The 489,079-nt window shown below is 28.2% G+C and overlaps 5 protein-coding genes across 9 annotated transcripts; 2 read left to right on the forward strand and 3 right to left on the reverse strand.

Annotated features, from left to right (window-relative positions):
- Positions 1-3,012: 3,012 nt before the first annotated feature.
- LOC113551294 (serine/threonine-protein kinase SIK2-like) lies at positions 3,013-35,401 on the forward strand. The gene is made up of 10 exons (XM_026953458.1): positions 3,013-3,497; positions 11,237-11,353; positions 14,552-14,615; positions 23,180-23,295; positions 23,363-23,533; positions 23,771-23,894; positions 25,459-25,661; positions 26,420-28,162; positions 32,616-32,776; positions 35,143-35,401. Exons 1-9 carry the CDS (start codon positions 3,390-3,392, stop codon positions 32,748-32,750), a joined length of 2,781 nt encoding a protein of 926 aa, XP_026809259.1. The 5' UTR covers positions 3,013-3,389; the 3' UTR covers positions 32,751-32,776; positions 35,143-35,401.
- Positions 35,402-37,712: 2,311 nt separating this feature from the next.
- LOC113551295 (39S ribosomal protein L41, mitochondrial) lies at positions 37,713-38,674 on the reverse strand. Its single transcript, XM_026953459.1, has 4 exons — positions 38,586-38,674; positions 38,324-38,494; positions 38,131-38,231; positions 37,713-38,053 (listed from the first exon to the last, which is right to left on the reverse strand). Exons 2-4 carry the CDS (start codon positions 38,478-38,480, stop codon positions 37,823-37,825), a joined length of 489 nt encoding a protein of 162 aa, XP_026809260.1. The 5' UTR covers positions 38,481-38,494; positions 38,586-38,674; the 3' UTR covers positions 37,713-37,822.
- An 11,901-nt stretch (positions 38,675-50,575) lies between these two features.
- On the reverse strand, positions 50,576-57,815 carry LOC113553166 (mRNA-capping enzyme-like). The gene is made up of 14 exons (XM_026956345.1): positions 57,546-57,815; positions 57,224-57,435; positions 56,454-56,646; positions 56,270-56,381; positions 54,301-54,401; positions 54,112-54,214; positions 52,683-52,823; positions 52,247-52,348; positions 52,014-52,149; positions 51,820-51,945; positions 51,331-51,513; positions 51,160-51,260; positions 50,900-51,090; positions 50,576-50,835 (listed from the first exon to the last, which is right to left on the reverse strand). The coding sequence occupies exons 1-14, from the start codon at positions 57,550-57,552 to the stop codon at positions 50,759-50,761; spliced, it is 1,785 nt and encodes a 594-aa protein (XP_026812146.1). The 5' UTR covers positions 57,553-57,815; the 3' UTR covers positions 50,576-50,758.
- A 226-nt stretch (positions 57,816-58,041) lies between these two features.
- On the forward strand, positions 58,042-63,641 carry LOC113553167 (splicing factor U2af 38 kDa subunit). Its single transcript, XM_026956346.1, has 7 exons — positions 58,042-58,247; positions 58,419-58,506; positions 60,016-60,082; positions 62,463-62,545; positions 62,792-62,863; positions 63,059-63,192; positions 63,371-63,641. Exons 1-7 carry the CDS (start codon positions 58,204-58,206, stop codon positions 63,606-63,608), a joined length of 726 nt encoding a protein of 241 aa, XP_026812147.1. The 5' UTR covers positions 58,042-58,203; the 3' UTR covers positions 63,609-63,641.
- Positions 63,642-67,958: 4,317 nt separating this feature from the next.
- LOC113551894 (cell adhesion molecule 3-like) lies at positions 67,959-473,786 on the reverse strand. 5 transcript variants are annotated; one of them, XM_026954456.1, is made up of 10 exons: positions 473,261-473,786; positions 400,471-400,501; positions 348,973-349,029; positions 277,486-277,528; positions 187,251-187,372; positions 144,733-144,920; positions 119,404-119,617; positions 111,385-111,568; positions 108,698-108,837; positions 67,959-70,440 (listed from the first exon to the last, which is right to left on the reverse strand). In XM_026954456.1, exons 5-10 carry the CDS (start codon positions 187,333-187,335, stop codon positions 70,337-70,339), a joined length of 915 nt encoding a protein of 304 aa, XP_026810257.1. In that variant the 5' UTR covers positions 187,336-187,372; positions 277,486-277,528; positions 348,973-349,029; positions 400,471-400,501; positions 473,261-473,786; the 3' UTR covers positions 67,959-70,336. The 5 variants fall into 5 exon arrangements, with proteins under 5 accessions (XP_026810257.1, XP_026810258.1, XP_026810256.1 ...); XM_026954457.1 differs by lacking the exon at positions 473,261-473,786 and adding an exon at positions 466,307-466,358; XM_026954455.1 differs by lacking the exon at positions 277,486-277,528.
- Positions 473,787-489,079: the final 15,293 nt, after the last annotated feature.

Consider the following 489,079-nt stretch of genomic DNA (forward strand, 5'->3'; position numbering starts at 1 on the left):
AAATTATACACAAAACAGTCCTGCGTAGGGCTTCCCCCCCCCGCACCACTACAATTTATATTACAATATATTTTCTGATAATTAAGGCTGTGAATTTTTAGGAAAGTGCATTTCTTTTTGGAAATTGTGAAACGTAGCTTACGTATACACCAAACGTTGCATATACCATTTCTAGAAACCTATTTTATCATGGCGGTATACTTAACCTATTATCGTTGTTGTTATAAAATATTAATGTAGTTCAATTATTCTAATTCTATTATAAATTTACAAAACAAAATGCATGCGTGATGCATGAACCTTAAATTCTTAAAGTTTACATAACACATACCTATCGGATAACCTGTTTAAGAACTACGTAATACATTTTAAAATTTTCTTTGATAAAAATACTGAAATTTATTGAAAAACTTTAAAATAAAGTAGGGTGGCTAAGCCCTCCCCCAATTTACGCCTATGCCTACTTTATATTTTTTTTATGCAATAATAAATCATTGAACTCAAATTCAACATGTTTATAATCCTTTACAGTAGGTTTGTCTCTAGTTTCCTTGTAAGGGGGAAGTGGAAACTTAAAATATAATAATATAAATACAGTTTATTTGAGTACTTGATATTTTGAAAATTTCGTAGGTATGCGACATTTAGTGTTAATTGATTAATATTTATGAATTTACATACTATATAGATATACGTCATTTAGATTTTAGATATAACCCGACTAATATAATATTTTCAATTATTGTAACCTATAGACAATAGACCTATAGATACTTAGGTATTAGCCGATCGTTTATTTATCATTCATTAAGTTTTGCTTCAGTTAAAATATTCTTAGTTATTTTGTGAAGATCGGTAGAGTATTTTTTCAGGATTTAAAACTCAACCATTGAACCAAACACTTTGACTTATGTAATTATGTTTAACAACTGTAACACACAATTTAACATTTATACAGAATGATTATAGCCTATAGATAACAAAATATAATACAGCACAGTCGCACAGCAAATTATATTCTATCATAAATACCTAATTATTTTATTATTTGTAATTAACGACAATCATATAAATTATATAAATAAAAGAATATTCGATTTTTGAGCTGAAATATAATGTTTGTATAAGTTATCCATTATAGATAAAATTACGAGCAATGAGCTACAAAGTCTTAAAGAATCTATTGATGTAACTTTTATTGAAAATGGTTCAGTAGCTTATAAGTTTATATAGTAGACAAAAAAATAAAAATGTATTATGATTTATATCATAATGTATATATATATATAGATATAAATAGATAATAATAATACATCATACCTATACATATAGGTACAGGGCCAGCTCATAAATAGCCTAAATAGGCAGCCGCCTAAAGCGGTTAATTTCGAATGAAAAACATGAAACATGAAGTACAAAAAAATATATAATAATAATATCTCGTTTACCGACGATGCACCGTAGTAATGGTAATATTTTAGTTAGTAAGAGTTAGTAACAATATATCTGAATTATTAAAACCCAATAATACCCCATTGGAAATATTACAGCTTATTACAAATAATGACAATTTCGTACCAAACGCAGCTGTAGCATTTCGTATTATTTTAACAATGCCTGTATCGGTCGAAACATGCGAACGAAGTTTTTCCAAATTAAAAAGTCTTTAATGAATTAAAAAAGCTTAAAAAATCTTACTGTGATTTTAATTGAAGAAAAAATTATGAAATATCTTGAGTTCAAAAATGTATTGATTAATTGTGTACACTAAAAGGCTCGCAAAATAAATTTGATTTATTATATTAATATTTTTAATTTTATAGTTATATTTTTTCGATTAATAACTAAAACTTTTTGTTAATGCGTATGATACTGTTATTACTGTAAAATATGTATAATGACTTGTTCTATTTTCATAACATTTATTTTTATTTTTATTAATTTTATAGGTATTTTATAAAAAACATGGGTCATTTAAAATTTTTTTTTTTTAAAACAAAAAACATTAAGGATTTATTGTTTAAAACGAAAGTCTTTATTTTATATACCCTTATACTCTCCAAAAAACTAACTATTAAATAAGTGCAGCGTAAATTAAATTTTCCTAGGGTGGCAAAAAACCTAAGACCAACCCTGTATATGTATATTGTATATGACAGAGATAACCGTGAAAAAAACCTTAACTCAACTCAAGGTAGGAGAACACTTTAAACAGTTCAAACGTGTGGTTATTATATTGGTAGGTATAGTATCGAAGTATTCAATGAAAAAAAAAATTTATTTGGCGTAAACGTAAACTGTATTAAATCTGTTGATCCTACTACTCTGTGTCTATAATAATGCTCAAATGCTGCAGTTATAATATATACTATCTATAAATCACGGGATGTACCGTAGATGACATTCGGTAATTTGACCATGTGAAGAAGTCCACGTGAGTGACAAGCATTCTTATTACACAACTATTGTTACAAATTCAAAAATGTTGACAGATTTGAGTGAAGTACTGAAGTGGATAAATTTTACCTATACCATTTATATTGCTGGACACCTACCTCTTTGTATCATTTAAATTACATTGAAAAAATTAAACTTGAACAACAATAAAGAAATAAAAAAGTTGTATAATTACAAAGCCTAAAACGTGGAAAATGAAAAATGGAGAATTATATTATTATTATTACAATACTTTGTTATGACTTGTAAATTTTTTTCTAAAATGATTTTTTCCGTTAGTACTTTTTTCGCGATACAGCTGCAATAAGCCTAGTGTTTCAGACTTTTCAGTGGTGTGGTTATACAAATTGCATAAATATCTACCTATATAGTGGTTAAGTGATGTCTATAATTCAATTTTCTGGGTATCCGAGAAGACGCACGCGGATTACCTGACCGCCGCCGCAATCGTGTATTATAGTTGCACTTTCCGCCGCACAGCGCCAGGCCATCCGCGCTTTGACGTCACGGACGCGCGTCGGCGGGGACGACGACGGGCATATGCGAAAGCGGTACCGGCGCGCGCGTCAGCCGGCCACCGCAGAGCACTGCCGGTGATCCGCGCCTCAGCGCATTCATAATATTATTACGGTCCCGTCCCGCCGCCGCTGCCGCCGACGCTACATCGGCCGCTCATGCCGTATCGCGTGCCGGGCAACATTGTCACGACCACCATAGGATAATATATTGTCACGATACTGTGTATTATAGCAACTGGCCGTCATGCGGACCGCGTCGGGCTATTGCCGTAGCATCGGCGGTAGCAGTAGCGCCGTGCCGTCCGCGTCGCATTTTCCCGCGACCACCGGACGTTCAATCGCCGTCCCCCGCAACAGGGCTGCATAACTGCTGCACTGCGGATCCACACCACCGGCCACCGGCGACACGCGACGATGGACTGCAAACCGGACACTATCGGGTTCTATACCATCGACCGGCGCATTGGCAAAGGCAACTTTGCCGAGGTCCGGTTGGCCACGCACCGACTGGTCAGAAGCGAGGCAAGTGGACAATAATATAAGCACATCACTTTACACGCGTTTGCTCCATATTCGTTAATATGATAATAATAATAATAATAATAATAATATGTCACGATCGGGAGATACTGGGTTTCGACGGTAATCCGTATAAACCATCACAAATTTAGGCACATTTTTAATATTTTTAAGTTTTTTTTTTTGGGGGGGGGAGGGGAGAATCGTGGGAGTAATTTAAAAATATATACCACATAATGGCACATAGTAAAAGTCTATGCACTATGACTCTGATTTTTTTCAGAACATGATGTGTTTACAATACTTAACATCTATGAGAATGAAAACATGAATTTGTATTAAACACGGAACCTAAAAGACGAAAAAAATACTAAGTCTTGTGCATTATCATTTATCAATTATAATTTCCTCCAGTCGTTAACGATAACATCAATAATATAATAATAATTAAAAAAGTAGTGGAGCTAGGAAAAATGTTGTTGAACACATATAGGTATAAGGTACCTATGTATAATGTATAATTAATACACAATGATTCATCACGCATATTCACCCCTTTTTTGTTCAATAAAGCAGTTTTATTCATAAATCTAATCTTTGGAATTTTTAAGTATACTTTAAGATTATATTTCTAGTTTTTGAAATTTTTTTGTACTACTTAAGCCACTTAAAGAGTATCCAGTGAAAATAAAAACTTATGTTTTTTAAATGAGAACTTTCTATTTATACTGTTAATTATTTAGTGGATATTTTTCTGAAAATTTTAATTTTAACGTAAAATATGTTTAAATTTAATATGTTGTCATTTACAAAATAATGGTTAAGGTATAATAAATACTAGATTCAAATGATTCAATATTATATCTATTTCGTATTTGTATAAAACCGTTTTTAGTTAGATACACATAGGCGCAAATAGGGCGGGGCTTGGGGGGTTTAGCCCACAAAAACTAATAATTTAACTATATAATACATTCGAAATCCAGCATAGAACTGAGCTATAACCCTCATAAATTTCAAACACTATTTGTGCCTATGAATCTACCAACATTTTCAAAAAATTATCCAGAAAATAATGTATTATAAAATAGGAATCTAAAAATTAAGTCTGTATCGCCATTATAGGAAACCTAAGTACCTACAGTATAAAAAATCTCAAAAATTAAAAAATAAGATCCTTAAATACATTTAAAAATTCCAAGGATCAGAATTTGAATAAATGTATTATTAAATGAATAAACGGGGGTGAGCATGCTTGGTGATCACTCTGTATAAATTTAAGAGTTCTTGTAGTTATATACTTACTAGAATATGTAATAATCAGGATGATGTAGAAATTGAGGAGAAGTCCACCAGTGAAATTTAAATTGTGCTTATATTAATATTATATTACGTATATAACCCAATGTGTTGTGTTATAGTTTACATACCGCACGCGCGAGTGGACGATGGTGGTCCTATTATTGTTTTATTCGCTCTATAATGTATTTTTTACTATCATTAAATGGTTCATTTCCGTCATTATTATCACATGGCATGCATATAGGTAGGTAGGTACGTCATGTGTACCTACCTATTTAGTCTATAGAATATAGTAAAGAGTATATTATACTTAATGCTTACGTTTATTGTTCCTATTGTAGGTAATGATTTAAATGCGTGGGTGGTTTCTAAAGGTGATTTAAAATAAAATCAGAGCATTATGTCGTAGACACCCAGTGTTAGTTATGTATTTATAATATGTCTATTTACAGTTCAATCTTAAAACTTTTATTATGCACTTATGATTTATATTTATAATCTAATGACATGCTTACATGTTACACTTAATATATTTTAGTAATACTAATGAATGAATAAAATAAATAATAATTGAAATAAAATATAATAAATAATATCAATAATAGATTTGTTATATAAATATGTTTCATTTGGCTAAACAAATCAATTCATTTTTTTAATGTGTTGGTATTAAAAATTAATAAATATCCTATTATTAATTATTATATTCATGCATAATATTATTAGCTACGAACTATAAAGTCTAATTATCGGATTTTAAGTGCAACATATTAAAAAATATATACCTATTATATTATACATAATGAAATAAAAAATGAATAGTTGTTTTTATATAATTCTCTACCTTTTCTCAAAGAATATTAATAAATAATTTAAAATAATACGTGAAGCTCACGAAGTTACAAATTATTCAGAACTAAAATTTAAATATTTTCAAATTTTGCAATAATCTCTGTTGCTAATTTACAATAATGATATTTTTAAAACACTATAAAAAGTGTGTTTAGAAAAAACCCATATTTCATTCTACAATCAATAATTATATTCGCTATCGCATATATGTAATCTAAAATTTAATTTGTTTGTTAGTATTGTTAGTTGTTACTATAGTAGAAAATAAAGGTGAATAATATAAATCCATTTATAATAGGTAAACATATGAATTAGGTACACAATCCAATATAATTCACATAGAAAAATAAAGCTAGTGAATCAATGCACACTTTTTTTTTAAACTTTGGTATTATTATTACGTTTTTAAAGGTTACCTATATTGGCTATATGCCTATATATTAATGTCTACTTGAGAAATTATAATTTAAATATGCATCAATTAATTAAAACATATTTTAATTAACTTAACTCTGTAGTATATGAATTTATATAATATTTATGCATTTTATTATGATATAATAATATATGACTTTAATTGTAAAAATTAATTATTATGAAGTGGCCTAGTGCATTATTATGGAACTTGTTCTTCATTTAAAATATACGCTGGTGGCAGGTAGGTAGCCCCTAATATATAAGCATATTATAATGAATAGACGTTTGTGCTTAAAGCACTATTTATAAACAGTTTTATTATTTAAAACAAAATTTAAAAAGTCAATTATAAAATGAATTTCTTCTCTTTTCTTCTCCTTTAATATAACAAGAGCCCATATTTCCTATTCTTTGTGTGGTTAATATGCATTTTTAATTTACTCAACTAATATATATGTATAATAATACATATATAAGTACATATATAATACATATGTAAGTATAAATAGGGAAATACGGATTTGAATTTCTAGTATCTACTAAATTCCATAAAATAACATATTGGTTGAATTTTAATGACGGCGGTACTATTCTATTCTCACGAGCATTTAGTATTCACCCATATTAAAAAAAATAATTTATTATAAGAGTAAGTATCTGTAACATACTTTTACGGTCATATTACAAAATTGTCCCTAGAGGAAAATATTATTCATCACCGTTAATACACTTGTATAGATAATACTATAAATTAAATTAATTGAGAAGAATGCTGTACGCAGAATTTTGTTATTTTTTAAATGGTGAAAATTTTATTCAATACCATGATATATTACAATAATTATTTAAATATATATTAAAGAAAAAAAATTCCGGTAGTAATTAACTAGGTAGGTACTTAGTGTATTTTTTTATTACACCTAAAAACATATTGAACGTATAATATAACTATTTACTTTTAATAACTGTTGAATTTAATTTTCTTTATAACTAAATATACTTACTTTAAAAACATTTAAAACAAATAAAATATATAAAAGGTGTGAATGTTTATCGTGAACCAGGCAATAATGCAATATCATAAAAAATGTAGACATTTTAAACATTTTAATAATAAATGCTGATAAAACAAAAACTGTAAAATCATTAAACTTAAGTTTCAACGATTATTCAACATTGCTTTAACAAAAAAAAAATTAAATACTAATAATATATTTTAAAAAAATCATGTTTTTCCAAAAATACTTAACGTCTGGTTTTTGAAAAAAAAAAATGATTTTGTATGTATAGTACAATATTTCAGTCTATAATACAACTGCAGTAAATATAATTTTTCTCGGACGTATTTTAGACTTTAGTCTTTTACGTTTATTGCGTTTTATATTATTGTTATTTTTTTGTTTAAATGTGGAAGAAATATTTTTGCTTAAATTTTAAAATTAATATTTATACAGCCACACAGGTTTGACTGAATTATTTAAGATAAGGGAAAATATCTAAGTATCATTTTGTTTTAAGCACATGGCGGTTGTTTTTATATTTTATAGTTTCTTCGAAAAATCTTTTATTTTAATCTTAAACTTATATTTTGTTTTGGAGATTTACAAAATTACGATAAAAGTATTAAGTAAGGGGTTGTGGATTTATGTCGCCCCTTAGCTATATTTATATAGTTTTTCAGTAATATGTAAACATGAGTTCCTCGGTATTATACTTATAACTAAAAGCATAAAAAACATACGGTCGATATTATTAGTCTAATCAACAGCAGTATTACACAGAGATAAAGCACGGAGTTCAAAACGAGTTTTTTCATCTTTTTTGACCAAATAATTTTTTTTAGAAATTTTTAAAAAAAATTTTTATGGAACTTATTTTTATTTACCAAGACTTAGGACTTTTATAAATCAAAATATTTGATCATGGGTAAAAAAAAAATATTATTATCGTTTATCGTACTAAATAGGTCATTAGAAATTATTTAGATTTATAGTAAAAACTATTGTTTTATGTACTTAATATTTAAACACATATGGCATAGATCATAATATAATATTACAACATAAAAATTATGATAGGTATGTTATGTAAAATCTATATAATCGGTTTTAATACGGTTTGTTTTATTGTTGGTATATTATGTACCTATTGTTTAGTATTAAGTGGTTTGTTATTTATAAATATATTATATAACACCTATAGATATTTTTATGTATTATGTAGACAATAAATGAAAAAAAATTTAAATTATTTTCAAGTTTCATTCAATAGTAACTAGTAAGTAAGAAATTTGATATTTTATTTTAACTTCACATCATATAATTAAAATTAATAATGAATGATTATTCTCGATATTTGTAGAAATACTATAATAATAGTATACAACATTCAAAATGTGTTGATTATTAGGAATAAAAATAAACAATATAGTGATCATAAAATGTGTAGTGTAGGTACACTAGCACATTCTGGCAAGGGCAGTAGCAAAAATAGTGTGTTAAGGGGGTCAGATGAAATAAGAGCCCGTAAATGGGAGTACCTATTTTTGTTGTAAATAATAATATTTTATTGATAAACATAGTTTTTACTTAGGCATTAGGTTCATTAATTTAATTTTGTGAAATACAATGACATATTATTTTTTATAATTTTCGATATTTTTATATTTTTTATGGTATGCTATAATTCGCTAAATCAATAAATCGAATCCATGCCATTGGTCGTTTTGAATGTGAGACATTTGATCGAGTGACGTAAAAGCTACAATTTTATACGTTCAAGCGTATACACGTATATGCTCGTGGTACGCGTAGTATAAAAAAACATTTCTAAATATATAATAACACTATGTAAATCGCCAAATCGCCACTATTTGTTTATGAATATAGAACTTATATGTGCGTATCGTTTAAGCCTTCCACATTCCACAGAATATGAAAGTTTTTAGTTAAGGGTTGTATGAACGAAGAATTTCATTGAATTGTTCAAGTTATCGGTTTGTAAATACATATACGGCTATATGTCATATAATAAAATGTATATAAATATGAAACAGTTTTTTTAGTACTTAATTATAATTACTTTGCAATATTAAGTGATTTTAATCGAAAAATATATAGAAGTTATAACTTATAATTTAGAAATACATAAACATTTTTACGATGATATCATATATTATTAGGTACTTATCTATATAATTTAAAATAAAAATAAAATGGAAGTAAAATAATTTGATTTTACCATACTTGAGAAAGTTTGGCACCATTATAACTCAGCTATTTTCAATTTTTTTTTAAGCAATGCACATTGTGTTCTTTATAAAAAATTTCACGACAGAACACTAATAACTCTTTACAACTTTTATTATTTATATTATTATTTAATTGTTGATCAAATCTTGTGGAAACCCCTATAGTTAAAAATCACTATCACAGTATTTGAAATTATTCGTGAAAAAGATTAGATAGGTAATAATAATATAATATAGTATAATATATTATATGCCCTTTTAGCTTGTTTAACATGTTATTTAAATTAAATCATAAGCCAATACCTAACTTTATTTTGGATGTTATATTCATGATATAAAAGCAAAAAAATGTATACTATAATAAGTGTATGGAATTTTATATGTAGTTTTGACTAAAGTAATAATTATTACAAATATTAAACGTAGGTATTAAATACAAATTTACAATCATAACAGTAATAACCGTTGTAATTGTAGTTTTAACTGTAGTACCGTAGTAGTGCTTAGTTTATGAATAAATTGAATTTATTTTTCAATTATAAAAATGTAAAATAGAATGTTGCCAATTCTAAATTTTGGCGATAAATTAATAATTTTATTTTTACATTTTGATTCGCTTATAAATGTATTGGATATTACTTAAATTACATGTCATTTAAACCTCGTGATTTGTACAGTAACATTTTTATTTTTCAGAGTTAAAAATATACATATACATTTTTTTTTTTTGTAAGTATTTTATTTTGGTAATGATGCCAGAGTTTTCTTAACGTAGCATACTTATTTGGAATGTTGACGTACACTAACCGGGACTAGAGTGCATTATATGTATACTGTATAGGTATGTGGGGATATTATTTCAACCCACACTAGGTATTTATTTATGAGGTTTGAACTACATTGAATCTAAAATTATCTATTATTATATTGTTCATATCTCTTGTACACAGTCTAACCACAAGATAGTATACCTATAACCTATTAAAAATTTTAACAAAATATTCAGTTACAACCTAATAAGATTTTTTTTAATTTGTTCATTAAATAATTAAATATGTATAGGTACATATACTTGTTATATACTTTGGACAAACAATGACACATATATAATTTAATGATAAAATCATAAGGCTCAAAAGATTCAAAAGTAAGATAATATAAGATTGCAATAAATATTAAAATATATTTTTCTGTGAGTGGTATTCTTGTCGTACATATATTATTATTTAAAATGTATAAAGTATCCAAACAAAATTGAATACCAATCATTTAATTTGTATTTAGTATTATAATCATTTATCAGTTATAAATAGTTTTAAGCGTAGAAGCGTATGTCTACAAATACATCTACAATGGTGTAGAATAATATAAAAGTAGTAAGTATGTACATACAAACCAAAATCAAATATACCTGTTGTAAAAAAAATAAAGTTTAAAATTAAAGTTAATTAAATTTTATGACTAAATAATGAGTACATTATAAATTGATTTAAATGTATTGTTAACATCTAAAAAATGATAAATTGTAATATGTATTTTGTCAGATATATAATTAAATAATGTATAAGACACAAGATATATTGTGTTTCAAATTATGTAACATCATTAAATAATTAAATTTATTGGAAGTGGAAAAGTAAAAAAAAAACAAAATATTTAAATATTGAGTAATACAAAATAATAATTTGGTGTATTCATTGTTTAATTTTAAATAGATAGTATTGACATGTATTTAAATTATTATTGAAAAAAAAATGTACATATTTAAAATTAAAATTGAGAATTTTATAAGCTATGGCTTTATATGTACATAACAGTTATTATTCGTTTGCAAAATGTTTGGGTATATAATATTATACATAATATATAATATATATATATATATATATATTGATGATATATTTTATTTGTTTTTTTTCAGGTTGCTATAAAAATGATCGATAAAAGGAAATTGGATGCAGTTAATCTGGAAAAGGTTCATCGTGAAGTAGATATTATGAAACAGCTGGACCATCCTCACATCATTAAACTATATCAAGTGGGTAAAATAAAATGGAAATATATTTCTTAAAATAATGTAAGGTTCTCAAATAAATGTCCATATAGTTTAAGATTCTGTACGATGAATGTATTGATTTTACAATGATATTTTTTGTGTATAAGTACACCATCAGTTGTCAATAAAATGCTTCAATTAAACTTCAAGGGTGATTTTAGATAGCAAATTGGATCTAGTCTGTACTTTATAGAGGTCAAAATTAAGGTTTATATTTTATCATAAAATATAAATTTTTTGTTTACACAAAATTTTTATGTAAACAAAAAATTAAAGGAAAAATGGCAATTTTTATACTAAATTAGATCATGAATAAATTGATTTCTTTATTTTGTTATAATTTAAAAACAAACAGTCACAAGATCTTAACATTTCACCAAGTACTTATAATTTTCTATATAATATGGTATAATTTTCAAAATATTTTTAAGTTTTTAATTTTTTCTTTTTATAAATGTTAATAAAAAAATTATAAATATGTAAAATACTTGAATAAAGTTCCTAATAAATGTCTCATTTACCAATTAAAAAATATCCAAAACTTATAGTCTCGATATTATTTTATAAGCATTTAAAATAACAAAATTCGTGAAAAATTCGAAAAATAAAACTTAGGTGTTTTGTAGTTATAAGTAAATAAAAAGTTTTTGCTTATAAGTTTTTCAATCTATAAATAAAAAAAACTTGTACAGGAAATTAATTTTTCATGAGCATTTGAAGATCGAATTTTTACAACATGGGCCAACCTAACCTAATCTAATCCGTATAATAACTATTTCTTTCTGAACGTTTTTTTTTTTTTTTTTGTAATTAAAAAGCGAATAACCGTAGATACTTGAAATCATAATAAAATGTTTTTATGATAACATTTTCAGAATATTTTAACTCATTTTGAGCTTCCTATTTATAAACATGCCAAATTTTCAATTCTTTTTAGTTTTTTTTTTTATATATATTAATAAAATATTATTTTATTTAATGATTCACAATTCTTAAAAATATAATATAACTATATAAGATTCAATACAACTTTTCTTTTTTCATCTAAGTTTTGAAAACGTAATACAAGATTCCTCATTACTCATTATTAGTTTATACCTACTGAAACTATACAATCTAATATGTAAAGGCTATTATTTCTTATACGCATTTTATGTTCAAATGTTGACTAAATTAATTATTTAAAGTTAAATAACGTTGTGACTTATTTTGTTATAATTTAAAAACATTATTTGTGGGAACTTAAAATGTTTACGTATATTATATCATTATGAATTTTAATATACAAAATTACATTTTTGATTCATTTTAAGATATTATATATTTATACTATGAATAATATATTTTTGCTGTTTAACGGTATTTTGTATTTATAGAAATATAAAATTTATTAACAAATAATTATAAATAATAATTATTTATTTTTATGATTGAATAATAGTTCTATTCTGTGTGATAGTAGACTGAACACATTTATAGTTTCTTCTATAAATTCAAATTTATGATATATTACAAACTTTTTATGTATAGTTATCCTTATCATACATAAACCATGAAGGCGATTATCACCAATAGTATTTTTTGTCTAAGTTTTTACTCTACGCAGTGTACTAAATGTTCTTTTTACTGAATAAGAAGTAACTGGTTAAGTTAATGTGATAGTTAGAGCACTATGAATTGCTGGATATAGATTTGCTTAATCTAAAATACTTATACAATTTATATTCTTAATAATACTTTTACTTGTGTTTCTATTTTTCCATAAATTATACCATAACATACACTCCTCAACTAAATTATCAATTTAATAATAATTATTTATTTTTTCTATCATGTTTTTAAATTCATCATGCTGCATTTTAAAATTGACCAAGAAAAAATCCAAGGGGGAGTGGGAAATTGTGCCTATTTGCGATTTGCCCCTCGAAGACGCCCTTGTCCATAGCAGTGACTCACTTGATACTTATAAATTATAAGTTATAATGAATGGCAAAGAAATACCCAATTGTCTACCTTTTTAATTTTTCTTGTAAAAGAAAAATTATTCATCCATAATTGTATAAATTCTCGTATTAAGATGTATGTTTTCATTCCTTACTGCACTTCATGTGCAACAATTGCACAAATGTGCAAAAATGATTTTAATATTTAAAATATATATAGGCAGAACATTTTCAAAAATAAAATATTTAAATAATATATATTTGCATAAATTAATGGTTTTAAATCACGTTAAGAGCTTGTTATTGATATCTCAAAAAAAATAATTGTAGTTATTGAAATATTGTGATAATAAATTTTGATAAAACTTTGAGTAATGATTAAAATTTTAATTTATATTCTTTAGGTAATATATATTATAGCAGGGGTCACCAATTAATATTTTTTAAGGGCCACATTAAATATGAGGAACATTTTTCGTGAGCCATCAAAATTCTAAGTAATAATATAATAACATATATTATGTTGTCGTAGTATAATATGTTATTTTTTCTTTGTCCGGATAAAATTTGTTCACGGGCCGCCATTTGGTGACTACTGTCTTATAGGTACTTATGAAAGTCAATATTATATATTATTTCAAATCAAACTGATTACTAAAATGACTAAAATAAATTATAACTATATTTCTTATAACACAGAAAAACACTGTACTATATGCAAGTATTAAACTTATTACAATTGAAAAATAAGTCTTTAGAGAAAATCACAATAATCGATTTTTTAATATAAGCAGAATGGATTGGTATAAATTTGTTAAAATTTCAGTTGAATATAAAATATTTGATGTTTAAATTATTTAACATTTTTTGTAATTCGGCTAATAAGCTATGAGATCATAATTTAGTTAAATGTTTAAAATGTATAAGTATATACAAATTAAAATTATTATTGCGTATTAAATACTTGTATCATACACGTCATTCACAAATTATAAACTAATATTACCTAATTTTTTTATGAAATTATGATGTTTATAACTAAGTAATAATCATATATGTAATTATTTAAATGTTAGTTACCTATAATAGTATAGTACCTATTTACAGATGTCTATACATTTACGTAAAACGAAGTTGTCGGTGTAGTTAAATAATTAAGATAGTTCGAACTATAAAGTGACTTATTATTATTAAAAGAAATATAAATTGAAATCGATATAATTTTTGTTATAAATAGGTTATGGAATCGAAAGATATGATATATATTATTTCAGAATATGCCAGTCAAGGAGAAATATTTGGTAAGTAACTATAATTTTGACATTAGATTAGACAATTCACACAAATATGTTATACATTTTTTCAATGAATAATTTATTACTATTTATTAGTTTTCAAATTTTAAAAATCATAGGGATGAATATTTATAATTTTTTTTAAAAATTTTCTGGAACATAAGGATTTAAATTAATGTTGATTATTTAATATTTATCTAAGTATTTTATAACATATTATTAACAATAAATTATTTTACTAATATCTTTTAACTTATAAATAATTTATTATTAATTTGATAAAAGTATAGAAATATTTACTTTTTAGTACTATTTTACTTAACTAGGTCATTTACTTTCTATGTCAATGATAATAATAAAAAAAAGAAGGCATTTTACTCATTGATAAACAACAGGTTAAATAACCTGGTGGTTAGATAACCACCCTGGCCAAATATGAGTATTGTATTTTCATTATGCTATGACTCAAGTATTCATTATAGTGATTTATAATTAGCATAATTCAAATTTACACGAAAAAACAAAGTCTTTATTGTTAATTGGTATTTGGAAAACAACCGTGAATTGCGAAAGCTTAAATAAAAACTATATGTTGTTATTGAACAAAACCTTGAATATTAAAAGGATTTATTTCTTATTATTTACTGTATCTACTCTATCATGGGATTCAAAACGGTTGTTTGATATTATAATTATGCTATGATTTAATTATTGTTATATTATTTTAGTTGAAATGTAAATCCTGTTTAAAATGTTAATTTTATATCATGGAAATATTAAAATGTACTTTCAAATTTTCTTGTACCTATAATGAATAACCCTATAGGGTATACGAGATTGAAAATATATGATATTCCCGGCGGCATTAATAGTTTTTTTGTGCTTAAAAATGTATTTTAAGTGTAATTCATGTATAATATTATAATACAATTTTTGAAATTGTTACTCCTTTAACATTTATATGCACTTTGTGTCTTAACTGTTTGAAACTTTTAAATTTTAAGTTAAGCAATGTATCTATAGGATAGTAAACACATTTGTAATATTATGCTACTCAAGTATTGAAAAAATACGTGTTAATACTTAACAACATTGTACATAATTATGTATTTAGGTTTTAAATAAGGTTGAATAAAATTTTAATATTAATTCTCAAAAAAATCTATTTCACATAATATTTATTATATAGTTTTTAAATTCTAAATCATTAAATAAAAATTAGATAACTCTATTTATTCAAATATACACTCAACTTTCTATCATAATTTAATTAATATATTATACAAGTTATGAAGTATTTTCATCGTCTGAAAAAGTATTAATAAAAGATAAAAAGATTGATAGTACTTTTTTAAAGGTATTTTATGCATTTAAAATTATTGGAAATATATATCAAGTATATAATATGTTACCTGATAAAAAAAATATAAAATGTTTAGTATACCAAAAAACTATCAGCATCAATGATTTTGTGGCTTCAATCACATCAACATTATTTAAAAATAAATTGTTAAAGCTATTGCTAAGAAATTCGCTTATTGTAGTTTCCCGTGGATTCTAATGGAAAAACTATATAACATACGCTTAAAAATATGGTATTATTTGTTCTATATATTACACAATATTGGAAAAATTCGTTATCGAAAAAACATAAAAGTCAACGGTTTATCGTGTAGAGATATTGTGTAAACTAAAAAAAATAAATAAAAATAACAATTTTGATGCCGGCAAAGAAACTAACTCATTTTGCATAACGGATAAAAAAATATAATATATGTATATTTATGTATTCACCGCATCTTTAATACGCGTATTGTGCGTGTGTTGCATGGTTTAACGCATACACATGGACATGGTGATCTTTTAATAGTGAACTACGTCCTTTTTCTTTAAATATTATGTTTTTAAACAAATATTTTCAAACGTTTTAGAGTAATCGCAAGGTTTCAAATCTAATTTTTTTTTTTTAAATTTCTTAACCACGCTACTAATGAGTTTTTAAATTATAATTTTTAATTACAACGGCTTTTTTTTAGATAATAAATATTTATATTTATTGTAATGACGGTAAATAATTATATCACTGTGTATTAAATATTTAAATGTGTTCGTGATACATATTATAGATAACAAATATTGAATTTATATGATATGATCATTTAAAGTCTATTGATGAGCTCGCAGAAGTGCTACACCGATGTGTAATCGCGCTTCGTACCACCCTACCTATTTTTTTTTTACTATGGACCTGTTCAACGATTAAAAAAAAATCTACTGTTCAAACAAATATTAAAATTAAAATAATCGCTCTGTATATTAATTTAATGTTATTACTAATTGAAATATGTATATATTATAAATCGCATATCACGGTGAAAGTGTAAAATGCACAGTCGGCGGTGGCAGTGACGAGGTGTAAGACGGGAGCTTTTGGTGCGGATACCGCGGGGGCTACAGCGGTGGTCGCGCGTCGTCGTCGGACTAGGACGGCGGTGCGGGAGGGTTGGGCAGCAAGCCAGCCAGCGAGCGAACGAGCGATCGAGCGATCTAGCGACAATCGTACACACATACACTCATACAACTTACGCGCGCAAGCGCCCGCCCGCCAGCCCGCCAGCCCGCCAGCCCGCTTATTTGTATAATAATATGAAACGGCAACTAAAGAGAGCGCACACTACGCGGAGAGCGACGCGTACTATAGAGAGCTTATATTGATCGCGTGCGAGCAGTGGCGACCGGCTTCAACGCACCGCCGCCGCCGGTTGCTCTGCACGCCCACGCCACCGCGGCACACAATAATGCGTCGACCCCGAAAGTGTAACGTACAACAGCCGCTGGTGTGTTGCGTTTTTCCCGTCCCGCGCACACACAGTGTTGTCGATGACGGCCGATGCGATACGAAATGCATTGCCGCGATTAAGATGTACATAAATATTTATATATATACACGTATTACGTATACATGTATTTATAAAGTAGGGCTGTCGGTATTTTAAATTTCGATACCTGATATCTGGAATTCGTTTACTATCTGTATCAAAGGCGGTGGTATTGCCGGTCGTATAAATGGTACATGCCAGCGGTTCTTAACCTTTTTGTAGAACACGGAACCCCGATGAAAGATTTTTAGAAATCGCAGACCCCTACCAATTTTTTGTCGAATACCTTTTTTTTACAAAACATCGAATGTCATCATAACTAAAATTATAATAATTAATTTATATTACAAATTATATAAAGTAGACATAACAAAACATACACATTTATAATTATTTTTATTAAACTTAATTTTTCATAAAACTGTAATATAAATTATTTTATTTTTAATATTCTTAAAGCTGCCGTGGACCCCCAACATGAGTATCGCGGACCCCCAGAGGGCCGCGGACTGCAAGTTAAGAACCGCTGGTATATACTATACAATAAATATAATATAGTGTTTTCGGTGAACCTATAGAACAGTTATTCTAACCTAGGAAAATGCTTGGTGTTTATTTTTATATAATTATGTTTATAATATTATTGTCTTGAAAAAAAATGTAGAGTTTAAATGTTTTTTAATACCGTTATCCGTTGGAGAGGGGGTGAGAACTCTTACAAAAATAAAAAGGACTTTGTATAAAAAAATGGTTCTATAATCTTATACTGTTCTGGATCAGAGTTTTAAGAGTTTCATAACCCTTTTGCAGTCGTGGCGGTCAACCATATTGTATTTCACAAAGTATAGTACTACCGAATATTTATGTCCGTAAATGGTATAAACACTACACAAAAAATAGATTTTCCGAATATAATACGGATTTGTACGCTACTTTATATCGATCATAGACTACATGAATTCGTTATTTTGCCAATTGCATGGAATACCATACAATAGTCGGTAGCAACGGCAATTACCGATTCATGGTATATCGGTATTCTCAAATATCGAAAATATTGGATACTGATAATACCACCTGTCCTAAATAAATATTATATGAGTATATATAATAAATAAATAATACTTATATAGATAACTTACAAATAAAAAATAGTATATTTTGTGTAAAAAAAAGTTATTGTTCATCACAAAAATATAGTAAAATATTAAAACCACAACAAAATATTTTTTAACTCTACTAGCTGATTGAAAAATATCACTAAAACTCTTTTTATGTATAACCATTGATATTACCTCTTATTTTAAATAGCGTTTGTACCTATGAATACATAATAATATATACATTATACACTTTATTCGATACCCCCGAAGACGTACGAGTTTTTAAGTAACATGATAGCATAATTTAATTACTTTTTGACTTTTGTCCAAACTAACATTAATCACTATACACTGTGAGTTACTCGATACATTAAACCTTATAAAACTTCTAAACAGTTTTTAATCAATAATTATATTAAACCTATATAATATAAAAAATTAATACTTATACGATATAAGTTATATACTCATTATTATTGCTTGCTTTCTTTATATGAACCTAATCACATAATATATCACTTGCAGATAAATAAGGGAGAAGATTAATAATTAATATATAATATAAACATATTATATAATATTATTATGTACATACATTTTTCGAATTACTTACCCTTCTAAGGTTTTCCCAACGGGATCCAAGAAATAAAGAAATATTAAAATAAATAGAAAACATGTATTAACTTCGCTTGTAATAAGCTGTTAAACGCAGCTCAATCGAATTATGGTATTAATGCTTCACGAGAAGATATTACGTATACCTATAAATAACAGCATTAGAAAAATTGTACATTCTTTCTTAATGTCGAAAGAATAAGACATTTTTTTTTTTTTGTGCATGATTTATCGACTTTTTTGACATAAGTTCAGCAGGTCAATTTAGGAATGTTTTTGGCACTGTAATGCAGTAAGTAGGTGATGAAAATGGTGACACACCGTACCAATTAAATGACCATGCTGTTCGATTGTATATATACACGCGAGCTTCTAAATATACCTATACAGATTTTTTTATAACGTTTATGTCCATCATCAACATTTATTTTTCTAATAGATACCAAACATTTAAAATGCTACTTTGGATAATACTTTTTTTTACATTTCTTTTAATATTTTTGATTATTACTCTTTAGTTAGAAAAACACAACTTTCTATTATACTTCCATGTAGTAGTTTTGGTTTACTTAGACTCAAAATAATAAATTAAAAATATTTGTTTTCTAAAAAAACTGAGAAGTAGACAATTTATAGAGCTAATTTATGTAAATATTTTAAAACATTACTAATTTCCATTAAGTATTCAAATAGTTACAAGTGGCAAAAGGCGGATAGACAATAATACCAATAAAGTTGAACAAAGATACGAGATAACCTGCAATATTGTATACTTCCTAGTTTCTAGGTTCATTTCATATATTTTACTTAAAATTTTGTATACCTGCTTTAAACATTTTTGGAATATTAACTGAATGAAAAAATGATAATAGTCGTCGATGAACAAGAAAACGTCTAAGTATATATATAATTATCAATAGGTTCACTGTTAAAATTCATACATTATATAATAGGTACTTATTATTTTCATGCTTCTCGTTAATTGTTTCTAAATTGTGCATTATTGACAGTAGATATATTATACTGTGTATTAAGTCTTACATTTTTTAACTGAATGACAAAATCATTAAATAAGTTTTTCTCAGACACTTTTGTAAAAAAAAATATATTTATGCAGCGTTACATAATATGTTTTTATATAGTTTGTTACCTACTTTAGGCTGTTTTAATCAATGTAGTTGGAAGCAAAAATAAAAATATAATACGTTATAAAGTTTTGAAATATAGAAATTATATAATATTTAAATTATTTTAAATAACCATCGATATTACAATAGTCAATTGTGTTTAAAACTGCACTTTTCCATTTGTACATTCATATACTTCTTTTGTATGGGAGTAATCGTGAATAAAAAAATAATAATAATTCTATAACTGTTTTGTAGAATGCAAAAACCATAACATTTCATTTTGTAATATTGTCTATAGAATCTATAAGTGAAACGACTGGAACGAGAGATTATCTTGTTTTATATAAATATATATTATTTAAAAAAAAAAAGTTATTAGGTCAAAAAATGTTTGGTTTATTTGTTAATTAGGTCGTAGTCAATAGCAATAATTTCATGTCAGTATTGTTTTAATATTTGTTTGTTCTTATAATTTGTACTCAAAATGTATATACGTGTTGTTGGAAGTTTCTAATAAAAAAAACCATATTGATTAAGCTAAAATTTAAAATTACAACTTAATTTTACTTTTCAATAAATTTCATTCCAATTTGAAAAAGTACGTTATTTAAAAAAAAATGTAGTCGAAATATTTGTATAGTTAATAATTTTAACTATTTATGTAGTTCGTTTTAATGCAATGCTATAATATAGTCATATCTTGTTCTTTATAACTAAAGTTTATATAGATTGTAGAAATATAGACTATATGAACTATTCAATACATTTGGAAAATCTTAACACACAATATCAGTTACGTATTTTTACATACAATTTACTTTAAAAGCTCTATAAATATTTAATTTTGGTATAATATTAAATATTGTAGTAAACCGAGTAAGGTTCAGGAGTTATTATATTTGTCGCAATAATTTTTTATTGTTTTCTAATTTATTACCCCAGTACACAAACAACGTTAAAAAAAAAAATTAAAATTATATATAAAGGGAATAAGTAAATTTGTTATCTATTTAATATTTATTTCTATTGATCGGGAATAGTCTAGCTAAGTTCTAACCTTAATATTAATGACAAGCAGATGATAAAACTTTTTTATACTTTAGCTGTCAATCTCCTGTGGTTGCTCGTGGTCTCACGCTATACAAAACTATCAACTATAATAGTACATTCATTTTGATTATCAAATGTATTATTCATATTTATTTATTTATGTACATAAATATATATACAATACTATAGGTATCATACAATCACAATGAATAAATGTATTGTTTGTAAAACAGTAGTTACTACATCTGGTAATAAAAGTGCTATAAAGAATAATACTAAAATTGCATTTTTTTTATGCGAAAATATACTTGACGTTTAGTTTCTATAATGTATTTACCACAACATAGCTGTTATAACATTGATTTTTCCATCATAAAATGTAAATAATAAAGAAGCTTATAAGTGAAATATATCAGCTAGATTAATATGTGATCTGTAATTTAAATATACCAGCATAACTTATATTACACGATACTATGGAACCGATAGCTATCTTAACGGTAAATATCAGGCCCGTATACAGGGGGGGGGGTGGTAGGGGTTCAAACCCCCTAGAAATTTTTAAAGTAGAAACAAACTAACTATAAACTTTTAATTTATTTTTAATTTATGTATTATAAATATTTTACCACCCTCTCCCTCAAAAATTGATCCTGAATACGTGCTTGCTAATTTATTTTATTAATAATATAATTAAAATAATTCAGAATATTTATAGCAATAGCATTCTACAAAGCTATGTTGTCTTCTTCGTGTAAGATTACTTACCTCGTCTCGATATATCATTACAAACATATTAACGTAAATACAGTAGAAAACGTTTATAATGACATTCAAGAGACTAGTCAAAATTGGTCATAATAACCGATTGTTATTATAACCAAAATGACAAAAATTAAATTAAAAACTCTTTTATATACATGCAATGAACAAAATATTTTATTACAATAACATTTTTAATGTGTTATTATATTATATATATTTATATAAATTGTAAATTTAATTCATATAGAAAAAAAATAATAATACAATTTTTTAACATTTAATTAACGATCAAGTACACGAATATCGGAACACTGACGATAAATGTACAAAAAAACGATGAAATTAGCTTAATCGGTTGTTATAAGACCTTCGATAAAATTAATAAAGTCATTATAGATAAAACTTTTTTCCAATAAAATCAAAAATAACCGTCATAACATCCGTATAGTCACTATACAGACGTCATTATAATCGATACAAATTAGTACATACAGTATAGGAGTTTTGCCAGGACTTGCAATTTAAGGTCATTACACCCGGTATGTCATTACAACCGGTGTCATTATAAACGGTTTCTACTGTATTATGAATTAAATATGAATTTTGTTATTACGTAAATATTTTTTTTATGTTATACGATGTATAAATACCTATTTAGTTTGGTTTGAAAACAATATTTTCTAACTATCTTAATGTATTTTTTTTGTAATACTTAGTTAAAAAAACAACTGAACATATTTTGTTACTTCTAAATTCGATTACCGTAGACTTGTACTTGTAGACTCTTAAAATAAGTTATAACCTAAAGTATAAGTACTATAGTCAGTGTATGGGTTCTATACTATTTTTAATCATTTGATTACATTACTATTAAATTATTATGGATATTTAATATTAGGTAATTTTTACACGTATTCAAATAGTTAATAGAAATATAATATTTTTATAGTTTTATTATAACTCAGTTTAAAATCAATTAAATTTATTAAGTTTATTCTGCAGTACATAATATATTTGTATTTGTATAGATTACATTGCCAAGTACGGTCGAATGACTGAAGCAGCTGCAAGAAAAAAGTTTTGGCAAATACTATCGGCAGTTGAGTATTGTCACAACAGGCACGTTGTACACAGAGACTTAAAAGTAAGAAATTATTTGATAAAAAAAAACCCAATTTTTAAAATAAAATTGATAATACATTTTTGTATAGGCAGAAAATTTGCTACTTGATGCTAATATGAATATAAAAATCGCTGACTTTGGATTTAGTAATTATTTTACACCTGGCGAACAATTGGCTACTTGGTGTGGATCACCCCCTTACGCTGCTCCTGAAGTTTTCGAAGGCAAAAAATATTATGGTCCCGAGATTGATGTTTGGGTAAATGTTTCGAATTATTTTTTTTAAACATTAGACATGGATAGTAAAATATTCATGGTGTAGATTTTAATCAAAAATGGATTACAACACTTATATTATTGTTAATACTGCAGTAATAATAATTAGGTACAACTAATTTTATTTATATCAGATTAATGATTATCATCCATTCCTTTTAAAGCTATTGTTTTTGTTATGTATTTTGTAATTTTATTTTTGTTAAAAATTATTTTTCAGAGTATGGGAGTAGTTTTGTACGTACTGGTTTGTGGAGCACTGCCATTCGACGGAAGCACGCTGCATTCGCTCAGAGATAGAGTTTTATCTGGACGATTTCGTATACCGTACTTTATGAGCACTGGTAAGTTATATACAATGTATCTAATAATACGTCATATTTAATATCTTGTAATTTTTTTCGAAAAAATCTTTGTTTTTTTTTATTTTGATTCGTTCAGATTCGTTTTTGATTACAAACTACAATCGTGGCGTAAGTGCGCGACGAAAATTTGAACTGGCACTGTTAAGTTAAGCTTGATTTAAAAAATTCATGAGTAAGAAATCAATGAAGCAAATATAATAAATATCATCAAAATTGACCCAAAAAATACTGTACATAACATTTATATAATTTTCCACAGTTATTTTTCAAATAGCTGTATAACGTTGCTTATTTTCAGTTTTACCGTTTGAAATATATTTTTTTGTATCTACCCATTAAATACAAATTGTAGACATTTAAATTGACTCCCATATTTCATATCGTTACTTATTAATTATTAATTCTCATTAGGTAAAACCTAATAGATATTGTAGGTACTATAGTACTTACATTATAGTGTATGTATCTATTAATTCATTTATAATTTAATTCTTATAATCATATAGGAGCAAATAGTATAAAGTATCTAGCTTAAATGTCTTTTATAGTTTTACTTTAATATAAAATTATTGAGTTTGACTTTATATAATAAATAATATTATAGGTATGCATTCGGAACATTAAATAAGAGTCATTTGGTACGCACTAGGGGAACTACTAATTTTAGTACCGTTGATAGTAATTTGTTTTTATTTTTCTATTACCTACACTTATAGCCTTATGTATCTATACATTTATAAAGAATACCTTTTTTTTAGCAATGGTTAATACTTATTACTAAATTTAATTAACAATAAAATTATTAATTTTGTTATACATGTAAATTGATAAGACAGTATGAAAACTATTATAATAATATATTCAAGTGTGTATAAAAACAACCAATATACATAATATATATACACGAGTTTATAGTCAAGAAAAATCACACTAAGCTCCCTATAAATATTTGTTTATTTGCTTTTATATATTAGTATTGTATGTATATGTATATAATAACAGAGATGATATATCATAAATGCTGTATAGTGTTTACGGAGGATCGTTGGTTAAACCCACATTTTTGTTTACAGTTCTTGAAAGTTTTTTCTATTCACGAAATTTATCCGAATCAAAATCCTCATCTGTTGAACATTTTCATAGGTAGTACTAGTACAAGTGTGTTGAATTTTTTTTTAAAAGATTTAAATAATTAAATTATAATTATGTGACGTGATAAATTGGAGGCAGTGGTCTCGAAGGAATACATAAAAGTGGACTGTGCTTCAAATTTAACGATTGTAATGACGTAACTGTGCGTTGGTTTGTCATACATTTTCAAATACAAGAATCTAGTAGTTCCGCCAGGTTTTATTTTCACTCTGTGCCGGGTTTGCCCGCGTGGTATGACGCACATGCAATGACGTCACTGCCATCAGCGGCGGAGCGATCAATTTTACACTACTGCTGAACCGCTTGGTCGGAATAAAAACGAACACTAAATATGTCAACATGTGAAATATGAATATATAATTATACAATTAAATATTAATGTATTTTACAGGTTGTGAATCATTGATACGTAAAATGCTCATATTAGACCCAAATAAAAGGTATACAGTCGAACAGATAAAAAGGCATCCTTGGATGTTAGAAGAAGCGCCGAGACTTTTACCGGGCACAATTGCAGAAATGCCCGCAGAACCTAATGATCAAGTGTTGCGGTTCATGAGCAGTTTAGATATAAATACGACAAGAACTAGACAGGTTAGATTTATTAGTTATAACTAATTATAAAGGATATATTAAGTTATGGACATTTATTTTCATCCAAAAAAATATAATATTTAATTACGAGTTGTATATGTTAAAAATGTATTACACAAAAACAATTTTGGAATAGCAAAGGACATGAAATAAAACAACAACTTTGATGTATTAAAGGTTTTTCTGTAGTATTGGGCAATAATTTTCTCTGTTAACAAGTCAAGCGTTAATGGAAGCATTCAGATATATGAATAATAAATTTGTTCATGAATTAAACATTGATGACATCACTAACCAACATTATAACGATTTCAAGATCAATGGGTTTGTTAGTACCTTATCGATTATCGATATTGACACACCCCGATTTGAACTACATAATAAATACTTACACTTGTATTTTCGACGAATAAAATAATAATAGTTTTTTTTTTATATTACTGGTATAATTAATAACAAAATAAAAGTGTACTTACTTGTTCCACATCTATATAAATAAATGCCTAAATAGACGTATTTTTCTAGAATACTTCTGTAACTATTCGAATGACTGCCTACATATTATAAGTATTATTAATTGATTATCTATAGTTAATTTTAGCTGATTTATATACAATTTGGTATTATCTTTTCTATTTGGTATTTTGGTCAAGTGGTTGAAAACAGTTTTTAAAATATTTTATGGATAGATATTATAATGATATCAACGATCTATCGTCATACTACAAAATACTAAAAATGTGCATAAAACATTTCAGTCGCTGAGAAATCGGACGTACGATCATTACGCGGCCATTTACTACCTGCTGCTGGAGAAACTCAAGCAGCAACAGTCGCAAGAGAACAGCAGCCACTATCTGCAGGAACGGCGGCTGTCGGAGAAACTGTTCTCGTATGAACAGCCCCAACTGTTCACCGGACACTCGAGCGCCAACAAGCGGGCATCGATCGACTGCCCGGCTGGACACCAGTACATGCAACCCGACCTGTGGAAACAGCCCAAAACCAGCGCGGCCGTACACTTGAACAGCGGACACACGCCGTCCAACCGGCCGCGGTCGTACAGCCAGGGCCGGGCCGTACAGCATTCCGTCAACCTGGCCGACCTGTGTAAGTCGCCGCAACAACAACACCCGCCGTTCAGAGAGCTGCCCCAGCTGCCTAAGTTCAAGGGCTGCAAACCGGACAAGATCGACATGGCACCGCACGACGACGGCGGCCCGAAAATGTGTTACCACAACCGGTTGGATCACATGACTATGATGGCGCCCCAGTACTCCACGTCGACGGACGAGGGCATCGAGACGGACCTGGAGGACGCGGCCGCGTCGTCCAGCCCCACGCAACAGTCGCACCGAACCGCGGCTTACCCGGCCGTGGCCGGCGGCGGCCCGGTGATCAAGAGCCACAGCCAGAATCTGGCGGATCACCTGCAGTGCGCGGCCAACCTGCAGCAGTACGAGTCGGACCTACAGGTGTCCAGCCTACCGTCGTGCGCCAACGAAATGAAGTATGCGGCGGACTGCACAGCGATTTGCACAGCGGCGGCGGCAGCAGCGGCGGCGGCGGCCAACAGCTGTCCGCCTCCGTCGTGGGACAGGCGCGCCTCGTTCTTGGCGCACAACCACAGCTCCGCCGGCGACGGCGTTCGGTCGCGCACCGACAGCATGTCGCCGGTCAGCTTCCGCGAGGGCAGACGGGCGTCCGACGGGCTGATGAACCAGATCGACTCGGCGGTGATGGCCGCGGCTGTCGTGGCGGTGGCCAACGCCGTGCAGTCGTCGTCGCCCCGGTCGCCTCAATTGCAGCAACAATACAACGGCGGTCGCATGCCGGTCGGTGGCAACGGAAAACTGTTTCAGTTGCAAGAGTGCAGCGGTGTGCAAAAAGAACACGAGACGCTCAAGATGCTGTACCAGAGCTGTCTGCCCAACGACGAACAGGTGGCGTCGAACCGGAAGCAGGTGGCCGGGGCCGATTACCGGTGCGGAAAGGACGTGCCGCCCAGGTCGCCGTCGGCAGCCATGGCCAAGCGGTTCAACTACACGGACAGTTATGCGCTGGACAAGACCGGGCTCCAGCAGCAGCTGTTCCAGCAGCGGTTGCTCCAGCACAAGCGGACCGCGTTGCACAAGCAGGGCGCGGCGGCGTCGGCGGTGGCGTTCGGTCAGTGCGGCGTGACGGCTGCCGACTTACCGGCCAACAAGCGGCAGCACCACACGCACCGTCAACCATCGTTGCAGTACAACAACAAAACCGTGCAATTGTCTTCGCCCCAACACGGTGGTAGCGGCGGCGCCGGTGGCGGTGGCGACGGCCACGTCCACGGCACGATGCAATTCCAATCGGACGGCAGCTGGCAATCGTTGCCGCACACCATGGCCACGTGCCAAATCAACGACTTCGATGGCCAAGCCAATTGGCTGTCGGTGCCCGATCCGCAACACCACTGGTACTGCACATCCGGGCAGCAGTACAACTTCTCCAAGAATTATTCACAGGTGACCGCTCATAATATACATGTATATATATATATATATAGTTTTTTTTTTATCGTATCAATACAATATATTATATATTATATCTAAAGGCACACAATATCATCTCGACCTAGGTTATAACCACACTAATCGAGATTTAAGTGACCCGGAAGTTTGAGGGAAACGATTCTTATAGGAATGGACAATGCCTATTGTAATTTATCATTGTTATACCTGATTTTATTTTTCGACCGATCGGTAACATACATATAGTTATCAAACTTATAACCGTGACGGTATTATATATCCTAGTAGATGTATGTGCTACTCAGAATTTATACGCCTCCGACTTGTATCTTTATAGATAATCTATCTCAAATAATATAAGTACTTGTATTACATAGCATTATGTTGTATATCATAAACAAAAACTTGACCATTTTTTTCTGGAAATTCTGTTCTTAAAAAATTGCTGTGATCATTAAATTTAATAGCTGACCATTAATTTTACTTGTTTATTTTCTGTAGCTTAAATAGCAAACTTGAACTGTAGTTTTGCTGCCACTGACTAATGAGTGTAATACTATAATAATCCTGTAATAATGTGATCTGTCTGATATGACAAACCGTTTGTTTAGTTGTTTTACATGATAACATTTGAATGGATTAATTAGGCTTTAAATATTTTAAACAAACATTTTATTATTATATCAATATTAGTTTTAAAAAGTTATCTTAAATGAAATCAGGTCATTGTACATTAAACAATATGATAAATATTATATACATTGACGCTCCTGAGGTCATGACGCGTGTGCAGTAGAATTGTATAATATTGTCGACAATTTCAGGTAATGGGTATTATATATTATTCACTCATCTTATACTCCGAATTTGATTCAGAAAGCATTAATTTCTTACACAATAGCTTATGATGTTGCGTACTTGACTTTTAAAGTTATTGATGTAGACGTGGAAATAATTTATTTTACAATTCTTTATACATAAAAATTTGAAATGATTTTATAAAATTACGATACAATAAATAGTACTGTATATGTATAGAGCTAAGTATTTGGTTAGTTTTTATATGAAACCTTCTAATTGTCTAAACTCTAAATAGTAAACTGCATTCCTACATAGATCAAAGTATAGTAAATAAACTTACTTATTAGAGGTAAGAGGTTAACGGACTATGTCATGTGAACTCAGATAATGAATACCATATTTTTATTCACGTGGTTATGCTTAACACGTTGATTCAATTATTCGTCTATAGAGTATAGACACTTAAAAATTAAAGTTTGTGAGAAGTAAAATGACTGACCGACAATTAAATTATCACCTATTATAAACTATTTTATAAAAATTGAGTAATATTTTTAAGTGTTTAAGTGTTTATGTAAATAATACCTATAGGTACCTTTTACAAACTTTTATCAATTGTGGAATATATAATATATTTATACACATCATTTAATTAAGCGAGATGAAGAACCTTGACCGAAATGTTGTTCTGTCTGTGCCATAATTACATCTTATTCCAATATATGTGTTGAACCTATCTTTAAATATTATTATTAACGGCATTTAAAAAGCTTATATGTATAACTAATTAACCATTTAATTGCACAGTACAACAGTTTCATTACTAAAATATACAATGATATTTATACAAAAACTCTTGATTGTTTACGTTAACAAATATAAATGTTTCAATTTCTAGGTAAATGTCTAGATATTTAAATTGAAATAGTGGAATAGTAGTTTTTTAACAAGTTCATTAAAATAAATCCTTTTGCAAACATTTTTTTTTTACTTATGTAATACTTAAAAATTGTATACACGTGTAATTTTCACTAAATATATACATTGGACATTGATAGGTGAATATCATTATCTATCCATATCATATTCAAGGTTAACAAATCAAGAAAACTACTATAAATGTTTTTTTTTTAATAATTGAATTTATGCAAAAAATTATGGTTAACTTTTTAATATTGAAATTGGAAAATTAATCTAATTCATCAATATGAGTTTATGACTAATATCTAATCCAATAATTTATCATAAATAGTAGTTATAATTTTTAAAAACAAATAACGCCTTTACAGTGAGATTAAATGATTTATAGATTAAATTATAAAAATAGGAATTCCATGTAATAAATTATCATATTTTATTATTTATGTTTATTTTTTTGTTAAAAAATGAAAGTAAATTAAATTTTATAAAGAACAAATAATTTATTACTAGGAAACCCTATTTTTATAATTTACTTATAGTTATTATGCTTGTATAGTTGTATTAGGTATTATTTACAAGTTAATACGTATTGTAATTATTCCTGCATTGGCAATTACTTTCTACTAGGTAAATTGTGTTTACAAAAAAAAATAAAAGAGACGGCTATTTGAATAGGTATTTGTATAATTATATTAGTTAAAATAATAATAACCGACAAATTGCATATATCATGATTTGTATGAGAATATTTTGTCATAACTGTTTCTTCGATATTTTTAGGGTCAGAGTATTTGATGAAGTGTAGTGGGCATTGATCAAGGTCGTTAAATTTTATAGAAAACTGCAATATATGGTTATTGGGGTGATAGATATTTGAAAACGTATAAGGCTGATTTTTTGATAAATATAAAAAGTCAAAAATAAAGAACACATATTAATTATTATTATTCGTTATAAAAATAAAAATATGAATAAAGTTAATTAATTTTATGCACTTGAATAACTTTTGTTGTATTTATGTATATCTAATAATAGTTGTTTTTATCCAATTAGATATTATATTACTTACATATTATATTTCTGCAGAATTAATAATGTCCAAAACTATATCTATAATCTTGAAAGTTTTAACTGATTTTATAATGCAGTTTATAATAATGTATACGTATAGGTACTGTTTTCAGCAGATTATTTAATATATATTACTATAAATATTTAAAATTAACATTAACATTTTGTTAGCGCTTTTCATGCTGAATTCACTTTTGGCTTATTATATCATTACTAAAAACAGATTAAACTGTAGTTTGGACTCTAATTTGGAAACAAGATTGGACTGTAATACCACTAATACCTATATAATATCTGGTGCGATTGAATTGGCTTATTATAGGTAATGAAAATCGTAACCAAAACCAAACAAGACTATTTTAAAATATTACAAAACAAAATAACGTATGATCATTGATTAAATACATATGTTTAATATATATTTATTTGATCAATGGTATAATATACTTGAATACTTTATGCAATTTTGAATTTAGGAATGTGGGCCGCCTTGGGCTCATCTTTAGTGCGGTGGTCGCATTGGTCGCATATAAGAATGCATATTTAATATTGGTACAAATATGATTTGTATAATATATAATTAAAATAATTAATATTCTGTATTAAACAATAGATTAATTTTAACTTACAAAATGCAGTTATGTATTACTCACAGGCTAATTTAACAATATAGTTGGTAATAGTCAATTGGTGTATACATAAACTGAACTTAAAATAATCCTATTTTGTGAACTCCCATCCACCCCTCTTTAAATTTGGTCCTGTATTCACACTTCGCACATAAATAATATAGTATTTAGGATACTGAATGTCACGCGCCAAGCCATAATAATAATAAAGATAAACAATAATGATTGAGGCGGATACACAAATACACGATAAAAACGATAGTACATATATAACGTATATTTTATCACTCAAGTCGATTTTATTCAGACTATATAATAATATATTACGAATCATGATTATTGCCAATAAACTTTTGACAGCAGTAATACCTACGATGCTTTTTCGGCGCAGTTACGTTCTTATACCACGCCATCCTATAGCGATACCATCATAACAATGATATAGATTTCAAATTATGCATTCATATACAATATAATGATTATTGTTTATTTTCTGCCGATTATTTTTAAATCAGCACGCTTCATTATATTTGTACCTATACGGCTATACTGCTATACATGCAACATAATATTACTTACGTCAGACGTTGTTCAATTTTGATCAGCGAGATCAGTTTTAAATTTGAATTAGAAATTATGGGGAAAAAATAATATAGATATTAGGTACACTAGGTAATAGGTATAGTTAGGTAATTTTATAAAGTTACAAAAAATTAGTGTTTTAATCATTCGCCTATATCAAAATTAAATAATAATATTAATATACCTATAATATAGAAACCCATCATAAAACCTTCAAACTAATCATAACTTTTATTTTGATTCTTGAGAATGACCTACACAATAATAGATACGATTAGTGATTGGCGGTGTTAACAAGTGTATTATTAATATTTATTATATACAATTGAATTATTCAATATTATAGTATGCATACTTACATTATACTATGTGTAATAACTATTATACCTACTATAGTATTTCTGTTATAAGTTTAAATTTGTAATTTCTAATGTGTTTTACAGCTCAGCAGTACGGTAAACGTGCCAATGGGCAGTTCTTTGTTGGCGGCCAACGACGTAATGTGGACATCGCCAAGACTACAATCGCTCTCGGAAAACACTATTTCGGAACTCGGAGAACAAATGGAATCTGGTTAAAGTTCACGTTCTGTCAAGTTTGGATGGTGTGTATAATTTATTATATTGATAGGTACCTATATGCTATTTGCTATTTCTATTATTCTACAGTCGAATTTTACTATTGTAGACAGTTTCTAATACGGTTTTAAATCAAAAATTAAATAAATGATTTTTGAGTTTTAATAATTATTAATATCAGACTATGTAGTATTTTTATGTAATGATTTTTTATTTTAGTCTCTTTTTTGGATTTTTATTTACGATTTATATATAGTGTGGTAAATGATAAAGGTAAGTAACACAAAATATGTAGAATAATTAAATCTGAATTTCATTTGGGGATTTCTTGCCGCATAAAGGATTTAATATTACATAATTAATCATAAAATAATTTCATTTATATTTGAAAAAAATTGATTTTTAAAATAATTTCAACGAATGCATGACAATTTTTTTTTATTACATTCTCCATTTTTGGGTTAAAATTTAAATTAGATTGCATTTTTAAACAACTTTGACTCATTGAGATTAATTTAAGAATGAGTTAAAGTGTCAATTTATGCATGTTAAATTTATCGTATTCTTTAATAGTCCGTTAAAAATTTAAAAATTTGTGTGATTTCGGATGAAATTTTTTTTAACTGGGTGTACTGTCATAGGTAAAAAATCTCATATGAAACTTTGTAAAAATGTAAAAAGACTGTTAAAAAATACGTTAATATACAACATGTATGATTGAATTAAATTGAAATTGACTTTTTTTTATTAAATTGAATTTCAATAAGAAAATTTTTGAGATAAAAAAAACTTTAAGTCAAAGTTATTTGAAAAAATTATAAAACTCAAACCTGAAGTCATAAAGGAGAGTAAAAATCTCTAATGAAATTCAAAGTCATGTATGACTCACGTATGCGTTCGAAATTGTTAGGTACCTTTATATTATTAAATATACTGGGTATTACCACTATTACCTATTCTATATATAATATATTATTGTACGGAAGCGTTGAAGGCCAACCTTATGTTTTTTTTTTTTATCTCATTATTATAGATTATCACAACTCATTATTATCAATTAAAACTCGTAATTATCACACAACGCAACTCAAAATTACGCGTTGACACAAGTCGTTATTATGGATTATCACAACTCATTATTATGAATTAGAAATTAGAATTCATAAAATAGAAAAATTTTGAAAATGGGGCTTGTGGGTGCTTTTAAATTTTTGATTTTTTTTAATGGGACACATCTACTACATGTTCTGATATCAGACATTCTATAGTAAGATATAAATACATGTAGATTCTACGATGTAAGCTTTACTGTTCAAATACTTAATTAGAAGAGGATATTAAACTTAAACAAACCCGAATTGAAAACTAGCTAGGCCGAAAAATATAGTATAGAATAAATAATAATAATGAAGGAATTACGCATCGTAAATTGGGTAATGACCCAGAACTGAGTACTTAACACTCCCAGCTTATTTTGAACTAAAAGTATATATTATATAAAGTGTAATTTTGCGTTTATAAGAACGAGTTTAATAAGTTTGTATTGGTAATGCACAAACGCCATGGACGTACATATACTTACATACTATAAATATATATGTATATATATATTAGATATTTGGGTTTGTGATGTTATTATAATATATTATCTATTTATAAAATTGTAACGCATTTGGATTTTGGAAACGGGACCTAAACATCACAAACTATCGATTATAGGCTTGTCAATATTTAATTTATAATTTTTTTTTATAATTTGATTTTTACTAATTAAATGTTAAGTAGATATATCTCACAACACAATTTGGTCAACAAAAAAGCTTTTTTAGTAGTGATGTTTTACAATGTTTTAGAAACTTCATATAAAATTTTAAAAGCATAGATTATGATATTAAAAATATGACTGGGCCTTTAAAAATTAATTCAAGATGCAATAACCATCCAACCTCATCAGCAACACATGAAAGATCATTTTCGACAATGCGCCGCATTAAGATTAATACTACGTCAATACGACTTGGTTACGCACCGTGTATCATGTTTGGTCACGATTTAAGATAGTTATCTAAAATAACTATTTTAAATCGTGAGTATGATGCAGAGTAGATTTAATAATCAATTTTCTGGAGGGGGGTAAAATATTTCTAATATATGAGCTGTACTCTGTAGTACAATCATACATACAATTTGTAATTAGTTTTGTTTCTACTTTAAAAAATTGTATTCTATTGAAAGGAGGGGGGGTGAATCCCTAACTCTTCTCCTGTATATTTGAGTTATGAGTGTTATCACTATATTATGTACATTGCGGTTTCCTTAAGGAATTGTTATTGTTGTGTACATGTGTTTTAGATACACTGGATATTGATGTATACATTATATTTTGTTTTAGATCCCAGACACGCGAACAAAATTATTATCACACAGATATTACCTAAGTATATTTTATACAACACACACTCAAGTACTCAACATTCATTAGACGAGACATCATGTTTTTACTATTATATTAGACATATTTGTGTTGGTTATTGTATTTTTTTTTTTATATATAACTATGTTTTTTGTTTTAAGTACATCTTAGAATTCACCGACGAGTATATTTGTAATCGAAACAATCTAATTTGTGAAATAAATGGTTTTTAATCGTATTACTCTATGACGTTTTGAGGTAGGTACTAGGTACCTTGTAAGTTGTATTGGTCACTCGGGTGTAAATCGTATACTAACCTATATGGTTATACATATATGATTAGAATATTGTAGTTTCTATAGACGTAATACCTACTGTGTTACAGATTTGTTTTTATGAATCATAAAATTATCCACCAAGAGTATTTTTTGTAATAAAATAGAGTGAATAAAAACAGTTTTCAACTTCTAAAGCTCGTATCATCTTAAGGGGATTCGATACCGTGATTTTCTGTTTTTGTCTAACGCACACTCGACATAAGATTTTTGACAGACCCTTTCTCAATCATACCAATTGAATCCAATGAAGCGATAAGAATTCTATAAACAGATTTGAATTTGTCGTCTACTTGAAATTGACTTTCTCAGATTTTTGACTTTTTGATTTTAACTTCTCCAATAATTGAAATACTCAATTTTCAATTGCTCTTTTTTAACATAATTTTTTTAGGAATTTGGAGGAAAATATCAAAGCTATGAGAAAGTCGTTTCCAAATAGACTCGACGACAAATTCAAATCTGTTTTTAGAATTCTTATGGCTTCATTAGATCAATTGGTATGTTTGGCAAAAAACATGTCTAAAATACTATATCACGCGTGTGTTAGACAAAGATAGAAAATCACGGGATGAAATCCCCTTAAATATTCAACAAAAGTGATAGCTTAAAATATGAATATTTGTGAGTACTTTGATATAGTAATTACTAATGACTAATTAGTACCATTGAAAGTATATTTGAATTTTCTTTGACATACCTACCTACTTTGATTCTAATTTCAATGGAAAACCTGAAGGTGCTGACTGCTGAAGCATCCTAGTTTTTTAATTAGTCTTTTAAAATCATTATCTACCTACTCATCATTAGACTATGAACTAATATCTACTTGGGCAAATTCTGCATTTGAATTTTATTATCTGCACCACTATGATTAATTTGTTACATTATTAGTTTTAATTTCTGTATCATGTTAATATATTTAAAGAAAATACTTATGAATGTACAAAATACAACATTTTTTTTTCAATTACTGTTTTAAATAAAATTAAATGACATGCAAAATGTAACTGTGAGTTGTGATACAAAATACTAAAAATAGTCTTTTATAGGATATGTGGAAATAAGTATCATTACGTATATAAATCTATATGACCACAGAATAGATTAAAGATTAAACCTATTAGATTTTATCTATGTTGTGACTAAACTTAAAATCATAGGCAAGTTTACAGGTCTTGCCAGTCCTGCACAGGCATGACCTGTGAAATTTGATCTAACTTACATTATAAATTGTAGTGTATAATGTAACCTTAATTTTTTTCTGTTTCTGATTTCATATAAAAATTTTTTAATTTTCATCATGTAGACTTGTAACGTTTATAAGACTATAAAAATTGATAATTCTAGTGCAGTAATCCCATTCTCTTAGATATGCCACTGTTGTGCACAATCTGCGAATGAGGCCTAGACACGCCTATGCTTAAAATCATTATACGTTAATGTGATAAAGAAAACAGTAATGGTGTATTTAAAACTTAAATCAATTAACTCAAAAAAAGGTATTGTATCAAAACCTATTTTATATTAAACATATAGCTCACTGCTTAACCAGATTAAATTATTATGCTATGCACTCAAAAATAGTACCTAAAGATTTCCAATTTATGATGAACTATCAGTATTATTTGACCCCCTTTGTTGTACATAAACAGTATACATTTAGAGCCAGACTTGTATAATTAAGATAAATGACAAAAAAATATTAATAGCTACTATAAATAAACACGAACTTCATGTTATAATAATAGGTATGTAGGGTAATGGGTAATAAAATTATTTAATCAATGCCTATACATAGTCAGAGTTAGAACTAGGTTGGAAAGTCTAAAATAGATATTACATAAAAAAAGAAATCAATTTAATAATTAATAATATACTATGATTTTATGTTTGGTCAAAATGGTCGACATTTTCATTTTTTAAAACAAAAATTTTTATTATAAGTATAAAAAATTTAAAATATTAACCAATTTTTAAACAAAATTAAGTACTTCCTATGTTAGGTTATTAAGTTCTTTTAATTTTTACTTTGAGACAAAGTATAATCGTTGCACAAATTTTAATAAAATCGTTTAATTTGATTTTTTTATGTATTAAATAAAATAAAGCTGTCTTTTGATAAGTATTCTTCAGCCCCTATATATTCAAACAAAATTTTATATTCAAAACTTGAGAATAAATTCATCAATCAAGATTTGTAAAAAAATTTAGTTTAACAATTAATCATCATATATATTGTAAAAACCATATTACAACTAAATTTTTAATAAAAATAAAACAATATGTATACAAAAATCTACCGATAAACGAAGCGTTTTAATTTATCTGCCTTGTGAGAACATATCGCTGCCTGTTTGCCTCGCTTTTATCTTAGCTTTTTCAGGTGTTAATGATTCTTCTTCACTGGGTTCTATGGGTTCAAAATTTTCTTTCAGCTTGTTGTTTTTAAAATCGTCAACAATCTTTTTGCGATAAACAGCGTTGAATAAATCTTTTGCTGTAAATTCGGATTGAGTAATTTCAGGAACTCTGTATGACACGTATGGCTTTAACTAAAAGCAAAGTCATAATATGTAATATACAATTAATTTTCATCAACACTAATCCATGACCACATTCAAATACTTACATTGAAATTATCTAAATCCGGAACAATAATATCTGGAATTTTTTCTCGGACAGTTATAACTTTTCGGCCAACTCTGACAGTGGTGTCTCGTATTCCATAATCTGATTTTTAGACAGTAACATAAATTATTTATGTGTTACATTAAATATAAATCAAACGTAAGTAAAACAATTTATTTGGTTTGTTTAAATACTTGTCATTTGAAAATCTTTATTAGGGTTTTCTTCTTGTTGTTTTCTGAACTGATTTGTTCCTCGATTGTACAGTATGAAGTTTTTGAAATTCCTCTTTCCGTAACGTATAGTGCTTGTAGAAAATGATCTAAAAAAGGTTTTCGTCGGGAAAGACATTTTGGAAAATATTTCTGAAAAATGAAATTTATATGTTCAGTGCAAGGTAGTTATACTTGTAAGACAACAATCATAGACAAGAATATTTTATTTTTTTATACTTACAATAGTAAAAACATAAACTAATTGAGTATAATGAGTATATTAAAATTTAACATTTACTAGTCACTTTGTTACTATCACTTATCAGTATTTAGTAAATATTATCAAGTACCGGTTTATCTTCATAGATTTGCAAGGACTTAGTATAATTATAATAAACATGAAATAAAACACATGATTGAATCCGGCCCTATGATTGGTCTAAATATTTGGAGCGAAAATTAAAATTATTACAGACTTATCATCATAATTAATTATAATTATGATTACATAATACATTATAATTTAAAATATTTTTTTGTTTTTGTAAATTTGTATACCTATTCTTTGTATATCCCACGAATATAAAAATTAGATTTAGAAAAAGGCAGCAATAAATAACCATGAAAAACGAATAAATTAACCAGATCGAATTATCTCGAATAAAGTAGTGTAACACGCATGTACATATAAACATATAATATATTTTTTGTTTATTGACTTTTTTTTTTTTTTTGGTCGATCGCGACAATTGGAGTTCAATCACAAGTCTATTAAAGTTGGATGGCCACCCCTGTTGTAAGGTACGTAATACGATAACACACAGTTTGATAATTAATTAGATTTTATAGCAAGGGCGTAATTAAGGGGATGATGAGGATTAAGGGCGAAATATTCACCCCAGAGGCCAGAGCCTTATTTTACTAATATTTTGAATTATTTATAATTTAATAGTAATCCTACTATAATATTATAAATAATATAGTGTTCTTTGAAGACAATTTTAGAAAATATGATACCAGTACAGGCTCGTATACAGGAGGGTTTAAGGTTTAAGGGTTTAAACCTCCTCCGAAATGCTTTCAAAACATATTTATTTTACGACATAGCTATGTAAAATATAATTTTGAATTTGTATTATTAATTATACATTGTATTATTGTATAAGATCTGACTAATGACATTCGTGTTCCACTACACAACACAGTTTACAGATATTTACAATCCATATACTTAGTTTACATACCTATCCTTGCTGTATCCGTTGGTGTTGTATTTACAATTCACCGCGTTTATTGTTTAAGATATACGATATTTCAAATATTTCTTGAAACATTATACAATACGTATTTAGTATTTATAGCGCATATAGGTTGATAGTCGATACATGTTCATGTGATTCTATATACAAACGAATCTTCTGTTAAGTATATACATGAATATTATATATTAGCGATTTATTATTCATTATTTCGTTAATTAGGTGATATCACTGATATCATTAATACGAGTATTGAAGTCAGTGGCGTTTAGATTTTTTTGTAATGATTTATTATCTACATGAAAAAAAATTAAGTTCTATGACAAGTCAAAAATGAATATCTCTTCTTTCAAAAAAGCTTAGCACGCCACTAATTAAAGTATGTGCATTATACATCCTTAAAAATATAAAAAAGAAGAAACAGTAATTTTTTATATAAACAGAGGAATTTTATTAACATTCATATAATAGTAAGATTCGATATAAAATCTAAACATTTAAAAAAATATATTATTCGCACACACACTTATATCATTAAAAAATCACAAAAAAAAATTTTGTATCAGAATAATAAGTAATCAAAAAAATATTTTACCATTCAAATATGTGAAAAAAAAAATAATAAAGAATTTTTTTTAAAAGACTGAATTACCTTTTTTCTAAAATAATTATAGTCTTCAAAATACCGATTGCGTCAAAAATACTATAAGTAAAAAAAAAAACAACAGTTTTCTTAAATTCCAATAAAAATACATGGGTACTATTCGATATCACCTCTACCGGCTCTATTTGAAAACGTATGTGTTCATTGTATCAGTATTAGGTACAACAATAATTGTTATGTAATATTTTTGAATTATATCAACTTTGGAATGGTGGCGAACTCAGCTATTTCGCAGCATAAGACTTTACTGTTCTAATCGTTATTCGCTAAGAACGCCTAATTCACGTATTGTTGTTGCTCCTTGTCTTCTTGTTGTAAGTGCCGGCATCAGTACTGCCCACTCTGCAACGCATAACAAAAACTAGATTTCGTTTTTGGCTGCGGTACCAAGCGCGAGTTCGCAAGTGTCACGCGGCCCGCTAAAGATGATATCGACAGTTCCGCAACGGTGCATAAACACATAAATTTTTGGTATTTCTTACTTTCTCAAACCATCATAGATACCTGATTCGACCTTTGTTGACGTCGTTGACGAACAAATTCAAACCAACACACACACACACACACACACACACACACACACTACTGCTGACTGCTGTGAATAAACAATGCAAATTACATTCAACGCGCGCGCCGGACGAGAAAGATTTATTTAAATTTTGTTCCGCCATGACAGCCGAGTGAAACCGCCAAACATCAATCATACTATTCATACTATATTATAACACGACGAAGGTCGGACGCGATGCAATATACATATAGCTTCAAATTAGGTACCTACGACGGTTCCGTTGTTCGTCAGTCGAACTTTTGCAGGTCGTCTTCTAAATTACATGAATCGGCAGGAGATTATTTTTATTTTTACTATTATTGTTATATTACCATTTTCATATTTTACGTGTGCGTATGACAATTATTTACTATTAGCTAGGTAGCTGCTGCAGTTGACCAGCCGTGCGCCAACTACTACAATTATGAGTATTTGTTACTATTATTTTATATGATTATAATATAATTGATATAATATATATATATATATATATATAACACATAAGTATTTAAGTATGCCCTCTAGAAAATAATTTATGTTATTTTTATCTATCGGGCCAGAAGGGCAGTAATAAATGTTTTATATTTCTTATAGAACCCGAAGGGATTTTTTTTTATTATTATTCTTATTTCTTATATATTTTGTGTTGCTTTAATTTCTTCTGTATTGCGTATTACTTAAAATAATTTTATTAAACTTTTATTATTATTAAACAAGTTCAATTATTATACAATATCATTTGACATTCACGATACACTAGCTGTATAATGTAATATATATATATATATATTTCAGTACTTATTTGAAGGTATATCATGGCTATAAATTATAATATAGGGCTGGTTTAAAATCAGGAAAAACGATTGGCGTATTATTATATATAATATGTATATGAGGTTATGTGACACTGTGACAGCCGCCGACGAACGATCATCATAGCACAGCAGCGAGCGGATAGCGGTCACAGTGACGACGACGCTGCTCCGCGCGAGACGTTAGCACGGGCCACGGACGTCGAAGCGTATATACGCTGTATAGACCACTTACCAATCGGACAGTGGACAGCTTTACGTCTTCAATACGGAAAATACGCATTTCCGGTAGACAGTACCGCCGCAAATAAGATAGTGATTTTAAAATTGTTTGTTTCTAATATTTGTTTTTTCGTTCATCATGTCGGTTGCGTAGATTTCATAAGTGTTCTCATCGGCCATAGACTGTGGTCTCTAATATAGTGTTTTGCCTGATTCGTCCAACTGGTACTGCCCGAAAAACTTTCCTAAAACTCGAATTATTTGTTCCGTCCGTAATTTGTCAAACGAACTATTCCACACTTCACTAAAATTGTTCGTTGGATGAAATTTTGAAATCAATTGGTGACTTTTACATTTTAAATAGAACACTATTATAGAATACAGATGGAGGGTGATGGTGAGGCACGGATGAGGTAATAGTGCAGTCGTTGTTTCAGTCTCGCTCACACTCCACTCGCAATTAAACGGTTTATATTTGACCGATCTACCACACACGCACAACACAGATATGTTTTATTTTGTATTTTTAATGTGTCGTTCGTGAACTATTATAATAATATAATTATAATAGGTGCAGATTACGAGCCAACGCGTTATCGGCCGTCGCCGGGTCGCTGCAGGTGCGCTCAAATTAACACGGCCGTCGTGATTTTTTTGTTTTATACCTTATACGTTGACGTGTTAACATTGCTATTCGCTACGCGTTCAATAATATTATATTATTTTTTTAAATTTTTTTTTTACTCTAATATAGTAATAACACTATAACAGCTTGTAATTTCCGTAGAATAATTGTTGTTTTTTGTTATACTTTTCGATTTCGAAATGTGCGCTAATAATCACTTGATTATTATATTGTAATATATTGATATATTTTTTATTTTTCTTTAAGTCTTGTGTGTGTGTGTAAAATTATTATTAGTATCATAGAACAAGAATTAGTTGTGAGTTTTATTATTATATTTATTATCATATTTAAATAGTGTTGAGCCAGAAGGGTTAGTTTTTCTATATTTGTATATCAATTATCTGAGTGAATAATAATAATATTGAAGAACAAAAACATTATACTGGGTTTGTGCAGCGACAAACAGTAGTCTGGTGAGAACAAGACCGGTATACGGAGATCGAAATAATGTCGGTCAAGGAACAGACGAAGTGATCTACGGATAAAGCGACCAACTCGACCAAGACGTGTCCGTGATAGTAAACAGTGTCGTGAACAAGGCTCCGGCTAAGGGCTCGGATGTGGAAAATGCGTTTGTTGATTTGATATCGATGAGCTAAAACCGGATAAAACATTATACCGGTAAGACTGGTAAGAGGCAACTGGTAATGTGTTAAGACTATGTGAAAACCCACATGTAAAGGATAAAGGATTCAACCAGATATAAGTAGCAACATAAGAAAGGGAGTAGGCCGTAGGGACTGATAAGAGTGATAGATAGGAATTGGCAAAATGGTGTCAATAACCGACATGTATACAAATAATCAATATAATAGGTACAGTTGTATATTGCACTGGAATAAATTGTTTTTTAGTTTAGTGTTATAAATTTATAATATAATTTTATATGACAAAATGTCTACAATAAATTAAATTATAATTGACATTGTCAATGAAAAATTTCTAGTACGTATATTTATTATGTATAGGCTATATTATAGTCAATGCTCCTACTATTTTTAAGAATTTATTAGTATTATTGGTTCTTATCCCCATCTACCGTGAGTTTTCTTGTAGGTTGCCAAAAAACCATCTTATGACTTGCTGTTTGTAATCTATAGTATTTATAATCAATTATTAAAATTAAAATAGGAATGTAAAAATGTTTATAGTTTTAAAAAAAGTTGACGTCATTGCTTAAAATGTTAAAAGAATAAAACGTACTTTTATAATAGATACAAGCATCATTAAATCGACTTCAAAAAAATATTACAATTTATACCTACCTATAATAAGTATTTCATATAGGTAGTATATGAAAAATAGTCTTCGGAAAAGCAAAACGGTGAAAATCAAAATGCTAATTGGCTACAGTATAAGAAAGTATAACCATAGAATAAATATATTATAGTAATATAGCATATTATTATTATTATTATTATATAGTATAGTATATTTAAATTTTAATTCATTGTATAACCGACTGTCTGCTGACTCTGCTGATTAAACATGACATTCAATACAATTCAATGATTAGGAAACATGAATTTATAAGATTGCGATAAAGAAAGCTAGTCGGTGTTTTGTCCTGCAAGTAGTGATCACGCACGTTCTCCAGACTGCTGTAGACGCGCCACGCGCGAGACGCTCGTCCAGATCAGCGTCTTTTAAAAAGCGTTCTGGATTGTTTTGAGGTATGACGGTTAGCGGTACAGTCGCGGGCGGTGGGCAATATCGATAAAGGTGATGGTTATTTATTTGTGTTGGAGGCTGTAGAAATTGAGTTGCATGGAAAAAAAATGTCACTAATATTGAAATGGAACATCTATATCCGGATACGATGAGATGACGTGTGCGACATCAGCGGCGACCGGATGGCGGAACAGACATTGAGGCATGAGTACATGACCAGAAAGACGAGTATTGCGTAGCGTATCAGACAAATTTATTCAAATGTAAAATTTATATAGATTTTAGGCAATAACTTTTATGAATGTTGAATGATACTGCGCGCTCTTTGTTTGTGTGAACCCGTGGACCGTAGTTACCGTTTTTTTACACTTTATATTATAATATTATTATCATCTAAATTATATTAATATATTTTATAAATTTATAATATATTAAATTATACTGATGGGCTTTGTCATTATTATTGTTGAGCCATAAGCGCTAAGGTTCTTGCAATATTTTTATTCGTGAATAATATTAATTGTTACTTATTAGTTATTAGTCTATTACCATATTGTTTTACGGCAAAATTGCAACAAATTCCTATTTTTAATACATCATATTATGGGTCACGTTCTATACCTATTTATATAATATCAGTATAATTAATATATATAGTATAAACATATATGTATTATAGATAATTGATTCATTCGCATAACGACCATATAACGCTTTATCATTGAATAGGTTAATTCGAACACTAGGTATTTTTTTTATTCAAAATTTATTTATTTATATAAAAGACACATAATATAATACATAAATACAATAATATCTGCTCTTTTAAACCGTAGCTTGTGTTGGAGTAGAGAGTTATAATTTTGCTTATTAAAATATATTCAATATTATGAGAAAATAAATATATATATAATAATAATAACTAATAAGTTACGACTGGAAATGCGTACACAGATTAAATTAGAACATATATTTATATAATTCATAACGGAGTATACAATTTATTAACAAAATACTAAAAATACCAACACACGTAATACGTAAATTATTTTATTAAAAATGTTACATAATTATAATACAGAAAATAATATTCTTTTCCTATTCAATTAACCGGAGTTTTTGTTATAATTGATTGAATGATTGAATTCAGTACTGCTCACTTCCATAAGCGATTATAGTACATTTTCATTAGATTGGGCCACTCTGAGTCGTTTTGCACCTATCATACATTCGTACCTAAAGGAAAGGGTGGAGGACGATTGGGAACACCAATGTTTTTTATTACAACGCAAATGTATAACATAAGTAATTATTGATGTTATAAACAGTGGCGTAAACTGGGGGTCGCACGGGGTTGCACTTGCAACCCCTGAAAATATCAAAGGGTCGCAAGTGTATCTTTTTGCGACTCCAAAAAATCACGATTTCAGTTTTCAAAAAATTGAAATATCAATATAATAATAAATTAACTAATTTATATTTTGAGAACCAATGTTTAACTTTGTTTTGAAGCACTGGAATTATTATTATATTTATATCCTTTCCACAATTATTTATAGTTTTGTTATTAATCATTTTTTATTATTATACCAATATGTATATTTATTGTGATCGGCCGACTCGAGTCTCAATGGTAGCTGATAATAATTACAGAGGCCGCCGATTACTACTGCAGTAAATGATATTATTCCTTCAGTAAAAAACCAAGGCTCGGCAAGTTAATGATTTTTTTTAACTCAGTTAAGTTGATATGCGTCAATAAGAAAAAGTAAAAGTTAAAAGTTTAATACAATTTTTGGTTAACTCAGTTAAATATTTTTTTTTATTCGTTACCGTACTTTATTTCTTATCAACACACAACTAAATTATAGACTATAATGTTTATATTTCAAACAACATACAGTATTTCTATATAGTATGTGTTTTAATTAATAGTGTTTAATTGTGTTTTATCTAACAATAGTCATCTAAATAATAGTTAAGGTGCCTAAAAGCTGAAAATAATTAATTTACATTATTAAATAAAGTCTTTCATACAGATATTATTTGTGTGTTTGTAATAGAGTATTAGTGTATTTTTTAATAAAGAACCACAAAATATTTTATTAAATTGATAACAAGGTATTTAATATACATATTAAAAACAGTTCAGTTGTTTATATCATTATATAAATTCACAATGAAAATATTTTTTGACAAAAAAACGACTAAAATAGTGAATGTAAAAAAAAATAAATTAACTTATTTCTTAAAATGAAAGATAAATTCGTTAACTAAAAAATAAATTTAGTAAGTTAATAGTTAAGTAGTTTAATATTTTAAATCTATACTTATAATATATATATATATATTATATTGTATTAGGTATTGTGTTATACAAAAAATATAAATGGCAGCTGATTTGAAGCCTGCCCAACCTAAAAACTGATTGCAACCCTAACAATTTAGCCCAATTTACGCCACTGGTTATAAATCTAAAATTGTATCACTTTTAATTTAAACATTTAAGCTATTCTATTTATTATACCAAGGTACAATAAATTTCTCAAATTGTTTTCGCATTTATATCTAATTTATTTTATTACATTTAAAATAATATGTTCATAGCAAATGTATACATTAATACGGAGCCAATTAGCTTGGGTCGTGGCCCAGTTGGCCCAGGCCGTATAGTTCCGCCCATGCTCACTTCCATTTCGATTTTAGTCGGGGCACTGACCAGGGCGGCATTTCGATGATGACAAACAACACTTTGTTGTATAGGTTCACAACCGTTCCGTTAACCCGTGTGGCGGTGGTAGTAAGTACTTATCTTCCACGTATCAAGGTAAATTCGATATTTGTGGAAATGCCGTGTATTGCCGTATTGATCGCCACCATTTGCGTCGCGCAATCGAAATGTCAGCTGTAGCCCATAAGAGCAAAATATGACCCAAACGCAACTTAAAAGCGCAAAAATAAATTCCCTTTTTAATAATCTTTATAAAAAAAAGTGTATTTAATTAAAATTGTATAGTTATTATTAATATTAAATTAAGCATTTACACTTTACAGTGATATTGAAATTAGTTCAAAAAATAAAAAATATAATTTTGAGTATTATTTTAAATTTGTTAAACAAGTATATTGATAAATAAATAAATATATTAAACTAATATTATAATGAGTAGGTAACTTAAAATTAAATTTGAAATTTGAAGCCCACTGTCTTCAAGTATTCCAATCTAGAATTTTTTTTTTCTTTGTACAAGTTTCAAGTTTTTGTATTGTCGTGGTCTCGTGGAACGAGTAAGGCCACGCGTACATGGAAAGCGTCGAGCGTCGCGCGTTAGGTCAGTAAAGTAATATTGTATCAGGTAATACAATTTATTTTTGTGATTTTATCCCACTACCAAGGTACAAAAGCGCAAATTTATTTATTGCGCTTTTGAGTTATTGAAAAATGGTCGATTTGCGCTTTCGGGTTTCACCGGAAATGGCCAACACTGTCACACTGATCGACAGGCGCACATCCGGTGAACGATGCGGGGTGCTGTCATCTCCGTCGTCTTCCGAATCTTCGTCAGTCGTGTGTTTACTACTTTGAGTCTATATTCTTGAGTAGTTGACTCAACGACTAATCTCAACTAGTTTTACATTATAATGAATAATACTTTTTAGTTTTAATGAAACCAACTAATTATAATGTTAATTTTTCATTTGAATATTTAATTTCTGAAAATAATATTTGATTATTATGATGTGTTCTGAAAAGGACGCTTCACCCGCATACGGGTTGTCTCCGTCTTACAAACATACAACATAGTAAAAACCATTTCATATAGGCAAGGACTACTCAGGCTAGTGACCTATACTGTTATTTGACCAACAAGTCAATTCACCATAGGCGTAATTGGGGACTTAGGGTGGCTTAAGGCTCCTACATTTTATTTAAGTTTTTCAAGAAATTTAAGATTATTTATTAGAAAAAATTATAAAATGTATAACATAATTCCTAATCAGGATATCCGATAAGTATGTGTTATGTGAACATTTAAGCTTCATGTATGAATTTTATAATGAAAATTTGTTATAAAATTAAAATGATTGAGCTATACGTTAATATTTTATAACGACAACGATAAAAAGTTATGTATTATACGCAATTAAATAATTTTGAAGTTTTTATATACATTTTATATAACAAATGTTACAAAAATATAAAATTTATATGTAGGGTGTGCGGGGGGCGAAGCCCTTCGCGGGCCTGTTATATGTATATAATTTTAGCATCCCCCTTCTAACAAAGCAAATTTACGCCTATGAAATTCACCAACATTCGATACACACATTAATTATACTTAAAAATATAATTTTTTTATTATTTTAAATTATTTGTGTAAATCAAGAACATTGTTCAAGTCAACTATCAACTATAATATATATAAATACCTAACCTGGCTATCCTTTTGGGCATCTGTTTTATAAATGAAAATGGAACATTATTGTGTCTAAGTATATGCCAAAATACAAATTGTACTATTTTATAGTCTAAAATTATAATTTGAAACGTTATTAGAAAACAAGGTATTATTTTACGTCATTCAACTTTATAAATATGCTATGCCTTTCTTTTGCAAGTTATAATATTTCTTCTAATTGTTTATATTTAGTTTTCATCTTTTGTGGCCATTTGCAGTTTTTTGTGCTAAGAGATTGAAGCTCGAGAGGTTTATTTGTTAAATAAATTTTTTTTTATATTTTTAAAAAATACAATTTGTCGGCGGATTGAGTGTCTGCGAATCGGGCTTGAATCCTCAGGATCTAGTCTAAGTTAAGCAACCAAATTTTAACACTAGAAAGAAGAGATTTCGGACTGTGCAACATTGAACATTGTTATTATTTTTTCGATATTAGAACTACAAAAAAAGTTATTCAAGTTAGAAAAACACAAAAATAATGGATTTTGAATCAACAAGAAAATTGTTCGTATTACCAATATCAAAAAGTTAATAATAATGTTGTACCGTATAAAGTAAAAATTTGGTTATTTAACTTGTACAACAGGCAACAGCCCAAATGATTCTTGCTCACATAAAACAGTTTTTACTCCGTTGTACGTAAGTTTGTAAGGACTAAGGAGATAACACATGTGGATAAGGGTCCATTTAAAACTATAAAATATTTGCTCTAAAAAAATTTAAAATTGCAAAATATGAAAATATAACAATTGCTTTTATGTAGGTAGTGTTTAAAATTTATTTAGCAATACAGCTTATATGCCACAAAAACCATGGCAATCATGCAAATGTAACAAATTTAGATGCCTCAAAATTACTCACTATTTCATATTGGTCAGTTTTGTTAGAATACTTTTCAAATGCATTTAGAATGTGTATTTAAATACTTAGTGTCATTTGTATTTTAAATACTTAAACAAATACTTTTTTTTAGTTTAATAAATTGTATATTAAAATATTTATTTTTATTAATAATTAATAAATAATTAACATTATTTGTAAATAATATTAATATTTGTAGATAGGTGTCTAAATTTATTTATAAATGTTTGAGATAGTAAATATAATACTTTAATAGGGACAAGATATTAGATAAGTACTTAAACAGTATGTTACTAGGCTGTAACTGAAAAAAAAAATTTTAGATGGTCAGACATTTTTTAAATATTGGTATTTGCAATTTGGAATAAAACAATAGAATGAAAAAAGTATTTAGTATTCTAGAATAAAAATAAAAAGTATTTTTAAGTATTTCAAAAATACATTGGTAGAAAATTATTTAAATACAAGTATTTGAATACTTAACAAGACTGCTATTTGGAGATAAATGTATGGGATATCCACACTCTATGGAATAATAATTAGATCTATATTTTAAAGATTGAATAATTACCATTATTATTATTATTATTACTCTGTGGAATAAACACAAATATATACTATCATACATCATAACTAGTAGGACTAGTAAGTAATTGTGCTTTTTTTATTTTTTAAATAATTAGTAGTAATAAAAGAGAAGATTATAACTTCAACTATATATTATATACATACAAAGTTGATAATGAATTATTTTATATATTTATTCATGTTTAAACTTACTTAAATTTGGTATTTAAAGAATATTATTATATTACAGTACAATTGTATATTTCTATGCCATTTGTTGAGTGTTTATTTACAGGTATGGTTTATTTTCTAGATTTTTTTTTCGTAAATATTTTTGGTGTTCTTATATACCACCTACCTTAAAAACTGCAACAAAATAAAAATAATAACTTGCCTTATTTAAGAAGAGGTGGTACACTATTGCAATACCTCTAGTTGTGTCATTTGATTTACATGATTTAAGAACAATTATTCATTTAATTATGCATTTGATATTTATTCATTGTAAGGACATGATTTTTAACATACACTTAAACTTGTCAGCTTTATATTTATCAATATATTAACTTATTAATTGTATTCTATACAGAATAAAATACATAATTAAGTAATTATGAAACATATTAAGCAATTACATTTCTTATTATGTATAGTATATCATCATCTACGCGGCGCTTGTTGTATATACTTTAAAAGAATATCTTTTGTAACAGGTGTTTCAATGCTGTGGCAAATAGCTGTAAACAATATTGGTTAATAATTTTGTGAAATTAATTAATTAATATGTTAATAATTACATACCTATTGCAGTTTTGAGAGCATTTGGAAACGATTTGTCAGTTCGTTCTCGCATAAATTTCCAATTTCCATTTTCAAATTTGCATTCAATTATTTTCCCATCCATGTTTTTAAGTTCTTTATTATATTTTATTCTGGCAAAAGGATCTGTCTTACCACCTACATACAAATATCCAACTTTCGATTCTAATATTCTAAAACGTACAAAATTTGTCAATATATTTTCTATTTATTTGTATATAGATTACACAATATATTAATACCCAGTTCCGCCTTCTGTAACAATTTTAAGTTTAAAATCAACAGAATTCAGTTCCAACGGCTTCCATTTCAAAACTTCAGGGCACGTACCAGCTACATAAGGCTGTGTAAAATTAAATATAAGTTATTGGCAATCTATGTATTGCTACCAAATGTGATAAATATAATAGTACGTCAGTTGATGGTTGGAATATGAGACCATCAGGTTCGTGAGATAAATTTTTGCTAAAATTTCCCAGCAATTTATCAGAGGCATTAATATCATAGAATTGTTTCAAACGAATACTAAATGGTTCTTGAGATTTGTCTAAACGACCACACATGATAGCCTGGTGTCTGGGTTTAATTATATCAACCTAAAAATAAATTGTTAAGTTTAATAACTATTTTTTATCAATTAATATATTATATTTTAGACATGTATTTTAATACAGGTTAAAATTCTCAATGACTTGAACCATGACAGCTCAAAATTTGAAATTATTAATAATTATCTCATAAAAAAAAAAAATAAAAAAATTTTGTCTTTTCACAAAATATTTAATTCACTCATAACTATTTGAAGTTATCATAAAAATTCATATTTCTTTAATTTTAAATGAAATTTATAAATGAAGGTTGACTGATATTTTGTTATATCATATTGTATAATTATTACTTACTTCAATTAGCATACATCTATTAGGATAAAATGGCTGTTTACCAACATCAAAACCTTCAAATGCAACTACATCATATACTAAATAGCGAGGTATATTTTGACCGTCAACTTTATCAATAATCATTTCCTAAAACATTAAGATATATGGAATATAAATTTAAATTACACAAAATATACTGATTAAGGTCTATTTACACCATCTAATAAAGTGTCTTTCAAGTGATGATCCAGATTTTTTCTGTGTAAAAATTTTAAGCCCTCTACTTCAAATACACTGTTGTCTCTATCAATAAAATATATCTCATTTTCACCTTGGATAAACATTAAGTACCTATAAAGTATAATATAATTCAAATAATTATAAATTATAATATTAGATTTTTATTTAATAAAGTATAAATTAAACAAAAATTAAGATATTTTATTACCTAGTACCGTCAGCTTTCCACGTAACACGATAAGGCTTTGTATGTAATAATTTCATATTATGAATATCCATGGAAACTGGCTGAGATCCAGGAAATCCAGATCTAAACAATTTTCAAAATAAGAAAAGGATATTACAAATTTGCATATATTGTTCAAAATATAATTATGCAAGTATTGTACTAAGATTTTTTAAATAATAAAAATATTTGACATAGTTCCTAATTTGTAAAAAACTCCTTACTGAATGAAAACTTATAACATAATATTTATACATGAGTTTTTTTAATTTTTAATTTATTAATTACTATACTTGGATTATCCAGTATTATATATTTATTTTATTATTTGTAATCAAATATAATAGAAAAATATTTTATTTATATTTAGTAATTCTATTTTTTATTAATATTAAATATTATTTGCACGCATTTTTACCTTTTCCATTTACATAAGTCTTGAGTTCTTCTTTGAATATTGCTTAATCTGGGTTGATCAAAAATAGCAGTAACACCAGACACACCTTGCATAAATACAGGATTACGATTATTCATCTCATTTCTTGACCGTTTACTAGAACTAAAAAAAATAAAAATAAATAAATGAATGGTACTGTTACATAGATTGATTCCCTAAGCATGTTCACCATCATTATGATGGCATAAAAACTAAATTAATTTGTCAAAATTTAAATTTAAAAGCATAACAATATAATATTTTGACAGTTTACACAAGAACAGGATAACTTATGTAAGTACGATAAATGATTAAAAAAGTTGATTTAAAATAGTTTCCATATGAATGGTAAATAGTAAAAACAATTAGTTTATATATATATATCCAGATAAATTATGCAATTGAATAACTTATTACATTAATTATTTGTCACTACGCAAATTATTCATGTATTTTTCTTTCTACTGTGTTAACAATGTTAACATGCATATCATATTTTGTTTGGTAATTTTTTTGAAGTTAACATAATCAATGAATCATATAGATAGACATTAGTTTTAGAAATTGAATGATTATACATTTTTTATTATTTAATTCAAATAATATAAATTTAAATATAAAATTTAAAAAAGCCATCATAAATATGTTAAAATATGGTTAGGTCAAAAAGTTTTCAAGTTATGTAAATAGAAGGTAGTATAAAACCAATAAGATTCAACAGAAGATTGACAAAAATGATGACTGGCAATGACAAAGTTTCTTTTTATATTGTATTGTAATAATTAAAAATTAAAATTTTTTAATTTTTCAGTAACCTTATTAAACCTTTTATTACAACATGTTTAATCTAATTCTAATTCAGCGTTTCCTAAACTCTTGTTAGAGCTGGTCTGGTAATTAATATTTTTCCCTTTTGTGACCCACCAAAATATTTTACATTTATCATTGTGTAAAAAAGGCAAAATAAAACAAATTTGAATGTTCAAATAGAATTTTATAATAAAATTGAAGCATTAATTTGTAACAATAATGTAATAATTATAATACAGTTACTAATTATATCAAATTATAAATAATAAAATTTAATATAATAAATTCTGCGACCCGGTATTATATTTTTGTGGCCCACTACCAGTCGCGATCCATTATTTGGGAAACGCTGTTCTAATTTGTATTGTATTAGAAACAAAGATATTGTTATAAGACATTTCTTGAATTGCATAAAGTATAAGCCCATAAAAATTATTTGAGGTATTAAAAGTATTTAAAAATATGATCTTTAAGTATACTTAAATTTTTAAGAATTAGAATTTGAATGAATGCATAAAATTAAAAGAAAAACTGGAGTATGCTTGGTGAATTTTACTGTGTAACTATTAATTTATTAAGAGATTATTTAAATAAATATTACGGTTCATGTTCTCTTCTATCTTTAGAATCTTGATCCCTGAAATCACGTTTATTCCGAGAAGAAGATTCATGCTTACTGGAATTATAATTATCTTCTTCTGATTCTGAAATAATAATTTATTTTCATTAATTAATTTAAAACTTGAATAAATAAAATCAAAATATTCTATGTAACATTAGCTATATGTACCTAAACACCAATCTGGAAGTTCTGGAGCTAGTATAGGTTCTTCATCCGAATATCGTTGAAATAGTTCAACTATATAATCTTGTTTGTAAATTCCAGGAGGTCTGAAATACACATAATTTAAAATTGTAGAAAAAAACATTTATAATTGACTATCTATACTTAGGAATAATATTGTTCGGGAATAAAATAAACTTTACTTAATACAAATTACTTAATTATGACTATTTATAAGAAAGTGGATTATTACTTTCTTAAGAGGACATCTTACCCGCATGTGTTGTCTCCGTCTTACACACGTAAGAGATATTAAATTTTTGTACACCAGTTTCAATAGTATGCTTTTAGTTTTAATATTAGAGTGAATTGACCTATTATCAAACTTTTAGGTAAGAACATTATCTGTGTTCTCTCATTAGTTTTTTACGATATTTTAATTTTTAAGTGAATTATGAGCATTTTCAAATATTTAATAATTTTATATTCATAACTCACCTAAAAATTAAATTATCGTAAAAAGCCAATGAGAGAATACAAATAATGTTCTTACCTAAAAGTTTGATAATAAGTCAATTCACTATAATATTAAAACTAAAAGCATACTATTGAAACTAGCAAACGAAAATTTACCATGTGATACGTTTGTATGACAGAGACAACACATGCGGGTGAGACGTCCTCTTAAGTCTAAAATATGATATTTTTATTTTATGGTTGTCATTCTGTTATTTAAATATATCATGTTGTTAATAAGTCTATTTAGTATTGTTTGTACCTAAAAATACATGTCATATAACCCATAAATATTAATTTAAATAAAGTACTTAATGTAAACATTGTATAAGAAAAATATAAAAATGTTAAATTATAACTAAACAAAAACCTAAATATGACGATACATACAGTGATTGGCCAAACATGCTTACTACCTTTTTTTCTTCAATAATACAGTTATTCAAAATCTGATTTTTGAAATTTTTAGAAATGCTTAGGTTTAATTTTGAAATTTTAAAGATGTTTTGAACTGTTTAAGGAATGTCTTTTTGAGATATAAACTTATGTTTTTAAATTATAATCAGCTCTCTTCTATTGTAAATTATTTAATAGGAAATTTTTTTGAAAATGTTGACATATCAAAATCAAAATTTGTGATTGAGTAGTTTTCAAGTTATATAACTTTGTATACTAAAGAAAATATACTCATGATAATAGATTTGAAAAACAGTCTATGTCGAGCAGGACATTTACTAGTAATTACTTATCTACTAATCTATCAAAATGTATAATTTGTAAAAATGGACCAATTATAATAAATAATAGATTCAATAATACATCTATTTTTTATTTTTGTAAAACTATTTTTAAGAATTATTATCTTTAGCATAAATATTTTAATAACTGAAAAACTATTCTTTCAAATTTTGAATTAGAAATATACAAATTATCCACTAAATAATTTATAGTAAAAAGGGAAGATCTTATTAAAACAGAAGTCGGTATTGCTACAAGACACTTCTTAAGTAGTACAAAATATCTTAATAATTTAAAAATATGATTTATTAAGCATATTTTAAAATTTAAAAACTTAGAATTTGAAAAACGCATTGTTAAATTAAAAAAAAAAAAAGGAGTTGAGTATGCTTGCTGAATCATCTTATAAAAGCAATGTAATTGGTTGGTATTTTTTATGCATTTCAACTTGCAATACACATTAGTAGTTTATAATTTATTTGTTTTTTTTTTTAGTAATTAATTATCAAACCTAATAGAAATTAATGAATCCAAAAAAAGTTATTAAAAATTATTGTTAAATTTATGTTACACTTACAAAATATATATGTAGGTACTAGCCACTAGGTATATACATTGAGACAATGTTTTCCTATGTCCAGTTATTAGTTTAAAGAATTTCATTGTGTACTATAAATTAATTTAGCAATTTCAGGAGTAAGTAGTATAAATTATGTTTTACCTAGCTGCTGCAAATTGAGCTAAAGCACTAGTTACATCAAAATCTAATGTTTCTATTAAATAAGTAGCTATCATAAATCCTGTTCGGTTAAAACCATGAGTGCAATGAACACCTAAAAATAATAATAATAATAATAATGATTATTATAGGTAAAAGTAAAATAAATAAATAAATTACAACTAACCAATGGATAGTAAAGGATTTTTTGCAATAAATTTAGAACAAATATCTACAAATAATTGTGCTTGCTCTCGTGTAGGTGGTTGTTCATGACCAGCACATGGAATTTTTACATAAGTACAATCTGAATCTTCTATTTCAGATTTATCATAAAAACGACTAGTTTTTGTTAGATCAATCCATAAACCTATAGTAACCTAAAACAATTTAATATAATAAATATAATATTTATTTATTGTACTTATAAATAAAATGAGCAGTTGTAGTAATTCAATTTTTGTAACTAAAAAAAATGTATTCATTCTTAAATTGTACATTTAAAATTCTGAGCAAATATAATGACTATCTATTGATTTAATAGGTATGCATTTTAACAGAAAACATTAGAAGGGCCAGTAAAGATGTTTTAAAATTACACAAATTTTAAATATCTTAAAAAAATATTTTGCAAAAAATAGGATCAAGTTAGGATTTGATCAGTGTTTTCTTGAATTTTATGATTAATTATTGCTTTCTAATTATAATAATGATATAATACTGATTATATATAATATTATAAAACAAAACAAAAAAAAAAAAATAGAATCAACTAAATGTAAATAGTGAATTAATATTTAAGTTTTTACTTAAGTTATTTAAAAAATAAATAATTATAATATATTATGTAAGTTAGTTAAATAATTCTTATAACTATCAATGGTACTTTATAATTTAAGAGCTGGTTAGAGATTCTTATTAATTTTTTTATAAAGATTAAACAGTATTACGCAATACCTTCATATTAGACATTGATGAGAACAACATTTCTGTATTGAACCTATTCTGAATAGGTATTTGATCATCATATTTACTATCCAATGGTGTTTTGAATGCCACAAACTTTTCGGTTATAGTTGTGTAAGATTTACGAGGACATTTAAGCCAACGTTCAGGAACAGGGGGACTGTGTGACGAATATGAAGAGCTAGATCCATAACGCTTAGAACCTGCAAATTGTTTGTTTACAATATATTTAGTTAACAAACCATAATATTTTGGTGTTAGATATTCAAAGCTATTCTATTAATGTAATATTTTCATATGTATTTTGATTTACCCGACATAGTTATAAGTTTTTTTTCACAAATTTTAAAAGGTCAGCGTAAACCAAATTAAGTGTGATTCGTCGACGTGAATCATAGTATTTGGTTTTATTTAAAATGATAAATAAATAATGGACGAATTCGCATTTTGGTCATTGAGCATAATAATAATAGAATAGCATTATTATAGTAAATAGTAATTCGTAATGATAAAAACACAAAATTATTTTCACATTTAACTGTAAAATACGTCAAAGAAAATTCAACGAAAATGTTGAAAATACTAAATAGTAAATAGTTGTTCTTGTTTTTTCGTTGACTCTTTTCTCTTTAGTCGTTACCTATATCAAGTATTAACGATGATAAATTGATAACGCTGGTCGACGACATATTTTGTTTACTTCTTCGAAGATACAGTTTTTTTTTTACTGTTCCATGACGTTCCGAGTTCCGACGGATTTTTTCTCTTATAAACGGTAAGTATTTCGGTTCTAACTTCTGTACCAACAAACTTGCTAAAATCTCTTACGAATTCAATTTTTTTTTTAATACTGTAATTAGGCATCGGCTTCGGCTATCCAGTATCCGGCATCAGGCGTGCGTTTTGAACTGATTTTCTCTATTCATGATTTTATTTTAACATATTCTTAGTTTGGACATCGAACCGACGACATGGCCGAGTATCTGGCATCTATATTCGGTACCGAGAAGGATAAGTAAGCAAAACAATATCAACTGGCTCGTACAGTTGTCGGTTACATTTATTTTAATATGACTTTAGAATTAATTTTAAAAAGTAAAGTGGTTTGTTTTTGAATGCGGTTATTGTAAAATTTAAGTTAGTTGAGTTATGCATTGTTGTAATTATCACCTTTTTTTCCTTCTAGGGTCAACTGTTCATTTTATTTTAAAATCGGCGCTTGCCGTCATGGTGATCGCTGTTCAAGAATACATAATAAGCCCACTTTCAGTCAGGTGAGTTTTCATTTAAATATTCTCTTAAGTCTATAAGATAAACAATTCAATTGTTACATATTAAAATTTAAGTACTAAAGTATTGTAATTATCAAATTCTCATTTATAAAAATATAAATGTAACTTTAAATGATTTGCCTAATAAATAAACCTACAATAAAAATGGTTGTGTAGGTACCTACCTAATTATAAATGTGTAATAGAATTTCAATAATATAATAATTTTAAACAAATAGTCAATTTTTTCAATCACGATAAATTTGTTTGAAATGTCAATAATATTTAAATAAATAAAAATTTAAAATTAATGGTAATACAATTTTAATAATATACTAATTTTAAACAAATAGTCAATATTTTTAATTATAGTCAATAATATATAAAAAAAAAAAATTGTATTTAATACCTATTATAACCTATTTTAGTCATATTCTCAAATCGAAGTACATTTTTTTTAAAAATGTGCACTTCAATTTGATTAGTATTTAACTGTTCACGTAATATTTTTAATATTTTTTTGAACGGTTTTCGATTTCTAGCATTTTGTTCTGGACTCTCCTATACTTTGCACGATCTGCCGACAATTCATTTTTTATTTCGGTAACTATATTATTATAATATGGTGACAGACAGACCGTGGCACCATGTTCCAAATTGTTTTTATCGTAGGTGTACAATAACTTATCATTGAATCCAAATTTAACATTGTTTGTAGGGACATAAAAATTGTATGCATGTATGTTATATATTTTATTATATGCAATGATATAATACTTATAATTAAATTAATTTGCTAAATCTTGCAAAATATAGATATGGGTGGGGTTATTTTTTCTAGGACTAAATTTCCTGAGTTATTTTTATTTTTAAAAAAAGAGGAATTATGTTATCTAGAAATACTATGACACATAGTTTTATTATACATTAAACATATAAAAAAATTTGTTTTAAATATAAATTTTCGATTATTATATTATTCTCTTTTATAGGTATATTTAACTATTTTGAATAAATATGTGTATTGTATACTATAGGTATCTATAAAATATAGAATTAAATTCCTAGAAGACAATCTCTTGTAAGAATTGCAATATTGTCAATAATATTAGCATTTATAAGTAATTAAAGTTAATTGTTATAGAATGTCAGACACAACTGAAAACTTATAATATATAATATAGTTTTATTATAATCCACCTTACACTTTAGTTTTTTTGTATTTCAAAAAATATGTAAATCTTTTTGTTAGGTACTATAGTAATTCATCAATTCTGTAGTAGAATAGATCTATAGTTTTGTTAATTGTATGCAAACTTAAATTACCTAAAGATGTATCAGTTAAGTCATTCAAGTAATACATCTTAAAGGGACCTCTAAAAGATTACTTCTAAAATCTTAAAAAAATTTAATCTTTTAGTATTTTGGTCACAAATATCTTTACTCATGAGTTAATATAATTTATAATTTATTTCATTGTTACAACTTTTAAAATGTATCTTTGTTTTTCAGACTGTACTATTGCAAAATCTTTACGTAAATCCACAAAATTCTGCGAAGTCTGCTGATGGATCACATTGTAAGTAATAATAATTAACTGAAACGCCATAGGTTCCTGACGTATAAGTGAAAAAATAAATAAATTACTTTTTTAATGTTTAGTAAATTTATATAGTATATTCTTTAAACAAAGATTTTAAAACAGTATGTTTTTATAAATTCAGATTGATTAAATTGGTAATATAATTTAGCTATAGTATATATCAGAATAATAATATATTATTTTAATATTGATTGGTTGTGTTCCATAATCATTTTTATTTGGGTAGAAATAATTAAAAAAAAATTCTAAATCAAAGCTTTTTTTTGTAAACAAATAGTACAATACATGCTTCACAATTAATAGTAACATGATTGAAATTTATTGATTTTTAAATACAAAATCGACTGGTAAAAAATGGTTTTATTATTATTTTAATTATAATTTATAATGTACTTTTATAAATAAATAATAAATTTTAAATTAATGTTAATTAAGTTGTCTAGCTATACTACGTAATTATTAGGTTTAATTTTTTACTTTTATGTTTACAGTCGTTGTCAAATATCTTGAAAGAGTGTACTCTTTGTAGCTTGAAGACTCTGCTCTAGCTTGAAGACTACGACTCGTCAGTGTTTTTAAAATTTAAATTAATTTTTTTAATAGACATTTTCATTCTTTATTTATTTAAAATAACAATAGAAAAATTAATTAATTTTACTAAATCAATTCAGGTTGTCTGTTATAGGAATGAATATGGATGTTTGCATCAATATGGGATTTTGACCAGTATAAACAAAATATGTTGTTTTACTACTCCTTCAAGATATTTGATAGATGTTATCTTTATTTTTTAAATACCTATGGAGTTATACTATGGTAAATTATTTTTTTCAATTTAGAATCTGTCCCAAAATTTGATCACCATTAACATACCTTATTATATATATAAAAAAATTCATAATTTTTTAATCTTCTTAATTTATAATAAAAATTATCAGTTTTTGGTGTTCGTTTGCGTCTGTTTTAATATGTCATTAGAATTACCCATGTTCAATTTTAGTTTGTGATTATTCACCTCAGATAAACCTACTTCAATGATTAGTCACTTTTTAATAAAAAAGTTATAATATCACAATCATCAGCTTTTTGGACTCTAAATGGTAGCTGGTAAGTTTACTATGCTACCAAAATTAAAATGTTTTGAGAATTCAAAATTATCATTACATTTTGAATTTTACCCATCAGATTGCTGATAAATACTTGGGAAGATCAAACCCAGAGTTATATCGAAGTGACCCTCAATTTTCTTTTTAGAAAATTGTTTTGTAAAAGTGCATTTCACTATCATAATATGATAAATGCCATATCTATACAAATATTATATATGATTAAATAAATTCCTATGAAAGCCAAATATTCTATAATACATTTAAATATTTCAGATGAAGATTGAGTATAATACTTATAGTATAATTATTAAATTACACAATGTTTGCTTTAAATACAATAATCATAATAAAAAAATATATTCCTCATTAAATGTTGATAAAATTGAATCAATTATCATGTTATACATATCAATGATAGATTTATTCAGTTGTTCTGAATCTTTATTTATTCAAATGTATGTATAATTTTTAAAAATCAATTTAAATCAAAAGAAAATTGCCTGTAATAAAATAAAATAATGCTCAATTGTGTTTATCACCTGAGTTATAATAATTTTATAAGTCAAAAATTTAAAATTTGTCTAAAATACGTTAGTCACTAGCCAGACATATGTTTTCAATAATTAAATTATAAAAAAATCTAAAATAATATTTGTCTCCTATTAATTAATTTTTTAATTAAAAACTAATTTATAAAAATATCAAAAATTAGGTTTCTGGTAATTATAGATAATTTTCTTTTATAATTTAAAAATAGGTTTTTTTACTGTAAGCCCCTCCACTAAGTCATATTGAAAGTACAAAAGTATTTTTTTATGCCCTATTTTTGTCCTATTAAAATATGATTTTATCATGGAAATTTTGTTTTGTAATATGTATTAATATATAGTTATTGTACATAGTTAGTGTTTATACTATATTAATAATATCTATGTATTGTAAAAATTTTACTATTCACTTAAATAGTAACACTATTATTAAAACAATTTTCAATATCATATTATGGAAGGTTTTATATAAGTAATTTAGTGGACTTTTTGAACAAATATCTGTTGTTACTTATAAGCTACTATTTGTTAATCAAATATTTGTTTTAATATTATAAACCAATAAATTATGTATAAAACATTTTAAAATATAGAAAATTGTATATCATTTTTTAAATAAAATAAACATTTTTATTTATGTTTGTATTTCTGTGTGTAGCATAATATATCTTATAACTAGTATTAATTTTTGTATTTTAGTGGTTTCAAATGTAACTGATGAAGAAATGCAAGAACATTATGATAATTTCTTTGAAGATGTTTTCGTAGAATGTGAAGACAAGGTATAAATCTCAGTTTTTAACTTTTTAGACTTGAACTCAAAATAAGAATAACTATATAATAGATTCAAGTTTTAGTTAAAATTAATAAACTTGTTAATGTTTATATATGTTTTTAATTTTTACTTAAAATAATTGTGTATTCTCGGATAATGAACTTAAATTTTGTACCTATTTTATGAATTTGAATTTATGTGTATTATATTTATTTTTACTTGTCATATTAAATTTAATTATTTGTATACTTAGTACGGTGAAATTGAAGAAATGAATGTTTGTGACAACTTAGGAGATCATCTAGTTGGCAATGTCTATATTAAGGTAAAATATATTCTTGTGTATACCTATTAATATCCATTATTTGTTAGTATATTAATTATTTTTTTGAGCTTGATAAATTTTTATGAAACTATTTTTTTTTTTAAATAACTAAATTAAACTATAACATAGACGCATAGTTAATGGTTTATCAAATGCAGTATATTTTATATTTATATATTTTTTGAAAAATATTAGTTTCGTCGAGAAGAACATGCAGAAGCAGCTGTTAACGATTTAAATAATCGATGGTTTGGTGGACGTCCAGTTTATGCTGAATTGAGCCCTGTAACAGATTTCCGAGAAGCTTGTTGTCGTCAATATGAAATGGGGTAAGAATAGATACCATGAATAAAATAGTTTATTTGGTTCATAATGATTAATGCCATTCAAATATAACTTATAAACAATACTTAGCTGTTCATAAAAACTATTTAGAAACAATAAAGATTGTGTAAGTGTGCACAACTTTATAGTCATTACAAAATATTGGTAATTTTTTATTTCTAGAGAGTGTACGCGTAGTGGATTTTGCAATTTCATGCACTTGAAGCCAATATCACGAGAATTACGTAAATATCTTTATAGTCGTCGATCACGCAGACATCGTTCACGTAGTCGTTCACGTGATCATGTTGGAACTCGTAGAACCAGATCACCCTCTCCTAGACATGGCCATCATCGTGGTGGTGGTGGTGGTGGTGGAGGTGGCGGTGGTGGAGGAGGACGTAGAGATCGCAGATATTAATTATAATAATAATTATGTTTACACTGCAGCAAATAATTTTTTTCTCAACGTTAAATGATTTACTATAAAACAATAACTTGATATTTTCATGTAATGTGTTTAAATTTTATAGATAAGGTAAAGTAAAAAAATAAGAACTTTATAACTAAAGTAGTTTGTTTATTTCCAACTATTAATTATAATAGCTGATAATAGTGCATTTATTTATTTTCCTGTTTTTATGTGTTACAATTTAATACAATATGTCATACATTATTTATTCTAATTATTTGTAAACGCCTAGTGGTTTATTTTTTTTTCCGAAAATAACAAATTGCTATAAGAATTGTAATTTAATAATACTGACAATAAGGAAAAATCTATTTCATTACTACATTTTTTAATTATATTTGTATACATGCCGAGTTATTCTGCGTTTAAATAAAAATGCACTTAAAAATCTTATAATTATGTAAAAAATGAATGATTTATGCTTTTGATTTTTTCCTACTACTCAGTGAAACATCTGGTGTTTTTAAGCGAGTACAATTCAGCTTTTTTAAATATTTAATTTCCCAATATTGGTAATTTAAGTACTGAAAATTGAATTAAGCATATTCATTTGTAAAAATAATGGTATCTAATCTACTAACCTACTGTTATAATGTATAATAAAAACTAATAATTATTATTTTGTTTATTAAAGGAATAATATATAGCTTTTGAGTACTGTACAGTTAACATAGTGTATATTGTCACTTATATCTGAAAATAAAATATTGTAACCCGATTCTTAGTTATGATAAAATTGTATAGTTACATTCTGTAATTCAATTTAAATTAAGTTAAGAAGAAAATACTAAGACTTAAGATTACTTGATATGATATGAGGTAGATATTATATTGTTCAGTTATATTATCATTTCTTACGTTTCGGAACATTGACTATAATGAATCAGTGGCGGATTTGAGGAGGGATAATGTGAGATCGCCCAATTCCGCCTAAAAAATAGTCACCCTTTCATTACTATTCCAGCATATGGCCCAGATAATATTTAACCAGTGTGGCAGTACCATGATTTGGTTCATATTTTTGGTGTTGTAATTTTTTTTATATTATATTGATAATTTAAATCCTCCTTTGTTCCTCAATATCAAAAATACATACTGCAGCTTATGAATATAATTATTGCCGATGTTTAAGACTAATACAAAAAAAGATTATTTTTGGCCGGCATAGAAAAAATATAGTTAGACTAAAATGCAATTTCGCTAAATCTTAGGTAAAGTACATATGTAAATTGCGACAGAACCGATAAGATACATTATACAAACTACGATAATTTAATTTATGTACATAAATATATAATATATATTGATACTATGTACATACCGATACATAACATATTTAGGTATATAAATGCATCATGTGTACTTATATATTATTATGTACATATGTAATTTAATTAATATGTTATGTTGGAAACAAATTTGTAAGGGAAATCCAAATTTATTTTTAAGCTCTAACGCAATATACTAAAATAAGTGAAGAGTTTATGTATTATGTTATTGAATATTCATGGTCATCGATCGGGGTAATTCCCGTATATTTTGTATAAGCAACTAAATAAATAATACCAGCCTTGTTCCTAGGATGAGTCTAGAATCTAGATCAGTGCCGCAACTAGGTTTTGTAGGACCCCCTGGTACCTGTAAAATAATAATATGTTCATAGATAAAATCTTGTATACACTAGGTAGGTATTAACTCCTAGAAAGTTGAAATCAACCTTCATAACCGAACTTGTTTTTGTTACCTTGTGATATGAATACTATATATATATATATATATATATTTAGTATTTACATTACTTATTCAAATGGTCCTCATTTATTAGATATACTATAGCACCCAGTCAGGTAATTAAAAAATTGAATTAAAACATAATATAATAATAATAATAATACCTTATATATTATTATTTATTATTTTTTTCATAAAATATTAGTGATGAGGATTTTACGTAAAAAAATGTTTGGTAATTTACCAATTAATTTTAGCGGTAAATTTGATAAATTTTTATTAAAATCAATTAATATAGTGAACCTATTAAATTTGTTCTCATTGTTTTCAATGCCTATTATGTAAAGAAGGCTAGACAAATAAAAATATATAAAATAAAGCATTAGTATTTTAATCCCTTTATTAAAAATAACAATTAATAATTATAGTTTTATATTCTTTGTTTAAGTAAAAATAATTAATAAAGTAGATATAACAAATAAAAAATATCTTATCGGTCATTATTATTTTATAAAAATCCTGATTTGTATTATAATCCTAATGTTTTGATAAAAAAAATACAAAAACATACAAATAGAGTGGTCACTCAACTTTTTGAACGGTAAAAAAATGTAGGTAAATCGTAAGATTTTACTAGACTTACATCACTATAAAATATATGAGCGTATGAATAAATGAAGTAATATTCATATAATAATAAAACTATTATGCATACCTTTATGTAGTTAAAATTTTAAAATTTAAAGTATGTTCTATAAAATAACATTTACTTACAAAAAATTGTTTTTCTTGTCTTGATTAGCAGAATACTCAATAATTGTATTTACATTATAGTTTTTATTGAAGTTAACTGCCAAATTTACACTCAAGACTTCTATAAATTTCGAAGTCCCAATTTATTATAAACTTAGTCCCCTTAGTGATCGCCCCCGGCCCCCCCGCTAATCACGGCACTGATCTAGATGATAATAATAATAATATGTGCTCATAGGCGTTGTTTTGAGAAAAAAAATTGAATACATCAACATTATAGCACAATATATATAAAGTTGATTATTATAAATATTAAAGAAAATAGTTATGGGGGATCTATCCCGCCTCACCCCTCCCCCGTTTAACCACCATTGTGTATATCTTAGATAAATCTACATACAATTTAAAAATTATGCATTTTTAAATTCGATTTAGTGATTTTTTTTTTTTAATTTCCTGTTTGAAAAAAAGTTTTTTTATCTACAAAACCGGCATTGGAGAGTTCTTAAAATATGGTACAATAGAAATGTATTTATGTGAGTTACGAGTATGGAAAAATATATAATAACATATTATTTAAAAATGTTCATATTTGATTAAAATTGAAGTATCGTAAAAAAAACTATTTGTAAAATCGTAAGAAATTAAGAACGCATTTAATGTTCTTAACTTCAAGTTTTATAATAAGTCAATTCACTCTAATAATAATTCTCGCTCAATGGCGGACGTTGATTCTTCTGAATGCTAATTTAATATATGTTACGTACAGATTAGAGAGCGAAAGAAAATAGTATAGATATCATTTTTTGTGGGTATATATACCTAGTACCTAGCCCTAGCCTAGGACTCCTAGGTACCTACTTAAAAATGTCAAATACCAGAATATGAATTATATACAAGGGTGTACATTATATAGGTACGCCATAAGGCATAAACATATATTTTTTAATAAATAAATTCAATACAATAAATTATATCATAATCATACATATATATTTTTTTTAACTTAAATAACAATAATATTTTAATCAACTCTTTTTTTCAAAGTAATAATTTTTATAACAACTTGCCACTTTCTTACCATTTTAGTAAGTATAATTAAATTTTAGATAAAAAAAAAATATAGGATGATAACAATTTTATAACCAAATACAGTTGGTTTATTTACACAAATAATATTTAGAAATGTCGTATAGGTATTAAATTAATATTACATATATATTTATCTATACAATTTTTATATAAACTGTATACATTTTAACCTTGAATTTACTGACGGATACATGACATTAAATTTGTCCGTTCATCTTCCCTCTATATCGTACGAGTGTATGTACTATTAAATCGTTATTTTATTTAGTTCCAACCAACTATTTTAATATTTTATTCACAAAAGAGATAATCAAGATTTTTAACATTTAAGTTGACAGTACTTAATGTAAGAAGAAAAATAAACATTTAAGATAAATGTGTTCTAAAGGGCATTTTTAATTGTATTTATATTCATATCAAATAATTTGATAAAACTAATGTAAAAAAAAAAATATACATTTATAAATAAATAGGTCTTAACTTAAATACTTACCTAAATAACATTAAATTAACTGTATAGATGTTAATAATTTTAGTTTATTCGAACATATTAATTTTGAATTTGTTCACAAAGAACTGGAATAAAATAATGTTTAAAATGTATTGTTGTGAATTAAAACGAATTTCGAATAATATTATAAGTAGCGATAATGCGATATACATAAATACATAAGGTAAGATTTATACATATTTAATTGAATGAAAATAATATTTACACTTTTTTACACCAATTGTCTTCAAAATATTCAATATATTAATAGAATTAAAGAAGTCCTTATGAAAATCTGCAACACGATTATTGTTAAGTAGGTACATAATACATAATAATTATGACGAATCGTTAATACGGTTTGTGTCATAATCATTTAGCTTATAATATTTTATTTTTCTTAGCGTACAATATATGTATTATTATACTTATAGTTGAATATTATAATTTACGGTTATTATTAAGAAATGTATTACAATTATTGTAAAAATACAAGAATAGGTACTCTTTGGGGAAGACATCTATAATTGTTAGAAATTGATACATTTTATAGAGGATACTTTAAAACCTTGCAACATATCTGTAGTAGGTATTTAAGCTGATATTATTAATATAGTGAATACCGAGTATTTCTACAACGAACTTTAGTACTTCACCATTAGGATAATATAAAACGATGGAGTAGACCAATAACGAACACGTCAAAATCATTTCCGTACATTCTATCTGTTGTTCTAATTATTAGCTGCATATTATGTCGGTGTTTATAATGTAGACACTTAACAATAAAAAGATTGGGGGAGGGGGTGTCATGATGGTATTTCGATTTTGGAACCAAATGGTACAAAACTGTTGAGATAAATATTAGTTCACACGATGTCTATGTAGAAAATATCGTTGAGTACTATTTAATCTTAAATTTTAGTTGTTATTGGAATAAAAATGTTATGCCTTTCTTTTTTGAGATAGAAAAAATTTTTTAACATTTTGTTTTTGGCTCATACAACTGAGTATAACTTATCCTTACGAAGAACTGATGATAAAGTTCACGGTAGAAACATCCTATATCTCTATAGTCAAGACTCGCAACTGGCAAGAATGTTATTTCTTACATGAATATAATGTGATGATAATCATCAGATGCGAAACAGACTTGAATATTATGACTATTATGTGTTCGGGATTTTTCTGGGAGGACTACCTATTATTGGGATGACCAGATTATTGAAAATAAAAACCGGGACAAACAAAATATATTTCATAAAGAAAAAAATATTTTGGATAAAATAAATGTATAATTTAGATAGGTATTTTAATTAACAATATAAATTATGTAATTTTAGGATATATAATTATAATATTTTTAAATTTATTGTTAATCGTATTTGGAATTTGATTTGACAAGTTAGATATCATAAAAATTATATAAATTTTAACATAATGTAATACGAATTCAGAATATCGACGCATTAATCCGAGACATATTGAAATCCCGATAAAGATTTTCGGGACGACAGAAGAAACTTTTAAAAACCGGGACGTCTGGATACTCTACCTATATTTTGTATTATCAGTTAGGCACATATAATATCGCGTGTATATACTATTTAGGTACGCGAAACAGAGCCTTTGACATAAATTGCGCATGAGTATAGTTGCAAGTTGTAAGGTCTAGACAAATCGTCAATTAATATCGCGGATCGCGATAAAATATATCGTCATCGTTGCGTTTTAAGTTTTAACGTAGACTACCTATATAGATAGATACATCAAAGTTTAATTATAATGTCGTCGGAAATTTCACGCGTGAAATATTTTCGTTAACGAAAACGATTAATGTTTCGATAACATACGATACTACGGCGAATATCCTTCAGTTCACATTTGTAGGTGTCGAAACGTACATTGTTCGATAGTTTTATTCGGCCATTGAATATAATATTGTACGAAGGTAACACGCATTTTAATTTCTTTATTTTTCCGACGTAGGTATGGGTTACAACTCGCGGCCTGCGAACACTCTAAGACGGCGTTTAGGGGTGCCATTAAATTGCTATAATAATATAATATCATAGACTGTATAGAATGACTGCGCGGGGTTGATATTATACAATATATTATATTATATCATATACAAACAAGTAAAAATAACTTTAATAGTCACCGACGTGTGTAACGGCGTAAAACAAAATAAATTTACCCCAATCCTCCGTCTCTAAGTATATGATATAGCTGTCTTATCGCTATATCATTATGCACAGACACGAATAATATATAGGTACATGTAGTACTTACAATATACATATTGGGAAACTCTTAACATATACCTATGTTCGCACACACACACACACACACACACACACACACACACACACACATACACATACACGACAATATTAAAGTGTTTCGGAATTTCGACTTTCGGCGCGTTGGAGAAACAGGTGGTGGTGCAAGTTGTCGGCCGTACAGGATCAGCATCCCGAAGGATTCGGCACAAAGCCATCTATATAATGTATATATATATGTATAATGAGGCGGCGTAGTGATCGCTGTGCAGGTGTTTTGGACGACGACGACCCGTCATCACTGTCTACTGCGCGGGCCCGGAGAATCAACTGGACAGCACCAGGCAGCACAGGGTCAGCAGCCACCAGCCGGCCACGCAGCACACCAAAGGGCCCGAGTTGCCGTCGTGCACCGCTGCCGGTTGCTCTCCTGTGAACACGCGAAAAACCGTCAGTTAGTACGATTTACGAGTGATCATGATATTACTATATACAACATAGGTACGCACGACAATGCATTTTAATAATAACATCATAGGTACATCATTGTCGATAGTAATATATTATAATTGTTACACCTCGGTGTCGATATCAAATAGATCCGATTCATTCGGACGAGGAACCGACGACTTGGTCGGTATTATAAAGTTATGATAATATTATATCGGCCACGAGTATCGTATACCCATAATACACAATACACGTACACAGTTATGATATATTTATGTTAAAGATGACTTGACGTATGTAGTACATCACTGATTCCGCGGGTAACCGTGGCATCTATTTTAATAGTATACTTATTCAATTTGAGTTAAAACGCTAAAATTTGAAGAAAGGAATACTTCGAGACAAAGTCACTTGTTCTTTTTGCAAAATGTTGTTTAAGGAAGAACTTATAATATAGTACTTAAAAGAAAACGCCACACGCTGAAACTTCTTTGTTAAAAATATTGTATACGTGACGTATAATAATACTACATTATTTTGAAAACATTTAAAATAATTTTCTCTTTAAATTTGGAGTTTGGTGTTAAATTCTTTATTAGGTACCTAGTCTATAATAATAGACAGTAGTCGCTATACAATTACGATTCTGTGTGGTTTTTATTTCGCCAAATCGTTCATTAGATATATTATTTTGTTAGACGGACATGATGAAATGTATAAATAAATTGTATTACGGTCTCTCGAAATAAAATTATAATAATATTTTAAACGCAAATAGGTCAGATAGGAGACATACATGAAAATATATACGAATACATTGTTATCGACCACATTCGAGTCGACACACAGTAAAAAAAAAAAATGTTTATTCTATAAATCACATGCGTTATCGGCGGCTACGTGCATGGTTTTTTGAATGGTATTTATATTGTCATACCTATATATCGAAAAAGTTTTGGACTCAAGTCCGCACAGAAGTAACTGTTGTTATAATAATAAAAAAAAAAAAACGGTTGCAGCATGTCGTCCGGTGTCAACAATAGTGTATCACGTCCATGCCAATACAAGTGTCGTCATCATTTTTTGATTAAAATTATAATAAGTTATAACTTACTTATTACTAATAAGTACATGCCCCGACATTTGGATTAGCTGGTAGGTATCTGAACTATCTAAACAAGTAGATAAGCTTATATACAGGTATTCAGGTTTAAATTTGTACAATATCTTCTTGTATGATTTCACAGATCATTAAATTAATAATATACCTATCATCATCTAAATTTATCCCAATCAGGAAAATATTAAACGTGTCACTATATGGTACACACATATTACTGTGTGTGGTTTTTAATTCGAAATAAATGTATTGCTAAAAATTGGTTTCACCTTTATCAGACGGATTCAAAAAATTTAATTTTGTTTTCCAATTAATTTTAGAGAAAAAAAAGGTTTTACACGCTCGTACGATTAATTTTAAAAACCTGTAAAAAAAAAAACCATCAGCTTATATTATATTAATTTTGCGTGGTTCAAACGATTAAACTTTTTTCGGATATTTAATGTAAAAAATAATAATGAATTACGATGAAAGTTTTTGTACATGTACCTATATGTCAAAGTTTTAAATAAAAATTTATTGTACGATATAAAATATACATCTATCTAATTATTATTGAATATTAATTTACAATTACATCATTTGTATTAGATAATATCTATATTATTAAGAGTATAAATTTGGTATTCTGGATTTTTAAATGAAATTTTAATTATTTATTCATCATTCATTCATTTACTTTAAGTCTACCTATTGCTGTGTCATAATCACTTTTATTCAAATAATATATGTGTCTGCCATTACTCAAACATATCTGTAGTATAATTATTATACTATACAATTAAACTAAATTTAGTATGTTAAATTTTATATTCTAAACGATACATTGAAGCTTTTGGTTTTGTTATCAATTATAATGTGAGATGAAAAAAGAGCAGTCTTATTTATTGAAAATTGGACTTGAGTCGTATGGTTTTACACGATTATTAGTTATAGATTTAAACATGGATAATACTGTGAACAGCATTAAGCTCATAAATATTATAATATTTAGATAATATACTCATATAATATGTTACGCCAACAGTAGATAATAAAATAATCGATTTTGTTATTGCCTAATACTGGATGACATGGAATTGAAATTGTCTCTGCGTATAACTACATATTTTTTTTTTTTTTATCTAAAGGAATTAAATTATGGGATAAGCATATATTATGTTAAAGAAAATGGTCTAAATTTAACAAATCTGATCATCAAGATTTGGTTGAATGTTCAATCTTCAAGATAGTTTAAAATTAATTATCTGAATTCAACGAATGACATAAATATATAATTATGTTGAAAATGCTAGGAATGTATATATTAAAATAATATTATGAAATAAAACATATTCAGAATTAATAAATAGATACGTACTGTTTTAACTTTTAATCATGTTTCGTACATTTAAGGAGTTTATTTGATTACAAAATGAATCACCGAGTTGGAAATAAATAACTCTGTTGTGGTTAATAAAACAAAAAAAAAAAACAATTTAAAAAATATTAGTTTTTAAAATGAATAATTAATTAAAATCATTTACACATTTAATTGTGTAATTAAATATAATTCAACTTTCAGTTGTATATGTTTCTATTTAGTTTTTTGTGGTTTCATTTATTATTTTAAAGTTTTCTAACTTTTTATGTATAGGTTAGGTACTTATAACTTATTTAAAATTATATACAATCTATGCGAACATAAATAACACAATTATTATTATTTATTACATTTTTATTTCATGAGTTTCCTTAAAGTAAACGTTATTAAGTACTGATGTAGTGACGTTAAAAATTGAAATGTTATATTATAAAACGCAATACATAATTAAGTATAACCGGTATACCAGGTATATTATTTTTATGATTCCAATGTATTAAGTAAGGTTGAATATTTGAAAATAGATCGCATAAAACCATTCTGGTAATAAATGCACTTAAAAATATGTAGGCAATATATATCTTTCAAGAAAATATAGCGTGAAGAATGAAAGCTATGGGCTGGAGTTGGACGGTCGATGTGATGATAGGATTATAACGTAAGTAGGTACATATATTAAGTGCCGGAAGTTTTTTCAAGAGCCTCATAGCTGTTAGTTCGCTCGCAGAAATCACAAAGTGATATCTAAATTATAGGTAGCACTAGCCGTTACACGAGACGATGTTTCAAAAACGATCGTGCGAAACGTTAGAATATCAAGTTAAAAATAAATATCTTACCTATAACCATAGTCCACGGGTATGTATATAAAATATGTCTGGACTCATAACTTCGAATAATGAACTAATTTAAATGATATACGCATTACGTATACGATATTATGATAACATAATAGTTCTGCAGAATATTATTTATTTATTCCATGTAATTAACTCGGCCTTTCATACGCAAGTATATACATTGCTATGTATATAGTAATGAAAAACGGTTTTTAAAATATTCCCGTTTGTCACTATAACCTCGACGAGCGGACAATTGTACATACACATAATATTATAATATATATAATAACTACTGATAATTAATAGTCAAAATGCACTTAAATATTTGATTAGGCGATATGCCTTTTTTTATTAATTATAAAAGTATGAATGTAGCAGCTTAAAAGAAATAAGTGTGTACGAGTATGTTAAAAATAGCGTCATATACATTGTTAATCGAAAACTGAAAATGTCACAATTTCAGATGTAGTCCAGTTGATAAAATATCTATCGATTTGCCTAAATTTAAATAATTGTTTTGAATTGTTAGGACTTAAGTCTAATAAACGATGTTTGTAATTTCTGTACTAAAATGCATCTAAGGTGTAAGCCAAAGTTTTCCGTGACCAGTTAAGTATACGAACACAATTTCATATTTTAAATAAAATAATATACCACGTTCGTTTGTGACAATAACTGTCAGTAGTTATTGTGACCGTATAACTAATAAACACACAAATAAAACATTGGTATAGTATTTTTTTTTAAGATTAAAAAATATTTAAATAGGTATAGCTACTAACTACTAAATACTGTGTAGTGCAGTAAAGTCTTACGGTAGGTGCCTATATGCGTAGAATACTCAATAGCTCTGAACTCTTAATGGTTTTTTATTGTTAATAACAGTGAAATTATTCTTATTTATTCCTATTTTTTGTAATAATTTTTTTCTTAACTTAAAAAAAACCATTTAAACGACATTTTTTAACTGAAATTACTTTAGATAATTCAAAGGTATTTACATTAATTCGGATGACATTTTGCGTACAAAAAATAAAAATACTGATATAAAATTAATTCCAAGAAAATATTGTGTTCTTTACAATATTACATTGTTAAGAAAAGTAAAATATAACATCTTATATTTATTAATGTAACGGAAAAATGGAAAAATATTATACGTATATAACTGAAGGAAAACAATATTAAAGTTATACATTGTTAATTGGAAAAAAATCACGATTTTTGTGAATCGGTTGAGAAAAATAGTATTATTACCTACCTATAAATAATTATAATATACTTTTATTGTTGTTTTTATCTTGAAACCATTTGCGTATTATAGTTCCGTCATATGATTCGATTGAAAACGAAACTCATTTTATTAATAAGAACTTGAAAAGAACGAACCGATATACCTATTATTATTATTATTATTATTATTATATAGAAGTATAAATTTGAAAGAAATTTCGGTGGAACTAAAGGTTTTGTTTTTCACTTTGGCTTGATTTGAAAACAATAATTAGTACATCGATCCGTTGGGCATTGTGTTGTTCGTTTATTATATAGCATTTAAAATATATTATAAAAAGAAAATCAATCACTAAAGAGGTTTTTTTTTTAGCTTGTTGTCAGCTTTTGTTTTCATAGAGATAAAAATCCCGTCCAGTTATATTATTGTCGCTGTCCGAAGACATGGTAAATAAACTGTAGTGTAAACACTTTATTATTATTATTATTATATATTGACATTTCGTACATTATTGGTTTAGCCGGCACCGGCCGATGGGAACGCTGACAAATAATATTATACTATAACAGTGCGGAGATGGGCTTCGATGTTAAAATATGACGCGCAAACCTCTGTGGCTATTGCATGATACGTATTACATAGTATTATTGTGAGTCTAAGGGCGAAGAATAAATGCAAAAAACGTGAAAACAGTTGACGTTTGTGTGAATATTATTATTTGAAAAAAAAAAAAAATTCATGATCAGAGCACTGCGAAATTTATAAGATACAATATTGTATCGTTGCGATTTTGCCTCGTTTGACGTTCGGCGGGCTGCGTTTTATATTATATTTTATTTGCGACTGGTCTGCAAAAACGGTATGATAACAATAATAATAATATAGCTTTCTAACATTCTAACGACTTGCCACGTTTTGTGTAATAAATTTCGTTGTGTTTCGACGGAGAAGTCCGTATAAATATAATATAATTATATTAATAGCTATATCGTCGTGTCTGGAGTCTAGACGCCCCGCGGCGACCATCGATTCCACACAATAATTCTGTATTATTCTTTTAGCAGTAAACACCGCTCATTATTTCGATAAGTATTTATGTTTTTGAAAATATTTGTCTCGTATAATTCGAATTATTCAATACAAAACGATATTTTGAAGAAAAAAAATCAATATAAGTTTTATTATTTTATATCATAAACATTTTTTTAAATTGAGTTTAAAATGTATAGTGCGAAGTGGTGTATCATAGCAATTCACGGGTTAGGTTAGGCGGTGTCCTGTAAAATGTTAGGCTACTACTATACTCTTTTTTATCTAAATTTTAAATATTTGTAAATAATTAATTAGGTATTAGTTTGAAATTTGATTTTTACACGACAATATTCTCAGAAAATGCTGTGCATAGGGAAATGACACTAAAAATTAACGTGGTTGTTCAAAAAATTAAAGCTTAAAATATTTGTAAATAACGGTTTTAACGTTAAGTAGTAAGTAAATAACCAACTATAACAATTAATTGTCTTGTCGGTCATAGCAATCAGTATACTTATATGGTTTATATAGCGGAAAAGTGGTACGATGGCGGTAGTGACTCCTGTGAGGAATACGAAATGTTTGATACGAAACCCGAGTTGAGAATCGCAGTCAGAGCAGTGCCGTTAAGATTTGGCGCTCGGGGCAAAATTAAAAATATTCGCTCCCTATTTTATTTATCATTATGCATTTAAATTTTTTTGGCACCCCTTTAAACCACGCGCCCGGGGCGCATGCCCCTTAGGCTCTCTCCACTGCACGGCTAGGAATTCGCAGCTGTTTAATCTATTATAATTTATAATTTTTGAAACATACAAATTCAATAGAATTTTTTATATTGACGTATATGTAGATTTAGCTTTTTGGCATTAGTAAAAATGATAGTTATTTATTTACTATCTACCTACTTATACATACCATCTGAGAGTGTACGTGGCGCGTTATTAATTTTTTCGATAACTATATATAAGCTATAAAACAAAACCGAATAAAATGGTACGACCGTGTTTCAGTTAGTATAGTTGTTTCAACATTATCTTATATTTTATTGCTCGTATATCCACGTCATAATGGCTTCATGCCAAAATGCTCTGGATCAAATGCATATCAACATATCCCTATACTGCAGAGAGAGCCATCGTATCAGGTTTACGCAGATGAACTGTAGTTGTCCACAGCAGTGGCGTAAATTGGGTCCAATTTCTGGTGGTGCAGTGGCATATTTTCAACTTATAATTATTTCCAACACACCAATAATCCAACTTCCTAAGTAAAATCCTTCCCTATAAACTATAATATATTTTTCCATAATATATTTCTTTAAATAATAAATACATTTTGAATTATTTTAGCGGTAAAACCTTTATTATTATAACACAATAAATTCCAGTTACAACGAATACCAATACAACGAAAAATCCCGTTATAACGAAAGTCATAGAAGTCCCTTGCCGAAAAGCAGGGCTTATAAAGAGCTTATTCGAATTTTGGTTACAACGAAAAAAAAATTCGGTCCCCTGGAGTTCGTTGTAACGGGATTTTACTGTATTAATAAAAAAAACAGTAAACAATGTTTTTTATTTATTTTAAGTTGAGACGACGTCTTTTTTCCACAAATTTCGAATCGAATTCATTAATTACTTGGTCCAAATTAATATTATTCTTTTTTTCGAGCTGCAAAGTAGCTAAACTGCTAAACTACCAAGCCTTTTTTGTCTCATAGTCGTTCTAAGGTAAATTTCAGAGGTTAACTCTTTAGACAAGAAAAAGGTCTTTCGCAACCTGCTGTATTCAGTAGGTATTGTTCGGAATATTTTTAATGTCTCTATAATTAATAGAAACCTTTTTGAATGTCATTTTGTTTTATGTATTCTATTTTGATTCTAATTTTTCAGATACTGAATTATTGCCATATTTTTGATTTCACTATTTTAGAATAAAGATAGAAAAATAATTTAATTGATAATGCCTAATACGTACACGATAATTACAATTTTGTACCTGTTTATATATTATTATATATTTCAATGATTTTCTGGTGATGCAAAAACATACCTTTGCACCACCCAGTTTACGCCACTGGTCCACAGTGTACTGTGTTTTTATATGAGTTATATGTACCTACGTTGACTACTTCATTCACAACGGCATCCAATTGGTATACTAATTAGTAATTATTCGTAAAATGCTTATATATGATATACAGTATTCGAATGAGGGAATGTTCCGTTTTCCATTTGGTCGTGAACAACTGGTACCCGTGATCGGTACCTTTTGAAAATGAGATTATATTGTTATAGAATATCATTGTTGCTGTTACCGTTGTGTCTTTTAGTACCTATCAACGGATAACCACGGATTTCGTTCCAAACGGGTGTAATATTCGGCGATCGAAAATATTTTTTTCTCTTAAATTGTCATCAGAAAATGTTCCGTGCGAAAACCTACTGGTGACTTCTCGAGGAATTTTGTAGATTCTTGGAAAACTTCCAGAAATAATAATTTACTACGAGCCTTTGCGGCCGGGGTGATGACGGGGCAGGAGACGTTAGATAATATATTATTTAGGTTATAATAACATTAGTAACTGAAAATCGTGATGCAGATAAATCAATTACTGATTTCTATTAATCGTGCTATCTGTGTGTTTTCATCTATTTAAAGCTGTCAATAATTTAATTCTAAACTAAACATATTAATATAACACTGTGTCGTGTTATTTCAATATTTTACTTTTAACTATAACAATGGTTAATAACTACCCCGTAGTTCGTTTTAAAGGTGTAGTGCAAACACTACAGACTATAATATATTATCTAAAATAACAACTACGTTACGATGCGGTTTTTGTATCAAACTCGTTTTGGAGTATACATTTTTTAATTGGAAATATAAAATATTCTTTGGCTACGAATACAAAATCGACGATACGTATTGCGTTCTACTGAAACTCGTAATTAGATTCGAGGAACTCAATGTTCGTCCGAATTTCATACGTGATGTGCTGTACATCGTTTGAACAGTTAAAAATCCAAATGTGTAGCGAATACGGTTCCCAAAAGTATGATCGTCATGTATGATGTTAAGCGAGTTTTATCATTAATAGAATTAATGCTTTCCGTATAATTAAAAGTTTGTTATTGTGTTGCTCGTACACAAATTCACTGTACAATGCATAACAATGATATTGCTCATAATACGATTTACTCGTATAATTGTACCGACCGATTATTCAAGCGGCATTAATAAACTTGCAGGCGTTTTGCCGAAGACTAATTTTTGTTGTAAAATTATATTATTCATACTCCACACACTAATTGTGGGCGCTAATCGTGCACATCGTTACTGAAAACCCATTGCCGTTTGTAGTGCGCCGCGTTAGTTATAACCTAACCTGGTATTGTACAGCAACATTGTTACACCGTACCGTAGGTTAGAGACGGTACAGTAAGTTAAGCGCAAACACGTGTTATAATAATATGTAATTTTATTGCATTCAGTTTACATAACTATTTTTGAAACATCTTGAGTGCATTATTGTTTTTAATATTTAATAATATTATTTTCTCGTATAACTATATCTTCCAGTGTGGTTTATGGAAAACAAAAAAAAAATCATACGTCGATTTTCACTTGTCGGCGCGTACGGAGTTAACACATTTTCGAGTTGGAAATCGGTTTCAATTTTTTTCACGTTTTTGTTATGGGTTTTTCAACTGCACCGTTTCGGACACGGTTTTAACATTAAAAGTCTTTAAGCATGGATTCAAAATCGATCGCAGTAGCGTCATTTTTTCTGCTTGCGACTGCACGCGGTGGCCGGATCTGCGCCGCGTGATGTTTAACGATTACAACAATAATATTATACGCCTCCGTATGACGTACATTATTATGGCCTTTGGATGTTCGTCGGCCGTTCGGCTGAGGCTATTATTTGTGACAGGTCGTCATCGGTGTCCCTTCCGCCATCGGCGCCATCACATCATATTATAATAATATTATAATAACGTATAGCGTATTTGCTGGGTTGGCGTGTCCGATTAATGGCTGACGCGTGCGATAGTAATAATATTTGCAATAACCGCGGCGTAGCAATTTTATCTGTTTATGCATTTGACGCGGAGTGATCGCTGCAGATGCGACACAACCAATAATCGGAAATGCACCAGCGGCGTACGAATTCACCACGATATTCTCGGCGCACCATAATAATAGCATTATAGTAGATCCTGTATTACGGTAGAAAATATTATATTATATATAATATTGCACGTGGTGTAACAATACACCTACACGTCATACGCACGATTCTTCCATTAATAACAATATCGATCGTCGCATAGCTTAGGTCTTATGGAATAAAATGTGTACCTATACGATGCCGCTGTGTATAATAACATATACATATAGGTAGTATAATGATATAATATATATATATATACACACATTCAGGTAGCTTGTAATCCGAAGGGTGGCCTACAATAATAACGCGGCGGTTTTGTCAACGGGTGTGGTCGCGAAAACGGCTTACGCCGTTTCGTAATTAATTTCGTTTTTACCTCTGCGGCCCCCTCCCCGGGGCAAAACACAATAATGCGCGGATGAGTTTGCCGCGAAACGAAAACGTCGTTGTCGTCGACGAATTGCAAATATTTAGGCACGTCTACATATAGGTATATAATATTGTATATGTAATCTACGCGGTTAGGTATGTATTATAATGAAAATTCAAAAACGACCGAAATCACAGGTCAACAACAGTCGTACTCTCATCTGTGTATCTACACTACAAATAGCAATATAATATTATGCATAGCCGTGATGTATAATACGATATATTTTATATTATTATGTTTTACTAACATATTATAATACGATGCGCGACTGTTCCCGCGTAAGCGGGTGCGACGACACGACTCAGAGGCGAATCCAGACCAGGATAACAGGGGGGGGGGCGATTTTTAAAGGGCACACATTAATTTTGTTAAAGTATTTATTTAGGTACATACATATGTTATTTTTCACAGTCTCGTACATAACAAAAAAAAATATTTTTCATATTAATAGTAATAATAAAATATATCACTTTAATTTTGTGTGTTACCCTTGAAGTATAATTACGTCAAAAACTAAAATCAGGGACTTCAAACTATTTTTTTTTTGAGAGAACGGGGGGGGGGGGCGATTGCCCCACTCTGGATCCGCCACTGACATAATATTATTATTCGCGCGCGTTGTTCGGCAAAACAACCTACAGAATCTTACGAAATCCGCTTATTACGCGGTTCGCCGATGGAAATGGTCGGATACCATATATTAATATATTGTTATTATATGATATAAGACATAGTCATTACCAGGCTGCAGCCGCGAATTCATTATTCGTATTTTTACCTATACCAGCCACCGGGGTCCGTATTATAATGTAATTTATTATGTATAAATTAAAATAATAGGCTTCGCGATCCCTTTTGTCTCCGGTCCGTCTCATTTAATCGCGCCCGCTCCTCTCGCTCGTCTCGCGCGAATTTCCATCACAACAACAATGTATGCCGCACGCGAACCGCGGCGGTCGCGGTATATAATATAATAGGTATATAATATATTATCATATTATATATTATTATGTCTGCAGCTTTCCTTCTCCTTTCATTGTGCACTGCGTGGTGGGTATATATCGGTACGTTTATTTACACACACACACACACACACACATATATATGTGTTACGATAATAAAAATAATAAAAAAATAATATCGTATATAATATGTCGTGTATACGAATACTTATATACACGCGTAGTTTAAGTCCCGTTCGCACATCTCCCCGCGGCTGCAGTGGTCCAACACAAGTATAAGAGTTTCGCAAACGCATCGCCGCAAACACCGCCGATTATCATCCGTATTATCATATAATGTATGCCTATCGGTGCCCTGCGAGTGTCGACGAGTTTGAATATATAAAATTATTGCGCGTATACATTACGAACGACCCCCGATACGGGGGTGGGGGCACAAGTGTCTCGGTTAGGTACGCCCCTATTCGTATGTATATATAATATATATCGTATACATAGGTATATGACAATATAATATATATACCGTAGTTTGTACACGCCCATGAATTTAACAGCGGCGGTGTGTTAGTGCGGTGCAACAGCAGAAGATATCATCTATGTGACCTAACCTAACACGCTAAAACAAATCAAATCCGACCACCGTTTCACCTATTTAAACGTATGTATATAATATATCGTATGCAATATATCATACACGCGGATGTGGCGATGAATAATTTGTCGGCAGCAGAGGCGCAGATCGTGTTTTATTCGCGATAACAATAATAATAATAATTATTATAATACCTATTGTCGGCGGGCGTGCGTAATATCCACCCTCGAAAGTTTCCGACCGCTGCAGAATGTTGGCGGTGTCCTATGGGACGTCCGGACTTCAAACAACGCACCCTTCCCCCCCCCCCTCGGGTAACACCGGAGTCATTATACGTTCGTCGGATTTTACACGTCCGGTCGGAGTTGAGGACCGCAGTGCGGAGGGGGATTGAAGACGACCAGACGTCTGGGTGACGTTCCGTGGAAATATAATATTATGTTATTATATTATTATTATTATTATTATATATCGTACACGCTCGTAAAGTTTACCGCCATCGGAGCCTCGGCTGTTCCGAATTATACTATCAAACGCCGCCGTTCAACACGCTATATACTCATCGTGGGTTTATGGAAATACGGCGATTTCGTTTTTTTTTTTTCGTTTGTTCGGTAAACAATATGATGTTTGCACGCTACGTCGCCATACCTATATTATTATGGCAGATTGTTTAAAACAGTCGGAGACTACGTTCTCTCGACAATATCGGAACGAGTACACAATAAAGCATCAGACCGCGCGTGTCAATAGAATATAATAACACCAAGCAGAAGGATAATAAATTAATAATAATTAATTAATTGCCAAAGCGAATATAATAATCGTGAGTTTTGAGCCGAAAAAATAAATAAAAACACTAGGCTACACATATAGTGGTTTCGGATATTAACCGTTTCTCTTTCAACGATAATTACTGCAGTAGTTATAGTACCGAAGGTTGTGACGAAACACGGACAAACCAGACGGGTAAACGAGTTTTAAATCAAAAACGTATAACAATTACTTGTTGTTAATACCTCAGTAAAATATATCTAATTGTCTATTGATAGCCATTCATATACCAACCATTTTTATACACAAAATAAATATAAAATTTATGTCACTTATAAAAATTTTATGTTTTCATTATAAATATAAAATAAACAAAAAACATCAAATTGTTTTGATAATCAGACAAAATAGTGTTCCATCCCACAGTAAGCGATTTGAAAGCTAGTACCATTCAATTGCATCGAACCACGGGTAACCGATACGTGAGAGTCGCTGTATGTTATATTATTTTTTAATTTTAAAACGAAATTTTTTTTTTTAAATTAATGGAAATGTATTATGCAATAGCAGATATAACTATATCAACTGTATATACGGTATAATATATATGGATATATAAACATTTATATATACATATATTTATGTACAGATTTAAAAATAAAATCGGTATTTTTAATAAAATTGCCATTTATACAATTTTACCGTTTTTATTTCACATTAAAATGTGAGTAGACGCTGTAGTCTAGTTGTCTCCTATGACATCCCGTAGACAGACGGAGGATCGTTGTCGTTGGAATAACGGTTGATTTACTTTTTGTAAAGGATATTACTCGTTTTGTTTGAATAAAAAAATCTAAGGACCGAAAATTCAGTGTGTTGCGTTTTTGTCCTGATGCGTAATCGGTTTTGTGATTTTTTTTTTCCTTCTAACGCTAGAAGATTTATTTGCACGATAATCGGATTTTTACTATTTCAACACGGTATATTCTATATACTTACAATATTTCCATTCGATTGCATACTATTATTTTATACTCAAATCCTTGGTATAATTTTATAACCTACGTCTAGAAGGGGTTTTAAAAACCTGCTTGTGTATATAGGTATACATAACGTTGTGTATAAAGCCGAACTGATCTCTCCAGATCAGATCTAAAATTTAAAACTACTTGTACATATCAAATCAGATTTTTGCACGGCTTTAGACGATATCGCATCTTGATATTATAACACTGTATACAAATAACGCTTAAATAATATATAACGCGCCCGGTTTGATAATCCTTTTGTGCGTATACATTTACCTACGCCCTGTAATATTATAACACACAGACGAATATTTATCCACACCCATATATGGCCATACACGGCGGTCCGTGAACGACTAATACACCCAACACTCCTCGGTGGCGTAAGACATAGTTCGCAAACTACATTATTATTATTTATATTCTCGGTTACCGATTTAAATAATCCTACTTATTAAGTACTTGGGGACACACGCGGTGGAAACTGAAGTACTCAATTTGCGTGCCGCGCGTACAACCCTTTACAAACCGTATTTTCAAATTGTTCAACCGGTGCGGTTGACAGTTACATTGTGTACGCACAATAATTAATCCTCAGCATTTGCGTAGTAAAAGTAATTCTCTGACTATTGTTTAAAACATAACGCGCGCGTAGCCTTAATATTATAATATATGTATAATGTATAAACATAACAAATAATAATAAAAATAATGATAAGTTCACAATGGAATACATCTGTCATCTTTGTGTGTGTGTATACATGTATATATTATAATAAACATAAATAGTTATATTTAAATATACATTATACACAAGTAAATATGTATATACGATTAAAACGGATGTTTATAGTCACGTAACAATACAATTTTACTTTTAACCGATTTTAGCGCTTAGTGGTTGCATTTATATACCTACATGTATGTATATAACTACGTATGTTGGACTGGCGAAGAAACGAGAGAGTTGCTTTTATGTTGCGATCGTTATAAGCATTATGTTAAATTAGCGAAAAACGTAAGCTTTACGTTCAATAACCCGTGCGTAACGATCGGATTGGTAGGTAATCCTGGAGTATTCAAATAATATTATAATAATACACAGGACGACTCGCTTAAAATGCTTACTTCAATTTTATCTTTAAATCATAAATTTGTTTAAATTTTGATATTACGAATTTCAAAGTATATTAGACCTACCCGTCTATCTATTGTACTTAAAGACCACATTTTCAAGTACTTTGCAACATAAGAAATACTCTGTTGTAGCGTTAAAATTCAAATATTAAATTATAATAATCAAACGAGTATCATAATGTTTAATTGTTAATTGACGAGCAGCTGATTTCAATAAAAAGAAACAACACATTTTTGAACTATGCGTTTCTGTGTTATTAAAATGTATGTATACTAAGGATAATAGTACATTATCATTTGTTTAAAAGATAATTATATAGCAGCTATGACGATTGGATCATATTATTTATCTATTTTTCTATTTATAATTCGTAAAAGTTGTCGAAGAAAATGTGTGCTAGACACTGAACTCTATACATACTGCATAGAGTTCAGTGGCTAGATTATATTGTATGATGTATATATATTTTATGTGTCGAAATAGCTCCAATAATAAAAGCCCCGTATGTTGAATAAGTTAGAGTAAAAAGGAACGCCACGGGAGATTCATTAAATGTCACATATACAAGTATATAAGAAATCAAAGTATATGAAACTATGAAAGCATGGCACGATATACTCATCGATTTAAAAAATCAAAGGAATTCGAATAAATACATAATTAAATGACTAATTATAGGGTCATATGTTTGCCAACGTACAACCATATCATCACCCTTTGGCCGCAACGGTATCCAATCATAATTATACGTGTCCGATTACCTCGAGTTCGCGATTATACGTTTGACCTATTACCTACATGTTGCTATTACGCATCTTTATTATTATATCGGACGACGTGAAACATGTATTGTATTAATATATTATAACAGCTATATATTAAGAAACGGTTAACTTTTTGTCTATCGTTTTCGGATTTTGGAATCGTCGCCGTTATAATATGACCGTCGGTCGTTCTTTTTGTACTTATCGATTTCAGCCGACGATAGACGTACCTATATAATAGTTTATGTTGAAGCAATATGTATGTATTTTGCAGTTACTTGTACAGCTAGTATAGTCTGCAATTACTTTATATTCCATTTCAATGGTGAAATAACTGTTTCTCGAGAACAGGTCGCGATTCGAAGTTTCAAAGTCATAAATAGGGCTTATTAGGACATTATTCACGAGCACATATACCATGTACGCCATATAATATAATATGTACCTGTGTATATTGTATATGCGTTCGTGAGTCGTATGTGCGTGTTTTACACGGAGATTATCAATTTGGGTTTTTTCTCCCTGAGTTTTGTCGATTTCCCTCTCTCGTCCCGTCGGATTTGGTTGATTTATGGCAACCGAAGCAGTTCTCTCCGGTATCCACTAAAATACTGAATATAATGATACGAGTACGTATGTAGTCTTCATCCTGTTTATATTAACGAATTCGCAGTTCATCGACGATTCAAGAATCCAAAAAAGGTTTTTTCTAACCACCAACTATATGCTGCACCGTTAGTTTATTGGTGTTTTGCACGAGTTGATAGTAAATCGGTAGGAATTGAAGAATAGACATCTTTATATTTTATTGAACACTTTAATAACAACCAAAAAGCTTATTTTTAAACATAATTAAATATTTATAAACAAGTGTTATTATATAAACTGATCTGAATCACATTATATTTAACCTTTTAAATTTCCATTTTTTTTTTATATTTATACATCCTAAAATATATTATGCAAATGTTGCCTGGCTTCAATGTTTGGAATATTATTAGCATTTATCCTACGAGTTGGGGTCATAATTTTGAACTATTATTCACTTGAAAAATCAAAAAAAAAATCATATTTTTAATAAAGTTTTTAAAAACCGTTCAACCAATTAAATAACTATTAAAACAATTTATACAATGACAAACATATTAAGGTCATCGGAATAAGTAATATTATTTAAACTATTTATAAAATGTATTTTGTTTTTTTTTTACGATTTATGAATTTAGTTTTAAATGTCATTTCAAAATGAATATAGTTAGTTTATGATATTGAAAATGCATAATATAACATAAGATATAATATTAATATATTTCCAATTTTATCATTATTGATTTATATTTATAATTGTTATACATTTTAAGATAAAACACACGAAATAATATTATATTCAACAATTTCGATTATACAGTACTTTTGAATTTTTTTTTAATGTTTAAAATATTTAATAATATTTTTTTTCGTAGTAAAAAGTTCTTTAAAGGAACAGAATTTGTTATAAAATAAAAGTTATAAGCCATATTATAATTCAAAATAACTAAACCATGCAAATACCATTAGCGTTAGTGATAATTGATAAAATAATACGATAATATTATTCTCAATTATCGTATATATTAGATAAAACTATTTGATGAATGAAATATGTTAAAATTGTTGTGTGGGATGCCAGAGCATACAATGTACAGTGTTAAAGAGAAACGGAAAATAAACATACAAAAAAAAAAAATATTGTTGACCCTATTGTTATTACAAAAACTTATTATTCAAATAATGGGAAACGAAGTCAACGCTATTACTAATATATACAGTCATTGTGTGTACTGTATTCAGTGTACTCGTTGGCCGTTTTTATATAATATTTACAGGAACCTTACCTAATTTAACCGCACTGGTTGACGGCAGTGGAAGATTCCAAGTTATTAGTATACCGTATACACAAAATAGAGATCAAGAAATACCCATGTTTAGATTCCACGGCGATGAAGACGTATACTGCAACAACGTTCAACATAATTGGAAAATTTTCTATATTGAGTTTGTAAGCAATCGTACGGAAGAATTTCCTTTGAAGTTTTCCGATATATTCGATTGAATCAAACTGTTTTGGGTAATGCGTTGTAGCAACTGATCCGAATCCTAAATCGGACGGTACCGGTGTACTATATATACTACTTTTACGTATGACGTATAGACGGACTCGTGTTATATGTATTTCATTTTAATAAGCACGTCAATAAGTTTTTTCATTGCAATACGCTAGCGCAGGTAATCCTCGAAAAATAGATTAGAAGCTAAAATGAAATCTCGTAGATATTTAATTTCATCAAAAACCGCAAATGATCATTATTATTTCACGATAGAGATATTATACAGAACATATTGTGTACTTCACTGAGTCTAAAATATTTAAGTGTAATATACCTACATCAACAATTTGCCATACATACCTACTATACTATTATACATTTAAACATAACTAATGTGTAGTTATATAAACATATTACATGACATGTAATCAAGACGGTTTGAATAATTAATTTAAAAACTTAAAAACTCTAATTATTATTTTTAAATTTAATTTTACTTCTTCAAAAATATTAATATACCTGCAGTATAATAAATCAAAGGTACTATTGGTTAGGCCGGCAGGGTCATTTGTTCTTAAATCTACTAAATTTAAACGTGAACTTACGATAAATGATACTTTTATATTTAGTGTTTTAGCAGTCTTTAAAGCCGGAATATTATTCCATCTCAAAGTTTAAAGCAATATTTTTTTATCTTATTATAATATGGTAAGTAAAAAATAATAATAATGCAATTATATAGTGTAACGGAAACGGTTTCAAATTAGAAGGGTATAATAATATAATGTCTACCGAAACATTAACATAAAATAAAATAAACGTTTTTGAACTTAAACAATGCGGATGGGTGTACAAAATTTGAGTGCAAACACTTTACCGTATTAATTGAGCGCTAAGGTTGGAATGTTATTTGAACGTGGGCAATTTAAGTAAGTACGTATAATTTTAATACGAGTGAAATGAAACGTGATAAAATAATTTTTATCTCTTACATTTATACTTTATAATTATTTTTTTTAACGTTCATCTAATAACTGTGCCATATAAATATTATTTATTCGTTTTAAATAAAGTAATGGCCATTGATAATACCATTACCATTGCCATTTTTAATAGCAGAAAGTTATTACGCTGTTAAATAAATAAAAATAAACACATTCTGGAATATATTTTGTTGATGATTAATTTATTTTTATTTTTATTATGTGTCAATCAATAAGTAAATCTTTATAAATGGCGTAAATAACTGTAGTAATAATCACAGCATATAGTAGAATATAGCTTGGTACTTCAGTAATCATGTAAATTATTATTTAGTCAGTAGAGAACGAATAAAACACATACTATGCCTTTCTATAATTAACTCGATTGTACGAGTATTTACCGTATATATTGGATTATAATATTAAGAAGTCTTATAATACCTATTATAAAATTAAAATTTAATGCGTTTTTCATTGGCTTGTGAAAATAATAATTTGAACTGAATTTCTCGAGCTCGGGGGAAACTAAATAGTGAATAATGTAATAGTAAGCTTAGGGATAAAATGTATCTTGAATAATTCAATTGCTGGTATTAACGACTGGACGTGGCCACGTGAGAAGGACACCAAATGACGCTTCCAAAGAGAAAGGTAAATATTAAAGACTATCTATTAGCTATAATAGTGGGACACTGTATAGTTATGTGTTAAGTATAAAAATAGAATTTAAATAATATGTAGGTAATGTAACGTGTCTCATAGTACGGGAACGGAACATAAATTATAATAAAAAAAATTAACTAGTAATTTAAGTAATTTAATACATACATAATTTATATACACGTAATTTCAAATTATCAATATTTTGTTAATAACTAGATAGAAATATTTAAAACTTAAAATTATTTTCTTTCTTAATTATTTATATTATTTACGGATTTAGCCAAAAACATATTATATTGTATGTTTATGATTTTTTATAATATACAATCATTCAATATATGAAATTTGTTATAATTTCTCAAAAATTTAAACATTCGTAATTTATCACAAAAATTTCCCGAACTATAATTGGCTTTTATTGGCATTTTGTTGTTTTGTATAAATTCCTAATGTATAAAAAATTGTTGTCGAAGTGGAAACAATTCATTTTTATTTTTACGGATTGATTAGGTCATATATTATTATATTGTGCTTATTTTCATAATTTGTCAAAACATTATTTTGTAGTTATACTACAATTTTACCACGGTAGATTTAAAAAACGGAAACAACCGAGTTTATGTGTACCTTTAAGAAATACGTGTAACGCACACACAATATGCTGGAAGTCTATAAATTAGATTGTTGTTCAAAAATAAAACTTTGATCTGAGCGTACTGGATTGGAAAAATAATGTGGTCTCGACAAGAACGTAGACAGTATCAAACCTGTAAACTAATTGAAACGAACCGAAAAACGCTTTTAAGGCACTACAAAGAAAATAGCACTAGAAACTTTTTGTAAAAACGTCCGACAATATAATGTATTTTGCCGTATCGCATTTTGTACATGTGTATATAATAATTAGCCAGACGGAAAGACCGCTTCCGGTGTTAATCGTACCGAGAACATTTAACTAAGAATTTTTTACCCCCCGGCGAGGCGTTTATATCTATACACTTTTTTTGTCTTCTCCATCTCTGCGTAAAAGAAGTGGCTTGACAAACAGCGGTTGATTAATAATGCATTATTAATCAACCGCATGCATATTGTATTCTATACAGGATGGTAATTTAACATGTTCACAATTAATTGTTTAATCTAATCAAATATTGTCTTTTTATGGAACTCAAAATATTACACTATAGTATTATACTATGCTTTAGAAATAAATCAATTGTTTTTCTTAATTTTAACGATTATAATATTTTTTAAACTAAATTACATGTATAACGCATGTTAAAAAAAAAAATTTAACTATATATATTGTATATTTACTATTTTATCTTATCTTTAAAAGTATTTATTTCAATACTTATTAAACATAAAAATGGTTTGTACAATAATTGATATTTATAAATGACAATGGTCAGAAAAATATTCCATCTCTTATAATACCAGCGGTTCCCAAACTTTTTCGTCTTACGGAGCCCTTTTGGAACGGAATTTTTCTTATGGCACCCATGATAAAACCAATAACCATTTTTTTTTTTTTTTTGGATGAAATAAAGAATAAAACATTTTAAATTTATTTTTGGATCACATAACGATTAGCGTTGCGGCGCACACCTTGGAACCGCTGTCTTGTATGAAAGCTTGAAGTAAATAAAAAATCAAAAGCACTTAAAAATGAAGACGTATTTTCATATTATTTATTTATTAATACCTACTGATTTAAAATTGTATACAAATCAACATATCAGGTAATACTACTATGATTTACGAATGTTGTGCTGTAAAAACGTCATCCTGTACACGTGAAAAATACCCATATTGCGATAGTGTTTCAGAGTAGTTTAAAATAGATAAAACAATAGACACAAGAATACCTATAATTCTACTGGTGAGTTCACTCTTCTTTTTCATCTATCAACAAACCACCTGCAGCACTCTTCCAACAAATAAGTTTTGAACATTTTCAGACTAAGTCTGTTCTGGAGAAGGCTCACGTTGGGATTATAGGTCCATGGGATATTATAATATACGTATTATATACTATATCTTTTCTATGATCGATAAATTTTGTTTTGCGATAAAAGTGGTGTGGTCGGAGGGGGGATAATGTTTTTAATTTTATCAGAAGTCGGTAGGAAGTTATTTCGTATATTGTTATATTAAATACATGTAGGTCACGTTTACAATACGATACCACGTTTTCGGTCGATGATACAGTTAACGAAACAATCTTCGCGTTGTTTGTTAGATATAAACGTTCATAACTAAAACTAGACACAATATTAATCTATAATACAAAAATTATTATTAAATGTTTTTGTCTACTTATTATGTACGAACATCGTAATAGAATGGTAAAAGTATTAAAATTGACTGAATTGGATTTCACATATTTAGATTATTATATAGGTCATAGAAAATGGGTGATAGATCAATCAAAAGAAAAAGAATGTAAGAAATAATAATAATAATAATAACAAAATAAACTCAAATTGATTTTCAACAAACTGAGTTAGTATTAAGATTTCATTACTTTGATTTTAAAATCGCTAGTATAATATAATATTAATATGATTATATAATAATAACTATGAAATATTGTCCTGTTTTAATATTTCTTGTAAATTTTGGTTTCCGTAGTGTCGCTTTATGAAATCAATAATTTTTGTGTTTTTTAGGGCGATAATGATAATTGAAAATAATCAAGATGTTCATTGTACGAACATGCGTCTCAAACAATGCGTCATCATCGACCCTCTACGGCCTGAGAATCGCTTTTATGTGTGTAATATTTTTCTGTACAATAATATATGCATTTATAAATTGTTGTTAAAATCCCGCCGATTTCAGTTCTATACGATGTTCTATGTTCTGTGTACATTATTTTATCGCGGCGATTTCAGAATGGAAATGACGACAACAACACTGCCAAGTGAATAATAATAATTATGTAGTAAATTGTAATAGGCAACAATTCCAACGGAATCGTTGGAATAATTACTACGATTTAGTCACGAGAGTGTTCGTCGCAAAACAACAGCCGTGGAAACTAATATATTTTACGGCGTAGTAATTCGAAATAATATCGTGTTATATAAAGATTTTTATTTATATATACATTTTTTTTCACTAGGTTTTGACTTCTCTTGAGTGGAAAATAAACAAGATTAATCTAGTAAACCATTCCAAGAGGTTTTGCTTTTGCGATTTTCGTTCTTTCATAGTATAGCAATATGGTCAAAGTGTTCTAGACTATTTTCATTTATATCCAAACGATATAAACATGAGATACATGGCTTTTCACCAGTACGGTAAAATGAAAAACCCAATACATCACAATTTTAACGTATAGAGTGAATGTAAGGTGAAATATTTCAAACATTAAACACTATTTATGCGGTAATTCAACAAATATACTCTTCTCTAATTTTCATTTAATAATGATTTTTTTTTTTTTAATTATTCAGATTTTTAAAATTTTTAAATATACTTAAATATCATATTTCAAATTCTCAAGATGTTTTGTACTACAAAAGGCGCTTCCAGCAACAAATTTCTGTTGTTTTAATGATGATTTCCCCTTTTCTAACGTAAATTATTTAGTGCATACATTTTTTTTTTAAATGTTAACTATTAAATTCAAAATTCAAAGGAGTAGTTTTTCAATCATTAGAATATTTATATCAAGGATAATTTAAAGTCTTTAATAACAGATTAAAAAAAAATATGAAATAGATGTAATATCGGGTATAGTATATATTATACTTGGTTCATTTTTATAAAGTCTAAGTATTGATTATAATAGATAAATATAAAATACTAAAATTTTAAAATTACCATAACCGCTGTATCTTTCAAAGCAATTTCAATGGCATTATTATCTTTAATACACGAAGTTAAATAACTCAAAAACTATACTTTATTGAATTTTAGTTTTTATATGTCAAAATGTTCAAATTTTTCAGAATTATTCGCTAAATAATTTAATGGATAAAAGGGAATAAGGGATAGGTTGTTATTTGAAAAATGTAGACATATCGTATAAACTATATATTATTATTATATGAAGTTCTATTGCTGGATGGATTCTTCAATCAAGCCAACAGTCTTCTTTTTCCTCATACATCATGTATACTTATTGCAAAAATATATATTTACAAATAATAATAAAAAAAAAACTATTTATGTAATGTTCTGAATATTTTTAAATTATAATAATGATAGTAAATATATTTATTATATACCTAATATTTATGGCACAACGCCATACAAAATAATTAAGTATCTGTTTGTTATTTATTACCTATATTAAAATAATTCATGTAATCTTTACTAATTTATTTGTACGGTATTTACTAGAACTGCACTCAGAATTAGAAAGTCTGCCTACTTACCTAAACTTAAATTTGGTTTTTTTTAAAAAAAAAACAATCTTATAATTAGTGTATCGATCATACAGAAATACTATTATCATTAGGTACCTATTATATCTGATGTTTTAAAATATTAAGAATATAATAAAATTATAATTAACAATTTATTAGTTATAGTTTTTTCTTGTTTTTTTTTTTTTTTCATAAATATTATATAGTTATTACTTATTAGTAAACCTATTACAAAATATTGCACAAAAAAATTTATTTGTGTTTGCGATTCAAATATCTTGAACAATGTATATAATGACTGGTATTACATACTGCCCGTAACATATATTTTATACTTACACTATATATGCATATACATTATACATATATATTAATGTTTTTGTTGCTACCATACAGAGAATACGTCATAGTCTTTACTTTATTATTTGTTTTTAAATTTAGTCGTATAATATAATATAATATCATTGCACAGAATGTAACTAAATTTTATTATCGATGGCTCTACCGAGTTACAGCGCATGATGATTGATGAGCTATCTGTATATATGACACACACACACACACACACATATATATTATTATATGTGGGGTGACTTTATCATATGCATTAGAGCCAAAAGCCTAAATTTATTTTGTGAAATATTTTTTACGACTGTTCGTGTATACACATAATAGGTACTATTATGTATATATATATATTATTTGTTTACGTATATATAATATTATATTATGTTCGACGATTTACCAGTGAAATATAAATCGTCACCACGTTAAACAATGGCGAACTATATATTTTCTGGTTTCCGTATATCAGTATTATTTGTCGGGTATCTACGTATCGATCGATTTCCATATAGTCCTATTTCCATTTTTTTCCTCTCGTATCGTTTTACAGAGTTATGAGTAATTTTTCCTTATTGATTACATCGTTAAGAAAAATGTAACATAGTGGCTGATTTTGAGAGATAGGGTCCTCGTTCCACTCTCAGATCGTTTAACTTCTATTAAATAAATGTATTATTTAAAATTCCATAATATAATAGCATTTAACATGTTGATTATTTGATACGACAAAATATAAAAATATTACACTATGTATAAGATGTTTAAAATTAAAAATGTTTGTTTACAATTCCACATTTTCAATTAGTAGTATTTTTTATTAAGACTTCCCAGAATTCAACCCTAAATCTGCCACTGCACAGTCATGAATTATTAATGACCGATAGTGTTTCTTGGTAGACTTCAACTTGAAACTTACTCAGGTACTCAGGTACTTACTCGTCTACTTATATATCGTGTACACATCATAAGAATACAGTATCGTAGGAAGATTCGTTAGCTCACCTGGAAATCTTAGAAAAAAGCGTCTGTTTACCAATTAAAAAAAATAAAAAATGTACAAAATTTTTCGCGTTTATAAAAATAATTAACGGAACACTGATGAAACCAATTTGGGATTTTTTTTTTGTGCTATTTTCATAATTAAATTGTTAAATTTACACGTAGTATGTATAAATAAACAAAATCATATACATTTAAAAATGTACAATGAAAAAAAACGTCGTTTTGAAGGTAGAATAAAAATGCTACTATCAAGCAGAATTTTTCGCCCCTGACGTGGCACACTTCGCTATACTCTTCCTACACCACTGTTAACATATATATGTTATAAATTTGTACCAAATAAATCATGCACACCAGATATCGGTATTTTGTATACCGTCAAGAGGACACATTATTTGAAGCACATAGCTGTCAGCAGACACTAGGGTTACCTACATTTATCAGACATTTGGGTTTACCTCAATTTATCAGACGTTTTGAAATAATGATTATGTTATTTGATTATCTAGTGGAGATATAATAATATCTATCCAATTATTATGGTTTGATTGGTTTAGGAAATTCGGTTAATATAATTTGATTTCAATACTGTCGTCGTAAGAGCCTGCTAGTGCGCATTAAAAGGTTTCTATTTGCATCAATAAGTTTATCTGTGGATTACAATATTAATACTACGATTTGTTCAACTCCCGCAGAGGCGAGTACCAGAGTGCCTGAAATATTATATAACATTATATGATTTATAACCTATCGATAGGTTAAATTTGAATTGACGCCTTGCTACCGCCGTATAATATAATATTATAATTATTATTATCCATTTTGCTAATTTTTGTCGTAAACAAAGATTCATAGTTGTAACTAAGTATTCCCTCATACCTATCTATGTTATAATATTATATAAGTGATAAGTCTAATGTTGTTTTGATTTTATTCTAATATTATCAACTGAAAAATCGTAAAAAAATATGCGTGATCAATGTTTCCATCGTAAATTGATAAAAATAAATAATTACTATTAATAGACGAATAAGCCAAGTCGTAAAGTCGGCGTTATTTTTTGCGTTCTATTTGACAAATGACAATGGAATAAGCAAAGAAATATAAAAAATATATTTAAAATCAATAGTACTTATTCGTTTTGTGTTTATAAATAATTTAATCCGTTGAAAACAATACATTATTTTTCATAATTAACATAATATGTATGGCATGTATGCGATATGCGTACAAGCTTAAAATATAATAGACAGATATTTGTTATGTTCTATGTTAAGCAAAAGCAATAATTGTGTTAATTAATATAACTTTATAACTTGTTAACATACTGAAACATGTTTGTTTAAATGATTAAGGTTCGTGTTATTATAAATATTTACAATAATACAGTTTGTACCTAAATATTATTAGGTGAACAATATTTCTAAAACTGTGTACAAAAAAAATATTTTTAATTTATTAGTTTATTTTTGTGTTGCCACAGTTTTCATCAGTATTTTAAAAAAATATATTCATAATACAGTGATGTTTTTAAAATATCATGCGGCCTGTCGTGATTGGTGTTTGTATATCATTTATACTTAGATATTACACATCATACGTATACCTATCTAATATAATATAAGGTTAATATCGCACTTGTAAGACATAAAAACGATTTACTTAATTAAAGAAGACGAATGATAAAATATTAAAATATTATGTTTTATGGTACGGTCGATGAATTATATAAAATTAGCGACTTGACTTAATTTCGGTCTGCAGCTTCAGTGCTTAACCTAAAGCCCGCAAAAACGCTTCTGACTGTTATCATTTCTACAATTTAAAGCTTAACATATACTGTTCATATTCCATTACGCTAAATACAAATATATATTTATGAAAATGCGGTTATTATTATTAAAAAAAAAAAAAAAAAAAAAAAAAAAAACGAATTGTAGTGTAGAGTACTAGAATTTGTATAAATATAGATCACCTCATCCAAAATACATCACCTGTATCTCAATTGGTATGGGTAAGTAGTTTTGTTCGTCTTCATTTTTAAACGAAGTGAAATGTAATCAACTGTATACAAAAATATAACTTTTTTATATTTGAATAGACGGCGGTGTCGTAGGTGGTTGGTTTTTGCGACGTTCTATACGTATAAAAACTGCGCAACGTCGACTGACCATTTATAAAGAGCAATGTTCGTTAAAGTTTAGGTATACAATAGGTAAAACTGTAACGATCACCCATCGATCATATTATTCTTTACGGGAATTACTATTTTTTCGTGACCACACTTTTCAGAAATGTCATATATGTTGGAGCTTAGGACTACCAAAATAATAAAGGTGTATTCGTAATATAAAACTGACTTTGGGGTGGAATGTCTTTTAGCAATTATTTGGATCTACACCGGCGAACGGACTCGAAAATGTCACACGCGTACGTATAATATCATTTAGATCGTCATATCAAATAATTTGATTTACACTGTAAGCACCGCGATTACGCGTGGCTAAATGGTCCATTTTATTTATATAGTGTATTAGGGCGCGTTAAATAAACTCCAACAATATCCAAAAGGCACACGCACTACCCTTTGCCGTGCTCACAGTCGTCACACTCGTTGTCGTTAATTCGCTATTACCGACCGGTAATTTCGCCAGAAATTGCGTTTTTCGCCTTCGCGGGGTCTCAGGGGGGTGGTTTGAGATAATCGTCGTGTGTATCGCGCGCGTGTGCGGCAAAATCGTTACGTGTGGCGGTGGTGGCAACGGAAAACTGGCGAGGGGTGAGGGGGATGAAAAATCGTACCGATTTATCAGCCGACTATATTATGAGCGGTCAAATCGACCGTGCAGATATGGAGCGTGGCAATGGAAGGCCGGAAGTCCGAAAGTCGTTGTTTCGCCGTTTATATCGCATTATATACGGCCGCCGCCGGGGTGAATCGAATGATATAATGACAGTTCTCTTTAAACTATATATATTGGCGTTTATTCGTATATATACATTGCGCGGTGCGTGGATGTGTGTATACGCACCAGTTTATATATACGTACATTTCGCCCCCCCCCCCCGTACACTATATCCCTCCTCCTTCCTTCCCGATGACGACTGCTATTATACGTACGTTGTCGACCAAACGTGTCCCGAGTTTTAAAAAAAAAACCGAATCCACGCCAATATATGATATAATATGGTATTGACGTACATCAGACGCATACCATAACCGCACATAACACGGCATAATCGGGTACGGTTGCCTAAACAAATTAATACTATATAATACGACGTGTTTGATATTATTATTATTAATATTATTATTAATATTGGATTTAGCCCTATTCTAGATCCACGTCGGTTCCGTATATACACGCACACCCGTTTTATACCGTTCTCAGAAGTCATTTTAAGGTAATTTCAGACTCAATAAAAAATTCTCTGAAAGTATACTATATATATATACACATATTATACGTGCAAGTCTATAGACCCACTCAAGTAAACAAATATGTTTATTTAATGCTATTGTTTATGATTTTTTTCCTTATGCATAGTGTATTTGTATATACCGACTAAAAACCTTCGATTTTTTTTCACCGAGAGTATTTTACCAGTCATGATTTTCAGAATCTTATTGATCAGCAAGTCTATCCTATAAATACTTAATCACATCGCGAAATGCAATGCAGATATCCTACATTTTTTAAGACATCTGAGTTCAAATAAACAACGATTTTTTTCTATTTTTTTTTGCCCGTATTACTATTTTATCTGAAAAAAAAAAATTCTAAAAAATTCTATAAAGGTCAATTTAGTGCAATCTGTCGTTACGATTTTTCAAAGTACACATCTCTTAAGAAAATACATGTTAAATTGACAATAATATATTATATACATTAAATTATAGTCCATACAATGCGACGTGACATCACAATAACTAACAATTTTGTTGAGTTTGAACAGACGCGTTCAAGGTTGTGTGTACTGTTAGCCTCTTATATACTATTTGATGATGAATTATCATCAGGTGGTAATAGAAAATTTAGTGTTCCATAAATACGTCCAAATAAAAAATGCAGACTTTCTATAATCAGTTAAAAATGTACGTTTATAAATCTCTTATTACGTGGCAAACGTCGCATTTCGTCTAGTTAGTATTTCCGTTTCGGGGAAACCTACTGTATAATAATAATTATACACTACAGACAGATTTATTTGTGATCAGAAAATGAACATAATTATTATTATCTCTCGTTCGGATACGATTGAACGGTAGCAATTTCGTCGCATAATACGGGGGACAAAAGGAGTACGCTTACAAAGTATTGTTAAAATATTTACGCATACATAATCCACGCGCCCTGAACCACAGCGTCTGGTTACAATTATTATCATTATTTATTACGATACAATTATCGGATTAAATTATCATCGCGATGTCTCGACGGTTTCTCGACGACGACTGCGACGGTGTACATAAGACTGTCCAATTAATATTGTTATTATTATTTTCGTAATTAAATAAAAAAATATGCGCTGTAAACTTTCGAGTGTGTTTTCAGATATTGCTGTCCACCCGATCTTTGCATCTCGGCGCGCAACAACGATAATATGAAAAGAAGAAAAACACTTCAGTGAACGAGGCAATTAAAACCGAAAAAAACACGTCCTTATAATTAAAAAAAAAAAAAAAAAAAAATATACGCGAAATGAAATAATTCAATTTTTACTCATCGTTTTGCGTATACCTATAATAACTCGTGTCATTGGATTATTGAAGACGTTTAAGTGGTTTTTCGTTTCATCTAAATGATTTTTTTCCGCACGACGTGCGTCGCGTTAAATTTTCAAATCCATGATCAAACGTGCGCATAATTAAATATTAATTATGTGTTTGCAGGTATAATGTATATGCATAATATGCATGTTACATATTATTATTTTATTATAATGTTACGCGTATCGTTGTATACGAGTGCAACCCCGATTTCGATTAATTGGTTTATTTTTACTTCCACGAATATTTAGTTTACAGGGTATGGCATATATACGCGCTTACGGTTACGGTAATACAATCAATTATAATAATATGATAAAAGTGGAATTGTATTATCTGCCGTAATTGAAGAATACTAAAATAATATAACATTATATTGTTCTATTGGAAGCGGTCGGCGCGCCCGCTGTACTGTAAGTTACAATTGCACGTGTGTAGGTATTTTAATTACTCACAATAGTTTCATTTGAAAAATAAATCATTATACGTGCATATATTAAGAATGCGATTGAAATATATGCGTGGGATTGTGTTAGATGTATAGGAGATGTGAGACGCGCAAGTGCGGGTAGTGAACGAAATAGGTGGAGTAGCGCAGGACTACTGGCGGGGGTTTCAGTGGGTGGTCGGGGTGGGCGTCGAGATCGGGACGAGGGGGACACGCAGTATATAGAGTTTTCTTCTTTCGTTTGTATGTAATATTATGTATACACTATACATGTATTGGCGACCATAAACCATAGCCGTACAACAGATCCCGCGCCGCCGTGTTCCACGCTGACGATACATTTCGCGTAAATCCATTTACACGAAGGCAACAATAATGGTTATTGCCGTAAGTGGGATCAAGAAATTATTACGCTAAACCGGCTACGTAATACGATATAATAACAACTGATATATAGGTGTATCACTGTATTATATATGCTGCAGTATAAACGCGCGATAATGTCTATATACGTGTACAGCATGCGCGCGCAGCTCTGTAATTAGGTATGCTAAACGCTCTGAAGAAATTAATTACGCTTAATGTTTTATAATTTTTGGAAATAATTTTTATCCTTGGCATATCCAATGCACAATCAGTTATTTGCTGTTGTACTGCAGATGTAAACTTGTAAACTAATTTATGCGAAGAAGAGTAGTTTGAGTTGAAAATTAATTGAAAAACATTAGTGTTGGTTAGAAGAGACGGTTCAGATGGAATATTGGAATCTCAAAAGGATGTTATTTTTCTCGTAGAAGGGATTGTTGAGTTTTAAATTCCAAAATTGTTGCAATACGAATGTATTGACAATGGTTTGAAGTTGATAGCATAAAGTGGGAATGCGCCGTAAATATTTCGTCTAAGAAGAAAATTGGTTTTTCCGTGGCGAGGGTTGAGATTAAAATTTAAAAAACGTTATGCACATTTTGCAAACACATTGTAATATTTTGGGTCACAATTTAATAAAAAATTGATACACTCCACTTTAACTTTTTAGAGAGAGAGAATGGTGTTGAGCATTTCAAATTGACATTGCTAACTTGCTAATCGTTTCAGTTGAAAGATATTGGAAGTAATGTAAACCCTATATACACTTCAAACTGGGGATGCTAAATTCACGGCTGTTGAAATAGGTGTGTAATTTATGTTTTTTTTTATATAATATATTATATTATGTACGTGTATGTATGTTTTCTATTTGACATAATAATATGATCGATTACTATAGATGTATTATGGAAGTGTTTGATTTCTTTAATTTACAAAAATATTAAGTTATTAAATAGTAATTCAGTTAATTAATTTATCCGTTATAATTTAAAATATATGATCATAATATTTATAAGTTAACAACGATAGGGGATTTTATTAAGTAAGCAAAAACCCGAGATGAAAATAAAATTGATTCAATTTTAATTTAATTTTCGTACATCTATTAACGTGAGTAAATGGTTTTATTTTTTAAAAATAATTTCATGGAATGTATTGAATATAGGTGCACACAATAATGAACTGTAAATTAAAATTATCAATTTATTAAATAGTTAGAAATAAACAACTAATAACTAATAAGTATTTTTTATTAACTTTTAGTCAGTCAACGAAACCGTGAAACGTCAATAAAAACAGAGAAATTCTAAATTTTAAACAATAAAGTTATTTTTTATTAATTGTAATTTTAGACGAATCGTAATATATTATGTCAGTTGAATTTCACATTAAAAAGTTATAATACCACTTGTCTATTTCAAATAATATGTAATTTGATTTCGAGACGTCAAACGAACGTTGGATTGGTACATGGATCATATTATTTACTTTTATTAAATAAAGGCATCAACATCACAGGTTAATATTAACTTACAGAGTATTTAATATATAAACAAGTAAATAAAAATAGAAAAATACAGTTCATGTTGCTTCTTAAAGTATTAGAGTATTAGATTTGTACGTATAATGTTTGGAATTATTTATAAGATGGATTTTAGTTAAGAATTCGATGATTTTTGTGTCATTGTTTTTGTCGAGAGCTACTGCCGTGTTCAGTGTTTAGAGATATTTGTATGTTCCGGTATTTCGTGCAATTTAAAATTATGTATTAAATGGAAAGATCAGTTTGGTATTTATCACATACGGGTGGGAGATTTTTGTGTACGAGAATAGAGTGAGTGTCAGAGGAGTGTCCGATTCTAGTTCTTGTAATGACAACTTCCGTTGTGGTAGCGAGGAAATAGTTTTATTTTTGTATTTTTTCTTGATTGTCTTAAGTTTAATAGCGAAAAGAATGATATCCCATTTATTTTAAATTAATTAAATTTAATTTTTGAAGTTATTTATTTCTTATAATATAATTAACTAAAACAGTTAATATATAACAGAACGAAATTAATAAATAAATGTATAATGTAAAAGCACCACAAGGGCAGATGACGCCGATCCCGGACATCGAATATACGAGTATAATTTACTTTACATTTATGTCAACCACGACATATTATTTAACTTGATAGTACATACAAATTAACTGAACATAGTTATCACAACATACATACGTATATATTAAATAGATGGTTATCTCAACAGCGTTATTGGTTAAGTAGCGCGTTTCAATTATGAGTACGTTATGTGAGGCGGAAGTTTAATTCACGGGAAATGGCCCGGAGTTAAATCCGCACCAAGCTCGACCGGATATGAAAGAAAATCGCGCACACGTCGTCGTATATACTGCAGCAAATACCGCCAAATCATCAGCGCTGAAACGAGCCGGCGACGACGTTATCACGACTAAGCTGTAATCTACGCCGATAACTCGATAGTATAATATAGAGCAGTATATGTTCTACAGGGTGATCTGCCCAAGCTCTCAGCTGCTGTGGGTTATTTGTCTCGGTAGATGATTATACGTATTTTATCCATTTTTCTCTCGTAGCAATTATTTTTCACGTAAGCACAACAACTTATAACCAAGACGTGCATGATTTGCGGATAGTCCATCAAATCGGTCAACACGACGTCGGGCACATTTCGTATGTATAAAATATATTATAATATTATTTATTTTTTCGGATTAACGCTGCACATACGCGTATAATACGCAATAATTGCTATGTGAAAATAATATATCATTAATAAATAATTTATTCCACTGAGTAGTGATAATATTTCTATGGATTAGAATCGCATCGTAACAAGGCAATAGGATCATGTTAATATTGACTTATATTTTTCTCCTTAAGACACCGCTAACTGCAGTCCACTTAAGTGCATTTTTATGTACAATATTTTCTGGTCGTGTGATTCGGTTTGGTATGAACGCGCTCTCTCGTTTATAGTATTAAAAAAAAAAAAAAGTTTTCTTTATGTTTTTGGTGTGGGCCAGCAGCCGACGTACACTGCACTGCACGTGAGTTATTACGAAAAACAATAGACCATATTATAGTGCAGTAATAACATTGTAAAACTATAACAGTATTATTATTATTATTTCATACTCGGCGACATTGTTATCGCTTCGGTGGCGGTGTGTTTCGGTGTTCGGTAGAAGGCTGACAAAAAAATCGATTCGAGTAGTGAAATTGCCTACGCGTTGGTCGGAAAACTATAAAAACATTATATCGTTCGGCATTAATATTATTATTCACCAACCGACAACCACGAAGACTTGTTATCTGGCGGTTGTACCTGGCGTTGTGTTTAAAATAGTAATAATAATACAAAATATTCAAACGAGGTACGTCTATATAGACGCATAAACGTGTATCGATTACCGTTTTTATATTATTATATTGATTTTTTTTTATATACATTTCAGAGACGGTGTATTCACTGTGATTGATCCACCATGCTTCGTGTAACGATATACGTTCAATTTTTTTTTTTTTTTTATTTGTAATTTTGGATTCCATCAAAAAAGTCGTTCAACAGGCCTCGTATTGGGGACAGACCACGTAAAACATATCAAATGATAAAATGTACAAATTTATTTGAAACATTGCACGTGATACGAATAAAACATTACAGGATAGGTGTCGTCACTAGGTCTCGTGAATTATTTATTGCCAATTGACGTTTTTCTAAAACTTTGTTCACCAAATAATTTTAGCTTAGCATAAATAAGTTGTAAGAATAATTTTAAAACTCATATTTGTATTCATCAACGTTTATTTATTAAATTAACAGAATATGATAAAATGTATAAATCGCGATGTAGACGACACCAATAATTGAATTTATTAAACCGTAGGTATGATTTTTAAATTTTATGGTCGATGTTCATTGTATTTCACACAATGAATTTGACGTTTTGATATTTATGGGGTTATTGCTGAGGGATTTATCTTTGCCTAGTGTAAGGATAAGTACTCGGGATTGAAATGATTAAACTGCTTATTTCGCTGTACTGCACATTAACCGGTATCTTATACTGTATTTATAGTATTAAACATTGTGTTTAAAATATTGAAAAACAAAATAAACTAAATTACGCTTAAAAGTATAATATAATGGAATAAAACGTTGTCAAATATTTTAATTTTTAATCATTTTTGTATTTTTTTTTTTATTTATTAAGATTAAAATGTTTCAGCATATTAAATTATGCTACTACAAGTTTGATTAAATGTATGCATGAATATGATATTAAAATTTTAAATATGTTTTACACCAATTTGACATAATTATGTCCGAAAGCATTTTCATTACTTTTAATCTATCCATGTTTGAATTATAAGGGCATATACATTTATCATGAAATTTTAATTTTTAGTGTAGTTATAATCTTATAAATATTGATCAAAAACCTCACCGATTGCATTATTATATTATACACCAACAAATAATAATTATAAGCGTACGAGTTTATTGAATCAATCGAAATATTTGGAGACGTTAGCTTATACTACGTATTTTTTGAAAGTTTACTGTAATATACACTTTTCTTATCTGACAATAACTCGCTTATCTTTATTCTCGTTTTATCATTGTTATACTTCCTGTTCGAAGAAGTTTTTTTTCATTTTCTTCTCTCAGGTCCCACACCGCACATAAATTTTGGTGGCAAAGTTGGGTCTCTCGCTCGTTCGACTATATGCAGACCAGATAAGTTTTATATTTAAACGCGTATCCGCTGGTGGTGTATAGAAGGGCGCACTTTTTTTTACTACCACTCTTTATCCCGCATTTTTCTTGTAACATTTGGCTATGATCCCAAAAATAAAAACATCACTTTAGTTGTATTCTTCATTTATACACTCTTTAAATCATATCACCGCTACTACTCTCTTACGACATGTCATGTTTTGCACGGTGTTATCATTATAATGTATATTGTTATTATTATTATTATTATATTGTCGTAGTTATTGCTGTTATTATGGCGTTAGCAGATAAGGCATTGCGTTTTTTGAGTGATGACTGATGATGTATATGGGTATATAGTTGCAGGACAAAAATGTTGTTAAACAATTAATAAGTTAACGTCCCATGTTTTTATAGATTATTTTTGAAAATAGTTTAAAAATTCTGGCGAACAAGTTACGGTTTAGCGAAGGTATTCTTATAATTTTATCTCCTAGTTCTATATATTGACCGACTGTTGTTGAAAAATAGATATTTTTGAAATCATTTAACAATAAAACGTATCATTAATGATCTGTAAATAAGTGGTATGTACCAATTTGTAAATGTGTGTATTAAAAACAAATATATATTATAATATTGTTATAACGGTTTAATTCGTGAAAATTATTATTACAGTTTTAGCTGCGTCACAAATTGCATTTACAATAAAATTATTGACTAGTTTAATAGTTGATACTCATAATTATTTTCAAAACATGTATAAGTATTTTTATATATTTTAAATTCGTTGTTAACAAGATTTTTGAAAAACAAAATTATATTTTTTACTTTTTATACTTATCGTTATTATTTTTTAAGTTATTAGTATTATTTTGAATAAAAATATATATTTTATTTATATATTCCATTTTGGAATATATTTCTTTTACAATTTTGATATCATAAGAATAAAATTTTGAACCAGTAGGTAGTTATAAGTATTTAAAGTTAAGTCGAGTGGAATTATAGTAAACTAACATTTTGTAGAATACCCGTGAAATAATTATACTAATTAATTATTTGTTTAAAATTTGATTTATACATAATATGTAAGTGCTCAGAAAAATTTAAGTAAAGTTGTTAATTATATATTATATATATTGAGATATATTATATATATATGAATATATGTATATCTAATCGATAGTACAGCTTAAAAATATGAAATAGAAAAATTTAAAAATAGTAAAACGAATAATTTTATTCCAAAAGTATTGTGCTGTAATGGATAAATGGATTCAAATTATGTGAAGTACATATTTTCAATAACGTTTATATTTTATGAAATGACGAGAGCTTACTATTAAAATGATTAACCCACATACTTTAGATTAGTTTTAAACTATTTTGTATGTATTATGCTTTCTCATATATATATATATATATATATAATTATAGTTAAATATTAATTATTTTTTTTTTAATTCAGTCTAAAGTTTTACAATTTAATTGGTACTTTCTTTGTACTCGTTATTTTATTACACCAATTGATAAGTCAATAATTTTATTTACAAAACCTTATAAAGTTGTTTATAATTATAACTAGTACCATACAAATTAATATGAAATATACCATATTGTGGTTGAATTAAAAAGTCTTTATAATAAAAATTCTATATTTTGTGTATTAAAATCTGAATATCATGTATATGTAAACGATTGTAATATAATGCAAATATGTTCTTAGATAAAAATGACATTTAGTATTTAAATTTCAATAAAATAATTTTAAGATATTTTATTGAAAATTAACATAATTTTAAGGTAATGATTAAAAATGTTAATTTTCTTGAAATATCGAAACAACATATTTTAAAATTTAATAACATTTTTTATTTGTAATTTTCCATTAAATGTTTAAAATGTTTATTTATTTTTGTTGATTATTAACTTTGTAAGAAAATAAAAGATAAAATATTACCCAATAACTTTTAAGATACTCAAATTATTCAATTATTTTAAAAAAACTTAAAATATTAAATATTAAAAAATATATTGTATATTTCATACAAAAAAAAAAACTAAATAAATAAAAATAAAAATAATCAACTTATAAAGGTTGGGAGTTGGTTTTAATTTAATTTTAAAGTAATATCAAGTTTGGAATCATGGTATACATTTTGTTATGCTTGAACTATTGAGTACAAAAATATAGCTTATTTTGTGATCTAAATTTTATACATATCAAAAATATTAAATCTGAAGACCAGTTTACATAAAGCGTTTTTATATTATAGAAGAACTAAATTTTGGAGTTCACAATGGTAAGATTTATAAAATTACAATATTCACCTTTATAATCATTATTACATGCATATTTTTTGAAATAAATATGTTAAAAAAAACATTTTTGCTTATTTTGTTTTAGTATATCACATATAAAAAACAGGTTATTAAATATTAATATATTTTTTTTTAAGCACTGGAAGTTGTTTGTAGCCATGGATTACACAATATAAGAGTATTAGATTATAAACCATATTTAATTGCAATTTTGACATAATATACCTAATATATTAAATACCTGTAATAAATACCTAATAGAAAATAATGGTTAAAATGCGTATTATAAATTGTTTTATTTTCATAATTTATGTATAATCTGTATTCATTATATCAAAAAACAGAATTATATAATACATATTATTAAAATCTGATAGGTTTAAATTATATAGGGTGTATCACAATAATCTAATATATATATATATATATACATATATATTATAAATGTAATAAAACTGTAATATCTTTCTGACAAATCTTGTTTAATAATATTATTATAGTATATATAATAATATGCACCTAGTTAAAATATTAGTTCATATTAATATAAACCGAATTTTTAATGCAATTTTATAGGTAAAGTGCATAATAATATGATTAACGAACGGATGACTGTAGCAAATATTATTTAAATATCTATATAAAATGGCTTACCGTTAAGTATATGAATAGTCACGGCGGCCGATGCTGACGGCGACCCAACCAAGCACGTGTAGTTGCCCGAATGTGTTTTCTGTACATGTTTGATTTTCAGAACGGACACGATTGTCGTATAACTAGAATCATTGCTGGTTCTACGTGATACATGAAACAAACACAACATTATACAGGTGCACAGTAAAAAGGCAATAGAAAAAAAAATACACAAAACTCATCTGTGCGTAAGAGAATATATTTTTAAACTGATCAATACGTGAGCATAATATTGGTATCGTAACCGAATGATTACACTGACATACATTGGAATGTAGTGTTTTATGTGTGAGATTTTTTTATAATTTATATATTTATTCTGATGGTAGTGGTTTTTGTATATTATTTAAATTACAAATTACAAATAGAACAGTATATATGTTTTATTTTTTAAGTTATCGTTTTATAATCTATACTTATTATTTAAAAATGAAATGTTTTTAAATCGGGCTATATTTAGAAATTTCTTGATCACTATCCTCAAAATTATCAATCATTTTTCCAAATTAAAATATTTATTCTTTAAGGTGATTTTATGTTATTATAAAACAGTTTTCAATTTTTATCGTAATGTTAATTTTCCATGAAAGTAACGCTGAAAACCACATGTCATGTGATAGTAATACATATGTGAATTTTAGTAAGCTTGTCTACGATGTATTATGTATTCAGATATATTAAAGGTTAAAACAAAAGTCAACAGCTTCTAGTACTCGATATAGAACATAAGAATATAAAGAGGTGGTACCAAAGAAGAAATAGTCCATTTAGAAAATTGGATTTGCCGGAAGTGGATGGTTTTCTTGTATTATCTTAGCTGTATTATTTTTTTTTTTCATTTACATTGCACACATAGAAAGATAAAGCGTATGTATGTATTAAAGAAAAACCGGAAATAACCGTGAGATTTCACACGGGCGTTTTACCGGAAGTCAGACGTTTGCACAGACTCTTGTCATCCGTAGTAAGCGTTCTTAAAGTATTTGATTAACGCCGTTCCAGCAGTCAACGAGTTTGAGCTTTGTTTTTACGACCACCGAGAACGCCAATTTAAATTCAATAGTTTAAAACTACCACTTAATTAAAGGAACCACCTACTTCTTCACAAATAAGATAGGCAATTATTTATAAATACAAACAATTGTTTTAAAGGAAGGAATTATATGATTTAACGATCAATTCTTAAAGTTTTATTTTGAATCATTTGTAAGTGAAGCCAAAACTTGTCATAAAGAAAAAAACACATATTATATAATATTCCCAACATCTGCTTTGCATAACAGTTTATAAATTTATAAGTAAATCGTTTATACATTATTTAAAATGTAATAATTATTTGTTCTTGCTAAACACATTTTTGTTTTATTTATGTTTATTTTGCTCTTGTTTCATATAAACAAACAATTTTATTCAGTATAATTAATTGATTTCAAGGCATTCTATATTATAATTGTTACGTAAATTATTAAAATGTATAGAAAGTGTGTTTAAGATTGTATAGTGCGCTTGTTAAAGTTTTGTAATGTGCGTTTAACCTTATAAATAACTTTGATCACAATTTGAGTGAATCGTTGAACGTATTATTTATTATGTGAAAATTTTATAACTTGGATAAATGTCTATGTTTATTATGATTAAATGTATTTTATGTCACAATAGTTAACAAAACACAAGAAACGAGTTCAAATTCAATTTTATAATGATTAATACTGACTGCTTTTTAATGTATCAATTTTTCTTGGATTAAGGTATATACAATAATAATTTAAATATCAATATTAATTTCTTGTAAATATACATGTATGCATATTTTATGTAAATAACAAAAAGATAAAATAAATATATTCATATAAACTTCATAAAATGATTATATAATAAATGTAACTACCCAAAAAATATAAAAAAACATAAAATACTAAAATCTATAATGTTGGTTGTATAAATTAGTCGTATATTCAAAATGTATTTTTTATTTAGGTATTACTTTAAGTTCTAATAAGTAAACTTCAATCACACGCTAATACCTTAATCACTAATTATCAACGAACAAATTACACGACAATCCACAATGAAAATTAATAAGAAAATGATGTAGGAACTTTCTGCTTTAGCATCTCTCAATAATTAACATACGTGCTGGGTGTTAGTAGTGTTACCACTGGGTAATTTCCCGATTTATATTATTCACCGTTCATATTGTATTCGCCGCTTATCAAATTTGCTTATTGTACAAAAATGTTGTACAGATTGTAGATTCTTACCTTAATAATAAAAAAAACTTCTAATTGAAATCAGAAATATTTAATTTCAATTATTATAAACATGTATACGTAATAAGTATTATAATACAACGTATTACATATAACAATAAAAATGTTTTCATTATACTTAACTAGATAATCTAAAACAAATAATTTGTAAGATATAAATATTACTGTATTCACTTCTTATTCGATTGGTTAAATTGACGTTGTACAGACCTTTTTTTTATCATTTTTTTTTTTTCGGAAGCGATAAAATCAATTTATATTATTTATACATTTAAAGTTTTTCAAATTTTATTTGGCTTGTAAATTAAAAGTATGCGATATCGAAGACTGTCGTAAACAGATTACAAATATTGAATAGGGATTAAGAAACGAATTTACCTCTCGGTGATCCCGGTTGAAATCGTTTGCGGTCCCTTGTACCACGACACTTTGGACCCGTTGTTGCTACCAGCGTGAACGACTTTGCACACGATCTCTAGAGTGCTGCCGGTCTTGAAGAAAACGTCACTACCGCCTCTTGTCACATCACCGGTACCGGTCACTGACATACGTACCGTGGGCACTAAAGACAAACAAAATAATACAAATGGTACAGCAAAATATGGTCGATTAGGATGAGTTTTAATGTTGTAGTCGGTGGAACATCGTGGAAGAAATGCACAAGTTAGTTTTTGCGCAGACGAAAGATTCGACGCGATTTGTTAAAGGATTATCCGTATACAATTCCCGAAAACAGCGTTGTTGTTGTTGTTTTTTTTTTTAAAAACTATAATTAAATAACAATATAATTATAATTTAACCTTTAATAAGACTCAATCGGAGCGTCAAGCCACTGCGAGTAATCGGCGTAAACTCTATAATAGTCTTACACGTACCCTGGTAACTGGAAAACCGCGTTTGTCGAAACGCTTTTAAGCGCGTACAGCATATGTTAACGGAAAGGGGTACATACCGGTCGAACAGTACGCATATGTATATATGTATATGTATACAGAGAATAAGCCTTTATTGGATCTCGGTGGAGGCGGTGGCTGACGCCGTTTCCAAACGACTGGTTTGGGAATATCCTAGGAGGTCACTCGTTTCCCGCACAAACGAGACCCTGGGGGAAACGAAAGGACCAAATTTAATACGCGCCTCTGGAATTATGTGTATACATATTATGTACATATGCATGTATATATATATATATATATTGTTTCAATTGGTGGCACCATAACCTTTTGTCATAACCTTGAAATGTGCAACCGTCGTTGTAACCATTTCAAACATAAAGAAATACGTTTTAATTAAAAAAAAAGACAAAATAAATCGTACGTCTTTATGAGGTTATTAGCTGGTAAACAAAGTACAGAACACCTGCTTATAATAATATATTTTCTGGAATATAGCCCCAGCGTTACTGTTAGTTTTTTCATGAACGGAGTAAATATTTATGACCCAAAAGTATTACTATGTTTAAAAAATTTTTTTTCAGTTTTAGAAACTTTTTTTCCAATGATCGAAAATATGGAATAACACATTTTGAAATATATAACATAAATTTTATTACCTCTTTTCTAGTACTTTAAATTTCCGAGTGAAATCATGAACTGTGAAATACATTTTGCTTGATAATTTTATAATTTTTCTTTTAGACAGTTACAGATTGGACCTGTAGAGTATTTCAAAAATTTTAATTTATTATAGGTACCGTAGAAAAATACTATTGAATTGAACGTTCTCATATTATCACTAAATAATATTATTTTGAAATTAATTCCTTATGTTATTTATTAATTAGGGAATCTCTATAATTTTAAGTATTTTGTAAATAAATGATTGTTTTTATTAAAACTTAGTATAGTAGGAAAAATATGTTTAAAATAGTTTAGTCCATTATTTTTTATTTAAAGTAAACAAAAATTAAATATATTTTTTAGAATACTTGTCAGTAAAGAGTATTAAAGGATCAAATATATTCACGTTGAAATATTTTCTCAGACAATTTGACGTGCAAGATTTAAATTTTTATAAAGACAATTTTATTTTTGATCATAGTTTATATTTAGTTTTATGAATAATTCGTGTTATATTAAGTAACCAACAATATATTAAATATCTATATCAAAAGTTTTCAAGATTTAGCAAATAATAAAAATAATAATAATTTTCTTTGTCATTTAAACTTGGCATCCACACCTCTTGTATTAAAATTTAAACGGTAGCAGCTCGCGAACCACTGATTTAATAATATAATTTGATATTCAAAAAGTTTTGTATAAAAATATATAATGGTTATTTTTTATCAATAAATAAAATAATTAATTTAAAAAAAATCTTTTTCGTAACAATATTTTCTTTTTTATTACCATAACTTTAAAAGAAAATTAAATATGTTAATATAATTTATAAATAATTTCGTGTTATATAATATATTGCATTTAATATAAAGTGCTTGACTTTTTTTTATGCATCGCTTTATTATATGAATGTAAACAGGAAATTAAATATGGTTAAAATACTAATCACGTTGTCGTTTATAATCAAAACCTTCGTCATACTATCCTATAATATTATGTGTTTTTAATTGGTTTTATTTTTATGTGTGGAAAATGGTTTTAATTTGTTTTTTTCCTTTTTTTGAAATTGTTTATTATTAAGTTTATAAAGTTTTTATTCGCTATATAAACGACACTAAAACACAGTACCATATTTGATAGACTTAAAGGAGAACGAAATCATGAAGTTTGGTATAATAATGCAATTTAGTCAATCAGTGAGTAAAGGCTAAAGTGTATATAAGGAGCGGTGCAATATGAATAATTCATCATTGAACATTTTGAACAAAATTATAGAAGTTAAATAATACTTGATAAGAAACATTCTATGCAATTTATTTACAGTAAGTTGATTTCTTTCTTTTATCAGGAAATATATTATTGTAGAAGCATTTTGTATATAAGCGTATATTAACGCTAAGTTTATTAACCTATCTAAATTTGTGATCTTCTCAGATGTAGAGATTCCATATTTTTAATGACTTACTAGTATTTAACGTTGACGAAACAAGCAGAAACATTAAACTGTTACAGTTATAAAAAGATTTCCATCGAATTATGTATCTCAAAGAAATCATTAAATCTGAATATTCGATACATTATTTAAAAAAAAGTGAAAAACGTACCCATTTCATATTGTATAATTAAGTTAATTTAAATTAATAGTATTATGTAAACATAACCCATAAAAATTATCGTGTAAAGAACAGGGCAAACATATATTTAGTTAAAATAAATATTTAACTTTAAAATTATATTTAAAATAAAGACTAACAGTTATAGTGTTGAAATCCTTATAAGAATCTAACATAAATTGTACAAACACAAATAGAATAGACCGCTGCAGGAGACATAAAAACAACATTTTATATGCATGAATTAAATCTTAACACAAAACATACAAACGTGACCGTTTATTAAAATATTTATTTCTATATTTCAATTGCATGTACCAGAATATGTTTTTACTGTTTGTAGAGACCAGTGATTCTGAACCTTTATTAAGTGACGACCTCTTAAATTAGATATCTACTAAGTTTTGTTATGACACTTAAAAATGTTTTTCACGTTTACACGCAAAGGTAATATTTTGTGTTGGCAACCTTAAACAATTAGTTGTTAACTCTCTATGTTGAGAATTGCTGATATAGTTGGAGAGGGTTGGATTTATATTAAACAGTTAGACGTCTTAATTTAAAATAATATTAGTTATGGATCATAATAAACAAAAAACATAATGACGTATACAATAATTAATAATTATTAATTTGCATATTTTTAGATATAACACGATATTTGTATAAAAAGTTTGCATAGGGTTTTCATATATGCGTATATATTATTATTGTTGTTGTGAACGATCCACATTGACAAAACAAGTAAAAACGATAACACGAAATAATACATCAGCATGACAATAGTAGATCATACTAATAATCATAACAAACATAAATGCGCAATTGCTGACTTCAAAGAAACAATGGGTATATTATGGGTATATTATGGCCCCTGAACACTTCCTTGCCTTTGCGTTCATTAGCTTTGTAAAACGTCCTGCAAAGAAAAGTGCTCACAGTGGCAGTGATCGGTAAACACTGAAATATATTATTTAGTCTAGACTCCTTTTCTATATAAACTTGAAAAGCTATATAAAATATACACAAATCAAACAAATCAATTTTTTCTAAGAAAATAATAGAGAGAGATTGATGGAAATATATTATATATACATAGATTTAGTTAATTTTCAAGCTATAAATTATTTATGAAAATAATATACTCGTAAATATATTATATAGAGACATGAATAATAATACCACAAACGACAAATCACACAGCGGCGATGACATGTTTTAGTTCTCTAATTTTTATCTTTTAAAATAATTAGAAAATCATATTTTTTTTAAAAAAAAAAACGCTTTTGTGAACATCTATATTCTCAATCGCCGTTATTTTATTTATCACCACATTAATATTATTATCTGAACGCATATCTAACGCATCGTGATTTTTAAGGTGTCGTTGAATCCGTGTCTTGCAAATAAAACGATGGTATTAGTAAGATTAAAAGCCGTTTTTCCGATGGAGTGAGGGGCGTTTTGTTTATGGCCGTTAGCAGTAGTCTGGTATGTCCGAGACTACACGATAATTGTTTTATTGAGGTTTTCAGCCCCCTCATACTTTGCATTATAATATATATATATAATATTAATATACTAGCTATTACACCACCGTCACCGGAATAATATTGAAAAACACGATGTTGTGCGCTTTTGAGTCAACCGAACATACATTTTATATTTCGATCGTGAACGACCGACGGCCGGTTTTATACCATAATATATTTTAATCGCACAAACTGAACTCGGAAACGGACGCGTGACCGCTAATAATATTAAAACGTAGGTACTTATCATATCATTTAATATAATAGTATTATCGACGGTACGGGTTGACTCGCATCACGACTACATCGAGTTCTATTCAAACGATCTCCAAACGCTATAAATATAAATATTTTATGGCTGATAACCGCACGGTGTTATAATAAATATTAATAGTTTTTATGGTTTATTGTTCTCGTTTTTAGATACATTTAATAACGGAACGGGCTGATAGTAAAATACGTTTCGATTTGCAACCGTTGGTATTTTTAATATTAATGAACAGATCGAGTATTAGTTTACGAATTTACGATCGACTTGCTTCCTACTCCTGTATATCCATAGACCGTATATTATTATGTCTATGTACGAATCGGAAAACGTTATAAAATCTTAAGAATTATTTTCAAATACAAATCATATTAACTACATTATAAATAACAACTAAGAGTTCAAATTAAGAAAAATATAATATCATATTAGTTAATAACGGATACAGAAATATTACTATGCTTTACAGCGTGAAATAAATAGATTTCTGAGAATGTCCGTTTTTTAGACAAGGTCACAGATAATAAGCTTCCATAAATTATATAAGCCAGTCTACGACTCAACAATAAAGTGATGTATACAATATTTTCACCAAAAATTTTTGTTTTTAACTATTCCATTTTTTTTTTTTTTTGAACGATAGTCTTAGAAAATAAGTGTTATATCTATTAATATTTTCTACGTGAAAATAAATAAATATTTAGTACCTAAAAGGTAACATTCGTGTATGATAAATTATAATTGAAATCCTATTCAATACCAAAATTAATAAAGTAACATAATAGATGGTGGCTATTCCTTGGACTGCATTCAAGATGAAATTTTATCAAACCTGTACATGACTACGCGCGTGGGATTGGGATAAATAATTGCGGAACATAGACTTTGACCTGAAACGATTGACCGCTTTGCACGGAGCCACGGACACACTAATGGAAAAATAATATTGGAAATATTTGATTGCTGTCGATAAACTAAAGGTACTATAATATTTTAGGCACATGATGGTAATATTTTTTTACGACAACGTCGGTGCTGCTATAAAAAACCGTTCCAATGTAATTATTTAACCCGGTTGCGTGGTTAAAGGATATAAACACGATAAAATAATTATACTTTCATCGCAATAAAATAAATATTGTAATAACTATCAATGTATTAGCTCATAGTTTGTTTACGAAAAAACTATCTTTAGTGCCGTTGAATATTATAAAATGATAAGTATTAATAATTATTTGTGAAATCATAATATAAAAATATATTTACCTAACCAAATGTGTTGTAAACTCGCAGTGCCAACACGAAATTAATAAGTTATGGGAAATTCCCTAAGACTAAATGTTTGTTTTACTTACTTAAAATAAAATGTAGAAAACCAATCAATTAGCTAAAAACAAACATTATACTATCTAAACAAACAGCTATTTTCAGTGTAAAAAAAAGTAAAAAGCTTTGGTTTTTCGATTTAATTTCAAAATAATGATGTACTACTTGTATTGATATAAAAACATGGAGATATAATTAACTAATGATATATATTAGATTCCAATGAATTATTATTATTGTTATCGCCTAATATATTATCGAGGTTTTTGTAATTGAAATTGATAGTATAATATTTTAGCCTGAACTTACGGTAGACGATGATAGTAATGATTGCGGACTTGGTGAAATAAAGTTTGGCGTTCATTAAATACGGAAGATTTAAAGTAATCCTTAAGTAGTAAATCCAAAGTTTTAAAATATGAAACTGAAGTGTATAAATTCTAAGACACTGAACTCAAATTCATAATATAACTTTCTACTTCAATAATATATATGAAAAATAAAATAAACATTTTTTTTTTTCAACGCGAGAATGTAAATGACAAAGAAATGTTGTTTAAACAAAAGAACAGTACCCGCAGCATAATTTAATTTCAAGTAAATATATATATATATGTACATTATATAAAAAAAACAGATGTCTATATAATTTCCTGTTGGTACACTTGAACGTTATTTTTTTATGAAATGCGCATCACGTTTGACATAATAATAACTGTCAATATAATATGACATGCTCGTTGATATGGATTTGCTATGTTTCATTTATAATGATATACTTTATGTATTTGCATATTATGCGATTTATTTATTTTTATTTTGACAATATTTTTAATTGTTTATTTTTGGGTCTTTTAATAAGAAATGTATTTTATAAGGCACCGCTTATGTATTACCTGTATAATAAAATTATATTAACGATTTTTTATTCTGAAATTGCTTGGACCTATTATATTTGTTATAATATTTTTAATTATGTTCATATATAAGTATATTATATGTCTTATACTAGTAGGTATTAAGGTTTAAATAGAGTTAACATTTTAACTTTTTTTATTGAAAAATAAATAGTATGGGATATATTTTAATATATTTTGTTTTTAATAAAATTAAATATAACATAAATATAATTTTTAAATTTTTAATATATTTTAAATATAATTTAAAAAAATGTGGAAAATGTTTAAAAAAAAGACTTAATTTGGATCTTCAAGATGTTATAAAACGAATATAACAAATATTTTATTAAAGTTAGTACCTAAGACATTTTAATAATCTACTAAATTAATTTAAAAATTACAATACTGGTTTTTATTATACCTACTGTTAAAATAATTATATTACATGTTGAAGAATCAAACTAATTTTTTTTTAAGTTCAAGACATATTTAGTTATAGTTTTTAGAAATAAATTATTTTTAAATCATGATTTCAAAAAACGACTTTGTTTTGATAATATTATTCATGAAAGATGATTTAGTTTAAACTCGTTAAATATTCTATAGAAAGATATTTGTTTTCTTTTATATTAGAAAAAGAATATAAAATTTGAAAGAAAAATAAATTTCTTTTTTTTCAACTTTATCAAAATAATAGATAATTTTAATTGGTATAACAAAATCGAAATTGTATTAAGTATTACAACATTATTGATTTATAATATAAGTTATTTCCTTAAAGTTCTAGTTTAAGATTATAATAACCTTATGAAATTAAGTTAATTTGTATTTTCATACTACTAATTATATTTATTGTACATAGTTTATGTTTATGGAATATAAAAATAATTATCTGATATTTTATCTTAAAATTAATTATCGCTTTTAAATTTGTAGTTTTGTTTTTATAGCATAATACATAAATATTCATACTAAAATTCAAGATGTTGAGTGTAAGATATAGTATTTTATATTGCACCAGTATGATGAATTTAAATTAATTTTACAAATTATAAGACGTATTAATTATTCCAAAGATATTTTTAAACTTTTATGATAATAAATATAAAAAATAATTTTATCAGGATATTTTACTTTTTTGTGACTTAAAAAAGATATAACAATTAATACATTTTTTTTTTATTAAAATGTACATACCATCGACTCTAAGATACGTTTTCTTGGTGGTCGGCGGGTGTGTTGCTACTTGACACTCATACACCCCATCGTCCCTGTCAGTTATGTAGACGATTTGGAGTCTCCAGTTATTAGGATATCTGAAGCTCAACGATATCCTCTGGTCTGAGCTATGCACCTGACGACCCACTGTGAGCAGCTGTATATCGTCTGATTTTCGATGAACCCATGTAACCTGTATAAACGTGTAATCAATTAGAGTAAAAAAAAATTGCAAGATGTATTCAGAGAAAATTTATTTAGGTAGGTTTATGAATAATTTTATTTCTTAAGTATCTATCATGTTCAATACGTATTATTAGTGGTAGATATATTATTTTTGTTTTTTTATTGATGAGCAATATTATTATTATAATATTATTATCATCAGATATACACAAGAAAAAATAAACAATTTCCAAAATATTCAATTAACTTTTTTCATAATTTTTTATAGTTTATACTATATTATTTTTTTTTATATTTGTTTTTATTATTAATCCATTCTATAAAATTCCAAAATAACGCGGTATACTATCCAAAATCTACCTACACGCTAATGTACCGAAATTGCCTATACATTGCGCCGAACTAACCGATTTGACATACTTACATCACTTTTTTTTTACAGTATAATAAATAATAATCTATCATAAATACGAAAAACGTTTGAACAGAACTTTGAATGCTTGAAACTACCAATAAAGTAACCAATAGAATACAAAGATTCGCCTAGTTGATATTTTTTGTTTGTGTTGTTTATAACAATTTCGATTTAATTATATCATATTATATAATGAACATTTTAACGAAAATCAATAAAATCTCTCATAAATATAAGTCTACGGAAATTTTGTTACAACTGATCATTTTAACGTTTGCAACGTTTACTTATACCTAACTTATCGAACATTAATGTTTTTAGTATTCAGGTTAAATCTGACTAAGTCAAAATATAAGACAAATTATCATTACGCAGTTTTCCTGGTTAAGCATTAGTTATTATTATTTTTTAAAGCGTGGCATAAAATTGTAATACTTTGTAATAGTATTTGCAAAATATTTAATTATTAAAAAACTGTACTTAGAATACAGAAAATAACTTTCGTTGGTGCATTTTAATGTACGTTTAATGTATATTTATCATAAATGGTTATTTTAAGGTCTTTATTATATTATTTTAACAGTATCGAATTTTTTTTTAAACAATATAAATTTATCATTAGATTTCGGATATGTTGTCGCTTGAAATATATATAATTTTGGGATTGTACATAATGTGAAATTAATAACCTTTAATAATGTAGAGGAGCATAACTACAAAGGTCGTAAATAAAATCTACTCGTCTATAAGGTCGGTCTGTATTTTTGTAACGCCAAAATCTATGTAATACTGTTGACGTTTTAAATATGGGATGAAATAAATTACACGATAAACAGATGTCGAAATAGTTTCGAACACATTTTAGTAAAAATACACACAGATGGTACTATTTGTGAGAATAATGATATAGTACTATAATAATAGTATTAATGGTTTTGGAAATTTTGGGTCATCCGACGTCAAAAAAAAATTTAAATTTGTGAAAAATAATTAAATTTTGTTTTTGTTTAAAGTACAGTTATATTATATTAGCTTTAGAGTTATAAAATAATCAACATAAAAAGTTGAAGTGATACATAGGTACATAATATATTATATTATAACTTATAAGGCGGATATTTTGGAAAGTATTAGGATCGTTGTCTAGTAAAATATCATATTATTTACACGTGAAATATACTATGTTAATTTAATTTGATTAACCCTTTCCGTACAATTTGTCGGTATATTTTGGTGACATTTTAGTGATAGAGTGTTCAATAAGTTCATAACGGATTTGTCCATGGAAAGGTGGTCTGATGAAATTTATTCACAGGCGGCCAGTCAAAGATTTTATGGACATTATGATATAACACTACCTATTACAGTATTTTAGATTGAGCGATAATTATCAATAGCTAATGTGGTTGACTTATGACGGATACCTCAATAAGCATACGACGGATTTGACCACATTTCGTTGGTGATTTATGATTTTGGGTAAAGGGAGTGATGTGACGGTGAAAAGTGTAGAAGCGAAATGTAATAAGGCGTGACTCCACGTTTACGGATGAATTTCTCAAATCCACCCCGTTAAAGCGGTTGTAATATTAATAGTATTATTATTATAAGAGTCTATTACAATACTAAAATAACCTTTCGAAGGTAGGACGTGCTATCGGTGGTGGTTGGAGGTCACGGCGGCGAAATCGTCTTGTCGACCGTAGTCGGTGGTGGCATACCAGAATCAATGATGAGCGGAGACTGTGGGGAAAGATTGATTTTGGCGTCGCCGTGACGGTTCTCGACAACACAGCCCCACCGATGACCTTCGCACACACACACACACACACACACACACACACACACACACACACACAAACACACGCGCACTCAGAGCCGCCGCCTACAAATTCGGCAATGACTTTTGTGTGGCATGTGTACGCGTAGTTTGTGTGATGGCGGCAGAACTGACCACAACGTCGATTTAATAATAACATGTACCTACACAGAGAGAATTCTAGACCGACGCGCAACGCCTAACGGGTCATCGGTTTTTGACGTTTACAAAAAGTTAGTGAAAATAATGTTTTTCTCGTGCGAGTACTCCGATACGTCATATGTAACCAATAACATAATATTACATACGTATTTGTTTTTGAAACCGCAAAATTTGACTCTGTAAACGAGTGTCATCCTTACTATATATTATAATAATATATGATATATACATAAATAAAATACAACGATGTTGCAACGGCGGCACACGTTTAGCTGTCGGATTGATGAATTGCACTGCCTCGTCAAAACGCGCCGCCGGAGGGGTGGCACACGCACACTGTCTTCAGACGCGGTGAGAGGGGGGGGCACCGTTTGCCGATGAATTGATGGCGTTTTCGGAAAATAATCCACGTGACGCACACACATATAATATACATGATACGTGTATATAGTATATACACATGTGCACGCCCCGCGGCCATGCAGCGACCGAGTGATGTATGCGCGAATCGGCCATAAATCGCGGCGGCCAACCGACCGACCGACCCGGCTCACCAATTTTCCAGATTTCGGCCGTTTTTACGGGTAACGCCCCCCTATAACGTCCCGTCTCGCTGCCGCACGTTGACTGCGAGTGTGCCGGATGAGGATGCTTTTCGGACAGCGATAGTAAAAAAAAAAAAAAAAAAAATGGTGTGCTACAAATAATATGGCATGCACGTGTATCGCGTAAAAGAGAAAAGGAGGACTCGTATAATTAAAATAGTAAAAAATAAATTATATCACCGAAAAACGAAAAAAACCACTATACGTTGAACACAAAACGGGCGGATGCGACTGCGAGAGGTTTTTAATAGCGTTTTTTTCGTTTAATATTCGTATATGTATTAATATCGCACGTCGTTGTTTCGTTTATATTATGTAGAAAATAATTGTGTCAAACGAGCGAATATCGCGGTGGTCATACTATTATTGTATATATTATACAATTACATATAATAAGGACATTGACGTTGAGTTTCGGATTGTTCTCGTGAAACCAAATTATAACGTTTCTAAGTTGTCATCGATTAAATAATATCTGTAGACGTATTTCGGGAACTGAGTTATTTCAATATCATAGTTATAACACTAATATTAATTCAGCGCACGTGTTATTGAGAGCTACGCCGTTTTACTTAAAACAACAACACACAATACTGTTTTTTTTTTTTAAATTTTTTAATCATATTTTTACATAATTTAAAAATAATTTAATATCATATGATAAATTTGTTAAAAATTATCAAGAACTAAGTTGTTAATCATAAGTTTATGGTAACTGACAGATTAATGTTACAGCCATAGGAAAAAAATATAATAAAAACTTATTAAATATTATTTATGTTTAGAAATTAAGACATTATTTTTCACATAATATGAATCGCTACGTATAAATTAAAATAATGTAAATGCTGTTATAAGTAAGTCATTACACACTTTATATTATAGCGAATAACCAAAACACTATTTCCTGTACTATGAGGTACTTATATTATATTTCTATTGCTATAAAGGAATTTTTATAATCGCAAAAGCAATATCATTTTTTTTTTAAATATCCTAGTGCGATGTTTGAATAAAAAAAAAATAGAAATAGAACGACAGTATAGAATTTCATCAAAGAATTTTTAAAGGAAGACGATTTTCTTATAAATATGTGAAGTACTGAAGTTGTTTGATTGATATTATTTTTATTGGTTAATTTATGATTCGAAATACTGAGAATAGCAATTAATTGCTTTCTTTTTTTTTTTTTTTAAAAAAAAAAGAAAAGTCTTACCCGAGCTTATACGATTCTATAATATGCTTAATACGATTGTTCGGAAACAAAATAATTTTATTTTCATTATTAGTTTTAGCGTGTCATAAAAAATTAAGAATTATTTTTTATAATTATAATTTAGCTCTTGGGTATTATTAACTTTAAAATTAAAAACTAAGCAATTCGTAGAACAACTTGGATACTTAATACAAAACTTAAAAAACAATTTAAAATATAGACTGAAATTTTACAATATAATGGTTTTACATAATAATTAATTATACTATAAGTAAATTATTGTATAGTGCATTCCAATTTTTTTCCAATTAATCAGAACGTATTTATTGTTTTTCTCAATGCATTTTCCTGTCTTATATATATATTTTGGTTTAAGATTAAATTCTATTAAATTGTGTAATACTATTGTATTATGTATATAACCTTATATAGATGTCCTTTACGTTAATATTCACGAGAGCATTTAGATAAATGTCATGGAAACATAAACAGAGTCAAATAAAATATATAAAAATAAAAAAATAACTGAACTTTTGTTTAAATAAGCACGATGTTGAGAAAAAAATACAATTGAATTATTTCTTATATATTAATTGAAATAATAATATAATATACACATTTACTTATGAATATTAAATTTGTGTGACTTACGAACACAGTTTTTTTTTAAATGTTTACGAATGGATAAATAGTTTGTGACAAATACAATCAACTGTTATTATTCACACGCCGTGCACTTTGATATCATGTTGAAAACGCGGAATGTGTCTTATCGGAAACGTTTGTCTTATCCCGACCATCATCATTTATCACATTGCACATTGTGCAGTTATAACACACTAAGATAGACGAAGTTTTCTATAAATTTGGAAATGTTTATAAAGAGGCATGAACAATTGACTGTGATGAAAATACTAATTTAATTTTAGTGACGTGTGTGCCGACTGCCGTGTTACTAAGTCAGCGTCGTCGATGTTTATAAACAGCGCTTTCACGTAGACCGGATAGTCACCCGGCTGTTCCTGGTCTCGCCCGCCCGTGTTGTTCAGTAGCTAAGAGCGATGTCTCTATCGTCCTGCTTACTACTTGATTTTTCGGTAAGTAATGGTTACCACAGCGGTAGTATCATGAAGGTTTCCACGTGATTTATTCGACTCGGAGTACCTATTACATTCATTCGTCAGTATTCTGCATTTCTCTTCAGTAAGTTTATAGTTGTATAGAAGTGATGGTGTATTAGTTGTAATTATTATAAATGAAGTATTAGTCTTACATTGTTATGTTTTGTTTTTAAAATTATTTTTTTGCTTTTGGGAGCTATTCATTCAGTACTTATAAAATCGCGGAAGCCGTTGTGTCGTTATGCGAATATTTCGTTTGTAAACTCATTGCTATTTATTTCCGATTTTAACAAACACTTATGCTAACTATATACATTAGGATCATCGTTGTTGGTTGTATACTATAATTACCAAGCCGCCGGTGCTTATTTTACAATATTGACAGACGTGTGCGTCATACGGAATGTAAGAGATAGTTATATAGGTTATGTGTTATTAATGAGTTTACAATTATTATTACGAGCAATAAAACGTTGATATAGCTACTTGTCGCTCAGCTGAACTGAATACAATGAAATGCTTCTATCGAAATGCAGTTTTGGGACACGATAGTAAACAATAGGGCCATCAGGAAACCGTAAACCCCACAGGCGTGTTTTTCAAGTAATTTCAAATCAAAAACATTGTTTGTTACTCTTCCTCCTCAAGATGGAAAGTGTCCCCCTCGGATCGTCAAACACTAACATCGCTCTTTGATCGTAATATTATTAATATCGTGCCTACTATCAAGGCTAGTCGTAATATTTGTTAAATACACCTTTAGCGCACATTCCGTTAATTAACATTTAACAAGAATCATTTTTAGTTGAAGAAAAAAGAAGTTAAACTATGAATTATTTCCTTGTTAAAAATATAAAAATATAATTTTTATGCAAAATAAAATAATTAAAACCAATATTATGAATATTGAAAAAAATAATATACTATTGCATTTATAACACTTGTGTATTATACGTAATACACTAGTATAATACTACTCAGTATATATAATTGTTATTAGTAATTACTAATTGAATTTAGAAAAAAAATTAACTGTCTGTAAACTTGCATTTCAACAGCTAAAATATGTTAATCAACGATACGTTCTGTGAGTGAAATGACGAATTTATATGAGGACATTTTATGAAGTGGAAAATAATAATTTAAAATTTAAATTGTATTATAATATGTTCATTGTTCATATAGCGGATAGCCTATTTATCTGGTTGAAAATGAATTAAAAACTATATAAACATTTATAACATTTCCTTAATTGAAAAAAAATTTTAAATGAAACACAGATTTTACTGAAATTGCTGAACATTTTATATTTTGGTTTAGGAAAAATGTTTGAATACAACATTTCTTACAACGAAATTGACGAACTTTAAACATAGCAAAAACCTGGTGTCATTTTAGAATATTTTTTTTATGTTAGCAATCAGATGCTCCTAACCTATAGGTTATCTACATTTAAGGTTTGACCGTTTTACATGATATAAGTAATATTAATGGCTTTTATACAATACGAAGATAATAATAATTATCATTTTAAAATAATAAAATTATCAATGCCACTATGGGCCGTGGAGTTTATACGTTTATATTAATTTTTAACTGTTGTAAACATCATTAAAACGGTTAAATCGAATAATCTCGTTTCTATCAACTGAATACTATTCGGTAAAGTGTTTTTAGAGTTAATAATATAATTCAGTTGTATCTGCTTATTTTTTTTTTAAAGTCTATGCAATATTTTTAAACAAAAATATTGTCGAAACTATATTTATGATTTATTAATTGAAAAATGTATTGTAATAATTATTATTTAAATCACGTACAGACTTTGTTTTACTTTACACACACGTCAAATTATGAACAATAAGTATATTAAATTAACCTAACCGTTTAATATAATAATATGTGATACGATTGTATGTGATAATAATATTTTGACAAAACTAAAAACATTTATTTCGGCTTAGTGGAAATGATAAAAAATGTTAAAAGGACGTTGGTGTCAATAATTGATTGAATTTAATGACGAAAAAAAAATTGAACAATGAAAGTAAAGACGGAATACTGAAAAATGAAACAATAGTTACAATATACAATAGTTTCTCAATAATATATTTTATTAATTATTAAACTAACATTTTTCACGATAAATAATTATAAACCGTCTGTGATGTGGTTTTAAAGATAGATAAACGAAGATTGTAAAACTACAGAAATGTGTTTGTCATTAATATGTTCTTATATTCTATACAGTTTTATTACTTTTATAAAATTTAGGAATACAAAAAAATTAATACATTAAATTATTCAAACAATAATAAGAAAATCTAATTTTCAACCTATGGTAACTCACATTTTACCATATTTGGAAATAGTCAAGATATTATCAAAAATAGGTACTTTCTCTAAATTTTATTTGTACAATTTTTATGATTTATTTTTTACAATATTCTAAACAACCACTTTTAAATTCAAAAATGTACCTTTTTATGTAAAACTTTTTTACATTTACTTTCCACTAAAGTGCTGCATAACACTTATTGTAATAGTTTTATCTGAAAAATTGTTTGTAAAAAAGCGCATTTTTTTCGTCACATTGGCCTTTAAACCAATATCTGTTTATTAGTTTACTAGTTAGAATAAAAGTTAATTAGTTTATTAGTTTATGCATGTGAATTATAATTATACAACGATTAAAAGTAACCTTATACTTACTATCCTATTTTTGTTATAAGCGAATACCTAATTCTACTATGAACACATAATCATTACTTGAATTAATTGAATAGGCATAACATTACTTTTTCCATGTGTGTTGACTCTGTCTTTTAAACTTTTGAATTAATTAAATAGGCATAACATTACTTTTTTCATGTGTGTTGACTCTGTCTTTTAAACTTATAACAAAGTTAAGTAGCATTTGGCATAACCAATTGTAGATTTTAGTTTAAATATTTAAGTTAATTAACAATTATTAAAGTCAAAATTAAAGGCATTATCTGTAAGTAGACTGTTTTTTAACGATTCTTAAATTTTTGATTGAGTTATGATCACTTTTTACTTTAAATACTCAACTCGATTAAAAATTAAAAACTCGTAGCTAAAAAATACCAATGAAATGTCCTTAACTTTACCTATATTTGACTATATTGTGTTAATTCACTCTAATATTAAAGCTAAAACACGAAATTGGTTCTGATAAATTTAAATTTGTAATGTCTTAACATTTTTAAAACTGATATAATATAATATGCGATTGTTCTGTATTAATTCCACTTACAGATAAAATAATTCTAATTATAAATATATATTGCCTCACAGTATGAGTATTAAATTTTAATTAATATATTTATATTATTTATTTTCATTTATTAGAAATATATAATCCTTAACAATATATTCGTAAATATAATTCATTTGTAAACGATTGAGTAAAAAATATAATAGGTATATGTTGCTACTTTTAAAAGTGTTAGAAATTTCAAATCCGAGTGAATATATATATATATATATGTATTTAAGATATAATATGGCTCATTTGAAATCATATCCATTGGAAAGTTTATATTTTATATACATTACACAATATTAAATTTCTTCGCAACATTCATAATTGAATGTGTAAAATAATATTACCTTCATATAGATTTTTAAAGGAATGGTTATGTATTGCATCAGTTTGTTTTGTAGACTCAGTTTGGAGTATTTTTAAAAAAGTCGGTAAAAGAACTTACTTCTGGAGTTTAACAGGATTCATTTTGTTTAATGTTTTTTATTCCAGTTAGACATTTGACTAATATCAAGCCCATGTGTAGGAGACTTGAGGTCGATTACTATAGTTTTGTCGCTTAGAATAAACAAAGAACTTTGTATAATATAAACTGATTCAAATACAAAAATACATTATTTTACAACTTTATATAGAACGAAAACCTATATTATATTATGAATAAATTACCAATAATTAAATTATTTTTATCAATATACTGTTAACATTACCAATATGATTTATTTCGGCACATCTGTGTACGCTTATTTTGTTTTTCAGATGAAGTGAAACTATTTGACAGAATCAAATCATTTAGTGATTGCGGTCATTTCCAAAACGATTGAACAGATTTGTCAATAGGGGTCAAAAACTCGTTATAGTTGCATTTAATATATTTAAATGTCACTCAATATCATTTGCTATAGAGGTTAAATTTTTCTTTTATTTCTTATTCTATTAATGACAGGGTTCTTCTTTAAGCAGATCAAAATTCAGGCTATTCAATTCTCCCGAATAGGTTTCCATATCAAAGTCGATCTAATATTATTTAATATTAATAATATTCTTTTGAAGTTGTTATGAAGTTCATCGATTAATAAACAAAAATATTTAAGCTATACTTTGAATACATCTTATAAAAGGCAATATCCAACTTCGAGTATTGGTCAATTTATGTTACTGATAAGATAACTCATCCACTAATGACGAAAACTATAGTATATAAAAAAAAAAAAGAAACTAACAAAATGTAGAGTATAATACTAACACTGCATTTTAATAAGTATGAGTTTATATTAAATTGTTTTAAAAAAATATATCAGTTTCAATCTTTATAAAATAATAAATTAATAAATTATTTCGAATTTCTAACAGACCATACATTTATTGAAGTTTTACATCAACTAATTTTTTATTGTTGTTTGTAATTATCGTATAAAACAATACTTTACTTGCAATATTTAGTATTTGTTGCTAATTTAATTAAATTTACGAATTCTATTTATTTCTACATTTTCTGGATAGTAAACACAATTAATCTAATGACATAATTTATAAACTCGTAATCTGTCAGACATAGCGTAGTCAGTCTTCAATGGAATGATTATCGATTTATTTAATCAACTATGGTAAAAAAACTAAAAAGGTACCTCTTATGATGAATATAATATAAATTTTGAATTCTCACGACCAATGGTTTCATAAAACAAATAACCGAGGTTTTTTGAAAAAAAATTCATTTATGGTACACTACTTCATGTTCATAAACGTATACACATCTATTAGAATATAGATACACCAAACTCATTACGTCTACTGTGTAAAATACGTGCGTTTATTTTCTCATATGCATGTCCATAAACCGTATTACGTTTGAGTTATAGAATTAAATTATCTACATAATATCAGTGGAACGTTTTCCGATAGTTTTAGAACATTTAACCGCAAATGTCAGACATGTTAATGTGATGGTGCACGCCCTTTCGTTAATGAAAACGTGAATTCGATGAATAGGAACATAATTATTAATATTTAGTAGTTTAATCGTTGTTTTCGAGTTTTTTTTTTTATGGCGTTTATCCATCACTGGCATAGCCAGTGAATTGTAAGGATTTTCGAAACTGTTTAAAATCCATAGTTATTCACGTATATTTTTCGCGATTAACGTTTTATGCAATTCGAACTGATCAACCAGAAACAATATTCAAGTATCTAGATTGAAATATTAATTTATTAAGTATTTATTATCGTAAGTAGTATTTTAATAGAAAATAGCACGATCTTTTAACACGTGGCTTATAATAGTTTAACGGTATCGAGTAAAATAATAAAGTTTTTAATTACATCGCTAAAGTATTTAACTGAGAATTTTATAGGATTTCATTGACCTTATACGTTAACTTCATATTACGGTTATATTTTCCTTCTTTATAATATAAAGTTTATATTATTCGTTGAATAGAATTTTTTTCAGTAGAGCAATGAAAATGGTTTATTAAATAATTAACATAAAAGAGGAACAATTTTACTTAGGTTTTTCTCAAATCACGTTCGTTCAGTCATTTAGAATTTAATATTTTTTCTGCTCTACCCATTTTTTACGATATGATGTAAATTATTTTGTACGATGAAAAATAAAATTTCGTTAAATAAAGTACTATATTAAATGTTAAATTTATATTATTAATACAATTTTTAGTAATACATTTGAAATGTTTCAGTAACAATATATCACATGTAAGTTAAACTGAAGTTCGAAAACAAACCACAAAAGTTTTCAAATTAATGAAACTTAGATCGAATATTTCATCATGAGATCATATATTTTAGTTTTCTGTGTGAAAGAATGTTGAAAAATAATATTTAAAGATTCAAATTTTTTTAATCTACAGGTACAGACATTTTTTTTATTTTTTCATGTAATTCGCGCGATATGATTAAATAAAATACCTATTTTCAATATTGTTTTAAAATAATTTAGTATTGATCAGAAGATTATTTCATAAAACTTTCTTGAATATGAATATCAAAATCACATACGGTTTTAGAATAGATTTAGTAATTATATCCATTGATGGATATATGCTCTTTTCTTGTTGACAATGATCAACGATAAGTACACACAGTAATAACACAATAGTAATATAATATGGATCGGTATAATATTTACATCAAATATATAATAATATAATACTTAGGTATATAAAATAATATGTTAAAGTACAATAACATAATTAAGATGTTTGTAACAATTAATATTACATTTGAAGACAACATAATTTTACATAAATTGATTTTTTAATACTGCATACTCATAATTTTGAAAAATGTATCAACCTTATTTTCTTTAGAAATAATTTAAAAGATATTAATGTGTAATAATAATAATAATAATAATAAAAACATAAACCGTATAATTTGAGAACTTGTTTCTGTTGTATACTATGTTATGTTTTGAGCTTACCTATCTTATTACTTTGTGTGAATAAATGTATTCAATTTGAATAATTTTAATTAAAAATTATATCATTGTATGCAAAGAAAAAGATTTCATATCAACGGATGGATCCAACCTTATTTTTAAGATTTACAATAGACTAGGCGTTCAACAAAAATTGGAAAAAATAAAATTTCAAAAAAATGTATCGCTTTTTAAAATACAATGAATAAAATTTGCTAAACAAACGCAAATGTAATTAAAAATACATATTTGAAAATTCTCAAACTGCAGATAAATCATTATAGGAAAATAAAAATGGAGATACATTGCGACATTTACAGCTTTGTTGTTGTAAGTAGAATGGGTAGAATCGTTGTAATACTTCATTGGAATTTAAACGAACCAACCACCGTGGTTTATGATGTATATGCGCGAAAACTATTCTTAAACACGGGGAATGTGAAATTATGTACATATTACATACTGATATTCGTCCACAATGAAGTGCATCGAAAGACGTCAATTTTGGTCAGTCTAGCGTGATGAATAGAATGAGAAATTATGTTCGACCTGCGGTCGGGGACCATCAATTGGACTGCAGGCTAGATAGTATCTATGCGTCAATTTAAGTTGAACGACGTGAACCCTAAACATTAACTGCGGAGAAACATTCAGCATCATAAATAATCTTCTAGGAAAAAAAATCGGGGTTCTTAGAAATTTGCAAATAATTATTCGTTAGGGTAGGTTGAATTTAATTAATATTAAAGTTTTATATATTTTAACCTAACGAAACTTTTCTCTAGAGAATATTATGTATAGTGTTGTAAACATTATGTAATATTTAATTTTATAATATTTTCAAATACTCATGTAAGTAACTAAATACAAACTGTACAGTAAATATACTTCAAAAATTATTATTTTTTTAAGTATCAAGCACGTATAAAAATATGAAATTATTGTTTTACAATTACTGAGATTTCAATAGATGTACTATTTTATTTGAATATATTTCTCGGAATAGAATATAAATGTAGGTTTTTTTTTCATTCAAAAATAAAATTAACTTTGAATATATAGATAAGTGGGTACTCTGATTTTGAATGATGCAAAAGCTAATTTGTTTTCAGGAAAGCCTAATGATAACTTGGCACACCGTCTCTATTATATTTATTATTGTGAATAATAGAATATTGTTGAACGAACATTCATTATTTTTGTTAATTCAAGAATGTAGAGATAATGTAGTGTATTTAGCACCTAATTTGCTTGAGTTATTAATGTTTCTTCGTCGGCTTTATGCATTGATGATAATTATTATAAAAATTCAAATTTTAATGACAAAATCGAGAATTACTTGAATATAATTTATTTAAAATGTTATGTTAAATTTTTAATTTAAAAATTACAACTCGAATATTTAATGTAGTCTATTAATGACTATTTTTAAATGTTGTTAATGTTGTCATATTTAAAATATATTTTGAAGCCATTAAATGAAATTTAAGGAAAATTTAAAAACTAATTATTTAAAAAAAAAAACACCGTGGAGAACTCATTTGTATATATTTTTAATTTTTTTTTTTATAAAAATGCATAAGCTTAGTTAGAAAATTAAAAGTAATTTTGATACAATTATTTGCAAAGGTTTATTTATGAAAAAAAATACTCAAAAGTTGAAATTATCGGTTTTTAATCATTAGGAGAATGTATAAATAATGAAACTATAAACGTTTATTAAGTAGAAAGATTTTCAAAAACAGAAACGAAATAGTCGTTAGTTAAAGTCACATCCATTAAAATAATGGCCTGATACATACTATTGTATTGTTATTCGTTAGCCTATAATATAGAAACTGAAAGAAGAACAAGCATATATTATTATCGGTTCTGTCTTAATTCTAATACTCCATACATATCAAAATCGAAACAAGTTTGCAGAACAATGACGTTTATGTCTTACAAAAATATAGATATAATAAAACTTATCCACTGTGTGTAGTATAATATTGTATTGCAAACATACAATGGTGAGAATAGTATTAATAATAATATTTTTAAAAGTCTGTTTTATCGAATGGATTTATTTTTTTGGGTTGTTCTTAAACTTCGATGCGTTTGTATATATAATATACGATACATCGACAGTAATAAGTTGATGTGAATCAAATATTTTTAATAAAATATTAATGTTTTAGTATCTTTGATTTCGTTTTATTTCATTTTTATTAGTTTTTAAGATCTCCTGCGCTTTTTATGTGGTAGGTATTGTAAATAGTGATTATTTTATAACTCATCAGTTATAAGGCTAATTGAACTAGTATTACGTATTAGAGAGTAGATGAGAACATCATCGTCATAAATCGGAATATAACCTCTTGTAATATATTATTCGTTTAAAAATAATTTCCATCTTATAAAATATAAATAGTGAACATTTTAAAAACAGCATAATATTATTATTTTAGTTTTATCGAATAAAGTTGATGATATAGAGTGAAATAAGGGTGTACCTAATTTTAGATTTTTCGGAAAACACGAAAACACTATTCTTAGCAATTTTTTAGAATAGCGAATATTTTATTAAAAGCATAGCATATACTTTTCCATACGTTTTTCATATGTAGTATTTTAATATCAATAAAGTTATCGTATAATTAATAAAAATTATAAAAATTTAAAAACGTTTTAATGGAAATCTTATAAAAATATTACAATTTTTTTGTTTTGTTATGGGTAGTTTGATATGATTCGAAAAAAAATAATACTCTTATTGCTATAATATTTTTATAACTAGAGAAACTATAAATGAATTACATACATTCACAATAGAAATTGAATAACTATCGGTGCTTGGATTGTTAAACAGAATTACCGGAAGGTTTGACTAACCAATAGTTGGTATGAGCAAACCGCCGAACGAGTATAATTGACATCTGAGAGAATACCAGCAAAGTGGTTTACGTTACAATGAATGGTGGGTCGGCGTTCATTAAAGGTCACTAATGAGAGAACCACTGAATCGGGTTCGGTAACCAATTTTGACGTTCAAACACCGCACAAGAGTGTCATTTATTTCGTTTGGCGAACTAACCTCCTCACGGTCGTCCGAACACCATTTGCGCGTCAAGTGTATTCAAATCTAAACCGTTATAATATAATTATACTGTCAAACTCTCGAAATGATGTTTGTCTAATAACGAAAGATGAATTATTTACAACTGTATTGTTTAAAAAAAAAATATCCATCATTAATAATCCCGTCTGTATATTAAATAAAATAAAAAAGATATTCGCAAAAACGAATAAATAATTATTTAGTTAAAACGAGAAAAATAATTTTCTTCAATAAAATATTTAAATTTTTATCATTTTTATTCTTTCATACTGAAAATATTATGCTTATTAATTTTACGAAATTTATTAATCTATAAATTAATTATTTTAAATAAATACAGAAACAAATTTTCATGCTGTGCGATTAAATATATTTGAGACTTTTATAAGTACTACGGCTAATTTAACTATGTAAAAAATACGTTCAATATTGTTTTTAATGTAAGTACAAAATTTGTTTATTAATCAATGATATTAGCTCATCTTAAGGTATTAAATAATAAAATAAAAACAAATTTGTATTATTGAGACTTAACTCTGTTAAGCGTCTCATTTGTTAATTTATTTTAATTCCAAGTTATTTATTCATATCCAATATTGATAATAATAATAATAAAAAAAAAAAAAAACATTGATAGTATTAAACTTCAGGAGGAAATGAAACCTCTATTAACAGCAAAATATGTTATACCGTGTATCGAGTAACGATATTCAAACGGTTTTTATTTTTAAATTGCTAAATTATTAGAATTCATTGTATAGATGAGTTGTAAATTAATCGAATATCCAATGAAAATTCAATAGGTACTATTAAATTGCATATAAATACAATATGCATTAAATCGCTAGGAATGTTGTGTTTTATCAAAAAAGTGGCTGTTGAATTTCATGTGCCTTCTTCTATCAAGCTGTTATAGTATTCTCTTCTTCATTTTTTCTATAATTGATTGTATAAGATCCATAAACTGTGACCTAAAGAATTAAAGTTCTTAGCCTGTAAAGAGTGCAGTGTTTCTTAGTTTGATTAATTTATTTTTAGCCTTTTCTAGTCATTGATCATTTTATTCCTTGGTTGTTGATCAATCACAAGAAACAGAGAAATCTGTATTTCCTAAATAAATTATTCGGTGATTCTATTGACTTACTTGACGTATATTGGGAAATAAATATTGATGTTTCATCACGCTCCACAAGTCATAATGTTCCTTTCTACATCACAAAATTCATCAATAACCATGATTTTAACACCCCACCTCTGCCAGAATTGTGGTATTTGCCAATAAGGAAACCTATTTTTTTTGTATAATTATTATATTATTTATATTATTGGTTAGTTTTTACTTTTATTCAAATTGTTTTATGTTTAACTATACTATTAAGAATAATTATGGATGTGATGCATTAACTTTTGGGTTAAACTATGTTTTATTAAATGAATAATAAAATACAATAAGTAATAATTTGTATGTAATTGCGAGAAATAACAGACTAACTATATTATTTTTGTTCAACAAGTATGGATAATGACTAAGAAAAATGTAAATTTTTTTCACAATTTTGATAATTTGCTGTCCACTTACATTCAATTTTTAATTTTTTACAATTAATAAAATATTCCTAGTTAAGAAATATTTTTTAGCTTTTTATGATTGGTATTTATTTCAAAATGTCGAAGAAAATATTCTGTTATGGTATAAAAAAATAATTACTGCTTAAAACAAGAAATAAGGTTAATTTTGTTAGTATGATCGTCCATAACCAAAAATGAAATGCAAACTTTAATAATTATGATTATTAACATTTTTTAATAATACAAATAGTTGTAAAATTACTTTTAAGTTTAAATACATATTTTCGAAATATATAAAGTAAACACATTTATTAAATTGTTATTATTATTTCATTGAGTTATTAACTATGTTATAATTATTGAATTAAAATATAAAGATATAAACACAATAATACTTTTAAGTTGAATTTTCTGCTATTAATTAGTTGAGAGTCGGATACTGATAAATTAAACCTGATACTCAAACGTATTCTGAGTATAATTGAATAAGTTGTGTATCTAAAAATATACGTATGCAATATTATATTACTAAGAATTATTATTTTATTTGAAACGTATTCAAACATTTTTATATACTAAGAATAAAATAGTATAGTTAGAGTTTTTATTCAGACAGTGTGGTTCACGTGGGTTGGTGTTAGAACAATACCGGGAAATTAAAATCGTTTGAATAAATAAATTTGTGAAATTTTAATAAGATTTACTCGTCACGTCGCTTTATGATTTTTTTTGTGATATGAGTTTCTCAGCCCTTGCAGAATTAATTTCAAGTTAAACCGATAGCAGTTATTGTACAAAGCTATAACATAATATTAATAATATTTTTAAATCGTAAAAACTACATTTTACGCGTCAAAAAAGTAGATTTATTTTTACGATTTTTACCAAACTACCGGGCCGCTTATCCTAAGGTATTATCTGCATTTGTTGTACCGGCCAACGTATTATTAAACTCAACCTAATAATATTAAACGCACTATTATGTTTGTATTATACAGTGGTGTTCGCATCACTCATCATATCATGTCGGGAGATTACGCCATAAAAATACGTGTCGTTTTAACGATATCAACAATGTTTTATTTCACCCGAGACAATTTGATATTACAAAGCATGGGAAAATGCTGCAGTTTGTATCGAGTACCTAACGTGAATTCGATTAGTTTGTATTGTTATCAGGCGTGAACGTCCCCGTCGGAAGCGGCGAAAGTCACGACTGCCGCGGCACCGTTATCGCAACCGCCTGACAAATTTTGCGAATTAAAAAGTTTACACGGTTTGTAATTTCACGCCGAAAACCACGAACGACACGTGTATCTGACGTGTATGACTCAGTGGTACGACAATGCTCGAAAGGTTCGATGTTATTTTCTATTATATAGTATTGCGTATTGTTTTATTGTATAGTCAGTTTTAAATATAAAAAAAAAAAAATAAAAAAAATTGTAAACTAAAACGAAAAACCTTTACGTGTGTCGTCGATTCGATTATAATATCATTGTGTATAATAATCTCGTGTGTGGAGATTAAACTGCTCACGCTCGGAGCATACAAATAAGGCAATGAAAGTTTCAGCCAAACTTCGAAAGTACCTATGTGCCTTTGTCCTTCAAATAGGCCGGGTTAGGTCGGGTGGAATTTCTACGCCGTACCGATTGAATTGCACCAGGGACAGAAGTGCATGTGAATTCGGCGAATCTCGAAGAATGTTGAGGGCTTTTAAGAAAAATGAACGGTGCGTGTGATGTCTACAGGATGATCCTTTTTTTCACTAATCAGCAAGTTTCCTAGTAAATCTATGGTTTTTTTCTTTTGCATAATTCACTATGGTAAGTCCCAATGGGAGACAAGAGAGGTATATATATTATATAATTTTACATTTATAATAATAGGGGAAGGAAAAGAAAGAAAAACATAAGTTAAAATACATTATACTATTCATTGTAATATATATTTTTTCATTCTTTATTGGATTCTCCAATATCAATAATTGTTATGGGGCGGCCATAATCCTTAATCTAGTTCTGGTTATATGTAATTTAGATTTGATTCGATACACTTGACCGGGCTTCCTTTTGCCGCACATTTATGAATATCTCACGTACCGTTACTTCGAACAGATGGGAATTTGTTTTGAAACGATTATTTATTCGTCGCGAACCGCTGACTAGGTTTTTAGCTTACCGGACGTGTTTTATTATCGCTCTTTTGAAATTGTGAACAGCAAAATGGAAGGTCGAACGGAAACTCATTGTATTTACACATGTTCATTGTTCAAATATCCAAGCAAATTCTTATAGTTAATAGATCACACACTTGCTCATCACACAGGCAAAAGACCAGACTCACGATTTATTGTCGGGCTCCAAATCCGGGTCATGCATTTTTATTATTATGATTTAAATTCTCTTTGATATTGACTCAGTTGTTCAGTTAACAAATTGACAATGTTGGCATGATTGAATAAAAATCGAAAAAAATAAAACAAATAACAACAACAACAATTGATGTGTTTACTAATAAAGCGAGTATTATTACCGCTTTCAATCGTTTCAGTATAATATGATATTTTTATTGCTGTAACTTTTTTCGCATTCGACTAGTAGTAACTAGTAAAGGAATTCGATTAAAATTCATAGAATAAATCGTTGAAAACAATTTCACAGAAAAATAATAATATATTTCAATATTAACAATAGTTCAGACGTCCGAGAAATCACTAACGATCATGATTGCCACTGTGTAATAGACAAGATAATAGAAAAACCGATACCGGATAATTACAAAATCAATTCGAATAATATATTTTAAACAGATTACGTCAATCTTAAAAATATTCGTAAAATAGGACTTTAATTTTTTTTTTTTTGTTCAAACATAGGTATAATTACATATTTTGTGCAGTAAAATTAATTACACTGGTTTAGATTTCTTTTTCGATTTATAATGCTCATTTGAGCAATTCACAACTTCACAAGATAAGAATAATTTTTAAATGTTTTGAGAAATATTACTTAAAATTGGAAATTTAATCAAATAATAGATTAGTATCTATATTTACTTATATTTACTAGAGTAAATTTTATTACTATAGATATAAGATAATGTAATTATATTGAAAAACTAACTTATTAAATATAGCGGAAAGTTGATAATTCAGTCACTTCCAGCATTTGATTTAAAAAACAATCAACTTAAAAGCTTTATTATTCATACCGTTTGATTTAAAAATCAATTAAACTATTAAATTTATTTGATGATTTTATATTTATAACGCTTAATTAAATATATTTATAAAGATCTACATATTGTAATATCGTATAAATTTATATGATTATATACAATAACAACTGTTATTTATAAATTCCTAAAACCTATATAATATTGCAATATAAATACTTGTTATAGATTTTTATAATACTGAGTTAAAGAGATAGAAATTATTGTTTTTAATTATAACTAAATGTATACTAACTATCTATAACTTGAATTTTAAAATATTTTTTATGCTATAATAACAGTTAATCACAAAATATATATTTTTGTATACTACTAATATGTTAGTATTTATTATATTATTACTATATTAATTTATTTGTTAAATGAATTTGCCAAGAATTTTTATTACATTCTGTATTTAAGTAGATATTTTATTCACAATATGTATACATTAGATTAGTACCTACAATATAATTTAAAACGGTCATTTTGCCATTCAAATGGGTTTTACTTTAGAATTCTTTATAATTTGACACAACATTTTCTATTCGTATGCACACCATTACTTATGTATATTGTTTGTGTCATTGAAGAGATTATAACCCATTGATATTTTTTATATAGGTACATACATATTATATATGGACAATAAATTCTTTTACCGATCAATACTCATTAGTCATTATTTTAAAATTTATAAATGTTTTTGAAAATACTTTTTTTTTTACATAATTTCCCGTCGAAATAAAAAAATACTTTTTTTTAAATTTATAATTTTTAATAAATTAACTGATATAATTTTTTTAAGTTTTTACTTTTTTTGAATGAAACAAATATTTCAAATTTTACTTTCTGAATCAGAATATCTTTTAGAGTATTTCGATACTTTAAATTGAAACTCTAACTAGTAGGTAGTTTTAAGTATTTAAAGTTTGATAAACGGAGTAATATAGGTCAACATTTTGCAATGTTTCTCCTCTTCTTTACTATACGCCCACTATAATTTTAAATATTTTTATACATTATTTATTTATAAATATAAAAAATATTTTCAAAAACAGATTTTGAAATAATTAGTGTTGTTTGATAAATTAATCACCAGTATAATATAAGAATATTTTATAAGTTATATTATCAGAAACTAACTGATATAATGATATGGTATACTATAGACAGATATTACACATTTTAAATTTTATATTAATGTATTTTTTGAGGTCTATATGAATTAGTATAGTCAGATATTTATATTTTCATATTATTATCGGTATACAAGAAAATATTATAAATTATAATATATTTTATCGTGTAGCAGTATATAGCAGTTATGTCTGATAATATGCATTACATCGAAACATAATACATTGAAATAACATCTAATATTAAACGTAGTACAATTTCACGTTGATGATTTCTATAATATCATCTTATTTGAATATTCAATCATTAATTAATATTTAAACTTTTTATACAATTAAGATTAGCTGATTAGCCTATAAATCACGACAAAGGAAAAACCGAAAAATATATTTATAACCACGCCTTGAAGGCCACACAAAAACCACGATAGAATAACACTGCCTGAGCTATACAAAATTATCCTCGTCTAACATTGCAAAGGTGATTATCGGGTCACACGTAATTTGATACGAGCTTTTATCGTCTGGAGTACGAGGGTTGGGAGAAAAAAATTGTTTCACCAACTAAAATGGTTGAGGCGTGACGTTAAAATAAAAAAAAAAAAAAATGATATTAAAAAAAATATAAAAAAAAAATTCAGGATAGAGTGCGGAGTGAAAAAAACAACAATTATTCGTCCGGGATGCTTTGTACGGAAACAATAAAGGAAATAAAAGTTAAAAGTTCTAGCACAAAGTTGCGAGCACACTTTCTATTGTATAATACGTGGACCAACTGGTAAGAATATAAGTGGGAATGTTTGGGTATGCGAAAAAAGTTCTTTTTTTTTTAATTTCATCGCGGTCGTTATCACAACCGAGTTTGTGTCACCTCGACGGAATCGTTAAGGACCCTTATTCGTCCCTCTTTTCGATATGGCTTGTTTATCAATCTCTTGTGATATTTATGATATTAATACCGACCACTGGCCGTACCGTGATCGTAATAATTTTGCCTGAAAACAGTTGTGACTATATAATAATATATTTATTATACTAACGTATTTTGAGATTCCGGTAGACCAAAACGTAATTGTAATTTAAAAAAATAATAAAATCAATCAAATAAATGGTCTCGTATGGATATTGGAACTTTATTTTGGAACTATTTTTATGTATTAATTTAATCGACACTGGTCACCGCGTTTTAAATTTGTTATTTATTTGTTATTAATCATTGTTTTGTTATCACTCGGGATCGACATGTTTAAATATTGTTTTATTCGATCATCGACTTTTCCATATGAAAATACGTTAATGTATTATAATTATTAATTATATGTACCATAAAATAGTAGTGCTTCTCAACCTTTTTATTGAACGCCGAACTATACTATTACATAATATTATAGTTATGAGTTGTTGACCTTCGAATTCACAACTAATAAAATTGGTAAAAAATAAAAAATAAAATAGCAAAAGCTTCGATAAAAACAGCTATTTGTGGACAAATTTTATCTGTATTAGAACTTAAGTTAAATATAACATAAAATACGAGTATAATATCATATATATTATCAAAGTTATTTATTTTCATTATATTTATATAACAGTGTTTGTCTCGAATACGTGATGTAAAATTTTAAACGTTTGCTATAAATACATAAATAACATTTTGTCAACGTTTCTTTAAAACACTGTTGGTTAAATGTTTGCAGTATACTAGCTATTTTAGTAAATAGAGCAAGAGTCATATAGCAGTACTTTTAGTACATAATATACTCGTAGTGTGTATATACTGATTGAAAAAAAAACCTCCGAACTCTTTGTTAGAATTTCATTGCAGACGATATCCGGGTTTGTCGAACGCTGATAACTTATACGGTATTATCTGTGCGCGCGCGCTTGTGTGTATGTATACATGTATATTTTTTATTTCGCACACAGATTACGCGGAACGGTTAAACTTTAACAGTGTTTCCCAACTGGTGTTCCACGGAACCTAAGGGTTCCGTCAGCCGGTGCCAAGGGTTCCGAGAGAAATTCGGGAAAATATAAATTAATTAATAATATTTTTGATTTAAATTATGATTCTAACATAAAATAGCTCCGAACAAATATATGTGTGTTCCACGAAACGTTCAAGCGCATGTAAAGGTATCGCGAGTGAAAGAAGTTGAGAAACACTGGGTTTAAGAAACATTTTTGATAATGACCCAGAGACATCTGCTCGGTTGTTTGAAATAGAAAGAGGCTGCACGAATGCAGCCAAATAGTAAAACGGTAGAACTAATAAAACCAAATTGATTTCGTGAGAAGAACAAAGCGTATACGTAACGGCGGCCAAATGGAAGTAACCCGCGTGAAACAGTGCTGCAGGTAGGTTTAAGCAAATAAAATAAAAACTAAAAACAACAGCCATCCACGTAATAGTGTATATTATGCGTACGACGTACATATATGTGTATATATATGGATTAAACAAATGAAAAAAAAAAATTGTTTACTGCTATTATTGCGATCATCACTTTAAGCGCTAAATGAGGCAATATAATAAAGTCATATAGAAAATATGCAGTACAATGAGCGTTTGCCAAGTATAGGTATATGTAGTTAACGAATAATGAAACGATAGCCTTAAAGTTCTAGCCCCCAACATTGTGATTGATAAAGTTTTGGTCTTTAGAAAACTTTTCTGTTGTTATTTAACTTCCACAGCGTTGTGGAAAAACCCTATAGTAGCAGCTCGCTATATATGTCCAAATCAAACGTCAAGTAGTTTTGTAATAGCATAGTGAAATATTTAATGAGAGTGGGAAAAAAAATATTAAAGTGGTTAAACCGTAATTTCAACAGTAAAATAAACGTTTATTATTGTAAAGTATACGACTATGAGCTTTTTTGTACATTCCCGTAACGGTACTTTGTTTAATTTCACTAACTTGCTGCTTATAAATTACTATCTGGTTATAGAATTTAATTTTGTCGAGTTCTATTTGTACAGAATTATATTTTATTATATTTTACGCCGAGAAAAAATATATAAATGTGGTATCTAGGTACTGATATTGTTACGTATTAAACTTTATGTATTTACTAATATAATATTATGTTATTTTAATTTTCACACACAAACTAATTAAATTCGGAATGTCGTTTAAAGTTTAAGTGTTTCAATTGTGTTTTCATAAATTAGAATGTGCGAGAAATAGGTATTCAAAATCACAAATAAAATTAATCTGATAAACATAATATAATTTAATAATATATTCTATGATGGTCAAATATCATTGATGATGTTACATATTTTTATTTAAATTTATTTTTAGAATGCTTCTTATTTATTTGAATTTTGGCTTATCTCACTATCTTATCTTAGTTTTACGGGTTAGTACTTAGTATATTTATAAAAGATAACTCCTCAATAAAAATCTAATTTATAATAATATATTTATATGTAAAAATACTAAATAGCTATCTTCTTATTCCAACTATGTAAAAGTTATAAAGCCGAAAAATGATTCATAAAATATTAGATATAAACCAAACAAAAGATCGTTCTTAGAATTCTTATAAAAAATTAAAAGGTCAGTATAATTATGTAATTCATAACATTTAATCACGAGCACAGAATTTAAAAGTGAATTCAGTGAGTATACATTTTAGTAGAGTTGGAATTTAAGTTTGCTCATACTAAAAAGTGAAATCTACAATAAATAAATAAAGCATGTAGAATATTTCACTTAACAGATATATTTGTCCAATTATCTGATATAATCTAAATATTGTTGATAGTGTTTTATATATTAATGTTTAGCCACTTGTTGAATTTAAAAAAAAAAAAAATAATTAAATGAAATTAAAAAATTGTATTTGAATTTAAATTGCATTGAATACACCTGTTTAGTGACAATTGAAATGGTATAATAACAATTATGTTAGAAATTCATGCCATCCAGATATGATATACGACCCAAAATGATTTAATAGTTTTAGAGCTTACGTACGGCTTTACTATGAGTGTTAAGTGATTTATGCATGGGATTTACATACCGTTTTATCGTAAAGTAGTTGGATTTTACAGTTCAATTGCACTGTAGACCCAATGCGGGCGGTGACGTTGACGGGTCCGGGACCATCCTCAAACAACGGCGACCATTTCGATCCAGCTTCGTGTTGATGATGATTTTCATCGATCAAATTTACGTCCATCGTAGTTTCTGTCGTCGAAATGTTTTCTGCTAAAATACGGAAAACAAAAATGTTAAGTTGTCAAATTGTAGACTTTATTTTACAGTTTTACATATTACTAACGCCAATACAACATTAGCTAGCATTCTAAAAATCTGTAATATTTGCTATTTCATCGTATTCATAATGTTATAACTTATAATATTATGATTAAGGTCGGGACATTCGTTAGTAAGAGCAAATTATGTATATCAGTAAACATTTATTATAACGCGTTAACCACGATGATACATGTAATAATATCGTAACACGCCGTGTATATCATACACGTTATATTTATATTACATTTATAAGTGTCTGCTGTGGTTTTGTTCACCGTTCGTATGGGTGCATTTTGAGTGTTTGTGCATACATTTCTACAACGGTGCACAGTGATAAACAAAATACTAAAAAGTAATAATGAAAAAAAATCACAGTGGGATAACGAAAACTAAAAACGATTCGTCATAGAGTGGTATAGGCGTAGACAGAATAAGGGAAGTATCTAATGTAAAAAATCATCGATTAACTATCTCCCTCACGACAGTACGATAAAAAAAATCATCCTGATCAGAAAAATGACGTAAAAATGTGCTCGAAAATACAGATTTTATTAAAATAATTTAGCCACTACCCGCAATTGCAGATGTCAGCTATTCGCACCTATGGAAAATGAATTACATAAACTTTATGTATTATAAATGTTGTAGATGAATTTGTTGTTATTGTGTTCCATAAAAACGTGTTTTCGTGTAGCGGTTTTAACTAAAACTCTTTAAGAAGATAAACATAAGAAAATACCGGAAAAAAACCATAGAGTAGCTCTATGTCTTAAACGCCATAAATCGTTATAATATAATAATTTATGTATTTATAAAGTGTTTTTTTTTGTTTGTTTTAAAATATTAAATGTATTAAAATAGTAATTATGTAATATTACAATATTAAATTGTTAAGATAATTTATATTTTATATATTTTTAGATAATTTAAGGACATTACGACATTTGAAATTTTCACGAACACAACATGTTTGTGATATGTACAGTTTTATTTAATTTAATTTTTTTTTTTTTACTAGATACAAACTGTGTTATAGGTGACTTATAGCATGTCAAATAAATACCTAAAAGACATTTTTACGTTTGTTACAACCATTTCTACTAAAGCACGTTTGAGAACTTTTCCAAGAAATGTTTTAAAACCTTTGCTATTTCTGTTATTTTAAATTATAGTATGGATATTATTTTATTTTAGCTTTAGCGTATATTGTTTGCAGTTTCACATGGCTGAAAATTTTGGTTAAGGGTATATTGGAATTTTGGATCTACCTGAGAATATTAATATTACTTTCCCACTACCAGGCTAGTATTTTAGGTGAATGCATTTTATGTGGAATGCATTTAATGTAACACGCTCATTATTTCAGAAACAAATGTATAATGTTTTTAAAAATATTTATTTTATATAATTTCAAATTAGAAAATAATATTACTAACAAAAAAATTAATTTCATCGTTTAAGGAGAGTTTCTATATTATAATCAATATAGGTAATGTAATAATACTCAATTATATTATATACATGAAAAATAATGTTTATTGTTTAATGGAAAGAAAAAAATTACAGTTTTTATTTTTACATTAATGTATCAAAAAATTGTCTGAAATATATCGGACTGATCGTAGAAATTAGGTATACAATTTAGTGATTTACACGAATACAAATGTATAGGAGCCACCTGGGCCGGATCTAAGGGGAGGCGGGGCGAACAGGGGCACTTGTCCCGGAATTCTTGGTCGCGGGGCGCCAAATTATCAAATAACAGTGGCATAATAGAGGGGTGCTGAATTATGAGAGGGCACTAATTTTATACTTTACTCCTGGTGAAATATACGCTAGATCCGGCCCTCACCGTCATAAATCATAATGCACCTAATATGCAATAACTTTCATTTAGAGTAATATTATTAATATTGATTTATTTAGTTACGTGTATTGGAATTAACAATCGAATTACAGTTTTAGAGAAATATTACGCAGCTCACACGCGCATTGTGCACTGGACAGTGTTTCTCGTTAAACAATATTAAGATTGACGTGAATCAGTAATAATAGATACGAAATAGAATAATCTATCAAACAGATGGAATGTATGACTTAAATATACGAGTCAGAAGTATTTCGTATTCGATCGAAATCGTGCAAATAACGCAATATAATATTCGCAGAAAGTAAACGTCGGCAGTGTTATTTTATCATAGTAAACATATTGCAGTATATTTGTTAGGTTTGAACAAAACACGAGAGAAATTATATTTTTTTGGACTTGTTGCGTGGTGGGCGGCGCGGCGGCGAATGGGTATGGTGGTATGGGAATGAATACGAGTATACGGGGCAGTCAGTTTGCTGTATCATTGGTATAGGTGTCAAGTCAACATCGTCATTGAGCATTTCACTATAATGGATGAGTTGAATTTGACTTTAACGATAAATTTTTGCAATTGAAAAACGATTCCAAGCTATATTATTACAAAGAATATTTTTTATATTATGATATAAGCATTTTATTATATTACCACTAGTAGTTATTTATTATACAATATTATTACGATAAATATCCGTTATAATATTATTTATTAATTATATCATATCATATATTATTGTTATTAACTTTTAAGTTGCTTTTAATTTTTAACTTACAAGAAAAAATACATTTTTATGTACAACTGATCATTTTCTCCGTTTTCTTTCATTCGATTATTTTAATACATTTTTAATGGAATTCCTTATAGTACCAACTGGATTCAATATGCTACCAAAAATTACCTTCAAAGTGAAGGACCAATTCATCTTTTGTACCATAAAAAATGTCCACATACACAAAAAAAAAACACATCATTGTAAAACCAATACATTTATCGCTCTGCTTAGAATGACAACACTCCATAAGACCGTTAGGAAAATGAAATTTTAAAATTATACAATATTATCATAATGTTATTTTACTTGTTATACTTGGCGCCGTAACCTTATTTACATGACATTTATTGCTCAATGAATGGCAGGTAGTTTTTGAATAAAATTCGATTGTGCGTATCCGCGTTGTGGCTTTAGAATCGACAAAAAACTATACACATTCGCTGCTAGTAAATTATTTTCAGCTGCCTGTCTCTCAATTTAAATAAACGTGCAGTGTACCTATTTGGACTACCTATGTATAAGGACTTTCAGTGTTTTTCAAACGGTGTCATTGACTCACTATGCTTTAAGTGTTTCACACATTTTTGTTTCGATGACCAATATCTTAAAGAAATGTGTAGAATGCAATTTTACATAAGGTTTTATTAAATGTAGTTTAATGAAAATTATATGTATTCGTTGAGATCGCATACGCCTTAATTTTTATTTTTATAACCCGAGTACAGAATATAGATATCGCATTGGATTGATTAAGGACGATTTATTAGATAAGAATGATTAAATGATGTTTATGAACGAGTTTGTATAATAACTTTCTAATCAAAAATATATCTTAATTATTGCTATATAATGTTCAATTTTAATGATGTCAATTTCAGACGAACGGTATAGTTCTTTTAAATGTATGGCCATCCAAAACAATTTTGGTTCCCTGTAAAGTTTGGGTAACACTGGTAAGCGTACCGACAACTCTGTGACGGGAAAATATATCGTTCTGCGTGTTCCATGTTCTTTTGTCTGCGGACGTCCACCCAGTCACAATCAATCATTTGGCAGGTGAAAAAGGTGTCCGGAATCGGAAAATTTGTTGCTAAAATTATACTATGGCTATTAATTGCATTAAAACCCGTACACACGGAACGTCCTCTCACCGATATTTCCCGGTGAATCGGGTTGTGCCAGCGAGAAAACTAAATTACACGATAAAGTTTAGTTTTCACACACAAACACGCGCATCTGTCATCAACGCCGAGATAATAAGATCCTTTGTAGTAGTTTAGTCGGATATTGAATTAAAATCGTTCCACAACTACGACGACGGTGATGAAAGTGGCGATGTGATGACGACGACGAGCGTCATAGCTCAATATAATAATATGGTAACCCAAGCTCAGTGTCTCTTTAACCACCGATATTATAAATTGATTATCTACAAGAGAGAAAGAAGAATGAATCGATTTTCCACAACGAGGACACGAATATTCTATGGACGATTATTAGCTTACGGGTTTCCGACAATCATCTGACTATAAACTATTATATTATTACGTTGGCTAAATGAAATCCGTACCCATTCGGCAAAAATCTATAACTTTCAACGATTACACACCAAATTACGTATAATATAATAATATAATATCTTGTCGACTCGACCAAGCAAACCGTAATTATCACCGAACATCGGACGTTCAGTTTACGGCTAAGGTATGAATTTAAAATTGTCTTTATTATGTATATAATATATAAATATACATATAAATCAAATGTTTAAGAAATTTATAACATAATCACTTCATACTCTGATGCGCCTAGACTCAAAAGACCATTGTGGCCATCATTCACGTCGCGTCCGCTATATACTGAATTTTTCATTACTTTCAACTATGCTAAGTCTCATTATACTCCAGTGATTAATTTGTTATGCTATAATATCGGAACCCCCCTCCCCTCTGTGCTAGTTACAAAAAACGTCAAACTTAGATAAAATAAAAAAATCAATTTCAATTTTAAATTTTTATTGAATTATTACTATTATTTGTATTGACCATTTCGTGTGCCATAAATTTAGGTTACATAAAAAAAAAACATTTTCCATTGTCTAACTGCAATTACTACTCGTCTTAAATCCAAGTCCTTTTCAAAAGGATTTTGTTTTAAATGTATAACATACGTTAAAAAAAAACTTAAAAAATATCAACGTCTTTATTTTTTGCTCTCTGACAACTTAATCTCGTAAATTACAGTTTGAATAAAAATATTTCTTTATCGACATTTTTAACCGACATAAAAAACCATAATTAAGACAGTACAACGCGTTTTTACAAGACTTACCATTATTATCAGTATTGTTTTCTTATTTTATTTTATCTCTTCACTATTAGTATTATACAATAATCTAGGTTAACAGATGCAAGTGGCTGTCTTATCAAAACTATCCAAGAAATAGGATAAGTGTATTTGTAATGTACGTAAATTACATTAACTGCCTATTTAATTGTAAAACTCGACTTGAATAAAAAAAAAAAATCAACGTTTTTCGGTAAAGTTACTACGCTGTGGAATTATAATACTATATATAGTATATAGTAATTGTCTTAAGGCCCTTGTGCAGAAGACACCTTCATTTGCCGCCCCTACTGTTATTTCGCCACTCGGCTGTGAAAACAAGATTACACGACAAATTTCCGTTGTCTCTCTCACACACACATACACACACAAACGTGCATTTGTCATCAACACGGAGATAATAAGAGCCTTTAGTAAGTCGGCAATCGAATTAAAAATTGCCGCCGTTGTCTTCTGACAATACGAGTCAGTCAGCAGTGAGTGGGTGTGACGAGCAGTTTTTTTCAACTTTTTTATTCTATCGAATTGCGAATGTAACACTCTCCTTGATTGTGATTATTCTTACGCAATTAACCTATTGCAAGTATACTTCGAGGTGGTTCATAGACACGTCTCTGTGGTAAGCTGTGAGTATCGTAAATAATATCATAGATTGTTTGTTCATCGCGCATAGTGTAATGTTTAATAATCAATATTATATTTGGGCATGTGAAAATCGATTATACAAATGCATATTATATTATATTTTTTTTTTTGATCCATTGAAGGTATAATAATTAATAAAATAGCCCACGGCCTAAGTATTGGTCCTATAATGAGCTTTCTCTTATATTTTCTACTAATATGTTTTTTAAGTTGTACGCATAATTAAAGTATTTTCGGGTAAAATGAATAAACATAATACATATTTTATAAAGTCGAGTCATAATAAATTATTATTAACCAGAAAGTTATTGATTTAGGTTTATATAATAAACCTCCTTATAATAGCATGATAAAAACTATAATTTTCAGCATTGATTTTCTTATTATATTTTGTATAGGATTTTACCTTCATATTTTGTACACGATTATAATTCTGAAACTGTTGGTTTATGTACAGTAAATTGTCATTATATCTGAAATGTTTGTCAATAATAATCTATACACATTTTAAATCAAAATAATTGACCTTAATTAATATTCTAAAACAAGTACTCAACTTCGGCATGGTAGCTATTTGGAGAATTATTGTGGTAACTAACTTTTGAAAAGTCTCCAAATGAAGTCCATTAAAGATTCTCGTGAACTTAACTTTTATCAAGATTTATGTTGAATATCTTAACGATTTATTATTTCTCATAAACTTCCAACGTTCTTATGTACTTTGATTGCATTCGATAGTGCTAAAATTCTTGTAGCAAACAAAATAGCATTAAAGATTTATTTTTAATTTATAGTATTTTAAAATGTTTTAAAAATATATTAAATATTAGCCAAAAAAGTAAATTTATTTCATTATACAAGTTTTAAGTACAATTAACGATAAAATGCATACTTAATGTACTGGACCATAACTATGTGTGTAATATATTTTTATCACGCCACTTATATAAACCTCATTATACATTAGTAAGTTAACTCGTGAACTTAAGTTTATCTATCAATAAATTGTGAAGTGGATATTTTCAAAATAACTCGGGAAAAATAGATGCTCTCGAAGCTATTAATTACAAATACGGTTATAAAGAGTATAGTAAATAATAATTATCCATATGATTACGTATTGCCTTTGTGATTTAAATAAAATTTTCATTATATTGAGATTTGGAAATGATATATAATATGTATATATATATATTATTATACAAATCGATGAGATAGAATTATTTGAATATTTGGTAACTCGGTACATTGCCATCGACTATCTAATATTATAGTTGTAATTCGTAAAACGCGTTCATATTTGAAAATAATATGATATAATAAATATTCAGATATTCAGATGTAAAATGATTAAGCAATTTTATATGTTTTATATTTTAGTATTCATTCGTATAAAAAATTAAAAACAGGATAATAATATGCTATTATAATACTATATTACACGACATATTATAATGTGGGACATGTAAATTAAACGAAATTAATTCATTTAAAATTATTTCATTCAATTAAATGAAATATAAACGTATCGGATGATAGCTTAGCTGGATATCACTAATATGGTCGCACATTGTGGCGTATAAGGCAAAACCGACGACGACAAACACCACTAAAGTTTGCACACGAGCTAATTTATAATTTGTGTTGATTGTTCCGAACTTGTTGAGCACACAACGAAACCTTGGCCGTTTACGATAAAGTCTATGCCAGTTATTTCCGCATGCGACGAGAGTCATGGGCTCTGCCTGACCCTATATGTATTATACCTATTATGACTAAACTACCTGTGTTACTGTATTATACTAATCAAGAATTATTTATGATACGAATACAGTAATCCACTGTTGACGAATTTAAACAACCAATTTAAGACTCAGTTTGAGTAGGGTCACCATATCTATATAAAATATAAAAAAATGAAAAAACCTCTAAAAATTGTTTGATAATTGTTATAATTAAACAATAATTTGGAGATGTCACATACTCTAATCAAGGTGTGTTTTTGGAATGGGAAATAGCTGATACGGTTTTTTTAATTAAATTGTATGTCTTGTGCTAACTGCTGACAAATTATTGTACGTAGCATTTAACGATCGTACGACGAAAACAGTTGTTTATTTGTATAATATGGTTTTAATATAAAACGAGACGTATGGTCACCCCAAGTTAAAGGAAAATTGGAAGTAGTTTTTACTTTTTTTCCTTAGTTTTGACATGTAAGTATAGATGTATTCCCACGAGCCAACAAATCGTTGTTGATAAATTTATATATATTAAGCAAATACTTTTATTTTTTATCAAAAAGTTTTAACATTTAATGTTAACATAATTTTTAATGTTATTACTGTTGAGAATAATATAGACATTTTTAATTTCTTATTTTAAAGTAGAATATATACCTATTTGGAAATTTTAATATACAAACTATAAATATCGATTTTCAAACTAGTGGTTAATAAATAATAAGTAATTCTATACTTTAATTATAACTAGTTATAACTTTAGTTATAACTAATAACAATCAAACTACTCGATTGAAATGAGATTTTTATGTATTTGAATTGTCTGATAAATAATCTGCTTAGAAATATGATATTAAAAATTATAAAATGATAAAACATTATTTTTTCAAAAATTGCCAATAATTTCAAATTATCTAATAAAAAAAAATATTTCCATTAACGATAAAGCTTTTAGAGTAAATTTAAATGAACATTTGCCTCCAAAAGAATAATTATCTTGTATTGATCAATCAAACAATCCATACTATTGTACAAGTAATAATATGAAGTTTTAATTTATATCCAAACACCAATAGCTAGTAATGATAATAAATAATTTTTCTTCCATTTAAAAAAAAAAAAAAATATTGTATTTTTTTTATATACAACAAATATTTTAATTATATATTCCAATATAAAATATTATTCATAGTATTTCGATTTATACAAATCAAATTTTAAGACAAGTGGTTTATTAATAGTTATAATAAGTACCTATTTAAAGTTTAGACGAGCAGAATAGTCGATAAACATTTTGAGTGGTACCGCTGTTCCATTTTATTCCGCTCATCTAATACTTATAACGCATAAACTACTCACCCAACATTCAATTTTTATATAACAAATAAAGTGCTCCAGAAAATATTCAGCTTTAGGATAATAAATTACATATTGTAATTAAAAAAAAAAATAAATAACAATAAAAATATATTTTTTTAATGAATTAAAAGTATTTAAAAACAATTTTCAAAAATGTTAATAGTTTTTGAAATTTTGATATCTTATGTCAAATAGATGAGCCAGTATATGTGATGTTTTATCGAACGGTTGTATATACCAGTGTTTGAAAAACATTATATGAATTGCCAATGATGCACAGCACACACTTCAAAAATTGAAAAATTATTGTTTTTTGATCATTACATAACATAATATTTTGTAATATAATGTATTTAATATTATGGATAATCTTCATAATTCGTGGGGATTGATCAATCCGAAACACCGTAGCGATAACGTAATAATTTTACATTAAGAGGTTGTTGTAGGCGTATAAAAATTGTTTTGCAGTCTATACTGTAATAACGTCGTATACATAACGATATTTTATAGCGTCTACCGCGCTTATTACATGTGTGCAGTATGCACGTTAGTGATTATTGTTGTAATTTAAATTTATGGTTTGAAAATCATAGATACAATATTGTCTATGAACAGTATAAATCATCATATTATAATCATCGATTATTCGTAGAGTTTATTTTGTTTACAGACAGTTTTGCAGCAACTCAATAAGGTATCGTGTTATTGTGTTTTTAAACGTTTTTTAGAATAGATAATATTATACTAATATAATAGCCATATTAAAACGTCAATAAGGTTCGAGTCCTTGTCTGTTGTACGTAAACTATTTCTCGAAATAACACATTACGGTAAATTATCATTTCTAATTATTAACGTGTACTGTTTATAATACTAGTAAGCTTCGTTTTACAAACAAGCCAAATCACGCTCCGTCCATTTCAATGGCCGTCCTTCTAAGTATCAGCTTTACGTCGTTATCGAGTTTATTTAAAAACAAAAGAATAAGTTTGACTTACCGCAGTGTTATCTGCTGGTAGATGAAAGGTTTAGAAGAGAGGGGGTTGAAGAGTGTCTCAGCCCTCTCAAAAGATATCATAAATCTAAAGAGTGTCTCGAGATTTTAGTGGCTTACTATAAACATGATATACTGCAGTCATTATTATTATTATTATTATATACGCGGGCGATTTTTGCGAGTCCGTCATGACGCAATTTCGTGGAAAACTGACCGAAATCTCGATTTTGCATTCACCCGTGTTTGTGATTTATTTTTGTTTTCTTGGCGCGTCAAAACGAATTTTTTCTTTCTTAACTGACAAATATAGCGTGATAAGTCAATCAAAAAATGTTAATAAAAACAATGTAAATCACATTATCATTGTAATTTATTTTAACAAAGTACATCTTAATACGTATTGACTATTGTTTCTTATTTAAAGTGTAATATTTATAAATCGTACATTTCATATAATATGATTTTCGTGTAATGCTCATTTGATATTTTGCGATTTTTGATTTCGAATATGTCACGAGTCACCGAAATATATCAAACTTTAAACTGTACTGTGCACTTGCACGTTATTATTGTTCCCAAGAGTTATACTTGTACAAAACGCGTTAAATATTCCCCGCGAAATCTGACAAGAAATGTCTGAATGTTTTCCACTTTTTTTTCATCGCAAGAGGATTTTAACTCTCACATCTACTCCGAATAATAAATATTTTTGTCAAAGTATTCATATTGCGTTCGTAAGCTGTTTTTGAATCACGTCCGAGTCGTTTGCACACGCACTGTATACGCACATCGGTCGCAGTCATCCGGGAAAGTTTCACTCGACGACGTCGGATCATTCGCGCAATGATGAATATATTTAAATACATCGAAGACGTAATTCTTTTAAAAGGCGCAGAATCACATTTTCTAATTTTCGGAGCCGAGTAAAAATGGAATTTATTTGATTTTTCGTGGGTTATCGTGTACTGTTGTGTACACTATACTATTCGATATATTTCTGGTGAATATGTTTTTTTTTATTTTATTGATGATGTGAAGTCACAGAAATTGTACCGTTATAAAGATGATGGTATACAATAGAAAAATATCATACAATTTCGGAGAAAAAATAAATTTCACTTATTAAGTCAGCGTTTTAGTCGGTACAGGTCACATCTTCCAGATACACTAGGTATGCACATATTACGAGTTAAATATTACATATTTTTTTTTTGATCGAGTGTATTAGATAATTTAGTAATTTTAGTGCCACCTGAAAATTTGCGTCGTGCAGACTACTTAAGATTTCTCCTCACATCGTGGTGATCAAAAGAAAAAACAATGTTTGTTTATTGTTCTTTAATCTTTAGAGATCAAACAATAGTAACGTGATGGTAGTAATCGTTTTAAAAGTCAAAATATGTTCGAAAAATATAGAACAAACTTTTCGTATTGAAAACTATTTTAAAAATCATCAAGCATCTGAATATAAGAAATGAAAATTTCTTGTTGACCTGAATATTATTAAACTCTTCAACATAACTTAACTTTTCAATGTGATAAACAAAAACGGATATATAGCTGGTAAAACGAATAGCGGTTCCAATCAAAAACATAAAGCTCGCTGAACCTGCATTTTCGTTGTTTACGTGAAAAGGTAATTTTGTTCCCCGAAATATGTCATCATAACACGAACAAAACACAGCGCGCATGAGCGTGCAGATTTAAACTCATTATTTTCTTCGAACACCGTCTGTTATGTTTAGAATATTAAATCGTAGTCACCCATCTATTTACAGTTTAATTAACATAACACGTTGAACCGCACATCACGTATAAAACGGTTTTCCACCCGAAACGATGACGATAAAGATTATTACTATCGTCATCAGCATAATTATTGTCGTTATTATTGTATCTGTCGTGCAGCGACGCGTGCGGTCATCAAACGAACGGAATACCAACCCTAAAGGAGACTTACCGGAAAGCGAGCGCGTATGTAATAATAATAATATATTCTGCTGTTCCTTTGACTTTTTTAAACGTTTGAGTCGTATAGGCACTTGAGAATTCAAACAAGTCTCTCACCGCCTCTTGGAACATCGAACGCAATGCACTCGTTGACTACGAAAACGTTAATCCGAATTGCGCATACATTGATTTCATTATGTTGTATGTTTCGAATTCGATGGTGTATTCAAAATTCAATGTTAGTAGGTATTACTACTGACGCACTTGTTTCAAGTGATTACATTATGACTCGGACTCGAAAGCTAATAAGTTCAATTTTTAGCGCTTTCACGTGTACTTAAAACAAAAAAACAACCTAAAAACATAATACTAATAATTGGTAAACATGCAAAATAAAATTGTCGTTAAAATGTTCGGTTTTTTTTTCTATATATATATATTAATAAATACGTATTTTCGTATTTTTGTAAACACGACGAGTCCAATAACTGCAGTATAATGTCTGGTATGATTAAAAAAAAAAAAAACCTAATTAATGTAAATGAATAGAATATATTACCTATTATATGAAAATCATAATACATGTTTTCGTTCGCATATTTGTTTATACTAACAAACAAAACTATTTCGTTATCTCGTATTACAATTTACAATAGATATATAAACAATAAACATATATATATTTAAAATATTAGTAAAATAAGTCTCTTAAATTAAATATTATGATAAACAAAATATGAGGTAAATGTGTTTTGAAAATATATTGAAACCTGGAGGATCAGTATGCTTGGACTTTTGCACAGTAAAGTTGTTTGTTGCTTATATTAATATAATAATATTACACTATAATTATTGCGCTTATGTTTTTTTGTTGTTTAGGCGTTTACATCAGAATATAAATATTTAGCTGTAATAGGTAAGTCTTAAATAATGGCGAATGCTTGAATCAATTGAAATATTTTTTATTTTTGCATTATTTTTGTGTAACTGAGCTTAAGTAAATAATTAATATATTATTATAAAATTAAAAATGAGCCACGAGTTAAATTAATCCAAATACTATAGTTTACAGTACTGCAGGTAATCACGGTGTAAATGGATGTAAAAAGTTAACCGTATACTAATAAACAACAAAGGAAAAACGTGATTAGTTTAGATTCAAAGCGCACTTTGAAAACAAAATATCACGTGTCTACGTATAATGTATAATAATATATATAATTTATCTAATTCATAAAAGCTTATTCAAATATTTTATTGTATTTTATAATTATTAATTTATGGGACATTTAATTGATAAATCACCATTATTTATGAATATAAAAATTATTTTACTCATTTGCGCGTACAATAACATTATTGTATTTACGGGTTTCGATTATTTGTATCTGCGCCGGGTTAATACAGGTTAAAATACATAGATATCTTGTATTTAATATAATATACGGAAAAAGTTTAAGGGATAAAAAAAATGTTTAGGTATGATGTGTTAGAAATGTAAATCAGTAAATAAAGAAAATTAAATAAATACAGTCGATGTCAGTGAAGTCATACACAGTTGTTAAAAGAGGAGAATGAATAATTAAGAAAACGATTCTTAAAAAATAAAAATGTTAATACTATAAGTACTTTGTAAAATTCTTTTTAAACATATAATTGTAATTATGTTTATATTTTATTTTATAAGCAATAGTATGAACATTAGTCAAATGTAATCATAATACCTTTACTTTACAATATAGCCACTAAATAATTTTGATAATAATTATACAAATTTAACGACATTAATTGTACCTATTTACGCATAACATACGTATTGTGTTTGTATTATAGATATTTGCAAGGGTTATTGGATTGTGAGTAATATATCAAATTCATTGTTCATTGTGCATTGTATCTTTTCGCGGTTATTGACCGATTACTCCGCCCGTTTAAAAGGATTAGGAATTCAGGATACATTAACCGATATTAAATGTCGATGTATTATTCGCGGAATCAGTATACGCGCATATATATATATAATTATATATACACACGTCATACACATTTCAATTTGCTGATTCAAATTCCGTACAGTGTCAACGCGTTTTTTTTTTTTTTTATTCAGCTTTAGTTTAGGTACAGTTAACGATAATACATTGAAAACCTCTAAACGCATTTCACAGCTTCCGTTTGAAACCGACGATGTCAAACACATTTAAACAGCAAATGATCGGTTTAAAAATAAAAACACATTTACAATTTTAACATTTTTTTCACGCCAATAACATGCGATCTCTCACTTTAAACGTTCGTTCAAATTTACAAGTATTGCTTTCTGTCACGTGTACATATAGATGTAATAGCACCTATACGAGTATATTATTTGTAAATACTTCAATTCAAAACTGTTATTGTTGTGTAATTCTACTGGGTCAAGTCCAAATATCTAAAACTTTTGATTGTGATCGGTGTATCGAGTACTTGAATTTGGATTGGTTTTTGGAATTCCTGTTCGAAACGTTTAAGTAAAGATGTGCTACGTGAAAACTTCTTTGGTGGTTGGCCAAATTGAACATTTTTAACTTTGTCGTACACCACGAATCGGCTGAAAGAAAGACAATTAAATGATCATGACTCCAAGTATATATTACTTTATCTTAAACATTTGATCTTTGAGTAAGAATAAAAAGCCCAACGACGTTCTACTTACGGATCACAATACATATTATACTAAATCCCTATTAAGGGGGATTTGAGGGGTATTTGAGGGGGGGCAAGTGTACCTTGTTGCCCGGGGCGCCAAATTTTTTAGCTTATTAGGGGAGCGGAAATTTTATATCGAAATATTATGGCGTATCTAATAACAAAAAAAAATGTTTTTATTTATATTTCAATACATTTATTGGATAATTATTATCATTGATTATAAATACTATATAATATTTATAATCAATGTTATTATTTAATATTAAGTATTATTATATCTATAAATAGATTGGACTTTTTGAATGTACGATAACGCCGATAACGATGAGTGTTGTACCACCGCGGCTGTGCCCATATCGTGTAAACAAACTGGTTCTCGGTATAGCCGAATCGCGTGCATCTTACTATTACATATTAAATTTACATCTGTTGGTGAATTGGTGACAGATATACGTTTATTTATTTTTTTATTAAACGATACACAGTCAAATTTAAGTTTTTTCCATTTACGGTTCTATTTACGATTACGGAAGTTATGGATCGTAAAAAACTTAGTGGTGCTGAATACCGGTTAAAAGCCAAATAAAAGGCTAGACAAATAGCTGATGTTGTTGTCAAGACTAAAAATATTAAACATTTTTTTTCTGTTTCAACCTCTAATTCTGGAGCTAGTGTTACTACGGATTCGAGTAGGTAATTGATTAATAACAGTTATAAGTAATAACTAATAAGTAGGTATTAAGTAATAACTGGGTCTTCAATTCTTCACTCTCTTATTGTTGTTTAATATTATTAAACAAATACTTTTAATTCATATTGTATGAGTGAAATATAAAATTAATTATATTGTATTGTTATATTATATATTTATATTTTACATAAACAAGTCTGTAAATAAATATGAGAAGTTGGAAACGTAGGTATCTAATATTATAAATTACCTTCTCCGAGTATTCATAATATAAAATTTTTTCAGCTAGCAATGTTAGTGAATGTAATGTGACTGAAGATCAAGTGATACAGTCGATAACTGTTGACGAAGTGGATGTAGTTAATGATGTGATACAAATGCATAACCCAAGTATTTCATGTCATTTTATTTTTTTGTTACCAATTAAAAATATTTATATTGACTTGTTTATTTAGCAGTGCTTGATAATTCTAATGATGGAGAAAATATTTTGTTAGAGGCAAACAATGATAATATATTGGTGAATGTTGATCAGTTTAAAGCACCCAGGTAAATTAAATATTTCATATTTTATTAAAAACAATATTTATGAATTACTATAACAAATTATGTATATGAAGTAGTCCTGTGTTTTTAGTACAGATACCTATTTAGTTTTGAAACAAATAATTAACAAATGAAATAATTTAGAAAATTCAGAAACTTATGTTAGGATTGAATTATTTAAGTCATTACCTACATTTAATATTATATTATTGTGATAAATGCTTTTTTCATTTTATAATCTTCATAGCTATACAATTTTAGTACAAAAAATACACTAGTATAAAAATAATTTAAAATACTTTTTAAGTACATGAGGGCAAAAATAATTAAGAATAAACACAAGTACTTGAAATGTATTTAAATATATAAAACAAATACTCTTTTTGCTGTTCAAACATTGAATTCTTATACTTTCAATGTAATGTTTTATTAGTTTATTACCTAAATATCATACTCATACCTTTTACAATGATTCAGTATTTTTTTATATTACCAAAACTTATTAATGTTTTAGTGATTTAATTTAATAAAAAATAATTAATTTTAAATATTTTTTTGTTGTTGTCTTGTTGATAATTGATTAAATATTTTTTATTTTCTAATTACAGTAATTATAAACCAAGTTTTATATTTTAAATTTTAATAGTAATGATCCTGCACTATGGATCATTAATGATGTTAGAGACACAATATCTACATGCGGAATATCACAAAATATTAAAGAATTAGATTTTTCAAATTCAAAAAGAATCTATAATAATGTTATTCGAGGGAAAAAACAAGTTCATTTTAGGTACTGTTCAGCCAATTTTTTTTATACAGTTCTTATCAATGGTGAAAGAATTCAAAGAGATTATCTTGCATACTCTCAAAGTACAGGTGCTATTTTTTGTATCCCTTGCAAATTATTTGGAGCAAATTCTGCTTTTGCTACAACTGGATTTTCAGATTGGAAAAGAGCGAGTAATAGAATTGCATCACACGAGCAATCGCCAGTTCACAAATTAAATATATTGACTCTAAAAAATCGAGGAACATTAACAAATAGGATTGACAGTGGATTATTGGATCAAATTAATGATGAAGTTAATTATTGGAAAAATGTTTTGAAAAGAGTGGTTGTAGTGGTAAAAACCTTGGCAATAAGAGGATTAGCTTTTAGAGGTAACTCAGAGAAAATTGGATGCCCACACAATGGAAATTTTTTAATGTCAATGGAATTAATAGCACAATTTCATCCATTTTTAGCATCACATATTTCTAAATATGCTAATAAAGAAAAAGGGTCAACATCATACTTATCGTTCCATACATATGAACAATTTATAACTTTAATGAGTGACAAAGTATTGGAAAATATTCTAAAAGAAGTCCAAACAGCAAAGTATTTTTCAATAATAGTTGACTCAACACCAGATATCTCCCATACTGACCAATTATCATTTGTAATAAGGTATGTTTTAGATAGGTATCCTAAAGAACGGTTCATGTGTTTTTTAGAGAATACTGGTCATAAATCTGAACAATTGGCTGATAGTGTATTAACTACTCTTGCATTATATAACATTGATTTAGCCAACTTGAGAGGACAATCTTATGATAATGCAAGTAACATGTCAGGAGCTTACTCAGGTCTACAGGCAAGAATCAAGGAGGTTAATCCACTAGCTGAGTATTCTCCATGTGCTGCACACTCTCTAAATTTGGTTGGTAGTTGTGCAGCAAATTGTTGTGAAGAAGCCTGTCATTGTTTTGAACTGTTACAAGCAGTATACTGTTTTTTACGGCATCAACTTAACGGTGGGAAATGTTGAATGCAAAAGTGACGTTAAAAGGTCTGTCTGAAACTTGGTGGTCGGCTCGCAAAGATGCTTGTAGATCATTTAACAAAAATTGGGATTTGGTCATTGGAGTGTTGAAAAAAAATTTTGGACGATACTAGTCAAAAACCAACCACATGTGAAGCCAAAGGGTTATTGAAAAAGTTAAACCGCCTAGAATGTGTTCTGATGGCTGTATTTTGGGGTGATATTCTTGAAATTTTGAATAAAACAAGTAAAAAGTTACAATCTGTTAGTATTGATTCAATCACCGTTGTTTAGCTTTATGATTCAACAATATATTATGTTAATTCTGGTAAAGACTTGTCTGGATTAAGTGACTATAAAGAAAATGAGAAACGTAAAAGAAGACGAAAGTTACCACATGGCGAAACCAGATTCAATGATGTGACATTATCCGGTCGAGAATATTTTATTGTAATGACATATTTTTTTATACTAGACAATTTAATATCAGAGTTACAAAAACGCAAGTCTGCTTATGATAATTTGGTAAAAAAATTTTCCTTTTTTCATAATATAACAGCATTCAATTAATGAAATTCGTAGAAGTGCTAAGGAATTATGTGAAGCTTATCTAAATGACCTAAATATAAGTTTGGCTAGTGAGGTGGTCCAGCTACAAGGGCACATCCATAGCTTAGGAACTTCTGACAATATTCCTCAAACTATTTTGGAACTCATGTTATGGATAAGAAGTAACAATTTCATAATTTTGTATCCATACGTAGAAATTGCGATATGTATTTTCTTATCAACAGTATCTACTAACTGTTCAGCTGAACGTTTTCTAAAACGAGTAAAAAATTATCTAAGGTCAACAATGAATCAAGAAAGATGTTCTGCGTTGGCTTTATTGTCAATAGAATCTGATATAACCAGTAAAACAGATTTCAAAAAAATGATAATTTTATTCTCAGACCTTCAGTCAAGGAGAAAGTTATAAATGTATTTATATAATTATTAATAAAAAATACAATACTTAACAATAAATAATACATTGAAACTTTACTTAAAACTATGTTCTTTATTTAACATTGGTTATTTCCTATGTAGAAAAATAACTATAATAGAAGAAATATTAATATTTATAGAGAAATTATATTATATTTTGTTAAATTTTTATGATCTTAATTATTATTCATAATATATTTTACAATAATAAGTTACACACATGAATATAATATAATATAATAGTGTACCTATATTGTATATACATTTAATTTGCCAATATTATATTAGTGAGAGTAGCATATTATTATGTTTATGTAGTTGGTTTAATTTTCAAACAAAATAGTTACACCTTACATTTTAAGAAATAGCATTTTTTAGGGGGGGTAGGGGGCGGCGGAAATATGTTGCCCCGGGGCGCAAATTGTCCAAATACGGCCCTGCTAATAATATAATATAATATATTGACAAGTATAGTAAAAGCCATAAATGATTTTATTTTTATTTTTGTAAAGATTTTATTATTAGTACTTATTGTATTATGTATTTATTATTTTTTATTTATACTTCTTTTTCATATATTATCGAATTATAGTTTGATAATATGACGTTATGGTATATTATTATTAATGAAAATATCTATTCTGATTATTATTTTATTCATCTAATTTAAATTAGAATTAAATGATTATTATTCTAAACAATAAAATATGTGTACTGTATCGTTTAACTGTCAGTTGATATCTATTTGGTACTTATGCCAACTAAAACAATAAATTACTTATTTAGACGTGTAAATTATTTAGTTAATAGTATGGTAATGTACTTTTTAAACTTTATTTTCTTGACATTGTTTGAGATAAATCTTCGCCATGATCGTATCCTTACTTATTATAAAAGCTGGTCATAAATTATTATCATTCATTATATTAGCTAAGTCACTTTATATTTCCTTTGTTTCGATATTTTACATCCAATTATTTGCATGTGTAAAACAAGAAAACACTGAAGTTTACCGAAAATGACAATTAAACTTATGAAAGTGACTAAACATTAAGCATTATATCTTTATAATATTATTCATATCATATAATATTCAAAGTTAATAACTGTCCAATCAAATGATTTTAAAAGTCGAGTGGAAACTTGACGATATAGAAATAAAAAAAAATTATGGATCATTGTTTTTACTATTGATGATTTATTGTTAACATATTATTATGTTACAGCTATATTAACTGTAATAAAGTTAAGCATATAATTAAAATTATCTAATAGACAGTTAAAAAATTTAATGACAGAGTTAAATAATACAACTTAATAATATTTAAATCATGTGTTTCAAATATTAATTGATATTTTTAACTATTGTAATTTAAATGATTTCAATTATTAATAACTTATAAATGTGTATTTATAGACTTAAAGAGTTTAAAATATGAGTTTTGAAATAATAATTATTTTTTCGACATTTCTATAGAAAACAATAAAATTTCAATATTTATCATGTATATTGTACATAATTTGTATGGTAAGAACATGTACAATATATGTACATATATTTTGTGTACGTATATGAATAAAATTAAATTTAAAAAAATATATTATTAAGGACTTTAATGGAAATAGAAAATAGAAAATAATTAAAAATTCTTGTTATTTAGGAAATAAGAAAAACATTTAGAATGTATTTTTTCATTATGCGCGTAGAACAAAAGTGTTTAAGTAAGGTGAAATTTCAATTCACTTTCAGTATCCATAGAGTTGACAGGCTGTTTTTCTACGAAGAAGGATTAGATTTCCAATTTCAAAGGAAACTTTAGTTTAATTAGATTGTGTTTTCTTCAGTAGGTCTATTAGTAATTTGGTTGTCTTGTGGAGCTAAGTAGTTTGTATGTGATGTTATAGGTCAGACATAATTTATAATTAGTCGAATGGTCTCCCGAAAAATAAATAAATATATTTGGTTCAAGTATAGATAACATTATATAATATGTGTTTCAGTATATTTATCTGATTCTAACTGAAACAACAATAAAATCTATGTCCTTCATGGATAAAATATTTTGTCTCAAGTTGAAAATTTAATAATATTAATTATTATTTAAAAACAAACAGTTGTCAGTTACTTTACTAAAAATAGATAGGCAAAAATAATGACACCAATTTAAAATTTTAGGACTGCGTGTATATTAGATTTTCAGACGCGTAAAAAAATTTCGAATAATGTGAATGCTAGCTGTTTGCCCTATTTATACACAAAAATACGGTGGTTTACCTTGGACGAACGGAGACGATAACATCGATATGTATGCTATTTTTAGGTGGTAATCTCTGTCGTAAATCCTGTAGTGGACACCGGAAGGATGTGAAATTACTTGGTCAGAGGGGAATGCACGTCCGGACAGGAACGTAATCGCGTTCTCGTGACCGCGCTATTCGAAAAGCCACCGCCTATACCACCACCGGTAACGACAATATTTGAGTATACCCACTCGCATCTCTCTTTCTCTCGTTTACCATTACGGAACCGTCACAGTATATTAATGATACCGAGCGATTCTGGGATACTGGAATTTATTAAAAATTCAAATAAATGTATATTCATTTTTTTTACATTCAAACAACATGAGAATATCTGGAGATAGACTTCATCTTGGCAACGATCCGATCACTAGAACTCATGGATATTAAAAAGTATGTGAATTTAAGGTATGTCTTATCCACGTAAATTCGTACATTATACCGTTACTATAGTAAGTAATAACGCTGTAGACGTGTGCGTTGTACGATGACATTCAACCGCATAATCACATTTCAATTAAAAGAATATTATCTACATTTGTCGACCATATACCATACGAATAATATGTTTTTAGTTTGTTTTGCACGCCTATTATTTTATTATTATTAAGAATATCGAACTTTAATTGTTTGCATATAAGTCTAGATAACGGATTTACAATATTAAAAAACGGATTGGCAGGCCGCTGGAGAGTCGTGGTGATGCCACGCGCGTGTTTCCGGCGGATGTTTTCTGAACACCGGGATCTAATCACTTCAATTTTAAAAACACACAACGCGTTTGGAAAACATTCAAGTTTACGATAGTTCTAAGCTAGCGAGCGCTTTTTCCGGCAAGCCACCGTTGGACTCTGCCCGTAAGAGTGTGAAGATCGTGACTATTCGCGGGCTAACGAATAACGTGACAATGTCGTATTCATCGATACAAAATATATGTGTGCAGTACGCGTGAGGATACACGATATAGGACTCAGTGTCATAATAATGCGCTTTTCGGTTCGTCGAACAAATAAACACCGTGGTTAATGTGTAGGTACTCATAATCGAAAATAGTTTTGCAGTTAACTCACGTGCAAAAATGTGTCGACGCGGTCGGTGGATTTACGTATAAGTATATGTCGACGTGTGGCTCGAAAAATAGGTATTAACTGTGACAATAATTCGGGTACGATTTTGATGGATATAAGTGGAATTATATTTACTGTACTAAATATTTTATACAAAATAATAATATGCAAATGTCTGTGCTTTGATGAACCTTGTCAACATTTTAATTTAAAACGCCTAAAAAAAAAAATCATATCTATACATTTTTAATGTTTCTAAATAGCTACAAAAATATTTTATGTGAAATATAATTTATTAAATATTGAAACTTTTTGACGGAAGCTAAACATTTTTACCAATACTTGTAAAAATTTTAATCAATAAATAGGTTAAATTGAAAATAAATAATTTGAAAATGTTAATAAGTATAGACAATAATAATTTAAGGAATAATAGAATGCCTCAAGTTTATATTATTTATACTTTTTGAATTACAACGAGAATATTATAATATTATTTAAAACTAAAATAATTATTTTATGTGTGAATATCCAATTTTGTTAAAGTTATACGCTTATTTAAGATTATTTAAGAGTAACGTCTTACTTTTTATTTCGTTACAGTAATAACTACTTATGAGGAATCTTGTGTTATATTTTCAAGCAATTTGACTAAGTGTAAATATTTTTATCAACATATTTTTTCTATAAATACCTATAAACGCTCATAAATGGCTCAAAAGCTATTAAAATATTTTAAAAATTAAGCCATATGTATTCGTTTTAGAAGTACAACAAAATAAAATATTAAATATTATTTAAAACTTATTTCTTGTAAAAATTCCCGTTATTTTCTAATTTTTTTATTTTTATTTTGATCCTCCAAAACACCAACTAGATTAATTTTTGTCGCAGAAAAGATAACTTGAAAATTAAAGTATTTTTCTATTGTAAAAAATGTCTCTAGATACAGACACATCATTGTAAAATCAATAAATTTATCGCTACGCTCAGAATTTAAAATGTAAAAAACTACTATAGAGATGGGTAAATTGATGGGTTTTTGCAGTGCGAAAGGATTAACAAATGTAAAAAAAAAGGCAATGGCAAAATGAAGCATTTGCATTTGACCGGTCTACAATATTATGTTATATATTATATGGTTGATGGGAATCGAAATAAAAGGGTATACGTGGGTACTCGATGGCTAGATGTAGGAGAAAAAAAATGATAAAATAATTTAACACGAATAATATAAACGAAATCTGATTTATTGTCATCAATTATTTGACAACATTATTTCATTTAACGACGCACTCGCAAAACTATTACCTGAAAATATTTCTATAAGGTATGATAATAAATTGTTTAATTAACGCTCATATTACGTATCATGTATAATTTCGATATATATATAAAATGTATATCTACATTTTATTTTAATGGTTATAAACAACGTTAATTGGTGTACAAGTATTGTTTGATGAAAAAAAAAAAATCCTTGTATAATTAAAAATTATACAGACGCTGAAAATATTATATTAGACTAATAAGCTGAGTAGTAGTAACTTATGCGTTAAACAACAAATGAAAAAACAAGAGAAATGTAGTTTGTAATGAATCACAATTAGTTATAATAGGATATACTCACTAAAATAAATATATTAAAAATTATTGTATAAAAGTGGGTACGAATTTAATGAAATTATACATTTTAAAATATACCTCGATAAATAATATTCTGTGTACAGTTGAGGTATTTACCCTACTATTATAGTATTTTTTTTTTTTTTTTTTTTTAGATATGAACGTAGAGCACGATATCGGAATGATATTGTTTCCCATTCGATTATTGGTTGGAATTTTGATCAGCTGATCGAAGTACTAGGGCATCTCTAGAATTTGAATTTTATAGAACGTCGAAGTCACTGCAACCGGGTCATTAAAATATAATAATATCAATTAATAGACATTTTATATTATTATAAAAACTGAACACAGCAAGAACTGTAATGATAAATATAATAATTGTGTATTGTTCACCATATGTTCCAGTATAGGGTCCGTTTTATTTTTTCCTTTCCGTTTTTCAATTATAAAAATGTTTGGTTTGCACTAGGCATGTAGATTTAAAATTTAAATATTTACTGTTCTATTGGAGTTTAGAAAAGACTGTAATCTTTAATCTAATATACTAACATTACTAACTATAAGAGATTAATTTAATTATAATAATAACCTAACCTAACCTGGTTGTACTATTAAAGTGTATGTTATTAATGCACTTTTTTCGTTAAAAGTAAAAATAAAACATACAACTAAAAGAAACATCATATGGGACGTTATTCACCTCTAATGATTGATGAGTTTTGAAACTCACACTTTAAATTTATGTTTACTGAGAAATATTTTTGGTATGTAATTTATTAAACGAGAAGTTTGGAAACCGTTTTCGCTCAAGTCTAATTGATTGGTTTTATTAATCAAATAGTTACAAACTTTGAACGCTATTTAATATGATGATACATTCATCTCGATAATTATTTAAATATATCGTTGGGTATAATTACGAAGAAATACTTTATTTATTTGTTCAATCAACCAATAAAATTACGATTGCAAAAGAATCATTATATATCTAGAGTAGAACTTACAAGTTAAACAGTATCAAAAGTAAATTATTTTTCTCCAATTTTAACTTCGAAAATAATATTCCATGCAATATTCCGAGGAAGCTAAAAAAAAAAAATTGTTGTAGATCCTTAGCATGAAAAAAAAAATGGAAAAAAAATCATATCAATTTTTACTTTTTTACTTTGTTATTTTTAGGTAATCCCTTTTAACTTTTTATTCATATTCATTCAAATTAACTTATTTGAATATAAAATATACATAATGTTAAAATGATTTGCGAGCGAAATTGTATGTTTACAGCTAGGTATGTTTTTAAACTTAAGTTATACCATAAAAAAATTACGGAATATGGAAATAACTAATGACTATAATATGGTTAATGAGTAATAAAAAAAGGTGTAAGTTCAGTGTATTATGTGCATATAGTAGCATGTGCAGTGCAGTATCGTAATTGAGGCATAACTTACAGCGAAACGAGCGTTATTTACTCACCAAGACTCAATACTCTAATATTGATAAAAAAAATATAAATAAACTGATGATAATAACAAATAATTTAATCACATTTTAAAAGTATAGAGGTTTGAATAAAATCATTGAAATATTAAACGCTTAAATACTTTGTAAAAGTACATTCACTGAAAAAAAACTATCAGACAATATGAGAACCACTGCAGACGTTATTCTTAATAGACTTAATATAATAATAATATTTGTACTATAAAAAAATACTCTATATAGTTTGTATCATAACGCGTAATGATAATAATATACATTCCATTACTCTACCACCAACCCTATTTTAGAAAATAACCGAAGTTGGCTCTACGAAATTCCAACCAATTCGAATGATGTACTGAACATGAAATCATGGGACGGTGGTATATATGGCTGTTTGAACTATGATTTTTTATTGATATAAATATATTTCGGGTAAAATTGATAAATAAAAATTCAAAACGTTGATTTTGTCGAGCAGTATCCCCTCCTCCCTTCTCATTAATCTTATCGAACACAATAAGCGATTAATGTACGTTACGTTAATATCTCAATACGATTTTCAGAGAAATTTACACTATTAAAACAATTATTATAAACTATATTACATTATAGTTTTCACGTCGTGGGATAAAGTCTGCCACTTTGTCAAGTTTTGTATAATTTGCATTTTTAAATTCTACTTTTCACTTACCGTCAACTGACGAATCCGAGCGAGCAGACGCGCTAAATCAGTCAGATATTACGTAAAAACAATATTTGAGATTAAAACCACAAATGCGTACAACACGATAAGTAAATTATAGAATTATTTATACTGTCATTTTAGGGTATGATCGTTATACTGACCAAACGCCAGTGTCCCAAGAAACTTAGGTGTTGTATACGGTTGAGCCGTAAGTATATTATAATGTGTTAGGTATATTATATTCTATTTACCGATAGAAGTATACCACACGTTTTTAACCACTTAAATAGTTAATTTATTTTTCATGTCGTAAACACTTATGCATAAATAATAACAATCGTGAGTATAGAGTTTTCGAAAAATAGAAACTTACGTCGGTTATACTTAATAGTATTTTAATAATCGAGTCGGTATATTATTAGTTAAGTCCACACACGTCAGCTACGCGAACACTTTAATAATATTAATATTTTGGATATAATAAAAATATAAGTACGACATAAATTTCACACGAGAATGACATTTATAGTTTAAAGGATTATAGTATGTTTGCTTATTTATTTTACGACTTAATCCAGTGAATTTTAGGCGCAAAAAACACCACTTGTATACAAAATTGCAATAATTTTTTATTGAAACATATGAGAGCTGCCAGACGCAAAATATTCTTAAACAATATATTTGGGTGGTTATTTTCAATTTTAAATTTTCGAGAAACCGTTTGTGGACGTTTCCATACTGCTACTTGACGGATAAGTGTATTATATAGTCTGTATACTTTTGTATAAACTTCTGAAAAGTCCTAAAACTTTTTTTTTTATTCGCAATTGGGACTCTGCACGTATAATGGGGGTCTAATGAGTTTTGAATTATACGTTTATTATGAAAATGATTTCCTCTTAAACCATCCTTTTGAACTCGTTTTGTTTGCACATGAAAAATTACGAATTTATAATAAATTATTGTAAATAATCCACTTTTAAAAATATATAATGTATGTATGCGTGACTACTACAAAAGTCTCCCCGCATGAGATGATCGACGAAAAAATAAATTCTGTTCAAAGCGATGTGTAGTATTAAAAACGTGTTCCAGAACGAGGAGTTTTAAAATTATTATTATTATTATAATAATATCGTAGAATATACTTTGCATTAATAAACATCATAGGTAGTTGAAGATCACAATCGACTCGAAATTGATGAAAAACTTTTAAATTATATTACACGAAGTACCTACTTTAATAACAATGTATATAATATTATAGTTTGTTAAACAGATATAATTAATTGTTATAGCCAACAATATACCCATTTGTATAATAGGTGAACATTTAACCAAGTAAGATTGGCTACGGGACAGCTTTTCTTATGTTGAATTCCTTATTTGAAAAACTTGTGGAACGGATTGACAATATGGATTCATAGTCCATTTTAATTTTTCCAGTATTCCAGTTCACGGACGATGATGTAAGTGCAAATAAATTAAATATCATGTTATTATTTTTTTTTATATATATTGCGAACAATATTTCACAGTGAAATTTTACCTCAAAACTCTCAAGCACGTTAAATTACCAACTGTTTTTAAGACTTTAATATGCAATCTTATTATTTTATTTATCTTTAAAAACCGTACTGTTTACTTTTATTAATTAATTAGTCAATTATTATTAATTAGTATAAACACTACTATAGAATATGTGTTGATGTATTTATTTTATTTTAATTTTATTGTTTCGCATAATATTACCTCGCCAATTACAATGTATTGCGTAATTAATTTGAAACTCGTGACATTTTCTAACAAACCGATCCCTTTGACGAGAACTACACTCTTGTGTAAATACTCACCCAATATCTACCTGGTATTGGCACTACACGGCACAAAATAATTTCGTTATTAATTAATTTAATGCTGGAACAACTATACGCGATGCGTATTATAATGTTATCCATTGCCGTCGTTGCATTTAATATGTCTTGATATTGTACAGGGTGATTTACTGAGCATACTTACATAATACTCTTTAGTATTACCTATATGCAGTTATTTAATACTGGTTTTTAAAAAAAATTAGTTATATAACTAAAGACATTATTTTTAAAAAATGTTTAAGCTACTTAAAAAGTACGTTACAAACTTGTTTTTCGAACATTTAAACATATCATTTTTATTTGAGATAATATGAAACATGTCGCATTATAATGAAATTTAAACAAAAGAGGCATAGATTGAATAACATTTTTAACGGTTTAAAACAACGGTTCCCAAACTTTTACAACCACGGCACCCTTAAGAAATCGTTTGTGTTTCACGGAACCCCCATTTTTTAAATAATTTAAAACTATAATTGTTAATAATATAAATAATTCAAATATAATAATATAAAATAATTTTTTCAGTAATCATATAAATTTGGAGGAACCTTTTGAAATTGTCCGTTGAATACACTTTGGAAAACGCTAATTTAGAAAATATTAGTGACTATAGCCATTTGAAGAATATAGCTATTAGTTCTTTACTATTGTATTTATTTTATTTAAATATTTTTTAATGGACTCATATTATTAATAAGTAATTATTAGCATGAATTGTGGCCAACATATCATCTAAACGTATGAGTATGTATTATTATTCCTAGTTCATTATGTTTAATAACTCAAAACATTATTGTTAAACATTTAATTTAAGTACATTAATATTTTGAAAAAATCATAATATAATGAATAGTTTAAAATATAATATAAGGGTATATACCATTTGGAAAAATGTAGTTTAATATATCATCACAAGAAAAACGCATTAAATTGCATACAAATACCTATGTATTTGAAAATTTAGTTTTAAAGTGTAAAAAAAAAATTCTAAATAAAAGGGTAATTATGGTTGGTGAATCACTCTGTATAATGAATACGATTTTGTAAAATCAGGCCCGCTTATTATAGCGAGAGTCATTTTCATGTCTATATACAATAATAGTAATCCGTTTGAGTGGGAAATATGTTTACCCTTGTTGTATATACTTTATCTACACCGATAGCGTATTATAATAAGCCGTTAATAGTGCCTACTATGTAGTCCATAATCGTCTTTACGCAAAACTTTCAAAACTCATTTAATTTTTTCACGTTTCACCAATTAACTAAAAAAGTTTTTTTTTTTTTAATAATGAGGTCATCTTCATCAACTTAAAAAAACTTTATACTTAACCACAGGTAGCTATACGCAAATACAATTTATATGTCCGAAAATATGTTTGTTTATTAATAATATTAGATTAGGTAACAACTAAAATTGCCATTCTTGTATAAAAAAAAACGACAAATTGCAATTAATTAATGGTTAAAAAATAATTTGATAACGACTTTTGCAATATCATTTGACAATATAATATTCATAGTGGTTGAATATGCGTGTGTGTATACCGTGAAGTTACCACACGCGTGACATACATCATAAGTAATGGACATTTCGAGGGCTTTTTCATATCAAAGGATTAAGTTTCCCTCCACTTAAAGTGAATAACAGTCTAATTATAATATTGTCCATAATAACTGAAGTACATAACGTCCATTGCAAATTACTATACACATTAATTTCTCCATAAAATTGGTGAAAAAAAGTTATAGTGTGTATAATGGTGTATATCGTTTGTATATTCATCTATATCAATCATAATATTTTTTAAATAATATTAAATAACGATTATATTGTGTTTGATAAAAATTGTTATTTTATGTTATTTTATTTTAAGTGCCAAATTTTGTCAACATTTAATATTTAAACGCTTATAAAAATTAATGTAGCTTATTGATAATTTAATTTTTTTTTAATTTTAATGAAAGTAATTTACGACTCATAAGTTATGAGTATATTTTGTTTATGATTTACAAGCATGAGGTGCTTGAATTGAAAATGTTATGGATTTTTAAGTGCAAGCTAATTTGCCAATTCCTATGGTACTTTATTAAAAAAAAAAAAACTAATAATGCATTTTGCTATATTATTATCTATTTTAAAATTGGAATAGTTTTTTTCGAGTTAATCCACTGGTTATAATTTTATTTTGTATTATAATATGTCGTCGGCTTAATATTCTCGTCTTCTCCTCTTTCATAAATAATTGTACGAAATTTTTAATTATAGTGACATAAATACTAAGAGCGAAATAATAACAATAATAATAATTATACGTATCTACGTAATATTGTAATATAGACGATGATAATATTATGATCGCAACCGATCGCGTTTAAAACGTTTGAATACCGTCGGAACGTGTATTTTAAATTGTTTATCTGACTACTACATAGAATAACTATACCTATCGATAGAACGATAATATTATATCTGCCGATTTTCGGAAATCATCCTCACGTCGGTCGGGCGAATAATGACAACACGTCGGCAAACACGTCTTTGGCATGGACTCAGATAAGTGTCGGACAAACGATTTTTCAACGGCGGACTTTGCAGTGCCGCTTATTCTTTCCATTAGCTATATGGGGCCGCAGCAGCAGCACTCTAGTCATTAATTTATTACGACGGGCCCTGCTGCCTTTATCGGTCAACTCGGGACGCGCTTAGATATTATATAAATGTATAGGTTCTTCCCGGCCGCGGCTTCTGTGTGTGCGCGTCGGGAGCTTTTCTTGTCCGTTACCACAATTAGTCCCCGGAACGTCTGCGTGGGAATATAATAGATCATTCCGGGCAATAGAACACCGCCGTAGAGGTACCTATGGCTTTTTTGGCAAACCGCACACACCCAGAGGGCACTTCTTATCTTCGCGTCCGTGAAAAGGTACGCCAAAGGTATAATATTATTATCATTATATTGTGTATATAGTGTACGACCTATACGCTGACCCTGAATACGCCACCGTTGTATTCGTATGGAGACACACCGATATCAATTGATCACCGTCCGCACGTCGATCGACTTCGGTTGTCAGCACCGAAATTTTATAATAATCTGACGGACTCATTTCATTATACGTTTTGAGCCCGACCGATTTAAAAACATACTTATTATAATATTATTATCCATGGAATACCTACTCGTTATTTCGTGTGTATACAATTATATAATCTTTTGCCAGAGTACTTTGAAATCTGAGCAGACGTTAAATATTAAATCCACGAAAAAAATCCTTGAATGTGAACTAAACAAGTTGAAATTAAAATTCTCGTACAATAAACGACGAGTTCGAAGACAAAGCAATATATATTATATATATATATACGTATATTAATATAGTATTTTCCAAATTTTACATATTTCGTAGAACTATGTATTGCATAAATCAAATATAAATAATACAATATATATTATATATATATATATATTTAGAATAGTTAAAATAGAAATAATGATTAAAAATATTACATTTAAACTTTCAAATATAACATACGATATGTTATCCATGATACTCTATACGTGTGTATTTGAACTTCAATCATTACAATTCGTTTAGTCGGCATGGTACTTGAGCTCGTTTCCATTGAGAACGTATTCTGTAAGAAGATGTAATGTAATGGCATTTTAGAAGAGAGTGAAATGAATCACAGCCTTTTTAGGTAATTCTCTCATTATTTCTTGATTTATTTGGTCCTAGCAAGGTGCCTTTTTTGGTTGATATTTATATCGATTTATTTGTCGATTTCAATCGGTATGAAGTGTTTAATCTTTTCGCACATTTCGTTTAACGATTGACAACGTACTATATCAAGTTCAGAATCTTGTTAGTTGATGCTGTTCGGCTAGAAAGCACGTTTCAGATGACATGTATATTACATTTCAGCTTAATCCAGGTCACTAATTTCTAGTAAGTTATTTCTATCGAAATCCAGAAGATTGAAATAATAAATAAATGAGGCACAGAAAAAAAATTCTTAAATCTTTATAATAAATTAGTGACACGATCTATTTTAGATATTTTGACCGTCCAGTTTCTGCCTTCCGCGGTCCACCAGCTGCCAACCGTTATTCTAGGTATTTTCATTCGTCTTGTATCCTACCAATTACTATAATGAATAATCAGTGTCATTCATTGTAGAAAAATCACTCAAATAAATCCGCCTAGGTAAGGTAAAATTTTTTGAACAGTCATCACGAATGAACGTAAACCTATATTATTATTGCTATTTGATTAGTATATACTGTATGTCTAAATTACATAACTACATATCTCAATACTAGCAAACCATTTTGTTGTACACACACAGAAAATTTTGAAAGAGTTAAATAGATATTATCAATTTTATTAAAAAGTTAAATTACACTACATGGATATGTAATATGTGTATGCTGGTTATGAAAACATAAAAATAAAACATTGCTCAGGTGAGTTATTTTGTTTTTAAACTTTGACTTTTCAGCCATTTTCAAATTTTATATTACATTTATATTATCTACATGTATTTCGATAAAAAAAAAAAAAATTTTAATAAAACAGTTTAATAACTTTTATATTGTATTTCTGCAACCATGCAGTAAACTCTTGTAATTGATAGCTTCATATAGTATGTTGACAATTCAAGTTAATAATAGGTAATAACATATTATGAACAATTTTTGAAATACTACTAAAATATTATTTTCATGTTTAAAATAAAATATTATTAAAAATAATGCTTAGATGCGCAATATGAATGTCAGAATTTTCAATAATTTTCAAAAAGATCGTTTTTTTTTAAACTTAATGTTGGTATTTGTTTTTTTCGTAATGTGATTTCATTGTAACTCATTATTAAAAAATATTATAGTAAATACGACGGATGTGAAGTTGGTTTCACGAATAATATAAAAATTGAGTGAGCTTGTACACAATTAATTGTAATGATAAAAACACGATATTATTAACTACCAAACCGCGATTTTTTTTATATACATGAAGTGGTGGAAAATAATAAGATATTTTTGATAAATTATTACTACAAAATCAATATTTTTAATGATTTTTATCAAATTCGAAACATAAACGTTAATTTTTTTTCTTTTATCTAAAAAAAAGATTTAATCATTTCCTGATGGTATGTGTTGATATAATATTTTTTTAAATATTTGAAAATAAATTAAAATGGATTATTAAAAATAAAATTTTATTATAAAATTTATTTTTCAAATTTAAAAAATAAAAATACTGTTACATTATTATATACTCATTTAATAATACATAAATTGTAATAATGTGTTTTAAACGAAAAATTCAAAGTTATAAATCCAAAAATATGTGTTTTTAATACTACTTAAGACATAAACATTTTTTTGTGTGGGATCAGGTGGCTATTGTCCATTTAGATGTCTCTGGTGGGTCATATTTTATTTCAAAGAAATTATATTTTTAGAATACAAATCTTGTAGCCTACTATTATTCTACTATTATAACACGTTTCATTAATATTTTAGTGAATAATTTTAATCTTATACAATATTATATAAATAGGTATATTTGTATACTATAAATAAATAATATAATTTGAGTGTCTTTAATAAATATACATGTACATTTTTTTTTATGTAGATACAATTAGTAACATAAAGATTAAACCTTTTTTGATTTTTTTTTTTTTTTTAATATAAGTTAAAACCTTGGTTGAACGGGGAATTGTAAATTCCTATACAAGAGTAGCAGGTAAAGAATTTTTTTTTTATATTCATGTTTCAGCATCAATAGTTTATGTTATTAACTTAATACCAAGGGAAAAAAAATTACATTACATTTTTATATTGAATTGTACATTTTGGTTTGTTTGAGGAAGGTGATTGTTTTGTTGATGTTGACTTCGGATAGACTTAGAGCCTTGAACTGGCCGTCTGGCAAATCTAGAGCCGTCCTTGTTTGTATATGATTCTAGCAACGAATAAGAAGGTGCTTGACAGTTGAAGGTTCACCAACAAATCGTTTGTTCTTTTCTACGCATAAGATGACCATGAGACATCTTCGAGTAATCTATACGTAATCTGCTGAGAATTACTTCATCTTTTCGATTTAATGAATTAGGCTTTGGCCAGTATGTGGTAATATTTTTGATTTCCCTTAGTTTATTATTTAGTGTGCGACGTTATTTGGATTCCTATAAACTGGTGCAATAGGTATTAACATTCCTATGGATGTCAACAAGTGCGGATGCAAGTGAGTGTTTCCGTTTTTAGGTTATCAACTGCCTTATGAGCTTATTTGTCGGCTTTCTCATTACCCTCAATTCCGCAATGCCTGATGTCCATTATACATATGATAATTCTTACATAATATGTGATGTGTAAGTTCCTACACGGCGTAAGACAGTTACATATTTACTATATTTTATATAATATTATAACTTTATAAGTTATCAAACTGCAGATGATACAGTCTTGAAAAATAAATAAAAATATCATTGAACATGTTATTTGTATACATTTTAATAGTGAATAGTGAATATATATATATATTACATTTTATATATTATTTTAACTATAAGTTATCAAACTGATGATGTGAAAATAATATAATTTAGAAGAATATAATAGTGTGGAGTAATTGAAGAAGTATTATAACCACATAATAAATGAATTATTACCATATTAAAATGTATGACAGTATTATATGATATTACTTATATTAGATTAATAACTTATAAATAATGTATAATAATATAACGTACCTAATTTTACTGTGTAGAAACTTACATATGTACCTTTATGTACCTTATTCTATCGTGTAGGAACTTACATTTGCTCGGTTGAACATGCATTATTAATAATCTCGATGTGTTTGAGTTCTTAAAAATTGAACGAATAGACTTTGAAAAATAAAAATTATTACAATAAATTGATAAGAGTAATATAATATTGTATTATACAGTAGAATGACTAACATTGTAATTTATATTAGTGTTTAGGTATCTATTTTTAAATATCTTAAATAGGTAGCTTATAAATTATCATAGTTATGAAATGAAGTGTTTATGTTTTATTTAAACTTACATTTTTTAATAGCCATTCCTATTGAATTCGTAACTTTTTTAGTTAAAATAAAAATATTTTTTAAATAACATATTATAATATACTCTCTAGTTAAATTATATATTTTCTCGTTTGGAGTTAATTATAACATGTATATTGTATAATCATTGTACAAACATTTCAAAATATCTCTAAAACCCAAGAGTTGAATGTATTATTCATGATGATTCAATATAAAATCTGATTGGTTTTCTGTTGGTCAATTTATAATAATTTGACATATAAATGTTGCTACATAACAAATAATATGGATATTCGAAATTCATAGTATTAAACGAAAATCACCTAAATGTATTTGTTTCAAATAAACATTTCAACAAAAATGCAACATAAAAGTAAATGTTTATGAATAAATTAAACAAAACAAAAAGAAAAGCTTTGTTGTTATGAGTGTTTTAGTGACAAGTTGGACATTATTACTAAAAAAAAAAAAAAAAATACCAATTAAACGTTACAAATTAAATCTCGTTAGTAAAAAGTATAATTAAAAACAAATATATGTTTAAAAAGTACCTTCAATTAGTTTTAACATTCAATTTGCTTTACTAATAGAATAATAATGAACGTATACCTATACATATAATGTGTTTGATAATTTATTGTTATGGTTTAATTAGGTAATATTTTTATATATTTATAACATTCAGCTGAATTTTAACAGCTTACAATCACTGGAAACTCATATTATAATAATAAACTATAGAATATTACATTTTATACTTAAATATAATATTTTTTTTTCATACAATAAATTATTTAAGAATTTATAATGTTTAATAAGATAAAAATATATTTATTTGTTGAAACTCACTTTAAAGTGAATATAACACCAATATAATTATAAAACATTGAGCGTGAAATAATATGCGTCATATCTTTATTTTGAAAATGTTTCAAATAAGTGGGCAAAACCTTTTAATATAATAATCTTCTAAATAAGCTGCATCACGTGATGTTATTTAGTTTTAGTTACAGTTTTATGTAAAATAGATATTTACTATTCAGCGAACTCATTGAAGTTTTGTGAAGACGGTGATAGTATTCTGGTTACGACCACTCTTTAGAAAGTTTGTCGGATTGTGCATCGCGTGGATTGTTGTTGAGACACGTCATATTTATTCAGAACATGTCTTAGCCGAGTACGGTTTAAACGAAATTAGGTATTACCAGAACTCAAATTTAAAATTTAAAAATATGGAAACTAATATTATTTATTTTTTTAACGTATAAGTGAGCCGACGTATTCCCCGATTTCAGACAACATTTTGTCTTTTTATACTGATTAGTTGCTTAGGTTAATGTTATTTTGATTTTTTGCAATAATTAAAAATAAATTGTTTCGATTTAAGGATGCCTTATGCTTTGTTAATAGACCTCGTCACATTTTCTATAACAATAATTGTATGCATACAAATAGTAGTTGCGTATAACATACGACATTTCGACAATAAATCATTACAGCGTTATTTATGATTAATTGCGTACATGTGTTTTTAGTCAAATTTAATATATTCATGCGTTTTACTTGCACGCAGCATCATAATATTATGTATAGAACATAATGTAAAATCGTATGGTTTCTGCTAACAACATCACTGTCAAGATTTACGTTGATAGTCTATTTGATAAATTATTTATATCTCGAGGGTATAGAAAACTGAATGGTAACAAAAAAAAAAAAAAGTGGCAAACGAGTTAATAAAAATACTTAACATTTTAATAAGAATATTCAGAAAGTGTTTTAATATTAATTTAAAATATGTATTATGTATTTACAAGTTTAGTGGGTACAATTGAATACTAATATTACTGTATAATATAATACAATTCTAATGTTTAACGTAAGAATATATTATTTAGAATTTTTAATCATAAATAGGAATTCGATATCGGCTATTTTAAAGGAGTTCAATGTAAATAGTTATTCTCAGTGATGTGTGTGTGTTCTTTAATAATGTAAGAGAGTTTGTATAGAATGCAACCGCATGCATATATCACCAATTTGTGTCCAACAAGTGGAATTTTTCACTAAAAACTATGTACATCTTGTACAATAACTATGTTACAAATAAGTGATCAAACTACGTAGTAATTCGATAAACTATCTGAAAATATATATACATTTGCTATTAATCTTACTCGAAATAGTCCATCACATTTGTTGGTTTTTATTTTAAAATTATGTTTATTCACCGTTTACAATATTCAAAATTTAATTTTTAGAGGATTATTTGAATTTATTTCAGTTAAAATAGTAGAATGAATTTTTCGAGTGTAAATTATAGAAATAAACAAATCCAAACGTGTTTTCAGATTTTCTATTACTTTATTTATAGAATATTATTTATTGTTTTATCGGTACAATGTACACAATATGGATTCGTATACGTAAATAATATGGTAGGTATCGCTAAGAATAATGCAATGATTAAGTGTTAAAGCGTTGTGTTTAAATATTGATTATCGGTGTACACTGGTCCTACACCGAATACGAGTATAAGTATTATATTATATCGGTCGTATAGAACATATTATTTTAAACAGACTGTGATGGAACACGGATTTCATTTTAAGACACAGGAAAATAACAAATTATTATTATTATAAAATTTAATATCATCAATAATTTCTAATGCAAAATATTATGAATAATTACTCTATAATATAAACTATAATATTCATTATTTAACTTTTCATAAACATATAGATTTATGATTTAAATCTTATAAATCTTATTTTTAACACATTCTGTATTAAATTATTTTTTCCAAAATACGTATAATACTTTTACATAACATACGTTTTAAATAAAATATTTTATTTTATATTTTTAAAAATATGAATACATATTATTATTATTATTATTAATAATACGGTAATACATTATACAATCATATCATTTTTTCTTTATCAACTATTCAACAATTTTATTTAAATAAATAAAAACTCAATTGTTTTCTATATAAATGGAATAGATAAATTAAACTCATAACTTTATAAGAAACCTTGTATTACATACTTAAAGTGTAAATGAATATTAAAAATTAATAAAGTTAAAATATTTTAAAAAATAGACTTCTTCCAATTGTTTTATCTAAATGTCATTATGCCCTTACTCGCCAAGTATATGCTTTATTCAATATGTCCTTAATTCTTGGAATTTTTCCTCGCCTAGTTTTGTAATTGTAATACCAATCTATAAGGCTGACAATCGAAATTCAATAAGAAATTACTACCCTATATCAAAATTAAGCACATTACCAAAACTTTTTGAGAAATTAGCTGAACCAAAACTATTTTATACATGCATTTAATAGTGATATAATTGCGGGAGAACAGCGTTATTTCCGAACCCATAAATCAATTTGTACTCATTTGTTAGTGTACATTATCTAATTTATTTGATATTAAAAACTCAGACAAGATGATTTTATATAATATACAGACCTATGAAAAATATTTCATTCAATTTATCATAAATTACTAATAAATAAATTTAATTCTCTTGGAATTAGTTGCCCAATAATATCATAGTTCAACGCCTTTTTAACGGATAGAACACTTAAAGTTAAAATTTTAGACTAGGTGTCATACTATTCGTATTTGTTATATTATATAATCTTAAGTTAATTTAATTATAAGTATTACTTTGTACATTCTAGTGCCTTCAGGCGTTAAATAAATAAATAAATGTATTTCGTGTCTAAAAAAGGCTAATATGAATTTTCTGTGAAAATGTCAAGTGTCTATTGTTATTCATTTTAAATTTTCTACAAAAACAAAATACATTTTTCCAAAAATCGTGTTACATGTATACCTATCATTATTATTTATTTATTTAAAGTGGACCTCATGTTTATTTTAGGATTTTAATTAAAGTTATTGTATGCTATAATATATATATATATATGTATATTATGTATTTATGTTCATAAAATCCCCCAACATTGTACTTGAATATGTACTTGTATGTTGAGTATTCGAATAGAATCTTATTTAAATAGAAATGTATACCTAAACAATTATATAAATAAAATATTGTTCAGATAATGCTCTTCTCCAGATACATTGTATAGTAAGTATATTGATGTTATTTTTATTCAAAAAAAAGAAAGAGAGAATACTATACAATTGTTATAAGTTATAACAAATAACTAGCTTGTTTTCCTTTTATCCTTTTGTCGTGTATATAATATGAACATATTAACATAAATATTATCTAAAAATATTTGGTTTTCAGATATGGTAAGGATGAGTGCGGGATGTCTTTATACTATTGTATTATCTGTTTGTATAGGAAATCAATATACATTTTCAAGCTGTTAAATTTATCTTTTATCAATGATTTATTGAAAAGTGTATTGGTAATAATATTATGTTCATAGAACATAAATAAGAAATATTATATCTTATAAATATTTTTAGATTACGAATATTATTGGTTGTTAAACGATTCCAATTTTAATATTGTTTTTTTTTTCAGTTTTTCGCTAAACATATTATTTTGGGACGGCAAAAAATATAAAATATACATAGTTAAGAATAAGCAAGATGCTTTATAATAAGTAATTACAATACATGATATATCAATATCATCTCTGAATACGTTACATATTCAAATTTTTGAAGAGATTTAGGTTTATGTTTTAAATACTTTATTTTTTACCTATGTTTTATTATTAGCTTAAGAATAAATCTATTTCAATAATAATTTTAGTAATATAACTAAAATATAAGGTACTTAAACATTACATCATTAACTAGATATTATAGTTATATAACTTATAAGTACTACAAATCTACGACGAAACAAATGACGATGATATTTTTTTGTTAGAAATTCAGATAAGCTTACACCTACATCATTGTCTGCGTTCAATAAGAACTTGATTTGATTTTGTTTTTGTTAAAAATTTAAACATCATTTGTACAATGTCTTAAAGTTATGAATTTATGATAATTTTAAACTTATTGATATTTATAAATATGATTAATTAATGAGATAAATTTAAACTTATTTGAATAAATTACTATTTTGGTTTTTATCTTTATTACCTATAGTTTCTCAACGCAAACAAAATATAATATACAACTATGCAAGTTCCTATAGGAACAAATGTATTTAAATTATATATCTTAAATTTATTATCAATGATATTGTCAATTCTGCATACAGTACTTAGAAATAGTTTATCTCAAATTTGAAATTATGTTTTAATGATAAAATTAACATGAAAACTATGTGAATTAATCAAAAAATCTTAAAAATTGTGTAAAGCGAGTTTGGTATAAGATACTTTTTCAAATTTTCGAGTTTAAAGTACACAATTTAATAAAGCACCAATGTCATATACCAACTTTTGCCTTTCACTTTAATGCTGAATTTAAAACCGGATATCAATTGCTTATATTATATAGCTAGCAGCTTACACGATAAATTCAACTAATGCAATTTAAATATAAATAAGATATTATAATTCAATTGTCCAAGAAACATAGATATCAGAAAAACAAATTTTGTTAGCTCTGTTAAAAAATATTATTTGAACCGATAAATAAACTGTAATAGATTAAGTAAACATTTCATGGTGATATAATTTGTTAATTAGTTATTGACAGCTTATCGCGTAAAGCTATAACTAAATGAAAGCCAATTTCCACAGAAATTTAAAAATTCCAATATTGTTAAGTCAGTGAAATAGACTTACTTGATATATATATATATTATTATATAAATAATTGCTTATACATTACTCACTAACATATAATTGTCTTTGTTTATATATTTTGCTGTAACCCTACGTGGTTACGATAACTGATGGTCTTCTGTTTCGCATGGCCGAGACAATAAGATCGATTATTATCAGAACGGGTTTCAGAGTAACTGAACGGAAAAGTGAAGTTATTCGATACTATTTTAGATAGCATACAATACTTTGTTTGATTTTTCAAACTATTGATAAAGACGAATTGCACGTTTTTCGACAGGAAATAATAATTAACACATTATATAAATAAATAGTTATTGCTTATGAATTTAAATGAAGAAATAGTTTTATTTCGAGTATCATAACTTCAGAGATAGCGGATTTTTTTTTTTTATATTTTATAATGTAAAATACATTATTTTGTACTCGAGATTGAAGAATTAAGTATACAAGGTACTAAAAAAATATTTCTAAATTCAAATTTTTAGTAGTGGTCAATAGTTTTACTATGATCGATTTGATTTATTTTATAATATATTTATATACGATATGAAATCATCAATGTTCTAAAATTAAATGTTCTTACATGAAACACGAATGTTTTTGTCATCTCGAAACTTTAAAAAAAAACCAAAACCTAATTAATATTATTTTTAGAAACACAATAGTTATGGCCATAAAAAAAATAAAAAAACAAGAGAAAAAAATACAATTAAAATATTTTTTCTGCGTCTTGGTCATAAAACATTTTAAATTTTAGAATGTATAATTAGATTTAAGCTTTTATATTTTATTTTTATAAAACGTGATTTTTGTGACTATATTTACTACGTGAAAATTAGAATAAAAGTGTTCAAATGCAACGATTAAATATAGATGATATTCTTTATTATTAAAAGTTTGTTTAAACTTTGTTTGAGAAAAAAAATTAAGAATACATGCTTGGTTAATATGTTGCCAAAAATATAATGTGTGTAAAAAGTAAAGTTTGTTTAGTACAATTATATTATCATGAAACAATTTTAATGAAATTATAAATAAAATAATGAATATTAATATTTTATAATAAACCTTTAAGAAAAAAATAATTTCCATATTTTTGAATACTTTATAAATTAAAGTTAGTACGAAATTATAAGTTTTATGAAAATGGTATGATTGTTTCATACAAATTTTCTGTAATATGGAATCCGTTTCTGGGGTATTTGAAATTAGAATAGTGGACGACAATGTGTTAAATTATAATTTGTAAATTGCCTGTTAGCACAATGGAGGCTAAGTCTTAGCCATCGACCATCAGGTGTTCATGTGCAACGTGAGATTCTCGAGTGACTAATTCTGAGCTTATTCAGTGTAATTTCTTTATTACGGGCTTAAACTTATGCAGCTTAGTGAGAGTCTAAAAGTGTTTTATTCATCTTTGTTTTTTGTCTTTAACATTGTGTCATGTGTGTTTCATATTATATTAATGCAGTATATTTTATCTATATTTCTGCAATGTCAACAAGTGATAAAAAAGATATTGTTTCACTATTTTTGTTGTTTATAACATTTCGAGCTGCTTCGTCAGGATCATAGTGATATTTTATGTTGTAATAAATATTAACCAAGAATTCATAATATACAGCGTGTGTAATTTTTGGATTTATAGAAATACAAGGTCTATGATGTATGGTGTGACTAGTGGTATTTAAATTTGAAACTTTAAAGTCAAACGATTAATTTTTTGTCAATCTTGAGTGAAACAATATTTTATATTGAAAAAAAAAAAGAAAAATCTAATTGCAAATAAAAAAAAAATATATTAAATTGATATTGTAGAACAATAAAAATACCATAACACTTAAAAAACAATAAATCATTTTTAATTGAAATCAGAATGACACTGATATCGATACTCGAAATAAAAATAAAAATCGAAAAATTTCATTCCGATTTCAAGTCTTGATTTACGGTGTTGAATGCGAAATATAAATGTTAAATACGTACCTGCAACTAACGACAAACTGCAAACGACGTGGAAACACAAGATCCATAGCGCCTGACGGTGCACCATGCAGTGCTCTTTTTCCATCCCTCAATTTCAGTTTTGTTTTGGCCCCGTCATTGTCCTGAAACAAAACAATTCACCCCATCAAACAAATCGTAAAATGATTGCATTGTATTTCATTATAGTTGAGCGCCGTCGCCGTGGTGGTCGGAGAAAAACAACATCATTGTTTTGGATAAAATGTTATATTATACGATTCGTGTGTTAACGTGTTGTGTATACTTAACTGTCGTTTTATTATAAAAATGTCAGCGCTAACATATCAATGTATATATTATATAATAGTCAAAAATATTAAGTTATAATATTACGGAAAAACACCAAGTGAGATTTTGTTGTTTTTATACATTTAATAGATTTTGTATAGTATTGATCGAAATTTGGACACTCGAAAATTCAGAAACAAATAGTATTTTTAACTAATATAGGACTCGTATAATATTAACTACGCGCGTAATGAATCATCGATACAACATAAGTATTATAATATTAAAACATTTATTAAAATAATTAAAAATCAATTCCATTACACTCTGATTATAACAGTATTTTGTTTTACGAAAATAAATAAATAATAACGTAATATAAGTATAGTATTTCCAAATTAGATTTATAAAACAATTTTAAATAAATTGGAAAAAAACATATCACCGTCATACTGCTATAATGCTAGTATAATATTAGATTTAATATATGTAGAGCACTGTGTCAGTAAAAATGATACAATGTTTACCATGATGTGAAAATATTAGTATTGAGCTCTTTTTGATTGTTAAATTTTAATAATAGTGAAGTCTGCTCGAAAACCAAACGAAATTGTTATGTGGTAAATATTTCAGCGGATTTCGATCGTAAACAATAATGCTTTAAAACGCAATAGGGAAAAATGAACAACATTTTGAAATAACAATTTTTATGTTTTTTCCAGTGTAAGTGACTGTTGTCATTTTTATTATATCATAATTTTTTGTTGAAAATTATCGCACTTTCATTTTTGTTGGAAATTTATGTACGGGCACGATTGTCTGGATTTTTATACTTTCAAGAAATCGATAAAGTGTATGTTTTCAGAGTATATCACATAGTGTTTAATATATAAATTGCTTAGATAATAATATAATAGTAAATTTTTTTTATTTGCTTGACTTCGTTACTAAAGAAATATGAGAGAAAATTAATCTAATGCGTACAATATACATCTCAGATGTTAATACATCTGAATGTACCCTGTATTATTAGAATATTAATGAAAATACTGCCGTTTATGAATTACCTACTGACGATAATACTGCGGAAGTCATCTTAATTTGGTCATGATAATATTACATTTATAATAAAATTTCCATATAATGGACTTCCACTTGACGAATTTTTTTTTTAAAACTATGACTCATCGTTAATTATAATTTATTATGTTAATTTTTCTCTAAACAACGAATCTAATATTTCTATGTAACGATAATAAATTATACTATAACACAAACCTATATTTGTAAATATTGTCACTGTCAAATATTAAATATTGTTTTTAAATTACCCAAATGCTTAAAATGTTATTATATCCAATAAAGATAAGCAAGCGGTAGGTTCATTTCACAACAGTGCCGCAGTTCCAATATTGACGTAAACGTATACATTTCTCCAAAGTTGAGTTTAAAAATGAAATTTTTGAAACTGATGTAGAAGTTCTAGATGTACAACGATAACCATTGTTATGGTGATGTTACTTTACAATATTATTAGAATATTAATGAAAATACTGCGGTTTATGAATTACCTACTGACGATAATACTGCGGAAGAAGTTAAAAAATAAAAAATTCAATTCTGGTGAGAATGAAAAAGGAGACGAAGAGAACCTGCAGAAAAATTACTCAAGCTTAATATAATAGAAGAGGAAATATGCAACGCTTTTCATGTTGTCAAAAATGCTTTTAAAGAGCCAAAAAATATAACCGATAACTTTTTTTTTTTAAATCAATAAAATCCAAACTTTTTACAAAAAAGTAAAATTTAATAGGTATTTAAAAAATAATAAGTAGTACAAAATAGTATAAATTGTTATTTATCTTTAAACTGAACAAACAGAAATAAACGATAGTCATATATCGCCCGAGCAACACATGGTTTTTTACTTTAAATTAATAGAACTCAAGATTTATTGATTTTGGAAACATAATTTTTCACTATAAAAATTTAAATATACTCGTAGGTTTTATAAAAAAGTTGATTAGCTATTTTATATATTCATTTATATGTCTATTTTTTTTATAAATTTTATAAATTACAATAAAACTTATTATAATCTGTTAAAAAATAAACCATTTCAGAAAAGCTACGATTTATTTTAGTAGAAAATGTTGAGATTTTTTTGTGAAAAATATGGCTTTATTACGAAAAAAGTAACTTGAGTATCTAATTTTGGAAGATGGAAGCATAATTTTATGGTTGGATTTTAGATACTGTTACGGCCTTTTAAAGATCATTAAAAACGAAAAAAACTTGTGTAATCAAAAACTCACTGGTAGTACTAGAAGGTATACACTTTTTGTTATGAACTCATGGTCCATTCTGTAATTATAATAGTTATTATTGTACAGCAGTGGCTATATAAATACGATTCTCTGGTTTCAAACGTGATCGTGGTATGCTGATTTTTAAAACTGTGATAATTGCAGAACAAGCGCTTACTCATATTAGGTAACTTTAATAATATAATTAAAATTATATACCATGAAAAATCATGCACCAGTGGCGTGTGTCTGATAGTCACAATAGTAAATATTATATTGATACATTGATATAACCTAAGAAACGGTTTATCTAGAAGTTCAGTACTTAAGATCGTGAGAAATTAAGAGCGTATGGTTTAACCACGTTTAGGCGATGATAAACCAACACTATACTCTGTGGTTGTTTTAAATGAAAACCACTTATTTGCATTGTTGAAACGTTAATCAAATGATTTTTTTTGGAAATATTAAAATTTTATTATAAAATAAAAATTTTAATGAATTATTTATATAAATATATCTAAATCTAATAATCTGAAAAAATAGAGTTGATCATACCTGTTTAATTAACCTATAGAAAGTAAATCATAATCATCTTATATGTATTAATCGAAGGTGGTCATTGAAACATTTTTTTGTTTAACATATTTGAAAAATTTAAAAATTAAACAAACTTAAAATAGGTATAAAATATGGTAAATTTATAACCCATATTAGTATATTTTAGTACCCATGTATAATAATCACTTCGATGCCTTGTGATCATGCTATAAAGTTATTCATTTATTAAATTAACCTCCATTTTTATCGTAGTCACATATCTTAATATAGGTATTATTAAAACATATGGAAATTTTAATATATTAGTTGTTTTTATATGTTTTAATACAATTATTACTACAGGATCTACTTGTTTTATGCGTTATAGCGATAAACGGTTTAGATCCATGTGCAATAAGTTTAGTATATTTATGATATTATTAATACGTATTATTTAAATTATTTATTATTTGTGTTCAATTTTAAACCACCGAATAAAACTAATTATAATGATACCTGTAATTTATTGTTTAAAGATTTTAATATCGTAACATAATACGGGTTGAATCTAAATACAACCACAATCTCATACGTAAAATATTTCGAGAAGTTTATACCCAAAAGTTGAGCACTGAAAGTGGTCTTCCGACTAGAGAAATGTAAACCGATTAAAACTGGTAGGTATAAGTATTTAAAAATTTTACCTCTGTCGGTTTATGATAAAATTGAAAGTTGGAATTTTGACTTCACTATCAGTGAACTATTAAACAAATTATAAATAATGATTTTTAATATTAATATTATGATTTTTTTTTCTGAATCAAGAACTATTTTATGTAAATGTGCATTTAATCTATAATTTTATTAATTAATTTATAGAACTACTTATACAAATTATAATTAGGCACACAGATTTTCATACATTAAAAAAAAAATAGTTTACAATACGATAGTTTACAATTTTTAAGAATACCGGAAATTGTGATTTTAATAAAAAAAAAAATCAAGGATTTTCCTTTACAGTAGATGCTGAATGTACATACTTTTACATTTTAAGAACAGTTTATTTGGGAAGATCTTTTAACTTTTTTCTAGATTAATTAGTTCAAATCAATTATTTGCTAAAGAATTTTGGAATACCGGACGTAGAATACACAAAAATCTAATAATATTATTGTTTGTAAGATATTTTTTATATTTGCAATAAGTATGATATATTCCACTATAGAGTTAAGTGACGTTATGTTATTATATATGGAAATGGAGGTGGCGATGGCAGGTGAGTGGACTTATCAATTTGGAGGAGCTTAAAATTTAGCATTTCTTATCTTATGTTATTCTGTAAGTGTTTTAAATTGTTTTTTAAACTTAGAAACATACATTTACTTTTAAGTATAAGAAACAAAGTTTTTGTTTAAAAAATACTGCTTCGGATTTGAGAATTACTAAAATAATGCCACCTCTGTATTTGTTAAACAAACAATGTATTACGATAATATGTACAACAAATATAAGGAAATATATTATTATCCGTATCATTATGACAGTGTAATTAATTTTCAGATGTTTGGTAGGTAGGTATAAGTGGCGTCGTATTTCACTAATGCTTTCACTTCATTATTTACAAGTCTTTTGATTGCGGTTGTGTCACACCAACCATAAAGGTTCGTTCAGATCTGAAACATTCTGACTTTGAACCGTTTTACTCGTAAATTATTGGGAAATATTAGAGGAAATTCATATGACCAGACAAAGAATTATAAGGTTTCATAATATGAGTTCTAAGGGAAAAAACACGATAAAAACTAATTTCCAGAGTTCTTTATAGAATCAACGTAAAAACTTATCTCTTGTTTTCAAAAAATACACATTGAAGTCAATTCCACTATAAAATCTAAAAATATTTTTTTTTACAACATAAAATACAATTTTTTATTAATAAATATTTATGTTGTTTCGTTTTAATAGATTTTTTTACTGAATCTTGTGTAAATATAAGTTAATTTTAAGAAGATCCAAATGGTTATCAACATTTAAAAGTACTTTAAAACTTCAAAGTCTTATGTTTTTAATGTATTTTTAATCACAAAACAATTGGAGGTAAAAATGCACATACAATTGTTTATTATACATAATGTATTAGTATGTTTGTTTTAATTTATTGTAATTATTTTCTATTTAAAATGCACCTTTTAAATGTTCCCAAATACATTCTGCTCTGTTAAATTATAAATCAAATTTGAAAAGTATTAGAAAAAATATTGGGAACGTTTAAGCCACATCTGGCTTATGGCCGAAAATACAATAAGCTCAAGTATATTGGATCATTCGAATATTAGCCAATTATTTTGGATCGTCGAATAGTATTTGGCCGATTTCGACCCTCATATTAATATTGTTCGTTCATCGTGGACCTATTAGGTTATAGAATAGTACTTTAAATGCAAAAGTGTCATCAAAGGTTCCATAATAGATAATAAATCCAATCACTCACTCCTACAAAGTCAGACATACACTAGATCAGGGGTGGCTACAACGAGGCTCGCGAGCCGCATGCGGCTCTTGAACCAAACTTAGACTAAAATTAAATGTAAATAAATGTTTCTTCATTTGATTTAAAATGAAAAATGTATCTCCATTTTATAAACATTGCTTTACAATGTGGCTCACCTCGAATCAACTTTATAAATCTGTGGCTCCCAAAGTTAAGGGTAGTGGCCACCCCTGCACTAGATCATTTTCCACTCCACTTATTCCTAATTATTCAAAACTTCTTCTACGAGAATTTCCCGCAGGCAGACTATCATATTCATCACTCGTCGTAATATAAATAGCTCTGAGCATAAACAATGGCGCGCACTCCTTATGAAACAATCGCCGTGTATCCGTGTTAACCTTGTGTTGGTTAATGAACCATTGTGATAAACAATAGTTTTTGTCAGAAATTTTGACTGTAAGTAAGACGACAATTATCATCTCGTTGTCGGGTGTATTGATTGACTTTCAATCGGCATCTACATCAAAATGAAACATTGCTAATGTGCCGCAACACGAACTCAATTATTTAGTAAATACCGGGTGATCTATTTAACGAAGACCCACGTAAATTAAACAATTTAAAAATGTTGAGAATATTTGTTTATGCATTTATAAATGATTCAAAATACAACTGTCTAGACAAATAAATAAATATAAATTTTTTTCACTTTTTTAACTTAATTTTATGAAAACGTTTTAATTAATTATTCAAAAGCAGAATAATATCTATAGTATCTATTTTGAAATATAAAATCGAAATTTGGATAAGTTGTTGATAGTTATAACTTATTATTCTTAAAATTATGAGTTATAAGTATTTAAAGTTTAAATGAGTGGAGCGGAGTCGCCGTGACTTAAAATACTTATAAATAACAATAATCTAGTTTTTTGAAATTAGTTTTTTTTTAGACCAAAAGACTTCGGATTATATTCAAAAGTGAAAAAAAAATAAAAAGATAAAAAGTTTAAAAACCATAACGATAAAAAATATAATTTTTCAAAAAAATTATTTAGTAAAGACTTAGCATTTTGAAAATACATATTTTTAATAACATCAATTGTTTGAAGTTATAATTGTTTTACGTTAAATGTATCACCCCATATACACGATATTAGATTACATTTATAGAGGACGCAGGCACTGTCGATCAAAATTAATTTAATTCTACGTCAAACAAAAGATAAATTACAAATGCTACTATTGTTATACATGATTTTTCTCCGAGACTGTGTTATCGCAAAAAATTTTCGAAATAAAATAATATTAGTATCACAATCATTAAGACATATCGTTTTATGAATTAATACATTGTTGAATAATTAAATGATTCATCTCAAACATCAAAAAACACGCAGTTATATACTTTCTGCTTTACCGAGCAAATATTTTGCATAATTCTTTTAGTCAAACAATCTTATTTCACTTCAACTGATAAGGATTTACGACCATATTGCAATCTGTACTACCACTTGTTTTCAGTCGGCTTTTAATGTAACCTCGTTTAATCACGTAATCGCCATGATCGATACACCTTTTTTTAAGTCAACTATAACGCATTTCCTCGGAAATACGGGATTCAGAAGACGCTCGAAATTTGTACTAACGAGATTTAATTATACACACGGACGAACGCTAAATAATATAACTTAACCAATATATTATATATACATATACTGTTACGCAAAGATATTTATGGCCCTCTTATGTGATGACTAACATTTAAACAACAGGATAAACATCACGGGAGACATCCGCTGGACGTGGGTCGTGTAGAGGTGGTTGTTAGTTGTAGACGGTCGAGTATATATAGTCGTATTGTGTAGTGTCTACTGCAGTAAGCCACCCACACTGAAATCGAAAAATAAAATAAAATCATACACGCCCCCGCAAACATTAAATAGCGACGACGTTTCGATACATTTACGTGAAATATATTATATGAATGTGCGTATGACAATAATGCAGTGGACTATTGGTTGGTTATGTGGTGAGGCGTGATTCATCTGATTTTTTTTCCTAATAGCTTTGCCGATTAATCGCGTGTCGTACCCCCACCGAACCGTGACAATACGCCTAAAAACCGAAACGTTCTTCGTATCGACATAATGATTTTTGGAATAGCCGACTCGATAATTATTTTCCAAAATCGATTGCACAATAATTACAAACGTTTTTGCTTAAAGCCGTAGTGTTACAGAGCTCTTTAGGTTTATCACCACAAATTGAGTTTTTCGAGTTTTTAACGGGTATTTGTGATGCTCGTGTGTTCCAACGTTCTATCGCTTTTTTTTTTTTTTTTTTGATAATCTGGTCGGGATAGAAAATATGCGAAGGACACAGCCTAAACCACGACAACGATAATTTATTGTCTGTGTAACGATGGTTTAGGACTTTTTCTAAACCACAGCGACGATGCGCGACATTTCCAATATTGTTGTAATAACATTATTGCAGTGCATACCTACTAGTGCCTAAGCAAATGACACGATAATGTTAGATCGTTTTTCCCAAAAGAGACGTTCCGCCATTGCGTCAGTGATCGACGACGACACTGTTGACGAGTCTGATCCCGTGACCTCCGTATGATTTTAGGTCACTGTTGGCGAGTGTACGTATGATATATTATGGTTATACGTATTCCTTACAGAGAAAGTTATCTTTTAACGTGTATTGTGCTCATTTTACCGAAAACCTATTATATACGTGCACATTGCGTGGACCCGTGAAAATAGTAAGCAAAAAACACTATTTTTTTTTTGTTTAATAATTTTCTAATAATAGATCAATAACACAAACAATAGCCTCATCAGAATATAGACTCATCAATAACATTTTTTGTCAAAGTAATTTTGATCACCAACAAAATATTTTATGCACTTAATTAGGAATATTTTTTTTTTTTGTTAATTGCTCCAAAATTAAATTATATTAATGTAAGTCATAATATATATATATGTAAAGTATATATATTTTTTTAAATCATAGACGTTAACTGCTTTTGTATACAAGTGCCTTTACAGAACGATTTTTTTTATCGAACAAAACTTATTATTTTAAAATATATTAATGTTTTTGAAAATTATTTTTTTTTTCATAATTCCCAGTAAAAATAAATCAAAATTTTTTCAACGTTATGATTTTTAATTTTTTACTTCTTTAATTTCATATTCTGAATCAAAATATATTTCGGAGTATTGCGATACATACAAAACGAAATTTGGGAGATTAGCTGATGAGTTAAATAAAATATGAACATCAGGTAGCACGTCGGACGCTAAAAATATATCTATAACGGTACCGGCGACGGCACACTCACGTCACAGTGGCACACACAACAAGCGCTTCAAGACCGCTGAATCACGGTGAACGCGGAGTGACGATCACGTCACAGATCGAGATGATCGACAGGCAGACTCACATTTAAAATAGTTGTGACATAGGCTTATATAGCGGGCACGGAGGCCGAAACGCGGTGAAGACTATACATCGCAGCCGTAAAAAAGTTGTTGCGTGCGCGGCACAGCGTAGTCCGTTAAAAATAACTGGCTGCGACGGCTGAACGTACGAGAACGATACGTAACGGCCAGTGCTGAAATACTTCAAAATAATTCTATACCAGTTTTGCTAGAGTGATGACGGTCGCCGACTAGGAAGTTGTAAAACGTGTTCGAACAATAAATTCAATGTGAACACTGAATTTGAAATTTCACAACAAATGAAAAGTGATAATTATTTTTCTACTAACAGTATTTTCTATAAACTATGGATTAAAACCCATCTGATTTTATCAATATACTTTTTGACAATTGTCTTTTTAGTTTTTTGACAGTATTTCCGAATGTCGGTTGGTATAGATGATATGTGGTGTTATTAAATAAACGATCATTTTTATTTATTACTATCTGAGCAAACATTGACATTAGATCACTTATCGTATTTTGCTCTTTTTTAGGAGTTTCGCAGTTTCCGGAGTTGAAGCGGAAACCATACTAATTTGACGAGAGATTCTGGTATTAATTCTTCCGTTCATTAATCGTAAACGAAAGCTACGCCAGTAAACGAACGTCTTGCTACGGACAGAGTGGATAGGCTAATTAGATTACACAAGCTCGAATGTATACGATAGAAAGATAAGACCCCGTAAATCTTAGTCGTTTAATAGCCCAACTTGTAAACGTAAAACAAGTCTGAACTTTTCCGATTTTAAAATTCACCACATCCGTGATAGATTTCAAATCAATGATTAGATTGTCAAAAATAATCTAAAAAGAGTGCAATATAACACCATGAGACAAGTTTTATCATCGTAAGACCACTGCTTGATTTCCATCAAAGTACTATTAATATACCTTACTATATTTTTAAGAACTCAATACGTGATCAACATTTTTGATATTTTAATATTAATACATATAAATGTACATGTGTTTTACGCATTTTGTAATATGTAATGTATAACGATATACATTTCTAAACTGAAAAATCATTAAGATTATGACGTATAGCAAGCAAAAATATGCTAACTTACAATACCGTTGTATTGTATGTAGGTTTGGTTTGTTCCGGACCGCCAACATTTATATTATTATGCAGCAAAAAACACCCCAATTAAAAAAAATAAAATTCTTATCAGAATTTTGTTGTTTATTATGCATGTTTTTTTAAATACAAACATTTTATTCATGATTGTCATTCGAAAAAAAGCCAAAAGTTATAACTAAAAACTTAATAATATTCCATACTTAATCCGGAATCACTAATTTAGTAGTTTTATTTAAAACTCTATCCAAACAATTTAAAAATAAAAATAAATAATGTAGAATTTCTGAAAAGTAAAATATTAACTGAAACTCATTGGTTTTTATTTTTTATTTTTTTTAACATTACGTATATTATTTAAATATAAAAATCATACGTATATCTTTTTATTTAGATATTGTACCACACTAATTATCGTACATTATAAGTTTTAAAATCATAGACATAATAGTATTATATTCGTATAGAAATAAAAGCTTATAAAAAAATAACTAAACTAACGAGCTTTTAATTTTTAACAAAAACTTAATTATTTAACACAGACAATTTGAAGTTTACTGAAGATAAGTAAGGTGGAATAAACATTTTCACTTTGGTTTATAACTTTAAACTTTGAAATGGTTATGAATAATAAGTTTCCGTTTGAATGATATTATATTTTGTGTATGTACCACAAAGTATTTTAAATTTGAATATAATATATACCAGTGGCTGCATCTACTACATTATATTTTTTTTTCTTAAAAAATCTAAAATCAATATCTATACAATTTAGGTGAACACGAGTGGAAATACATTTTGGAATATCTATCAAAAGAATGTAGATATAATAATATTTATTGATTTGCAATAACGGAGAAACTTATTATATTTTGAAATTACTTGTTCATTGATGTTTTGTATATTCAGACAACCTGAAGTGTCAACATGTATACAAAGAAAAGTTTATTTTATTACAATTAAGTCTATTTTAATTATATTGTATTGAATTCAATAAGTTTATTTTTTTAATCAAAGTTTCAACATATTGACGGGATTTTATAATTAAAATTGATTCCCCATATCGTTCTGATTTTAATAAAAAAATATTATGATTGCCCAATGCTTTATTTTCAAAAATATAAGTACTTTTAAATTTTGTGATTAGGTAATTTTCAGTACTAAAAGTTAAATATAATAGCAAAAATAAAGTAAAAAGCAGGCGATGTTTATTATTAAGTTATAATGTTGATGAAGTTTTCTTAGTTATATATTTCATATATTTTATATATTAAAATTATTTTCATTCGACAAAGATTAAAAATTAATTGAAAAATATTAATTATTAAATATATTACAAAATAGACTGGAACTGTTATATGAGTATGTATTTACGTTGAAAAAATAAACATTTAATTTATGTTGAATCTATGCATTATATGTAAATGGTCAAAAGATGAAAGGTGATTTTCTTTTCTTGAATAAAATGAATTAGTATTTATTGATTTAAAATATTTTAAAATATTAGATGTAAAATACACTTTATAATTATTATTAAAACTAAGTACCATTTTTTTCGTAACATGTTGAAGGAGGTTCAAATATAAGTGTTAGTTTGTTTTTAACATGGTTAATGATGGCCATAGTAAAATAAAAACGTATATCCGTATATGCGTATGGGATTGCGTATTTCTAATAACATTATTACTATGACTGTTTTGACAAATAAAAGTTCAATAAATTCACAATAGTCGACTTAATGTAAGAGAAATCAATATTAAAAGATTATCCAAAAAATAAACATAAATTTAAACGTATTCTATTATTATGTTACTCGCTGACATTATAATAATTCTTAGTGCATTATTGCGCCAAGAACAATATCCATTCATCCAAGCGAATTGCATTCGATAGGTGACGTAAATAAATATAATTTAATTTATATCATGACTTTTTGCTGTATACAGAGTTTCATTTAAATAGGTAAACACACTTTATTTTATCAAAAACTAAAAATGATTTCGGAAATATTTTTTCGTTAAATAATTTAAAGTCATTACAAAATGTAATTATTTTAATTTTTTTTTGTCCTTTAAAAAATGCTACTTATTTTCAAACATTTTGTTTCGTAATAACATCAAATTATCTAAGTAAATATTTCGAAATCCATTTATGTTTTCGAGAAAATTACTAAATACTTATAAATGAACCTTATATTACATTTGATCGCACGACTGCGGGCAGGGATTTTTTTGGTAGTCTGCGATTTTCGTTCTAAAAACGAATTGTACAACTACTGTTTATTGTCTCGTCGTGTTTCTACAGTCTCAGAATTCGTTTCCGGAGGCGGTTCGAGTTTACGTGAAATATATATAGATATATATTATATTCACCGAGAGACGGTCTGCGTGGGCCAAGCTGGTTTTATCGCAGGCCAACGTTTCCTGTCCCGATGTTCGGATCGTCAGAAATTATGGGGTTTGCGTGTGGCACTGCCGTTTGCGAGTTACTTAATTTTTCGCAGTCCTCTTCCATCGCACACTATCGTACAACCATACGACTGTCTTTCTTTTAATGTCTTATAAAGTCGATTTTTGCGTCCACTCGTCCTCCTCTCACCACCGTTAACCCATCGTCACTCGATCGCCGCGCCAAACTGAAAAATTTTGCAAAGCGTTTCGCGCAGGTATGTACATCTAAGTTATTATTGTAATACGCGGTTATTTTTCGGTATTCACTGTTTTTATAATATGCTAGTATGTTATTCACACTTTCCTCAACCATCAAAAATGTCATTGAAATTTGAAAAACATTTTATCGCGTTTGTCGTATGGGTCGTATCGTATGTGTAATTTTACGGTTAAAAATACTAAAGACCTACAGTGAATCGCCGAACATTGTATTTGTCGGTGCTCAGACGTTACGGGGTGGTGCAGAAACTAATATAACGTCGGTTTGAGGATTATGAGCGACTACTGCGAGCATAAATTCCGTTGTATCTATCGTCAAAAAAAATATCAATTGTTGACAATTTTAATTTTAATTTCTTACCGGTCGCTTAACGTGATTATGCTGTATATAACAATAATAATATTAAAATTCAATTAGGTTTTTGAGAGACGCGGTCGCGATAAAACTCAAACGCGATTACCGTCGATCGATCAGTGGGTTAACTGCTACGCGCCGTTTTTCGGAAGAAATTTAGCCTGCACAAATTCTTAAAGATATTGTGATAAATATATCAACTGGAAATACTGTAGAATACTTAGTCGCGGTTCATCTTGATTTCCGTACGAATTATCATATCGTTTTATTGAAACGTTTATGATTAGTTCATCATACAATGTATTATAATTATTATCTATTAAGATAATATCCAATTCGATATTTCGTAGCCCGCCAGCTCTGCTTCTAAAGTTTTATAAGTTTTTAAATGCCATTGCAATAAGCAGCTTCAACTTCAATGACATTATACCCACGATATCTATGTCGTATATTGATAAATATATATATACTAGTTGCCCAAACTTCCTCCAGAAGAAATTATTTTTTATAATTTAATTTAAAAAAACATATGACTATTTTTTGGCTATACAAATAATATAATAATATAATTACATATATTGTAGTCTTTTATTAGTTGTTATTACTAATTTCTGAAAATTATATATCCTATATTTTGAATTCAAAATGTTATTCTTTTTATTATAGAATAGAGATAAGATAGAAAATCAAACAGAACAATTTGGTCAATGAATAATATATATTTCGAATGGAAAAATGCAAGTGCGAACAAGTAAATAATTAATAATTGCAATAATAAATAAACAAACACATAGAATATTTAGTTTGAATTTAAATAAATTACAGAAGATAATATAGACAATAATACAATTTATAAATAATAATAAATGTCTTATTGTTTTCTACTAATAATTATATTTTCTACTGCTTGACATTCGAGATTTAATCCGATTTCTTTAAATGTAAAAAAAAGACATATTGTTATCAGTGAATATATGAAAATAATTGGTAATTAGGTAGTCTATATATATATATATATATAAATATATTATATAACAATTATTATTATTATGAGAGGAAGCGATAAGGTCAGAGACGTTCAAAACCGATTTCCTTAGTCTCCAAAATCAGGTTAGATTCTTATATAATAATAAATATATATAGAGAGAGATAAAATGTATGTACCTCAAACCGATCGTTTCCTCGTCGATGACGTAATTTCCATGTGACATTTCTGTAAACTTTCCATTACCCGCAAACCTTATAGAAAAATAAATAAATCCGTTTGCGCGCCCAGTAAACATTAGTCTCTGGCAGGTTATGTGCGCAACCAATTCTCGGTATCTGGTGCCACGGACGTTGCGGAACTACACATCTACACATGGTCGGAAAATCTACGACGGCGCGCGCGTATTTATTTACTCGTTAAGATTAAATTTTAGTACCGAACATAGTTGCATTACACAGTATTATTATTACCTCACTATATTATATCGTGTATACGTGTATAATATTATACTTAATCGCGTGGCCCACAATATATCACGCAACTATGTGCGAGTTGAGCGACACACAAATGCGTTTTTATATAAAATATTATATTATATTAAAGCAGTGTCTACTCGATGTTATTTAATTTACAATAATAAAATTACAACAATTAAAATTCTATATATATATATATAAAAAAAGAATAATACCCTTTGATCAGACATGCGTTATTATCGTATACCTTTAATAATTATTTGTTAGTATAGCAAATGTCCGAAATTAAATACCTACATTTTATGTTGAGTCGTTATACAATTTTAATTAAAATATTTGGATTTCAGTATTTATAACCCATGTTATTTGTATACTTATTATTGTGTTGTATATCATTTAAATGGTAGATCACCGATTGTAATAAAAGCGAATTATACAATAATATAAAACAAATTATTGATTTAATATTATATAATATCCATTAATAATAAACACTTTTATATATTTTTTAAGTAAAAAATAAATTATTTTTATGATTTAAAAAGTGGTAATATATGGAGTAAATTTAAGTACACTACATGTTATGTGGGTGGTGTATGTGTTAAAACTAAAATTATTTTGTTTAAATTAAAATATTGTGACATTTACGCTACTCTAAAAAGACCTCAAATGTATATACAGTTCATAAATATATATATATATATATATAAAAAAAAAATGATTTACAACGGATGTTAACGGGTCAAGAGGCATCACGTTTCACAAAAATTATGACTTCACCATTACCCTGTACATTAGATACAATAACGTTTGTAATTTATGCACGCCAGTAACAAATTTCAAACGAGTCTAAAACATAATTATTCTGGGGTATAATCAATATGAACGTTCAGTCCAAGCTTTCATACAATAAAGGTTCAAAAAAAAAGCGTTACAGAATTATTTATTATATTTTATTATTATTTTTGTTAACCCTTGATGATCGTGCATACAAAACACACACACACACACACACACACACACACACACACACACACACATATTAATACGTGCGTATATTATGAACTCAACTTCGTCAACAGTTAAGTAAAAAAGTAAAAAGATGCGTATACGACTCGGTAAAATGTTATTTTCCTCGGGACATTTAATTTCAGTAAAGAGTGTTATTGTGCATACGTTAAATGTGTGTTTGATGTCACTGACCATTAGAAATAATTATTATTGCATATTTAACGCATATTTTATGGTCTAGTACTCTGGTGTATATCAACTGACGTTGATTTAGAACGAATTATAATATTACGCTAATGATATAATAATATATTTATCAGTCACATTGACTAACAGATTACATTTCAATGATAGGTCATTAGATATTATATTAATATCGATGAAATTTTAAAAACAAATTAAAATGTTTAATGTTCAATGAAAATATCTATAGTAATATATTAATAATATAATTCAAATTTATCATATAGACTTGAATTTTCTTGATTTTCAATCGATAAACATATTAATATATTTATACTTTATAGCCCTAATATTATGACGTTTTTGAGAATTCTTTAAAGATACAAAACAGTTTTCACAGATAAAGATAATAATAATAATAGTAATACAAATATTATTGAAAATCCAATACTCTCTCTTCTGATAATATAGAATAGTTATATATTTATATATTGTACAACTTTATATTATAATAATAATATTTTTGTATTTCCAGTAAAATCATAGTATATATTGTATTATTAAATTTTCTAAACATACAATTAATTTAAATATTTGTTATTTGAGTACATCAGGTCGGCGTGGATAAAATACCAATATATATATATAACAATTACACATATACCAATATGTGTAATAATTCGATAACGGTTAGCTATAACATACTATTATGAATGTGTTATAATATGTTGTCGGACATAATGTTATTATATAAATCATTGACATACATAAATAATCTGAAAAAATAAAAAACACAATTTGTAAATAAATAACAATAGATCATGGTCTGGTGCATCAACGTCGTGATCGGATAATTTAATTGTAAATTACAATTAAATATTGATGTGTTCTAATATTTACTATATCTTAATAAGTAGTAAAATAAAAAAAAATTCCGAATTCTTGCAATCAAGTTATATATTTTTTTGTTAGTTATATTGCACTAGCACAAACAATTTTCGTTTTGAATTCAGGAGCGTGAGTAATTTTGCGGACCACATTACCATTCAAGTTGAGAACTAAAAGTATGAACATAAATCGTATTTGTCATTGTGTTACGTAAAACCCGTGGTTACTGGTAAAACTCGTTTTATCCAATATACTTAAGACGTCAAATTTCTCATTTATGAGTATGTATAACCTGCCTGCAGTGGCCTCTATGTATTTTTTAATAGAATCCGTTTGATATTTTCCACATACAATAATATTATGTAAAATGAATAAAGTAATAATAACTGTCGCGTGTCATTGCCTCGAAGAGAGTGAAGAAATGCGAGGAAAAAAAAACGCCCGTGTGTAAAACGTACGTATTCGTGTTTATTGGACGTAGCGTATGCGTAACCATATTAAATAGTACTACACGACAGCGAAATAATAATAATAATAATAATAATAATAAAATGATATTAACTCGGAAAATATTGTAATACAGTGCATATATTGTATTATTATTCTATAATACCATCGTCGGCGAGGGAAACCGCCAATCGACGTTAACGTCGTAAAATAAACATAAACGCGTACTTATAGTATATTATATTAAAACCTCGTGAAATCAACATTACGTTTAACGAGTGATTTTACATTATTCTCGTCGATAATAGCGGGAGGTATACGGTGTGCGCGCACAGACTCGGTCTCGTACCATTATGTGGAATGTCGAACGAGCATTGGAAATAACGGCAATGGTAATAAATAATAATAGTATATCGTATTATTGTAATTTCCAACACGAACGGTACACCGCTGCAGCGCGTTACAGTATCGTTGTTATTACGCGATAGTGTAATATCGTATGATAATAATATTATGTACGTTATTAATATTTGCGCTAGGACGGCGCATCGTATAGGCAATTTCGCTACGTCAGCGTGTAGAAACGACGCGCGTCCATCGCTCGGGATTAAAGCACAACCAATAACAGCAATTGCGATAGTATTATTGTTATTAATTATTATTTCGCAGTTAATACTTCGATCACGGCGGTTGCACGACCAGACGCGTATCAACGTTGTCGTTGATATATTATCGATATTAAGCAACTACCTGCCCAAGTACGGCCGTACGTGTCGTTGAACGTCTTCCGACTGCGTCCGATAAACAAAAATATGTTCTTAGTCCGCTGTACGGCCCGTGCTCGCAGTAACGTCCAAAGACCTATACTCGGGGAACGATATTTCTAACGATCGGGTACAGACCACAGGACGAAATCATCGATCACCCGCGACTGTTGAGTCGCGACGTCACCACCGCCGACGCCGGCGTGGGTGCTGATCGCGGCCGTACACCTTATGATATTTTAAGACGAGAATTTCCGACACGCATTTCTAAACGTATTATTTTATAGTAAAACCTAATTTTATCAAAACTGCTTTATGATGATAGCACTATTTTTTTTCAATACTCGTAATTGGAACTCGTAAAAACAATATTTTTGTAAAGAAAAATACGTTACTTTAATATTCTAATCTTTATAATTTTTAAGTTGCATACGTTTTTGAATGACAGTGTACATTTTTTATTTCATTTTATAAAGCGTAATATGTTTCTTAGATTTTCAATTTATAAAAATAAACAGACAATAAAACATGTTTACTTGTATTCGCACGCAATAACAATCGATTCGGGTGACGACGGGTTAGATCGTCATTTCGTAATAATGAGTACCTATCTAAAGAAAATATAAATAAAACACTGTTTGTGTTTTTTTTAATTTCAAAGTAGACAATAGACATTATGGTGACAAATACTCGAGGAAACTTTTTAGAATAGCGATTAAAAAATGATAATGAAAATTACATTTTTATTTCATTTTTTTGTATTTAGTTTTTGTATTAAGTATACGATAGTGCACGATTAGAAATAAATAAGTATTGTACTCTTAAATTAAAAGTAAAAAAAAAAAATAAAAATATTTGCGAATTACATTCGGAACGTAATTATATGAATATAGTACTTATTATTAATATTTACTTTTGGAGTATCTGACGCATCACGCAATGACGTAATAATTGGTGATGATATTAATTTATGTACCTACACCGTGTTTAATTAATAACAAGACGTGTGTTTGCTATTGGATAAGGGCCACAATATACTTAGTATCTGCGTTAAGTAAAATACATGCATTAAATATTTGATTTTTTTTTTTTAAATGTAGAAACACGCGTAAGTCACGCAATACCTTCAGAAATTGAAGGAAAAAATAAATAAATATCAAATTGCGTTCGTTAAAAAAAAAAAAAAAAAAAAATATGTTAATATACTTTTGAAATTGAAGTTTGAACGATACAAGGAGTTTTGTAGTCGTTTTATGGTTTGCACATCACGATAACGTTACACTGGGAATCGCTCCGCTGGGATAATACATAGAATCAAGATACGAATTTAAAGTATGAATTTGAGGCAGATACAGCGTAAAAACATTATGGAATTTATAATTTCCGTTTATATAGCAATATTATTATTATAATACGCGCAACCCATGTGCCGAGCTCGATAATTTTTTTTTTTCAAACGAATCAATCCGTGAGTTTGTGTGTTTACAGATTAGATATATATTATATATTGTTAACAGGTGTATTTGCATCGGTTGGTAAGATATCAGATCGATTGCAGATGCAGCGTAGAATCGTGAGTGCCTAACAGGTTTTGTTTTGATACTCGCACGTTGATAATATATTAAAATGAAAATGAATTATGACTTTTAATACCTCACACGGTTTGATTAATGCTTCCTCTTATATTATTGTATTTTTCAATTATTACGGTTACGACCCATGTATGTATTAAAACTTTTATTCCGACAATACCACCACGTACAGTTCATACAATTTATTAGAGACGAGGTAGAAAATAAAAACAAAAAATACCTAAACGCATATGTGGTAATATAATGTACGTATATATTATTAATGTATTTTATCGTCTCATCGTTTTCACTGTCATTTTACGGTGTGGTGGTTTAACATATTTTCCCGGCGGTTGGTGAAAATAACATTGGTTGTTTTGGTATTAAAATATTTTCGGATTCTGAATTTTATAAACATTTATGACCAGGCTGATAACTATGGAGTAGCTTCAAAATTTAAAATAGTTACATAATTTTTTTTCAGTAAGTAAAGTAAATATTGTTATCATATAAAAATAAATTTTAATTATTATTCGTATTTTTTATTCATACTATAGATAAGTAGAGCTAATGAAATTCATTAAAATATATTGATACCAGCGACGATAAGAAAAATTATTTGAGTTCACGATATGTAAACTGTTCTTATACTAGTACGTATATGTACGAGTAAGTACTTTTAGATTTTGAATGTAATATAAAACATTTTATCATGGCTGAACAAGATGTTTTATACGTGTTGCTTTAAACTTTTTTCATACGATTTTGATAAATTAAATACCTTGTTTTGTTGATGTTTGCTTCAACATTCCAAGGAAATAAAATAGGGTCAGTTGTATTTAATTGTAAATTGAGTTGAAGCATAAGAAAAACAACTACAAAACAATTTAGGTTAATTGTTTTTAATTATACCATGTAATTATTACAATTTTATAATGATTTTTTTTGTAAGTTGAATGTATATTCTCATCTACGTTAATTGTTTTAAATTTAAAACCCTGGACTACGATATTCATTAAATTTTAATATATTATTTGGAATAATATAATTTTGAACTTATAAATTCATAAAATACTCTTTATATAGAATAAAAAGGCTTAACTGTAGTATAATTTTTAGTTGTTATGAACCATAACTATCATAGAATATAATAACCAAATTTTAATTATAAAACTTTAATAACGTGTTTAATAAATTATAAATTATATAGTATGTGCATTATTACTTTGCAAAGGCAATAATGCTTTCAAATTGTTATTTAATTTTAATATTATTTACAGGTATGAATAGATAAAAATTAATATTTTCAATAACCAAGTATATATTTTATAACTCTTAAAATTTGAAAAATAAAACTTAATATGGACCATACACCTTAATGTGCTTTTAATTTGTTTTTTACACCAATTAAAACAAAGATCTGTATGTGTTGTAAATCTGGTTATGTTTTAATTATTTACATTATATGTTTTGAAAAAAAACACTACCTAAATTTAAAAAAAAAAAGGCTGAACTCATATATTTTATTATGAACAAATATTTTTGTTTTATGATTTTAACATAATAGAGGTTTATCACAATAATTATTTAATATTTTTATTACATTTTTTATCATACCTAAGTATAGGTACTATTTATAGTTTTAGTTTCCCAAATAAATAAAAACGTATATATTATAAAATATATACAAACTAATATTTTATCATAGTAATGCGCGTAACATATTGAAATATTTTGTAATTTGGACATGTCTACCATTAATTAATACAATATTACTACATAATAAAAAAATATAAAAATTATGCGGAATAAATATTTAAATGATAAATTGTATTTCGTGGTAAATGCATTATGTTTGAGTATACTATAATAAAACACATATATTATCAATAAAGAAATGATTTATAATTTCTATCAAAAAATATCTATCGATTGATGGTTAGTAAAATGTTAAGTTCCTATTAAAATCAAAATTTGCTATTATATAACTATCTGTGTTATATTTTCAGAAATAATTTTTGAAAATTAAAGTTAATTAAAAAAAAAAATGTCATTTTCGAATATTTCAATAAAAATTAATAGTTTTTAATTTATATTAAGTAATTTATTTTAAGTATAAGTCGTTTATACTCGTTTAACAACCTAATTATAATATATTATACATTTGTTGTATTTCGTTATTCATATTACTGTTAAAGTTTATATTATAGCCACAAAGAAATATAAGCTATTCTAATCTTAATTCTATTTAAAATTTATAACAGTTCTAACGATTTCAAATAAAAATAATTAAAAGTTGGTTATGAACTTTTTTTTTTCGCGATCCTCGGAATTTGTTAAATATATTTTATTATAAATAATACAACCCAAGTCTTACTAAATATTGTATCACAGATAATATGAAATATTACAGATACTAGTGTAAACCTTCGATCAATATACATCAATATACATGTATAAAAGCAAGCCTCGATGAATGGCACGTGCACGAACTATGACTATTCGCGCTGGTCGGTAATAAAAACTTTCGAAGGACGCAAAGCAAGACCGTTGTTGATTTATGGATCTCAGGTATAGGCGAGAGGTTCGAGTAACCACATATAAGAAAGTACTGAACACAGCATATTCAGATGTACCAGAGCCGTAGTTGAATCTACGGCACCTTCACGCCTCACACTTTTGTATACTTCAGAAAACTAACTTTTGTTAATTAAATAAACAAACTATTTTCAATTACAATATCGACTAAAACAACCATTTCGAATCCACGATTCGAAGAGCTGGAAAGTAGACACGCTACAACACCTCGAAGATAAGAACACAATTATAATGAAATATTTAAAAATAAATAAATAAGCAATTTTGAGTCAATAATTTATAGAAAAAATGTGAATTTGTATACAATTATCTATTACAATTTTCAAATGTTCGCAAATAATTTAAAACATTCTTTTATTTATATAATATATATATATATATTGAGTGGTTTTTTAGATTATATTACCTACATTTTTTATTTCATATTTCTATACATATTTAAATAAGCGTAAACAGTTTATAGTATACTTTGTGTTATATTTTATCATATAGATACGTCTTCGTGAATGAAAAATTAATTGTATAACGTTTATTATCTACAAGTGATTAATTAAGTGGTTTACCGATTTAACCGATTCAACGAAACGAAAATAAATTTATAAAAATGAAAAATAAATGTATCATACTAAAATCGGTCACCCAATATTATAATAATATGACCGTGTCATCATTATAAAGTTATATTTTAAATAATTTCACAGAACTTATTTAAACGTTGGCTAATAATGGTTCTTAAAAATTGATTAACTATTAATAATATTTATTATTTTTAATCATTGTTCTTTGTATTTTCTTAGATATTTATTAAATTTATTAACCGATAAATAAATTAAAACGATTAAAACTTCGATTTCAAAATGTAATTAAATATTATACATTGTACACTATTAATGAAAGTCAGCTCATATAAGATGATCTGGTGCGACTTTCCATTTCTGGAATTTTTTAATTTAAAAATACTAGATTATTAAGACAACTAGCTGTACAACAAAATCATTTGGAACCTTTTTACAAAAAAATGACCGAAAAACGATCAAAATACTTTTAATTTCGATGAGAAAAGTAAAAAAAAAATATTCAACAATAATAATACATTTCTTGTAACGTATTTTGAGAAATACACCATTCTTATAGGAATTTGGAAAACTAAACTAACAATTTTGCCTCAAATTTTCAAATTTTTTTATGATAAAGACATCTAGTCATGGCATTCAATACAGATGACAGAAGGTATAAATGAAATCTAAGTTATTTTCGATATAGGTACATTATAGGATATGGAAATACAATATATAATAATAAATATCAAGAGCTTTTTTTAAAACTAGTTTACTCCACTGTTATCACAATTTATTCGAAAATGAAATGAAATTTAAAAAAATAACTCGCTTAAAGAACCGTTCAATTTCCAATATTTACCAAGTTTCTACTTATAAAACAATTTTGAGTGTTTTTACTATTCAAAATGATGTACGTAGGAAGAAAAAAATAAATGCATAGAAGAAAAACGTACTTTAGTCAATATCAACGAATTGCACTTTTTTTAAAAGCCAATAATAGACTCATATAATTATTTGAATCTTAAGCAATTAATGTGCAATTTATTTTTCATTTGGTATTTGCCAATCTGTTATAACAATAGATATTTTAGTTTTACAAGTTTTTTTGCGACTTAACTCAGTAGATTTTTATATTGTTGTATTGTGTAACGTTTTTTTTTTTTATGTAAATACTACATGATACATAATATTCAAGACCCTTAAGAGACAGCAAGGAAGGAATAGTGATGGTATGCACGAGTGGATATAAATTAACAAACCGAATTCTTGAATTCTTGTATCTTTTTGAAAAATAAATGGAAAACTATAACATGTATTTTAAGTACCATGCCTTGTTAAATATCTAAACTTTATAGGTTAGCTAGTGCATATTAGCTCCGAGACACATTTTTAAAAATGCATTACTAATATTATACAGGCATGTAGTTTATAACATTGTATACAATAAGTGTGAAAAATCTCTATTCGACTCATCACGTAAAAAATATACTATTAATGACTTTTGCATGCTAACATTGCTAACTCATTACATAATAATGTATTCCATATCCTAGTCAGTTAAAATAAATTGAAGAAATTACGTAATATCCGAACGACTGTATATACCAGTCAACCGCTAAATCATAATTATCTCTATTTAAAACGCAATAATAACCCTAAAAACACCTGTCGCCCGCGTTACGTTTAAGGTTGTGGAAAGTAATTCTTCTGTACGTGCGGTTCTTTACTGCTACCGCCACGCACCTCTCTTCATCCAACGGAAAAGCCCCACTTCGTCTAGAGCACTCTGATCTGTCTCTATCCCTCTCCTTTTCATCCCATCGTCTTCTCACCACAACGAATCTTCAGTCCGCAACGCGTATAGTACAAGCAGAAGCACATTGCGATGACGACAATATAGTGCATATTTTAGTCATGTATAGTGCTTATAAATATATATATATATATAAAGCGAACAGCACATCAGTTGTTTTTGTGTTGGGACTTTTGTATTCTCCGTTTCTGTACGTTGTGTATACACACCCTCATATTATATTATGCATATACATATATTTATATATACATGCACAGATAGTGTGTGTGTGTGTGTGAGAGAGAGGAGGCATGTTTATATTTTCAACGAATTCCGGTGCAGCGGTCTTTATTTTATTTTCCGAACCATTAAGTCACGGGGGTGGTTTTAGCGACGATGACAACGACGACGACGACGACTACGACAACGACGACTATACTGTACTCGCACCCCGCACGTCTCCACTGTTTTTCGACCAAGCCCCGAAAAAACAAAAGACGGAAAACCGTTTTCCCTCGCATTATGTTTTTGCTGAAAACATCTTGAACCGGCGATAATATTTATAAGCGACTGCCGGGCGCTTTGTCTTTGTGATTTGAATTACGAGCCTTCAACGTCGCTACCGCCGCCGCCGCCTCCACGCCCGACGGATAACAAAATTTATATTATATTTATTATATTTACTATATAATTGTTATTATAATTATATGCGCGAGCCGGTGGTTGTTTGTGGGCCGACGCGAGACGCGCGCAATGTCTACGTAGACATCGTCGTGACCGTCGCTGCGAGACCGAACCATATGATGACACTATTATAATAGTAGTACTGTAAATAATATGAATAATAATATGAGATATATTATAGTAGTGAGAAAAAGTGAAAGTACCCCGATTCGGAGTAGTTTTGTGAAAATATCGTACGTACGATGAGATATGAAATGTGATGGATTTATTAATGGTTTGTGAATTTTTGTGGATAATAAGATATCGTTCTAAAAATCTTAAAATAAAATAATAAACAAAACGTAAAAATTGGAAATTTTCGACAAACAGAATGTTTGGCTTAAAGATGTATATTATACATTAAGCTACTTACAGTTGATCAATAACGTATAGAAGGTTGAAACATATTTATTGATTTCTCACGAACAAATAGTTTAATGGGTACGATAATTTTTTTTTTTTAATCAGTACTAATTTTTATTTGTTTTACACATGGGAAAAATGTATCCATGTGTAAAACAAATAAAATAGAAAATTAGAGGTTACGGGAAATATTAGGTTTTATTTTGTGGAACCATTTAAATTTATATTTAATTGATATCATAGATGTAAAAACTTAAAAAAAATTAATAAAGTATACCACGGATATATTAATTATTTTTTTTTTTTAAATATGACTTTGTAATAAATTATCGTTTGAATTAAATGTTTGTGTTTTTTTTTAATAATTATCATAGTATAATAAAAAAAATTTTCAGTTTTTGAAGAACGTTCAGGATTATCGTCACTTTGTATAAATTAATATCATCTGTAAAATATGCTTTTATTTATAGTAGTGATAGTGTAATAGTAGCTAAGATATCAAAAATCTTTTAAACGTAATAAGTAACAGCCCTAATTATTTACCTTTATACCGTAGAATAGCAATTGCGTTGTGCGGTCATCTACTTGTGCAGTAGACTTTTTTTTACAATTTAATAATAATGTATTATTGTATATTTATACAGTAATGTTACGTTATGGCCTGTTAAACATATTTTATTGTGGTCAACAATACTATAAAATTATTTTTATTCTCCTGTCTGGTGGTTGTTATAATTTATATACAATATTATACGAATTATGTATACATTATATAGTATATATTTTATAGTAAGTTAACAAAGCCATCAAGCCAGAAATCGCTTATTTTATGCATGTGAAAAATCAAAGTTGTCTGCTTCACATAATAAATTTATTTTAACATTACAACTATATTGTTTGTATTTTTGTTTTATGTTAAATTTTTGCTAAAAATAATTAGTTAATTCAACAAGAGTCTTATTATTAGTTATTACAGAATTAAGTTTTTTGCATTTTTAAAAAAACTATGGTTTGTATGTATCTTTTTCATTTGTTATATCATAGCGATAGTGATAATTTATCACGAATCATGAAGCATGCTCGATGTCAATTTCTCTAAAAAAAAATTATTTCTAACTAATTAATAAAATATGTGACTAATAATTATAATACAATAATAAACTGATGTAAATAATAAAATAAGAATTATTTGCTTCAAGTTGTTGTTAACATAAATATTAGCAGTAGAATAGAATTTAGTAATTTTTATTTAAAAACAAGCATAAAAAATATAAACGCTTTTGTTAATTATTTTTATGAACGAAAAATTTCAAATCTAAATTAATTAAATTGTTCAGGTAAAAAATATTTAGAAATTAAGTATTATTATTTGAGCATTATTACATTTATAATGGTAGAAATAGATTTTAAAAACAACAGCAAAATTAAAATTAATTTTTCTAAGAAATTGCACGAAAACAATTTACAGTATGCATCGTAAATATGTCGATATAACGCGGGTTAAAGCAATATCGATAAACGAAAATACGCCGTATACTTATTATTATTGGCAAGTGTAAATAAATATAATTATTATGTCCAGTTGGTCGACCGTAGTGTTTCGATATTGGACATAAAACCAAAAATACATTTCAAAATTATTTATTTTCATTTTCTTGAAATTCTGCAGGTCTTAAATTTTCTTTTCACATATTATATTTTTCATCTATTAAAAAACCTTTCGATGACTAAAAGTTTTATTTTTTTATGTGTAAAGAACACATTGATTTTAATCAGTGTCACTAAGATTTAATTTCAAACCACTTTATTTTACTTGATTAAACAATTTTTTTCATATGACCTGCAATGCATTGAATTCGTTGTTTTTCTCTATTGTATAAACTGCAGGCTTCATTAGAACATATTAGATGGATAATTATATGCCCTAATTAAGAATTCACTGTTAAAAAGATCCAATTTAAAAATTAGAAACATCAATACAACGTAATCGAAATTTTGTTTTCTATATAATTCAGCAGCAGACAGATTACGAGATCATCGCAACACTTCCGTTCAGAATTGATATGCAGATAACATATTATATATTATACCATAAACGCCTACACATAAGTATCTCACACTTCAATATTAGTAATCTCAAAATACGTTTTGCCGTTTTGGAGTCCATCAAAATGTATTCAACTCAACTATAATATGCATATATTACAGTAAGTTATCTTTTAGTTGTCGTGTAGATAATATAGTTTCTTGTCTTAATTTGCATGCATATGAATGACTAATGGATTTTTAATGTTTTATTCAATATGTTTAGACGTTTATTGTCGAAAGAAATTCACATGATACCGGATGATCGTTTAGCTGGTATATAGGCGTTAGTTGAACCAATAACTGCTAATGGCCCGTAAAAAAAAAAAATTATACCTGTATATATGGGCCTATATATTATTATTTCGGTTTATCAGTGTGGTACTGCTACTCAGTTGGCAAACAACTTTCATATCAATATATTTTGTACTTAAGCTATTCGGTGGCAAAGTAAAAGACGACCGAATATGAAGACTCACGAATAAGTTTATATTACGACTACTATAATTCAAAAATAATTATCCTACTTAATATATTATAATACACCTACGCATTGTAATTTACCACCGATAATGTTCTGTCTAAATATGTGTTTATCATTATTTACTTGATTTACTTTTATTAATTATAACGTTAAAAACGACTTGTTTACTGTCAATATAACTATCATAGTAATAAAAACATTTTCTATAATAGAGCTTAAAAATTATTTTTTATGTTCAAAAAACACTAAATACCATTAAACTAGTGTTATTAAATTATTCTCGGGCGTAAAGAACAGCTTTGAACAGTAAAAACCAAAACTATAACTATTAGCAAAGAAAACGTGACATTTTTAAATAAATTGTTTGAGTAATATAAAACAATAATTTGTAAACAAATAAAAAATTACAAGTTTGTATTTACTTTCGTAGACTTTTTTGTTTTTGTTTTCTATCATTAAATTACAAGACAATTATCTTTGTTTTTTTTTTTTTTTACATAAAATAAATTGGTATATTTTGTTCGTTGCCAAATAATGATACAACTAACGTATTGTTTCATTATAAATTCATTAACTACATTTTAAAGCTAGAAGAAATGTTTTCATTTTAATGTACTGAATAAATGCGTAAACGAGTTTATACAAATATTATCATAATTATGTTTGTTATACGTTTTTTTTTTTATAAATGTTGTAGGATTATTTTTAAACTTATCCGACATTATAAATATTTCATATAAAGATTCTCCATTTTTATAAGTTGTAATACAAAAATTGCATCCTTGTAAAATAATTGTACGACAGCGGAATAAGAATATTAAAATATAATTTCGTTTTTCCTAGTATTTCTATTAAGGTATTATTGAAAATTGTGTATAACATTAACAAATACGTGAACATTAAAAACGGGTTCATGATAAAATAAATACTATTTGTTTTTTTTTTATCGTATGCAATGGTTAAATTATTATATGTAATTAGTTATTACTAATGTTAAAAAATATATATGAATTGGGATTTTTTTTATTATTTATCTATATTTTAATTGTTTAATACAACTGTGATAGAAATAATTATTCAAACCTTCTTGGACGCAGTTCTGTTGAAACAAATGGTAACGCATGAAATGTATGTGTAACTGAAACTACAATACACTTTAAGAAGGATACTAATTAAATCTTATCAAACGAGAAAAATCAAGAACAAAGGACAGTAGTTTGAGTATTGATTAGTATAATATTTCAGTAGATTTTCTGCATCCCTTTAAAAGTATTATGAGAGCTTACTTTGACCGCAGTATCGTCAAAGGCTCAAAGGCAAATATATACAATACACCCTGATGGATAAATGACAAATATTTATATTTAATTTAATGGATGTATGAAAGTAATATCATGTCGTCAATCTCGTAAATAAGTGAATGGTTATTTAAGAAGCTATGTCGGCAAGTCCAACAAGAAGGAAACATAAATTAAATTAGAAAATTTGTGCCATGCAATGTAACGCTAGTTTTTACATATTCATTGAGATAATTCTCAGTTATAATATTAATTATTTTGTACTTGAATAATATTGCAATCAGACGCTCTGTATCAGTATTTATAGTACATCAATTTTTTGACGATCTCGCAGATATATCATGTAGTATTTACGGTAAGATTACTGTGTGGTTATTTCGATTTATTGCATTAGAAAATATCCGCCTAAAGTTGCTATTGTCATTTTTTTTTTTATTAATACATTTTTTTAGTTATTGTTTAAACACAATCCTCAATGATGTCAGTGAAAAATTACAAAAGATACACCGACTGAAATTTTTTTATTTCGACGATAGACATTTTATTGACAATATAACTTACAATTATGAGTGTCTATACGGCGGTCAACAATAGGTGGAAAAATACTAAAAACATTGATTTAGATCGAATGGGTTCCAAAAACGGTGGGGAGAATATCGTACTGAGATGACACATATTTTTTCATCCAATTCCTTAGCTGGTTCCGTCGAAAATATGGAATTTATAGGTTTTCCACGGCTATACATTTGCATCTCACGTTAATACAAATCCGAGACTTCATATAATTTAGATATTTTTGAAACAATACAATTTGTTTTGTTTAGAATAATAGTCGTTAATATTTTGTAAAACAACTATGCGTATTTTGAATTTAATGAATTTAATAACAAAAATCAATTTCACCGCGAAAAACCTTCTTAATATGGCCATAAAAGGTTTATCATAATAAAATACACGTTGTACATACATTATGGAAAATAATATTATTATATTGTATAATAATAATATATTCTACAGAGTTAGATAAGGTCATGAAGCGCGCGTCAGACTTTACGTAATTTATATCTTTTCTACTATACGCGCGCGTCACGTAATAATATGTATATGATATGGAACATTATATTTTAAACCGACCGCAGTTCCAAGAATGAAAAGAACAAAAATAAAACAAAACACGATATTTAATATGTACACGATTTCACGCACAATGCAGTATCGTGTTCGGTGACACAAATATGGGAAAACGAGAAGGTATTAAATAATAATAATTCAATCTTAACTCGACCACCGTTCGAGTTTATAATACATATTATTGTATTATTGTTCACGGCATAATCGTAAAAATATTTGTAAAAAAACATAAATTACGAGTTTAGGCGGTCAAAACGTCCGTCCGTGAGCTGTTATACTGTTATAGTGTTATTGTTGTTTTTTTTTTCTAACGCGCTATCGTAATAGTACGTTAAACGTATTTCATTTATAATTGGTTTTAAAACGATACTCGAAACGGTCCCGCCGCAGCATCCCCCCGGGCAGGGGTGAAATGTAGATTAGAGGCGAACCGCAGTGATTTCAATCGACGTGAATAATGCTCCAGGAAAACCCGCTCGCGCGTTGCCCCACAGCCCTTCGCCGTGCTCCTACTGCGGGTCCGGACAACAACGCAAAGCGCTGTTTGATTGATAACAAACTCGCGCCGCCACTGCCGGTCGATCCCGCCACACCACCACTAACGCCACTGCCGACTCCACCGCCGCCGCCAACACCTCCGGGAGTACATCGCATGACGTTTTCGGTCGGACGTTATTAATCATCTAGGAGCCACCGACACCGCCGCCGTGCCGTCGACTACCTTCCACGTCCCCGACCGTCTGCGTTGGTTTATGCTTTTACGACGGTCTTACAATTACCACCACGTGTCCGGGTCCTTTGACGATGACGACGACGACGACGACGATGACGAAGACGGAGACGACCTCCGAGCAGCCATCTGATAATAATATAATGACTCGCGGCAAACGGACTCGTCGCACACGTCACGCATAGCACAACAGTAAACTCAAGCGTGAGTAAATGCTCCATTTATGTGAACATTTGCGCGAGAAGAAAAAGGCGAGTAACCCGCTAGCCGATTGCGGGTGGTGGCGGGCAAACGTTTTTTCCGCGAGGAAATTATTTTCTCAGCGGATTTGCGTGTGAACTAGCCAAATGTCGCGATGCACGTTGTTGTTGAAGCTTTTAGGTTAATTACTATACGAGATATTATTTCGCAGTGCCATTATCTAATATACATATAAGACGTTACACCGTGCGTAAAGTATAGGCACTCGCGCGTACGCGGTGATGTATACGAGACACGGGAATACATTATTATACCTATTTAATTGTTTTTATGACAGTACGGTTTTTGGAAAAAATATGTCTAGATACGACATACACGAGTAACTGCTTAAAATTGTAATTGGTTAAAAAAGAAATCCAATTTTGCGATCCATTGTTGAAAAAGAAAACAATAATTGCTATAAAGTATAGGATGTTGGCGAAAACCCTTTGCATAGTTTTTTTTTTCTTCTCTTTTAAATCGACAAAATCCGATGGAATTATATTGTTTATTAATATTATATTTCACGTAGAATTGCAATAGAAAAAAAAAAATACCGGAAAGTATACAAAGATCAGGTGTTAGGTTCTCGACTCTCTCTTTACACACGTCTGCGCATATGCTTATACTGCTGAAATTTATTGCGTTTTGATATTGAATATTTGAATACAACGATAAATCAAATAGCATTAGAAATACGTATTTAGTTCATAGCGTTACTTGGTCGAAACTACACTTGCTGACGTTACTTAAAAATGTTTCTGCGGATGTCGGTAGAGTTTTTTTGTTTTTAAAGAGGAAATAAGAAACTGCTCGAAATATATAAACTCACTACTATTCTGATATTCTATTCAGGTGATACTTCTTGTAAACTATTTATACTTGGACAATATTGTTAATAGAAAAATCCACGCGTATATACTTATTATAACTAATATATATATATTTTTTTTTTATCTCTTTGTTTATAAAATTAATAATTAATTTAATTCAAAATTACAATTTCTCGAGAGAAATGATAATCTTTCGCTCATCATCTAAAAATAAAACGGCTTAGAATTCACCATGAATATTAATCTAAACTGTTCATATTTTTGTGTTTTTTTTTTTTTTTTTTTGTATGTGTATATATTAAAATATTGTAAACAATTTTTACTAAAACTATTTAAAAATATAAAAACATAAATAAAAAATAACATTATTTAATATTTTACTATTCACACAATATGCTTTTAAAGCTACAGAAATTAAATTTCAAAATATTATAGTTGATTAATATTATATCGAAAACCCCTAGATCCAGTTTATTATAACTTTGTACAAACATATATAGAGTTACTGATCAAATAAAAATACGAATAGTAGATTTTCGTAGAGAGAATATCTTTATATTTTTATTACAACTCGTGTATTCCTTATATTATTATAGTCTCAAGTGCCTCATGTTAAGCTTTAAGGCCACCCGGGGTATCACAAAAAAACGACACCTGTTAATTTATTTTGTATGTCAATGTGGCATCTTATAAAGCAAGACAATTTTTAGAAATAGTTGGTATGATGTTGTTGCTTGTACTAGTGTTTAAGCTTTTTAAAAATATTTATTCTACAAAAAAGTGATCTGTAAGATAGTGATGCTATTTTTTATCTGTCGTGTTAAAAACAATCAATAGAAACTGATCACATTGACCAATATACATAAATCCGTTTAAATATAAAACCCCGAAAACACTTAAAATACTTATCAATATTTTAATTTTTTTTACAACTTGATAACTTAATATTAAACACATATAAAAAAATAAACATAAAATACGATATAAAATACCACATGCTCTTAAACAACAACTTTACTCAATGATGTAATTTGTCATGAATACAAGTTTAAAAATAATTATTTAAATATACTACAATATTATTAGTCATATGAACTAATGATTGTTAAGTAATAAAAATAATATTTCATAATACTATACATATATTACTTTCTTTTGTTATTAATTTTAAATTATAAATCGTTCAGTTTTGTACATAACGGAATGTGTCGTTTGTTAATGTATATTTGTTACTCTATCTTTTACGTTAAGCAGAATATTCAGACATAAATAAAATTAATCCATGACAACAAAAGTTTTAATTCTCAATAGTAAATTGGTGAATACAGCTATCAAATTGAAGGCTAATTTAGTACAAATAAAAACTCTTAAGTAATTGATAAAGTATTAAAAATAACTAATACAATATTATAGTGTATTATATTCTTAATTACACTTTCTATACATATGATGGTATTTTGAAAATGCAATTAATATTAATTAGCTACACTATTGTAAATATATATCAAGTTTGAGTCATGTTACATAAATCAAATACAATTTGCGTAATCAACCAGCATTAATAATTGCAGGAAAATTAACATTCACTAATCAGATATGTATTTAGATATTTGATTTCCTATTACAACGTTTTGATTTATGTAGGTATCACAGTAATTTATGTGATTAAACATCTCTTATGGTTTTACAAGAACACAACTAATTTGATATATATTTTTATTGAACTCATTTAAAAAGTATTGTTTTATAAAAACATATTATATGAAAAATACTTTATATAACTAATATAATACATATATTTACATTTGAAGTAAAATTCCATTCAACGAATGATGTAGCTAAAATTTAGCAACGTATATAGAAATATTATACGGTGGTGATTTGTTGAATTTTCAGGTTTTCCTTTAATTGGATCTAATGGTTTTTAATTTCACAAAATAAAGTTTGATTAATTGTGATAAATTTGATTAACGAACGTGAAATATTATGGTAGAGGTAATGGGAAAAAAGTATAAATCGTTGTAATTAAATCTAACTTTTCAATGTATTTATGACAAGTTGTAATATTTTATTTAAATTGTATATATAAAAATGCAAAAACATGGATACACATATTCTTTTCCTGTAGAGTTCGATAATATTGACGATTCAAATCTAATGAAATATAATATAATTATATTTATAATCAAAATAAATAGTACACTAAGATTTTCAATCAATCAATTTAATCAAATGTTAATATACACTGACAAAATCTACAATGCGATTATTGAGTGGTATTAAATAGATATCAATGTCAGTTCGGGTTTTCTAAATATTGATTATGATAATTGTTACTAAATGCATTATAATATTTTAATATCATAATAAAAATCATTTTTTTTTGCGTACAAGGCATTCATTGATCTATTTTGTAACTTGAAAAGCTCATGTTTCAGAAAGGGCTAAGAACTCCCAGTAGGATAACAAACGTTCGCGTATATTTTAGAAATGTTTCCAAAAATTTGATAAATATTCTGAACGATATGTCACTTGTAAGCGCAGATATATGGTTAAATACAACATATCTTTTATATGTTAACATAAAAAAAATATATTTCAAAACATCAGTGGACAATATATTATTTCCAAGACACATAATATATATATATTTTTTTTGAATTGTTGATCGTTTCTGAGAATAATATGACAATAGTCAGATCAGCTGTGACGAGATGCAAGTGGTTAAATTAGTTGCAGTATAATATATAATATACATTTATACATATTTCAGTGATAATACGAAACAGTCACATAACTGATGATGATACAAGACAATACTTATTATTTATATGTTATAATAACCAGCATAAAATTAAAACCAGCATACAGCACGCGTTAATCGAATATATTATCACAGTTTTCCCTGGCATATTCCAAGCCTATACTTGAATTAAAATATAAAAATACAATAAGTCATAATTTATAAATAACGGTCGTAAAGGCATATATGCAACATTTTATTTATTCAAAGAACTTGTGAATAATGTGGTGTCTGTGTGAATCCGCTTGACACCCGTCAATCCTCGAGGAGCGCGGTGAACGTATGGTCGAGGATCACTCGACTTTTCAAATACGTCTATCCGTGACTTTTATAACGAGGCTCTATAGACCTTAAGATCTATTCGAAGATAGATTTTTCAGACCTTTTTACGCCAACGACCACGGTCCGTTGATCAACACCTAGTGTCAACGATCGTCGCCGGCGTATTTTTTTCACGTCCTCCATATCATAAACTTTTGGTTCAAGACGATTTTTGATCAAAACGTTTTTACACCGATGTCTCGAGTTCGCGACAGTTATAAGTGATGTAAAAAAAAAAAATTGGTATAACGATTATAAACGTGCTTTCGTACTGTAACAAGCAGCTAGATGAAATGCTACGTCCATTTTTCAAAAATGTCAAACAGTGTGGCACGTAAGCATAAGCTAAATTTATAATAAACCTTCGTTATTCATAAGTTACTAGTAAGACATGCAACGATTTTATTTAGCTATAAATTATAATACGGTTCTTATTTAGAATTTATTGTATTTACATCGTACATGTGATAATATGCGGTAGGTTAGAAAAATCCAAATAAAACGCTCATTTACATAATATTAAGAATTATTGTACACATTTTAAACTTAAGGCATAACGGTGCATTGTGCGTCAAAATTAAAGTAATAATATAATATACTTTGTTTGAGGAAAAATTCAGATCGGTATAAATGTATTATTGTTATTTTTCATACTAAACACATTCGATACAACAATATTCGACGTTTGCATTTTATATCGATTAATAAAATATTCGTATAAATAAACTGTTTTATGAAAATGATAATTTCTCCGCATAAGCAATATTATTCCAAATGTGTCGACCATTTTAGTATGATTTTTTTCCAAGTAGTCCATATTTGTTTTGATCATTTTTAAGATGTGTACAACTATGCCATGACATTTTTAAAATATGTGCGCGTAAAAAATCTCTGATTTCTGGCAAGATAATATCGAAAATGTACACAAGTGGTTGACATATTAGTCAATATATCACCTATAAATATTATAGGTTTAGGCATATTAAATTAAATTACGCTTTCAACTGTAAATAATTATCGTCACTGCATTATGCCTTTGCGATCCATAAAAGTACAATGAAAACGAATTCCAAGAATCTTCATATTTTTTGAAATATACTTCATAATATGCGTTACAACTTATAACCTATTGTTACGATATATATCGTATAAAATTATATTCAACCAGAACTGAGCGTTTACTGCACTAAAAAACATGTTAACTTCAGCATAATAAAAAATATAAAACTATCTTCAATTACTATACAAATGACAAAGAAAAATATATCAATAAGTATAAGATTGCGATCAGATGAAAAGTCGATGAATGCTAATACAATTTTTATTGATATACATTTTATTTTACTGGTTATAATATTAGTTTATTTTATACATCACCAATTTGACATACAGTATTCTAAAGTGTGGCGTGGGATTTCTGAATTTTTGATTTTTTTTTCAATATTTGTATTTACATTATTTATATTATTATTATCGTATACAATAAAAAAAAAAAAATATTAGTAAACGGTTGAAAATAAAATATTTTCTAAGATATTAGCCATGCGTGTAATTCATAATATGTAATTGTATTGTTATTTCATTTTCAAACGTACGAGTAACAGCATGTTTCATTGTTTGGATCTTGATCTGTTTTGTATTAAAAATAAAAAATAAATCATACATTTTAATACACGTATGCAACAATATTTGTCGTGTCGAATAACCAGGATTAGCTATAATTATAATAAATCGTTATGGAAATATAATTTTACGAACAATTTATTCAAATTAGTTCCAGAAATACTTCGTAATAATATAATAGTAATAACCGTATGTATCATGTATACTAAATTATAGTATTACTATGAAATAGGAATATATATATATATATATTGCTACATAATATTATATAATTTAATATATAATCCGGAAATATATTCATAAAATGGTAAGTTTTGAGTTTATACGAATAGTAAGTACTCGTAAATAAAAAATGAATACTAACAATAATACTCTTTAGATATACAATATATTTTAATGAATGCAGCAGAATTTTTTTTATAAATATTCATATTCTAATTTAATGTTGAATATGAAAACCAAAATATAAATTTCATATTATTAATAGAATCATCAAGACTCAGTAAATGTTTGTAGCTTCGTATTTTAATTTTCAACATCGAGAAGTGGCTGTAAGATGGCTCACACGTGATTTTTTTTTTTTTTTCATTTAAACTATAAGATTGCCATGAGTTGTAGATAATATTATTGTTATCATTATTGGATATCATTTTCTATATTTTTTTTATTTTTTCATAATTTAAGCTAATAGTTATTCTATATACCTAAGATTAATAAAAAACATAATTTTGTAAAAAGTAACAACTTTTAAAATATATCATAGTCAAAATGTATGGTTGAAGTTAGTACACTAAAATAAATTCCGATTTCGATAAAAAATAATTTAGAATATTTCAACTGAAACAAAATATAAATGATAGACAGACTAAGATAGGCAGTCTGCTAGTTTTATATAGGTACTATAATCTGGTCATATCTAAACGATGCAAGTGGAAATTCACATGTTTCACCAGTTGGCATTGAGTTTCGCAAAAATATTATTTGCAAAAGGGTCGTAAGAGTTGTAGAATATATGCCAAGGATAACAGCTATTATGTTTAAAAGACAAAATGTTCGGCTGAGATTTGTAGAACCGAAAAATATTCGATTGATATTGATGATTATATTATAACAGATTAAATAAGCTATTTTAAAGTAGCCTCCGTATTACCTACTAGAATAACATTAAAATATATATATTCGTTCGTTTCAGCTGTTTGCGATTGATTGCACGCGAGCAAAAAAATAAAAAAAAAAAAATTGCCTCGTTAGTTATTACTGTTCGCCGTGTAAGTAGACTGCCATTTCAGTTTCAGGTATCCCTGCAGCGCAATGCCGAGTAATACAGCGAGTTTATCAAAAAAAAAAAAAAAACGACAGACTCCACAGGTGCTCCAACAAACCGGACGTTTCAACCGCGGATCGTCACTGGCGGGTGGAGACTAGTGGAGGGTATACGGTGCCCTAACAAAATATTTATACATATAAACGCGTATAGACAGCGGTGCGGCAGATATGACGGTTTTAATAGTCGTTATCTGTCTTCGGCACCGGCTCATTACGGATTCGGCTGCGTTTCGGCGCAGTGTTGAACAATAACGCGAAAGAGCTGGCGAGGGCGAAGAAAGTACTTACAGTTAAGGGGATCACATGATAATATATACTTTCAGTTTTCGTTGCAGAATACCCGCGAAACCGGGTTCGCGTATCGGTCGCTAGCAGAGTGTTTGTAATCCCGAAACTTTGGAGATTTCTGTAACGGAGAAGAGACGAGAGTGTGGTGTCGGAGGAGTATCAGGAGGAGGAGGTGCAGGGAAAACCAGCTCCGGCGAGGGGGGAGGGAGAGAGTTCAAATACACGTATGCATATAATATTATATAACGATACACGCATACTGTGTATATATTATTATACTAATAACACATATTATACATCATATAATAACGCATAAAGCCGTGCGTATATTAATCGTATTACCATAACACTAGGTGTATAATGTTATGTGTATATCGTGAACTCGCGCACACCAATAGAGTGTTACTGATGGGTCAGCGTATATATTATTATTATTATTAATATTATTTTGTACCACCGCCGGCGTTACAGTTATCGCGAGGGTTGTTGCAGCAGTCGTAATTTGCCGTGCATAATGGCCCAGTCACACATATATCACACACGCGTGTGCATATTTATAAGCGCGTGTGTATTTGGGTGTGGGTGATTCCGCGGGGCGTCCTTTTCGAAACGCTCGCGCGGAATCCCAGCCCCGGTCGAACGCACCGTACAATACAATGTAATATAAGCCTTTATATCATGCCGTCTACGTAGGTACTTTACCCCTATGCAAAAGACCCGGGTACGGCGGCGGCGGCGCAAGTCCAGGCCGTTTATACTTTATATAATAATATAATATGAACACGTATACGCGCATACCGATACATGTGTATATGAATTTAGGATCGGCGTCCGCCGCCGTTATTAATTACACACTAGCCGCGCGGACAATAATTATTATTCTATTAATGTAAATACATTATTATTATTCCTATTATGTGTGTGCAGCGCGCGCGCGTATTGTTGTCTGTTTAAAGTATTATGGTCCGAGTGTAATTGTTTTTGTTACCATTGCGTTGCAAAACTTATATATATTATACAACTTTCTCGTCCTCTCACTCGCCCTCTCCGCAATGTTTCTGTCTCCACGGTATTTGCAGCTGGGTCCGGGAGCATTCATTAGGACTCGCGGCGTTCTTTCTCTTACACACGGGCACACACACATTATCGCGCTCTGTCTCTTCCTCTCTCTCTCACACACACACACACGCGCGCGCGCGTTCAACCCGACGACATAGACAACGACGAAAATATCAGTCGAATTGCCAAGTCGACCAACCGTTGTTTTACGCATTGCCCAGAAAGTTCTTTCTTTTGAAAAATCCATTTGTTCACGTTCTGTGAGTTTAAAAAGTATATTTCACTGTGCGTGTTCATCATTCGAGGAATATGAGACTATCGTCTACGCACATATACTACGCGTTGTCTGGACCGTTATTATTATTATTTTTTAATATTATTACAAACATATCATTGCAAAATATGTTTTAGTTTTATTTATTTTTGTTGTCTTATATATCTACTTCACCATTACGTGGTTATTATTTCGAAATTGAAAATGTGCTTAAGATAGATTACATTATTTTCATTAAAAATTACAAATTTCTTCTACTCTATTTTTGAACCAATACACAGTAAGAATATCTATACTGCCCTAGTGAATATTTAAATATAAGAAGGAATTTTATTTACAAATAAAATTTTTGATTTTTTTATAAAGTACATTCCACCCTGGAAACAACATTTTAGATTAGTCATACCTGAAGTAACGATTCAGAGTAACTCGTTAGAGTAAGTTGATTATTAAAATTCACTTTTGTTATGATCAAATTAACCTCAGTAAATTTATTGGAAAACAGCATAGATACTATCGGTACACAAAAATAGGCCCAATAAATTAACCTTGTAGAATATTTAATTATTTTTCGGCTAAAAAATTTAAATTTAAAGTATACTGTTATTATAATTTTCTTTATAATAAATTAAATGAATGCATTTGAAATTTACTAATATATTACAAAGGCACTTCAATTTATATATTGTTGGTTTATCTTTTAATATCAATTTAAATCTATAGATTATTTTGGCAATCAACGCGTATTACAGCTGTTCTCTTGAGACGGCGTCAAAAATATCAGTCGGAACACCAATTCTGCTACTCGATCGTTATTCCGCACATTCACCGCGAAACGTTTTGATAAATCACACGCGTTCAGGATTTTACCACCTGCTGTCACATGGGTAATCTCACGCCGATCACGCAACAGTGATTTTACGTGGTTGATTTTATACATATGTGAAAATATATATAATATATATTATTCTACGCGTGCTGGAAACAACTCCGCGATTCGATTTTATTTTTTCGTCGTATTCTTTTCAATATGTTTAATTATGTTGTTCGGCGGTACAATATTCACCGCAAACAACACAAAGATATAACAATATGGTCTTATTCATTTACGTATATAATACAGAACAACCACGTAAATTGGTAAATTGAAAATGTGTGTTAAACGAAGGTAAAATGCGTAAACATTAATCGACTTATTAAATCATCTGCGTGGATCGTTTTAAGTAAACGTACGGTGAATAGGTAGACAAAGTACACAATAGTTATCTTTTAAATCCCATAGACTAGACAAATGTAATAATATAGTAATATTGTTGTAGCTGGTTAAAATAATAAGCTGTGTACAGCATCTCGACGTGTACTCGGGGATGTACGTGGTTGTTCGTGGCCAGCCCCCTCCCCTTCATCCATTGTCCCATTTAAAATGTATACATCGTGCAATCGTCTGATATGTTATTTTCTAATCGGATTAATGTTATTTATGGTCGATATATTATGTTAATAGATGAGCAAATACGTTTCCTCGAAACAAAATCACTCTAATGTGTAACTTACTTTGAATCGTGTTTATTCGATTTTAATAAAGTACATAACGGCATTGATAAAAATATTTAAAATTGCATAAAACACGATTAATTTAAGTAGCAAAAATATTGATACTATATTATATTATATGTATATATGGTTTGGAATGACATGTCGGTTCGGGCGATAATGTTGGGAATATTAGAAACATAACGATATTCGTCGTATGTTGGTGAATTCTGTAACAAGCACCACTCTTATTCTTAATTAATCGTACTTAGTTTCCACTTGTATTAATGCGTCACTGTTACACTTAAAAATGTATTGATAGTGAACTAATAGACATGGAATGGACGAAATTATTTTGTATTTAGGCGTAAGCAACTAGTGAATTTAGATGATTTATTTATATTTCAATGCATTAAAACAATTTTAATAAAATAAATTATAAATAATATATATTATATGATATTATTTTTATGACTGTAAAATATTTTATTGTATTTCGAAGAAACTGATTATACAATAATAATATAGTATTATATTATTATAGTATATGGTTATATTATACTTTATAGAGTAAATATTTAAAAAACAAAAATAATAAACTTTTTAATTAAAAAATAATACATTTAATTTTATAGAGAATCAATTTATCAAAATTATGTTGATCAGTGAACGGGTTTACGATGAAATATGATCATATTATAGTTACATTTTAGTATTTCATAAAAAAAAAAAAAAAAAATATGAAAAAATGATACTAATAATAATAGTAATAATAATAATAATGTCGTCCACAGCCCACTGGACAAATACTGCTTTAGTTGGACAGATATTTCATACAAATGAATAATTCACGTCAGTAAAGCGAGTTATAAATCTTGCATGTTATTTTTCACGCAATCCCAAACTATGTAATCTGGCTTAGAATGTATTGGGTTTGTTATATTAAAAAAAAAAAAAAAAAAAAAAAAAAAAAAATGTTTTAAAAAAAACGCGATAACTTACAATAATTGATCAGGACAAATTCCATTTTATAGTGCCAAATACTGAAATACAATAACACAAATACCAATTCACTGTTTCGTATTATTGTTTAAATAAAGTTCATTCAAGTAAAACCTTACTGTCTTACAATTATATAAAATAAAACATGATTTTAAAAATTAATATTGTCGAGCATTGTGAAAATCGTGTCTAATGTGTGTGCTGTTGGTAGTTAGATATATTCATATTTATATATCATTAACTATACTTTTATGGATTTTGTTTTAGTATAAAATCTTTAATTTTTCTACGGAAAAAAAATATACCAAACACTATTGACGCGAAATAATGGTGAGAGAGGTGGTTAACATAAATTGATAAAATTAATACATTAAAAGATAATACAACTAATTATATTTCAGTTAGATACCTTCAGTATTGACTACCTATTGAGTATCATTATATTTAAAATTAGAAGACCCAAAGGCCCCCACTCACCTCGTATTTAAAAAAAAATCAGAGGCGATCGCCCTTGAAATTATTATCGTTAACCACATCACTGATAAAATTACACGCGCATGGTTTTCATAATACATTATAATAAATTATTATTAAACGAATTATTATAATTTATAATGATATAATATCATTAAACCTATTGATATATTATATGTAAATGTTTATTAATAATCAGACGATTAGAAAAATAGATAAAATAATTTACTGAGACAAAAGCAATGAAACACCATTGTAATATGTAGGATTGATAAGAAAATGTATTTTCTGTTTTTCAGGACGAGTGGCTTAGTATTAAGAAATTGATTGTAGGATTTAGAGGATATTGCAAAAATCGTTTTTCCAATTTTCTTGTTTAGTCGTTCAATAGAATTATTTTTTGTCAAATGTATTTTTTTTTCCGAAAAGTATTGCATCGTTTTATTTTTTTTCAAAAGGAAGTAAAAATGCTTTACAACATAAATTCAATTAGATTAAATAATTAAGTTTTCCTTCGATTACTTCAGGCAAATATAATATTACATGTAAGAAAATATAGAGAAATACTATATCACAAATAAAAAATATTATAATAAAAAAGTACCTACTTAAGACATCGGTAAAAAGAAAAAATTGAACTTATGTGTATCGATTTCAGGTATCAGTCTGTATTTTGGAATAAGTATTAATAAATAATTTGCTAAATGTTTTAAACTAAAGAGGTCGTCAGAAAGTTTCAACACAATATTCGATCAATACATGTATTAGATAAATAGGGTAGTTATTAATAATTAAATACATAATACATGTTACATACCTACATAACACTAAAGTGTATAAATTAAATGATTACAATTTTATATATTATTTTTAATTTTTCAGATTAAACTAATTTACTTAATATTAAATATTTCATCATATTCAAAAAAAAATTGTGTTTGCGATAACTATCAATGTAGTTAATATAATATAAAAGTATAATTTTTTTTTTAACCTGTAAAATTTATTCAAAATCTTTAAACAACATTTTTCAAGACTATATTAAAATGTTTTATGTTAATCTATAATCTCCTTGAAATAAATCAAAATCGAATCCAATATGTTGCTGTAGTTTATTTAATTTAATAGTAATAATAAAATGTATTTATTTATTTTTGTATTGTTTATAATATTGTATGTTAAAATCATGACATTCCCCGAAAACACAAAAATACAACAATATTTACGGTAATTTATTTACTAAAATGAATACACGCAGAAAAAATATGTGCCGATAAGAGAGCTACTATTTTATTTCCGGACTATGTTTATGACGGGGATAGTAAATATATTTATTTTTTTTTCGAAAATAGTGATTTACTCATTTGATAATAATTTATATGCTCCGGAACTAGGAAGCAAAATGGAAGCTCAAAGAGAGGCAACATTTCGTTTATATTATACGAACAGTACACAATACACGCGTATTCGGTTAATCGGTTTAGTTATAGGGCATAAATTTAAAAAAAAAAAAAAAAATCAAAGGTTCAATAACAATAAATATAAGATATAGCCGTAACCCGGGAACCCGAGGATTTAAATGAGTATAGAAGAATAGCTAGTTTCCAAAATCGGTGATAAAAAGAAGCTGAACTTACTCATATATGACGAACGGAGTAATAATGCATCCAGTCCGGAATTCGCGCGATCGGAATGGTTATAACAATAAAATTGCCATTTGATAGACTGGCGAGAGTAGTCAGAAAGACGGTTATATCCTTGGTCCGCGCGTAATACATGAATGGACGTTACCTCCTTTACGTGGGATGGCAAAGCATAAGGGTCCCACCGGACCGATCCGCACTCTGAGACTACACGGAAAAAGGACACAAGAAGCTTTTTAACGGTTTTCGCAGCTTAAGCTCTTGGGATGCTTTTTGAACGAAGCAATATGTATTGCCCCGAAGGTCTTACAAAAAAATCTACCTGATGTGACTAACCCGAAACATATCATCGGGACGAGTAAATATAGATAACCGAAATCACAAACATAATATCGACACTGCTTTATCGTGGCTGTAGAGACACGAAAACGGTGCAAATCGTGTATTCGGTTGAAACATGTCACAATATATATATATATATTTATGCGACGCAGCTGGGTCATCGAGATCAGAATAATTTTCGAGGAGAATTAGGTTCGGTGATAGGCCAATGCTGTATTTTATGAAAAACAATAATATAGTACAATTTACATTACGGTATTTTAGTAATTTTTTAAAAGTATAATTTGACAATTACTAAATACATAATATCAGTGTATGTAATATGAAGTATCGGTGAGTTGTATCGGTATATAATCATTTGATGGAACGATTAGTTTATTTTTAATTGGTGCAAATAATTATACACATCTGACGGACGGTGTAAGTATAATAATATTATTATGATGATGATAAATTTGATCGAGCCCCTCAAAACAATATAAAAGTATGATGTCAGCTGACAAACCTGTGGGTATGTGTTTGATGGATTTTGATTATTTTGATAATTGTTAGCGATAGTATATTATGTTTTTACCGAGGTAAATTATTTTTTTTTTTTTTTAACTAGAACATCAAAAAAGTAATTATAGTATTTGTGTTTTAACATTTTATTATAATTAATACCAAAAATAGTTTTTGGAATATTAAAACTGATTCAATCATATATTAATGTACCTACCCAATAATGAATCAAAACCCATTGTAAAACGTATAATAGTATGTCTAAAAAAGACATATTGTTTTATCCGGCAATCAGATGTAAATACCAATTCGCTCAACGATGAAAGTGTTGTTTAAATCGACGCGTTGCAGTATCGAGGGAATTCGATAACGACTCGTTTTTAAAAAGTTCAGTTCAGGCAATTTTCTAAATGCGTACTTGCGTGGCGTACGGATGTGTGCGCAGTAAGTCATTATTAGTTTATCCAACTATCATGTAACTATAGTGTAAAAGACACTGAGAATTTCTCCATGATCGCAGGCATGCGTCACTAAATCTATGGTAGGAAAATCATATATTTAGTCATAATATACATTGATCCGTCGTATAAACAAAAGTAATGGTGTGATTGAAATTCAAAAACATATTTAAATTCGTCAAGGAGTCAACTTTAGCTCAATCACTCGACTTTTATTTTTTTTTTTTTAATTCTTTTCAATTACTTATTGTAACTTGATCACTTTAAACGATTTTCAAATGTTTACATTTTAAAATAAAATTTAACACTAAGACGAGAGCCGTCAACATTTGGAACAAATCGGATGATCGATCTATGCGTAAACATTACAACTAATACAAATACTAGTTCAGATCTGTTACCTCGTGACTAGTTGTATCCGCGTAATGGACGAAAGGTCGGTATGATTTCGATAGTAATTTATTCAATATAGAATCCGTTAAGTATTGCAGTGAAACATAATTTTCTCTATTAATGTATCATTATGGTGTCATAAAATAACCGCACGTTTTCCGAACGAGAATTATGATATTAACGCGATCGCATGAAGTTCGCGTTAGAAGTATTTTTAGCGATAAATAATATTCGTTTTGTCGCTCTATATAAAACGTATTCTCGCACACAAACTCTCTCCCTCACACACACTCACACATACACATACGCTTTCGAGGCAATAGTGTGAGCACCGGTGCAGTTCTTTACAATAAAATATATCGGCGAAACACCGAAAAGTCTCGTATTATTGTGCGTGCATTATAATAATAATAGTTTATAGTGTTTTCAGCATACGTTTGATGAATGATGAATGATTGAATTCGCGCTGTCACACATCACGCACGAGCCCGGCGGAATGTACTAAAACGCGAGGGCGGGTTTTACTGCGGACGGTGTTGGCGGCCGGCCTCGTGTAACAAGCATTTCCACTCACACTTTTACGGAGAACAGACTTGGAGGGTCGAGCATAGTAAAATAATAGTAATAATAATAATAATATATAATATACAAGGATGATGGGGCGTCGGCGGCCGTTAGGTTCGACTCCATTACGCGCGCACCACCGTGTCTGCCGAACGGCATTGTGAACAGTGTCTTAAACACGATTCGTGTGCGATTATTGTTTCCGGTCCATTTGTTTTTCGTATGATGTGATCTATTATTTTCTATTAGTACACATATTAGGCGTAAGCTTTTATCGGAAGTGCACTTTTCGATTCTGTGGCTTGAGATACAATAGGTAAGTAGGTACTAGTACGGCGACGGCGAACGATCAGATAGTGGGAATTACGTGTGTGAGATGCAAGTGGGCGGGATGTTGTGCCTTTTAAAAGAAATCGACCGAGGCCACAAAACTTTAAAGGCGGCAACCCGTCCGCCGTATTGATGGATCTGCAGATGACTCGTTTGTCGGGAATAATAATATTATAATATATAAACACTTGATTATCGCGGCGATGATGCGTACTATCAAAACGCCCAAAAGCCGCGATTCGATGTAATATTATTATAAAAACATGTGAGACATTGATCATCGCATAATAACAGGCTTCTGATTGATTTTGAATATAAAACAATGTTTTTTTCACTTTACAATCAACATATTAAAAACGTTCCTAAATGATCGTGTACCTGCAGACTCGTTTGAATTCGAGTTCTAAAAAGTACCAGTCCACATCTGGTCATAACCGTAAGTCGTTTGCGGGTAATGATAAGAGCAATTTTTTTCACGGTCACAATAGTTGCAATTTTATTCCATCATATGTGTGTTATAGTCGACTACCGAAGTAGGAACATCCAACACCATATAAAATATAGTTGCGGTACTATTACTTTTTTAAATAAATAACATATATTATAATTTATATAATATAATATGTGAGTATGAGTATACGTGTATTATACGAGTGTGGCACATAATAATAATGCTAATTAATTATTTTTTAATCGATCCCCGCGCACCCCCAGCCAAGGCTCTGCGCGGGTCCGGAGTCTCACACTCGAGCCGAAAATGATTTATCATGCATCTCCCGAGTGTAATTAATAAAATAACGCCACCACTGCCGCACAGGACCGTGCAGAACATTTTTACACGTCCAACCGCGGCGCTTTGCTGAAAATATTGTCAACGAATAATTTATACGTGCACTGCCGTTATTAAACTTTTGGACACGCTGTTCTATTATTATTACTATCGTCGTCATCCGGACGAAATATTAATAAGTTATTAAATTAAAAATAAGTGTCCTGAGCCCGTGCGCACAACTGAATACTGTGCAATTTAAAAACGAAATTTACGTGAATGTGAGAGATAATCCGAAATCGTCAGCTGCGTAGGCGCGAAAACAATGACAGCGGCATAATTTTGTTAAACTTTACTGTTATAGGAGTCATAACGTCCAGGACTATACACAGAGCATGTCCATCGTCGTATTTTTGTTTTCTATGCATTTATTTAAATTCTAATTTTTGGAATTTTATAATCTAATGAAAGTAAACTTGTATACAATACAAGCAGTGATTTCGGCGGTACAAACTTGTATTTTCACATGGAAATCGCCAGATTACAATAAATTTGCTGTTTATTATTTTCAAATTGATATAAATCTACGTCTAAATTCTTTTAAATAGTTTGTGAGTTATTTAGTTGTATGTACTAAGAATAATCACTAATTAGTCTATTGTAATTATAGGCTTGAAATATATAGAAACAATGACAGTTTAAAAATGATTGTAATCGATATAAATTTATTAACATTTTTTAATTTGTAATAATTGTCTGAACAAAATAAGTACTTGACAGTTGACAAAGCGGTGAAGAAAATTATCTCTAATTAAAAATATTTATTAACAAAATATTCTCAATAAAAAATATGTCTAAAAAAATAACTGGAATTTTCATGGACTGTACTATACATATTATAAAACATAAACATACAAATATTCCATAAGTATATATAGATAATATACATTAAATCAGTCGACCAAAATAATCCGTGAAATTAATTTACCATCGTATTGATTGTTTATTAACTGGGTTCTCTTCGGAATTAATTATTTATAGTCTTGATGACTGAATCTTTGACGTCATATTTATCAAAAAGTAATATTTGCAAGATAATATATCCTGTATATTCTGTTATTTGTGCATAATTAGTAACAATATTTTTTTAAGTAATATTATTATAATTTTTTCATGACTAACTTAAATATAATTTCGTATCTACTTTTATTTTTAATCTATCGAAAGTATATAAATATTTTTGATAAGATATTGTGTTCTACATATTTTTTTTCATGAAAGTATTTTCGATAAATAATATTATTGTCTAGAAATATTTTTTCATAGGATATTTTAACCGAGTTATTTAAACCAAATATATTTTCTTCAGAGATATTTTGACCTATAACCCTTAACTTGGTATATTATATTTTATTTTGATGTGAAAAAATTTGTTTTAGAATTATAAAAATTCTTAGAACAATATTTTATAATTATTTTTATCATGAATGATGATTATGCTCGTAGAGAAAACAATACATATTAAAAATAACTTATTAGTAAAGTGATTATATAAATTAAATAATATTAAATAGAATAACAACATAAATAAGTAATAAGTATGTCTATAAAATATTACCACTGTAGATTTAAAAGATCTGAATTCATTTTTATTATCTTTAAAACTTGGATTCAATAAATATGGAATATTTGACTAATAATTTTTCAAATATTTCAGTTAATATGCTTAATCTCTATAGGTTGATAATTACATATATTTTATCTACACCTCGATTTATAAACTGGATGTATGTAACTAGTTTCTAAAAAGTAGGAAAAGTACTTTATGATAAAGATAACGAAAATAAAAAAATAATTTGACTTTTAAGGGAGTAACAATAATTCTTAAAAAAAAATCTTGGGTACTATGTCGTGATAAGTTGAAGTATGTACGCGTAATTTCAATCGGCCATCAAAAATTTCAGAAATCTTTCTGACACTATGATATTTGAAGGACTAATTACTAGAGGATGAATACACTGATAAAAGTATTGACGAAACATATGTAAAATATATTTCATGTTGTCAGGATGAAAATTATCTAAATATAATATAGTAGGTACACAATTTAGTTTTTTATATAATATTGTTTTATACACGACCAAAATTATTTAGGATTAAATATTAAACTATTTTCTATACATATAAAAAATAAATTATCCTCTGTTTAACAACTTACAATAGTTTTTATTTTAATAATGAAGTAGTTTTACTGTTCAAAATGTGATGACAGACGCAAATAGCAAACAAATTAAATTAAAAAAACAAACATAATTTTGAAATTAATACATATGTCGTTCTACTATTTGATATTTCAGAATTTAAAATCATATTAAATTGCATGTCAAGTAAAAATTATGTACTTAAAACTTTAGCTTAACGCTTTACTGAAAGCAATAATTGCAATAGAAGTTTAAAAAAAAATCTACTTCCTTAGTGTAAAAATATGTTTTAATTTAATGGTTCACGATGATATTATTTTCCAACACGTATCGATACCTATTAAATTATATAAATAATTGTAACTAGGAATTTATACGATTTACAAAGGTTAGCTAATGTATATTTTTAACATTTATATGTCAAATTTTATGACTTAATGCGGTTAAAACTTTTCATATGAAATGTTATAGATATGCAATCGACTGAAAACTGGATGTGCTGTATTAAACATACAACATGTATGTGATATGAATGGCACTTCTGATTAATCAAAGTCGGAACATTCTAGATGCTCTTTGAAAAAACCTCAAAAAAAAAAATGTTGTAACAAATGTATGATAAAATTATTATACGGACAGAGTACATAATATATTATCTCGATTTCCAATATGATATTATGTTTTATTAATAAAAAGCTGATGTATCTATACTTACTGCACAAAACCTTGAAATGATGTATGTGGAGGATATTATTTTTTTTATTATTTACATTCATGAAAAGTTCTGCAGGTAATTTTATATTATATTTCTTCATAAGAGAATACGAGTTATCGTATGTTTGTTTTATTTATGAATAACAAATGTGTTTATATGCTGACAGATCGTTTTTACTCAAAATCGTTTTTCATAAGTAATGATATTATCTAATTGAATTCAAATTTAATTTATACATTGCAGTGACTTAATGACGAAGTACACTCGAAACCTACAATACTGCAGAACCGTTACCTACTTTCCTCCGCTCATTTTTTTTTTTTTTTTTTTAATTGATACTTACAATTATTTTCATTGGTTGTTGAATTCAATTTATTCATGCTAAGCATTGAATTCGAGAGCCAGACTTCAAAACTATAATAACCCTTTTAACATAATAATGTATTCATTGGTTCATTCATTTTTCTCTGAATAAAACGAATTTCAAATTTTAAGCTATATTTCAACTCCTACACTTCAACTCCATCGAAGAACTGCCAAACAATTTCTTCAGTCATATTTTTCAAAATGTTTTATCTTCTTATTGATATTTATCGGGTAATATAACTATTAAAGATTGTTATTGTGTATTAAATATGTAATATTCACAGGTTACAGAATTGGCTTGCAAATGTTATATGTATTTGTCTGTGAAAGAGAATTAGTAATAAATTTTTGTCTTTTTTAATTTTCTATTCTTCAGTCAGTTCATATGAAATTCATTAAATAAATCTTTAGTTTAACAAAATTATATAAGTTTCAACGCATTTTGATGTTTGTTAATTGTTCGTCTTTTTAATTTTATAACAATTAACTTCATTCTATTGTTTGAAAAACTTTACATATATGCAGATGTAAAGTGAAATATTATAATAATGAATACTTTACACAATATTTTTAATTTTAATAATTTAGTTGACAATTATTAATTAATATCGAGAGTAATTTTCTAAAATAAGACGGAAAATCATTTGAATGTATTATTATTTTTAACAAATATGACTTACAATATACGTGGCGTTTGAAGTCACTTTAATAATACTATTTAAACTATTACACAAAAATGTGAAATATTGAATTTTTTTCAACAAAAATTTGATGATATATTAATATAATTAATACATTATGTTCTGTAGTCTTATTAAATCAAAGTATTTAAGTACATTCTATTATTATTATGTAAGTAAACTATACATTATTGTGCCGTTTAATTATTTTATAATACTATATAAATATATAAGAGAATCGCAAATGACAAATGTATGTAAAAATAAAACTTAAAAGTTTATCAAAAAAAAAAAAAATAATAATAATAAAATTTTCAAATATTTTATACAATTTTCAAACATTAATTATTATATTATTTTAAATCGAAATAATTATGTATTTATATATTATAATAATTATTAAAATCTTTAATGATTCATTAAATTAGTGGTTCCTAACCTCTTCTATTCTACGACCCTTTTGTAGATTTTTAAAAATCTTGCGCCCCCTCCTATAAATTGAAAACAATTTATCACATTTTTTTGAACTTTAATGATAAACTATTCAATATTCGGAATGACTACTTTTTTATTGGTGATAATAATTAGAAAATATAAATAATATTGAATAATAAAATGTAACAATCAATTAAAGTGAAATATTATAGAAATAAATTAGTATAAAATATAAATAATAGTAAATAAAAATATACATAATGAATTAATAATTAATGTTAATGCTGACAACACTTTTCTAAGGACAGTTTCGTAATAACTGTTTACGCCTCCTCAGCAATGTGTAAACGCCCCCCAGTTTGAGAACTAGTGAATTCGATTAATTGTGTATTTGTATATAAATAAGTGTTACGAAATTAAAACTAAAATATTATATTATAATATAATAACTTGAAATAATAATTAATAAAGATAGGAACCTTTATTATTTTGATCTAGAAAATATTGAATATGATCACGGAGTAACTGTGCCATTTTAGAGTCATCTCGTGTGCAAATCAAATCAACGGGTATGCATGTAAGGATTATTCCATGAATTATTTTTGGCTAGAAAATAAGCCATTAAATATTCATGTACAGTGCCTTCATAAACGAGGTGCCTTATCTGTACGATTACTTTAAATAAATGATTTTTCGATCTCATCGATATCTATATAGTTTGCTCGTGAGTGTGAGAAAAACTACTACCAAACACTTTGAACAACGTTGATGAAACGAAAAACAATAAGTGCGGTGTTAACAAAATTGGCATGGGTCATAATTTTGTTGTCATCTCGAAAACATATTGATCATTTAAATCGTTCAATACGTCTAATGTTAACATACAGATTTGATATTACAATAGTGAGCGGATATCCGTCCAGGATCTTCTTATGTGGTCATTGGAAAACACGAAAATTACCGTATTGAATTCGAACATAGATGTAATAGTTTTTACTAATTATTATAATCACCACGTCATACCATTTTTTGACGTATTGTAATATGTTTGTGTGTTTACAAATCTAATTTTCGTTTGCATATAAAATACAATTAAGAAGTGAAAAAAAATCTAAAACCACGCATTAAATAGCATTAAAAAATCATATACATAACGTTTAGACGATTTTAAATTTAATTTATTACGTTATATAATTTTGTTTATTGTTGGAACGTGATTTATTCAAAAGTTGTTTTACAGCCATAATCGCTATTAACTGCATATAATTCCTTGGGATCCTAAACGACACCGTTTTCATAGTACATGAATACGTAATAAATATTATTATTATATCTTTTGATTTAATTTTAATGATATTAAATTCATGATTAACTATTATTAATTTTAGATTTGATTTAATTTATTAAATTTGGAATTTCTCTCAGAAAGTCAATATGAGTATTTAAATAGTTTTTTGAATGGGTAATTTCCAAAAAAACACTCAGTACCTAACCGAATTAAGTCGAGTAATATTGTTTGTAATAGGTAATTTTGTTATTTAATACTGTGAATCGTTATTATTATTATATTATAGTGTTGAAGATATTCGTGATAATAAATTATTGTTCAAACTTCAAACGAATATATATATGAAACCATATAGAAAAATGATCTAACAAGTTACAATTTTCAAAAAGGTATGGTTGTACAAGGAATGTATTTAAACCGAAGAAGCGTTAAAAAGTTTGCATATCTTTCATGAAGCCAGTCTAGCTGCGGTGTTTTGTCTTTGTGTCTATAACCTAACTTTTATTATACCAGAGTATGTGGGTAATTTAATTTTGTCTTTAATATGTAGCCCCGTTGAAAATCTCATACACATATAAATTATTATCTCGTTTATATAGTTTATACATTACCATCATGAATTAATGCAATATAATTAATTAATATTACTTTAGGTATGGGAAGTTTAAATTATACAATAAATTATATAATAGACATGAACTCAAAATATTTATAATAATATCATGATATTATATTTCGATAAATATATCAAGTATATAAGGATTACTGTTTAGCCTGTGAAATGCATTAAATACATTATATTAAATCATTGATTTTTTAATGAAATTAGTTCGATATAATTTTTTTTAAATTATGTATAGTGATAAATAACAAATAACGTTGAAGTAGTGTTGTATTAGAAATAGTATATTCTACACACTAACCAGGGATGGATTTAGTAATGAAAATAGTGATATACAAAGTATGATAAAAGTATACTTATAAAAGTATTATAAATATAAGTTGAATACTCGAAGCTTTAAAAAGTAATAAGCCATAAACATAAGATACATTGTAATTTGTAGGTAATTTTAAATACCTACTATAAAGTATTACATATTTTTACAAATTAAATTAATATAAACGAGAAAGAATCTTTAAAATGTTATTTAAGAAGAGGGATTCAGGCTCCATAGCTTCCTCCTTTTGTATCAAACCCTGGCACCAACTATAACTATAAAAGGGAAATGCCTCGATCCATGATAATATTAAATGCGATTTTTTCAGCATATGATCGTGTGCCTTTGCCATTTGTTGTATTGTTGTTAAAAAGGTCAGCTAAAAACGTCTCTTAAACACAAAATGGTGATTTTTTTTTTATTTGTAAGCTTTTTATACAGGATTTCAGATTTCACCATAAACGAATTCTTCACGAACCGCATTGGGATGATACAGAGCACGGTATTATCGCTAGCGCTAATATCATGTCAACAACAAAACACGGGATCGGCAGGTAAAGCGATTACTAATAAAAATAATATTGGAGGTAATTTGCATTTTATGGGGCTTTTAAAAATATAAATACCAGGTTAATGTACTATTGAGACCGGGTTAAGACTAAATTTGTCTGCATAAATTACACTTTTTAATTGCTGATTGAATATCATTCAATATTTCAATATATTACATACAAATTAAGCATTTCAGTATAAAAAAAGATTCGAAATTTACATAAGAAAAACTATTACATATTTTACTTAAATAATACAATTATGAATAATCGTTTTCAGATTGAGATATTCAATGATGGCGATGACGTGTTAGATTAAAATTAATCGCATTCTCCGACGATATGACGCGTAGATATATGAACTCGATAAAGTTGTTCAGTCAATTTTACCGATAAAATACAATTATTTACGTACATTATAACAGGTAAATTTTTTTATCGTTATTTCTATAGTTATTTTAACTAATCCTACTATCGAATTCATCAATTTTATAAAGATAATCATATACAATTGTAGATTACTACACAAACTATTATACACACACATTTTTCGGTTCATTGAATTTCAAGTACATTTTGACAAACGCATTTTAATGAAAAGTTCCACATACCTACCTAACTACTCGGAGGTGTAGATTACAAATAGTAGAAGTATGAAAATAGGTACAATATATTATATGGTTGTCCCACATGCACTGCGCCCAGCTAAAAATCTAAATGAAATATTAGTCGCGGAGAAAATAAATTCTAACAACCAAAGTTCGTTGGCCAAAACTAGCGGAAACGATATATTATTATACACTACGTATACACGACGATTTCGGTACAAACCGTTCGTCGATCCAACGAAACGGAAAATCCCGACCTCGGGGCCTAGGACGATTCACACACGCAGGACGAGCGTTTTACTTTCATCGACCGACAAAAAGCTCTCTTTCTCTCTCTCACACACACACACACACACACACACATACACACACACTCACATATAGCTATTAACATACAGCAGATACATTTACAATAATATAAAAATACATTTGCACGCACGCACTTGTGGTTAATAATAATATGTATTATCATCATGGCCACTCGCTGGCGGGTCAAGAGTGCTATTTAGTTCAAATATTATTACAAAACGGTATTACTATTATTATTATTAATATTATGTGTAGGTATGTGGATGGAAGACGATCGTAACTTGATCGACCGTAATATTATTGATATCGCGTGCGCGTATATTATACAACGGCTTGTAAAAAGTTTGAAATCAAGCATATTATTGAATATATATCCTGATATTATTATATGCGACTACGTTTCCGGATTTTTTTAGATCGATAATTACCTCCGGTAAGGTCGAAAGTCGGAAGGACACTTCGACTACACGCGCCGCGATCTGATGCAGCCGCGATGACCGACATTGCTAAGATTCATTGAACTGGAAAGTCGGAAACGGTATTGACCGCGATGACTACTCATTTGTGCCGCAAAAAAAAAAACACAATTTGTATTGACTCGGAGGATTTGATGCCAACCGTTGAAGTTGTGATCATTAGTGTATGATTCGCACAATATGTCACCAAATCTGCGGTCAACGAATAATACAACGATATTATGTCTTTAAGAAACGTATATGTTTAGTCCGATTCGCTAACAAAGCTAGTAATGTCGTAAGAAATTCTAAAACATTTTTTTTATGATTTTAAGTTTTTTATTGATTTTTTCGTATAAGACCACTGTATGAAAATTCTTCATTTTAAAATGTCCCAGGTAAATTTATAAAGAACATAATAATTTTAAGTAGAAATTAATTCAAGTTAACTTGATTTCCTATGTATTATCAAAATTTCAATTTATTCTTCGACGCAAAACCACGATAAATAAGTAAGTTTTTGACGAAATAACGGTTGGTATCGAATATCCTTGGAAAAACAAAAATTTAATAAACGATAAACAAGCATATTCGTACATTAAATATTGCAGTAATAGTAATTTTACATAAATAATAATTAAAATTACTTATTTAATCATCATTGAGAAATCAAATTTGCTTTTGGATTGATGTGAAAAAACAGCAGAAGCTAACTTATAAATAAATGATAAAACAAATAATATTATTTACTTATTTATTTAAAAAAAAAAAATATTTTACCACTTGTTTATATCCTACTTCTGATTAAAAATACGAAGTAATTAATTTATACTATAGACACGTTCAATAGCTTCCGTGAATTTTAAACGAATAGTATTTATCTATAGGTTTAAAAAATCTTCAATCGGTCACTTTATCAACACGAATGGATCACTGAATTTGATGCTTCAAAGCACGATTTCGATAAAATTCAAAAACTGTTTGTATGGTATTTTATATAAAATCACAAAACCGTAAAATATATACGCAGCAATCATAAAATACGGGTATATTTTACTTATACACTTACTCTAAACTAAAATACTCGAATATGTCAGTCACAGATTACAGTTACCTAACTTATTCTTTGGCCAACAAAGCTTTTTTATGAATCCAAAAAAAAAAACTCAGTATAAAGTCACACAAATATAAAATGTACATTCAAATATTATATGACACGTTGTAAAATGTCTTATTATGATTATTGATTATACGCATTTTATTATAGTTAAATTTATAACAATTATAAAATCTGTTTTAATAGTTAATATTAATGTGATAAATAATATCATTGTCGTGAGTCGTATTGTAGTACGTATTTAACACGTAATATAGTATGACAATAAGTGTGAGTCATATACACAGTCAATAAATTACTAGTGACTTACACAACCACTCTGGTGTGATTCAGCGAATGCCATGTTGTCGTGACTCTTCTACAAATGTATAGGAATAGACGTTAGAAGTATTAATTCGACATCGGTGGCCACATACTGTCGGTCGCAGAGAAAATATATGTATCGGTCGACACTAAGCGTTTGATATAACGAATGACAACAAACCGGAACCGTATCATCTTCATCGTAATCTGTGCATTCTGATTGTTATATATGTATTACAGTGCGAGTTTCAAAGAAATGAAGACATTTTTGAATGTGTGTGGTCTAAGTAAAAAAAAAAAGGTTTCCTACATCTGCGGTAGACGATAATAATCGAACACGCGCTTTTGAGCGACCGAAAATATTTGTTTGTCGACTTTAATTCAAAATAATAATAATAAAATACGCATTTTTAGGTCCGATTGGAATTTGACACTAAAATAAAAGTCTCGACCGATTGCGTCCTAGAACCGGCTATATAGTACTCTACACGAACCATAATTCAATTAGACGGACGACTTGAAAAATACGTGCGCCGAATGATGAAATCACATGTCGCCCGTCTTCGGGTGTTTTTGCGTCGTGTGATAGTAATATATTTGTGAGAAGAATAATGCAATATATAACACGAAAAAATACTCAAAATATTATCCCCATCCATGTATATACCCCGATCGCCTGGCAAACGCATTAGGCGCATAAAGATTACACTATTGTCTTTCAATACTATCAGCTGATGGGTTCGAAACATTATTATTATTACATTGAGCTTAGTAGAACATTTAAATAAGCCCGAATTCGGTTAAATAGAGAACAGAAGTGCGGAGGACGTTCTCGGCGAATCGCCCATCTGTCGAGTGGACAGACAATTTTAATTATCGGCCATCGATGTCATACTATATGTAATTTGGCGCGTACTGCACAGCGTATTATAATATGTGATCGAACCCACGTCTTGCGAGTGTGACAATACAGTGAGACGTTTAGGTGGTAAGTCCCATTTAAGATATGATTTATCGTCGCGTTTACAGACTACCACAACACTACCACCGAAATGATGTAAAAATCTTCTCCGAGAACCGTGTGATATTATCACGACGGGGTCGACGAGGATCGTGTACGCGGGTCGTCGGGTTTTATTTTCCCTTCTTTTCGGGCTCCACAGCAGCTGTGGACGAATAGAACGAGACGTCCGATAACGTGATGATGACGTCGGTATGGAAATAAATAAGAGCTAGAAATTTTACATACGTACATCATACGAACCGCGTGTAAGTATATTATATAATATTATTACTACCAAATCGGAAAAAGCCACTCGCCCGACGACAGTGTCCCGGTAACCGTTCTCCGACACATTATTATTCGCACTACAAATTATACCCGTGAAATATACACTAACTGTCAACGCAAGATGATTCACGAACCCTGTAATCATGCCTTATTTTAAGTATACATATATTTAAACTCTGATGATTTTTAGGAATTCTCAAGTGTCTCAACACCAAGATCATATTATTTTCAAATGCCCAGACGTCTTATGGAATTCGAAGAATGACATGTGAAGATACAAACGCATTTTTTCAAATGAAAATATAATATGCGTACACATTTTGTTTGTACATCACATTCTTACGTCGTTCTTTTTTGGCAGTACAATTCTCTTAGCATTGGCGAATTGTATGTCTTACATTTACACCGTAATAGTAGCGCACGACCAAAACCCAAGTGAAAACAATATAAAATTATGTCTTTGGCATCTGCATAACGTTAGTTTTTTTTTTTTAACCTAATGAAATTTATTAACACAAAACAATATTATTGAGCAAAAAGTTGCAAACAACACGAAATATATAATAACTTTTTCTCGACTCTCGGAAACTAAAACAACTATAAATGCACATTAATTTTCCGTTAGAAATTAACAAATACAAATAATTATATAGTCATTTTGAAAAAATATACATTACAATAAAATTAGATTAATGAATGCCCAAAAATATAAGAAAACTTTGTTTTGCTTTTAAATATAATATAATAATTATTTTATCCTACTCTTTTTTTTTTCTACTGGAAGTAATACGCAGTTTGTCAGAGATTTCCTTTTGTAGAACGCCACTAAAAAAGAGTAATTTACTGACCCGAAGAAATCGTAATTTATAATACTGGAAACACAGTGGTCATAGCCCGATAACCGAATGGCTAAAATTAAATATTTATCAAAGCTATCCTAAAAATATTTCTGAAACTTTTTATTTTGGTTTGTGTTCTTAAGACATTATCAAGAATAATTGGGAAAAATAATAATAATTTTCTTGTCAAATTCAAAAATCCCTATAGTGCTTATTATTGTATACTCCCGGGATTCAAACTTATCACTTTGGTGGCTCCCAACTTATGAGTAAAACAAAATATATTATTTATAATTTATATACAAGAGTAAGTTCATTAATTTAAAAATAATTTAAAAAAGTATACATACATTATCAGATTACAAAATGTAGTTATGCATAGCCTGAAATTAAATGTTTTATGTCTAATATAAAAAGTTTAATTACTGTTATACAACAACTCACTCGAATAACACTCACGATGCATCTTAAAAAAGCGATGCTCAGTCTAAATATCTTTACACATAACATCAAGACTCATAAATACTATTTAATCGATCAGTTTTATTTTATTTTATTATTATTTTGCATTATTTTCATATAAATAATAGACTTTAAATTATTATAAGGCTATTATTGGTTTTCAAATACATTTTTATTGTGACCGATAAAAAAGTTTTAACAACAATAATTGAGTTTAATTTTAATTTTTACTAACAGCATTTTTAATATAAATATAAATTGTACGTTAAGGTAACCGTTGAATTTGCATTTTCGGGTTTCGCGATGAATGATAGTTGTTGAAATCGAAGCTTGAGTGAATTTGAGGATTAAGGTATTTAACACAATATAGTAATACGACTTTTTGATTATAATAACAGTATAATAGAATTAATGTAAAATACAACTCATCTAAACCCTCATCGTATGAAGTACCGTGTCAGATGTATAGTCATGCATATGTGTGTATGTGATATTAATAACTATTGCTTCACATAACGATATTATAAAGAAGCCAATATACATGCTATATTGACACGTGCATCTGTATGCTTTCAATTTATGCACACAGATATTAATTGTATAATTCAACAATTAATAGGTACATCACGATATCTAATATATTTATTTTTTGTCAGAAACTTACAAAAAAACATGTTATACAATTTCGTGATTAATCGTTGAATTTTAAATGTTATTACACACACTTGAACCAAAATCATTCAATGTCCAATCATTATTATAATAATATACATATTTTATATTATAGATTCTCAACGGACTGATAAATGTATTGAGTTTTCAATGTCATATGCTTTTTTTGTGTCTTTGACCGCCTTTTAGAGTATTAAATATTTTAAATGTACGCCACCATTTATCTTGAGAGTAGTTTTCAAATGTCTTACAATAATTAAAAAGTCTGAAAAATACTTAGTCATAATTTTTTTTTATATGCGTTTGAAGTCCAAATATTTAAAAATTTTTTTAAAATCATTAAAATAGGTAAACAATTTTGAAGTCAAAATAGAGTCAGTACAATGTCGTCGTTTAGTGGACGTCCGGTCACCGACCTCTGTCAATTTACCCACTTTGTCATATTTTATCTCGTTTTAGCTACATTGGTTTTATTTCGCTGAATTTTTTTCAGATATTTCTGTGGAGATTTCCCACGGGGTTACATCTCTGTTTGAGCGTACAACGTACGTCTTATTCGTTTGGCGTGTTTAGGGTTTAGGTTTTCTAAGCTAAAATTCATATTATTTTTCATATATTCATTGGACATTGCATTAAATATTATATAGGTAACACCTAATAAATTATACAATATACACAGCTAAATCGATATGATTAGGGGTTTATTTTGGAATTTGTTTGTAAAATTCGGTTTTTTTCGATATTTTGTTTACATTTCCCTTAGTCGCCTACATGCTATTTAAATGATCGATAATATATAACTTGAGTAGTCTCATATAAAATGATCTCCAATGACCAAAAAAATTGTTGAACGTATTTGGAATGTCAAAGGCAACTAATCATACATTTTTTGGTATCTTTAAATGTAAAACCATATTTATAAACACTTCTTAGATTTTTTTATAACATTTAAATAAATGTTATATTGCAATACATTTTTTTTTTTTTTTTTGAGAATACACAAATAAATGAGAGCAATAGACTAATAGTTTTAATTTATATACTGTTTAGATATGCATTATTTTGATGTTGGTGTGCATCAATCAAAATTCTTTATTAGATCCTAAGTTCTTAATATGTGCTATTATAACAACTCCAATATTTATAATTTAATTTATCCCGTAGTCGTAAAACCAAACGATACTTTATTGCTGCTGTATATGTCTACCATTTTGAACTTGAAATATTCACTTAACAATACTCCCATTTAGAAATAATTATAAAATGTGATACGATGTGTATACGACTTATGTTTTGACAAAAATATTTATTTAATTATTTTACCGGAAAGAAAAACGTGTTTGACTTATGGAACTGCTTACTAAACTCTTTCCGTAGTGAAGTATCAAATTTATTGTCAACCTTGTACGAAATCAAACCTAAAACAACTACAAACAAAATGTTTAATAATAGTACCCTATTATTTATACATGTATATTGTATAAAACACAATAATTGTTCGGTATTTTCGAAAGATACCAAGCAGACGATCATGACACCATAATCAACCGATAAAGTGACTGAACGCGGATGTTGTACACATTGAGGTTAATGACAACGTGGCAAGTCCCTTTAGCGCCTTGTCACGTAAAACAGAGGGGAGGATTATGCTCGTTAAGAGTGCAAGCACTCGCTCCCAACAATTCGGATAGGATAAGCTCCTTAAACCAGAGGACAGTCCACATCCCCACAAACATCCTACGCCTATAACATTTGTTGCAATGGTAATCCCGATAATCACTATGTAAACCACATTCAACAATAAGTAAAATAAGACAATTGATAGACTTAACTAACAAACAATGCGTTTGGTTATTAGTACGTTTACGATAAACGTTTAAAATTGCAGTTTCTACCACATGAAATAACTAAATTAATGTAACCCGTAAAGGTTTGATGAGAAGTTCTTTGAGATTTATCGTATTCAATTTATTTTTACTGAAACAATTCACAATGTTTCCAGCAGCTTTAATACTAGGTTATGATATACAGCATAACATTATATTACGATTTTTCTTATTTTTCTTATCACGATCCCACTGGATTTTTCGGTTAAATAATATTTTCCATTTGACATTTTACCTGAGTCAAAGAATTTTGTTATCGCTAAAGCGTATATTTTTAATAATATCCAATATAATAGTTTATTAAGTTAAAAATGTCACGCTCAATCAAATATTGATACCAATAGCTATTTATGTAATATTTAAATTAAATAATAATACATTTTTTGTACTTATGAAAATATATTAAAATAATATCTTATTATTACATTAAAAAAATCGTATAATAATGTTATGAAAAATATTTATTTATTTAGTGTATACACATTTATAAGTTATTCGTATTGTTGAGGGTATTAAATAAAAATATTCATTTTTTTTTTAAATATACTATTTTCAGACGACGTGTTTAGGTGTTTAATAGTATCTTCAAGACAGAATTTCGCATCACCATATCTACCAACGGATATCATTAAATATAATACGTAGACGTGGTACCGTAGTACACAGTTATATTACTTATTACATAGTTAATAATAAAGTATAAAGGCTGATTAGTCTTTAAGTGATTTTATGGAGCATTTGCTGTTTTGAGATGGACAATAGTAGTAATAAAATGGTCCTAATTAAAAATACGTGTTTTTTTATTTATAACACAGCAAAATGATCACAATAAAAACAGTAAATAACAGCTACAACAATTAGATAGGTATGCAAATAAGTTAGAAAACATTATATTTTAAAATCGTAAGTATAATTTAAAGAGTGATATTAAAAACAATACTGTTTTTCATACTTAAAAGTATTATAGAACCTAATCTAATAAAATAACTTTATTATAATATAGGTACGCTATTACTATGTTTTGTTAATTATGATTTATAATAATATTATTTTATTTTAGAAATGTTAAATCTATAGCTAAGAAGAAAAATTTTGATGTATATATGGACTTATAATCTTTTAAACGGTAAAAAATACTGCTCTGAAGCTTTAAATTAGATACCAATTAATGTTCCAAAATATCTACGCTCTGCAAACTCGTTTTATACACCGATGTATCGTTGTACTTATGGCCAATCAATAATTTTTTATTCATACTATAATTATAATTTGTAAATTGTGTTTTACAATATTTTATTTATTATTTTAACTGTACTATTTTAACCTTTTTGGCGTTGTCTAAATAAATATCTAAAAATAAATACACATTGTATATATTTATTTAATTCAATAATATTATTGTTAAATAAATATGATCTTTGAGTTTATGTTACTCTTTGATTACTTTACTTATATTTTAGATGTTAATTTGTATTAGTCATATTTGTTTTTTCTTGTGAAATATATTATTACTCAATTTATTCTAATAACGTAAAAGTTAAAAATTGAAATAAAGATTTATTCAATATGTTAAATAATAATAAAAACAAAAGTGTTGTCATTAGACAATATTTTAGAATATTGGCATTTAAAAAATAATAATAATAATAATAATAATAATACGTTTTTATTCGCTACTCTTGATTGACTGTTAATAAAGTTATAATACAACCTGAACAATTTTAAAATTAAATATTTGGTTAGAAATATACAGATATCGTGAAATCATAAGCTACTAAAAAATATCTTTGTATACAAAAAAAAAAAAAAAATGTTAATAGTTTTAACTTCAACCAGACAATAAATGATTTTCAACATCTAACTAAGATATATTTTATTATTATCTTTAACATAGCATCATAATGCATAGTGCGTAATGAGTAACTATTAAAATTAGTTATAAGGATAAACGTCATCCGTGTGCGCAAAAGGGTTTTTATTCGCAATATATAGAAACCCTAAAACTAATAATTAATTTAGCGTGCGTAGGTTTCATTATCTTCTGTCATATAAAACTGTATCGTGCAATAGTAAAATCTATACCAATATTATACGACGGAGATAAACCTTAAAATTAAATTCACTGTATGCCTAATTTCGTTTTTGTCGTCGTCGTCGTTGTTGTTGTTGTTGTTGTTGTTGGTGTTGGTGTTGGTGACGCGTAAAATTTTGTATAATACGGCAATATTGTGTTTCGTAAAGACGGCAAAAAAACGATTTTCCTATCTCGCTACACTGTGGTTTGTAAAACAATCGTAAAACATAAACACAAAGGTGTACATAATGCAGACAGTGTGCGTATACCGTACAATACCGTATGGCACATATAAACGGGAAATCATCAGAAAGATAATGTTTAATTTGTCACGGACGACGACGGGTTATCGGTGTCTGCGCATCGCGCTCGTAGTCCAAAAGTTTCGCGTACTCGCTGGCCACAGCGCGTCCGTATCGCCTACGTCCCCGTACACGCCCGTTACATTTTAAACCCATCCCGCGTCACATGATGAATGCGCAAAGCGTGCCGCACAGCGTTATACCTTGGCCGAAATTCAATCCGCTCTGCTGGTCGGCGAGCACGTGTAATAATAATAATAATAATATAGAGCAGCAGTCGTTTTTACGACTGTCGTAAATCGCGTCATTTATTGTCTGAAACAGCGCGAAGTTCACTAAAACGCACACGTGGGCCGGACATATAACTGCGTTGCCGTACGTACACGGGCCCATCATCCCAGTACATTTGTATGCCGGCCGGATACGGATATCCGATATAGGTATTGTATATGTATGATAATATTATGTGGGTATGGGATCGCCCGGCGTTACCGGACTTAACCTCCACAGTCCGCACAATAAACGCAAAATTAAGTGAGTTTTTCGTCTAAGATGAAAACAATGTTTACGAAAATCCACCTCGTGCCGCTGATGATGCAACGCAGTACGTTTTTTTGGCGGATTTCCGAATGCTCTATATATATATATATATATATATTATATATGATATAAGTTAACTCAACGATGTAATATAGTGTACATCAACATACGTATACAGGATGATTCACCAAACCGATGCTCACTTCCTCTTTTCTTCAATAATTTGGTTATGAAAAATCTGATATTTGAAACGTTTTAATAAGTATGTCTAAAAAGGCAATATCTTTAGATTGTCTTGTACGTAAATCCTTAAGTGCTTAAATTTATAATTAATCGATTAATGCTTAAAAATACTGCCGTTAAAAATGAAATAATAGAAAAAGAAGTTTGTGTCTTACTAGTACACTATTATTGTATAATTTGAAAAATCTCAATAATTATTCAAAAATCAGATTCTGATCAACTGCATTACCTATTCGAGAAAGAGAAAAAAGTGAACCTAATTGGTGAATCATTCCGTATATATACCTCACATGAATACTTTACTGTTTTTTTTTTCAGGAGCTCGTGTTTAAACTTCTCACCGCCGCTCTACACACGGGACTGTCGACTGTCCTTTTTTTTTTTTTTTTTTAATATTCTAGGCATGTCCTCTCGAAATATCGTTCGTGCCCTATAACCCCCGCGTACTACATCAGTGGATATTTATATACATACATATATATATATATATATTTAGGTGTGCGTGTGTACGCGCGTATATAAAATATATAAAAGCCGCAACGTCGAAAAACAAAAATAAAAACACACAGAGGAGACCGACAACAATTTGTTATGCTGATAAAATATATTCACCCCCGTCCGTGTCGACTGCTATATTATATGATTTGTATAGTTGGCGTCGCGCTGTTGTTTGCCGTTTTTCCTTTTTGCATAATATCATGTACACACACTTACCTATATATCGGAGGAAAACAACAGCAACAGCGATGAACGCGTAACGTTTGCCGCATTTATTCGAATTCGGTCGCTCGTGACCTAGATCGAGTCGTTTTGATACTTCACCACTTCCACGCATCATAATATAACGCCGTCATATGAATAATTTCGTAGGGTGTTGGTTGTAGCCAAGTCACAGACTCCGCCGCTCCTTAACTCCTCGGAATAAAAAAGGCCAAAAATATTGAAAAAATCAGCGATACGTCGCGCGACGACATGACGCGTTCTAACTGTATATTATTATATTACCCATGTAATTTTGATGCATCGCGACGACCCGTTCCTTCAGTCAGCTGTGGTTAACAATATTCTTGTAGAGACACGCAAATGGAATATTATATAACCTCGCCGTACACACTTTATTATTATTATTATTATTATTATTACAGTGATATTATTGTTCGGTAATTGCTGTTGCTGGATAAACGCATTCGATCGTACAGAGTGATATTTTAACCATGTGACCGCATCACACTGGTGGTTGGTTTCCGATAAACAAAAAAAAAAAAATATGTACATTCGTTATAATATTAAAAAGTCACGTTTATTTTATTTATTTTTTAATATAAATAATAAATACGGTTAAAATATTTTTCAACAGTTTATTCGCTTACGATAGTTTTAAAAAATGTTGAAGTTTTCCAACACGAGTGTGTATTTGTTGTGAAATTCCAGATTTGATATTATCAAAACTTTGCCCTGTCCTATTGAGGATAATTTTTTTAATGGTCAATACAAACAAATGTGCATAAAAAAAATTCTCATGCACGAAGAGGGTAAAATGAATAAAAATAAACTAAAGTATTAAAATTACATCAAATAAAATACGAGGCATATCCAGAAAGTAAGTGTACTGAGGCTCTCACAATCGCAGGGAATATATTTTTACTATGTTCGCTATACTTCTGTATAGCTTTACTCCTCTTCTTTATAACAAGACCATAACAAGTTCAGTACGTTGAGAACTGTGGTCACAAGAATTTTTCTCGTGAATAATGTCGATCGAGTCTGCCGCCACCTCCTTTGTCCACTTCTCGACCGCCCCTTCACCTCCTCGTCAGTAAACAATTTTTTTCCACCCGTGTGCTTCTTCAGGGAAGTGAACAAATGGTAATCTGAAGGCGCCAGGTCGGGGAATACGGAGGGCGGTTCAAAACATCTCATCCAAATGAGCCCAAAAATTGTTTCACGACATTGGCTGTGTGGGGTCTGGAGTTGTCGTGCAGCAGGCAGACTCCTCTTGTTAACAGACCCTTCCTTTTATTTTGAATAACTTTCCTCAATTTTTATAGGGTTTCACAATACCTTGCTGCTTTGATGGTCTCACCCTGAGGTAAATATTCAATCAATATGACGTCTTTGTGGTCCCAAAACACTGATGCCATGATTTTTTTGACTGAAATCAGTTTTGAACTTTTTGGTTGAGGGTGAACACTAGTGTTCGGACTGTCTCTTGGTTTCAGGCATATAGTGTGCAACCCAAGTTTCATCTCCAGTAACAATAGACTTGAGAAAATTATCACCCTCCAGTTCATAGCGTTCCATAGAGGTAATGAATGACGGCGCGGATTTCGCACTTGGCGGCAAACTCGATCGACATGTTTCACGAGAAAAATTCTTGTGACCACGGTTTTCAACGTACTGAACTTGCGATGATCTTGTTATAAACGAGAGGAGTAAAGCTATACAGCAGTGTAGCGAACATAGTAAAAAAATATTTCCTGCGGTCGTGAGAGCCTTAGTACACTTACTTTCTGGATATTCCTCGTATATTGCAATGATAAACAAAAACGTTTTGCATTTAAAATAATAATAACGGTACAAGTGATTTTTATTATTATCAATCGTTTTAATTTCTTAATATAAAAATCACATGAAATAATTGCATATTTACGAGTTGATGATACACATAATTATTTATGATTTTTTTTTTTATAGCCATTTAATTTTCCTTAATACCTTATGTGAATTTAATTTTACCATTAAATAGAGATATAAAAAATATATAATATATATAAGTTAAGTTAATCAGCTGTTAAAACCATAAAAATACAAAACTGGAACATTAACTTTCTACCTTAACGAGTAAGTTAATTTTTTTGTTTTGATTTTATAAACTTTACTTACTTAATTGTTGCATTTAACAGTAACGTCAAATACTTTATAAGTTGAACCTTAACGACTTGTGTAAAAAAAAATATGTAGGTAATCAATTCTGAACTTTTAACTTAATTATGAATTTTAATAATATACGGAATTTCCCAGTCTTAATAAAATGCATGATATGCCAAGGAAGTAGAGGGAAGGAGTAAAAATATTCTGTTTTTTGTTTTTTATTGATTTTATGGATCTGTTCCAATGAGCCGGCGCGTCCGCTCTGACCACGAACTAATTAAATCACTCTAATCGTAACTCGCCTCGCCACGGTCGTATCTGATTGTAAAATCGTATTAAATCCACTGCCCCCGCAAATACGACCACAGGCCCCGGGGAACGCAGTTATTTTGTTTTACTGTGAGCTTTGTGTTATACAGTGGTGAATACAACGAGTAAGCCGAAGAAATATAAGATGAGTTTTCAAAAACGAAACTCGCGAAAAGATATTGGTACGATTTTTAATGAACAAACTTTATCAAGAAAAAAAATGCATAGTTTGTGTTATTTATGGAACCACTCGATGTGAATAATATCGTTAAAATATTTCTGTGATTAACAAAAGTTTAACTAATATCACATTATATTATATACACACTGTTGTCGATAACCTCTAGAAAGTTCGCACATACTTCAGTTCTGTATTTTATACAGTATAATATTACAAATGTATAACATATTATATGATCCGCCTGATCCGGTTTGACATTTTCCAAATAGCCGCGATAAACCGATAATTGACACCGATAGATTAAAGTCAATACTATGATCCAATGTAAAAAATCTTACGATATCTCGTTATAATCAACTCTGACCGTATGACGTTATAATATTATATAAAACGCATTATTTTAGATTTTAAATTTACTAACTTTATCATCATAGTGAGCTATTGCGATACTTAATTGCTTGTTTTTTTTTTATTATTATCATATAGTGTAACTGAGGACATGACAAATATTTTTATTTTTTTGTTATTTTTTTTTAATTTCCCTACTGGACATAAAGATCTGAATTATAATTAAGTTAACAAAAAATAGAGAAAAAAAAGGTTTTGATAATAAATTAATACATTTAAAAATTATTGATAGGTATCAATTAATATGACCAACATTTTTAGTTCGACGAATACGTGTACCAACATAAAATTATGATTGTTATAAAGGTATTTTTAAATTCTAAATAGTTTTGAATTCAGTCACTTGTTATTTATAATATTATAAAAAACGATAATCGAATTGATACCACTTCGCTTACCTCTAAAACTCTAAAATTATTATTCTTAACGAAAATAGAACGTATACTAACGTTCAGGATCGTTTGTTTCTGTTTTGATTTCCCCTGCGTCAATGCCGAAAAATAATATTGCGGTGGCAGGATGATATATTTTATACATGGTAGTAAGAAAGAAGTACGAACGAATAAGGAGGAACCATCAAGTCTGGAATATTTAAATTAAAAATATTATGATTTTTTATCTATAAAATAATTTGTACTATTTTGACAGCTTTCTTTTCAGAATTTTAATTTCAAATCCTAATGAAAAGATAATGATGGTCATATTTGATAATATGTTTATTATAAGAAAAACTAACCAGCAATCTTGTATGAAATCAATATTGATTTACATTACTTTAGTGAGACAAAAAATTAAATAATTTACGTTTTTTACTTAGTTTTAGTGAACATCTGCAATTATTATCCAAGAAAAAATATCGTCACAGGAGGTCCTAAACGATGATTTTTGATTGGCCAATCAACGCTAAATCTTTCCAAAAAACTTATCATCGTAAAAATTATTTATACTTCACGTATTTTTAAACATATTTACATTAATTGAATTTGAGTACCTAAGTATCATCTAGAGTCATATAGATACTTAAATATTATTATTTATTAACTCACCGAGTGTAAAGTCGCCACCGGTTGTGCTCGCGAATACTTTTCTATATACGATATACCTATACTTATTATTTTAATCGTTCTAGACATTTTTTTTTATTCAATCAAAATATTAAATAAATTAACATAGCAAATTATACACAAATAAATACAAAAATAATAGATACAAACGCGACACCAGTTACAAAAATGGGCTTAAAAAAGTTTCTCGGCGTATTATCACTTATATTATAAGACAATAATATACAATACATATTTTATAGTTACGGTTAGTGCGTTCATAATATATGCATTTCTTTTTAAAGTAAAAAAGTGTGTTACACACCGTACACGCTTGACGACGTCCGACGACAACTGTTTCGAGCTCTATTCGATTATAACTTGACACGGGCCTGGAACGATATACATATGTATATAAGCAATATTTATATATATACATACCTACGCCGAAGTTTTTTTTATCTTGCTAAAAAGCAACATAGGTAGTATTTTACGTGTAATAATAATGCACTACGTTCATGTGAAATAATAATAATAATAATAATCTCATATTCGTCTCTACTCGCCGTTATATAAACTCGGTTTGAAAGTACATTTGAATAATAAATTATGATAATATAATATTATCGTGTCACCAATGCATAACAATCGGGTCAATTATGTTGTGCATAATACATAGAACCAGCTTTTATGTTTTAAAACAATTTCGTATTGCACACGTCATTTGCTGTACCTAAAGGTGCATATTAGTCAAACATGATATCATTGTGTACAGCAAGGGCAAAGTTCTAAAAGCTTTTTTTGGAAATTTGAGTTCAGCGTTTATAATATAAGTTAAGTATACGCATTTTTTTATTTTTAATTCGTATTACATGCCGACATAATATAGAGGCTGTTTCCTTTATGAATGATTTATAGTTATATAAATGCATGTTATTTATTATATATAATATATTGTTCGGCGTAAAGCCGATCTACAGGAGTGGATGGTTTTATCTGATAAGGCTTTTGGCCTTTGCCGGACTAGCAAAACAAACGAAAGGGGCTATGCTGGTGGAACAAAGAGCCGTTTTTAATAGGGGATCTGGAGTTCCGGTCGGGAAACGTATACAATAGACAACTACGCGAATATGACATGCAGAGTGCGGGGAAATTCGTAAATGGACCATTCTTCCGAACAAATATAAGAAAAAGGCCATCCTGCGCACTAAATCAGAATTTTATGTTGACATTTAATTATTATATTTTTAATGATGCGAATGACTTTCACACTAAGATTATACATAATAACTATGCATAAAGGTCTTCGGTACATCGTGGTGACTTTACTCAACAAGTAAAACAATAACACTATAAGACTCAAAAAACAAATTATATTATTATTATAAAACATATATTATATACTCAAACGTTAATGGAAGCCGAAGAAAATAAATTGGAAAATATATTTTTTTTTATGTACGCGTTAAAAACGTGTGTACTTTTAATTTTAATATTTTAATAAAAATTATTATTCTTTGCTTTAGCTACCCAGTTAATGAATTTGAAACTGTTGTAGGTCATTTTCCAAGATTTTAAAGTACGAAAACTTGGTCTTTTAATTTTTTTTTTTTTTGTTGTTGTTGTACTCAACTCAGTAATATAAGATTCTGAGTAAAACACTAATGGTGTTTTCTTTTCTTTTTTTTTTAAACACTTTTTGAGCATTGGAAGTTATACCATTGAATATAAAGTTTATATTTATAATTTCCCAGTGGCTTTCTAAAAAATTACGGAAAAAAATAACAACCAATAAACCAGTTGTTTATAATAATATTTTATACACATTGAGTTAATTTTCTACTGAAGATCAGAATTTTTGGATTTTTTTTTTTAACTATGAGAATGTCATACATGAAAATACGAATGGTTTATTTGTTCATAAAAGAATTAAAAAATAAAAAATTATAATAATGCCATTTTGGATGAAATGGAATTTAGTAATTTTGTATTCATTTAGTAATTTATTATAATATTATTATTATATCAAATTTATATTTTTTTTTTTTATTATTTATTATTAAGTAAGTATTATCATTTCAAAAGAATGGTTATAGAAAATGTTTATTTTTTGATATTAAAACACTTATGAAGTACTTGAAATGTTTAACTTTTTTTATGCCCAAAGTATAGTTATTTATTACTAGCATTACGTGCTAATTCCATTTTGATTGAATTTGAAAACATAGATGTAACTCTTAAATATTCAGAAATTTAGAATTGAATATTTATTTTTATGTTTCGCAAAACAACCATATAAATTATAAATAAACATGATTTCATTAAATTTGATTCCAAGTGTGATCAATTTCGAAGTAATAATTGTATATTGTATCTTTTTATTTAATTTCTACAATTATTAATTATTAATTAATAATTGTAAAAATTAAATAAAAAGATTTGGTTAGTATAGTATAATGTTATTGGTTTCTTAATATTTAATTTTTTCAATTTTTTTCCATTTTGAACCGACGACGCCGTGGGAACTGCTTTTAAGATGTATACAATTTAAGTGTACATTAAGTATGTTTAATATTTTTCTGTTCTACCTAGTTTCAATATATCAGTTAAATATTTAAAGAATTAATTACTAAATATTATTTTATTTAATATTTGATATACGGGTGCCTATATATATATATATTATAATTTGTGATCAAATACAATATGTTCATTTGTATTTTTTAGATTCTATACATACGAAATGAATAAAACTGTGTTCTTCCTAAATAGTTTAAAATACATCAACAGTTTTGATTAACAAATATTTATGTCTGATTATTGGAATTTATCGATTTGGAATACTTTTCTGCTCTGATCAATCATTAAACAATTAAATTTTCATCAGAAGCCTGTATACCAATCAAAAAGTCCTCAGAAGTTATTTAGAAACGATAACCACGAATAGGTCATTATTTTCGGATTGGAGGTACCTATGTTACGGTTCAAATAGGAATTTACAAAAGCATAAAATAACTGCAGAAAATTAATATTACGTTGTAATGCAATTACAATTATTCGCCATAAACGAACCGTAAACATACGTAATGGTCGATTTCAATTCCACGAAAATAAATTAAATCAATAATAGAATATATCCATTACTTATGTCCTCGCAATAACGTAGTTTAGCCGGTGGTGGTCGATAACTGTTATTTGAGTGAGCAAAACGAAATTCATTACATTGGTATTATCATTAACACAATACTATAGTATTTAAAATACAGCTACGATAAAAATAAATTAATATTATGTGATAATGACGTCAAAATTACTATAAAAACACGACATGTTTAAATGGATTTCGTCCCGACGAAATGTGCAAATTGAAAATCTAATCTACCAGAAAGTAAAACACGAACATTTCCTAATTTGTGTTTTGTGATATCTCTCAAAAGTCAAAATTAAATTATTCAAAGTAGGTAGTGACAAAAATCTTAACAAGGCAGAATCAGTAGGCAGATCGTCGATTATAAAAACGTGCTATTTATGAATCCAATTACATAATAGTTACCTACGAGCAATAAATTACGACGAAAATGTTCTCGAACTTAACAAAATGCATATACAACTATATAATAACCTAACATTGTAGTTGACATCAAAACTTTTTTCGTTAGAAGCACGTTCGAATTCAAAACAAATCGAAATACCGATATTTCTTTCCTGCGCCGAGGTTATTGAAGCAAGACAAGACAAGTGCTTGATATAATATGTGGTTCAAGGGTATTTTTATATTTATGTTTTAATATTTAATGAACCTATACTATTATTATTAAATATTAAAAGATTATAGTTATATGATATATATTTTTTTACAAATAAAGTTTTAGCTTATCATTTAAAAAATACAGTACATTTAAATGGAAATTTGCTTACACTTAAATTAGTGGAAAAAATATAATAATTAACAATAATTATTATCGGAATGAATACCTACATAATATAAGTGTGTGATTATAATGATGAAATAAGTAAAATTCAAAACTCTAAAAATAAGTGTTTTATATTTCCAATAAATACTTATTAAAACAAATAGATAACAAATAGAAATCTGATTTTTTAAAAGATTATGTTTATAGTGTGATATGACATTTATCAAACTATAAATATTATAAAGATCCACTAAACAGCAGACAATATCGTTTTGATTAATGTTTTATATAAAATGTAATGTAATAATGTTAGTGTATAATATTTAAGTGCTACTGTACTATTAGTGTATTTGTATCAAATGATGGTAATAACAATTATCCAAGCAGTCAATTAAACATAGACATTTTTTTTTTTGAATGGTGAAATTTAAGGGACGTTGTTTGCAACCTTTTTATCTTGTCTGACTTTATTTTTTATTTCACGTTTTTCATGTACTAACACACACACACATACATTATTATATATATGTATGTATGTATACTTTATTATGATATGGCAGCACTACTAAACAAAGATTACGTTGACGGAAAGGAAGGTAAGTCTGGTTACTAAAAATCCCATGCGATCGTCTACCCAAGATGAAGCAACATTTGGTGAGGATTTACTTGTCAGTGGTGAAGTAGAATAAGTTGACCACATTGCTATGTTTTTTTTTTTCTAAGTACACAACTGAGAGAATTCTAAAGGTCTCTTAAGACAAAAATACTTTAAAAACTGCATTCAAAAATCCCGAAAAATATTTTAGAAAGCTTTAAAGGTAGTTTAATAGAAAGTATTCAGTTCTTTATAACTCCTCTAGTCTCTAGTTGTTTTAGATTATTTTGTATTCGATTTTTTATTTAATACAAAAACAATTTAATTACACAATTAATACGTGAATTTTCATTATGATGCCTTCTACTTATAATTTGATCATTGTGTTTTTTTTCAATAATCAGTAAGTATTTAATTATGTCAATGTATTCAAGTGTTGTAAATTAATAGAAATAAACTGAAGTTGGTTGGGATTTTACCCATTGAAATATGCGTTAAAAATATGAGTTACTTAATCTGTGGTTTTAATATTAGTAATATTGTTACTAGTTATTATATCAGCCAGTCTTAAAATTTAATTTTAAAATATAATATAATTGTCATACTTGTAAGTAGACTGTGATAACTGCAAATCGAAATTTTCTAAATCATTAATACAGCGGTTGTTGACTTTATACATTATGTATTGTCTATTGTTAGTCAGTCCAATAAAAATTGACATAAATCGATTATTTTTCAAACTATAAAGTCATATTTCTTACCAATATGATTCATTTTCATTATTTTCGCGGAAAAATTTGTATTTTCATCATAATAATCTTTTATTTATTTTTTGTAATTTATAATGTATAATATAATACTAATTCAGACAATTTAAAAACGTTGAATAATCTATTTGCTATTTTTAAATTATTATAAATTCAGATATTTTTGTTTATTGCTTACAGCTAACAATATAATATGATCACAATTTTATAAATTATAAAAAAAAAAAATAATCTTTTGAAAATGAAAAACTCTATTTTAAAATTCAGCGAAAGAAAAAAAATGTCTCGGGAGGTGATGAATTTATCCACGAAATAGGAAAATATTTTGTTGTTCTTAAACCATTTGTCATCGTCACTTTTGAATGTTATAGTACGGCCGAAATTAAATTTAACTAAAAAATAAAGAACGAATACGAAACAACTTGAACTGGTGATAGAATTACGTATACAAAATTAGTAATGACTATATGAATAACTAAGAACTCAGAATCCTGTCCAAGGAACAATAGTAATTAGAAAGGCCAAACAAAATGACCAATTTAAAATGTTCATTTTCGGTCGTTATCTAACTTATGCAGGAACATAGGAATTTGTTTTCGTTCAAACGTACTGCTTAAACCAGTACACCAATAAGAATTTTATAAAAAAAAAGTTGAATTTTTTTATCGTATCTAGCTAATTAAGATTGACTTTTTTTTTGATTTTACCTTTCCTAAAACAAAAACTATTCGAATTTATAAATTAATTATTTAGCATTTTAAAAAGTGTCATATTTCAAATTTTCGGGGAAGAAAAAATCAAAAACTTTGGGAGGTTTATTCTAAACATAATTTGCAAAAATTTTAATTATTTTTTAGAATTTGCATTACTCTACTATATCAATGAATTAAAACATTTGAATGAAAACACGTATACATTCCTATATTACAAATGGGTTAGACAAATGCGACAACCTAACTAAACATACCTTTTTTTAAATTTAATTTATACTACAATTATTTTTAAATAATATTTTTTAAGATGTTCATATGTATTTAAATATGCTAACACATAACTACATTTATATGTTTTTTATTTACAATAAAATTATACACATTAAAATTAAGCATACAAAAATTCGATACAGAACACGGGTGATTGATTAATAGTATTAATTTAATACTATATTTAATATTTTGTGAATAACCTCTAATTCCTGTCTGCACACTATTTTATGATTTAACGCATAAAAATGCCTACTAATAGGAATTGCAGTATATATTTACGCTGTTCAAGTGTATTTAAATTCTTCAATATCCAAAAAATCAATTTTATCTTAAAATATAAAGTATATATTATCGTATGAACTATAAATATATATATAATATATACATATATATATATTTGGAAACAAACACACAAATTGGCATATTATTATCTACATTTTTCTTTCAAAATTTCCCGTAAGTTATGCATTATTTATATAAATATTTATGATGTTATGTTTCGATGAATGAATTTTGTTTAATATTGTTTATCTGCATTAACGTTATTCATAGATTAACTTTCAAATACTGTAGTATTATTGTATACATTTTAGAGTGACAACTGATATTGAATCACGCCGAAATCTCAGTAGTGTAGCATATCGATGGTATAAATGTTAAAAATATATTATAAATTACAACTACATAAAGTAATTTATAAAAATAAAATTAAACATTTTATGTCACTCGACAAAACTTAATATTTTTTTCGTGATTCAAAATTTAAATTAACTTTTCATTTTTTGGAGAATAATTTAAAAAAAGAGAAGATTTTCAAAAGAATTAATATCTTAACAAAGTTATCGGTCATAAATTATGTTGCAGAATGATGTGTCAAATTAATACTCGAGAATAAAATAATGGTGTAAAAATAAAAATAAAATTTAAATACTATTTTTATTACGAGTTGTGAAGTATTATAAGCCAAATTATCCAAATAGCTACAAAAATAGATATCAATTAATCGATAAAATTTATTTTATTGTTTTTATTTATTTAAATTTCATATTTCTCTAATAAGATAATTAGTAAGATATGTATAGAGCAATATTATAATAGTTTATTAAAATAATATTATAATTAATGATATGCGTAAGTGAATTTAAATTAAAAACTGGAATTATTTTTTGCATATCGTTAGGTTTAAACCTGAATAGGTAGTTAACATTATGCAAGTTATATTTTTATTCGTATATTATTTGTTACAATATTAGGATCTCAAATATATTACCATTAGGGGTAATAACTAAATTTATTTCACACAAAATACTGTATGACATACTGTTATACAAGATTTTCATTAATCTTATTTAAATAGCAAAAAATCTATTCAAATGATCTTCCATTTCAGCGTTAGCATTGTAAAATATTCACGCTTCATAAATTTGAAACATTCATAATAATTTATGTAACATAAATTTTTTTATTTATTTATTTTTAGATTCTGAACGAAGTGAGGAATGTAATTATTTTACAATGATGTATATATTTTTTTTTTCGTGTCTGTCATCACGATTTTGAGTAGAAATAATGCTTTGATTTTTGACTTCAGTCCCTCTTTGAAAAGAAAAATTCATATAGTTGGTACTTGGGGGGGGGAATCAAAAGCTCAGTAGTTTTCAAAAGCGGAAAATCCCAAAAAAGTGACGGAAAAACGGGAATTTTTACGCATAATCAGTTTTCGACAAAATCGATTTTTTTATTTTGTCGTAACTCAAAAACAAATCATTGTAAATACTTGAAATTTTCACTTAATGTTTAAATTAGAGTTATCTATTTACGATTAAATTTTCAAAATATTTTAATTTTTTTTAAGCTATTTATAGACGCTTAAAATTTTTGATTTTTTTAAGTTTTTTTTTTGAAATTATAAAAAAAAATTGACTTTCCAAAAAATCTTTAAATTTTAATACAAGGTTTATTATAAGCGTAGTAAACAAAGATCAAAAAACGTTAGTAACAATTTATGTTTATAAATTAAAATGTTAACAAAATATGTCAAAATCGCGAAAATTTGCAAAGAATTTTGAAGTTGAAAATTCATAAAAATTTTGTAATTTATATCTAAGGTTAAAAAACCCAAAACAAGGTATTGCAAATAACTATAAAAAAAAAAATTCTAGCGTCGATGTAGAAATATGTTTTCAATTGTATTTTGAATCATGATATATTAAAAGTATAAGGTTTTAGGTATTTAAAATTGTTTATTGAATAATATGAAAACTATGTTATCTACGTATTATTAGTAAGTTGCTATAATTAACTAGGCAATTAAATTATATTTTTATATCGTTAAAATTATAATACTATAAAATTAATTAAACTGTGCGTAATCAGTACAATGTATTTGAAATGTATACAATTTAACAAAAGTTCGAATCAATACAACATATTAAACATTCTAATAAATTATAGAATAATGATAAAAAAAAAAAAAATGTTTGAGATAATGTTAAGTTTAATTTTTTTTTTTTAATAAACTGATATTAACGATTTAAGTGTGCCACCGTATATTTGGATTAAGATTACGTTATCTTCTTGAAAAAAGATTTGTATGCAATTTTGTTTAGTATTGTGCAAACGGTTCAACCACATGAGACAATACCACAAGAAAATAAAATAAAAATTAGCACAGACACTGTAATTTTTAATGATTTATTTATAAGTAGCATTACTTATTATTATACCCGTCTTAAACTATTTCATAGTAAATGACGTGGAAATACTCAATTATTCTCCATCTATATCTGCAGTATATTTTTATTGATATATTTAATTACGTGAGAACTTGGTAAAATTATTTTTTTTTTTAAATATTTATGTTGATATGAACTCCGTTCTTTAAAGTATAGCTCTACAGATTTAACGTATTTTCTCAGAGCGTAGTGATGACATAATATATAATCGAGTCACTGATTTGATTAAGAATAATATAATACAATTTTTGCAGTCTATTTTATTATTGTAAGTTGATTTATTATTTCTTTACATTTCAATTGTAATAATTCGTATAATTTTTACTGACAAACTAAATTAATTCAATTACATTGATTAAACTATTTAAGTGAATTGAAAATACTTTTTATACGATATATTTTGTATAATAATTCTGAACAAGAATATAAATACATAATAATATTATACATCGCGTGAAACGTATCTCGAAGTCATAATAACTCTCTAAAATTATTATAACATCCATCGTATAAACATACTTTGACTTAACGTAAAAATAGATTCTCCGAATTGAAAAATGTTTTGTTTTACAGTTCACAAACACAGCTAATAAAATAAAAAAATAAAAAATGTATATAATATTATTTTTGTATTTTATAAAGTGAGCTAAATTAGTATCTGTAAAGTTGTGCTATTGTGTAGTTTTTGTCTGACAGAAATAAAAAAATATTGTTTCTACTGTAAAACGGATGAAATTTTATCCATTTGATATTATTTATTTGGAGTTTATTATTTATGTATTAACGGTTAAATAATGGTTCGTGTATTATAATATTTTACAAGTGTGAATATATATATATATACGATAATAATAGTATTACATTTTATAAATATTTTTGTTTGTAATAAGAACTTATTATGTTATTAACAAGTATACAATTGAATATGATAATGTCGAATAATAAAAAAAAGATAAAATAAACGCGTACAAATCAAAATCATGTACCTATTTATGATTGATACTAATAAATTAATAATTATTGTAATTAATTGTAATTTAAAATCATGAAATCCGGTAAAAAATTAAACGATTTATTTTGCGAGTTTCAGTTTTACTAAAAAATATCTATAAATAAATTAACCATTAGATAAAAAACAGCATCACACTGAAATTTTTTTCCACGGACATCATTTCTAACCTCTAATAATTTAAAAATGTTTCGATTTGATTTAAAATTAATAAAAACCTAAATGCAGTGATGTAATAATAAACCTGATGGTCTAAGTACGTTTTCATAATATAGAAGATTATTTTAAACACAATACAAGTGGTATACAAAGTGAATTTTACATAAGGATAAAATAGATTAAAATAATTTTTATACCATAAAGTGTATTATGAAATTACCCCTAACAGTACTGTTAAAAAAATATAAAATAAAAACAATACTTAAACAATGTAGGTAGAAAGTTAGGTAGATAAACTTAATAAATGTTTAATATTTTTATTACGGTATTTTAGTCGGTTATCTGAAAACACAAATTAACGAACATATACATTAAAATTACATTCATAAATCCTTAAAATAACCCAATTTTTTGTTCGGTCAATTAATTATATTATTTATATACAAAATACATAAAAACAACTACACATAAAACCAATTAGTTCCTTCAAAAGTATGTTGATTTTTTGTGATTTGAATTTCTATAATTTATTTTTTAGTGTATTATATTTGTCTGTTAATTTATTAACTAGAGTAATATTCAAAAAACTAATTAAGAGGACTTTATACTTTAATATTTAGTCTTTTTCACACAAATGAACAACATACCAAATTTTCGTTCAGCATTTATAATAATTATAATAACTATGTTGTTAACTTTAATATTAGAATGAATTAACCTTAAATTAAAATGTATGAAAGAACATTAGGTAAATGTCTTCCTTCGTTAGCATTTTTAAAATATTTTAATTTTTAATTATACTGTAAGGATTTTTAACTTGTAATATTTTACATACATACTTATTATAACTTACTTAAAAAAAAAAAATAAAATATCGTAAAAACTCTATGAAAGAACACGGATAATGTTCTTACCTTAAAGTTACGTCAATTCACTCTGATAATAAAACTAACAACACTAAATTAAAGCCTGTGTACATATATTTTTACATTTTAATACGTTATATTTATGCTAGTAAGACGTACACTTCACATGTCATGCAGATACGACTTCCATTCAACAATGTCTACAAATAAATGTGATTTATTGATAATAAGTCACCGAACATAAGAGTACAGAGATGATTGTAAGAAACGAATCTTAAACAATTTAATATATAGTAGGCATCTATGCCATTTTAAGACTAGCTAACACAAAAAAAAAAAAAAAAAAAATGTAAATAAAATGTAATTATTATATGTTTGATTATCTTTTGTAAATGTAATAATACATTGAAATCCATACGTCTACACGCGCATTAATAAACAATATCAAATTTAAATCTGTTAAATAATATAAACGAGTAAAAAGTTGTGATGTTTTGAACTGTGTACGCGTAGGTGCTTAAATATTTTGGCAAAATATGTTTTTGATACAAGCTGAAAGCACGAGGGAAATATAACGTGCCTTGTATATTGTATACTATTGAACATTCCTAAACGTAATTTGAGTGTAAGAACCCAATGTGTGCGAATCAACATCACGCAGTAAATTACTATATAATATAACCAAATGGCTGAATGTTTGTTGTTTGTCTATTGTTTTTTATAATGTGAATATCTTTACCGTGATACTGTTATGTATCGTTATACGTCTTTAAATCTTAAACAACGAAAATGTTAATATTTTATCTTTTCATTTGTAATGTATTTATCTTTAGAAATATACTGAATAATTCGAATAGTGTTCGATTATTCGATGTTTTGTATTAAACAGTTTCTATGAAAATAGTTTTATCCGTATATTGTTTAAGTATAATATGGTTAACTTTTTTCTTGATATATCGTTAAAATTGGATCAAATCTTCTTAAAAATTGAGCGTACGAAGCAGAGAATTGGCTAACCCTTTAACCCTTTAAGTGTTTGTGGTACCTATATTTACCACCAAGCATTTTTCAGTTTATCAACTCTAATATCTACATAATTAAGACAATGCTATCGGAATCTGTTTTATATCGATTGTATATCATCGGCTTATCGTAAAATATTTAACTCGTAACTGTCAGGCTATACTACATTAAAATATCAACAAAAACATTAGGTACATACATGTATTTTTATCAATTAATTTCGTTACTATCATATATTTTATTAACCAGCGTAGCTACGTGCACGACGTTAATATTTTTGAATTTCTGAGAAGATTTTACATTGTATCACATGGCTTGTGCATTTTACCTCCAAATCGAAAAGATAATATTCGATTTCGAAGTTGATAAATGTAAAACAATAAAACAAATAAGATTTATTACAATGGCTATTGTATAATAGTATATTATTAATTATTATATTATAGTTATGCTAATTAGTAATATTTTACAACATACTTATATAGTTATATCATTACTTTGGATACTTTAAATATGAATGACACAGAAGTATTTGAATATTTATTTTCTATTACTGGCGAACAGGCAGAAAATTCAGAAATTTATGGTGATTCTGATTACGAAGATGATTTACCAAGTACTTTTTCAAATGATACAGAATCAAGTGTTTTACGATCTTCAAATTTATCACAAATTTTAAGTAATTTGTTATCAAATTCGGTAGACTTGGATATTATGAATATGTCTGTAGAAATTTTAAATGATGTACCTAGTACAAGCCCTACTGTACAAATGTCTACACCTCATATTGATATTTCAGAAATTTCTTCAATAGATACTTCAGATATTTTTTCTAATTCAGCAGGTAATTGCTGTTTCACAAAAAAATAAAAAAGTAGTTTCTAAACAGCCACTAATATTTAAATGGCAAAAAAAATGCACAAGACCTGTTACTTTTAAAAATTTAAGTTTATTCAACCATTTGGTTCTAATGTTCAAGTAGGCTTAGACAGCCCTCTGGCTATTTTTGAAACATTTTTTGATGATGAATTGTTTAATATTATTATAACCCAGACTGAATTGTATGCAACTCAAAAATATAAAAACTTTTCTATCTCTATTGAAGAAATTAAAGCATTTTTCGGAATTCTTATAATTATGGGTTTTCATAAATTACCTGCATTGAGGTCATATTGGTCTACTGACTTCAATTTTAGTGTGTCGAGAATATCTAATATTATGTCTTTAAAAAGATTTTTACAAATTTTAAGATTTCTGCATATAAACGACAATACAAAAATGCCAAAAAGAGGTGAACCCAATCATCACAAATTGTATAAAGTTTTTCCAATTATTGAAAATTAAAAAAAAAAAATATATTTCAAATTTCAATCACTCTAGGAATATAGCAGTAAATGAGAGCATGTAAAGGTAGAACAACATTAAAACAGTACATGCCACTCAAACCAATAAAAATAAGTATAAAAGTATGGGCAGCTGCATGTTCTAAAACTAGTTACTTGTTAAATTTTGATATCTATCAAGGGAAACAAGGAGACCAAGAAGTAGGCCTAGGAGAAAAAGTTATGACTTATTTAGCCTCCCCTTTTGACAATAAAGGCTTTTGTTTTTACTTTGATGGTTTTTTGAGTAATGTTCCAATGATGGAAAAAATGTTAAAAAAAAAATTTTGGTTGTAGTACCATAAAATCAAACAGAAAGTATTTTCTTTCAACTATTTTAAAAAATGACAAAAGTTTTATAACAGGTGAATTTGATATTGCTACTTAAAAAAAAGAACTTAGTGTTAGTATGTGGAAAGATAGAGGCACTAAATGTGTCAATGTCATCAGTAATCTGCATGATACCAGTGTTATAGGTGTTGTACACAGAAAAGACCATTTTGGGAACAAACACTTGATAAAATATCCAATTTCAATTGTTGATTATAAAAAATATATGGGTGGTGTTGATCACTTTGATCAATTTCATTCATTTTATAATACTTATTAGAAATCTAGACGTTGGTGGATGAAAATTTTTTATTACCTTTTGGATGCATCTATAGAAAATAGTTAAATTTTATATAAAGTAACTAGTGATCTCCATGACCCTAAATTATCAAAATTACTCACTTGCAGTTTAGATCAGCCTTAGTTAATCAACTAATAGCAGATTATTCATCAAGAAAACAGCCAGGAGTAAGACAAAACAATAGAAAAAAACTATGTAAAGATTCTGGCAAAACTGTTGTAAATGACTTCTATAAATTACAAAATATTGGAAATCATCAAGTTACTGTAGTACAAAAAATAAACCTAAACGCTCTAATATTATATGTAAAAAGTGTGATATTGCTTTATATCTTGTATGTTTTTACCCATTCCATAATACATAAAATTTAATTTTATGAGTTTTATTTTTGAAATTAAAATATTTATTAATTTTGTTAATTTTATAAATCATTTTTTATACCTTGAATTTATAAAAACTATGTTAATATAATTTGTTTTATTTTCATTTGTTACATATTATATAGTCATATTAACCAAGTAAGGTTACCAAATTTGTTATTTTTTACTTATGTCAGTTATATTTTTATTTTATTTTTTAATGTTATGTAAAGTACAATTTTTTATTTAAAATATACAAGGATTTTAGTAACTTTTAAAATTAATTATTTGTAATTAACCTATATTATTTGTTGTGATTTTTGATTTTAATTATAATATGTAATAAAAAGCATAAAATATATTTTCATGAATTTTTAAACGCTAAATGGGTGGTGGCATGTATACTGACCACCATAATTTCACTCTAAACGGGCAGTGGTAAACATAGCAACCACCGCAAAAGAGACCCCTGAGCCCTCCCCCCCCCACCCCAACATGAATTTGGATTTTCACTCCTTATATATATATAACTGAAGAGAAATATTAATTTGTAAGGTTAAATATGAAAATTTAATTATGCCCTTTAAGCCAATGTTTTTTAAATATAATCTAACTAAATGCTGTTTTTATAAAACGTATTTGACTTTTATGGCTTACCTTTTTATTTTATTATAAATCGAGTGGTAGGCCTCACTCAGTGGGATTACCTATAGAAACGACTTCCTTCTAAGGCTTTTTAGGCTTTACTTAGACGGAATCCATTAGCTATTTTATCAAATAAACAAATTTAATTTTCAAAAATAGAATTTTAACAAACTATACCAGAGATTTGGCGTGAATAGTTTCAGTTTTGTAAGAAAACATACACTAGTTTTAAAACGACGTTTAAGCTTGTGTCACTTGTTACGCATACCTATAGGAGCACAACCGAGAGATTTTAACCCCCCACTAGTTGGTGTGAAATTATGTCAAGGACCCATCTGTTAAATATTGGCATTTTGGGTACATTAATAATAGTTATTAACAGTAAGCCATATCCGAGAACGAGTATTAATATTATGTAAGTATAACAAGCATTTCGCAGTAACAACGTCAGACGTGAAACGACCTTTTTTTATACCTTTTTAATGATACAAATTGTATACGATATCCTATTATAATTAAGTAATTAAATCATAAATATACAATAGGTATATATTTTAAGGTGCCATAATGCACCTGTATTTTTCACATTAGTTTTGTATTTTTAAGTATTTTCCAGTAGCATATAATTTACTATTTTTTTTTTTAATATGAAATAATTCACTTGTATTAATTTTTAGTATTTTATTATAAAATTATAAAAAAAAACATAGGTAAATAAGTATAGAAAAAAAAAACATGAACGAACGTTTTACGTGAATGTGTGCGTATAGTAAGTACATATTAGTGCGTGTGACTGTAGTCGTATAGTGTAAAAGAGATAGCGGAGGATTCCCGTACGCGCACGTTCATGTCAGCAATTTTTACACAGTCGACAAGATATGTTTTCGGATTTCCTATCACACGTTTTGTTGAAAAAAAAAAGTCGGCTTAGAGGCCCCACCTTCGGAACTGAGAATTTCGGAAATTTACCGCCGACGAGGAAATAGTAATCAGTGCGGTTTTCAAGTGCGCGTTTCTGGATCAGCGATGTGTTGCTATTAGTGTGTAATTAAAAAAAAAAAAAACACGACGATGTTTAGTTTTAACAGTAATACGTATTATATCGGCATCAATAGAACAGTTCGAACTCCGATACGATATAATAATCGACGTCGCAGGGCAAACCCATCTATTAATGCGTGTCCAATGTCCGTGCACATTAATTATCGTTAAACCGTTGTCGAGGACGGGTAGTTTAAATTTACGATTACACCGAACGGGAGGTGGACGAACGACGGGTATGATGGCTAGATGAAAAATCACTTTCCCGCGGGCAAGTCGAACATTTCGAGGAAATTCCTAGACTGCAACAATGCGACGGAGCCTCCGCGATCGTACACAATAACTCTTCTAAAACGGATGTTAATCCTATGCAAAAAAACACCATTTTCGACACTGCAAATTTATTCTCACGACGTTTGGATCTGTGAAGAAATTATACTATTTTTATACTCCTGACTCACTACAAAGCCCAATGACTACAGTTGCAGGTGAGATTACGAACATTTATCATTTTTCGTGTTCGAGCGATGAATCAAAAGATTAGCTTCAAAATACTACATATTATTGTTATAATACACTGTCCCGTGTATATAGATTGGTGAACAAAACAAAATAGTTTTTGGTTGTTGTTTTAAACACGTTTTTTAGTAACTAAAACAAGCTGATGCTTGTTTGTAAAAAAAAATATTTAATATTTATTCAAGTTTGTAATATTTCTATTATTGTATCAATGTATCTTTAATTCATAATATAATATATTAATGTGCAATAATATTGCACTACGCAATGGCAAAACTAATGCATTTCAAAAATTAAATTAATTTATTAATATATTAGTGGGTATAACATTATTTATTAGGTGTTTATTAGGTATACTTTATAGACACAAAATATTATGGCACACGAGCGGGTTTGGATTATTTTAAATCTGATTATTAATAGTTTTGACTTTCGTCCCATTGGACGTGATTGTGTTTGTAATTTATTATTTCCGTTAGTCCCGGTGGATATAATATTATTTTCAGCTATGTTTTTAGTCTTGTTTATTGAAATAGAATATCTGACTTTCTGGTATTCTAGGTATATCAACAAAAATAAACTCGTCTTCTATTGTTAGTATACATTTATGGGGGTAAAAAATGAATTGATGGTTGCATTGGCTATAAAAATAATTCTGTTTCAATCGTTGGTGCCTTAATTAACACTTGGTAACACATTAAAACATATACCTAACATTTGTTTAAAATGACAGTCAAAAATACTGTAAAAACAAATTATTTATTATAAAGGTTTAGCTAATTCGAAACATTTACGAATTTCAACGAAAAAACATTCGTACATTTTATTGTAGTCATGACTTTTCCAGTGATTAGTGAAATGTTTCAAAAAAAAAACACGGTGAACTATAACAGAGAATGGCAAATGTCAAGTACCTATTTATTTCACCAATCTTCCTGCGAAATAATTGTACGGGTAGAGTAATATTATAAATTTATATAATGTATAATGTATAATACATAATATATGTCGAGGCTTTTTGTTTGTTTCTGAATACAAAAATGAATTATTATAACAAATGAGTTTAAGCGAGGTATTTTATGTAATATAGTTTTGGACCTTAATGTTCGCAAATGTACTAATGTGTACAGTGACTTCATATTTTTTTCCCCGTTAAATGTTTCAACGAATCAACAAAATAAAATACAGACATACAGTATACAATTATTTTGAAATAACCATATTTCACAAACAATTTTCGTTTTCTTTTGTTTTGTTTTGAAACAAACGTGAGTATGATACTTCATTAAACACTCGAAAAAATAACAAATTCGTGACGATATTTTTAAATTAGATTTTTTTTTTATTTTTGAAACTTGTCTTGAATAATTGGATTTTCCCCTTTAAATGGTCGTACTTTTTCTACTCTGTCAAACGATACGTGCTTGAATTTAAAATCGCTTATGAAATAAAAAGTATTGGTTTCTTTCTCTTGTCATTAATCATGATATATGAATGATCAAGAAACAAGTGTCTAACTTGCTGGATCATTATTTTATGCATTAATTTAATATATAATATGGGTTTTCATATCGTATAGTATATCTCATAAAATTAGTGAATAAAATTTATGGGGAAAATGGATACTAACGTATTTTAAACATATTTATTTAAAATACGTTTTAGGTACATTTGATATGGTCTGTATATTTTTAAATGATACTATGTGTATACTTTAGATTGCGAATTAAGTTTTTTCAATAAAAAAATAAAATAATAATAATAATAAAACAACTAAATGTAGTATATTAGGTATAATGTAATAATTATTTTATATTATAAATTATAATAAATAATTTATCATAATAATTGAAAATAGTAAATATTGGAACACTTTAAATTTTATTAACTGTACATATACTTAGTTATTTGTAGAATTTCAATTCATTTTTATTGTATAAACTATAATATTAAATGCCCAATAGTGATACCTAATAAGTATGTATAATAAACTTTATTTTGTTTTTGATTTTTAAATACATAAAATATATATACAATATACATATACTCGAATATATATTGCATTTAGTATGCATTTATTGTGTCAATCTATTTTGCATTCTATATTTTAATTAAATTATGTAACCATTTTGACAAAACTTTAATTATATCAGTAAGACTTAGTATTTTTTTTTTTTAATTTGTACTAAGTATAGCAATAAAAATTTTCGAGAAAAGAAACCTTAGTATTGAATTTCGAAGAAACAAATGTGTAATAAATACAAATTATAATTTTAATACATTTTTAAATTATTTTTTCGAAATCAATATTTTCATTTGTACATAATTTTACGATAATGAATAATATCTAGTTCATAGGTTTGTATGCATACGATACAGGGAGATTTCAAAATAGATAAAACACTGCTTCATTATACAAAAATGTAATATTTACCTATTTGGTATTTTCTTTTGATGAATATTTTAAAATGTCTTGCCTGAAAAAAAAACAGTACAATTAGTTATTTAAATTGAATTAAAATATTTTAACCATTACTTAGTTCTTATACAAAATTGTTTGAAGTTAATAACTTTTAAAATAATCTAAAATACATTATATTACATCATGTCATAGGTGTATGGCGTATGCAGTATGTATAATATGAATAAATTGTAAATTGTGTATGCATGTATACATTATACAAATATAGTAAGTATCAACTTTATCAGATGTGTGAAAACTTTCTTCCAGTTCCATATTTTATCGATTAATACTAAACCAATCTCATTATTTTACACATTTTAAATGGCAAGGTAATAATAACACATTTACAAATACAGTAGTATTATTACCATTATATAATTATATTTATTTGCAAGTTATAAAACGACCACAAAGTATAAAGTTATTTCATTGTGGTTTGTATAAATTAATTATTTGCAAATAAATAAGCTATACGAGTAGGTAGTTTTAAATTTTATAACATAACTTGGATATAAAATTATATTAATATTAAAATTATTACCTTAGAGTTTTTAAAGTAACTAAAGTTCAATAATATAAAATATATAATACCATCCATAGTTTTACAAATCCATCACCATAAAATTACGACGAATAAAATAACTAAGCAAAACATGTAAATATATATATTAATATAATCTACATACAATTTTTCTTCTTTTTAAAACAGACTCATGAACTATAAGTTGCCTACTAGATAAAAAATGTAATTATTTCGCGGTTTGCAAAAATAAAATGGATAAATTATTAGAACAATGCCTCATTATTGATTCATTGAAAAGTATAAGTAATTGCTTATGTAACTGGACATTAATTTAGTACGGTAATATATAGTATATTTTATTTTTGTTTTTTGAAAATGATTTATACTAGCAAATATTATAACGATCAATATCATTTTTTCTCTAAATTTTGAATAAATTATATTATGAAAAATGTTTCGTTTTATTTTAGATTCTTCGAAATGATTACAAAATAAAGTAATATTAGATTTTAGAATATTTATGTCTTTGATAATCAATATTCAGCGTTTTCATGGTATTCTCCTATATTTTTTTATTTTTACCTTCAAGGTTAATTCTTCTTTAACCCCTATGTAATATGTGTTTCCCATGAGTATAAAAAAAAATCTAAGTGTTAATCTACATAAAGGGTATAAAAAGTTTCGGGATTGATCGCTCAAAAAAAAAAAAAGTAATTGGTTATGGGTTGAAACTTTCTCTTAGCGTATCGTTCAACATTATATCCCTGCATAGTGACCCGTCAAAATTTTTTTAAGTATTTTATTTTGAAAAAAAACTGGTTATACATTTTTTACCATATTGTAACATTTTAATGAGTTGTAATGTAATGATTACTTGCGTCAAATCGCATATAAATATATTATGTACATCTCTAGTATTGAGGGATTTTAATGAGGAAAAATGAATACATAAATAAATATCCACGCTAATAGTATTGTTAAATATTGTACCTATATAGAATTAAAAATAGAGTTGGATGACTAGTATACCACATGTTCTGAGCATTCCCGTTGTAATACACCACTCAACTTATCAAAACTTTAAAAACTCGTTTGAAACAAAGAATTACATCTCAAAATAAAAATAAATATATTTAATAATAAAAAATAACGTTGACATTTTTTTTTTCAAAATAATTTTAATATTAGATTATTTTTCGTTTACTAGGCAGTATATTATATTGTTAAACGATTTCCCTATGCATCATATTGTATGATAGCATCATCGTTATGTACGTGCATACATTTAAAACAATGTATTAAACCATAATTTTTTTTTTATTTATCGCAAGATACATTTAACTTCGGTTACATAATAGTAATATTATACATTGACTGAAACAACTAGATAACAACGATTTTTTTTAGTATGATTATATAGTTAGATTTATATATATATACATAAATTTAAAATTGATTTTTTCTTGTACTCATATTATTATCACAGAAAAAAAAATTATCTAGTACAAAATTAAAATCATAAGTTAAATTTTTCATTTATTTCATTATTCAAATAAAAATTAAATAAATAAATAAATAATAATAATATCATATTATAATATAATAAGTAGCACAATATTTAAATTAGTAACAACTTTATTATTACTTAATTGAACAAAAAAAAAAATAGTCAATATTGACCTTATTGAGTTGTAAGATACAATTTTGGATAATAATTTTATATATATATATATATAAGTATTACATTTGTTCTTGATTAGTTTCAATCATGTCCAGTAAGCCCTAGGGATTTTAAGGAACAATATTTCCCAAAATATAACATCAATATAATTTACTATGTCAAATTATTTTTTTGGAGTGCGTTTTATATTTTGGCGCTTGTTTAATCGAATAAAAGAAGTAGACATTTAGCTTAAAAATACGACGTTATTTTATCTTTCATAATAATATTATACATAAGTACCTATGTTTAATGTTTATACATTTTAGATTCTGAGTGGAGCGATAAATGTATTGATTGTTTAAACAGTTCAAAGGGATGTGAGTGTGAGTGCGTGTGTGTGTGTGTATCTATGTACAAGATAAGTAGTCGAAAAAAAGTTAGGTTAAGCTTTTATTTTAAACTTTGAGAATGGTTTTGGGTAGCGAATTGGATCTAGTTTGTACTTTAGATAGGTCAATATTAAAAATATCAAGCATTTTATTATAATTGAAAAAAACAAATAAAAAATGATGAAAAAAATGGAATTTTTATGTAAATTGACTGTTATTATTAAAATAATTGTTTTGATACTATGGTTACATTACAACTTTTGTGCATATTACTAATAATTATTATATTATGTAAATTAATTTTAAGATATTACCTACCTATTTATACCACGAACTTACTTACACTGTTTTATGGTAAGATAGTATATTGACTCAAAAATTAATAAAATTGATATAGGTAATACTATGGTATAAATATGTATATAATATAAATATATATACATATTGTTTTAATAATTTAATGGGTGTTAATAATATGGTAAATACAATATTTTCAGAAAAAAATAAATCAATTTACGGTTATACTATTTATAAAATAAATTACTCTTATACATAAATATAATAATATAATAAGACATACTTAGTGGTATAGGCTGACAAATCGATACCCACTTGCTTACATTTTAAAGTTATCAAATTATGTATAAATTAAGGCTACAGTAATAATAAATCAGGAAATAAACAGCAGTAAAATATTTTTAAAACTCTTCTGAATTATAATCAATGTTTTGGAATGATTTAAGATTCTGATATATTTTTTGCTTTGTAAATAATGAATCATTATTTATTGACATTATATTTTAGTATATCATCATGATTGTAGAAGTTAATAACAAATACTATACAATATTATATTATAAACAAATTTATAACACAGAATATAACAAATTAGAATTGGATGTTTCCAAGTCTTAATTCTACTTTGAAAATACGTTTAACTGCAACTCGATACCTTATATTCTATTAAAACATACATAATGTTTATGATATTAATTATAAACTTTAAATTTATCAATTAAAAAAAAAAATAATTAAATTAAATTTATGTGGATCGTATTCTGATATTATATACTTATGACAGATTCTTAAAATCGTTATCATTTGCATGGATTTTATGTTTTTGGGTTTACCCATAACTTTATTACACATTTAACATTTTTTGAGTCCAATAAACTCATAAGAATGCAACTAAGAGCAATTATACGAATTTGAAGTATAACATTTTAAATGATTTAATATTTACAGACTACATTGTTTATCAATAAAAATCAATACATTTTTACTTTAAATATACATTTCCTCCTCTTCCTTGCCTAATAAATATACTAAATTAATATTAGATTTATTTAATGTAATACGTTATAAAAAAGAAAATAGAAATGTACATAATTTTAAATAATAATAATTTTAATAAACTATAGTTTAATACGTTTTTTTTAAAAAATATCGCTTCGATAAACTGTAGCCGTGTAATCGCAAACTGACAATTTATTAAATAATATGTTTTCTAGTGATAATACCGTAGAAACTAATCAGTTTTCTATGAAATAATAATACCCTGTGCTGTGTAAATCATATTATATGATATTTTCATCACTCTTATTGTGGGTACTGATAATACCAAGGTTATTAATGATGGAACTATACTTGAAATATAAAATATTGTTGATTTAATTTGTTTAATGTTCGTCAGAATTATTATACGAGTAAGACCATGGTATTAAAATTGGATTATTTTTCTGAATAATAAAAAATTAATAAAATTAATCACTGCAATTACACTATAATATAATTATGTTGATTAAAATATATTGATCATTATTTCAGTGAAATTTCAATATAGAAACAAACAAAAAATTGTAAATTGTTCATTTTTAATTATTCCTCTTGATGAGGAATATTATGATAGGTATTGTCATTTCGTATCGACACAACCCAAGATGTTTTTCGAAACTTAAACTCGGTTATCCATATCGTCGAACAGTATAGAAATATTTGAACTGTCAACAAGTTTTCTCGTAAATCACTATTCGACGTAGTTTATGTTTGAACGCAAAACATTGTTTTTACCACTCGGTAGTAGTTACGGTGGCATATTTAAAATTGTGTTAAGAATAAAATAACGATAAATAATGTGCTATATTGAACGACATACTTATAGAGAATAGTGCAAATAATTGAACGTTTTTTTTTTTTTTTTTTGAGTGTACTAATTGCTTTGTAAGATAATATTATATTATTGTAATATTGCAAAATATATATCCTGTAGTTTGGTAATAATATGATGTAAGTGGTAAGAAATAAAAATACACCGAGTGATATAGTATTTGACTATCACTGTTTCGCGAAACATATTAAATGTAATATTATATGCGGACAAATAATAAACATTAAATACGGTGGAAAAGGCTGAGAAATAAAATTGAGGTTACGGTTGAAAATCAAAAAATGTTTTTGAATTTTAGAACAGTAAAAGGTAAAATAGTGAATCAAGCTTGAAAAAAAAATGTAGAATGTAAATACTTTTGAAAACTTCTGAAAACATTATAGAATCTATAAATATTATCAAAAAATATAATATAATGGTTCGTTTAGAAATACTTTAATAAAATACAAGTTCATCTGGTCACTAAAAAAGTCTAGGTTTATTTTAAAACAAGCCATAGTATTAGATGATAAGTAACAATAGTTTAAAATAAAAACTTCAAAATAGCGTTTACCCGCCATACCTGTAGTAATAATGCTACCGATACAATCTGTGTAAAAATGGAAATGAAAACAAACTTCTTATATAAGTAATAATAATACTTGTATTTATGTTTATATTTTTAATTCGTATGTACTATGTTGTTAGATTACTGTTTTATTGTGTACCCGGGACGTTCTATTCCTAAACACGCCACTGCGTCTATTACTGAGTCAAGAAATCCTCTGAATATTGTGTGTTTTGGGCACCGTGCTTATTGTTTGTAACCCCCCCCCCCCCGTGTTACCTGTGTCCCTAAATCGGTAGGCCATCTAGCGCAAGTGCGTCATTTCTGTTTTTGCGTGCCTATTGTAATTCATGAATTAATTGAACGGCATAATCTTACGACTTGCTGATTATAAACTTCTATTTTCTATTAAATTTCTTAGAAAACTAAATGTGCCAGCGTGAGGTTAATCCTAGAACATTTATCTTATTTTACGCCTAGTACATTGATACTGCATAAATATAATTACAAACATAATGTCATTATGAAAGTATAAAACTGGACATGTAAATCGTTGTTTTCTGTTGAATGCGTTATTTCTAGTATAGAAATCGTGTTAGACTATATGATATGAACGCATATGTATCGGTTTATGATTTAAGTCTCTTAAAAGTATTACTTTTTTATTTTGTAGAAATACCATTTTATCATGTAAGCAACAAGAATACATTTATAGAAATAACTTATCATCATAAATTGTTGCGACATTTATAGACAAATCCACCGGTGTGTTTTAAATGTATGTAAACTATTGGGAAAGTATTAGGACAGAACATAAACTTTTGAACATTAAATTTAATATGTCATGACATACGATTTATTTTTCAAATAATACTTGAAGTAATGTTGTAATATATTTGTTAAAATATTTATATTGGTTGACGTCGTCGTCGTAAGGTTTTATTTCTTACATATGATGTGAAGAGTACGATACTATCTATGCTATAATTATTCATTTGCCATTTAAAAAAAAACATTGTGCATATTGTACAATAGGTATGTATACTTATATATAATATAATATAATAGGTATGTCGCATTGTACAAGTAGGCACTTAAATATATATAAATATTGAACCAATTTTAATTATTATTTATCGTGGAAATGTACTAAACGTAGTTAATATAGTAAGTATTAATTGTACTGGGTTAATTAATAGGTCGATTTGATGAATGTGTTAAATTTGAATTAATATTATAAAATATAATTATATTCAAAGTACAATATTCTGACTGCAACGGGCGTACTATTAAGTCACATGTAAATATATCATTCCCTTATATGGAGTACTTTAACGTTTTTATGTCCATACAATAGAATACGGGAGATATCAATTTGGTAATTAAACAGACAAGTGTAGATAAAATAACAAATTTAACAGTAAAAAAACATTCCTGTGTACATTTGAATCGTGATCATAGTACATATTATTGATGATCATGATTTCTAGTGAGCACCAATGTACATGGTAAATTGCATGATTGTGCATGTTAGGTTAGGTTAGTTATACCATCGTATAATTTTAATACTTAAAATGTATGTAAAATATTATATTTGATTTTTAACTTTGACATAATTATATGGTTTAATTAATAAAGCTAAATTTCTCATTTAAAAATAATAATAATAAAAAATCAAATTAATTTGACAGAGATTTAAAAAAAAAAATTTAGATAATTTTAAATAACTATAAATAGCTCAATAAGTACCAAAATAATTTAAAAATCATTTTAGGTCTTTAAAATACCAATAATCAATATTATAATATAAACGATTAATAAATATATTTTAAATTCTTATAGATTTTGAGTAGAGCAATGAATGTATTGATTTTAAAATGATGTGTGTTTTTGACGGGAATTTGTATATTGAATTTCAATTGTACACACCTATAACAGTATAATCGACATCTAATTTACCCCAGAGCGTTGCTCGGGCTACCTTCTTTCTTTTTTTTTTTTACTTTTTTGAATTGGAAAATTAAAAAAAAAAAAATGTTAATATTTTTGTTTTTAGTTTTTCTCAATTACGTACATTTACTTTTTTATTTTTTAATACCCCCTTCCCCACCACCACTGCAAACTATATTAATAAGATTCGATTTATTAATAAGAAAAGTACTAGAGTTTTTTTACGTTTGAACTAAAGGTTCCAGCTAGATTCACTATTCTACCCGAAAAAATATTGAAGTTGAAAAACATTTTAATTGCTTTAAAATGTGATGACAAACGTAAAAATATAAAAAATACACATATTCTTGTATAATCAATTTATTCATCCCTATGCTGCTTTTCTCAGAATCTATAATATGTTTATGCCAATTGGTCAGTTTTTTTTTTATATATATATTTTTTTTTTTTGAATTTTCCCTTAAAAGTTCAACACTTGCATAATGTTTATCAGTATCATAAACTTTTTTAGTTGTAACACATTTATATTATATTAAAAATTTAAAAAATACACCAACAAAAACAGTATAAAAAAGTTTATCATTTTAAAAATTATATTGGTTAAATAATAACATAATTTAAAATATAAAAAACTACGTTAAAGCACTAACTAAACATTTTTTTTTTTATTCATAATTAACACAAGAAAAAAATGAATATCTTTGTAACCTAAGTACGTTATATATTGTAATAGACGTACATGGTACATAACTGATATTTAAATTTAAGTATTTAATAACAACAAATAATTAATTTATGATAAATAAATGGAAATAAAAATATTTTCTAGAAAAAAAGGATATATTAATTAAAATAATATCTTCTGTAATAGTTGAAAAAGCTGAAATGTTTATCTTAATGAAAAATATTCAACATTGTTTGAAAAAAAAGTAAATTATTTTTAATTTTGTGAATTGCATGTGGTATTTTTACAGGTGTTTCACTATTTATACTTTAAATTTAAGAAAAATCTCAAAATTACAATAGCAAAATTGGGTTATAAATGTATGTACAATATTTATATCATATTATATCTTGTTGGTAACAGCTGGTAAATATTATAAAATAAGCGTTCTATACAAAATTTATAAAATTAGAGTTCAATAGTGTGGACATAATAAATTATGTAGAGTTACTTGAAAATTAGATAACATTTTGTTCGCTATGCAAAAGTGTACTCTTATATTATTATGTAGCTTTTATGATTGAGAATTAAGTTAGATTAATTTGAGTAAATAAAATAACATTGTAACATTTTTTCAAATCGTATTGTACCTTTGATCCACGTAATATTCTAAATGTTCAAAACCTATCAAATGTTTAATTATACAAAACATATTATTTTGTTTAAAAAGCCTTCTGAAAATATAAGAAATATCCATCTAATTCTTCGGGTGTAAATATTTGCAACAAAGGAAATCAAATAGCGATAACTAATGATATAATATACAACGTAGATAAAATCATTTAGATACGATATATTAACCGCGAAGTAATTGAAATTCAAACTAAACAACATAGTTTGTATAATTCGTTGGAATATTCCTTTAAATTGAATTGATTCGCAGAAAATTTAAGTCTTTTGAAACACGAAATGTATACACGTACTATACACTATATACTGTAGAATGGAAATAGATAGAAAAACAACAACTAAAGCTTTTATTTTACAAAGTAAAACACAGACCTCGTTGACTAGATATTTTTTTATTTTTTTATTTTTTTACTCGGTGAATGTCTCTGCTTCCATTTGGCAATAAAAACGTAATTAATATTCTATGAAGTGTTCCCACTTCTCATTAGATATACTCAAACATATATAAACCAGGTATGATTCAGTGAACATGGTTCCAGTTATTAAGCATCCGATGCTAGTCACAGCAACGCATGATTACCATTAGTTTAATTATTACCATACCAAAGTCAGTTCAAACTCTAGCGTTACACGTGTTATTAGTTATCCATTATATTATATTAGTGATTCATCAATAATTTTGACACCTGGCTTTTTTATATTTTACTAGTGTGTATTTTTTTCGAATTGTAATTTTTAACATTTTTAAAAATACTCAAATGCAATGTTTTTAGGTATTTTTATTATTTTAGACCGTTTAATAATTCATTTATTTACACCAGATAAACATTTATACTACTTTTATAAGTATATAAGAAGTATATAAGAATTAATTTCTACACATTATTGTGTTTCGTTTACCTAATAAAGATATCATTGTGCAGTTAGTCTTTTTTTCTTATGGATTCAAAATATTTTGCCGTAAATGAAAAGATAATAGGTGGTGTATATTCAAAAAAAAAAAAAAAAAATGATAAAAAATATTAATTTATAGAAGAATTAATTACTTTTATAAAAAGAAAATACCATAAAATGTGTTAATCTTGGTGCCATAAATTATAAAATTCGGAAAAATATAAGCTTAAATAAGAAGAAAATAATGTACAATTATATTATAATTATAATTATAATACGCTCAAACCCTTTAACATGCAAAGTAGAATTTTGTTTACAATTTTTTAATATTCATGTTTCAAACAAAAACATATTTAAATAATATAGTTAAATTTAATATTAAAAATAAATAAAAATAAAGTCAATATTCAAATAAATGGCTGCAAATTATTCAATTTCCCTTATACTTACGTTTAAAACAAAATCACTTCATGAGGACATTTCCTCATTTATCAAAGCGACTAACTTACAATATAAACGGTTTATGTTTTGACATCAAATTACCTTCCCCATCCCACTTCGTCTAAAAATAATGGATAGAAAATACATCTTATGACATTAACATTAACTTCTGGAGTATTATCAATGGATGGTCTTCGATGTTTATGTATGAGAATTTCTCAATTGATCGATCACGTTAATCATAATTTTAAATTTGTCTAAATACGCTAAATAACACACATTTTTTTTTAAGTTATCCTGACAAAATATCGTCTAAACTTAGATAAATACAGTTAAAATTATTTTTTTTTTTAACGGATAACATTATTTGATAACTTTTTTTTACAAAGTACGATAACAAATTAGCATTATACAATTATTATGCTAAATATCTTACAAATTACAATCATACAAAATTATTGTACTATTGTAAATATAATATTATTTACAATAGTAAGGTTAATGAACTAATCTAAAACGTTGTGAGAACAATTACCTTGAAGTCTCGTCTGTTAAGACGGATATTTAACCCGAAAATAACTACATATCAAAACCACGCAGTGTAAGATTCTTTCTTTCACTATCGCTAGTGGTATATTGAGTTATTCAAGAATGTATTAGACAGAAATGTTGACGTTTCTTGATGAAATAGAAGTTTATAATATATTATATATTAATAAACGTTTCCAGTAGATGCCGATTTTAGAAACGCCTAATCTGGACGGACGGTTATAGTTGCGTTTCACAATAATAATATTGTTTACAACCAACGTGCAATATAACGACAGCTTTATGTTCTCTCAATCACCGACTTCAAGCCATATATATATATATATATATATATATAATATGTCATTATAACTTAGGTTAGGTAAATTGTATATCACAATCAAACAGTGACATGGTAACCAAACTATCTATGTCTTGGAAGATAGAGGTGCAACTATTAATATTGAAGACCTCCTATCAAAAAAATAATTTTATTTATAATGACTAATACGATGCAATAAGTTATATATTTTTTAGTTAAAGTGAAGATGGATTTAAAACAATTCAGTTAGTAATCTCGTAATTAAATGTACCATTAAATCAAGTCACGAGACAATTAGATAAATTTAATTTTTTTTAATATTTCAAGGTTACTAAACTAAATTATAATTTTTCAAAATCTTGTGAAACACATAGTTTTAAATTATTATTTTATAAAAACAAATGTAAAAAAACACAGTACTCACTGCAGTCGAAATAAGAAAATCGTAGAATTAATTAGATCAACTAAAACTCTGTCTTGGTACCACATAACATTTCAAATTTGAAAACTGGTTTATATTTTACAAACTTTTATGAGAAAAGCAGAGTAAGTTTAAACATATTTAAGAAGTTTTGACTTGAAGTGTATACAGAAAAAAAAGACACGTTAACTTAAAATAAGTTATTTTAATTAAAAACAACGATAGAATGAAAATGGGGATTGTACGTATATTTATGTAGAATACTAAATAAACAACTATACTTTTATTTTTATTTATGAAAAAAAACATAAATTAATAAAATTGCGTACTTTTATAATTCACAATTGATGAATAAAATGATAACATTTACGAGTCATTGGTAAAACAATTCCATTGATTGAGTGTTATTATTTTTTATTAAAATTGCATTTAAAAACGATTCACTAATTACATATCAATTTATATGAAACTTAATTTAATCAATTATGTGTGATCCTTATATAATGCACTGCGTATATTTTTTATTGCGGTAAAAAATTATTATAATATATGCATTTCTCACGCATAGAACCTTAAAACCAAATTATTCGTTATTGTTTTTCCACTTCGCAAATCAATATTTTCACGAAAATTTTTTTTCTATTTCATTTATTTAGTTATTTAAAATATTAAGAATTTAAATAAAACACAAAATTATGTTCCATAGTCAATAAATACTATCAAAGACAGAGAAAGCATCATTCGTATCTGATTGTTTAATGTATATAAGGCTATACCAAAAATACCAACATACTTTTGGCGATCACATAATCATTCCAAATCCCGATCAATTTAATATTTAAATAACTTGGTTACCGAGTACCTACGTCATATTATAATTCATATGATTAATATGTTATTAATAATATGATTTAAGCAAATAAATGTAGATTGGTAAATAATACGTTTTAATTTTCAGATATTAAATTATTGATTGAAGGTTGAAATAAATTTAGTTTGTTAATACCGAAGGAATGTGTTTAATACTGGTGTAGATTTTAGTTTATTATTAATAGCATAAAAAAAAAACATTTATTTTAAACAAATTAATTAAGACTTAGTTCTTATTTGATCAGTAGTTGTAAATAATTTAATTTGAATTATACGAAATAATAATAGAATAGTAAAAATGTAATATCTAATTATCATATTATTAATACCAAAATACTTTACATATAATATTAAATTTTATATTATTCATTAGGTATATTGTATCGTAAAATAAATAATATGTATCTATACATTTACTAATTATATTTTTAATACGCATACATTATTAAAACACTAGGCAATAATATGATTAAATAAACCAACGTCAATGTGGGTTCAAAATCAACTGTGGATAGGATTTTCAGAATAATTACACGTCATAATGTTTTTCTTTTGATAAAACGAATTTAGTACAGGAAATCTTGGATGTTTGACCTAAATATATTGTGTAATTAAAAAAAAAAAAAAAATGAAATGGCTGTACCGTTTGAATTCGATTGTACAAACCAAAAATATTATTCTATATTATTTTGACCAGTGGCGTAATTGTGTAAAAATCGAATAGGGAACAAAATAATAATTTATTCAGAAAAATCAAAACCTTAAATTACTTATTCTTGCACAGGTCTTAAAACTTGTTCAATGTCTTAGAAAAAAATAAATCTTATGTAACCGATATTGTTAAATATTATTAAGTATAATATAATAATTCATTAATAAAAAATGCTGTTCATAATTTATACTTATGGAATAATTTGTCATATGAACATTAGATTGTTATCATTAAGGTATCTTGTTTTGTAGTATTCTATAACTACTCAATTATACAAATTTATATAATTATATTTTCAGTCATATTTTACATACGGATGATTCTTAGAACATAACAAATTATGTATATAGTATGCTGTAGAAAAAAAAATGTTTAAAATTCATAAATTACTAATATAACTACCTATGTTTTAAATTATTTTTTTTATTCACATTCAATGCATTTTCTGCATATTTAAGCATACTTAAGCGTTTATATGAATGTTTTTGAATGCATATTAAAACGTTTATCGTGACATATTTAGAGCTACAACTCACAAGGACCATTAATAATTCATTCATTATATTTTATTTTAGAAGACTTCATGATTTCTACTGTTGTCATATCGGGGGAAAATGATACCCTTACCACTTGGCAAAAATGTAAAGGGGTCAAGTGCACTCTTGCCCTCCATCACAATTCGTCCCAGAGCTATCGTAGTGTTCTGCCACTTTTCAATACTTCACGATTTATATTTTTCGAAGTTAATTATGAGGTGTAAACATGTCCAGTTGTGCTAATGAATACCAATATAATATTATAATATTGAAATTATTGTAATATTTTTCTTATTATTATTATTTAGATAGTTATGTATTAATAGGTACATTATAGTTTTAACAAATAATCAGTCATATTAATATTTAGATACACATATTTTTTCTCAATTTTAAAGTAATTATGATTTAAAATAGTGAATTGTTTGATATTATATTTTATTGAGATATGATTATACATTACCATTATCGCGGTGGAGTATTCAACGACAATAACTAATTAAATACTTTACATAATAATTTTTACCGAATTATTAAAATTCTACAGTATAGACTTGTAAATTATTGATATCGAACGAAAAATTAGTCATAATTTATCATAATCAAAACAATTGTTAACGAATTCATAAATCATAATATTGAGTAGGTAGATCGGTGTTTTGAATTTTTACATATTTGCATTACAAAAACTAAATACACCCTTTTTTTCTTTTGTGTCTATAGTTCGAGTAGTTTTCACGATATAACCCGTATTATTTTTTTACTAACAATATATTTTACTTATATGACAACCCAGGACATATTAAATGACGCGAAGGGGATACAATCGTATCTGGATCATAAAGGCAATAACATTTTATCGACTTATTCTTTGTAACAATATAAGTGTCATGATCTATAGTTTTGTATATTATATGCTTTGGGAGTAAACTTCACACAGATAGTTTGTATCCGCCATTAAAGGTCGTTTGGCCTAATGTATAGACGACGATAATTTATTGTCAATAAATTTAAGGTTTTCCTGAAAGCTCGTCGTACAAACACGAAATAAATTAAGTCCTAGTACGATTTAAATTGATTAAATTATCGTAACTATTCAAGTCAGAAATTATTAAAATAGTGAAAATGTCATCGATCGTATTAACGACGAAAATAAATAAATAATTGAAGCATAAATAAGTAATTATGGCGGGAAATAATTGTCGCCACTATACCAATAACAAAAACAAAACAAAACAAAAAAAAGTTAATCATAAAATATAATAACTTATGCGTTCTCGGTCTGGTCGCCGGAGCGGTTGGAGAAACTTTTAGGTGACGACGCCACCGGATAAAACAGATAGACATACTGGAAACGATATCGGAACAGTTGTGATATATACACCGTCCTATCCCTTGACTTATAATATAACGACGGTGCGGGGATGCGATATTATCAATTTAATCGCTCTAGCGAATATTTAAAAACCTCGTTTAATATTGGAGAAACTTCGGGGCGTCCGTAAAGTGTTATTAATAACATAATAATGTCGGCGTGGGCGCTAAGAGTTGGCGGCAACGAAGGGAGGAAAATGGTTAAATAGAATGGAAAGGTGAGGTTCAAAAATAATGGAAAAAAGTGACGGTTCGGGTTTGTGCAAATGGGAAAAAAAAGAACACGTCCCGTATAGGGGAGACCCGTAACAGAAAATGCTTTTAGACTCGATGACGTGAATTTTTTCCAACCACATCCCTTAAGCTTGGGTTATAATTTCGGATGGCGCTTCGGGTTTCCAGATGGTAGAAAAAAAATCCCTCCTTTTCCGACTGTACAGCTTTGAGGGAAGCGCGACTGACTTTATTAAAAAAACAGACAGACGGCAAACGTTTTTTTTTTTTTTTTTTTTTTATCATGCTGTAGCGATAGGGTCACGACCGGACGAAGAGACTATATCTGAATATATAATATTATATATTGGTATTATTTTACAGGTGAAAAAAACCCGAAGAAAATTAAATAATTTGTCTGAATTCAATTTCGATGGTGTCAGGGTGAGGGAGAGGGTGCGGTAAAAGTTTAAAAACTGCTGTGGGACGCGGGGAAAAAACAATAATATAATAACGAGAAAATGACGAGTAAATTTATTATTATCATTATTATTATTGCGACATCCCCGCAGTGAGGGCGAATTATGATTGTGTTTGTATTAATTAAATATAACGTCACTGAAGCTGCCGCAGGAGTTTTTTACGGTAAAAATTTTAACAAAAAAAAAATAAAAATAATATTTTTATCGAATTATGTACGGTGTGGTATTAGTAGTTGATCGATCGAACAGTGTTGAACTCGGATAACCAATATATATATATAAAAATCGATTACTTTTTTTACTATAAATGTTCGTTTATTGTTTTAAAAACTAAAATTACAAAAAAATGTTATAAAATTTCGATGTTTCAAATTTATAATGGACACATATTTTCATAATACTCATTTTATAAATTTAGAAGATAAATCTACCTATCTATATAGTGTAGCCCCTGGGTTACTCTTTTATCGACGACCTCATATTATCTTTATCATATTACATATTCTCATTGAAAAAAATAGTTTACCGATTGTATGAAAAACACTAACGACAAAAATTTAAAAAAATAATAAAAAAAGGATAAGCCTACCAGTAAAATATTAAGAGTTACGAGTATTGTTCCAACCATATATTTTTTTAAATTTCTTTGGAGGTAATAACTATGAAACAAATCAAGTATTTTGATAATTACATACACTATAATATATAGACTATAAAAACAATAATGAATAAAAAATTTTATTGATGATTTAAATAATATCAAAATTTAATGTTATTTTATTTGAGGATAGGTATACGAAATTAATCATATAAAATGTAAAGCAATAATACAACAATCAAGATAAGAGATAATTAGAAGGTAATTCAGATATAGAATATATACCTTATTTTATTGTTTAAATAACAGGTCGATTCTGCGTTGTACAGCAGTTGCAATAATATTGAAAAAAAAATATTTTAAGGAGGGTTGTGCATTTTATGCAATAGGTAATCATGATGAAATATGCATCCGATTGTGCACCAAAAATATGGAGATATGCCAAATTTTTGAAAATAAACCACATAATAAAATAAGTTCACAATTATTTATACAACTAGAAAGATACCAAAAAAATATGTTAAGAAAATTATTAAAATTGTAGATAAAAAAGCGTATATTATTATCTAAAAAAAAAAAAAAAGAATACGTAAAATAAACTTACTATATTATTATTAAAATATCAGATTCAAATGTCAAATAGCACGTATATAAGAAACACTGCAAATGGCAACAAATAACCATACTTCCTCTCAAACAATAATCAACATATGAAAAAACAGTTATACTCGTACTGTGCACAAACGGCTAAAATGTGTAAATATACAATTTTGAATTTGGAAAGGTTACAATATAGTAAGCATAACAGTGTATCTAATTTATTTTTGAATTTAAAACGCAATTGATCAATGTTAAATTTACAGTGCTGATTATGTACAAGCATAATGTTTTTGGCGGTACTAACGAACGATTTATTTAACGAGTGTCGAGCATTTCAGATTTTAACCAAATTATCATACGAAAACCTGACGGCGCAAAATACTTCGACGAGTGTGATTTGACCTTACGTTTTTGATCTTCGTGAATTGTTCCCATCATTAAAACGTAACTGTTTGGGAGTTGGGACGCGTGTGCGCGTAGATATTTCTCAGAAACGTAAATTTTATCATCGACAACAATATTACTTACGCGTTTCCACAACATGATATTATGCGTATCGTATAAATCTAACGCAACAGTGTACGTGTTAAACGGTTTATGGACGCGCCAACCGCGAACTTGTCATACATAAACGCTTATGACGCAGCACCGCCGCGTGTAACGACAATCGCCGTAACGCGAACATTTCGATAGACAACCGCGATCGACCGGCGAATAAAAATAAAGCAAATATTTACTCGGATCGAATAAACCCGCCGGGTCGTCCGCCGTTAATCTGGGCCCGCAATAACCTAACGCGAATTTGTCCGACCGGAGACACGACGCTATATCGGTCTTAAATCGGCACCCCCGACGCCCAGACTCGGGTTAAATAATGAACAAACCATTTAGCAGACCACTGACCCCGAAACAAAGGTCCGCCGCCGCCGCCGCCGCCGCCGCCGCTTTTCGGCGCACCGACGACGACAGCACCGACCGGGGAGCGAGCGAGACGGTCGTTTCGTATACGTACTTAATAACGTAATGGCGCGGAGGCGGCCTTTGGACGAGCGGCCCGTGATATACATCGTTACAGCGAACACGCTTCAGCGGAATATGTCAGCGCGTCCATCACGGGCGACGCGCACATTTTCTATACGTATATAATACAACGGCGTTATGGAAATATATTATTGTTTTTATCTCGGTGGCACGCCACGAAACTGTGATGACGACAACGGCCATATATTATGATAATGATAATAGTAATATGTTGATGCGTGAACGGGACTTCGGTTTGGGCAATTTGTTAGTTACCTGTCTAGTGCCTATCTGCCGCGCGACTTATGACCTGAAGATAATATCTTGGCGATTAGAGCGTAGGCTGTAACAGTTATACTCGCGCATAATATACTACCATAGCGGAATATAATATAATATTATGAACGATATATGCGTATTATGTATTTTGACTTTGTAGTGTTTAAAAATAACGCCGTAACATCCTAGACAGGCACACATTCGAAATTATTTTTCAACACTCCCTAATCGAGTGTTGTCCTTTCAGTTTGATTGATATAAACGCCACTATAAAGCAGGCTAAAGTCAGAAGAAATTCTAAAATTCTAATTTCATATAGTCGAATGTTTTCGTTCAGACATTTTTATAATATTACTTTACAATAAATATTGTGACGTAACACTATACATTGTAGGCAGGCACATCGTATATTATGTGCACCTGCAAATAGTCAGTAATAACATACTATGACACAACAATTTATAGTATTCATAGTGGATATACAATTTGTTATTATGTCTAATGGAAAAAAAAAAAATTTTTTTTTTATTAAAATCGAATAACTAAGCACGATAGAAAAACATATTAATTAAACCAGCTAATAATCAACATTTATTACACGGGAGTGAGCTAACAATTTCCCGAGAGCTGTTTCTACGCAATAATACATAATTTTGCTTTATACCTATTTATCATAATTAATTTATAACTATGATTAAAATTTATATCGATACCGGTTAAAATTTTCACTTGATTTTAATACTCAAATTCAGTTAATTGGACTGAAAGAGGTTTGAACTTAGAACGTCCAAATAAGGTCCTTGATTGTACCTATATCGCTGGAGCAGTTATAATTTTGTATTATACCGATAGAAAAAAAAGTAAATGCTTAAAATATCTTAACAATTATTATCTTATAAGCATTTGATAGCTTGCAAAACAATTATCCAAAGTCGTTAAATATGCCTTGTATATTATTACATTATATGTTTTAACATTTCACGAGTGTACGGAATGAACTAAATAACAATCATAACTTTATGGTCGAACACAAAAAAATGTAACAAATACACGTGAGAAATATTAATTAAAATAAATGTATTTATAAAAAAAGTTTGGAAATGGTTATTTTGTATGGAAAAAAAATAATTCAAAGCTTTGACATAATATTTAAAGTAGTAATCATCGAGTTGAATAGAATTTGAAACCGATTAAATAAGGATCTTGAAACGAATTTATAAGTAACTTGTTTCCTGGGATTTTTTATTTTATATGTATGGTATTTATTTTAATTCGAAAACTTTTATGATTTTCTTTTAAGTTTTCGATGATTTTCGAGATGCTCAAGTGGTTTTATAATGATTTACTTAATCTAAAATCGTAATAAATAAACGGAAAAAAGTGTACATTATGACTGTATTCCACTCGATATAGGTATGGGATTCAGAATTATAACATTGAGTTGTTAAAAGGCATTTACAGGGCGTATTGCGTATAATTTATGACGATACTTCAATTGTAAATCATATATAATATGTGCAATAAAATACCGTATAAACTGAAGATTTAACTGTTGATATACTGTAGAAATGAGCTAATGAGAAATCTAATGTGATCGAAAACCGGAAAAAAAAAAGTCAATAATTAAAACATAATATACTTAACGAACCTGACGCATATTCTTTTGGCAGTCGTGATGATTAGTCATTTCAATCAGGTTTGTACATACACTTATACAAAAAGTAAGATACACAATATCAACCATATCTTTTAGTTTAATTTTGAACGTATTATTAGTATCTCCGGAATGTAAGATGATTCTAAAAAATTAAAATAATTAAACGATCTAACCATTAAAATCACTTTGTTATATATAATGGATGCATACAATAATATAAATGATAATACAAATATCATATGTGTTTATATACTGTACTGCTATACTATATTCATTTACGTCATATTTTTTATTCTTTTTATTGTAAACGGCTTTCTAATAGGTAGTTAATAACATTATAAGCTCTATATCCCTTTACGCGTTTAATGTGTGTACGCGCTGTATGCAGTACAACACGGAGGTAAACTCAGGTAATAAATAAATGGAAATTCAAATTACCCGATACATTCGTGTCCGAGTAAACTTTGTCGGGGTAATGAAAATAAAAGTTTGAGACAACGCGCCTTGTTATTAGGTGTGGGTACAGAGCACACTAGCTCGGACTACAAAGTACAAATCTATAAGAACGAATGCGACTACTGCGATGTGATTACTTTGTCAAACTTAGGATTTCTTTTTTGAATTTCCAAAGAGTTTCAGCTCAAAACCGAGATAAATATCGACGTGTGCGCGTGTTTGTAACCGGAAGTTATTTTTAGCCAATCGAGAGTATATTATTATGGTCTGTAATGATGATAACTCCGAAATCCTATCCAATATACGCGCGACCATATTTTTCTCTACATTTTTTACTCCGGTGTTAATACACCATTACAAGGCGTATTAACACTATTATAGTACGTATTATGTCGACCAATAGGAAGGCGGCCGACGGTATTTTTGTCGTATATTGCTATTGTTGTCCGGAGAACAATGTCCATTGTACCTTGGTCATGCGATCGATGCGTTTATTGTAGATTTACGGATAATAGAAAAAACCGCGATTTCCCCCCCCCCCCCATGTGCACTCAACACTCCACTCTTATACGTATGTTATACTGACCAATAAAATATTTCACGATAGATCACAGTATTATATCAGTAACCGTTTAATTTTGTATTTAGTATTAAAAACCGACCAGAGGAGCCGATGTTAACCTAACCGCGGTGATTCAGCGTTATGAGTTTATTATCATAACACCAGTCTACTCGCCGAGTACTGAGTATTTCAAATCATACCAGATATTTTGTCTCAATTTATATTTTTTATCAGTTTAAACCTGCAATTATAGCTCTCCCTTTCTCAAGACCTAAAACAGCCAAATCGACCCCACCGCCCCGCCAAGTGGCGTATATTTATCTAAAACTTGATTAAGAACGCAGATGGGAATGAATACTAATGTCCATAATGAGGGCTTCTTTTAAATGCCCGGTATTACTTTTTCAACAATAATAGTATAAATTTATTACTTTACCAACCGTTAATAATTCTTAACAACTTTTCCAATATCATAAACATAGAAAAAAACTGTCACCGCCATTATAGATATTACCGCATCGGATATGCAAATACATCTATTCGTCTATGACATATTTTATCAGTTACAATTATCAAATAGGATCCGTTCGTCACCATTGATTATACAGGGAAATCATCTGTGTTTGCTCATACATACGTCCAGGAATATGATTTACCTGCTGAGAAAAATGTAAAACGTACACAATTATTTAAATAGACATTATAGTTATTACACTTTTAATACTGTCTGTTACTTTTTCGTATAAGGATTACATTTATGGAATTAAACGAAAATATTAATTTTTGTTTTATTATTTTATGTTTGCCAAAATATATTATAAAATAATATAAATTGTTTAATTTTTTTTTTAAATCTTGTTTCACTGCGTGCATTGTTCGTGAGATATAAACGGATAACAATATTATATTTACATATTTCGGTGTTTTTCTTTTTTGTGGATGATATTATGCAATTACGTTAAACTTTGATGTAAATTAAATATCATCATAAACACAAAATTATGTATAAGGGGACTAACGTTAAAGCGTTTCAACTAAACTGTTTCGAAAAATTATGAAAATTATTCTCCTCTCGTTTTATTTTTTTTTCTCGGCATTTCAAAGCTTCGGTTTTTGTTAACTGTACATAACTACTATTTTAATAAACTAACTGTCTTAATTATGACAAGATCAACTGGCGTTGCTCATATAATAATTTCTTGTTTGTGCATCAAGCTTTAAATACATTGATAATTATATTTTATGTTTTTAAACATCGTAAATGATGACGTCAATGACGATATTAGTGTGCATTAAATTTGACAAGTTATTAATTTCTAAACAGGTGGGGAACTACGAAAGTAAAAAGAACTAACCAGCAAATCGGTTATTACGAAGCATCTTATGTGATTCAAACTAATATGATTATGGTTAAATAATGGTTGAATATGAATTTCATACTTTTATTTAATAAATCATTTTACCGAACCATACAATCTCACAAAAACATCATAACAATATTCAAAATATCAACTTTACGTGAATGTTATTAATTTCAGGATAACACGTGTTTGCGTTTGTTTTATCTTATTCCGACCAGTGAACAATCTTGAAAGACATTTTGCAACATTTTTTTTTTAAGATAATACAATAATCTTAACATTTGATATTTCGTGTTCAAAATGTTATTAATGTTTAACCTACAAATACAAAAAAATGAAATAAGTTCTTTGTATTTTTCCAAAATACCTAAAGAACATTTTTTGTAATCGATTGAACAGTGATATAATCACAATATTAACTTAACATGTTAACTAGGTACGTTAAATTTAATTTAATTTGATAATCAAATAAGTACAAAAATTACAAAAATAATATTATTACATCTATTTTACTTTAATATTGATATAACTTCGATAAATGCATCTTATTGTCACAAATAACTGTAAATCTAATTTAGCTAAATAACAGATGTTTGAGAATATTTCAGATAATTGCTTCATAGATGGATGTGATGTAACTATTATAATTGCGACACATTTAATTGTTATTTTTTTGTATACTCAACGTTATTACAATTACAATATATATTATATAAAAAATGCAAGAACGGATAAGACTTAATCATTTATTGATCGCCTTTTCTGAGAACATCAATCTTTGTATTAAAATAAAAATAAAAATAATAAAAATAATGTTATCCATCATCATTTTTGAATTTCTGATACTAATTGTATTCATCCCGAGGCAATAACGAAACGTTTAATTTGCATAACGTCTAGCGTAACTATAACTATAAAACATATTTTGATAGATAAGTAAAGATATTGTGTATAAATCATGTGATACATTTAGTAAATTGCATTGCATGTGTTTGATTATGCACACTCATTATAATTATAATAATACGTGTAGTAGAATGATGCAGTCGACCTCCCGCGAATAATAATAACGACGTGTATTGAAATACGCACAACATGTTAAAAACGTTAAAACACGTGACGCGCCGTTTCAACAATGGATTTTATTTTTTAAGTCACCCGTTAAGTTTTCGGGTGTGTAATGAATTCCGAAATTAATAAAGATTAAAAACGTGTAATATTTTAACCAAACACAATATTCACGGGATCTCCTGACCTTTTGTCCCAGCGTCCGCGCGTGCACGATTGAACGCCGGTGCGGTCGCAGCGGCGGGACCGTCGGCGTTACACCGACGCACTCGGCACCATTATCTGCCGACTTAACTAGATTACGCCGCGAGAACCGTCTGTTTTTACGCATTCCCGACGTCCCTTTTAACTCGATTGCTCGTTATCCACTACCGGATAACCCACTCAGAACGATATCTGACTGTTTTATCAAATAAAGCGGCAATGCGCGCACCGGTCATACACAGTGATAATAATAATAATAATAATAATAATATACAGGCCCGCCGATACAATCCTCCGTAACAACAATACACGTGGACTATATTATTATCATGTTAAAATGACATTCTATCGCAGTACTTCCAGATTCAGGTGCTGTACAATTCGCCCTTTGCAGGAGTTAAGCGGTATAATGACCTGTTGTGCGCAGATTACTAATTGATACACTATACTGTACGGTGTTGTTGGCGGCTAAAACGCGTGTTGAAACGCGTAAAAAAAAAAATAAGCTAACGACACTAACCATATACCAGCTGCACGCGTATGCTCGTCCGATTAGAAAATCGATATTGATCATCGATAACCGCGTGCGTAGGGATTAAAGGTGTTTTTTTTTTCACTTAAAAGTCTTACCGTGCTGCCATAAGAAAAGGCCCATTCGGATTGTGTCTGAATGCTGATCGGTCATTTTCGTGTTACGACTAAAAGTGTCGGAAAATAAGTGTGCCAAACGTTTATAAATATTAGAAACTCGATATTGTTTAAGCAAAATAGAAATATTATATCAAGCTGTTATAATTAATATCAGTCCAGACTGAAGAGAAACAATATACCCTTACCCGTTATAATTGTTGTAAATAATATTATTATTATTATACGTTTCGTTTAAAAATTAAAATAATGAATAATTTGAATTCACTACTTTCGTAAATTAGTATTATTTCATTGACCTTATTTTAGAAATTAAAATGATTTCATAACGATTTTATTTTCAACATGATATAATAATAATGCAAACTGTATGACGTTTATTGTGACAAAAATAAATATATAAATATGTAATTGACATAATTGACATTTGTTTGAACTCAACTCATGCTATTGTTTGGCGGGCGTTTGGAGTCTTATAAAAACCATGAATTAAATTGAATCCTATTTCAAAATATATAGTACAATGTTTTACACGACGAATTTTAATATTGGGAACTGTAAACTCCAAAAACATTTCAAATATTTAAGCTAAAAAGGATTTACTGGTTAATATTTTTACACAGTGAGTTCTACCGTGAGAACTCGTCCGTCTGTTGTAACAATGACAATTATTATTCGAACGAGAATTCACGAATTCACGGGTATTTGGTCATCAGAGGTACTTATCAAACTTAATTCAAATTATCTAACAAAAAAAAAAAAAAAATCACCGATAGGTATTTTTGTACTTGGTACGAAGCTTAACCATCATAAAGTCATGATGGATTTGTGCCTAAATTATCTCATGTCGAATAATGATAATCAATAACATTAATATCGATGGGTAGGTACCCAAATAGAAAAAAAAATCATTTTCTTATTGATACTACGTCTGATTTTAGACAAAAAATTTAACTAAATTATTTTATTAACGAAAATATGTAAAAATAATGTAATAATAGTCAAGTTTAATTAGGATTTTTTACTTTTAGTCGTTGTTTTTGTCATCACAAATGTAAAGATAATTCTACTGTAAGTCTACTAAACTTTGGAAATTATTGTGAACATAATAATATAATATAATAATATTCCCTGAACGAGTTTGACGTACCACCGCAAAAGATAAACGCGAATATTCGGATGACTGAATATTTATAGTGTGCAGTTCGAGTTTTTTGTTTTAAAACCCATACCACGATACGGGAATAAAATATGGTAATATTCGCAATTCTTTACTATGGTTAGTTTCCAAGAGAGAAGATAGTTCTCTGTTTCAGTGGTTTTATTTTGACGGTTATTGGTTTTTACAAAATATAATCCAAATTAACTTCATTTCAAGTTTAAAACAATGGTATCATCCACGTGCGAAGAAAATATTTATAAATAACCTTACTAAGATTAAACTATTGTTTGAAATATAAGAGTCATAAAACATATTAAGAAGATTACAAATTTGTATGTAAATGTTAGGAATTTCGTATTCAAAAATTTAACTTTTAAAATAAGTGTATAGAGTTCTAAATTTATCACACGATAATAAAAAAAAAAAAATAAATTTTATACTTGTCTTGTATAAAGTAAATAAAATATTAAAATAATAATAACGAGTTGGTGTGTGGGTTTTTAGAAAAACAATCTTAAATTTAAATTTTTGATTTTTTTTAAATCTTACACAGTCCAGTCAATAGTATTATTATTATGTATTTTTCTGTTTTAAATAAATGTATTAAATTCATCGAAATACATTGCTTGAAGTGATCGCGCATTACATTATTTTAATTAATAAATTAATCTTTTACAATCGGATCATTACTGTCTATGTAGATAACGACAGTATTTGTAACATTTATTAGTCTTCAACCATTGAGTAGTTTTCAACTTTTTTATTTAACCCTGCTACATTTAAAAATGTATCTACTGTTTAATTTTCGGTGAAAAGTCGACCGTTAAGTCAATAAAAAAAGCATTTATTAACACATCCGGTCTGTTTAAAGTCTTGAAATAACATGTAAGTATTAAGTTCGCCAAGATATGTCAATAAGCTGTATACATATTATATTGTTTAAAGCTAATATATCGTTTTTCTAAAAAAATAAACTAATAAATAAACAGAAATAAGTATTTTTCCATTGATTGTAGTTCTCCAAAATAACAGTAATATGTTATTTTCTTTTCCTTGTATATAAATATAATACAATATCTATAATGTCACCATAATCACCAAAGTAATAATTATAATTTCGGTAAGATTGTTTTATTTCTTATTTTTCATTCTTTTAAAACGATATGTTATAATTATAGTTCATGATTGTTTGATTGGTAAATTATTCAAAAAGTGTAATTAAAAAAGGATTTAAATTGACAAAATATATTTTATTTTTAATTCAAATTACTAATTAGAAATAACACGTTCAATTATAGAAAATGTCACTATAATAATAACACTGTACAAATATTATAGGTATCATACAAAAAACAAATAATCATAAACTAAAGTATAAAATATGTATGTCTTTTTATTATTATTTAGAAACAATAAATAATTGTAGATTATGTTGAACCATTTCAAGGGAAATTTAAAAAAAAATATTGATTTTTAAAAACTCTAAGAACTGACCTAACCTAACTTTATAATTATTTCTTCTATTTTCAACATCGTTAATATAAAAAAATCCAATTTAAACCTAGTATGAACAAAATCATGGCTATTAGTTATTACTAACATTTTCTAAATTGAATATAACTCAAATCTTAACCTATGGCTAAATTCCAAACTCAGTAGAAAAGAAGAAACCATAGTCCATAATTTTTAACCAACTCAACCCATATGATCGAATGGCAATACAAGGTACATTGTTTAATTTCTAAATTTATCTGAATTCTATAATTTAATATAAAAAAAAAAAAAATGTAAACATCACACATGTATATATTATATTAATGGACAATAAACAAGTTGTCGATATTAATTTAAGATCAATAAAAAATGTATTTATTTATTATATTATTCATGTAAAGATCATAAGTCTTAAAAAACAGTTATAGATTTTATAAATTTAACGTTTTAGCACTACTTGTCATATTATCATTGAATTAATCATTATAATATGGTACATTGGTACATATTATATCCAAATATTATAATAGACCATAGATATACTTATTATTGATTGGTATTACCAAGGCGATAACTGATAAGAGTTAGGAATAGTGATTTATAAATGTCTCTTCTCCTTCCACCTTACTCTAAAGGTCCATCGAGTGATTGTAAATGCTCAAATACAAAGCTATAAACGGCGTGATGGATTAATTAATAATATTTTAATACTGCCATCAAATGGTGTCAATAATATATGCGATTTGTCATTAATGTAATCATAATTAATGGTCGTACATCACATTTCCAAAATTGTTTTGACATATAAATAGTAAATCCATCAATGTTTAAATTTATTTTTATTTAAAGAAAATATCATTAGATAACATTGATAATCGTGTATTTTTTTCGTAAGCCATGTTTCGTTCACCTAATGCAGTGAAAAAATTTGAAATTCATTGATAACGATATGATACCAGTCAGTAATACTTAATCCGTGTTTATATTTGTAAATGACCATAAATGACAAATTATTAGTGTTTAAAATAAAAGTAGGTTGATAATATTTTTTTAAATAAATTTGTTTGAAAATTAATTGAAATGAATTACCAACATATATTATTATATCAGCTTTACAACACTTTTTTCAAATATTTATGTTCGTGCTGTAGGTATATAACGTTTTGTGTGTAACGTTCTAACATATTGTTTAATTGGTTTAAAAATGTTTATATAGATTATACAATATACACAATGTATGTATTTTTTTTTTGGTGTTTACAGAAATTGAATAATATTTATTTAATAAAAACTGACCCGTCACAGTAATGCCATACATTTATTTTTTTATGTTTAAAAATGCTGTTTGTTTATGTTTAACGAGTAACATACGCAATAATTAAGCTAATTTGTTGTTGTCTTTAAATATATTTACTTTTTTGTTCAAAATGACACCTCATAATAACATAGTACCTCTATGTTTGCAACTTTAATGTATACAAATATTTTATTTAAAAGCCAACAATACTGAAATTAATTGTATAATTATAATGCAAATTACAAAGCGTAGTTTTGTTTTAATGTAATTGGTAAAAATACCAAGAAACACTATCTATTCATATAGTTTGAAAATGGAAAACTATATCAAAATGTATGTATTCGACTCGCGATAGTATAATATAAAATTAACTACCGTAATCGACAAAATAAAATAAACAAGATTATTACCCATTTCGATAATTTAAAAAGGAAAGGGTATTTCTGCTTTTAAATGATTAAAAACCACTTTTGCTATATAAGTTTCGGTTCAGGAAGGTTTTCTTCGGGTGCACTTCTTGGCTTTCGTCGAATGATATTATACTATACTAAATCATCCGTGTGAATAAATATTTTATATGTGTGTTCGTAATATATATATATTAATTTAGGCGAAACACTGTGGTAAACGTTCTGGATGGGTCAGGTTAACCTTTTTGAACTATATCGCTATTACACATTTATTCAAATTATGATTTTAGGAATTCTTAGCATACCTACTGGAGATAATATTATATTAAAATGTTTAGAATTTTCACGTCATAATATTATAAGGACTGTTATATTATGGCGGTAGAATTTTTTTTTTTTTTTAAAATAATTACCTCAATTTTTAACAAAAAATTGGTAAGCAGATGATTTTTTTGGAAAGGTCGATGTATACAAAATGAATAAGCATTAATACAAATGCACATAATATTTACTAAGAATAATTTAGTTAACAGAATATTTAAATACAATACTTAGGAATATATAATATTATTAAAATATCCGTGTAAAAGTATAATGCAGAGCACTTACATTGACAATAGTTAAACATAATATTTATATGATACTTTGTCAATTCCTCATGCCCTAATTATTCATAAGTTTTTATATTTTATAAAACTCTTGTAATTTTTAAATCATTAAAAATGCAAATGAGTTTATATCACATCATGTTTTATTTATTCAATTCACTATACATCATTATTAGTGCATAAAACTCAATGACTTTAGTATAAACTAAAAAAACAATTCCAATACATCAGAGTTTCTAAAATATTCTCTGATTAACGATTCGCCATAAAATGTATTCGAAAAATAAAAGTCTGTATTGCCACAAAACAGTGCTCAAACACCATAAAAATCATAAGTATTGGAAAACATGTGGTATTTCAATAAAAACCTAAATATCATAATTTGAACAACTGCAGCATCATCTGAGCACAAAAAATAGGGCGAGCGTTTTCATAAGAACCCAGTTCGTTCGATCCGATTTTTTCGGACTCATTTGTAATTATATATTTCGTCAAGATAACACATTATAATGTATATTTCGGTGTTTGTGAGTTTTCACAACGTACAGCCGTCTATACGTATATGTGTGGTACATACTCATCTACTATATTAACGGCTCGCATAGCAATTATTACGATCATCCGTATATAGAGCAGTATGTGCACAGTTCGATGTGGCCGCAGACGCATGTTAAGTTTGGACTCTTGTCGTATATTATACTTCAACAGTTATCGTGACACGAATCGGTTGTTAGGCACGTATATTGTATTTTTGCGGACATATACAGTGCACTCGTTTTTATGTTGCAACGTCTGTCCTCACGAGTCAAATGCAACTGCACAGACAGCAAATCGGACCGCAGACGACACTGCACTAAAAGCAATATATCTGTATTATTGTCGTGTCTCGTTCACTCGAACATTCTAAAGTAGACTGCTATTCGAGAGATGTCCAAACGTGCGAAATCGCGATCCTCAAATAACGTTTGATATAATAATATAATATGCACTTAAACTCGAGTGTCTTATATACTTCGAAACTCGACACATTTAATCCGATTCTCCAGAGCCGCGACGTTAAGGTAAACTTACCCATTGTTGTTGTTAAATAATCATCTCCTCCTTCTAAAAGTCTTGATAACGACTCTCAAACAATGAAATATACTTACCTTAATTCTATCAATAACTTTTTTAATTTAAATATACCACATATCCACAACGTAATCACTTCAGTCATTAATTCACGAAAATATTTATATGCTGATCACGACGAGATATTTTGCATTGATTTTGTTGAATTTTACGATTTTTTTTTTTTTTTTTATTAAAGCTGTTATTGTATATAATTATATGAGTAATATTTTATTTTTACCAATTTTTAGCTTTACAATTTTATAAAAATGTCATGAAAAAATATGGCATTAGTCACACGTGCATAAGCATTGATCTGCTATATATTCCTTAAATACTGTTTAAAATTGTTTTGTTCGCTAAACTAAAAAAAATTAAATAATTAGTAAATATTTTTTGAATCCAGTTTTGGCGAACATCAATTTCACGTTTCATTTAAGTTTGGCAAATTTACTAAAACTTTAAAAGGAGGTCGGTGATTAATGAACATGGATTTTAGCGGTGTTTGAAATTACACTGAGTGGTGGAAATAGTCGTAAAGTAACTTTGTTATTTGTTATTAGTGTGTATGTTTTTTTTCGAGTTGAAAATGTACACTCGTTGACTTACAAGCCCCACGGGGCATTAAAGGTGAGTTTTTGTTTGCGATCATGTCGATCTCACTTGAACGTCTTCACTTGAAATGTAAAGATTACACAGGTGCCATCAGCCTTTACATTAAAACTAATACGATGATGTAAGCACCTTTGTCGAACTACGACAGCTCAAAGTACAAATAAAATGATATTATAATAAATTAAATCTACATTTTATCATTAAAAATATAAGAACATGTAAGTCATAATAGTAAATTTCAATTATTTTAACTATATCACAATACAATATTTTGGGTGAGATCATACTTTATTAGGCGATTAAATCGATTAAAAGTTTGATACCTTAACAGAGCAAAACAAGACATACGTATACAACTAAAACCAATATGAATTCTTGCTTTAGCCTGTTTTTAGTCGAGGTTTACTTAACATGATCAGTGATTACATTGGTGGAATTAGTTTTGATTATTAAAAAAATATATATTAAAAGAGCTTATTTTTATGACATGTTATATTATTAAAAATGTATTTAAAAATTAAAAAAAAAAACACTTAAAATCATTTTTAACTTGTACAAATACATTACATTTTACACTATTTTCATAGCCTACGAAGGTGTAATTAGTCGATTTTTATGAGATCAGTATCAAGTCATTTTTTTGTTGTTTTTATATATTATATATCAAAATCGTAAGAAGTTTCACGCTACATCGAATGGCACCAATTATTTTATTTATGAGGTAATGATAATCCGCTAGTTGCATCTATGTGCTATAACTGTCAACTATAAAACGCGAAATTTTAATTGTGAGTAAAGTATTAGGTTAGGTTAGGTTAATAATTTGAAAACGATGAGTGTATTAATTTTTAAATAATCAATTAATTTAGTAATATCTTCTTATGTTTATTTTCTAAAGGTGTAGAACAGATGTCCCCTTTACTGCAAATATGATTCATATTATGTAGAGATGTTTAATGTTATACTATATAAAAATAAGTTTTGTTTCATTTTGTATATTTTTCAATTATGAAAATAAAATATATATCTTCTATAATAGCCAAATGTACCTACAGCATTTATTATATGTAATAATTAAATATTTGTTATAATATATTATTCGATAAATAAATGAAAACATTAAATATTGTTAAATAAATATAATATGATAAAGCAAATAAAAAATTTACTACGTGAACGAATGTTGAGTTTTATTTTTCGTCATATTATTTATAGCTTCTTTTTAAAACTCAGTATATTTGCGCCAAATATTTATACTTATTAGCACTTGAACAGAATTTTCGAAATTTTCATTTAAATCACATACAAAAATTGTAATTTACAGTACTTTTCAGCATGGAGATCGTGAACGTTGAAAGGAGTATTTACGTTCAACATTTTTATTTTTTCGTGTAACACAAAACGATTATAATTTTGGTAAAAAGTTTATGAGTGGATATTATTTTAAAATTATTATGATAGCGCTGTGAACATATAAATATAATATATTATACCACTATCTCAGCACCATGATTTAAAATATACTATTTATACAGGTTAAATTAAATCGTACTAATCATAGACATCCTCATAAGATAAGAAAAATCGGAACGACTAGCTTGATATTAAAATATATTGTCAAAATGTACAATAATTGTTATTATTTTAAATTATCTATTTTTCGTCAGGAGACGAACTATACACTAGAGCGACTTCCCGTTATCTTGTTATTATTATTATAAATTGTGGTTTGCAGTATATTTCAATACGAGTGAACACAATGATAGACGAAATAGTTATGATCAATGTGTGCGTATTATGTCTATAATATAATATAATATGCACACGTTGTAACGGGAACCAGAACTGTTTTGAAACAGCTACGCTTAGCGAAACAATTGTTTATTAAACTTTGTTTGAATAATACGGTACATAACGTTAACCTCGTATTTCATATTTAAATGGTCGATCGGTACACATAAACGTTGAAAAAAATACCAATACTCGTTCGAGTTTACTTAATTTATTGTTCACTCGTTGTTGTGCAGTATTTGAGTTTAAAAACGTGGTTAAGCTATTTCGAGAAGAAAGCAAATAACTAAAAATAAAAATAAAACAAAAACAAATAAGCAAATAAAAACCTTTTCTTCCGGCGAACAATCTTTTACAGACGGCTAACCTATATAATATATACGCATATACAACTACATGACGGTATATTGTTCGCTATTATAGGTCTCTGCCCCGAAGTAGCGTCGTTGTAATGTACAGTGTGTTGATCCTCGTACACGCCTGCTCATAAATTTACAGCAAAGACTTTCATATATTTGCATATTTTTTTTTTTTTGTGTTGTTCGATCTATTCTATGCTAGGTAAATAGCCTTCTATTTAACTATTTTATTCACTTAAAAATTTTTTAGAACGTACATTTGGATATTTTTAATTTTTTGGGAATATTTTAGATTTTAAGGACTTGCATACGTTTTAGTACAAATGTTGATAGTTAGGTTGTTGGGAAATATAATAAATTATTATCTCCAGTTAAAATTCATTTGATTAACCTGTATCGAAAAATCATATTTGTACATCATCGGTTAATAAATAATAATACGTTTGTTAGATTAGACAAATATGTACATTATACAATAAATATCTAAATAAATAAATATTTAAAATAAATAACATTTACAAAAAAAAAATATATACATGTTTTTAATGTTTAACTATTAAAGTCGAATATTGAATATATAGGTAGTATACATTATGTATATTCTAGATTCTTAAAATTATATATTATGTTTTACTCATTTAACATTAGGACAAACATTATTTGGACAAGTTGACTATTTATGACAGGTCCCGCGTGTCATTATAAACTTTATTTAAATGTTTTCACCAATTTAGTTCGTGTATGTAGTAGATATTTACCAGTAACTGTCAATATTAATCATACCTTAGACATGTATTCAAAGTAATATATCTTCATATAATAGACTTTATTTATTTCTCAGTGATACTGATATTTAATATGTATATAATATAATCCATTGGCTTTGCTGGAAGTAAGAGTTCCACTAGTTACCTATGCTACATTATCTAATTAGTAATGATTTACAAATTGAATAAACAATAAATAGTAAATAATCGAGTACAGACACACGAGCGCATCATATCGGTATAGGTAATACGATTAAGGCTACAGCCCATAGAAATAACATATTATGGTTAAACAATAATATAAAAATAAGTTTTAATAAATATTATTAGATTATTTAAATTAAATTAATATAAATATGTTATTAACTGTTTAAATAAATTAAAATGACTTACACTTATCGTATCATTAATACAAAATAAGAACCAGTTCTTTCTTATTAGCTTAAAATACTGTTCTGTAAGGTAAGGCAATTGTTATTAATTATTTTTAAATATAGTAAGAAAAACTATGTTAAGTCCATAGTTTTATGTAGTAATTTTGTGCCTACTTAAAAAAAAAATAGCACAAATATTGACAATATAATTGTATTTAGAGTTACAAATATTATATATTACTAAGTTTACATATTTTATGTGTATTATTAATAATACACTGTATAGACAAAAAATGATTACGAACACCGTATTATTATGTTAATATGATAATTTATTCTTCAATCAGAGAGCTTTACGCCCATAGGTATAATAATATTAATACACCGAATGCGCATCGTCCTGTGTACCCTACCACAATAGGTAACATAACATTGTTACGAAGAGATGGCCAATTATACCTGTGCATAATAGGATGAGATCTAAATTATTGTACACTATTTTTTTTCTTCAAAAAATGATTTTTTATTTATTGCTCACGTTCGATATAAACGGATATAGAATATGTCTTTAAAGAATAATAATTAATTACAAAATAATTGAAACTCGTCCACCATGTTTTGAGTCGGAAAATTCTTACGAATATAACAATATAAAAAATAAAAACGTTTTCAAAAAAACTGAGTTTTTTGTATGACTCAAGTCGTATACCATCTTTGTTCTAACAGTTTTATCGCTGAACCTATCTATCTCTCTTCCCTCCTTCTCTCTTCTCTCTCTCTCTCTCTCTCTCACACACACACACACACACACTATTTGTCTTATAGCAGTCAATTTCTTTATGTTATCACCCATTAGCGTAATGATCCGTTATATAGTCATTATTGGTAAAGCATTTTAGTTGTATTTGTGACTCGTAATAATTATAGTACGATATCATCACGCGAGGGAAATAGTGTAGCGGTCTACAACCACAAAACATAGTAAAATATAGTATATTAAAATATTTAAAACATAGTCAAGTTATATTTAAACAGTAAACTAGTAATAAGTACAATATTACCAGTATGACGTGTATTGCGTACATACAATTTGTGAATATTTGTCGTGTACTTTTGTTTCAAAAATTCAAACACCTCGGTAAGTTATGTTCGTCGACATTTTATAGCGTGAGAACAAAAACGTACTGCTGTCGTCGATATAATGTATTAATATAATATCACGTTTTACGGTATTCTTCGAGTGATATACCGATCGACGCACATTTTAAAGAATCTGAGCCGCTGGCAGAAATGTTAAAAGGCGATCCAGCTCAATTTTTTACATTAGTTGCTAATATTTCCATTTCATTTTTTTTATTTTACCATTCAGTTTTCCGATCATGAAAAACAGTTTTCGTCCGTATACGTCCAAACAATGGAGACGTTATCGCATACAAAACTTTGCGTTGGCGTCGTATTACATTGACGTTTCCGATGTATTATATCATTTTCAATTTACCGTCCATTTGTTTTTATTTTTCAACCAAAAATCGACTGAGTAATGACAGGTCGTTTGTTCCACACACGCGCGTGCGCGCGCGGAGTTTGAAGAGCTTGCGGAAACTACACAAACAATATACATATACAAATAGAAAAACAAATACAATCTAAAGACGTCACGATCCGTTTCATTTACATTTTACAACTTCAATTCAAAATTAAAAAAAATATATTATGAACACGAGTTACCGAATCACAAATCATCTGGATTTTACAAAAGTATGAACGACTTTACTTAACAACTCTCAAGAAGTTAGTCTGTCGATATTTATATTTGTTTTCACTTAGTATTATTATTGTACACATTATTTTTACGTGTAAATAGGTACGTGAAAATTATGTTAGATTTCGATCTCGATGATAAAAAATGTCGACGGAAACGTCCACGATCGTAAAAAAAAAAACAACGCAGGTAGGTAAAATAATACAGAAAATGGTTTAATAAGTATGCTCAGTGCTCATCCCATTTTACCCTTTAATAATTAATTTATTCTAATATTATGCTTTTGAAGTATAAATTATATTTTATTAAGACCATATTTTCTAATACTAGGGTTTATTTATTTTAGGTTCTTATTGAAGTGATAAATGTATTATTTTATGAGCAGTACTTTTTTATTTTTGTGTGTATGTGTATCTGGAGAAATTTATTGGAACAGTAAAAAATGCTTAGATTTTTAATTTCAATATCTATTTTGTGGTAGAAAATTGAATCTGTATGATACTTTTGGGTAGTAAAAAAGGTAAAGGATCACTGGTAATTTTTTTTTTGTTAATTGGGAAAACTCATTTTTTTTTATACTTTACTTGTTTTCAACAGAATCAGTTTTCTTATTTTAGACGTATGATACTTGACATTTTTACTTGATACCAAAATTCTATTCTTGTGAGACATGATACGTAATAATGTAATATTAGTATACTAAACATTATCAACAGTTTCTTTTAATTTATGCACACATTTGAGATAGAAATAACGAAATGATAAGTATACGGAATGTAAAAATAATTGTTTTCTGTACAATATATACATGACACAACAATACAATTTAATATTATTAAAATCATCTCAAATTATACTATTATTTATAACAATAATGGTTTGTATGTGCGAGTAAGTTTTGTTCTATTATCGGTTTTGACACTATTCGGAATTCAATAGCATTAATAACAATATTATATATTAAGGAAACAATTTAGGTACAAATTGAGTTTACCGGCTATTGTCTATTAGTGAAATAATTATAATACATGCATTATAATATTATAATTTAATAGTGATCCACGCGATCGCCATTAGATGCATTAGGAGGTGTATTAAATTCTATTTCACTATAATCGCGTGTTATTTTATGAAAATAATAAGAGATTAACATCGACAACGATTGTCAACATAATATTATAAATTATTAAAGTTAATACAATATCACAATAGTATAAATTATGATGGAAATAAATCCATATTATCAAATATTAATATAAATACAAGAAAATCCCAAGATATGTCAAAAAATTGTTACTTAGTTTGTTATATTAAAAAAGTTTTCAAATGTGGTATAAGAAAATGTTTAAAGTTCATCAACTTCATATGTTTTTCTGTGATTTTTTTCGAGGTTTTAACTTTTACCATTCAACTTGGAATCCAATGAACAGTATTGAGAAGTCCAAGAAAATATAAGACGAAACTTCTATAAGTCCAAACGCTGTCCTCGTCCGATTTCATTTCAAAAGTTATTTCGAAATAACAACTGGAGATTATATAAATCGGATTGAGTGTTAAAACGAAAATTTCATTAATTCTTTAAGATATTTCAAGTAGCGAATGAATCAAAACACAATTTTTTTAGTAACACAACGCATTACGTTTGCCGTATCATGTGTGTGTATATATATATATATATAATTTAACGTGCAGACAACAGCTATAATGTAATATATTAGGGCTCAAAGTTTATTGCGTTTGTGTGTGGTTTTTTTTCTCATAAGATTTATTGCTAGGAAAGTAATAACAACTACGCATTTCACTGCATAGTTGGATATCTTTCTTAATATTTTATGGACGTGTTTCTTGATACTTTTGATTTGTAAAGACATAATGCATATTTAATGATCTCGCGTATTTTACTGGTAATTTAACAATATTCGCGTGTTAAAAATATTGTTAATTAAAAATTGTGTGTTTAGGTATTAATTGTATGGTTGTATTATAGTGAAATCACGATAATCGTACTAATCGAGTACGCTATTTGACTACGTCATATTATCAATGAATCGACTACGTGCGTTTCAATATAGCTAGTACACGCAAATCAAAAATAAGTCCATAATAATAAATTATGTCCGGTTCATTTGAGGGTGCAGTTAAATGCACGTTGTCCGCACATTTTTAGAGCAGCTTTAAACGTCGAGGCGATGTACATCTCGAACCCGTATCGCGCACTCCTGTCCGCGAGGTACAATAATGTAGTCGGACAGAATTCGTGAACTTCTGCCGAAGAAGTGGAGTTCAAATACATTTATCGTCATGCCGAATTATTCGACCATCGGCTGCAGCCATCCGCACGTCAATATTTCTCGGACGAACGCAAAATCAATGGGACGCGCGGGTAAATCCGTGAGACATTTTATCGAACTACCCGGGCCGCACCACGCGGGGAGGGCTTACCGGTCTGCGCGAGATTTCGACTGAAGGGCTTACGTGTACGGGCGAGTCATTAGAACGGAACGCTCCACTATCAGGTTTTTTCGTTGTTGTGCATATCACATTTCGTTTTCGTCGTCGGTAGATTATCGTTCCGAGACTCTCCCCCGGGCAATATGCCGTGGACTTATTGGCTCTCGAATGCACCGACACACGTGTACAAACCAGGCACCGACGAGGTCCGAATGATAAAAGTGAAACAACCACTCGGATGTCTCTTTGTCTGAATACGGTAAAATATCATATAGTGCCGTTTATTTTATCATTAGTAAATTACACATTATTACGCCGTTATGGTTCGTCGTGCGCGCAGGTATTTTGTTTAAACGCGAAACGACGTATCGTAAAAATGTATATCACGCCGCCTCTATCTGAGTCAGATAATGTCGACCAATATCTCACGTTTTTCTTAATTTTAATTTTTTGCTATACACAAATATTAGTGGTCGAATAGTGAATACAACACCGAATGTGAATGACTTGTGAAAAAATATTTTATTTATTTTTTTTTTTTTTTTTAATAAATATCACAAACTATTCTGCGGTAAACCTCATATCTAACCGTACAAACAGCCGTACAATAATCATCATCTTTAACCTCTCAACACTCATAACTGCGCTGATGCTTTAAACACTTGAGGCATAAGAGCTGTTTATTAACGAGTCCTCGGAGACTCGGCCCCAGTATAATTTAATGTCCTAGTTAATTTAACGTGTAATCTTAGAAATATAATTCATTAAATTATACCTACCTTTATAATACATTATTTGGTACTTCTTTTTTTTTTATTGACTAAAAACCTAACAACATAAAAATTACACTATTCACTCTGTGTATTCGATATCGTTTTCCTGGGCTGTAGGGTGCCGGTCTATCGATCATACTTATTCCACTCTTGCGCAATTCGCGTATTTTCAATGACTATGTACGTATAACCGATTTGAGGCGCACTTCAGACAGATTCTGTAACTAGTCGAGTCTTATGATCTCTATATTATCGTAGAAAATTCACCACGGTAAGTATAACGATATTTATTTATAGTATATTTACCAAAATAGAACAAACCTGTAAAACTTTGCTAGTTATTGAATTTCATCGACTCTGCCGGGTGACAGTGCACCAAATTGATTAGCTTTTGGAGATACGCTATTAATTTTCTATAATTGAAATACTGAATACCTATGTCATCATAACGTCATTACCTATTTACTACAGCTATTAAATATTATTTTACATACATACACAAATACACACGAACACGTGCGCCCCACACAGTAGAAACATATTATGAACCGTTGTTACTCATCAAGTTCGTAAAGCCGTTATGTTAGAAGTATGCCACACGTAATCCAATATCCGATTATTGTATTTTCTAAACAAGTAAACATTAAATTACGTAGAATTCTAAATTATTTTTATTTGTACTGCATTTAAAACCCTTTGACCTGATTTTCAAATGGTTCTTCGACAGTGAAGGCGATATTTATTTATTAAATCAATTTATTGTATTATTTATTTATTTTTATATTTAAAACGTTAAATCTTTAAAAATAAAAAAAAATTGCGCAAAGGAGTTTTTTTTAAGTTCTTCATGCACAAATGATTTATCAATATTGTGAAAATTAGGTCTAACGTGTCAAAAAATTCTTGAATTTATAAGATGTATTCAATTAAAATGTAAGTACTGACAATATCGCGATACGATAATTATTTATTCCCATAATGGTTTGTTGTATAATATAATATATCTGTAATCGAACCTGCCTGGTCGTTATATAAATTCCATCCATTTTCGGATAGTGTCGGGTTTTAGAATAGGATTAAAAGAAATGTTTAAGCTCGGGTGATACAAACATTTTGACCCGTTCAACCACCATCAACACCACCAAGCCACCTGCATCGTATCGTTCTTATCTAATAACATGTTTTCCTTAACATTCCAAATTACTCCGTTTATTATTATTAGGTTATACTACAGCAGTTTTGCAATACGTTGTCGTGAAAATGTCCAAATCACCACCACACACATTTTTTTAATTTTTAGTTTCTCGGTTGATTGCATATGCTAGGGCGAGAAAATCGGACTTAATAATTAGAAATAACAGAGTTATTTTTGGTCAGTAATAAATGAAATTTAAACTCAAAATATCTCGTTGTGAATATTGTGATGGACATTGGGAAACAAATATATTGAATAATAATCTGTCAAGAGTAACCCATAGATGACATAGCGTCCAATTTATAGTTCATTTTTCACCAACATTAGTACTGAAAAAATACATATAAATATTTAAGTATCACACGATTTTAGATTAAACAAATATATTTGAACCAATGGAATTTATTATTGATAAAATACATAAAATATGCTGAATAGTATTTAACACGTTGCGTATATTATTTTCATCATTATAACAATCGTATCATCGTAGAATTTCAGCGAAAAACTACATACCGGCAGGTTGCGGAATTAACACGGAATATTGATTATATTTATTTTATCTTTATTTCAAATAATTGCATTACTTTTCTTTTATCTCGTTCACGTTTTTGAAAACGCCATCATGGCGAACCCATTGATCTGCTAGTCATCGCTGTCACCGCTCACGGATCTTATAAAACATCTATTGCACGGTTCGTACAAAATTTATTCCACAAAACGTCGACAGCACCACGTCAAAATGGAATTTATTTGCTACCGGTAGGTACCAAATATTGTGTTAAATTTTAATTGCTCGATAAAAATTATATACGTTGAAAAGGAATACATAAATAGAGTGTTCTCGATAGTATTTTACTGACTTCTATGATGTAACTCTTCGAACACACCTATTTTAACTCATGAATCGTTTAAATATAATATGTATATAATGTATTAAAAATGGTCACGTTTAACTTATTTTATAATTCAAACTGAATAATGAATTTCATTAAATATGAAATTGGTATTAATCTTTATGGGCCGATATTATATATTTATAGTTTAAAATATATTGTATAACTAATAAAAATAGATCTAAATAAAATTAATCAAAAATAATTATCGAATTATTACTTATTAATCGTGGATTATGATTAATTGATCTATTACTATATTTTTTTTCATATGTGCAATTTTATTTATTTTAACATAAATACATCATCTTGATACTTTAATAGTGTTGTAATTTAACAATTTTAATCTATACAATTTAATCATCTGTTATTTATGTACCTATAATTATTATTGTTTTTTGGCACAAAAAAAACTTTACTCTTTTGCTTATTATACTGGAAAAGTCTAATAAATTGTAATATTCGTTGATGTATGAATAATAATATCCAACCTCAATCAATATTTTACCAATACGAAACAAAACCTGTGATTGAAATCAAAAAGCGATAACTCTATCGTAGTAATCATGGCAATTATAATAATTTTTCTAAAATGTCTCATTCGCGTTACAGAGGTTAGAGGCGACCCGCATGCAATATATAAATCTCACGTTAATTAAAATTTAAATTCCATCTTTACACCATAATTGAAGCTCTTTCATTATTATATATGATTAGGCTAATTCGTACAATAAATTATAACTATTGTTTTCTCTTTGAGTAAAATTAACATAATATATCCACGCAATACATCTAAGTGCTCGGTAATGTATTTTGCTTAAATAATAAATGTAGTAAAATGTATATTATGTGCGTAGGAAACAATTATCAAACTATTTAAACTTTTTAAAATTGTATACAATTACACTAAAAGAGATACGATAAAATCTTAAAACATACAATCCGACTTTTGGCGAAGTACTTATTTGTATCATTAATGAACCCTGAAACGAAAAAGTAAATGTTAACTTTCTTAAATTATTGACATCTTTAGAAATTAAACTGAATCAGAGCTCAAACAAAAGTTGTTCAGTGTTTCTTTAAGATTAAAATCAATTAAAAACATACGATGGAAAAAATATATCCTAATCAATCTCAAAAAAAGTATTTACCAAAAATTTGTCTCACTGAAAGATATTGTTTTAATTTTTATGGTTTCAATATAACTATAATTATAGTTATATACATATAATTAGATCATAATATTATAAAATCTTAACTTATTTTGTTTTTTTCAAACTAAACGGGTGTTTACAAAATTATTATATAGCATATGATTATTTAGAACGGATTAATTTATAGGTAAATTGTATTTTTCACGCGGTTGTGTAATTGAAACAAACTTAAATAAAAATGTCCAATTTAAAAAATATTAGCTTAAATAACCAACAAAAAACTACTATGAAATATAATAGGTATACACTGTGCATTAATTGTATTGAGGTGAAATTAAATTTAATACAATTTTATCATTTTAAAAATAATCATTAATCAAAACTCCAAGAAAATTATTATTTTAACCGCAGAAAAAAAAATGTCATGATACACCAACATGGTGTTCATGATATATAGTATAAATATCACTATATTATAATATTTTATCAAATAGTTTTGAGCTTAATAATCTTCTATTTCGTAATATAAAAAGAGGCTTATTTTGTTATTATATTATACGCATGAGAGGTAGCATAAAGTAAAATGTATATTCTTAGATTCGACTTTGTACATAAGCCAAAAAGAAATATTCCTGTAGACATAAAGTAGGTATACCCAGCTATAATATTAAGAATGAAATTGGTTAAACATTGTATTAAAAATCGCAGGAAAAGCTGTCTTGGTGTATTTTTTTTCTCTTTTATTGAAAATCGGAATAATTCAAATTATTATTTTGTCGATTTCTTTCATATGTATATCAAATGTGTAAGTTTATAAACCGATCATTATCTGTGATCTTTTAATAGCTGTTTTTCAGTTGTTTATTATGTTGATCATCTGTAACTATGTTAGTTACTTTTGTAAGGAGTAACCGAAATATATACTGTATTCTATTGTCTATTACACTTGATTTCAAGTCTTAATCTATTATCTTAAATAAAGATAATTCCAATCACTTTAATGGTTTATGTTGGTGGTCAAGTAATATTCTAGAACTAATTTTTCGGAGTGCTTTCAAATCTCATTTGACCGACAAATCCATTCATTTATAATTACAATTTATTTTACAAGTAGTAGGTAAGCCAAATTAAAAAAAAAAAAAAGAAATGTAATTTTTTTTTACATATAACTCTCTTACAACGACAATATGCATTTAATTAGTAACAGCTAAGAAAGGTAAATAATTTTTTTTTCATATAACTATTATTCATTATTTATTAAACATATATATTATTAGTTATAAATTAAATTAATATAAATTTAAAGGAAAGGATGGAAACTGATTTAATTTAAAAACGGTATTATAATAAGAAGTAAACAGTTTTAATTTATTTTTTTTTAATTATTTTTTTATAGATTAGAAAATAATACGGCAAAGTTTCCGAAATCAAAATATAAAATATAAATTCTAGTTAACAATCAATCAAATTATAGAACATGGAAAATTAAATAAAAAATAATATTATTCAATATTCTTTGCATTATATAAAAAACGCTCATATAAAGTTTTTTTTTTTTTTTTAACTCAATTGCAACTAACTTCATATAAATAATAGTGCCACTGGAATAACATGGATAAATCTCTGTAAAATGAGTTATAAAGAGATGATAATTGCGCACTTAAATATTTACTGTATTTTACATTATCTATTATCGTATAAAGAAACACGTTAAAGAGAAACAAAAATGTGTAGTGCTCAATAGGTTTTAAGCTCTTGGACTCTTATACCTGGGTACTTATCTCATATATTATATTATTAAATCATCAAATTATCCGAATAAATTTACGATGAGAATAGCATACGCGTTCGCTGGGTATGAACCATAATAATCATAAACTATCCGTCTTTAGGCTATAGACGAAAAAAACATCCAAAACGCGTGTGGCAAACACAGAAATTTAAACGGCGTTTAGAGTATTTATATGGTCTGATTAATGTGACGTTTTTACGATTACCGACAAACATATAGACGAAACTGTCGCCGTACGAAGAAGAGCCGCCGGTACACGGGCCTCGGATAGAATTATACACATCCAAAACACCTCGTGAATCGTGTATGGATAAATCAGAGTAAATATGATCGTACACAACTGCGCGTTTAGAACATAAAATAAGTAAAATAGTTTAATCCCGAAAAATTATTAAACCCGACGGTGTTTATTTATCAACAGATATTATATTATTATGCACACGACCTTGTGAGCTATGTCTTAGTCATATATGAGCAGTTTTATTCTGCCGTATTATGTGAGATTGCACATAGGTGCAACGTGAAACGGTGCGTACTAATTATTGTCGAGTATTATGCTACCTACTGCCTCGTATAAATGGATCGAACTCGATTTTTTAACTGATATTCGCGTACGCTATATTTCCGTGTTGAAATTACACAGTATACATGTTATATAAAATATAAAATGCAAAACAGTTTGGGAAAGAGAAACCAGATCTGTCCGACGGGACCTATACGCAGATGGCTACGCCGAATAATCGACCACGAAAGTATGACACACTGTTTTACTTGATGTCAGTCAATTATTTGCGGTCCGACATCGAAAGATCACACTCGCAAACTGCAAGTAACCAAGTGATCAGTGGTATACAGCAATAGACTTACACCGATCCTAGCCGTGTGCTGCGTAGTTCGGTTGAATTTATTAAAGCAGCAGCCAATATGTTAGGAATCCCGTTTTTTTCCCGATTGGTTTACGACCTCAATAATAATAAACTCTCTCGTCAAGTGTTACGTTTCGGCCATTCACAATTTATCTCGTAGACAATATTAATAGTGTGAAAATAATTAAAGTAAATACATTTTTTTATTATATAAATCAAAATTTTGACTTTTTCCCCATATAATACGTTGTTATGCGTTGACAATTAATAAATGTTTTGAACCTACAAATAAACAATATTTGTATAACTATAAACGCATTTTAAATATCAAGTTTCGCAAAAATACAATTATTATTGTTTTTGTATACGTCGTGAACATATGTGATAATCAAGAAAGTGTTATTCGATATTAACTTCAATGAAGTAAATATTATTAACGATTAGTATTGAGCCTAATCGTTTATAATACACAAGATTTGAAGAAACCATCACTTTTGAGTGGCATTATTAAACATATACAATTTCGAGTTGTATACAACGAGCATACGAATTTAACAGTCACAATAAATGTATTGTTTGGAGAACTATTATTATCAATAATATGCTTTATATACATCTTATATTTGTATTAATTCACCGAGTGTAATACAACGGTTATTATTAAATAACAATTATCGTTCTATTTATTATTCTATTATTTATGACTGGCCGGCCGGCCGTTTATGACTTGGACATTATTTAAAAGACCTATTTTTGAAATTTCATAACCATAAAACGTAATGCATTAAGTACGAGCGTGAAACTCAACAAATACTGTTTCGAACATTTCTAATATTTGGGTCCAACTTGTACACCGTAAATATATTGTATATTCCGTTTGTAACATAGATTTAGCGTGTTTGTGGAAAACCAACCAGCTTTACTACAAAGAGCAAACCCGATATGTATAGCTCTGGAAAAAAATCATTTGTACCCTCCGAGCTAACACTGAATGTTTGTTTCTATTTTTTTTCAAATCGTTGTAAGGGTCCTCAAGTCATTGCATTAAGCCGAAGTGCTCGGAAAAATGCTGAGTACCTATATTATACGAATCCAAGGCTAGTGTTTGATAAATTTAACGCAATATAAAATGTTGGAATATATCAGAAAACCCGTTTCCACGAAATATTTCAATTTATTATTTTTTTTTTTTTTTTTTTAAGAAAATGTATAAATTTAGTTAGGTGTTGATGGTGCTTTATGACTTTTTTAGTACAGATTCTAAGAAAAGCTTTTTACAGACAACTACTATATAATATGTAGGTATATGCCTTTGGAGATTGACCATATCGTTGTGTTAGTAGTAAATTATCATTAGTAAGTACAATACACTCAAATGCAAATGTTAGCAATATAATCTGAGATTACAAAGTACGGTTTTTTTCCCTCAGACGTTTTAAATGTTTAGCTGAACGATAACGATAGATGTATTTATTTTATAGTGAAATTTGTATTTTTTTTTTTTTTTGTAGGAAAATAATAGATCCGTCAGCCTGGCACCCCGAATTTAAAATTTCGAACTCGGTCCACGTTAAAAAATTAGTAACCAATTCGTAATAATTTGTAACCACAAAATCAAAATTTATGACCTAAGTCTTAACCCCTAATTAGGGGTTTCCTTTTTTGGGGTTAGCTTTGTTTAACCGAGGTGTGAGAAAGCATTGATTTTAAAACGAATTTCTAATTGCTTATAGACAGTATAAAAGTATACTAAACAATTATTAAAATTGTCCACAATATTGAACAAGCAACGTGATAATGTAATGAGGCATTTACATTGACTTGGTTCCTTTAGCACGCGTACTAAAATCGCATTGGCTTTTAATACATAACGCAGGGCTCAAAGTGGGAAAAATTCCACGGGGGACTAATGTCTCCATACAGTTTTAAGTGTTCCATATATCATTTTATATATTATGTTTCTGTCTAGTGCATATAGTATTATAGTATACCTAATATTTAATCTATAAACAGTGGTTTTGTAACATACTCATCCCACTGTTTTCAAATTTTTGTAATATATTTCATGAAAAATTTAAACCACAATAATAATACTACATTTATAAGAATAATTAATGTTTTATACAAATTTAACATTTTAAAATAAAATATTTTTTCTCATAGTATTAAGTTGTAAGTATTGATTGTCTTTTATGAATAGCCAGATAAAAAATATTTAAATCATAAAAATGTAGTGTTTTTAGTGCTTTGAATTGCATAAATTAATAAATTTAATTCTACGCATGATGTAGTGAGCATGCTAAAAAACCACACATTCACACTTTGCCTATACATATATATATATAGGTATATGAATATATTATGAAGCTTAATTCAACATTATTTAATAGTGCTATTAAAAAAAAAAAAAAAAAACAATCATTAACATTTAAATAAGAACATGAATCTTATTTTCATTAAAGAAAACACATTGAATAACATAAATTCATAAAAAATGAAAACCAAGATTTAATCTCAATGGATTTCTGATATTGACTAATGTTTGGACGTTTGGTTATAATGGGATCGTTCTAGCGTACCTTACGAATAATTTTTTAATGGGGACGTTTTTTAACCACCATTAGAGGTAGGGCTCCCCCTGAGTCCCCCTTCACTTTAACCACTGGGTACAAGACATATTGTGGACTTGTGCCTTTTCTCACCAGAATATATGTTGAATTGTTATGTGGACCCAAACGCATATATTATAACAATATAATTTGATTGATATGATTAACTTGTATATAGATTATTGTTTGAAAATACAGGTAGTTGTGTTATTATAGTTTAATAAATGAAAATATTGTAATTTTTAATATTTAATAAAAAAAGTAGAGGTGAAAACTGTTGAATAAACCCTATTGATTTTCGAAATAATGAGAAATCTTTATAATAGAATAATCACATGGCTAGATGGTACATAAGTATTATAAAAAATCAATACTGTCAACATGACAAATTAAATCATTCTAGATAAATGTATGAATGTTACCTATGTAAAAAAACATATTGGTAATAACTTATTAGTTAGGTACCTATTATGAGTTTTATGAAACTAATCCAGGAAAATATTTATATATATATATTATTACAATAGACGAAGTATGTACACGGACATAGATCCTCTGCTTAATGATATGTAGAAGGAACCATCATATCAATAGCTCAGTATAATAGTACCCCTTACGAATTAGTTACCTACTGGCTTTCAAGTTTGCTTTAAAGTGGAAATTTATAATTCAGGGTGACTGCGCAGAACCTCTTAAAAAAGTAATTAATAAATAAATAAATCGTCAATTATTATTTCAATAAAATTATCGTAAATAAATTGTTTAAAAATCCTTAAATTTGGATTCCTTGACATCTATAACCTACTACTTTTAAATACCTACTGAATAACATTTTCATGAATTTTATACTCATCATAATCTTTTATTGTATTTTGAAATCCTGTTCTCTGTATCATGAAACACATTTTTAGTTTATTCTGCTGTTTTTTTAGCATTTCATAAGAAATATACAAATGGTATACATACCGGCAAGGCCCTCATATATAATTTCGGGCCCCTGTACTCAAGGTCCATCAGACCCCCCCCCTTGTGGGGGCCCTGCATACCAGTGTGAAAATTGACAACAACGCTTAAAACTTTGTACACAATCGTGTAGATAAAAATCAGGTAAAATCGTACGGAATCGTGTAGCTTAAAAAGGTGTCGCCGATAACAAACGTACACAATCGTTTTTTACCCTTAAAAAAAAAATAAATAATTATAGGGATAAGACTTAAGTCACAAATTCTGATTTTGCAGTTACAAATTATTATGAATTGGTTACTAATTTTTTAGTGTGGTCAGAGTTCGAAATGTTGAATTCGGGGTGCCATGCTGACGGACCTGAAAATAATCTTGATTTAAAATTAAAACATTTCTAGTACTTTCCTTATTTATAAGGAACCCTCCACTCTCTCTACCAAAAAAAAAAATAATAATAATAAAATAAAATATAACGCGATGAATTTAAATAAAACTGCAATCGTTATTAATGATTTATTTTTGTTATAACTCAACAAAATACTTTATCTGCTTTCCAGGCACATTGGACGATAATGGAAAGATAATGAAGACGTCAAACCAAATTGTATCCTTCTGATAATATTATTATTGTTTACTTGTTAAAACTTATTATTTAATTGGTGATTATTTTTTTGTATACTCATAATAAATTGTTTAGTTTTTTTAAGCACAAAGTTTTGCAATTTCATCAAGATAAAGTACATCTAATAAATTAGTAGATTTAGCTACAGGGAAGGAACACTAAAATTGTAAATTTTTAAAGGTAAATTATAAAATTAAAAAACGAATAAAAATGAGTTATTATTTATCATAACAATAAATACATAATTTGCTATTTTTTTTTTTTAAACATGTTCTTAAGATAATGAATTTTTTGCAATGTTATTGCGATGTAGATAAAAACTCATAAAAATCTTCTATTAGAACCATCGAAATTACGATTATGACTATTTGAATTTTAGTTATATACTTATTTTAGTAAATATAATATATTTATATTTAAGCAATAAAATATTTAATTTATATTAAATTCCAATGAGCGTAATATATTATATATCTTTATTTATTAAGGTAATAATAAAAATGCCTTAGGTGGATAAAATATTATAAAAGTGTCAGAAAAATCTTAGTAGACGATCTAATTATTGCAAATCTTGAACATTTTTCTTGAAAATACTATACGCTATGACCGCTGCACGAATAAAAATAGATTTCGAATTATTATCTAATACAAAATATTACAATATGACTTATTTTCTTACGTACATTTTTAACAAGTAAACATAAGTGTTATACTATGCCGTACAGCAAAGCGGTTACCCCTAATTTTCCTCGTTTTTTTACTTGAAAATAATTTAGATATTTATATAGAGCATAACATTTCGCTCGTGGAATTCTATAATCTATGATTATTTTTTTTTAATATGCTATTCATATTTTATAATAGCTATCAGGTATTAGTGTCATGGTTGTGTCTTGTGTTTATTCCCGAAAACCACTAGATTTAAAATTTTAAAAAGCGTCAATGTTTAACGGTAACATTGTACAACAATAATCAAAATCTAGAGAAATATAACATTCAGGTTCCAAACCCTAATATCGTTGCAAGCCGGTAAAGAGAACTCAATTACATATGCCTTACGCGTCTCGCTGATTACTATAATATTTCGTTCGGACTTTATATTGATACACGTGCCCTACGGACTAGAAAATTAAAAGGCTTAGCTTTCCGGATAGTCGTTAAAAGGACGAAAGAGTTTATTGGTGATACCTCTACAAAATTCAATTCATTAGTCTGTGGACGGCAAAAAAAAAAAAAAAAACTTAACGATTTTCTCGCCGTGTTATATCATCGCCTTTTCAGTCAATTTACGGGGAAACGGACTTGACAACAAACCGTCAATTGCGCTGTCAATTTACTTCAGCATTATTACAACGATATAGTATAATATTATCATATCTACTACAGTTATTTGTATTACTATTTTATTCATAAAGCTATCTGCCAAACTATATTGTTACAGCATAGTAATTGCAAGTGTAGCCCTACGATATTAGAGTAGGTAGATGATAAAATTACAATAACAATACCTATTTATATCTAATATATTTTTATAATATTTACTTAGTATATAATAACATAATGACAAATGGCTTAGAAGAGTGCAATCAAAACGAATGAAAACATTCAAGATGTTATTAATTTATTATTATAATATTGCGGCACAGCCATTGTTGGTTGTAAACGGTTTTCTAAGAAGGATTTTAATACGGTTATTAATGGATTTATGATATTCTTCTGAAGTTCGATAAGAAAAATGGAAAAATTATCGCTTGTGGAACGGCTGTATAAATATTAAAAGTTATTGTTGTTACATATTATAGGATTTGTTACGATAAAATAAAAAATCATCCGAATGCTCGAGAAATTAAAATACAAATCTAACTATTTTTAGCTCTAATATAATGTTTAAAAAATATAATATACTACTACGTTTTTACGTTTAACTCCTTCTGTTAAGTTGTAAAAAAAAAACTATTAAATCGCACAGAACATACAAAAAATTAAATCATTAAACTAAATTTCTGTTGAGATGAAAAAAAAAATAAATATGCTTAAATTGATTGCCGGTATAATGAAACGCGTCTGTAGCTAATTTATGGCAATAAATCCAAAGCAACGGAATGAGAACAGTAAACCTTAGAGATTCCCTGACCGACTTAGTCGTGTTGTTTTGTCCAACAATTTCATCTGAAACTTGGATAATATGAGAGGACGTGTACCATATGGAAGGTTATCAGTTTTATTTTCTATACATGTTGTTCACCGCCACGCGTATGTTTTTAAACCGCTACGGATTCAGTTATCATTCAATACGCCGTTATAACAGTGCGATTCGAGAGGACGAAAGAAATGCGCCTGTATAAAAATATGACATAAGCATTAAATCAATTTAAAACACTAATTACTATTTTAAAAACTAATCATCACATGCATTGTCAAACATTCTGTATCAGAATAATTATAAGTAATTAAAAATATATTTACCATTTCTATATAATGTAAAAATAATAAAAAAATTATATATTATAATTATATATTCTATGTACTATATTAGCGTCAAAAACACTATAAATATAAAAACAACAATTTTCTTAAATTTCAATAAAAAAAAATATACAAAATCAATTAAAATACAGACTATTCAATTTCACCTTTACCTGAAAACCTATATATTATGACATTGCAACAATAATTATTATATTTTCGAGTTGTATCAATTTTGAAATGATGGCGAACTACTCAGCCATTTCGCAGCATAAAACTGTTCTGATCGCTAATACCGAGTAATAAATTTCATCATAAACGTAAGCACCACGACAATATAATAAAAATAATTACAATAATATTAATGATAATAATATAAGCGACCGTGTCTCGGAGGACGACGATGAACACAATATATACGAGTATACGAGCTATGTTAATATTATTATTATAATAATAGTGTTTCCTGCTAAAGGGAAATAGTGGCGAAAGTCGTCGTGTCGTCAGCCCATTTGATTAATCGTTGTGATCAAATATAGTATATGTATATATAGTATTTTACAAAGTAGCTTATACATCACATATTGTACAAGTTGTCGGTCGCTCACAGTGTTTCAGGCACACCGCTCAGCGTGTAAACAACTACAATAATATAATTAACAGCGTCCATAGTATAATACAGACCCGTAACAGATCAAATCGAAAAATTAAATCGCGAAGAATATTAAAAATGACAATAATTATTAAATACCACAATATTATGTCGTTGCTATTTTTCATGCATACATATCGGATATAGTTTTAATCGTTTATTATGTAGTGGCATGCGTGATTACTGTTCGTTCAATCGGTCAATCGGAATTTAAAATTCTATTGTTTGTTTAAAATTATTTCAAGTATAACTAATAGGTATTTCAAACAAATATTAAAATACCTATCCCCTCACACATCTCGTTAAAAGGATATCGTCAAGAACATTTGTGAACGGTTTTCTAGATCGATATTATCTGGTTGTTTTGAAACTCGCGGCCTTCGTTTTTAGTATTACTGCAGCTAAATTTCAACAACATATGATGAAAATCCTCATGCATGTAATATTATTTATTTTAAAAATGTTAGTGCATTATTCATTCTGCCATAAGACATATCCCTCGTATGTCTTATTACATAAAATATATACATTTTAAATTCAAAGGTTCTCCCGGACGGGGGAATGCTTAGGTAGGTCAAGAGAGTGAAAGTGATGTCCTCCTTGCCCCTCTCGTTGACGATATGGTCCTGACATCATAATACACAAATACTTTCGTTACAAATGCAGCACAAGTATAGGACAGTCCATTTTCGGCTTTCGAACATGCCGTATTATGATTTCCATAATGGACAATTTTCCTCGAGTCCCCGTCCTTTTACCTTATAACAACTAATTTAATCGAATTCGTGCCACTCTTTAAACAGTATAAATAAAACTATTATTTAAAAAATAATATACAGTTTTTGAGTATAACTCAGTATTACAAAGGTTAAAAAATTAATAAATGTATTATTATAAAGAAAAATGAGAGTGGCCAGCAAACACTGATTTATCACCTTGTATACAACGGTATATTATTACAGTTAAGGTTGTTTCACGGTCTATGGAATTCAAATATATCGAACGAAATGTGTCCAAACAGGCAGTGTTGCAAAGTGATATGCTAGTGTTTTTGTTTTATAAACGAAAAACCGATGGATTGTCGTCAAGTCGTACACAGAATTTATTCTGATAACGATTTCTATTATAATGTCTGTGTAAGCAGTTAATAGCGTTTACTGAGTAGTGAGTTGGGTGAAATGTCGACCTATATCATTTCAAAATAAACATTGTTTGAAAAATTATCTTAATAGTCCCAGTCATACATCACTGATCGTGACGTATGGAACGTGACTCCGGGGTTAGCTGATTTAATTAGATTCGTTTAAACTGATATTCATATTGCGCGTAGCAATAATAGTTAATAAAGGTTAGTTTAATAGCTACGCAGAATATAAGTTATATACTTATATATTATGTCATTTTGACTTGACTTGCCTTGACTTTATCTTATTATTGTGTACAGGATTTTGTAAATTTTGAAATACTCAAAGTTTGCTTTAAAATTAAAATTTAAAAAAAAAAAAAAAGGCCTTAGAAAATATATTTTATTTTAAATTTTATAACGGTCAAATTTGTTTCAAAATTAAAAAACAAAATAATGAAACAAATTTTTTTAAACATTGGATATTCAATGGTATACCGTTAGTGAGATGGATAAAATACAGCTATACTGTATTCTTAACCAATACAAATTAATTTTTAAAAGAAAAATCAAAAATTAAAATACGCTTATGCGTGCAATTTTAAAGTTGACTACCGAATGAAATCATTGGCAGACATAACAATAGACATTTTAAAGATATGATAATGACAATGAATTTGTATTTTTTTGAAGAATTATACATTTCGGGAAGAAGGGAAGATTATCGAAATTATCATTTGAAACAATAGATTTACCTATGACGAATAATATGATTTATGAAATTTTAAAGAACAAAGAACTTCGGGTATTTTAATAAAAATGTATATGATTATATGACTTAAGCCAAGCTATTTTAATCAAATTTAAGTTCAAAAATGAACTCGTTATTAACAAGAATATAATTAATAATAATTCCGTTTAAGAAGGTTGTTAAAGAAATTTAATTATACCTAGGATATTATATATTTTATATTTTCATTAATACTATGACAGAGTTTTTGAATCTAAGAATAAAAATCTTACCTAAATGATTAAGAGTAGTAAATAATTTAAAATTCCGTTCTATTTACAGACGTTATATTATATCGTGTTACACGTGTATTATTTCCATACCTTATGAAACTGCATACACTCAAAATAGGACCGTGTTGCGATCTCATCATGATTCCATATAGTTAGTTTCTAATCGTATTGTTTATGGTGCAATGCGTGTTCTGGAATAACAATATCGAAAAATCTCATCTTTATCGGAAAGTGTAAACCCCGATAACTATTAATATATATATATATATATACATTTATAAGCGTTTAGATGTCCGTATTAAGTCTACCAAAATGACTTTTATTTCACGTCGGGCTTGAAGCCAACTCGGGCTGTTGGAAAACCTACACCATTTGTGGGTGTTGTATTTTTTTCGCTTTTCATTTTTACGGCTCTTAAGAGATTATTTGAGTTTACTTTCCGGAATATAAGGCACACATTTTTTTCCACATCGTTTTTCTAACGACGATTTAAGGGTCTATACTGTTTCCCATTTTACTATACTCATATATATATAATATGTGTGTGTGTGTGTGTGTGTGTATGTAATACGCCAACGAAACTAATCATTAAGTGTAGTTCGAGTCGCGTACAAGTCTTACAAATACATTTTCCTATTTTTTTTTTTCAATCTGTATTCATTCTACATTCCGACGCAATCGCGACGCAGACCAAGTGTGGCACGTTAGCAAATCTCGTATAATATACCTTTAAATGTACCAGGAAGTATGATACAGCCAAAAAGCTAATTTTCACAGGCATCATTTGATGTCTACACATGCGCACGTATTATTTCGAATTTGTGTGGGAATACCTCAAATACCTTATGCGTACACTGCACAAATTTAAGAAATGTAAGAATTGAGCAATTGAGCAAAAAAAAAACTTCATTAAACACAATTCCTGATCAGTCAAATAAATTGAGTTTTCTATCCAAAATGATTACCTAGTTAAAGAAAACTAAACGAAACTTAGACTAAATAATAATAATAATAAAAGAAGAAAATGGAAAATAGAACTGTACAATTTTGTTAAAAACGATAAAAAACACTATACAAGATAGTAAAAGTTTTGTACAAAAAATTCAACTATTGAAAATATTACAATTGTTCACTCGATGGTTATTAACTTATTATTTATTATAATACAATATTATAGGTATTCGTAATATTATCACCATAATATTATAAGACTGTCTTTGATAAATGTATGTGTTTCTCAAAATATTTTTATACGTTATAATAAGTTATTTAATTCAATGCATTTTTTATCAATCCCGATTGTCTAATCAGTCGGTATATAAAGTTATAATATGAATAAAAATACATACAACTAAAACACAAGCATACTGAATTATAATGAATTTCAAATTAATTTAAAATTTCAATTTTCAAGAAAATGAGTTTTTATTATGTATTTCCTTATTATAATATTATTTATTCTATTATATTATACTATATAATATATTAAAGAAAATGTATATAACTGTCATTCGTTCAACAATGCTTCTAAAAAAATACTTTCTTTTCAACAGTGTAAATATTAAATATTTATTTATAAAACATGTTTTAATATTCTACACTCAATTTTTTAAATGAAAATTTATGAATATTTTACATGAAATAAGTTAATAAAGACTATAGAGTAAATTGAAAACAATTTACTATGTTGACATTTCGAAAAATTAAAAATATACATTTCTTCAAATTTTAGGCGAAGCACTTCTTTTATGAACCAGAAAATGGTATCAGATAAATTCAAGTTAAATAGTTATACTTTCTTTCTTCGAACAAAAGTTTTGATATTGCACTGCATATAAGTTTCCATATAGCTTATGTATGATTATCATTATTACGAAAATACTTATCATTTATAAAGGTACATAATTTATACAACCTTGAAGCGTTTACAAAGCTTTGCCCTAAAGATGGGATATCAATTATTAACGCGATAAAAGAAAAAAATCTAATATTTTTGATACAATTATTCGTGAGAGTAATATACTAATTCGTTTAGATGTGTCATTATATCACCAATACACAAGAGTGATAACAAAACAACGATTAACCTATTATTTTATTAAATGTTTTTTATAAAATTTTAGAATAACTATTAAAATCTAAAAAAAAAAAATAATTATAACAGTAAAAATCTTTTTAGACCTCAGTAAAGCATTTTTCAATATTTCTTATAAAACACTAATACATATTTTAATACCTATTGGGATAGTTAATAAGCTATTTTTTATTCTCGAACTTAACCAATAGAAAACAATAAGTCAGAGTATCAAACACTAAGTGATGGAGTTAGCATAACCACAGGAGTTCCCCGATGAACAGTTTTATCAGCCATTCTAAATTTAATATATATATATATATAGCTACATTAGAAAACCTAAAACTATATAGTAAACTCTTTTCTTATGCAAACGATACGGTCATACATATAAGTATATAACTAGATCATCACAACACCAAAACAGATATGCGTTTAATAATTAATACATGCATGTATTAATTAACCATGGTTTAATAAATTCTATTAAATCCAACTTTATAGCTTTCACGAAAGATATAAGAACTTAACCAAATTTTAATGAAATCAAAATTCACGATTTAAATTACTAAATAAATTACTGTTCATGCAATTTTATTAATAAACATAATACATGAAATGTTTAGGAATAATTATATTGGTCAACACTTAAAATGGAACTCACAAATACGTATCATAACCATTAAATTACGAAAATAACATTAAATATTCACATATGAAAATTACTAAATATACTACGCATCATCTGTTTTGCTATGACAGTCGATCCTTCAATAATAATTAGTTATGGTATAACTGCACGGAGATGATTAGGTACTGTTACAAGCAATAAAATACTGAGAGCACAAAAAACATGATAAAAATAATTCTAAACAAACCTAAAACACATATCCTCCTACACAATTATTCGAAGAATGTAAGGTTTTCTCGGTAGAAAATATATTTCGAAAGAAACGCTTTTTATTTTACATACGTATACTCGTAAATTGAATCTAATTAAATTAAAACCAGCATACTACGAAACTCTGCAGAAATATAATGTAGAGATTCCTACCATCCGAATGATCAAACTTACGTTTTTCCCAGGTAGACGTCAAGTTGAATAGCACCGTTTCATATCTTACAGTGCAAATTCTGTGTAGTGTGTGGTATGAACAATACAAAAAATGTGTTAAAATATGGTTAAACCATAACGTTGCAACCATTTAAGAACACTGTGTACATGATATAAACTTCATTAAATTTAATTTGATTCTCACTTAAATTATAATAACATCCTATTTTTTTATTTTTTATTTTCTATTTTTATTGTCTTTTTACGCTTATATTAATTCAATTATTTAGTATTATTGTTATTTATTAATACTCGGATTTCACTAATAAATTATTAGTAATAAGTAGTTATCTTCAGTGGCGATTTGAATTATTATTCTCGCAATTCTTTTACTGTAATTGTACTTAAATTTATTTATCTACGCACGTAAAGACGTAAGATGTAAGTAAAATAAAAATGCACGAAAATAGCAAAAAATTAAAAAAAAAAAAAATTAAATATTTTAATTTATATTATAAATCTCAATTTTTCACGGACACTCATCGCTTCTAAAAGCAATAATTTTAATATTATTAATCTGATGTATATTATGATATTAATAATTATTTATTTATTTATTTTAGAAATTTACAATAAAACGACACAACTTTAACCTGTACGTACCTATTTAAATGTGTAATTATAAATTATGCAAAATGTATTTTACACATTATACATATTTTATGTATTATTTTTACCTGAAATAATACAATCCGTTGGCTAGCTATATCCACTATTGTTACTATCTATCTACCGACTGTCCGTGGTTTTAATTTTTTCTAAGTAAACGTTCGAAGTATTCTACAACCATAAAATGCTGACACAACTTTGTGAAAAGAAAAACCACTATCGAATAAAGTATTTTTTGTGACTTTATATTTTAATAATCATACGTTATTGTCATCGTCGACAAAGCGTTTCATACACGCAGTTATTTTATTACTTGAACGGATAAACCGATCTTATTTAAGTTTTGTAATGACTCGTTGGTTCGTAGTAGGTTCGACATACAACGAATGATCGATCATGTTATTATTAAATAGTTACCAAACAATATTATAGAGGTTAAAATCTGAGGCATCTGGAAACTTTTGGATCACCGAGGATAATGCACAAGAGTTATGTCTTAATACGGTAAATATACGTGTGTTATAGTACACATACACTCCCAATGGAATAACGCGAGATAATCACAACTCGATTTTCGATAACGTATAATAATAATATGTACATTCGAATTAGATGCGTTTAATGCATAAAACGAAGCACACAGTATAGTAAGAATTTTGACACCTTTAATATTATGATATACGTTTAAATGTCCAGTTTAGTGTCAATACAATTGTTTTAAAATGTTCAAAACAACGAAGATAGTATGTTATTCTACAAAACTCGAGATCGTTTAACGCAAAAAATAATCTTTGATCTTCGAGTTTTCGGGGATACAAAATTATTCATTATTTTAGTTCCAACGCAATGATTAGTTAGAATATTGGTCTTTAAAATATTTCCATGACAGATTAAATATCGTGCAATATCACAGAAATATAACCAACAATAATATCTATTGTACGTTATGCAGTTGAACGGTTGTAACTTGCGGTCAACCATTTCTACGATAGGTAGGTACATCGCTGTTTTTCATTTTTTATCGACAGTATAATTTTATATTTTCGAAACGAAACATTATTTTATCATATAGTATGAATTTTACATTTAGGAATTGAGTAAATATATAAATTATGTATGTACTTATAATGTATATATATATATATTTTTATCAGATTTACATTAACCCCTACCTTGTTCCCTTGAGCTCCTATTACCACAAGCAGCTCAAGATGCATTTTTTTTTTTAACCTTAACGCTGTATACTTGTGTGTCAACTCATACATCCCTTAATCCTACGTTACTGTGCAACGCGTGTGTACCACCCGCCACTTATTTAAATCTCGTAAACACAACGACTTCTGCGTACCACGGTGAGTAAGCAAATATGACGTTTTAAAAATCTTGAAAAAGTTACAAACGGACAAAAAAAAAAAAAAAATTACACAAAAGCATGTCTTGTAAATATTTATAATATGCGTCCAGCGCTGGTTCATATTTTTTTACTGTGCTTATTTGAATACTTATTTACCAGATGTAGAAATTCCAATCGAGTTTTAGTTATAACTGTCAACTATACAAGATAAAGTACAATAAATAACGACTATAAATGTAAATAATCGATAATTATGGAAAAATATTATCGCCAAAAATCGAAGTCATGAATGTTATTCATTTTGGGAAAATCATATAATTTAAAATAAAATATGTCAATATAGGACAAATGGACGAAGCCGTTTGGACCTAAAAAAATATTATATACATAAATCAGTAAATAAAATTAATCAGCTAATTTTCAAGGTTTTACTTGATGGCCCAAACGGGTTTTAAAATTGTTTATAAGTTCTGTACAATTTTAGAAACTTCAAAGATATTAGCATGTTTATTCATTGATTTTAAATTATGATTATAGTGTTCATTTGTACGATAATTTATTAATATGTACCAATTCTTTTGTTGTGTGTTTTTTTTTTTTTTAAGTTCTTGAATGTATTTATCAAAAATGGTTTGTTATTTAAATACAAAAATTCTAAAACCTCCCGTGTATTCCATTCAAATACAAAAACAAATATTTTATTTTTATTTAATTTTGATTGATTTAACCTAGTGAATATAATATGTTTTAATATTTACTAATCATATAGCGTAAAAAATAAAAAAATAAAAATAAGAAACTACTTTCATGAATAACTGTTATACGTATGTTGCAGATAAGAACAATAGTCATGGAGCAGATATTTTAAAACCGAAATCACTTACCACTAACAAAAATAATAACAATAATAATGATAATAATCATTATCGTTACAGTATACCCTACATCCAGTAAGATAGTCGATGGGCGTATATTAATTATTATTATCACTACTACGTTTTAAATTTATGACCACGCATACCGCTAAAAGTCGGTCAGTTTGACAATTTGCCCTCGACCATGATGAGCAATTTTTAACTATTATATTATTTATTTCTATAATAAATGTACAAATATATTGGACGTGAATCTATATCAATTAATACATTTTGGAATAATTCAATTATAACTATAGATTGCTGGTCAGAGATTGTTAACTCGAATCAAAAATATTAAAAACCGATTACTTTTCAAATTAATACGTTTAAATTCATTGTAATAAGCTATAATTTAAACATTTTAATGTTACGCTTATCTGAAACAATTCTGATTAAAATTTAAAATTAATGTTTATGTTTTTTGTTTGTAAGAATGAATAAACAGCATTTTTAACAAAACAGTTTAAAATTGAAAAAATTGAAAGTTTCACAATTATTACTAAGAAGTTCATGGCTCTACATGTCTGGCGGTGTTTGTTTTATTTTTTGCACCAATTCGACTCACTGAATCTAAACATAGAAAATAAAAAAATTGAAGAACAATGGTTCAGCAAAAAAAAAAAACAATTACGCTGTTTTTTATTTCTTAGGTAAGTACGAATTGATAAATATAGTGTTGCGCACGTGTTCTGAATGTTACAATATAAAGTCGAAATATAATGTCAAAATTGCATTTGCGAACCACAACAATTAATTTACAACAAATATCTTTGAAATGCTTTAAAATTGCCTGTTTTAAAATAAATTTGAATAAGTTGCGGTTGTTTGAATTAAATATTAATATGTTTTCTCATTAATGTTTTTCAATCATGATTCTATAAAATTTTATAGATTCTCAAAATAAATTGTATTTCATGGTTTGTTCAGACTCAAAACATTTGTATAAACGTTATTATTTCAATTAAGTATTGAAACGGTTGTATAGAATAATTTAGGTCGAAGGTAGCAGGTACATGCACTAGATGAGGCATGAACGTGGTACATGTTAGGTACCCCAACTATTTAACCATTATTAATGCATTAGTTATATTTTGATTTATAGAATTTTTAAGTATATTATAGAATAATATTTTTAAATACTTACTATGTAAACTTTTTTAAATGAAAACACCTTTTTTACTTTACGTAAATTATTGAACTGATTTTTTGTTGTTGAAAAATTGTATGCATTTAAATTGAAACTCAAATTTCAATTATTTATTGAATTAGGTACAACACTTTATGCAATATAGACAAATTGTAAATAGATTTATTATTTAATTCATTATCAATGGGTAATTATAACTGAAAATTAAAAAATATATATATATTTTTGTCAATATCAAAATATTTAAGAGATTAATTCCAATATTTTTGAAATAATCAAAACTTCCATATATTTCCAAACTATAACCGTAAAACTAGTAATATTTTCGTACAATAGGGAAGACAAATCAAATAATTCAAAAACTATTTGTACAAATTCCGATTTAGTTACACGGTGGATCAGTTACACCATAAGCGAGGGTTTAGACTAAAAAATCAAGTTAAATAATATTATGAAAATCTAAATATTTCAAAAGACGGTCTTAAAAATTAACACATACTTACTTATAAATCAAAAAAAAAAAAAACGAAATAAATTAAACAAATTCATTATTATAATAGAAGAAAAATAGGACGTGAGCATGTCTGGCGAACATAATTCTGTATATCATTATAACACAGCAATAATGCTATTATACACCTGCTATATCCACACAAACGGTAGAAGCGCGGTAGTGAGACACCACGTGTACCGCATATAGGTATTATGGATATTATGGTAAACTAAATTTGTTCGACCGCGACCGGGCGGACTACGTGTAACGCACATATTATACTATTATATAGATACTTTGTACACGGGTCCAATCCCACCCGTATAATAACTGCGGCATAGATCGGCCCGAAGACTCTCGCGCAATAACCCATAAGCCCACGGTCTCGAGATGATTATTCTTATAACCGCCGTCCAAGAGTCCGTACGTAATGTGAAATAATAAAACGACATAAAATATCATACAATTAAATTTAATTGTTTTTCAATTTACAATCGTTCAGCGCTAAAAACGATGAAACCGGACAGCGTCGCACATCGCATACGTCTTGTGTCACGTACATAAACTATGACGAACGGACTGTACCAGAATTACACGACGGTACCAGTCAAGTCCGTTGTCAAAATAAGTCATCATTGACTTACAATTTGTCTGTGAATCGGGCGGAGGGACTCTCTCCTTAAATCGAATCGCATAGATAACTTCGAAATGGTAAACTTAAAATAATAGAGATGAACTTGCAATATTTGTCAGACATAAAGTATAATACAACTCGCGATTTGTTTAGGGAAATTTTATTTTGCCGAGGTAGAGAGAGAAGTTCACATAAACCGTCACTACAGTTATCTGTCAATTATTATTACTAGTTCATTTACAATATCACGAATCAAACTCTCAAATTCAAGTTTGGGAAGAGTTTCAAAGGACATCTCTATGTAAATAAAAATATACCTCTATTTCACGTGTAGTTTAATTAACGAGTACACGTTTAATTGAAATTAAAATTCACTTGAGCCTATGAATTTATTCCAGGTTTATTTTTGTTTTTATTAATACACGCGTTTATTATTACACGTGAAACTTTATTTTCAATAAGTCAACGAATACAGTATAATACTCCAATGGCATCTAGTTTCTAAACAGCAGTGATCGGTAATCAGTTATTTATTTTGAACATCACGAAGCATTTGCTTCACCCGTCTGGTTTTTTTTTTTTACTTTAACACTGCTCATGAAAAATGTATTTTTAGAATAGTATATGTACAGATATTTTTTGTTTTTTACAGCAATTATCAACACACACACACACACACATATCATATTAAATCATAATTCAATACGTTTAATAAATATTACTTATACTTTAATTACACGTGAACAAAAAACACGTGATCACGTGAATCTTGATTCATGTTCAAATCCGAGAGGTTTAATAAAACAACCTATCGCATTACTGTATCGCATCTCATTATAATACTTTCTTTTTAAATAAATATAATTTTAATATGACGTAAAATGTAGACGTTTCTTCACTTTATTTTTTTTTAGAGAATTTCAATGCACCCTCACGACCTTTATTATCCAGTTTTTGAAGTATATTTATATAACATACTGTCAATTAACGTAGAAACGCACTTAGCACAAAAGTTTCAAAATGGTAATGCCGTCACGCATTCCCACACTTAATCTACGTAACTACATCGTCTACATCCCCCAAAAATTACTTATAAAATGAGCCATTAAGGCGTCTAATGTCTTATGCCAATTTAAACTCCTGGTTTATAATAATGTTAATTTATAATTTTATAAAACTCAATTATTTATTGTTTAAAAATTGTATTTTATTTTGTATGTACCTACGAAATATTATTTTATTGCACTGTAATGTATAATTTAACAGTTATATGCAATACTAAATAACTAATGTACATAAGAAAAAAGCTATTTATTATGTAGCGTTTTAGTCAAATTATATTATTGTACTAACATTTTTACCGTTAATGGTAAATGATCTCTTTCACCCTCTTGGAAATGTATGTACTAATATTATTATGGTCGTGGTGACAATGCTATTATAACGGTAAGTTGTCTTTCGTCGACCTCTGCATTGTCAATGAACACAGGAGCATCGAGATACGATTCAATTACAAGTCTCTAGGAATCTTAACAATAACTATGTTAAAAGGGCAAAACCTTTTACATTATTAACAATCTTACTCGACATAATTGTATCTTATAAAAACACGAGAACGCAGATTATCAGCGTGATTGAACAAAATATTGTAAAATTAAAAAAGTAAATACTTTGGTTGGAATATAGTAAATTAAATCCAAATCCAATCAAACACATCAGTTAGGTTAGGTAGATAAATCGGTGAATGTGTAAAAAAAATATATTAAACCTATACTTCATTGCAGTAGACTCCGATTTATTGAGACACACCTACCGTGCTTGTTAATGTGCTTCGATTAAGTTGCTGTCCTAATTAACTAGTGTCTCTATTAAGCAGAATCTTCTGTTTAAATTGTATAAGAATACAATTTTAAATTTTTTAATATAATTTTATATCATTGTGTGTACTTAGCTGTGGATAAAAATATATTCTTTTCGTACACATCAATTAAATAAGAAAAGCGCTTTCTACAATTTATATTACTTTAATTTATGAAATATTAAATACTGCTATCCTAATGTTTGTATTCCTTTACAAAGATACAGTGATTTTTTATTTGACAAAAGATACAAGTAATTGAAAAAAAAATAATAACCAGTTTTTTTGTTTTTAAGTATAGTCAATATTAAATTTAATTATTTGTTAATAACTATGTAGGCGGAAAGTGGCTTACACAGGCTTGACCTACACAGGTGATTTTCAATCCCACTAAAAATAATATTTTAAAGTTAATTTCATAATAATTGTACGCATCATTTGTATGTTTTAAGATCAAATATTAAATATAATATATTTATATAAAATAAATTTTGTAGCTCTTTAATGAATAATATTATAACTCAAATTTAAACTCAGAACTATAGATATACTAAAAGCATAGTTGCATAGTAGGTACTGTACATATTCATTTTAATCATCTAAATGACTATTGGTACGAGTATATAGTATTTTTGTTAAAAATTGGTTTGGTGGTGTAGAGTAATGTTTATAACCACGCTGTCTCTATATGATATCGAATATTTATGTAATTTATTTTGCTCAAACTAGTACTTCGCAGGATCTCTGACAAATGGATATTTTACTAATAATAGATTTAATATTAAAAAATTAAAGTTTAAATTGTAAAAAATTTTAATTTAAATCAATTCAAAAAAAGTTAATTATTTAAATAAGTTAGGTATTACTAACCTGAATTACACATATCGATTTTGCACTTTAACTGTTTGTTAAATAATAATTAACTATTATGTTGATATTTAATCATTCTATTTATTTATTTTGTATTGTATACGGATGTAGGAAATCATAGGTTTTTATCCACCAATTAAATAAATATATATATATATATATTATAACATAAATATATTTTTAAAGTTTGAAAACATTAAATACTGCGTTATTAATCAAAAATATTAATTTAAAATTGAAATTAAACCAAACTCAACAATATATGCTTATATATATATATAGACATGATTTTAACTAACGTATCTATAATTTTTCAAATTAACTGGATCAAGACTAAGTATCACAAGTGTATAATGTATTGAACATGAACAGATTTAGTTAAGAAATTAAAAATAAACAAACTATTGCGTTTTGTGTAATTATATGGTAAGTACATAAATTTGTAAGTTACGTTTGCTTTAATCAACAACAATTAGTTTTAATCTATCTATTAACTATAATATTATGATGTGTAACTAAACACGTTGCAGAATACGCTTTCGAGATTTTAAATATCTATTTCGCCTAAAAGCATCCAATTCATGGAAACATCAAACTTGTATTGTGTTTCCTAGTCGTGAACACGTGGTACCTTCCGGAAACCAGAATTGAAAAATGGATTTTGCATCACAATATTACACGGATAGTGTTCCCGAACTCAGAACAACAAATATCTATTTCAGTAAAATATTGATTTCGCCCGACGAAAGGTTAAAAACGTCGCAGCCACGCGTGAATCAAATTCCGCGGCGTGAGTGAAGTTTTTCAGTAGTTTGTAAAGTATATTTTAAATTTACAGGCAATGCCAATAGAAGGGTAGTAGTGAGACAAATTGAACAATAGCTTCGGGTGGTACATTTTTTTAAAGTGTTTTTTCAATAAGAAGTGCTTTCTTATGTTGTACCCAAGTTTTAGAAAACTTCAAGATTTATAAATATAAACAGTCTATTTAGTTTTCAAATTGTATTTTTTTTTTAAAGATAAGTAGATACCTAATTATACCTAATAAATAAATTATGAATATTAATTCTTTCAGTTTTTATATTCAAATAAATTTGTTTTCGCATGATAATTTGTCATATTATGAAAATGTCAAAACAAGGGATGCAACGTGTTCGAAGTTATGACACTCTCCAATCACAAAATTATATACATATCGCAAGACAACTTATAAAATACTTATTAATTTCAATCGTCTTAATAAGTTATATATTTACTAACCACATTTTTAATATACTATATTCTGTAACTCCATCGTAATTGAACCTTAACCGACTCTTTCCAAAACAATTTGTAACTAACCATACTTAATTCGTAATTTTTTTAACCAACTATTTAAAATTTAATCTCACCGTGTTCAAGTGCCCATCGTTTCTCAATATTTTAACACCTTGCGTTTCTGCTTATTACTTTGTCACGTTATAATAATAGAGGGACAATATTATTATGCGATGAGAAGACGCATGATTGGCGTAAATAAAAACTTAAACACTAATAAACATAAACTTTTTGCTTATAAGTTATAATACGGTAAGAAAATATACACAACATAGGTATATAAACATGTTCTGGTTGTCACAATTGGTCACAAATGTAGTTTGTGACGTGAATAAAGTGTTTCTATTTTGATGTAAACAAACTAACGTAGCCTATTGATGGTTCTGAGGAAACTTTGTCGCAATATTTAGTTACATCAGTTGACATTTGATGAATGCTCGAGGAGATTGGTCAAAGGTTTTTCAAACTTACGTAGAAGTTCAGACGGTACGCCGAATTTTTGACTTTAGCGTTATGAATCTCGCTGTTCCTCAATAGACAGACACCTTTAATTTCCGTTTTGTTTATACGTCGTCAACTCTATGAATAACACCGTGTCTTTCAGACAAACGTATTCTCGGCAACAACACCAATAACACGGCAATAAGTCCCGAACTGACACTTTGACGAATACACATCGTTATTAATAAAATTACTTTATTTTCAGAATGCAAGTCGAGTATATGTACTATTCTAAGTTATTATGCAGTACATCTAAAAATTAAAATTAGACGGAACTAATTGTTTCTCGGAAAACGCATCGTACGATAATAACGCATTAAACTGAGATGTACGTTTGAACAGCTTTTACCACAAGTCCTATAACGGCAAACTATACGGAGAGGACAGATTATGAATACAGCAGCACAGCACTATCATTTTATTCGAGACTCTCAAAGAATTTCCCATGCGAACAGACAATTTTAAAAGACTTCTGGGAATATGTTATTAATTTTATTCTAGCGGCGCACAACGGTACAGCATTAATGTATTATATAGTACACGCCACCTTTACGCGCACAATACGTGCAAATGAAATTTCACGAATTCACATACGGTACACATAATATAATCGCAAGGCGTGTAAGACTATACTATCATTATCACAAAGAATAACCGGCGGAAACAAAATTACAATTTATTTTTAAGTCATCGCAATGTCATTATTTTTTCAACGACCCGTCTTTAGATTCGGATACGAGCGAGTTAAAAAATTATACTTTTACGCGGCCGTTCTTTTTGTACGACTTCATATACTTGAAGTAGATTATTCGCGCAGTACTTCGAAACTGTATAATAATTATACGATGAGTATTGTCTGAAATTAATTGTCAGACGCCGTATGATATTATATTTATAGTAAATAATATCATTTGATTATAATGGTAGTCCGGAAAGACATTTTATAGACTTTATCGGTTTGTTTAATACCAAATTACAGCCCAAAATTGTGTTGTTTCAAAAGTATATAACATTTTTATTATTTTAAAATGAATCTGATCAATATTTATTTATCTAATTTTTTTTTTTTATAATGTTTAATACTTGTAATATTGATTTAAATTAAATTTAAAAAAACTAAGCTTTCGACCGATCTGAAAATTGCCCGAATGAAAAATGTAACAGTCGTTTTATAACGTACCTACAAGATGCAGTTTGGCCGATGTTAATATATATATATATATATCTACTCCTTCTCTTATTCCTTTGAATGACTTCCCTCAAATACTATTATTCTCTGCCCAAATATTTTAATACGATCAGTCGAATGTTCTCAGCGCATATAGATCATTCTCTCGTATTATTGTCGTAATTATGCATATCATTATAACATGTTGGCCGTCCGATTACCTTGCAGCGTCCTTCGATAAACCCGATCCTACACACACACATCATCATACACCTTGACTGCGATGGACTTCCACAAGACTACGCGACCTATCCGATACTGCCGTACAAGACTTTCGAAAACTGCTGATGCTGGTAAATATTTCGAATGTTTAATTGATTTATACACACATCACATCCTGTCTTAAGACGTGACCGTGCGCCCGCCATGTACTGTTGTTTACGCCCGGCACGTATCGTATGTCGGCGGGCGATGAGTAAAAGAGGTTTGCTATTTGCTTCTATTGAACTAACCACCTTCTATCACGCTAGTCAGAACGAATTTATATTATAATTAAAACTAGAGGCTATAATAATACGGTACAACGGACGCGTGTTGTACAGCGATAACTGTGATTAGAAGAACTGAACGTAGTAACTGCGTTTCGGGGCGTTCTTCATTCGGTGGTATAGGTGGTTTACAAATGCACGATGAATTATTATTAACGTTTTGGAACGCGATAAAAAAAACTGAAACCTGAGATTTCATGACAAATAATATCAGATGTATAAGTGACACGCAACGGACACTCGAACGACGAGTCGTAATAGTATTATATTATAATCGTAAATTTGGGAAAATAGCGTTATCTACGAATATAAATGCAGGTATACGTCATATTGTTATTATGCCTACCTAATGAACTGTTCAGCGCGCCCGGTGCACGACTTTCGTTACTGCTAATAACACAATACAATCTGGATTAGAGCAACCGTATTTACAACACTGTAATATGCATTTACGGTGGTTTGAGTTCGGCAGCATCGCATTTATAATATGAAATCTTGAGGTATGTACATAATAGGCACTGGTGAAAACGTCGTCGCGATAATAAAATAATATGTAGTCGGTGATACATTTTTAAGTTAAATATATAATATATAGCTTTGTTGTAAAACTCATAAAACGAATTGATTAAAGATCATTCGATTACCGTGGTTTATATGAATAATATATTTTGCATGTTTTATTGAAGAAAACATTTAAACAATTCATATTATTTTATTATGTACCTTTGCGCATTATGAATGGATGGTAATATTATATATATATATATATCATGGTGTACACCGGAAGATGATCTATAAAAAGACAGAAATGACGGTTCACCTGAACGTTTTCTTTAAATAATGAATTTATTCAGAATTTCAATGTAACTTAAAACTATAGTTTCAAATATAAGGTATGCTATTTATATCTCATTTAAAAGTATTCTGTTGATTAAAATTTCATTTATTTTTTCAAATGAGTATTGCTTTTTTTATATAAATAATTCTTATGCAAAAATATAATACCATATTTTTATAAATTATGTAAAAACTATCTGATTATAATAAGTTTTCTAAACTAAACTATTACCTACCTATTTTCTTTTTGTACTTCATGTTGAAGTATTGCTAAGAATTAAATACCTACTAAATACCTTTAGTTCATAAAGTTTAGTAATTCATTAACTATTCCGTTTTAATTTAGATGTTTATTCATATTTCTTAACAATTTAAATTTTAAAATAAAAATGGGATTTTCATATTACAAAAAAAAAAAGGAAATGTGTTTGTCTCCTCACACGTCACTCCTTTTATATTATAAAACAAATTTAAATACTTGAGTTTCATGTATACGAAATGGCAATTACATATTTTGCGCTTACCAAATTACCAAATCAAAAAATATGTATTGATTATCATTAATTAAAACACCTATACAAAACGTGGTAACAAGACTATACAAAACAAATATTAAATTATTATTTAATTTTAACCACGGCGATAGATAATTATTATTACACGTCTAAAAACTTAAGGATTTTCACTCAATGTATTATTTTTAATATCTACGAGATAAATCCTAATTTATTTTAATGATATGAGTCACTTTTAAATTGGTAAAGTTGATAGGATCAAACGAAATAATTAAAATGCATTCGTATTATATGTACTGCGGAAATATTACGGTACGCAGATATTCGCCGAAATTCAAAATAGCTTTTCGATATAATATAAGTACTTAACATACTGCGAGGGGACTAGTGGTTATTATTATTATTATTATTATTGTTGTTGTTGTTGTTGTTATTTTAATGGGACACAACCGTAGGGTTCGGCAAACTAAGAACATGTAGGTATATTGGCGGCAGCGACGGTTGGAGATTGTGGTACTGGCGGTGGCATAACTCCAAAGGCCGGTCCTCCGAGGAAACGGCCGCGCACAGCATCTGACGGTCGTGCTGGGGCTAGCAAGTCTCGAATAGTCTCTCGACATTATAATAGATATACCATATATTGCAATGATCAATACGTCGACACGAGCAGTGCATTCTGCGAATTTGGCTTTTACTATAAACATATAATATGCGGTGGACGTGGAAATCACGGGTCTCGCGAAAAACGTACACACCGCGACTTATCGGATGGATACGTGTACGTACACGTCGTACGTAACACAGGTAATATACAACAACACGAATATGCCCCACACATCGCTATAATTGTACAGATGGAAATCAAACAATAAATCAAACTGTTGTACGACATGTTAAATGCACATTATGTTACGCACAGTTCCGTGTATGCATTAATTGAAGTCAAATATACGTTGTCTGCAGTTACTTCGGTGCTTAGGCACCTAACCACGGTATACTATAGGTAATAGATACGTTGGTAAAATGTTAGCTTCGACCGATTTCAGAATTATACGACAGTAATTGTTATCGGCGGAATATACTATTTAGCTATTACAAATTAATAAATATAAATATTATAATTTTAATTTCCTTCATCTTGGTTACAGGAATTAGTATTCTACCAAATTCTGAAGACGCTACGCGATCCCGTGAACGATTCCATTCGGAGGACGTTATGTTAATATTATAATGATAATCAGTATTAATATTATATCGATGTGCGGTGCATTACTCAGGGAAAATCATTTTTCTATTTCAATAATATTACTATAAACAACAATATTTACCTTTTTTTTTTCTGTCGTTTAGAGATTTTTTACTGCGTTATTGCTCAATCAATCATTCTGAAACACATACAATCATAATATATTATAAACAGACAATAATAGTCTAGTTTTAATCATTCGATCAAGACATTATCATAATATTATTATTGTGACGAGTAATATAGTAATACGACGAGTTTACGTCGAATCACAGCTAAAAAATTAAAACACAATGACACAGACGAGTACCAAATTATCCTGAGAACATACTCGTTCATACATCACACTCGAGAAAAAATTAACTGGAAATTAAAGTTGGCATTTTTTATATTATTTTTTTTCGGAAATTTAATGTTTTTATTCACTCAATTTTATTAAAATGAAACTTTTTTTTTCCACGAAAAACAATAAACGTCGTTTATGTTATACGCTTGTTTACGTTTGGATTTTTGAACTTCATTTGGCATTTTAACGTCGCGCAAGTACAATAGTAATAATAATCTATAATAAACGGCACTATAGAATTATTATAATAGTCGAGACAATAAATTTATTTCATACAGTGTACATAGGATTTGTTGTCCTTGAGATTGCGGTTTCGGTCAAGACAAAAGGAAATATACACAATATTATAGTTGTTAACTGCTTAAATACAAGGTCAGATATTTTATGAATTTGCATATCTAAACCTAATTTTGCTATGGGGAAAATTGTATTTTTTATATTTTTAATTATGAAGCATAATTAGTCTATTTTAATAGTTTCTAAGTATATATATTTATCTTAAAAAATTTACACAATTATTGAATAGTATTATCGATCAAAAGTATTATCAAATTTAATTATTATTAGGTGTATTTTTACTCTTATTCTAATTAGCTAATTGATAATCATTTGTTGATAAAATCTTAGCCACAAGCTAATTTATGAAAATGTACCATTACTATGATTAATTGTGAATTGCAACTCACCATAAATAAAAATATTTTTAAATACATGTCATAGTTAATGGTATTTTTTAAGCTGTTTTACATTAATACATTTTAACACTTAAAAACAATAATAATTAAAAATAGAAAAATATTTTATTTTTCAAAAATGTTATTTTAAATAAAAATCTATAAAAAATAAACTTTTTTCGAAAATTTAATTAAAAATGAATGTTTACTTCTTGTATACTAATTGTAATTAGCGCATTAAAGCATTCACAGTAAAATTATATTATAGTGTGTATAATAATATGTATGTACAATTTCGGGCCCTGTTAATTTCTACATTGTGTTATTATTATCTCGTTCATAAAATGCAATAGACCTGAGTACGAATTGGCATGTACTATTATAGCTGTTATTGTAATATATACGGGCCGTGCGTAATAATCGCCTAGTCAAATCTTGACCTTTATGCAATTCGCATATTGTACGACTATAAAGCCTTTGTCGACGGGTATCAGACAAACGATCCATTATAGTATTGTTAAAACATCACATAATATACGCGGTGAATAATATATGTGCACCGCCGACGTCCGATCAATAATAACAAAAGATGTACTCGATTCACTTTGGTAATCTACGTAATGAGTATTGCTATTGTAATTTTGGATTTTTTTTTAATACAAAACGAAACTAATATTGGACCAAATGCGTTTTGTATTTCAATTTACTTTATATTGTTCAATTAGCCTGCGTTTGGATGAGTGCACGCGACAATAATAATAAAAAAGAATACCGATATTATACGTATACAAACATTACGAACGTTAAATGAACACGAAACGGTATCGATTATCAAATGTTATGGGAGAAAAAATAACGATAAAATATGCATCTCAAAGACAGAAATCGATGCGATATTGCCGGGTAAACGTAGACGTGTGGTAACAGCGATATTACACACACACACACACACACACACACTACGATATATATTATACACTATATATTTATAATAATAAAAAATTGTTATACACAATATATATATATATATTCCAAAGTGCTACCAATGGGTAGCCACTTCGCTAAAACAGTCAAAATTTATATCTAAGAGTCGACAGTAATTCATTCGCATCACTTACGCTCTTTGTAAACAAAAAATTGTTTTACGCATTGTGTGATAAAAATTTGAATAACCCCCCTCCAAAAAAAAAAGTATATATTATTTTTCTTCAATATTTTTTAGATGATAATTATTAACTCTTTGAATATTAATCATTAGTGCGAATTATATTATACACAACGTTATTATATTTAATTTAGATACTCAACTACTTAACTTAAATATTAGATTAACTAATCGAACTAAACGTACATATTACTAAACATATTATAATTTTGCTAATAGTTATTACGTTGTGCGCTACATTTGTCAAAAAATGATACGGATTGATGCAATCGCGGAGTACTATACATTTCAAATAAAAATATTATGTTGGATAAAATAAATGTTGTAAAAAAAATGATAATTTTTAATTTCTCTGACGACAATCACGTTAATATAATATATCCTCGCTCGATGTAAAATTAACGCGACAACCAAGATAAGACCACTCTCGGTGAGATAAAAACAGGTATGTTGTATCAGCTGAATCTGGTATTACTTCGTAGAATAATATTATGCAAATTATAAAAATGCAAAATAGATGTTTCTACCTACCTGCACGTATTACTCCGAAAAAGGAAATCTCGCTAAAATAGCAACAATGATGATAACAACGATAATAACAATAATAATAACAACAACAATAATTTATAATACTATTATACAAACGCGATTAAGACGAATACACAGATTGAATGTTACGTTATTTCCATGAATGATGATTAGTTTTCAGAGTATGGTACAGAGCTTAGCTCCTTCAAATAATTTGCAAATGACAAATATTATAAACATTATTAAAAGCACGTACTATATTATTAGAGCTAATAATGTTATTATTTTAGTCGTTGTGAAATTAGATTCTATTTGTGTACCAAGCCTTTGGGGTCAACGGTTGAAAGTTTTGACCGACTTACCTCTTGAAATATTGTACTTTGTCAAAGGAAATAAATGATTAAAACAAATAATTAAATACCAATACATTTTTATTGTTTTGCTGTAGAATTAGTTGAACTTTTGGTTATCTAAGGTGATTACAATGACATGATATTATGTTTTTAAATTTTGTAATGTCACAGTGACTCGAAAAGGGTCCGTAAAACAAAAGCACTTATATTAATAAATTTAATACTTTTGAAAATGAATACAGATGCACCGTTTAAATTTATTTTAAAAGTGATTTTAATTAGATGCAATCTAATAATTTTACTCTTTCGGCCTTCTGCGAGCTATTTTGCAATTATTTCTCAATTTAGAACACTAATCGTCACACGAAAAATTCAAAGTTCTTATTAAGCCTTTAACTGCCCAAACCCGTTGTGACGCAATTTTCAACCACCATTGTATCCTAATAGTTAACAATTCGATTAGGTATTAGACATATAAAAAGAAATTAGGTGTTCCAAAATATCGTTTCGTCCCAGGACACTAAAACAGTGATTACAAAAACCCCCAAGGACTGATAGTATATAATGGTGTTATTGGTTTTAGTTTATTGCAGTATAAAAAACAATCAACGTCGTACAGCTTTAATTTTGGTCAATAACGTAATATCAAACTATCAACTGAAATCCCAACTAAACCAGGTCTTGCAATCGATTGAAAAATTGGTTTTAAACATTATTAATAAAAAATCGTTAGCATTATTTTAAGAAGTTAAAAGTGAAATCATAATTTAAATTGTTTTTATTGATAAAACAAATGCATAGTGAAATCAAAATAAACCACAATCGATAATTTATAATAAAATAATAACTAAAAAAAATAAATAAATAAATAAAATTTAAAACTCAAAAATTTTTCAAAAAATGTTGTCCATCGGTAAGTAATAACACTAATAACTAACATTTCATTTTCCAACTCCGCTAAGTATCGCACGATCGACAGTAGATTTATTTGTACAGGTAATAACCGAATCGAACAATTTCATTTTGATTTCAAGCCCTGAACTGGACAATTTAATGAGTTATAAAATATCGTGTTACATACATAGTGTATAATAACGTCAGTATAACGGTGACGTGATAAAGACGTATTGATATGTTAAAAATTCAATTATGCTCAGTTGTGTATGTTACGCGTTCAAGGATCTCAATATTTATAAACGTGACTGTCATTAACCCATTTACTGTTGTCGACGTGTTTATTACCTTATTAATATTATTATAAAACTATCGGTGTCGTGTAACGTTCGGAGTTCAGACAACAGTGTCACATACAAACGTAATATTATCATTGGTCGAGTAACTCATTTTCTTTAAAGTTCTCTATCACCACCGGAGGAAACACAATAAAACTGCTATTATTGCGCGCATGTTAATTTATAGGACCGTTAACGTCAGTTTTATAGCATTTAATAATAGGTTAGCGAACGTCTAGTGAAACGAAAACAATGAAGCGTGTTCTTTTAGTTTGTTTGTGATTATTCAATTGCGTACATTAGATCTACGCGATTTGTACAAATCGAGAAATTTTCTGAATAATTTATGACTCTGAACAAACGGTACATTAAAACGTAGAGACATCGCGACTGGCGCGTGAACGTACAAAATAAAATAGCTATTAATAGCAATCCTTATAGTACCAATAGTCATTCATTTACCCGTTGAGATTGAGTGATTTATTATTATTAAATTATTTTAGGTACCAACCCATTCGCTTATGTGACACAAAAACAAACGAGTGATGATATACTATTATTATTTATTAATATGAAATTTCGTAAATAATGTATTTTTATCGGTCATTATATATTTCGTGTATTCCGATCATTTACGTTTATCAAGTACTATACTATTTAGTATGAGGTTGGTGTATAAAAAACCACCGAGATAATAGATCAAATTTAACTGAACATTGAACAAGTTATATTTAATATTTACAAATAATTTAAAACGATTTTTATACCACAACCGTTGATTATAAATACTAGTTTTTATAATCGATGCTATAACCTAATTCAATGAGAAAAAGAAATAACAATAATTACGATAATACAATATAACCTATACAATCTCAACATTATTTCATACGTTGGCTAACCATATTAAAACTAAATTATGAGTCACAAAATGTAAAACTAATTTTTCCAAAAAGAAAAGAAAATCGTGCCTATATTATATTTGATATTTTAAGTTACATAATAACATCATAGGCCACAGCATGGTCTAAAAATTTTCAAAGAAACCTTTGTGTTTTTCCCAACCCTGATTTGTATTTCTACACATTCCGTATCGTTATAACGAAATAACTTATAATAATATGTATATGTTTTGAAAAATCCAGATAATTATATATATATAAAATTTTTAAAATTAATTAAAAACATCCAGATTCAGATTAGAACGACGTCTGAAGATATAATAAATTATATTTTTATTTTAAATAATTAGGTAGGCAATAAAGAAGATACTTCTCTTTATTTGTAACTCTTTTATTGTAACATTGTATAAACATTGAGTATTACAAGTTACAACGTACCTATATGTATATGTTGCGTGTTGACAGAATTTAAAAAACAATAATGATATTATTAGTTTTTTACTAAAAAAAAAAAAATGGGAACACCACTGATTGTACCTATCTCTATTATATACCCAATTAAAAATACTACGAGAAAAAAAACCGTATTTTTTTTTTTACAGAATTGTATTGAGATTTTCCAAGAACGGAAAAAATATTGGTTTCTAAGAATAGTGGTAAATAAATAAATGAAAATGGTTTGGAATGTCACCGAAACGAATATTATGGATGCATGCTATATTTTGCGTTCGTCGATGATTTAAATTTTAAATTGATAAACTTTTGTTTGAAAGAGAGGTTAAAAAAATAAAGCGCTTATTTAAAAAAACAGATGGAGTAGGGTTTTTACAGTGCTTTTTGGTACCACTTCTCGTAGTTAAATTTTTTTCTCCAAACATGATATTGCCCCCAACCACTTCTCGTTGCTTTAACGAGATAAATAATTTACCATCACACAAACGTATAACAAATTAAGCTACATTATTGTTTTAATGAATTTGTTTTATGTAAATTTAACTACAAACGCGTATTCAGTACTTATAAAAAAAATTAAAAATGTATCACAACATTGTGGCTCGATGTTTTTGATTTTTTTTCGTTAAGATATTACGTTTTTGTAAAAAAATAAAAAAATAGGTACTAGTCTGAATATTATTTTTGTCGGTTCTCAAACTCAATGTCCGTTCTCGTCGAAGCGTTCTGACAAGGTAATTCCGGTGGGAGTTAATTTCACAGATTTCAGGATTTTGTCAATGACATTTCAATATCGTAAATAACGAATATGCACGATGAGAATATAAAGCTCAAATTCATTTAATCAAACTCAGCTTTGAAATATATTATGATGATTTTGTATCGTATTTCTATTACGTTTATAAATGGTTTCTAGATGTTAATTCCAATATTAATACTTCGATCATAATATTTTTATAAAAAAACATTGGTCTATACCTCATTAGGTAAAATAAATGTTTAAGTTCAAGATTTATGATCAACTTGTTTTGTTCAAATAATTTATATACATAGTCAATTTATATTTTAAATTCTCCTTAGACCTCTACTTTATGTACACAAGTACTAACAACATAACTTTTCAAAAAATAGTTGAGCTGATAGTCGGAAACTTTACGAGCATTATAAAGAAAACCAAGATATATCTAAGTGCTGTATCTTACCAAAAAAATACACATTAATCCAAATGAAGATGGAAAAAAATTAAGAATATAAATTGAATTGTATTTATATTCATCTTAAACTGTATTCAACTAAACCACTTTATTAACTCAATGAAAAAAAAACATCGCTAAATAAAAAAAAACAAATCAATCAAATTATAAAAGTTAGCTATCTGTTCCACTCATCCCGCCGCTTGATATACACACCATATAATACATATATATATAATAAATAAACATATACATTTTAAATAACGTAGTATAATACGCATATTACTGTAATGTTTCATAAAATACAATATTTTAAATTTATGACTTTTATAATTTGCACTTATTCCTAATTGCCCACGACTTTTACGCCATAAAAATTCAACGCAAAATTTACCACGTGTAATTTAGTAGGTATCTTTAATTTAAAAATAATCAAACTATTTAAAAGCTTTGACTCTTTGACTTATTCCATAGATATTTTAATTCAATATTAGCCGTGTGATCTTTTATTCATCAATTCATCATTACATTTTACTCTTTCAAAATAATACATTATGGCTTCTCTATTGTATATAATAAGAATTTCTATTATAGGTACCTATTTTTATTTTTCAGATGCTATTGCAGATGACCTTGTGTAGCCTTTATTTTTACTTATTCAATCATTTCAATGGATGAAATACCGCTGTCCGAGAGCACGTCATAAGCATTTTAAGTATTAAAAAAAGCTAATACAATTAAATCATCAAAAACTCTAAAATCTGGTTTACAATTTGTGTTAATTTAATTATCATCATATAATGAATCTTTCCATTCTTGTGAATACACATCATGTTAAGGGAGATTAACTTTCTCGTGACTACAACAAGTGTCTCTTTTTTATTATCAAAAAAACAAAATAATACATTACAGACAATTTATTTTCATATCACCAATATCTAAAAATTCAGATTCATTTTTTTATTTTTTCTTTAATTTTTGTTTTTTTTTTATTTCTTATTATTTTTGCGGTTTTTTACGTTATTTTCCCTGATATTTTCTATTTATAAATTTTATATATTTTTCTTCTTATGTATAACGTGTGTTCTTCATCTGATATCAGAGGTCTATTTCTATCCATCTTAAAATCTATAAAAAGAATAACATTTATTTGATCAAAATATTTTCAAAGCTTTTTTGTATAATAAAAATGTTTGCTTTTATATTTAATTTGTGAATGAAATATCAATATTCAGCTATTTTAGGCGGTGATAAACTGATAACTATAAGATTATTATTTATCAAAAGAGTAAACAGAAAGCCACTAATAAATTAAAACAGTCTCACGACTGGTCTCATATATTTTAGAAATTATTTATATAATATATTATTTTCTTCTAAAATATGTTACTTTAAAAAAAAAAATATATATATATATTTAATACGTATACCGTCACACACTAGCCAAAAATTAACATTTTCGATTGACTCTCGTCAAATACAAAAAAAAAATCCATTGTTCCTTCGCTAGATCGTCTACACAGAAAGACAATAACAAGTCTTCGTATCAGCGCATCGTAGGAACGTACAACGTGTGCACATAACGTGAAACTTTAGCTCCTGCTAAAATATTTCGAAACGTTGCGGCGGTCGTACACGCACCTTTCCCGAGTCAGTCATCCGATTATGAAATCGGATTTTTGGCTACGGAAACCGCGTGCTCGCGCTGCCCCCTGGCGCCCGTCCAAAATCCCGAACATGCCCCACCCTTCAACCGTCACCACTGACCTCCCTCACGAGTGAAGTTATTCATAATGTCTTCCTTGATACATTTACGCTTTTGAACCGCACCCTCTCCATATCCCGTCCACCGATCCTTTCCCGACGGTTACGAAATAAGTATACAATATATACACCTATACACCTATAGATATACCAGACCCCGAGACTTCTAAAAGTATTGCGATGCGTACGAATAGTTTGTTATCTGCATGGTGCGGTTACAGTGTATATATGTGTGTGTGTGTGTGTGTGTGTGTGTGTGTACGTGCTGATTTTATTATACGCAGGCGTGCGGGCGAGACGAAGATGTGATCCGCGGCGATGAGCTGTACGCGGTGAGAGATGAAACACGCCGATTTTATCGGACCACCGCAAACGTTATACCGTACCCATACACCAGCCACTATATATTGTAGGCATAATGCATGTATACCTACGACTGCGCATACCTATATATAAGAGCCGCGTAAAAATATATACATGGTTGGTTTGCCGTCGCTCGGACGACATTCGTTCGATTTATGGTCAGCTCTCTAGCACTGTCCCTCTCTCGTTCTCTTTTTTCTCTTCGTATCTGTGTCTCTCTCGTCTCTGATGTAGCAGTCGTTTGCTCGTTATTTTTAGAGTTTTTTTTTCTACCCTTCTTTTCACCAGCACCTTTTATTATGCGTTCGTGAAGTCTCGTTTTTATTTACGTCCTCGGTGCCGTCGCCAAATAACCATCGAGACGATGTACGTTCTTCGACAGCTGTTCTAAAGTTGCCTCTTTGTGCGCACGAGAGATATATAATATCAAATGAACAGAGGTATTTTTGTATCGCTCGATTCAAATTCTAAAAAAAACTTTAGCATGACACTAACGACGTAAAACTCAAATTTTAATTGTGAAAACCAGTATTGGAAAAAACAGCTTGCCGGTGATAATTAAAGTTTATAAGGAATACACCAGCCAGAATTTATTGGTTACATATATTTTTTTATATGTTTATACATAAAACAATAATGAGCATTTATTGAATATTACATTACATTAAAAATTAAATACAATACATTTCATAATACATATAGTTAATGTAAAATTAAGTACAATTGGGTAATCAAATTGTTTATACCAGTATTACCACGATAACATAAAACAGTTATAATTTTTTATTATTTACCAAAATATCCACACTATTTACAAAAAATATTGAATACAATAACTTTAAAGTGAACCAAACTCTAAAACCCATTTAATCCAAGTCTCCCAGCTGTGTCAGCCAAAATCATACTTTTATATTGTATTGAGTGGATCAAAAATAGTTAGGTACCTAAAGGCTACGTAATCGTGTATACAATTATTTCTACAACTTATCAAATTATCGTCATATCTATTTCAATATATTCTTTTGCTTAAGATATTGTTCACTTCAATCATCTCAACCGGGTTGTGTGTATGATATTGTTTTGTGATTTTTAGCATGTTTATTTTATACTATAATTAAAACCGTGTTTCAAATAATTGTTTAATAAGTTACTAGAATTTCATAATCAATAATTATAATTAAGTTTACTTTTCTTAACATTATCATTTTGTTTCCTGAACCGAATCCTGAACCGAATCCTGAGCATAACCTTTGCGAAAAACCTTAAATGAATACCGAAAATATATGAGTATGGCGGTCACATCTGTGTTTTGTAAGCACACTCGGAAATCAAGATAAGACGCAGTATTTATGCGAAAAGCCATCGAGACCGCCGAAACGACGGAAAACAGCGACTTTCGTCGAAAGCGGGACATCATAATATAATACGCACATACACACACATACACTTACAAGCACGTTCCCGGAGGAGATCGGAGAAATTCTCCCGAAATGTTTCGTCTTTGAATACCTAACTCTATACGACCGTGCGCCATTTTTTTCCGGATTACCGTGGTTGGCCATTTATTGGCATTAACTTATTTCGGTCGACTGAATGACTACAAAAGTGACGTATCCTCGAAGGGCTACTATAAATACCTACAATATTATCGCGCTCGCCGCGGAATGATCCAATTTCGGTGCGCCGAAAGTTCGAAGACAAAATCCGATAAACTAAGCGCATATTATATCGTATAGCAGTGCACAATATCCGCGGACGATATGATACGATATCGTGTTCCGGCGGCGTACCAACAACCGATCGAATACCTAGGACGGAGATCGTTCGAATCACATAATATACAAGGTTAGAGTACGCAAAATACATATTGTCTGTGATAACATGTGTAAACACGTTGTATTATGCCGCTGACTGCTTTTACGGTTGTTTTTTTTTCCTCTTCTCCGTAGATCGAATAACGCATTATACCAACCATAACGATAAAAATGATCGCGTTTAATGGACGATAATATAAAACATAAGCATTTATAAAATAAAAACAATAACGATTTCAAGACCGGCTTGGCGTTCGTTTTGCACGAGTATTGTCAGAAATCGTGCGAAAACATTACGGTCGTTTCCCAGCACTATAATATTATATATATAATATTTTATCACTTGAATAGTTCAGACCACTGCATGCCGTCCAAAGGACCAGAAAATCCTAAAAAATATAAAAATATCTCTTTGAAGTACCTACGTAAGTGCCTGATTTTCAATCTTCAAAGAACTTCAGTGGGAGAACTTTCGAGATTTTGTTTTACGCCAACCAAAAAATGAATTCCGATTATATGACTCGTGAAACACACCATAAGAAAATTGACACTCGAGAATCTAATGAGTGCAGTAACCTATACAGTGTGCTGTGATATTTTTTTCCTCTCGAACATCAAACACGGTTTTAATTTACGCGGCAAACTGATATTTCTCAAACAACATACATGAAACAATATACGTAATAAAATTTACGGTTTCTCATAACTATTATATTTTATCGATGTAAAAACAATTCATTATTACGCACGATTGCGTTATAACGTCATGTCAAGTGATTCTTGTCAAATTACTGTTATTTTTTGTTTGTAAACGTTGTTTCGAGAAATAAAAAGGTGAATATTAAGGGTGTCTAAAATAATACATCTTACACTTATTTTCACAGATGTCTTTATAGTACGGTTAAAAATAATAAATCAGTTGTATTTGATATGTAATAAATAATTGAAGCTGTTTTCCCTAAAGTACAAATAATCAAATAAAATACTACAATATATACGTGTTACTTTTAAACTTTTTTCACAATCGTATTTAATCAAAGTATAGTATAATAGTGTAACGCAAAAGAAATTAAAAAAGAATATGTGTTTGTAATATTATGCATAAAGGTACTAACATGTACGAACAGTTATCGAAATTCTCAATAAAAGTATTAGAAACTTTATTATTATTATTATAGTTCCCGTAGCAGTTTATGCATCAGAGTGGAAAACGAAACCTTAGAAAATATGATTTCGAACGAGGAGAACGTTTTAATTTAAAAACTTTTTGTGTGTACATATAAACAGCTTCATGTAAATAAAGGAGATATTATTCAGGCACAAGTATGAAAAAATTGCAGTACTACGTATGTATTACTATTTATGTTGATAGACTTAGTTTTTTTTATATTTTTTAATAGACACCACAGTAATCTGTGTGCATATAATATGATTTATATTTACATTGATCGATTGTTTTGAGTAATCATTTCGCGATAAAATTTTTTGATTTGAATGATATTGACACAAACTATCTAGTTTTTTACTGTCCGATTATGAATTATTGTAGGTATCTAACCAGACCTACATTTGAGTGTATATAATAGTATATTTTTTTATACAAATGTTTTAACGAATTAACTAAAAAAATAATATAAAATAACGACAAGTGTTAATATTCTGATTTCGGTATTAAGAAATATTCCATGTATTTTTCATTGTATTTATTATTATCCAAATAATAAAATAATACAAACTTTATATTACCACTTATTAATATTATCTAGACATAGGTAAACCTGATGATAACTTAAAAAAATCTTTGTTTTTATTAAAAATGTTTATCTACAATATAATAATTATATACATAAATATAATATTATTTGTTCAAATTAATGTATTATGTTCAGGTAATTTACTTAAACCCAGTAAATATAATATAAAATATCTAATTTTAATATTTTTGGAATAAAATAAGTAATTCATCTGACTCTCTCACATAAAAAAAAAAATGAATAATAAAGGTGTTTTATGCACACACGTATGTTGTTTACCTACATTTTATTTAATATAAAATAAACTGATAAAAAAAATAGTTTAAAAACAAAATGTTATTTCGTATATTTTTAGAACTGATGCTAATATAGATTAAAAAGAAAAACTAAAATGAAATATGCTTTAGTGTAGAACAGTAATGGCTGTATTATGATGATTGATATGTAAAGTTTACTATGAGGAAAAATTATAAATTATAGGTTGTGAAATAAATACATAGCTGCATCTAATCATTACACATTATAACTGATTATATCATTGAAAACTGAACTTAGATTCGGTCAGGAACTTAGGATTTTTAACAGAATTAATTTTTATCCGTAAATAATGTTTATAGAAAATAAAAATATTGATTATTTCTATTTTTAAATATTTTATTTGTACCACACACTTATACAAATATAAATTTTCAACTAGTTTAAATTTGTTTTTGATGGATGTTAAATCTGTCCAGCACATGACATTGCAGCTACATATGTATGTATAAATAAAGGAATTCTAAAATACAATCGAAGTTTATTCATGCAAACAATGTCAAAAAACCACTTTCTTAGAAAAAGGGTATACCTATAACTACCTAATTAAGTATATCAAATACATGTTGGAATGTATTTGAATAAATCGAATTATTTTTATCATACAAATATAATATTTACTGATATGTATCACACTTAAATTTATATAATGATTATGGTTCAAGGAAATATGTTTAATGTACATTCAGAAGTAGAATAGTTTTCTACAAATATCATTTCACATACAAATTTAATTTTAAACGAATTATTGTGCATTAAAAAATTCTCGGAAAATGTTTAACATAATATTTAAATATGTAAAAAGTTCATAAAAATGAAAATTAGCAAAAAATATTATAATTCAAAAGTTATGCTTTGCTTTTTTTCTTAGTTTTTCAAAAACAATAAAACCCTTCGAGATAAGCATAAACAAATTCTACCTGCATAGTATGTTGCACATACTAATCTGTCTTTTTAGATGAAGTTCACGTCTACGAAAAACTCAACTGAAACGCCGTAATGCTGACCACATAGTAGCGATTAATGCTTACGATGCGAATCAGTTTTCACCAACGCTTGATCTCAACATGCATACCACGAATACTTGTCGATAAAATAAATTATCGTTCATTAAACTATTTGATTTCGCTTTACCGTTTTTGATCCTGTTAATAATTGTTAAACGTTACATTCACGTGTTTGATAACACTGTATAGTTAGGTAATAGATAATAATGCAAACAATATCGACAAAATATAAATTAGTTAAATATTTCCGTCTTAAAATTAATATTTCAATAAATAGATACCTACTATTATGATTTGTTTAAAAGTATTATTTTTATTCGCGTAAATCGCTTATAAGTTTAAAAATAAAATATAAATACTATTAAGTATAATATTTTATACTCAAAAACAATAATAAACTATTACAATAAATGTATCTAATATTATAGAATAAGAAATTAAAAATAAAAGAAGAAGAAGAGCTAGGGATCAAAATTAAGGTATGTGCACGAGTAATAATTCCATCCCTCATCTTCTACACCGCTTAAAGTATAGTTCGTTTAAGTACATGTAAGCGAGTTCAATAAACGATAATACTACCTTTATGCCTGTGTTACCTTAATAGCATTGCACTGGAATGATGTTGATGTATTAAATGTGTTATGAAAGTGTACTAAGAAGTGTAACAAATAAATATAAACATAGTATAAACAGTAACACAGAATAGAACAAATCACAAATAAAATGGGTGAGAGTTTTATAGTTTTATTCTGATAATGAAATAAATAAATGTTTTATATTCACAAGTATATGTGTTTTTCGATCATTTGATGGCAGACGTGGAGGAATAATATGCTAATTATTTTATTTTATTTATTATAAATTAATTTATATTAATAAAGAGCATCTCATAAAATAAAATAAGATAACTTTATGGATATTAATGTAATTACGAGTGAATATATGTGTGTGTGTGTGTGTGTGTGTGTGATTATTATAAATTAATGTGCATGACAAACGTTATGAATAGAAAAATAAACGGATCGACAGACTGAGAGACCGAGAGACCAACGTGTTTTTAGCTTATGAAGTCTTTTTAAAAGGAAGTAAAGGTCATGATCTCATAGACTATTTTTGTTATTATCGTGTGCACAGTGAACTGCTGATAATAATAATAAATAGTTATAGTGTATATAGAGTAGTAAATTTTTGATTATAAGTATTTTTGATTACTTGTTAAGCTCAGGTATTTCTTTCTTTCTTAGAATAGACAAACATAACTAATAAGATTAGTGAATCTTATAAGTTTTTATATGTTAACTAATTTGTCTTAATATATTTTAAATATTATCAATCAATTATATTAGAAAGTATAGTATACTATTATATCTGTATCCGTATAAAAAATAGGGACGGAGGAGCATTAAAATAGAACAGTATCCCAACGAAAAATGTTGAATTTTTCACAAGCTAAATATTTGTTTTATTAGTTATTTTAATATCATTGTTACATTATCACACGAGGATCACATTGTTATTACATTGATGTATGCATTGTCAATAATATTTATTAGTAATAGTTCTATTGTTATAATTTACAAAAATAATAATAATATTACGTAAATTTCCAATCAATAAATTCTACAAACGTTGTAGTACATCGTATGGTATAACTATAACAGTAGTTTGGTCAATTTTAACAGTCAATCAAAATTAATCGACGGCTTAAATAATAACCTTTATAATGTCTTTGCACGCGACAGTACTACGGAAATTTTTATACTTCAAGTTTATGGAGTACTGGATAAACAACTATCAACAGTAACAAGCAACGATTTTGCTTATATATTTACCAATATTAATGATATTTTTAGTGCGGTTCATTATCCTGGAGAACCTTTGAATTTCACTCTGTATACACGCACAGCCATCCGCACTTTTAAAATATTAAAGGTTGCTTAATATATATTAACGCATATAAAATTAATTTTACATATAATTTAATTATAATTAAATCTTAAAGATTTTGTAGCAGTGTAGAATTTGAAATTTTTTACCTCTGGTTATAGGTTGCAAAATGCTTTTGATTATAAGTTTGACGGCTTACTCCATTGCCTCGTTGGTCTATTTTAAGTAAATATATTATATTATTTAAAATGAATTTAGAATTTATAAACCATAAATTGGTTAAGATAACAGTCTATACCTACATAATTTACGATGAAAATTGAAAACATTTTTTATATTAATTTATTCGTTTGTGGCATATATTACATACTATTTAGATTTATCTATATTAATATATTACCAAAACTACTAAAGTAACCAAACAAAAATAATTAACCAAGAAATATCATTATTGATTCTATGCATATTTAAGACCATCATGATTATATATTTAAAGTTTTAATTAGCTTATGATGAGATAGCTTTAATAAATTGACGTTCAAGTGGAGGATAGAAAGGATCGACTTTGCTCCGCCCCAATTATTCTAAATTAAACTTTACAAGAATGTTTTTGTACAATGTTATAAAAACTTATTGATATAACTTCATAAGAAAAGATTATGTTACAAAGTAATATACTAAGCATGAAATTATTAATTTTGTGGCCCAATAATTTTGTCAAAATATTATAAGAACATTACATAATTTTGGTGAAACAAGAATGTATGAATTATCTTCATAAAGCAAAATATGTATTATTCTATTAAGAGGACGCTATACCCGTCTGTGTTGTCTCTGTCTTATACGCGCGTAACATAGCTAGAACCCGTTTTGCGCGGGTCAACTTTACTCCCTCGATATTTTAATCAAAACAATCAAAATTATAAATCCCATTAAGAAGAATTTTACCTGTGACGTAGCGTTTTATTTTTTTGATAACATGAATGCAATTAAAGTTATCGGTTTGAGAACTTTAGGTTTTTTTTCATTTAACTATTAAAAGTCATTGGTCACCACAATCAAAAAAATTAAAACGTACGTCACAGGTAAAGTTCTTCCCGATGGGATTTATAATTTTGGTAATTTTGATATAAATATCGAGGGAGTAAAGTTGTCCCGCGCAAAACAGTTTATAACTATGTTACGCGTGTGTAAGACAGAGACAACACATGCGGGTATAGCGTCCTCTTAAAATTATTCCCATAATATTTTGTTAGCATTTGATTTGTGCGAATATATGCATAATTGTATACAATTGTATTAATATTATTATATATAAGTCTTACGATAATACCACATCACGGAAACACCTTCGTCGTGACTCACAAAGACACGATGATGCATCATAGTTTGTATTTAAGTTGTAAAAAATTTGATTTTACCACGTGGGCTTGGACGGACCCACAACTGAATTGATCGAATCGGGATGACTGGAGTATTGTTATACAGGTATATGATTGCAAGACAATACGTTTTAATAATATAATGTCCTTTGATGAAATCGCGCACTATTTAAAGTATTTCAACTATACTTACCAAGTACCAAGCTAGTCACGGTGTTTGATGGGTATGCTTTCCAACTATTTTACCACGGTAAATATAGATGCAGTGATGACAGTTGACAATAACACTTGTGTACAGTATGAAAAACCTAACATATACGTATAAGCTACCTGGAAAAGTTGTATTCTGCTACAAAGTTTTTTTTTTTATTACACAACCGACACTCCGCGTGTTAAGTAACTAAAATAGAAACGGTTACATAGATATGGTACAACCTAAATTAATTTGTTTGATTGTGGAACACGGTAAAGTTTTCACTGTACTAGGATACATTCACCACAGCGATTCGGAATCTCAAGCGCGCAAATTATTTTCACTGTAACGCTGTGCATAAAGACACTCTATAAGTCTTCGACGTACGCTATTTTATACGAGTAAATTCTTGTCTAAAATTACACATGAATTCACGAAAAAATCATATAATTTATTCCGAATTTGTTATCATCTAATGGTATCAGAAATTTCAGTTAGCTCACCGTCAATTAGTACGACTAGAGAAAATTGTAAAAAAATACTCAAACTAAGTAAAAACTCACTCCCCGTACGTGATCTTTTTCAGATTTCTATGCATTTTTGAAAATCGCGACTTTATTTAACTATTTTTTTTTATAAAATATTATCGTACAACGGACTTATGAAATTAATAATATTAGTTACTAATATTAAATCAATTTTTTTTTTTTTTGTACGTATTATTCTCATAACTTGTAATAACAAAAGAGAAAAAAATTATATTTAATTATTAAATAATAAGAATTTTTATTTGTATTCACTTTTAACTTTGAGTGATATAATGTATTATGTACAGTAAACATTATAATAATCAAATTAAAAATTTTGAAAATAAAAATAATCTAATTATTACAATAATAATAATATTATTTACCATCAAGCAATAAATATTATCTGTAGGATGGATCAATAAAATAATGTTAGTTCCAAAATAGCTAAAATGTCAGTAACTTTATTATTACGTCGTAAAGTCGTGGTTTTCGAGGAAACAATAATTATTGTACTAAGTGTAATACGCGTTGTTTTTAAATATTGTAGGTTTCCATCGTCCGTTGTATTATTAAGCGTATTATGACGTCGTCGTCTTTACAGCGAAGATAAATATATAATAAGGCCATAAGATATTGTTTATCTGACCAACTTGCCACGATCGATGGAAAAAGTTTTCACCTACCAACGCAATGTTCGACTACGTTAGTGTTTTGTTGTCGACACTTATAATGCGTATATCGGTATGTAATGTACAGGTAATAATATAATAATAATAACAACAACGACGGTGCTATTATTATTATTATTGTCGTCACTATTACGGTGATGAACAGCTCCTTTCGACCATATAATAATATAGTAACAATATATTACTATAATAATAATAATAATAATAATAGAACGATGATGATGTCAGAGAGCGTATTTCGGATACAGGTTTTTTGAAAAATATCACAAAGTTTGGTTGATTCCGTCCGTCGTTGTCACAAAAACAAGTATTTCGGCAATTTCTATCCTACTATTATATTCATATTATACGCTACATGGTCCATCCACGCACAAGTATGTACTTACATTTGTGTAGACGACATAATATTATATCATTCGGCTGACCAGCGATTAAAACTTTTGGGCCACCGTACGTGCCATTTGGACTCGCTTGTCAACGAAAAGAAAACTTTTGAGTTAATTGCATCCGAGTCGTGGAAATCAAAAGTAAAATGTTATAATCGTTATTTCTTTTTTTTTTTATTTCATCGACAGTGAGCGAAAAACTATACTGAGTACTTACAATAATTAATTATTATATACATAATATAACCGAAGTTTTCACACGATATATCTCGAAGTATTCCAGAAACTATAATTCCCGGAACAAATTCCACAGTATTTGTTTTATATTTTAATTTTTTATTTTAGCAAGCTCAATAAAAAGCCAATTAAAATATTATAATACGACCAATGACCATATAAAAGTATTTACTCGATCGATTTCAATCGAATTAAAGAAAATTAATGATATGCACATATTATTATCTTTATGTATACAAATTTCGTGTACTACCGATTTTTGACGAAATTATGATCAATGTGTGTGATTTTGACTCCATCAGAAGACACGATAGTTGTATCCCGATTAGTGACTTCGATATAACTTCTTTATTATACGTTTGGGGGGGGGGGGCGTGCGATTATTTTTATCGAATGATACACAATCGATTAATCGATTGAAAAAAAATGTAACGCTGGGCGGAACAGTTATGTTAAAGTCGATATGTCGGAAATATCATCTATGCACCAGATCAGAAAACCAAACGTATTATTTATCTTCACGCTAAATTTTAACCGGATTCAACACAGATGCATTTCGTACGGGCAACGAAGTATAAATATACATATATATATATATATATATATATTTAATATAGGGTATTAGTTGGTTATAACCTGCACGGTTAAATAAATAATATAACACCGAACAATTTGATTTTTTCGATTTCAGGTTTAAATGTTTGCATGCATCTAATTGCAACACGTTGAATTACCACACGGGCTATCAATTAAAAAAAAAAAAAAAAAAATGTGTTAAATAATTCCGTACGTTGTTTTTTATTCTCGTTTACAACCTCTAACGGTCGTTTTCCTTTCACCCCGGAGTGCGTGTTACGCCGGCACTTTTTATTCCCCTCGAATCGAGCGTTGCGCGGCGGACTTGAGGCCGCGAGAAATAACCATATGTTCGTTTGCTGTCGCCTCCGCCACGCCGCCGGGTCGCAGCGAACGAGTGAGTGGCGGACCGCGTAAACGGAAGGGCGGCCGACGGTGTCACGAGGGCACGTTCCGGTCGCGACAATCGAGTCGCGCTCATCTCGTGTGCCCATACACGTGTGAATCCGCCGCTCCTTTTGCGGCGGACGGCGATAGGGTGGTCGGTCGGTCGGGTTCCGCGCAAAGCCATACTTGCCGAATCGGACGCGCAGAGCTGCGGTGCATACCCATTCGTCCGCAGTGTGTGTGCGCGCTCCCGTGTTATTTATTGCACAAGACGTCCGTACGAATTCGGCCGGCACTCGTTGTCGGAAGAGTAATTCACCGTGCGCACGGCACACACCCGAGAGCGTACACGGTGTACAGTGTCTGTTGCGCACGGCGGTCATAAATGAAAAAAAAAATAGAGGAAAAAGAAAACATTTTCCGGCGGAATATTTTACCGCCGTCGAGTGGCACGACCGCATGGAAAATGGTTGAGTGTTCGACGACAATACGATAACAATTATCAAGCCATATCGATCGTTCGAGAAGAAAATAATAACACAAATATTTCAGTTTAACCGTCTTTTAGCGTACGCATTGTCGCAGTGTCGCACGGCAGTCGTGTTGTCGGATATCGATGCGTATAACGTCATTAAAAAGGGTTTTGAGTGAAACTGCGGGTATCAAACAGTACTTCCGATTTTACTTTTTCAATATTTATAAAAAAAGACACTTGGTGTAAGTCATGACTGGCATTGACTATCGCTTTATTTACTTTTCTAAAATTAAAATATATGATTCATACATCCATGCTATAATACTACGGTAGGTACGATACTATATTTCGGTTATAAATGTAAGTTCTCATGTATATTTTTGTTGTTTGTTTTGGTTGAAATTTTATAAATTATAAGGTTACACACATAATACAATTATGAATAAAAAAATAAAGTATAGAGCGTGGAGGTTTTATATGACCTTTAAGCAATAACAATAATAAAAAAGTGACCGAAATAAAAAAAAAAATTGTTGATTTAACCTAATAGGAATCTACAAGAAATAGAAAACCTCTAATTCAAACGATCGGTTGCGATGTTCGATTTAGTTCCAACAATTCTATAGCGAGTTCAAGTTTTACGAAAATGTTTTACTACATACCATATAATTGTCGTGGATATGTGTTTTATTTACAAGTGTATTTTTGTTTGCAGTAATTTAAATTTTTAAAACATGAATGAAATTTTGGACCACATCCAATACATAAATAAGTGTATTATGTAAAACGTTGCCAACCAGAGCTACCAGGCTTTCGTGAACGTAGTTTACCGCGGATAAGTATTGTAATAATTTTAGAAATTACCTATATTTCGTTGGAAAACGGCCAAATAATAGTTTTGAATAAATATACCTACTAACGATTACGATTTTGTTTTCTACACGAACAGGTTTACAATTATATGCAAATTATCAAACAGTTTTACGGCAGAAGTTAAATTACATAATATCGATTGTATATCATTCGGTGTTTGCACAAACTGTCCAATTACCTAAAAAAAAATAGAGCAGAATTTTTTTTTGTGAATTTGGCAAATTTCTTTCGTACGATTAATCGGGCAAAGTCTTATGGTCGGAGCGGTAGGGTTAACTTTACTTATATAGTTACATTTTTGTACAGTTTTTTGCGTTAGATTTCGTGTATGGTACATGTCGTATTTTTACACTTCATAATAATGGTACAAAATCAATACATTTTCCTGGAGACCCGATATAATGTTTATGACGGGTTTCATTAAATTTATGACTACAGTTTATAATATAAAAAATTACTATGAAATTGATTAATTCACAAATTTATTTAACTAAACGCAACTCAATAATTCCACAGCGGTTCAATGTCCATCATAATTATTATACGTATGCAATTATATTTATATTAATGATATTAATTGTATTTTATAGTATACTATACTATACTATACTAATAATAACAAATTTTTAAAATGTATTATGTACGCGTTTTTTTTGATTAAAATAAATTATAATATCCTCAGAAATATATTTCGAAGACGAGTAGATCGGAAATTACATTCTAACGGAAAACTTGAATACCTTGTTTAATACTGTATGTTTTTACTTGGTGCTTAATATTTTGTTTTTTTTTTTTTTTGTGAGAGAAATGAAAGGTGAAATAAAAAAAAAAACGTACACAGATAATATCACAATAACTAATTTTCGTTGACATTTCATTTAAGTGCAATGGCATGAGAATGTACGAATCATTCATTCCATCGGCTGTGTTGTTACTTGATAGAAAATAAAAAACGAGACTTCGTTTATTATTATTATTATTGTTTTCGATACGCCGAGTCAATTTTCTATTAGTTATTGAAAAATAAAAGCTATTCTTAACAAACATACTTAGTACGCATCATGTATCATATATTAATAATAGTAATTATAATAATTATTATTATCATTATCATTACTATTATTATTATTAGGTATCTTAATTGGTGGCGTGCATCAAGATAATACCAGTAACACAATATACACATTTCAGTTGTTGATTTTATGGCACATTTTAATTATTTGAATGCTATTATCAAATGAATAATTTTAAAATTGTATATTCTAAGTAGGTATTGTAATAATAATAAGACGTCATATTTTAATGTTTTTTCCAATCATATTAAATTGGAATTGTTATGAATGACAATAGTGACATCGTAAGAATATAAAAATTAAATTTTATTTTTTTCTGGTAACTGGTGTATATCATTATTATAAAACTGTATTAGTTGTATTTGTTATTATAAACAAATAAATTAATTTTAAACTAAAAAATGTAAAATCTTTTTCGCTGATTATATTAAAAAAAACTATAATAATTACAAATCAAAGTATTATTATATTTCGTATCGTCATCAAATACGATTATATCATTAAAATTATTTAAATGGAATTTTATCATTTAATTATTTCATATTTGTAAAATCAAATATAATATACAACGTTAGCAGTTTAATATTGTATGTACGTTGTAAGTATCACATTTTGATATTTATTGTCTTTTATTGAAACGGCAATTTCATAATATTATTTCGGCCGACATAGCCGAAAATATTTTTTTTCATTTTATACGAATACAGTAAGTTGATCACTAATATGAACTGATAGTAATTTTTGCTGGCTAGAAAGGGAACGAGTAGCTGCATGCATACACAACATAATAATATAGTGGTTATAAAACCCCGCAACATTGCTTACAGTGTGGTTCTAAACGAACAATAAACATAACATATCAAAAAGTTTTTGCGTTTTTTAAATTATTAAGTTTTTATACACATTTTGAAGTGATCATATATATTTTAGTAGAATATTTGCATGGACAATTTGATGTATAAAATCGAATTTCGAATGGTTAGTTAATTAATAATGAATGTATAAGTTTTTATGAGTGGTTTGGAGTGGCAAAAGTGTATCGTATACATTCACCATCAATCATTGATCCACAACTCCTCTCATCAAAACTTTACATGATATGTTTTATCGTAACTAGAATAATTAAGTACTCGTTTGGAATTATATTCTTATTTATAAAAATTCTCAAAAAAAAAACAAATATTCTGCTATGATAAATGCAATAAAACATCTATATTATTATCGACATTAAAAAAAAAAAAAAAACAAAGTTTGTAAAAAATATAATAATAAAAATTATATTTTAAAAATGTAGTTTTGCAATGATTTCAAAGTTTAAACTATATCCGAAAAAGGTTAAAAACGTTAATACTTTGTGATATAATGAATGTTTTCTGTTAAATTAATCACCCTTTATAAATTGTTTTTAGTCATTGGTGCGACAAAGCGGATCGTCTTGTCCATCAACAAAACCAATACGATTCACAGTGACTGCATCGTCCAAATTTCATAATATATTTTGTAATTATACTTGTACCTCACTATGCGTGGTGACAGTATATTGCATAAATTATGCATGTGTTAAGGCATAGTGAAATAAATAAATTATAATATTCAAACTACTACAGCAGAGTTTTGATCACTTATTAATTATTATTTTGCAAATTTTATTTTTATTTATACTATATGATTAAGTATTATCGTTCAATATTTTTCGTTTCTTACTCGTGTATTAAAATAACTACCTACTGTATACCGTAGTCAAACTAAACATATGTTTATTGCACTGCAATTTTTAGTTCAAAAACGATAATAATAAGTAATGCTACCCAACAGGTAACATAGTATGAAATAAAATCTATCAATTAAAATATTTTTTTTTTAGATTTAAATTGTTCTTAATAGGTACATTATGTTTCTTCTTTTATGTAATTTTGTTTGTTTAGCAAGGTATATTTTAGAATATTTATAGTTTGTCATCAAAAAATATTTTTTTTTTTTTTTTTTTTTATCATATGGTTAGTATAAAGTAATAAAATAAATTGTTACAGTTGAATTAACTGCATTATAATTATAGAAAAAATAAATAGTATTTTTTCGATTTAAAATATGTTGTTGTAATATATCTGTCGCTTATTGTTCAATGCTCGGGCCATAGGCTTTCAATTGTTTTGCTTTCCTTTTAATCCAGCCTTGTACGTGCTGTAATTTCAGACTAAAAATAATAGAGTATAATTCGTCCGATTTCCAAATATTGACGTTATCCGTCGAAAATAATTTCTATAGCACTATAATATCATATAATACCCGTATACTGCCATCTACCATCTTCAATTCAAATAGTAATCGATACAATCAGTTGTAAAAATGCTAGAAATTCCGTGACTTTTTTCTGATAATATATTTACTAGATAATAAACATGCACCTACCATGCCAGGACCATAATTATTTAATTATCTCGGAATTGCGTGTAAACAAAATCAATTGGTTGATCTATCTCGAAGATTATATAGATGTTGAATACTTATTATTAATGTTACACATTATTTTACATAAACAGTCTGTCTAAACGATGACAGACTTACTTTGCCCACTATAAGAAAAAAACTATGTTTTATTTTGTTTAACTTTATTTTATAATGTTTACAAAATAACAATTATGATCTCATTTAAAAATTAATTATAAGTTGGAAATGTGTATCAAATTAATCATTTTTTAATTAAACAATTCCTACTACATTATGTACAACGTACTAATTTATAAATAACTATAAACATTATATTTTAGTCTGGTCTTTGTTGATTTTTTTTTTTTTTAATAAAATAATTACTTTAAATAGACAAAAACTGAAAAACATAATATTATAAAAACTTATAATATTATAAAATACACTCATAATGAAATATTAAAACATACAGTAATTACAATTAAAAAAAATTAAATCACTGCTCTTTCGTGCAATGTTCATTATTGCTATATTTGAAAAATTATTTTGATCAGTTGGGTTGCGCCAATAGTTCGAGTAAGTTTCAACTTATAAATTGATTTTTCTTGTATATAGTATACTGTAGACTATTCATAAATAGTATAACAGCAGTCCTATAGTCATAACTAGGGCTAGGACAGTATAGGATTTTGTATTTTTTTTTTTTAGGATTTATAGGACATAGCTTTTGAAGCACAAAATGTGATTTGGTCATATACGAGTCAAAATATATAGTTTTTATTTTGCATTTTTTGTACTTTTATGGATTTGGGGTCATTTTTTTAATTTTTTGAAATCTAGGAACCTAATATTTTAATTAATAAATATATTAATTTACGTAATTTTCAGAATAAAAAAAAAATATACGTATATCTTTTTTATTTTATAGTATTTTTTGTTGTTTATTTCAGAAAATTTCAAGCTAGCCATTGTATGATAAGTCCAAACTTCAAACTTCAGTATTCATATCAATAAACATTTTTTTATAATATTATAATTTAAATAATTTTGTACCGAAATAATAATTAATAATTATAATACATTTTAATAATATTTTAAAATCATTTTTTATCTTTTGGGCATTTTTCTAAGATAGTTTTTAGGTTATTTTAATGTCATTTTTTTAGGTTTTTTGTGTCATTCAAATCCTAGCCCTAATCATAACTATATTTAATATTATATCCCATACAAATATCTACAGACAATATAGAAGTCTCTCAAATATCTTTGATGTCTTAAAGTATTCGTTAAATATCAGTTGGACATATTATATTTTTAAGATGGCCAGATACTTGAAAATTCGATGATCTAAAGTCTTTTAGCTTTATCAATTTTAATTCACTAAGATTTCTAAATACCTCGGACATTTTCGGTCATTGATATTTTTCCGTTATTTAAACGTTTCTTCAGAGAAGGTTTTACCGCAATTATTATAATGTACAAATAAATAGAATTTACTATACTCAATAATAATCAAAACTGAACACCCACATACGGGTTAGTCCCGTCAAAGACAGCTGCCACTAAATACAATATCGTGCGTTGGTAAAACTCTAATATCATATAAAAGTCATTTTAGACGACCTTTTGGCGTTTGATGTTATCGTGGAAGTCTATTAATAACTGTATGTTTTGCTTCTACGTTGATTAAACACCATAATATTTGATTTCGTTAAATATATTTTATGTGAGATGTTTGCGCGATACGAAATGTTCATAGCTTCGATATTATATTATGAGTATTTGGTGCAGTTATCAAACGTTAGGTTCATACATAATAATATGGTCATCACGAGCGATTAACTTTGGTCTCGACTCGAGGAAAAGGAGTTCTGTTTGATAAATACATATAGCATATCTGTTGTTGTATAATATGTGACCAACAGTTAAAATAGGTGTTTTCGGTTTGGCGACCGTGCTGCAGTTCATTTTTTTATGGACCCGAAACAAACGCGCAACCGGAAACACTCTTCGGGGACCATACGAGTGAAACACTGTCGAGAGTTTTCGGACGTATATATATATATATATATTTACGGTTGAAAGGCAATTCAAAAGTTTGGCAATAACTTTATATACTAAACAATCCATGCACATGTCATGTTCAAAAACATTATATCGCACGTTTCTCAGTCAGACGTTCAGGCATTATGCGGTTTCCGTTTTGCACGCGATTCACGACGATTGCGCCGCGTGAATTTTAATATTGAATATAATAATATTATATTATATTATCTTTGCGAGTTCCGGTCGTGTTCGCTTCCAGTCAACCAAACGTTGCGACGTGCAGCGTAGGTTAACACATCCGTACAAACGAACACACTGGCTGTTTGACGTAGATTCTCAAGGATTTAAGCTTTGACAGGTGAGCTTCGAAGATTGTAGATTTTCGGATTCAACTACACGCCATAACAGAATTATAATTTTTTGACTTTAATACAAAAGCTTATTTACGGTACATTCAAATCATATGTCATTATAAAAAATATAATTGTCTAAATTCCATGTCATTTTAAAATGGTTTGTCCAAATTGAAAGTATTATTGATACCAATAAGGTGTATAATAATAATATTACACAAATAACCACTATACGCAATGCTATGATAATATACTGTGGATATTATATCGATAAATCTATGATTATGTGTAGATCGGAAAAAATTTAAAAAATCTAAAAAATCTAATAAACAATGACGTCCGATATTCATGTCAAATCTTTCAACATAAATCGTTTTAAATGCTTAATAATATTATAACTGTTATGATTGCAGTGTAATAGGAAATAATAATAATATAACATAATATATGCTATTCAATTATTTAAATTATTATCATTACAGTGACGGATGACGATACGAATGATATTTAATAATATACAGTAGTTTCGTCGTCAGTACACACTTGATGATTTACACCGGGTCATTGATGCAACTGATTGTAAGATGTATTGCATTAGCACGTGCATTTGTGAAACTCAAAAATATCTTATTATTAATTGATCATACGCATTTGGCGGGTATATTATCTTTCGTGATTTTCAAACCTATGTAATTTCACAATGGAATGAAAATGTAAAAATAATTCTTTACCCGTGTGAATAATGCTGCAATTGTGATTATTCGTGATTCCGCGGACTATTCGTTTTGTTGCGAAAATTCAAAAAACTCGTTTCTTTAACTTTTTAATACAAAAACATTTTGCATGATACGCGTCTCCGGTGTTAATATATTATTATTGAGAGATGTCGGTCGGTACGATAACGCGCGCGGCGCAAAAATCGTTTTTCTTCTCTCGTGTATATATAATATATTTAATCCAGAAAAAGTGCGAAATTCCGATTAGTGTTCACGTTCAATTTAATAATCGGGAGCCCCGAAGCCCTGTCTGCGCCACATAAAAGCCCGTTTTCGTCCGACCAAGATAAATGCGTTTACGCAAAAGGAGACCACTCTCGTAAAACGACGGACGGCGGCGGCGGCGTCGGCGTCGGCACTCGACGGTCCGGGCTACGGCGGGGGGATGCGGTTGAAGCGGGCCTACCTGTAAATATTTTCCACCCGCGTCGCACAATATTTCCAAGCACACTTGCGCCGATAAACCATTGTGATAAGTGCTCTGAAGGGGTTTTCCTACGATTAATTTTTGCCACACCGAGTCGAGTCCACTTTTTTTTTTCCACGCGAAATTCTAAACAACACCAACCCGCGCACCGTTACCGCGTGGCGGCCAACGCGCCTGCAGATAAAAATCCGTTTCATCGTCAAAACTCTTAAAGCCAAATGGTTTTCGAGCCCGATGATCGCTGTTGTTTAAAATCACGTGGTTAATAACATGATATCTATGGCCGAATGACAACGACGGTTTATTCGTTTTATATAATACATTCAGCGATCGAAATAATGTTAAAATTTATAATTTATAAATTGCGAATGGCAAATTGAAATTTCCATGCATAATTTATTATCATATTGTGATTTTTTTTATTTTGCATCAACCACGTGTAAGTATAAATATAAAAAAAAAAATGATTTGTGAATTTTACTAATATTTTACCTGTAATATGATAACTTTTTCTACTATATAAATTTAATAATAAATATTTATCGGTAAAAAGTATCATCATCATTATTTATAATTAGTTTAAAATATTTCAAACTAATTTAATTTCTAAGTAAATTGTAACACGAATACTGGATATAGTACTTATGGATTTTAATTTGAAATCCTTTTCCGTTAAGAAACCTTATAATCTGTGTATAATTATTTATTGAAAGATTAACAAATATGAATTTTTACAGCGTGATTTTTCCATAAATTTGTCGTACTGGATCGTTAGTATTAAACATAAAAAAAGTTATTAATTAAATAACAATGAATATTAATAAATGCAGTTACGAGTCGTCTATTTTCTCTGTTTCGCGCTTATATATTTTTTGTGTCATGGTTATTTGAGTTTATTTAATCATTAACAGTATTTCTTTAATCAATAACGATATTTATATACTGTCATGTTGGAAACAAAAAATGTATATATATTGGCCAAATAAAATTTGAATGGGGAAAGCTTGAATAATAAAAACTCATACCAAATTTGATTATCTCTAATTAGTGATTACAGCAGATCCAAATTAAAATTGTATTTACTGTCCAACAATTATTATTATTGTGTCCGGACGTGATGAAAATGCAATTGTTGTATTTGTCGAAAAAATTACAATCAGCAAATTATTATTGGCCATAATTTTTGCATTTGGAATATATAATGCGTTTTATGATGTGTATATAGTATATACAACAGCGACGTCAATACATTTATGGCGATTCAAATTTCCGTTACTATTATCGTAAGAATATTGTGTTGATATTTTGCAGTGGAGCAGAAAATGCTTTTATTCGTGAAATCTTGGTCGTCGACTTAAAATTAAGTATATTTTTTGGGATGGTCTTTTTCTCAATTTAAGATTCTGCCACGTACAGCCAGGAGTGTATTAGTTTTACAATGACTCTTTTTATCCTTCTTCTTTTATTTATTATATTTTTTCACGAACACATTTTCGAGCAAAATGAAAAACCAAATGTTTCAAGTACTACCTTTGTTATAAAGACATATTCTTATCTAGACGGTAAGCCGCGCCGCGCCGTAGAGGATGTTTATCGATTTTCTAGATGTGCTTAAGGAGAAATCAAACCGTCCACGCGCACTGTCGAAAAACTGGAATAATTCCAAAGAAACAGCAGATCATGAACTACGGTGTCGATTTCAAATTATTTAATATCAAATAATATTCAATACAAATTGTATTGATGATGTAGTCATACTCTTCGATACCAGAATTCTTATATTTGTATATCCAACCGTATTGGTGATACATTATTATTATTAAAAATCCAACTACATGTTTATGTAATACATTTGAATTTTGTGTTAATTGTTATTATAATCATTAAGTGTGAATCGTCGAGTTGATTTAAAAGTTTGACGAAAGCTGAACGTAAATATTTAGGGCTGTGCATTTAATTCACTAAAACTGTTAAATATAATTATGCTACTTGTGCACTAAAAAATAAAATTAAAAAAAAATTAACGAATGACTATCATCGTAAAATAATATTAAGTAAATCTTTTTTCTAAATGTCGTAATACTTATTTATTAAATAAAAGATAAAAAATAAATAAAAAATTGTAAGCATACGACTTTTACAACCAAATAGCATGACGTTCGTCGATCATTCTATGTTGCGTGTTAACGACAATCAGTCTTATCAATGATACAATGTCACATTGTACATGTGTATGTTTTATTTTAATTTATAACAATTTATTTGATATTTGAGAATACAACACAACACTTATTAGTTATTATAAACGCAAAATGTAAAACTATAATGAAACTGATGTAACTCTGACTCGAGAGCCGAGAATAATACATCTGATTTTTAGTGTTAATTTCAACTCCCTGATGACCTAGCATGTCCTGAATATTACCTCGTCAACAACCACTTCCCACATGTAATTCCGGGCGTAAACCAATTTTAATACCAATTTCTCCTAAACTATGTAAATCAAATGCACCAGTGTCACTCTCATATTATTATACGCATTTAATTATAATACCAATATGTAAAATAAGGGGGTATAAATATATAAATTATAATAATTTGTATAATAAAAAAATAGTATAAAATATGATAGGTAGTAAACATTTTAGATATATAATTAATATTTTGTACTGTATTATAATATTATACATTACATTTTGTAATAATGATCAACAGATTTTACAAAATCTAATCTTTTAATATTTTTAATTTTTATATATTATTTATATTTTTATTATTTTATTTACATATTTACTTGCTTTATTTGACGGGTTGATATTATAATCGCATATATATATATATATATATAATAGTATGTGAGGGCAACTAACAGATTTTTAAAATGCCGAAAACAGTGGTTGAAGGCAACATTTATCGACACGCCCGTAATTTCATTAGTCATTAACAATACTAATGCTATATATATACCTATGATTATAATTACTTATACGATATTATGCTTGCAGTCTAATATGTATATTGTATATAATTGTGTATTATATTAAACGGCATAGCCACAGTATCCGAAGAATACGTAAATATTATTTTATCCATAATATATCCATGTTATTATGGATTTAAACCATGACGCACGGTACTCCATACAGCAGCCCATTCGCGCATACGTATGTTATAATAAATACCAATCAGATGATAGGTACCGCGCCCGCAACCCCTAACCAGCTGATAATTGGGTGATATCGTCGTGGATATATATCGCTGCATGACGTAAGTACGTGCACATATTTTACGCGGAATAAGTCATTTATTACTCGACGTGGTATTTTGAGTGAGTGGATGTATATGAGCATGTATAGTCGCAGACTGGCGAGAGGGAAAGAAGATATGGAGCGAGGGACAGAGATTTTGCAGCATCTGGTATGTACAATGTGTTGACATTCTGCAAGTAGCTCCGTAACACGCCAAAATCAAAGAGTCTTAACTCTTAGGTACGTACAAATACGATGTATATACATATTATGTAAGTGTGTGTGTGTCTGTGTGTACGCGTAGTAACGTTCGACGATCGCGCACACTTCAACGAGCCAAAGTTATTTGGCGACACACTATTATAGTACTTACCCATATAATATATTATAATATAATATAATATAATAATATATTAAGTGATATACGAGCGCAATTGTTTTATCTAACTATAATGTGTACGGGTGATATCGCGGGTCGCACGAGTTGCGATGATAATTAATGCGAACTATTATACCGGTAAACGTTGCAAAACTAGGAAACAAAATGGTATTATGATCTTTACCTATATATATTATTATACTTGGACGGCGCACCGTTTACGATATTATAACATACGACAAATGTGAGGGACGAGGGGATGTTGCGTGAAATATCATATTTATTATTTACTTTTATTTTTGCAGAAAAGTAAATCTAGTTAATGTTTTGGGGAGTTTGAAAAGTAAAAAATTCTTAAGTATTTTTCTTAATAATTGTGAACAAATAAAAACAAACATATTTTTTAAACATGTAAGCAGGTTTAAATGTTAACAAAATTATTTTAAAAAAAAAAAAATGAAGATTTGATACTTATTTACAGTTTTAAACTTATAAAATGTTCAAATTGTAACTAAGCCATGACAAAACATGGCAAAGTAAATTGTAAAGGTTCTAATTTTATAAACGAAGAATTACAATTTTAATTATTTGGTTGTAATGCAATAATATTATTCGTGGGGATTAGAAACTTCTACGTAAATTACCAAATTCTATAGTATTATACCTAATATATATATAAATTTATATTTTAAAAACATTAGATTAATTTTAAGCTTTTTACTGTTTATACTACCAATTCATTCATACCATTCATACCATTTTACGATTAGGTGGTATTAACCCAAAAGTTAATTACAATAATCAATAATACCTTATATAAATATGCATAAATGTATAATGCATATTATATATTATAATTATTAATAATATAATAAAGGCAATGTTTTTGGAAAATATTGAGCTTAACGAAACACTAATAATTAAATAAATTAGTTTAATAGCAATATACAAAATGTAGTAAAGTAGGTACCACTCTGGTGTACGTTGTCGAGTGGGTCACTATTAATGTGTGTTAAATTTGAGTTCAATGGTATATAATTAAAAATTATTAATATTGATAATAATAATCATTAATTTATATTATCTTTACATTAAATTATTATTATATAGTTTAACATTAATAATAAAATAAAAAATGACTCAGACTGGAGACAGTCGTTCAGTCTTTTCAGTCTCTATTACTAAGTATATTTCGTGAAGTATATATAATATGTATATATTAAACTGCGATGCCAAAATATTTTGTCTACAACAGACTGGTGAGCTCGAAAAATATATTATTATGTGAAATAACGTCACGTGTAATATTTATATTTTCAAAACTAAAAAATTAACTTTTCGTATAAAAAAAAATATGTTTTTACATTCGTACGAGCAATTGATATCTTGATTGACACGTAGTAACTACAGTCAGTGAAATAAGTTACTGAACGTGCGGCTCTGCCTCTTTTTTACTGATAACAACGTTAAATCGAATTTACATGCAAATGCGGATGATATTTTAAAGCGCATTAAGCTAAAAACGAACGGAAAATTATTATAGAACGGAAGTGTTCCAGCAGGATGAGAAACGATTCTATTTTTTTTCTACCTTACCTAACCTGAAAAAAAAACGCTTCTCAAATCTAAAATTAAGTCTCCAAGTACCTACTTCAAATGTTTTGATTCCTAAACTCAGAAAATACAATGTTTATATTATCTTTTTAATATACAATATAAAATATAAATAATAAAATAAGCAATAATATAATAATATATACTAGTCTCTCAGTAAAAACCCGCACAAGTATGGTATTCAATTTAATTCAGTTATTTATTTTCATATTATACCTAGTTTTTATTATTAATTTTTTTTTTAATATATATATATGTATATATATGTCAACTGCATTTAGTTTTATGAGAATTTATAATCGTTTTTTTCTTCTTAAAATAAGTACTCGGCATCGTAGAGTTGCGAATTCTAACGTTAATTTTTTACCTTGTAAATTTAACGGTTAAAAATATTACTTTTTGTTTTTACAGTAAATTTATTGTTTTACAGTACCCAGCTTTTCATTCATAAAAACCACTAACCCTTTTTTGCATTCACATACTTACTCTCTATATGTGTAGTATACACAATAAATTAATAGCTGAACATTTACTGTACTTCTGTCTCATGATGATTTTAATAGATACTATACTTACGAAGCGTACGAGAAAAATGTAACAAAAATTCAACCTTCGATGAATACGCTCTACATAATTTCGTTTGTTATGTGTAATGAGAATTAAGGTTATATACTATAATAACTAATTATTGTTTTTTCCGCTGTTTTCTTTGGTTTTTCTTACTTCCTACTTATTTCATTATCATACTAATATTATCACCACTCGATCTCGGGGAATGACTTTTAATTATTATTTAGGAACACATTTTTATGATAAAAATTAAACATGGACTATGCCAAAAACTTGACAGTACAATGTCATTAATATAGTATATTATTATAGTTGCTTTTTTTTTAAATTGGTAAACCCTTTTTAAATTAAACTCAGACTCCAAAATCAATTCAGAGTTTTCTACGGAGTATACAGTAAAAAGTGTCAGAGCAACTCAAAATGCATTGTCACAATGATAGATTTAACATCTAATATCTCCAAGACGTCACGAAACCCCTTTTATATAGATCCGGGAATGACGGAAAATCATTTTCGATATTCTTGTTGATAGTGTTGATACACCGGTGTTCTTACTGTTCTTAGCAAAAAATGACAACCATTTTAACAATAACAGTAGGTTTGCGAAACTTTTTAATTAATTTCGTGTATAATATTGCAGGTGGTATGTTTTTGTCGCGTTCATATCATTATGCATGTATAGTTGCTGCATTTGATTTTTGAAAAGTTACAATGACGGCTGTTGTAGCTTTTGAAACGAAATCGTATGATATTAGAACCACTTTTGATTAAAAAACTTGGGACTTGGGCAGTGTTGCGTGGCTTTGTATGTTCAAAGTTTAAAGTGTGAACGTTCCGGGTATAATAATCAACATATCCGTTGAATATCCTGATAAATTACATCTCGACAACAAAGAAAAAGCACGACTGTTAGTAAACCGTCGTTAAAGCTACAACAGATCACAGCAGTGTATTTAATTAGTTATAAATGTGTAATCATGTGTATGTGTATTACAATAAACAATGGTATAATACGCCAAGTTTAGTAAAACGTATGGCTTTATATACGAGTTAGATTATATAATATATTATAATACACTATAATATACGGAGGACTGCGAACGACTATATATATATATACATATATACACTTCGATTATAATTTGATATTTTACGACTAAATCGTGCAACAATAAGAAATACGAGTAATATGACCTGCGATTTAGTCGAAAAACCAGCTCGTTATTTGTTCGTATTAAAGAACAGTGTAATGGGCGGTGAATGGTGAATGGTGATGTATTTGTTGTTTGCAAAAAACGTCCAAAAACGTTGCGCATGTAAATTTTGGTTGTAAATAAATTATATAATATAATATATTGCACAAACACTAAAAAATCACTTAAAAATACAAACAATTTCAGATCTTTTTTTATTATTATTATTATTTTATTATGTAGGCCACAGAACAAATGTCAGACTCAGTGATTATTTATAAACATAATTTAATTCAATATTTTCTCTCTGTACTTGTAAAACTTTATAACAGAAAAAAAGAAATATATCTCACTTTTAAAACAGTAGCTATCCATTTTCAAAGTTTTTATTTTTAATTCAGTCTCTATGAATACACACAAATTATTTTAATTTTATGATTTTTATATACAAGCGTTAAATAACACTATTTCTGTTGAGCACTCAAAAATAAAAACTATACACGAGGGTCGAAACACTTTAAGCGCTTCCATTAAAATATTGAGGGTTTATAACATGATATCATAAATAATAAAAACTATTAAGTCATATCGTAAAAAAATATTGATATAAATACAGTTCTCAGCCATATCATGTGCCATTACATTATTTTAGACTCAAGCTTTTACCAGAGAAATAATAAGAAACAAAGTTGAAAGTCATAACACTAAAACGTCAAGTAGATCATCATTATATGAGTTCGTTTGATAAATAAACATACACTTTCCGACTATCAGCTGTACGTACATATTGCTAATATATCATACCATACGTCTTGCACTGTGACTAAACATAACACTAGCTATTACGGAAAATTATTTATGCATATTTCTTAAAAAAAAAAAAAAAATAGGTGACAAAAGACCCAATCTTGGAAATTATTTTGGCGTAATCGTTAATATTTAGTTGTGTATATATATATATATTAACTAATGTTAATTTCCTCTCACTAATTAACAAACTTGAACTAATCTCTTCGTGGTTGTAGGTCACGAGGACACGGTTTTTCGCGACGACGATTATAATAATAATAATAATTATTATTATTATTATTGCTTCGAATTCCGGTGGTTTAATTGATACACTTCCGAGTAAAAAAAAATGTTCACTTCCTGTGGCGACGGTTGGTATATGCGGTACGTATAATATAATAACAATATATAATATGGCTCGGGTCCAAACGGTTACGGTAATACCGTCCCGCGGTGGCGGTCGACGGCGAATGGTCGGTTCCGACCTGCTCGGCGCAATGCCTCGATGCCAAAAAAAAAAAAAAAAACAAAAATAAATTTCAAGTTAATAAACTGAAATGTAACAGAAATAACGGTCGAGCGAAATCAACCAATTATGTAATGAAATTTGTTCTGATCAATATTTATATAAACATATTATGATGATAAGAAAAAATATCTGTTATTAATTATTTACAATTATTATTATTATTTTAATATACATATATATATAGTTTGATTAATTATAAGTTTCAGTTATTATTTCTGCTGTACCCCGTATAACGTCAAGTCCACGCTAACGATGCTGGACAAGATGATATATTTTATTTTATTTTATTTTTTTATCACACCCAAATTTAACAAATTTAACGTTGACCTCATAATATTGTTATAATATTTCATGATACGCAGTAATAGTATTAATATTCTAATCACGATGACGGTACGGCTGTTTGTCGCCTATATCCGAGACGCCATGTTACGAAATCCTGTTTTTTTTTTTTTTTAAATTTGGAATGCACGAAAAAACTTCGGTCTTAAAACATATTGTAGGTAATAATTAGTATGAATTTAGTTGAGATTTTGATTCCTGCAGTGATTTTTGACGTGGATCGAAGAGACGAAGACATTTAACAACAAAAACAACGCATAACAATCATAATATTACCTAAACGCACGACAGTTTCTTCGTTGTAACGTGGGTAGTACATCGTATTAGTTCGGGTACACTCTGTAGGTACGATTTGATATCGTTTGAATAAACTTATTCAATTTACGTGATAATAACAACATACCTATTATATAGGTACAGGTTTTTATAAAAAACTGATTCGACTAGCTAAATTCCATCCGGAAGCGGTGTTTGTTACAGTACGACGGGTGAACACTGTCGGTCGACAGTATATATAGCACGTAATACAGAATCGCGAAACTTTTTAATTAGGTTTCGGGAGCCAAAATCTTGGAGTGGTCTCCGAGGACTTTGGATCCCGTCGGGGAACTATTTGTCAACCCCGAGAGACCGGAATTGTTTCCGGGCGACGTGCGACGATTCGCTGGCCACTTTCTCCGGTCTAAAAAGAGCGAAAACCTCGTTTGACGGGCGTGGCGCATCGGCTTGCCGGTCATTAGTCCGATTCGTCAGGGCCCGGACGTCCGTCCCGGTCGTCGCCGCCGCCGGCGCGACTGCAGATACGCAAAACTCGCCAAAAATTTGAAAACTGCAATTTTTTTCCTCGCTCGGGACCGACTCGCGGCCCACTAGCCGATATTTTATGCCAACACAGTTTAATCACCCTGCTACACACGCCGCCCACCGTATATATATATATATATATATATATATATAGGTAGGTAGGTACACGTTATTCACATTAGACGGTATTATAATAATATATAGATGATGCGCGCATATGTGGGCGCGGTATACTGTAATAGGTAGGTACGCGTCATGGTGCCATACGAACGCGCGGTTTAAACCGCGAAACGTACGGTGTATAAATAATGCTAATAATGTATTTTATCAACCGTGTGCCGGCGGTAAATTCTCAGCGCTACAAATAACGGCAACACGCCGAAACGATTGCAGCGAGTGTAATATGTTATATTATTATTATTATTATATAATATAATATATATATATATCGTTTAATCACTGTGCGTAGGTACAGTCACAATTAAAACTATAGTTTTAATATTATTATTACTATAACAATCGTTATTACTGTGGTCGTTCCTACGCACCGGAACGAAAGTTTATAACAACGAACCGTCGCCGGTTCCAGCTGCAAATGTACCGTTCGGTTTCATAATCCGCGCGCTACCTAACGCGAAAGGTACACAACTTGTCTGATTATTCTGCTCCGCGTTTCCGCCGAAGAGGACCGTGGAAAGTTTACCAGATCAACAATAAAATATATTTATTTATATTTAAACAACACAATATATCACATTATTTTAGAAATGGAACTCGACAGATATAATAATTTATATTTACAGTTATCATTGTTTAGAACCATAACTAGAACGTAACCTTTTAAATAAATGTCATAGTTCACGGGATAACCGTATCGCCGAACACGTCGTTTATACAAGTACTTATATTTCAATTGAATATTATAAGTAGTCGACTATAGGTAATCACTCTGTTGTACAACAGGTTTTGAGTTACCTCAACATTGAGTACCTACTTAAGTCTTGAGTTATTCGTACGAGTATTATTTTGTTTTTCCTTATTGTTCAAGTGTCAAAAATGTAAAAGTACCGACAGCTTTGAATTTCGTTATTCTAAAATTATTAACTAGATCCAATTTCCAATACTCAAAACTGAGGATCAAAAAAGTATTGAACACTATTTCTACTATACATGGTGTACACTGTACATAAACAAACAAAAAACAACATATACATGACAATAATTGTAGTCAATACATTCATCGCTCCGCTCTCAAAATCTAAATTATATGAATAATTAGTCTCTATGGAATACTAAAAAATATAATGATTTTTTCAATTTATCTTTTAATAATACATTTTTGAATTTTTCGTTACAATTGTAATATTATGCCTTATACGTTGTAGACAGTATAATTCAGCTATTTTGTTGATAATATATTATAAAATATATAGATATTAACATTGTTATTATCATTATATTATCACTATATACCATTGTACGTTTTATGTATTATATTGTAAATTTTGACTAATTTCCATCAATAAAGATAATTATTATTATTTTACCTTATATTTTTTTACTTTTGTTAACTATTTATTCATACATCTTTAATAATCCGTTGTTATTAATTATAACTTATTGTTAAGTTTCATTCTTTTTAATTATAATTGTATTTATTTTTAATTAATAATATTTTAAAAAACACAATTAAAAATTGTTTGTAATGATGTAATGAATATACAAAAAAATAATTATAATCACTATTTGGGTTTGCTATCTATGAAATTAATTTGTTATGTTACAATAGAAATAAACTTTTAAAATATAAATTTATGATTTCTATTTACAATTCTTTATTATTGTAGAAGACATTTTCTAGAGATTGTTTAGTTAGATACCAATATTTGTATAATGATACAATATTGTGTTTGCGGAATAAAATAGACATTGGATTTTTTAATATATCTATTCAAATAAGTCGCGTAGCTTGTGTAGGAGCAGAGGGCAGATTTTTTAAATAATTTTGATTTTGAAATACAAAAAGAATAAATTAACAGCAATAAAGGGTTTACAGTTAAAAAGCTATACGAAATAAAAATTATAGTGAAAATATGTACAAATAAACAGAACATAATTTTATAGTTGACTACAAAAGATGTCACTTATAGTATCAACTTATTAAATTATCAACACGTTAATAATTATTATATTGATCGATAAAAATATTTTTAATTACTAAAATTCTGAAAATATCTAGTTATACACTATATTTTCTCCAATTCAATTAATCTTGTCTTAACTATTTTTCTCAAATATATTAGAAAATAAAGTTTGTTGACATAGATGTAGGTTTATTATAGTTAAGCATATGTTTTTTAATCTTCTCCCTTGAATAAGGGTTTGATAATAACTAGTTTAAAATTATCCAGAGAATATGTACGAGAGGTTTAACAATTAGTTCAGAGATACTTTTCAAGATTTTCACCGTTATCCGATCATATCCCGCAGCAACACCTACTATTCTCTAGAAAGTTATAATCATAAAAATCTGCATTATGAAGTTGCTTAACAAAGCCTATGACTCTATCTTTTTGGTTTCATATTGTAAAAAAGAAAATAGATTACATCCAGCTGCCATCTTGTTATGACGAAAAACCGTGCCATGTCAAGTTTCGGTTAAAACTATAACATCAATTTGTTTACTTATAACATTATTTTCAAAAAACGATATAATTTCAACAACATTTTCCATTAATACTTTATATATTAAAACATATAATATTTAGATAATCATTTCCATTTTTATAATTTATACAAGTGTCTTACTATGTAAAATATTCGAAATAATTTGTTCTATATTATTGATTAACGATAATATTATTTAAATTAGCCATGTGGTTGAGTTTTGATACAAAATAAATATAGCACATAGGTATAGTAAAGATAAAAAAGATTAATTTTCAATTGCAATTGATTTAAAATTTTCTATTTTTCTAATAAATAATTTCGATTCTTTTAACCATAAGAATTTGAAACCAACTTCGCGAGCATAAGCTTTTATTTGAAAGAATACATTTCTGTTAAAATATGTTAAAAATTATTTACATTTATTGCTTCATTTTATGATTATTCTTTGTGTACCACATTCCCACTTAGCTTTAATTTTCTTCAGTTAACGATACGATCATTCTTTCTTTGTACAGCAACTATTTTGTCTAGGTTTGTTCATGATTTTAGATTTTGAACGATACGTGTTTGAAAAATGTGTCTTCATATACCTAGTTTTTCAACAAATGTTTTAACATAGACTTAATCTTCAGTTTGTGAATACCAATAATATATTGATACAATTATCAATTACTTTTTATTCTAAGATATTAATTTGGTTACACAGAGACATAATTTTACCGTTCAAATTTATATTCCGCTTTTTCGACATTTTTTCTTCTCTCATTTTTATTTAAAGATGCTAATATGTTTCTGATCTGTTCACCAAAGTTATCAAACTTGTTGCTCATAAAGTCAACAGAATCCGCTAGATCCTTAAAGTTGGTTGTATATTTGGAGGGGGTTCTTAGTTTGAATAATTTTATCTTGATACTGAGATGCTGTGTTTGAATCAAGTTTACATTTGAAACATATGACCATTTTGGTTTGGTTGCTTTTGACATTTTGTGAAAGGTAACTTCTTTTAACGCAATACCCACACATAAATACTGAACATCTAAATGTGTCATCTTCGATGATGTCTTCATTACCCAAGTTACATAATATGATTAAAATTTCTAGAAATACACAAATTACGATTTAATATTTAATACAGAAACGAAAATCCGTTGAAAGATAAGCAACCGCAATCACCACACCGACTGTAGGTATACGTCCGAACCCGTCAATAGTCCAAGAAAAATAACTGTATATTAGGATATTTTATTCAATATATTTACAGTAGTAATGATGCGTTTTTCTAGAATACAAGATAAACGTTTCCGCGAAAATATTTGAAATTTAATTTGTAGATCTATAATGGATTGTCGTTATTGATCAGTAAAAATGATTCAGCCTTTTTCAAAGGGGCGTTCTTGTAAAATTATTGTCAATCATCCGCTTTATTTAGAATTTGCGGGAAAATATTTCGGCTGAACAGATTTTGTATTGTACAATATTTAGAGGCAATTATATTGTGATATTAACCGGAATGTGACCGAAACGGCTCCCGACGAAATGCGAAAAAGCGACATTTTAATAAATATTATTATTACTATAAACACGTGTAGGTATTAAGTCTCGCGACGCGCGTGAATTAAAAATATGTATACGTAAAACGCTGCGGCGCACCGATTCCGCGGCGGCCGTGGAATTCAATTTGATTTTTCACCAACTGTCGCGATGATATAATACGGTCGATTCATATTTTTACGCCACTCGGCCGGCAGAGCATAAAGTTTCGCGCTTTGTTATATTTTACGCCATTCGGAAAACATATCATTAGCCGACGTATTTTAATAATGTTTGGCTTTTTGTTATCCCGTCCGTGCCCGAAAATATAACGTAATAATAACATAACTTACCGGCCAAAGTTTCCGCGGCGCGACAAAATATGTAGTCGAATAAAATATGTCTCTTTGTTAATAATAAAAACAGACCGGCGAAGAACGTTATTCGTGTAGTCGTTGTGTGTTGCTGCTGCTGCTACTGTAGTTGTTATTGTCGTCGTCGTCGTCGTTGTTATCTCTGTTGTTAATTATCTCATTTTTCACCGTTCGCGTCACGGGCGGGCGCGGCGGCGTGTACGGGGCCATAACGCATTTCGCTCCGTCGCCGAGTGTTTTCTGCAGAACGCCGCAAATGCACACTACACACTCGACCCCGACCACTACTCGACTGGTTTTGAAGTCAATTGGCGGTGTAGCAATATCGGAGATTTGTGTTGGCCGCCCGTCCGGTCTCGGAAACGCGTCTATCGTTGCAGTGTAATATCATATATTATCGTTATTACAATATATTATTATACTTTTATATTATTACTATTATGGTACGCGCGGTTTCCGAGGTCGCCGTACGCGACGACATCGCGTCGGACCGTTTTTTTTTTTTTTTTTGCTCTATAAGATTTTCTTCCTTCCGTTTTCGTTGCCGCCGAAGCCGCCGTGCCGGTCGCCCATCATCAGCAGCAGCAGTTCGACGATCCGAGACTGACGATAAAACTTCGCGCGCGCGTAATTCCCGACTAAACACCAAACTATGTTCTACAGAGATATAAAACGTATAGGTATAAGGTATGTGTTATAGTGTTACGACGGCGTCGTTATAACAATATACACCAAGTTTGGAACAGTTCTGCCAACGGCAGTTAAATACCTACTCGGAATTAATACCATCTGCAGACGAATCGTAACATTGTGTGCATGCATGCGTAATTACTTCAACAACGTTAACGTCTCCCAAAAATCAGATACAAAATATAATAATGGTTAAAGTTGCGACGACCCGCATTAATAACAATTATCAATATCATATTATTATACACTTTCGATACGATACGATACCTACTCTACACGTCGTTAAAAAGCTAAAACTATTTCGTCGACCACCAACCCTCTGTGTCCTTCCAGAACACATCATATGTCCCCCGCATGCGCAATATTATTGTAAAAGGAGTAGTGTATAATATATTATAAAATGTCTACTTAATAGGTGTGATTGGATTGTCATCTATCGTTTTGTCAGCAGTCGGCACTTAAAATTTCAATACCAAATATTTGTAATTTTTTTCCAAAAAACGTGCTCATTTTTCGGTTCAGTCCGAATTGTGTAGATAATGTTTAAGTAATGTTATGCGTTTTACAATTTCCGTGAAAAAAAATTACATCCAAAACACTTACGTACAAATAAAATACAAGGAACAGTAAAGTAGGAAAAGATCATGAAAACTCATGTTTTCAGTTCGATTCTCAGGCGGTGGAATGATCGTCGGTTTTATTTCTTAGATTTTTTTGGTATAATTCTTGTTAACTCGAAAATATTGAAAATAAAAATATTTTTAAGTATTTTCCATAGTTGTCAAGATGAAAAAAAATTAGAAAAAAGTTGTATTTTAACATCTGCGTGTTGTGATTCTGATTTCACTGACGTTTCGTGACTATACTTTATTAAACCAAAACTATATGCCAACCAAAATCATCGAAAATAAAACAAGTTCACTGCAGTTTTACTTCGATGAATTTGACATTTATTTTTTTTTATATTTTAATTATTTTTCCGTGCTCTCTATCTGCGGCCGATGTACAATTTATTGGAAATAATAACGGTAGCCATAAAAATAACTGAAAAAACGATCTCAATAATATTGTTTGTTTTTCCATCGGTTTATTATTATTTTGAGTAGTTCTCCAACGGGGAGAGTAAGCTTTGAAATAAATAAATTAATATATTATTTATAAATATATGATATAGGTACCTAATACAGCATATAGAGCTTTAAATACAATCACTTTAATGACAACATTGGCGACATTCCTTTCGTCAAAAACGTATTTTAGGAAAACGCGAGTATGAAGACAACGAAATCGAATTACAACTGTATAATTGTATAATGCTGTTTATTGCTGACTGCCATTCGGCGCGTTTAGTTACATTTCGAGATCGTAACAATAATATACGAAACTTTTTTTTCAAATTTTATTATTGATTTTTCATAGTTAAAAACATAAACATTAATTATAATATAAGATTATTTATATTTTTACTAAAGTTAAATTCTATAATATTTTACTGGTTTTAACCAAGGTTACATTGATGTTCTACTAATAATAATATTATTATTTTATCGATTTTTTTTAGTCGGATACATAATAATAATTAATTACAAATTTGTAAATCAAGTTAAATAAAAATATGCTGAAATATCTAAAGCATAAAAATAACATAAGAAATAAAAATTTATTTAATTAAGATCTTTTGGTTAAATTTCTCATAATTACTCGTACGGCTGACTTAATACTAATATTTATTATACATTGAATTCTTAATTTTTATTTCATAAATCTTTTAGTCTACAAAAACAAAATTGATATTTATTTTACAAAACCAACCAAAATAACAAATATTATTAATAAAATATCTATTTTTAGTTTAGATTGAACAATTAGATACGACTTTTTTTCATTGAAAAATATAATTTAAAATCGATTTCGCCCAAAACTGTTTTTTTTTTTTTGATGACTGAAATTTATATCAATATTAAATTCCATTTATGGTATTGAAAATAAGGACTTTTAGAATAACTTATTATACGATTTATACGTACAATAAAAATGAATCGACAAACGATTAAAACAATAGAGCGAAAAATTACTATACCATATTGCCATTCTGACCTATATTTGACTATACCACATTTAACGACCGACCACAGTTATTGCTTCAGATATATGATTAAGTATTCAAACATTAATAAATTGTTTTTTTACATATTTTATTCTCGTTTTTATGGTAAACGTCGATGAAGATAAATAAAAGTGAGCAATTATGCTGTGAGCACTATATTATGCTGTATAGTAAACGTTGACCTCGTCATTGAGAAGCTCCTGTAATGGAAGTGTTAAATTTACATTTAATGATTAATCATTGTACATGAAAAACGATTCTGAACGAAGACGTTGTGTCAGCTTATATTAGTATAAGTACATTATTAGTAGTACAGTGTATTTTAAGATATATTTTTATATTGCTAATTGCTATTTTAGTAATTAATTTTACTATAAGTGTTGTCGTTGAATTAATTTTTGCTGAAAATATTGCGTTTATTTTATTAATATCATAGTCTATATTAATATATTTTAATTGTTTTAAACTTTTAAATTAATATAGCTATTTCGTAGAACGGTAAGAATAATGTTAGGTTCGTTATATAAATAGGAAATATGTATTTATTGATATTAATCAAAATGTCGTGTATAAAAAGTATAATTAACTACATAAAAGTTTCTAGTCCCAATCAATAGTATTTTTGAACTACAGCAAAATAATTTATATTATTATTCCTTGTTGAAATAACTATTTTTGTTCATGTTTAAACTTCTAATGTAAGATGTTAAAATACGCTACAAAAAAAAATTCACAGCTAATACGGATAACAACAATACAATATAGTAATTCATTAGTTATAGAAAATATATTTAATTTATTAACAACTTTAAATTGTTTTATGTCACGACGTAAATAAGAAAACTATTTTTTATTTTTATAACAAGCAGCTTTAAAATATTCATATAAGTAAAAAAAAAAATTGAAAAAAGTAAGTTGGTGCAGTGCAGAAGGAGTCGAGCGTGTGTACCGTCATTAAGTAAACCACTTTAATATATTGTCTGTATTAAATTTGAATTCGATGATAAATCATTTCGCAAGAGAAACGGTTCAGAGCGACTTTCTTCGACGTTAAGTTCAAAGTATTTTTATCGCTTCAAAAGGTGATGACACTGATCACCGATGACACACACAAAACAAAAAAATAAGCAAATAAAAATACGCGCATCATTGTAAAATCAATACACTCATCGCTCCGTTAAGAATTTAAAATAATAAAATAATATAATAATAACAATTATTTTATGATAACTAAGTAAAAAACAGTAAAACGGAAGTAAAAATGGTAATAACGGGTTTGCCGTTTAAGTCGTGATCCACCACTACACTCGTTACGTCTGTAAATGATTATTACACGGTTTTAAATTCCCGCCCGAGCGAATCACGTTTAATACTCTGATGACAGACACTTCATACAATATTATTAGCACATACTGAGACAAATCCAAGTAACCACTGGCATAAAATCAAATCGTAGGTGTTCCGAAAACGGTGTAAAAACATTATTACAATGTATTAGCAATACATACTATACGGTTTTTTTTTGTTCCCCGATAACATTACAATAATCGGCCGACAATGATTAATTAGCGTATCCGGTTAAATGGATCATCCCGTGCGTGTGCCTGCGTATGCAATATACATTATACGACGTGTGTATAGTTCATCGGTGTACAGTGTATATGCGGCGTGTACGTGCGCCGAAGCGACCAACCGAGCGGCGGCGGCGGCGGCGGCGCGGGGACGACGGTGTTCGGCGTATATTGTCGAGTTCACCGCACACGTTAACAAGCGGCTGTTGTCAAAACATTTATAGAGACTCGTCAAAACGGGCGAGACTGCTGCACAGGGTCGTCGTCGGCACTATGGGTGTTGTACGTCTATTATTATACAACGCAGTAGACACGCTTCATCTTCGCCGCGACAGCGGTACAGCACGATAATAATAATAATAATGTGTTACGATGTAGTTGAACGTCGTCAATATTATTATAATAATATTCACATGTCATACCGTTCGTTCCCCCGAAACGTTTGACGGTCGGCTATTAGGTATATCGCAATAATATTATTATCGTAATCATTCCCAAAGTCAGCGAGTCCGTGTGTCGGCGTGTGTGCGATGCCTACGGATGTAGTGCACAATAGGTAAAGGGGGGGGGGGAGGCTGACTGTGATCGACGAACAGTGTGTTTTTTTTCCCCACCAAAAACCGCGAGTCCGCCTCGCCGATCGAAAACTCATCGTTATACTACGCGTAACATATTAATGTGGAGGGAGGGGATGATAGACGCCTTACGGCAAACCACCAGTCACCGTGGGCATCGTCCTAGATCGCGCCCACTTTTTTTATTATTTGTTTTTGGCCAATAGCTTGTAATAATTAGAAATAGGCAATAATTAAGGCTGGTATAGTAAAATAGGAAATTATAATGAGTATGAGGTCTATCGTCTATAATATACCTTATTGCCTCTATTGGCATAAGCCATATAAAGACTACACAGGTACAAGTATAATAAAGGAGACCAAACTCCGTAAACAGAAAAAGTTACACGAAACGGCTATAGGTGTCACTGAAATGGCATTTATTTTAATCTATCTAACATAAGACTGATACGATTTTTTTGACGATTTGCAATATTTTTAAATACCTATAAATATTTTAGGTTTCTTAATAATGCAAATATGTATTTAGTTGCATATATAATATTTATCATTTGAATAGGTATGATTATTATTCATAACGATTAAGTCATTGCTACCCATTTACATTATTTAGTTTAACTGTGAATGGTTAATTTCTTAAACAAAATAATATTGTATATTCCTCATACTATTTTTTTTTAATCATAAATGTATTATTACCGTCATTTAATTTGTGTTGTGTATAATTTATATTTTTAAAATTAACATATTTAAATTGTTAAAAGTAATTTTTAAGCTAAATTTAAATTGAAAAAAAAATATATGCATACCTATGTATAATATACTGATTATATATTATTTTCAATTTAAAAAAGCCAACCAAAAATAAAAACAAATAAACAAATATATATAATATAATAGATTTTATGTTTTTTTTTTACGTGAATATCTTTTACCTTTCCAATGAACATAACTACAGTAGCGCACACAGGGAAGGTCAGGGGTGTCGACTGACACCCCTCAGAGAATTGGTGGAAGACTAGTGCTATGTGAACTGTGAACTAGGATGAATATTTCTATATATAATTTTATTTTTAGTATCTTTATTAGTAAGAAAAAACCAAAAACACTTAAAAAAATGAATTATATTATACCTAAACTAAGATTTTACTGATGGGGGAGGGTGGGTAACTTGAAATATATATTTTCGACACCCTAGTGAAAAATCTACGGTGCGCCACTGCATAACTACATTCATATTTAGTATAATATTAAAGGAATATATTATATTTAATTTATACACTAATCGATAAAATGCAATTGGATTTCAAAAGTATTTTAATATTACTTCTAGGTATGTATTGTGTTATTAAAATTCCAAATGATATCCAATGATTACATTTTATTGTTATAAATTTATAATTGTATTGCTATTGTCACGAAACAGTTTCATATCGTTTGAATAATATTTACATTTCTGAAACTCGTACAAATGTTTTCTTAAACGATGTTTTTCAATGATGTTAAAACAATAAGAGTTTTCATTGCCTTGTCCAAATAAAGTCATTAGCAATTAATAAAACGCATATTTGTAGAAATTCGTAATTTAACAATGGTTTATTATGAAACACTCTGCATTAAACAGTTAGTAACATAACACTGTAAACGTAAATGTATTTTCTGACGATGGTTACTCTAAGGTTATTTTCATCACAATTTAGCAGGTTTGTGTAATTCAAATGACAAAACATTCTCAGCAGTTAATGACTAATGAAATGTTTTTGAGCGAGGTGAAACAAACACAAGTTGACAGATGTTTAGTAAACGATTAATTTGTATAAATATTGTATATTATTACGTTGCTAAAATAATACAATAGTTTTTTTTTTTTTTTATTGTATCATGTGTACATGATATATTGTGTAATATATTTTTACTATACGATGAATCATGTGCGGAGGCGTGGAGTTATAAATAAATAAATACGATATGAACGAATACAATATAATATTGTAATTACTTTAATCATTAATAAAATACTCTAATTTTAAAATGATTAATTTTATATAAATATATATAAAAAAAAGCAAAATGTAAAACAAACTACTGCATGTTGGTATGAGTTGTGAACTTATTATAATTAGGTGTGATCGGTGTGTTTATAATATTATATACATCACGAGAATGAAAACAAACTTAGACTAATTATCTATGAAAAAAAACTCCGTCTTTAAACTTACCAACTCGACATGTCGGTTATTAATTTAAAGGCCAAATTACATTGGACTAAATTATATGTACCTACCTATATATAATGTATAGGTACACACAACGCACTAAACAATATTTCCTCTTAACAGGACACAAACTATGAACTTGACTGAAACTTTTCAAACAAAATTGAACCACTTGAGTATTTTTTTCGTTTTATCAAAACTAAAATGAGCGTTATACCTAGTTAAAATCAACAGAGCATATTATTAATGGCTTTTTTTTTACGATGTAAAAAACAGTTAACACATTGAAATGGCAACCGTAATTATTCATCTCAACTCTCAAGTCAATATTAATACAAAGAAATACATAATAATATAACTGGCTTTGGAATGAAAAATCCGAAGAGAGATAACGTATAACGCTACCACTTATGGTTTTGTATTTTGGATAATAATTATTACTTTCATAATTTATTCGCTTTAATATTAAAAACGAAAAAAAAGTTTAGTGAACACGTGTAGAACGGTAAACTGCAATAATTCAATCACACGTTTCGTTAACGACAGATTTGACTATGCTTTAGTCTCTTATAGCATCTGAGTCTAGGTCTGTAAAAATACAAAAACAAACCATTACCTACAGTCGCATATTATTATCGGAGTGGCACGTGCATAATTCAAAAACGATAGCAGAGTCATGTATAGTAATAATAATTTATGCGGATGGGATTTCGACTGAGAAACGTCTGGTAGCAGTATTTTACATTTCAACGACGACGGCTCGTCGTATCGGAGACACGAATATGTTTGTCCGTTTGATGCGATAACGACATTGTACGTTGTACGGACGGACGTGCAATAGAGCAGACGGGTCTGGGGGGCGGGGGAACTCGGTCTGTACCGAGTTAATAGAAAACGATTTACGATTGAGGTATTTTTATACGCATACAAAGATATTATGTTGTACTCAGTCGGTGGTAAAGCAAATTTCGGTGGATGTAGAAAAAACGTCGACAGCAAACTCGATTGGTATTGATTCGTTCGAATTGATCGGGTGTGTGCCTTTGGGTTGTCGCAGCATGTTTGGACGCGTCTAGAAAGGGCACGGCGCGGTGGACGACGGCGTTTACGCATCCGTCCGGGATTCATGACGAACGAAAAAACTGAAAATTCGCCGCCTTGACGTCTGAACTAAATAATTTACGATGTAAATGCGTTTCGTACGCATAATATTATACACTACCAATTTTATTACTATAGGGTTCATCCAGTATTCACATTTCACTTACAACCATTGTGATGATATATTGTTCGTCGTCATAATGTCGTTGCACGGTGCAATTCCTCCACCTCTTTGATAACAGCCACCTTCTGTAGATAAAACTATTATCGTTTCAAGACACGTTTGCTGTTAGTTTTAAAATTGATTTTTTATTTTAATTTCTTAAAACTTGATTCGGTGAGAACTTCTGGACATTCATACGTATAATGACCCTACTGTTCTGGGATGTACATACATTTTTGCAGATAATCAAAATTGTTTCATTAATAGAACATTTTGCTTAGATAATAATATTAAGTGCTATATAAGACAAATATTTGTGCGTAAAAAATATTGCTAAATATATCGTTTTACATACACGGGAACTTATTTCTAATATTATATAATATATGAAATTACTATTTACATAAATATTAGTATACAAATTAACCATTATTCGTATTATTTGTATGTACTGTAGAAGTCGTTTGATTTGTATAAAACGTTTCCAATAGATATTTGATATTAAATTTAGATTTTGTAAAAAGAAATAACTCACATTTTAGTGTAGAATCCAAATTTTCATTGACCTATAAAAATAAAATAAAACCATATTATTATTCATTTAATTATTCAATGACCTGTCATAATTCATAATGCACACAATTATAAAAGCTTATTATATTACAATTGATTGACAATAACTACTATGTATTTGTTGAATAAGAGAATAAAATAATTTATGAATTGTTGAATCCTTTAATGAGTTCAACATTACATTTTTGATTTTATAAATATTCAATTTGTTTTAAATTATAAAAAAAATTAAAATGTAATGGACTTAAGTACAATTATTTTTATTCGTTGATATTTGGGTTTTAATTAAAAAACTATTTGGACTAGTTTGAAAACATACTATATACGTCATATAACAATATAGAAACGTCGATGTTATGTTATATGTTTTTTTTCCTATCATATACGTGTATGTCTGCACTTATTTTTCTGCGGGATTATACAATTAACAATAAATTACATTATAATGGTACCTTTTCAACGGTATAGCTTCGGGTGGGAAGAAATTAGGAAGATAATTTACAATACCTAATTACATTTATTTTAAATATAATTTGAGCATCATTCCTTTTTACACGAATTCCAAATTGAAACGTTCCAGTGTATACAACTACACGCCGTTACTTGTAATATTAAATAATTGCTACTGAGTAAATTAATTGTACAACAAACCAAAACTAAACTTAGGGTTGTCCAAAAAATCATGTCACCACAGATATTATTATTTATTGTACGGCATGATGGATATTATCGGGTTTACATCTTAGAGTAATACAATCTAGGGAAATAGACAAAATCAAGCTATTAATTAAATGAGCTTAGTCGATATTCAAAATAATACGATATATCTTCAGTGAATAAGCAAATGTTACATGACATATAATAAATGTCAAATATCCTACACTGTAATATTATTAAGTATATTGTTAAGGAAATTGTTTATTAAGGAAATATATACTATAATATTTGGTGTATTTCTTTTACTCGCATGTGCATAACAATGAATAACCACCAATAGATAGACCAAATTGAAAATATTTTATAAAAACCAATTCTTAGACAATACGGATAAAAATAAATAATTACAGTTGTTGTTTAAATCCATGACAAAAAATAAAAAAATTAAACTTCATTTTACACTCTTAATAATATCATCGTACAATAAGGCTACAAATGCATAAGCTATAAAACCTATATTATTTTATTTCATCAATATACTCGTATATAAATAAATATTATGCAGATTAATAGATTAAACAATAAGTAATAACTCATAATATTATAGATAAGGCTATACATTATATAAATATATATTTTTTTTAATATTAAAATTGAAACAATATGTATTTCTTATCAGAATTTCGCAAATTTTCCCTATGGTACGCAATAATATTATGTTAAATATGATCATAATTTTCTTGGACTTTCATCTTTTTATTACTAGTGATTTTTATTACCTAACATAATAATCAACAGCTATTTTAATACGTGTCACTTAGCTTAATAATAAATAACATTAACTAATAATAGATTATTATTTGTTGTATACAAAGTTATATTAAGTAACAGAGTACAATTATATTTTTATGATGTTATTAAAACATATTACACTATAATATGTATAAAGTATAGAGTTAATTATTATTATGAAAAATAAATTTGTTATTTCGTTAGAAGATTTACTTCCGCGTGTATTCTTATTTAATGTGTCATCATAATTAATGTTTAAAATGTGATTATGTTTTGTTTCCACTGTAACAGTAAAAAAATTGTCGGTAAAATAAATAAACACGAAGATACTAAATACTTTATTATTTCGCTTTAATATTACGTCGATTATTGATAGAGAAAACTATAAAAAACTAGGCAATAAAGAAATATAAACATTTTAAACAAACGTAAAAGTTAAAAAGTTTGAATCTTTATAGTATAATACACAAAAACCTATACAGTTTTTTAGGATGCTTTAAAAATAACATCGAAAACTCTATCTGTCCAACCCTACAGCATAATAAAAATCTGTAAGTTTGTTCCGTAAAATTTTTGAGGAACGAATTACCCGTTCTTTTATTATCTAATAAATTATTTATTACGTTGATTCTGTATCTATTTTCATCGCACCGACATAATGACTTAGGAATAGCTTAAAGAATTTCATTTTTTATTTTTTTTACACATTTTCGTGGAATCCATACAAATCAAAGTCCAAAAATGAAATTTTTGTATGATATAAAATAGGTCTGCGTGTCATTTATGGACTGCCATAAGAATAACGATTTTAGTTATTTTATTATATTTTAAAAATATTATCATAATGTAAATTTGATTTTAAGTTAGATATTATTGACTATTGAATATAATTAAATAAACAACATTTATATTAAATGTATTCTATCAAAAAGAATGTGTTTTTTATGTTGGGAGAGATTTTAGCTAGATATACATTTTTTATCTCAACAATTATTATGGTTAGGTAGGATATGACGTGTGTGTTTTTAAAGTGTACGTATTATTTTTTCGTATATATTAGATACTTATCAATTGGTACTTCTTTGCTGCATTCAAATTTGAATGGTATACGAAAAAAGGTAGATTTGAAGTAATCGTAAAGGAAACTTATTATGTGATATGGGCAACTTTAAATTCAAAAGAGATACATAAACTGACCAAAGAAGATTGAAAATATTAGATATATTTTATAGAAAAGCAAATTTCCCAAATTTAAGTATTAGTACTGGCAGTAATAGACACACATTTAAAAATTGTTTCAAAACAAACTACATAACCAGACATATTGCAGCAAATAAAAAAAAAACATTTTTAAAATATTATTAAATAATAGATTTCTTTTTCGTTTGGCTATTTAATTCACACTTAGAACTATAGTTTATTTGTTGACAATTAATTTTTAAACTTTTTTTTATTTTTTATTATAAATTTAATTTAATTTAAAAAAAAAGACAATGTTATGATTACTAACTAGGAGTTTAGTTAATAAAACTTTAAATTATAGAATTATAACTACATAATAATAATAATAATAATAATAAAAAAGAAAAAATATAATAGCCGTTTCATGAGAATACTGTACAGTTTTGTAGTGCTTGTTTATTTCCAAGAGAGAATCATAAATTAATTTTTAAGTTTATTAAAAATAAGAACTTACGTAGCTTTTTTTTGTGTAGGAACTAACATAGTTCTTGTGTTTTTCTGTTGGGACTTATACATATATTTCTGTAGTTATGTAGGAACTTACAAATTATTATCTCTTTTAAATTTCGTGTAGGTATTAACTATTAACATAATATATTACATTGGAACTTAATATGTTGAAATCGAGTATTTGTATATTTGTTCTTAAATATAAAAAATATATTCATGTAATATTTAATACTTAAATATATTAAATATATTATAAATATAATATAAATCGTGTACATAAAATAACTGATGTATTTAGTAAGCTAGTACCTACACTATACGCGAAAGCACTATGAATACTAAAAACTATACTTATTAAAATACATTTATAAATAAATAAATTTTCAAAAATATTTCTGAATGAAAAATTCAAGAATATATTTGATTTGTATTAAAGGTCAACTGTGAGTGATAATATGAATAATAAAATAATAAATAAGTCTCCGTTTATCTTTTCGTATTTTCAGCTGTTTTTGAAGAATGTATTATCCTTTAAAGTTTAAATTACAATATAATTCAGAAAAAAATTCTATTTTTTTTATTAAAACATTATCTACATTACGTGCGTGTTTAATATTCGTGACTACAAAATAAGTTTAAGTATATTGGACAGATAAAACATTTTGATCATTTTTCATCACCTTAACAAAAAAAAAAAAAAATGAAACAAAACTCCAATTTCTTTTGTCACGTTTTTAATTTTTTTTTTCCTGCAGAAATGTCTAAATTTCTACTCAGTATTCAGACATTTGAACTGATCATAATATTGGTTCTCAAACTTGACCCAACATAAGAAAGTTTAACTCGACGGGAATTTATTATTATTCAGTATGAAAAAAAAAATATGAATTTGTTGAAAACAGACTATGGACGTTATATTGTAAATAATATAACATCGGACGTCTTATTGGGCTTTAACAAGTCAATGTAAAGGGCGTTTTAATAAATACGATACGAAAAAACGGTTTTAACTAAAATGTCAGAGAGTTTGTTATTTGTGTTGTTAATGGTAGTTATTATTACATCTCGTTGAAATAATATGCATATTATAATATATATACATTGTTATTAATTTTTTTCGTGATGAAAACTTTTTAACACAAAACAGTTATTATTTTACGTGTATTTTTTTGAAATAAAACATTACGGAGAAGAAACAATATAGTATGTATGAGCGAAGAACGTATTTCTTTTATAGCCTATTGAATAGAAAACAATAATCAATGATCAAAAAAAAAAAAAATATATATATATTGACGCTACGGTAAAATTGACATTTGACGTGGTATATTTTTTTTAAATACCGTATTTATTTATATGTTTAATTTTATTCTATCTGGGCAGTTGAATAAAAACTATAACAACATAATAATATGTTCATAATCGTTTTTGTAAATAATACCTATGAATATATTACAATATTGTGTTAGACCATAGAATATACAAATACTATTAATTTTAAGTATAATTCAAATTAGTAAAAAGAATACAATACAATTTCAAATTTAACCTTATTTTTGTATTATTTATACTCTTTTGTTGTTTCATATTCGTTAAAAATATTTTAATAACATTATGGCTGTTGTCTTGTAAATCCAGCCAGGGTTAAATAATTCAAAATCTACAACCTGGTAAAACAATAGCAAAATAGTCATTTTAACTTTTTGAAATATTATATGATATAAAAACGAAATGAGCTTTGTAAATATAATTTCATAATCAAGATCATCAATAATACATGAAGTCTACGCACAATTTATTAAGTTAGGAAATACAATTTTTCCATCTGTTAAAAATGTAAGAACCTAAAGAAATGTTCACAGTAAAACAACATATTAAATTAATTGTTTAAATCGACCGTGTGCTATTAATATTATAATTGTATTACAAAACGTCTCAACAATTTTCTATTGAAGACGTAATCGTATATAATACGATTCAATTATTTAAAATATTGTCTAATTTGTATGTAATAATAATATTATGATGAATATATTTTATAATTATTATTTATTACAAGGGCTTGAAAGTTAAAGCAGTTAAAGTAGGCAAAATGTGCACAGGTGTATTGTAAAATATGTATTACAAAACAATTATTTAAAATTTCGAAAAAAAAAATATTGTAAAACATAAATCGTGTATAAAAAATGTACTAGCTAATAAACAATAAAAAAAATTAGGATAAGTCAATAACTTATGGACGATAAAATAAAATGTTAGCATACTAGAGCAATATAAATTAAAAATGTGGTGACCCATCATTTGGTCCGGTAAAAATTGATCCGCGAAACTTGATCCTGTTCAAAAAAAAAAACCTGTACCAAAAATATTCGGCTATAAAAGCGTCTGGTCAAAAAAATAATAATCTATAATATTTTAGAATATAATAAAATATAATTAGCAAACAACTAATCCACGAATAAACAAATCTAATCAGTTCTCAACGATTTATCAGAAAGGTATGAATAATTATTGTGATGCAAATAGCATAATATTCGTTCTTTAGGTTTTAGTGCAAGATTATACGTAACCGTATTCGAACGTGTATAAAATAATGTAAATATATAATTAAATAAATCCACTTCCATTTATAAAAAAAGCCCAAAAATACGTAAATATGCTTACAAATGAAGGTTTTTTATATTATAGTATCCATGATGTGTACGAATCAAAGTATAACGTTGTATCGAGTGATAAAAAGTTGTCATGTAAAATTCATTGTCACACAACAATGAAATATGAAACAGGTAATTACTTAAATTTGTCTACAAAATGTATAAAAATAAATATTTTGAAGTAGACTATATTTCAAACCGTAAAACCTTATTCCATTAAAACAATATATTTTTTTAAGAGCGATCTTAAAATAAATTGATCATTCACATGTTCCAAACTTAGCTAAAATCAAGGATAAAAAACTGGTTACTACTGTAAAGGATACTGATATAAAAAAAAACAAACTTCTGCAAAAAATATTATTTATAATGTTTTAGGTCAAGCTTTTGTTTCGATAATTGGACAATTACCAATCATAAAATCGTTGTAAAGGACTATTCAACGGACTCGAGTAAATAATAAAAGAAAATGTTCCAATTAATCCAAGTAATACCAAAGACCTAATTATACCCAAAACATATAAATTAACTAACAAAAACGATTTTTAAGAGCATTGGTCATGTACAGAGGTGCCAAGGGGACCCCTAAGACTTAATTAGGACCCTCAGCTTACTTTGAGCTAAAAATATTATTTTAAGTGTATTTTGTGTTTATAAGAATGAGTTCAATGAGTTTGTATTGGCAATGCACTAATACCAGTATTTATAATCAATGATTAAATAATAATGGTTAAAAAAAAAACTATTATCGTGGAATAAATGTCAGTATACGGTACGATTAAAATAGTAATTTAAAATATTTATAGTGTTATGAATAGTTGACTTCATTGCTTAAAATTTTAAAAGTATAAGACGTACTTTTATAATATTAGATACAAACGTCATTAAACCGGCTTGAAAAAATCTAAAATCTTAAGTATTTGCGGATAAAATATTCTATTTAACACGCGCGTGTCATGATATTATAGTATATCATATACCTAGTTAGTATATCAATGGTCTTCGGAAAAAAAAAACAAAACGGTGCAAAATCCAAAAAGCCGGTTGGCTGGCTACGGTACAACCATAGTGAATATACTATAGTACGTATACGTGATCCGTGGTAACTGATTGGCCGCTGATTATTATACGCGAGTACACGACGTTTAATTCAACGAATCAGAAAAATGGAGTTTATTAGGTCGCGCCAAAGAAAGCTGCTCGATGTCGCGCACGTTCTCCGGACACAGACGTGAACGCGCCACGCGCGAGACACTCGTCCAGATCAGCGTCTTTAAAAACGCGTTTTGGACGAATGCGGTATGACGGTTAGCAGTATAGCCGCAGGCGTTGGACGGCATCGATAAAGGTGATGGTGATATATCCGTGTCGGAAGTCGCACTAAGTGAGTTGAGCGAAAAAAGAAAAATGTCACTATAATGTCGGAACGGAACAGCTGTTTCCGGGTACGGAGTAGATGTGCGACATCAGCGGCGACCGGATACAGACATAACTACACATGCCCGGCAAGGCGAGTGTACGATGCGTATCAGACAAGTTTATTCACAAGTGAGATCTATATTTATGTGTTTTTTTTTATTTTTTATATAGATTCTACTGTTTTAGGCAATAACTTTTTACTATGAATGATACCGAACGATACTGCGCGCTATTTGTAACCCGTGGTTACCGGTTTTCTACATTGTATTATTGTCATTATTATTATAATCTAAATATTATATTATACTGATGGTTATTGTTATTGTTGAGCCATGAGCGCATAGGCGTGCGCACGGGGCGAGCCGGAAGAGCCCCGGCTCGACTGGAATCTTTTTAGGGGCATGGTAAAATTTCAAATTCGCGTATATTATACTTGACATTATCATTATATTCGTGGAGATCATGAAAATTGTATTTGTCGTAATGGTGAAATAAAATAAAAATATTTGTGTACAACCACATAATTTTTATTGATTTATTTATCTGACTAAAACATTGTGCATTAAATGTCAAAATACGTACCTAGTATGACTGAAGAAGTACTAAAGAGTCTATACTCCATAGTGTAGACAATGGCCTATCGCCTATGGGAAATAAGAAAATTAATTTATCAATTATTACATAATTACACATTTTTATATTACCTAATAAGTTTATATGTATTATAATTAGATATAAAAAAGGCATTGGTATGTATTAATATAATATGTAATTTTATTTTTAACTTAAAAAAATATACGAGTACTTATGCCTAGCACATTAATGTCGTATGCACATCGCACATACGACTTGATTCTATTTGCATAGGTATATTTGCACATGTACACAATTTTAAATTTACAATTATTACAATTATGTTTTAATATATTATATTACAGTATATTGATGTGTCAAAAAAAATTAAGGGCACTGTTCAAGTGTTGGGGCATTAATTCTTCCAGGCTGGACCGGAAATTAAAGTCTGCGCACGCCTATGCATAAGCGCTAAGGTTCTTGTATTATTCTTATTATATTTATTTGTGAATAATATTCGTTAGTCTATTACCGTGGTATTGTTGTACGGAAATATTGCAACAAATTCCTATTTTTAATACATCACATTATGAGGCTATGTCCTATATTTATATTATAGATGAATACACAATTCATTCACATAACATTGTGTTATTGTTCAGGTTAATTCGAACACTACTGATGATTGAGTTCAGAACTGCTCACACTCGCTGTAATTATACATACGTATCTATGTATACAATTTGAATAAAATATATTACAATACCTAATAATTAATTGTCCTACGTAGTATTGACAAATGCAATGAACTATTAATCTAATGTAGTATAAAATATCGTAAATTATTGCGTAAATATATTTATTTGTACAAATTATAATATTATATACTTAATACTATAAATCATCATGAGTACGGCAAGAATTTCTATGCACTTGTATGTTTTTTTCCTTAAGTCCAAATTGATTTATTTTCATATATGCCCACGATTTGGCTTATTCTCGATTAAAAAAAAAAACAATTTTTTTTTCATATTTTGAACATAGCATATAATTGCATATACATTTTTGAGAATCTTGTTAATTTTAAATGGTCTTTATTTAATGAAAGTCTATAACTATTGTGTTATTTGTCCAATTATCATAAATATAATATCTATCTAAACTCAAATGGACTTGATACTAAAGAAGAATAAGGGATTCAAAATACTTCTAAAAATGTGTAACATTTTAAACGGTTAATATTATGAAACGGAAGAAAAATGTGTTAATATTACAGTCAACATAAATCTATTCTTCGATCTAATCACCAGTCGTTAACATTTTAAAATTTAAAAAAAACATAACATAATAATAGTATAATATGTAATAATAATAACTAATAAGTTATAAGTTATTTAAAAAAAATAGTTTTTGCATATTTTGGTAAATAAAATGCATATTTTACATTTTTTTACTGCATAGAAATCCTAGTCCTAATCATGAGCATTCAAGAATGTTTGTATCTTACACTTATAAAATTACAATGACGAGTAATAAATTAACCTGCCTTATTTTTATCAACGATTTCGACCACTTATTCAAAGATCATTTTAATCATTCACTTGTAGCATTGGAAAAAGTAACGAAACTAGGAAATCAACTATAATGTACAACTAAAACATTTAATTGTACATTTTAATTATTGATATATTAATAACAATAATAATTTGTCAATTTCAATTTAGGTATAGAAAAAAGGTTAAAAGATTGAAATTGTAATAGTGAAAAAAAACATTGAAGACTCATTTTTTTCAAAGAACCTGTAATATAAATAATACTCATCTAATAATAAAATAATATAATACTATAAATGTAATACATAAAAAATATATTACAACAAAAAATAATAAAGCAAGAAAAAATGTATAATAATGAAAAAAATATAATAAAATAATATAATAATAATTCTACAAAAATATGAAAGATTCCAGAAAAAAGAAACTAGTTATAAAAAGGTGGGTATAATGTAAATATGTCAAAATATATTAGAAAAATATTAATAAATCAAAAAACTGTTATGAAAATATAAAATATATTATAAATTAAAACGAACATGAAATAGTTTAAAAACAAAACATATACTAGTTATAAAAAACATATTTACATATTATAATAGGTACGTCTTACAAAAAATATGCAAAATAATAATTCCAAAAAATTAAATAAACATAATTAAACATTGAAAATACAAAAATATATGATTACAATAACATTAAAAGGACAACAAATTAATAGTTATATACATGTAAAAGAACAAAAAAGAAAAATTAAATAGTAACATGGACAAAAAGTACTTGTGGATAGTATAAATAAAAATATGTATAATGATCAACCACACGACGTGTTATAGTGTAATAATAAAATAGCAAAAAATCCAAAAATAATAATGATTATTGCGTAGGTTATTATATATATTATTTATTAATGAAATAACAAAAAATATATAACAAATAAAAACAAGACGAAATAATTTAAATCCGAATAAAAATCAAATATTATCACAATGACTTATTTTGAAATATAAAAAAAAAATATAATATTACAAATAATACGAAAAAAGCGAATACAATATTCATTGTTATAATTAAATGCATTTAAAAATACTAACAATTGAAATATATTAATATAAAAAATTCAAACTAATGGTAACAATTATTTATAACTCAAAATATAAGTTAAATGATAAATCACACAATTTCTTATTGTGGGGTGTATGTGTTTAAAAATAGATATTTTTAAGTTTTAAGTGTAAAAAATTATGATTATGATATTTAAAAGGCAGTAAAACTATTTATAATAGCATTAACGATACCAATCAGTTCAGCTACTCGCAAAAGAAGTTTCAATGCAATGAATAAAATAAAAACTTGGCTAAGGATATTGATGTTTCAGGATAGTTTTAGCGATCTCTCTATACTATAAAATATTGAAAAAGATATGTCCATAAATATTAATGGCAATGGTATTTTAAATTATTTTCTGATAAAAACAGATAGGGATTTGATTGAATAAAATTTCATTAATTATTAATTATTTTTAAATATATTTTATTTAGTGTTTTTTTCTTTTTATTGGATTATTATAGCATCCTAAAAATGCAATCAAATGCCCGCCTACGGGTAATAATAGTGAAAGTAACATTTTAATTTTTACTTTTCAATCTAATTAAAATATGCTTCAGGAAACGGATGACTGGTTTGTTAACGGAACTTATAAATCTGTTCTATCAATATTTTCCCAGTTATATACAATCCATTGTTATACACGTAGCTTAGTAATTCAATTAGTGTATATATTAATTATTAATGCCCGGTCGTGCAAAGCAAGCTTATTACGAGAGAGTTTTAAGGCAACTACTTATATTAAAACCAGATCTGAACTCAAAATCTATTATAATAGATCATATTTTATTTCGGTGTTCAAACACATTTTTTCCTAATGCTCTTATAAGTGGATGTTTCTTCCATTTTGTCTAATGTGTATCGTGGCATAAAGTACAATCAACTAGACTAACTAGACTATATAAAATAAAAAATATAATGCAGACAACTCAATGTTTGTCCTCCAAGTTAAACAATTATGTGCTATGGCATTTGTACCTGTCGAAGATAGCAAGATATTAAATTCATATCGCACCGCTATCGTCAAATTAATATTCAACAGCAATGATGACGACAAATACCTACGTAAAATAATATCGAGATATACTGTTTAACTGTTTAAAATATATAGGTTAAGGAAAAAATAAATAATGTTTTTAGAAAATATTAAATAATATGCACTTTCAATTAAAAATTGACAAAATATGCAAAATATGTGCATTTAAAATTTTTGATTTTTGAACTTATCATTGTATAGTTCGGATTTTCAGCTTGATCTGTTATAAATCGAACAATATGCAACTCATAGAACTTTCTAGCCCTAATTAATAGGAATACTGAACTTAACCTCAAAAATTATGTTTTAAACAAGCATAGTTATAGTATAGTGTGGTAGTTTCAAAATTATGTCACAAACAAAAGATAAAACGCACAAAAATAATTAATTATACGATTCATTTTTTTTGTTTTATTTTACTTTTATAATTTTTTACTTTTTTATAATGGCATTTTTCGAGTTTTTACAGTATTATATTTCGGCCATGTCCTATAGTAATCACAATAATATTACGGTCGCTATAGTGTTACCGTGATAGTGTAGGTACCTTGGTAAAAAATGACTAATTAATTTAATTTTCTAATTCATAACATTATAAGGTATCCTAAGTGTAAAATTACGACCCTTAACTTTCCTTCCTATAGTTATATTCTCCCACCAAAGCAATTACTGCTTGAGCGTCTCAAGCACCAAAATAATTTAGGCCTTCAAATTAACCAACAGACAGTATAATCCACAAAACTACAAATGTAATCCCATAAAACAAATTTCAAAACAGAGTTCTAGTAATTAACTATACAGATTAGTTTAAGCAAATTTGCAGGTATGTATAATAACAATTTTCTGAAAAATTATATTAAAAAAATTATTTTTATTTTTAAATACTTAACTAAATATTACTTGTGATGTAAAAATATTTTTAAGTACTAATTAATTTATTTGATAAAAAACATATTTTTTAACTGTTGTGTGTTCCAAAAGCTGAAAACGTACACTCGATGGATTGTGTAATTGAATGTTGAAACAAATGTTTGTAGGGAATGATTTTTGAATATTTTATTATTTTTAATAAATACCAAAAACATATGGGCTATCGATTATTTCCGAAAAAAATCGAGATAAACATAACACAATCTATGTTTGAATTATTTATTAGGAAAACTTATAATGTTATCCTAACGTAATAAATTTAGCTTTACAAACTATAGTTATTTTTTTCAAGTTTCCGATACATTTTGCAATCAAAATTAATGGATGATACAAGATAAACATAAATTATTTAACACACATTCTCAGAATGCCTATCATACGAAGAAATAAGACTGTCTATCACTCAATCATTTTATACACGTATGAACCAATATTCCCAGATATTTTGAACGATCTAATTCTCTTTCTCAAAGATATACGAAACTAGATAAATAATTGTACCCATTAATCATTAAAATTAAGCCATCTTCTCCACTGTACAAAGGTACAAAGTTGTATGTTATGAACAATAAATAATAATAATAATAATAATAGTAATAAAAACATTTGAAAAATTAATTTTTAGATTTTCTAGATTTTAATATAACCGTTTGACTATACTGAAAATAAAAGATATATTTAACGATTTATGTTCTAATCTGGTCTATGTATAAAATTAAAATATATATCGAATATTCGATTTTCGTAGTAAGTTCGCAATTTAAATGATTATTTATTATTCCAGGACGCGAGTGAAACGAAGAGCGAGAACCTATATATTCTGCTAAACTCGTAAAAAGGATTAAAAGCCTATAATATAATTTGTAATTTTTACTTAAAGTTTATCATCGAATCAGCTATAATCATAATACACAACGTTTTTAAGATATCTGATAGCCGAAAACTACATCGTTTTACAACAGACGGGTGAGTGCCTATACACTTTAAAAAACTTTTGGTTTTAAACTTTCTCTTATATCATATAAATGTAAAACTGTCGAAAAGTTAACTCGCAAAAAAAAAAATGTTATATTAAACATGAAGTTTTTATTTCTACTTAACGGTTTTTACTAAAAAAATATCAAAATTCTATTTGTTTAATAGTCATACTTACCAATAAATCTATTTTCCTAGCTGTCATCGCGATATACCAATTAATGATATCGTTAAAAATGCCATTAAAGTACGTTTTGTTTGTTAATTTATAATATTCAACTATCGGAGTAGGTACTTAATAAAATTATAATATGTTGTTTATAATAGATTATACTATAAGCAAGCGCGTAAGTAATTAAATTATAATTCTTAACAGTAGGGCGTTTTATGAGACTAATAATTAAAATGTAAGTTATGACACTCGATTATGAAAACCTACTTAATAATGTTTTGCACCTATATTGTTGCTGCGCAGCGAAAATAATATTACCGACTCGATGAAAATGGCATGCGATTTAAGTGAATATAGTTGTTTTTTTTTTTTTTAAATTAAATAAAAAATAAATTAAATTAAATGTTAAAATGAATCATCAGTTTGGAGCACGTAATAAGGACATTAGTCATCTGGGTGGACTTTTATTTTATTTTTTCATATTTTCATTATAATACACAGAAGAAACGATGTAGTTAAGTGCGAGGGACATCGACGCAAACGTGACTAGCATTTTCTGTGTGCAAAACCATTTTCTATTTTTATTTTTATTTTTTTCCAGAATTTACGGACAATATAAAATAAAAAAACTAAATTCCAAGCAGATAAAAACTAATTAATATGAGATATTAACAATGTTTTGGACTGAACTTTTCATGGGACTTTTCTACTATTGTGTTGCAACGTGGTTGATTTTTAATAATTATTTTCATTAATTTTTTTCGATTTAATATATTTTAGTGAATAGTGAATACAATTTGATGTAAGTTCGTAAAAACGAAAAAACATTATCCTGAAAATATACATACATAATATAATATATATATAAGTTTCATCATAAGTTATTATTATTTTTTTAACATAAATAAAACGTATTGATTTGATAACTTTAATATTATAATAAATAATTATTATAATTTTAATCGTGATTATAGTAATAGTAATAATAATAATAATTAAATATATTAATATACAAGACAGTGGGCAAGTGTGTAACGCTTAGTATAATATAATATTATAGCCTACAATAGGTATCGAATACCTAAATATTGGCCTACAATGCAATAGATGTGTTGAATTTATTTTATTTTGTTAATTTAAATTGTGTCAGCATATTTACACGCTAATATGCTATTACAAATTGTTGTTTTAGTTCCCAGGTTTTAGAATCGTACTTCATCAGAGCTTTTGAGATTGGTGTGGACATTTTTTAACTGGATTTTTATGTAGTCTTGGAGAAGAGATTGTTATTGTTGTATCATTCGCAAACGTCACCAGTTGAGAGATAAATTTGAATTAAATAATAAGGCATTTGATAAAAAAAAAAAACATCTTTCTTATCAGTTATCAGTTAATCACTTGTCACTAAGTACTTATATATTTTATATTTTTATCATATATTTACAGAGCTACTAGAGCTACTTGAATAATTTATTTTATTTTAGTAATACGGTAGTTTGAATTAATTTTTTCCAATAACATCGCATTTATTATTATCAACTCCACGTATAATAGTGTGAACAGATTCACGGCATAATTAGTTAATCGTTTAAAACAATGAAAATCGTTATTCTTCATTTAAACATTCAACTTCGTCAAAAAATTTAACTTGAAATGTCTATTAAAAAAAGGTTACTACCTATATGTATATTTTAAAAATTTAAAAAAAAAATCACAGTCATGATAAATTTCAAATCTTTAGTTAAAATAATTGTTATTGTTAAAGCTTGACACTGAACAGGCACGACTAAAATCTCAGATATTTTTGCTGTAAATTATTAATCAGATGGTGAAAAAAAAAGGACGATTTTCAAATGGTATGAAATATCTATGTATTTCAAAATTTTGTTTGTTTTAATAGTTATTAAACGTTTAAAAAAAAATCAAAATTTGAATACGATAATCTAATTTTATGACTGAGTGATTATTTTAATATTACACGTTATCTCGAAAAGTGTTTAAATTCATATCATACATTAGTTTAAAACATTCCAAAGCACAAGTTTTTAAATAGTTTTAATATTCAGAGTTAAGATTATCATTTATCGGAGTGAATTATTTATCCCGCAAAATTGTTGTTCACTAGTACGCTCATCAAAAACTTTAAATACTATAATAATTAACTTATCTCTCGAAATTTCATGTTAAGCATTGAGATTCTTCGAAAATTTGGCGATTAAAATATATCCGTTATCATTTAAAATAGTGAAAATTAGAAGAAAAAATAACGTCAATATTATTGTTAACTATAATATATAGTTTCAAATACGTTAATATGCTTTTAGGTAACGCGTGTTTACCGTTATAAGAATCATATAATCTATTGTGTAAGTATTCGTGAAACGAAATCGTTCTTAGTTAATTTATAACCACGTGGAGCATAGCGTGCGACGCCGCGCGCCTTACCGTCCGAAACGCATGTGTCCAAGACACAAAAATACCATAGTTCGCGAAAGCAATAAACGTCCGTTTTTCTCGTCGGTCTGTAAAACGGATTTTATTTTAATTGATATTTTGCCGGGAGACACGAGACTATTTTCCTTTTGAAAATAACAACAATATGATGGCTAATTTCCCAAGATTGAATTACGGGCGGAAACACATCGTTTCGGAACTTTGGCAAATGCGAATTCAATTAATTTCGAATCAGCGTTAAACCCATTAATCAATGTCGGTTTTCGTACGTCCGCATAAAAATGAAAAAGAAAAGAAGGAAAAAATAGCGTACACACGTAATATTGTTGTTACGGAACGTCTTGTCGGCGCTATTTTCGGGTTCTTATGTTTTAGCTTTGTCGCCGATAAATAAATTGTTCGCGCCCTTTATCGTCGTCACGCCGATTTCTTTCGCCGCCGCCGACATAAAATGTCATCGACGCTGTCGTTATAATCGCGCGCGCGACGTTTATCTGCAAATCCACAGCCGTCGCGTCGGTCGCGAAAACCCAAAACCACGACTGTTGTTTTAGGCCTAGGCAATATCGATTTCAAGCGGTAACAGCCAACAGGCGCAGTAGGTAATTATAATCATTATTTGTAACGTCCAATCTCGAGTGGGAAAACAAACCGATCGCCGTACCCCCATCGTCACCGACCGCCGTCCGTGAACGCGGCACTTGTACATACGATACGCGCCTACTAAATCCGACTGTATAATATTATCGTAGCCGAACGGCGAATATTGCATTGTCGTCGTGCGTTCTCAGTCCGAGAAGTGTCGCTGCAGCAACGGAAATACGTGTGCGCGCGCGCGTGTATACAACATTTTCATGTCACCGGTGTAGCGAACGCGTAGCCGTGTGCGTTTGTTTTATGGCCAGAAAGCGAACGGGTACACGCCCTAGACCCGATTTTATTGTACTGTACGGCTATTATTACTGTTACTATTATTATTAGCATCATCGTTTTCGGATCCGAATCGCGTAATGCGTTTTTCTGCTCACTCCGTTCTGTATGATACGCGTACGATACGGTACATTATAGTGTGTTTGTATATTATTATTATTATAGTGCGTGTACAACTATTAAATTGCGTGTCGTACGGGTTCGCGTCCGATCGTAAGACGTAGACGTTAATAAATTGTATAGGTTCTTATACGACCGCGGTACTATATATAGTACACCGTTACCAGGAACCTGGTCATCGTATAGCTACACACAAGAAAACCGCTATAAAGAAGAGTTAACCGAATCGTTTACGATTTATATTAAAAACCGTTGTTGGAGTTCATCCTACGATACTCTTCGTCGATTCATCATTCCCGACACAAAATGACACCTCATAAAGTTAAAAAAAAAAAAACCGATTGTGGAAACAACATTTAAGGTAAAAAAAAAAAAAAGCTGTCTGTTATTAGTCGTCCACTTTTATAATACGTTACAACTACGGCGAGTACGTTATATTTTTATTAGCTATAAATTTATTTTTAATTGGTCTCGGGCTTCGACGACAAGGTTCATTAGGTTTATTTAAATTAGTACATTATTAAAGGTACTGGTCCGTTATAATATAACCCACCTAGTATACGAACAGCACTTGATCCATGATATTATTTTTAGTGATTTTTTTTTTATTATAGGTGCTTATTCAGATACTATTTTATCGAAAAATTATTATTCAGCGTGAAAAAAAATGAAAGTTAAATTTTTACAAGTTTGAAATTTATTACCAACACAAAATAATAATAATCGCCGTACCAAAGCCCAAAATAATGAAGAGAGTTATGGTATATTAAAATAATGCGAAACAAGAATAAAAAACTAAACCCAGATGAAAGCTTTAGAAAGTATTTTACTCTTAGTGTTTGAATGCCTAAGAAAAATGTTGAAACACCGATAGTAAAGACGAGAAGGAGTAAACGGCGCGTCTACTTTGTTATCAAGGGCCAAGCTGTGTTCGAGATCTTTTTACGCAAATAACCAAACTATGTAGATTGACGAGTTCTTAATAGACATTAAATATGCCGACGACATATACATTACACGCATTTCAATTTGACATCTTAAATTGCAGCTGACAAATTTAGATGTAAAGGATTCACCGTCGTTAAGAACTAAGTATAGGTAAACAACAAAGTGTGGGTCTCACAATGCGCCAAAAATGAATTCGTTGATAATACGCAGTTGGATCTTTACACTCATTATTAAAACCGATTCTTTTGGTTTTAGTTTCTACGAAAAAAAAAAAGTGACAAAAAGTTTTCAAAAAATTTCTGTTTTTGTCGTAACACTCATAGGTGCCGATTTAAACCATTTCGGTTATTATTTATGTACGAATAAAACATTAATAAATCATTATGATCAGAGCCGTGCAAAAATAACATTATCGGGTACCTACAGTCCCACACACTGAACATTCAGTTATGGTTCCTAAAATATTTAAATAAGGATTTCGGTTCCAGATTATTCAATAAATAATTACATTTTAAGTACCCGCGCTGTTCAATATTTTCCTGTTTAATACACAATTGGACAATTTCGTCTCATTAAAAAAAAAAAAAAAGCGCCAATAACTCTCTCTTTTGTTCTTTTTACTTTCCGCGTTGACGGCATTCAGTGCAAAGTACATTTTTTTACACTTGATTTAGTATATCGCAACCGATTCACTTTATAACTACTTATATAAGGGGATCTTCCTTTATCATCAGATGCCCAACGTAAGTTATATATGCGAGTTAAGTGCTATGCCAAAGCCGATTATCACGACTTTATGTCGTACTTAATTTTGGTGTTAATTGAACGCCATCCGAATCGAGTCGTAATGAGAAACACGTTATACTTATGTTCCAAAATATTACGATCGTTTTTTGACTGTTGAATTATTCAAAACTAAGATGTTTCGTTATCAAGTGTGGCACGGTGTCATGCACGGATGTGGGCCCATTTCGCCGAAACCCATCTCGCCGAAGCATAGTAAAATAGAATTTTGTTTCGTTATAATATTAATTTAAAATATATAGTCAAATAAAATAGTGAAATAATAAAAAATAAATGAAACAATTACATAAAAATAATTAATATTTAGTAAAAATGTATAAAAACATTTGTCAAAAATTTATAATTTTATTCAAGAAGGAAGCGGTAAATAATCGCACCTAGATATTCCATAATCGATATTTGTCCATTTCCAAATCTGAATTAAACATACATTTGAGGTATTAATATAATATTATAATTATATAGTTAATTAATTAGTATTTACCGCTCTTTTGCCTTTTTTAATCGGTCTTCTAAAGTTTTGTACTTTTTCCTCATTTTTGGAGCTTGGTTACATTTTTTTTTTTTTAAATCGTAATATCAAGTTCTTTTAGATTAGAAAAATTTTTCGGCAAAATGAGATTCGAAAAATTAGCATTCGGCCAAATGGGATTTGTTATCAATCTGTATAAAACTGGTTTTTTTGTCGGTAAAATGGGATTTGGCGAAATGGGATGATACCCATGCAGGAGGGTCTTGTCATTATAAAATCTCATTAATAGGACATATAATATATATAAAATATATATATATATATATATATCCAGTCCGGCGGATGTCTCTGAATAAAATCGACGTAAGACATAGGCTGCGTATTAAAGCGTTATTAAAAAATAATAACTGAAATTAAAACGGTAAAGAATTCTCTGCTGACAAACGTCACGAAATATGAAACCACTAAACTTTTCGTTTGGGTTTTGGCAATTACGGCGTAAAAATATATATTTATTATATATGGCGTAAAACCTTAACTCTTAAGGGACGTCCGTTTGGAAGGCAAGCGCATATCATACGTCATAGACCACTGGTACGAAAAATGTTGAATTAAAACCACAACGTCCATATAGTATTATGTATTGATTATTGGCGAGGTTATTGTTTCTCCTATTCGTTTCCCACTTTTTTGGTTGATAACCTAAAATGAGTAATTTCTGTTTTGCTCAATCTATACGATAATATTAAACACGTTTTGAATGAAAAATAACTCATCGCCGTTAAACATTGATAAATTTTTATATTTCATAATGCACCGACACACGTTTTGAATTCAAGAAGAAACTCACAATATTATTATGATTAAATTATATTTATCTTTTAGGGGTTGCAGATTCGAAAATGTTTTTTTTTTTTTTTAGTTATCTATAGTTATTGGTTTATAGTTGATAATATTAGTTGAGATAATTCGAAGCAATTTGTCATTTTTATCTATTAAACGGGTGACTGGGAAATTGGTTAAACATTTAAATCTCAAAGCTACGATACAATAACAATAATAATATTATATATTTTATTAAGTTAAGAGTAGGTCAACATATTGATCCAGCGTTGTGTACTGTACACTATTTTATAAACAATATAGATATTTTTATGACGTTTATTCTATAAAGTTACTAATTTTATTGAAAAATATTACGATTTTAAACTTATGTTGGCATATTATAAAAATTGCTGTTGTTCTCAACGAGGGTTTTGGTTAATTAAAATAATTGATATTTTTAGTAGGAACACAAAGGTTCTATACTATTCAATTGAGTTTGTCAAAAACAGTCTGAAAAATGTGTGTGATAACAAAGTATGTTTGAAAAAATTCTTAACATTTTTACAAAATTTAGTTTTTTCGTAATATACAATTTTTCATTAAATTTAATTTTGTATTTTATTCTAAAAATAATACATTTATTATGATTTATATAACGCTGTAGTTTTAAACTACTCTACAATAATTAACCGTTGTAATCGTAACTCACTATGACTTGGTCAAAAATTAATTAGTATTAAATTATTAAATGTAAATATATTACTATCTTATTATTATATAGTTTGTGCTTATTCGCGTATAATAATATAAATTAATTAATGAACCATATTGTTTATTATTCTACTGATGACATATAATTGTTTTCAAAATAAATATTTAAAAGTCTCATCTGAAGACAAGCTCCTTTCTTAACTCATTTTTTTTTTTTTTTTTTTTGAAAGAACGAATAAACATGTCACTATGTAATCAGATTTTTAAAAGAGATACGAAATAAGATTTTTGTGAACCTTGATGATTTGAAAATCTACAATGGCGCATTTTTACGTTTTACAAGTCGTTAAGAAAAAAAAGTGAAAACGAAAAAATATATTAATAAATTAAATATTAAATTATGAAAATTCGTTAACTTCGAAGATAAAAAAAAAATAATAATTTTAACATATTCAATGAAAATATATCTTAATATTCATATGGAAAATAATTTTCTTCAGTAGTACCGATGGATGACGATAATATCCAAGGATAAATACAGATAAAGTGCACCAGTATCTCCGGTTGCTAATAATAGGTGCTGCTGAACTTCCTATCTATAATACACGTAGGCATTGTAAGCGACTAGTAATTATGAATAATAACTGCACGACGAGGATTATTAACTATTCAATCCAAAATAATTCTATTCAGCCTCAATAAAGAAAGCACAACGAAAAAACGAGAATCATAAGTGCTGGAGATGATGAAAAAAAAAACCTGGCAGCTTAATTACTGGAGCGGTGAAATTATCAAAAGTCAAAATTAAATATACTAAAACACAAAACAAAAAGGCAAGCTCTTATGTCCAAATATTTAACCGTGATACACGTAATACTTAATATTAAATTACTTTTTATTAAGCTCGATATTAATTAATACGATGTCAAATTTTTTTCGTGGATGATCAAAACGGACGGCCATTGACTTGTTTGTACGTGTTTACAATATTATGATATAATGTATATTATATGATTCGCTTCGATATACGATTTTGTTCTTTACACAACCATGATAAATTAATCGTAAAACACATCAAGATATAACTATCTCGTTTGAATATTTTTATATCGACCAACAGTTCTTCTGATAGTAAATAATGCGGAAAACTAAAACGTTTTTATTGATTTAAAGCTGGACACGACCAATGTTTATAAGAGGTTCTGTATTTCGGACTTTTCTGTGAATTTCAATATATTATAGAAATGCTACTATAGACTTGGATTTTCTCAGTGTTGAAAAACTTTTTACCATTAATTTATGAGTTCGTAATAATTCTAATACCTACTTGACATTTTTTTATTCAAGATTTCGATGCCAAATACTTATACTGTTTAAATTTTTTTTGTACGTTTCTCAGAAAAATTATACCAAGGAATTTAAAAAAAGTTATTTTTTAAACGTTATAATATTTGTCCAGTTTTTTTAACATTTGTACTATAATATAAATGTATAATAATATAATAAATTTTAAATTTGCTATTTAATATTATGTCGCATATTAAATTTTACACCGAGAGGAAAATATGAATAACAATGTCAGAGTTTCTTTTTTAGAATTTAAAAATATTTGATAATTCAAAAGCTACTATTTTGAAACATTTAAAAGTAAACAATAAAAATACATTTGTCTAAATATTATTTCTTTAAATATTTGATTTGATATTAAGTTATATTTTTTCGAAATATTTAAGTTGTTAAAAACTATACAACGCGTACCTATGGAATACAGAAGAGGATACAATTAAGCAAAGAAAAAACTATTGCTGTCAGAAAATATTAGTTTGTACCTAAAAAAAAAAAAAAAAAATGTAAAGGCGTTGATCAATTTAAAAATGTTAGCACGATGTCGTTTGAACGTTTGTCAAGGAAGCAATAATTTATTCAACGTACGTCTTATTAATCTCGACGACGAAATCGGTTTAAATAGATTAAAAAAATAGCAGATTATAGGTGGTAGATAATAATAGCATACCTTACAGTGAATTACGTTATTTAGCTGAAAAAATGAATTGCTTAATCAGACGCTCGTCTCGGATGTTGACGAACTGGCGAGTTATTGCGGACTAGCTATAATAGAAACCCGGTAAAACAATTAGCGCTGAGATATTTTACAACCATGGCACTCCACAATAATATTATTATATATTTTGCGCAGATATAACAATATTATAATTGTTCCGGTTTGAGACAGTATTATCGTGGGAATATTAAAATTAAATTATCTCTTCTGGGCGTTTAAAATAATGACAATAATAATAATAATAATAATAAAAATCCCCTTATCAATAGGGGAGGGGTTTGCGAATTATATTAATTGCCACTTGTTTGGGACCTACCAGAAAATCTGTGCAATTCGTTTGACCCTTCGTGCGAGATATAACCTATTAATTATGTTAATAATGACAGTGGGTGTTAAAAAAAAAATTAAATATATCGGCATTGCCTTTATTCACGAGCTGTATGTATATATTGTGAACGCATTTTTCATTTACAGAAACTATCAAATTAATAATTGGAAAAAAAGCCATAAACAAAATTGTTCACAAAATATATTTCTAACGGTTCGCGTTGTGAAGATAAAAAAAAAGCTAAATCATTTTCACCTAATTACTTTTTAAAATCAGAAATAAGAGAATATTATATAATATTAAAGATTGGTATATCGTTTTTTATAATACGCAATTTGAATGAGATATGATTTCCCAAATATGTCAACCCCCTTTTATCCTGCAATAATGCATTTATTTAAATTCCTATTTTTAGAATTATTGAGAATATTATATTTCCAAGCACTACGTTATTTTTACAATGTAATAAGTATTCTAGAGGTAAAATTGAGTTTACTTTTAATATGAACAATATTTTTATTTACACAATTTTTATCACTATAATAGTGTTCAAATTATCACAGCTAATAATCGTATCCAATAATCTTATGACCATAGACGATTTTTCTTATTGCTTAAAGTTTAATTATTTTAGAAATTCCTCATCCGAATTTTGTTTCATGTACAAAGTAACGTTTTCCAAAAAATCATTTCTTTAACCTTTTTTATTGCCAAGCATTTTTAATTTATACCACTTTGTCATGCCAAGTATTTTTTTTATTTAAACATTAATATTTTTTTCAACCTATTCAATGAATTATTTTTATTGGTAATTATTTTCAATGAAAAAAAAATAGTTAATTAATTTTACTAATTTTAAAATGTATTTAAATATACAGCCATAGTTTATAAAACTTATAAGTTTTTATCGATAAATCTTTCATTATGAATAGTTATAACGAATTATTTTGCTTTTTATAAGCTGACACGTTGTATAAAAATAATGTGGAATACAAAATAACTAATATGTATAAAAATCAAAAAAATCTGTTAGTAACAAACTACGATAATCATAACGATAGCGGCTAATAACAATATTTTGGTATACTTGTATAAAAGAAAATATTAAAACACATATTCATGGAAAATATCAAACCATAGTTCATCTTTAGAAATACTATAAATTAGCCATTATTATTAATTTATTTTTTTTATCAAGTGTTATTATATTTTACTATAAACATGTAAGCATAATATATATATAAAATTGTCAATATTATTTGTCACTGAGGTATATTATACTCAATATTCAATAAAAAGAGGCAATTTTCATTGGAGAAAAAATTTGTGTCACCACATTTTTAAAATGAAAAAGTTTAGTAATTGAAAATATTGTCCTCATTCTAAAAAAATAAGAATTTCAATAAATTGATTGTTAAAAAAAAATAATAGAAATGGTCGTGTTTGGTGAATCACACTTTGTATATACATAGGTATATAATATATTATATGAAATAATAGTGTTCACAGAAAAAAACTGTGCGAACAAAACACTTTATATTTACGATATATATTGCCATATTGGACTTAACTAGAACATTTGAATAATGCTTAATATAATTATATGGAATGAGATGGTTTTTTTAAAATTATATTTTTTTTTTACATTTCAGAATTGTATTGATTATTTAAATTATTAAAATGCATATTTTTATAATGCACATACTAAAAAATAATTTCGTAAAATAGTAAATGTACTAGACTCATTCAAAGTAAAAATAAAATTAGAAATTTAAATTTTTCTATAATATAGTAAATGTATAAAAATCCATCGAATTTATTTATTTTCTGGCCTCAATAAGATTTGTATTCAAATTATTGTTATCTCATTTATACAACATAGTTTGTTATACGTTCTCAATTAATATTGATCGTACGTAATTATAATGACATCGTACACAACTACCGATGATCACAATCAATTTCTCTGTTTTCTATTATCTTTTAGACTTTTAATTAATCAATGATGAATTAATATGCGAAAGTCTATTGTCATAAAAGGTCCCTCAATTTTTGTATTTTTAGTCTAAAACTACTCATTCTAATTTAAACAGTGCACTAAATTTCACTCTAAAGAGGTATTCAAAATATCCATAATATAATATACGAAAGAATGAAAGAGTCTTATTTATTTTTATTCACCCAATTTGAATTGTAATTTATGAAGTTTAACTATTTTGAAAATTCAAATTTAAAATATTTCTGATTTTTAATCGAATTTTAAATGAATTGATCAAAAGTATTATTAATTTGAAATGTAAATTATTTATTTTCGGTTGTACGTTTACATAATATTATATATATTTTTATTAATTAATATTTTTCAACATGATTAGTTCAAAAAATATAAATAGTACTACATGAAGATAGAGAGAATATTTTGAAAAAATTTGTAATTACTCTTTTTTATAGCTGTAATATTTTAGAATAATTTTAGAGGTTTTTCAACTTACAGTAGAACATGTAAGTTGATATTTATAGTTTAGATAGGTAATAGATTAAAAGTTTCCACTTGACTCGTAAACATTTTAAATGCTTATAAATAAGGAATTACTGATCTGATATTTGATTTTGTGTCAACATTTTCTAAAAAAAATATTTTATTTAAAATTATAAAATTAAAATTGCATGTTGCAATTAAAAAAATAAATTATTTTCATTTATGTTGTATTTAAATAACTTTGAATTATGTAAATAAGTATATTTTCAATAAAACATACATTTATCGAGAAAATAATTGTTAGGTGATTATTTAAACACCTTGATTATACACTGGTATTATTTTCGATAACGAAAAATATAACCAGAATAATGCATCGTTATACACAGATAATTGATATATCTAAAATTTTGCGTTATTGCATTTAGAATTTCTCCGTTATTCAAGAATTTAATACTAGACGATGGTTTTACGAATCTGAAACACTTTAACTTCGAAGTAAAAGCAGAACACAAACCAAATTATATTGGATGAAAAAATACAACACGGAAGTGAGAAACTGCAGACGGATAAGGAAATATTTTCAAAAAAGTTTTTAGAACAAGTGAATCTAAAACTTTGTGATTACTCCCAATTGCACTCAGCACGTGGTATCAAAACGTTTATAAAATGCTAAAGTTTTGTGAATAAATTGTTTTTGTGGTTAAATTTTTCATTTTTCATTTATCAAATTCTATATTATAATAAAATACCTATAAATTCTACTATTTTAATTCTTGTAACGATCAAATCAAATTCTTACACATATCCTATGTTTATACCCGGTAGGAATAAAATATTAATTGTTTATGATATTTGAGGTGTTTTTTATTTTACATGTATGGTATGAAATATTTAACAATCAATGATAATATTATTGAAACATGACTATTGATAAACCAAAATCTATTTTCCGAAACAATAATAACACTAAACTGTTGTAGATACGTCTTTGTACTATTGTATAATAGTATTTTATTAATAGACAAATCTGTGATACTGTGGTTTATAAATCCATTTTTTATTTTATTAATTGTAGATAAGAAAATGTTTTAATGAAAAAATACACAAAATTAGATACAGAACCGGAATTTATTTTAAAAACTGTATCACACCATTTTTATTTTATTTTAGAAAAAAAAAATAGAGGAAACCATAGTTCTTCAACTTATGATGGTTTTATTATTCTTGAAGTTAGAATTTTATAAACATGAACAAGTATGGAAATTATGAGAATGTATAATTTCATACGACTAAAAACTAAAAACTTTTTTATGAATATTTTATAGCCCGCACTCGTTAGGTTAATGTTAGAATATCTTTGGCTGTATCGCAATAATTATAAAATTCAATACACAAACTTAACTACCCCTGAAACATTAATAAATTTCAATATAACTATTGTATGTTGTATCAGGTATGATAATACAAATTCAAACGGATTCCCAGACACAAACTAAAAATGACATAATGTAATGTTAAATTTTGAATACAAGTTGAGACTGTCACACATGATTGTACATATTTATATTGAGGGTGACTGTTCCCCGTGATCGATAAATGAGCTGTTATTTATTTTATTTTAGTTTACATATGTATCTATTTACCTATGTGTGAGCGTATCGTTACAATATCATACATCCAAAGCTTTCTGAAAATACCAAAAACTACTTTCCGACACAATACTTTTTTCCAAAACATTCCAGCATATTTTAGTATATATTACTATGTCAATCTAAATTTTAAGACTCAGAAAACTGTTACAAGTTTTATATTGATAATTTACATATTTGGGTGTTGAATTATAATGTTATACTTTAAATTACTTTTTGAAATTACTAAATTTTATATTTTTTTGTTGTCTTACGTGCAGCATTTTATCAGGTATAATGTCATAATATATGAAATGGTTATCAATTTTATCGTATGGTGTTGCTTTTATCTATTTCACGAGTTTAAATCAACCATCGTGTTTTTTTAAATCTCGTTAGGTTCATTAAAAATAAACGAATTTTGTCTTTGATTGAAATTCTGGTATGTATTAGTACGGTTACTTCCGGTAATAATAACATAATTGGAACGATTGTAAAATAGATTCATAAAACAATCAGTTATTGTTATTAAATTAGTATATCTTTGTATCACGTATAAACCCATTTTTGATTGTGCAATATTATATCAAATAATAATAAAGATAATATTGTGATAAATGTGTAGTATCAGATAAGGCGTTTAAAGTAATTGTATAATCCAAAATAATGTTAGTACATTGTTCAAATTTGATTTACAAAAATCATTGAATTGTTTAAATTACCCACATACTTTCTCGTACTTTCTCGTACTTTCTATGTATGTTATTCGTTACATTAAAGAATTTTAAACTTACTCTAATATAATATTGTTTGTATATTTTTTTTCAGAAAAAATATAAACTAAAATCTTTGAACAAAAAAGTAAATTAGTTAATATTTAGTAATTCACATATTTTAACTATTGATCAAATTATTAAAATACAACAGTATTAAATTGTTTTCATTACGTTCTCTTGTCCAGCGCACAATTTGCGTAACTAAGCCTAGTAATAAGGTAAAAAAAAAAAAGTCATACCTATTATAAAAGACTAAATTATAATTGCGTTGTCAGAAATTAAAAACGCGAGCGTAAATTTTCGACCATGTGAGACCACACTATTTATTTGTTCGTGATGGCCGTTTTAAGCAAATATCTTATCACAATAACGTCATGATCACGCAAAAGTGCGTAGTTTTATATCCACGTATTACATATAATTAAATAATTTTGGTTTTATGTGTAAAGTTTGCGCGATACGTGTCGCTATAATATGGGTGCGCGTCTCGTTCGGAGCAAAACTACGGTATACCTATAACGACGCGTAGAACACGAGTTTTCCACATATTATTATGTAACGCGGCTAATGGAACTCTATATATTTACAGTCGTCGCAGTATAGTGACGTGGCATGGATATGAGGGTATCAAAGAGTGTAGATCAGTGTTTCCCAACGTGGGCGGTACCCGCGACCCAGTGGGATTTTTAAATTTTTAAGGAAGCGTTTTATTGTGACTTTCATTTTTATTGTTCATAACTAGTTGAAATGAATTGTATAAGTAACTTCATACATTACAAAATAATTTAAGATAATGTACAGATACCATAAGTAATAAACATTTACTTAAATCGAATTGCTGATTATAAAAATTAAACAATAATTATTATAATTTATTAGGGAGGGGGGTGATATTTTTAAAACCCAAAAAAGGGTTTTGAGTAAAATAAGACCGGGAAACATTGTAGATCGTCAAACCCGAAAAGTAGTTATCTCTCTGTACTGCGCAGTATACATACTAGACACCTGTGTCTAAATACATATACCTTCATTGAGGACATAAACGTTTATGGTCAGGGTAATAAAATATATTAAATACATCCTAAGTCATTAGATATCTTAAAATTTCACTTAAAATTTGGAAATTTTTTTCCAAGAAAAACGGTTTCATGTGACGGTTCAAATTTAAATCCGTAAATGCATTCATATATTATCCAATTGGCCAATACGTCGTGGATTTTCGAAAGAAATCAGAGAATATTATTGATTTACTGGTTAAGAAACAAACAATTTTGAAAAGATGACAAAACGTGATACGTGATACTTGATATAGTTTTGTTCGAAAAAGTGTTTTATGAAAAAAAAAAGCTCATCGACTTGATACCTTTTTTCTCGTGCTCTACCCAAAATAACGCAACTGATGCAGATCGAATATTAAGGTCGAATCAAAGCATCATATTAATATTTCTACCGATAATACGCGTAAATTATTATCCCGTTACCTGATTACATAAAAGTATAGCGCGCGCCTGTTTGCATAAGTAAATGAGTTCATTATAATTTTTATGTTTAATCTTTAACGCAGGTACCTACACACGTTTGTAAAAAGTTTTTTTATTTTTATTATAAGAAACACTACTAATTTTATTAATAAATCATTAATACGATTTTTTAATAATAGTATTGATAACAAAACTAAAGTATAATATGTCATTATAAAATTGTAAGTAGTCATTTAGGATGAGGAAAAAAAAATCTCATATTATTTAAGTTCCTTTAAAGCTTAATAGTAGTAAAAAATCAAGAACTCTCATTATATTTTTATCTTTGATCTAAACTTAGAATACTTTTTTTTAAATTAAAAATATAGAAAAAAATACAATAAGGAATTGATTTGACATTTTTTAACTAGGCTAGTCGGCGTGAGGACAGAGAGCGTCCATTGACATTACTTCCAATATGAACTCGGTTTAGTTTGAATAAACTTAAAATAATTATAAATTCAATATATACAGTTGTAGGTACAATGTGATGGGTATCATTGAATGATGATTTTCTATCAACCATTTTTTTCTACTCGAGAATTTTAAATTAAAATCAATTATACTGTTTTTAAAATAGTACCTATATATTATAAACATAAACGTGTTTAAAAATATGAACTAATGTAGTGTTACGTTATAGTAGTAAACTCGGGAGTTGAGTGGAAAGAAAAAATCAAAATTGATTAAAACGGCGACAAGTATATAATATTATACTATACGTACATACGCAACATCAAAAACAGTCGTCCAGCAGAGAAGCCTCGCTGCGAGTGCGATATAAAATACTACTTATACTACTTAGAGAGGAACACCCCTACTGAAATAATTATTTATTGTTATATTAATAGTCTATTCGGTTAATGAGCTCTCGGAGTACGACATTAAAGATTTAACCACGGTAACCGTTCACTAACAACAACGGTAGCTGTAGGGTAGGCTTAAGTGGTGATATCCAGAAACACTACATAGATCCTTGTATCGTACATAGTATTATAATAATATATAATAATATTTTAGTGCGATGTTACCCGATAGAATTTGTGTACATTATTACTATTGTTTCGTATGATGGCCGTAATTTCTTCCGTAGGTACGCCATTTCGCTAAAATAACCGATTAGACTAATTATTGTTAATGCAATGACGAAATAGACAATGTATATACCTAATTTATTATAACTTATTGATTTAAACGTAGTAGATATTGTGCCTATATAAATATAGTGTGGGTTTTGGTAGTGAAATTTGTTGAAATATTAAATTTACATTACTATTTACAAAAAAAAAAAAAAAAACATCCAAAAATATTTTAATATAATGATATCATACTTTTAATGTAATTATAATGTAAGATAAATATTTTAAAATTAAGGCAATTTTTATAATTTCTGTACACGTTTCAGTTTAAATTCTAAATTATTAAATTACTAATTTGATTGGTAGTTTACTAGTTTATAAACACAATACATTACCAAATTAAATTTCAAACAGTTTATGCGCGTCATTAATCACTATGCAACGCAAGTGATTAGTCAATTAGAAAAAAATAATAATAACTCCTAAAATAAGATTATAATTATAGTATAGTATAGTTTAGTACTGTAAATGTAGGCTAACGACTTGAAACTTGAAATATTGTTTTCGAATAAAAATAATAAAATAATATAGCATTATTATTTTATTGTGATTTTGTACAATGCTGCTTATGGATTCGTTGGATTTTTAAATTGAAAATATCAATCTAATCACATCACAAAACTCCAATTCATGTATAGCTTTATCCTTACCCGATAAAAATGCTATTATATAATATGACTAAAAAACGCCACTGGATATCGATTTTTTTTTATATCCATCCCTCGTGGGTACTTGTAATTTGTATTTTGCAGTATTTAATGTACTAGGCTGCCTGCGTACATAATAATGTACTACGTTAAACCTGGTACTTACCAGCAATACATTTGCATTCGCATACAACAAGTCATGAATATAATATGTTTATGTTCGTAAACGGTTCATTATAATATAATATGGTTATTAAATTCATAACAATAATAATATTAATAATATAGAGAGTTTAATATTATATCGTGTAACATTGAAAATAATATAAATAGTTAAGCTTTGTTTTTCCGGTGGGTTATTGATTTCGACAACGAAACGTCGGCCGCATTTATGTACTGGACGAAAAATCGAAAATTTAATAAACTCGAACTGTCGTAAACGATTTAAACCATTTTTTTTTCTTTATTACATGATCGACGAGCGCGTAATTGGCGGACGAAGAGATTGGACTATCGATTATACGAGTAAGGAAACCTCAAGTACGGGCGTGGTACAGTTGGGGTTGATAATAATATTATAATAATACGTCCAGCCGGAATCACATACAACTGTCAGCCCTTAACGTGATTCGGGCAATTCGAGCTACAAAAATGGCCATCGAGTCGTCGTTACCGCGGTTATACGGTAAATATGCGTATTATATTTACGCGCGCGGAAACCTCAATATACTTAAGCAGTCACAATAATAGATTCATGAAACCGTCATTAATTTCGGTAAAAGAAAATCTTAAATTAAATAATTTAAAAACACTCAATTATGGCTTACTTTTATACGAGTATTCGAGTCAATACTGTTAAGGGATGTAAAAAAATCTATTTATAATATTATAATGGTTCGTGAAATTTATATAATATATTTAAAAATACACTACTTATTAATTATTTTATCGTATTCGTGTATTGTAATATAGTTAGATCAAACAATATGTTTTAAAATTATTTATTCAAATATTAAATCTTACGTAATATTATTAAACTATTCAATCTACGCGTTGTTTAATAATTTTACTTAATTTAAGTCTATATCACGACAAGCATTTAATTAACGCACAACGTTAAAGTTGGTTTTCTTGCGTCCTTGAACAAAATCTGGTCTTTATCCGTCTCGGGGTGGTAAAATTTCTCTCAGCTGTAGCAAAACTTAAGGGTTATAGATTTATTAATAATGACCACGCTAAAAGAAGTTTAAATACTTGGAGGAATATCACGTTTTGCTCATTTTCAGCTATTATTGATGTTGAAGGTAAATAATTATGAGACATAAAATGTTATCGTATTATATAAGGCTTAAAGTAAAATACCATGGGCGTATTATAACAGTGTTTGGATTTAAAATATATCTTGAAAAAAATAAACAGAGATGCGTGTTGGGCGCGGTCCATGTAGAGGTCATCTGTGTCCGCGATATTATACAGAGTGATTCACAAACATTTCTCATTATATTTTTCTTTTTCAATGACACATTTATTCAAAATCTGATTTTTGGAAATTTAAAATATTCTTAAAGATTATAATATTATCAATTTTTATTTTTTTTGGTCCCGCGCAAATACAAACCTGTTTTTTTTTCAAATGACAATCTCCCTATTCTAATGTAAATTATTTAATGGATTATTTTTTATAAAATTTGAAATAGAAAAATCAAATTTTGAGAGATAAGTATTGGGTTATTTAATTTGGTGAATACTAAGGATGATATGTCCATTAACATGGGTTTGGAAATATGGGGGCTATAGTAATTTGAAAATGTTAGTAATTTATATTAATCTATCAACTTTTACAATTTATAAAAAATGGTCGAAGTATCATAAATTCTAGAACCCATATTACATTTGTTTTATATTTTTGTAAAACCATTTTTAAGTTTAATCGTTCTTGATATAAACAATTGAGTAATTGAGAGACTATTCGTTAAACTTTTAAATAATGTATACAAAAATTTTCAAAAAAAAATACCCTCCAAATAATTTACAGTTAATAAAATGAGTTCTGATTTGAAAACAAAAGTTTGTATCGCGACAAAATACTCCTTATTAGTACCTTAAATGTAAAAAAACAAAAATTTGAAAATTGTACGGTCTTCGAGACATTAAAAAAATTCAGAAAAAAAAACAGGAGTGAGTATGCTTGACGAATCACCTTGTATAATATTATTGTTGTGTATGGAAACGCTTCAGAAGTGCACCTCTCCGAACGTGTGCATGTACAACGACTAGACATTATACATTATTGTGAATTTTCAAGCGTAAAATATCCAGTTGAAATCGGCAATATAACATCGGAAACGCGTTCCGGTCAGATGACACGTGTGCCGCTGAAGTCATTTTTGCCCGAAACCCTCTTTACCGTGACAAATAAGAGATGCAGTACCCTCGTGTATGCGCTTGTTGGGAAAAGCAAGAAAATAACAAAAAAAAAAAAACACCTATAAAATACAATTACCTTCTTCGATACGTTTATTGTTGCAACTGGGAAAATGTTCGGAAGGGTTTATTAGAATTGTCGGCGATCAATGACCATTATATTCTCTCGATAACGTTTTCATTAACGGCAATACCGCGCAGCCTGCCGAGACGAAATACGCACATACACACACGCGCACACACACACACACATATATATATATATACACTGTAAACGCACACACACGACGTAAAATCAAAGTAAAGGCAATCAACAACTGGCGAGTTTCAATTTAAACGTACCGCCGCCATTGTTTTCGACTTGTTGAAATTATTTTTTGTACCTTCAAACGTCGAGTTTTCGGGTACTTACAGTGAAAACTTTCGATTTGATACACTATCCACTGTAATGAAACCGACATGGATGTCGACAAAAGTACACCTGAGAGGTACGCCGTATTTCGGACGATAACCATAACGGCGATGATAATATAATAATCGGCGAATTTCTACCGGTGCTCGTGATTATTATTATTATTATTATTGATTTATGACACGGACGTATAATCTATTACTGATGATGATTATTATTACTATATTTTCACCGCATATCTATAGATTATAGACGACGATTACATCGCGGCATTGAAAATCGACGGGCTCAATAAGTCGCACTTCCGTTTTGCGTGCCCCGTAGAGTCTACCCCATCGAATATCGTCTAATAAAATTATATTGTAACATCATAATATTTTTATTGCACTGTAAACTGAATAGAATAATTGGCATCATTGCTAAAAATCCGCAGACATACGGCTTTAAATCGACTAAAATTTCGTAAATGCGGACGCGGTTCAGGGTGTTCAACAATTTACAACACCATTGTAGTAAAATATCCATAAATATATATTTTTTCATCCGTCAATATAATACATACTAAATCATTAACTAATACGGTACGACGCGGTATAATAAACTATATGGTAATATAATATTATAAAAATGTGTTATATTCTGACTCGTTAACGATAATCATACGACTTCACCACAATGTACCATCCATCAGTTATTTAATATTTTAGATTAGTTCTTACAGTAAATTTACTTATAAGACTATCCTGCATACGGTTCTAAATTTGAAATATTTCACTTAAAATGATTCAACTGAAATATTTCAATGAAATATTGAAAAATATTTTTTCTTTTTTTAAATGTGATCGGTTACAGTTGATTAGAAATAATATATTGATTATATACAGACAATATTGATAGTAAATATGCAAAAATATGCACTGTACGTTTTTGATATTTATCACTTGTATAGTTGTATTATTAATTGGGTCCTTATTGGTTATTACTATTATTATTTATTATACATATTTTCTTTGTTTCACACAATAAACCAATTTTTGAAAATTTTCACTTACAAGCTGACGTGATTTTAAACTTTAAGGTATAATAATTTATATTTTATTTTTCATTTAATTAAATTTAACATGGAGTTTACAAACTAATTTTGGTTTTAGAGCGGAGCGATAAACGTATTGATTTTCCAATGATCTGTGCTCTTTTTACTGCCTGTCATCGTCTTTTGAAAATAATTGTAAGGCCACTTTGAGGATAGGTAGATAATTGGATGCAGTTGGTAATTTGAGGAATAAAATGTAAACGATTGTCAGTTATTTTCAAAATAACTAGAATAAAAGACAAAAAAAATTAAAGTAAAACGGTATTTTTAATTAATATATTAATAAGAAGATAAAAAATTATTCATTGGGTCAAAATTCTTGAAATTTTTTTTATACCCATATGTAAAAAATAATAAAAATACATTTTTTATATCAAATTTAAAATTAAAATATCTACGAAATTCGTCAAAATTACGAAAATGTACTAGTTATAAAATATAGTTATGATATATATCATTATAGTCATAGTTTATCGGTATTGCACTCACCTTTTAATCATAATAGTTATGGAAATATAAATTCTCCACAAAATCAAGTGTCGTACCTATCACCTAAAAAATTATATTATTTAACGCGCAGAAAGGAATATAAAAAAAGAAAAAAGAAAACTAGTTTAGTGTATCTGTATAACTTTGCCGCATAAACATTTTTATTGACAATGTGCACCGACTTACGTAATAATGGTATAGACGTTTAATAACATAAAGAAAGTCTCGGAACACAAAACAAACTGGAAAGTTTTGTTGTTTCGTGTGTTTATTTATAATATATTGTGTATATCGAAGTAAGAAACTAATTTACGTATACTATGAAAAACATAATGTTTTTGAGATTGTAAAGAGTCGACGATTTATATCGTAGAAAGTTGAAAGAACCTTGTGATGTAATTCAATAATAATATTAATTATTTTTTATTATTATCATATTGTGAATGCAACGCACGAAAATGTATTCATTTTTAAAATATTATTCAAATGAATATAATTTATTGATTATAGTGCACTATTAAAGTAACTCATCTCACTTCAGCCAACGTTCAAATTCCGAGAGATCTAGTGTTATGAGTCGGTTATGTTTTGTACATAATTATAATATTATGACATGATCGATTCGAACACGGTAAAAATACAAATACGTATATATGCATTTCCGACCGAAGATCCGTTTATTTCACATCAAAGAACACTCGTATTGATCACGACTCGTTTGCTTCTGACCAGAATATAGAATGTACCTACTAGGGAATTATGTTTTTATTTGTAACGTTAAAATTATCGAAAACGAAAAATCACGATTTCGTCGATCGATCGTTATTAATCCCTTCATTTCGTAGATCAATCAATAGCGTGCGACACTCGGTTTGAGTTATTATAATATTATATTCGTTATTATTTTTTGTTGCTAATCGGTTGATCGTTATTTTCTACGTTAAAAAATTAATATTGGCAGTAGTAACGATAAGGTGTTTTTTCAATGTATATGAACTTTTAAATTATAATTTAAACAATATTATGCACTTTACAGAAGACTATTAAGTGAAGTACCTTCCCACCTCAAAGATATAATCAAGACTCATGATTGGTGACTAATGACCTTTTCTCAAATATCTTGACTAACCGAAAACCCCGTGTATATGAAACGTTTGTAAGACTACTGTTATGTCGTCTGATAAATACCCCCATCAGACCCTCTTATATACATAGTCATGCTGTCGAGCAAGTGGAGACTTTAAAGGGTAGAGTCTTAGTGGTTTTAAGTTGATCCATTTATTATTCATATTATAAATATTTATTCAGTATACTCTGTGGTTCGGCGCGTCGAAATCCGATTTCTCCGTTAGCGTACTACGCAAGTTTAATGATTACAAAACGCATTATTATTACGTAAGCCCTTTTTCGGTCATAATAATTTTGCTTTGTTGGCGAAATACGAAAATAGGAATACAGAAAAAGCGACGTTTATCTAGTAAAATAAAATTTAAAAAAACATTTCATAGTCCGGTAATACTAGATATAAAAATCAGTAGCCTTATTAATTTATACATAATATGCAACCAAAAACAAAAAAAAAAAAAAATTATTATTGTTTGTTATTCAAATGAACATTAAAATATGACTGTGAAATTGCTTGTAGTTTAACCTAACTAAATACGAAATACCTGTTTCTCAAGTACAAAACGCCCGTACGATTAAAAAGTGAAGGAGCACAAACGATGGTATCGAACCGTGTGCGCCAAAAGCAATATTTTAAAGCCTATTAATTATATTGTACGACTAAACGGTATTTACGATCGAATTTCGACCAACGGACGATATTATAGTTGAATTCCCGTATTAATACTTTGTGGGTTTTTCCACTCGGGGGGGTGTAATCATAACATCATAATATTACTATCTGTTCTAGTAACATAAAAAAAATGTCCGTAGCATCTTGTCGCGGCGTTTAGTAGGCCTGCGTAGAGGATGTCGAAGAAAAACGAACAATCTCGGCCGCCGAAAGGCTATACACTAGCAAAAAGCGATATCATTAGGTACACTTTATAGAACTGGCATGTATTGTAGTAACATTTCTGCTGAATGGACGGACGCGTTGTATTTGAATATATCGTTTTTTTCCGAAAAGGTCGTTTTTAAAGTACAGCCGTTCATCGAGGCGAACATCCCGCCGACTCGTTCCGTCGTCTGTTTTTGCATACCATATACCGCGTACGTGCGGTTATCGCGCAGCGTGCTCGTCGTACAAACACGCGCAGAGCTCGGCGGCGCCGTCCGTAATGAATTTCCATTACTTATAATTGAAACAATAAAAACGCCTGCCGCCAGGACAATGGCGGTCAGGGGACGTGTGGGCGTGAGGACGACTGGCGCCACGGTTATCGTCCTTATTTTCGCAGACTGGCGTGTGGCCAACGTCGACGACGACGACGACGACGACGACGACGACGACGACGACGACGACGACGACGACGACGACGACGACGACGACGGCACACTGTGGCAAAAGGCTAAAGGTTTACGCGGATTGCGAAGTACGTATCGTTGTTATTACTGTATTGTGATTATTATCATCATCGTTATAGTTATCATCAACATTAACGTTATCATTAATAGTATAAACGTTATCCTTATACGCACGGTTAGAGGTCATGCTAAAATCGAGAGAACATTTTTTATTTTAAATTCTCATAACCCAAATCGGCAGAAGAGAAAACATGTCCCTCAAAATGTAGATTTCGGTTTCATATTTTAATTGGTACCCTTTATTTGGTTCCCATTTCTGATTCGTCGTTATAATTGTTATCAGTTCGCTTTGGGCGAAATTCTAGCACACCGCCGTCGTTTATAGTTTAATAACGCATGTCTACGCGTACTCGCAGTCAGATTTCCGTAGTGTCTTCGTCTGTCTCAAGATACGCCGCTGCGCATAACACTAATAAATCTCCCGGCCGTCCCACCACGGTAATGTGAGATGTACGTCGTCGAAATATTTCATATGCGTCTGCGAAAACGTCAATAAAAGCGAACGGACTGTGATTTTTCGATAAAAACGTTCAGCAAACACTGAAATGTGTACCGCGGAAGATTAAGTGTACATTACCTCTTATGGCGCGTTCGAAAACCGCATAAATTCTATAAACAATATTGGTAATAATAGCGTACTTCTTATATTATATTTTATATTTTTCGACAATGAAAACGTCACAAAAAACGTAGTATTGTTTTTTTTTTATTATTATTGTATACGCAGGGCTGTTCGTTGACACGCCTCTAAATTTTGGCTGAAAACGCTAACCTGTCTGCGAAACGAAACGAAAAATGAACACAATTCATTTGGTTGAATATTTTCAGGATTCGACAATACCGGAAAATCAAACGCAGTTACCGCCTCGAAATCGGCGGCCTTAGTAATATTTATTTAATTTTGATAATTTTCCGTTGAACGTTTTTGAGAAATCTCCCATGTGTTATACTGTTATCGTTTTAAAATAGTAGCTTATTAACAATGACGCTCAAACGCGTACTTTTTCGATACAGACTAAATGAATTTAGTTGAATGGTATACGTTTAATCAGTGTGTATGGCGCCTACCTTTGCAAGGAACTGTTTAAAATAATGGTTTATAAATTGAGACGTCTTACTGACATCGTAACAGACAGCTCGAAAGTTGTGCTGAACGAATAGATCGGGTGATAAACGCCATAAAGACGTATTTAAAAGATACTAAAACATCCGTGGGCGTGTGCAAAGGGATGGCGACGGAAGTATATAATATTATTTAGTCTTATTTTCATAGACCGAGTGAAAGATTTCCCAATGGTTATTATACGTAACACAGCTCAGTATGATACAATTAGGAGATTATTTTTTCTCAAACGATTTCGTTCACATAATACGTCATTTACGATATAAATACAACTGCAGGTAACTACTTATTAAGACATTTGTTTGTTTAAAAAAAAAAAAAAAAAAAAACATTTAACCGATTACCAGGGAATTATGTAATATAAAATTAATAGATTTCAAAAAATAAAAACATTTATTAAATTATTTTTATTATACTTAAAACATTAAGGTAATATAATATTGATGTTAATTAAATATAATTTCACCATCAAAAATAAACAATTCTGTATGAACACATAATTATCGCGATCGTGATCAATAATTTTACTTGGCTTTATTTTTATTTGATATGAATAATTATATTTTTAGTTGAAATTGGGTACGGATTTTTTGCAGGTTTAAAAATAATTAAAATACCCCCCTAATATTATGTTTATAATGTGAAAATAAGGGTTTTTACTGAAAAATAATCAATGACCATTAAAATATGCATTTTATAACTTTCACAAATAAATGTTACAATTCATAATAAAATTAAAAACCAATATAAATTATACGAAAATACATAAACATAAATTCATTACGCTGTATATATAAAAAAATATAATTTATGTATATAATTTTATTTTATTTGTAAACTACGATATAATTTTAAATGTAGACCTTCAAATAAAATAAAATTTAAAAATTTAAATATATAAATATTATTTTTTTTACGATTTGCAAAATATTTAAAAATATGTTCGAGATGATACTAAAAATTCCTTAACCCCTGTTGTATTCTAAAATATTACAAGAAAATATTCTCACGTTTAACTCTGTGTTGAGCTAATCGTCCACACTTTCCACTTTTAAGAACTGCATATTATAGGTATCATGCTCAGCAAATTATAATATTATAATATCATATAACACCTAAAAATCCAGACCCTCGTTAAAATTATATTTTATTGGCTCATATGACCTATAAACGTATTTATACTTACTTGTGTGTTATACATATATGACATTTATGAATTTCAAGTTATAAATAATGTAATCCTTATAAATTGTACTAATAAACTAATAATAAATCATAGTTTTTTTTTTTTTTTTTTACCCAGTCTGGTCCAGACGATACGTCTATCGATTGTAAAAATGAATCGTTTTACCTTAAACGCATGCCATAATAATAATATCGTATCCGTCGTATCACAAGAGTACTCGTAATCACAGTTGATACCTCGGATAGTCCCTTCCTTCTTAGCTCAGTGCTCGAGAGTGTTTACTACATTTAATGGCTCAAAATGTGTTTATGACACTCCGCGAATTCCCCGAAGAACTGTATGCGCACTATCAAAGATTAACGTCAGTTATTTACGATAAGGCGTCTGAATAAAATACGTTTTGTGTTCAACTTCATTCAGTGATTAAACCCATTTAATCCATTTAATGAGGCTATAACTTTTTTATGTACTCGATTTCCATATGGAATTCGTGTGCATCCGATTCGGTACAATATTACTATTGTTGTTGTCTTCCGTTAACTTTCTAACGTTCGCAACAACGTTATAAATTATAAATTATAACTGTTATATAGGTTTGTTATTGAAATTTATGGTGATCAATATTATACGTTTTTTTTCATTTTTATTTACCTCGTATAATAATAATAATATGATATGACTGGAATACTATTATATCACATTATTCTCAACCGATTCAGCCGTAAATAAAGTAACTTGCTGTAAAACAAGTCGAAAACACAATGTTATATTTTACATACGTATAATATTATACGTGCCGGTTGGAATTCATCATTTTACTATTTCCTGCTGAAACCATAACAATAAATCTTCAACATATTCCGTAGAAGGTTTTATCATTTACCTATAACATAAACATAAACGGTACATTTAGTATAGCAATATTTTTGAATCGGGACAGCACACAGTGTACATCGTTACCTTAGATAATGTACTATATTGTTCGATGTTATTACATTACATATTATAGAAGTTATATTATATTATATGGAAGTCGTTAGATCGCGCAAGAACCGAAAAAACTTACCGCCACCTCGAAATATAGTTTCAGATTTTGATTTAGATTTCGGTTTCGATTTCGGTTTTATGGTTTTGGAAAAGCACGCGAGCACGACAGAACAGTTTCACCATTTTATAGGGAAAATCAATAATCGTCTAAGTAGCATTATTCCGGTGTTGCACTTTCTATAAAGTTATAGATTATTAATGACTGACAACTCTACATATATGTATATTATTATAATATGTTTGTGGAAACTTGTACGAAACTGCCCCGGAAATGTTACGCTTATATATTTACTTTTGATATCAGACCCGGGAAGGCTTATTTTTTAGACTAATTTTGAATTTAAAATTACGGCTCTAAAATAAAAATAATTTAAAATTAACCTATATTCTTAATTAATTTTTAATTTTTTGTCTTTTAATTAAAATATCAATATAATTGGACACTTTTGAAAAATTAAAAAAAAAAATTAAAATTTTTTAATACAAATTAATTTAAATATTTTAATAAATCGTACCGAAAAAAAAGTTTTAAAATCAAAATGCTAGTTTTATTGTACATGTCTGTTCTAGAGGAGTTAACAATCTTAAATATCACTTGAAAAGACTGCAATGTATATTATTATATTATACATTATACAAAGTGATTTTTTTTTGCTATAATTTTAAGTGGTTTTTCAAACATTCTTCTGTGTCAGAGAATATATCTATAGTATATAATTTTGACGATTCAAACTTACTGTGATGAAAATAATACCTATGTATAGTAAACGGTCTTTAAAATTATTTTATTCAAATACGATTACTTATAACTGATAATTAACATATTATGGTTATGTATAAACGCATATACGTATAACATTAAAATTAAAATTAAAATCCAAAGGATAAAAATAAAAATTATGAATTCCGTTACAAGGATGCTCTTCCCAGCCGGCTATTGGCTAGTGGTCATGCATTGCTGTTGTAGTTGCCGGACATTCAATTTGAAAGCTATGATAAATAATATCGTCGCATTCAAATGCCGGTTTTGAACGGAACTCAGGTTTCGAGATCTTCAATCGCTCGCGTTTTTGCACTTCAATAGCTTTTCTTAATACTGCCCGGGGAAAACCTATTGAGGAAATAGAAAATCGACCTATTCGAAGTGTATACTGGACAGTGGGCGTGTATGCGTACGGCGTTTAGAAAATGTATTTAGAAAAATATCTATCGCATTTCAGGACTAAAACATTAATCACTCAAGTATATCGAATGAAAAACTTCGATCAACTGCAGCGGCTGAAGAATTTACTATATTTATCGTATCGCATGCGAACGGGAAATGAAGTAAAAAAAAAAAAAAATTAAATATGAAATCTATTTCGGTTTTTATATGAAATATATACCTATTGCCCGTGTTGTGTGCATGTCACCACACAGACACAGAGTAACGGTGTACGTATATAGTAATATAGTAGTAATGGTAATAATAAAAATAATAAATTAATATTATGCTTTTTACCCCGCGCGAGGTCATATCGTTTAATTTATCTCTGTGGGACCAAATGATCATAAACGAATTATACCGGTATTATAATAGCACGCGGCGGCGGTCGGGTCCGTTTTTTTTTTTTTTTTGAAAAGAATTCGTTTTCGTATTTTTACATTCGCGACTATAATGTACGTTGCGGTCGAAGTACACGAAATGATAAATGAGAACCCGGAACGTCAAAGTTCATGCAATACGTGCGTACATTAGCGTGTATAAAATCCACATTATATATAAACGCTGCTGCCGTTGCGGCGACGAAGTTATTTTTCGGAATTAACTGTCCGCAAAACAAAAACGAAAAAACAACAATATAACGGTTCGCGTACATAATTTTATTTCCATTTTTTTCCTTTCCTTCTGCGACCGAGTGACAGTAGTCGTGCTCGGCAAAAACAGATTGAGCTCGGACCGACCAGACAGACGATCGCTTACGTTTTTTTTCGAAATTTCCACGTTGCGGCGGCAGTTGAATGTTTTCAAGTCGTATATTATTTATACTCGATAGCGATACGGTTTTCAAGGCCATATTCGAGGTGTGCCCAACGCGACGCTCTTAAAGGATGTCATTTTTTGCACATAATAAGTTATAATATACCTATTATAATAATATGTTGTGATATATTACAGGGGTGGTCAGCGTGAAGATACTCGCGAGACACCAAATATATTAATAAAATATGGAAGAGTCAAAATGTAAAAAAAAAAAAAAGGTTATATTATTATTATATAATTTTTATATTTAATATTTTAATGAAAATTATCATCGTTTATATGTGGTCCCTTGTTATATAATTTATATATAAATAAATTCATATTAAAAATTTTTTTTTGTAAAAATGTTACGAAAAGATGCGAGCCGCGGTTTGGCCACCCCTGATATATTATATTTTCTATTTACCCGTATCGTATTTATCAGTTTTAACATCAACAAATTTTATGTAAATTGTGGTGTTTCTATTATAGCCGACAACTAAACAAAAAACTAATGATAACAAGTCGATTTTTTAAAAGTTTTTTAAATACAACAATTTATGAACTTCAATCTTCGGAAGTACATGTAAAGGTGCAAACTTATTAAAACTAAGAATGACGTTGATATATCTTTTGAAAATAAATACATAATATTCCTGAACTGTTATAAAACCTGCATACAATAAAAATCCTTCCGAAACAAAGTTAAAGTCTTAAAGATCAGAAGATGTACAAGACAAAATAAGCAAATAAAATTTTTTTTTTATGTAATTCAGCGTAGAACTGTTCAACCGAAAGACAATTATACACATTTCTAAGAATAAAATATAATTCTATAGGTCTATATTTTCGCATAAAGGATCACAACTGTGCTTTATTTCTTGATACAGAAACGGCATTATTCGGATAAAAAATAAATAATTGTAAGATATTATAATATGATTGGGTGATTTTTTTGTCACTTTAATAGTCCTGATGACGGTTCGTACGAATAATGTGTGCTGCTGCAACGGAGTATATTTCGTAGTAGTCTTCAATTGCCGTTTTTCGCCGGTAAAGAAAATAAACCGTCAGGAATTTAAATTCAATTCGATAGTTCTGGGTTTTCGGAATACTTTCAGTATTCACAGTGATGCGCACTCATCCAACAAACTTTCGTACACCTAACATGTATTTATACAGCAAAAACGCGAACTGGGTTCGTTTGAAAAATCCGTTCAGGGTCTTACTATTTAACTACCTATAAGTATATACCTATACTTAGTGGATGTTTTAATAAATGGTTTTACGATATTTCAGCAATAAAAGCTATAAAAATTAAACTGTTTTTTACCCAACTGCTCTCGTTGGACATTTTTAAACGTAAAGCCGTAGCATTCCATTTGAAGTGACGCTAGTCGTTCCGGTAAAACGTGATACACATTAATGCGGTAGAATTTTTTCCCCTCTGATACTTATTGATAAACCTACTCATTAAATCTATAAAGTTAGCCATAAAGACATAAGCGAATAATTTGATAAATTTTATAACTCATTATTAAATTATCGAGATAATATTATTTTACGTAAGTACCTATTTGTGTTTCAATTAATTTTGTTAGTATGTCGTCACAAAATCACAAAATTGTCGTCTACAATTTTGACAGTGTTAAATGCGGTGCTAAGAACCTTTATAGGTATTTTGTTTGTTTTATTTTTTTTTTTTTTGGGGGGGAATTTAATGTAATTTCATGTCATGTTGATAAGTAATACTGATCACCACGATAAATATCAAAACGTCCAAGAAGAAAATATGATAAAAATAATTCAATTCAAAGTTCATAATAACCGAATAAAAATCTTAACCTCTGGACTATCATCAGATACATCGGTATACCGCGGTACGCTAATTTAATTTAGGACATATTAGAGAATAATATAACCCGGTCCCACAGTGAAATGTTAACCATTTAATTTTCAATTTGTTTGAAACGCGATAGATGTCAAAATATTGTTACTTACAAACCACAAGACGGAACGATTTTGTGGAAAACCGAAGTTTGTTGATCGGGTTCCAGTTCCAAGAATTTCTGAATGTTAAAAGTCCAGATAGATTAATATGTCGACCCGGATGTGTTCCAAGTGTGATAATTTTTTATACTATAAAGTTCTTGTTCGTGACTATTTCGTATTAAAATGAAATACGTTAAATATGAAGGTACAGAGAACAGGCTGTCCGTGGCCATAGGTCGTACTAAGATTTTATTGCTAATCTATTCCTTCCCATCATACACTTGTCGGTCAAAACGTGTTCGAAATCGAATATTTGGTAACCATTGATGACTGACAATACAATATCTTGTCGAATAGATATCTCCGCGTGCGTTTCATTCAAAAAACGTGTTGACGTAGTCCTAAAAATGTTACTCGTCCGATCGCACATTCGCGCGTGACATCATCTCAAACGTCCGGCTTTATGTTAGGTAATCAGTCGGATAGATATATGTCCGCTTTCCACAGTAAAATTAGTGGCAATAAGTCTGAAAGTTTTTCTGCGCATATAATTTTTTTTTCGTGTTATTGCGCGAAGTGGATAGCTTGACATTTTACGGTATTTTTATGTAATAATTTTACAACGCTAGTGTAATAATATTAAAAGAAATTCGTCGTGTCTCCCTACCATCTTTATTAAGATAAATATCGCAAACTTTATTCTTTCCGTTACGCAGACAATGTTAGATAATTGAAATTTGTTTGAATATTTTTGTACGCTTAACATGCAAACAATCTATTTATCATAGTTTCGCTAGTATTTTTTTTTTTGTTGTCCTTCAGTCTTATCGATGTAAATAAAAATATAACTCATGAAACGTAAACAATTTGTCGTAATAGCCAATAAAGAATCGCGTGAAAATGTGTCAATTTAATTAAATTCAAAAACACCATTCAACCGTACTATTCAAAAATAATAACAGGCCAATTGACGGTCAGTGATTTGTATACATTAAATAGCACGCGATCTTGCTCCCGTGGAATTTATTGATATTTAAAACCCCAACAGCGAAAATTGATTGAAAAAAATGAGAGCAAAAACAATATAAAATTAATTATGTGATATCAGATCAATAAAATGTTTCTCAATTGTTGCCGTTATTCGTTATATTTCGAAAGCAATTTGGAATTTTTAGGGAAGTATATCGTACAATATTATAAACGTCACATATAATAAATGCACAGATGATCGTCACGAGTCAGGTCATCTTATATATAAAGATCTCGTGTCACAGTGTTTGTCCGGGATAAACTCCGAAACTACTGGACCGATCTTGATGACATTTTTTACATTGTGTGTATTTTGGTCCAACTTAAAAGATAGGATAGTTTTTATCTCGATTGAGGCCCTCAGCATTTTTGCAATACGCGGGCAACGCAGTGTCGGGACAGCTAGTAATATTATAAATACGTTGGTATAAAGTAAACGCGTCGTTTGTAATTAAACGCCTCTCAACCACATGACGAGGTGAACTTTAAGTCCATACAGTGTATGCAACGTATGGTGTACACGACGAGTGACATATATACAGAGTAATACATGTAATCTAATCGTCTTGTAATTTTAAAAGAAAAAATACGTATAATTTATGAATATAATTTTATCGTTATTTTTATTTTTATTTTTATTTTTTTTTTTGTCATAGTAGTTCATTATATTTTATAAATAATTTAAATGTTTGATCTTATGGTTATGAACAGAATATACCCTTTTATATTGATGTATTATTTTGATTGTATTGTATTCATGTAAAAACATCAAGCATTGAACAAAATAAGCTTAGATGAGTGAAGAAAAATGGAAAAAAATCTACGTACGCATCACGCGTATTTAAAATGTAAATCCTACTTAAGTAAACGATATATTATTATTCGTTTAATACTCAGACAAATTAAAAAAATCGTGTATCATTTATACAGAAAAAAAAAATGTAATGAATTCTCTACAGAAAAAAATCTCAAATTTCAAATATCAGATCTCGATTACGCGCGTAACATTAAACGGAGCAAAGTAGGAGATCGCAGCTTATAAATTAATCGGTATACAAATATGATATTATTCACGTCAAGAATTGATTTCCAAAGTCGAGGGGGTATAATTGTACCGCGAAAATATATCGAACATCTTTCGTGCGATAATAATAATAACAATAATAATAATATATTATTATCCTTATGCAATTTATGTGCTGCAGGTAGTTCGAAGTAACGATATATACAATAACACGACGCGTGTGATTATATTATGTCGACGGTGTTTTTTATATTTTCGTCAGTGTTAAAAAACCTATATCCACTGTGCGTGGAAAACGTGCAAAAAGTAAATATGATATACGTATTGTTTTTAAATTGTATTTTCACCAGAGCTACGCGCCGCTGTCTTCGTTACTTTTTATTTTTCCTGCTGACAATGCCGAGTTAATATTTCTAAGAATTTCCGAATTATTGATTTCGCATCAAATCCTATTACTGTTTTGACAATGCGATGATCAAGCTTTGTGCGCTCATGATTTGAACACATACATTTATCCTTCCGTGTCCGGAATTCATACGAATCGGAAATACACAGCTGCGCGCGACGGCGGCGGCGCGGCGTTTGTTCCAAAAATATTTCGGATACGGAAAATGATAAATACCCGTTGCGGTGTTCGGCGGTTTTATTTATTTACTCCTAACTACACACGATATACGGTATCACACCGCTGGACTTTAGTAGATGAAAATATTAAGGCGCGTGAAATATAGAACGATACGTATAATAATAGGCATAATGGGCGGGAGGTCGCGAAATTTATACGTTTTACCCGCGAAATGTTTTGGATGTATATTATTATTATTATTATTATTATGATCCATACACCGTGTCCGGAATAGTAGTAACCGTTTTACTATATAAAATGTATTGTTCCCGGCCGAGCGCGGTAAAACAGTTTTTCTCTTATCTCACACAAATCGTTGTATGCCGGTAAACGGGGCTGCGGTGTCGGGCCGCCTATCGGGGTAGAACAATTCAGGCCACGTGACGGTATTTTGGTGACTTTTCAGTGTGCGAAATATAAACACAATAATAAATATTAGCTGTATATTATCTGTAAATCGTATCGATCACGCCCGATCGAATGAACTGGTTATTTTCAATCGGTGGAAGATAACATAACACATCTGCGTATTGCCACATGAAACAATACCTTATGATCACTGCTGTGTTAGAGCCACTCAAAATGATGGTAGTATACCAGTATGATGGCAGGTAGCGAAACTGAAGAATTTTATAGATGTTGATCCCTTTGAGAAGCTTAATCAATATTTTTTAATATAAGGAAATGTAAATATGTTGTTTTTAAGCTACGGACGTAGAATATTAATATGGTATTTAAATATTCTAATTAAAGGTAAATGTTTGTATAAATAATGGTTTTTTTTAAATAAATCTAATTAAAATCATTTTCAAAAGTATAACTCTATTTAATCTCAATAACAATAATAAAAATATAAAAATCTCCCGACTAACAAATATTAAAGTACTGACGTTTCATAGGACCTATGACAGGTAATCAAAATATCTTACATAATTGTGTTTTTTCAAATTTAAAATCAAATTATTTATTTCATATAACATACTTGGATAATATATGTTAAAGTAAATGCATCGATTTTATTTTTATCGTATTGTGTTTTGACATAAATATTATTAATTATTATGTTTCAATAAAAAATATATTTATTACGAAAAGTCACGTTAAAAGAAAAAGAAAAGAGAATTATACCTGCAAAAAATAATAGTGAAGTTCGTTATTTTCTGAGTAAATACATTGTTTACATATTATATTATACTAAGTAACTATTAATACCCAAGTGTTTACACTTTTTTTTTGCCAGTTTCAGTGATATAATAAATTACATTCAAAAAGTACAACGGCATCATAAAATCGATCATTTTTAAAGATGAGAATAGATTAGATAAGAAGCTTAATAAATAGTTGAAAAGTAAATTATTTTTACCTCTGTTAACTTATCAAGTTGGTTCATTATTTTAACCTTAAACTTAATAAATTAACTAATCGATTTTAATAACGTATACACTTTAGAGTTTTATTTAATAAAAAAATATATATATTTGTTTGTTTACGCTATATATAACGATTTCCATTAAAAATAATCAAAATATTATTTAGTGATTTAGTTTACAAAAACGTGGGATTTTAAGTTCTGAGCGGAGCTAAAATGAAATAAATGTATATTGATTTTTATGTATGTATATTACATACCTACCCAATACGTTTTTTATATACCTCAAAAACTAATAAGTATAACCTGTATAACCGTAAATACTTGAAATTTTAACCAAAAAATGTTGATATTATCATTTTTATTATACGATAAAATTTAAAAAAAAAAAACGTTTTTTAATTTTTTTGTCTTTTTCAGTTTTTTGTAGACATGAGAAATTTTTATTCGTTTTTTTTCTATTCGTGTACCCACTTGCATGCCTTTATTTTTAAATTTAGGTCTGCATTCAATGTGCTATTTACAATGTATGATAGTATGGATGTCTAATAAAATATTATAATTTATCTACTTGACTGTGTGACCTTTAGTTGCAGGTAATAAAAAAAATAGATTACTTATTGTTCTTTCAAACTTTAACATACCGGCTAGCATTATTACCATTATTATTACGTCATAAATGCTAATTTGATTGCATCACTTAAAATCGAAATTATTTTTTATTTTTTTTTTTTCATTACTTGACCATTGGAAAAATGTCCACTTTTAGTAATTTTAATGAAAGTTAATATTTTAGTTTTTATACATATTTCAGTTGTCAGTAAAGTATTACTGCAAACGCGATAGTATAACTTTTCGATTATATTGCGTAATCATTAATCATAGTATGATGTAAATAACATTTTTCGTTTGTAAAATATTATTAAATGATATTTCTTTTTCGTCGGAGAATGTCGGATTTTAAACGTTAAAAAGGATTATCTACTTTAAAAACAACCTCTATTCTGCAAGAATCGTATTTATTTATTTTTATATTTATATTCTAATAAATACAAAACTTTATTTTTATGACAGTTTAGCGTCCAAGAAATAGCGTTTCGAGAATCGCGATAAAACACGTTAATTGAGTAACGCACAGTGGGGACATTAACGTTTCTCGTAAGTTCGTATAATAACATGTAGTCGAAAACTCGTTTTGAAAACCGTTCTATCCGACGACGATCGGCTATAATATAATAGTGCGACACTACATACAAAATGTATAAAAATTAAAATTTACTATACGCGTGACTAGCTTTTTTTTTTGCTTGCGAATACCGCCGGCGCCGTTCATCGTATCTTCCGTTCCCGGCCCGCGGAGGTGTGGAAAGAGAAATATAAAAATCGTTTTACCTTTTTCAATTTTTCTTTACTCGCTCCACCACTTTGTTTTTTTTTCGCCCTCCGTTGAAAAGTCACCAATCTAGATAAGTAAAGAAACGTCCTCAGGATCAGGTCATTTATTTACGTTACGGGTTGTTCGTCTATTGTTCAAAAAACCTTTATTTTTTTCGATTCATTAGTACCGTTGGCGCCCGTGCCAAAAGATTTTTCTGAATATTTTAAGACGGCACCCCGGTTCCGAACACCTTCCTTTCCTCCGGTCGTTACTATCCATCTCGTCCCGTTGGCGTTCTTTGTATTTCACTTTTTCTACGCTCACAAACTTCTACGACGTATACGCACGCCTAGACAGATACATTTGCACGGACCGACGTGACATCAAACAAATTACTATTGAAAAATAACGTAAATATATATATATATAAAAACATTTCTCCGCTGTACGAGATAAAGTAGGTAACCAAAATATAAGGTGGCCCAACGTAACATAATAAAATTATGTTATGTATCTACTCTCTTGATAAAATAAACCTCGTGCATACATCATGATATAATATAATATCGTTAAACTTAAAATTCAGGACACATTTTATTACGTTTTGGTTGTTGTGTGCTGCTGCTGTGCTTCAGCAGGGATGTAATTTAATGGTGAGTGGGTCTACATTTTGTTTGAGCGACAAAAACGAATTCGACTTATAGAAGGTACACGATTCGCTCGTTAATATCGCAGAAAATCTCGTGGACACTGTAATAAACCTCACCACCAACTGAAAAAACAACAAAACGTTAATAATAATACTTATGACTTTATGAGCGATGACTGTGGTCATCATACATGGGAAAAACCACACACAAAATTGATTTTCAAGAATGTTTAATGACTATTTTTTTTTAATGTTTAAAATTATTTTGATTTATCCGAAATGTATACAAATTCAATACATTATAAAACTTACCTTTCGTTCGTTTTACTAATATGTTTACGTTTTTTATAAAAAAAAAAATAACACATAAGAAATCAGAGCAATCAGTATTTTACGATGACAGTTTTTGGTTTGGAAAAGTTATAAAAGATAAAGCAACACACACACACACACACACTATTTGAATAGTACGTTTATAGTATAACTAGATTTTGAAAAAAGTAAATATTTATTTCATATTTTTCTACTCTGTATTAGAAACAACAATGTGCGCGTGTATTACAAATGGTTTTTTTGTAGGTATTTGGTGATTTCAATAAATCTGTGTGGTGTCGAACAGTTTCCGTATTTGATATTTGGATATTGATGTGGTTAAATTCACGTGACGCTTACCTAGTCATATTTGTATGCATTTTATTAGGCAGTAGTTGAAAGCGACGAACTTACTCACTAGATACGTTATCGCTTACGAGTTATACGATATTATTTTAATTATTTTCAATACGTTATTAAATTTTCCATACACGTTTTGCAACGAAAAAAAAATACGGAGTATTGGATTCGATGGAAACCTATGTAATCCGAACGTTAGGAGATATCAACATTGTTCTTCCAGTCGTTTATTTTGCATCGGCAACATAAAATATTATGTTTTTTTGATGACGAATTCATTTTTTTCTAATCATATTAAAGGAGAAGTCGTAGCAAAAATATGATTTGAAAAAAATCCTATTCGTCCCAACCATACATTATGGTCCGTTCGGCATTGGAAGCTCATCAATCCAGTGCTAAATTGAAAATATCCTTCGGTTTCCTGTGGGGCAACCCTGTGCGATTTACCTCGGCGATTTATAAACGTATAGAACAATACAACTATATCGATACGATGTTTCAATATATATAATTGTTATTAACGCGATTCGGTATTACCTTCTCCAGAATGCATATTTTACCTACCTACCTACGTCGAATATTATCGTATCGCCGTAAAACGTTATTACTGGCAAACGCGGATGAACGTAGGAGTGGGATTATATTTTGTGGAAATTTAAATTCTTACACACAGTGGTAACGTCGATTAAATGTTAAATAATATGAATAATATTATTATGAATGAAATCGGGAAAACAATAATATTTGTTAATGTTTACCCGCATAATGATATAATATGACGCGTTCTCAAATCGTATATGCACTTTTGAGGAGATCACTTGGTCACATTATTTATCCGTATTTTGTACGTTCGCATGTCCCTATACAAATTGCACAACACTGTCTGGTCAGATACTATATATTTATAAATTAATTAATATGTGTGTGTGTGTGTGTGTGTGTGTGTGTGTATTATAACGTAGTTCCTCGCATCGTGTACGCATATACGTATTATACATGTACAACGCATATCGTGTTGACACTGAAGCGCGTGTATCGTTTAAACACACCAAATAAATCCTGTAAATTACTTCAAACTAAGTTTTTATTAGACATATAAACTTTTCGAATATAACTCTATAACTTAATTATACGTTTGTGTATTATAAAATAAATCAAAAGCGCATGCGAGATAAAAATTATTACCCAAGTAAAACCGTATTTTTGAGTGTCGTATTATATTTTATATGCCTGTCGTTATAATCATATTCGGGACCTTAAAGTTTCCAACGAATCAACGTTAAAATAACAAGGATAATATGTATGACGGGTTACACAGCCTTCTAACTTCGCACTCGCGGAGCACTTCCGACTTTCCGACCATGTGCTTGATAAATTGCATTGCTCGCGAATAAAATTTCTCACCGAACTATGGACAGAATATCAATCTGCAACAACGAGGAAAACCTGCAGTCTAGCCATAGACTAACCACAGGTAAACATGGTCATTCCTATTTATTGTATATCATATTATTTTCTGGTGATAAAATAAATGTGTTGTAAAGTATTTAGTATAATAATAAAATAATATTAAATAATTATTTTGTCGATGACAAAAAGATTTGAACAATTCAAATATATATTTTTTTTAAATTGTTATAATTTTTTACCTAAATTTATATTTTAAGACACGAGAAGAATCTATCAAATTTTAGTCTTTCGTACTTGAAATCAGTGAAAATTGCCGATGGTTTATTTTTCTGTATACGAATAACTCGTAATTTCAAACACCGGTGCTTGCAAGTTGCAGTTATTGGATTGTAGACCGGCACGTATGTACAGTAAACGGTTGCTGCAAATAGTCATCGACGATACTTTTCAATTATTATTATGATAACACATAGTAGCCTTTTGTTGTAAAAACGCATGTTGTATTTTACAAGGCTTGATTTTAATGTTCAAAACGATAGATATTAAGTTTTATAATATTGCGGAATTTTCTCGAGAAGATTACCACTCTAAAAATTAGTTTTGATCAATAATTGCAATGAAAAAATAATACCTTTTAATTACCCTCTTAAAAAAAAAAAATTGTTAGTTTAATGTTTTACAATTTTTCTGTAATTTATTTGCATAAAATTATAATCTATTGTTTTATAATAAAAAAACACAATTTCTAAATTCTTCTGTAATTATAATTTGTTCCATAAAAACCATAATTTATTATGTACAGGACAATAATATAATATAAATTATATCAGTTTAATATAATACGTATTACTTTTGTATTTTTAGTGCTATATTTATATAGAAACGTTTGAATGTGATTTTTTTTTTTATAAAACTTAATTTAAAAATATTTTTAGTGCACAAATTTAAGCAAAATTATGACTATTGTATTTTTAATATTACAATATTCAAACTAACAATTAACAAATAACATTTCTCACATCAAAACGTACCTGTTCAGTGTGCAAAGCGCAAGTTTGAGTCAAATTTTGTTTTTTAATCAACTCGAATTCATCGAAAGATTATTTTTCGTTCGTATCTCTAACGAGTCTTACAATGACATAACACTATAATAATCCCAATAGACATATATTATAGAAATTACACAAGTCATAATTACTTATTTTATATCTAAACATTACCCTATTGATTATAGAATAAAGACAATAATTATTCAAAACTTCTCGTAAAACTTTAGGGTCCGTATAATATCTAACGAGTATCATGCCACGCCACGCACAATACTAGATGACATTTAAAAAAGTCAGTAGGTAGATATTTATTTGAAACAATATAAAAATATTTTTTCAAAAACATTTTTTTTTTATTATTATAAACGAATATGTGTCGTAAATTGGAATTTTTTTCAACGGTTTTTGCTTCGACATCATATTATTAATACATCTCTGCATTTTTCAATCTAACGATTTGCAGAAATTTCCATGCTTCTTTGACGCTAGTCTTCGTCTTTAATTCTTCATATGAGTTACATACTTTCATATTAAGAGGTCGTTATGCCCGATGTGAAAAGAAATTATGAAATCAAAAACCCAAAGTATAATTTTGTTTTTACTAGGAAAAAATATCACAGACTTAATAAAAACATGTCGTTAAAAAATAAAATAAAACAGAAACCAAAACAAACATTTTTATATAATTTCCTGACGCTTAACGTTAAGTTTTTGTAGAAAATTAATCATTTTTTTTTTTTTTTTTTTTTTACTTTTCATATTGTACATTTCTATTAAAAACCATAAATAAACAATAAAAAAAAAAAAACAAATATTTCAAGTATAAATAAACACACTCACTTGGTTTTCGATTGATCATGCTCATCTCTTGATGAGACAAACATAAAGCGTGTAACACACCATTATTATTTAAACAATAATATAAAATATATAAATTAAAACACTTTTAACCTGTGGGGCGTTGTTTTCATTAAATTGTTAAATTCACATCGCAATATTTAACAGAGCATTATGATAATATATACGGTCTTTGGCGGTCGTGTAATTAAATCATATTATGATATAAAAATAAGCGTCGGTGCAAAGTCAAACGCTCCAAGGTATTATAATAGTCGCATAATACATTTTTTTTTATCTTCCACCACCCTCGAACCGAACCGGTCGACAATCACTCAAAAACTTTTAATAATAGTAATCATTGCAATACGTTACGCGTTTTTCGGTATTTCCGTCAATTTGCATTTAAAAAAAAAAAATGAAAAAATCGAATCTCTGTGACAATAAATTAACAATAAAATTTAAACAAATATTTTATTTGAATTTCGGAGGCCGTCGAATCTTCGCTTATAAAATTTGAGCGTTTAGAATATCATGTCGAGAGGATTCCAAACATGTCGTTATCAGGAATTTCTTGTAAATAAAACGTTTTAATATTATGTAGACTTAATATTGTTTAGTTTTCATTGCATATTTAAAATACTGAAGCGTAGTGAGCTAACGATGTTTTACAATACTATTAGTCAGTATAATGTGCGTGAGTGTAAATAACGTGTTTTTGAATTATTCCGTAAAACAAGAACCAAAAAAAAAAAAAAAAAATGAAATCCAATATAGCACCCACTAAGTTATAGAAACAACTGTGCGCGTATCAGAGTTAAGACGGAATTGAATTAGGCGAATCTCTTTCTATTAACGTTTGTCGGTGTTCTACTTATATCCACGGACGGTATCGCGCAGTGATTTAAATCGAATTCAACTGTTTGCACGGCTAAACAATGTAAGGGATTAGTGTAAGGATCGTTATAGATTTCCAGTCGTAGGTATTCAGCCAAATTGCAATGCGGCGGCGTCGACGGTAGTGTATTATATAGGTGTGTGTGTATGTGTGTGTGTGTGTGTGTGTGTGTGTGAACGCGTATTATATTACAGTTACAAATCACAGCCCTCGTTATCGGCCGAACGTCTTATATACGTACAATATTATCTTTATTATTAGTGGTATTACTATAATAATATATAAGCGCGTGCGCGTGCGATGCGTTTTCACTTTGTTTTTGTTATTGAGATGATAAAATCGACACGAAATCGTTCGGTCTTCCGTCACCGTCATCAGAATTTCACTTTAGGACGGTATTTTATTTTAAAATTAAAACGCCTTCGGAAGTATACTCGAATCGAGAACCGTGCGTTTACATTTCCTTTTTTTTTTCTATTTTTTTTTTTTGTTTTTTCATTATCCATTTAAAATTAAACGAATTCAACGGCAGTTAATATTATAGGTAATAAATTGTTTTTAAATTTCCCACATTTTTTTTTTTTTTTTTTGAGTAGAAACCCCCTCGTAAACCCCATACAATATACGCGTAAACACGCGCGCACGCGGCGATCGTCTGTAACGCGCGTGAAATGCTCTGAACGGAAGACACCTGCTCTCGACCATTTGAAACGTGGATGCATTTTAGTCGGACCACGCACGACCGTAAAGGTCTAAACACGACTTTTATTAGCCGTAAACGCCTCCATAATAATACTCTCGCCGTGTGGGTTCTTCATAAACGATTTTACCGTAAAAGCGGTTTATACCGCGTGTCCAATGCCGTCCCTCACGTTCCCGTTTAATGTTCGCTTCACGCCGCGCGCGTGTGGCGTAGGTCTGCGCGTTTACATATTCCGGTCCATTTAAAAAATTGAATTGTCCGGTAGAACCCATCGGTAGTATACCTAAATATGTGTGTGGAGCCCGAGACGCACATATTATTCAAACGGCTCTGGCATATATTATATACATATATATATATATATGTCGGAATTGGCGTACAACATTTCAATGCAAATTCGAAGCTATTATGTTATACAACTATATATATATATATATATATACGCGTTTTAATAATTCGATGATGCACACCAAATTATTATATATTATAAGCCAGAAATTTTCATTCGACTCAGGTTTTCGACAATAACGACACGAGTCTCGTGTGTGCGTACTGCTTTGTTTCGGAAAACAGAATAAATAATGTACTCCTCTATGATAAGACAGTAAACTTTTACGTTTTCTCTACGAAAAAATGTATAAGCTATATTATGTAACAGGCCTCGATAAAATTTAAATAGGCCTACATCCGAAGAACCTCCACAAAAAGTGGCTCTTACGCGAATTTTAAAGAAATAGTTCTATTATTTGAGATTCAACCGATAACCGATTGATCGATTAATTGATCAATGTTTGACAGACGAGGTTTAAAAATTACAAAGTAGTATTATATAGAAATTAACATTTTTTTATAAGACAAGTACACTTAGACGAGTGTACTCGTATATTCATCGCCGTATTAAATATTTATACATCATGGCGAAATTTTTACTACACGTAAATTAAATATTATATTTTAAATATGAATAAGGCCAGACAATTTCGTATACATTTCTGCACGTAAATCTGTACGGAAATTCTCAAATTTGTGTAAGGTAAAGCACTACACAGAAAACGACCTACATAGAAAAATCTAACATATTATCTAAACATTTTTGGTTTTATTTGAACGGCGAGTTGATAAACTAATACATCATTAAAATTGAAGCTATTTGACATCAGCTAAAAACTAAAGAATATCCAAACATGATTAGTATTGTAAACATAATATTTTTATGCATTTAGAATAAAAATGTTTTTGTCGTCTAAAAGGTTTCGGTACAGTTTCAATCGTTAAAAATTAAATTGGAATAATCAATTATATGCAAACACAGTATACCATAAAAATAATTTCATTTTGCGGTATTTCATTTGTTTACTGCATGTTTTGAGATTTGAATAATATAGAATTTAAAATTACAATATTTGAATAAATTATTGCAAATGATTCAAATTAAAACTCTTCTTAAAACGATTTTTTTTATGTTTTTAGTTAATTATTTCAAACATATTTTAATGTACATTGAAACTGAATAAACTTTTTAAATGAAAAACAAACTGTTGTGAGTTTATAAGTATTTCAAATTATTTATAAATCATATTTTATGATCACTTAAGTATTTTTTTTTTCATTCGATTAGTAGCTATTAATTATTATTATTATTACAATTGAATACATATTTAAAAATGTTTAATTTGTAATAGATACTATAAGATTATCATAAAATGACATCCACCCAAAGTCCCAAAGTATGTATACTTTATAACAGATATAATTTAAGGTTTTTAAAACATTGAATTACTATTTTAGTGTGACCTATAATAAAATAAAAATACGGAAAACTTAAGTTACCCAACTAAATATAATAATAAAATAAAAAAATGTTCAATCATATTTTGATGCTGCTGGAAATGTCAATAAGTGTTTTTTTCACTTTTGTAGTATGTTGTTTTATATCTGAAAGTTCACTGTGTCCTATAGAAAATACCGATTTACATAGTGTACAAAGTAATTTTCTATCTTCATCAGTAAATTTAAAAATAGTAATACTGATTTTAAATTTGGAATGAAACTCGCTGAAAACGCACTGTATTTTTGGCATTCGGAAAACAAATTTTTATCGAATCGTACAGTACATTTTAGATCACACCATTGCGGTCACTTCGCCACTACCGAGCTATCTGATGTCTGTTCTATGACTGTGACCACACCGAATGTCTGCCGCGTAGTCGACAATCGGGTACAAAATAATACATTCATTACAAATAATATTTATACTTGCACATAGTTATAATATTGTGGATATTATAAAATATAAACAAATATAATTATTATAGTCCACAACACACACACACACACATACACGCGCGCATTTTTACAAAAAACTGGTTGCGGCGGGTGAGATTGTATCTGTTTAGACGACGACGTCGCCACACACCGGTATTATAATAATAACAATATTAGTTTTATATCCCCTGCGCGCAGAAATTAAAATTCTAAATATACTATAGAAGAGTATAGATTCGATTATTCTATTGAATATCATCATACACAAATATCGTATAAAAAACGATTTTTTATGGCATAAATTTCAAAAATGTTTAATGAGGGTAGTATGAGGGGGAAAACGCGATTGAAAAGGACTCGAAAAAAGAGAAAAAATGCAACAACGGAACACAAATTTTGAGATACGGGATGATTATGTTTGAATTAAAAAAATAATTGTTTTTCCCCGCTTGTGTAGGTACAGGACAACTAATAATTTTATAACGATATTAATACTGTACACAATATTATGTGGATATCGGTGGCTAAAACGTGGCTCAATTCCAATACGTCATCGCAGGCGTATTAGGTATAGTACATTATTCCGATTAAAATACATACTTTTTATTTTTTATTTTTATACGACTGGGAAATACGATCAAACATTAAATATTAATTACCCACTATTGGCTTAAAACGGTACACGAGTAGCTGCCAGCAGGTAGTATAAATTTGTTTTTTTCTATTTTCGATTTGTTTTTTCTTATAATAACCTACCTAACATTGTTCGATGGTATGTATATTATTGATTCACAACAATTTACTGGTCAGCGGCTGTTATTTCCTTTAAATGTTACGTGGTGATCAAAATATGATGTCGTTATTTTGGGATACACACAGTTAAATACACAATACAAATTCTTGTAAATCGTTTTTCGTTTTGTTTTCACATTTATGTAATAATTGTAGTTTTATCTCTGTTGTCGACATTATAATGATTTTTTGCATTGTATGTATTTACCAAAAAGGAATCTAATGAAGTTACATTATTTTCGTGTATTTACTACTTCTGTAAAACACTTTATACAAATATAATTTTTAATGTATTTTAAAATATTGAAATGTCCCGGATTGATTCTATTATAGTATAGACTACAGGATAGATAATTTTTTTAAGCAGATCTATGTATCTAATCATTCAAAGTCAAAATGTCACTCTCATATTTATCAGACAATTCGATTTACGCTCGCCGGTTGCATAGTAGATGGGATTTATTCAGAGCGTTCTTTCTCTGAATACGAATTTCCCAACATTTCACGTAACAAAGAGTTATTATTATTATTAAAAAAAAAAAAAAAAAAAAAAATGACTTTCGAGTCCCTTTGAAGATCGTTTAGTATTTGAAAGCAAAGTTCGCTTGCAATGTCTTGTCGAGACTAGAATGATTTCAAGATGATAGGTAAAACAAAAATATTACTATTATCATTGTATTGTACCTATGGCAATGTGGTATACCGAAAATGTAGTTTTATATATGTCAGTTAAATTAATGAATTATATTAAATCTACTATGCGCATACAATTTTAGTTGAAGGAACGTCAAAGATCACAGTACAGGGATTTCGTGATTAATTAGAATGGCCGTGAGTTTATAATACAATTTTGAAGTTATGACGTCTGCAGTGTATCTGACATGGCTTTTTTATGATTATCATAATGGAAATTTAAGTTTTTATAGTTCTTATAAATATTTAATATACTTGGAAATAGCAATTAAAACATTAATATCGTATATGAAATAAAATATGCATCTGTACAGTATTGTTTATCAAATTTTAAATGATATAAAACAGTGTGTTTAGTTTTATAATTAATGCGTGTCTCAATGACTTTTAGATATTCAGACTAATTTCGTACGAATTTAAACCGTTTTATATAAAACTATCATTATAATATTGTAACCTTATAATATTTAAGTGTTTATTGAATTGATCTGCATGTTTATTTTTAATATCTAAGTGCCTTATGAACCTGTCAAAATAATGATATTTTGAAAAATATAATTCAATAATTTGGATGTTACCTCTATGTGACCCATTTTACATTTTATAACAAACCAGAAAACTAACCTTAGAATGTAATAAAAATTAGTGATATTGTAGTATTTTTATACTAATTAATAACTTCTCGAACATTTACGTATAAACAAATTATTATACAGACATGATGAACGACGTAATACAACATATTATTATACCTAAATTATATTATTTTGATGTGCATTTGTACTGAGTACAATAATATTATATTTCCACTATAGCCCGAATATAGTGCTGTCATATAATATATTCTAATATAATAATAATATGATATGTAAATGCATATTGCCAAATATATTATCAAATTTGATTATTACTAGATCAAAATAACTTTTGAAGTCATTTTCATATCGATAATACCTAATAGACGTCTGATGTTTCAAACGGTTTTCCTATTATAAACGATGGTATTCAGTATTTACGCGAAAATATGTGTATAAAAACATAATTAAAGTAATAGTTGAATAGCATAAGTTTCCACAATCTAAATGTCTTAAATAATAATAAAGTAAAAGAAATCGTTTAATGATAAATTGTTTTTGTAAGATTTAAGTTTAAAATGCTTATAAATTAATTTATGTACAACATATTTCTTTTAAATTTAATGAATACAACTAATGAGTAATGTTGTATTATACTTGTATAAGATTTTTTGTATTAAAATAATAATGTTATACATTTTTGACTACAAGATAATATTACCAATGTTTTTCGATTTTTATGATATTCTTCAAACTTTAAAAGCTAATATAAAATATGTCTTGATATTCCAGTAATAACGAATCGAGGAATCTTGTATTAAATTTTCAAGCTGTTTGGCCGAATGTAAACATTTAAATGTATAGAAGACAAGATTAAATATTTTGAAAATTTCAAGTCCTACGATAAATTATTCGTTTTTAAATTACAACGAAATAATAAAATACATTTTGTCAAAAATGTGTGCTGTACGAATATCCCAGTATTCCCGTATTTTATTTATTTCTCCCAACTATTAATAACGATGCCGGTACCGGATGAAACTCTTTTACTTTTGATCTTCCATTGTACCAAGTAGATTCAATTTGCTACAAGAAACATTGATCGTAGCACGTGTTCTGTTACCAAAAGACAAAAATAACAGACTAATAAATAATATTATATATATATATATATATATATGTTTGTGTACATCGATTTTCTTTGGAATAATCTAATATACTCCATAAACGTATATCATCTATACACGTTCAATTTCTTTATATACAGTTTTGAGTTCAAACACGAATCGCTTATTTAATAGGTAAGCAGTGGTTATCCCGAGCAAACATAACTGACATATTATAGGTACGCTGCAAGACCGTTTGGAAATATTGAAAAGAGTCAATATCAAAGTGCCGTTATAGCGCAGTAGTTACGTTTGTTACTAAAAACCAATATATTCACGTTCGCAAAATATTCAATAAACCTACGACCTTTTGATGTAATATTCTAATACACCTACACTCGAATCAGTTGCGATTTAATTAATAGGTAGTTTTATTTGATTATATTTCATGGTAGGCGTGTTTACCGACCATAATACCCACCTAAAGTATTTCAAATAAATACCAACTAATATGTTTGCGCGTTCCATGTGCGTGTACCTAATTTGTTTTTGATTCGTAAATAGTGTGTAAAGTCGATGAAATACGCGCGCGCGCGAACAAATAATACGCACTCTGCCAGCCGCGTACAGTTAAAATCAAAGGATCCCGCGCCCACACCCCATCGACGTGTATTATTACCAGCCAATGATAAATGATTAGTATAACCTAATACGTTGTTGAATGTGTATATACGCTGCAGAGTACTCACTCGTCCGGCGCGCGTGGACCGGGTCGCGGGGGTTGTTCGGAAAACTTGTTTGCGGTATAGGCGCATATTATAATTGCGGTATACCGCATGTATATATGTCGTATTCGTATATTGTTAGATTTTTATCGATTTCCCTCTGGCAGACCGAGACGCCGCCGCCGTCAATGATTTAACACGTTTTTCCAACACACACACACAACGGGTTACCAGAACACACGGAGGCGGATATAATGCGGTGGTCGGATATACGACCGCGAAGAGAAAAATGGAATGAATACGCGCGTGCGAAGGAGGAAAAACACAATACAAATAATGGACGATAAACAATACGGCTCGTAAACGAAATCGTTATTGACAATCGGTGCATCTTCCGACTTGCGATGTTTATTTAAAATAATTAACAATAAAAATGTTTTGTATAGAAATACGTGTTTGGCGACCGCGGTGGCTGCAGATGACAGAATAATATTTATGACGCGCCTTCGACAGAGTTCGTTATTCTCTCCATATTGTAATGGTTGGACTTTCTTGGCACAATTTCTTTCGTGTATTTGGAGTTCGCGCGAAAATAAGTATTTCCTACTATAGAGTGTAAAATATGTATTACATAGCAGTAGGCGCGTTTCCTCGTTTTGACTTTCGTATCGATAAATTATGGTCTTAAATGCACTCGACCGATGTCTGTGTTTCTCGACAATCTATTTACACGGAAAACGAAATAAAATTACGGAGATAAAATAAAAAATAAAAAAAATCAATTCACTAAATTATGTTTGATCTTAGACATTAAAAAGTCAATCGCATCGATGATGACGAAATCGACTACTTTTCCCCCTATATAATAGCAAGTACAGAGATGTCTGTGTAGTGTCTACGGTCATACGATTCAACGGCCTCGCGCGACCACACGCATCCAAATTCTGAGAAAATAAAATGTACAGACGGAATATCCTGCAACGAGATGAGGCATATAATCTCTCAACGCCGCAATGTCTGTCGAGACGATGTATTCGACGCGACAAGTATTTATTTTGTTTTGTTGTTATCATTATTTATTTTTTGTTCCCGGGCGATTTTCACCCGTGGCAGCCGATCTAAAATGATCTTTTCCGCTACTTGTTGGCTATTGTGGGGAAAATATCTTGACAGGCCAATGATCGAACGAAAGCGGATAATATTTCTAAACACAATATATACATTTACGAGTATGAGTGCTTATACCTAAAGGATATGGGAATACTGACAACCGGACTTCCTCGAGTATCGTAATATTATAGCTATTTCCGAAAGTAGGTACACCATATATATATTATTATATTCGTATATAATAGCAGTTTCTCTTTAATTTTCTTAACGTTGATCGGATGACTGAACTTTGGAATGTATTCGATCGCAGTAAATCGTATTAATTCACTCGTGTTAATGGCATTGCGTTAAACGTATGAAAATACACTATGCGTAAAAATTAATGTTCCGAATGAAAAATAATTACCTTTAGGTAGAAAATATGCACTCGAAACCCGATTTTGTATTCGACGTGACTTTTCTACGAGAGATGTCCAAACACTGCGAAGTATGATGACAATTTTGGCATTAATCATTAATATTAAAAATCAAGTAATAATCACAAAAACTATAATTATCTAATATAAAAAATGTAAAATGTTTGTTCAAGAAGATGTCGTGCCACTCGTAACCGTATGTGAGGTCTTGGAATTACTATAACGAATACCATAACAATAATTAATAATATGTACAGCTTAAATATTAGAGTTAAATGACCTATTGTAACTAACTTACAGGTAAAAATATTGTCTGTGGTCTCTAGCCAGTGTCTTACAATACTTTAATTTTTATGTTAATTATGATTATTTTTAAATATAATTATTTTACATAGGTACTTAATTCGCTGGCAAAATTAAAATACCGTACAAATTGACAATATAATACAGATATTGTTCTTAACTTTAAGTTTTATAATAGGTCATTTTTAACTCTAATATAAGCTAAACACATAATATTGAAACTGCTTAACGTAAGTATATTTTGGTATGTCATGCGTTAGTACCTACAGCTTTGGTACAGCATCATCTTAACAGCAAAAACAATAGTGTGAATTATTTTTTCATATATCATATATTTATTTATAAAAAATTGTAACATGTACTTCACAGTTATGGTTGAGTAACTGAATATTATGATACATGAAATACTCAACGGATTTAACCTAGCCAGGTCTTCGTTGTTTGACAATAACATTAATAATTACCTCCAATATCAGTCCACGCATTGGTATACCAATTTCAATAATATTATAGAAAATGATAATAATAATACATTATTTACATCATGTCCAAAAATAAAACTGTTCAATGGGTGGCGAGTGCCATCATCGTATTCGATGGTAAACCTCTTCCGGAGTTGAATATATAAGTGTTGTTTCTACAATAAAAAAGCGTCTTTAGACTAAAATAAATAAATAAATAAAATAACGTAATATTGTAAGACTAATACATTCATTGCTTAGGTATCAAAAACCTAACACTAACACATTATCTTTCGTCACATTTGCTGCAGTTTAGTTGTTTTTCGTACCTGTATACCTATTATGTGTGCAAGGCTTGTGCTCTCAATTATTCATGCTCTGGTTGTGATATTGTTTGCTCAGCAATATAATACATTAGTGGTAGTATAACGCCATTTATTTATATTCGTTTTTATTTTCTTGAGTTTGTTTGTATTTGATGGTTATCCACAAGTCGCTTGTCATATATTTTAGTAGCATATATTATTGCATAACTTTCGTGGGATCCGGATTCCGGACCGTTCTCTCCGTTGATATCCAATAAGTACAACCAAAATATTGTATTTTTCTACGATTACTGCAATAAAATTTATTTTTGTATAATAATGATAATGATACACAGTTAGCAAAGTGCATAGTTATATATAAAATTACGAATACATAAAACAGTTGCATGCGTTATAGTTAGACACAGGAATATGTAACAAATAAAAGCGTTCAGTATAGTGCAGTCGTGATGATAGAGATGTGTATTGCATCCGACTACATTTCACCACGAACATCTGTTTAGTATATCATAACATTATCAACATTATTATATCACGATTATGTAACATATTTTGTTCATATTATGTGGTTTTTGTGGTTTATCAGTATTTAAATTTCAAATTACGGGATGATTGTTATTAATGATCTAGTTTATATTTTTTCATTGTTAATCCATGTAAATAGTCTCTCTACATAATATCTCTATGTTAAATTTGTAAATTTTTAAGTGCTTAGAATAAATATAAATTTACATTAATAAGTATTTATACATAATAATATTTTAATAAATAAACTGTCCGTCATTATTATCATTTATTATTATTTTTTTTTTTTGAAATATATTTTCAATATATTGTAATTCTTTAGTAAATAGACGACATTATGTCTTTCAATGTTGAAAATATAATATATTATACTTGGAAAAGTCATTGATTTTGTTCAATTAGTAAATTAAAAAAGTTATATTATGTAATTACTGTAAGGGTTTATTTTTTGTTTAAAGCATTATTTAGTTTATTCTTCGCCTTTTGCACAATATTATTGGTTCATTATTATCATGGAGTTTATGTTTAAATGTTTCGCCCATACAGGATAGTTATCAGAAATCTACACTTTTCCACCTTAAGTAATGACATTTCTAGTGCCTTAGCTGAGTTAGGACACTCAGTTAAACACATATACAATGTAAAGAATAAAAACAAAGGTCCTTTACCTTTATTTTTTGTGGATATTTTAAGACAAGACAATAACAAAGATGCTCTTGACATCAAGTTTCTACTCAATACCAAAGTTTCGATTGAGAAACCTCATAAAAAGGTACGCGGCCCACCACAATGTCACAACTGACAACCCTACGGACACACGCGAAACAATTGCTGCCACGAACCCAAATGCGTAAAGTGTGGTGGTAATCACCCCACGAACGAGTGCTCCAAAGACCGCCATAGTCCACCCAAATGCGCCCTTTGCACAAAGGAACACACTAAAAATTTCAAGGGATGCCCAGTTTACAAAGCTACTTTCAAAAAAACAGTCCCATGAGTCCGTCCAGCCAAGGACTCTGATTCCAACGGCCAGTCCAAGACCAAACATACGGAAGGCACAAAAATTCAATTATCACACACGGAGAATATTATCGCCGACACTATATCAACTTTTATTTCAAACTTAAACTCATTAATTGGTCCCCTTATCTCCCTCGCGTCAATCCTAAACGCACTTAAAGCTAATAGCAGTATTCCATAATCTTATCTCCTTTTCTTTTATCGTTATATCTATAAATATCCTCATTAATTCTATTCAAAAACGTCAAATTGTATTCCTAATAAGAATCTCGATTATGTTACCAAAATATTAATTATTTATTATCAATATTACTTATGTTATAAATTTTAAAATTATCAAATACTTGTAATAACACCCAGTGTGTTGAAACATTTTAAGTTAATAATAAATGAAAAAAAAAATGTTTAAATGTTTGCTTTATGCGTAATTTAAAAATTATTTTTTTAGTCTGATGATGAAATTTATTTAATTTTCGATAAGCACTATGTGAAATTAGTTATAAACGATTTTTCACATCGATTAACTAAAAGCCTATGCACAATTAGCGTATTTTTTCTTCATTATAATAATTGTAAATTGGTTTTTATTCAAGCATCCTTAGTCATGCCGTCAAAAAAGAGTGCATTATATCACCCGATGTTAAAAAAAAAAAAATTGAATTGTGTGATTACAAGTTTTAAAATTATATACTATCCGATAAACAATTATTCATCATTAACTGGTTAATTAAACCGTACTTGACTATTCCTAGTAGTAGCGCGACGAGTAAAATATATATTATACATAATCGAGTAAATATTCTCATGCCACCGATATTAGTGAAAAAAAAAAAAAAACAACTTAATATTAAGTCTTGTGTAATATTAACCAGAACGCTTTATTATGACATCAAATTTTATACTATCATTTTAATATTATTATAAAGTTTATTTTACATCGTGTGAAAACAAAAGATTGGTGATAAACGAACATTTTTTTCTCACAGTAGATAACCGTAAGTCACGAGAATCTGTAATAATAATATAATATAATAAAAGCCTTGGCTATTCGGCGGTTATTGTTTCGAGATGAAATCTCCGTGTTAACAGCCCCAATAATGTAGTTAGTCACCGTTCGTGTATAATTTTATCGTTTTATTTTTTTCTAAACTTCAAAAATATTATAAGCGTACAAATCAATGGACGCGATGTTTGTTTCTCGGTATTTCCGCCGTCACGTGTGATCGTCAAACGGAATGAATTCGCCGTCGTTATAATCAGAATAATCAGACGATTTCACGCCGAGAAAATGGACAAGTAAACTTGTCGTGTAACAAATCCAATTGAGCTGCGATTATAATGGTCGCGTTATTATAATAATAATTTAGTCACTGTATAGGATTACCATAAATTTAATACTACCATCGTAGAGTGGATGATTATGCGAGTGTCGTAGTGCTGAAACGTAAACTAGACAGGAAAAAAACGCGTACACGACGAGGCCTGAAAATTCACAACTCAAACATTTTAATGTGGGAAACGACGATCGACGCTGAATATATAGTTCACCGCAACAATTTGAATAAATTATACTGTTTTCACGCGCGTAGGGGATAAAAACACGAGTTGGAAAATTTTAAACAAATCGGTACCCCGTGCAGCACAATAGTAATTTTTTGCAATATCTGTTTTGCGGTCCTAAACAATTATTATTGTCTATCACGGTTTCAACGGGAATCCAATTTCCCGGGAACCGCGATCGCAGTCGTTTTATAAAACTGCGCAAACAAAAGATGGTGATCAAAAATAAAAATAAAATAATAACAATAATAATAAAATCAATGAAAAACCGTTATCCGTTTTACTCTTAGAAACGTAAAAAAATAATCAAAGTCGGACGGGATACACGGACTTCGAAAACAATTATGAGCGAAATTCTATTAAGTCCAAGCTTACCGACATTTCCCTTCGACACGCGTCTCGACGGTTTACGGGGGTTTTTCTTTGTGCTTACACAATCCGTCGAGGAGACAATCCAGTAAGAAACACCTTTTTCGACGTACCACCGTAGACACGCGTTGATATAGCCGATTGCACGAAAATGCGTACCTTCGACCCGAAAAAAGTGCGTACAAAAAACGAAAATAATAATATGTAAGAGGAATCTTGCACTCGGTTAGAGAGCACTACAGCTCATAAGTATCCGAAACGAGCGATTTAATCGATTTCGATCTAAAAAAATAAATAAAAAAAAAACAAAAAAAATAATTGAATAAAAATAATACATCAAACGCGTAAAATCGTTTTATTCAAAATATGACGGGCGGGCGGGACGGTGTTCACGCATTTGACGGTACGTTTTGACCGCTCGTTTTTGAAATAAAAACTTTTCGTCCGTGTCCCGCCTCTGTCGCGTTCGGAAATCATTTTCACTACGGCCGACCGATCGAGTAAACTATGACATATTCCAATAGTCACGTTTATAACGGCGCGAGTGATTCGGAATCATTTAATCACCGATCGGTACGTTCATAATAAACGGTTCCGCGAAAAGGGAATTACGGCGATACATAAAGGAAACGCGTAATCCATTAATTATACATTTTAGTTATACTCGCGTGTAGTTGATCGATTTGTTTTGATTGCGCATCGACAACACTCCCCCGTGAAAGCCGTTTTGATTTGGAGTTTTTATTTTTTGCCGTAAATAAACGTTAATATTAAAGTTCTAAGAATTAATGTGTAACATTTAATTAATTCGTACAAATTTTGTAATATCAAATTTTCAAATTCGCTCGATTTTACGAGTTACGGTCATCAATGTTATATTATTATAATAATATATATGAATATTAATAAATAAGTAAATATTATTATTATAACTGTAGCGAAACGGTTCGGCAAACACCGCGTAGACGTGCAGATTTTTTTCCATTTAACAATAACGATACGTACACTGACTATAAACATAAACTTACAAATAATAATAATGCGCGAGCCAACGTTTCAGCTGAAACAAAATCGTTGTTTTAATGAAATAACAGTTTCGGATTTAGCGCTTAGGAAACAATAATAATTGTTGATGAATGGTATCCTCGGCGTTTTCAGCCGGCCGGTACAGCGGACGTAATTCATACATTATATCACATTGTCCCGGCCTGTAACAGCTAATAAAATCGAACTTTGGCGTGGCGTTTCGCCGTATAATTGTTACGGCCGCGTACGACTATAATAATAATATTATATCGAAGTGGTGGTGTTTGACAAAATATCAAAGCAACGGATTTGCAGGTGAGCGGTTTATCTATAAATCACTCTCTATGATATGCACAATCGTAATATACAGTTAAAATATGAGATCATCGGATTTCGACGAACCAGGTCATACGCTGTGGCGTACCTATCCAGTGCACATTATGTATATCGTTTGAAACCATCAAAATTACAAATAAATCACAATATTACGCTGTTATGTTTTATAAAACAACGCGCATTTTTTTTACAAGTAACGGAAATTTACATAATTGTATTAAATTATTTAATCTAAATGTGTTTAATTTCAAAACTTTATTAATTACACAATACAAACGATATTAATTTTATTGTTAAGATTTCCATTCTACTCGAAAAACTGAGTAACGTTACAAAATAATTATACGAAATCATTTAAATGAATAAAAATAAAACTGATTTCACCGTAGGTAGTTTATTTGCCATGGCCAGTACGTGAATAGGTAACAGTTAAAATAATTCTTTGCCTATTGTGATCTCAAAAGATATGCTAGTTATATATATATTATTTTAATGGGTTCAACGTGAGATATTTAGGAACTTTATTTTTAGTATTAACATAATTTCACACAGACCTTTTATATTATTTATTATTTGTATAATACGATGATGAGCGATGACATTATTTATAATACTAAACGATAAAATCGGTATAACGTTTTTATTTTTCAAAAAAGTACACAAACTTAACTTGTACAATAAGCTGTTTTAACTTTCAACAATTTATAGGTTTATGATAATTTTAAAATTGGCACTTTTCACTAATGCCGCGGTAACTACTTTTTATGTGATCGGAGTTTCCAAACATTTTAATATGTATATTTGCTTGAAACATGGTAACAACTAGGCCCGTCGTCTATGAACAAAAATCGGTATATACCTACAACCTACCGTTTTTCGTCGTGATTGGCATTGCACAAAATATGTATTTTTTAAAATTATTATTACGGCACGCGAGTTCTCGTCGAAACGATTTCTTACGCGCAACTATAACACCGTGTCTGCGGGTTGAATAAAATTGACTTATTTTTTATTCATTTGACGTTAACCGTACACAGCAAACGGAGCGATACGAAACGCATTTGATCAAAGTCGACGAAGACTTCGTGAACGCTATAATATAAAAACCACCCCGTTCGCGTCACGAATCCACTCTGATCACCCCGCCAATGTGTATATAATAGTATCAATGACAGCACGAAATACCATGACGTTTTACGATTAAAGCCAACGGCTTACCTGACGGCACTATTTCGTCGGCACTTTAAATGTTTATAGGTAGATAATATTATACGCATAGCGATCGTACGCATTGTCTCGTCATCTCGATCGCTATCCGACGACCCGCGTCGGAACTACCGACGAAAGACATAATAATAACAATAATATATAGAAATAACGACAGCCGAACGATTCGAATCGATTTCCGGTTTATTATTCGCTTTTCGAGCCGGGGAGTCGTTCTCGCATGCGATAAATAATAATTATGATTACAGTGATACAATGAACGGGACGTATTGTTATCTTACCGGAGATCTATAAAACGGAATAGGCATCACTGCGTCAACCGTAGAAACGCGTCATCGAAGGGAATAATATACGAAACGCGTTTACAAGGCCGTACCTGTGGGGGGTTCAACCCCCCGAAATTTTTTCGTGTACCTATAAAGTGTTAGAATAAAATTAGAACAATTTTTTTTTAGCTTAAGCCCCCTCCTCCCCTAACCCCGGAAGTTAATTTCCAGTTACGGCCTTGCGCGTTCATAACGTTATATATTATCTTATTGTACAATATATACGTCGTTAAAATACTTACTGATTGGTACGGATAATTAGATCGCGCCGCGGAACACTGCGAACACACTCGTCAACACTACATGGATCGGCGGCGGCAGAAGTGGAGTGCGGTTTGTGAGTGCGATTAGTAGTGCGGTAGGCGCGAAGACGACCGGATGAATATGCGATGGTGTTTTATAATATTATGTCTCGTCGCGACGAGTGGACTGAAATCGCGGTTAGGCTCGATGTGGAGATTTCAACGCGGACCAGTGGTATTTATTTTTCGTACGTCACATGGGGACCTCACGGGCGTATTTCCGGTGATGTCCACTTGTCGGAGAAGAGGAACCACCTGAGTCGACGCCGCCGGACGACGATCAAGGGCGACGGCCCCTCCCCGGATGTGAGTGATGATCCCGACCGAGGACGCGGAAGCAGAGCGATTCGGCGCGGGTGATCGAGAGACGAAAACGCGATAGCGAGAGAATGTTGTGTAGACGATCGCGATCGAGGACGTGAGAGGGTTGAGAGGGAGCGCGACGGCGACGGGCACGACCGAGCTGCGTACGGTCCCGATGAAACTGATGTACCGCCACCGGCGGAGCGGTAGTCGTCGGCGTCGTAGTCGGCGTCGGGCAACGGCAGAGCGACGCGACGGGATTAACGAAATCTGCACGCGGTTCCGCGTGTCGCCGACGCCGCCGCGGATTTTCGGCCGGCCTACATAATGTGATATTGTTGTGTAGGGACCGGGACGACCTACCCCACTGCGAATCAAACGCGCGTAAGTACGTGCCGCGTGTACGAGGCATCGTTGTTGACACGAACAAACCTCCCGTGCGCCGAAACCCGATTGTTCGGAACGCACGTTTTCCGAAAAGAAAAAAAAAATAATAAAAATCTTCAATAATAATGATCCACAGTAACAGATTTTAAAACGTTATCAGAGCTATACATCGAATTCGTTTTGAAAAAAAATTGAGGCGAATTAAATATTTGTGAAAACACGTGTGTCTCACCCTGTACTGGCGCGCGGGGGGGGGGTGTTTATTAGTTTGTATTCGCGCAATGTTTTTTACAAAGCTTATGCAAGAGGTTTTTTTTAATGTCACGTAGTAAGCTTTTTGAATCGTAGTGGTTTCATATTACAACATTTTATACGCACAATTTATAAAGTAGGTACAATTATTTTTCATTGATTCTACGACGAAAGTAAGTGGATAGTATACAATATGCATTATCAGATGACAGTATATTTTATTTATTTATTTTTAATTCAGAGACACAATTACCTAAAAATCGTAAATTAGTCACTTGAAATGTTTTTTTTTTCACAAAAACATTATTATCGATAACTAAATTATCGGAAAATTTAAATCTGCGTGTGATCGCGAAATTGTAAGTACCCCAAAACCTCTAAGAAACTGGTTACTTTTTAAAAAAATAGTAAAAATAAAAGTTAGAAAAAATAGTTCAATTTTTATTTTTATGTTTATATTTTTTCTCTATTTTTTTCTACTTTTTCTATTTTCCAATTTCAAATTGGATATACTTTAACTGTAGTCACGGTTGAGATGTATCAGTGATCAGTGATGACAAAAATACTCTTAAAACTTATTAGCGTATTAATTACAAACACGATTATAAAATATAAAATGTGATATTGCTTAATAAAAGTGATTATAAAACACTAAGTTAAAAGCATGATAATGATCAACATGATGTTATAGTATACTATCAGACTTATAAATCTTCGAATTTCGAATTTTCTTTTGTAAATATTTTTTCCGTTTACCAAAAACGTACTGACTGATCGAAAAATTAAAATAATAAGCATTTACTTTCGATGGAATATTTTTTTTACTCACCTCATTAGACTCTTAACATATATTTATTTATATTACGACTAACGGATATAATAAATAATAAATTTCGGCCCAGTCATTGTGACAAATGATAATAGACCGTAGTATATTGATATCACGACATGTGATGGCCACTAACGTCGTCGTCAGTTGTGATTTCATATGTTATTAATTTATATTCGCCATGATTAATTTATAAACTATACGCAACGAAAACTGAAAATCATAATAATTATGGAACATTATAAATATAACAATAAATGTTCGCTGAAATTGAAGAAATATTAAATTGAGAAATATGTAGTTTTACATCTTTTATTTTTATTTGCTTCCCTCTTAATACACCGCGGTGAGGCTGTGTCTTACCTGCGCTCACTTTTCGTGCTTCCACTTTTGATTTGTGAAAAATCTAATTCACATTTTTTTTTACAATTCCATCTCTGAAAATGAAAATAAAATTCTTATATTATACTTACCTCTTTATTTTTCTTATTTTATTAAAATACCACGGTTACTTTTCGTTGGTTTTGGTGATATGACGAGCGATTGTGACCTAGAAAATCCGTTTACTCCTTGTAACATTATCCCCAGTTGATGGTTATGACACGTTTTGTATTTTTCATGTTACGATCATACACAGATTAGTATCAGTTTGAGTTCAGATTTATGATTAAATATTATTTTAAAATTTTACGGAAATCGAGAAAACTGCCAGAAATCCTAGGTCCGTGCGTGACTTGTTTTACGAAACATTTTTGATATTTGAGGGAGTAGAGTGCGTCAATCACTCCACTTATCCGACCGATCTATAAGCTAAAACGAATTTGTATTTCATACGAGTGATAATAATAAATTTAAATATAACATAATATTATATTCTATGCGGATCCCGTGACGGTCATTAAAAAAAAAAAAAAAAAACAAAAAAAAGAGGACAAAATCATAATCGTGCTAAAAATGTAATTGCGTTAAAACTTTTTCGTGATAATTTTCTAGCTGGACACAATTTTTAACCCCGCCATCATGAACGTATTATATTACTCTGTAAATAATTAATATCTAAACCACAGCGTAAGACTAATGTTTTTTTTCGCACTATTAAAACTATTACTGCGAGTTTGAATATAAATCGTTAACTGTGGCGTAAAACTCATTAGTATGACATGGTGAAATTTCTACCAAAGTTAATGTTTTATTTGTGCGACGAAAACTGTAGAAAATCAGTAAAGCATTAATTTGTACTGCAGTTATTTAATTACAAGATTTTCAAGCGAATTGTTTAAGATTAAAATAAGAATATTTAAAACTCCATAAAAGTCGTACGTTACATATTTATGACCAGCTCGAATAATAAATATCATTACTGCGTATCGCGTACAAAAAAAAAAAAAAAAAGTATTTAAATTTATTGATAAATAGGTAGTCGTCTAATATAATAAATATGTACAAATATCAACACTGATTATTTTATTTGCAATACATTATTCTTACACCGATGTATATACTTAAAATTTTCACTCAATAATTATATTATATTATCATTATAGAATATTTTTTTTAATTTTTTTTGTTAACTATTTTTAAGATATTTATTGACACGAAATATATTCAATTTTAGTAAGTTAGTAGGTAGTTTAACTCTTTCTCCAGTGAATATCGATTTGAACTCATTTGTTTTGTATAAATGCTTAAAAAACTAATACACATATTAAGTTGTTAATTTATCAATTAAAAAATAGCGAAAATCTATAGTTACAATATTTACTTATAAGCGTTTAATGTTAAAATTTTGATACAATTTGTCAAAATCTCAAAATATGCATATTATTTTATAATTTGTAAATCCTTAAAAATTGTTCTTTTTAAATCTAAGTTTTAAATTAGTTAATACAAATTTTTTTCATAAGTAGCTCATACTGATCTCATAAAATATAAAAGTATATAAACACAATTATTTTTTATAGATAGATTAATAGAAATTAAATTTTGATCGAAATTACTTGTTTAAAAAGTAAATAACGGTGATAGTTATTTTTTAATATTTTTTTATGATTTAAAACTATTATTCTTAGAACTTACCACTTTTACGTATATTATATTGTTATAATTTTTACTATAGTCAATAAAATATAAACTATTTATAAGTACTATGAATTTACTTATACTGTCTTATGATATTTACAGAAAGTTGTTATTGAATTTTGAGTTATATAAGTTGATACAATATGCTATATATATACATAAATAATTATAATATAATAAAATAATTAAATAATATTAATACAATAAATGCAACATTTTTGGAAAAAATTGTATCATCTACAGTAATACTAGAAGTAAAAATAAATTACTTTAATAGCAATATCAAAAAACATATCATGATTAAATATAATTTAATTCAAATTTAATACACCCACAAACCCACAATAGAGACCCCTTTGTCATGTACAGTGGTAATTTTGTTTATTTTATTGTACTTAAATTGTATTAATAATTAAGTCTATGTAGTAATTGCATAAAGTATTATATTATATTTTTACTTTGGTCCTTCGTAGGGAATTATACTTGCAAATATATATTTATATTCTATTTTATATTTATTTTGTCAAAAACCTGTCTGTCATCTGCTTTTAATAAATAAATAAAAAGGTGTTCGAGACAAGACGCAGTTCCGTTCTGCTGTACCGATTCGGTCACTATTATGATTTGAATGATATATCATTGTATAAAAAAAAACAATACTGAGCAAGGAACGTATATCAACTTATTTCACTATGTATATTTTATGTATTAGTTTTAAATGACTGTTGCTATTAGGTAAAGCAGTTTATTTTACTATTGGTAAGTACTAAGTAGTAATACAGTAGATTGAATTATTTTTTTGTGGAAAACATTACATTTGTGAATATCATTACGCATATAAAATATATTAATATAGATAAGTAAGACTGATCCTGCAAATAATGTTATTGAACAAAATAATGAAAATATTTATTTATATATATACTTTTGTCCAAAAATAAAGAAATATACTTGTAGAAAAAAATGTCATCTATGTATTTTTTTAGATTATACGGTGTTAGTAGAATAAATTACTAATTTGGATTTGATTTTCAAGCTTTACGTATAAAAATTGTACATTCCAAAAAATTTGCAAATTGCTGTACTTTAATTAATGAGTATTGTAAAATACTTATACAATAAATAAATTGCTTTTATATCTTTTAAATATTTTTAATTACATTTTTTTATCAATATTTATACATAAAAAAAAAAAATAAAACAAATTTCAAGTGCCCATAAATAACTTAAAAAAATAATTTTAAAACTATATTAGTTACGAGTAGATTATCATATAAACATTTGATCAAAATATCAAATATTAACGGATTTTCGTTTTCAAATTACTTCAAAAAAAATAAAATTGACTTGGTCAAAAACTGGATTTGCGTTATAATTCCTGCTTTTCCTTATTTTTTTCCTGTTATTTTGAAAAATACAAAGAATTTTCACTTCGATTTCTATAAAATACAAACTAGATCTAATATTGTATCCAAAACCACCCTAAAAATTTAAATTTGAAGTTTTTTTTTCGCTTATTTACTGGATATGTATACATAAAAATAAACACTCACACACACACACACACATTATTATTTTATTATTATAAAATCAATAAATTCATCGCTCTGCTAAGAATCTAAAAAATAAATAAAATTTGATATTTCTAGAACTCATTTATAAGGATAGGTTTATTATAATACATTTATACATATTATATCATATTATATTCATATAATAATCGAACAACATAGAAATTGGATTTTTGTATTCTGAGAATAGAATTGTTCATAGCAAATTATTATCGAACGTAGTTTTTTACTATGAACTGTATTTTACTGATGAATAAGTTAAATAGAATATGTTCAGGGTGTGAAATCATTTAGATGCCATATATTATTTTATATTTATTTGATTCTAACATATTTTTTATTGTTATTCATGTATATAATAATATACGCGGTAAAATCAAAATAGAATATTTAAAATACTGACAGTAAAGCACTAGTGTTTTTATTAAGTTAAATAATTGAATGTACGCTTTATTCGTGAAATTGGTAAATTGGCAGAATAATTTGTCTGAATACACGGAATATAAAAATTGACTGTAACTGAAACTAGAAAAAAATGTTTAAGCAAGTTTAGGCATTCGATTAAATCAAATAATACTTTATGTAAAAATATAATATACATGTCAAATTTTTTTTGAAAAGATTTAAAGAACAAGGTGGTAATGGTTCATAAAAAAAAGTGTGCTGACCAGGAATATCAGATGAAATAAATAATAAAAATGCAAGAAATGATTCTGAACACCTTCGGGCATGATATTATGATTTTTGAGATGAGGAAACTAAAATATTGATGCATATTCTAGAATGTATCTATAACATTTAAGCAGTAAAAAGACAGTAAAGCACTAGCGTTTTTAAAATCATTATAAGAACGTCTAATAAAATTTACCAATCTCATTTTTTTTTTTTTTACTTTCAGTAAAAGATGTATGTGTTTGAAAAGATAAATTCTTTAAATTGTCTTACATTTTTATATTGGATATAATTTATTTGCTACTCGAAAGAAATAGATTCACACATACGATTAAATTACATCGTTTTATATTTATTTTTATTTTATGACAAAATGAAGGAGAATTCAGAGTGTACCAATTTGATATAATATAATATATATATATATATATATATCAGATTGAAGTACTCTCGCGTCTTCAAAAGATTTAATAATAGACAAGACAATTTTTTAATTCAACAGCTAATCACAACGTATTTTTATTAGTTAGGTTATTTTACTAGTTAAGAAGCTTTAATTTTTATTCTCACGATTCGAGTTCTAGCACCCATTCTGGATATGCTCTTATTATCATTGATGTAATGTTATTTTATTATTTCATAAAATTAAAACACAATTGTAACACGTAGGGTCATGCTATTACGCCGCACAGACAACAGCATAGCCATTCGTAAAATAATTTAAGTTGTAACAATATCCCGATTATACGAACGGTTTGTATAATATTATTTTAACGGTCTCGCGGATGATCACTCGAATTCTTTAAACGTCACGATCACTCAGTACGAAAATGTCCGTTTAATAGATTTGTTCGCCGAATGAATAGCGTGGGCCACGGCGTCCCGGTACGCAAATACATTTAAAGAAACGCAATTTTCACACTTACAGAAATGACACACATAAGCCACGTCAAACAATACATATAATGTCATAATAATATTATGCACACGCGCTGTATTCGCGCATAAGCACAACAGTTAAATAATACAGCGTTTACACACAACGACACTAGTGGTATAACTATACTGCACGATGCGCATTATACCCGCACACACGCACACACACACACACACACACACACCTTGTAATATGATATTTTACCATTTATCGTCGAATCACGTCACCGCGAGCTCGTGCTATTGTTTATACCGCGGACGGTTACCGTTTTAAACGACGGCCGTGCGGCGAGAACGTAGCGCGAACCCTACGCTGTTGTTCCGAACGTTTGCCGAACACCGGCAACTGTTGTCGATCGGCGTTGGGCGTTATCTGCAAATCATCGAATTTCCGTTTAATAACAGTCCGCTCGCCGTTGCCAGTCGCGACGTGTACGCCGGTTTTTCGCTATACGACCGCAGTCGTAGACTTTCCCGGACGGATTTCGTTACAGCTCTCGTGATTGTCCGTAAACTACACATGCCCATTATCGTTGTCAACAACCTCTTCAGTCTCCGTCAAGCGCCGCCGAACGTTGGGCCCAAACAATTTAAACGCATTTATAGAATATCATATAACTCGCTCGAGTAGTATATCCTTTGACAGCACGCTAGTCAACCGTCGTCGAGTCGTATTGTTATGATACGCGATTCGACATCGTACGGTCAGACAACTTACACCGACCGAAACAGCATGATGATTTGTATGTTATTAAACGTCGATAGACTTCTGACTGCTGTAATGTTAGAAAACCGAAAATCGGCAAATACCGCCCTCCGCGTCCGATACGGAAACACCTAATGTATAGGTAATATATTATTGTGCTAGGCGAATGCATACGGCGGGAACGCGTATCCGCGGCCGCAACGTCTTGCATAGGTACCTTTCACAAGTACAGACGCGGTTTTTTCGGAAAAAAGAATATGTACGTCGTCGTAATTTGATAGAACCGTATTGTCCACGGACCTCGCCGCCGCTGCGCAGTGCCCCGACCGAATCGACGTAAAGCCCAAAGCTTACACGACCACTGTTCTGTCGTATTGACTTATCGAATTGGATTGTCGCCGTCTCGCAACGAAGAAATCGCATGCTTTCTGCAAGCGCACCATGCGACATATATAATACCGACATCAAAACAAAGTATAGACAATACAGTGTACGTTACGATCACAATACGTATAGTGGTTCACGCGATACACTGCAGATCGCATTGAACAATGGCGTGTATGATTGAACGCGGTGGCGGTTTCGGTTGTATTTTTTTAGTGAGGCGAATTATGTATAACCCCCCCCCCCTCCCCCACTATCATAACAAAAATTAAACAGTAAGAATGGAATTCAAAAATATAAGAATAGCTATGATACAATACAATTTTAATTACGTATAGTGACATACACATATGTATTACAACAATAACAATTGATTGTTTATTTTTTTGTTGAACGTGCCGCACCGCCGCAGTACCATTAGCCGTGGCTGCGGGTTGACACCGACCATAATAGTAAATCTATTTTCAGTACGCAGAGGCGATGACAAAACGTGCCTCACTATGATTATTGCGCATGCGTAGTTCTACTTAAATTAACCAGTCACGTGCATACGCGTGGTGTGTGTAATTTGTGTACACAAGTACAAAATCAGAGGCGGCGTAAAACGGTGCCTCTCCGACGTCATTTGAAATACGCTGAAATACCGTCGTTCACGTACTATATAATTGTTTCGTGCGTTTCTTATCGGCTTATCGATATTTTTGATAATATACACGAAATGATAGGTACAATAAAATAATAAATAATAATTCAAATTAAAGTGAAACGAAGAAGCATTTTTTCTCAAACAAACTCATAAATACGTTAAAAACTATTAACGAAATATGTTCTATTAGTGAACCAAGAAGTTCACATTTTGAGAATTATTTTATATTTACCACAAAATTTTAGATGAGGCGCCGCCTCACTTGCCTCGCCCCCAAAACCGCCACTGATTGAACGAGTCATCTAATGTGGAAAGTAGTATTATGGTCGTAACACAAGCCGAAAAGAAATACATTAATAGTTGCGGCACACTGTCTAAAAGAAAAAATGACAATAACCGACATAGGTACATTGTGAAATCAAAACAGGGCTAGCTATGTAAGTCCAGAGGTGTCCGGTGTCGCGGCCGTGAAACTCTATGCATCGAGCACGTAACGCACGTGGTGGTGGTGGTAGTGGTTATATGGGAGTTAAACGCTCTCTTCCCACCAATTTGAAAATGTTGTGAGAAATTTGTTTTCACTTATGTAGAACCTAACTAAATAACAAGTTAAACATTCCGACAAACGAGTAGATTGATTTAATCAAAGTCTTATTGTGCAGTCGATTGCGCGTTTAGTGGTTTTTGCAATTACACAATACATTTTTTATGATAAAAATACAAATTTTTGTCTATTTATATGTATTACCTTTGTAATGTATTACAACACTATAATATTCTCGTTGGACATAGAACTTAATAATGTAGGTCATATGATATAGATATAATACAAATAACAAAGTTGTAATAAACATACGATCGATACTCGATTATGATACAGACTTCCGCTGTAGGTAAAATAAATTATAAAACTTAGAAGTGTACGAGATATATGTACATTTTAATACGATTTTGTAAATTTAATTTAATTTTGTGCGTATTATGTGTATGTCTATTGAAGACAAAAATATTGTAAACAGTAAAGGCTATAGCTAGATTTTTAATATAATAATAAATAATATCGATTTCTCCTTTAGACATTGCTATAGTTCTGTCTTGTGTCTACGATTCAGATCATAATAAATTAAACATAAACATAAATTTAAATCAAAATACATATTAGTATATAATAATTGCATATTCAGGGTTTTTGATACACGTTTGATAAAAAAATAATATAACATAGTATTTATCAAAAGAACATTACAATTTTGTAATCATTGTTTTATTTTTCGTAAATAAGCTATTGATAAAGTTATTAATACCAATATGCTATTCGTATGGTCATTATTGATATAAATAAATAATAAATGATACAATTTTAAAGTTGAAGTCAGAGTAATGAAACAGTTAAGAATTTCGGTACTAAACTATAACAATATTAAACAATTGATTTGTAAAATAACGAACTATATTATTTGTGATCAATGTTTATACAAAAACTATTAAATGTTTGATAGAATTCATTTAATTTTAATTTTTCACATTTTTGCACATACCAGAGGTGTATTAGCATGTATTTTAAGCGTTTACTACACAAAGATCCAATCTTCAATAACAATTTTTAATTTGCGATTTATATTATGTATGTAAATGAATGTCACCCCAAAATGTATTTACAGTATTTACACTAATAATGCGCAGTACAAAAATATGATGTATATCATATTATTTCTCCTGCGGGTATTTTACCTTTATTATGGACGGCTCTTAACTGCGATAAGGTCACTCCATTATGCCAAAAAACGGGAGGCGTATCATTCTATCGCGGTGCAAAATCTTAATATTATATACTACTAGTTTGCGCACATGATTGTCTTGTTACCCAGAGATTTAACGACCAGAAAGAGCACAACAAAATTACATTATTTTACTTAATCTGACCATTATCCAAGACTGCAAAATAAATGTTAATACTATCGTGTTAATATAAATACATTCTACGACGGTAAACAAAAAAAAATATCTATATATAATATGTTTATGTTAATATATAACGTATTTTTTAATTAAATAATAAAAAAGTAAAAAAAAAAAAAGATGTCTGCGACAAACAACTAAAGCTCCATACTATGCATCCAACGACACTTTCCACAAAGACCTATCTATCCAAACGGTTAAAAACGTCGCCAAGGTTTTCTACAAACGCATGCACTCCGATCTCCGCAACCACCGCAACCCCTTAATTTCAGAACTATATGTGCCCGATATTCCCGGTGACCCCAGAAGGCGGCGTCAAAAACGAACACGGTGTCGCGATACACTAATAGACTAACCCCCACCGCTACATGTCATGAAGTACCATCATTGGATGGCCTCTTCACTCAAGCCCCCTGTCTGAATTAATGTAAATAATCGTAATTTCATTTAACTTAATACGATCTGTAACTTTGATATTTTGTCTTTTCTATGTTAACTCTTTAATCACTTGTGCTTATGGTAAATAATTGTTTTAAAGATTGTACAATTTTCTCGATTAAAAAAAAAAAAAAAAACAATAAAAATAAAACATAATTATGAATGTGATGAAATGTGTGTTGGTTTTTTTTTTTAAACAAAGTAAATTATATACTAATATAAACATTAAATCGTTTGAATTTGAAATACTGATATTAAAATAATTCTCGGCTGTCATTGACCGTCATTTTTTTATTCTGTGTATTATGTTACTCTTGTAAATAATATTATATATTTTCACTTATTAGGTATATTATATAATATTTATAAAACCAATAATAAACAACAATTTTAAACTTTTGAGCGCTTTTGTATTGTAACCATTTACTTGAACGAGTTGCGCATTGAGTGATATGTCATCGAATATTTAAGTAAAAAAAACAATTAAATCAATCGACAGTTTATAGTGTCGTTCATATTAAACAGTGAACAACGTTATAGCGGAGCTGCATGTAAGCGCAGCCAATTAAAAACGAACTACTATTTTACCATCGTAAATCGTGTGCAGTTTGGAAATGTGAAAATACTGACAATAGATATACCTATTAATCCGTGATGAGCCGACCACGGATTTCTATGTAATTTATTGTAATTACATATTTTTTTTCCTTTTCGTATTTTTGAATTTCCGTAGTAATCTTTAATAATCATGATGGTTTGAAACTAATGGTGAAAATATTTTTGTTTATCTTTGCATGTATTATGGTTATTGCATATTTTTATAAAATGCAAAATGTATTCCATATTGAAGCAAAACTTTAAAAAAGTAAGTCAAATAGAAAAATCAAAAATACATTTTGTAGGCACTAAATAGTAATATAAATATGATAAATATAATTTTTATATTTACCAAAACCCCATATAATACTTAGTCGCTCCAAATATATTCAAATATAACAACTTCAGTTGACGTTCAACGATCGTTCTTAGTATTTAAGAATATGTTAATAGATAAAGGTCACAGGTTCTCTGAAGAAAAACTGGAAACGCATAATATGATTATTCATTTCAAATATAAATAAAATTATTTATTATAAATATTATAAATTTATTATTATTTTTATTATTATAAATAATAATAATAATATTTATTTTTATATTATAATTATTTATTAATCAAAAAATTATTTTTTTTTTTCATTAAGAAAGGTATGTGTCACTGAGAATGTCCGCAATGTCACCTGGTGAATATCTACATACACTTAATCAATTTCGAATGTTGAAAAATTAAAATAATATATAAGTACATTTACTAGTAGATGTTGACTTTTACAACAGAATTTCGGTCAATATTGACATACATAACATGGTTTTAGTTAATGCTGAAGTTTTCGCACATATTATTATAATACAATATAAGATAAAAACAACATGTGTTTGATTAAATCAAAAAATTATTAAATAATATTATACACATTCTTATCGTTTTTTAAATTATGACTAATGATTATTTTACTGTACAACAAATTAATATTTTTTAAAAATTATTCCAGTTATTATACGACCAATATTTTTGCAACCACGCTTTTTTTGGTGCACTTTATTTTACAATTACATCGCGTATGCCCTTATCCACCAATTGATAAATTGTACGCAGACGCTTGCCAACGAAATTTATTGACCCCTTTGTATACATCAGTGATTGATACTAAATTTTCTTTACATATTGAAGACTGGTTTCTGCTCGTAACTGATTAGGTCAGGTATACAATAAAATATATAACTACGTTGAATGACAGTATTATACTAAAACAGGCACAGCATTTATAAATTTATAAGACGTCGACATGGCCATGGCCTCCCCTAGAGTCTAGACATCATAATAGCTAAATAATAATTTCTTTCGCAAATCTGCATAGAAGTTCAGAGTGAACTTTCGGACCAAAAGAATATTGCTCCTCCCCGGGAGGGGTGCAGACGACAAATCAAATCTTCTACCGGTACTAAATGATAGCAAGACAGTGTAACATGGAGGTTATCCAAATACAGTAAGAGTAGTATGGTGTGGTAATTAAACATTTTATCAAAATTATCAACTCGTACAATATACCTTATATACTGCATAGGTACTATCTAGTATAATGTGATACTGTATTATGGTGTATTATGATCATATTATATACTATGAATGTATATGCCCGTGTAATAGATTCGATGCTGCTAAAATGGTCGAAAAAGCTAGGTCCTTGGTTATTACTGCGTATATGCGTAAATCACTGATAATAAAACGAATGTACCCATCAGAATAACGCACAGACAGTCAAGAAATAGCTAGATGGCTACATCCATAGTGTATGATCTAAAGTATTATTAATAATAATTTATTATTGTGGCTCTCCCGTAATCCCCAAGTTAGATTAAATAATATTGGAATACCTATTACTAGCATTCACCAATAGTTTTGTATAAATGTCGACATTCACTAGTGAATATTTACTAACAGTACAAATATGCTAAAATTTGGTGTACGACACTAACCGGTGACTGTTAGCAGTCATAAATTACGAACTTTCACAGTAACATATACAATACTTAGTATATTAATTATTATAAGTTGTCAAATTTGTAAATCAAATATAAATTGTGTATTTTATTACTTTAGTTTATATGGGAAAACGTTTTTTCTTGCATATTTTCATTATTTTAACTGCATATTATTATATGGCATATTTTGATACTTATTAGTGATCAAAAAATCCGTACTCTCGACTGAAAAGGTATATTTATAGGTATAAGTACGTGTAGAGATATTCAAAAGTTTTTTTTTTTTATCTGTGTAGATATTATTTAAATTAAAAATATTATACCCATTATGATATTTAAAGAACGTTTTTTTAAAATTTTAGGAAGCGCTGCACAAACCTACAAAGGAGATGATAATGACACAAAAATGTTTCTCAAGAATCCTGATGCAATAACGTTACATTGTTCGTTACGTGATGTTGGAACTTATGAGTTCACTCGTCCAACATGACTTTATTTAGTTGTTAAATGTATATTAGTAGGTAATTATTATTGGGAGATTAAAATAAATTTGACGAATATCTAAGAAAATTAACCAGATGGGACGCATGCAAAAATCAGTACACATTTTTTTTTTCAGAAACAATGTTAATTAATTTGATTTGCACAGCGAAAATTTGAATCACATTTTATACACGAGCACTAAATTTACAATACATTTGTTTTTTTTTTCTTTTCTAATCCGTGCCTATTATTTACAAAGTGAAATAAAATCGTATAGAAAATAAATTTAATCAAATAGAATAAAATCACTTGATACTACGCTACAATCAAAGACGAAACGAAACAAATGACGTAAAACAGAACAAAATCAATGACTTACGTACTATTTAAACATAATATTACTATATAATATCATACATCATATTGTGGAAGTCACAAAATATATTTTTAAACATAATCAAGAAGAAAAAAAAACAGTCTACAACATTATAATTACCGTTATCAATATCACAATAATAATATAACAAAACACTCCGGTAAAAGGCAGCGATATTCGATTTGGAATAGAAATCATAATCATCTAATCTTGAGCACGAAATGGTGCAGGAATGTAAAAAAAAAAAAAAAAAAATGAAAATAAAATACTATGTGTGTAAAGTATAATATATAGTGACCGTATTAATAATTAAACCGAACAAAGGACAATAAACATTACATTTTGAGCTATTATATTATGTAGTTATAATTTTTTTTTTTTTTTGAAGACGGCTAAATAATCAATAAATAATAAATAATAATAATAATAAAAAAACTACAAATCTGACGACACTATATTATATACATTTATGTGAACCACACAGTATTACTCGTACATGTCACAATCGTAAACAAATCAAAATATTTAACAATAAATCTATACGCGAAATAAATAAACAATATGAATTGAGAAGAACGAAATGTTATATAACGTGTTGAAATTATCAAACTTAACTTATTGCTTATGTAAAAAATTAAAGAAATTAATAAAGAAGAAAAAACAACAATAACAACAACAACAAAAGGCAATGTTTAAATAAAATTTTAAAAATATTTGTAAATTTATGGTTTTTAATTGATTTTTTTTTTTTTGATTTTTTTGAAAATATTTTTTACTAAAATAAAAGTGCATTATTAAAATGTTACACGTGCGTTGAATTTACCTATAAGAAAATTGTTTACAATAATATTATTGTTGTATTAATAATAAAAAGTCACATTTTACAGACGAAAGAATTTGTTGTGCCAAAATCGATAAAAAATTAGGTTCAAAATATAAACAATTAAAATATTATTAAAACCCTACAAAATTGTAAGGTATGCAAGTCACAAAAGTCTTAAAGAAAACATTTTTTTGTACTTCTAATATTAGTTTATCATTATTATTATACACCGCCTACTAGGTATACATTAGAATATATTATTAGGTAATTGTATGTTTCGATACAATTTCGATTTATTTTTCATTTTTACCCGCGACGGGATACATGCGGAA

The sequence above is a fragment of the Rhopalosiphum maidis genome, chromosome 2 (assembly GCF_003676215.2).
Source record: "Rhopalosiphum maidis isolate BTI-1 chromosome 2, ASM367621v3, whole genome shotgun sequence".
NCBI classification, from domain to species: Eukaryota; Metazoa; Arthropoda; class Insecta; order Hemiptera; family Aphididae; genus Rhopalosiphum; species Rhopalosiphum maidis.

What these genes read in the sequence shown, in the direction of transcription:
- LOC113551894 (XM_026954455.1), bottom strand. Translation starts at nt 187,335, where the DNA reads ATGGAAAAAGAGCACTGCATGGTGCACCGTCAGGCGCTATGGATCTTG. An exon ending in CAGTTTGTCGTTAGTTGCAG is followed by an intron (nt 144,921 to 187,250) that starts GTACGTATTTAA and finishes TCCGTATTTTAG; the next exon opens with CAGAAAACATTTCGACGACA. An exon ending in TCAACCGGGATCACCGAGAG is followed by an intron (nt 108,838 to 111,384) that starts GTAAATTCGTTT and finishes TGTATCACGTAG; the next exon opens with AACCAGCAATGATTCTAGTT.
- LOC113551295 (XM_026953459.1), bottom strand. Translation starts at nt 38,480, where the DNA reads ATGTCTTTCCCGACGAAAACCTTTTTTAGATCATTTTCTACAAGCACT. An exon ending in TAAAGATTTTCAAATGACAA is followed by an intron (nt 38,232 to 38,323) that starts GTATTTAAACAA and finishes TCTAAAAATCAG; the next exon opens with ATTATGGAATACGAGACACC. An exon ending in CGGATTTAGATAATTTCAAT is followed by an intron (nt 38,054 to 38,130) that starts GTAAGTATTTGA and finishes CTTTGCTTTTAG; the next exon opens with TTAAAGCCATACGTGTCATA.
- LOC113553166 (XM_026956345.1), bottom strand. An exon ending in GCTCAATTTGCAGCAGCTAG is followed by an intron (nt 54,402 to 56,269) that starts GTAAAACATAAT and finishes TGTGTATTTCAG; the next exon opens with ACCTCCTGGAATTTACAAAC. An exon ending in TGCTCTCAAAACTGCAATAG is followed by an intron (nt 50,836 to 50,899) that starts GTATGTAATTAT and finishes TATTGTTTACAG; the next exon opens with CTATTTGCCACAGCATTGAA.
- LOC113553167 (XM_026956346.1), top strand. Translation starts at nt 58,204, where the DNA reads ATGGCCGAGTATCTGGCATCTATATTCGGTACCGAGAAGGATAA. An exon ending in ATAAGCCCACTTTCAGTCAG is followed by an intron (nt 58,507 to 60,015) that starts GTGAGTTTTCAT and finishes TTTGTTTTTCAG; the next exon opens with ACTGTACTATTGCAAAATCT. An exon ending in GTCTGCTGATGGATCACATT is followed by an intron (nt 60,083 to 62,462) that starts GTAAGTAATAAT and finishes TTTGTATTTTAG; the next exon opens with TGGTTTCAAATGTAACTGAT.
- LOC113551294 (XM_026953458.1), top strand. Translation starts at nt 3,390, where the DNA reads ATGGACTGCAAACCGGACACTATCGGGTTCTATACCATCGACCGGCGC. An exon ending in ACCGACTGGTCAGAAGCGAG is followed by an intron (nt 3,498 to 11,236) that starts GCAAGTGGACAA and finishes GTTTTTTTTCAG; the next exon opens with GTTGCTATAAAAATGATCGA. An exon ending in ACATCATTAAACTATATCAA is followed by an intron (nt 11,354 to 14,551) that starts GTGGGTAAAATA and finishes TGTTATAAATAG; the next exon opens with GTTATGGAATCGAAAGATAT.